Here is a 470,419-nt window from a genome sequence, read left to right as displayed (position 1 = left end):
AGAATTCGTTTGAACTAAAGAAAAAAATTCCGAAGTGTGGAATAGCATGTCAGTTTTATTCGTGTTCACGTTTTTTTTTTTTTTTTTTTTTTAAATAACTATTTATTGGAATATGAGTTAAAATTAAATTATTAAGATTTAAATTGGGTGTTCAGCCACAAGTGGTGACTTTTCAGCCCTGTTATATATATATATATGATTTGGTTATTACCATGAAGACATCATTTGCTTCCGCAATTCTGAGATTTTTGTGTAGGGAAAATTCTATACCTACTTGTATTGTGTAATGGGGAAAAGGAACTTATATACTAACTTACTAACTAATACAGAGAGCGAATCGATTCAATTGAAGATTGCATCGATTTTTGTCGGAATTTGCTTATAATATTATGTGACATTACATCTAATGGTTCTATATTTGTGAGTCTGTGTAACTCATTTGTACTAAACCAGGGAGGACGCTTCAAAATCATTTTCAGAATTTTATTCTGAATCCTTTGAAGCGTTTTCTTCCTGGTGGAACAACAGCTTGACCAAATTGGTACCGCATAAAGCATGGCTGGTCTGAAAATTTGTTTATAAATTAACAATTTGTTTTTTAGACAGAGCTTAGAATTTCTGTTTATAAGAGGATATAAACATTTAATATATTTATTACACTTTGCCTGGATTCCTTCAATGTGATCCTTGAAAGTGAGTTTTTTGTCATACGTTAAACCTAAGTATTTAGCTTGATCAGACCATGTCAATTCCAAGCCATTCAATTTGAGAATGTGATTATTGTTTGGTTTAAGAAAAGAAGCTCTTGGCTTGTGAGGAAAGATAATTAATTGCGTTTTTGCTGCATTTGGTTTAATTTTCCATTTTGACAGATAATCACTGAAAATATTTAAACTTCTTTGTAGGCGACTGCAGATCACTCTTAGATTTCTACCTGTGGCTAACAGACTTGTGTCGTCACAGAATAGCGATTTCTGACAACCAACGGGTAGATTTGGAAGATCAGAAGTGAAAATATTATACAAGATTGGAGCTACACTCGAACCCTGCGGAACACCGGCTCGTACGGGTAGCAATTCAGATTTACAATTCTGATAGCTAACCTGAAGAGTACGATCAGTTAAATAATTTTGAATCATTTTGATCAAATAAATAGGAAACTGGAAATCAGACATTTTTGCTATTAAACCTTTGTGCCAAACACTGTCGAATGCTTTTTCTATGTCTAGAAGAGCAACTCCAGTGGATAACCCAGAAGATTTATTTGATTTTATCATGTTCGTTACTCTGACAAGTTGATGAGTAGTTGAATGTTCATGACGAAATCCAAACTGCTCTGGTAAAAAAATTGAATTCTCATTTATATGAGTCATCATTCTTAACAAGATAATTTTTTCAAAAAGTTTACTGATAGAAGAAAGTAAGCTAATTGGGCGATAACTTGATGTTTCTGCTGGGTTTTTATCAGGTTTTAGGATAGGAATTACTTTAGCGTTTTTCCATCTTTTTGGGAAGTAAGCTAATGAAAAACACTTGTTGAAAATTTTAACCAGGAGTCTCAAGGCAACATCGGGAAGATTTTTAATAAGAATATTAAAAATTCCATCATTACCAGGAGCCTTCATGTTTTTGAGTTTCCTAATAATTGATTTAATTTCATCAAAATTCGTCTCAATAATGTCATCGTGTGATAACACTTGGGTTGAAATATGATCATACTTCAGTGAGACTTCATTTTCAATAGGACTCACAACGTTTAAATTAAAATTGTGGACACTCTCGAACTGCTGAGCTAGCTTTTGAGCTTTTTCACCATTTGTAAGAAGTATTTGATTTCCTTCCTTGAGAGCAGGAATTGGTTTCTGAGGTTTCTTAAGAACCTTAGAAAGTTTCCAGAAAGGTTTAGAATATGGTTTAATTTGTTCAACTTCTTTAGCGAAATTTTCATTTCGCAAAAGAGTAAATCTATGTTTAATTTCTTTTTGTAAATCCTTAACTATGTTTTTCATAGCAGGATCACGAGAACGTTGATATTGTCGTCGACGAACATTCTTCAACCGAATGAGCAGTTGAAGATTGTCATCGATGATAGGAGAATTTAATTTAGTTTGAGCTTTGGGAACTGAAAGATTTCTAGCTTCGATAATATAATGATTCAAATTATCAATTGCTGTGTCGATGTCCGCAGAATTTTCTAAAATAGTTTCATGATCCACATGATTTTCAATGTGAGATCTGTAATCCAACCAATTAGCTCTATGATAGTTGAAAATAGAACTAATTGGATTAATTATAGCTTCGTTGGAAAGTCTGAATGTTACAGGAAGATGATCTGAGTCAAAATCAGCATGAGTAATCGGTTCACTACAAATGTGACTTTGATCTGTTAGAACCAGATCAATTGTAGACGGGTTTTTCACGGAAGAGAAACAAGTAGGATTACTGGGATGAAGAACTGTAAAGTAACCAGCTGAGAGTTGATTATGAAGTATTTTACCATTACTGTTATTTTGCCTACAATTCCACTGGACATGCTTAGCATTTAAGTCCCCTATTACGAAAAATTTCGATCGATATCTTGTAAGTTTTTGCAAATCGCCTTTAAAGAAATTTAATTGTTCGCCGGTGCATTGGTATGGCAAATATGCTCCAGCGATGAAATAAATTCCATGAATGGTTTCAACTTCGATTCCCAAGCTTTCAATAACTTTAGTATTGAAAGAAGGTAAAATTCGATGTTTAATTTGCCGTTGGACAAAAATGGCAACTCCACCACCAATTCCAGTAAACCTGTCAAATCGATGAACCACATAATGTGGATTACTTTTCAATTTTACATTTGGTTTAAGAAAAGTTTCTGTCACAATGGCAATATGAATTTTGTGAACTTTGAGAAAATTATAAAATTCATCTTCACTCGATTTCAAAGATCGAGCATTCCAATTTAAAATATTCAAATAATTATTTAACATCACTGTTAAATTTTAAATTCATTATAATATTATTTGTAAATTTCCATCCGATTTGAAATGCTTCAAAAAGTGATGAAGTCGAATTCATTTGGATGATCATTTGAAAAAGTTGATCTTGTAGGTAGATCATTTTATTTTCAGTTATATCGCCTAAATCGACTTCATTTAAAGAAGCGAATGGCATTGAAGGAATATTTGTAGGTAGACTGCCATTAGAAGAAGATGATTTGGCCGGTCTACCTATTAATAAATTGTTTTCGTTAGAAGAAGAACTGCAAGGCGGTCCTGTGTTTTGATTATTTACATTAGAAGAAATAGGAGATAGATTTCTACCTAATATACCAGCATACCTGACATTAGAAGAAGATGATGACGAGGTCGATCTACCTGTCAATAAATTGTTTTCGTTAGAAGACGAATTGGCAGGTGCCTTAGAAGAATTTTCAGGTATGTTCTGTAAATTTAAGGTCGTTGATTTGACTTGTTGTCTAAGCGAACGAGCGTTTAAAATTTTTTCCCTGACAGGACATTTCAAATAATTGGATTTATGATTTCCATTGCAATTTGAACATGAAAATTTATCAGTGGTTTCATTCATTGGACAAACGTCTTTCGAATGCGATTTACCACAATTCAAACACCGTATATCCATATGACAATTTTTGGTTCCATGGCCGAAGCCTTGGCAACGACGACATTGCGTTAAGTTTGCAATACGATTATGCCGTTTATAATGTTCCCAATGAATTTTAATGTGGGAAATGAAACGTACTTTTTCTAAAGTTTTCAAATTGTTTACATCACTTCGATTGAAGTGTATTAGGTAAAGTTCATGGGAAATTCCAGAGCGTGGTTTAGAAGTACCATTCGCTCTTTTTTTCATAAGTATTACTTGGGAAGAGGCAAAACCAAGCAATTCTTTTATTTCATTTTTAATTTCATCAATACTTTGATCATTTGATAATCCTTTCAAGACAGCCTTGAAGGGTCTGTCTGATTTTATATCATATGAATAAAATTTATGAAGTTTTTCGGACAAATATCGAATAAGACGTTCGTAATCTTCCAATCCATCCACCAAGACTCGACATTCTCCTCTTCGTCCGATTTGAATTCGTGTTCACGTCATCCAGTTATGTCTCTGACATTACTCACCCGTCTTTTGTGTTTTAAAGTGAACACGTCTGTTCCAAATTCTCCATGTGGACGAATGGGTAGAACTTAATCGTGAAAATTATAATTTTTTTTTCCATGCCATCAGATATAAACAGCAATTTATGATTTAATTTTTAATAGTGTGAGAAAATTATAAATAACTTACAAATTAGTTTCCATTTCTTTGCGTTTCGTCTTAGACTCGTGAATGCAGAACAGTTCAGATTGAACTGCTTAGTGCAAAATTAAACAGTTCAACTTGAACCGCTAAGCAGACGTAAAGTTGATGCTATTTGCAGAACACTTTTAATTGGCAACGAAGTGCCATGTTTTTGTTGACGTGCCGAACGAATTTAATTAGGTTTGCTAAAAGTTTTGAAAACAATGAGCAAAATTTAACACAGATCGGTTTCGATGTTCAACTGAACGAGTATATAAGGTAAACCATGGTAAAAAATCTGATCATTTCTTTATGTGTTCCACAAGGAACTGAACGTCGTGGTGAGCAGGCCTTATGCACGCGCGCTCTTTATTTTGCGCTGAGACAAATTAATTCTCATTCTCATAAGACAACCACGCGCATGCGACGTACTTTTGCCGCTCTCAAGAGAACTCGTTGGCACGTTTACGTACCGCACCAGAAACTGATGCACGCTTCGCTGTATAGTCTCATCGCATTCTGCCAAGAGCGAGGCTCAAGCGCTCTCGTCGCATGAGATAGCGCGGCGCGCTCGTTTCATGCGATCTACGAGCGGTTTGTACGTTATTTTCATCCTCTTCATCTCTTCCTTTAGGATAGGAAACAAGTCGCACGAACCGCTCTAGGCACGAAAAAATAATTATAACAGCAGCTTTTACTGTGGCTCACAAAGCACCAGAGATGCCAGATATTTTCAGAGAAAATCTGTATTACCCTGTATAAAAAATCTGTATTTATCTGTATTCACTAATAAAATGAAATTTCTCAACAGATTAAAGGTTAAAGAATGAGAGTTTCATTGAGCATTTATTTTTCATATCTTCGTAATTCACGAAAATATGTAAAGACGAAACTTAATATGAATGTTTTTTCAACCACAATTAAATTTCAATTCCATATACTTTTCTAGATTTAAAAGTTGACTTAATATGCAAACAAACGCAATAAACGCAAGAAGCTGAACCGAGCTGGTGGATGACATTAGCATACCAAAAGAGGGGTATGCTTCCCTCTGTTGGTCTGCTAATATCAGCAAGCCAAAGAGCCCTGCTAATTCAGCAAGCAAAAGGGGACATGTTAGAGTGCAAGCGATAAATCTGCTCAGCTTTACCTCTGACAAGGTCCTTTCAATTTACTGTAAGTGCATTACTCGCTTTGGCTATGCTTTCTCGTGCTCAAAATGTTTTTGTCGTGAATACGACTTACTTTACTATGGGGTGCCTTTTCAAAATTTACCCTCTGAGAGAGTGATAAGTTTTTGATCGTGAATATCTCTTGTTGTATCTAACGAATCAACATAATTTTTGCTACATGCCATCGGAAATATGATCACAATTTTATGATAAAATTTTCAGTTGTGTGACATAATCTCAAATAGTTAAAAATTAAACTTTTCTGAAATGTTTGGTATAAACGAGTATCAAAGAGGATAATTCATATGGCGCGTTTGCCTTTCTCGTATTTTGAAAGCTCATAGCTCAGTGATCTGTGGAAGGATTTATATAATCTAACTACCAATAGAATCGAAATTTTTCAACTTAAACGTGTATAGCAAGAGCATTGAAGTATTTCAATAGTACACTATTGAAAAACCTATCTCATTTGACCCATGTCAACACCAGCCAATCAGAACGCGTTCTGAGGAAGAGAAGAAAATAGCTGCTGCTGTACAACAAATCGTTCAAGAAAAATGTTTCCAAAAGTGGTGAATATCGTAGTGAGTTCCTCAATTTGGTCCTTCTGAATGCTAGAAACGAATCCCTACAGCATATTGATAGTCTCTTTCAATAAATTATGCAAATCCGAAATGAAATAATCGACATTGAAATTCTATATGCGGCTATTTTTATAGCCGTTAGGACCGCCCATTAGTGAAAAAGCTACAAACGAAATCACATAAAAGGAAATCTCTTAACAAAAATTGAATCAGTTTGGATTCTATCGCCACTGCGAGCAGATGTGTTTTGTGTCGTCTGCACAGCTAGTTTCGCTTTCGACAAGAGCGATTACGTCACAGCTGCCAGTCATTTCGATGGATGAAAAAGCAACGTTGGAGAGCATTATAAAAAATCAGCCGTTCTAATGGCTCTAAAATTTTTCTAAAGAACTATTAGGATTTGTTTTTCGCAAATCGCAGGTAATTATCCTCAGTTTAGTGCAAATCAAGAACAATTTGGTTAGATTTGTGCACTTTTCGCTGTGTGAAATTCACAGTAATCGAGATCAAGTGAAGCCTTTTTTTGAGAAAAATGTTCCGAGTTTAATATCGTAGAGAATTCCGCAATTTGACCCTTCTGAATGCTGGAAATTAATCCCTACAGCATATTGATAGTTTTTTTCAAAAAATTTTGCAAATCCGAAATGAAATAATCGACATAAAAATTCTGTATGCGGCTATTTTTATAGCCGTTAGGACCGCCCATTAGTGGAAAAGCTACAAACGAAATCAAATAAAAGGAAATCTCTTAACAAAAATTGAATCAGTTTGGATTCTATCGCCACTGCGAGCAGATGTGTTTTGTGTCGTCTGCACAGCTAGTTTCGCTTTCGACAAGAGCGATTACGTCACAGCTGCCAGTCATTTCGATGGATGAAAAAGCAACGTTGGAGAGCATTATAAAAAATCAGCCGTTCTAATGGCTCTAAAATTTTTCTAAAGAACTATTACGATTTGTTTTTCGCAAATCGCAGGTAATTATCCTCAGTTTAGTGCAAATCAAGAACAATTTGGTTAGATTTGTGCACTTTTCGCTGTGTGAAATTCACAGTAATCGAGATCAAGTGAAGCCTTTTTTTGCGAAAAATGTTCCGAGTTTAATATCGTAGAGAATTACGCAATTTGACCCTTCTGAATGCTGGAAATGAATCCCTACAGCATATTGATAGTTTTTTTTCAATAAATTATGCAAATCCGAAATGAAATAATCGACATAAAAATTCTGTATGCGGCTATTTTTATAGCCGTTAGGACCGCCCATTAGTGAAAAAGCTACAAACGAAATCACATAAAGGAAACTCTTAACAAAAATTGAATCAGTTTGGATTCTATCGCCACTGCGAGCAGATGTGTTTTGTGTCGTCTGCACAGCTAGTTTCGCTTTCGACAAGAGCGATTACGTCACAGCTGCCAGTCATTTCGATGGATGAAAAAGCAACGTTGGAGAGCATTATAAAAAATCAGCCGTTCTAATGGCTCTAAAATTTTTCTAAAGAACTATTAGGATTTGTTTTTCGCAAACCGCAGGTAATTATCCTCAGTTTAGTGCAAATCAAGAACAATTTGGTTAGATTTGTGCACTTTTCGCTGTGTGAAATTCACAGTAATCGAGATCAAGTGAAGCTTTTTTTTGCGAAAAATGTTCCGAGTTTAATATCGTAGAGAATTACGCAATTTGTCCCTTCTGAATGCTGGAAATGAATCCCTACAGCATATTGATAGTTTTTTTTTTCAATAAATTTGCAAATGCGAAATAAAATAATCGACATTAATATTCTGTATGCGACTATTTTTATAGCCGTTAGGACCGCCCATTAGTGAAAATGCTACAAACGAAATCACGTAAAAGAAAGCTCCTAACAAAAATCTAATCAGTTTGGATTCTATCGCCAATGCGAGCAGATGTATTTTGTGCCGTTTGCAAAGCTAGTTTCGCTTCCGATAAGAGTGATTACGTCACAGCTGCCAGTCATTTCGATGGATGAATAAACATCGTTGGAAAGCATTATAAAAAATCAGCCGTTCTAATGGCTCTAAAAGTTTTCTGAAGAACTATTAGGATGTGTTGTTCGCAAATCGAAAGAAAATATCCTCAGTTTAGTGCAAATGTAGAACAGTTTGGTTAGATTCTTGCACTTTTCGCTGTGTGAAATTCACAGTAATCGAGATCAAGTGAAGCCTTCTTTGTTTTTGCGAAAAATGTGGAAAAGGGGAATGCTTGCATAATTCATACAATTGATCAACTATTTGATATTCGGAAGTGTTAAGGAACATGTCATTTGTTTTCGTATTCACGACATCCAGTTATGTCTCTGACATTACCCACCCGCCTTTTTTCTATGTGGATGTCTAAATGTTTTTTTCTATGTGGATCATCAAATATCTGCACACAAATTTTTACTTCAATTTCTGATTTGTCCGTTGAATAATAAACTTTCATCTCGTCACTGCAATCAAATGCTAAAAGATAGCTCAGACAAAAGCAGTTTAATTTTTCTTTATAACTTTTTGTGAAATCTGTATAAATCTGTATTAAATTTAGGGAATCTGTATAAAATCTGTAATCTGTATTAGATCTGTATGAGGGTGTAAAAATCTGTATAATACAGATAAATCTGTATAAATGGCATCTCTGCAAAGCACACAAGCTGCGCTCATAAAAAATCTCGTGCGCTGTCTCGTGAGACCAAAGCGCACGAGTCGCGCGCAGAAGAAAATGCGATGCTCTGAAATTTCAAGCAGTACATCCCGTTTCTATGTGCTCGCTACGCGTCTCGTACACGCTTTTGGTTTGCTCTTTTAGTCGGCGCTCACGCTCACAGGATATATATGCGACACACACATTTTTGGTGCGCTCTCGCTGTCGCATTTGTGCACGCATGAGCATTCGGAAGGCCTGGTGGTGAGTAACCATTCACTAACAGCAGCTGAAACAGACCTTCTATACCACGCAGCCTCAAACGCTCAGGCTGCGCTCTCATTCACTTTTCGAACGTCGTGGCGAGCAGTTTCCTTCAACCAGCAGTAGCAACAACAGATTACCAGTAATCGCATTTAGCTTCTGAACACTTGGTTTGGATTCAGGGATTGAATTTTGGGTTGGATTCTGGCACTGAATTCAGAACCTGGATTCTGGTGAACCTGATCTGAGCTTGAATTCAGATTTAGAATTTAGTTTCAGAATTCAATTCCAGATTTCAGGTTCAGCAATTAAAACTCTGACTCTGGAACTGAATCCTTATTCTGAAATCTGGAACTGAATTCTTGACAAGATTTTGGTACCGAATCTGGATCCTTAATTTATGTTCGTAATTCGAATCCAATATTCTGATTCAGGATTACAAATTCAGAATTCTAGAACAAAATTATGGATATGAATTTCAGCTCTGGGCTCTGGAGCTAAATGTTAGATCTAAACTCTGAATCTGAAACCTGGAACTAATTTCGATTTCAGTTACTGGTTCAGAATTTATGGTTTGGTATGGATGAATAAATGAGGGAAAAATACTCAACAGCTGTAAACATTGGTTGTATTCCGCTAATCGGTTTTTTTAGAACCTATAAAATATCCCCAAAGAATTATGCGAAGTTTTTCTCTATTTACGCAAAGCTCCCGAAAAACTCCTATAACATTGTTTGTTGTACTGTTAACTCTCATTTGTTCTGTGTTATTTAATTGTATGATAGAATATGCTTGTCGTAAAGCAGTCTTGCTTTAGTATAAACCGTTAGAATTCTGGAAGCGAAACCGTAAAAGTTGACAAATTCACACAATCAACTAATACAAGTGATATTTGAAAGTGTGAAAGAAACAAGTCAGTTTTATTCGTATACTCGTCCTCCAGTTATGTCTGTGACATTATTCATCCGCCTTTTTTATTTTATTGAATTTCACATCATTTAACTCTAAAATCACACAATTTATTTTGTGCTTTCATATAATTTTTCGTGAACTGCGACGATCGATTTCCGTGCGTCTTATAACCACAGGGTTTTCGAAGGGAATATTATTGTAATATGAAACTACATCCTTTTTACAAAATCAAGACCCAATTTGTTCGTTTGAAAAATCGGAATCTTACAGCTAGTTTTAGTATATGGTGAAGCAGAGTCTACCTTTATTATAATATTCATAAATGTTTATTGGGAGCGGGTCATTTCGTCGAAAGTCGTTTCGCCGAATGCCACTTCGCCGAAAGGATAATTTAGAATATATCATTTATTATTTATTTGTATTATTATGTTTCCTAGATAAAAATCGGTTCTGCAATCTCCGAGAAAATTGTGCGGAGAAAAAAAACGTTTTGCCAGTTACGTCCATTATACTATTATATCTCCGAAACTCATCGAATTTGATTCACGATCCAAATGAAGCTCTTAAACGAGCCTTAGTTTGATCAAATCGGTTCAGCCATCACCGAGAAACTTGAGCGGAGAGAAAAATCTTTGAACCCAAATTTGTATCTGATTTAGCCCGAACCCGACAAAATTTTGATTTCTAAACCCGAACCTGACTCGAGTCCGTCGAGTTTTTGGTTTGAATACCCAAAACCCGACCGACTCTAAATACAAATTTTCAAACCTGATCCGTACCCGTGTAAAAATAAATTGTCCCCAGGATCCAACAGATATTTTTCAGAGTCCGAGCCCGACTAATACCCGACGGGTTTGAGATTAGGTTGCGAGTGCAAATATTTGAGATCCGAGCATCTCTATTTGTGAATAACTGCATCTTGTCAACAATACTTTTCTTGTATACCGATGCTATCTTTTTCTAGAAAGAGTGACTGTATTTACTTTCATGTACACAAGTATTCGTCATTCGGGTGAAATTTTGTTTTTGCCTTTATCATATAGAAAGGCTATGCAATCACTGTGAAAACAGACTTTTGAATCGGAACCGGAGAGCCGAGTGTCATATACCATTCGACTCAATTCGACGAACACGCAATATGTCTGCGTGTGTGCCTGTGTGTGTGTGTGTGTGTGTGTGTGTGTGTGTGTGTGTGTGTGTGTGTGTGTGTGTGTGTGTGTGTGTGTGTGTGTGTGTGTGTGTGTGTGTAACAAAAAGATGCACTCGAATTTCTCAGAGATGCATTGACAGATTTTCACAAACTTAAAGTCAAATTAAAGATTTCTTGGTCCCATATATTGCTATTAAATTATATTCGGATTCAACTTCCGGTTCGGGAGTAACTGGGTAAAATGTGCAAAATAAACTAAAAAAGTGAACTCGATTTTCTCAGAAATCATTAATTTTCACAACCATAGATTCAACTGAAAGGTCTCACCCCATATAACCTTACCGAATTTCATCAGTATATGACTTCCGGTACCGGAATTACTGTAACCTGAACAAGTTCGTAATATTCTAGCACGTTTCCACCATATTTCTTTTACTTTTCTTACCATTTTTTTTTTTAAATTTGATACCTATCGCGAGAAAACAATCGAGTTCTACTAAAAACAAATATTTGTGCATGAGAAATGTCATTTGCATTGTTACCACCACTCTTGGCTTAATTGTAGCAATCAGGGTTGCCAACGGTACTGGAGAATGACACGAAACAGCGGACAGTCAAACCGCACAAATGGTAGCTGTCGCCGAATGAACTTTGGCGTGACTGCAGCAGACAAAAATGTCATAGATCTCATGACATTTTCTCTCGTGGATGTACCCGTATGCTCTCATCGGTAGCTGTTCTACTCTCTTCAATCAGAGAATGGCTTACCACAAAGAACAGTTTCTCCTTTCAAATTTTGTAGCTTTCGAGAGACATCCACCAACAAGGCTCAACGTTGAAATTCGTTTTATTAGGTTTTTTATCGTGACGACACAAATGAACAAGTATTCATCCTTGACAGTTCAGCGGTACTGTTTACAAACAAGCTTAAACAAAAATCGAAGAGCACATCTAAAACAATCATCTTTACATTTTGCAATTAGTCACTTTTATTTAATAAATATCAAAAACAAACCGTATTCAATCGTGAACAAATGTTTTAAAGTTTTATTTAGGCGATACGGACAGTAAATGATCTGATCCAATTTGTCAATAAACAAACAAAAGAAATTTCTGTTTACAAACAGTACTGCTGAACTGTCAAAATGTGTTCATCCGATTGAGGTTAGCAGTGACGGTAAAAAACCTAATTTCTATTCTCACGCGGTTTATGGAGACATAGGGTAACAGAGGTATTTTGGCCCGCTTTAGGATCGATTTTATTTTGGCCCACTTTGTAAAAATATCCACCAAATGTTTTAATATCTTTGAAAATCCTTCCGTAATAGGTAATTTAATGTGATTAGCTTCAGACAGATGCAACATGGGTTACCTAAGATCGATTGAATCCATATAGTTTGTTAGGTGGGCCAAAATATATGAAGTGGCCAAAATACCTCTGTTACCCTACACATGGAAGTTTAGGTCCGCTATTAGGTTTTTTATCGTGACGACACAAATGAACAAGTATTCATCCTTGACAGTTCAGCGGTACTGTTTACAAACAAGCTTAAACAAAAATCGAAGAGCACATCTAAAACAATCATCTTTACACTTTGCAACTAGTCACTTTTATTTAATAAATATCAAAAACGAACCGTATTCAATCGTGAACAAATGTTTTAAAACTTTATTTAGGCGATATGGACCGTAAATGGTCTGATCAAATTTGTCAATAAACAAACAAAAGAAATTTCTGTTTACAAACAGTACTGCTGAACTGTCAAAATGTGTTCATCCGATTGAGGTTAGCAGTGACGGTAAAAAACCTAATGCTGACGGTTTTTCTGCATTCTTTTTTGTTTCTCCGCACTCTCGTTGGAAGGAAGCGGTTCAGTGAGCAAAACTGAAAAGCAGTGTTAACTAATGCTTTGATTTCCAGCCGGGGTGGTGGCACGAATTTGTAGAGGTTTGGTGAATCATTTATATATATATATATATATATATATATATATATATATATATATATATATATATATATATATATATATATATATATATATATATATATATATATATATATATATATATATATATATATATATATATATATATATATATATATATATATATATATATATATATATATATATATATATATAATGCTTTCGGATATTAAAACGAAAGTTATGTATGAAAATAGTATGAAGCATCCCATCTCAGTAAAAGCACCCTTTTTCAAACATTTAAACATACTTCTTGCAGTAACATTATCTTTCCGCAGGATCTTTCGGCTTTGCAATTTCGCAAATCTATCAAGACCATGAACCAACATGTTTCTCAACATTAATTATACTTTGTACTCACATTTTCAAAGAAATCAACGATAAATTTAGAGATTTAACTTGTTTTTGAAGGTCATATCTAAACCTTTCCCTAATTATTTTGGTTATGTGATATACGTGGAGGTGTTTGAACAATACTTTTTTAGCTGTGGTGAATGTAAACTGGTATACTGGATCGATAGTTTTTTTTTTTCATTTTCAAGCGCTCTTCGGTTTGTCCAAACAATTGAGGCAGATGATATCGGTGAACTAAATTTAGATATAGTGTGAAATGCATGCTAACAGTTCGGCTGAAAAGTTCGTATCGTTTAATAGAAACACACATTTTTTTGCCAAAATTCGTTTTTATTATTCAACATAATTGCCATCAGAGGCGATACAGCGATTATAGCGATCTTCCAACTTTTCGATACCATTTTTGTAGTACGATTTGTCCTTTGCCTCAAAATAGGCCTCAGTTTCAGCGATTACCTCTTCATTGCTTCTAAATTTTTTACCAGCGAGCATTCTCTTGAGGTCTGAGAACAGGAAAAAGTCACTGGGGGCCAAACCTGGAGAATACGGTGGATGAGGAAGCAATTCGAAGCCCAATTCATTCATTTTCAGCATGGTTTTTCGTTGTTATTTTTGATCCATTGTGAGCTCACGCGGCACCCATTTTGCACAAAGCTTTCTCATATCCAAATATACGTGAATAATATGTCCAACACGTTCCTTTGATATCTTTAGGGTGTCAGATATCTCGATCAACTTCACTTTACGGTCATTGAAAATCATTTTGTGGATTTTTTTTCACGTTTTCATCGGTAACAGCCTCTTTTGGACGTCCACTGCGTTCATCGTCTTCGGTGCTCATATGACCAGTGCGGAATTTTGCAAACCACTTACGAATTGTTGCTTCGCCCGGTGCAGAGTCTGGATAACACTCATCAAGCCATTTTTTGGTATCGGCGGCACTTTTTTTCATCAAAAAGTAGTGTTTCATCAACACACGAAATTCTTTTTTTCCATTTTTTCACAATAACAAAAGTAGCTTCACTCAAAATGCAATATCTCACAATCTAATAATCAGACAGCTGTCAAATTTATACACGTACCTTTTGAAGGTTGGTACTAACTGAAAATGGTATGGATTTAATTCCAGTGGCGCCCTCTCATAGAAACGATACGAACTTTTCAGCCGATCTGTTAGATCTTCGATGATTGGCGCGTGAATTGTGAAATGTTTGCCTGCTGGAGAGCAAAATATGAATATCTTATTATTATTATTTTATAATAGATTAGTAATAAAATCGTTTGGCATGCAACGAGCTGTTTTGTGTGGACAATTTATTGAGCCTACTTCATTCACGTGTAAAATAAAATTTGAGTTCCAAACATTGTGAAACAATTCAAATCGAAAATAAACGCTGTAAAATCACAAAAGTTAATCGTTAACAATGAATGTGAAATGTGCTATACTTTACCACTTTTGAATATTGGTTATTACTGGAATAGTAAGGAAAATGTTTGTGATCGTGTCAAAACATTCGGAAAAGAAACCAAACTTGCCTCCGTTCCCTTTATAAAAATGTTTTATATATTTCAAAGTTCAATGATTTGTAATAATAATTTTTTGTTTTTGGTGGATTAAAACAGGTTTTTTCGTATTGTGTAAATCAACAAATTAATATAGGCATTATACCGTGCATGTTCTCATATGTTGGCATGAAAATAAATGCACCATCATATATTCGAGGTGTTGTCTAGAATGGCAAAATTCAAAATCTGAAAACCTCAATGAGAGCAGCACCAATTATTTTTCCTCGTGCCGTTTTGCGTCAGCCATTTTAATTACATGCATAATCATGAACAGACACTCGGTTTCCCCTTGACTTTCCAACATACTTTTACAAGAGTTTTTGCGCTATTTGTACGTATGTGCCAGCCTGCTTTTCGATGATAGGTCGAGAATTCGTGCAGTGCATGGAAAACTGTTTTCAGTTACATTTTTTCCACCCCAGCTTCTCCAATTAATTTTACCATAGGCACTCATTAATTAGAATGCGTGTAATGGTTCAAAACAAACAAAAATCCTGTGTTCGATTGAGACTTTCGGTTCAATAAAAAAATGTTTCAATTTAAAAAAAGATTGAGTTTTCGGAGAGAAATAAATATAGTGATTTATTAGCTCGAATCAAAGATATTGATTTCATCACAATTCGTTGATTAGAAGTTGAATAATCCGCAAAATGGCGTGGTAATTTTACTTTGGTACCAAACCCTAAAAGCTTTAGCATACTCGCTGAAACGTTGATAACGCTTAGTCATCTCTATCCCAAGAAGCTTGCAATATCTGTCTTCAACGCATTAGCAACCTCTATCATAACTCCAAGCACGTACAAAAAACTCAATTCAATCTGAATCCAAATCCGAAGAAATTTTGGACTTTTGTTAATGGCAAACGCAAAGAAAACGGACTTCCTTCTACCATGTTCCTTGAAAATGAAACATCGAACACTTTAAGAGGCACCTGCAACTTATTCGCGCAACGCTTCTCGAGAGTATTCAATTCAATACTCGGCTAATCCAACTCAGGTGGAACGATGCCTTCAAAACGTTCCTTAGAATGTGATAAATATTACAAACATTCGATTTTCTGATGAGGATATTATGGCGGCAATAAGTAAGTTGAAATCCTCAACATCAGCTGGGCTAGATGGAATCCCGTCTATATAGTATTGAAAAGATGTTCAAGAGCATTGTATGCGCCCCTCAGATTAATTTTCAACCAATCATTGTCGTAGTCACGGTTTCCTGCGTGCTGGAAAAAATCGTATATGTTCCCAATCTTCAAAAAAGGAGACAAACAAAATATTGCAAATCACCGAGGTATAACTTCTTTCTGTGCTGGATCAAAGCTGTTGGAGATTTTAGTGGCGAACGTTTTATTCCGTGAAACAAAAACATATATCACTAATGGTCAGCATGGTTTATCAAGGTCACTAACTTGACACAATTTTGTTCTCTTTGTATCAAGAACACTGAAACTGGATCACAGATAGATACGATAGATATATGGAGCTGAAAGTTACGTTTGACCGTGTAGATAATACCAAAGACATCATATTAACAAGATATCCAGCTCTCACATTTCCCGAACAAATAATTGGCAACATCCTTTTTTGCGAGCATGTCGCCCTCAGGTGAGTCCGCATCGAATCTCATACATAGAAGTAGGGGAGAGAAATGTCAAATTCGTACGCGCCAAAATAGCAGGGCTGCGCACCCATACAATTGACATGACATGTTGAATGAGACGCCGTGCGATGGCGTTGCTGAACTGAAGATTGAGATCGCTCCAAGCTGACAGGGTCTGATAATACGCTCTTGCTTGCGAAACTGGAGCGTCTCGGTGCATCGTCTAGTTTCTCTAAGTGGCTTAAATCATATCTCGTAGGCCGAGTTTTATCAGTGAAGCTAAGAGATGTCGAGTCACACAACTTCATCAACAAATCAGGTGTTTCTCAAGGAAGCAATCTCAGACCATTGCTGTTTTCATTATTTTTTAATGGCATTTCTTTTGTCATTCCACCAGGATGCAGACTCAGAGCTGTCTTTACAGCGAAATTGCCTAATGGACAAACTGATGCTCCTGAGATTTAATTTTATTTTATTTTACAAAAAAAAATTTCTTGAGATGACACTAAATCACAGACTAACAGACATGACAGTATGAGTAAATTCTTATAAAAATAATTTTTCCTGATGCACTAGTTCCACCTATATTGTACTGCGCGAACTATTTACTATCTGTACACCCCTTGTGTTATGTAAGAGTTTTTTACTATAGTTGGTTTCCCCTCGTTGTCAACACCGATCAGCTGCTTGCAGGGATGCCAGATTTCTTCATAATATTCGAAAATGAATCGTCACAATAAATTATTGGATTACGTTAATAATATATTTAACTTTTTCGCGATGTTGGAAGTAGAGATGGGCAATTCGTTCGCGAACGGTTCAAAAGAACTAGTTCTTTTGAAAGAATGAACGAGCTAGTTCTTTTTTCGAGAACGGTAGTTCCTCAATTCAAAGTCGAGGGATTTTTTTTTGTTTTTTAAGCTCGCTCAACCTTTTTTCAAAAACGGTACTAATAAGAAAGTTTCGTCACGAAACCTCAGTTCTATTTCGAGGGACCTTTTTTTCCTCGCTTAAGCTTACAAAAGTGAAAAGAACGAACGAACGGCTCTGGAGAACTAGTTCTTTCAACAGAACTCTGCATCACTGAACGGTTCTCTAAAATGAGCTGTTTTGCCCATCTCTAGTTGGAAGGTAACCGTTTATTTTTCTCAACGTTATTCATCTAGACTATTTTTTAATGTGTTGGTAATTTTCACCCGAAATTAAGTGGCGGCAGACCAGAAGCAAGTAAATATTGTAACAAAACGGGTTCGATTTTGTATTGCGTTGGAGGATGAGAAGTAGGCATAATTATGTGTATAGTTTTGACAATACGTATTAAATCTGTATCCTGCATGAAATTCGCATGGACGTATAAAAATCAATACATTACAGGTAATTCTGTATGAATGGCAACTCTGTTGGAAAATGAAAAAAATAAACACAGTCTAGATGACAGACAGGATGTTTTTGATAGGGTAACGTGGCGCCATCGTGACATATGCGAATACTGTCCCAACTAAAGGAATATTCGAAATGACCGTTACTTCCGGTGAAACTCTCAACGGGTGAGCACGTTGCATCGTGTTAGTCCGGGGAAAATTCGAGTATTTCGCAAGAAAGAAAGGATTTTCAGCCGTACTTTGACGATTCGACGCAGCCACACAGCGAGATTTTCGCTTGTAGTCAAGTGAAAAGAAAGTCCACTGGACTATAAACGAAAATTAACTGGCAATATAGCCTTAGTTGCTGTGCCATCAATTCGGCGTCATCTCAAGTGAGGTGACGCCAACCAGAAAGGAAGAAGAAGAAGAAGAAATGACCGTTAAAATGATTGAAGAATCTAATTTGAGTGTCCTGTCTGTTAGTCTGTGACTAAATATCGACGTTTCATGCAATTCTAAGACGTTTGACGTAAAAAAAATTTTCGATGGTGATTTTTCAAGATCGAAAATTTTCAAACCTTAACCGCTGGGAAGCACCCCTTACCCATATCCAATTTAGCTCTACTTTTTGGGGACTTTTTTCGAGGTGCTTAAACGTTTGAACAATAGCGCTTTACGAAATTAGTGGTGATCCCAAAATATTGGCACCCTTATATACATTAGAGCGGTAAAAAAACAACGCGTTTTGTCGGTTACGTCACACTTATACCATTATATCTCCGGAACCAAAAGTCACAGCCATTTGATCTTCGAACTTGATCAATTGCCTAACAATAACATTCAAACGGGCGAATGGTATATAACACTATGGGTCTCCGGGGCTTCGTTCGAAAGTCGGCTTTTCCACCAATTCTAACACCTTTCTATAGAGAAAGGCAAAAAATGTATAAGAACCTTTAATTATGATGTTATGTGAAAGTGAAATAGATGCTTTGACAAAGAAAGACTAAATTATATTGCATAATAAAGTAAACACTCATATCATTAAATCAGGATCTCTATTTAATGACATATCGATAGTCCCACGACAAAAGGGCGTAACTGCAAATGAGATCCTCTCTTTGTTTACTTTCTCTTTTGATTATTACGAAGCCATTATTGCAAATTCTCTAAAGTATGTTACAGGCTACTCAAGAATTTATTTTTTATGATTTATGTGTATAGATCCAAAAAGCGTAAATGAAAGAAATTGAATCTTCACAGTTTACATTTCAAATTTTAATAATTACTTTTCGACAGCTCCTAATCAGAGAACTTAGGTTAACCTTATAGCAGAACAACACATGCAGTTCATCTCTTATCTAGTCCCGTGTGTGTTGAGGCCTCCTTGAAAGCAACACCGAGAAAGAACGAATGAAATGCATTCCACTGTGTCAGTTTTCAATTTATTGGGTTGAATGAAAATATGCAGCTTCGTTTAGTTCCACACTGATGCTCAGCTCGTCACATTTGAAATCCCATCGGGCTACCACAGCAGCACCAATTATTTTACCTCTCACCGTTTTACGTCAGCCATTTTAATTACATGCACAATCATGAAAAGACACTCGTTTTCCCCTTCTCTTTCAAACGACCTCTGCAAGAATTTCTGCGCTGTTTTGCTTGCTTTTTATGTCCCATCTTTTATTTCTAGCATGCCTATACGCTATCGTTCTGCGCATAATTGTCCCATGTTGCATGGGATGTCATGTATAAATGTGAAAGTTATGCTTGGAACGGTCGTACGTGTCATGAATGAGCGGGACTTTCTTTCTGTCTACATTTTCGAATACATTAAAAGAACTGTCGATGGACTTTTTATTATAAAGTATATTTCTAGCAACAAATACGCAGTGTTACAAAAATAATGATGCTACTCTCATTTACATGTTGTGTGCAAATTCCAAATGTACTACCTGCTTACATGTTTACTAGAAAATTTCGTGTAAAGACAGAAAAGTGCTTCTAGCTAGGTGATAAAACAAGTGATTCCATTTTTAGAGCAGTTAAGACTGCTCCTATCAGATGAAGTGACCCAGTCACCAAAATATCACATTCTTGACTTTTCGAAAAATTATTGTCAATTTGTTCTAGTACTGAGTGCACAGACGACTCAACGCATGCTACACGAGACGGCGTTCCCCGTTGACTCATCAAATTGTTCCAATATAGAAGATTTGCCTCACAACGATGAATTTGCTGATCTTTCGGAAAATTAAGATTAATGGAATCTGAAATTTTAAAAGCATTGAAGAAAATATATTGGGTTTTTTTTCGAATTCACATCATACCAATATTCATCGGCTGCTGTGAAGCCACATTGGGACAAAAGAATACTGCGTCGAAGTGAACATATTTGGTCAAATGACTCAACAGTTTGAAAACGTCACGATCTCCAGTGGCATTAAAGATGAGCAATTTGGGATTGTCTTTGCGTTGTCCACCTTGGAACCATTTTGCACAAACTTCTATACTTTCGATCGTGTGAGCACCATCCAGAAAAATGCGTTTATTGTGCTTACGTATTTTGTGACAACGACCAGGCCAGAAATTGCTTTCTATTCCTTGACTGAATTTGTCCGACAGAATTATCTGGTTCCGAGAAACTAGCTCAGGGCGAGTATTTTTAATCCAGCTAAGAGCGATTTGAATAGCCAGAGATGTATTCATTTTAGTCGCCATACTATTTGTATTGAGATAAGGCCTTCGATGCCACTTATAGCTGTCATAGTCGGGTACTATGTGAAGATTTGCCTGAATAGAACATTGTTTATTAAATAAAGCTTTGATTCGGTAGCAGCAGTTTTTTTAGAACGTTTACTCACTCTCTTGTTGTAGCACTCAGTTTCAATTATGCTCAAGCATCCGCCTGGTTGGGATACAGTAAAAACATCCGAACCTTCTTTCACAATACCAGCTTTTTGCCAGGCGATATCTTCCAACGTATTTCCCAACAGAGCTGTATGCTCTAACCCAAGAGATGTGATACCAACTGTTTTCGTTTCCCTCAGTACATTGGTGCAGTCATATTTACCTCCAATGCCAACTTCTATAATCGCCACATCAACGTTTTCCCGCAAAAATACTTCGAAGGCCACTAACGTCAAACAGTTAAAATATGCTGGCAAGTCCCGCGAATGACTGCGTCTATTTAACAGTTGGTTGTAAACTTTCCAAAAATAACAAGCGAATTTTTCAGTTCCTATAGGAACACCGTTGAGACGAATTCGTTCCGTAACCGATACCAAATGTGGAGAACTAAAAAATCCAGTCCGGTAGCCATGGGCGCGGAGTATTGATTCCACCAAGGAGCAGGTTGATCCCTGTTGATATGGATTTGATTATTCATTGTTTGAACTTTTCTAGCTCTTTACCTTGCCCTTCGTTCCGGATATATGAATAGCTGGAAGATGTTGTAGTTTCTGCAGTGAAATATTAATTCTTTCTAGAAATTTAATGGTTTCCTGAATGTGAACAGAATCAGAACTGTGTATTCTGCTGCTAGAATTTTGCAGCACACTGTAGTTAGATTGCAGAGAATTCAATGCTTTGACTGCGTTCTAAGATATAGAAGGAAATTTCTCACATTTAAGCACCATTATCAAAAATAAATTACGCACCTCGTAATTCTCGACAACAGGCCCCACAGGCAAACTCAGTTCTTGTTCTAATGATTTTTCCGTCACCTTTGGTGAAGGCTTAACAGCCAGAGAAGCCACGCCACTATTAGCCGCAACACGTGCAGACGTCTCCAGCACCATTTTATTACTACGACGAAGCACTGATGCAATTAGAGCCAATTGATGAACCCGTAAAAACATGACTCGACATATGCCACTACTTGGAGACGTTGATATAAAACAAATTATTACGGAGGGGAGGAACTGATAGTCACAGCGCTAATGGCTGTGACGCAACGCTCAGTTTGTATACACACCAACATGAGTTAATCAATACTAAAAACAATCTTCAACTCTCTGTAGTTATTTTACAATTTACTTTCACACAAACTATTCGTATCAGTTACTTCGCCAATTCATATTAATCCTTGAGAGCAAGGACAATAACATCATCACATTGGCAAGAAGCGACTAATATTGTAAACAAGACATGCTCAGTGCGCTGATAAGCATGCGATAGACGCATTACTCGCGCCATGTCAACAACGTAAAATCTGGTATAATGCCAAAACACACACTGTCGAAAATTCGCGACTACACGCTTAGAAAAAGTTACTCAAAGTTTGAGTACTAGTTACTCATTTTCAAATGATACATGGAAACGTCAAAAATTGAGTAGTTATCATCAATGATATTGAGTAACTCCTACTCTAAATTTGAGTTTAACGCAAGAACTCGTTTTTTTGTTACTATTCGCAAGATCAGTCTAAAAGTTGTAATAACCATTTGTAGTAACAGGTTGTATTTTTTGTTAGTGAGATCGCGTATTTCGAGGGTAAGTCGTGTCTGCAAAAACCGGAATGATAAACTCCGTGTTGTGCGTTAGAATGGAAACGAATATGCTCAAATGTCATTTATGAGGAAAAAGTGTATGATTGGTGCCTGAGCATAACTGACATGTATGTTAATTTGCGATTGATATAGTATTGAGTTCAATTACTTAATATTTTAATACAATACACTCAGAAAAGGAGCAATTTTTTTGCAAATTTGGTAAATGTGAAATAAAATTTCACACAAAATTTGAGTGATAGTTACTCTATTTTTGGTACATGTACAAATAAAGTATTACTCAGTAAATGAGTAGATTTTACCCAAATATCGTTTCCAGTGGAAGAACTCAAATTTGAGTAACTTCGGAGTTACTCTAAATTAGAGTTGTTCCACTTTTTCTGTAGATGAGTGAGATCTTACTCATTTTTGAGTAACTATTTTTAAGCGTGTACGAAGTTGAGTTTGACAGCTTATGTGTGTGAAGTGGAAGTCACGCCTTTTCTTTGAGAACGGCCAATAAGCCATCCGTCAACATTCACTTTGAAGAGTAATTTCGAATGACTCGGCACTCGCTGAGAGTAAGTCATAATAGTAAACGGCAGAGAAAAGTTTTCTCTTTTGTCTGGTGTTAAATTTAATACTCTATCTTTCATAGCTCGCTTGTAATTTCTTTCGAAAGTGGAAGTTGACAGGTGGCTAAAAAAAAACGAGTGAAGTAAACAAGCAAAAGCAAAAAGTGATAAATTTTCTAACGTACCGTTTATTTCGATTTTAGTTTTGCTGGTTGAAATGGTAAGTACTAGTGTTTTTCAAAAACTTTGAAGATACTAATTCAGTAAATAAATATGATATAATCGCTTTGAGTGATGTCTATTTTCTCGTGTAGAAAACAAGTGATCGGTATGTGAGAAAAAGTAAACATAATTCCCGAACAATATTTATGAATGAAAATCTACTGCTATTTTTTTGAAATTCTTTAAATTTTATTAAAACTGCATATTTTCTGCTTGTGGTGCAAATTTTTCGTCGAAGTGTTTATTTTAAATGTGATAATAAAGCATTTTTCGATTCATCTTTAGGAGCCTTCAAAAGGTGATACGTGCACTGTGTTGATGAACTTGTCGGATGTTTTCAACTACGCTGCCGGAGGAAACCGTTAAGTTAGTTGGAGTAGAAGAGATCTACAATGATGGATTCGTCTTATCTTCGACTTGTCTACAGTCCTTCTCTCCAACTATCGAGCCGCACGCAATAAAAGTTTGCACTAGAAGTGAGCTTTCTGCTTGGTTATTTTCATGTTCTTTCAAAGCCAGTAAATAAACATGCAAACATGTGATGACTGTTTTGAATGATTTATGAAGGTTTTTTTAATATCTGTATTTGAGATCACAAAATTCTTAACATTTTATATGTTACAGAAACTCGACTCTATAGAACGATTGACATCCAACGAGATTACAACGAACGGTGTTAAGATATTCCGAACCAATAACATCATGCTTGAGGACATTTGGGATTTATTTATTAAGTATATTTTATTATCAGATGAATAAATTTAATAAATATATAAGTAAACAAATTGGCGGCACGCATTGAACGACAATCGATAAATGCAACGGGTACAGAAGCAGTCCTCAGAATTACTCATTTAGTTGTACGGTTCACACCTAGGAACAGAAAACGAACAGTTGTCTGAATTTATTACCGAGCAGTTTTCGTTGGATCGATTCTGAGTCGTTCAATCTATGTTATGCATCGTTTATTTCACGTTTGTTTGTGCATCGTTTATTTCATTTCACATGATGAAATCGATATACCCGGTCGATACCTTTTTTATAGCAATCATAACAAACAATTTTTCTCAACATTTTGCATTTGTTGTTGTTCTTGTCAGCATAACAAACACTGTCAGGAAATGTTTTTGCAAGCCCATTCGAACAACTTTTCAGATCCATAATCTACAATATTCGTAGAAAAAAATTCTTAAATTATTCTCAATTACCTTCTTCTGTATTGTAATGCACTGGTTTGCTGCATTAGATTAACTAGGAATAGTTGGTTTGTCAAAAAAGTTCAAATATTTTTTACCTATGCTGATTACTAGTGCCAGAAGAGAAATTTTTTCCGCTTTATATTGACGAAATAGGGTAACAGAGGTATTTTGGCCACTTCATATATTTTGGCCCACCTAACAAACTTTATCGATTTTATCGGATTTAATTGATGTGAAGTAACCCATGTTACATAAATTTGAAGGTAAACACATTAAATTACCTATTGCGGAAGGGCTTTTCAAAGATATTACAACATTTGGTGGATATTTATTCAAAGTGGGCCAAAATAAAATCAATCCTAAAGTGGGCCAAAATACCTCTGTTACCCTACTAGCTACGATACACCCACAATATGTTCTAATGGCTAAATAAGAATCATTTAAACAATTTCGTACTTCAATGCACAAAACATCAAATGAGAAAACAGAGAATTAACTAATTTAACTTGAGTGAAAAAATACCCTGCTTTGTTTACATTCACTTCACACACAGATTAAGCTTTCATAGATAGCAGCACCGTTCCTTCTAGGTCGCGAATGGGCTCATATTTGAATTACACGGTAAACCAAGGGGCAAATCACTCTAAACTCTAGACAATCTCATACTAATAAACTCATTTCATTCCAAAATAATCTTCTCTAATCTCATTTATTCCCAACTAGTCTGGATAAGTTTGGGTAATTTCAAACTAATCCAACCTAGTTTTGCCTAGTCTTGTTTGAAGTGTATCTGCCATTCGAGCTCGCAAAAAAGTGTATGACAAATAAACAAAGAGTTAACCTGCGTCAGACCTTGTCAGCTTGGAACGAAATCAATCTTAAGTTCAGCAACGCCATCGCACGGCATCACATTGAACATATCATGTCGATTGTATGGGTGCTGCTATTTTGGCGCAAACGACTTTAACATTTCGCTCCCCTTCTTCTATGTACGAGATTGGATGCGGACTGAGGGCGCCATGCTCGCAAAAAATGATGTTGCCAATGATTTGTTCGGGAAATATGAGAGCTGAGATATCTTGTTAATATGACGTCTTTGCATGCGTTGAGCAGTTGCAAAAAGGCGGGTGAGTAATGTCAGAGACATAACTGGATGTCGTGAATACGAAAAAACTGACACGCTCCCATCACTTTTCCGAATATCAGTTAGTTGATTGATTGTATGAATTGTGCAAGCTTTCCTCTTTTTCACTAATAGAATTTGAAGCGATACACCTACATTAAAGTACAGATTAGTTACATTAAACAGCTACTATTCTACAACTTTATATTCCAAACTTGAAACAATTCCTTTTTAATTTGCTAATATAGGAAGCTAGGTACAACAAATTTGTAGTTTATTTTTATTGAAGCTATGAAGTTCGAAGATATATGATTCTTCTCGAAATTTCAGTACGAGACAATTGCAATGGCCTGGTCTGAAATGTATCTACGATCTACGGTATGCAAGAGTGATTCTAATAATAATAATGATAGTAATAATAATAATACAGATTAACCTGTATATATGGCAACCCTGTTTCGCATGGCATATTTTCACACGACCCCATACTAGTATAAAGATGTGTTCAACATCATCACTTTCGCTTTCGCATTGCCGTTCGTAATTGAATGTGTTAGTGACGGTACAAATCTGCTTTTCTACCTGTTTTCGGAGCCATCGTTCTGACGGTGTCTCGTACGTACAGAGTAGCTGCTTTAACTTAAATGACGCTATTTCTCACATCACCTTTCCTTTTATACGTGCTAGTGGTAGCACGGTAGGACGTCCCCTTTGTTAGAATTCCTTTCCTATACGCAGAACGGGAAACAGTGAAACGATATAAAAGAGAGAGTTAGCAGAGCGGCAGCCAGTAATACTGAATGGGTCGTCGAGCTGTTAACAGCATATTGTGGAGGAACAATTAAGGGCAAGGTAAAGTCCCGCTCAAACCGTGCTGGTCTGAAGTGCCCAGTTGGCGGCAGAATCCATCGTTTGCCTCGGAAGGGGAACTACGCCGAGCGTGTCAGTGCTGGTGCATCGGTCTATCTGGCGGCAGTGATGGAGTACTTGGTTGCCGAAGTGTTGGAGTTGACCGGTAACGCTGCCCATGACAACGAAAACGAAAATCATCCCTTGCCATCTGCAGCTGGCCATCCGTTGAAAACCCCGTCCTTTTCAGGATGACCACATCACTGTGATAAAGAAATATTTAGAATTGCTTTAAGTTTAGCCAGTTCTGATACGCCTGGAAAGTAGAATGCGCAAATCAAGTGGAAACATTTGTTCTAACAATTTTTGTTTTCGGCCGCATACTAAAGTACTCGCGACAAAAATACATATTGATCTGTGGCAACTCTGTTTCGCACGGCATATTTGTAAACTAGTATAAAGATGTGTTCAAAATCATCACTTTCGCTTTCGCATTGCCGTTCGTAATTGAATGTGTTAGTGACGGTGCAAATTATTTTAACTCCCATCTTGATGAATCTTTTGGTAGGAAATATTGAGATCTGAGTTGGTTCTCGTGTGTGTCTTGTTTCGGTAATGGGCCTTGCTGGACTTTTTGGCTGCCTTTTTCGGTGTCATTGTGCTGACGGTGTCTCGTGCATTCATATCGGGAAACAATGAGACGACAGGTCCTCGATGTTGCTGTCGTGTGTCTTGTTTCGGGAAGAGTTGCTCAGCAAATGATAGGAAAAGTGAACCATTCAACTTTTATATGGATGCTCTTGTATAGATACAGTCATCTCGCGTTCTGATTGGCTGGTGCTGTCATGGGTTAAATCAAACAGGTTTTTCAATAGTGTACTATTGAAAAACTTCAATATTGTTGTAATACACGTTCAAGTTGAAGATTTTCGATTCTATTGGTAGTTAGATTATATAAATCCTTCTACAGATCACTGAGCTATGAGCTTTCAAAATACGAGAAAGGCAAACGCGCCATATGAATTATCCTCTTTGATACTCGTTTATACCAAACATTTCAGAAAAGTTTAATTGTTAACTATTTAAGAATATGTCACACAACTGAAAGTTTTATCATAAAATTGTGATCATATTTCCGATGGCATGTAGCAAGAATTATGTTGATTCGTTAGATATAACAGGAGATATTCACGATCAAAAACTTATCACTCTCTCAGAGGGTAAATTTTGAAAAGGCGCCCCATAGTAAAGTAAGTCGTATTCACGACAAAAGAAAAAAAAACAAAAAAGAAACAAATACTACGTTGACAGCTTCTTATGTCAAAATAATGCTAACTTTTCTAATCCAGCGAGATCCCTGCTAAACTTTGTTTCTCCCGGTAAAACTTGTTTGAGTTCAGACAAAATTTAGAGTGATTTGCCCCTTGCGGTAAACTAAATGCACCTATACTGGATGGATTACACGGTAAACTAAATGTACCTACCCAAGTAACCATATGCATTATATCACTGCTCATTTACAACCCTATTTTTACATTGTTAATGTATAATTACACTAATCCTACATACTTTAAAGCAATGTGCATTGAATTTGCATTCAAAATGTAACTGAGCATAATTTTACAACAACCTTTCGCCGTGCTATATATCGACATTTAATGCTATATTTTGGAGCAACGAAACTTCAATAATAACTATAAGATTAATAATCCTATAAGAGTCTAATAAACGCCCTTTTTCGCATTATAATAGCATTATAAAAACATGTGCAACTCCGCTGCATTAATTCAAGTTTTACGCGAATTTCGAAAGCTGAATTAATGTAAAATTATAATGCGTCGTGGTTACTTGGGTATACTTCTTAAATACTCAGATAGTTTGTTGAAAAATATCTGAAATGGAAAACCATAGCAAATAACCTACTTGTAAATCTCTTCTATCCATGTCTAGCACAAAAGTATTTCAATAATGACGCGTGTTTGCCTTGCTCAGTGATCTGTACAAGGATTCATAGAACTATCTACCAATTTATATAACTACTACCAATAGATTCAAAAATTTTCAACTTGCAACGTGTATTGCAACAAAATTGAAGCGTTCCAATAGTACACTATTTAACAACCTGTCTGATTTGACCCATGTCAGCATCAGCCAATCAGAACGCGTTCTGAGGAAGGGAACTAAATACCTGCTGCTTCAGTATAAAAGATGAACATTCCCCTATTTCCTATTATTTTCTGAGCAACGGTTGTGCCGAAGAACAGTCGCAACCGGGCAAACACAAAAAGCCTGACAGTGGAAGTCGGCAGTCATCATGGGAGCGCTGCTCAGTTATGTTATCCGAAATTTGAGTCGGAATTCATCGAGTTCCAAATGCACCTACTGATTCCGCCCGAAATGGAGTGTTTCATCTTTTATGGAATCCAATTGGTAATCACTATGAATTCCGAGTCAAATTTCGAACGAGTTTAGCGAGTGTACACGCCAAGAGTCATTTCAGATCTAAATACAGATCCCGTTGGTCGTGACAATTCAATGCACTTTTTAGTCCAACAGATCATTTTCTCTATTTCCTACTAAAAGCGTCAGATTCCTCAAAATGGAAGTTGAAAAAATTTGGCGCCATCACTAACACAAACAATTACGACGGCAACGGTCACACACAATGCGAAAATGAAAGTATTGATGTTGAACACATCTGTATATTAGTATGGGTGTTGTTTCGAAATATGCCGTGTGGAACAAAGTTCCAACATATACAAATTCATCTGTATTTATTCTTCTGAAAAATACAAGTTTAAAAGTGGCGAAAGGAAAGAATTTCTTAACACCGCTAAAAACTACATTTAAACAAATGTGTTTTCTCAATATATTTCATGTTTCTATGCTGGTTAAGAAATCAAGTACGACCCATTTTTATTTTCTCGTAAAATACACCGATAATAGTTGTTAATAGACTTATTGTATCATTGATCAACGTTGGGTTGAATTAATGTTTTCTTCACTGGAAGATTATCATCGGTCGTGAACGCTATACCTACGCCAACCATATCAGTACACTCGAACCTCCATTTACGTACATTATATATGCATATATGTACTAACATACGTACGCATGTGTGCAAATATTTGTATATTGGTGAAGTAAAAGCGATCATTTAAATGTTTAAATATATACACAGAAATAGATGACGGAAGTCAGCGATATCCATCGAAATTCGCATTGCAACTTGTCACTCTCCAACATGAACTCTTTCATAAAAGGTTCTTTTCAAAGCCACTATAATTTTATTATGAAGAACCATAAAAAACTACTTCGAAATATTTTCTTGTGTATCAGAATGTTTGATGTAACTTATCCGTACTTTATGTAGCGTTTACACTATTGCTGGTTACCAGCATGCTGATGGCAGTGTGCTGCCCTCTTAGGAAAAAACGTTCAACGGTAGTCCTCCCGTAAATAAATAAACCATTGATTTTACAGCATGAACAATTGATTCACAATTAGATATATGGGTTACAATACATTTCATTGTATCTTGACAAGATTTTTTTTCATTTCCAACGATTCAATATATTGTTTCTACGATTCTATAATTGAACTTATTGTACACGTGGTGTTTCAAACAATATGAAAACTGTACATTTGATGGTTTTCCAAGAAAACATGTATGAGAAATTTTTATGATTTGAATTGTTACGATACTTAACAACCAATACATTCTATTGTAAAAAGCATATTCACATTTGATTGAATAGTATGTAACAATACATTAAAATATTTTTCAATGGTCAAAGCAAAATTGTGGCAGGTTTTGTAACAGCAAATCGTATTGTTTTTCTACAATATTTTTTATTCGGGCTTCGTTGGTCTAATACTTTGAATCATAGGACCACAGTTGAACGTTTTTTCTTAAGAGGGCAGTACACTGGTACCAGCATGCTGGCAGCCAGCAGAAGTGTAAACGGGGCATTAGAGTAGGTGCATTGTTTCTAATTCTAGTAGTGAAGAAGGCGAATGCTTGCACAATTCACACAATCGATCAACTGATTGTTATATCCATAAGTCTCATCATGATTTCATTCAAATAAGATTTGAAGTCATCTGCACTAGCAATTTATGGCGAAATTAAGTGTAAGAGCAAATTCAGCAGCTGCAAGATTCATATGGATGGTCTATAATGTAAATGAAACTGAAACAAACGTATCTCCAGCAATCCGTATTAGTTTTATTTATTCGACCAGTTCTACTGTCAAATTTAAAACTGGTATACACTGCCGTTCTATTTGCTCTATATTTGAAACACAGATAAAACGCTGCTAGGGCTGCCAGATTATGTTGTTATAATTTCTAGATTTAAATTTTAAAACTGACATAAATTATGCATCTAGAACAAGAACACTCCTGAATATGCCCTAAGAGCAAATTCATCAGCTAGAAATTCTAAATGGAAGATCTATAATATTGCAGAAACTGCAACAAACGTATCCCCAGCAAGCCGGTCTAGTGTTATTTATTCGACCAGTTCTTCTGTCAAATTTAAAACTGGTCTACGATGCCGTTCTATTTTTTGTATATTTGAAACACGAGTAAATACTGCTGGAGCTGCCAGTTTTCCTTGTTATAAAATTCAGATTTAAATTTTGTAACTGACATAAACTATGCATCTAGAACTAGAACACTATTGAATATGCCATAAAACAATGCTGTACAAAGTGTCGATTTTTATCAGTGTTTAATTCAACTGGTATAAATGTGTCACCATTATCAAACATGTGCTTGCGTCGCGACGCTTATTGTATCTCAACGTGATGGAGTGTACCCAGGAGATCTATAGTTTTCTACCGATTTTTCATTTTATCCAAACAGTTTTTGAACCAATAATTCAGCATTCATAATATTGCATTTATCATTTGGCTATTAAATATAAAATAATCATTTCACTAACACAATGGAGACTAGTGAAAGCGAAGATAATCTTGAATTGTTTCAATCACCGCCAAGGTATGTCCTTGCATTATTGTTTCAATTTTATATTGTTCTATTGTTGCTTCGAGAACAATGAAAAGATTTTTTAATTTACAGACTTGGAAAGTGTGAAATCTGCAATGCCGTCCAAGCGAAGTATACTTGCCCAAAATGTGAAGTAAAATCTTGTTGCCTAAAATGTATCAACATTCACAAAAAAGAACTGAACTGTGATGGAATTCGTGATCGTACCAAGTATATTCCATTCAAACAAATGACGAGAATGGATATGATGAGCGACTACTACTTTCTGGAGGAATGTACACGATTTGTTGATGATCGTAAACGAGACAAAATCAAGAGATACACCCGCTACAATAAAATTCTTCCTTCATCGCTCTTTCGAATGCGTAGTGCTGCGCGGGAACGCGGTACAACGTTGAAATTTTTACTGAAGAATTTTACCCGCCATCAGCGTAACACCAGCCAATTGAATTTTAAAACTGGCGTCATCCAATGGCGCGTTGAATGGTGTTTTCCAAATGCTGAGAGTTTGATGTTTGTCGACGAGCGATGTGATGAGAACGAAAAACTATACGTCCTACTGGACAAGTACTTGGAATCTGGTCCAGCAGAAGACATACCAGGAAAAAACAAACTCGAATTTTATCAATCGCGAGACATTAGTCGACTGCGTGTGCTGTTGAAAGCAGAAGGTGTTAAACGATGCAAGAATCGCTTTTTCGAACTGAAGCCAAAGCTGTCGCTGAAAGAAAATTTGAAGGGCAAAACCATTGTCGAATATCCTGTAATTTACGTTATTTTTAAAGAAGCATCCGATGGATTCGATGTTATTGAATCAGACGATGATGTTGAAGCGGAAACCAAGATGTATCAGAGACACTTGGATCTACAGTACGGACAGCGGAGACATCGGTTTATAAAGGATGAACCGAGACAACGGGAGCAGGAATCCAAAATATTGGACGGCATAAATAAACTTGAAATTGACAGAAAGCGAGAAGAACGTCGGCGGAAAAAAGAACTCAACAATGCAGAGCCGATCAATTTACTATTTAGCGATGAGAACCTATGGAATCAATATTCGTCGGATTCGGACGGACAAGTAACCGAGGAGGAAGAGGGAGAGGTTTTCTCACCAAAGAGATTGAAAACCGAAAAAGTATAATTTTTTTATTACGCATTAATTAATTTTTAGTTCTACTATGAATTCTGTAAAAAATAAATGAATTTCGAAATATGGTGTGATACAGATTTACTGTATGTAAAAACAATCGACAGAATTTAATGCATATCACAACACCAGCTCAACTTCTGGTCCTGGATCTCGAAGATGAACGAATATATTGTAGTAGTTAATGACGTGCAATTAATTATAACAGCGCTCTTAAGACAAATTTTCATTGTGCGATTTGGAAATCATAAGACCTAAGTATAGGAAAAGTATGCAAAATGGATAATTCATACATGAATAACTTCAGAAACTAACTCTCTAAACCTGCTCATATTAGATTAATTTTATTGACAGGCCGCCCGATATCATGGTCATGTTAGAGAACTTTTTCGAATTATTTACAACACATTCGACAATTATCTTGCAATAGAAATACATATATTTTTTTTTGTAAACCTACTACAAAAACATTCTTATCATTAAAACAAAATACGTTTCAACAGTACCAAGGACATTTCTCATCATCCTGGACTCTACAATATTTACTCTATACAAAAGTCGATTTATTGTTGTCCCAGCAATCACTCTCCCATAGTTTCGTAAGCTTAAAGAACCCAAAAGTATAAAACAAACACGATAATAACAATCCCAGCAACCGCTCCTTTCACGTACAGTGACTTTCGATTCAAATAAGTGGCATCTTTTTTATACTTCTGAGACAACATTGACAAATTCTGTGTCTTTGTGTCTAGCTCTGATAGAACTGTCCCACGCTGAAGTACATCATCGATATTCTGGACCTGCAATAGTTACACGTGAAAATGAACCATCAATGTGTATGCATTCTTTATATTCGACTAACCATAATCCTCTGAACATCCTGCAATTGGGTGTTTATGGTATTGATGTTCCTTCGCCGGTCAGTTAAAGATTTCTTTGCCTTCTGAATGTAGATATCGAATTCAATGAAAGCGTACGGTCGTGTAACCGAATTAACCTTTCGGCCGAAGGTTTTATGGAATTCTTGGGAGATATCTTCCAGATAATTGAAGGCGATACGTTTAGAAAACATCTTATCACAGAGTACCAGATAGCAGACGTCATTTTCAATTAGGTAGCTAAGTGAAAGAAAAAAAAAACGATGATGCAATGTGTCTTGTATTCTAAACAATATTATACTTACTGGAATAGATATGGACCTGTTTCGATACTACATCTAGTTGGAGAATTTGGTCCTAGCTTTCGAAAAAGCATTTTTGCCTGATTCTGGTACTCTAGAACACTTCGACCTGACTAAAATGTTTAGGAAAACTGTGTTTAGCGAAAGTATGTATGAGATATAACTTGAAACACACCTGTTCATCTTCCTGCATTGTTCCAACCAGTGGAAGACCGTCGACAACCCGCGCTATCATAGTCATTAGAGCCATTTTCGCGATATCATTTACGTTTTTCGTGAAACTATTCCTTCTAGTAAAACCTTATCTAACTCGCTTTAAACAAACGAAAACAACTTTTTTATCCTTGTAATAATTACCGGGATACCGGAATTAGTAGCTTTTTTCACCGATCCGGACCGTAATAGACATTACAAAAATCTGCTACACGTCATCTACACAAATGAACTAGCATCTGATGATGGGAAATGTCAACAATCAAAACTAACCAAAAAGATGAATTCTGTATAAAATGTTCAAAACGACGTATGTAACAAAGAGAGATTCTCTTTGTTTACTTTCTCTTTCGATTATTGCGAAATATTCCTGCTTTTTTCGGTAATTTCTCCAGAGCAGATTAAAAGATGATAGCTTTAGTTATTATTATCGGTAAATTATTGGAGAGAAGGATTGCTAAGAGTGCCGTAATAATCAAAAGAGAAAGTAAACAAAGAGAATCTCTCATTGTTACATACGTCGTTTTGAACATTTTATACAGAATTGGAACGAATTAAAAATCAACCGTGCATGAAGTAAAACATCTCAAATAGAACTTGAACGATTTTTTTTTTCAATTCATTTTGAAACTTCGTAGTTCCATTGAATTTACTGTGAAAATTACATAAGGCATCTGATACAGTGTAAAAACAGAGAATCTACGGGAACTTGAATGTCAGCTAATGTATGAATATCAGTAGAAATATAGAAAAAAAATCTACGAGTGAATCTTCAAACCTGGCATTTCTGCACTTTACATCAGGGTTACCATATTCACAGATTTTTCTGTAAAACCACAGATATTTTTACCTAATTTGCCGCACAGATTCTGTGTCACAGAACACAGATTTTATTAAAATTCACAAATTTCTACAGAATTTTATGAATATTTCATAAAAATGGCAAATTTTCAAAATGTTTTTCACAGATTATGATCGAAAATATGCAAAACAGATATAACACAGATTTTTTAAGTTGAAACACAAGATTTTAAAATGGTAACTCTGCTTTACATCAGCCATAGTGTTCATTATTTATTGATTGGTTCAGGGGCGTCTGAAATTACACACTATGTAGCACTTTGTAACCTCTACCAAAGATAAACTCAAGATAAGAGGGGACTGCGACTTCTTATGTATCATTTGAATTAGGTTTTGCACGATGACGACACAAATGAACTGCCGATGAATCAAGTTCATTTTTGACAGTTGGCGTGTACTTGTTTTGTTTTGCGACTGCAAGTTAAAAATTGAAAAAAATGACGAAAAAGTGCCTGTTAAAAACGTATTCCACAGTGAAAACAACTAAAAAGATTGCCCTGTATGTGTTTCCAGCATCAAGGAGCGATATATGTATGAATCTGTTGAGTGTGAGGCGATTTGCAATTTTTACATTCGAACTATGAACTTCTGATGAACTTTTAAACTGTAAACAAGTACACGTCGACTGTCAAAAAAAGTTCATTCTGTTCATTTTTGTAAGGTTATGTCATGTTCGTGCAAAACCTAATAAGACTCCTCGATGAAATCGGTTCACCGTCAGTTTAAGTTCAATTATTATTTGAAACGAACCAACAAGCGTCTGATCGCTACATGCGTCCAGACCCTGTCAGCTTGGAGCGAAATAAATCTTTATTTCAGCAACGCCATCGCACGGCGTCTCATTCAACATGTCATGTAAATTGTATGGGTGCGCAGTGCTGCTATTTTGGCGCGTACGAATTTGACATTTCTCTCCCCTACTTCTATGTACGAGATTCAATGCGGACTCGCCTGAGGGCGCCATGCTCGCAAAAAAGGATGTTGCCAAAGATTTGTTCGGGAAATGTGAGAGCTGGATATCTTGTTAATATGATGTCTTTGATGCGTCGTAACTATGACAATGTCGGTTTATGTAGAATAAAGCTCAAGTTATAATATGAAGGAAATTGTGTTATTTTGCTGCATATCGAGTGGTTACCGACATATGAAAGAAAAAATCAATTAGAATTATTACTAAAAATCTAACTTATTTTCTTATCTTACGCGGCATTAAAGTAAATGGAAGTAACAAAATATGTTGTGCGGTATGTTTACATATAGTTACTGCGACGACACTGTGTGGGTGCAAAGGAGTTTATAATAACTAATGTATAGTATGCCATGACAAATTGCGGTAGACATCATTGCACCAGGTCAAGCGAGCTGTAACAGAATTGCTTTGCACATTTCACCACGAACAACCTTACAGGTAAGAAGTGTACCGCTCTGGGTGATTCCGTTTCCGATTAATAGTTATAAAATGCACAATGGCGATCTGGAAGGTCGCGCAAATATTCAAATGTAAACGAGCGAACCGAAAACGTCGCGCACAAAGAGAGCAGGCAACGTGGCCGTGCAAATGAAAAAAAAAAAGAAAAAAATAATGAGCAGATTTTCAATAATCGCGCATCGTAAAGCGGATCGTTAGATCGCGTACATTTCAGTTATAAGTTATCTCACGCATATATTTTTGTGTATAATTCCAGACCACAAAAAGGCGTTAAACTAAAGTAATATGGCAAACGACGGAAAATATGTCCGATTGGGCAACTCAAAATATATACCAATATTCGGCTACAATCGCACTATCTGGTACGCAGATTTTCTCGTTCAATTGTGAAAAGAAAATGGCCGAAGAGAAAATGAAATGAATGAAAAAGCGGATCACTATGGTCGCGCATTATAAGCGGACCAGGAAGGTCGCGCAATTTTAATAAAAATGGCGGATTCTCGAAATCGCGCATCACAGAGCGGACCAGGAATGTCGCGCAAATATTTAAATTTAAATAAGCGGACCGGAATCGTCGCGCACAAAAGGAAGCAGGCAACGTGGCCGTGCAAATAAAAAAAAGAGCGGATTTGAATAATCGTGCATTGCAAAGCGGATTTTGAGATCGCGCACATTTGCTTCGTAAGTAATCTTACGCGCATATTTTTGCGTGCAATTCCAGACCACAAAAAAAAGTGTTAAAAGCAAGATATATGGAGAATAACGGAAAATATGTCCGATGGGTCAGCGGTACGAGCAATGCAGAGAATCAGACGACATTTGACGCATCTGTTGATCAGACTGACGAGGAGTCAACGATTTCAGTAACGCCGTGCAGTTTGAGCATGTTATGCTTCAGGTAGTGAAATCGAACTCGAAAACATGTTGACAATGATTTAGAAAATGTACAAACAAATAATGTAGGAGTTTCGCTTCGCCATCATGATACACCACACACAAAAAAAAATTGAATTTTACAGGTGTACTCATAAAGACCTGGGAAATTTCATTTGTAATGGCTTAATTTTTTTTCTATAAGTACGTTTATTTAATAGGTAATATGCTTAAGTTTTTCTTCGCCGTGGCATCCACAATACATAGTACTTTAAACGTAATACATTTCGAATATCATATTAGTATGTTTTTATCAAGCGATTTACTATTACTGGGACATTGGATAGTCTACCTCGGGTACGCAAGAAATTTATTAGTTGAGATCTGACATCACGATACTCCACGCATGTCCAAACGACATGATCAATATCGCGATAACCTTCGCCATAAGCACAATGATTAGTCTAGGAAAGTCCAATTCGAAGGAGATGTGTAGTGATTGGACATGAGTCTGGATATCACACGAATGAAGTCCCTACTCACATTCAGTCCCCTGAACCATGCCTTTGTCGATATTTTAGGAATAATTGAGTGCATCCACCGACCCAGATAATCTATATCCCAAGAAGCTTGCTGGCAAGTGTTCTTTGGCGGGACGCGCTATATAATTCGTTGAAAGCAATTGGTCTCTCATGAGTTTCACCCTCAAAAGCACCACGTTTGGACAAACTCTTTCATTGCCTAGAATGGAACAATGAACCGGGAGCCAAAACTAAAGTGATTTGATAATTATTATTCAATATGTCGTTCAGACACTGTTTTATTTTGCCCAAGAAAAATGATTCATTTTTGCCAGCAGCGTTTGAGCGAATGGCTTCAATTGCACTCAGACTATCTGTGAAAAGAAAATAATGGTTTGGAGATAATGTGACGATTACACTCAAACTATAATGAACTGCTGCTAACTCTGCTATATAAACAGATGCAGGTTCTTGAAGCCTAAATGAGGCCGAAACATTATTGTTGAACATACCAAACCCTGTCGCTTTTTCAATTCGCGATCCGTCCGTGTAAAACATTTTCTCAGTCAATAGGACTGAACTTACTTGAAAATATTTTTGGGATTTCCATCGAGCGTAGGTGTTCCGGAATTCCATGCTGCATGGATGTGTCGAAAAATTAAGTTGAGTCAGGTACATTTAGGAGGCTGTGACGGATAGGAATATATCTTGAAGAGTCGATTTCCTGTAACATATGGATAAAATATACTGTCATGAATCTTGTTTGAGATTGAAACTCAACTAGCCTTTCGAAGTTATTAATAACTAAGGGATTCAGTACCTCACATGCTATTAACAGTCGCGATGAAAGCTCCTAAAAACGATCTTTCAATGGAAGAGCTCCCGCCAGAACTTCAAGACTCATTGTATGTGTCGAATGCATCCAGCCTAAGGCAATTCGCAAACAACGGTACTGAATTCGCTCAAGTTTGATAATATGAGAGTTTGCAGGGGAACGAAAACAAACGCATCCATATTCCATCACTGAAAGTATCGTTGTTTGATACAATTTTATTAGATCTTGCGGATGAGCACCCCACCAAAATCCTGTTTTTTTTTTCGAAGAAAATTTACTTTTTGTTGGCATTTTGTTATCAGATACCTAATGTGTCCTCCCCACGTGCATTTGGAATCAAACCACACTCCGAGGTATTTGAAAGTCAAAACCTGTTGGATAATTCTTCCCATCATATGAAGCTGAAGCTGCGCGGGATCATGCTTTCTTGAAAATACGACCAGCTCCGTTTTTTTCCGCAGAGAATTCGATACCCAGATGAACAGCCCAAACGGACAAGTGGATCGTGGATCCGAGCGATATACCACTAAGGGATATACTCGATACACCCAGGGATGCCAAAGGTTAAAAAACAAATCTGTGCATTGCGAAAAATCTGAAAACTTGAGTGAAACTGTATGATTACACTGAAACGTTATTCCTTCTCTGACATAAGTTCTCGTATATCGACCTATAAGATTATTTTATTTGTTTTTATTTTGATTTATTAGAAGTAAAGCTAAGAGAACTAGTATTTCATTTTTTTTTTTGAGAAGAGGGTGGATGTGTGGGTGCAAAGGAGTTTATAATAACTAATGTATAGTATGCCATGACAAATTGCGGTAGACATCATTGCACCAGGTCAAGCGAGCTGTAACAGAATTGCTTTGCACATTTCACCACGAACAACCTTACAGGTAAGAAGTGTACCGCTCTGGGTGATTCCGTTTCCGATTAATAGTTATAAAATGCACAGACACGACCAGGCAATCCGAAGAAAAATCGACACTAAAATTGTTTGTTAACGATTTATCGCCAGTTGCCACAAATATAGCGACCCCTTGATATTGATAAAAATAATCTTCTCGAGCAACACTGTTTGCGTTCCTAACGAACTAGTTACCAAGGAGCTCCAGGATAAATAAACAAACATTTCGTGATCGCAAAAGATACGGGGAAGCATAATAGGTTTAAAATGCTGAGAATAAATTTGCTCAAAATAATGTAGAAACTCAAGGTAAGTTTCACTCGACATATTTGGTGAGATAAATTAAGAAATTTAAAACCCAGGTAAATACTTGGAGTGTACCATCTTCTGCATTTGGCAACATAGGCGATGCTGAATAAAGAACGGTAAGATTTGTTTTGCATGAATAAGCCCTATGTTAAGTAATTGCTTTAATGATAATTTAATCAATTTCAGTTTCTTAGCAAGAAATATATTCTTCAATAATTTGCAATTTGAAAATCTCAGCGAATCGGAGAAATAATTCAAACAACCAAACTACCACGATGCAAAGACATCATAATAACAAGATATCCAGCTCTCACATTTCCCGAACAAATCTTTGGCAACATCATTTTTTGCGACCATGGAGCCCTCAGGCGAGTCCGCATCGAATCACGTACATAGAAGTAGGGGAGAGAAATGTCAAATTCGTACGCGCCAAAATAGCAGCACTGCGCACCCATACAATTGACATGACATTTTGAATGAGACGCCGTGCGATGGCGTTGCTGAACTGAAGATTGAGATCGCTCCAAGCTGACAGGGTCTGCACGATGTCAAGTGGCCACAACGAAAAGGAAAACTAATAACTTATATGATATTTATTGTAAACAAAATATTTTGAAATATTTTCGACGCTTTAGATTTGAAACCAAGGCTATGGTTTTGAATACAATAACTTATTTGGATACTCATCTCTGAATTCCAGTAGTATTGTTTTACTAATCGGGTCTAGAAACAACAATCATACAGTAGTCAATATAGAAATTCATGTGCTAATATATTTCGCAATGAGCTCCTTATGGATTTTTTTTGGGATATTTTGATGAATTTGTAGGAAACCATTAAATTGTACGGTGAGAACATTTAAGCCTATCAAAAGTAACATTATTCATGCTTATCGGGAAATTACAATTTTCGTTTAAGCAATGGTATTTGAAAATACTCCATATATTTGACTAATACTTATTTCATCTTAAAAAATATTCTTGTGTTGTGCTGGCTTCAATTTTATTACCAACAAACTCCTGAGGTTTCTCATTCAGGTTTTTTATGCTGCCATTTTCAACATATTACACCACTCCATTTCTGAGCGGTCCTTCAGCTCAAAATGGCTAAGAACACTCTGGAAGAATCAATTTAGTAGCTCTAGCTGCACTCAGTGAATTCGTTTTATGTGAAAATTCATTTGTACAGCGCGATAGGATTCTACCAATATTTAGTATATAGGAAATTACATATATATATTTTCACGATACATTAATTATTGCTAACCTGATTCACCCACGAAAGCCACTATCTGTTTGATTGACAAATTTTGTCAATGGTTTGGGTGGTAGGTAAGGTTGGGTGTTCTCAGAGTTAGTGACCACAAACGGGTTCCATCTCCACTGACTAAGGTATGCGCAGTTCGAATGATGACATTTTTACAGTATAGATAAACTAATCGATTTATTGCTCTAACACATAACGATTCTGAAGCATTTGCAAATTTGGTTGGTTGGTTAACCCAAATTTAATTTTTTGCGATTTATTATACGATTTAGAGTTCGTTTTGTTTACATTTCTCATGTTTCCAATATACAGTAACCAAGGTTATAGTAACCGTTATTCAAAATCATTAATTTATCATTCTATGTTGCCAGTTTCAAAATATTTTGAAAGATTTCGTTTTGACATTACCAGTTACTGTAGGGTAGTTGAATTTCCTATACAGTTTTGAATGGTGAGTGGCAGGTCGTGTCGTCGGTTACTGCCTTTCAAACATGTATTGTTACCAAGGTAATTCAGGTTCATCGGCGATTATTAACGAAGGTTCAATAAAATTACACTATTACTAAGTTCACTGGTTCACGGTTACAGGTCCAACATTTTTTGATGAATCATATGGGACATTGTAATCTGGAGTTTATCTTTGTCTCTACTACAAGTTTATTTTACATTTTCAATTGAGTAAAAACTATCGCAAAGCCTGCACTAATAACATAAACTTTAAAATTATTTATTAGGGCATGTGTCAAAACAGAATTTGAACTCATTTTTACGTTCATCGCGGCCAACTGGTCTTGATTTATCGATACAGTTGCCAAAGTTAAAAGTTCGACCAATCCGACCATATGTTAGTATATTAGTAATTATTACTAACTGCAAGAGCTATAGGTATATTATGAAGCACAAACACGGACGCACATCCTTTGATTAAAGGAAATGAAAGACCATAGAGGCATGGATGCAATAGAGAAAACGCGCATGTGATAATCAAACACATCGTGTACTGTCATGAATAAAATATTCCGTTCGAAATTACCTGTTTGAGGAAGTCACGGATCACTCAATCCGGCTATGATTGGTCCATAATGCAATCCGTTGATTGTAGGCCGAGTAATAAGCATAAAAATATTCTAACTCGACTAATGAGATGACTATTGATTCAACTGGTCGATTTTGCAACATGTTTATCCGCATTCGCATGGACAACTGCAACAGGATGATTTTTCATTATTTCGCTTTTTTTCGTCGATTCTGAAGCGTGCTTAGTTCCGCCGAAGATCACGTTATTAAAGAAAATTAGTTACAAGTTGCTTTCCGTATTTGAGTTGCATCGAATCAATTAGCAGTTGAATCAAATAACTCACCCGACCAATCACCGAGTGCAAGCCATAAATCTTGCGAGGAGAATATACCTAAAATGACTTATTTTAGTTTGAATTGCTGTATAGCAGAGCAATGAAATAAATTGGGAGCCAGTGCACACAAACAAAACCAAACACGGTATGCAACAAACATCACCATGGGCATAAGTACAAATTGACCTATTCAACGAAGGAATAACAGAGCAAATGAAAAACATCCGCTCGGCAGCATGGCCTTGCATCATCTGACCAAAAAAACGTGACAGATTTTCTAATAATCTGTTAGCTCAGCATCACCTGCAATGCCTTCGTACACCTTTTGAACCAAAATTAATACAGTATGCACTGCATATACCGAGCAGTTGATTATCAATCGAGTGGATTACAAAGCAAATATTTCACCCATCCGCTCTGCATGAAGGCATGCGTTGACTAAGGAGAAAAATGTGACAGAGCATATATTTATAGATTCCGTTTTGTGCGTTTCATACTATGCAGAACAGTGCAGCATTTTTCCCTGCATAACGCAGTCTCTCTATACTGACCGAAGCAGAGCTACTACTGACTGAAATATCTGGTGTGAGGACACGGTCCAAACCGTCGGCCGTACTGAGGGAATCAAAAGAATTACATCATTACGGCATGCTGTGATTAGCTCGTGAAAACACGGGCCAATTCGAACAAAGTTTCCAATGGGGTACTACTGAAATACTAAAACATCATTCCGATATGTTTAAGTTGAATACTTCTGAATCGATTTAAAGTTGTATTATATAATTTCATAAACAAGTCACTGTGAGTTATGGGTGATCAATATTATGACAGAAAAAAGCAAACACAGGCGTCATGAGTTTTTTTTTTACTTCGATGCTCAATTATAGCAAACATTTTAGAAAACTTGAATTTTGAGTTGTCTGTTACCTCATACGACAAAAAAATTTATCATAAATTGTTGAACATATTTCCGATGATATGACAAAAACAATGTTTCTCCTTTAAATAAATATATAATGTTATCGTGTTAGTTCTACCCATTCTTATACATGGTAAATTTTGAAAAGGCGTCCCATAGTAAAGTAAAACATATTCATGTCAAAATCATTCCATCTTGAATAACATACACGTTATACGGGGTTACATTTGGTTACCCTCATATATTGTTGTAGTACCCCTCACAGCAAATTTGACATCATGACATCAAGTTCATGCATAAATTCACTTGAACCTGTCAAAGGCGTTTCGTTAGTGGTGTAGAAAATCACCAGATTGATGAAAGTTCCAACCTGGCATTCATTTGTGTTTTGAGTGCAATTTTCCGTGTCGAAAATCTTCGGAATTTCACAAAATTTTCGAAAATTCGACTGTGTAGTCTGTTCGCGGTGTATTTTCCGGTTCCAGGGAATGTGTTCTGTATCCTGTGTGCAATAGTCGTGTGTGCGTCTTACCGAGGAAAAAGTACAACCCTAAAGGTACAACCAAAAAGTTTCACCTTGCACTACTTTTGCTTTCACTGAATTTTCATTTGGTGTAAATTGTGCTGGTCATAATCGTTAATATACATGCTTAAGTGTTGTGATTTTTTCATTCGTCGTGTGTTTTTTTTTCATTAGAATCGAAGAAATGAGAATTTTTATTATTCAAGTGACCACTTGGCGATAAAAAGTGCTACGAAAATAAGCCACGAAGTCATAAACTGGTGTTGGTGGTTAGTGAAAAATTTTCGAAGGTGTTGGAGAAGGGGAAACCAGGTGTACAAGCAGCAGAAGTAGCAGTAGCGAGCATGTAGAAAATGAATTATCGACGCCGAGCGACATGCCTTTTCGAATTAACATAGAGACGCACATTTTGCGATTTTTACCCTAAGTCTTTGTTAGTTGTGTGTTGGATATGCATTGAGGAGTGGTTGGGTGTCCAGTAGTAACTAGCGGTCAGTTCCGAAAGTAGGAAATTTATCTAGTCTTGCGATGTCGATAGATAGGAAAATTGATTTAATCCGGAAAGCCGAATTCCAAAAGAGTAAGATAGAATGGACCTGGAAATTTGCTGTTCATTCGAGAATTTTTTGAATCTAAGATCTGTTGTAAACATTTCCTTTTTACTTCACAATTAGTTCCAGAAATTATGTAATGATACCTCAAAATGGCAATCTCACTACGGATCCCGGAAGGAGTGACTAAAAACTAGTAGATCTTCAACATTGAACAGTTTTTGCCAGACACTATGAATATAATGCTACGAAAACAAAAACAAAACGGAAACTACGTATTAGATGTAATAATCAATATAGCGACAAAATAGAACAGAATTCTTTTACTATTATTTGAAGATCAAATGGAAATCGTGTAATAGACATATTTGATTTATCAATTGTAATAGACACGAGTAATGATTGTGAATGAATATCGAAATGAAACTGAAAAGTATTTCTAAACCATTGTTTATTCTGTTCTCTAGATAGGACTTCGGGATATAATGTTTTAATGGTGCTTTAAAAACGAGTTAGCATGCATTGACCATAATCAAAACAAAATATGTCAATCTAGTTTTCCACCATCGTAGCATATTTAAGAAAATACCATTTTGCTTCGGCTTCCTTTTTCAGATAATTTATCCACTGTCATCGATCGCTAAGATATTGTTGGCTCCGTAGAATTCACTGAACCAAAGTCGTTTGCCAAAACGTGTTTCACTAATTACGATGGAAGAAGTGTGATTGGGCAGTGATAGCATCTGTAGCAGAACACCATTAGTACAGTTAATAACATCGAGGAGAAAAAATCAACAACCAATTAGCAATGTCGGCACCATTTTCTGCAGCCACAGCATTTACCAACAACAATAACAACACCGATGGTTGGGGAGATGAATGGGGCGATTGGGGTAGCGAAAATCCAAATTCGACGTCACAACAAAATCAGTCGCATCTTTCATCTCAACCACCAACCATGAATGCCAACAAGTACTTCCAGGCTCCACAACAGCACTATCCTCCTCAGCAAGTGCAGATGGATCAGAGCAATAAAAATTTCATGCCTAACGCTACGCCTGCTCCCCATCAGTTTCAAAACTTCTCTACTCCTACACCTCCAATGCAACACCCCTTTCAGCCTAACTATCAGCAGCAGCAGCATGTCTACCATCAACCTCAGCAGCAATATGTGCCACCTCCGGCCAGTGCATCTTTCTTCAATCAAACTGCTCCGCGGGTTCCGTCGTACCCATCGGCATCAACGACACCACAACTTAACCAATCATACAACCAAACCATTTCTGACAGCTTCAGCACTAGTGCGGGTGATAGTTGGGCTTGGAATGTGTCAGATAGTAATCAAGCAGCTTCAAATTCCAAACCGCAAACAAACGATACACAACAGCAACAGCAGCAGCAAAATGCAATTCAGGAGAACTATAACCAAAGTTACCCTCCGCTAAATCTTTCTCCGAGTCCTTTCAGTTTACCTGGTGGTGCAAACAATACTCAACAGCCTCCGAAAGTGCAGGCCGCTCAGATAACCAGAATCAAAAACGAAACATTATCGCCGCAATGGTCCATCGAAAGTCAGGTGTCGCAAACGTCCAGCGATCGATCGATCGAAAGCGGTGAAATCGCCGAGAGTAGAAGCTCCAACACGATGCCATCGGATGATGGATCATCCGGTAGGCATCCTGGTCCCTCCCAGCAAATCGAGAACTACGAAAACATAGCATCCTATGGTAACCAATTCACTAGCAGTGGAGATGTTCCGGATAAGCTAGACGAAACCTTAAGCTCGCTAAGTATAAAACAGGAGCCTTTGCAAGAAACAAAACGTCCGGACAGTTACAGAGAATCATCATTTCCACCACCACCGCCCTCGATTGCCACCAATACACCGGCAGATGGCGGTGTTCTACCTCCGAAAGCTTCATCTAGAACTCCTCCGTTACCTCCGCCACCAACAGAAGTTGGACCGACACCAGCAGCCCATGGTCCACCACCAAACCAAGCACCGCCAAAAGGGCAAGGTGGCAACCCGTTCAAACGTGTAGGTCATCGTTCTCATATAGCGACCCCTGGTCTGGGAGCACCAACACCACCAGCAGCACCGACCAATCCAAATTACTTCTACTCTAATCCTCCGCAAGACATTAGTAACGTTGAAAATCCTGTTCCGGAAAATTTGGAAATACCTGATTCGCGTGTTGAAAATGTCGAAAATATGGAAGTTGCTCCGAATAACGATCGTAATCAGTATTTGCAAACCGGTCATTTGTCTGAGGAAGGCTACACCAGTACACAACATACAACAGCTCATCAGAATGAACAACAACCGGGTGAGGATAGTTTACCTCCTCCGGGACTGTCACGTTATGTTCCGGGTCAACAACAGTCGGAAAATAACACACCACTAATGGGTCACAATTTCCCGGAGCCTCCGCCTGGCCTTGATCGTATGATTCCAGGAACCGATCTAGAAAATGCGACTGATTTGAACATGGAACGCCAGATAGATGGTGAAGTATCCGATTCTGCTTCTAATTCGAACGTACGAACCAGTTATACGACTATCATTTCATCGCAAAGTCAAGAGCATCATCATCACCATCACCACCGTCAGGAGCAGGAACGAATCAGCGATCGAAATCTGTACCAGGTACCGGGAGAAAGTGACACTCATTACAATCAACAACGTGTTATCCCAGGTGTGGAAGATGATCGTGCCGTTCAAACTAACAGCAGTAACTATACATCGCTAGCTCAACCTGTGCTCGATATACCGATGAATGAAGAGCAACGGGAGTTGGTTATGGATGGCGAAAATCCGCATGATCCGCCTCCGCAAACAATACACGTAGATATTCCTCGCGAAGAACCGATCGAAGGTGGTAACACTCAGGATGATCCTATAGTAGCCAGTGCTGGTGCGACACCTGCAATTGGCACCACCGAAACTGACTCTAATCTCACGATGGAAACGCCTCGCAAAGATCCTTCGAACACATCCACAGCTGATGAAAGTGACAAAGATCGTTCAATGTTTTATTCGAAAGGGAAAACTTCACGACGTGAAGAGGACCCATTGCGGCGTTCTAACAAGAGCAAGAGTTCAAGGGATCGCTACGATACTGAGGATTCGGATTACAGTGAACGCGAAAAGAGGCGACGGGAACGAGAAGGCAGCAGCGGATTCGATGGAGCTCAAAGAGATCGTCGACGAGGTGAGCGGGAAATCGATAAGGACCGAAGAAAAGATGGTGGAAAGGATCGAGACCGGCAAAAAGAGAAAGATCGAGATTATGACTATCGGGATAGGGATAGACATAGGTGTGTTTGATACAAGGTATGAATATTTACTAGCAAATCCTAAAATCCATGATTTTCAGATATGATCGTGAACGTGAACGTGATCGCTATGGACGCGGAAGTAAGTATGAACGGGACAGTCGCTACGAAACCGATGGATCCAAGTACGAAACTGAACGATCGATGCGGTACGACAAGGATGGGGATAATGGTAAACGATACATGTCCAGAGAAGAATACTATCGTAAACGGGAGGAACGGGGAGGAGACGATCGTCGTTACCGCAAAGAGAAAGATCGTGAACGTTATCGTGATGAGCGGAAACGAGGTAAGACTTTCTGCTAGCGTTACAGTGGATTGTGATGGACTAACATTATCATGTTTTCAGATGATCGCTATCGTGATGGAGGCGGCGATAAGCGTCGCGATCGACGTTACGAGTACGACGACTACCGAACCGGAAGTCGCAATGGAACCGAACGCGATCGCTTACGTGACAGTCGGGAACGAGATGATCGAAAGGAACGTGATCGAAAATATCCTTCTTCGGCATATGGTGGTACAGGGTATGGCTCAACAGGATATTACGACCCGTACACTTATTACACCCAACATCAGCAGTACTACGAACAACTGCGACGGACGAATCCGCAAGCGTATGCTGAATGGTATCGCACGTACTACAGTCAAATACAAGCCGCTCAGATGCAGAGGGATCTCATAACAACAGATGGGCGCGAATCGGTTCATTCTGGACGAAGCTCAGCCAACGATAAGGAGCGGTAAGTTTGCACATCCATCACCGATAGTTATAAGGCCACGTGTGCAGTGTGCCAGTGTGGGCGTGTATTTTAACACTCTTGTGTCATGATTGTGTTCTGGATCTTTCATATTAGATTGTTCCAGAAACGTAGCGTGAAATTATGTTTTGGCCTTTTTGAAGTGATAACCGCTTTCTGTTTCAATTTTCATGATTTTCCTACATTTATTTTCTACCGGAAGCATCAAACGAGCAATGGTACTGTTCTACTACACTCTTCTCCACTAAAACAATTTATAGTGTCACCTTTCGGTCATCACTCGTCAACTCATCTCCTAGTCATTTCAGTTATGCATACACATTTACGCGTTAAAACCATTGTCATTGTTGAGCAGGCGTGGATACGATTTTTTAGCTATGTGCCTAACACACGTGAACTAAGAACTGTACTCGGAACAAAACTGGGTGGGTAATGTCAGAGACATAACAGGATGCCGTGAATACGAATAAAACTGGCACGCTTCCGAATATCAGTCAGTTGATCGATTGTGTGAATTGTACAAGCATTCCTTTTCTTCACTACTGGAATTTGGAACGTTGCACCTACACTGAAGTACGGATAAGTTACATCAAACATTCTGCCACACAATTAAATATAATGAAATAAATTTCATAGTTCTTTATAATAAATAATGTTGGTTCTGAAAAGAACCTTTCATGAAGGCGAATTGAATGTGAATTCCTATGGATACCCCTGACGGACGTCATCTATTTCCAAGCTGACCGGTTGACCGTGGATGAGATACTGATACGGTTGGCGTAGGTATACCGTTCACAACCGATTATAATCTTCCAATGAAGCAAACATAAATTCGCTGGTTTGATCAATGATACAATAAGCCTATGATATGAAAAGTATAAAATATATCTACGGCTTGCTACCAGAGCTAATAAAAGACATTTTCATTGATTAAAAATGGACGAAAATGACAAGAAAATACTGTCACTCTCAGCTTCGCTTACAAACTATGAGAACGAAATCCATGTCCAGTCAATGACATAAGCGGAACAGTAGTGTTTTTTCTTTCATTTGCTATTTCAGTCATTTGCAGTTTTCAGTGAAAATCCCAAAGTATGCAGTGTCGATATTCACTGTTCTGGTGTTCTTCGTTTGTTCTGGTGTCAGCCATTTACGAATGAGACAGTAAAATATTGAAAATGAGGCTGTTGTATTGGATTCTTTCATTGAGATTGCGTGACAATGTTAAGCTCGGCTTGCTACATTGAAATTTCTAGCAAATACGAAATCAATGCATGTGCCTAGCGTCGTAGCTATTATCTTGTTTTGAAGCATCTTTATTGAAATCCCTCACAACTATCATCGGCGTATTTTTACGAAAATATAAAATTGCATGCAACAGCGAATTAATTTTTCAATACAAAAAATAACCGAGAAAAAATTTCTAAATTTTTCTAATTAGACTGTAGACCTACACTTAACTGATGGTATTCATTTCTGATTTGCATATTTTAACAGATAATTCTAATAGTTCTTTGGAATACATTTGGAGCCATTAAGGGCTGAGGCCAGTAGGTCGCTTAAAACAACGTGGCTCGCTGTGCGTATTACATTTCTCTCCATGCTCTCTCGCAAATGTGCTAAATGACTCGATGTGCCCCGGTGGCCAAGAAAGTTTTGATATTTTCGGTTACAAATTTGACTACATCACATAAAATCCAATAAAGCTACCGCTTGTTTGGCAGCCTTTTTGAGACGGTTTTTTTCTCTCATATGTTTCGTTACGTTACTAAGGAACTGGAGCAGAAAACAATCGACTTATAACATTCACTTCGTTTTTATCACGACAACATATGTTTTTATGCATATATATCTAACAGCTATAGGCCTGGGGTGTCCTTTGCTGTATCAAGAATACGTCTCCACATAACTCGGTCCATGGCTGCTCGTCGCCAGCCACTCAAGGCACGGATGCCTCTGAGGTCACCCTCCACTTGATCGATCCATCTTGCTCGCTGCGCTCCTCTTCTTCTTGTACCAGTCGGATTAGATTCAAGAACCATTTTCACTGGGCTGTCGTCCGACATCCTTATGACATGCCCAGCCCATCGTAGACGTCCGATTTTAGCTGTCCGTACGATAGCTGGTTCTCCTAGCAGCTGTTGCAATTCGTGATTCATACGCCGTCTCCACGTTCCGTCTTCCATCTGCACTCCGTCATAGATGGTCCTCAGTACCTTTCTTTCGAAAACACTGAGGGCGCGTAGGTCCTCTGCCAACATAGTCCAGGTCTCGTGGCCATAGAGAACAACAGGTCTAATGAGCGTTTTGTAGATGGTAAATTTCGTGCGTTTGCGTACTTTTATCGATCGAAGGGTTTTTCTGTGTCCAAAGTACGCACGATTCCCTGCCAAAATACGTCTATGAATTTCTCTAGGTGTTACAATATCAATATCGTCAGCGAAGCCAAAAAGTTGTACGGACTTTCGGAAGATTGTGCCACTCGTGTCGATCCTCGCTCTTCGAATCACACCTTCCAGGGCAATATTGAACATGATACAAGAAAGTCCATCACCTTGATGTAGCCCTCTCCGAGATTCGAAGAACTCGAGAGCGTCCCAGATACTCGGACGTAGCACATCACTCTATCCATCGTTTCTTTGACCAATCGCCAATTCCATCCATCCATTCCTGCGGTAGAATCTCCTCCTCCCAAATCCTAGAAATTATCCAGTGCCTCTCCTCCGTGTTTGAGCAGCTCGTGTTTGAGCAGCTCGTGTTTGAGCAACTGGTCATTGCCCGCAGCTTTGTTGTTCCTCAGCTTGCCGATCTCCTCACTTATCTCCGACAAATCAGGTGCTGGGAAACTGTCGTCGGCTGAGCGTGCACCCAGATTGATTCCTGTACCGTTCTCTGTATCTTGTGCTTCGCCATTCAGATGCTCGTCATAGTACTGCTACTGTTTTTATGCACTAATCGCATCTAAATTAAATTATCTAGACATTGTCAGGATAGATTTTTGATCCATGCTTTTGGAGGTGAGATATTCAATGAACAAGTTGAAAGACGGCGTTTTCAGCTACGCAATTCTTCCTTCAGAAAAAAGACTTTCCCGACCGCTAAAGTCAATGAATCATTCAGAAATTTACACAGAATAATCTAAACCAATTTTTTTAAGAGATTGTCAATCGGGTTTTTTGGTATTCGTCATCGTTTCTGAGAAGATCAGATTTTAAGCGTGAAAATAGGCCTTCAAATCACCTGGCCTCAGCCCTTAAAAGGGCTGATTTAGCTAATGTTTTCCAAGGTTGTTCACTTTTCGTTGTATTTTGCTCCAATGCAAACGTCCAGCAGCACTGTATGATCAATCGATCTTGTTTGAAGTGAAACTGGCTTTGCGAGCGAACCGCAACCCATCCGCTCTCAGTGCCGAATGATGCCAAACTGAATCAATTTTGCTTAAAAGGTTTTTTACGTGATTTCGTTTGTAGCTTTTTCACAATTTGTATATTTATGGAAGAAACTATCAAGATGCTGTACAGGATTCACCTTTCTGCCTTTCAGAAGGACCAAATTGTGGAATTCTCAACCATATCAAGCACAGTTCAGATATTTTGTTCTCTTCCTCATAATGCGTTCTGATTGGGTGGTGCTGATATGGGTCAAATCATACAGGGGTTTCAATAGTGTAATATTGAAACACTTCAATGTTGTTGATATATGCTATATGCTCTTGATTCGTTAGATACAACACTTATCACTCTTTCAGAGGATAAATTTTGAACAGGCACCCCATATTGGAGTAAATCGTATTCACGACAAAAATGTAACAGACAAAAATGATCACCAAAAAATTCAGTTTAAGTTGGATATTTTGGAAATTCTTAGGAAGTAATAAACACATATAAGCTATGTTTTTGCGGTTTATTGAATCTCCTCTTCTAGGCTAAGTATCCGCACTTTGTACTTGCCGCTACCCATCAAATACTTGCGCCATCTTTATTACACACTTTCATCTACTCTTTCTTTAAACCCTTGTCGTTTTTAGAGACCTTCCCTGTTATTCGAAGCTTTCCAGATCTGCCAGATGTCAGAGCCGACCAAAACAAAGTGTTACCTTGTGTTCATGGAACCTGAGGAAAAGCAACAGTCATTCTTCTTTATATATTTGCCCGTTGATGGTGCTGGTCGTTATATACGGCTTGCAGTATTTACCGTGCCCACAGAATACCTGTCCACCCAAGTACTTGATGACAAATTATTAGATATTCTTCCGCAATTTCTCCAAAACATGCGAGGTGGGATTTGTCGATGCAAAACTTCTGGCTGGGGATTTGCTTGGTACCTGCACTCGGTACAACTTCCTGGCGCAAGATTTAGTCATCGTATTCTATTTATTGGTTCGGTTTGACCTCTTTGTTACCTTGAAGATGAAATCCGACCCGCTTCACGAACTAAACTGACGAATTGACTTTTTCTAAGTCGCTCCTAATCAAAAGGTTCGGATTGTACTTCAAGTGATCCCTCATTATCCTTTACTTTCACAGGGTCGCATTTCTGGGTCGTCTGAGTCTTGAACAATTTTACTACACAGGACGCGGACAAATTATCAATTTCCAAATATTTTCCCATTAACCTCTGGGACTGACCTAGACTTTCCACAACCGCGAGCAATATTTTTTTTTTCGAAGTTCTTCTTGGTTGGGAAACAAGCTATAAAGTCATTTTTCCCAGAATCTCATCAATTTTCATCCATCCAACAAAAATTCATCCATGAGGATGCATTGTTTGAATTCCCTAAGAACCTCATTGTACGGCTTCCAGGCACGTCTTTTGACCACTAGGTTTGATCTAACCGTTCTCAACACCTCCAAATACTGTTTCCCAATCTTAGTTCCACTATGATGCTTACTGTGATCTAGAGATGGGCAATTCGTTCGCGAACGGTTCAAAAGAACTAGTTCTTTTGAAAGAATGAATGAACAGTAGTTCTTTTTTCGAGAACGATAGTTCCTCAGTTCAAAGTCGTGGGAACTTTTTTTTTGCTCGCTTAGCTCGAGAACGGTAGTTCTGTAATAAGAAAACTGCATCTCGAAAGCTCAGTTCTAATTCGTGGGACCTTCTTTTTGCTCGCCTAATCTAACAACATTAAGTTCTCATTTAGTCTTTGAACAAACAAACCAACTATGAAAAGAACGAACGAACGGCTCTGGAGAACTAGTTCTTTCAATAGAACTTTGCATCACTGAACGGTTCTTTGAAATGAACTGTTTTGCCCATCTCTACTGATAGATCCTGACGATCTATAGTATGCCGCTCACGAAATTGTTTTAGAAAACAGCCAATTTCAACCACCTCCCGATTTCAGAATCTGATCACGTCGGATACTTAATGTGTGTGTTCAAAGTAAATTTTCGAGTTGCGGCTTCATCAAGTAAAATTTTATTGAAACAAAATGAATCGTGACAAACCTTTTAAAACAAACTGTACAAAATACCGCAATACACATCTGCGTATGAAAAATAAAATTAAGGAAAAGTGATTTGCACCGATTTTTTCCGTTTGTTCAAAAATACAGGGTGCGCCATTTAAAGTGGAAGCTTTTGTTTCTGAACAAAATATCTGAAAAAACATTGTTTTTTTTGTTTTAATTAAAGAGGTTTTAACCTTATAGGTCATTCGACTCTTTTGGCCAGAAAAATTTTCTGTTCCTATGTGTGGGCTTGGGAATCGAAATCAGGTAGACTGCGTGAAAGGCATCGACTTACCCAACACGCTACACCCGACCCTTAAAAAACATTATTTATTTTCATTTCGATTATAATTTGGTCCAAGGAGATATTCGATTATTTTGGTCCAAGGAGATATGTTACAGCTATTTTCTGAAAATGATATCGAGTAAATGGCCACCTTTGGCCTTAAGTACAAAATCTTCGGCGTTTTCCATCGTTTTGGTCAATGTATCGGTCAATATGGCGGCGATTTCGTATGTTGTCTTTGAGTTGAGCTCTGGTTCTTGGCTTATTAACGTATAGGGGAAACCGGGACTAGTTGGACGAGTTTTGCTTTCGGATTTTCTGTACTCTTTCTGTTTAGACTTTTTAATAAACGCTTTTCGAGCACATGTGTGATTTTTTTCATTCCTGAATAAAAATCAGAAAAATAGTTATGAGCAATCAAATGTGGAGAAAAAAAAATCGGCCAACCAACTCCAGAGTCGGGGTAGGTTGGCCGAGTTTAAAAACATTCACATATTTTTTTAAACTCGGCCAACCTATCCCGGCTCAATCAATTGTATCAATACACATTTTCATTAGCATTCAATTGAGTTTGCAGAAAGCTTATATCATCTTGATCAATTATCAGATGGTTTAGTTTGTAATCATCAATGAATGATAGTTTGAAACAGTTCACAGTGAAGTTGAGATTGTTGAGATAAAGTAAAAATATGAACGGTTCTAAACGACTGTCTTGAGGCACTCCAGAGCTAACAACAAATGGAGTTGTTATGCTGTTTCCTATTTTTGCAGACATCTCCCGACCAGGTAGATATGACTGCATCCAATCCAGTAGACCAGCGTTAAAGTCAGGTCTGTCGAGTTAAACTATTGCTATTTGATAGTATATTTTTTTTAAACGCCGTCATTTGGTATAATAGTCACTTGGTATAAACACCACTACTTTCGATTTTTCAAATAAGTGTAATGCCAAACGAGCACTTCGCAAATTATGTACAAATGAATTTTATGTGTTGTTTTTTGGGGTCTACATGTGTATAAAATTAAGGATCCAAATTTTAGTATTAATTTATCAAGTAAGGGTAACTAATTACGAAGCTTTACAACGATTCCCGTATCCCGCACAGTGTTTATTCAGCTTCTGTTGTACCCTACCTTTCAATCCCGCCCTTCTTCTCTGTTTAGGTTGAATCGCACGACACCGTTCCTACATCAACCCGGCATGTACAATCCGGAAGATTATCATCGTCATTTCAGTAATCAATCGCAACCATCCGCAATGCTTGATCAAAGTTTCCTTAGTGAAGCCTCCGGTCATCCGGCGGCATCACTGTCAATGTTCCACCATCAGCAAACAATGTTCCAGCAGCAGCAGCAGCAACAACATCAACAACAGCAGCAGCAACAACAACGCGCTACACCATTGGTTATGGATAGGTCGTACCACGTCGACAGTGGATATTACCAACCAAGGTGCTTTTTCAGTTTCTTTTCTTTAGTTAATCATTTCGTTTTCCATGTGCTTATTTTAAATTTCACATACAGTCATGCTCACAACTGCGAACATTCTCATTTGCTCAGTAATTATTTTATTTTGCTAATCCTCACTAACGAGTTATCATAACCTTTTCCTCCCTCGCATGTTTAACACTAGAAACTGTAGAACTGTTATCTGTTGATTAGTAGTATTTAGTCACAATAATCTCTTGTCTTGTCGAAGAACAGCTTCGCGAGCGATTATTCTTACCAGTATCTTTTAGAGGGATGTGTGCTTGAAAAACCAGTGTGTCAATATTATCATGGCTTCTTTACAGGTTGGACAACACCGATGGCTCCATCAGACAAGAACCAACGTCAATGACTGTAATGGAACCAGAGCGATTGACACCTCGAAAGTTCCCAGAAATACACCCAATTGTGAGCATTTCCTGTGGGTTGCTGGTGACCGCTAAGAATCGATTGACCGTCAATGGCACAACCGATTTGGTGAAGATTTTAAGTTTAGGTACCAGTTTACAAGATCGCATAATCGTATGAACCTGAAACAATTTGATTTTTTTCTCGATTTTTAAGGTGCTAACGAACCGACACGTAAGTTGTTTCATTCATATCCGGGTCCACTGGTGAAGGATAAAACTCACAAAAAGTCGGTGATTGAGTTTTGCGAGGAGCAATTGCGATGTGGACCGCCTTCGATTGGAGGGCAAGCGTTAGTAAAATCAAGAGGAAATTCAATCAATAGTTTACATTCACTTGGAGTTAGCGGTAATCGAGGCTCATTCACTCTACTATGGAGCTATATAATTCTGTTGTTGAGGCAAAACGGAGTAGGTATTTGAGTTGAGACTTTTAGACTAGTAAATCACGGAATATTCACTATTACAGACATTCGTCGGAACAGATATCTCCGAGTTACTCATGCATAACAAGCGAGAATTTCCGTTCGAATCGCATCAGACCAGCGCCCGATCGACAAATGTTAGTGGAAGAAATTCTTCCCTGTCCACTGCCGACCGTAAACCTCGAGAACCTGACGGTGAAGGTCGTTTGGATGATGATGCCGACGAGACTGTCGAGAGTGTCTCCATGGAAATTGACCAGCAACTACTACCTGAAAAGAAAGAACAGCTCAGTGAATTAGAGATCACGGACAAGTTTCGTAACTATCTCATATACGGTAATATTAGTGACGCACTAGAGTGGGCTACAGAAAACAATCTGTGGGGCCATGCGTTGTTCCTTGCATCGAAAGTCGATTCGCGACAGCACGCGAACGTGATGATGAAATTCGCTAACAAACTCACTTTGAACGATCCGCTTCAAACCCTCTACCAGTTGCTTAGTGGGCGAACTCCCTCCGCTGTCAGCTGTGTGCTCGATGAAAAATGGGGCGATTGGCGACCGCATCTGGCCATGCTGGTTTCCAACAGTTCAACCAAACCAGAACTGATAAAGAAATCCATCACCACGCTTGGGGATTCCTTGTACAACCGTGGCGATCTGTATGCAGCCCATTTCTGTTACCTGCTGTCGGATGTAGCGTTTGGACGATTCTCTGACGTTAAGCAGGACAATAGCGTAACGGTCACTGCCAATACAACGGTGCGATTAATCTTGCTGGGTGCGACACATTTCCAGCGAAATTTCAAAGAATTTTCCACCAACGAATCAATCATGATGACGGAGATATACGAGTACGCACGGTCACTGAATGAGGAACGATACACCATTACGGAGCTGCAGGTATGTCAAGCAAGCACCTATTTACTTGAAGGGTTTACCGTTTGAAATCCGCACTTACTCAAATCGCTTTAACTTTTCATCAAATGGGTAAAATTAATTCGAATTATGCGTAAATATTGCTTGATGTGTATTATTTACTTTTTGTGAGTTAATTCCATCAGATGCGTAAAAGTTTTAAAATTGGTGACAGTCATTCGTGTGTAACCTCCCGTTGCAAAAGTTTGCTTACGTTCAAGCAAAGAATTTTTTTGGAGTTTTGTTGCGAAAATTCGTAAGTTTTCTGGAAAATTGAAGCGCAACGCCTAGAACCAGAAAAAGAGGAGTCTGGTGAAAGGTCGAATTACGAAAGGCCGAAATATATAAGGCCGACGATGTTCTCACATACCAGATAAAGCCGAAATTTCGGAAAACCTATCATGTCCATAAGATGAACCTAAAAGCCGAATCATAATAAGTCAAAATTCACATATCAGAATTAAAGACATTTCTAGAATATTTTGAAGTCTAAGTTTGTAAAAATCGCCGAGAAAAAATGACATTATTTGACACATACACACATACATATAACAAACCGACAGCACTGCTACGACAATCTTTAGGCGATATGTGGCCTCAGCCAGGCATGTCAATGACAGCGCGAAGAAAAAAAGGGCGACAAAAAAGTTTTTTACGAGTACTTTGATAATAATAATCTGTCTCATCGCGCCATAAGAAAACAGTTGCGTGATTAGAGTCTGAAAAATGCATGTGAGCAAGACTTTCGAACAGATTACTCGAGCTGGACTACGTACGTTTAAGGTTAAGAAGTACACAAACCGTGGCGAAGTAGGGTCACAAAAAGCCGTACCCAGATGTTGTACGACCACAAGTTTACGGAACCGCACTGCTGCGTAATGGATGACGAGAAATGTGTAAAGGCGGGCTTCAACTAAATTCCAGGAAGCCTGTATGTGACTGCCAAGAATAATTGTGATGTTGCCAAGTACCTCCGCACACAGAAGAAGTTCCTAATTTGGCAAGCATTTTGTACTTGCGGAAAGCGGAGTGCACCTTTCGTTACCGCAAGTACTACGAATGGACAGGTGTGTTTATAAGATTGTCTCCAAAAGTGTCTTTTTCCTCTTCCTAAGGTTCATGGAATTAGCATCATGCCACAACACGATGGATTTACTACAGTGGTAGGGAAGACCGGGGCTAGTCCGAACACGGGGCTAAACCGGACAGCTTAAATATTTTCTAAACCGGCAATTATTTCGATCCATGGATTGACTTTGTAAACGAGCTTTTTTTTTTGTAACAAAAGGTGTATAAGAGAGTTGGCAACACTGGGAGTGCGATGCGGTGTCCTGGTGCTGCTCTCGAAAAAGTATAATTCCAATGTGTTGTGATGCTCGTGGAGATACAGTGGTACCCGCGGTCTTTAGAAACAACGAGTACCGGACTAACATTCCTTCCTTTCCTTCAATAGCACAGCCTTTGGTCGTAGTCAGCGTCGTTATAGATCATTTGATAAAAAGTTAAAGCTCAGTTGTAATGGATGCTTTTTTAAAGTTACTAAAAGTGTACGGTTTAGACCCGGTCTCCTCTATAAAGGCGAATGAGGTTGATTTCATGTCGAAAGAACTGGACGCCAAAAACACTCAGGAACTGCCTACAATAAAAAAAATACTAAGCCATTATGAAGAAGCATCTTCTAAAACAACCTAAAGCAATAAAACCGGTTTTAATCCATCCAATGGTGTAATGATGCCTTTCTCATATTACTTATATTTTCAAAAATATCACTAGAAGATTCTGTGAAGAAATTTTTTTTTCAATCTTGAATAAAATAAGAAACTTTCTTTGGGTATAAACTAACATAACCTTTTCAATTTGTAAACAGTTATGACAAGTTAATAAGAATTTTTCTTTATTTGCATCGTCGCACTAAATGATTAAACACACTTTACCCCATAGATCTGGAACCGGAAGTCGGACCAAGATTAAACTAAACAGCAACCTATGAGACTATAGGAACTTTTATTTGAGCCTGTTTGTGGAAATCGATCCAATCATCTCTGAGAAAATTGAGTGAGTCTCGTTATAGATTTTTTGACCACTATTTTCGGTACTTTTGCAACCGAGAACTTGGAATCAGTATAGCCGAAGTCGGTTCATTTAGTAAATTACTAATATAGCCTACAAATTGAATCAGTTTTAAGCCATATCTAGAAGAATTTTATCCTTTTTGAAATTCAATAGCAACCTATGGAGCTATGAGATTTTTTATTTGATGAGTGACATTATTTGACACATACTCACACACATACACGCACAGAAACATACATTGCTCAGCTCGATGAACTGCGTCGAATGATATAGAACACTTAGTCCTCTGAGCCAATTTTCAACTCTGCACGCTTTACGAAATTTAACAAAGCATGTTGCGAACGGAGCAAACCCGCACGTACCGTCGCGTACTAGTTTTACATCGTCATTTTGAATGACGATTATAATGTTTGGGCACTCATCGCCCCATAATTTCCCCATTGATTCTTGAAAATCGGCTTAAACGTTGCTGAGAAATGAGTTCCGTTTTTGGAGAATTTCTTTGCTATTATCGGTGCTTTCGGAAGCGGATACCGAGGACTAGTAGTCCCAAAGTAGTTTTATATATTCACTAACTAACAAGATCTGCCAACTAGATGAATTTAGCAGCAAGGTCTATGAAAATGGGCACCTCATTTCGCCATCGCTTGTGAAAAAATATTCATGAAATTGAAAACTTTCACTCATCGCACTGTAATACCGGAACCGGAAGTCGGATCTGGATCAACTTCTCAAGGACTTTTTTAAAGAATTTTAAGACCTTTCATTTGCTTCTTAGTTTGTGAAAATCGGTTCAGAAATGTTCGAGAAAATTGAATGACATCATTTGTCACACACACACACACACACACACACACACACACACACACACACACACACACACACACACACACACACACACACACACACACACACACACACACACACACACACACACACACACACACATACACACACACACACATACACACACTTACTTCTTGAAAATTTGATAATAATCGGCTAAAAACTCGAAATTTTGTGTATGCAGATTTTTTTTTTTTTTTTTTTTTTTTTTTTTTTTTTTTAAACCTACTGGCCTCTTGTTACCATAGTTTGTCCAAGTTAAACTTATATACTTCTATGTTTCTTATAGATCTATTTTCGCGTCTTCAAAAAAAGTCACAATTGCCGACATCAGTCTAGGATCCATCCTCTTTAGAATGAGTTCCAAATCAGGTATCGCGCCTATATCGACGATCGTTCTCCAAAAAACTCTCCTGTTGTCTTCGTACAGTCTACAATGAAACAGTAAGTGATCTGGTGTACCAAGTGCATCTTCACATTGACAGATGCCGTCGTCTATGATGTTGTTTCTGAACAAGTGTGCCGGTAGTCTTGAATGGTTGCTTATGAGTTTTGATATAATGACAACTTCTCGTCTGCTAAATCCGCCATCCTTGAACCACGCTGATGTTGAGACTGTTGGAATAATTGTGAAGCAGAACCTGCCTTTTGTACCGGTGTTCCAATCCCGTTGCCAACTGGATACAGCTCGCGCGTGTACCGGAAACTTTAAATCGATGCTTGAGAATTTAAATGTTTCAAGCTCACCATTTTGATTTGCTGATTTGGCTGCTATATCCGCTGCTTCATTCAGTGGTATACCTGTATGTGATGGAACCCACATGAACGTTATCGATGATCCCTTACTTTCAATTTTATCAACGAGGTGTTTGATTTCGAACCACGCCTGAGATTGGTATGAATGTATTCTCTTGTTGGACAGACTAGTTAAACTGCTCAAGCTATCTGTTAGAACGACATATTCTGCTGTCTCCAATGTAGCTATGATTTCGGCAGCTTTCCTCAAGGCCAGAAGCTCAGCGTGCAATATAGACACTTGATTAGGCAATTTCGTTGCGCTGATGGTTCGCATCTGCTCGTCAACTACGGCGTATCCCACGTCCGTCTTGCTTTTGGAACCATCAGTCGCAAGTAGATGAGCATTAGGATACTTGCGTAGCAGAGTCTGCTCCACTACTTTAGATGTTGTATCATTTCGGTCCCGTGAGATTGCATAATGAATGGTATAATCAATTTTTAACTGCTTATGTCGAATGTCCAAATCATAATGAAAACATGGTAGAGTGTCGATAGTATCTACCCATCCAGTGTATGACCTGTATTGAAGGACATTCCGCCGTATCCAGCTGGCCGAGTGACCTTCTAATGTAGTCCTGACGAACTTTTCATTCCATGTTTGAATGGAATACCGACGTTCAACGAATTTCATTGTTGTTATGTCTCTTCGGTGTTTCAATGGCATTATACCACTGATAACTTCTAAGGAACCAGTATGTGTAGTTTTAGTTGATCCCAGTGCAATCCTTATACAGTTCCATTGTATACGATCGAGTATGATCGTATCCGCTTCCGGTGCGTTTCCGAAGAAAATTGAGGCATATTCTAAAATCGGTCTAATACATGACTTGTAGATCGTCAACATTGCCGTTGGATCAGATCCCCAGCTCTGACCGGCTACTGATCTCATAAAGTTAGTGTATGTAGCTGCTCGATGCTTCACACTCAGAAAGTGTTTTCGCCACGATAATGTCGGTGTTAGATGAAGGCCTAGTAATTTCATGCTTTGTTTATATGGCACCTGTAGCCCGCTGATGCTTATTGTTGGAATTATATCAACGTCGACGAAGCTTTTTGAGAATATTATAGAGCTGCATTTATTTGGAGCCACCTGAAGAGCGAGGCTTTTGATTCCTTCAACAGTTTCATTAACGGCCGTTTGTATGTTCCGGATATTTTCCTCAAGATTTGACCCTCTATATGTTACGGTTATATCGTCTGCGAAATCTATTCTTATTACGCCAGGGTTTCGGGTCTCGAACAGGTTATGGATAAAGATGTTGAAGCAAAGAGGACTCAATGGTGAACCTTGTGGGAGACCCACCCATGTTGTCCGTTGAAGTGAATTTGATTTCTCCACTGCCGCTGTCAGTCGGCGTTCTCTAAAAAGGCTGTACACCGATTTAATGAGGCACTCGTTAATTCTCATATTGCGCATTTGCTCAACCAGTATGTGGATTTGAACATTGTCATATGCGCCTTGGATGTCAATGCTACATGCTATAACCTGTTCTTTATTTTTAAAGGCTATCTGTATCTCATCAACCAGAAAGTGGAGAGCATCGATCGTGCCTCTTCCTTTACGAAAACCACATATTTCATCTGGAAATAGTATATTACTTTCTATATGCCATTCTATTCTCTCTTTTATCATGTTTTCATAGCTTTTGCGAAAGCATGAAGCTAGCGCAATAGGACGAAAGGAATTAGCATCGGTAGGCGGCTTGCCTGGCTTTAGAATAGGGACAATGCTGAATGATTTCCATACATCAGGAATTTCTCCCGTTTCGAAAATATGGTTATATATTTGAAGAAGCTGGTATTTTGCAACAAACGGGAGATTACGCATAACTGAGTAGCATATGTCGTCACCTCCAGGCGCTGTGTCTTTACTCGGTTTTATTGCACAATCGAGGTCATCTATGGAGAAAATTCTATTGTCGTAGCAGCCACAGGTACATTGCTCGAAAAGCAGCGGTTTGTTGCATGCAGATGGAGGTGCCAGTTTATCGAGTAGATCGTTCAGTAGATTCTCATCGCGTAGTCGTTTATTTGATGCTGTGTAATTATTTTTGAACTTTCGCCCAAGTTTCCATAGTGACTGCACTGAGGTTTGCGAGTCGAAGCTGTTACAGAGTGCTTGCCATGACAACTTTTTTTTCTTTTTTACTAATGATTTAAAGTTCTGTTCTGCGGCTATGTACTCAAGATACTTCTCGTACTCCAGCTGCCGACGCCATGATTTAAATTTAGTACGTCTATCATCGAGTGCTTGTTGTAGCTCATAATCCCAGTATGGTTGGGGGATTTTCCTAAATCTGTTGGAAGACGAAGTTGGTGTTGCATTTTGCAAGCTCCACCAGACTATTTCAAAAAACCTCTCATATGAAATGTCCCTACTTTCTGGGTCCATTTTTCCTTCCAGTAGAGTGGAGAATTTATTCCAGTCAGTTTTATTGTAGTTGATCTTCGTAGTGGTTTTCATCACAACATTTGATGTCGTACCAAAAATGATTGGGAGATGATCACTTCCGTATGGGAATTCCATAACTTTCCAATCAAACAATAGACTGATATCTGCCGATGCGACAGTAAGATCTATTGCACTAGGGGCTCGATGTCCATCGATTCTGGTGAAACTTCCATCATTCAGCACGACTAGCTGTGAAATCTCGAGCGCTGCTAAAAGATTATCCCCACGTTGGTTGTTGCGATCACCACCCCACAGAGGGTTCTTCGCATTCCAGTCACCAGCTAGAATACACGGCTGCGGAATGCTGTTGATAAAATTCTCGAAAATGTCCTGCGTTATTGTAGTGTTAGGGTGGATATATACGGACACTATAGCAAGGGATCCTAAATTGCATCGTATTGAACAGGCGACGGATTCTATTTGTGTTGGTGAAGTGAGAACCAAAGTAGTTGGTTGAAATTCAGCTCTTGCAGCGACTAGCACTCCCATTGAATTTCGTTGATGATCCTTTCGGAATATATGGAACCCTGGGATCTCGAAAACTAATGAGGTATCCAGATGGGTCTCCGAGAGACATACTATGGACGACATGGTGGAGTTAATCAAGTTTATTATACTTGCTTTTTTATTCAACGCTCCTCTACAATTCCACTGAAGAAATTGTAGGGGAATCATGTCAGTTGGTGTGCCATTGGTGTATTATTATAATCGGAGTGACCCCATATAGGCATCAGTCCCACTTGTGACAATCTCGAATATTTTGGAAAGTAGTACTTCCTCCCGATCTTCCCGAACAGGTGTATTGAATGCATCATTAATTGCCTGGAAGGTAGCCTCTGAGCTTAAAGCATTATGTATGGCCTCTCGGACACCACTCTCAATGTGCAGTTCCAATTGCGGTATGTCCTCATCAGTCGCGATGCATCTGCGTTTAGCATTTGAGTTATTCAATCCCGATGTTACAGGAGTAGGTAATTGGGTTTGGTTAGCTTTTGTGTCATTCTGCGATGTTGGTTCGATATGTTCGATTGATTGGCTATTAGTAATAGTATTTGGTACTCCGATATTGGTGAACCAATCTTTCTTGCCTTGAGAGTAGCTTTCTTTCCTTTTGCGATCCATCTCCTTCCGTTGGATGATTTTCGGGCATAATTTCATATTATCAGCTTGGTGTGCACCTTTGCAATTAATACAAATGGGATTGTTGGTATAACAAATATGGTCAGCGGTGGTGGTCGTGATTTCTTCCGCACAGCGTTTGCATTGTGCTTTGCCTCTGCAGTTTTTTTTTCCGCGTGGCCCAGGCGCCAGCATTTGCGACATTGACGTAGAGGGTATATGTATTCATTCACTGGGTAAAGTACCTTTTCAATATTAATATGTGTTGGTAATTGCTGTCCTGCAAAAGTAACAATCACAGTAGTTAACGGTTGTTCAATACCTTCCACATGCTTGATCACCCGTCTGATTTCAACTATTTCTGGATTATTGATTTGCACGAATTTTCCTTTGTCGAATGCGGTGGCTGTATCTAATCCTTCCTTGTCGACTTCCAGTTCAACGCGTACGACACCTAGCACTTCGACTAACCGTTGTGGTATGGAAAAATGGACGTTTTCCATTTCGCACTGAGCAAGCTCGTTGGCTGCCTCCGCAGAGCTCATCAGAATTTTCATACGGCGTTTACCAAGCGGCGTAGCTCTTATATATTTCTCACCAAATGAAGTGATAATTCTTCTCGCGATTGTAGTAGGTGAAAGATTGGCTTCTCCACTGCCCTCTCCTATAACTACGAAAGGTCCCTTTGAGTTAACTGGGTATAGCCTTAAACGGCGGGAGACTGTATCAGCTTTGTCTATCATTTTATTCCAAAGAATCGAATAAGCCGAACAATAGAATCAAAGGTGCTATTGTTTAAATAGAAATTTCTGTAGCTGAGTGTAAAACGACTGTTCTTCACCGAGGCTAGAAACAAACTGTGTATGCAGATTTTAAACGGTACACTCTTTATTTAGGAAGTTTAACTATAGTTTATTTTTTGTTTTGTTGTATAATAGCACTATAAATATCTACTGGCATGTCGGATGTTGGACTATGGAATGCAACTTAAATGTTTGCTATATATGGAGCAAATTGCCGAACAGATTCAACTCGATCCGTACCATTTTGAAGTGGAATTCATCAAAAAGGTATTCATAAAAAAAAAGATTGTACTATACAATGTACAAGCACAATTTACTACTTTAGTGTTTTGTTTCCAGATCTACACACTTGGTGATCGTTTGAAATACTATGATCCGGTGCTGGAAAAAGCCTTAGACGAATCTGTGGATAACGCCGGTCGCGGAAATATTTACTCGAATGTAGAAGATCCTTCCTGGTTGCAGCGATTAAGTACCATATTGAAAAATTATGAAGTAAGCGCGCATTTGGTTGCTAATGATCAAACGTATTAGTTTTGCTTCTTTTTAGACCGAAAATAGCTCCAAATATGTTAACGTGACATCTAGTGAAATGCAAGAACAGACCACCAGTCAATACAGTGGTTATGTTGGGTATAGTGCAGAGCCTCAACAGCAACAGCACGGCCCTGAACAGTCGTACAGTTCGGATCCGTCAGACATCAACAAACAGTTCGCAGAAATAAATCAACAATTCAGTCAGTTGAACAAACAATACGCCGATATGTGTGATCAACAACAATCCCATCAACCAATCGCAACTCAATACGATCATCAAACGGCAGCTCCCAGCTATGATCAAGGGTACGATTCTATCAACCAACTGTCATTGCAGGAGGAAGTTCAATTGAAACAACAGCAGCAACAACAACAACAGCAAACATTGGATCAATCAAACTCTTACGGATACGATAGTTTGTCCGGTCAACCAAGTATATTCATGCCAGTTTCAGCTACTGGTCAATCGGATGTTCAGCATGCCGGTTCATATGACTATTGGGGATCAAATTCACAGGTTAGTGCCATTATGAATGATTTCGTGCTTGCCAATGTGAACTTGTTGTTTTTTTTCGTTCTATTTTTCATCACATATCACAGACTTGAGATAATAACAAAATGTGGAATTTAGTTGTTATTTTTGTTTGGTAGAATAGTATTAAAACTGCTGATTGAGCTATCGTGTTCATTTTCCGTAAAACAAATTCTATTCCATCGTTTTCCATTTCTCAAATTGGAATGCAGCCGGCTTCGAATCGACCCGTGCCCTCGTCTGCAAGCCGAGGAGTCTCCCCGGTCCGATCGGGCGATACCGCCGAAACTCCGTGTGAGATCGAGCGGAATGCTCGCGACATGCCTCACGTCATGTCAGCAACAGCACCGCTCGGTGGTGATAGGACTGCTCCGTGTGAAATAAGAGCAGCTCCCTATCCAGCCGACACTAGCATTTCGGGTGGTGCTGAACCGAATAACTACGTAAGTAGCAGCGATAGTAGCTCTCCGCTATCGGAAACATACCGTCCCGCTAACGACTATCGCTCCAAAACCGCCAGCAACGCTGCTGCCGCCTTCATCACTGCAGCCGCAAACGATAATGACAAGCATTCTAGTCAGAAAACGTGCTTCAAGCAAGTGCAATTCCATCTTAATAATATGGCCTTTTCGGCTCCTTTGCTAAAGAATAAATTCAGCGCTCCTATTAATCCCTCCTGTACGGCTAGTTCAGCTGTTGCCAACACCGCACAGGTTGCTAGCACTCAAGCGAGACTTTTGAGTCAGATTCCGATTTTGCGAAACGTACGAAAAACGAGAAAGAAACGCAAAAAGGTGAAACCTTCTGAATTGACCATGGCAAAGGAAGAACATCAGAACAAAGAGCTTTCTAGCCTACCTCCTTCCAAGGCCTTTCTCTATGCCTGTCTTAGCCGTTCTTCGTTGGTTCCCGACACGAAGGACATTGTGTACAACGGAACCTATCCCATTGATCAACCTCTCTGTAGTCGCTTCAAAACGTGCAGTTTCAGTCTTAGCAGTACCGATACTGAAATGGGTGGTACCCAGGTTCTCAATGCGCCTGCTTCACAACAGAATTCGTCCGGTGCCACTATCGATAGTGTGTTAAGAAAAAGAAATTCTATAGAGAATAAATATGCTAAAACGTTTGCCATAGACGAGCCGATTTAAGTAAACGCGTAGATACATCGCTTGGGTAAAGTAGAATTAAGACGTTATTTTCGTGATTTTTTGTAGTTTAAAAATAGATGTATATCTGTATCCGTTCAGGCCTTGCAAACAATGAAATCTGGAATTGATTTTTGTAATCAGATGATAAAACGATATACGTTTTGAATTTCTTGCAATGCTCTTGTTACAAGTGCGTCATATGTTGTATCGGTCTAACACGCAGATGGCGTCACTAATTAAAGGTCCTTCCCACGTTCAATAGAAACAGCCTTCAGATGTCATTTATCAAATAAATTTCAAAATCTTCGTTTCATTCGTGTGTTAGTTGTTGTACTTTCAAGGACGCTACTTTTGAAAAATTAGAAACTATGTCGTGTGATGATTTAATGGAAATCAAAAAAACAATACTGTGCAGTGCAAGAAACGGCTTGATATGCATAATCCGGACTCTCAATCATTGTTGACTAGTATGCTAAATTTAAACGTAATCGTGAAAACCTCGCTGATGCACCACGCTTTAATCGTCCAAATGAGGCTAATGTTCCGCCAATCATCTTAAAAGTTCATTTCATCGTTCTAGAAAATCTAAAAGTGAAATTGTAGGAGATAGCTGACATTTTATGGATTAGACAGTTGTACATGAGCACATGATTATGGAAAAAAAAATTTACAAAATTTATACCACGTTTGTTCACAGCTGATCAAAATCAACTTATCGTTACGATAGCCAAAATCCCACGAATTGAAATTCGAATTGCTACCGTATCCATAAAATTCGCCAGATTTTGCCCCCAGCAACCGATTTCTGTTCTCAAATTTGCATCGAATGAAGAGGTCTTTCTGATACTGAAGCGTTATTTTAGACTGAGAAGATTGAGGTATTAAATTGGTGTAGAGATATTGGAACGCCATTGGAACAATTGTATTGCTCTTCAAAGAAAATACATTGATGAATAAAATCGAAATTTAGAAATAAAGTGTAGCTTTGTCGGCGACTTTTTGACCTTTTCTCTTGGCTTTTCACTAAATTGATTGCGTTTTTCTTGGAGATTGGTTAATCGGATTTGGATTGAGATAGGGATACAAATTCTGGTAAAAAGACCTTTGCTTTGAACCTAGGTAATTCCAATATGTAGTTTTTATATGTAGCTTAGTACTTACTATTTCATTTAGTGTATTTGTACCTTATTCAACGTTGTCCTCAAAGAAAAACAAGTAAAAAGAAATCTCATTAAATCCCAGAGCCAGTTGTTACTGCGGGTAAGCTTACTGATCCAGTGACTGAATGTAGAAAATGTCCGTCACCTCTCCGTCCTACTGCGCTAAACTAGATTTCCAGTTAAGAGTAGTAAGCATTCTAGCACGTTTGTAAGTCAAAAATCTTACTTTAATTTGAAACACAATTTTGAGTTGATTCAAACTGTAAATCTGTTCATGATCCATACACATGAGGGTGCCAATCATATTGCTTAGAGGTGACAAATTTAGTATGGAGACTGTTTTGAAGTGCTAAAGTTTTCGGGCACTACCAATTTGTGAAATTCAGAGATGACCTTCTTTGGCACCCTAATACGCATTAGATTTGTATTCCGAATCTCGTTTCTGGAAGCAGTAATGTCCAAAATTATAGGTATGCGTGCATACGAATGGCTACCGAGATGTTACGCTATTGAAATCAGATTTATCTAATGGAATTCTTATTGCAAAAAATAGACAGACATCACAACAAATCTTTTTTTGCGATAATACGATGTATAGGGGAGACCGGGGCAATTAGCGACAATGAGAAACATTTTAAATTCGCGCCACCTAAATCTATGTGATAGGAAGATTTTGAAAAAATTGCAGCAAGTGGTGTTCGTAGCCAGTAGTAGGCTGGTAGGGTAACAGAGGTATTTTGGCCACTTAATATATTTTGGCCCACCTAACAAACTTTATCGATTTCATCGGATTTTATCGATGTTAAGTAACTCATTTTGCATCAATTTGAAGCTAATCACATTAAATTACCTATTGCGGAAGGGTTTTTTTAAAGATATTACAATATTTGTGGGATATTTTTATAAAGTGGGCCAACATTAAATCAATCCTAAAGTGGGCCAAAATACCTCTGTTACCCTACTAAGTTTGGCACGCGTCTATATTGTTTTACTAGTAGTAGAACAGAAAACGTGTTTTCGTGTCGTAAAAGTAAAATTTTGCAATAGTCGAGGTTATTTTTGTTAGCAAAGTGAAAAAATAACAACTTGTTACTATGGGTCGTAACGGTAGAATGAATAATGTCGTTTTAGTTTATAAATTGCACTACACTGGTGTAGCGAAAACTGCACTGAAACCGTTCGTTTTTACCAATTGCACTACACCAGTGCTACACTTTTTCTGCACCGATACCACTGGTGTAGCGCTCATCAAATATTTGGTGTAGCTCTGTCACAGAGCTGAAAGAGCCTCTGTGCAATGGAATCGTTTATTGTAGTCAATGGTTACTGTTTATGTTTTCGTCATTGTTGTTCGTTTATTGATGCCTCAGTGTAGCACTGCACTTGGTCACAAATTTATCTGAAGATAACAGATACATCTGTATATGTGGCAACCCTGTATTATAATTCACACACATTCGTATGTCAGGTAGAATTCACAGCGCAACCCAAGCAAGGAAAGCTGCTTCGTTCGTTCATTAGTTCATGAATATGCCCGCTATCTGAGACCTATGCTTCACGAGGTTAGCATTTGATGAATGGTTCGCATATTGAAGAAGCCTATGAAGAAACTAGATTCATAACTTTTAGTTCCGATGAATATTAATTTAAAGAACATTGCTTTTAATGTTTCTAGGATATGTACACAGTGTAAACTCCCAAGAAACAAATTGATCGTACTGAAAATGGGCTCAAAAATTTCTGCTATAAAATGTTTAAAGTATGTTTGAAATGTGATCAAATTTGGTCTTAGAATGCGAACATTATGTTCAAAAATGATTTCTGTAAACCTACACTGTGAAAACACCGTAAACATGGCCTATTTGACTATGCTTCGCGTCATGTAGCACGCCGTGAAGCAAGGCCTTCTTTCTCATACAATACTAACGAGAGCGAATCCTACATTTCATTACATTGCCATGGATTGCTTAGTTCATGTGTTAACTGAGACTGAGAGCACAGGCAATTTACTATAGGCAAGGGAATTATTCTGCTCAGTAGCATATACTCTCATGCATTCAGTTTCTCTCTAATATTGGTCTCTCATTCGGCTATGTCAAGCAAAGTGTTCACAGCAGATGTTTTTCGTTGCTTCGTTCGTTTGAGGATTCACAATACAAGGCCTGGTAAGAAGAACTATAAGGTAGACCACATCAGGATGATCTGATTTACTCTTTTTGATTTCAGTTTCAATTATAATTGCCCCTTCTCCTGTTGTCAGATTTTACTCTGAATGTCCACTGGAGTTTGTTTCTGTCAAACTTGTTCTCCAGCAGGCATAAAACCTCCTCATCTTTTGTATAAATAGATTAAAATCATTCAAATGATACATTTCCTTAAATATAGTGATTCTATAGTAGCTAAATCTAATGAGACAGTAACATAAAAAAAGAATGTTTGATAACATTACGTGATAAACGAATGCCGAAAGAATTGAACATTTGTTAAATATGCGGCAAAAAAATAGGATCGAAGATTACGTCAAATGTCAAATTGTAACAGTTGCAATTACTCGGAGCAATCGATCTGCGACAGAAGTATGTTTGCCACAAAACTAGCCTTACAAACATCGCGACGGACAGATCATAAATCGAGACCAATCAGTTTGCAGCGGTCATGGTAACATGGTAAGTTTAAAGGATATCTCCATGGAAGAGATCGGAGAGCGAATCGGAGAAATTAGCGTTGAATCGCTTCAATGCGTTGGATTTCGTTTTGGTAATAAGGTGATAACAGCAGCATATTCGAACGTTGAGCGAACTGAAGCGCAATACAGAGCTTACAAGCAATTTACATTAGAAAATTTTGTTAGTAACGCGGAAAATAAATCCTAATAGCTTAGCTCTATGTGCTCTTAAAAATTTAACTTGGATTCCAGAAGAACACCCAGGTCCTTAACAGACGATGCGCGTTCGAGAACAGTTTGTGGAATATTATACTCGAACATGAATACAGACTTTTTGCTACTAAAAGAGATGACGGAGAATTGAGTGGCATTTAAACCCATTTTGAAATATGAAATATGAAAGTCATCGGCGAACGATGGCTTCATACACTGGATCGAAAAATTAGATCGTTGAGATACAATAAAATTATAAACGGTCCAAGGTGACTTCCTTGAGGAACTTCAGAGGTAACAGCAAATGGTGAGGTTGTACAGTCTCCTATTTTTACTATCATTTCATGACCAGTTAGATATGATCGAAGCCAATTTAAAAATGGTCCGTTTAATCCCAGTCTACTTAATTTGAAGATCGTTATGTCGGTGTATATAGAATCTACTTTTAGTCGTGCTTGTAAAGAGCGTATGATTATGGAAGTGTAGGTTACTAAATTTGGGGAATTTGAAGGCTTTGGCATGAATCCATGCTGAGTCTCAAATATGTAGTCAGAGAAACTATGTGTTATAAAATCCAGAACTATAATTTCAAACAGCTTCGATAAAGCGCACAAAGCAGCTATTACACGGTAGTTGGATTCACATAGGATTTCTTCCATATTTCAGGAAAAAAATCCAGAACGCATAGAACAATTGAAAATGTTGGATAGAGGAACTAACAAACTATTAGAACAATTTCCTATCACCCACGGATGGAATCCCAGAACTACTTCGTTTCTTTTCGTGTCTAACTTCGCTTCGTAAGCCTGTCATGCCAATTTTGCTTTAAGAATGCGATTGTTATCATACACAAAATTGGTGACCATATTATTGAAGAATAGCATTCCATTTATCAGGTTCTTTGAATGTGTTTTCACTGAGACGATATCTTCCATCAGACATCAATATCTTTGAGTGCGAAAATATTCTTTCTACTTCCGCATTGGAATGGGAAAACGCAATCACATATATCGAAAAGTTTTTGTAATTCCTGGTAACAGCTCTGTTGAAATAGCAACTTGTATCACTCGAGATCGAAGAGCATAAATTCGAAATTTTGTCTAAAAAAAACATTTACTAGAACCGCTTTCTAGTAAATGTTGGTTTTATGAGGCGAAAATTCACCAATTGCTGAAACGTTCGCCCATCTTTAATTTTTTAGGGTTTCGTAAAACTCACAAGCTTAAAAAATTTGCAAAGAACTTTTATTATTCGATCAAATAATTCACAAATGTGGAAAGATAGTTTTTAAAATTCGCGCGAAATCCGCGCCATAGCATCAAAACCTTAACAGAAACCGCGCCAAATCCGCGCGACCGTAACAACTCTGAAAATATGGTTTTACGATTTTTTTTTAAATACCGCATCCTACTAATATTAACCGGCTTTTATTGATTGATCAATTATGATTCTCTTCTGAACTGTGGCCTCGAGTTTTGGCACTCTCCTAACTGAATATTAAATAAATGGAAAATACTCGAGAAGATAAAAAATAACGAACATACAATTTGAATGCAAAACCGTACAATTTTAGCGAGGAATTCAAGTGAATTACCGTGTATCCTACGCTATGGCCTTACAACATCTTATAGGAGTATCATGATGACATTTTTCTTGTCGATAACTATTATCTCATTCAATGATTTGTTTTAATCTTGTTAAGACGTAGAGCCGTCTTGAGCTAGTTTTTTAATTTAATTAGTATCTGATGAGGAAAACCGATATTGAAAATATGCCATGTGAATGGAATTATGTAATGAAAACCGCGAAAATGTTACCGCAGAGACGGAACTAGCTCTTATCCGGGTAAATTGTTTTGCAACGCAAAGCAGAAAGTGAAGACAGACTTGCGATGCGGTGTGTGTGTTTTCTGTCGGATGGGTTTCCATAGAGTAAGGACTATAATTGAATACTATGGCGCCCGAGTAAAGCGATGCATGCTCGGTTCTTCTAGTCAGTTAGACTGTCTCGTTATGTGTTTTCATATGCTGGATAGTTTAATCTCCGGATACGGGTTCGAATGCTATCTACGCGGTAACATTTTCGCGGTTTTCATTACATAGTTGTATTAGCATGTCATTTTTCCAATCTGTTTCCCTCGTTACATCCTGATCAAATTTAAATATGTTCTGACTCTGTAGTGTGAACGTAGTATTAGAGTAATTTTGGATTATATTGAATACAGCATTGGAAAAATTTCTAGTGCTCATACTTTTGATACTCGTTGTCTTTTTTTTTGCGAATCTTCCGACATTTTTAATATGTTGTCCTATTACAGTATTACAGAAAATGTTTCAGTGAAAAACTTGCATACCTTTGCCAACACCATCAAAAAGCGTTTCTTTCTCGTTTTTCATTTTATTATCGAGTTCGTACTTTTCACGAAAAGCAATTGTTTTGAAACACTAAACTCTGTCACAATATAAACTGTTATATGTATCTTTAGGAGGAAATAAAATGTATTATAATAATATAAATGAAGTGAAAAAGCCTTAGTCAAAACTAGAAAGGAAATATATTGATCATACTTGTGGAAACTAGTTCACACCAATCTCAGTCGTTTGTATTCAATTTATGTTATTACAATACATTTATAACTTTTTTTTTTAATTTATTTCGTCCGATTGGATTCCATCGACCTGTATCGGAAAACGAAAGTGAATTTTTCATTTGTTTTTATATTGCCACCGACACAGATACCGCAACCGTCAATTTCTATGCCGAATGCGGTCTCCAACCGACCTGGGTTTGCCGAAGATGACAGCAATAGTTCGCCCAAAAATGTACCATCTAAGCCAGTACAATCTGCAGACCAACTGAAAACTACTCACGACCCGTCGAAAAAGGGACAACCAGCGAAGGATGCCAAGGTGGTTAACAGTAATCAGAGGTAACAGTAAAAAAACAAAACAGTGTACGTGTTCCAAATGCATTCTTTTGTGCGAAAATTTCAGTAATAATTCCGGGTGGTTTGGCGGTATTTGGAACAAGTTTTCCCTGAAGCCCAAGAATCAGATGATTCTTCCAGATGACAAAAACCCGACGGTGAGTTAACTGATTTGTTCGGCGAGTACAATAGAATCTCAATTTTTGTTAATCTTCCTAGATTGTGTGGGATCCTGAAACAAAGAAATGGGTGAACACTGAAGCAAGTGAAGGAAGCGAGGAAGCATTCAAGCCTCCACCGAAAATGGCGGACATTTTACCAGCCAGTTTACCTGTTCAAGGTCCAGCAACGGTTCAACCTGCGGCAGCACCTACACCGACTCCTGTCAACACCGGCTATAATCCATCACCACCTATTCATTATGAGCCCAATTCGCAGCAGTCTGTTCCAGACGTTCCGACCCAACCGGTAGCAGTTGCGCCTGGTGGAACTGTGAAGATGGGTGAACCAACTAAAGTACCCACCCTACAGTCCAATATGTTTAAAATGCAAAGGAATCGAAGTAAGTGTCACGAAATAGTCAGCAATTTCGGTTCAGTCTAAGTTTTTTCATTATCGCAGCTCTCAAAAAATCCTACGTCGATGTGTTCAATCCGTCCGGTGCGGCACCCAGTCGACCTGTGGAACCAATTTTAGCTCCCGCCGTTCCGACGATTCCTACGCCTCAAGGTGGATTTTTTGTGCCCGGTCCGTCACCAGTGAACGGAGGACCTGGTAATGAGAACCCCCCCGAGGTAAAATTCTGTGGCAACGAGTAAACTAGTTTGATCATCAAAATCATGTTATATTTCCAGGGAGTTCCTCAGTTCTACAACCCAAATCAGTACACTGGAGGATATCAGCAATGAACAGACAATAGGAGCAGCGTATATGAATGAAAAACAAATGATACACTTGATTTCAACGAAAACTGGGCGGCTCGCACATATTTTAAACATCTTCATAATGACTGAAAGCGCTTGCGAGCTTATATAAAAGTAATGATTGGCATTTGGGAAAAAGGACTGACCGGAGAAAGTAGATGTGGTTATTCGATTGGGATCTTAGTTTTGTAAATGTTTTCGTTCGTTTGTGTTTTGTAATAAAGTACCTATTTTCGTTATCAGTAATTCGCATATGTTTTAACAATTAAAAATGTTAAATGAAAATCAAGAAGTTAGAAACCTTCTCAAAATATGGGCTTGATATTTGTATATTTTGTATACATTTTATACACCTTATTGATACACTTATGAGAAAGGTATATAATCTGGTAAAGTATTTTTTGATTGGTTGCTCACAGTTATTTTTAAATCGTTTTTGTATATTGTATAATCAACTGATAGAAAAGATATATATTCAAAAAAATAGTGAAAGCATTAGTAAGACCAAGAGAAGCACTTTGAAAAAGTAAGCTGATTTTCTTAGTGAGGTAATGTGATATGTATTGTCTTTTTTCTTTTCATTAGAATTTTATTTACCTATTATAGAATATTTTTTTTGTGAAAGGTGCAGTAGTTGAGTACATATTTTATCCATAGACTTTAGTTTTATTTTTCATGAAAGACAGTTACATGAAACCATGTAAATACTAGCAACTCGAACGAATGCGTATTGATGGACCTAGGTTTGGTGGTAAACTACTATCATTTATTATCTACAATCAATTAATAGCAACTCATTCACGCAAAGAAAGTAAGTTCGTCGATATTTTGAGATGTAGTATTCATTATAATTTCCTTGTGATAGAAGATGATTGCAAGACAAAATTTACGTAACTTAAAAACTGTTTAAGTTTATTATATACTTTTTCTACACTCTCTTCTACGAATTGAAAATCGCTTGGTGGCAGTGAAAAAATGGAATGAAGATAGTCCAATCGTGTACTTTTGAAAACGAACAATTGTATAATTCTAAAAAAAGGAATGAAGCTATAATAAAGAAGTGTTAATAATCTCCACTCAAGTAGCAGTAATTGATGACTATTCCTAGTGAAAATTGATTTTAAGTTTCAACTAGTTCGTTTATTTCTTACGTGTGATTTACATGAAAGATGCCACTTTTTTAATTTCCGTACTTCACTTTATCAGCAAACACACGAGTAGCAACCTCTAGAGCTACCTACCGAAAACTTGTAGTAAATACTACAGTTTGTAGCATGTTTTGACAGGAACGTGATCCACACGTAGCATTTACTACCGAAATTCAAGCATGCTACGTTTTATTCATACGGCCCACTGTATTGAGCCTCCCTAACATGGGGAAACAGACGCTCGATTATCCCCTTTCCTGTCAGCATACGACCATAGCTCTCACCGGGGTTGGTTACCCGATCTTCACTAAGGTTGCTCGCACCCCAGCCGGCGCCGCAGGGAGGAAGGAATTCCACTGAATAATCGTTTCGTGCAATGTTTTTTTCTGGGGTTGATCAAAGTCTAGGTAGTCTCATATTTTTTTCACATTAAAAAATAACTGCGAGATTTGACCAACCCTCCCTGTAAAATATATCAACAACGGAGCTTTACCAAAACCAAGACAAGTGAAAAAAGGGTAGTGTCCAGTATTCGGAAGTAAAAATTGACAAAACAAACTTATAGTAGGTAATGCCAGAGACATAACCGCGAGGTTGACGTAGGACTGCATTCGAGATGTGTAAAGATAGTAATTGATTTGATACCGTTTGGCCGTTTCAGATTTATAGTATTGAAAAGGATTATTGGGTTTCAAAAGATTGCGTTTGTATTCTAGGAAATGGGGTGACAGTTTAGAACAGTTTTTCAGTAAAAGAAACTATCAAAATGTTGTACGGGATTCCTTTCTGGCATTCAGAAAGACCAAATTGTAGAATTCTCCACGATATTACAGGGTCCGGCACTCGAAGTGTAACCAACTTCAGACCGCTCGCGCAGCTGACGCACGGGCATCAGCTCTCTAGAAATTTGCTAAATGACAGTTCGGAGTTGTATTGTTTACAAGCGCAAGAAAGCATTTTGCCAAAAGTGAACGCGAAAAAAAAATCAGTGATGGATTTAAAACGTAATAGTGTGATTGCTTTATATTTAGATGGAAAATCCCAATCAGCGATTGTTCGTGAGCTCAAACACCTTAAAGTGAATAAAGTTTTTGTTTATCGCACCATAACTCGTTACAATAATACTGGTAGCATCGCAAAACGTCATGGAGGTGGTCATCAAAAGACTGCAACGTCACGTGAGATGGTTCAAAAAGTGAAGAAGCGACTTGAACGAAATCCTCGACGAAGTGCCAATCAAATGGCAAAAGAACTGAAAATATCCGACCGTAGCATCCGCCGCATACTGAAAAATGATCTGAAGGTCAAGCATTACAAGATCCAAAAGGCGCATGATCTCAAACCGAAGCAGCAACAAGTTAGACTTGAGAGAGCGAAGGAGTTGCTTCGTTTGGCCGAAAGCGGTCAATTTACGAACATTGTATTTTCTGACGAGAAAATTTTTCCAATTGAGCAATTCGTGAACTCTCAAAACGATAGGGTTTACTTGACCGACCGTTCATACGAGAATTTGAGTCATCGATTGGCCACCAGGAGGCAGCACCCGCTACAGATAATGGTTTGGGCCGCTGTAACCGCAGATGGGCGCTCTCCAATCGTTTTCATCGAGCCTAGCGTCAAGGTAAATGCGACATATTATCGGGAAAATATTCTGGAGGTTGCTTTGAAGCCGTGGGCAGACAAACATTTCGGAGGCAGACCATGGACGTTTCAGCAGGACTCGGCACCGTCTCACAAAGCACGAGTGAACCAAGAATGGCTGAAAAATAACGTTCCGAACTTCATCACGTCCACACAATGGCTCTCGAATTCACCAGATGCGAATCCAATGGATTTTTCTCTTTGGGCCATTTTGGAGAGCAAAGTCCGAACTAAAAGATACACCTGTCTCGAGGCGCTGAAAAAAGTTATTGTCCGCGAGTGGGCCAAAATACCTGCAAGTCACATTCGGGCAGCAAAGGTGGTCATATCGAGCAAAGGTGGTCATATCGAGCAAAAGTGAATTGATTCTGAATTTTGTATTATTTTTACACATTTTGTACTTTGAATTAAGTAAAAGTAATTTTCCAAACTGAATTTATGGTCTTTTTAATTGGTTACACTTCGAGTGCCGGACCCTGTAAACACTGTTCGGAACATTTTTCTCAAACGCGATGCAGCAAAATGATAGCTAATGTTCGTTTGGTATGAATATCGCATAGCGAAAAGTATACAACGCTAATCAAATTATTCCAAATTCGCACTAATCTGATGCTTTTTACCTCCGAGTTGCAAAGAAGTAATCTTAATAGTTCTTTTGATAACATTTAGAACCATTAGAACGGCTGATTTTGTATAACGTTACCCATCGTTGCCCACTTTTCGTTTTCTTTTTCTCCAATGCAAACGACTACCAGCAAGATAATTCAATCACTTTTGTTTGAAGCGAAATTCACAATGCGAACGTCCAACAGCAGATATACTCACAAAAGAACTTGTTGTTGTATTTTCTGCGTTTAAGGCTTGAGGAACGGAACCTCATTTTCGCCATTGACTGAAGCAACAGTTGAACAATTCTGGGTGTAGTTCCACTGTCTTGGCGTAGATGGCAGCCGGCGCACCCGATGTGTCTCCAATCATGGATTATCATAGACTGAAGCTAGCAAACGTACAACAGAGTCTATTTATAGATTCGATTATTTTAAATGTTTTGTGTTTGGAATTATTTTTCAACAATTTAAACAATGTTTTCGTAATAAACGTGATATTAACAACAATCTTTCCTCCTTTTTCAATCGTTTCGTGAAAGAATTGAAGAAAATACTCAAATAGGGAAAAAGTTATTAAGAACTAAAATCTGGAGTAATTTCGTTACACTTTCGTGTATGGAAATTTTGAAAATGCACCCAGGTGAGCATAGTAAAGAAAGACGTAGTCCTACGTCAAAAGTCTCGAAGGCAGAATGCAAAAATGCAAACTATCTCTTTTTGGTAACATTGTTCATTTGAACCACTTTTCGAAGAAAACCCATCGTTCATCGTTGTTGAAAAGTTCCAACAAAACTATTATGTTACTACATATATTACTCATTGGATTTATCATGCATTCAATTCACATTCACGAAAAAATATAAATGTAATTGAAGTAGGAAAGAGACCATTTTATATCGGAGATTAGATGTAATTGATGAAAAGTACAAGGTATTCTACTATCGACAACAGTACAGTCTAAAATAAGAATGACATATATCATGCATAGACACTACTAGGTTTTATTGGATGATGTGGTCTACGTGAACCGCATAACTCCTCAGAAATACATATCTCACATTTTGAGTTAGCAGGTGACATCTATGTCAATGTTAGAAAAAAACGATCTATTTAAACCACCCCTATCCGAGTGTATTTACTCCGGTCCGACTCAGCTCCGATACGACATGATCCTGGACAAGTATGAGCAAAGTTACGGCAATGTGCAGAATATCAGCGCCGGCACCGAACCGGATCGGTAAAGTTTAAAGATTCCTTTACTGTTCATAAGATATTAATTTACCCTTATTACTGATAATCATAATTATCGAACTAAATTCACCAGTTCAAGACGAACATGACATATTAAAATTTTTCTCAACCATATCAAGTTACTTCGAATTGGCTTAAAACCAACTAATGGGCAACTGTCTTTTTCAAGCTCTTACCAGTCAAATCTAATTCGCGATCGATCCAATTACAGTTTTCCGTTATTTATAAACGATCGATCTCGGTATGGTTTGACTAGGTCCATCTTCATAAATTTACTGTTTTTTTAGAAGAAAGGTGAGATCCCCATCCACCATCCGGGAGAACGCGCACTGAGGCTCATCATCCGAAGCCCAGGGCAAAAATCGGTTATCACGTACTTTGCATATTGTTTCTATATGAGAGAGTTGTTGAAAATGTTGTTCAGCGGAAAAGAAATCAAACATGTAAGCGGAGTAAAAAGAGAATCAATTCGTATCAAAATTTTGTATTCATGATGATTAACATTACAGTCACAAAGAATGAAAACATAAATATTGTATTTAGGAAATAGTTATCTACATCATCGCATCCATCTTCTGCTCGTCGTAATAGATTCTGTTAGAAAAACCGATCACCGTCTGCTTGTGCATACTGTTTAGTCCTAGAAAGCTTTCCATATCCTGCATTACTTTGGAAGTTTTACGCTTCAAATGAGTCAGCGTTTGTACCACGCCCTGGTTTTCATTTTTGTTAATAAGATCCGTAGTACTTTCCAGTTTCTGCTGAAGACAGTCGAGCTCGCTACTAAATCCATGAAGCTTTTGGAAAACATCCTTTGCTAGTAACTTGGAACACTCGAAAGTTATACCTTTGTCTAGAAGAACTTTTAATTGGGCGACTTTAGCCTCATAAATATCTGTTAGTTGATCGAACTCTTTTGTAAGAGCACTGCAGGCATTCAAACGATGAAGTACTCCCTGCTCCAATAATTCTAATCGTTGCAATCGGTTAGTATAGTTGGAAATTTGACGTGCGTAGATTTCCAAATCACTTTCCAGGTCTTTCAAGACTGAGTTTTTAGTTTTGACCAATTCTTCCAGGACAGTTACGGCAATGTACTCATCTGCCAGATCCATTGATTCAGCAACAAGAGTTCGGATGTCATCGTCGATATCATCACCACAATCACTCATTGCAACAAAAAGGCTATATTATTTAACAATCAAACTGAAAAAGAATAATCAATTTTTACAAGTTTTCACTAAACGATTAACGGCCAACCTAAAAATATGAACGATGTTTATATTGTTAGTTCTTACACTGGCCACTGAAGAGATTTTGTCGAGTTTACATCTTTTTTTTTTGCTAAACTGACCACCAGAGGTGCTAACACGGAAATCCGTTGAACGATTGAGTCATGATGTATGTCTAAAATGGTGATCAAGTTTGTTACAGAAAAACTATCACTTTTTCATTATTTCCGGAGAACATGCAGCTATAACGCGTTTTTATGATAACGGTCAATAAACCATTAGGAATAATAATAAATAGCTTCGAAAGAGGGCTTACTGAAAATTTTTTGTGACAGTAAACTAGAACAGTTTTCTCTTTCGAAAGGTATTGTTATTTATACACGATTACTTATTGTTCATTTGCAATTCCCTTCCACAAAAACATCTCGTAGTAACATTATAATACAAATTTTAGATGTTTGAGATAATGTACACTCATTTTGGAGAGATAATAACATACGTAGTCAAAAATGGCGTTTGTGATCACCATATATAGTACATCATGCGCTCGATTTTTGCGATTTTTGCCATTGAAATGAAAATGTCAAATTTAGTCAAATGGTAATCATCTTAATCTTTGGTACGGTTGTTTATTTCGTTGCTTAGTTATACAGGATGCAATACTAAATTTTAATAAATAGATAACTCTGTAGTAATTCGATAGTCCGATTTTTCTATAATATAAGATTTGTGCATACGTTTGACCATCAGTTACTAGTAAATTTCAGTATGGCCTCGAATGTAATGATTCGGTTAGCATCCGACAGGGTGAACGTGTCCTTGCTTTCGGGCGATAGTAATCCACGATTGTTTACACCAGGTGAAGTGATAACATCACAACAAGGATTTATGCGGTAAGAGTTGACATTGTTGTGTTATTGTATCTCAAAATCTGTTCTGTTTTTAGAGGCCATGGTACCTACATGGAAGATGAAGACATCAAATCATCGGTAGCCGGTGTAATGGTTCAGGTTAACAAATTGATCACTGTTAAACCTCTGAAAGGTCGCTACGTCGGTGAAATCGGAGATGTTATAGTGGCTCGTGTTACCGATGTCCAACAGAAACGTTGGAAGGTGGATACCAACTCTAGGTTGGATTCGGTGCTTCTACTCTCGTCTGTTAATTTGCCAGGTGGCGAACTACGACGTCGGGGCGTCGAAGATGAGCAGCAAATGCGCAAATATCTGCAAGAAGGTGATCTAATTTCCGCAGAAGTCCAAAACGTGCATTCTGATGGAGTGTTGTCGCTGCACACGAGAAGTTTGAAATACGGAAAATTAGGTCAAGGAATTCTTGTAAAAGTCTTTCCTTCCCTGGTCAAACGGAGAAAAACGCATTTCCATAATCTACCTTGCGGTGCATCTATTATTCTGGGAAACAACGGATTTATTTGGATATCTCCAATGGTAAACAGCGAAGCAGAAGGTAATACTGTACCGTATGAAGGCCTCGTTCATATATAACAAACTATGTTTTCCTTCAACCACTTACAGGAGGTGGAGGCTTCACTCAAAACTTAGAAGAATCCGTTTCGAAACAGGATCGAGAAGTTATTTCACGATTGAGAAATTGCATTTTGGCATTGGCTAACTGCAAAATGCTTTTGTATGATACAAGTATTTTATATGCGTACGAGGAGTCACTTAAATACGAAGTCCATGAATTACTGCACCAGGAAGCAATGTTTGATATTGCCTTTTTGACACAACATAAACTACGGTTGCAGGAGTGATGTGCGATGTACGATTGAATAAAGTTCAAATTCTTGATTAGTTTGTTTAAGCTTCATATGAGAACTTTCAACCAATTCTCCCGCATGCAAATATGTTTTTAGTAGGTTTTAGTCTGTTATAGACTGTTAGTTTTAAGCGAAATAAGACGACAATCTTAAGAAAAAAAAGTGGTATAAAACGGTGTCGGGGCTCATTTATTCTTCAAATATTATCGAAAGTACGATTTGGTAGGTTATATACATGAGATTCTATCGGTATGTTGCATGCCTAATTGATATGTCCCTGTCAATATGATATGACTTATGCTTGTTTAAATTACTTTTTGCAGAACCTTTCTAAATAAAGATTCGAAACGTTTGACACAACTCATCCTGTAATTCCGGAAATCAAATCGGATCTTCATTATGCCCTATTAGACTATAAAACCAGTCCAGTCATGTCTTAGGGAATTAATTGAGTGTTTTTGACGCTTTTTACGGTGCAGGAAGCTGGAAATCGATATAGTCGTAAGGTGAGAGAACTAAGTGTCCACAAGTTCCAATCTCATGCCTTTCCTTGTGTCTATGATAATCAACCCGATTCTGCAATCCGACGGATTTGTGATACGAACGAATCTACACTTTCGTTCGAGTTCGAATTTTGCATTCTTTATTCCGTTCGACTTGTATGATTCGATCGACTTACGTTCGGGAACACTTGAAATTTTGAATACTGACCATCAATTTCTTAGTAAACGAAACCGTCAGACTTGTTAAACAAATTGGAACGATTCTAAACCGAAAAGAAGTAATACGTACGCAAGTCGATCGAGTAATGTTCAAAAATTGAACAACCCATCTCAGCAGGCCGTTCAATTTTGTTGGTTTTCGAGCCCTTGTTGAACGATATATTGCACGAAATATTCGTTCAATTTGCTGGAACGGTTTGTTGTTGTTTTTTCTCTTGCAAAAGTAGTGTGAAAATTAAGTGTTACCTTTACATAGAAAGAAAATTTGTTGTTATTCTACGTGAAGTAGAAGTATTGTGCAGGTATGTATTGTTAGTTTAAACAAATAAGTGGAAAAAACTTCAGAAATTCTGCAGTAAAACTAGTTCAACGGGGCTCCAACTCCTCATGTTAAAAATGGCTCAACAATGGACCTCTGTCTGCCGGGTTTGTTGAACGAAAATAATGGCATTCGGTTCAACGGTCTGTTTCAAAATCGGCAAACGGAAGTCCCGTGTTGGCCTCCCGTTGAACGATTGATTGGACTTTCATTGGACCAATGATCCAACGTATTGGACCAATGAAGGACCACCGTTGAACGTTTTTTTCTAAGTGGGAATCGAACGAATGATATTCGAGTTCATATACCCAACTCGAACTAAATGCAGAATGCCCACTTAGAAAAAAACGTTCAACGGTGGTCCTTCATTGGTCCAATACGTTGGATCATTGGTCCAATGAGAGTCCAATCAATCGTTCAACGGGAGTCCAACACGGGACCTTCGTTTGCCGATTTTGAAACAGACCGTTGAACCGAATGCCATTTTTTTGGTTCAACAAACCCGGCAGACAGAGGTCCATTGTTGAGCCATTTTTAACATGAGGAGTTGGAGCCCCGTTGGACTAGTTTTACTTCAGAATTTCTGAAGTTTTTTCCACTTATTTGTTTAAACTAACAATACATACCTGCACAATACTTCTACTTCACGTAGAATAACAACAAATTTTCTTTCTATGGAACGGTAACACTTAATTTTCACACTATTTTTGCAAGAGAAAAAACAACAACAAACCGTTCCAGCAAATTGAACGAATATTTCGTGCAATATATCGTTCAACAAGCGCTCAAAAATCAACAAAATTGAACGGCCTGCTGATAGGGTGGAAATTGCACATTCGATCCCACTTAGAAAATCATCCTCAAAGAATTCGACGTATAAAATAAAATACGTCTTATGAATAAGAGTAACTATTGGGTATAAATAATCTTCCTATTCTTATTCTTAATGCTTGACGTAGAAGTGTCTATAGGGAAAATATTCAGACGTAATATCATTTGTTCTAAGAATAGGTAATTGGCTGGTAACGAAGACTGAAGCTTTGAATACGATTAATAAAAAGCAGGAAATTACATGGAAAGTTATTTTCATGTGTAAACAAACCACGGTGATTTCAGGTTTCCTTCTATTTACAAAAGATTATGAGAAAAGATAGTAAACAAAACGAAACAGTCCCTTTCTAATATCGGGTTTGAAAAATTTAACCGGGAATTTATATGAATATATACTTACTGTCCACAATCTCTACAATATGTAAATCAAATTCAGATTAATTTAGTAGCAATGAGTTGCACTAATCTTTTGAAGAACAAATGGAGCGATCTTGATTGCTTAGTGCGCCTAGCAACATGAAAGTTATGAAGAGAAACACTTTCACAGTTTTTTTTTCTAGCAACTGATATAACCTATAAATTAAAATAGTTCTGAGCGAAATTTAGAAAATACGTCTTTTGTATCGTTTTAACTTACCAAAAGTAGGGGTAAAATCGATTGATTTGGCTTAAGCAGCGAACAAAGTGAATAACGTGATTTTTAGTTTTGAAATAAACGACCACTGTTCCCGGTACTTCCGGAACCAAGCACTAAGATTCGCTTTACCCGAAATCAATATATTTGGTTATCAACTAACCAGACCTGGTAATCTAGGGGTTAACTTATTTTGTGCATAGTGTACAAAACCGTTCTTTATACTTTATGTTTCGTCTTCGACTCGTCAGTACATAACAGTTTGAGCTGGACTGTTTTGTTACCAAGCAGTTCAACATGAACCGCTAGGCAGACATAAAGTTTCTGCAATATACAGAACACTTTTTCCTGTTTGCACGGAAGTGCAACGTCTTAACTGTCGTGCCGAACGTGAACTGGTTTTGACTTATACTGGCCGATTCAGTATCAGACAGTAATTCACCTGGCCCTTCCCGCCGGACCAGTTCATCGCTACAAACATCAGCTTCGATAGAGTAACGAGATTGCGGATGAGCAGAGCCAAGCCCAATTCCATAAACAACTGTCGATCCCAATTAGTTTCCCGAATCTATTCCTTAAATTACTAATCAAACCTTGCGATCAAGGTCAAGAGTCAAACTTAACACACTGAATGCTAAGGCTCTTCGGCCAGTCCTGTTCGCTTTCCAAATAGTCACTACCTGCTTCGCGCGCGAGGCTCAAACGTTTGTAGACTGCTCATTATTTTTAACTCTCAAACAAACTAATAATCCATCATCATCATACCGAACACAGTAACTTAATACGTCTCCCAATAATATATATAAACAAAAAGAAATTACAATCTTCGTAATACGTAAAAAATTAAAAATTTGAACTATCTAACTAGATATTTGCATACAAAACGGACTTTATGTGTGAAATACATAACTGCTTGAACTCCACCAATTTCGTTGCGCGTTTGATCTGTCTGGGCATCGAATTGAAAAAAACTTATTCCCTTGTACAATAATGAGTTTTGCGATCTGGCTAACAAAAAGCTTGGTGTTCTAGCATCAGAAGCGTTTCTAGTATTGTACCTGTGCAAATCAGTTCCTCTTTCAATTCTATCACATTAATACCATGGTTAAGTAGTAAATTCTCTGTTTCACTGAAAGCCATTGTAATGCGTACAGTAGAAAATCTGAGGAGGTAGATATACCTACATTTTAGAATTAATCGCATGATTTTATTTTTGCAGTCGCTTTAATCTCAAGATTTGTGTGTTATTAGCAAGAAACAGAATGGATGGGCAAAAGTCAATGTGTGGTGAAATGACTGTTTTATACAAAAGAATCTTACTATGGGTCGTTAAGTCATTTTTCAAACTACATAATACACCATACTTTTTGGCAATCTTCTTGATGACGTAATAAGAGATTTTAATTTTTAACTTTTAATCAATTATGACTCCAAGATACTTCATTTCTCTAACGCGATCAATAATTTCACCATCAATTTCCACATTGGCGTCATGACCGGTGCTAACAGAAGAAATAACCATATATTTAGTTTTCGAGATATTCAGTTTCAGTTGCTTAAATTTTAACCATCGAACCAGCGAACTTAGATCCTCGTTTAAATGTGCAACAGCTCCATTGAAATCTTAAGCCGTAATGAACAGAACAGTATCATCAGCAAACAAATTTGTATCACAGAAACGTAAGACTCGTTTCATATCATTAATATACATAATAAATAGAACAGGACCTAACACACTTCCCTGAGGCACACCAAGTGAATTACCGAGGGAACTAGAGACTACATCATTAAAAACAGTCTTTTGAGATCTACCACATAAATAGTTTTCAAACCATTCATGTGCCATTCCCCCGATGCAAAAAAGGCCGTAATGTCTGCAATAATAAAGGTCTAGAAATTGTTTCAAAGGCTCGCTTCAGATCCAAGAACACAGAAAAAATACTCTCTGTAGCTTCGATTTAAGACTGCAGGATCGTACGACATCACAATTAACCCCTGAATCCATGAATAATGTTTTGCTATCGTGCAATTTCTCTCCATAATATATGACCTAGCGTCAATACAATTTTAATTTTACGTTTCGTCTTCGACTCACCAGTGCAGTAGCATAAAAATTTCGATAGTTTCGTGATAAACCCTAATTGTCGATTAGTTTTCGCGATTTTTGCAGCCCGATGCAAATGTGAGCTTTTGATTAAGTAGTAAACCAAAACCATAAATTTGGTGAGTACTTTGGGAAATAGCATTATTATTGGCTGATTTATGTGGTGATAGGAAATGTCGTTGAAATATAAAATAAACAACAGCGGACCTACATTGCTCCCCTGTGATGTATCGGACGAATTGGTGAAACTTGAGGAGTCCAAAACACCTAGTTTGCATAATTCCGCTAGCAAAAGCGCGTGGACAATGGTATCGAAAGCAGTTTTAAGATCAGAATAACTTCATTACAAGCACATTTGTTCCCATTCCGAGGTACAATACGTAGCGCTCTGAGGCTCAATCACCCCTATTCTGTATTTCGATCGAATCGGATTTTTTCGAACGAATGTAAAAATTTTCATTCTGTAATTCGATCGAGTTATGCTTTCACGATCAGATGGTAATAACAGAATTATAACAACTGGAGTAATTTATTTCAGAAATATTTTGTAAAATATTTCAGTTTTTCTGTGTTAAATTTGATTTCTAATTTATTACAACTATTGTTATAAGTTTCTGTTTTCGGATTTCTGTAGTATCAAATTCAATATTAATTATGATACAAACGTTTCAAAATCCGTTACGATTTTGTTCCCGCTGGAGTATTTTTTGTTATGATTTTTGATATTGTAACAACTTACCAGCCAAAAATATTTCAAAGTTTGTTACAAAATATTTCTGAAATAAATTACTCCAGTTGTTATAATTCTGTTATTACCATCTGATCGGGTTTCACAGCCAACTTTTAGCATCGTTTCAATCCAAAATTGTTGAATGATTTTTTTCATTAAATGAATAATTTATTAAGTGATCTGGTTCCTTTTTTTTGTTTTTTGAAATTTCTGATCATTATATTTCGATATAAAGCAACGGAAGATCTAATTTTTCCAATCAATGAACGATATCATGAGTCTTGCAAATGGAACTAAAACATCATAACTGTTTTTGTTATTATATTGTTATCATAAGTTTTAACTTTTCTTTTGTTAAATATCTCAAATGTTTTCATATGTTAAATATCTCTATGTTTTCATTTGTTAAATATCTCAAAATAACACAAATTGTTATACATATCAACTGTTGATATACTTGTGTTATGATTTTGTTATGTGCATCTGATCGGGTTTGCATGGAAAACTCGAACTCGATCGAGTTACAGAATGCAAAATTTCGTTTTCGATCAAATCAATCCGATTCAAACGAAATACAGAATCGGGGTGAATATCGGAGTCGGTGAAACAAACAAGAGCACAGTTGATCATTCCGGTTTTGGCAGTGGAAACTGATCGACCGGGCATAAATCCGTGTTCATCATTCGAAATAAAGCATTTATTTTTTTAGGAGAGCACTACTCACAATAATTTAAAAAATTTTGGATGTGGTGATGCCGCGAGACTTGTGATGCCGCGATTATTTGCAACATTCCGGTTTTCTTCTCCCCTAAAAACAAGGACCAAAAAAGAATGCGTATAAATCGCCGGAAATCGAGATTCTATAAATGACTGATTATGAATTCTATACAATGGCTCGGCAAGAACTTCAATATTGCGGAAAAATACACAGATATACCATCCGAACCGTACGTGAACCTACTTTTTGGTTTCTGGCTAGCTTTCATAACCATATTGAGTGTTACTTAGGACATATAAAAATCGACCAGATAATCAGGAATGTCCAATACTCCCAAACCAATTTTACGCTTAGTAACGAAATGCGTAGATAGCACCGACCAGAAATAATTAGCGAACAACTCGCATTTTTGCAAACTTTTTGATAATTAACTTTCGTGTAAAAAATTCTCACAGGAACCGAAGAGCTACGATAAGACGGAGATGGAGGCACCCCGACCCGAGAAAATTTTCAGAGCGAAACTACGCGATTGGATTCCGATCTAGAGCGACCACAAGTTGCTAAAACAAACATATCAAGCCCTTGGCATCGTAAACCTAAATGGATTGTGCCTTAATAAATATATCTTTGAAAAAAAAAACATATCAAACGTTGTTTGGGTGACTCTGGGTCAGCTTTCGGGCTGCTCTGATCAATAAACGAAAACGGTATTTGACTTTGCTTGGACGGAGGAAAAAGTTAAGGTTGATTTCACATGGAATCCTAACGTTTCAACACGTGGTGAACGTTCAGAAGGTCAAGATAACAGCTGGATTACCTGCATACAAAGCAGAGATGGTCTGGTCACAGACTAACAGACAGGACACTCAAATTAGATTCTTCAATCATTTTAACTGTCATTTCGAATATTCCTTTATTTGGGACAGTACTCACATGTGTCATGATGGCGCCACGTTACCCTATCAAAAACATCCTGTCTGTCATCTAGACTGTGTTTATTTTTTTCATTTACCAACAGAGTTGCCATTTATACAGAATTACCTGTAATGTATTGATATGTATTTGCATTTGTATGCGAATTTCATGCAGGATACAGATTTAATACATATTGCCAAAACTATATACAAAATTGTGCCTACCTCTCATCCTTCAACGCAATACAAAATCGAACCCGTTTAGTGGCAATATTTACTTGCTTCTGATCTGCCGCCACTTAATTTCGGGTGAAAATTACCATCACAATAAAAAATAGTCTAGATGAACAATGTTGAGAAAAATAAATGGTTACCTTCCAACATCGCTAAAAAGTTTAATATATTATTAACGTAATATAATAATGTACTGTGACGATTCATTTCCAAATATTATGATGAAATCAGGCATCCCTGCAAGCAGCTGATCGGTGTTGACAAACGAGGGGGAACCAACTAGTAAATTAACTTTTACATAACACAAGGGGTGTACCGATAGTAAATAGTTCGCGCAGTATAATATAGGTGGAACTAGTGCATCACGAAAAATTATTTTTTATAAAAATTTACTCATACTGTCATGTCTGTTAGTCTGTGGTCTGGTCTCGGGTATCTGTCGGACACGGGCTCAAATATTTGGTCAACTTTCGTGTATTCGAACCCGAAATCCGACCTCAAAAATGAACCTGACAGACTCGGATAAGGTTCGGGTACTAATAGCTTTTTTAAAGTTCGGTTCGAGTACGGAAAATTTGTTTATGGGGTTCGAGTTTGAAAGAAAAAATATTCTCCAGTTCGGGTCGGATATGGCTAAAGGTTTTTTTAGATAGGGTACGGGTCGGGCTCGGTTTTAATAAATTACCTACCCGATCATAACCCTCATTCTTGTTTACGGTCGTATGCGATGCGTACGAAAGTATGTCAAATTCGTATTACCATTTACGTTCGAATCAATAACATTTTCAAACATCGTACATGCATAATAACAACTCCAATCTAATTTTAAACCATCAGTTCTGGTACAGACTTAAGTTCTAGTGCTAATATGCTAATATAGCGTTTACACTATTACTGGTTGCCAGTATACTGGTACGCCAGCAACTGGCAATGTTTACACTTTTGTTGGCAATTTCTTGCTGGTAAAATTTGTAAAAAATATAAACGTAAAATTTGTGAAAAATAACGTCAAATTGAAACCTATTGGGGCACGATGAAGCGGAGACTCAGAAAACCCCAAGAGAAACTGAAATATAAATTAAATGTTTGAACAGATAGATGAGGGAAGGGTACCTTATACGACTGCACTAGCTCTTTTGAATGTAAGGAAACAAAAGTGCCGACATTCTTACCAAGCCATTACAAATAATTAATTCTATACATGTATAACTTGCATAAAACTGCCATACAAAATTTCATTAACATTCCGTTGTAAATTAGCTCAGTTACAATATTTTCACATTCATTCTTTTGCGATATTGTTTCCATTATTGAGCATTTCAAATTGCTATTTTATTTCAAAAACCATTGCTGTTACCCCTCAAAGAGATCAATTCGCCCATATGTGAGAAAACGCCATAAAAATGAAAATTGAATATAAAAATTGAAACGGATCTTGCTTGGAAGGTTGTTTTCAATCCTTGCCGGACTACACGCAATCTTTCTTATCAGTACCATTCTGACGGGACGCTGTTTACGAATATGCGCACAGAAAGCCATCAAAACATTGCTATCACCACACGCATCCGGCTGTAAAAAAATGTCATATCGCACACAGATGAAGTTGCAAGAGCACAACTGGAACAGAATGTTTGAAAATTTATAGTCATTAGAATTTGTCCAAATATTTTGCATCTGTTTATTATCATCTAGTCGAAAGTTTGCTTTATGTGTTGCATCTCGATACTGGTGCAACAAAAACTGTAAATGATCATTAGAACTTGGGCAATTGAAGTTTAAAGTTATTCATATAACAAAAACATGCGACGTCCGAGAAGGCGTGTCTGCGCTTGTCGTTCTTCCATGTATAATACAGCGGTAGCGCAAAAGTGAATGAGAAGTGGTCGTCTGAGGGAGTGTTTTCCAGAAGCAGGGTATACATTTGAAAGGACGAAAGTGTTTTTCTAGATACTAGATCAATCATGGAAGGTGTGTTAATATTCGATCAAAATAATGATTTACTGTATCAAAATTTCAACGATGCAATGCGTGCCAAAATGACTAAACATGCGATCGACCTCGGCCTGATGGAGGACGAAGGAAGGGTAAGTAAACAATAATGGAAAACTAGCACAGTCCAATAAATCTATACATGGCAAATTTCAGAACGTTCGCACGGATTTGGACAGTAATGTACTGATACAAATTTTCAGTCCTCTAATCGCATCGCAACGTATCATGATGTGCCAATTCGATAACGCGTACACATCAGTGCAGATGGAAAATAACTTGAACCTAGTCTTCGATGAGGTAAAAAGTGCCACTAGAAACCATAGAAGTGTGATTTGTTTGGTCTTATGAAATTTAGCTTACTTGTACTGACGTTGGTTTTCAAGACCACTTAGACGCATAGATGGTTTATACACCAGGATTCATTCAACACACGGATTCTTCGAATAACAGTAACATTCTTATTAACAAGTTTTTTCGCTTATAACAAATGAGATCAGACATTTTTGCGGTTGTTTCTCTTACTCGGGTATCAAATTTCAACTGAATGAATAAGTTTGGTTTGTTGTTCATGCAAAACAGTACACTTCCAGTTGTACCAGTCGCGTTAGAGATGTCCAATCGAGCTTGAAATTTTAGCGATTCCTAGGATAGAAGAAAGTTTTTTTATTCTTCTAGAATATGTTTTTTTTTCTCAGTTGAAATGAATTAAAAAGCAAATACAGCAATTGAGAAAACTGAATACTATTTAAACAAAGCCGACGTAATTTCATAAAGGGACACATTTGAAGGATATTCCAGATGTATAAGTATAGAACGTTCAGTACATCAATTTCCGCACTGAAAGAATCAGTCGATGCATTGAAAGATTATGGCATGGGAAGAATCATTTCTAACATGACGATATGATTTACTTATCCAGAGCAATTATTCAACCGAAACGCTGAATCTATGAAAAAAAAACTAGTGGTGTAACAAGCAATCTATAAGACTATGAGGTTTTTTTATTTGAACCTAAATTTGTGAAAGTCCACCTATGAGAAAAATGAATGACATTATTTGGCACATACACACAAAGACATTGCTTAGCTCGATGAGCTGTGTCGAATGCCACTTAGCCTTCCGGGCTAATTTTCAGTTATCAATTTTTCAAGTTTTTTTTTTCAAGCATCGTTATCCTGATTATGTAACAAGTAGGTACAAATTGAATAAAAGATTTACAAATTTACATTTTTTTCACCCGAAAAAATTTAGATATAAATGTGGCAACCCCGCTCGCTGTACAAAATTGAACAAAGCACGTTGCGAACGAAACAAAGCCGGTGTTTTCTTCTTCTGTACCAGCACGTACCGACGCGTACCAGTTTTGCATCGTCATTTTGAGTGACGATTTAATGTTTTGACACTCATCGCCCTATAATTTCGGAACCCGAAGTCGGATCTGGATGAAATTGCACAGTATATTTAAAGATAATGAGAGCTTTAATTTGAATTATAATTCGTGAAATTCGGTTTAACCGTTGCTGAGAAATCGTAGTGAGTTCCGTTTTTAGAGATCTGCCAACTAGATGAATTTAGCAGTAAGTTTTATAAAAATGTAGAGTATTTTTCCTCTATCGCTTGTGGAAAAATACTTATAAAATTGAAAATTTTCACTAATCCCACTGTAATACCGGAACCGGAAGACGGATGTGGATCAATTTTTCTTGAACTTTTTAAAGAATTTCAAAACCTTTTACTTGATTTTTAGTTTGTGAAAATCGGGTAAGAAATTTCCGAGAAAATTGAGTGCACATATTTTCATAAATTTGTACATATTGCCTTGTAATTCCGGAACCGGAAACCAGATCCAAATGAAATTCAAGAAAATTATATGAGTGTAAGTTTGTGAAAATCGGTTCAACCATCTGTGAGAAACGTGTGTGAATATTTTTCTCAATTTTTTGGTGCATATCACCTTGTAATTCCGGAACCGGAAGTCGGGTCAGGATAAAATTTAATAGCAGTCTATGGGACCATAAGACCTTTTATTTGAATCTAAGTTATTTAAAATCGGTTCAGTAATCTGAGAAAATCGAGTTAGATTATTACACATCCGCACACACACACACCGAGGATCGAATGTCGTATACCATTTGACTCAGCTCGACGAACTGTATGTGTGTGTGTGACAAATAATGTCAATCGATTTTCTCAGAGATGGCTGAACCGATTTTTACAAACTCAGATTCAAATGGAAGGTCTTATGGTCTCGTAGATCTATATTGAATTTTATCTTAATCCGACTTCCGGTTCCGGATTTACAAGGCAATATGTGCAAATCTATGAGAAAATACGCATTCAATTTTCTCGGAAATTTCTCAACCGATTTTTACAAACTAAGATGCAACTGAAAGGTCTTGAGATTCTTGGAAAGTCCTCGAAAAGTTGATTCAGATCCGACTTCCGGTTCCGGTATTACAGTGAAAAAATATTAAAAATTATCGATGTCGTGAGAATTTTTTCACAAGCGATGGCGAAACGAGGCTTTTCAAAGTCTTTGCAAGACGACGGTAGGTTAAACGACAAATATACTGACATATAGACACATTTCCTGTCTGTGTCATCAGTAGGCAATCTAACTTTGTCCGCACAAATATCTCGAGTTGTAAGCTTGGATGCAAGTGATATCACTATTTACTGGTATGCATGCTCGAGGCATATCACGTGGATTTTTCGTGCTAATCTTATTGAACGTCATGAAGAATGAGTCTTATGAACATTTCAATGTACATGTTCTGTTTTAGGAAACATGGTTCTTGAACCAAAGCTATAGAAGTTTACCTACCATTCAGCAGAAAGATGCGCTGGGTTCATAGTTTTTGCACGTTTCTGCTTAAGATTGACTTGTGCGACTTTAATGATTATCGATCAATGTAATGGACACCCCATCTCCAGCTCCTGTCATACAACAACTAAAAGGCTAAACACATTGGCCTATTAACGCTTATGGCGAATCATGAAAGATTGCTTTTTGGCATTACAAATATTCTGATTCCATGAGCTGCGCAAACTCGAAACATCTGTCAAATAATATCGCAGGATACCACACAGCTTACCTGTGTGGTGGGCACTACCCGGCTGTCTAGGCTGCTTGGAAAGGAAAATTTACATTGAAGGTGAATTTTCATAGATGGTTAAAGTAACCAGCTCTATTTCGGACATTCCTAATTCTTGTGAGAAGCTACCGAATTTCTAACGTTATATCATGAGAACTTTGATTACGCTGCCGTAAGATGGCAGTGGTCAATTCAGTTCAGTTCAATAAATTTTGTTTTCTTCCATTTGTTTGTACGAAAAACATTATATTATCAAAATATCCAGCTCTCACATTTTACGGACAAATCGTTCGCATCGAATCTTGTGTATGCACAAACAAATAGGTGAGAGAAATGTCAAATTCGTGCGCGCCGAAATAGCAGCACTGTGCACCACTACAATTGACATGATATGTTCAATGTGGTGCCGTGCGATGACGTAGCTGCAGGGCTTGCTTATAAATGGAACGAACGTTAACAAAGGAGTTCCACCCTCTGTACTATTCACACACACACACACACACACACACACACACACACACACACACACACACACACACACACACACACACACACACACACACACACACACACACACATTCGTATGTCGGGTAAAATTCACAGCGCAGCCCAAGCAAGGAGAGTTGCTCCGTTCTTTCATTAGTACTAGCTGCCAGCGCCAACTGATAACTATGCTTCATTAGGTTAGCATTTGATGAATGGTTCTCATATTGAAGATGTCTATGAGAAAACTGGATTCATAACTTTTAGTTCCGATGAATATTAAATTAAAGAACGTTGCTTTTAGTGTTTCTAGGATATATACACAGTGTAAACTCCCAAGAAACAAATTGATTGTACAGTAACCCTTCATTTCATTGCATTGCCATGGATTGCTTAGTTCATGTGTTAACTGAGACTGAGAGCACAGGAAATTTACAAAGCAAGAGAACAAGGTTTACTCAAGGCGTTTTTCATTGAAGAACACTGGTGGCGTGGATTGCTCTGATTTTGCACTTTCGAGCAGAAATAGCAATGAAACACCGTCAGAATATTGCATTTCTGCTCGAAAGTACAAAATCAGAGCAATCCATGCCACCAGTGTTTTTCAATGAATAACGGCATCAGTCGCATATACTCTCACCTTTCTCTCTAATATAGATCTTTCATTCTGCCATGTCCAGCAAAAAATTTCCTTCCAAGCCCGTACCCGACCCAACCCCGAAAAAACTTTGATTGTCGGGTTCGAATACCCGAAACCCGACCAAATTTGCCCAACCTGTTTGAAATGAAAAAATAGTTACTCGTATCTGACCCGAACCCGACAAACAATCTTTTTTCTGTACCCGAGCCCGACCCGTACCCGAAAAAATACCCGAAACCCGACCATCTCTACTGCGTAGCTGACCTGAAGACTGTTTTCTCTCTAAGCTGACAGTATCGTTTGTACATAATATTGGTGATTTAGGTTCAGCTTTACAACTTTGATAATTTATTTATCGTTTTTTAAGTTTCAAGTGTGAATGAATATTTATATTTTGTGTTAGTTTTATATTCTGGCTAAATTTGAGAAACTAATTTTCATTCGATATCATTATCATATCTATATTCCACATAATACTGCTACTTAAAATTCGTTTTTCAATTACAGTTTTTAGGATATCTTTTTATACAAATCAGTACTAAAGATGTTGATCAGGTACGACGAGAACTCGGTGTATGCATCAGTCTCCTAAAACATATATGTGGTCCAAACATTTACATGTAAGTTCTATGGCATAAGTTTTCAAATCACATATTTTACTGAATCTTTCGCACACAGAATCAAAAACGACACGAAAAAATCAACCCTTTTGACCAAACTAATCAGTACCTACCGCAAGCTGTACCGAATAAACCAAGGTATTTTGGTAGAAGCCATCGAACAGTTGCTGGTGAATGCCGATGTGAAGAATACCGTAGTAACTGCTCTCCAAGCGGCAACGGAAAAGCTGAAGCAAGATCCACATTCCCAGCGTAGTCATTCGGTGATGTTTGTTGGAAACAAGTTTCTTTCGTTGTACAGTAGCCGCCAGGCACAGGCATTATCCCCGGCAGACATGCTGTTCTTGAACCTTTTCTGTCAGACCTTGGACCGCGGAGAAGGCTGCAAACGAATCGAATCACACGTACTGTTCCTACAAGGTTGCAGCAACCAGGCGACATCCGGATGCATTCCGCACATAGCTCACATTTCTAAACTATTCGATGATGTATTCTTGGTTCTTTTGATCGAGCATGGAAACATCAACCTGTCAGGGAACTTGTACGATGTGTTTTTCGCTCTGCAGAAGTTGCGAATTCTTCAAATGCAGATGGATGTAGAGAACTTGAGGCCTGCATTCGATAGTTTGGAATCCTATATGAAACATACCTTCGATTCGTTAAAAAAAATCAAATACAATAATCCCGACACGGATGACGCAGTGAAGAATTTCTCTGGAAGGTGGGACAATCTTCGGAAGCGGTATAATGATTTTTTCAAGGCCTCCGACAACGCATTAATTGTGAAGATCGAATCCAATATGCCAATGCTGGTGGAATCACTGAAAGAGGTTTTCAAGTTACTCTGTGCGGAATGCAATACATTGGAACATGGGTTGCAGCGAGTGTCGGATATAGCTGATATGGTAGAGGAAAAACTTACAGAGGTGTTCAACTTTTTGCAGGTCAAATCACAGAAAAACTTTAGCATGGGATCATATCCTTTTGAAATTATGTTAACATTTAAAAATTACTTTTCCGACGCTTACGCGAGAACTGAGTTTTCCTTAACCGACGCTTTAATTACGTATTTGGAAGATTTTCCAGGATTAGTTCACTTCATACACATAGACAGGAACAATGGAAGAATTGTTGCACCAGGGCTAGATCAAGAAGATTCGACGAATGTTTTAACAGAGAGAGTAAGTACAGAATTGAGTTTATATGTGCTTTGAAGGAAACACCGCACAAAATATGCATAAGAAGCCGCATTAAAAAAAACTTTTGACCAGTTTTTGTAAAGTCATTCCATCATTTATGTATTTAAAAAGGATGCCCACATTTAACTCTTTTATTCGAAATTAGGGGAAAGTTGCATATACCAATTTCCCGGTGTGCGAAAGTAAAATTTCCTGTTTTGAGAACATACCCAAATCGCCAATGTACTGTATTTTTTAAACATTTCTTCAGATCAGGCTTTTAACAGAAATCTCATGCCAACAAAAATATTAATTATAGTAGGAATTGAAGCTTTTTTCGGGTATCTCGATTTTTAAATAGGAAGTATTCATTATCAGGTGTACAACTTTGCTTCCGCCGTTCGGTGGCTGTACCGGCTGAGGCTGGTCAAAATACATAGATGATAATGCATTTAAAGTGAGTGTGTACAGTGCCTAACGAATTGTCATCGCCGTTTCAGTGACAGTTGTTCTTGTTTTCGAATTATTCACGCTTGAAAATGTCTGTTTACAATTCGAAAAAATGCAACTGAAGCGCATCGAATGCTTTCAGAAACTTACGGTGATGCTGCTCTGAGTAAAAGAAAGTGTCGGGAGTGGTTTTAACGTTTTAAAAATGGTGATTTCGATGTCGAAGACAAACATGATGGTGGAAGAGAAAAAACAATTTACTACGAGCTCTTAAAACCGGGTGAAATCATCATAGGAGATCGCTACCGAACGCAACTGATGCGCCTTAGTCGCGCGCTAAAAGAAAAGCGGCCACAGTATCAAGAGCGACATGGCAAAGTCATCCTCCAACACGACAATGCTCGGCCTCACGTCGCAAAAGTGTTAAAAAAGTACCTGGAAACGCTGAAATGGGAAGTCTTGCCCCACACGCCGTATTCCCAGATGTCGCCCCTTCTGACTTCCACCTATTCCGTTCGATGGCACACGGCCTGGCAGATCAAAATTTTCAATCCTTCGAAGAGTTGGAAAAATGGATTGCTTCATGGATAGGATTCCTTTTATCGAGCCGGAATCCGAAAATTTCCGGAAAGATGGGAGAAAAATGTTGCTAGCGACGGACAATACTTTGAATAATACATCTGTAAGCACTTTTTCGCAATAAAGCTTTAAATTTTGAAAAAAAAACGGCGGAAGCAAAGTTGTACACCTAATATGATAAGTATAGTCTGTTTTACTAGATCGAAAACTTACATGCCAATACATTAATAGCAAGTCAAATTCCTTTCAGCGTTAATAATGGCTTGACACCTTCGAGGCATACTTTGAACGAGATTTTGCGCGTCTGGAAACGACTTACAAATTTTGTGAATTCGGCTTTAAATTGTGTGGTCGGCTCTTCCCAAGCTTTACCTTCCTTTGAGCCCAAACGTTCTCAATTGTATTGACATCGGGTGACTGAGAGGGCTTTGGTCATTTTGGGACCTTTCGAGTGCGAGCACAAAAAACCGCTTCGAATTGTAAACAATATTCCACTTTTTACTTTACCGATTGCGAGTAATCATGACCACGCTCTTATGTAACAGACTGTATAACAAAGTAAAATTGGCTGTCATTGTCAGTGACCCACTAAAATAACCGATTTCGGCTGTCCATCCATTTCGATTACGGAAGTAATATATAATATATATAATATATTCCAACTAACTAACTTTTCTTAGGTATGGATTGACCGATTTTCATACACTCAGGTTCAAATGAAAGGTTTTATGGTCCCATTAAACAGTACAGAATTTTGTTCGCATGCGACAAAATTTCACATCGTCGTTTGAAGTATTAAAGCCAAAATCGTATGAAACCGTCTGAATTAGATTAAAAACTATTAGAGTTTGAAGGTCATGTTAGCCAGATGAATCAACTTTGATTATACAGGTTCCGAAAGTACCTGCAATAGTGGAACTCACTTCGTTTTTACAGAGACTACCTCAACGATCTGAGAACTGTTTCACTTTGTAGGTCAGTACTAGTTTATGCATAAAGAAACCATTTTTTCTTTCGTGAATCTAAGGAAATTATTCTGAAAAATATCAGTGTATAATATATGAAAATATGAATGATATGAGGAAGGCATCACTACACCACTAGGTGGATTAAATCAGGTTTTTAGATAAGAGGTCTGCAGAGTAAAAATTTCAGCAATGATCTTGATTTGAATTTTGAAAAATTGATGTGTAACAAAAGCCTTGCTTTTTGTCGGATCAGGGTTATTTCGCCGAATGGGTAATTTCGCCGAATGTCATTTCGCCGAAAGGGTCATACCGCCGATTCATGCAATTGTCTTACTATTATAATTGGAATTGATTTAAAATAAAAACAAATGAATGATAATACGTTAACGGCCGTTTTGTGGACCTACAATTATACTTTTTGAATAAATGTTGATTCTTGAATTTTTGAATAAAGATTGATTCATGAACTTCAGAGGGGAGTTCCCAAGGAAACTTGTTGACTATTAGCCACTAAGCATCTAAGCAATTGTATAGGTGTATCTACCAAGCAAACACTCTGGATCGGCTGCGAAGTCTGTTGAAACAGAAGGTCAAATTCCACTACAGGAATGTAATACCAAGGCTTTGTCTTCTACTAAGTAAATGCATGTGGTATTTTCCGTTTACTAAGTGAAAAAATATCTAATGCGGTTTCGCTACATCGATTTGAGTCGTGTGCTGTCCGACCTCGCTACCGCTCGTTCGGACCTAACTAAAGCATACACACTTAGAAAATTTCGCAGAATTCGGTAATTTTTTACCGAATTTTCAACAGCTGAACGTTCGGTAATTAAATTGATTACCGATCGTTCGGTAATTACTGAACTGTCAAACAAATACCGTAAACTGTAAACCAAATGAATCTAACTGATTGTTCGGTAATTTTTTGTTTCTTTGTTTTCCTTTGGTTAAAATTTTGGATTTTCAGATTTTAAAAAACAACACAAATTCACAAAAACGAAGGAAGTAAATTCCAACCTGTTGTGGCTATGGTTTTATTCCACGAAAAAAGGGTCAAATGTTCCTGCTGACTGGAATTATGAGCGCCTTCCAAAACACTGCAAAATCCGTCGAGTCCACCAGAAATTACCCTCGAACGATTTGTGTAGGAAGCAAGTGGACAAGTGATACAAAATTTAATTTTTTTTCTGCCTATAAGTAAACAAAAAGCTTTTAGTGGTTCAAATGTTTTAAAAATTTTAGCACCTGTATCTCAATCCATTCGATAAACTCTTCAAGATATTTTTCGTTTGGTTAATAAAAAGACACCGACAATTTTAATAACTGTTTGACAGTTAGTTTCACGACAATCAGTTTTCACAGAAGTTCGGTTATTGGAGGATAATTTTACCATACGGGCAGTATGGTTTTTACCGTACTCGGCGAATTTTCAGATTTACCGTATGAATTGTATATCTATTTACAGAATTCTGTAATGAAAACTTGCGTAAAACTGATCGTCCGGTGAAAATTTGCATAATTGTTGTAAAATGAAGTTCATGTGCCGAAATATCGGTAATTTATATTGATTACCGAAAGTTTTCGTCAAAAAAATTACCGAACAACGGAATCGAATCTTAGTGTGTAGAAACCTAGCTTTGAGTAGACCGGGCAATCGAGGCGCTTACAGGTTTGTATGCAAGAGGCCGCCACTTCCGACGGCCTGATACTTTTCAATATTGTATGTTTGTGCTTTCTCATATAGAAAGGTTATGCAATCAATCTGAAAACCGTCTTTTTGTGCCGAGGCCCGGAGGGCCGAGTGTCATATACCATTTGACTCAGTTCGTCGAGTACGCAAAATGTATATATATATATATATATATATATATATATATATATATATATATATATATATATATATATATATATATATATATATATATATATATATATATATATATATATATATATATATATATATATATATATATATATATATATATATATATGTGTGTGTGTGTGTGTATGTGTGTATGTGTGTGTATGTAACATTTTTTCGCACTAACTTTTCTCGGAGATGGCTGAACCGATTTTCATGAACTTTGATTCAAATGAAAGGTCTTGTGACCCCACACAAAGTTCCAGAATGTTATTCGAATCCGACTTACGGTTCCGGAATTACAGGGTAATATGTGCAAAAAAATGAAAGTAAGTGCACTTACTTTTCTCAGAGACGGCTTAACCGGTTCTCACAAACTTAGATTCAATTGAAAGGTACAATTGTCCTATACAAAGTTCCTGAATTTTATTTTGAACCGAGGATGATTATTGAAAAAAATCTTATTTCAAATAACTTTTTCACTTTTCTCAGAGATGGCGTGACCGATTTCAACAAACTTAGATTCAAATGAAAGGTATCATAGTCCCATACAAAACTTTCAAATTTCATCCGGATGCGACTTCCAGTTCCGGAATTATATGGTGAAGTGTGTTAAAAATTGGATACCGTCACTTGAAGTGGCAAAACAAAACACGTAACAAAATTTCTTAACTTGCCTCGAAACTATTCCAATCGGTCGCCATTGTCAATAGACAACCAAACAACCTGATTCCGGCTATGCTGGTTCTCGTTTTCTGATTACGGAAGCAAAATGAAATAATAAAAAGTGAAATAATTTCTAAACTTGTCTCAAAACTATTCCAATCGGGAGTCATTGTCAGTAGACGCCCAAACATTAATTTGGCTTTCCTTGTTCTTGGGGTTCTTGAACGACCGAAGATTGTAGCCATAGACTCAAAATTACAGTCACTTTTCTCGAACCAACTTCGATTATACCAGTTCCCAGATGCCGATTTCGGAAGTACCTCTTTTCGTTTACACAGAGATGGCCTAACCGACCTGAGTACTGGTTCACTCAATAGGTTATACTAGTGTTGTTTTTCAAGAATCAAAGTAAATTATTTGAAGAATACCACACATACATACATGAGAATATGTGAGATATGAGAAAGGCATCATTACACCACTAGGTGGATTAAAACAGTTTTTTTCCTGTTTCTTAGGATCGACATTCTCCTTGTAACAATTACTACCTTGTTAAAAAACTTCACAGAATCGCCAACATGTGACGGTCTCAGATTAGATTTTTTTTCAGGTTGTCACATCTGTCATTGATCAAATTAGTATCAAATTATCAGCTTGATACCTGGACATTTGTAAAAGTTACACTGTATTGAGTACATCTGCGATTGTGCGTGTTCTCTATTTTATACAATTTTATGCAAAAAAAGGACCGCGTTGACGTCGCAAAAGACATGATTTTCAAGGCCGAATCTGACCAAACACCCAACCCAACGGATTATTACTGGCGACGAGACGTAGATTTACTAGTATGACATGCAAACCAGATATCAAGTACACATGGCATACACACTTAGGAAAAGTTACCGCGTCGCGATTCACTTACATTCACAATACAAAGCATGTAAAGATGAGTCATTAACTTCACAGGTACTTTAGCTGAAGCTTACATTGATACAGACGCAACATTTATGTTTACATGTTAGTAGATGTAATATTGTGTCATCACCGATAGAAATACGGCATATTTAAATTTAGTGTAAATTTCATTTTTTCTAAGAGTGTACACCCAATGAGCCGCGACCGAAAAACACGTCGTTTTCAGTCGAAAAAAGAAGGCGATGCTCATAGTTTTCATTGATTATAAGGGTGTAGTGTATTACGATTTTCAGACCGTCAACAAGAAGTATTTTTTGGGCGTTATGAGAAGTTTGCTTGAAATAATTCGTCTAAAAAGACCAGATTTGTGGGCAAACAACTCGTGGATCTTGCACCACGATAACGAACCGTCACACGATGCCATCGTTATTCGTGAACATTTGACTAAATAGGAAAAGAGTACCACTCAGCAACCACCGAATTCACATAATTTGACTCCCTGCGACTTTTTCCTATCCGGTCGACTCAAAAAACCGCTCCGTGGAACGCGTTTCAGCTCCCGAGATGAGATTATGGAAAAATCGCAGATGGTTCTGACGGCCATAACGAAAACTGAATAAAAAAATGTTTCAAAAGTTTGATTCAAGCGCTGGCATAAGTGTGTTGCGGTCAATAAACAATGCTTTGGAGGGGACAAAATCGAGTTTTAAAAACAATCATGTATTTTTGATTTTTATTTTTTTTTTAATTTTCCGGGAACTTTCTGATCAAGTAGTATTAAGATTTTTGAGTACACCTTTTTATATTAGCATTCAATATAGCAATATGAACAATACGCTGAGCCGCAAGACGTCATAAACGTTTTCGTACGAGAGTATGAGGATTTGCTTTGCTTTGCTATACTTTGCTATGAGGATTTGCTTGATAAAAGGTTTAAGATTTTAATAGTCCTTGAAACTAAGTTTAAAAATCTCGTCCACAATTTGTCCAAACGTTCATCTTCTGAACCGACAGTACCACACAGCTCGAGGCTATTTTGAAGTAATTCGAGATAACAGTAGAATTAAAAAAAGATACATATCTGGCCAACGGATATAATAAAGATTATCAGTCGTGAATTTTACGAAGTCCTTCTTAATACTTATTCAAACTTTGAGTGTATTTCAAGACTAGCCCAGTATATATTTACATATGGTACATTGCAAACCAAATGAGCCATCAAAATTTTTTTCCAGCTATTTTTTCCGTTAAGAACTCAAAAATATTCGATACGTTTTTTTTATTTAAATATACGTGGAAATTTCGAGAATTGACTTGTTATGTTTCGCGTTCACGAAAAAGAGCCTCTTTTCAACAGCGTATACTGAAAAATCTAATGAAGATACGAAATCTCGTCCAAGACATGAAATGTGCGTCTTTTCCTAACCTTTCAAATAAGCGATTCCAAAAAAATTACCAATGTTCATTTAATGAATTAGGTTTAAACAAATAAAAAAAATCAAACTTGAGCTTTTTTTTATTGAAAAAAGTAACCTTAGGAGTTTGACTCCATTCTGGCAAAGTTTTAGAGTGGAAAGATGAATATTAATCGGGAAAATGAATTATGCAACAACGACCCCACAGCAGTTTTCCATTCCATAACATTCCGACTATCAAGCCTCAAAAGCAGTCGAAGCGGTATTTTAAAATGGCTATACCTTCGTTGATACTCAACCGATTTGGATAATTGTGATATCAATGGATTTTTTGAAGTGTTTAGATTAAAGTGATTAGATTAATACTAATACTAACTTGGATTTGTGCATTGGTCATTGGTTTGAAAACTAAAGTACTGTAGAATGACCTATGTATCACAACAATTGTTGAGAAATTTAACATCTATCGCTGTAACCTACGCTTTTTTCATTTTAAATCTTTTATATTGACACTAGTGAAAAGTTATCTGAATTCGAATTTTGACATCAAAAGAATCAAATTTTCACAAAGTTACATGTAATTCAGTCAATTTCAGCGTTTTAGTATATAATTTGTTTTATTTTTGCAAAGACTCACTAAGTTATTGAAATGATTTCCCAAAGTTATTTTAAAAATCCTAGATGGCTAAAAACGATTTGTTGAGAATTTTTCAATTCATGAATTAATTTGAATTTGATCATTGTATTTTTTATTTAATCGATCTTGTCCCTTACACAACTACATAATTTTTTGCTCTCGTATGTTCTGCCTTATAATTGTACTATAATTGTCAGCTATGCAAGTGAAGTGTTGAACGTTCGCAAAATTCACATAATCAATCAACTAGTACGTGCGATTATCGATATTCGGATGTGTGGACAAACCATGTCAGTTTTCTTCGTATTCACGTCATTCAGTTATGTCTCTGACATTACCCTTCCGCATTTTTATCTGTGTGGGTTGCGTGAAAGGTATCGTCTTACACATTACGCTATACCCGTCTCCTACACGATTTCGTTGGCATTCCTCAACCATGCATTTTTCGATTCACAATTTTCTCCCTGAAATGGAATGTATCACTGTATCAAATGGAATGTGTGGTGAAACGAGCGAAATTTTGTACATCGTCTCTTAAGACGAATAATGTATTGGACATGATACTTGAGTGTTTCACAAGGGATAGAAAAAGATGAATGCCAACGTTGGACATCAATACTCAAATACTAACTTTCTCCTTTTGTTTATTACCGTTGAAAACTACAACACATAATCGACACCAGTCTATGAACCAGATGTAATCATATATTCGGTAATCATTGGCATGGAAAGGATTCAATAGAGACTTGAGAGTGCTTACTTACCGTTTCAATGGCATTCAACAATAGAATACGATTTGACCACATAAACAATTGTGAATATGAACTGAGCTAAGCTGAAGTGACAACAAATGGTTAATAACGACGCCGTCCATAATCAAAGGCTGTGCTACTGAGAAGGGAAACGGATGTTAGTCCGACAATCGTTGTTTGTTTAGACAGCGGTTATCACTGCATCTTCACGAATATCATGGGAGATAAATTGTATTAGAAGAGATGGGAGAAGATCCAGACATGGCTTGGTAAATAATACGATCCCCTCCTGGATAAGTCCTTATTTGATGATATCACTAAGCAAAAATACTATTTGTTTAGTACGAAGTTATGTTAGCTCGATTAGCGTCACGTCACCACATCACGGTAGATACGCGTTACCTCACAACATAAAACGTGCATTTGAAACGAAATTAAGAACATAATTTATTTAGTAAACCTTGTCATTTTCAATGACAGCACTGCTAACGAATCGTCATGTAAAGAATTAACGATTAGGAACGCGAACGATTTGAGCTTATCATCAATTGTGAATATGAAAACCCTATCAAAATGAAAATGTGCATTAGTTGTAAACAGTGAGACTTAACATAATGGAAACTGAATTGATCTGAAGCGCTATCGATAGTTTTATTAGAGTCAAAGGGCAACACATCTACGTCCTCCTACGGTTCATCAATTAGACTAATATGTTTGTCGGGAGCTGCAATGTGAATGTGTATATGTGAAACACCATCCCACTAATTGTGTTTACTAAAACCGCAACCAGGCGTGAATAGTTTCGCTTCAGAAAGAAAATAATCTGGTTCAACGTTGATAAGTTTGAACTCAGCTGTAGTTCATTATTTAAAAAAAAAGTGTTCTACGTACTGTCTGATTTCTCAAGAAGTAGTACTTGTTTTAGGCATCCAAAATTTTCATTCCGTCAATGAACACAATCAACGAAAGTTGAAAATGAGTCAATAGAGTAACGACCGCCAAGGTTGACCCGAACGCCTTCGAATGACAAACGATCATGACACATATTAAATGTATTCCATTTTTTTCTAGATTTGGTCCATGGTAGAGCTTTCGAGGACCTATCTCCACAAAGGCCACATGTCAATGATCTGGAAGGACATCACCTTCAGCTACGGGTATTTCCTCTGGTTTGAAGACGCAAACGGAACCGCGTTAAAGCCGAAAGAATTTCCTGATTTCTCTACGATTTCAACCAAGCCGCAGCTGATTGCTGGAATCCTAGCGGGCGACTACTATCAGTAAGTGTGTTGTTGTATTTTGTTGTGTAATTAAGATTACAGAGAATGCTGATTGCTATGGCACCCGCCCGGAGAAATAATAAAATTTCACGTGTCATTTCCGTGCAGACGACTGATAGAAACCTGCTTCCCAAGGACGGCACCGAGTAAAATTCGTTGCTATGAACTGTACTGCGTGCATCTTGGGCTGGTGACCTCGACAAACGTGCTGGAACACTGCAGGCGACTTGCCGTCACGATCACCGATCTGACGGGCTGCGTTGGGAACCCGATCGACCTACTGTGAGGGGGTATTGTGCCGAGTGAAGAGAGCTGTTTTGTTCTGTTGTATTAGTTTTACCTTAGAAATTGTAGTCTTCATCGTACAGTAACAATACCAGTAATATCAGAAACGCATTTAACATGATATTTAATAGTTATTTCAAAAGTAAAAACAAAGAAAAGAAGGAACCTTCAGGAACTTACAAATAATTAAAGAAATTTTCATGTGAACGCGGAATAAGAACTGCATTTGTTCGAGTATGAGTAGTAGGAGTCGATATAATCGACATCGTAGTAAACTGTTTGCCTAAAAACGAACAAAATAAATGCTCATACCTGAACAAATAAAAGTCGAACACTAAATTTGAATATGACATGGAATTGCTCATTTCACTTTTTCAAAATATTGCTTCTATTGTAGAGCTTACTGTATTATTATGGCGATTTTTTTATAGAAATCAACCTATACATATGAATAATAACCAAAAGCATGAAACAAATTGTTGAATATCGGTACGTTAGCTATATGTTGATTGTCGGCATTCCCGTAACAGCTGTTTAATTGTGCTTGTCACAAAGGTTTTATTTTTGTCGCAACGTTGAACATAAACATTCCAAATAAAGCTCCATTGAATTCGTATTTGCTTAGTGAAAGTTCTAGTTTCATAAACGATATTGTTTTTATGATTTTTTAATTGCCGAAGTGGCTAATGATGAGTACTAGAAGAACCAATCTAAAACATAACCAATAGCTGATATAAGAAAACTCAACTTCTCAAAAGCAGATATGAGGAACGAAGCTTCTGTAATTTTATGGTCCCACTCAGTATTTATTCGAAGCTAAGCAGAATAACTAAATTTAATAGCAAGTAGATTGAAGAGTGATGGTTTCTCACATGGAAATGTAGAAACGAATACTATATTTTGTTAGTGATTATTTGGAGACCATTCAAGAACTCTTACAGTTGCTACACCTTCCATACCTTTATGATGTCCACAATGTAGAGTTTGACAGTATACTAATACTACCGTTGCAATGCTACCCTTAAAATCGTTACATTGCTAAACACAAAAAACAATTGGATTATACTTTACCATTTAGTTTAGTCAAACAATAAAAACAAACTATTGATGGTTATAAATCGACCTGAGTAGGTTGTTCAAAGTATTAGCGACTAGTTTCACAAACCAATCATTTCACCATGGTATCGACTGAAATCTGATTTCTTAGAATAAAAATGTTTACTGAGTTATTTGTTTGTCATTCGTTATTGGATTATAATTTGTGCATCTTCAATTTATTTACTAAAACAATCGCTTTGATTTTACTACCTAAACAACAACTGTTCGTTTCACCGAAAAGCGCTGAATGGGTCATTTTTCTAAAATTTATTTCACGGAAAGCAAATTCATCTAATTCTTCATTTTGCGAAAACTGTAGTCCACTGTTGGTATTCAATGTAATCCTTTACTTGTTCCAACGATTTAGGACACTTCATCAAAAGAGCTTATTCACGATTCCTTTTATAGTTCTCGATGAAACGATCACGAACTGCGAATGTTGCCGGTAATTCGTGATGCAACTGTAAACTACGAATGTTGCACGGTCATCGCAGGGAAGTTGCCTTCCCACAAGAATCAATTCTGAGTAGGTTTACTCGATTCCCCAGGTTTACCCAAAGCTATATTATATGGATTCGTTACATTCAAACCTACGACAGTAATTTCACCTTATTTGATCAATCAAAAAAGACATCATATTACCAAGATATCCTGTCAATTTGTACCTACTTGTTAGTGTTTTTAAAAAATAATGATAACGATGGTTTTCTAAAAAATTACACTTATTGCCTTTCTAATATAGAAAGTTTATACAATCACTTGAAAAATTTACTAGTGGAAATTGGTCCAGAGGGCTAAGTGTTCTATATCATTTGAGTTTAGCAATGTCTGTGTGTGTATGTGTGTGAGTATGTGTCAAACAATGACACTAAATCAATAGTGATGTGATGTGATGGGATGTGATGTGATGTGATGGGATGTGATGTGATGTGAAGTGAAGCCACCATCAGTTCAAGGACTTGCCAGTGGATGCGGGTAGACTTACAGTAGCCCCGATATGACTCATCCATTCACCTTCTTACTATAGCTGTTACCGAAAAGCGAACAAAAAGGGTTGGGCGGATACGTAAGTAGAGTCACTTACTCGTATTCCGCGGGAATAAAAGATGCTCTTCCAACCATAATATCCAGTGCATGGATGAAGCATATCGCTATACATGCTTGAACCCGCCTGATGGTTTGTTTGAGAAGGGCGCGTCAGACTCATTTCAAACCTTCAGAAGGAAACAAGTTTCCTTCAAGTGACTTGGGCTGGCTATCCACAATCCCTCGTCCAGTCATCAATTCGTCCGATGCCCTGATGCTCCCTCCCCTTTACGCCCCCGTGCAAAATGTTTTATATTGATAAATACAATGAAACATAGTGTAATGAAATTAATATAACATAAAATGATATAATAGATTACAAAATAATATAATACAATGTCATACAATATAATATAATATATTATAAAACATGATATAAAATAACAGTCAATGTAGAGAGTCAGTTATGCTCTTCTATCTTCGCAATACTGCAGGAAGTAGAATATTTCTCTTCTAATAACAATAATAATATCCACATCTATAAAAATAATATATGTTATTATTATTGATGACAAATTAATAATAATAACAATCAATATAATAATGAAAATAACAACAAAAAACAATATAATATAGTACAATGAATTATATAATAAATAATAGAATAAATAAAATGATATGTTGCGATATGCTATGATATTATATTACTTGAATTTATATGTCATTTCTCATCCTCTCATTCTGCCATCAACGCATTCCATCGACCTTTTGTCACCACAGACACACGGGTAGGCATGAAACAGGAACCAGTGAGGACCAAGCTCACCTTGTGACGACCTTGATATTTAGTTGAAAGTTACTTTAAAAATGATAACTTATAAGGAAAACAAATTTATATTTTGCGCAGAGGTACGTAGTACTACTCATAATAAACCCTACAATATAATATAATATAATACAACATAATGCGATACAATATAACATAACATAATAGAAATATAATATAACATAATATAATAAAATATAATATAATATAATACAATATAATATGATATAATGCAATGCAGTATAATACTATACAACATAGTATTTAATAACATAAAATAGTGTAAGACGATAATATATGAAATAATATGCTATGATACAATATAACAGGTAATGTCGCAGTGTAAGTTACGCTCTTCTTCTAATAATAATAATAATAATAATAATAATAATAATAATAATAATAATAATAATAATAATAATAATAATCATAATATTAATAATAATATTAATAATAATAATAAAAATAATAATAATACATGATGTAATAAACAACACAATTATATGTTGTAATATACTATGATAAACACTGCACTTTAGGATGGGCTTCAACCTACAAGCCATTTCGCACCCTCTCATTCTGCTACTAACGCAGAAGGCGATAGCACCCAGTCGACGCCGTTCTATTGACCAAATGTCATCATAGACGCTCGGGGAGGCATGAGATAGGGACTTGTGAGGACTTAGTTATCTCACCATTTGACGACCATGACACTAAATCAATAGTGGTCAAAAACGAGACTCATTCAATTATTCAAACTTAGGCTCAAACAAAAGTTCCTATAGTCTCATAGGCTGTTGCTTAATTTCACCCGAGTTCGACCACCGGTTCCAGATCTATACGGTAAAGTGTGTTTAATCATTTAGTGCGACGATGCAAAATGAAGAAAAATTCTTATTAACATGACATAACCGTTTACAAATTGAAAAGGTTTTGCTAGTTCCCTTAGTACCCAAAGAAAGTTTTTAATTTTATTCAAAATTGAAAAAAAGTTACTTGACAGAATCCTCTAGTGACATTTTTGGAAATATAAGTAATATGAGAAAGGCATCATTACACCACTAGATGGATTAAAAAAGGTTTTTTTTTGGTAAAATTAAACATTCACTATAAATGGGGAAAAAGTATAACGCAAAATATTGACCATCTTGACGAACTTTTTGACACTTTATCATCTTTTGCATGTTGCTTCTTTTGGAGCATGATCACCATATGTCTCAACAAGCATTCGATGTGACTTTGCATAAGTTTTATTTAAATGAAAACAAAAAAAAATTGAATGGTGCACTAACAGGATGAAAAATATATGTTGTTGTTTGTTCAATGACTGTGTATATTAAATATATTTGGCAGATATTATCCCAACCAAACAAAAAATGAACGCTTGTTCACACCAGAATACCTGATATGCACAATAGTATCCCGACTTTTTTTTTGAATTCAGCTGAAAATTTCACCATACATTAGGGACATATGTACCAACACAATAAAAAAAATTTTGACCACCGGACTCTCCAGACGCGCGCAATTAAAAAATTCCGGGAACTTTTTGAACAGACCTCGTATTTCATGGGATCTGGTCTTTGGCAAAACCACTTCAGCGTATTCATCTAAACGCTTTGTAGTTTGAACTACAGAGTAAAATCAGCATAAATGCGATTTACTCAATTTTTTAGCAAAAAACTACAAGGATCAGCCCCACGGGGTTGTTCGAATCATAGATGTGGAACAAAGCAACCAAAATTTCTAATGATCAACAATCAAACAGTTCAATCAATCGTCACACTTTTGAATCCGCAATTGTACGAGAGTCTGCTTAGATTGTTCTTGATTAGGAACCAACACCGAACATTGTTTTTTTTTTTATTTAAAAAATATTTTATTCAGGCCAATTTGCGTGGCCGATTTAGCTGAGTTTTTAGATAATTTTTTTTGTATTGGATCTCGTTGTCACCCTCTTTCTAGTTTGTTCGCGGTTCGTCTCGTCATTCATTTCCGCATCGGTGGTATTGTTGTTGATTTCGTTGCTAGTTGCTGTAGACGCGTCTTGTTGTACATTGTTTGCAGTTGCTGGATGGTTGGATGGTAAGCTGTTAACTGCAGCTGGTGTACTTTGTTCTATAGGGGTTACGTTGGATGGTTTCGTTGAAGGGGATGCTTCACTGTTGTTTGTGACTGTCACAGGTGTACTGGGGTTGCTTGGGGTTGGTGTGAAGGAAGCACTGTTGTCCTTTGGTGTGGTTGTCTCCTTGTCCAGTTTATCACATGGCTTACCGTAGTGAACAGTTTTTTGGCAATATTGACATGTGGCCATCTGATTGTCATAGGTAACAAGTGATTTGCACGGGATTCTTGTATCCTGACCGAATGTCACATAAGAAGGTATAGGCCTCCTCAAGCGCATGCGTAACAAACGTACGCCATTTATCTTCCATATATACTGGAATGTTGTACTTGATATTTTCATGCTCCGAATAGTGCACATTATTATTGTCTTTAACGAATTGAATTGCATCCAACTCTTTATAGAACTGGATATAAACAACATTATTGGTCTTATTGCATTGAATAAAATGAACACGTTTAATGTCAAGATGCATTGGCTCCTTAAGCAAACCTTCAAGTTCTCGTATCGAAGGTCGAATTTTGCACTGTCTGAAGTCAACAATAATTTTATTTTTTCGTACCGGCGGTAGCTTTTGTTCGTTTGGTTCACTCATTTTCGAGGTCGTTCTATTGTTCACTACACAATACTGTACTTGGTTTCTTCTGTCCCGAACGTAAGCTGTTTTGTTTTATCGACTGACTTGGATGAGATGAGAAAGCGAACTGACCGAACATTGTTTGTTTTATAGCCGACCAAATTACACCAATATCACAAATGTATGCAATTATATCTTTGTACATACTCGTCCCGGGTTGGTGGTTCAATGCATTGGACGCTGGTCATACAAGCCAGTTGTCGTATGTGCGAGCCCCGATCTGGAAGGATTCTTAGTGTCAGTAGGATCCATAGTACTAGCCATGCAATGATTCTGTACACAAAGAATCGGCTGCGAAGTCTGTTCAAACAGAAAGGTCAAATTCCACAAAAGGAATGTAATGCCAAGACTTTGCTACATACTTGCGATACGATTTTGATATTTGAGCTTCTCTTTGCCAAGCTTGTGTTCAAGTTTTGTATGCAAGTAGTTATTTTTATAGCGTTAAGTTTCTCTACCATTCTGCGATTTCGGTTGAAGCGATAAACTTTTTCTCATTATCAATTGGGTTCATCTTACATGAATTAGAAATTAACCTTAAGCACTCAAAATTTACCCTGAGTAGTTGTCAATTTCTCAGGCGAAACGACATAACATGGAATTTCATCCGAGCTTGCATGACACAAGATCAGAACATACCAATTAAAGCTTCAAATCGTTTTATGGCACTTTTTGTCTTGCTGTCTAGCAACAACTTACCTCTAGCATGTTAAGCGTAGGACTGAAACGTTAGCTATAATTTCACTTCTATTTATAGATTCGCGTGCTTCCAACAGCTTCGCTTTTGCATCGATTGACCAATCAGAGCGATGCTTTCCCTTTGATATATCACTTACTCCTTCAAAACCGTCGTCTATGGCAGGGAAATCCGATATGCCGGAGAATTTTTGGAAGACAAAATCGGACACTGCTCGCTACTAATCAAAATTTCAATCATACATAATTAAAAATACGTGGCTTGATACATTCAAATCGAATCGTAGAAATATTTCCAATCAAATGATGTAATAATATAAACAATTAATACAAAATATACTGAGCTGTAAGTGTTTAAAACCTGACCACATTTCTACGTGTATTTTTCCTTGAGTTTCTGATTTGCACCTCTATATAGAAAATAAAGATGTGTTCCACATCAAAATCAGAATAAAGAATTGAAGCAACACTTCATGGCGAAACTTAATCTTGTCTTTCGATTGTCTTTGCAGCTGATTGTAAGCCTACTATGATTCCATGTGATAAATTATACAAGTTTCAAAAACGTTTCACTATATTGATTTAATGAGTACTTAACTATCGTTATGTCAACACCTTCGTTATTGTTCAGTAATTATCATAATGTGATATACATATTTCTTTTGTATAAATTCTTAAAATCTGAGAAAATAAAATGAAAATTTTTATTTAAACTGATGACTTCTTATTTGTCTAATTTTTAATCCATGTCTTTCCTTATGAAAACAGTACAGCGAGAGCAATAATTATTAATATCTTATCAGAAATAATCACTGCTATAATTCTTAATCATTCCCTGGACGATAAGATAAGATAAGTACAATCTCATCGTATGAACTATTCACAGCCAAAGGAGTTTTTTTGTCGACCAGGATGTCATCAAATAGCAAAGCGTATACGTGTGTGCAGTATCTTCGCATTGAATGATGTAGACACGGTATATTTTATCAGTCACATTTAAAGAATTTAAAGATTAAAATTCCATTTTTTGTATTACAAAGGGATATACTAATATTTAGAATCGTCGAAATCGATAAAAATATTTGATATGAATAAGAAATTTAACTTCAAATTTTTGCGGAACGTTGATGTACTTGGAAGCTGATCGAATCGATGCACAATGGCTTATTACCCCATGTCATTACACACCCAATAAATTATATATTGTGTTTTTTTCCTGACAATGTCCATTATCATCACACGAATAACTTCGATTCGCCGATATCGTTTTGTGGATAGATTCAACTGATTCAGTAGTCGTAGGAACTAAGTCTTAGCAAACATTCGTTCCGCTCATCATTGGTTTTTTTTCTCTTGCCATCGACGAACGGATACGACTAGTAACGATTCGTGTCCTGTTCGAATAAGTTCGCTTGTTTTCTATTTCCCTCGGACAGTTTCCCGTGTGGGTTAGCCTGTTCAAACGTTCTTGATCTTGATTTCCCTCTCTGAATTTCGTTGGTTCAAGTTCTAGTTGAATGTCGCAACGACAGCGGAACAAAACTGTCACAGTGGATAATTATTACAAATAATGGTGGAATAAGTGCCTGATTACGTGATTCGTCTACCGTCTGAAACAGTCGAGTTTAAACGATCAATTGAGGTTTCTTTTCCTACGACAACGGTAGTCTGTTATCAGCTTCTGCAGCTAGTTCTAATTGAAGTGTTGATGTCTGTACAGTTTCATTTTTTTCTCAATTTTTACTTCAGATTGATTGGTTTTACATAATCAGTGAGTCGAAGCCATCCAAGATCAGTGTACTATTTGTTTCCTAACTTAGGATTCAAAAATAACATTGTGTGTAGAGAGCCATCGTAATCTACAAGGTGCTTATTAGCGCAGGCGTGGAAAGTAATTGATTGACCATTAATCTGAAGAATTATTTATATAAGTCAGTTAATTGGCGTTAGCAAACGGTAGTGTACAACGGTTTTACTTTACATAATCTTGCAGCAACAAATCGCAAAAAACCGGATTTCCTCGAAAGTTACATTCATCTAGAACAGGTAGATCACCTGCCGAGAAAATCCAGCAGAAACCGCAACATGTGCGAACCAACCGAGGAGGTAAGAAAACGTCATTCCCTAACGATTGTTCGGGTTATCGGGACAGGGTGATTCGTCTAAAAATAAAAATTCCTATCTGACCGGTTTTACGACGCGAGATTGAACCAGATATTTGCCACCTTTGGCATGCGAATCAGAAGATAAATACTTTTATGAGCTGATATGTGATACCACGGGGCATAAAAAAACATTGGAAATAATTGTTCTGGCAGAATTTTGAACGCGAAATATATTTATGGTAGAAGTAAGAAGAGATACTACAGCCAAAATAGAAAAACTTTCATCTTACCATTAAATCAATCTATTGAACAGAGACAACAGATCTAACTGTAACAGATAGTTTTCGTAAAATCAATCAATCGTTTACATCAGTCCAATTCAGAATAATAGTCACTAGAAATCCAGATTAGTTTATAAAAAACCATCTGCCATCTATTAGTAAACAAAAAAGATGATTTTGAACTATCGAAGACTGTAGACGTAGTTACACCGAAAATAGATTTTTATCCAGTATGTTGATTTGAACACCAAAAAAAGCCAAGTCTTGGCATTACATTCCTTTTGTGGAATTTGGCCTTTCTGTTTCAACAGACTTCGCAGCCAATTCTTAGTGTACAGAATCGTTGCATGGCTAGTACTATGGATCCTACTGACACTAAGAATCCTTCCAGGTCGGGGCTCGAACATACGACAACTGAAAGAGAAAACTAAAAAATTGTTTAACATTCTGAACGTGAAAACTTTGGAATGTTATAATCTTCATTTAAAATTAGCGAAATAATATCCTCAAGGTTTCAAAATTTTCCTAAGCAAAGTTAAATTTGCAGAACATTGCGAATCTGAGCGCAAACGAATTCTTCTTCACAAGAAAATTCCACACGCCGACCCCCAAAACCTCCGATACAGTTTTCAGAAGACTTCCTAATCAATCGTTCATCTCAGAGTTTTACCAACGAACAAACAAAACTTCTCAATCTTGGGTTAAATGATGCAATTTCTTCTAAAGTAAACCTCGAACAAGTTATTATAGACGTAGAAACAGGCCTAAATAACTGTAATCTTTCTTTTTCCCAAATTAATTATGCCAGAACTATTGTAGCTGATATCATTAAAAATACTTCATTGAAAAATCAACAAAATATGGGTGATAAAGAACTAGTGAAACAATTGCGGGAAAAGCCTGTATTTTATGTTAAGGCTGATAAGGGAAACAAAGTGGTAATTATGGACAAACAGGATTATGACAATCTGATAATCCAAAAAATTAATGATGGCCCTTATAGGAAACAAAGAGCCGACCCCCTTCCAGATATTATTTAAAAAGCAGATAAAACTTTTCTTGAATCCAATTCAAACTTCGATATCAATCTCAGTAGTCTCAAAGTTTCTAACCCCTCATTATCCAAAATAAAAGGACTACCAAAGGTTCATAAACCTGGTAACGAAATAAGGGAAATCATTTCTTCAGTAGGGGTCCCAACTCAAAAAATATCCAAATGTCTAGTAAAAGAATTCCAATCTATGCCAAAAAAATTCTTCAGTAAATCAGTTCCTAACACGCAGGTATTCGCTACTCAACTTCAGAATTCAGACGAAATCGAAGATGACGAAATGATGGTATTTTTCGATGTAACCGCCTTATTCCCAAGTGTCCCAGTGAAGGACTCAATCAATCTGTTGGAAGATTGGTTACTTCAACAAAATAGTAGTAGTTTATGGAAATGCAAAGTACGGTCTTATCTTACTCTAACCCGGCTTTGCATGGATGTAAATTATTTCAAATTCAGAGGGGAATTTTATAAACAATTACAAGGGGCACCAATGGGTAATCCACTCTCCTCGTTTTTATGTGAATTATTTATGGCAAACCTTGAAGAACTTTTAAATAAGCAGAGATTATTACCTAATCGCTGGTGGAGATACGTAGATGATATATTTTGCATCATCAAACGCAACGATTTATCGAACTTCTTAGAAATAATTAATAATTTACAGAAAAATATTAAATTCACCTATGAGGAAGAAAAAGACAACAGCTTACCTTTCTTGGATATTATTGTCCGGGAGGCAAAATCCTTAACTTTCGAAATGTATATGAAGCCAACCAATACGGACCGTGTCATACCAAATACCAAATCATTCCATTCATCAACACAAAATGGCATCATTCCACCATATGATTCACAGAATGCTATCCTTACCCCTTAGAAAAGATACTGCGATAAAAGAGAAAAGCTTTATTTTCGAAATTGGAAAGTTCAATGGATATCCAGAGCATACAATTCAAACCATCTTCGATAAAAAAAATCAAGACTGTTGAAAAAACAATCACTTACAACTTTGACCCCCTCTTCTGATTTTTTTTTAAGAATATCGGTGGACTTCAATCGAAATATTTCACACCCATAAAAATCAAAACTAAAAAAATGGTTTAGATTTAGTGTTCAGCAGTATGAACTACCAATTGAAAACTTTACTAGGTTCTACAAAAGATCCTACACAGAATTTGAAAAAGTCTGGGGTATACAAAATCTCGTGTCCTCATTGCGATAAAATATACATCGGACAAACAAAGAGAACACTAGACATTCGTTTAAAGGAACATATCTCAGAAATAGCGAAAGCATCCAAAGAATTGGAAAAGGGACTACCACATCACTTCAAGTCAAAAGTAGCAGAACATGCCTTTTTTGAAGATCATGAACTCACTACTAATGACTTAAAAATTTTAAGACAAATTTCCAATCCATGGAAATTAGATTCAGCAGAAAGTTTAGAAATGTTTAAAAATAACTCCATCTCTTTATTAAACCGAGACCAAGGGAATAGATCTTCTTGGCTTTTCCAGTTACTACCCATATAAAAAAAAAAAAAAAACATAGAAAACACTTAACTCTTCCAGGTTTTCTGTTACCTGTTTTTTTCCTTTTCAATTTTTTTCGTTCCTTTTGTGGTTTACCTACATACGCTTCTACCTACTTACGTTTGTATGAAAGGAACTTCTCTGCAGCATTCTTTCAATAAACTTATAAAACCGATACACTGAAGAAGTATGTAAATAACATTCCGAAATACGTATCTGTATTATAACGTTTGATACACTTTCGGAAAAATAGTGACTTTGTGAGAGAGTAATGACGTGACATAGTGGAATTCAACGGTACAACAACAGTACTATTAGTGAGATACGACAACTGGCTTGTGAGACAAGCATCCTATGCATTGAACCGCCAATCCGGGACACCAATGTGTCATAAATAACAATAACAATTTCCACATTTAGTAAGAATTTCGAGTCTACATAATTCGTCGTACAATTAGGTTTTTGAAGCAGGCATCAGACAAATAAATTTTAGACAGATTCAGTACGTTCTTCGTGTACAACTGTTTGAAGATTTCGAGCAGCGCACCTCATTATTCAAAAATTCATTCCACTCCGAAAAAACGATGCGTGTTTACCACGCACAATTGACGTCTCAAACAGGTCAGATCAGTCTCATTTAATCGCCTATCGTAAACGTGATTCCCCACAAAACCATCAAATCACTGAACGATACATACGACACAAAATCTACAATTCGTAATAGAATATACAAACTCCAACGGTTTGTAACAATAGTCATCTCATTACTAGAGTCACCATGTTATTCTGCGGATTACCCGATTTCCAATCAAAGAGTTGTGATGAAATCGAATACAATATCTTCGTTTCGACTTTAAGAAACAATACCGCAGTAAAACTAGTTCGACAATTGTGCAATACTAATGTTATAGCCACGCGAAATACTGCTGTTATCGAAGCGAATGTACCTATTTTCTATGTTATCCTTAGAGTCAATGGATCGAACAGAGACAGCAGATCTCACTCTAACTTATGGTCTTGGTATATGAGATGAATAGCTGGGTTGAATGCAAATTTGTAACGAGTAATGCAACAGTCCGGAAGTGATTTCTGGGCCGCTAGAAGTGCCTCGCAGACGAATTGCTGCTTAGTGATCGTTTTGCTAAATAACCATTAAATTATTTTTTACACACATTTAAATCTCTACATGGATGTCGCTGTGGCTTTCGTTGGTTCGATTCTGAGCCCCCCGGGTCGGGAATTTACTTCTTTTCCGTGAGACGAATGACTATTGGGTTAAAACCCTGTAATCTGTATAAAAAACACAGTTTTAGCAAATTATGTAATACCGTTGCTGCCAGTAAATGACGTCGCCGAAGTCGATGTTTTAGATTGACGAACAGATAAAATTGGGTGTTTGAAAAGTCGACGAGATGAACATGTTTGTATACAGATCCTTTCGAGACAGCAAGTACATGTTATGATACAGATAAGGTAATTGTTTACGTCTGTGATGTTCGACTAGAAAATACAAAACTATGTTTCACTATCAGCAAATCAGTCAATCAAATCATTTTGATGCTCTTTTTTCAAATGGATTCTAGATTTTTAATTCGAATGAATTAGTTTCTTAACGGTTTTCTAAAATATATTTTTTCCCAAAAGAGAGAGAGAGTTTATTCTTTTTTGACGTGACTACGATTAAAACTAATTTCTGTCGCGATGCATCATACACACTGTGTATGTGTGTGGGTCTGTATGTGTGTTGTCAACAAAGAGGTCGAGATCTCAGAGATGGCTGGAGCGATTTTGATCAAACTAGTCGCAAATGAAATGTCTCCCCGTCACCCTGAACGCTATTGAATTGTTTTGGGATGAATGTTTACTTTTTGAGTTATACGAAGTTTTATGTCAAAATTTTTCATTTTTTGACAGTATCTGACATAGATTCCGCATGATAAAAGCGATTCAACAAGCCATAGATTGTTAGAATCCGTTCATTTTTAACGGAGATATCGACATATTTGTGTAAGAGACTTTTCCACCTATTCCAGCAGTAGGAGTTTTGAGCGCTGTATGACAAAGCAATGCTTAGGAGCCACGTGAAACACGATTTTTTATACTGTTACATACAGTTGTTTCTAAGTACCAAAAAGACTGTGTACAACATCCTTTTTCATGACTTTTGCCTCGGAACGATTTTAGCACGGTTCGTTTTTGGCAACATAATCGTTCGAATATGACATATGTAAATCAGATGATGGGAGCATTTTCGAGTTGAAAGCAATTCCATAATTATTTCAATTAAAACTACTTACAGCAATAAATGCTGGAAGAACATAACACCCATATACCATTCGAATCAGTTCGTCGAGATCAGCAAATGCGTGTGTGACAAATAATTTCACTCAATTTTCTCGGAGATGACTCAACCGTTTTCTATATACTCAGATTCAGTATGAAAAGTCGCATGCTCCCAAGCAAGGTTCGTGAATTATGTTTGGACCCGACTTCTGGTTCCGGAACTACAGGATGATATGTCAAAATAATGTAATTCATTTTTCTCCTAGATTGTTGAACCGATCTAAGATTCAAATAAAATCTAAGAACCATCTAAGATTCAAATGAAAGGTATTAAGGTCCTGTAAAATATCTTGTTTTTCAGTCAGATCCAATTTCCGGTTTATGGGATACAGAGTGATTAGTATAAAAATGTCCAATTCACACAAATTAATTAGGTTTATCGGGTTCACAGATTTGGATAGTCGATAACAAAATAAACTTATTTCAGTTTTACCGGTATTCAGTTTTCGATTCGGATTTAATTCGCACTACGATTTCTCAAAGATGTCTACACTGATTTTCAAACATTTTGAAACAAATGTAAACAATACAGCTACCCAGGAGAATTTAACTGACTTCGGCTAAACCGATTTCCGGATTCCAGTTTCAGTATCGAATCGTATCTCAAAGCTCAATCGTCTTTTCAAAAAAAAAATTAAATCGACAAAGACTAAATTAATTAATTTTATCCAATTCTGACTTCCGCTTCTGGATTTACAGGATGATGAATTTTTAAAATTCAAACCGATAAAAAAGATGACAATCCCGCAAAGTTTTAAAGTTGAACTCAAAACTATTGAAATTTATTCGTCATATGGCCACACGAATCGGTTTGGGTTATGCTGGTTCTTGAATACCGGCTCTAGAAGTACCTTAAATTACCGTAAACTCTAAGGTGGAAATCACTTCGACATCTCACGGAATGTTCAATCGATTGTCACACGTTCAGATTCAAATTCGATCTGATTTTCAGCTTCGACATTACAGGGTAATGAGTGATTGAAATCTCAAATAGCCGCTTAAAACGATGGTCATTGAAATAATTTCATGAGAACTGAAACACCGAAGAATATTTATGTAAAAAACACATGCGGATTGATGAAAAAAAGGTATCATCTCACTGCTAGATGGATTAAGCACGTTTTTTTAAATAAATTTCGGAGTGATTTTATTCTTTTTTTTTTATTTTTCTAATGAAAAATATCATTGACCGAAAGATAGCAATGAAAAATTTCGTATCAAAAACGCACCCAATCCACAACATTTTTCGTGGAATTATTATTTCATATCACAAATTATTCTAAAAGTAAACAGCTATTTTCTCTAAAGTGAATGAAATTGGGGCAGACTAATTGTTATACAATTAGAAGTTCTGGTTATAACTAATTGTTTTGCCTTTCTCATATCACTGCGAAAACCGACTTTTGAACCGAGTGTCATATACCATTCGACTCAGTTCGTCGAGTACGCAAAATGTGTGTGTGTATGTGTGCGTGTGTGCGTATGTGTGAATGTAACGTTTTTTGCACTAACTTTTCTCGGAGATGGCTGAACTTAGATTCTAATGAAAGGTCTTGTGGTCCCATACAAAATTCCTGAATATTATTCGGATCCGACTTCCGGTTTGGGAGTTATGGGGTAATATGTGCAAAAAATGAAGAAATGTGTTCTAGCTTTTCTCATAGCACTTAACAGTCCAATATGAACCGCTAAGCAGGCGTGCAAGCTCACTCTACTTGAGTACCACAGTTTTATCGTTTTCGGATGACTTATTTTACAATTGCTTCAAATTTACAGTTCAAATAGAAACTTTATTTGAGTGGAGGGTTTAAAAAAAAGATTCGAGTTTTTATTCTCGATTTTGTAAATTTTAAGAACAGTGCTGGACGCATCAGAATTTTCCGTGAACACACAACAGTGGTATTTAACTACACTACACTCCCAAACTGTTCTTAAACAAGAATCTATCGCCAACGATTCGGCGGTATCGTTGGATTTGAAACTTAATTTCAAGAATCACGTCAAAAACACAATCTCTAAGTCGTTCAAGAGTCGCTTGGGTTTATTTTTAGTGTCATAAAGAACTTCAAAAACATATATTGCCTAAAGGCTTTGTAAAGGGATTAAATTGCATCACAAGAAAATTTTTATTAGATTTTCTAAATCCGGTCAGAAAAGCGTAGCATTATTGTGTAACCTTAGAAAATCAAAGTGGACGCTTTTGGAGGCATTTCTTTATGTATACGTGCCTATTGATTATACAGGTTGTCACAAATGGAGCGTTCCGCTTTCCACAGAAGCAAATTGATTGCCAATTAAAGTATTTTTTGGTAAACTTTAAAACTTCCGGTCTTCTAACATCTTCTGGGACACAAAACTTATGATGGGCGGTGAAAACTGGAGTCCAAGACGCTGACGGAAGTCTGCTTTCGCGTATGTCTCGTCATCCAATCCTTCAACTTGATCAATTTCTGATAATTCAATCCGCTCGCACCAATTACAGCTTTAATGAACCTTTTACCAATATGTTTTGTTCGTTCAATCGATTTTTTTACGTACTTGAGTATCACATTTCTAGCAACGTATCAAGAAACTTGTTTCTGAGCTCACTTGCAAGTAGTTTGCACCTCCACCTAAAAATTGGAGTTTTAGGTTCAACTATAGAATTAGTTTTAGTATTTAGTATTAGGGCGTTACCATCTATCTGTTGGATTAGTACCAACTGTTGATAGTAACAACTGTTGAAAGACGTGGAGGTTTTATACCTACTGGAGAGAAAGAGAGACTGTCGAATTTCGCTTTTCCTTGATCCCAAATAAATAAATAAACAAATGAATAAATCTAATAGATTGATAAAGCACCGTCATCCATCATTCATTATACGTCGTACGGTACGTGACAGGTCCATTCTCCATATCTCATGCATCACGATGATATGGAGAAAAGATTGTCAAAATAATATTACGGTATTCTGATAAGTAAATGATTCAGACTGGTAATAACTACCAATTTATGAATGGCCGCAAGCGTAGATGATTAGATACAATCAGCATTTGTTGTTGTTTTCGTTATAGTTATGTAACGAAAAATGCATCTTTGTTTTAGTTCAGAAGTGAATTTATACAAATTACAAACTAGTACGTGTAATACCACAGAAGAATTGGAGGTTTACTAAATAATTCAACGTACTATAACTTTCAAAAGAATGATGAAATTTTCTCCGTTAGAAATTCATTCAAAAATACAACAACACCATCCGGAGTGCGAGTGTTGCAGACGACGCTTTTTTGTACGTGACACGTTAGTAGACGAGACCCGGTCGTGTTTGTCGGTGTGAACGATTCATTTCCAGCAGTCAGATTCGCTTTTCACAATTACGTCAGCCAGCGTTTACCTACTCTGGTTTTTGGAGGTGTGTCATGACATTGCCATTCATTGCGCAAGTTATTTTACCAGCATGTTTGTATGAACAGAACATAACCAAGATAGTTTGAGTCAAACATAGGTAGGTTGAACCGCTTGTTGGACTGTACAAGCGAACCAATACACACGTGTCAATTATCGAAATTTTATAAAATCCACAACTTTTTTGCGTGTAAGTTCCATGGATCGTTTGTCGTTCGCCTTATAATCAAATATCCTGTAATTCACTTAGAATATAGAAAAGATTACATCCGTTTTACCACTACGAAACAACCCATAGTCGCACACCGGTCTATAATGAAGTTGCCGGAAAAACAGAACCACCCCTTGAGCCGAATTTCCTTTATTCAAGTTATACATGCACTGCAACATGTTCTCGATCAAATAATAATAATAGGTTGCAAAATTCCAAAAAAAGTGAAAACTTCCTCGACATCGCAGTGCCTATGTGTTTCGTTTGGGTGATCAGTTTTCCGTTAATTAGAAATGCTCAAACACCAGCTAATTTTTTTCTTTCGTTGTTTTTGACGCACTGCTTATCTATATTAGCGTAGATATTTACATTAGTAGAACGGAACGAGTTCATGCTCGTGTTGGCTACCTTTGGCAGCTATCTCGAGAAGTAGTGGCGGGAATGGCGCGTGAAGTGCTATTTTACAAAAGTCTATGTATGCGTTGTCGATTTTAGTGTATGTGTAGCTAGACAGTTTCTAGGAACAAGCACTAAAAATATATCAGTGCTGCTGGACTTTAAAAGTTGTTGGGTTCACTATAACTAAATGTATTATGTCTTTATTTGACAGAAATAGATATTCAGGATGATCTTCGCTTTGTTCGTAACTAAAAAAACACAAATAACTTCCGTTTTCTTATACACTGATTATTGCTTTAAAAAATTTAAAAAACAATTTTTGCATTCGACTCAGCTCGACGACATCGGAAAATGTCTGTGTGTGTGTGCACTTTTCGAAGATAGTTTTACCCCCTTAAGGGCTGAGGCCAGTAGGTCGCGTATAACCACGTGGCTCTGCGTATTACATTTCCCTCAATGCTCTCTCGCAAATGTGCAGAATAACTTTCGATGTGGCCGAGTGGCCAAGAAAGTTTTGATATTTTTGGTTACAAGTTTGACTACATCACATAAAATCCAATAAAGCTACCGCTTGTTTGGCAGCCTTGCTAAGCCGATTTTATTTCTCTTTTATGTTTCGTTACGTTACCAGGGTACAAGAGCAGAAAAAATGGTGCCACCATAGAAATCGACTTACCTTCACAAAAATAACATTCACTTAATTTTTATCGCGACAACATATATGTTTTTATGCACTAATCGCATCTAAACTAAATTATCTAGACATTGTCAGGATAGATTTTTGATCCATGCTTTTGAAAGCGAGATATTCAATGAACAAGTTGAAAGTTTCAGTCTTCATCTATGAAATTCTTCCTTCAGAAAAAAGACTTTCCCGACCGCTAAAGTCAATTAATCATTCTGAAATTTCCACAGAATAATCTAAACTAATTTTCTAAGAAATTGTCAGCTGGGTTTTTTGATATTTGTCACCGTTTCTGAGAAAATCGCCCTAAAACACACTGGCCTCAGCCCTCAGGTTTCAAACGAGCCTAAGTTTGTTGAAATCGGTTCAGTCATTTTCGATAAAATTGTGCGATAAAAAAATCGTTGAAAGGTTCACTCATACATAGACATATACACAGAGACATTATCCGATCTCGCCGAGCTGAGTCGAATGGTGTATAACACTACGAGGCTCCGTTCGAAACTCGGTTTTCCAGTAATTATATTACCTTTTTATTGAGACAAGCAAAACCGATTTTTTGATTCATTCGTAGAAATGGTCACCCTAATCACAAATTAAAAAATAGGGGTCCAAAATTTTTCGATGGTCGACGAACATTAAGAAATTCTGAAATTTCTCATAGAACTGCGATTTAAAAACATATAGTACTGAATAATGATAAGAGTAAAATATTAAAGAAATAAAATAATCGAACTTCCGCATTGAGCATATTTACTTCAAATAGTTTTCAAGTTAATACTGCAAGTATTAGCGATGAAAGAAATTTGAAACAAACAATATCGGCTAGTATCACTGCACTGGTCCGCGATACTACTACAAACTGCCGACGCCGTGCAACGGTGTTCTCTGCCGCGTCGTGGCACCAATACAGCGTCCATAATAATACATAATACAGTTTATTTATAGTACAAGAAGCAGATGCTGTAACGACTGGGGTAGCTCGAATGGTAGTGCAAGCGGCATTGAAGTGACGGCAAACACATGTGCACATCGAACAGCTCGAGCAAGTAGACAGACGAGTCAGTCAGACAGGCAGAACATGAACCAACACACGCTTATGCTGCCACGGGTCCCATCAAGGTGACCTTCCTGGACAAATTTTCCAACTAAATTCACTTTCTCACAGTTGTTTTTGACACGCCGGCATCGACAGTAGTTATTCCTTCAGTGGGTAGCCAGACTACTGGAACCAACGATTATCCACCTCATTATCCAGCACTTGGATTCTGTTCGAGTATTGGAGCAATCGATAGTAGTACGTTTTCCCTGTCCGCGAGAAGGAAACCCATTTTTGTTTCCATAACCGTGAAGTGTCATTTTCTACCGAGTGATCTTAGCAGTATCATCTACACGTTGGAAAAGGTTAAGACTGCAAAATCAAAATATAAATATTTTCTTTGTCCAATTGCCATACCTCCAAGTGACGGCTACACAAGTGAGAAACAACAGGAGTTTATCAATCGCGGTCGTGTTCAATAAAGTAGAGTAACAAAACGGTCTCAATCAACAACAGCTTATAAGTAGTAGAAGGAAAAAAAATCTATCAGGAAATCGCATTTCGCAGAAGAGGTGGTTTAGTGTTGAGCTAAACCTTGCAGCAACTAGAAGGCGCTAAACAGGAGCCTGATAAATAAATTTACAGTGTGTGAAAGTCTACAGAGTTTGTTTAGAGCAACTATCAAGACGCCCACTGGACATCCGAGAAGATGGATTTGGTCAAACCTTTTATTAATTTACACGTGGATGGAGTCAGCAAAGAAGTAAGTACCACTGCTCTGGCAGAAAAAAAGATTTTGCAGTGAAAAATAGGTGATAGGAGGTGAAAGTGCGAGAAGTAAAATGGACAAGTTAGGTAACACAAATAGAGTGGAGTGGAAAAAAGGAAACCGAAAGACCTTCCTCCACAGACGTCACTGACCTTGGTGGCTTACTTTGAAGGACGATTAGAAAGGTGTTTCTCATGTAGTTTGCCGTGGGTTGATTTAAATCAAGTTCATTACATTTAAAGGGCCATCTGAGACAATGTAAACTAACAGAAAAACTGATCTCACACTACCAAAGGAATTAGTGATTTATATGAAATTATACAAATTTGACTGAACGGCAAAGTTACATCAGATCGAAGAGACTAAATTATTGAAAGTTCCGAGTCTTTAATCATTTTTTTCTTATACTCTAATATGTTGCATCAACCAATATAACATCTTATCTTAATTCACGCGAAATACCGAATTGATAAGATCTTAAGTGCACAGCTAGTTCTTTACTTGGCCAATCGGTAATTGTTAACATTATAATTTGATAATCCTCTACTTGCAACGACTCGATAACAACTCAAGTACGTGCCGTAACAAACCAAAACAAGGACTATTCGTGCGATGAATCAGTTTTAACTACATACAGCATATCACACCGGGGGTTTTAATGGGGGATTCCTAAAATGCGACGTGTCAGGGTTATTTTTGGGTCAAAGTTTCCCGCTTACCTATGGTACTTACCCTACGTACACAGCAACACATCTTACATCGATAAAAATGATATTAAGAACATTAGGTTGAGATGAAAGTGCACCGACCATACTAGCCAATTAACTACCGAATTCTTTTGAGTTTGTCTAAATTAGAGTGCCTATAATCAGAGTGACGACTTCTCATCCGTAATGTTGGCAACAATTCAAAACATTTAATCCGAAATGTTGGCAGTGTCGTTAGCTTTACATTGTAATTGACAGGCCGTTTGCTCGTTTGGAACAGGAAGCTGTCATTCCAAACGAAGAGCTGTCGTCACTCTGGTTATAGGCACTCTAGTCTAAATGAACAACGTTGACGATTCAACACCATCGCACTCTAAACAGCCAAAGTTTTGATATTATCGAGTACAAAACGAATATGCGAATTGCACAGAGCTGCACAAAACGCTGAGTCAGTTTATTTCACGTGTTGTGTTAGAATAAACGCATAAGTTACAACTCATGATATCTGACAGGGATGACTTGGAATGATACTTAAATTTGTCCTAATGATTTGGAAGTTTTGAACAAAAAATCAAATTGTTTTGTTCTAATGGAAAATTTTGCAATTTTCTCCGGAAACTTGTCACCATCGAATTTTAGATAACAAACATAAATACTGAAACAGGCAGGCTCAAATCACACGTTCTCTATACATTTTGGAAATTTTAGTATTTTTTTTTATCATTGACCTTGGTAAATTAGATGGATTTACTCAAACGATCGTGGATTTTATAGTGAATGATTTACTCTCCAAGGACTCGAAATCTTCCCAATGGGCTCCACTATAGTAGATGAGGTGAAAAGTAAATTCCTTGGGAATCAAAAACTGTTTTTTATACCCGGCTAAGGACCATAATTGATTTGGAGCTGGGTCTAAATAAACGATATAAACAATATTTTGTCTAAACACTTATTTCAGTGATTTTCCAAAAACACTCCTACATTGGCGTCGATGATTTCTTCGCGTGAGCTTAATTTTCTATTGATGAAACTTTTTTAGAGGTTTGATAGCTACTTCAGCAGAGCCAACTCGAACGTATAAGATGAATGGGGAAGCAATTGGAGACCAAAATCACTCATTTCAACCATAGCTGCGATTTTCTTGTGTGCATTATTTTGTGTGCATTATTTTGTATTAAAAAACGGCCTTGAATCGCGCCAATGATACAGTGATACTCGCTTTTAACGGTATTTCTTTTTTCGAAAAGTATCTTATGACAATTCCAGAAAACAGCAATGAACATTCAGTCCAACTGATTTTCTTTAGAAGTATTCGTGGCGGTATCGGTTAATTGTCAAGCGCTCATTTTGTTCTCTGATGAGTATTAATGGTTTCAGGTTCACATAACTGTTACTAATCGACGCCATAAGTTCACCCACTTTCGCATCAGCATTGCCAAACACTCTACCGAAGTGTGCTTGCGTTCGTGTTTTTGGTCCTGAGTTCAACATCCATGGCACATATAGGCTTATATTTTTTTCATCTTCAGAATCACATCTTAATTATAGCGTTCGCATTCTTGTTTCATCTGCTAGTTCGCGAATCCGATCAGTCGATACCATCCTTACGTATTTTTTGACATTAGAGAAGAGCTTGGATACATGTTTATCACTTTTTCCCGATTCAATGAACTACAACGAATGCGATAAAGAACTAATCATTGGATTGACTTATAATAAAGTACAACCGATAGCGGAAAAATTGTAAATGCTTCAGCATCGATTACAGTTACAGTATTTTTCTAAATGGATATGGCAATAATAAAATCAGAGATCTATGAAAAATACCTCTAGGCCGGTTGCGATTTTATATGAACTGCGCAGTGCCATTCCAAGGAGTGTTTCATTATTTATTTTGCGAGGAACAACGCAACTTTATTGACCAACAGTCGATTAATTGGGCTTCAATTGATCTCAATATCCTTGCTGCGATACAAACAATCAGCGAACTTTGACTAGATAGAGTGAACAGACCTGATTGAGGCATTTTGAGCAAAATTACGTCTTCTGAATCAGACATATACGAGTGTGATATATTTACATGATGAATTTATCGCATATCTTATGCATTTTGATACATTTTTTAGTGCTGACAAATTCGACTCTAATAATGTACATTGTCGTTGCTGTAAAATATAGTCGGAATTGCGTCACCTCGTAAGAATCGTTTCCTTTTGCTGTTTTGAACTGCATCATTTTATTTTTTAATAGATGAGTTATTATTAAGTTACATTGCGATGCAGATTCCGGTTCCAGAGTTATGCATTGATCAGTGATGTATTACATGCTTGATTTTGCGAGATTTTACGAATATTGACTAATGGTTAAAAGCAAGCAACTACAAAACTTAGTGAATCTCACAAATTAAATGATCAAAAGTAGCTGTAAATTTCCATCCAGATTATGATTCCGGAAATACAGGTTTACATGTCCAGCTTTAGAAAGATTATATCAGGAATCACTAAAACAAAGTGTAAAATGAGGTTTTTGCAGACGTTTTGATGAGTGATGATCTGTTTGACTACTATGATGCAGTGTTGAAATATCTCCCGAATGGAAAGTTCGATTTCTCAAAGATGGCTGATCTAAATTGAATACTGAAAAAAATAACACCTGCAAGTTTTGGACAATGTTAACATGTTTAGAGAACAGTGTTTGTTCTAAATAACAAATATTAAAAACTCAGTTCGCTTTCACATCTCATCCAAGTCAGTCGAATAAACAAAACCGCTTACGTTCGGGACGAAAGAAACCAAGTACAGTATTGTGTAGTGAACAATAGAACTACCTCAAAAATAAGTTAACCAAACGAACAAAAGCTACTGCCGGTACGAAAGAATACAATTATTGTTGACTTTAGGCAGTGCAAAATTCGACCCTCGATACGAGAACTTGAAGGTTTGCCTAAGGAGCGAATTCATCTTGATATTAAACATGTGCATTTACTTCAATGCAATAAGACAAATAATGTTTACATCGTTTTATAAAGAGTGTGATGCAATTCAATTCGCAAAAGACAATAATAATGTGCATTATGTGGAGCACGAGAACATTAAGTACAACATTCCAGTATATATGGAAGATAGTGCTATAGAAGTGCGTGTGCATGATCTTCCCTCAAGCGTCGTCGATCCTTATATTCGTAAAACTATGTCCCAAAACGGAGAGATTCTCTCTATCGAAAAAGAAAAGTGGAAGAACTTTTTCCCCGGTATTCTAAATGGCGTACGTTTGTTACGCATGCGCTTGAAAAGGCCTATACCTTCTTATGTAACTTTCGGTCAGGATACAAGAATCCCGTGCAAATCACTTGTTACCTATGACAATCAGATGGCCACATGTCAAATTGCTAAAAAGCTGTTCATTACGGTAAGCCATGTGATAAATCGGACAAGGAGACAACAATACCAAAGGACAACGGTGCTTCCTTCACATCAACCCCAAGCAACCCCAGTACACCTGTGACAGTCACCAACAACAGGGAAGTATCCCCTTCAACGAAACCATCCAACGTAACCCCTATAGAACAAAGTACACCAGCTGCAATTAACAGCTTACCATCCAATCAACCAGCAACTGCAAACAATGTACAATAAGGCGCATCTACAGCAAATAGCAACGAAATCAACTACAATACTACGGCAATGGATGACGAGACAAACCACGAACAAACTGCCCCTCAATCCTCGCAGGAGGGAAATGGAAGCTCCTCTCCCCCAGAAAAAGGCTGACAACGAGATCCAATACAAAATAAATTATCTAAAAACTCAGCTCAATCGGCCACGTAAAGCTTGTACGCAAATGAAGCCTGAATAAAAAAATCTTTTATAAAAAGAAAATATTAAAAACGGTTCTGTGCCCAAAATTTGGCTAACCCCTGAATGTTTTCTAATGTTTCTATACACGATTTTATGGATGCACACGAAGTTTGCTATGAAAAAGGAGATCGACATCTTATTTTCTGGATGCTGCCGTTCCTAAGCTACAGTTTATTTCGTTCAGTGTACATAATACAGCAATGCTGAAATACAATTTACTGAAAAATGTCAATATCGGATGATTTTTTTAGCCTTTTGCCATGCAATGTTCCGAAAAAGTGTCATCCAACATCTACATCGTAGTTAAACTTATATTGGCAAATTTTGGAAAAGTTCACACGATTTTATATTTATTGTATTATACTAAAGACTGTCCCAGAAAGTATGGACGCACTTTGATTTCGCTGTAAATAATTCACAAGTGTTGGATATTCAAATTTTTTACGCTATACTGATAATATTAGACTGCAACAACAGAATATTATTCTCAACATTTGCTACTTAGTCATTGTAGACTAGCTGGACCACGTTCTTGCGAACGTTTCTCATTAAATTCCGTACAGACTTCTTGGCGACAAGTGTTGACGCTATTTTACAATCTTTTTCGAACTGTTGAATGGTTTCGACTGCCGAGACATGTTTCCTAAGATGTGCCTTCGTTAATGCCCAAAATTCCTCAATTGGTCGAAGTTGTTGGCAATTTGGTGGATTCATGTCTTTTGGGACGAAAGTGACATTTTTGGTAGCATACCATTCTACCGTTGATTTCGAGTAGTGGCAAGAAGCAAGATCTCACCAGAAGACAACAGGATCCTTGTGGCTTCGAATCATAGGTAGAAGTCGTTTTTGTAAACATTCCTTGATGTATATTCCGCTGTTCATTGAAGCAGTGATGATGAAGGGTTTCGAAATCTTACCGCAGCTACAAATTGCTTGCCAGACCATAGCTTTCTTGCCAAATTTTTCGACTTCAATCTATGTCTCGGACTGGTTGAACACTTGCCTTTCTCGCACCGCATAATATTGTGGTCCCGGTAAGGATTTGGATTCGAGTTTCACGTAAGTTTCGGCGTCCATGATTATACAGTTCAAATTTCCAGCAAGAATCGTATTGTACAGCTTTCGAACCCTCGGCCTGATCGATGCTTCTTGTTTCGGACTACGTTTTGGTTGTTTCAGCTTCTTATAGGTTCGAAGATTCAAACGTTCTTTAGCACGAAGAACATTTGACTTCGAAGTGCCCACTTTTTTGGCCACATCCCGAACTGAAACCTCCTTCTTTTGCTCGAACACCTTCAGTATCCGTTTATCCAACAGAGGGTTAGCAGGACCTTTTTTTTTCGACCCGTTTTCGGTTTATCCTCAAAGGTGTTATCCTCACCGAACTTACAGATTGCATTTCGCACGGCTTTTTCACTTACTCCTTCCATTTTTGCTATCTTTCTCAGTGACAGTCCGCGTTCTGTGCACCATTTGTACACAATTTTTCGACGTTGTTCTGCTGAAAGTCATCGCATTTCGAAACAAACTAATGAAAACGAATAAACAACTGCACAAGTGGTTAGAGAAGAGTGTAAACAACAGGACCCAGCCATAAAAATTGACAGATTCTGAACCATTGCGAAATGGCAGCGGTTTTTGGTTGCGTCCATACTTTCTGGGACAGTCTTCATGCCCGTCTCCGGAACATGATCGAACGAATTGTACACACCCAGAAAAAGTCGTGTAAATTTACGTCTTCTGAAACCGATATATTCGAGCTTCAAAATTGACTCATTTTAAAGGTGATCTAACACATATTTAATGCAGAACTGAAACGTGGAAGCTTACACGCCTGCTTGAAAAACTGAGTGTGTTTGACACATATTTAAATTATGCTCCTAAAATTCAATCATGTTGCGAATAACGTTCTTATGAACTCCGACAGATGAGGATTTGCGTCACATGTAAATTTGACAATATTTTCCTGTGTAGGCATTTTGATACATGCCCAGCTCACTGCAGTCAGCCTTCTAGCTCTTGATTTATGCGGCTATGAGAGATATAAACACTCTGGGAGATTTATTATCATTTTCTCAGGCATTACTAAAAATTGATTTAACAATTTTACCTTCAATTTTCCTAAAGGGGTATTGGAGTCAGTTTTTGTCTTAACAGCAGCCGAAAATAATCAGCACATTCTGTACGATGGTAAACTATTTGAAGGATGCTAATCTCGTGAATAAATCTTCAAAAACAAAAAAACAGCATGTAAATGCTAATTGACTGGAGAATCAGCAAATATGATCAAATTTTAGTGCCGTTTGCTCTAATTCAAAACAGCTTGCTCGTGAGAGCGCAACGATAATACTTTAATATCAAATCCTTAATACTTTTCTTACGCTCGGGTATCATGTAACAAGCATCAAAATACTCGTTTTTGGTGATAGTGTGACCTGTTCTTTCCCATAAAAGAAACCTGTATACCTTTTGCGCAGTGAACATTTACTACGTTGAAATGTATTTATTGCGATCAACTTGATAGACTTGATGTTGTTAATGCCCCTATTTGTTTTTTCGGTAATTTTCAATTCCACTCCAGTTTCAAATCAAGTATATTAAAATTCGAAACACTAAGAATTCTTTAACCCGTCCGTTGGGTGCTTCATCAACTCGGATCAACAGAACCTTTTTCCGCTTGTGCAAAGATTAGTCCAGTTATAATAAAGAAATTCCGCAAAGTTGTAGTTACAAAGGTAGCCGTGTACTAGTGAATATATTTAGTGTTCACTACACGAACAGTGAGAGGTGTGTTGCAGTGACTTGCATCGAAACTAGTTGTGCTGAGATAAGTGAATTTACATCATATAGGTCAGCCTTTATTCAAAGCCCTAATAGAATAAACACCTTCCTAAGGAGACACCATGTTATCGTTACGCTTTGTGTAATTTTCTGACATTTTCAAATAACCTTCCGACCGTTAGTTGCCTGTTATTGATGTGGCGCAATCAAGGGAAGCTCCCTTAAAATGATAAACTATCGATCGATCGGTTAACTGTCTGAGAACTGTAAGCCGGAAGATATTTATGTACAACGCAATTAGTAATTTCCTAGACACCGACTGTGAACAAGGTATCACTTTACTAGTTCGTGCGCATCGCGTTTGTTGTTGACTAGTTGAGCTGTACTGTGAAAGTGCACTGTTCGTTCAGTACTGGTTGACCTTGAAGATGTAACTTTTGCGCGGCAGTATTACCTATCGGTCGCGTGATTAGTAGCTGCCGCCACGCCCTTTATTCCAGTCGGTGGAGAACCGTAAGCAACATCATCATATCATTTCAGTTCCAGTTTTTGTATCGAAACTCATTTTCGACAATTCTAATCCAGATCGAACCGGACTGTTCGGGTGCGAAACCTTGCGAACCGGTTATTTTGTAGAGAGAAAATCTGCTCGGTCAGCAGATAGCAGAAAATGGTTTTCAAGTGGAAGATTTCATGACTATATATTCCATATTTACACTTCATAGGAATGTGTGTTGCTTTTAGGAAGGCTCGAATGGGTTTGTTATGATTAGCAAAATATATACTTTTGATTCTATAATCATCTTATTTTTGTTTGTTTGTTTGTTTTGTTCTTTTCGTGTCTAAATGTAGTAGACAATATAGACATAAACGTATTCATATTCTGACCTATTCTTTCGAATTAACAATTACACCGGGTATTATACGATAAGACCTACAGCCAGTCATTCGGCTGCTATCAAATTGCGTCATTCATATTCTAAGAACTCTGCTGTTCCAACGGTACTTTGACATCGTAATTCTTATCGGCACTCATCGATCCAATTGAGGGCAATACGTTCGAGAAATTGAAAATGAACCATTATCAATCGGTTTGTATATTGACACTTAATACAGTCGATCGACAGCCATATCTGTACTGGCATCAGTGAAAGATAGTGGGCGTTCGGAATTTCCTATATCTCTGAACCTTCGTTCCTACGCGCACAGCTCTCTGAACTTCCATTCATCGTTTAAAGCCGCCTAGCAGATGGAACCCGTCTTGGCCAAGTTCAAAAAGCTTCATCGTTAGCTCCGCAATTGCTCCACCGTGCACCATTTGATGACGTCAGAGACGTGCGCGCTTCTGAATATGATACCCGTGGGTGGTATTGGTGGTATTATCGCGACTCCAAGAAAGTTCCACTTGCTATGCACATGCTCGAAACTTTACATGCGTATTCGTTGTATGAGTACGAGGTGTTCTAATGATGGTAGTAACTTCGTGGATGTGTTTTCATTGAAGTGATATATCGCAACGGAGCAGTGAGTGAGGAAACACGTGGAGGTTCCAATTGTTTGAAATGTCATTGCGAAAATTATTAGAAATTGAAATTACGAATCGGTAAAGTGATAAAAAACTAAACTTGTTAAAACCTTCCAAATAAAACAAGCTTTTTGGAAAATTACTCGTGACCGAAATGATGCAATATTTCCTCACATTGTATTACATTTAATTTGTTTCCTAGACTAGCAAGCCATGCTAAGTCATGAGATACATTTACACTTACAACACTTGAAAACGAAAAATCCGTTCAAACTTCCCACAAGGGAAAAACATAAATAAACAGTGAAATATCGTTGCATTACCACATCACGCTAACTGGTGTGGTGAAGCCGACAGCACTTATTCCGTCGATATATCGTGAGCTCGCGCACGTTGCCCCGAGACGTCTCGGTTGGCACCCCGGTCGTATGACGTGCCTCTTTCTGTTGCAATTGCGACCAATCGCAACGCTAGAGGCTCGCCGCCGCTACTTTTTCGTAGTCGTCGTCAATGGCGACGTAGTTGTGGGTCGCCGTTGCATACAACTACAGCGTTGTACTAGGATTGTATGGGTGTTGTTTCTTACTCTTCCTCGGGATATGTGGATAGGATACGAACGGGGACCACCATGAGGTGGTACGTCTCGAAGTCCCAGTTACGACCGTTCAATGTTATGAATAGAACTGATTAAAACAGCGTGGGCGATCTTTTTTAATTTTTCTCCCTCTTCTCCCCAATCTGTCAGTCTTTGAGTTACGGAAAATGCGTTCGAGCCATTAAACCAACACACGTGTTTAGTCAAGACGTTTGATATTTGCCCTTGTTCGGACGACTTGCTCATTCCAAGCACTTTCTAGAAAGATGGTCAGTAGGTGTGATGTAAACAACGCTCCTTTGCATAGAAGTCAATAACATGGCAATCAATTGATAATTGAGGACATCGATCGACTTGACAACAACATGGATTGTTGTTGTTTGAAAAAACTTTCCCAGGTAGTTTACAAACACAGTTATGCAAAAATGGAAACAATATTTTTTCGATATGAATGCTGTTTTGCTCTTGGAATTGCGTTTTACCGCGGTAAAAATGTGAACATGAAAGGTCATACCTTCATTTACAACATGAGACCGACTTAGTAGATACAATATTCTAAACAGTATTTCAGTTTTGCAATAATAACGCAATTTGGAATACTGTTAAATTAGCATTGCTTAGCATATTTTTCAGATCAGCTATTCCTTTTAAATATAGTATGATACAAATCCACAGAAAACCGTTACCTTGTTTTATAATCGCAACTTTTTGCATTTACAATTAAATTTCCTGAATGTCGTTCCAATAAGTTTCTCATTTCCTTACAAATTGATACAACTTTATAATTATGTCATAGCCTAATCCTCAATTTCTCAATCCTGATATCATCTGGATTCTGTAGAAGCGTAAAAATTGCTCGCAAATCGATCAATGCTCAAACGTCTTGTGTTTTGTTTTATCCTGTTTGCAGCAAAGACACAAATCTGTTTGCTACAAGTAAAAGTTAATTAACCTCCAAAAAGTAAAGCCTGCCAACGGAAAAATTCGGTTGCTTTTCTTTCAGTGCAGATTTTGAAATATTCCATGCTGAAACGTTTCACTTATATAACAAGTGATTCTCTTCACTTTGTTTCGTGGAACAATATTGTTTCATTCTTGTTGTATTCAGTAAAATGACGTCAAATCAATTGGAAGTGTGGAAGCGCATTTTGTACGAACGGTAGCAAAGTCCGAATATCGGTACGCGATCTTGTCAAGAAACTGCAACTTGTATTTGCAAATTATTTAACATTTCAGCCCTTGACTGTGAATCTGAAGATTGGAGGGTGGTAGCGATGATTGAAAAAAGTCTCAATCTTGCTTTGCGAAAAGCGACTCGCAAAGTTGGGAAGTCAAAATCATACATCCAAAAAGTGAAGCAGAGGCTAGGACAAAAAGCGTACAAAGAGAAAAAGGTGGCCAACTGTGATGACAAGTAAAATTCCCCAACAAAAAGTCGTGCTTCTTGTACCAGAACAAACGACAAACAATAAGTGCTCGAAAACTTTAAACAGTTATCTGGATCTGGCTTTTCATGTCGAACATTTCCGGACAAAGAAGATCTCCAAATTCTTGAAAAAAATTATCATTAGGCAGACCATATGAAGTTGTGGTCGAGAATCTAATATTTTCGTTTGGCACTAACAATAATGAAACGGTCGATATAGAATGTCTGCGAAACCGGTTGCTACCCTTTAGCAGAGGCAACGACTCTACAGTTCAGCAACGCCATCGCACGGCATCACACTCGACATATCATGTCAATTGTATGGGTGCGCAGTACTACAAGATTCGATGCGGACTGAGGGCGCCATGCTCTCAAAACATATGTTACCAACGATTTGTTCGGAAAATGTGAGAGCTGGATATCTTGTTAATATGATGTCTTTGGTTTTGGGCTGAATTGGCCTCTTGTCACTATGCGTCTCAAATACGTGTCGAAACAACCAATCCACCCATCGGACTAGAACTGGAGTAATGAGATCTAGATAATCAGAAACTCTTCGAAACCAATAATTCAAAAGAAGATAGAAAATCGTCCACTGAGCTCGAACTTGAAATCTTTATTCAATTTGTAATACAGGTCAGCCAACTGAAACACTTTGGAGATCCGCATATGACTCAAATCACAAGAACGAATTGATCCACTGGTTTTTCTGTTCAAAGTTGTAAAAGGCCACTAAAACGAGAGCTCCCAAATCAAAGTTTATTTCCGTGCCGATGACTGAATGACTACAGGAGTTTAAGGAGTTGGAGCGATTGATTGCAGGCATATACAGAAAGTATGTCTATTTTTCGGCATAACCGGTCTTCGCCGAGCTGAGACATCATAATCTTCATATTATATGAATTCCAGTGGAGTTAAAGCCATTACCAGTAAATTTATTTGCTCTAATACACTACTTAGTTGTTTATAGCTCATCAGGTTTGAGGTTTTATGAAATGTGCATTTTGATACCTTCAGACCGTTCAGCATCCTTTTGGGGATACAGAACACTGATTTGGGTTGATTCATATCACAAAATTCACACTTCGAGGTATAACAAAATGGCTGCAGATTTGATTTTTCAAAAACTTTCTTCTTGTTCGATTATTCGTTGCAATTACTTTACTAATCAAGAGGAAACGAACTGAACGCTAGTCTCAATATATCACTTACCGGAAGGACAACTTCATTGTTTGGCAACAAAAATAAAATATTGTATGACAACAGAAGAATACTTCGAAAAATTATTCAAGGGATTAAATTCTTCACTCGAATTTACTTACTTCGGATGCATGCAACAAATTGTAATAGTGTTTCGTCTATTTAGGACTGAATTCGCGTTAAAGTGCCCCTCGTATCTCAAAGTCTCTTTCAGCACTACAACGGTATGTTTAAAAAGCTTTTCCGAAAGTATTAAATGCCAAAGTAGTCTACAGTACTCAAATTGACCTCTTCAGGATCTCTATAAATCCAATGAACCCGAGATTAACATATAGAAAGTACTTAGAATTTCAAAAAATCAGCTGCAGAAACATGGTTACCATCAAACTCCTGAATCTCTATACATAATTCGAATGCAATCCTATATCAATCGCGATTATGTCTCTGACATTACATACTCGTAATTTGCTCTCTAAGGCTCCGCCGTATTTGCTGTAAAAATATAAAGACATAATATTTAAAGTAAACATCAACATTACATTAATTCGCATCGTATGCAGTTTTACAGCCGAGAAATTTGATTGCAGTTGTCAGATACTTGTTGTAAAATTCTTTTTTATGTCCATTCGCACCGAAAAATGGCGATTATATTTAACAATATTCTGTCTTTATATACATGAAGACATATCAGCAAAAACTAACACCACAAACAGTAAGAATGACAATAAGGAGACACTTTTTATAGTTGAAATTACAGATCAAATCGCTGGCAAGATAAAACTTCGGGGAAACATGTACTAACACGAGTTAGAGGACATGGTGAAAAATATTCAAAAGCTGCCCGATATTATTCAGATTCTGTGATAAACAACAAATTAAATGTTTTGCATAATAATACACACCCAACAAAAATTTAACGGTACATCATAATATGTAGTGTGAGTATTTTTAGCATATCGCTTGCCAATGTCATCTGTCCGAATAACTTCCACAAACGAATCGCGGACAATCACCCGTAAAATTTGTAACTTTTGTAACCCCAAGTTGAATATTATCAGCGTCAAATGCCTGGTATTATTATCAGCAAGCGTTACAAACCAGACAATATGACCGCGTTGAAAATCATGCGGGAATAAAACAAACAGATTCGGCACTCAGAATCAATTCATTTATTATTAATTCATTCAGTTCAGATGTTTACAGGGCAAATAATATCGAATGACCCGTCTGTTGGTCTGTGAGATAACTTTTGCTTCTCGATGGTCAAGTCTATATGTGTAATAAATTTCTACAGAAGATTGCTTATCAAACCGAACAGGGGCAAATAACAACATAGAGGCACGTACATACTACTTTAGGTCATTAGTCAAGTTTACAGGTGGTGTCGACGTAGTATGGATTTGATTGTGTCTGGAAATCGTAACGCATTTTCACTAGATGATGATCGAATAAAATTGAAAAGTTGAATAAATACAATTAAAACAATATGATAAGCTCTTACGAAATCGTTGCGTTAAAATAAGGTGACGTGAACAATTTTTGGTTGCTTTTCGGATAGTGATAGTTTGTTTAGAATCAATAAATTATCACATCATATCACAATCAGCTATTTTCTTTAATATTTGTAGTTTATTTACAAATATGCCTCGCTATTTGTTCTCCCGTGAATATAAAGGGTACAACCCACATAAGCACTGAAATCTGTTTAGTATTACCGTTCCATATACATTTTGGATATAGAAGTGAAAAAAAAATCAATCTATACAAGCAAATAATTGTTATATCAGGGATCCTAAATGAGAAAACCCGATTTTTAATAAGTTTTTAGTTTATAATTATTTACTGATAGTATATATATATATATAATTACTAACTCAGGACGCACGACAATCATCCCCACTGTATGAAATATGAAAACCATACAGTTGTAAACATAGCGGGATCAAGGAAAAACAAAATAATAGCGAGCAAACTGCGCATCATAATTGGCAGCGATTGTGACAGGAGAGTAAATAAAAGAAAAAAATAGTATAAGTTGATGTTTAGTTTTTTTCCGATGGAATTATCATCAAATGCATAACTGTTTCAAACCTGATCGTTCTAGTCATACTCTGGATTCGTCAGCACTTCAACCACGTTGTCATGGTAGCAGCACATTCGTGTCATATTGTAAAATTTAAATTCTAGTCTATTATTTAGAAAATTTGTATCTTACTTTGTATCTTAAATTTCTCCAGCTCTGTTATTTGGCGTAGGTCTAACCAATTTACGTCACGACCGAGCAGGGTAGTAATGAATCATGTACAAACAAGCAGACAAAAACAACAGAATTTTTACTCTACTCTATTCATCGGACAATTGAGAAAAAAAAGAAGCTGACAGAGTCTAAATTCTCTTTGGCTTTTTAGTCCGATTTCTCCGTGCTATATGGTAAAATATCGATTTATACAGTGGAAAAAAACAGAAATGTATACAATCAAAATATGCCGTGTGAATGAACCTTAGGACACTTAAAGTGACACTGCTTGGTCGTATGGCAACGAACATACTCGCCTCTGATACATTTAGTATTCATCTAACGGATGAGAACTAATGTTGAACTTTAAGACTAACTTTAACTAAGAGTTAATATTTTAATTGAATTTTTTGTGATACATTGTTATTATCCAATGTTATAAGCTTAAAGCTACAGGTTAAATTTTAGTTAAAGCGAATAGCAGCTCAGTGAAAGTTTGCATCTTCGCTAGGCTTCATTCAAAAGTTTTAAGAGTAAATTAACTCTCATTTGATTTGATAGGAATATTTTGAACAGGATTATGTTAATTTTTGCTTTAATCAAATAAAGGTATTTAAAACGGGTTGAACAAAGATGTTGGTCAATGAAATCACTTTTTTCAAAAGCGATATTAAACAATTATTTTCTTAAATCTTTTTCACTAGATGGATGAAAAGTAACCTTCTTGAGGATGAAAACAAAATTTCCATTTTATTAACTGTGGTCTTCTTTTAATATTTTTTTTCACTTATTCCTGCGTGTTTTTGAAATTTAAAACCGCCATGTAAAATTATGTATTATATTATGTCATGTAAAATTATGTATTAAGTATAAGAAGATTCTAACGAATGCAGTATTTTTTCCCTACTATGTGTTCAAATTTGATGTATTCGTATATCCAAGACTATTCCTACTATTCCCACACAGCACGAAAAAATCATGGAGCAAGACTCTTTGCAAGCGTATGAGTAATGCCTACAATGTGTGCGTAAAAACAAATTCCGGCGCTTCTTTTCCTGATTTTGCACAATAAATTTTCCATGTGGTTAAAAATAAACCAATCGGTTCATACTGCTTAAAATTGCAATTCAAGAAAAGCGAAAATCTTAGTCTTAGTCGTTTTCCTTAAAACTGCTCGAGAAAAATTATTTCAGTTTCAGCTTACTTCCACTGACACATTTAATTAGCAACAAACACATTCCACACAAACACACATGGATTTCCTCTTGCAGAAACTATTGCAATATAAAGATTTACGTACCTTCTATTAGTAATCCGGCAAAAAAGGAACCTTGAATTTAACTCGCGAAAGGCAATGGATATGGAATGTTGTCGTAAAACTATTTTTTCGGCAAACTGCTTTTGTAACAGAAAACATTTAGTTTTGTTTATTTTGTGTAGCGCAATCTAATACAAATGCATTGAAGCAGTGTTGCTAACTTTTTTATTAGGTAATCAAAATTTACATTCATAAAATGTAAGCAATTTTCCATCAAACGTTGGTGAAAAATTGATCAAAACTGATATTTCATTCAAGATGTCAGGCTTAACATTCATTTGAGAATAAATTATTGTGAAAAAAGATTGTTTGAATCTCAATCGTGCAATCCAATTTGATAAACTCAGTGCACTGCATATATGAATACACAGATCTATGGCATACGTACCAAATAAAATGCACATAATACACAAATTACCAACACAAGTTAACTTGGTTTACTCTTGATCCTTAATTTACATTTTGACAGATGCACATGGGGGAAACGTCGCAGAAAGAAAATTCAGATTTAAATGTTGATTTGATATCAAGTCATCACTCCTAAAAAAAAGGCACTCATATATGAGTTGCAATTTTTCAAGAGTAAGTATTTCAAAAATATTAAGTACATAATGCATGTCTGAGACCCAGTCATTCACAAAATTTGTGATAAACAAACCCAATAAGATTTAAACCGTTGGAACGACCATATCCCGACAGCATATCTGATAAACAATTCAATTTGAAATTTTGACGTTGCGGACATTTCGCCGATTGCGATAATTTTTATCGTTATTATATTTGACATATTAAATCGACCAAAAGAAAAATGTGTTTTGTTCAGAGCTAATAAAAGTCATTTTCATTGACTCAAAATAGACGAAAATGACGAGAAATTAATGTCACTCTCAGCTTCGCTTGCAAACTGTGAGAACGAAAATGTGAAAACTCCATAGTATGCAGTGTCAGCATTCAACCGAAGCTTTGAGAATCAAAAATGACAGAAAAAGATTATACAACGACTTTAACCTGTTGGTGCTCGAATTTGATGTAGCTTTGTTTTCCAAAGAGGTTCTGGGATGTATGTAATTACTTCGATTTGTCATATTTTAGTAACTCTTTATAGCCAAGCGTCACAGATTTTCTATACATCGATGAAAGAATGAGAATTGAAATTCTGCTGATTCTCCCTGCAAACGTTAGTTTGGTTTCGTCTTGTCATAGAGGAAAAAGTGACGTTGGCAATTATACTTTCTCATTTTTTCAATAAGGAACGAAATTGCTCTGATTTCGGTCATTTATGAATGAGAGTAAAATATTGAAAGTGTCGCTGTTGGAATGGTTTCTTTCATTGAGAATGCGTGACAATTTTAAGCTCTGGTTTTGTATTAACCTGTCTGTTTTTTGTTTATGTGGTAATAAAATACTTAATACTAATTTAGTCAGCATTACGTCAAAATGAGCAATACCATCGTAGGGCTGCAGTTTTTGTAACATATTCGTATCTCAGAAATCTGGTAGGTGAACGAAAATTGAATTCGGATAAATTTTTTGATAACCGCAAAGTAAAATCAAACTGGAACTTCAATTTGACGACTACCTCAAAACATGGTACTACCGGTTGTGATCAGTGCGGTAAAATTTCATTTTCAATCGAATAATATATGATGAAATTGAAATTTATGGCCGTTGACCGTCAGCATATCCCTACTAATTCATATGACTTTTGCTGCCATTTTCAAGTGAAGCTCCCGGAATTCATCGTCAGTTGAATAATCGTACCTAGTCATTTGAAGTTTTGCTTGCTCAGTTTCGAGTGCCAAGTAGTGTAGGTCCTTCATTGTCTTCACTCTTGGTAGTAAGCAGGTTCGAATTAATAGAATTATAAATGGAGTAAAGTATAAAAAATGAAAACTGAAGGAGGAAACAATTAATTTATGTGTATTCTGTGATTGATATTTCAGCTATCTGGTTTGTCTTTCATCTATTATCTTGAATCAATTCGAATGTTTCCATGAACATCATTTGAAGACCGCTCTCACACAATTGAAAGAGATATTTTGTTACTTCAAGAGATCAACTGACGGTGGTTAAACTGAGCCTCGATTGAAGAGAAACTTGTGATGACTGAATGCTGCCCGTTCGGGCCGTCAGCAAACATTGTGTGTGTCAGAGAGTGAAGTTTACTGCATTAGAGAGATAAGCAAAAGTAATGACGTCAATAAGCACTGCCGAAACAACGACAACTGTGAATACATAAAAAATCATATTTCAAATTTCCAGTTGTATTTCAACGATTGATCGCAGTGATAACAAGTTTCTTTTATTATCGTTCCATTCGTATTCGTATTTTTCAACAGGAAACAGAAAGATTATCTCTATACTGGCAATACATACTTTAAGAACGGATAGTTTTGTGACCATTTGTAGAAAGATGTTGTACGAGTCTGTCTGAAGTCCTCTTGGTTATGTTGGACAACAAAAAAATCTTTTTTCTGACAGTTCGGGTATTTGTTATGTTAAGTAAGAATAAATTGCATATTCAACAGACTCAACATTAGCACACTGTCACTAGAAACGAAATCATAAATTTTCAAATATTGTAATCCACAAAATACACTGTGAACAACAATATGCGTTTTAACTGTCGGTTGGGATCCACTGCATAACGAATAAATCACAAACATTGCATACAATTTCACGATTATATCGTCTATGTATACTGTGCTACTGTCTTAACAGAGCCTAGTGGTATTAGTCATGACAGTAATGTGACATTAATTGCATGTATTCAATTGTACTATTCCTCCCAGCAATCGATCGGACTTCGTTTGGTATAGCGACCGGTATAATCACTACGTCTGACTGCTCCGCTATATATATAAGTAGAATTCCGATCCCGCACGGAAGATCAGTCATTTCGTTCGTCTTACTGTATTTACTTTGGTACCGAGAGAGATGAAAGTTTGACGCGACCGCCACAGATTGTGTGTCGCGATTTGTTTTTTTTTGTGTGTAAATCTTTGCTTCGTGCCAGTACGAAGTGGATAGTCCTACAACTTAAACTCACTCATGTTATAGCTTTCATACGAAGCAGCTAGATCCGTCAATAGTAGTCGTTAGCGGGCGCCACACACGGCTAGTGATTTTTTTTGTAAAATAGTTCAACGAGATAGTGATACAGGAAAACAATCCCACAAACAGGCCGATAAGCGCATTTCAAATCGTACTCTGGATCCGGGAAGATCATATCACCAGATTTTTGTCGCGAATTGTAGAGGATCTTTGATTAATATATAATTTATATAATTCCTTCAGTGAGCATTTAAGTTTCGATAATCATACCAATCCTCAGAAATATAAGTGACATTGCGGATAAACCAAAATTTAATAGTGTTACGCTCCGGAGTTATTAGAATCAATATGGGAGTCATAAAGGATAACTTTAGTAAGGTAAACAAACGACAGTGCATGATTAAAGTCGACAAGTGAATTTATAGTAATCGTAACCATATGGGTTTATTGAATCATAGTAAATGTGACATTAAATTCACTGACAATTGCAATAAAATGTGGTAAAAAACTTTCACAAGCAAAAATTCTTAGAAAATTACTGCTATGGGTGACCTCCAAATCTCCTTGGACTTGGTACATCGGAGAAGAAAGAGAATTAAAACACCCCAACAAATGACGCTACGGGACCACGAGTACGCAAAAAACACGCGCGTTATTATTGCTCATCTCGGCGCGCGTGATAATCTCATGTGGCAGTGCAACGCATCTCTTGTATGTACGTCAAAGAACCAATTCCGAACGGCGATTTTATTACGACTGCTGATGTCTCTATCTGCCGACGTCACGGTCGTTCTTTTTGACTGGTTTAGTATGGTATCGAACTTGCCAGTGCACACTAAGCTTCGTTCAGTAATGTTTGCATCTTTTGACGAGTTTTGAACAATCGAATAACCGAGCATTTTCATTCAACTGATAAACATATGTTCACATTGGTTGACAGCCGTACTTCAAGGTACCGCTGCGATGAGACGTTAATATTACTGATAAAATCACTTACCAAGATTTGAACAGCTAAGATCGGTAATCCAAATTTAATGAGTTGTATATTTTAGGGTTTGAGTTATTGCTACCAGACCAATACTATCGAATATCAATATGTTGGATATATATCTCACATTTATGTTTAACAAATAATAGATATTGCAACCAGCTTCTAGGATTGTGAAGATTTCAGATTATTCGCTTCGCACTTTTGTCGAGATGGTCAAAAATCAAATTTCTTAATTACGACCCCTTTTACAACCAGAAACAAAGACCACGTAAATGTTTAACAAACATCAATATGCGAAATAAGAGTTTTACCCCAGTTTGCCCAAACTTGTACTCAAGTTTGACTTTCATCTTTTAGCAAAGGGGCTAATATAATGTCACCTATTTAGATATTATTTTATTGCCTGAATATTATTTTTTGCCTGAATACAAAATTACTTCAACTTTATGATAATAAAAACTAATCTATAAATTGCATATATACTGAGAATTGGTTTCCTTTTAATCCACAATTAATTACCATGTATAAGTATAAGTATCCTTTTGATCGGTTAAGAAAATGGGATTGTAACCATGCTGAAATGAGTTTTCGGCCAAAGCTCTGAACATCCACTGAAAGAATTTTCAAACTTTGTTAATATTATATTTTAATTGTACAAATGTGCTCAGTATCGACGTATATTGATTGCTTTCGGCAAAAAATGTTTAGAAAAGAATACAACTATTCGAGCATGAGACGAATCGATATTATGAAACTGCTTAGTTCGACGTGAACATTTCATAAGGGTACATAAACCAATGAGAGATTCTCTTTGTTTACTTTCTCTTCTGTTAATAACACACGTTAATCACGTTCACTTACCAAATTTGCTTATAGAATGAAAGAAAATATCTCCAGCTTTGTAATAGTATCATACATGTAACGAACAATTGCGTAATAACGTTATTCGTTATCGTTATCTGTTAAAAGATGACCGATTTTTTTAATTTTTTTATCTCTCTCTTAGTTTTTATGTAAACTTCAGGGCTACCGTACACATGGGATAGGCAACTTCACCCAATTGAACACTGGCAGCGTAGAACCAAAGAAAACATCGGAACGATAATTTTTCATCAGAAACGTACTCGAATTAGTCGCTGAAGGAGTTCACTACGAGATTGAAAGTACTTATTATCTTTCGCCTAGCGAGGAATCCGGCGAAAATACAGCCAAGAATAGATCCACTGGGTTCCTACTTCCATGTCGTAAAAGGCTAGAGTATCAAAGAGTTTCTTTTATCTTGCTAGTGATTACCAGATTCTTTCAATGGGGCATATGAATAAAATGTAGAAAAGTCTGTTGTTTATGGTATCTTCTCAAAAACAAACAAGTTCGAACATGTAGTTAACACTACTTTCGAATTTTAACATTTATTACGTGCAATATTGCCACGCAGCCGGAAAAGCTGGAATAAGCATGTACAAAGTAAGAATCGTACTTACTTCTGCAAAAATAACACTTTGTTTAAATTTTTCTACTTCACTTTATAGACTCTTTTGTTCAACCAACAAAATTTTGTTTTAATAGTTTTGCTTTTTTCACTGTTTAATCTTCCAAAATTCTCTTTCTCATGTTGTTGTTTCTTGTCTTTCAAGACTAGCATTAGCTATTTTCTGTAAAAGTCATTTTCAAATCGAAAAGTTATTGCTAGTCCAATTACTTTTTAGCCTGTGAAATCAGTTTCAATAAATGAGCATCTTCAGCGTGGAACATACTAAATCTCGTGCGAAATCACTGAAATGTATACTAACAAATATCCTTTTTACGTGACACTTGTGAAGAGCGCCGTATAAGAATTAAAAATTATTTTCACTAAGTTGTCACCCGGCACAGCCATTGCAGTCATCCAATTTTGACTATGGGTAAGAAAGGTGCTCCTCCTAGCGACTGTGTCAATCCGTGTTCCTACGCCATCTATACGCTCCGATTTGATTCTGAACTCCGCCATAAACGATTCAAAAACACTTTGTAGTTTTCTGTCGGTGTTATACTCGGCGATTACATTCATGATGGAAGGTGTATTGTTTCTTTTCTAGAGCCTCTTCCTCTCATGTATTTAGTCCGATCCGCATACACTTGCACATTCAGTCTGATGTACGCTTCCATCATCATCTCAAAGTTACGTGCCATGTTAAAATCAACACCAATAGTGAAGCCATAAAGCTGAATGTCTCGTAAAACTGTCGATGCTCGCTATTTTAATCGCACATTATGAACCGATAACATTACATTCTATCCATCGTTGCTTTGTCCAATCTAGTTAGTTTATCCTGAAGCGTAACGTCTTAGGCGTTACCTTACCTACGATCTTGGAGTCGATATCGACTCCTTTCAGAATCACTGACCTAGATCGATTCCTTCGCCGTTCGCTGTATCTAATGTTTCCCCTTTCAGACGCTCGTCATAGTACTACTTTCACCTGTCGATCATCGCACATTCGTTCCGTTGTTTGTTTCACTGACTGACCTAAATTCAACATTTCGTGAATACTACAGAAACACACACGGATCACATTTCGTGAATACTAAGGCAAGTCAGTCACACTTCACACAAGCAAATCAATGCGCATTTCCTTCGCAACGAAAATATACATAGACTTCGTTCTGTTCAGTTTTACATGACAACAAAGTGTGTATGTGACAATTGACAATCATACAATTGATATAATTGTTCGAAAGATCTAAACATCTTCTATTATCGGAAAACCTTTTGTAATGCACCAATTTTTTGACTACTGTTCCCTGAATCGGAACAGCAAAGTAAATTTGTAAGACCGTAAACTTTCAAAACCTATGTATTGGATCAGTTTTAATCACCCATCAAATGGCTGTCACTTCTGTTTCCGGAGATATGATGGTATAAGAGACGTAATCGAAAAAACGCTCAATTTTCTCAGAGATGGTTGAACTGATTTTAACAATGATTGTCACTTACGGTTCCACTGATATAATGGTATAAGTGACGTAAGCGTCGAAACTCATTACCGTCCAATTTTCTGGGAAATGGATTAACTGATATCAATATTTTTTTGACTAGTTCGAAACTAAAATCGGGCTTTGGGTCGTTCTCGAAGATCATATGGCTGACACGTCAAGTTTCGCAGATATAATCGTCAATTTTTTTTCATCCGCATAATTATTTCAGATAGTGACCTATGATCACGTTCAAATGTATTATTGTCAATGCGCCAGGTTTAAGAAATATTGCCGAATATGTGACATAAACGCTGAAGTGTGCTTTTGTGAACAACTCGAATCAATCTGAATGAAAAAAAATAGTATAGAGTTTTTACGGTCTTTACCGTCATCTTAAATGACAGTTTGTAATTTACAACCTTCTTCATCCTATAATTCCGGAACAGGAAGCCTGACCCGGATAAAATTCCATAGCAACCTATAAGACCATGTTTGAGAAAATCGGTTCAATTTTCTCTAAGAAATGAATGTTAGATCCGTATTTTTGGAGGTGTTTACCTGAGTTCCTGGTACTTCTGGAATCGGAAACTGAAACCTTCACACTGTAATTCCGGGTTCCGATAAAATACACAAATTTTGCATGGGACTACAATACCATTTTTCTGTGTCGTTGAATTGGGCTGGCTATCTTGGAGAAAAGTGAGGTCACAAAAATGTATCAGGTGTACAACTTTGCTTCCGCCGTTTTCCGACAAGTTGCTGTACCGGCTGAGGCTGGTTAAAATACATAGATGATAATGCCTTTAAAGTGAGTGTGTACAGTGCCTAACGAATTGTCATCGCGATTTCAGTGACAGTTGTTCTTGTTTTCGTATTATTCACGCTCGAAAATGTCTGTTTATGTGCCCAATTCTCGCCATTTGCGGGAAGTTTTACTTTTCTGTTACAATTCGACAAAAATGCAACTGAAGCACATCGAATGCTTTCAGAAACTTACGGTGATGCTGCTCTGAATAAAAGAACGTGTCGGGAGTGGTTTCAACGTTTTAAAAATGGTGATTTTGACGTCGAAGACAAACATGACGGTGGAAGAGAAAAAACCTTCAAAGATGAATAACAATTTACTACGAGCTCTTAAAACCGGGTGACACCATCACAGGAGATCGGTACCGAACGCAACTGATGCGTCTTAGTCGCGCGCTAAAAGAAAAGCGGCCACAGTATCAAGAGCGACATGACAAAGTCATCCTCCAACACGACAATGCTCTTTCTCACGTCGCAAAAGTGGTCAAAAACGTACCTGGAAACGCTGAAATGGGAAGTCTTGCCCCTCCCGCCGTATTCCCCAGATGTCGCCCCTTCTGAGTTCCACCTATTCCGTTCGATGCCAGACGGCCTGGCAGATCAACATTTTCAATCCTTCGAAGAGTTGGAAAAATGGATTGCTTCATGGATAGCGTCAAAAAAGGACTCCTTTTTTCGAGCCGGAATCCGAAAATTTCCGGAAAGATGGGAGAAAGTTGTCGCTAGCGACGGACAATACTTTGAATAATACATCTGTAAGCACTTTTTCGTAATAAAGCTTTAAATTTTGAAAAAAAAAAACGGCGGAAGCAAAGTTGTACACCTAATAACATACACACATTTTACATTTTACGATCTCGACAAACTGATTCGAATGGTATATGACACTCAGCTCTTCGGGCCTAGATTAAAAAAACTGTTTCCACAGTGATTGTATAAACTTTCTCCATGAGAAAGGCAATGAAGCAATCCTCTTCTTAATCCACCTAGTGGTGTTATAATGTCGTTCTCTTGTCATTCCAACAGTCTTATTAAACCACATTTTTTTCGTTAAGATAATTTCTGACCCGAATTAGTGCTGATTTTTAACACAAATTCATTCAGATTGTTTACTTTATGAAAAAAAGCGTTTCGTCGCTTACGTCACTTATACCATCATATCCCCGAAACCGAAAGTGACAGCCACTTGATCTTCAAATTCACAACCGAATTGTAGTCTTTAAACTAAGCTTGTTGAAATCGAATCAGCCATCCCTGAGAAAAATGTGCGGATAGAAAAGTCTTTGGAAAAGTGCATCAATAGTCGGTTCTTCCAGTAATTCTATTACCTTTCTATAGAGATAGGTTCATGATTGTAATTTCTCAAAAACAGGTCGATAGTTTTGAAATCTCGTAGATTTCGTAGTGCAGTTCCTTCTACCAAATCCACGGTTGTTTCAAAAATCAATATCTGTTAGATCAACCATCCAATGTCTTAACAAAATTCATCTTGTACGACATTGATACTTATAGGGCCTATAGTGACAGGTCAACCCACATAATAAAGTTTTTTTTCTCTTCTTTTCAACCTACGGAGAGAGATACCCACAAATGAAATGTAATTAAGCGCAATTGTAAGTCTTCCACTGTTATATATAGCTTGTGCTGTGTATATTTTTATGTGGTTATATTTTACTGTGATTTATTGATTTTAGCATGCTTATATCAGAAATAATGCATTCAATCAAAAGTAGCACGAACTTATGTATTAATAATGACTGACCAATGGAAACTAAATACAAATCGTCTCTGTTTCTTTGCGATATGCTTTTACTCTTTGCATATTGTTCATCCTTAGAATATTAGTTTTCAAGGTTCCGGTGAATTCGGATGTAACATGAACTTAAAACATTACAACGAAATTTCGCAATTTCATAATTTGCTAAGTTTTCGTGTTTGGAATTTTGCATTTCATTTATTCACTGTTTATGTCTGAACTGCACCTTATCTGAACTTTATTTTAAAATATTCCAATGGAATCGCTTGGTACTTCAAAAATATTTACTGATAACTTTTCATCACGTTTTCGTCAGCCGCAAAAAATGACAATGACTTCAATGTCACTCTAGATGCTATATAACCGTTGTTGGATTCTTCTTGTCACGGTATCTGAAACTAAAATGGATCTTTCATTTAGTCAGAAATAACGTAAATAACGTTCAACTGCTGTAATCAAATTTCGTTTCCTTCACTTGCAAGCAGTATGGATTTTATAGAGCGCAGAATAAGTATAGATTAAGGGGACGGGTATAGCGTGATGGGTAAGTCGATGCCTTTCACGCCGCCCGCCTGGGTTCGATTCCCAACCCCGCACATAGGGTCAGAAAGTTTTTCTAGCCCGAAGAGGCGAATGACATTAATGTTAAAGCCTCTATAATTGAAACAAAAAAAAAAAGTATAGATTGCAGATTGTTTGTGATTGGTGAAATACCATGAGTGTTGCAACATGACAAAAATTAATCACGCCGAAAAAAAAACACAACTCACGGTACACACACTACTCTTGAAACGCCGTGCTAATTTCCTGTTTCGACGTGATCGCGTACCCTTGTCTTTAGTCACCAGGGGGCATTCAACTGTTGCTATCCTTCACTTGCCGCATACCACGAACGATCGATTTGCATTAGAGCGGCACCAGTAGTGGGCGGGGTTGAAAGAAACCCGTAACAGGGTTTTGTATAGTCACGTGCAAATGTCATATCGGTTGCAGTTAGTTGTTATTTCTGTTGGCTACTGCTGCAAATTGAATGGATACCGGTGTATTAGTAAGTACTAGGTAAATTGCTTGTTTTAAGTATTTTTGTGAGTTAGCTACAACCGGTTCTTACATAGCAACCACACTCTGTAGGAATCGGCGAACTGTCGTTTTTCAGAATCAAAAGTCAACTGCAGAAGTAAACGACATACGATCGCTGACCGTTACCTCAATGGGCAAGAGCAATGTCAAGGATTATCGCATTCGACACCAATATTCCTTCATCGCATAAGAATGGCTATCAATCGATCTTATCGGTAGTAATCGAAAATGGATGTGTTTGATTTTTCACACAATATTATCATCGGCTATTGTGTCTATTTCAGATTAATATGTAGATTAACTGAATGGGTTTGACCCGATTAATATTTTTGAAATACGAGTCAAACAAGCTTTACATCGCTCATTATCTGTGAAGAACAGACAATCGAATGTAAACAAATTGTTGAATTATTTACAGTTTCTAACTCGTGTTGCATTTTGTAACGTAGCTTTCATGGATCCTGAAATGGAAAATAATTTATGAAATAGGTCGATGCTACTTCCCAACGCTCGGTGCTTTTTGGATCTTTTCGTTTTTCAAACGATCTAAATCAGTTGGACATGGACTCTCAAGACAACATTCGCCACGATAGAAACGACAATTTTCAACTTTTTCGCAATATTCGAATTTATCTCGTCGGATTATGGTCACCCACGAGTGAAGGATCGATTTTCTTCCAACCAACACAACTTTTTCAATATTGCATGTTTCGAAATGAAACAATCTGCTCCAATTGTTTCTATCTTCGCCGATGATACACATAAGAATATATCACAAAATGTATAAACAAGTTTAATAAAAAAATGCACTCAAACTACCATCTTGATAGTGGAAATATTTTTTGTTTTGCATCCGTATAGTAGAGTATGAATGATGATTGGAAAGTGAGTGGAACATTAGTATGGAACTGAGTGGAAGTAACAATTGTCTGAGAAAGTACTAAACATTCTACAATGCCCGTGTGCCTTAATAAATACAGCTTTGAAAAAAAAACATTTTACAATGCAACCTAAGAGAGAGCTACATTGAACATGCAACTAAACTACTAGGTGTGCAGATTGAGGACGATGTTGTCCACGCCGTTTGCGGCTCCCAAAGGTAGCAAACAGGACATGATTCAGTCATCATATGGTCAAACTGCAAAAGAGTTAAGATTTTAATGCTTCTCTTCCATAGATCAAAGCGTAGTATTTGTTCCAGAATAGACAACGTCGGTCAATTTTTGGTATATCCACATCCATTTCATTGTTTCTATTCTATGTATTGTTGTCTCTTTTTGTCAGGCATCACTGGCATCCTTCTCCATTGAGTAAGGATACAGACAAGCCCCGGGAACGGAACAGCATTGTTCAATCTGTCTCAAGATTGTTCTAATGCCCAGAGATATGTTAAACTGGATTATCTATCGAAAACTATATAAAATTCAAAATTATATACAAATTGAAAATTAATATGATGATCTTTTTGACTAACAACTACTCAGAAAAATTTGGTCACATAATTAGAACAACATTATAATATTGTCAGCAAAACAGATAAAAATTAAATGAGAAATGAATACAGTAGTTGTTACGGGAGCAGTTGTCATCAGACAGGTGAAAGTTTTGCTCTATTCTGCTAACGTATGTTTTAAAAACTAAATTTAAATTCAGATAAATACATTCGATTTCGTATCATTTGTACACATTGCTGCTTGATTTTAGATTTTTTTTACCTTATAACGGAATGCTATAGAATAGTTGAAATTTTAGTTAAAAATAAATTGTTTCTCAAATCAAATGCCATTTATAACACTTTTCAAGGAGTTCAATGAAAAACTTGCTTACATTTCTCAGTTTTTAGAGATGGCTTAAAATTCCCGTCTAATAAAAAGTTTCTAAATTCTTTTTCAGATTGATGTACATTATAGATTTCAAAAGTCTAGCTTTTGATTAAAAAAATAACAATCTTTTGGCGCTAGAAGAAAGAATATCATGATAGTTTACTACATACCTGTCAACAAAGTACAGAATTAAGAACTCAGGAACTTATCATATCTTGAGTTTAGACAAAAAACCAAATTATTTTTACGCATTGTTGTTTAATGGATTGATTTGATATAATGTAAGATTTATTCAAATACTTGTTGCTCATTTTCTTGGGGCAAAAATCGTTTTTATTTTACTTTTAGGATAAAAAGTTCCGATCGTGATTTCTTAGTCGTGATTTATACGTCACAGCTATTGGTGACTTTATTGTTTCATTTAGGGGTTAGCCAAATTTTGTGCTAGGGCACATAACCGTTTTTATTATTTTTACGTTTCGTCTTTGACTCATCAGTGCAGAGCAGTTCAAATTGAACTGCTTAGTGCTAAACTCGGCAGTTCAATTTGAACCGCTAAGCAGACGTAAAGTTTCTACTATTTACAGAACTCTTTTTGTTTTGAAACGGAGTGCAATGTCTTTTCTGACGTGCCGACTTTATTGTTGTTGAAAGCGTCGGAGGAGAATTTTTCGTTTTTCTGCGCAATTGCTTTTGATTGGAGTTTTTGGTATCATTGTTAGTTGGGGAAATCGTGCATTTTTTGTCAGTGTTCGCATTTGAAGTATACAACAACATTTGCATTATAAGTGTTGATTTTTATTTCCAAATTACTGTGGTTACAAGGAGACTGTTAACGAATTTTTTTTATTATATTCATCCACAAATGACCTTTTGTTATTAGGGGTATAAATAAGTTGGTACTTATTTATTGACAAGAAGTTGTTTCAAAATTTAATTTTCAAAGTATTGTCCTTTGCTAGCCACTGCTTTTTCCCATCTTTGTGGTAATTTGCGGATACCCTTTTTAAAAAGTTCGACCGATTTGGCCGCAATCCACGAATCGATCCACTTTTTAACCTCATCATAATTAGAAAAGTACTAATCAGCCAGACTATGCTGCATCGATAGGAACAAATGGTAATAGGAAAAAGCAATGTCTAGACTATACAGCGGGTGGGGTAAGACTTCCCATTTGAGCATTTCTAAGTATGTTTTTACCGGTTGTGCAACATGTGGGCGAACATTGTCATGTTGCAAAATTATTTCGTCATGTCTATCGGTGTATTGTGTCCATATTTATTGTCGTCGGTAGACCTACGCGGTGATATTTTTACTCGGTTGCAGCAGCTCATAATATATCACACTCAGCTCGTGCCATCATATACAGAGCACATCCTTCAGACCATGCAAATTCTGAGCGATGATGATGGAGTAACCTTACGTTTCTTGACGTTGTGAATTATCATAACGTACCCACTGTTCATCGCCAGTAACAGTCCGATGCAAAAAACTTTTTCTTTTGTGACGTTGAAGCAGTTGTACGCATGTGAATGAACGGAGTTTAACGTCCCTTGTCTTCAATTCATACGACACGCAATTTCCTACCTTTAGTGTCATTTCCATTGATTTTAAATGTTGGCAAACGTTTGGCTGAATAACTTGTAGTGATTTTGCACGTTCTTCCTGCGTTTGCAACGGGTCTTGACCGAACAATTCCTTCAACTCTTCGTCTTCAAACTTTAGTGCTGTTCCGGCTCGTACATTCTTTTATTCTATTTTTGATATTCCTGTTTACTAATTTTCGTATTATTCTTGAGTTATGAGCGAAGACCACGTAGAAAGGGAAGGAATTTCTCCGTATTCCGAATGAGACACGATAGCAAATTGTGTAATTCTTTCTGACAAAAGAAAAAATCCTGACAACTATTTCCGACTTTTCAACTTCTTGAAAAGTGTCGGAGTGAAATTGCATTTTTTTAAAACAATTTTGCACACAAAACTGATTTCTCTATGATCAAATTACATTTTTCTATAGTCAAATCTATTCCTTTAAACTCCATGTTAAAACCAAACTGGACCAGAACTTAAGATATTGGCTAAGGTTTAAGAATTACTTACTACTATTGACTATTTGAGATTTTCATATTTTGAATAACAGATAAATCATTTTTCTTAGATTAGCAAAGAGTCATAATTTAACAAGCACTTAATAACAAGGTCCAATCGACAGAAAGCTTGTCTGGCATTGTATGTCACATAATTACCAAACGTGAACCCCAAAGTAACGATTTCACAAGTCAAGACCAATAAATAACAATCACACAAAAACACCACGGAATTGCAATAAACAAACGGCAGTGAAATCGCACTTTGAACTTGAGATGTATGTGTGCGACGACGTAAACTCATCGCTGAATTTGTTTGTCAGCAACATTGGGAAATGTCAACACTTGTCGGCGCGATAAGCGTCGCGTGTGGTGATGGTTTTGAAATTTTTTAATTGCATTTTAAAATCTTCAGAAGTAGTTTTGTATTTGTCTCTAAAAGATAACTAAAAATGCTTACTGACATCATATGAACTGACGGAACAGTGTTCCTTTTTAATTGCAACCAATTGAAGCGTTACTTCGAATGAGTTGCTTGGCTCGTTAGTTCAGTAGATAACGGAATTCTTGTTAAGAATGATTGCATACGTGGACCAGGTTAAGGATAGAATTTTTAGTAATAATTAATTTTAAACCGAACTTCAACACACAAAAACAATAAAGAATGTATCATCAATTGAAAAGCCTAACAATATGTTAGAAGGCTCAGCTGAAAAAAAGAAAAATAAATTCAAAATAAGTATAAGCAACTATTTCTTTCCGATTAACGCAAATTGGTAGTGATAGGAAGCAAAAAAAGACTCTTTTCGGGTGTGTCCGCACATATAATTGCCTTTTCTTTAAATAACTACGTAATCAACAATACAAAAAAAAAGATCGTGTTTACAAACAGTTTTGCGATAGTCTTCAATCCATATTGCGTCAACAACCTAATGAATGGGCAATTTTTCTCCCCGCCACTTTTTTCAGATCCGTGAACAATGCCAGGAGCTGATATTGACAGACAGACAGGTTGAGGAACTGATGCGACGGGTTCTCATCGAAATCAACCGTGGCCTGCGAAAGGAAACACAACCGACGGCAGATGTCAAGTGTTTCATTACCTACGTTCAGGACCTACCAAATGGAAAAGGTATGCTATCCAAGTCGCTGCGATTGGTGTACGAACGAAACTGAGTTAAATATTTTACTTCTCTGATTTACAACAGAAAAGGGCAAATTTCTGGCACTCGATCTTGGCGGTACCAACTTTCGAGTGTTGCTGATTCACCTCAAGGATGAGCATGACTTCGAGATGCTGTCGAAAATCTATGCCATTCCACAGAGTATTATGCTTGGCAGTGGGACCCAGCTATTCGATCATATTGCGGAGTGTTTAGCCAATTTCATGAAGGTAAGAAGTCGTTTCGAAACTGCTGATACAGAATTGTTTTAGCATTTTAACATTTTCATTGTACCATGTCAAGAAGAGCGATGATTCAGACGATATATTTCTCAACCGTATGCTGTGGAAGGGCTTAATTAATGCTCATTCAATGGTTATGGAAACTTATCCAAATTTTACCTATTTACAATTGCTACTACTGCAACATCATTCAGTAAAGCTTAGGATTTTCGACATTAGAAAAAAAAACAACGCGAAAAGCACAATCTTTTATAGAGAATCCAACTCATTTCGCCGAATGCGCTGAAAACCATTCCGTCGAGGTCTAGAAATTTGGTTGCCTAGATTCGAATGAAAAGTCTTACAGTGCCATAGATTTCCTCTTAGAATGCAAGACTTCTTTCACAAGCCTAGATTTGAATGACAAGTCTAATAATGCCGAAGCCTGCATTATTTTTTTTATCTTCCAGTGCCGCCGAACCAAAATGCATAGCTTTAGATTCAAGCGAAAAGTGTTCTATAAAAGTTTATCCGGATCCAACTACCCGTTCTAGAGTAAATAAATATGAGGTGTAACACAATGGAGAAATTTTCACTAATGGCTAAACCAATTTTCATAATCTTAGATTCAAATAAAAAGTTTCGTCAAGTTACTATTGAATTTTATTGGGATCCGCCTCACTGCTCCAGAAATACAAATTGATGAGCATTGATAGAAGCAATTACAAAATTAATATATAATTGGCAATATTAAATGAATTAGATTCTTTATAATCTAACAGATTTGTTTTTATTACTAAAACTTGTTAGTTGATGGCCCGCTACGCAGGCCCGTACCCAGGATTTCGTTTCGGGAGGGGCCCAAATATAAAAAAATAATGTTACTGAAGATTGCTTCTGTAGCTAATTCTCGGTGTGCCTTTTACGAGTGTTTTAAACGTACACTTTAAACTGCTCCACTGGAACTGTTATTGAATTACATTATTGTCTGAGACCTTCTAAATAATTCTATATCTGTTTTTGATTTCGGGAGGGGCCCGGGCCCCTTGGGCCCCCCCTCTGGGTACGTGACTGCCGCTACGGCTATACTGGTCCACAATTTCCGAGAAAGCGAGCTGTGAATTCCACTATTTCAGAAACTTGCGGAACCGGAAATTGAATTACATTAGCCTACAAAATAGTTCCTGGCACAGTTTTGAAGAGATTTTTCATCGCTTTGAATGACTGGTTGAAATTTTCAACCGGATGAAATTTAACATGTGCTTATAGTACTGTGAGACAATTAATTTGTATGCGAATTTGTGAAAATCGGCCTATTCATCTCGGAAAAATTGAAGTAGAATTCTAGAGTTGTTAACCACTTTTTCTGATACTTCTAGAATCGGAAACTGAGGACCGGTAGAACTGAAGTGAGATTATTTGGTCATCTTCTTACAACTTCTACGAACCAGATAAATGTATGAAAAATTTTCAAAGAAATTTCTGTTATTTGCCTGCTCATTTATAAAAAAAACACTCTTAACATCGAGATTTTTTCACTAATCACCCTGTAATACCTTTCTTTGAAATCTATATTTGTGCAAATTGGCTCAGTCGTCTCGGAGAAAAGTTAGAGCACTTATTTTCAATTATTTTGCGATTGGGAAACCAGAAAACATATTCAGAAAAAAATGAATTTTACATGGAACCACAAGACCTTTCGTTTGAATTTAAGTTTGTAAAATTCGTGAAAATTCGTAAAATTTTCTGCGGGGAAAAAGAGTGCATAAAAATGTTACAAACATACGTTTTGCGTACTCAACGAACTGATTTGAATGCAATGTGATATAAACAGGTAATGCATACCACATGGCTTGCTTGCGTTGGTAACGAAATTTTATAAATAATTCGGTATGACGACATACCTTATGATAAAAAAAGAACCGGAATTTTCATTTTAAAATTCCCACGCTTGTCCAATCGGTAAACTTTTATTCTCTAAACGTTGCCAACACGTTTATACACATTCTGTCAAATTTTGATGCATATCGTACGATTAGTTTTTGTTTGGCGTCTATACAAAGAAGTTGAAAAATTTTCGTGTGGCGATTTTTATAATGGATGAAAATTTAGAACAACGTGCGTGCATCATATTTTGTGTTGCAAATGGATTTAAGTGTTCCGAAACGTTGAAAATGTTAGAAAAGGCCTCTGGTGAATCGTGTCTAGGAAAAACACAGGCATACGAGTGGTAACGACGCTTCAAAGGTGGTCGTACAAGCTTGAATCATGATGAGATTCCTAGCCGCCCAACAACATCTGTTACTGAAGAAAACATTGAATCGGCGAAGTAAATCGTGTTGCAAAATCGTTCTGTACCGATTAGAGAGATTGCTGTGTTGTTGGGCATCTCTTATGGATCAGCCGAACACATTTTAACTAATGTTTTGGGTTTGAAACGCGTCGCTTCTCGGCTGGTGCCAAAAAAGCTGAATTTCATTCAAAAACAGCGTCACGTTGATGTGGCCAAATAGATGATTTCCAACGCAGATAGTGACCCCACATTCATCGAATGCATCATAACTGGTGAAGAGGTGTGGATCTATGAATATGACGTCGAAACCGCACAACAATCGACCGAATGGCGCTTCGAAGGCGAGCCGTTGTTCTAAATTTTCATCCATTATAAAAATCGCCGCACGAAAATTTTTCAACTTCTTTGTATAGACGCCAAACAAAAACTAATCGTACGATATGCGTCAAAATTTGACAGAATGTGTATAAAAGTGTTGCCAACGTTGAGAGAATAAAAGTTTACCGATTGGACAAGCGCGGGAATTTTAAAATGAAAATTCCGGTTCTTTTTTGATCATAAGGTACATGTAAAATAAACATGCTTGGATTCAATGCTAAATAGTTCGACCAGTGTGACGAAAGCAAGCACGTGGTTTTTAGTTTTACTTGGCTTGCTGAAGTAAAGTTGATTTCACTATGTTTGCCCCACCTATTTTTACCTCATTGATTCGAATGGTCCATGATCCTCGGCCCTCTGAGCCCCGCTTAAAATTCAGTTTTACACAGTGACTAAATAACCTTTCTGTATGAGAAAGACAATACACATGTTTCTGCTACATCAAAAGTTTGAAACAGACGTGCAATTTAAATTTGGACGAATCAAATATTGAATGTGGATTCGATACAAAATTTAATCTAATTTCTGTATAAATTGTCTAGATATTGAAACACATACTACACTGATTTGATTTGAATACTAATATGTTTTACACTTTGTCTACAGGAACATTCAGTGTACGACGAGCGGTTACCTCTGGGCTTCACATTTTCATTCCCACTGACACAACTCGGTCTGACCAAGGGTATTCTGGCTCGATGGACGAAAGGGTTCAATTGTGAAGGTGTCGTCGGTGAGGATGTAGTTCAGCTGTTGAAAGACGCCATTGCCAGACGAGGGGTAAGTTTTATTGCGATGTTTCGGCACTCCTAGTGTCGCGTCGTTATCAACCATAGGCCATAAGTGAACGTAGACTCTAAGATACAGGATAGCATTAGCCGGCAGGGCCTCATACCCGGAACGGTTCGAGTCACACGTAATTTAAGTGAACAATTTTTCTTCTTTCTACTTTTTGCTATCATCAAATTGGCGACAATTCAAATGCTACAATCAAACTCATAAAACAATCATCAACGCGCGCCGCGTGTGTACAATTTGTGTGCACTAAAAACAAATAACTTCGCATCAACCATAAAACAAAACAAAAAACAACCGAACACGATCATCCTTGATAATATTAACCCACCATTCACCCCCCGTGTCGTCGGACTCTGCTCAGGACGTTGCAATAACTGTGATGGCAATCTTAAACGACTCCACCGGAACGCTTATGTCGTGTGCGCACAGTAATCGCAATTGTAGAATAGGAGTGATAATTGGTAAGATTTGCTTACAGTGTTCAAATGAATGCACTCTAGTTGGTTTGATTTGATGGGGGGGGGTAGTCGAGCTGACTATTGCTGACACTACAAACCATCAAGAAAATCGATTGGATGTGACTGTAAAAGACAAATTCTAAATTGCATCCTTTCCTGCCTTATCTGGATTAGTTTCTTTAGTCAACCAATTTCCTCGAACATCACACAACTGTTTGTTTATATTATTTATTATTGTCCCCTTTTCCAGCCACCACTCGTACGAAAATCCAGTTATCATTACTCATAAGTTGACATATCGGTCATAACATTAGTTGGCACTTCCTCGTAATCCGCTTCGTATTCGTGAAGAATGCTCCCATTTATTCTTTAACTGAACACACTTGCGCAGCATGTGCCTCTGGGTGCGTCCTCATTCAGCAGACGCCCGGTCAATTGAGGCTAGTTAAAATCACAGCAGTGCACATAGCATGATTGCATGATCCCCGGTCAGCGGAAAATGGTTAGACCTTTTGAAAGTTCAGCGAACGGCCGGCCGTAACGCAATCAGTCGTTTTGTGCGGATAATTTGAGATGATTTCACACCACACAAGAAAAAGCAAAGAGATTATTCACAGGTCGCAGTTGATATTGAAATCAATTCGTAATCTTAACTGAATTAGGTCAGACTGGTAGAGAATCGAAACGAACTGCCGCACAATTCTCCACTAATTCGATTATAGTTTGCCGCACAGACATATTGTACAAACTATCACCGAAATGCATGTGAAATGGTGTACAACTATTTGGCTTGTAAAAACAATACTCATTCATAAACTAACTAAACATTACACCCGCATTCTGCATATCAATCATAATAATCAACTGACTCAAATATTATGAAAAATAAACAAAGTAGTTCATGTTCGATAAAGGTTCAGCATATAAATTCAATAGATGACTAAGAAGAAAATCAATCAATTACACAATGTACTAAAATAAACATAAAATGATCTAAATAAGGCATTCTCTAAGTAGTGACTGCCGAATTTAAGGAAAAGGACTTCACATCACTTCACATGGCATGTTTTATTTATGATCCTTTTCTGTTCTTTCTTCTTTCCTTCGGCGCGTATATCTTTCTATGACTATGTGTATGCATCGTATGCTCTTCTATTAAAAATCACCACTCGAACTCACATAAATTTGCAACGAATGTGCGAATATGCGAAACCAACTGTCATTACAAAACTTTAGGATGTTCAAATCGACATATGTGCCATTCTCAACGATACCACCGGCACTCTGATGTCCTGCGCTTGGAAGAATCACAACTGTAGAATTGGATTGATCGTCGGTATGTAGGATTTGCTGTTGCTATCAAACCCAATCGGGATCTGATTCTACCGGAGTTGGATCATCCTGAAATTCACTAAAAATAAATTTTCGTGTGTATTGTAGCCTAATTCTGTGCTAACATTCCGATCAAATGTCCTACATCTAACCGAAAAATCCTAAATCTAAATTTGTGGGATCAAAAATTGAAAAAAAAAACTGTTAGGATTGGTGTTGGATTTGAAAATCTACCATATAATCGGCCCGCTTGTAATCATTCTTTTTTTTCTTATTTCTTCATTTACATCCCTGTCCTATGTGAAAATGACTTTCTTTATCCCACCATGAATGTAAGATTTTACTCTGATTAGATTCCGTAATGAAATCGTTCCGTTTTTTTTTCGCTTCGAAAAGGAACCGGCAGTAACGCATGCTACGTGGAAAAGGTAGAAAACTGCGAAAACTTCGATGGCTACAAGGATCCTAGCAAGAAACACGTACTAATCAATACCGAGTGGGGTGCATTCGGTGACAACGGTGCGCTGGATTTTGTGCGGACAGAGTACGATCGCGAGATCGATAGTCACAGTATAAATCGAGGCAAACAGATGTAAGTATTCTACTGAAGCATATCGTTTTCAATAGAATTCGACAGACCGAACTAAGTAGTATTTATTTAATTTTGGTTTTTAGTAACCCTACAAATTGAAATTCTTTTTTTGCCTTTCTCATATAGTGGCCCACATGCCATTCAACTCAGTTCATGGAGCTGAGCAATGTCTGTGTGTGTATGCATGTGTGTGTATGTGTCAAATAATCTGACTAGGTTTTATCGGACCGATTTTGACAAACTTAGATTCAAATGAAAGGTCTCACGGTCATATAAGGAATTCCTTAATTTCATCCGGATCCGACTCCTGGTTCCGGAATTATAGGGTAAAGTGTGTTCTATATTGTACACCGTCACTTAAACCGGCGAAACAAAACACGTAAAAAATTTATAAACTGGTCTCAAAACTACACAAATCGATAGCCTTTATCCGGTTCCGGAAGCACCGGAAATAGTGGTCAAATATTCCAAAATGGATCTCACTCACTTTTCTCAGCGATGGTTTGACCGATTTCCTCAAACTTAGATTCAAATGAAAGGTCTCATGCATACGGAATTCCTGAATTTCATCTGGATTCGATTTCCGGTTCCGAAGTTATAGGGTAAAAAGTGTTAAATATTGTACACCGTCATTTAAACCGGCGAAACAAAAACCGCAAAAAAATTCTAAACTGGACTCAAAACTCCACAAATCGATAGCCATTATCAATAGGCAGCTAAACAAACCGATTCTGGCTATCCTGGTTCTCGGTTTTCGATTAACGACGGGAGAAAATAGTCATATGCTCAAAAGTGGATCTTACTCACTTTTCCAGAAGTTCGCAGAACCGATATTTCCAAGCTTAGGGTCGAATGAAAGGTTAGGTCTTATGGTCCTACCAAATATTACAGCATATTTTCGGATTCAACAAAAATTTAAACCGTCGTTTAGAGTTCAATGACAAAATCGTATAAAAACTTAATTCCAATGGACTTATTGAAATGATAAAGAAGTTTCATGTAAGGAAGGCCACGACAAGCAAGCATGTCGCGAACTGGGACATTGGATAGTCTACCCTGGGTACGCAAGGAATTTATTAGTTGAGATCTGACATCACGATACTCCACGCATGTCCAAACGACATGATCAATATCGCGATAACCTTCGCCACAAGCACAATGATTAGTCTCGAAAAGTCCAATTCGAAGGAGATGTGCATCTAACGTGTAGTGATTGGACATGAGTCTGGACATCACACGAATGAAATCCCTACTCACATCCAGTCCCCTGAACCATGCCTTTGTCGATATTTTACGAATAATTGAGTGCATCTACCGACCCAGATCATCTCTATTCCAAGCAGCTTGCCAGCTGGCAAGTGTTTTTTGGCGAGACGCACTATAGAATTAGTTTAAAGCAATCGGTCCCTATAGATTTCACCGTCAATAGCACCAAGTTTGGTTAAACTATCGACTCAGGAACTGTTTAATTTTGCCCAGGATAAACGGTTCATTTTTGCCAGCAGCGTTTGAGCGAATGGATTCAATTGCAGGTAGACTATCTGTGACGAGAAAATAATGGTTTGGAGATAGTATGACAATTACACTCAAACTATAATGAACTGCTGCTAACTCTACTACATAAACAGATGCAGGTTCTTGAAGCCTAAATGAGACCGAAACATTATTGTTGAACATACCAAACCCAGTAGTCTCTTCAATTCGTGATCCGTCCGTGTAAAACATTTTCTGAGAATCAATATGCCTGAAGTTACTTGCACGGATAAAAATCTATTATCGGTACCATGATTTTTTAATCATAAAATCATAAACCATGCCTTCTCATGAAATTTCATTAGCAAAATGATTGATATCATTAAACTTTTCATGAATGATTTGCTATTGTTCATAATCAATCATTTTGCTCATGAAATCATGACTTATTATTCATGAAACGCATGACTCGTGATTTCATGATTTTTAATCATGGTACGGGTAATGGATTTTGACCCGTGTGAAAATATTTTTGGGATTTCCATCGAGCGTAGGATATCCGGGATTCCACGCACTTCTCGCTGCATGGATAAGTCGAAAAATAACGTTGCGTCAGGGACATTTAGGAGGCTGACACGAATAGGAATATATTTATTTATTTATTTATTTATTTATTTATTTACAATCAACAGACACAATTTGGTCCTAATGATAATTCCTAATAATATTCAGAAAATTTGTACGTATTCTGCTTCGTGACACATTAAAATCATACCCAGATGAAACGCGGTTGAACGATCTCTGTAAACCAATAATAGAACCGTTTGCGCCATAGTTGGTACGTCGTATAGGAAGTCGAAGAAAAGCACTGTTGCGGAGAGCTCTGGGTCGCACATTAATATTAATTTCGTTGAGCAAAACGGGACAGTCGATCCTACCGTTGAATATATCTGCTATTATCAAAGCGCGTGATAATTCTCGTCGCACTTGTAATGTGTCGAGACCCATTAATAACCCGCGACTTTCATAACTAGGTAGTTGATGAGGATCGGTCCACGGCAATCGACGAAGAGCGAAGCGAACGAATCTACGCTGTATTCCCTCAATTCTATGAGCACCGTTCAGGTAGCATGGGTTCCAAACTGCCGAGCAATATTCGAGAGTTGAACGAACAAGCGAGCAGTAAAGCGATTTTAGACAGTGTATGTCTGTGAAGTGCTTAGTTATTCTCATTAAGAATCCTAAGCTACGGGAAGCTTTAGCTACAATGTAACTGATGTGATGCTTGAATGTAAGTTGCTCATCGAGATGGACGCCAAGATCCTTAACGCTAGTAGATCTTCCAATCGAGGATCCATCCAGAAAGTATTCGACATGCAATGGCATTTTTCTCCTCGTGAACGTAATGGCCGAGCATTTGTCTGGATTTACAATCATACGGTTAACTTTACACCAATCTGCGAAGATTACCAATTGCCGCTGGAGAAAGGCTACGTCTTCTAAGTTGCGGATGATGTGATAGATCTTGACATCATCAGCAAACGATAAGCGAGGACCTTCCAAGGCAAAATTGACATCATTGAAGTACAGTAAAAATATTAACGGTCCTAGATGACTACCCTGTGGTATTCCGGATGATGCGAGGAACTCTCCGGAAGTATGATCGTCAATTTTAACTGCTAAACGACGATTCCTAAGATACGACTGCAACCAACGAAGAATGTTCGAACAGAATCCAAGTCTGTCCAACTTAGCAACCGTGATGTCGTGGTTGATTATATCGAAAGCGGAGGAAAGATCTGTGTAGATAACGTCCGTTTGTAAACCGTTAGACATTGCATCAAACACATAAGACAAAAACGATAGTAAGTTTGTGGTTGTTGAGCGGTTAGGCATGAAACCGTGTTGAGTATCGACGATATATTGCTTGCAGTGATTGAAAATTGGTGTCAGTATAACCTTTTCGAACAGCTTTGGTATAGCGCTAAGGGAAGTGATACCGCGGTAGTTGTTTATATCCTTTTTATCGCCTTTCTTGTGGACTGGGAACATAAAGGAAGCTTTCCATAAATTGGGGAAAACTTCTGTAGCGAGAGACATTCGAAACAGTTTGCAGAGGGGAGCGATTACTCCACGCGAGCACTTTTTAAGAATAACTGCCGGTATTCCATCGGGGCCTGGAGAATTTGAGGCTTTCATTCCTACAATTGCCGTCCGTATTGAGTCTTCGTCAATATTGATGCAGTTCAATGAGTTATTAGACAGGGGAACGTTAAGTGCTGCGGCAGCAATTTGCTGCTGAGTCAGGATTTCATTTGAAAAAACCCTAGAAAACTTTTCCGCAAACATCTGGCAGATTTCCTGTGTGCACGAACCAGTACGATCTCCAAAGCTCATTGACGAGGGCAACCCAAATTCTTTCCTTTGCTCATTCACATGTTTCCAGAAATACCTTGGATTTGATTTCAGTTTTCGTTGTACGTTGTTCAAGTAGTTGGCATGGCAGCGCTTAACGGTTTTCTTGTACAACTGATTTATCTGCACGTAGTGATTACGCAGGGAAAATCCTCCATGTTTAGAATACCTCTTTAGAGCGGCTCTTTTGGTCGTTTTCAGATGTCTCGCTTCCGCAGTCAGCCATGGTGGATGCCGGGTCTGCCGTCTCGATCGTTTCGGTACATAGTAGTCGATTGCGTAGCTCATAACATTAGAAAACGTCTGCACAGCAGCATTGACATCATCGTTGTCGAGAACTTCATCCCAGTCGATTTGCGTCAAGAAGTCGGTCATATTGGTGTAGTCGGTTCTACTAAAATTATAGCAGATGATGTCCGTTGGAATGCAGGCGTTCTGTAAGCGATTTGAATCGAGCACAATATGTAGTGGAGGATGATGACGAACGGAATTGACCAGAGGGAACGGTGAAGCACTAATCTTTGGTGCAACATCTTCTCTACTTGAAAAGCAAAGATCCAACATCCGGTTATTTTCATTAACGACAGGATTCGACTGTCGAAGAAGGTTGAGGTTGTAGCCGTCGAGCATGGTTGTAATGCCAATGTGGAAAGTGGAGAGCGCCGGATCAGGAAAGAAGAAACCACCGGAACTTGTTTGCCATTTTATGCTGGAAAAGTTGAAGTCTCCCACAATCAAGATTTCATCTACGGGTAGTACATGAGTGGAAGTAATTTCTTGCAACGACTGTTACAATCACTGAGCCAGGTCTCCGAAAGAGCGATGATGTCGAAGCAATCATCCGAACAAGCCACCAAATAGTCGGTGATGTGCATGTTCATGCCTCCAACGTTCTGGTAGTACAAGTGCAGCGGTTGACTAGATTGATCGTGCGATGGATAACTGCAAACGACGGGAAGTGAATCAACGCCTGAATCGTTTGAGACTGAATTGTACTTGCCGTCTGAGATGGTTTGGAAGACCCCTTCCGCGTTCCCACTCACAGGGCCGGGACGACTGATGACCGCTGGCTGCAATAGCTCGACTGTGGGGAACGTATCAGGGGCTTCCATGGTGCGAACATCTGTGCATCCCGGTATCCGATTCAAAGCGAGAGGAGGACATCTATAAGTGCGAGAGAGATCAGCACTTGGAAAGGACGGAATATGCAAATACTTGCCGAGATGAGACATTTGGAAGACTCTTTCACCACACCCACGCACAGGACCAGGACGACTGGAGAACGCTGGCTGCTGTGGCACGACTGTGGCGGGGGGTTCGAGAGCTTCCAAAATATCAACTTCAGTGCGTCCCGGTGTGGTTCCATTGTACTCTCATAACGTTTGCCGGGGCGGTGTTCTCATCAAACGGAGCGGGCTGGGTGTTACTTCGTCTACATTCATAACGGTGCTGCATCCATTTTCGTCGGGAATCGGTGGAGAAATATCGATTGGAGGATACCAGATGTTTTGCTTTTTGTTGTCTTCGAACTCGCGAAACAAAACACCTTGTGGCCAGGTGTCGGGATTAAGAGCCGCTTCCCGAAATTTGGGCAGTATCCCAACTTTGAAGGAGACAAAGTTCAGAGTATTTACGTCGACATCTCTTTTCACCAGCGGGATGACCGTGACATCTTCGCTGCACTCTAAACCATCTTTTGTTAGCTGCGAAACCATCTCCTTACTAACGCTGGGGTGAAAACGTGACAAGTAAATCCATACGAGGGAGCAGGGCGTTGGAACTGTGGCGATATTACAGTTATCCGATGGTTTCCGGCAACCTTCCAAGGTTTTACTTGGCTCAGAACTATCTTCCCGACGACGCTTCGCATTGGGACCAAATCCGTCGGGCTTCGGCGGCAGCGGCGACGAAACAGGCACTTTGCGCGAGAGACGAGATATTTGCTGGCTATTCTTTTTAATTTCGGCCTTCAGCTCAGCAAAAATCGATTCTGTTCTCTCTGCGATAGATGCAAATGCGCTTCCAAACGAAGAAACCGAGTCGCGGAAACGAGCAAGTTTGATCAGTTTACAACACTCATCGCATATCCAAAACAGGTTGGGATTTTCGTCCAAAACTTTCAGAAACGGCTTGTTGAGTTTTGCGCATTTCATATGTACCAAATGATGGCAAAAACCTGAACACTCAACAAAATCTTCCTCCGATTTTACAGTTTTGGCACAACGATCACAAGCATTAGCCATAGTGAACAAATCTCAGGATGCCAACAGTGAAATTCAGATGGCGCTTCGGTCGGGTAAGAGAGAGCGTGAAACTGAGTATCTTGATAAAACGATATCTTCGATAGGCGTCACTTCGCGATACGATAGCAAAAGAGCGGCAACGAAACTGACCGAAAAACACCACAAATTATCTTCACTTCACCACGACACAAAAAACTGTCCAATTCTTATCGAGACTACGAGTAACGCAGGAAATAGAAACGAATAAAAACCACTATAAATCAATAAAAAGTGCTAGTGCGTCGATCACACGAACAATGGCGGTACGTTGTTTACAAACACTGATGGGTTGATTTCCTGAAATATATGGTTAAAATATTCTGTCATGAATCTTGTTTGAGATTGAAGCTCGACTAATCTTTCGAAGTTACTAATAACCAGGGGATTCAGTACCTCACATCTTATTAGCAGTCGATAAGAAAGCTTCTAGAAGCGATTTTTCAATGACAGAACTACACCTTCAATATGGCAAACCATTAATTTTGCACGGATAGAGTGACCAATTTGACTCAAGCATGAGTCTTGGAAAATGCCAATTTCTTTGTTTTTCATGCACTCTCTTCAAACTTAGTTTTAGATTTATAAGCGGGATTTTGAAGTTAAAATGTAGATCACATCGATCTTAACCATAACACTTTTTCTTTCTTTTTCAGACAGGAAAAAATGATCTCCGGAATGTATATGGGCGAGCTGGCTCGCCTAGCCATCGTAAAATTCACCAAAGCCGGTTTACTGTTCGGTGGAGTCGGTTCCGACATTCTGTTCAAGCGCGGCCAGTTCTTCACTAAATATGTGTCAGAAATTGAGTCTGACAAACCTGGAACCTACAACTACTGCCGAGATGTGCTGGATGAGTTGGGTCTGGAACACGCAACTGATGAGGATTGTGCGAACGTACGCTTCATCTGTGAGTGCGTATCGAGCAGAGCCGCACATCTCGTGTCCGCCGGAATTGCTGCCCTCATTAATAAAATGGACGAGAAAAGTGTAACGGTATGTGGTGCCATAAGGTTGACTCACGGTTGGATAATTTCACGTTTTCTGTACCTTACAGGTCGGTGTTGACGGTTCCGTGTATCGTTTCCACCCAAAATTCCATGATCTGATGACGCAGAAAATCAGACAATTCGTCAAACCTGACATTAGCTTCGACCTGATGCTGTCAGAGGATGGTTCCGGACGAGGTGCGGCACTGGTTGCCGCCGTTGCCTGTAGAGATGCACACTAAAGTGTACTGTTCTTAACCCTGATCAACACAAATTCACCACTACTGCACTAGTAATTTAGAAAATAATTGTAAACAAAACAAATAATACACAAACAGCAGGAAAACAAAAAAAAAAATAGAATAAATGAAGATACATTGAAATAATTGCCATAGTAAGTTGAAGGGCATGCAGAAAAGTCAACTGAAATCACGGGAAAAAGTTGCAAGAATGATTAACAGAAAGATAAGGTACATTAGATAATCAACTAACTGGAAACAGAAATAGGCAAAACAAAGCATTATGAATGCAAGGTGAAAAAAGTTCTCCACATGTTGAGTTTAGTTGTACATTAATAAATTTTAAGAAATTTTATTATAATAAACCATTATACAGGCAATTCAAAATTGACACCTTTAACGATTAGGAGGAAATCAATTATATTCGTATCAATTTTAGTTTGATCTTTACACATAACAACGGCTGATGATTAGAAACTGTCACTCTAATCTATTTTGACCTTAGACATCGTTGTGATTCTATCTATTGTAAATATAAATTTCTTTCAAATTAAAATAATGCAAAGGCTCCTCCATTCGAGCCGACTGTTTTACATATGGCCGCATTGCAAACTGATTTCAGAGCGAATGGAAAATTGTATTCCTACGACTAAATATTTGTTCTGATTTATTTTTTGTTTGTAGGGTATCGCTTTAACTAGAATAGAGTAGCCTGTTTAAAGCGTTTTCTAACATAAGAAGCTGTTCATTGATGATAAAAAAGTTCAAAAATCATTCGAATAAACTAATACCTCTCCATGGTTTAATTTTTCGTATACCGTACAGTTGAGGTTGGATCATTCAGTTTTTAGTGTCTTAGTTACTATTTTATTTTTCTTTCGAACGCATGAAGTCACGAACATCAGTCAATCGAGTTGCGGTTAAATTTGTGAAAATGGAGAAACATATGTTTCAGTTTGAAGAATGGGATAAGAACTAAGGTAATAATTTAAATTATCTATATCACTAATAGAAACAAAACAATAGTAAAGTGTACATTAATAAAATAACAGAAAAAATTACAACAGTTATTTGTAATTTGGATAACAAATAAAAGGTATCTATTATAATACTGTTGACAGTAAAAAGAGAAAAATAAAATACTATTGAGCTAGTAGATTATAATTCATTACTAATCAATGTACTAAAACAGTCCATTATTTTCCGCTGAGCGAACATCTTGAATTTAAACTGATTCTGGTTCATTCACTCCGCTAGAAATTGAGCTACTATTCGATTGCAATACAATGTACTCATTCAAGTATGCTGGACACTATTTTTTCTACACTATTATGTTTTTAGCATAAATTTTCAGTGAATGGTTAACTAACTTGAAATTTGTGATTAACTACTAATTAATTACAATTCAAATGGTTCAGATTTGCAAGTCTGATCTTTACCTAGTAATGTGATTGGTTAAGCTATTGTGAATCCTAGATTATGTTAAGTAATTTTGGGAAGCTTACAAAACCAGTTTTCGTCCCCAATATAATTGTAAGAATTAAGAAGCTAGATTAAAATCTTTTGCGGCATTAGCTTTAATATAGTTGATTGATTTCATAACCTGTTATTGAATTTTATTTCGTTCCGGCTTCCCATTCCGGAATTACAGGGTAATGAGAGTTTAAAATGTCGAACAAACGGTTATCAGGTGTATTCCCAATTAAATTCCGATAGTTGGCATTCTTGTTTCATGTAGTCCGAATATAAAACGATGAAATCTTGGTTGAAGTAGATTCGTCGAGCGGAAAGATCGTTGAGAAGCACGAAAGTCAAGGAGAGATAAAATTTTTGGGAAATCAATATCGCCATTGATTACTTCAGACACAAGTAACGCTGGCTGCATCTTTATTCGTCGCTCTAATTATTGGTTAATCGAGTGGGTTTTGCCATGGAAGGTGTTGTTAAGCGAACCGGACGAATCTCTTCTGTACACGTTCTATTCGCAAGCTTCAAACGAGTTGATGCGCACTTCAAATGAAGCAGGCATTTTCGAGTAGTGAACGCACCAATGAACAGTATATCGCTTTTAGACAGCACGGGTCCTTGAAGTCTAGGTTGATTTTCGCTATAACAAGCCGAGTTGTCGTGTTGCTTTGGAAATCAAAGTTGATCGGTGTTGGTTAAAAGTAAGCTTTGCATCCAACAAAACGCCGTAGTCATAGACAACATCGACTCCACCAAGCGTTTTCTCATCGATTTGATAGTCGAATATTATGGGATAGGTTTTGCGATGAAATGTTATAACTTGAGATTTCACGGTAGTAGTAATTAAAAAGTTTCTTCTACACAAGCCAACGAAATATTTTAAAGTTCTTGATGTTGAGCACAGTCTTCAATAGACTGAACTGCCAGATTCAAGTCATCAGCGTGAACCAGTCTGCATCCAACACCTAGCAGTAAAGTAGCGTCGTTAAAGAACAGCACAAACAGTAATGGACCTAGGTTACTGCCCTGAGGTACACCGGATTTATTCGTGAAAGGAGAATAAAAACACGCACCTAGCAGCACACGTAGCACTCTGTCGCATAAATAAGAGCTCAACCATTTAACAAAGAACAAAGCGCCTAGTAGTTCCGCACCGACGTTGGTTTTAGGAGACTTTAACTCACACGGTACGGGATGGGACTATCTACACGATGATAACAGATCAGCTATGATCCATGATATTTGCGACAACTTCAATATGACAATCTTGAATACGGGAGAAATGACACGGATTCCTGCACCACCAGCAAGACCAAGTGCGCTGGATTTATCCCTTTGCTCGACATCGCTACGGTTGGATTGCACGTGGGAGGTAATTCCTGATCCCCACGGTAGCGATCATCTACCGATCTCAATCACCAGCGGCTCAAAACCATCAAAGACAATCAATGTTCCGTATGACCACACACGAACTATTGATTGGAATAGCTATGCGACCTCGATATCTGAGAAACTTGAAAGAACTCAACAACTTCCTCCGGAGGAAGAGTACACGTTTTTGGCTGGCTTGATTCTCGACACCGCGACTCAAGCTCAGACGAAACGTGTACCCGGCGCGAAAACTAACATCCGTCCTCCCAACCCGTGGTGGGACAAAGAGTGCACAAATTTAAACGCGGAGAGAGCCTCCGCGTATAAAATATTCAGAAAAATGGAACACCTGATAATTACCGGAATTACGCGGCGTTAGACGTTAAAACTAAGAACTTGATTAGAGCCAAGAAACGCGGTTACTGGCGTCGGTTTATAGAAGGCCTAATGAAGAAAAAAACATCTATGAGCACTCTTTGGAACACAGCCCGACGAATGCGCAATCATAACACCACGAATGAAAGCGAGGAATATTCCAACCGCTGGATATTCGATTTCGCTAAAAAAGTATGTCCGATTCTGTTCCGGAACAGAAGATATCCCGTGTCGCGCCTTCGAATACAAACGAAACACCGTTTTCGATGGTAGATCTCTCACTTGCACGCTTGTCATGTAACAATAGAGCTCCTGAATTAGACAGAATAAAATTCAACTTATTGAAAAATCTGCCTGACCCCGCCAAAAGGCGCTGGTTGAGTTTATTCAATAAGTTCCTTGAGGGCAACATTGTTCCACATGACTGGAGACAAGTGAAAGTGAACGCAATTCAAAAACCAGGCAAACCAGCCTCCGATCATAATTCGTATCGGCCGATTGCTATGCTTTCCTGTATCCGGAAATTGTTCGAAAAAATGATTCTGTTTCGTCTAGACAATTGGGTCGAGACTAATGGTTTACTTTAAGATACACAATTTGGTTTCCGCAGAGGCAAAGGAACGAACGATTGTCTTGCATTGCTCTCAACAGAAATTCAAATGGCATTTGCTCGTAAAGAACAAATGGCGTCAGTTTTCCTAGACATTAAGGGGAATTTTGACTCAGTTTCTATAAATATCCTATCTGAGAAGCTGCATCAGCATGGTCTTTCGCCAGTTTTGAACAACTTTTTACATAATCTATTGTCTGAGAAACACATGTACTTCGCGCATGGTGATTTGTCGACAATACGATTCAGTTACATGGGTTTTCTTCAAGGTTCATGCTTAAGCACCCTTTTATACAATTTTTACGTAAACGACACGAACTTTATCTGAACGTAAACGCGAACTTTATCTGAACGGTCTTATTCAATATCGTTAGTCTGGGTCCCTTCGCATTGTTCCATTCCGGGCAATGAAAAGGCTGACTCACTGGCTAAAGTGGGCGCATTAGAAGGTGATATTTATGAAAGACCAATCTGCTTCAATGAATTTTTCAGTATTTCTCGTCAGAAAACTCTCGAAGGTTGGCAAACTTCATGGACGAAATGGGACGATGGCTACACTCCATTATCCCTAAGGTATCGAAGAAACCTTGGTTCAAGGGGATGAACGTGAGTCGAGATTTCATTCGCGTTATGTCACGTCTCATGTCAAATCACTATACATTCAACGGACATCTCCGGCGTATCGGGATCGTGGAGAACGGGCTCTACACCTGTGGCGACGGTTATCAGGACATGTGTGGTCGTGCGTAGAGTACCGCGACGCCAGATCGAAGCTACTGGAATCCCTTAGGGCCCGAGGTAGACCGCCTGAGGTTCCGGTTCGGGATATGTTGGCGAGTCGGGATAATTCATATATGCTTCTCATATATCAGTACCTCAAGCACATTAATATACAAGTGTAATCTGTTATATCTTGCTAAGAAAGTTCCTTCCATTTATCGACGTTGTTTCAACTGTGGCTAAGAATAATCTTCACCTGCAGGTTCGACACTAACTTCCGCCGATTCTCCCGATTTCTCGTCTGTCCACCATCTTCATCGGAACTAACAAAATCTTTTTGCTGTCACTAACCTTTTCGCTTCCCCCCTTCCCGTCTTTTCACCATCTCGATGTCAACTAATTAGATCTCTGTCGTTCTTAGTCATTGCATCCCCGTATCCCCTTTTTACTCCGTTCTCCGCAATATTTACTTCTCTATATTTTTTTTTCATTTTCTTCCGTAACAACACCATCATCACCCACGGAAGGCCGCTCTAGTTTATCAACAGCATGCGGATCACCCGCCGGGTATTCGAAGCCTAGCGTTGTTTCCCGCGGACCCACACGGACCGAAGGATGCGGCCAACATAGATACATACCAACGTCATCTTGAAGACTCTCATGATATATTCAATCCACCGGCCAGTGTCGATAGCCAGCTGAAGGCTGGATTTGCCAAAGTCGACCACTGCGACCCCAATACGACATTACCTAATGATACTACCCTAGTTTTAAGTTAGTCGTTAATTAAAATTAGAAAAAGCCCTTGGCATTTTAGAGCTTAAGCAGTGTGCCTAAAAAAATATATTATTGAATAAAAAAACGCCTAGTTGTTAAAAGTATTTGATAATTTGTTCGGTCAAACGCTGCTTTCAGATCGGTGTTCACTTTGCACTAGTAGCATTGTATTAACATTTATCTGCTATAGATTAATTTAATTGGTTCTTTTCGCAATCATTGACAGAGAGGAGCGAAAGATATATAATGAAAGGACGGATAGGTAATCTAGATTCGATCAGTTATAAATTTAGAACGCAAAAGTTAGACTAGACAGGCTCATATAAGCATGATCAGAAGAAAGAATTCAATTCTTTTACCTTTTACTTCTAATTTATAACTGATTCAAGCTAGAATACCTATCCGTCTTTTCGTTTAAAAATCTTTCGCTCCTTCGAGTTGATGCCTAGAGGGGGACAAAGGAGACACCCACCTCGCGCGCAACGTTTGTAGGTGGGTGGTAAATCAATCCTTGGGATCCTAATTTGCCCAATCGATCACTCCGGATATGGAGCTCACTAATCTTATTTTGCCCCGGGCGCAAGATTTCCTCGCTACGCTACTGGTAGGGTTAAAAATTTTTGAAAAATCGTTTATTTTTTGTTTGTATTTTCTTGTAGTATAACGTTTCAAGAATGTTTTGTCAAATTTCAAGCCTATCGGAACAAATCTCTGCAAGTTACGGGTATTTATTTTTTGTTATCTCATACTGCGGGGAGGCAAGAGCTCAGCACACAGGCCCAAGAGTTGTTTTATTATAACAAAACCAACCCCTAGAAAAATAAATTGCTTCTTTCGATTTTACAGAAAGTAAACTTCAAATGCGTTTTTTCGAAAGCACGTCTCGAAATTTTTCACTTCGTAACTACTTCACCAATTATTTTGAAATTATGCACATACTTTCTACATGTAAAAAACCTGAACCCAACGTTTTTCTTTTCGTTTTTCGTTCGGGGAGGTTTTACAGCTAAAAAATAGCGGTTTTTTCGTGAAAATCACAAATCACTCCAAACAACCACCAAAAATTTAAAAAAAATCAAATAAAAACGTAAGGGTCTAAAAAACATTTACTACAACTATGTATGCATCAATTTTATGACTTCTGCGCTGTGGTACAGTGAACTCCGCAAATCATGATTTCTAAAACGAGTGCTCGAAAATACTTCTTCACCGACTTATTTCTCAATATTTTTCCACGAATAAACTACAAAACGTTGCTCGAATGGTGATTTGTATGATGCAAAACATTTGAATTTTTTTTATCGAACGATAGCTCTTAAAAAATCGCAAAAATGTTTTTTAATCCGTTAGACCCTACCTCCCCTTAAGTCATGTAATTATTGAATCACACTTGTATAGCTCAAAGTTCGCCGCCTAATAATCAAGTTAGATGACTGCTTATCTGAGAAGCAGATAATCTTTTCACTTATTCTGGAACGCCGTATGGCTGCCAGCTTGAACCTTTGATTTTCGTCCTCTATTTTAATGATGTTTCGCTGATGATATCCAGTTATACCAAAAAGTTCGAAGCGTTGAAGGAACCTTTTACCTGCGCCATCTACTAGAATTTGTATGAAAGTGGTTATCATGTTCTCAAGCAAAAAAGTGCATATTAAATACGACCACTGTCTTGGAAGAGCAATGATCAACAAAGCCGATGTATTAAGGATCTAAAAAAGGGTATGCTTTTGAAAGAAAACATATCCAGTTTAATGGCTCCAAAAGCGTCTCATTGCTTGAGGTTTGTAACAGTAATTTTTGAGCATTTTACATATGTGCTACTACTTAATGTCTCTATAGAGCTCAGACAAACGCTTGAGTATTGCTTTGTTGTATAGAGCCTTCATTATCTCAAATGTACAGCAAATTTCCATGAATAAGCTAGCTACAAAAGTCGAAGATTACTTGTTTAATCTGAGAAGGAATAACGATTTTATTTTTTTACCGAGTATGAGTCGGGTTTGGGTTTCAAAGAAAAACTATTCTCGAGGTGGGGGCCGGGTTCGGGTAAAAGTTTTTTAAGTTCGGGTTGAAGAAATTTCATATCCGACCGTCTCTAGCTCGGATCAACAGAGACAAAGAATAATTTAGTGTAGTTAACACTACAACGGTCTTGTGACCAACGCGGAGACATGTAAAACTTTGATTAGTTTATTTTTTGTTCCAATTATAAAGGATCTGACCATATGGGTTCGCCTTTCCGGAACCGAAAAACTTTCTGACCCTATGTGTCAATTGCAAGTTAGTGTCATATATATTTAGTGAAGCGAACATGTCGAAATTATTTAAAAGTAAAGAGCATTTGCGGAAAGTGTTGATTCATTTTGTTTTGACAAAAAAGGTTGCTGAATCCCATCGAATTCTGAAGCTTAAAGAGATAATGACTTGTGAACGTTGATTTAATATAAATGTAATTATTGTAGGTTATGGACGTAAAAAACAACCACTAATGCCAGTTTGTCCGGACGTTTCGAGCTACTTCTGGTTTTCACTCATCTTCTGCGGACTTAAAATTTATGTATTTTAATTACTTCGTCGTCTTCTCCATACACTTACTCCTTTTGTTAATCGTTGTATTCAAAATATCTGTCTGTCATTTCAGTTCCCTAATATTAGAGTTGTGTACTGATCTGAAGGTTATAGAGTCATGTTTGTTACTTTTCCGTCCTCTCTTATTCCAATGTAAAAAAAAATCTGCCATCAGTCTTGTGTTACTGTTTGGGATTTGTTTTAGGATTTCTGTTCCATCGAAATTAAAAATATTTTTTGTTATAAGATTATACTTATGTTGTTCGATTCGTTTATATAAAAATGACTGGTCTCTCCTACATATGATTTATGGCATTACCGACATGATGTCTCATAAACCACATTACAAACTTTTTATTTGTCTTAGTTTTGTCTCCTGCAAAACTATCAGGTGTACAACTTTGCTTCCGCCGTTTTTTTCCAAAGTTAAAAGCTTCATTGCGAAAAAGTGCTTACAGATGTATTATTCAAAGTATTGTACGTCGCTAGCGACAACTTTCTCCCATCTTTCCGGCAATTTTCGGATCCCGGCTCAAAAAAAGGAGTTCTCTTTTGACGCTATCCATGAAGCAATCCATTTTTCCAACTCTTCGAAGGATTGAAAATGCTGATCTGCCAGACCGTGTGCCATCGAACGGAATAGGTGGAAGCCAGAAGGGGCGACATCTGGGGAATACGGCGGGTGGGGCAGGACTTCCCATTTCAGCGTTTCCAGGTACTTTTTGACCACTTTTGTGACGTGAGGCCGAGCATTGTCGTGTTGAAGGATGACTTTGTCACATCGCTCTTGATATTGTGGCCGCTTTCCTTTTAGCGTGAGACTAAGGCGCATCAGGTGCGTTCGGTAGCGATCTCCTGTGATGGTTTCACCCGGTTTTAAGAGCTCGTAGTAAATCTCACCGAGCTGATCCCACCAAAATACAAATCAACACCTTAGCGCCGTGAATAATCGGTTTTGCCTTCGACGAAGTAGCAAGCCCGGGCTTTCCCCATGATTTTTTGCATTTAGGATTATCGTATCGAACCACCGGTTACGATTCGATGTAAAAACCCCTTACGATTTTGTCTTTGAAGCAGTTGCTCACATACAAATAGACGGCGCTCGATGTCCCTCGGTTTCAACTCGTACGGCACCCAGTTCCCTTCTTTCTGAATCATACCCAGGGCCTTGAGACGTTTTGAAATGGCTTGCTGACTCACTCCCAACGATTCGGCATTCTTCTTGGGTTTGGCACGAATCTTCATCAAACAATGCTTTTAGGTTGAAGGGTAGTTATTCACCCCTATTCTGAATTTCGATCGAATCGGATTACTTCGATCGAATGTGAAAATTTGCATTCTGTAATTCGATCGAGTGATACTTTTGTATGGATAACTCGAAATCGATCGAGATACAGAATGCAAATTTTCACATTCGATCAAAATAATCCGATTCGAACGAAATTCAGAATCGGGGTGATTGTTTTTTTTTCTTCGCCGTAAAACGTCGATAACCTACAATAAATACTCGCTAGCGGCGATAACCCATTGTCAATAAACACAATTTTAAGTTGGGATATCAGTGTGAAATACAAAGAACGCACAGGACAACCAAAAAATTTGAAGTTACAGAAATGCAAGGATTGGTAAAAGAAAACATCATTTCTGAACTCAGAACTTTTGCCATATTCGCCATACTACCCAAAGTTGGCCCCTGCCGACTATCATCTACTTTATCGCACTTGCTGAGCATCACGTCACTAGTTACGAAGACATGTAAAATGTATTACGAAGCTTCACGGTTGGTTTCGCGTTGATGGAAAGCTGGAAAAAAAATGCTCAGCTTTTGAAGGCAATGCCATTGAAAAAAATTCATGTAAAAAGAACCGCGTATCTTCGAAAATTCGCGTAAAAAATTGCATAACTTTGGAAATTTGCGTGAAAAACTACATAAAAACTATACAAAAAAGACCTAATTGTACTTTGAATGAGGTATCTTGAACCTTTTTTTTACAATCAACATGTATTTCCATTCAAAGACGTTCTAGCCGTAATTTATAACAGGACGAATAAAAAGATTACAAAATTGAGGACGCAAAATTATTGCAAACTCGGACATTCTCAACCCTAATTTCATTAACAGCTTGTCTTGAGTGAATTATACATTTCGAAAGCTTTAATTCGAACCATGCTCGTATTGTTGTGACGATAAAAAAATAATCACAAATCCAGTAAATATCACTTGCTTGTTTGGCCACACTGAGCATGTTCAGAAATCATAGCGCAGCATAAAAGTGAAAACCAACCATGCACAGAACATAGCACTAACATTAACGCATCATCGCACTATGGGAAACTCCCATACAAACAATCGGTCAAAATTATACGCGGTTATCGGTTGAAACTAATTTACAATCCGAAATCAGGTGTTATTAAATTAAAAATGATAAACGCATCATTATTTTTTCGTCCAAATTTTTTTTTAACCTGCTTTTTTTAAATGTAGTATTTATTGGAAAATGAGTTATTTTACGTTGTTTAGGTTTAAGTAGGGTTTTCATCATGAGTGGTTTCAGTCCTATAATTATTACCAATTGATTATCACGATTTGTTCCCGCAGGAAACATTGTGAACCTACTTGCAATGATGAATGGTGGAAAGGAACTAAACTAACTTACTAACTAATAGAAACATCGAATCCATTCAATTGAAGATTGCATCGATTTTTATAGAAATTTGCTCATAATATTCTAATGGTTCTATATTTGTGAGTTTGTGCAACTCATTTGTACTAAACTAAGGAGGACGCTTCTTTTTATTACGCATGAATAGGTAAATAGGAATATCTCAGAAATATCATTTAATTATCAAAATGAAATTGCCATATTTATAACACGAAAATTTCATTACTCTACCTTCACTCGAGTGCTATTGTTTCTATACTTGAACGTTCGACTTTCGATAGCTGCTTTTTGAATAGAAGAAAAAAATTTTCCTCTCATTAAGAAGAAGAAAAAATAGTTTTACAAAGGTACTGAAGAAATTATGTATGGCCTGGAAATTGCAGAAAAGTTGTGTCACTGTCATTCCGTATATAAAAATATTAAACGCGTTTTTCTCAAATCTCCTTTTTTTCAGATTGACGATATTCAGTTATCCCTGAATGTTCTTAACCGATTCGTATAAAATCTCGTGCAAATTTTACCTGTTACCTAAAAACTCTCGAAAAAATAGGCAAAAAATCAAATCTCTAAGCTTGCCAATTTATGTTTTCTAGGTTCAACAAGAAGAGTCATTTAGGGATTAACCTTATTTTGTGCTAGGGCACATAACCAATTTCACTATCTTTACGTTTCGTCTTAGACTCGTCAGTGCAGAGCAGTTCAAATTGAAATGCTTACTGCAAACTTAAACAGCTTAATTTGAACTGCTAAAATTATTGCTATTTGCAACACACTTGTAAAAAGCACAGTGCTCTGCACTGACGAGTCTAAGACGAAACGTAAAGATAGTGAAATTGGTTATGTGCCCTAGCACAAAATAAGGTTAATCCCTAAATGACCATCTGAATCGGCCAGTATTAGTCGAAACTTGTTTTCGTTCGACACGCCAGGAAAGACTTAGCACTTATGTGCTTATTACAAGTGTGTTGCAAATAGCAATAACTTTACGTCTGCTTAGCGGTTCAAATTAAACTGTTTAAGTTTGCAGTAAGCAGTTCAATTTGAACTGCTCTGCACTGACGAGTCTAAGACGAAACGTGAAGATAGTGAAGAAAAGTCATGTTTCATAAACACACTCAAACAAAAAAAATAATTTTTTTACTGAAGTGGGGACTAAATGTTTCGCCATTTAACGCTAGTTTGATTGACGTCTATTTAAGAATAAAGAACATTCAACTCAAACACTGTATAGACACTTATGAAACTTCAAATTTTCGATGAAAAATAGTCATTTCAACAGTAGCTCTAGAGTAGCTACAACTAGAAGTAACCATTCACGAGCAGGGTTGCCACATTTAAATCTGCATTTTTCAGAAGAAAAATCTGTAAATCTGTATCGGGAGCTCAAAAACCTGTATTGAAAATTTGTATATAGAAGTGATAAGAAATCGAAGCACAACGGAATGAAAAGTCTTTAGAACCCAAATTTAAAGAAACCAAAACTTTTCTTAGTCTGAATTTTATGATGTTGTAGTTGAGAAAACGCTGGAAGTTGTTTTTGCGTTTGAACCTCTCGAAATTATGATTTGACGAAAAACTTTAAAAATCCAATCTGAAAGTGAGAACTTAGTCTGACTATTTTCACTTTGGTTATCATCTTTCCATCTTATCAGAAGCAATTTTTGAAAGCATACGCAATTACGCTACACTAGTTGCAACTAAAAGTAAGCACAAACAAATCTTTATTAGCAGATATAACATCTGTGTTTACTGTCCTTAACATACTCTTTTATATGAGTTTTATCCTCTTTTTAGAATTAACACACGATCAGGATAATGCTTTCACTTTGAAAAAAAATCAATACCATTATTTAATACATTTTAACTCGATCATTATACAATTTTTAATCCACGCTATCAAAAATCTGTACAAATCTGTATTTTTTGCCAAAAATCTGTTATCTGCATATACAGAATCTTGGTCACAAATTTATCTGAAAAATCTGTAAAATGCAGATTAATCTGTATATGTGGCAACCCTGTTCACGAGATATTCAGACATTCAAATAACTTAGGATTTCACTGAACAGCCATTTTAATAAGTCTAAACAAACAAGAACCGATTTCCTGAATGAATGAACTGCGCAATTCAACAAAAGTCAGAGTGTTTTGAATTTCATATCTAAATACATCAAGAACGATTATTTCTACGAAGACAGGTCATGATTTTTTTAGCCTTGAACTCTACAATCATGTTCTAGTGGTCAAATAATTGTTTTTAATCAACAACTTGAGGAACTTTCAAATGCCTTCAAAATGTTCCAGCTGTAAGTACTTCATGAGAAAGAAGACACTAATAAAATAAAATCAAATGTCGGTTTTAAAAGTAAGCTCAAAACAAAAATATCGAAATAAAAATTAAACTTGCGTGTTTTATTAATTTTATTTTCGCGGTTATTTTCTAATGTTTAGAAACCTGATTTATCACACCTAGTGGTGCAACGTGGCCATTCTCATAATACTCATAAATATCACTAAGAGATTCTTCATAAACCTTTCTATTGAATTTTCGAACGATAACAAAAAAGTTCATTTAAGCAGGAACTAGTATAACCTTCTCAATTTGTAAAGAATTCTGAGCCAAATTTAGAAGATTTTTTCCATTTTCTGCAACATCACTCTGAGCGGCGGTTTGAGATTTTCAACCTTTAGTTCCGGAACCGGAAGTAGAATCCGGCTGAATAGCGAGAATTTTGCATGGGATTTAATTTCATAACACCTTGTAATTTCGGAAATTTAGTGAATTCAATTTTAGAGCTTTTTAACACTATTTCCAGTACTTTCGCAGCCGAAAACTTGAGGTCGGTATAACTGAAGTGAGACTATTTTGTCATCTGCTATCAAGTTCTACAACCTGGAGAAATTGACGAACAATTTTCAATGAAATGAAAAATAAACACTTGAAATCTTGAAATGTTTACACTAACCACTTTGTGCTTTGTATGAGACCATACAAACTTTCATTTGAATTTAAGTTTGTGAAAATAGAGCAACTATATAAGTTTTATTCATAAAACATAAATTCCAACAGATCTTTCAAGATTCACTGAAAAAATTATCAAATGATCAAACTACAGACCAAATAAGTGATGCATTGAATGAATTTGATTTGGTTTAAGAGTCCCTAACCCTTTTTCAAATTGAGTCTGGAGTCTCTCTATTAGTAGAAAAATAATGGTTTGTTCTACTGAAGAACTACACTAGAAGTTTAATCCAAGTTGGAGCAAGTCAATCCTAATTAAATTACCTTCACAGCTATTAATTTCTGGAAATAATCAAAAGACTTCTAAAAACGAACGTTGAATGTATTTTTCTCCCATTATAATGTATTGAGAATGCTAAATTTTAATTTTGGCCACACGTTTTCCCACAGTCCACCGGAAGCTGATAAGCCTGCATGTGTGTTAAACAGCCACGAGATTTCGCTTGTATGAATCGCCCGGCTAACCGGTATTTTCACAGCTGTTGTCGAGTGTTGTTACACAAATGTACAAACGCAAATGAGTATTCGTACCTATAATTATCTCAATTCGTCTATTTATCCTTCCAGCTGAGATGTGATATGGAAGCTCTGTTCAAAGCATTAATTTCAAGTATAGTGTAGTGAGAATAGTAGCAAAATAACATTACATTATTTTTGTAATAGAATGAAAATAGGTACAGTTGTCCCACGAATCAAACCATGACCTGTAAACTACGAACGAAACTATATAGTACCTGCAGATATTTTAACGTTGTTTTTCGGTAAACCTGAGTGTTGAATGTATAGGTGTATGCCTGCAGTGGCATTTTTCTGCTTCAAGTTGTCAATATTTTCATAGCAACAGCTCAATATACCTCTCAAGGAGGTTTTTAGATTAAAATATGCTATCTTATCTTTTAGCAAAAGATTGCGATTTAAATATATTTACTAGATTACTACCTTGTTGTTAGGTAATGTGCCGATAGTCGGTACGAGAGGAGTGCAATCAGTAGTGTCTAATTTAGTGCGATTATGAATCCTAGAATTGTAATTATTGGTGCAGGAGCTGCTGGCGTTGCAGCTGCCACGAAGCTGATTCAGAAAGGATACAAAAATCTTACAGTTTTGGAAGCCGAAAATCGAATAGGTGGCAGGATTTTTACAATTCCCTTTGCAGCAAATGTTGTGGATTTAGGAGCCCAATGGTATTACTGAATATTATATTAAACATAAAAAAAATCAAATCGATTCCGGAACGTATGTTGTTTCAGGTGCCACGGCGAAGCAAATAATGTCTGTTACGAACTAGGCTCAAAGTTGAATGTATTCGATTCCAGCTCAGCAAAGTATGATAATTTTGTGCTAACCAAATCCGATTCCAGTCAGGTACCATTAGAGCAAAGTGAAAAACTAATGGGTTTAATTTGGTCAACTTTGGATTCACACAAAAATGAGCTAAGCCACTATCGCGGATCTCTTGGCTCATTTATCGTTGAGAAGTTTAGGTCAGCCTTGGAAACGCCAGACTACGCAGATATCGATCATGAAACTGCCTACCAGTTCCTGGAGTTCTTCCACAAATTCGAGAATTCGATAGAAGCTTCTGATAGTTGGTTCGACACGTCGGGTTCCGGATATCTTCACTACCGAGAGTGCGACGGTGATAGTCTTTTAAACTTCAGAGATAAGGGCTACAGGACAATTTTAGAAATACTCATGGTAACAATTACAAACCGACTTAAGTAGCAACCCAATTCAATAACAATTGTTTCAGAAACGGCATCCTTTCTCTGCCACTAACGATCCAATCAATCTGGAAGATTACACTTGTTTCGATAAAGTAGTTACAAACATCTGCTGGAATTCTGGTTCAGATAATATAGTGTCAATCCGATGCGTGGATAATACAGTGTACGATGCAGATCACGTTATCTGTACGGTTTCACTCGGTGTACTGAAGGAACGTTACGAAACCCTGTTCAGTCCAGAACTACCAGCCATTAAGAAAAACGCCATTCGAGGACTGACAATTGGAACGGTTGATAAACTGTTCCTAGAATTTGAGAAACCGTTCTGGCCTGAAGGTTGGCAAGGAGTCAGTCTTCTCTGGAATAAAGATGATCTTGAAGAGATTCGTAGTTCAACGAACAGTTGGATGGAAGATATATTCGGCTTCTATGTTGTCGATTACCAACCCAATATTCTGTGTGGGTGGATCTCCGGTAAAAACGCCCGACGAATGGAACGAGCCAGTGAGGAAAATGTTCGCAAGACGTGTTTGTTTTTGCTAAGAAAATTTTTACGAAATTTCACCATCCCGGAACCGGTGTCCTTCAGGCGTTCCCAATGGTACTCGAACCCGAATTTCCGTGGTTCGTATTCATTCCGCTCACTGACGACGGATTTGTTGAATACTTCGGCGGAACATTTGGCGCTTCCACTGTTCAGTGCCTGCGGAATTCCAGTTGTTCAGTTTGCTGGAGAAGCCACCCACAATCACTATTACTCCACAGTGCACGGTGCAATAGAAACTGGATGGCGTGAAGCGAACCGACTGGTTAGTTTTTATGAAAGGTATGTTAAATGTTAAGAAAGATGGCTCGGATTATTTGTTCGTGAGTGTGAACTTCGTTCTTTTTTTGTTTTGTTTCGTATAGATTAACATTGCCAAATTTACACGTTTTCTCAGTTCGATAAAATGATGCTGAAGATCGTTACGGGTGTGCTCGAAATAGCTTATGCGTTATGGCATTGTAAAAAAGAATAATCAAAAATCAAAACGAAATTAGTCATGTGCACAGGTACCAAAACCCCTGAATGACTGAAAATAAATGTTTCTTGTCAGGAATCTCTCAATCGGATTGTTGTTATAATAACAAATTCTGCTTCGACACTAACACAAACCATGATCTTCCTATGTTTTTTGACGTAGGACTACGTATTTGTTTCCTATATAGAGGTGCAAATTTAAAAAAACAGGAGAATAAACCCGTTCAATAGCTCCCGCTAACATAAACAACAGTCTCGTATACATAAGTTTACGGGTGTCGCTCCTCATTGTGTTCGTACGCATTTACTAGGCGAGCTAGTTAATAATGTGGGATTTTCTAGAAATATGTGTGTGCAAACAGGGATTAGTTCACCGTAGACAATGCAGAAGTGAGGATTTCAGTAAATATATTATATATCGATATGGATCACTCTTGCAATTCACGAGGGACATCACAGTAACATTGCGGTGACAAAAAAGGTTACTAATACACTACAAATTTTTTATACACATATGACAGTTTTTCAAATCAGTACACTGAATTAAACACCCCCAAATATGTAAAACATTTTTCCATGTGCACTGCACAAATAAAAGCTGTAAATACGGCTTCAAATACAATCTTTCAATAATTCGTGAGAGAATACATTGTTAAATCAAAAATCCCTTTTGATATAAGTGTAGGTGAAATTTATTTTCAATTTATGTAAAACTCTAAATGTAAACGCAGAACGTACCGAATTCATCGTAATGCTAATTCCAGAATTTCACCAATATATTACAATGTCTTGATTTAAGAAATCAATCGACTTGTATTCAGGTTTAGGATGATCATGATTCTGAATCCAGAAAATATAGAATATCTGGTTGTTTTTTTGTTCAGAAAAGTTCAACACCACTTCATTACTTGAATTTTAATTCTGCACAGAGCTTTGAGCGGTTTGTTATTTTGATTGTCGCATTGTTTATGGGTAATATTTTATTTAACCAGAAAAAGAGAACACTTAAAATATAGAAGATTTCCCACCTCTAAGTGGACATCATGCTCAATTAGTTTTGACATTTCAGATTTTTTTGAATTAGTTACCTTTTCTGTCACGAGATGGTGTAGCTGTGATGTCTTTTTCGATTTGTATTGGATTCCCTGAAGTTTTCAGTTCCGGGTTGGCGATTCAATGCATAGGACGCTGGTCTTACAAACCAGTTGTCGTATGTTCGAGCCCCGACCTGGAAGGATTCGTAGTGTCAGTAGAATCATAGCACCAACCATGCAATGATTCTGAACACTCTGAGTCGGCTTCGAAGTCTGTTGAAACAGAAGTTCAAATTCCACTACAGGAATGTAATAACCAAGGTTTTGTTTACTGTTTTCAGAAAGAGGGGAAATCGGCTTCTCATGACAGCTGGAAAAATTAAAAACGGTAAGCGAAATTTTGCTTTCTCGGCATAAAACAAAGAGTTTTCTGCACCGGATAGTAACGGGTGATGAAAATGGATTTATTCTGATAATCCTAAGCACAGAAAATCATGGGTCGACCCTGGCCAACCATCGACATCAACTTCGAAACATCACTTCGGGAAAAAATGATTCTGTGTATTTGGTGGGACCAAATAGATGTCTGAAACACTACGAATTTCTCAAACCAGGGGAAACTATAAAAACTATTCGCTAGTGACAGCAAATGATGAGAATAAATCATTTGTTACTTATCAAAATGAATAGAGTGTTCCACAAGACACGAGGGTGCCATTTTGCAGCACGACAACTCCCACAACGAAAACGCCCAAAAACATCATTTCTGATCTCAAATGAGAACTTTTGTTCTATCCGCTATACTCCCCAGACTTGACCGCCTCCGACTATCATTTGTTTTCATCGATGTTACAAAAAGCAAAGCCTTGGTATTACATTCTTGTAGTGGAATTCCACCTTCTGTTTCAACAGACTTCGCAGCCGATTCAGAGTGTACAGAACCATTGCATGGCTAGTGCTACGATTCTACTGACACTACGAATCCTTCCAGGTCGGGGCTCGAACATACGACTACTGGTTTGTTAGACCAGTGTCCTATGCATTGAACCGCCAACCCGGGATGTTACATCTAGTTTTGAAGATGTGGAAAAATGGCTCCACGATAAGATCGTTTCAAAAGGTGACCAGTTCTTTCGATGTGGTGTTCGTGTTACTCGAGAGATATAAAAACTGCATAGCTTTCGAAGACAACTATTTTGAATAAAGTAACGCTTGAACCCATTACATACAATCAACATGCATTCCTATTGAAAAAAATCCGCATTTTTAACTGGCACGCCTGATAAACAGAGTACCTTCACAAAACAAGAATAGCACTTTGTGCGTTTCGTTAAGGACGTAGAGAAGTTAGCTAAGCACATCTGAGTCCGATTTATTCGTTTAGTTTAGCCGTTCGTCTCGTACGAAAAACATTCCCATCGAAATTCTGATGTTTCTTCGCTTTCGAGGAGAATGCATAATGACCTCGATCATGGAGTGCTGGTTGATGGCGATCGCATTATCAACACCATCAAATTAAGTGGTTCTTTTCAGGGCATACCAAACAATGTGTAGTCCTACGTCAGCAGTTCGAACTACTACAGAGGGCTGTCCATTGAAGTTTTTTTAGTGCGATCGTATTACGTTCTCAAAATTCAGTGTACCTTATCAAGTATGCTACGACAGAATTTATCACAAGGTGGATTGCAATGGCGAATAATCAGTTAAATCGAAATATTTAAATATTTAATATTTGATTGAAAGTAATTATGAAGACGGTGTAAAGTTAACCTTAGAGTTACATTTTTTTATAAGAATTTCAATAGTTCACTCAAAACATACCTTATCTATCAACCTAGTCTTGTGGTGTTCTTAGTTGTATTTATCAAACGTCGCCATGTAGCTCTTCATCAATCACTCAAGCTAACAATATCTTGTAAGTCACACTACGCTTGTTCAATCCACCTTGACAGCTGTTCCCTTTTTTTCTGCGCCTAAAATGTTAGATTCAATTTTCAACCATTTTCACTGAATTATCGTTTGCAATCCTACTGATAAGCCCATCGCAATCGTCTAACTTCTTTTAGCAGCAGTTACATTTTACATAGCAGTTACATGCGCTGTCTCCACGTTTCGTCTTCCATCTGTACTCCGTCATAGATGGCTCGCCGCACCTTTTTTTATAAACACCAAGGGCGCGGTAAACCTCTGCCAACATGATCCAGGTCTCGTGGTCATAGAGAATAACCGGTCTTAAGAGCATTTTGGAGATGATCAGTTTCGTGCAGTAGCGTGCTTTTCTCGAACGAAGAGTTTTTTGAGTCCAAAATGCGTACGATTTCCATCTCTGTATTTATCGACTAATATCGTTGTCTGCGGTCATCAGTAAGTCCAATTACACGAATTCGCTAACCACCTCAATACCGATAATCAGTGTGTTTCATCTTTAGAGACTCATTCTCTAATGTATTTTATCTTCGATGCATTTCTAGTCAGTCCATTCCGCCTAACTTCGACTTTCCCTCTGGTGTTTGTTTTCATCATCATCTCTATGTTACATGTCACAACACTAACATCATCAGCGAAACCAAAAAGAGTAAAGAAATTTCAGGGGATCGTACTATTCGTGTCAATCTTCCCTCATGAAAGTCCTTGCCGTAGACCTCTCAGAGATTAGAAGGGACTCGAGAGCGCACCATATACCCGCGGTATAGCTGTTCAATCGCTTCGCGATCACGAATGAAGGTGGCCATTGTTTCCGGAATACTGAGTTTGCCGTCAAACCAAACATTTCCTCGATTAGGTAACCTTGTACCCAGTACGGTTGCTGCAGTGCAACTTATGGCGACAGATAAGCTGTTCTTTCATCGATAACGCTGACTCTAGCTATCGCGTGTATTCCTCGACGTACCTGTGCAGTGTCGATAGTTTTGAGCGCATACTAGCCCCGACATGATAGTGGTCTGAATCAATTAACGCGCTGCGATAGATTCGGACATTGATGATTGTTGGAGAAGAACTTCTCCTTCGTGAGAACGAAGTTGATTTGGACAGATGATCGGGGTTTTCGGATTTTTGTAAATATTTGTAATTCAAGTTTTCTATTTGAGGAGAAGCGTTTCCAGATATTCAGGCATTCTGAAGAGATGAAAAAAAATATTGTTCCGATTTTGAAAAATCAATAAACGATACGATGACGTCTAAATCCTAAAGCGGTATCTCTAAAATAATTGCTTTCGTAATTAGGGGAATATAAGGTTTCATCGGGTTTGTAACCACCAAAATTCTCTTTCACCCGTCAAACTGGTCAATGGATTTTCATTTTTAACAATTGTTACAAGTGTTACTAGAATCAAATATGATGGATAATAAAAACGGTATTATTTTTTGCATTGTAATTGCAAATATGTGTGCCTGTACATTTCAATAAAATAATTAAAATAAGCGATATAATTATAATAATGAAGGAATTACAAATTAACTTTTATAATTCGCGAATGTAAAATTTAATTTCACAGTTTAAACTTCAATGAACCCTCATTCCAAAATGAGATCATTAATTGCTTTGTTGTACAAGGGGTAATGTGGTACATATTTCTGCCTCATTGGACAAGAGACATTTTGCATCTGTTGATTTTTATAACAAATATTCAAATGTCCATATTTAGAAAACAAATACTTTTCATTATCACATTCGTTGCGATCTTCAGCTCGGTTGATCAAATAGCGATCATCTTCACATACTTTAAGTTTTATTTACGTTCTGTGGGGTACTTTGTTGCATGATGTATTCGTTTTTAAGTTGTTCTTTTCTTTTCTTTCATTTATAGGAAAGCACATCTCTGAAAAGACATGCTTGCCATGCAATTAAACAAATAAATAAACTAACGTTAGACACCTGGTTTTACACACCCTTTGCGATTTGTTACTCAACTCCCTAAACAGTCATTGGTTCTATGCGACGATGCAATTCTACTTTCCTGCTTCCAAAAGCTTCAAGATGTGTTAGACTTAGTTAGCTCTAAGTGAAAATATGTTCAAAATAAATAAATTCAAAAACCAACGTGCTTCTTCTGAAACGATACCAGAACACAGAACAAAAGGTCAATTCAAATGTCTCCAGCAGAAATAATTATATCAAACCGAATCTACATTGTACATAATTTTTTTAGGCTTGCCACAGATCCATTCGGAAATGGATCCCCAGCAAATATGGACGTGTTGATTTTAGGCGCTGGCATAGCTGGACTTGGTGCTGCTAAAGCTCTACTCAAATCAGGTAAAACTTTTGCGGTTCTGGAGGCTCAATCTAACGCAGGAGGCCGCATCAATACGCTTCCCATGGAAGCCTTCGGTGGATCACCTACTAAAGGGCCTCGTGTAGATGCAGGAGCACAATGGCTGCATGGAAAGCAAAACGAGCTTTACGATATAGCTATGCGAAATGACTTACTTAGAGATGAACTTTCTGAGGAAGGGCTCGGAACGTATCTTAGAGATGATGGATATCGAATTGATGACTATTTAGTTAAGAAAGTAGATTTTTTTATTGGTCAAGTGTTGGAAGAATGCGAAAGTTTTGCTATCGAAGGGAGTAAACCATTTCCATCATCAGTAGATGCCTTTATTCGGGAGCAGTTTGAGAAAAAATCAAAGGAACTCTATGATGACGGCGAACAAGATTTAGCTAGACAACTTTTAGACTGGCATATTCGTTTTCAAATTATAGATAACTCTTGTTTAAGTTTAAAAGAAGTTTCAGCGAAACTTTGGGGAAAGTATTCTTTCAATGGAGAAAGCTGTCAAGCACATATTAATATGAAAAATGGATTCATAGAACTTGTAGACTGCTTGATCAACGATATTGGACAAGACAAAATTTTATGCAACAAGGAAGTAAACGAGATCCGATGGAAAGATTTGAACTCCCGAATACTTGTAAAATGTACCGATGGAACAATGTACAGCTGTAAGAATCTAATTGTCACTTTCTCTTTGGGTGTACTTAAGGCCACACTTAGCAAACTTTTCCATCCTACTCTTCCAAAATCATATCGAAGATCCATCCTGAATATTGGATTTGGGACAATCAATAAAATTTTCCTTCAGTTCGACAACGCATGGTGGGGCACAACTAAAGGATTTCAACTTATTTGGAAAGACAATTTCGGAAAAGATTCCCATTGGACTAGATACCTCTCTGGATTTGATGTAGTATTTCCTGGACCATCAAACACTCTGTTAGGTTGGGTTGGCGGTTATGGGGCCCTTGAAATGGAAAAATTATCCGATAAGCAGATTGTAAGCGATTGCATATTTGTTTTGCAAAAAGCAGCAAGAAAAAAGGTGCCGCCACCAACTTTTTTCCTTTGGTAAGATTTCACAATTGATTACATGACTTCCTGTTCCAGTATGATAATCTTTTTTACAGTACCCGTTGGAATTCAAATATATACATTCGCGGTTCTTATAGCTACACTTCCGTCCACTGTGACTATGAGCCAGACTTCCTTGATGCCTTAACAGAATCGCTAGTGTGCGATAAATACGACAAGGTATCAGGAGAGTTGTGTTCAGGAACCACTCCAATCTCTACAGAAAAATCTGCCAGCATACATTTTGCTGGAGAAGCCTGCCAAGATAAATATTTTTCAACCGTACACGGAGCTTTCCTTTCCGGTTTAGAACAAGCAAAAAAAATATTTTAAATTTATATTTCTTCCCTAGCATATTCGCTCAAAATAAAGCTTTTAAAAATTTACTAAGTAAATAAAAATGGTTTTAATAAAGTCTTACCGTCTTGATTGAAAATACATCTCCGAAATCTTTTGCACACAATGAATAATAAATAAACACACGAATTCGAATTAAAATCACTTGTTCACAATATCCTAACAAAATCCATTAAAATTAAGTAGCAAGTACAATTTTTATACCATTTTTGGATACCGATAACAACCGCAAACTGCGAACAATACGAGAAACATCAATTTGAAATAGAACACGCCACACAGATAGTTCTAGTAGCGCTGCCCAAGCGGCGGGTGCTGAAAACGGTTTGGTTTCCATGGATACCAGTAAAGCTAGAGTGACTATAATCATGACTATAGGCACTCTAAGTAAAGCCATTTAGTCTTTTACTTAGTTTCCTCGATTAGATTTGAAAACTGGGGGACTGGCTAACAAATTTTTGTGCCAATTTCATACACTCACTCAAAACAACAACATCTTAAATACGTGAAAAGTTATGTTACATCCAACTTTTTACGTAGTTTTTAATGGACTGGCATTTAGTAGCTATTTAATGCGCAATCCCGTGTTTCATAAATATAATGTAGTAGGTATTCATATCACATTTACCTTCTAGATAGACAATTGCTGTTTTAAATATTAATAGATACCACATGTAATAGAAATGTTTTCACTTAATATTGCGACAACAGTTATCTCAAGTCATGCAAATTTCCATGATATTTTGTGGAAATCTACATGAAAGTTTGTTTCCCACCACCTATAGCCGTAACGGGAGATTTTCTCACATTTTCATATGATAATAAAAATTTTATCATGACAAAAAAGTTTGTTTCGAAAAACAAAAAAAAAACATCAACAGCAGTTGATACAATCGTAGAAGTGAGTTTCCTTGGCTATCAACTGATAGATCCTGCAAAGTTGAAATATTTGGTTAAAACAATTCTTTGCTTTGTAGCCTTTGAACATATCGTGTCAACATATCGTGTCAACTAGAGTGCCTATAACCAGAGTGACGACATCTCATCCGTAATGCTGGCAACAATTAAAAACATTCCATTAGCTTTACATTGAATTGACAGGTCGTTTGCTCGTTTGGAGAGCTGGATATCTTGTTAATATGGTGTCTGGTTTAATCCAAGAACTCGTTTTTATGTTACTATTCTCAAGATCAGTCTAAATGGTGTAATAATAATTTGTAGCAACAGGTTCTATTTTTTGTTAGTGCGTCACGTATTTAAAGGGTGAGTCGCTTAACACAAACGGTGTTGTGTCTGCAAAAACCGATGATAAACTGTGCTCTTGGTTGTGCAATCGACGCAGATATTGTGTTTAGGAGGGCTACGTAGTGTGCTTCAGAAAGGAAAGGAATATGCTCAAATGTCATTTGTAAGGAATAAGTGTCTGATAGGTGCCTGAGCATTACTAACATGCATGTTAATGTCGATTGACACACTACTTCAAGCGACAGCCACTTGATATGATGTCTCGAAGTTGGAAACGAATTGTAAACGGAATAATAAATAAACACACGCAATACATAAGCGACATTACTTAATATTTGAATACAATACATTCAGAAAAGGAGTAATGTTGGTATATGTGCACACTTAGAAAATTTCGCAGAATTCGGTAATTTTTTACCGAATTTTTAACAGCTGAACGTTCGGTAATCAGTTCGGTAATTGAATTGAATACCGATCGTTCGGTTATTGCTGAATTGTCAAATAACTACCGTAAACTGTAAACCAAATGGATCTAACTGATTGCTCGGTAATTTTTTGTGTTTGTTTACTTTTCGTTAAAATTCTAAATTTGAATGATTTTTCGGATTTCATAAAACTAAACTTTAAACTTATGATAAGGTTTTTCGGATTAGGATATTTTTCTTAGAAACGAGTAAAAAAATTCGAAACAGTCGTGACTACGGTGCACTATATATCCACGAAAAAATATAAAAAATGTCTAGAAAAAATGTAACTTCATTTCCCGGTTGACCGGAATTATGAGCGCCTTTCGGAGCATTGCACAACCTGTCAAGTCCACCAGAATTATATGAAATTATGTTCTGCCTATAAGTAAACAAAAAGTTTTGAGTAGTTCTAATATTTTAAAAACTGGTGCACTTGTACCTCATTTCATTCGACGAACCCTTCAAGATATTTTTCGATTAGTAAATGAAAAGACACTTACTGAAAATTTTAATAACTGTTTGACAGTTAGTTTTCATGACAATCAGTATTTACAGAAGTTCGGTTATTGGAAGATTATTTTACCATACGGACGGTATGGTTTTTACCGTACTCGGCGACTATTCAGATTTACCGTATGAATTGTATATCTATTTACAGAATTCTGTAATGAAAATTTGCGTAAAACTGATCGTCCGGTAAAAACTTGCATAATTTTTGTAAAATGAAATTCATGTACAGAAATATCGGTAATTTCTATTGATTACCGAAAGTTTTCGTCAAAGAAAATTACCGAACAACGGAATTGAATCTTAGTGTGTGGAATAAAATTTCACTCAAAATTGTGAGTGCTAATAGCGGCCCTTACACGATCATTAAAAGTGTCATTACTAAGTAATGACACGTCTCAAACGCTCGTCATTACTGTACATCATCACTTTTTAGCATTATGCGTTCATTATTAATGATGAGTATTTGTAACTACTTCAGCACGGGGCTTGTAACCAGAATAACTTTCCCTCAGCAATTAAAGAATATTAGCAAAATGAAAATAAATTTGATTTGCCATTGAAACTTTAAGGTTAATGAAACATTAATAATTTAAATCTACGCTTTGTCATTTGCAGAATTTTTTTTCACGTATTTTTTTTTTGAAAATAATGTTGGTTGTCAAATTTTCTCATCTAATAAGCTCATTAAAAGTGTCATTACTAAGTAATGACACTTCTGCTCAAACGCTCGTCATTACTGCATTACTGTAAATCATTACTTTTTAGCATTACACGTTCTATTAATGATGAGTATTTGTAACTACTCCAGCAATAGCAATATTTTTTATCTTCGTTTAGATGAAAATAAATTTGATTTGCCATTGAAACGTTGAGGTTAATGAAATATCAACAATTTAAATCTACACTTTGTCATTTCTTCACGAATAGATTATACCCAAACATCGTTTCCAGTGGAAGAACTCAAATTTGAGTAACTAAAGAGTTAGAGTAGTTCCACTTTCTCTGTAGATTAGTAGGATCTTACTCAATTTTGAGTAACTATTTTTAAGCGCGTACAGAACTTGCAGACTGCAGCATTTTTTTTTCGGATTTACTAGCGGCCCTTACACGATCATTAAAAGTGTCATTACTAAGTAATGACACTTCTGCTCAAACGCTCGTCATTACTGCATTACTGTACATCATTACTTTTTAGCATTACACGTTCATTATTAATGATGAGAATTTGTAACTACTCCAGCAAAAGCAATAGCAATATTTTTATTTTTGTTTAGCTGAAAATAAATTTGATTTGCCATTGAAACGTTAAGGTTAATGAAATATTAACAATTTAAATCTACACTTTGTCATTTTTTCGTGTATAGTTCTAAAGATGTTCAGCACTTCCACAAAAAAAAAATAAGAAGAAGAAATAATGTTGGTAATGATGGAAAATCCGGAATTCCATCATTACTCGTGTCATTACTGAACTCGTAGACCTTACACGATCATTAAAAGTGCCATTACTTTTTAGTAATGACACTTTTAATGATCGTGTAAGGGCCGCTACTGACTGTTTCAACCCTGTCGGAAGATATGTTTAATTTTTACCTGGCATCTCTTTTAATAGAAGAGAAAGTAAACAAAGAGAAACTGTCACATGATATTACGGTCTTTTCAAAAATCAATCGACAATTGGATTGGATATAACGAAATGGTTTATTCTAGTACATATAAAATGTTAACCAATCAAATATTTCGTCGTACCATTTCTCAGACTGTTCAGCGCAATGCTGTTGCTGGTCCGTCTGCAGTTTCAGGCCATGAAGGTAAGAACATATATACTAGAAAAAAACTACTGGAAAACTTACGTAACTGATCAATATTTAGGTACAGGAGGCTATAAAATATGGAAGAAACTCTCTTTTTTCGTCGCATTTCCGGCCGTTGGACTGTGCATGTTGAACGTTTATTTAAAGCATCAAGAAGAACACGGACACGCACGTCCAGAATTTGTGCCGTATGAACATTTGCGTATTCGCAACAAACGTTTTCCATGGGGCGATGGAAAGAAAAGTCTTTTTCATAATGCTCATGTAAACCCCTTGCCAGATGGTTATGAAGAATAGAAATTTACTAGAAACTGTAGTTCGCAAATTGAGAGAACGTAAAATGAAAAGAACGTGAAATAAATAAATCAACACTCCGAGCAAAATATTCATGTATGCATGCATAAATGTGAAACCACCATCGAGAAATGCGGGATCATATCATATCCCCGAAATCATTCACTAAATAGCTGAGTAGTAGTACTTTATGAACAAAGAAAACGATGATATTTGCCAATTATCACTTGAAGCAACATGAGAATGGAGTATCAATTGCGTAAAAAGTTACTAACAAAATAATATTTCCGCGAAATTGATAAAAAAAATAGTATTCAAATGCATAAACATATAATTTTCCATATTTCACACGTAAATATTACTGCTTTAGTAGTATAATAGCAAATACATCATATTCACAAGATATCCAGCTCTCACATTTCACGAACAAATCATTGGCAACATCCTTTTTGGCCCTCAGGCGAATCCGCATCGAATCTCATACATAGAAGTATAGGGAAGAGAAATGTCAAATTCGTGCGCGCCAAAAAAGCAGTACTGCGCAAAAAATTTAAAAATAAACTGAAACTCAGCACGAAAACGTGCAAAATCGGAAAAGAAGAAGACAAATTGACAATTCAGTCCGCATCTTCTTACTCAATTCCGACAGATTTCTGAATCAACCGGTTCTAGGCGAAATTCATTCGGAACCGGTTGTTGCACTGGAGTTGGAATTGATTCGGAATTCAACATGATTTCCACATGGAATTCCGAATGAAAATTTCTCGCCGATTCGGAATCCATTCGGATCTGATAATGTGGGGATTTTTGGATAATTTTAATAAAGTTGCCGTTCAATTTCCCCGCTATCAAAAACACGCTGATTTGCATGATTCATTTCAAAAATGTCTGCCACACATACGTTTGTGAATAAAAAGAAATTAAAATGCATATGATTCTCGTTTAAAAGTTATTTATAATAGCTACCATATAATAAGCGATATTCATATTATATGTGTAGCATGCTCATACATACGAGGTCTGTTCAAAAAATTTCCGGAATTTTTTAATTGCGCGCGTCTGGAGAGTCCGGTGGTCAAAAATTTTTTTTTTATTGTGTTGGTACATATGTCCCTAATGTATGGTGAAATTTTCAGCTGTATTCATTGTTTACATTCTGTCTTGTAGCGGCTGGTGTAGACGTGTTTTTTTGAGCTCGGCGATTTTTGTTAGTTTAAACAATGGAAGAATTGAAGAGTCGAAGAATTTGTATTAAATTTTGCGTGAAAATGAAATAAAGTGTAACCAAGTGTGCGAAATGTTACGAAGAGCCTACGGTGAGTCTGCTATAAAAAAAACAAGTGTTTACGAGTGGTATAAGCGTTTTCAAGATGGCCGCGCAGACGTTGAAGACGACGAACGCTCCGGTCGACCCAGCACGTCAATAATCGATGAAAATGTGGGAAAAGTGGAAAAATGATTATGGATGATCGCCGAATCACTATTAGAGAAGTTGCTGATGAAGTTGGCATATCAGTTGGCTCATGCCATCATATTTTTTCAAACGTTTTGGGCATGAAACGAGTGGCAGCAAAATTCGTTCCAAAACTGCTGAATTTTGATCAAGAATTTCGGCTAAAAACAAGATTTTAATCATGCCCCAACCTCCTTATTCACCAGATATCGCTCCGTGTGATTTTTTCCTGTTCCCAAAGTTGAAGAGACCCATGAAAGGACAGCGTTTTTCATCGATTGAAGAGATAAAGGCAGAATCGCTGAGAGTGCTACAGAGCATTACAAAAAGTGACCATAAGGGGTGTTTCGAAGACTGGAAAAAACGCTGGTATAAGTGTATTATATCTAGGGGGGATTACTTTGAAGGGGACCATATAGATGTAGACGAATAAATAAATATTTTTTTAGAAAAATGAGAATTCCGGGTACTTTTTTAACAGACCTCGTATAACCGAATGGCACAGATCGAGTGTATTTGGTTACAGGGTGAATGAAGATATTTACCATCGGTACGTGGTGATACCAAAGATAAACTCAAGATGGAAGAGTCTATGATTTTTCATATACCATTTAAATATGGCCCCTCGATGAAATCGGTTCACCGTCAAGTGCAGTTCTATTATTATTAGAAACAAAACAACAAGCGTTGAATCGCTACATGCATCGTAACTATGACAATGTTTGTTTATGTAGAAGAAAAAGAACATAATAGTAGTTTTAACTGCGTTGGGATGGTATAGAACACAATAGTCAATAAGTTATTGAATTTACCATAAATAATGAATAATATATCATTGAAACAACCATGCGCTCCGCCAAAATCACATGGTTTCCATTACTATGTTGCATGTTTGATCTAAATTTGTTTCCGTATTCGATATAACTACAACTATGACTTACTTACCATGACTTTCGTCTGAATTACTATAAATATAGTAAGATCCCAAGCAACCAGGAGTTCCACAATTACTTAAAAAGTCCACTTTCTTGCTGCTTAAAAGTACACGCGGAACTTTTGAGAACTTGAAAGTACAGATCAAGTTCCGCGTGAACTTTCTAGCTGCTTAAGAAAACACGTGACAATTTTTGACAGTTCGAAATACAGAACAAGTTCCGCGTGAGCTTTCTCGTTGCTTAAGAGTGCACGTGGTACTTTTAGCAACTTGAAAGTACAAAACAAGTTCCGCGTGAACTTTTTCGCTGCATAGAAGCTGAAAAATGTATTCTAGAAGCAGCTTAGAAGTTCGTTCCGTTGCGTCGCGCGAACTTTCAAGTGTAGATAATTACTTAAAAAATGGGCTGCTTAGAATGCTATTGATCAACTTTGAGAGCTGCTTAAGCCAAATCAGTCCCTTTTATCCGAACTTTTGGTTAGTTGGGATTGAAAAAATTTACCAACGATTTTTAACTAAACATGATTTAAATTGTATAATTACCATGAACATGGTATTTTATGTACGGGAATTGAGTAACCGTTATATTGTGACAAATAATAGTCTTGTGGAGTGCGAATAAATGTAACTCTTGTACGTCTTTCATCTTTCATTTATACAAAAATACACAAAAACTGTTATTTCATGTGATTTTTACCCTATCTGCAAGAAAACGACATGATATGATGGATGGCAAGAAAGTCAACTTCCAGGACCGGTAACAGGAACATCGAAGTATAAATTGCTGCCAACAAAAATAACGTTCAACAATATCATAAAACGAAATTAAAGAGGTTATTATATATGTTATGTATACCTCGAAATATATGAAATAAGTGAACCTTAATCATTTGTTTTAGTCAAAATATAACGAAAAAATTCGAATATCGATCCTAACTACTACCGAAGCATTTTATTCAGCAATAGTTAGAATAGAAAAGGAATTAGATTTAGTTCAACTAATATACTATTCCATATTATGCACTCTACTACCTTATGGTAAAAATCAATAGTATTTTCAAACCAGTTATAAATATCAAATATAACTGGGTGCGTGGTATTTAACCCTTAGCTATAACAGTATGGTCAAATATACAACCATTGTACTTTGTAATTATGAAACTTACCATGTGCATTTGTATGAATGGACATGGTAGAAGCACAGACTAACAGACATGACAGTATGAGTAAATTCTTATAAAAATAATTTTTCGTGATGCACTAGTTCCACCTATATTGTACTGCGCGAACTATTTACTATCGGTACACCCCTTGTGTTATATAAAAGTTTTTTTACTAGTTGGTTCCCCCTCGTTTGTCAACACCGATCAGCTGCTTGCAGGGATGCCTGATGTCATCATAATATTTGAAAATGAATCGTCATAATAAATTATTGGATTACGTTGATAATATATTTAACCTTTTTAGTGAATAAATGGTACCCATTTATTTTTCTCAACGTTGTTCATCTAGACTATTTTTGATTGTGTTGGTAATTTTCACCCGAAATTAAGTGGTGGCAGACCAGAAGTAGGGTAACAGAGGTATTTTGGCCCACTTTAGGATTGATTTTATTTTGGCCCACTTTGTAAAAATATCCACAAAATGTTGTAATATCTTTGTAAAACCCTTCGGCATTAGGTAATTTAATGTGATTAGCTTCAAATTGATGCAACATGGGTTACTTAACATCGACTAAATCCATAAAATTTGTTAGGTGGGCCAAAATATATGAAGTGGCCAAAATACCTCTGTTACCCTTGTAAGTTATTTCTTACTTAATTTCCAAATTCGTCTCAGGGCGGACTATCTCACAGGAGGAATACAATATTTTCTGAGCGGACCGAAAAACCCAGAAGGGACTGATTCTAATTATATATATATAAAATAACGGATGATTCACATGATAGATGGGAGTTTATTCATATTTATGTTGAGTTGGTTAGGGATTTAAATGGTGGGAATGTCAAACCGTAGCTGAACCTCGTGGCAGTCTCGTCATCTTCCTACGACAGATGGCACACGTGGACCGATTGATCTTTACAATCTCACCGGAATATCGACACGTATGATTGTTTCTCCGTCTTTCTGGTACGTCCACAAGAGCGACACACCGGGACCAACGAACATCGAGATGACGTCGGAATATCCTCGTGTGTGATTGTTCGCTCCAATATGGCGGTCGATGGCACTCACTAGACGACGGACCTGATCCAGAACAAATTTTTTCCGATGGCGTTCTTCGATAAATCGCCGCACTGGTGGGGATCTTCCTAGGTAACCGTCCAAACTGGAACCGACAGCGTAACGGGATCCACTGTTTTGTACGTGACCACACGCTTTTCTTCTGGCCTTCGAGGCACTTCCACAAACTGAACTGGTAGACCGGACTTTTTTTCTTAAAGTTGGTCCTCGGTCAAAAACACTGCTACCCCGGTGAAACACAAATCGATCGAGACTATCTTCCAAACTGGAACCGGCAGCCGCACAGGAAGCACAGTGGCGTACTTGACCACACGCGTTTCTTCGAGTCACCTTTAAAGAAATATCACCTTTACAAATGTAATCGTTTCACTTCGAAATAGTTACCATCAATCTCCTCTGCATGTGCCTCGTCGGTTGTTTTCAGTCAAATGAAGTCCGGGTAGAAACTGTCACTCGGAAGACGCTCGTGAAATGTGCAGGTCGACGAGAAACGCACTTAGATGGTGCTAACGGTTGCTGTCGGAATGGCATAGGATTGGACATCAGGGAGGGGTATTTGGAAACAGTTTTAATTTGATTTTGAATGTAGGCTTAGGGTAGTTCAGTTCAATGTGGGAATCCCTTTTTATAATTAGTAATATAAATAAGCAAATCCATGAAAGGAGTAATTAATGATTGTAAGTATCGATGGTTTCAAAAGAAAACATATATTGGAATCTGTTATGCAGGTTACAATTTTCCCTGGGCTCAAACAAAAAAAAGAAATCTCTTTCTTTTTTTTTTTTTCATTGTAAATAATTCTAGCCACGTGCTTTCTATTTCATCTGTGAATCGTATGTCTCCTAACCAAAGTAGTTCAACAGGGAACCTTACATGTCGGATCGTCCTACGGCTTGTGATTGCTCTCCACCCTATTGCCACCGATTTAAAGTCTTCTATCCGTGATAGTTACTATGCTAGAACCGAAGATTAGATTTTCTATTACAGTTTCGTGCTGTGTTATTTTATCGCAAGAAGTACAGTATATTCTCGGATTAGAAAAATTTAATTAATAAATATAGAAGCAAACTATTATTCTCATTCACTCTCTCATTCATTGGTACCGTCGATCCTACACAACAATCACACAATCATTCATTCAACCTTAAGCTATTATGTCAATATAATTCTAGGGCGCCCTAAATATATTTGCTTTAGCCATGAGTTCCTGTAACCAGAATTGTCTAGAACTCATTTATGATTACTGAATTTTCTAATATTATATAATGTTTCCGCCTTCAATAGAGAGGTATCGGAACGTTGTTTCCAACTTTTGCCCTATGGACTAGTACAAAAAAAAAAACTCGTCAGATTTAATATTATTAGTGATACTGTCTGACATCAAATTCAGACCAAAACCAAATCCAAGTCGGAGGTGGTTAGCAAATCAAACCGGCATTTTGAAAGTCGAATAAGTAGGAGCGAACTTGCTTTTTTCCATCAATTTAAAAATGTTCGGCGTGGAGACTACGACAGGAAGATTGAAGATATCAAGATTGGTTTCATAATAGACCTAGGCTTCATCCAGGTTTCAGATGCACCGCAGGCCAAATCCCAATATTTTTACCGGTCAAATCCTCTAATTCATAGGATGATGAACCGATTTTAGCTATGATTTTACATGGAAGATATTGTTTGCCATATTTAGCATTGTAGTGCTCTCCGGCATTGGAAGTTTTCATGTTTTTTCGATAAACAAGTTGGCCAACTACGAATGCTTTAGCGAATTGGCGGTGCCTCAAATTGTAGTGATTTCGCCTATTTTCGAATGACTTCGCTAGATTTTGTTGAACCCTGCCGTGTATTTTGGAGAACATTTGTTTACGTCGATCTTGTTTTTCCTCTTGCGAAAGGAGTTTGTCATGTCGTAAGAGTTGGTGGTCTGTGCCTACTTCTGAAAGTTCCTGACCATGTATTATGTAATATGGCGTGAAACCGGTTGTGGAATGTATGCTGGTATTGATCGTGAGCTCAATTTCGGGTATTTTGGCATCCCAGGTGCGTTGATCGTCTCGCACGTAAGACCGAATAGCCGTGTTTATGGTACGGTTTACCCGTTCGACTGGGTTTGCCTGGGAGTGGTATCTTGAATTTAGCCAATGTTTGATACCAAAGTGATTGATTAAGGTTTTGAATTCTTTTGAAGTGAAGGTGCTACCGTTATCCGAAATAATTATTTCGGGTACTGAATTTCGGTAGAACCATTGGTTCCGCAGTATTGAACACATAACAGAACTATCAAGTTTCTTCACAGGTTGGATTAGTACCCACTTTGAGAAATAGTCCGCCACTACCAGCAGGTGTTGATTTCCTTTCCTGCTGCGAGGGAGTGGTCCAATAAAGTCGACGGAGATAATTTGCCACGGGGTGTTAGCGCAGCGCATTTTTCCCATTTCCGGGGTAGTTGAAATATATGGGGCTTTTATTTCTTTGCAGGTCTGACAATCTTTAATATATGAACGGATATGAACAGCCATCCTAGGCCAGTAGTATCTTTTCTGGATGCGGGACAAAGTTCGGTTGCACCCTGAATGAAAACTCTTCTCGTGAGTTTGGGTAATTATGTTTCGAATTTCGTCAGCGCGTGGAATTATCTTCCATTCATACCGACTGTCATGGAGATCATTATTAGAATGTACGAATTTATACAAGCGTTCCCCTTCCACCTTAAAATCAATGAAATCATCCGGCCGTTGTTTCACCTTCTGTATCATTGATGTATACCAAGATTCACTGTATTTTATATTTGAAGTTACCATAACGCATCTGGGACAACATTTTCTTTTCCCTTTCTGTGAATCACTGTCATGTTGAATTGCTGGAGGTCTAAGCTCCAACGGCTGCATCGAGAACCCACTTTCCACTTAGTGTTCAGTATGTGTGTTAGAGCGGATGAATCCGTCACTAACGTGAAATGGTAACCTTCCACATACCCACGAAATGCGTCTATGGCTAACAAGGCAGCAAGTGCTTCATTTTCAGCAGCGTGGTAGTTTCGCTGAGGCGTAGTGAGCTTATGCGAATAATATGAGATAACTTTTTCTCCATCATCCTGAAACTGTGTTAGAACCCCTGCTACAGCTACGTCACTGGCATCGGTTTGGATAATAAATTCTTTATTAAAATCGGGGCACCCTAATATTGGTGTTGATATAAGGCGTTCTTTAAGGGTGCAAAACGCCTTCTCGGCTTCGTCGGCCCATGGAATAATTTTTGATTTAGATTTTAGTAATTCCGTAAGAGGGGCACTTATTCTACTAAAATCTGGAATGAAGCGTCTGTAGTAGTTTGCCATTCCTAGGAATCTTCTTAGCTTGGTGATTGTGGTCGGCCTTTCGTACTCCACTATAGGCCTTATCTTGTCTGGGTTAGTGCGTAAACCTTTAGTATTAAGAAGATATCCAAGGAATGGAACCTCGCTGACTACGAACTTCGATTTTTCTATGTTAATGCATAGGTTGGCTTCCTTCAAGCGACGAGCTATCTCCCGAAGAAGACGTACGTGATGCTCGAATGTCTCCGTAACTATGACTATGTCGTCAAGGTATACGAAGACATACGGTTCCAATACACCGTGACCCAGCACCTTGTCCATCAGCCTTGCCAATGTCGCAGGACTGTTGACCAAGCCAAAGGGCATCCGTGTGTATTGGAACAACCCCTTGCCTTGAACACTGAACGCCGTGTATTTTCTTGAAGTACGATCTAACGGAACCTGCAGAAAGGCCTCTGATAAGTCGATTGTCGATAGATAATTTGCCTTCGGCAATTGGCTTAAAATGCGATGGGGGTGTGGCAAGGGATAAGCATCACGCACGGTGCGCTCATTAATTTTTCGCGCGTCCAGACATAAACGAACTTTATTCGGTTTTATTACAGGTACACAATTCAGAGACCAGTCAGAATTGCTACGTTCAATGATCCCTGCATCTAACAGGCGTTGTAATTCCTCTGCAACCATGCTTTGGGTTTTAGGGGACATTACGTATGGGAATTGACGTATGGGTGGTTTATTCTTCCATTCGTCTTGTATTTCTATTTTATGTTCCGCGAGAGGGGTGGCGGATAATAGCCCTTTGTCTGCGGATTGAAAAAGTTTTTAATGTTTGTGATTTGGCGTTCTTCTTCAGCCGAAAGAATAGCGGATGGAGCCTGGTGGTCGTCGATTTGATCGGAAATTGTGTTAAGAAAACAACATTCATGTATCTTAGGTTGAATATGAAATTTTTCCCAAAAGTCCATCCCACACACACAATTAATTTTTAAATTTGGCACTAATAGAGTTGGAACAATTTTGAGTTCATTATTGAATACGAATGGTAAGTATATTTGCCCAGAGATACTCAGTTTTTCACCATTGGCAGCGCGCAACACAATTGGTTTTTTCAAGGGAAACAATTTCTTTGATTTCAGTTTATTGAACACGGAAGCGTTTATCAGAGTTAGGTTACTACCACTATCCAATAAGGCCGAAATTTCCATACCATATACTTGAACTGAAATATATGGCCTGTTGTCACCAGCAATAGGATATGATATGGAATAGATGGTCGGTTCTTGACTATAAATAGTTTCTGGAGCTAATTCGAAAAAAGTTTGGTTACATTCGAAAGGATCGCACTCGGTTAGTTGTGAGTATTCAGCGAGCGGCGGTTTTCGCTCGCTGGTTGTGAGTTTTTTATGCAAAAGGGGCAATTGTTGGTGGGGTACCCTCTAAACCCACACCTTTCACAAAGAACTCCTCTCGGCAATCGGCAGTTGTTTATTCTGTGGCCGTATTTTCCACAATTATAGCAATGATTATTTGGTAAAGGACGATGGGTATCTATTAGTTCTTCTAAGGTTGAAGCTGGGGGATTGTGTTTAGGCATAATTGTTGGGGGACCTTGATTTTTTTGATTGGGTTGGTTAAGAAGGTTGGGTTTTGAATTTTGATGCATGCTTGGAATATTGTCCTTTAAGTCGTCCGACGAGCTAGACCGTTTTTTTGTGCTTTTTTTTTTCTGGTCTTCTAAATTATTTACAACTTGTACTGATTTTTCCGCACCAAACACTTTGTTGTATGCAGAGAAATTGAGTGCATCAATTTTCTGTCCTGCTGAGACTAAAGTGAGTAAATCAGTTATTGGAATGAAATTAAGTTGTTTTTTATAATCAATTCTCATGTTTTGTACGAGTACTTGTACTTTTTCGTACTCGGGCAGCTGTAGGCTCATAGTACGAAAAAGTCTTTCCATTTCAAAGTAGAACTCGTGAAATGATTCATTTTTTTGCTGACGTCTCTGATAGATCTTCATTTTAATTAGTGCATCAAGATCTGGATGCATGAATGTTCGTTTGAGTTCTAGAACCAAGTGTTGCCAATTTAGCAAACGCCCTGTGGTTCGCATCGTCATATACCACTTAAGAGCGGCCCCCGTAAAGAGGTGAACGGCCGACTCGAACAGTTCAATCTCCGAAATATGTTCAGCTAACGAAAGAGCCTGAATAATTTCAAGAAACTCGTTCAATTTTAGCCCTTGATCTTCCCCGTCATATTTGGTAATCGACCATTTAGAAACTGGCAGCGTTCTTCGCGACTGATTGCCCTGTAGATTCTGGTGGAGCGGAGTTTGAACTGAGTGGAGTATTGGGTTCGGTTGCTGTTGAGACAGTCCTGACGACGGATACCACGAGCACTGATCTTCGGGGCCCACTGTTTTGAATGTTACCGGGTTAAAGGGCGAATTTCCATGAATATTCCACTGTGCAGAATATGGTACTGTATTGAAATTAAGAGTAGGGTTTGTATTACTGATCGATGCGTTTGGTTGGAGCTGCTTGTTAGTGGTCGTAGCAGCATGGAAATGAACCGTTGATATCGGGTTATTTTGGTGAGATGCAGGATTCTTATTTAGGTTTGAAGATGATGGATATTGTGAAGAGCTATTATGATTTAGATTTGGGTTGTAAACAAATTGTGGTGGTAGTTGGGTATTTGTAATTGTAGGATTATTTGGGTATGGAAGGGTTTGAGTATTCATGTCTCGGAAGCTAACTCTCTCCAAATTTAGTCTTTCCAGTTCGTCAACTCTGGCCTGTAAGGCTCGAATCCACTCTCTATCCTCGACGCTAAGATTTGAACTTGGAACTGATTGGTTATTGGGTGACGCTTGCCTGCCATCAGTTTCTGTGAAAAGGTTATTAAGATCATTTTCTTCTACAGATTCTTGGTTCTCCCGTGGATTTGCTAAAGGAGATTTATAATAATTATCGATAAGTATAGAAATGGATTTAGAGAGCAGATTTTCCAATACTTCTACACATTTTGTATCAGTGAAATGGTTTAGAAGCTGATAGATTTTGTGTATTAAGTGTAATAGTCTGGATTTGCACTTCGCTTTGGTTACTTTGTCGCCTTTCTTACTTAGTTCCTGTAGTTCCCTATATTTCTTCTCACAATTTACAGTCTCTTCCGCCAAATCAATGTCTAGTTGAGGATTGATAAATCTTTTATCCTCTTTTTCAATTTTAAAATGTTCCCTTAGGCTCCGACGTCGGCGAGAAAATGAAGGATCATCGCGTATAATTATTGTACGCATTGATAATTCAAACAATAGTTCATCTTCTAATAAATGATCGATACGCATGTCATGATACCACCCTAGAATCATATCTCCTGTTTGTGTAAAACACCTATCATTGTTACTCATTTTTTTAACCTAATATATCTACTATCTAATGGAAAAAGTAATGATTGAAGCTGTGTGTACAAAAGTTGAAAGAAAATAGCAAAAAATCACGCTATTGCTTACCACGTAGCCATGCAAAACACAAGCCATATAAAGATCTGAAAATTAATATACTGTTGTGACATGTAATTCACTGATACTGTAAATGGTTTTAGTTTAAAATTGGAATTAGAATAGCTAATTACGAATCCTCCTGGAGCTCGGGGAAAAGTGTTCCGATTTGATAAATTGGAAAACTTTTCTATATAATTTTTTTATTTTTCAGTTGGGCGCCAATTGTAAGTTATTTCTTACTTAATTTCCAAATTCGTCTCAGGGCGGACTATCTCACAGGAGGAATACAATATTTTCTGAGCGGACCGAAAAACCCAGAAGGGACTGATTCTAATTATATATATAAAATAACGGATGATTCACATGATAGATGGGAGTTTATTCATATTTATGTTGAGTTGGTTAGGGATTTAAATGGTGGGAATGTCAAACCGTAGCTGAACCTCGTGGCAGTCTCGTCATCTTCCTACGACAGATGGCACACGTGGACCGATTGATCTTTACAATCTCACCGGAATATCGACACGTATGATTGTTTCTCCGTCTTTCTGGTACGTCCACAAGAGCGACACACCGGGACCAACGAACATCGAGATGACGTCGGAATATCCTCGTGTGTGATTGTTCGCTCCAATATGGCGGTCGATGGCACTCACTAGACGACGGACCTGATCCAGAACAAATTTTTTCCGATGGCGTTCTTCGATAAATCGCCGCACTGGTGGGGATCTTCCTAGGTAACCGTCCAAACTGGAACCGACAGCGTAACGGGATCCACTGTTTTGTACGTGACCACACGCTTTTCTTCTGGCCTTCGAGGCACTTCCACAAACTGAACTGGTAGACCGGACTTTTTTTCTTAAAGTTGGTCCTCGGTCAAAAACACTGCTACCCCGGTGAAACACAAATCGATCGAGACTATCTTCCAAACTGGAACCGGCAGCCGCACAGGAAGCACAGTGGCGTACTTGACCACACGCGTTTCTTCGAGTCACCTTTAAAGAAATATCACCTTTACAAATGTAATCGTTTCACTTCGAAATAGTTACCATCAATCTCCTCTGCATGTGCCTCGTCGGTTGTTTTCAGTCAAATGAAGTCCGGGTAGAAACTGTCACTCGGAAGACGCTCGTGAAATGTGCAGGTCGACGAGAAACGCACTTAGATGGTGCTAACGGTTGCTGTCGGAATGGCATACCCAGTAAATCCGAACATCGGACGCATCGTGCAAGAAAGCTTTTGATTGCGTTTCGAGCTTGCATAGTGTATCGGTAGAACAAAAGAGTGAAGATATACCAAAGCAGAGAGCGGATGTCTGATTACTCAGGTGATGAGATATATCGGGGTTGGATTTCCAACCTCGAACATAGGGTCAGAGTTTTTCTGGCCCTAAGAGGCGAATGACCTAAAGGTTAAAGCCTCTATGATCGAAACAAAAGAATGTTTAACACTCTTTCACACCCTATCGGGAAGATGTCGGCTCGAAAATGCCTTGTTTGATATTCCTTCGCTCTGTTTCTCTAGCGATGCATAATGTAAACATAAAGCTTTTTTTATGTCGACGCGGTTGATGTAAATGGTGCAGAATTGTCCGATGACGGGCCGATTGAAGCGCTACGATCGGCCCTATATCGTGCTCAATCGGTCCGATAATCGGACCGATGATCGGACTTATGCGGGTCTACAAATTTCACTGGGTAGGATTGGACATCAGGGAGGGGTATTTGGAAACAGTTTTAATTTGATTTTGAATGTAGGCTTAGGGTAGTTCAGTTCAATGTGGGAATCCCTTTTTATAATTAGTAATATAAATAAGCAAATCCATGAAAGGAGTAATTAATGATTGTAAGTATCGATGGTTTCAAAAGAAAACATATATTGGAATCTGTTATGCAGGTTACACCCTAAGTAAGTATTATACAAAACGGGTTCGATTTTGTATTGCGTTGAAGGATGAGAAGTAGGCACAATTCTGTATATAGTTTTGGCAATATGTATTAAATCAGTATCCTGCACGAAATTCGCATGGACGTATACAAATCAATACATTACAGGTAATTCAGTATGAATGGCAACTCTGTTGGTAAATGAAAAATAAACACAGTCTAGATGACAGACAGGATGTTTTTGATAGGGTAACGTGGCGCAATCATACCATATGCGAGTACTGTTCCAACTAGAGGAATATTCGAAATGACCGTTAAAATGATTAAATAATCTAATTTGAGTGTCCTGTCTGTTAGTCTGTGGTAGAAGTAACAGGAATCATTCTCTAGGTAAACATGATATATTTTCTCCCAAAATTCATTGGTACACTCTTTTTGACAACCCTTCAATATGGTAGCAAATACCATGATCCTTGTTTCAGTGTATGATTTTTCAAATGAATTTTCTCGTCAAGAAATCGTTAAAAAGGTGGAGAAATTGAAAATTTTCCTACCGATTGGATAGCTCTTGCTGAAAGTATTATCTGTAAACAAGCAGCGCCTCTACATTTGATTTTATCGTCATTGTGCCAATAGGCAAATTGTCGCAAAGCTGATTTACCGGTAGCGACACCTGCCAATGCAAAATGGAAACAAGAAAAGGAGGATTCTTTCGGAAATTTTCATATCGGCAGTAGTGATTTGCAACATTTTTATCGTTCATTCAAGAGGACAAATAGATATCAGCAATAAAAGTGCACTCGGAGTAAAAGAAATTCGATTTCAAAGTGATTACTACTACTTTTTTTAGTATAAACTACGATTAAACATGGAAAATCTTCAGAAATGTGTGAAATTGGGTAAGGTTAGGTTTTTCGGATCAACATTTTTTAAAACAGAAACCAGTGTAATGTTGATTTTTCGAGTACTAGAATGTATAGCGATCGAGTACTATTTATATCGGATACTTTATTTGTTATTTCAAGGCATTTGAAAAATGGCATCAAACCAAGTTTAATGATCTATTCTGAATAAACGGTAGATTTCGCACAATGAACTAAGATCAACATTACCACCTCAGAGTAAAAACTGTTTTCTTCAACTTTTACTATGATCTTTCAAATGAATTTACCCGTTTTCATAAGGTATTGTTGAAAAGGTGGAGTTATTAGAAATTTTCCTACCGATTTGACAGCTCTTGCTGAAAGTATCATCTCTAAACAAGCAGCGCCTCTACATTTAAGTTTTGCGACAAAATGCCACTAATGTGGGGATTCGCTTCGCCCTCGATCAAAGGTTTGTATAACACCTACTTATAGGTTGATACAACTGAGAGTGTAAATTAGTTTACTTTCCAGAGATGCCAGGTGTACAGATTTATCTGCAAATTTGCAGATTTCTTGGTTGATTTTTCTATAGGGCGTATAAGCAAGTGACAGTTTCTCTTCAATCACTCTCTCTTTCGATTATTGTGATGTGATTAAAAAGATTTTCTTTGATATCACTATTCTGTTTGAAAGTCAAAAATTTCGAGTATCATTTCATGCAAAGACTTGAGTGATAAACGTGGAAATCGCTTGGTAATTAAAAGAAGAGAAAGTAAACAAAGAGAAACTGTCACTTGCTTATACGCCCTTTTGAAAAATCAACCGCGATTTCTTATAAGCGGCCCTTACACGTGACAATATTATTGTCAATCCTAAGTATTGTCAATATCATCAATCCAATTCGCTTGATAACTTGAGTCCGAGTTTTTCGAGATATTCAAGCGTTTGGCGCTTTAAATATTGCAACTGAACATTAAAATAATGAGAGAAGAGGTCATTGCACATATTTAACAGTTTATCTCTGGAGAGAATTATTCTCAGACATTCGTTAAAAATTAGGCTTTTGGAATTGCCGCAACGTTTTTCTTTTATTCGCCAAGTCAGTTTAGCGTATTATCAGACCCTGTCAGCTTGGAGCGATCTCAATCTTCAGTTCAGCAACGCCATCGCACGGCGTCTCATTCAACAAGTCATGTCAATTGTATGGGTTCGCAGCCCTGCTATTTTGGCGCGTACGAATTTGACATTTCTCTCCCCTACTTCTATGTATGAGATTCGATGCGGACTCACCTGAGGGCGACATGCTCGCAAAAAAGGATGTTGCCAATTATTTGTTCGGGAAATGTGAGAGCTGGATATCTTGTTAATATGATGTCTTTGGTATTATACTCTCCAGAAGCCTGCAGACGTTTTTTCGGATTTTCTGACTTTTGCAACCCTGTCTGAAAATGTTTGAAAATTTTACCTGTCATCTCTGTTACTTTCCTGACATCGCTGCGGTAAACGTCAAGGTCAGAGATGCCATTTATACAGATTTATCTGTTTTATACAGATTTTTACATGCGCATACAGATTTAATACAGAGTACAGATTTCTTACAGATTTCTTAAATTTAATACAGATTTATACAGATTTCACAAAAAGTATTAAGGAAAAAATTAAACTATCTATTAGAATTTGAGCTATCTATTAGTATTTGATTGCAATGACGAGATAAACGTATAGGAATCAACGTACAAATCACTTTTTAAAATATATATTTTTTGTGCAGATATTTAATGAAGAACACTGAAATCCATTTATATTAAAATTTGTAACTAAATTGAACTTAAAAGTTAGACAAGTCTTGGCATCATGAAACATTATTGCCAGACTGACAGTTGTTATTACCTGACTTAACGTTGCATATTGGGTTTTGGAAATCCATCTCAACTTATGAAGTGAACATTTTCAAATTGGACAAGTATATAGCACCATAATTCAATTGTTGTTGATAGGAAAAAACTATAAAATTTCGTCGATGAATATAATATAAGATATGAAATTTAATCTACCACTTTATAACCATAATCTATTGAAATAACACCTTTTAACATAATTGTATTGTAGAAATTTCATTTTCAGATAAATACAGATATTTTATACGAATCAATACAGATTTTCTATGAAAATATCTGGCATCTCGGTCAAGGTCGTCAAGGCGTCACTCCGCATCTACGTTGCCAGGTATACCGGTATTTATACAGATTTTTGACCTCTATACCGCAATTTAACTAAAACTGTGGCCCATTTCAAAATTTGACGGACGGAAAGTTATTTGGGTTTATTTTCCACTGGAAATAATTTCAACTAGAAAAATAATATTAGAATCTGCATTGCAAAATTAGAATTTGCATTGCAATTTGTCTGAATCGTACATTAGAAGAGATTCTGATACCGATATGGCACAGATAGATTTTTGTGTCGAATACAGGTTTTTGGATAAATGACCTGGCAACACTGCTCCGCATTTGATTCGATTAGTTGCAAAGCGAATGCAAAAAGTATGTGTGTTAAGCCGACTGATTTCGGTTTGGTGTAAATGGCGAGTGAAAATTTGTTAAAAACCACATTAAAATAATCCATTTCCACTTGAAACGTAGAAAAATTGGTTGCTCATGAGACAGTGCTTAGAATACACATTAAGTTAAACAGTGTGGATCGAAATTACGTAAGGAAATTGCATTACGTTTCGGTGTCTCCATTAATGGTTCCTTTTCCTCCTGGATTCATGTGAAGTGAGAAAGCTGTGTTGCAAACATGGAGGACTGATTGAAATTTTATTATTCTGAAAATTAGGCGATAAAAAGTGCAATACTATCTGTATCTCAATCGTGTGCTTTTTAGATGCGGTGTAATTTTGAATAATTTAGGCAGGCGTACCACGTAAGATATATTTTTCAATTCAATTGTTTTTAATTTACGAAACTGTTTTCATATATTAAAAAAAAAGAAAAATGTAAATCAAACAAACCTTTGATAGTGTTTTATTCACAAAATGTGTTTTGTAGCATATGTACACTGCTACAAAAGTTCATTGTACACGGTTTTTTAAGCTACTGAGAAAAAGTAAATTTGGTTAAATAAATTGGTTTACCTAATAAATATATGAAACTGTATTCTTGTATTCGTGTGATTGCTTAGAAAAACAAAAAATGTTTATTTTATTTTCGGTATGGGACATAAAAAACAAAAAATAATAATATTTCGAATTGTTATATATAAGAACGAATGCGTTTGCATTTCCTGTTACAGCGAACAACTGATACAAACACTGGTTTTAGACTACGGTCTCCTAGAAGAAACCACGATGTCAGTTCATTATAAATTTAAAAGCGCACTGGATTTTGATACCATCAGCTTCGATGGATTGCACATTTCGGTGGCAGATCTCAAAAAGGCAATCATCCACCAAAAACGACTTGGAAAGACGATGGATTTTGATTTGCAGATCACCAATGCGCAAACTAAAGAAGGTAATACTGATTCTGTCAACTGAATTGAACAGTTTGTAATAGCGTCTTTTGCTACTATCGCAGAATATGGCGATGACACAACGTTGATACCGAAGAATACTTCGCTGACTATTGCTAGGGTGCCGCTGAAGAATGCACCCAAGAAAAATTGGGAACCGAAAGGGGATAATAGCACTCCATCGGTACCGGTGAGCAGAAAGGGACACGACAGCGCTACTGCAGTGCAGGCCAATGTAGATCTGTCCACGATGAATGGGACGGAAGAGGACAAAATTCGTGAAATGATATTTCAAAGCACAGCGGAATATGATCCAACCAAGTTAGTATAGTATTTTAAAAATTGCTGGAATAGTGTATGAAAGGAGTTTGATAGCATCGCCGATCTGTCGTTCGAAGTATAAAGGATATTGTAAACCAGCTGTGAAATTGATTTAAGGAAATTTATATTCATTTTACTATTTGCATCGGTGCGCATTGTAATTACTGATGTGGCGAAAAAATGATTCACTTGTATTTCCGTTACATCGAGATATTTTTGCTTTTCAAGCCGAATCTCAATTTCATTGTTATGTTGGTCGAGTTAATTATTGTACAAGGCCAATGACCTTGGTTGCACAAACGCCAGTGTCGGCGCCTAGCGCTCAGCAAATTTATTCATTTCGATATTGCATTAATCGATTTGTTGTGTTTTATGGTATTTTATAAAAAAGCGTTTAGGGTAGAAGCCGCACAATGTTCATATTGCCAGATGTTGGAATTAATTGGTATCGTTTATCGAAAAAATGTGGTCAGCCAACTATTCATTATATTTAATAGTCTCATACGTAGCACATGTTTACTAAAATATAACATTTCGGTAATTTATTCGTAGTATTTGTTGAGCAGTATCAATTATGTCGACGTTTGTACATTAAAAATCGTTTTTGTGGGGTGTGCTACTTCATTAATTTAACATGAAGAAAAGAGGCGGCGAAATGTAATCGCATTTTAGTGGAAATTTACATTAATTTACGTTACCATGAATATAATTGAATGCCGTGGCGCCCGAATACAGCGAAGCATGCTCGGTTCTTCTGATGAATTAGGCTGTTTCTTAATGTGTTTTCACATGCAGAGTAGTTTAATTAAAAAAAAACATCCACGGATAGGAGCTAACTTATTCGCGAGTTTCATTACATAGTTGTATTCGCATGTCATTTTATCCAATCTGTTTTCCTCGTTAAAGAATGATCAAATTTGAAAATAGCTTAAGACGGTTCTACGTCTCAACAGTACTAACAAAAATAAAACAAATCAACAAGTATAACAAAACATATACCATTGGATGATGCTTTGTAGTTTGAAATAAATTATTTTTTTCATTTCCTAGGGGTTTGTAAATTTTATAACTAGAAGGGCGGAGGATTTGACAAAACGGAACATCACATCTGATTTATTTTGACCAAAAAGTGCATGTTTGATTTAAATCTTACAGAGCTCTTCTTATTGGCTCAACAATTAGAACAGCCCCTAGGCGCGCCCCAGGGTGGTGAGGGGGAGTGGATATTAATTTTGTACCAGACCAATAGCAAATTTGGTTTTGACTGGAGACTCTAAAAATAAACAACTGGTCGTCGGGTGATCGTCTATTCGAATTGGCTTTGCATGTTTGACATGAATATTGAATTAATGAGTTCGTTGTAAGCTGATGAAGTATGCGAACAAACTTCATCAGCTTAGAACGAACTCATTAATTCAATCAGGCTATATTGATCAGGTTATATTGCTGTCCTACGAGTCCCCGGTTCAATGAATAGGGCGCTTGTCTTTTACAAGTCAGTTGTATGTTCGAGCCCCGACCTAGAAGGATTTTTAGAATCAACTGCGAAGTCGGTTGAAACAGAAAGGTTAAATTCTTCTATAAAAGGAATTTACTATGCTCTGCTATGAGGAGTCGTAAAGGAATATGTTAACTTTAAAAAACTTTCATTTGAATGAAAAAGCTTGTTTAAGCATATACTAGCATAACATTTCCAATTTATAAAAAGAGTTTTGAGCCAGGATTATAGAAGTTCTTCGTTTTCTTTTGTATTGTCGCTATACATGACGATATAAATTTTATACACACTTCATTCTGTTGTTCCAGAACCGGAAGTCGCATCCAAACTCATCACCAAAAAATCATTTATTTGAGTTTAAATTTGTGAAAATCTATTCAGCCGTCTCTGAGAAAATGATAAGAGTTCCTATCTCCCCGGTGAACGACCGGTGGTTAAAGCCGGGGTAAAATAAATGATATAAAAAAATAAGAGTTCCGTTTTTGATAACAAACGGAGGGTGTTTTATGTACCATATGATTGCACCGAAATACCAATTGCCAAATTGGTTGCCCGGCTCGGACAGTTCAAGATGTATCGTTTAGAAGAGTCGAAAGTGAAACTTACGTTGATTTCTTTGAGATGGCCGGACCGATTCTAACATTATATATAGATCGGTTTATGAGGCTATTATGCTGCTAGTGAATTTGACTAAAATCCAACTCTACGCTTCGGAGTTCCAGATCGGCTAGGATACTCAACGAGAAAATGATATAAATCAACACCAAAATCCTTATACATGTCGCCACTGCGTATAATAATAGTTTTTGCAGAAAAGCCATTCGGCCAACCTGCCCTTTCGATCAAGCAGCCCCGGTATCCCCTACCGTTGGTGAGTTTGAATTTCGATACAAAATACCGACGAGAGTCCTACATTCGTAAATTACGATTGATTTCCATTCAACCCATGTGTGGTTAAACATCCGTTTCAATTCAATAGTCAAAAGTAAATTCTCCGGAGAATCCTATCCTGATGAGTAGAAGAACAAAATTTAGGGTTTACTCTTATTTGGTGCTTAGGGCACATAACCGATTATATTTGTTTTACGATTCACTTCAGACTCGTCAGTGCATAAGTGTGCTTATTATAGGAAAGGCATCGTTCACCAAACGGTGGATTGAAGTTCTTCGCTTATCGCCTTCGGCTCATCAGTGCTTAAGGCACTTCAAATTGAACCGCCATCTCCGCCTAACAGTTCAATTTGAAGCGCTAAGCTGACGCAAAGTCCACACTATTTATGTGACCCTTAAGGATATGACACTAGGTGCCATATCCTATCTGACGTCTCGGACGAAAACGAGTGACGAGTTTTAAGCACTGATGAGCCGAAGGCGAAACGCGAAGAAATCGAAACTAAATATGTACTTTACATAGAAACCAAAAACCCCTACATGTATCTATCTGAGTTCGAGCACTTTTCCTTGTGCACAGGCATTGTTTTGGGCACTTATTTGACATACTTGACGGATTTCGCGTAGTATACCTACCAAGAGGCCAAAAATTAGCTGGATAGAGATTTCGCAAATTTTCTTTTCTCGTATTCCCGCATAGCATTTTGGCTACCTGGGCAGCCATGGTCACCAGATGGCTACCAAAATTGATTCAGTGACGGTTGTCAAATCCAATTTTTTTTTTTTTTTTTGTTTCAATTATAGAGGTTTTAACATTAATGTCATTCGCCTCTTCGGGCCAGAAAAACTTTCTGACCCTATGTGCGGGGTTGGGAATCGAACCCAGGCGGGCTGCGTGAAAGGCATCGACTTACCCATCACGCTATACCCGTCCCCAAATCCAATTTGACAATACAAAGTCGCCTGTATCTAAGTTAGCCGAGCGTTTTCATCTTCTCACCTTTGCTGGAAATGTCAAAGAATTGAATGTGGAAAAATCCTGGTGGATACGGTTGTATCGTTTGAGTTATATATCTGGCAGCGGTGAGGCAGTCGGTCACCAGAATGTCTGCCAGCCATATTTTTCCAGCTGGCAGCCATGCGTATGCGGGTTGTGTTTTCCAGTCAGGTTTAGCATGCGACGGAATCACCAGGTTTGCATATTTGTATGTAAATTTGCCGATTTCTTATGTAAGTAGACTTTGCAGACTTTAAGCATATTTTCGATATTTTTATAGTGAATCGTCCAATTTACAGACTTTAAAAATTGTGTTGAGGTTTTAGTTTGTTTTTTTTTCGTCATACCTACAAAATTTAACACTTGCATTTGAGCATTCCTTGTATGCAAACGCGCAAATCTGTTTTTTCCACCAGAAGTTGGATAGTTTTTTTTAACCCTTTCGCAGTCTGTTGTATTGAAACTTTTTTCTATCAAGCTTTAGAACGAATAGAAAAATAATTCGTCTGGTAGGTTTAGGTCAATTACAGTTTTAACAGATAGATATCACTAACGACAAGTGTTATTTGTTATTCATTTCATTAGAAGCATCAAATTTTAAGAGCAGATGATTATTCAATTCATTCCGAGACAATTTTATCATGAAACAGTACACACCAAAAGAACGCGCTGAAATTGTTCAGCTTTACATTCCAAACGAGGCGTTGACGAAAAATCATCATGTCTGATGAGGTACATTTCACGTTGAATGGATGCGTTAACCCTTTGCGGACGAGCGGCGGATATATCCGCCCAAGCCTTTTTACCGTTGCGGACGAGCGGCGGATATATCCGCCCAAGCCTTTTTACCGTTGCGGACGAGCGGCGGATATATCCGCCCAAGCCTTTTTACCGTTGCGGACGAGTGTCGGATATATCCGCCCAACTCTCGCGCTGCGGCTAGCGTACGTCTGCCGTCGTAGGCGATAAGATACACATGGGTATACTAGCCTAAGACGTCAAGTGGCCTCTCAATGAAATTAGAGACTTTTGAACGATGAAGTCTTATGAAGTAGTGATAATGAATGGACGAATGTTACAAATCACGATATCATTCCGCAAAAAATACAGTTTAGTTCTGGATCACGAACCCCTGGTTCACAACTACAATCAACTTATAAGGAACCGTTAGATTTCTTCAACTCGTTCTTTACGGAAGAGTTGATCAAGAAAATAGTTGAGGAGACTAATCGGTACGCAAATGATACGATACAAAGAAAACATGTAAAAAAGCGGTCCACATGGCGTACATGGACTAATGTCACACTAAAAGAAATGCGAGCATTTCTCGGGATAATATTGCTTATGGGAACAATGCCACTTCCGAGCCTGAAGGATTATTGGAGCACCGACAGGAAATGCAGGATCCCGTACTTTGCCGAAGTATTCAGGAGGGATCGATTTCTACAAGTATTCTGGATGCTTCATACAAATGAAAATACTGAAGGTAGACAAAACATGACAACAAGGACGCAGAAAATTAGCAATTTTTTGGATTACATTGATAGTAGATGTCGAGAAAATTTTGTACCCGGGGTGCAATTATCAGTGGATGAATCCATCGTCAAATTCAAAGGGCGAATAACTTTTATTACGTACAACCCACAGAAACCAACCAAGTGGGGTATCCGCGTTTACGTTCTTGCAGACGCTAATACTGGTTATATACAGACTATTTTACCTTGCACATAGGTGATTGTTTTGAGCGATACCACACAAAGGAACAATATAAAACGTATAATATGTAAACACAACTACATTTGTTTGTTTATGGTTTTGTTAGATTTTCATAAAAAAAGTTATTTGTTAGTAAATTTGTTTGTTTATAATTTTTACGATTTTTTGGATAATTTATTTGAATAAAGCCTTAATTTGTAAAACGCAAATATGCGACGTGAAAATTTTCTTTACTGCACGCTCCAATACCTGTCGTCCACAGCGACGCTCGCCCGTCGAGCGTCTCCGTCCGCAAAGGGTTAATAAGCAAAATTGTCGGTTCTATGCCACTGAAAATCCTCAATTAATTGCGGAACAGCCTCTATACGACCAAAAAATTACAGCAACGAAAACTATTAATGGCTATCGTTATCGTGTCATGATCTAGTCGTCCCGGGTTGGCGGTTCAATGTGTAGGGCACTGGTCTTACAAACCAGTTGTCGTATGTTCGAGCCCCGACCTGGAAGGATTCGTAGTGTCAGTAGAATTGTAGCACCAGCCATGCAATGTTTCTGAACACTCTGAATCGGCTGCGAAGTCTGTTAAAACAGAAGGTCAAATTCCACTACAGGAATGTAATACCAAGGCTTTACTTTATCGAGTCATGATAAATGATTTTGTGATGCCCATTGTTCGTGAAAATGGTTTCAACAGGACGGCTACTGGTTTCAACAGGACGGTGCAACATGCCATACAACTCGACTAACAATCGTTTTGTTGCGACCATTGTTCTCCGAACGAGTCATATCGATAAACGGTGATTTTGACTGCCCCCCAAGATCACCAGACTTTTTTTGAGGTTATTTGAAGGTACGGTGATAAGCCAAAAACCATACCTAAACTCAAAGACCGCCATATTTACCGATTGGCCAAAACGATGGAAAACGCCGTAAAAAATTTTTACTCAATGCCAAAGGTGTCCATTTACGCGATAACATTATCAAAAAATAGCTGTAACATATCTCCTTGAACCAAAATAAATTATAATCCAAATGAAAATAAATAAAGACGTTTTTTTCATATATTTTGTCTAAAACAAATGTTTCTACTATAAACGGCCCGCTTTGTACTTTTATTTTTAGTCATAAGTTTTTCTGTTGTATATCATCGGCAATTTTACTATCAAAAATCAAAATATGAATACCACCCCACAAATTCACAAATTTGATAAAGATTCACGTATCAAAAGTTTCTAGTAAAGTATGGTAATCTGTCGTTGTTCGTATGAACATCGTATTATGTTAAAATGAAGGTCCAGGAAATATCCATAGTACACTCTTACCAGTCGTTACCTAATTTTGGGTCAAAACCTACCCAAAATCAACTAAAATGCAGAATGCAATTTAGGTAACGAATGATGAACTCAAAATTTAGGTAAAAGTAATATTAGCCCAAAGTGCTATGCCATAACAAAGCACGCTACCCATTTTTACGAACAAGCCAAAGTTTGAGTAGATAACGACCTAATTTTGGGTACATTATAGAAGAGCTCGACAATGAGTGATTTATTTGTTTTTAAGGCTCCGCCAGTTTAAAAATTATTTCCAAGTCAAATTTTAATTCTAATTCAACTCAGCAGATGATATTTCACATGAATTAGGTGAACAGCGCATAAAATACTGGTATAAATGACCTCTAAATACATGCAATTCACTGCCCGAAATCAGAGGATCGGAATGCAAATCATTATCGAAAGTCGTGTTTTCACTATTCGTTGGAGTTGAATTTTATTGCGCTAACGCATAAAATGTACACGTGTATCGTATACAGGTCGTAAAGCAATTAAATGAAATTGAATTAATCGTTTCCAACTACATGCGAAACGCATGAAATTGTCAAGATATAAAGATCGACACAATCATACGATTTGAGTTATGCTATTCTTGAGTCTATACATCCTTATTGCTAGTGCCGGTAGAAACGAATTTTGTTGATTCTCGACCACAGCAACATATGGCTTGCCAAATCAAATAAAGTTGTGAGTTTTAGCTGTCATATAAGCGAAACGTTTTGGTGATCCGTGAATTAATTCGATACACTGAAACCAGACGTGTCCGGAATTTACCGTTATATGAATATCATAAAGTGTTTTTGGAAAACTTAAAGGAAAATATTAAGATATGGTTAACTATTTTCCTTCTTCTATTCAAAATATTCAACTCAACCGTTTGTTTTCTTTGTTTTTATTGATGCTTATTAACATTGGATCAGATTCAAACACAGGTAAACCTCGAAAATAAATAATTACCAATTCATCTAAATTAAAATTAAAGTACAAAAACTTAATACTTAATCTTTCGTGTAGTCAAAATCTAGTCGCATCATTTTCAACTTAATGATTATAGATACAATTCTTATTCGATCTGTTTATTCACATTTACCTTTGACAGTTATCAAAAGATACGAGGTGCATCCCAGACTGGTGAGGTGCCGGTGAATTATAAATGTTATCGTTGTCACAAGCCCGGTCATTGGATTAAAAACTGTCCTCTTGGTCCATTGGTAAGATTCATCCAGCATTGTAATATTTCACATATGTTGTAATAATTTACATATCTTCTCTCATATGAAGCCCAAAGAAGCGATGGATGTGAAACGAACCTCCGGTATTCCACGGTCGTTCATAGAGCGTGACAAGGATCCTGAGAACAATCCGATAATTCAACCACCGCAGGTACCCCCGGAACAGAAGCAAGTCATACCGGAGGATTTGATATGCGGTATCTGCAAAGATCTGTTCACCGATGCGGTCATGATACCGTGCTGCGGTAGTTCATTCTGCGACGAGTGTGTCCGAACGGCTCTTCTTGAGTCGGAAGATAACGAATGCCCGGATTGCAAAGAAAAAGGATCTTCGCCGGGATCGTTAATACCGAATAGATTTTTGCGAAATTCGGTAAATGCATTTAGAAATGAAACTGGTTACATAAAAACTGATCGGAAAGGTAAGTACAAAGTTTTAAAATAGATCAATCAATAATTATCGAACGATTCGATTCTAGTCATCTCCAACAAGCAAACCAAACCCGTGGAAGAGCCATCAGCGGCTCCTACTGAAGGCGTTGCCGTAACTTCAACTACCAATGTTGCTCCTAACGAAGCAGATAATGAAACAAGGCACCCAACCTCCGAGGAAAGCGAGGAAAAACAAGCTGAAACCACAGACCAGTTACATGAGAGTTATGAGGAAGTCTCTCAACATGGAGATATTGGTTCCCCAAGCGGTGACGATAAAGGTCAGTATCATATATATGGGGCATTCCACGCAAAATCAGCCACCCAACATTTTTTTATCTAACTAGTTTTTTCGGTAAAGAATTTGAAAATATTCGACACGTATTTTTTTATTTTAATATGGTACAAGATATGATTTTTTGAAGTTTCGCGTTTACAAAAAAGAGCCTTTTTTCAACAGCCTGTACTGAAAAATCTAATAAGGATACAAACATTTGACCAAGACATGAAATATGCGTATTTTTCTTAGCTCAAATAAGCAATTCCATGAGACAACCTTAATAGTTTATTTAATGAAAAAAGTTAAAAATTAATATACAATTAAAATAAATTAAAGCTTGGGCCTACTTTTTTTTTAGTTGAAAAAGGAAGAATTAGTGGTTTAACAAAATCTTGGCAAAGTTTCAGAGTGGAATGATAAATACTCGGATACGGGCTTAACCAGAGAAGCCAGATCTGCAGATTTGTCTGTAAATTTCCAGATTTCGTACATAGTGCTGCAGACATTTTTTGTTGTGCAGATTTTACCAGACTTTTGAAAATCGAGTTTTTCGCAGACTTTCGTCAAAATGTAGACTTTTGAATTGTTGCGACCTTTTTTTTTATTGCTCGCCAAATCAGTTCATCGTACCATACTTTATAGAGAAATGGCAAGACATTGCTGAATGCAGATTTTTTTTCGGATATACAGACTTTTCCAACCCTGTCTGAAGATATTTGAAATTTTTACCTGGCATCTCTGGGCTTAACCAGGAATACCAGGTTCACAGATTAAACTGTGTTTCGCAGATTTTCGATTCAAAGATTTTAAAACGACACAGATTTTCACAGGTTTCTGAAATCGATCACAGAATAGCTAAGCTGAAATAGCTAAGACAAATATATATATATCGGACAGAGAACGACGACATCTAAGATATGACTAACCAACGAAGAATGTTTGAACTGAATCAGACCCGTCAGCTTGGAACGAAATCAATCTTCAGTTCAGCAACGCCATCGCGCGGTATCACATTCAACCTATCATGTCAATTGTATGGATGCGCAGTGCTGCTATTTTGGCGCGCACGAATTTGACATTTCTCTCCCTTACTTCTATGTACGAGATTCGATACGGACTCGCCTGAGGGCGACATGCTCGCAAAAAACGATGTTGCCAATGATTTGTTTGGGAAATGTAAGACCTGGATATCTTGTTAATATGATGTCTTTGACTGAATCCAAGTCTGTCCAATTTAGCACTGCAGCTTTATACCCGAAATCTGCAGATCTGCCATCTCTGGTACAAAGTAGTCGATTTGCGTCAAGAATTCGGTCATACCAAATGATGGCAAAAACCCGAACACTCAACGAAATCGTCCTCCGATTTTACAGTTTTGGCACAACGATCACAAGCATTAGCCATAGTGAACAAATCACAGGATGCCGACAGTGAAACTCAAATGGCGCTTCGGTCGGGTGAGAAGGAATGTGGAACTGAGTATCTTGATAAAAAGATATCTTTGATAGGCGACACTTCGCGATACGTTAGCAAAAAAAGCGACAACGAAACTGACCGAAAAACGCTACAAATTATTTTTACTCCACCACGACACCAAAAACTGTCCAATTCTTGTCAAGACTTACTCGTAGACGCAGGGAATAAGAACGAATAAAAATCACTATAAATCAATAAAAAGTGTTTAGTGCGACGATCACATAAACAATGGCGGTACGTTGTTTACAAACAACGTTGCTAACATACATGGAAAAGGGCCATGCGATGGTGCTGGAGGTACTATCAGAAGAATGGCACGTCGCGCAAGTTTACAAATGATCAATGATTGTCAAATTTTGACCGCGAATGAATTGTACGAGTGTTCGGAAGATTATGCAAAAGCAGGGAAGTTTCTTAAAAATCGTTTCGAAAAATGTAAAACTATTTCTGAAACACAATCGATTCACTATATTGAGCCACACGGAGACAAGGAATCGAAAATGAAAGTTCTCTCTTCCCAGGACACGTTTGAAGTATTGGGTTTTTGTAAACTAGAAAAACCAAATCATTAAAAAAATTAAAACTGTATGTCATCACTATTTTATTACTCACGTGAATCCTTTGTTCCAATTTTAATCGCTTTATGCCTACACGGTACACCAAAAACATCGTTTGCTTGCGAAAAATCTAATTTTTCTTTCAAGAAAGGAAGAAGAAACTCGACGCGACGAATGTTTTTGATTTTTGAATTCATTTTTACACCGCGATCATAACTGAAACGTCAGTTCGGGTTTACATCTCATCCAAGTGAGTCGATAAAACAAAACCGCTTACGTTGGGGACAGAAGAAACCAAGTACAGTATTGTGTAGTGAACAATAGACCTCGAAAATGAGTGAACCAAACGAACAAAAGCTACCGCCGGTACGAAAGAATACAATTATTGTTGACTTCAGACAGTGCGAAATTCGACCTTCGATATGAGAACTTGAAGGTTTGTTTAAGGAGCAAATGCATCTTGACATGAAACGTGTGCATTTACTTCAATGCAATATAAAAAAGAAAAGTGGAAGAACTTTTTCCCCGGTATTCTAAATGGCGTACGTTTGTTACGCATGCGCTTAAGGAGGCTATACCTTCTTATGTGACATTCGGTCAGGATACAAGAATACCGTGCAAATCACTTGTTACCTATGATAAACAGATGGCCACATGTCAATATTGCCAAAAAGCTGTTCACTACTGTAAACCATGTGATAAACCGGACAAAGAGACAACTATAACAAAGGACAACGGTGCTTCCTTCACATCAACCCCAAGCAACCCCAGTACACCTGTGACAGTCACCAACAACAGGGAAGTATCCCCTTCAACGAAACCATCCAACGTAACCCCTATAGAACAAAGTACACCAGCTGCAGTTAACAGCTTACCATCCAACCAACTAGCAACTGCAAACAATGTACAACAAGGCGCATCTACAGCAACTAGCAACGAAATCAACAACAATACCACGGCAATGGATGACGAGACGAACCACGAACAAACTGCCCCTCAATCCTCGCAGGAGGAAAATGGAAGCTCCTCTCTCCCTAGAAAAAGGGTGACAACGAGATCCAATACAAAAAAAATATCTAACAACTCAGCTAAATCGGCCACGTAAAGCTTGTACGCAAATAGGCCTGAATAAAATATCTTTTAAACTAAAAAAAACTGATACGTTGCAAACAATAAACTGTCAAAGTTAGGATTCGATCAGTGGTGCGACATGTGTCGACGAGTGAAATCCGTATCCGAGCGAGTTACGCTGCGGTACGATCCGCGCGTGCGGTCGTGATTGAAATTCACTGCTCCGGAAGTATTAATCTTTCCACTCTGAAACTTGGCCAGATTGAGTTAACCCCCTAAGGCTTCTTTTTCAACGATAACAAGAAAAAAGTGGGCCCAAGTTTTCATTTTTTTATTTGTTTATTAGTTTTTAACTCTTTTCGTTAAATAAACTATTAAGGTTGTTTTATGGAATCACTTATTTGAAAGTTAAGGAAAAAACGCACATTTCATGTCTTGGACGAACTTTGTATCTTTATTGGATTTTACAGTACAGACTTTGTTTTGTTAATACGAAACTTCAATTTTAACTTTAAAATTCCACGTACAATATTGAAATAAAAAAATACGTGTCAAATATTTTCGAATTCTTTACCGAAAATTTGGGTGGCTGATTTTGCGTGGAGTGCCCCATGTATTTCTGCTTGACGGATTATTAATGGAATCTTTTCAAACAGTTTTTGACAACGAGTCTGATTATGAGGATAATATAACGGTCACCGTTCCGCCAGCTCATTTGCAAAGCCGAGGTGCATTCCGAGGACATTATAACGGGAGGCAACCTCTACATCTTCGGCACGAGACGCCTCCGGTAGGCCATGAGCATTCGTCTCACTACAATAGCGGTACCAACAGTAGCGGTGGTAGTCGCAGTAATAAAGAAGCTATTGCTGAAGAAGGTGGCTCTCGCACACCAAAGGTAGACGACAAAGAAAACAACTATAATATTGTTCCACCATCCAACCCGAAACACGAGTATGACAGTCGTTCTCCGGACTACCACCAGCCTAGTGGTAGAGGATTAATGCCATTGCCACCACATAACCCTCATCCACATCAACCACCAATGGGAGCAGCCCCATCTCATCAGAACTATATGCCACAACCACATCAAGGACATCCATATCCCGGTCCACCACACGGTGGGCCTCATCCGTATCCTGTTGGATACGGAATGCAACATGGCTATCCTCCGCAACGTCCATATGAGCATCATGGCAATGCCGGAATGTATCACGGTGAACGACCGAGAATGATGTATCCCCCCCGTGGCGGTTATGCACCTCATCCTCCACACATGAGACCGCGTCACATGGCACCAATGGCACCAGGAGGATATCCTGCAGCACCTAACATTGGTCCTGGGTGAGTAACTAACTGTTACTCTCAGAACTTCTTCCGTCATTGAATGTATTTCTATTAACAGAGTTATCGACGACCCGTTGGAAGCATTCAATCGTATTATGCGTGAAAAGGAGAGGCGCAAGGAACAGGAAGCAAAACAGGCCAATCGTCATCGATCGCCACATGCTGAACGTGGCCGTCGTTCGCGTTCTTTCGATAATACAAGCAGCAACCGGAGAGGACGCTCGGCGGAACGTGAACGACGCCGGTCTCCGAAAGCGCGTTCGCCAGATCGACGACGATCGCCCGATGAAAAGCGAGGCGATGAACGTGATCGTGAGAGGGAACGAGACAGAGAGCGCGATCGTGAACGCGAACGTGGTGGGAGACGTCGTAATCGGTCCAGCTCGTACAGTTCCAGTGGATCAAGGTTGTTTACGCGGTAAAGTCATGCTGAAAATAAACAGAAATAATAAACTATATTTTTTTCTTCTTATCAGATCCAAATCGAGATCTCCCGGGAAAAGAGGCAAATCTCCGAAGAAACGCTCACGCAGTCCCTACAGAGAGCGTCGGTCTAGAAGTCGATCCAAATCATTTGAAGATAGACGGTACGTAACGGTGCATAAGTGTGTAATTCTCGAAATAACTGAGTTTTTCAATAATACAGACATGGAAAATATGTCAAAGATCGCCGTGACGATCGTCGAGATGATCATCGTGGTGAATATCGTGATAATCGGGACCGATCCCCGGGCTATAATCCTCACTTTGCAAGGTAAGTTCTTCAAGAAAAGTAATCGTAAGAAACTGAGACTTCAGGAACGTAGTACGAGATATGTTCAATACTGTATAATAATGAAATTTATTTACGTTTCGCTAGCTATCGTGGTCGGGGCAATTACCGAGGCGGCCCACGTGGTCGGGCTAGTAACCGTGACTACCAGCAGCACTATTCGCGGGGCTATGATCGGGGTGGTCACCCTCAGGGGCCACCGGTACAAGCACCCCAGCACGAACAATACGGTCACCCGATGGGACCAGGACCGAACGATTATCACCACCATGGTATTCCGCCTGGTGTTGTGCCCAGCGCTATGCCACATGGAGTGCCACAGACAGGACATTATGTGCCACCGTCCCAACAGCCAATGCCGCCTAATGCAGCGGTTCCCAACAGGTATTGTGCATTATTTATTTCTCTATTTTCTGCTCTACTGTTTTTACGTTTGTGCGCATATGATTATGCATGGCGAAGAATCGATCAATTTTCTTTTACTCGATTGCTGCACAAAAATAGGTTAACTTGTTCTCGAACCTGGTACTGAGTAAGAGAGAATTGATTTGATTCGGTTAGAAGCAGCATGCTTCGCCTATGATGACAAATTGTGTGTGAATTTTTGTCATCATATCTGTCGGTATGACAAAACAGTTCTCTATCAAATGCGTAAATATCTTTCTGTCTCACAAGAAATAATTATATGAGGTATAAAACCAGCAAGAATTGCACACAAACACTGTGATAGTTGTTGATTACTTTCATATATATACGGCGAAGTACTACAAAACGGTAAAATATCTGTAGTATGAAAATCGAAAAAAAAAGAATTAATACCATACAATTTATAATAAAGATTGTTCGCGATTACTGAAGATTGTATAAAATTTATGACAGACGTTTTACGGGTAAATGTTAAGAAACTTTTATGTAATTGAAGAATTATTTGCTCAATGCTTCACATAACAAAAATTCAACAAATAGGACGTTGAGTTTTCAATTTTGTTTTCTACATAGCGGCACAGCTATTTGACGCCACTCCACAATACATTTTCATGATACCTACTACAATTCTCTATGATAGGTCAGCTGTCAGGTTCATACAAAGCCCTGCGCATATCGTGTGCACTCTATGAAACTGTTCTAACCAAGAACCTTTTTTTCAATTCTTGTAACAATGATAAATAATTCTTCAAAATGTTACATGCCCAAGGCTGTTATTGTTGTGAATTTAAGATACTTTAAGACATTGTAAACTACTTAGAAGATCCATCATTGATGTACACTCATTTATGAGATCGTTTAATACACTTACATAAGTTTTTTGTATGAAATATTATTATTGAAAATAACTAATAAAGCAGCAGGAAAATTATCATAGTTAGGTAGTTGTGTGAAGTCCAGTGGATATTATTTGTCAATAGGAATTGATTAATAACACCATAGAAGCGTATAGTTGCTCAGAATGATGTGTGACATTTTTTTAAGGTTCGAATTATTTAATTTGGGTGTACGTTATTTGGCCGAATTTTGTTTGGCATAAATTTGACTGGCATAACTTTTGATTGGCATAAATTTGTTTGGCATAAAGTCTTTTGACATAAAATAAAAAGACATTCTGTTTCATTTGGCATAACTGTTGTTTGGCATAATTTTCATCTGGCATAATTTCAATTGTGCATATTTTCTTTAGATATACTATTTATTCTGGGAGTATTTCCGATTAGTGCTCGATTATTACTCTCGATTTTTAAGTGAATATTTTTGTTATGTGTCTATCAAACGAAGCCAAGGAGGCTCGGTGGCACTCAGCCACCGAGGCGACGCCGGCTGAGTCGGCCGCCGACCCGCCGTCGGAAGCGGCGGTCCCCGCACACAAACCTGTAATCCACTCGTTTGCCCGGTCTATTCAAAGCTAGGAGCTATCCCTTGGCCTCGCATTAAAAAACAGCAAGGCGGCAAAGCCGCTTTTAGAATTTATTTTCTAGTTTTAGACCACAACGAGGACAAGGCAACCTCGGCGGCGCCAAGCCGCCGAGGTAATGCAGTCCGAGTCGTCCAATCGCTAATCGGAAAACCTATAATCCAAGTGTTTCAGGCCGTTATGTATTTCAACCTTTTAAATTACTCCCAGAATAAAACGAATCAAAAGAAAATATGCATGATTTCATCATTCCAAATGAAAATTATGCCAAACAACAATTATGCCAAATGAAACAGTATATATTTTTTATTTTATGCCAAACGACATTATGCCAAATAGATTTATGCCAAACAAAAGTTATGCCAAACAAAGTTATGCCAAACAAAATTCGGCCAAATAACGTACACCCATTTAATTTATCCCCTTAAAAGTGAGATACTAGTATCATTTTGACTCAGGGATCTATCTTAAACAAAATTGTGTAGAAAGTAATTTCAAACAAATTTGCCAGAGATCTGTTGTTCAAGTAAAATTCATGATATAAGGTTTTTTTTTCTATAAATGGTCTCAGTTTTTACGGAAAAAATTATTCTTGTTAATTTCTAAGTTGTTTTCATGCTCTACAAAGTTGTTTGTTATTCAAAACTAGACAATTTTTTTGAATATACTATGCATCTATCATTGCAAACAAGACATTTTAGTTGTATTTTTTACACAATTCTGACTTTCTTGAGTAGCAAAAAGGTGCAGATGAAACCATTACTACTAATTCGTTCAATAATAGAACTACTTCAACAGAGCTTTCAAGCCGTATGTCGAGTTACTCGTCTCCGATCGTCTGCATGAGACTTATGTTCTTTTTAAATATTGTTGTTCTTCTAATATCATTAACACTCGTTAATTTCACGAAGAAATTCCACGTTTTAGCTAAAGATATTATGACAGACATTTCTTTTAATGAAATTCCGCAAAATGATTCAAATATGATTAGGTAGAAGCAATGGAGGCATTATTTATGTAATAAAATCTGCAAAAAGTAGTATCTCTGGCCAGAGAATATACAGCTGCTTCGCCGCTGTCGATTTTTCAGGAATATTAGCAATCCGTTCGAAGTACTGGATGGTAAATTTGAGAAAATAATTCGAATGTCTAAGTGTATGACTGAAATGTTTATTAACTTGTTAGATAAAAAAAAGATGAAAGATATTACCGGTTCATTTACAAGTTCTTACAACATTGAGATATCTTGACTCTGAGTGCAAACATTTGATAAAAAAATGTTGAAAACCGGTTAAACTGTTTCCAATGTATTCATACGGTTGATACGCAGCATTAAACTGCGAATCCAAACCACGGCATTTCGTCTATTCGTCCGTAAACGAGAATAGGACTTTTCATTCATACGAATGTTGCTCGAATACACGTATCGTTTGAAGCTCTAAACTGGCATGCATTCTAGCGTTTCGCACAAGAATCGTTTAAGCGTTTTAATCACAAGAATTAGACTGATTTCATCAAGGCTTAGCATTTATTTGAAGATGTTTACTGATATTTGAATATTTCGTTGCAAACGAGTCGCGTTCGAATTCATTTGAGTGAAAACAAGACTTATTCGTATTCGTTCGAAAGTACACGTTCGTCGTATGATCGATACGGACGTAAACAAGAGGGTGTTTAAATCACGTAAACAAAAGGGTGTTTAAATCACAAAAACACTTTTGAAATCACAAAAATCACTTGATTATTAGACTCCCGAATTTTGTACCACTCTGGGTTTTTCTGCAATAAATGATTATTGGACACGTTGAAGTGCTTCAGATACTTACTTTTAAAAAATGTGAAAAGCGACAATTTTTTAATTTTATAGATATCAACCATGCGTCTCCATTGAAGTTCTATTCGAAATAAACGCATGGTGCATATATCCTCAAACCAAACACCATGCGTTTCTTCTAATTGAGCTTCGATGGAAACGCATGGCTGATTGTAAAATTAGAAAATATCAAATATTGTGGTTGTCCAAATTAAAAAAAAATCCAAGCACTTTAACACGTTCATAAGTTATGTATCTATTACAAAAAAAATCGGAATAATATTAAATTCGGAAGTGTGAAAAAAGTTTAGACGAACTGAGCAAATGTCTGTGTGTGTCCGTCGGTGTGTCGTGTAACAAAAATATGCACTCACTTTTTTCAGAGATGGCTGAATTGATTTTTACAAACTATAATTCAAATAAAAGGTCTCATGGTCCTTGCTATTGAATTTCATTTGGATCCGACTTCTGATTCCGGAGTTACATGGTAATATGTGAAAATTTGAGAAAAAGTGCGCACTCAATTTTATCTGCAACGGCTTAACCGATTTTCAAAAACTAATATTCAAATGAAAGGTCTTATAGTTTCCTAAAAAAATTTATTCCTAAAACGTTTTATTCGGATCCGATTTCCGATTCCGGAATTAAACCGTGATAAGTGGAAAATTACCAATTTCATTAGTATTTTTTCCACGAACGATGGCCAAAAAAGTTACCCATAAAACTGTCTGATAAATTCTTCTGGTTTGCAGAGCTTGTTAATTCGGCACTAATGGTTCTCTCTTTACCTGTTCCGGTGAAGTGAAGTGGTGAAGATAGAATAGAATTTTCTTTGATTTCTCTGCGACGCTTGAACCGATTTTCACAAATCTTGATTTGAATTGAACCTCATATTATCTTTGAAGCTACTGTGAAATTTCATCAGGATGCGACCTCCGGTTCCGCAGTTACAGGGGGATGAGTGTCAAAGTTTTTAAATTGCCATATATGTACAATATATACAACAGTATTCAATATGTACAACAACGGTATGTGGCGGTACGGTGGAAGAAGAAGAAGAAGACACAAAACGAACGATGCGTGCTTTGTTCTATTTCGTACACGCTATTAAGAAAACGAAACGGTTGCGGATGTCTGCTACTAGTGTGTGATATTGGTAAAGGACGGTACTGCTGTTGATAAACATTTTAGCTATGTTATGATAAGTGCAACCAAAAGAATAAAATAATGTAAAACCGGTGTAAAATAAATTACATTAAAAAAATTAAAGAATGTCAATGAATTAAAGTTTATTTGAAAAATTCGTTTCGTTTGTTAAATACCGTTTAATTGGTTCAAAACTGTTCCAATATGTAGGTCATATTTGTTGCTAACAAACGAACCAACTTCGGCTATTCCGGTCATCTGAATCCGGTTTCGGAAGAATTGCAAATGGTGGTTAAAAGCTGCAAAAAGGATCTCACTCACTTTCCTTCAAGATGATCAGATCGATTTTCGCAAACTTATAAGTTCAAAGGAAAAGTCTTACAGTTTCATACGGAATTCCTAAATTTGTTGTGGATACTAGGGTAACAGAGATATTTTAGCCAGTTCATATATTTTGGCCCACCTAACAAACTTTATGGATTTAATCGATGTTAAGTAACCCATTTGCATCAATTTGAAGCTAATATTAAATTACCTATTGCGGAAGGGTTTTTCAAAGATATTACAACATTTGGTGGATATTTTTACAAAGTGGGCCAAAATAAAATTAATTCTAAAGTGGGTCAAAATACCTCTGTTATCCTACTTCCGGTTCCTGAACTACAGGGTTAACAGGATTTGCAGAGTTTGTTAGATTAAATCCGAACAATGAGTAATATGAGTATCATGAGAAAGGTATCATTACACAGCTAGGTGAATTAAAACAGGTTTTTCAAGTATTTTATAATGCAAGAATCATCTAAAAATGAAAAGCTTATAATCTTACCTTCCCGACAATACCTAAAACATCTCTGATTTTTTTTTTCGGTAAAATGAAAATTAATAGAATCAACCGTAAATATGCGAGTAGAAGGGTTGAATTTTTGATTTTTATTAAATGTGGTATAAAAATATGAATTTTATTTGGGGGTAGACTTCTCATGCTCACTCGGCTATAGCCTTTTGTTGTTTTTTTCTGGTATCGCCTTTTGATGGGTGTTACGAGACACTTTTCATGTTCAAAAACTAGCATAAGAGAAGTTCTGCTTGGGCACCATTATGTTTATTATTTGAGCAACAATAGATTGCACGCTTGTTCTTGCAGAACAACCACGGGTAGAAATGATTTTCAAATCAATAGCAGATTTTAGAGTTAATATCGAATATCTCAAACTTAACATTTTTTTGTTCGTAATAAAATGATCAAAGTAGCAAAAATAGTGTTTAATTCTGTATCTAATAATATTGAACATACTTTGAATAGTTATTACTCAATTCCTTCGATGAATTATCAAGCTTCGCCATGACAGGATAGAAATGTTAAGTCAAAATATTTTTTTCCTTTATGTGCTACTCTGACCGAGGTTGGGAGTTAGAAGGCTTCACACTTTCCAAACCGGACAAACTAGGCTATGGTACCCAGATGAACACTAGTAACGTTGTAGGAATCATCAAAATGATAGGTTCCCGTCTATCGAGATAGCTTGTAACCCAAGCGACAGATTCCTTTGCGGTAACCAATCTGCAACGAAAGATACGAGTATCTTCTATTGCAAGTCAATAAGAGAATTTGACACAATCAATCATTGGTTGCTGCGATTCAATCATCCGTCAGTGTTGTCAATTGATTTAGTATTTTGTCATCCTACCATCTGCTTTATTGGTTTTAATGTCTTCTCTGCTTTTCCTGAACTTGTTTTCATCGATTTGTTGATATTTGAATGAACATTAATTTTAATTTATTGCATATACATTTGACATACAACTTACAAATTACAAATTTTGTAGAAATAACATGACGAATATTTAGCACACTGTCTAAAGACGAAATTAATCTGTTTCTTATCTTATTACTCATTGGACATATCATGCACTCGCACTAAGCTCGCAAAATTTGTCTACTGGAGTATTTTTGTTTGTCTTCTCAGATAAATATGAAGTAAACTACGAAATATTTATTCACTTTGAGATAGAAATAGTTTGAAAAGAAAAGAAACAAGGTATACTACTGGCATATTATAAGTTATATAAGCATATAATTGATTAATAAGTTATATAAGCACATAATTGACGAATGAGACAAAGTTTTGTACAATGGAAAATTTTACATTGCAGTCTAAAACAAGAATAACATGTATTGTACATAGAAGCTACTAGGTGTGGTTATTGGATGATGTGGTCCACGTGAATCGCAACTCTTCAGACAAAAGTCTCGCCTTTCTAGCCATTAGGTGAAACCTTTGTCAATGTTAGAGAGAAATTAGGTCCATTCAAACCCCGATCCGAGAGTGTATTTACACCTGTCCGAATTAGTCCCGATACAAGACGGTTCCGGACGAGTATGTACAAAGTCACCGCAATGTGCAGAATATCAGCACCGATACCGTGCAAATCGGAAAAGTTTGAATATGGTTCACAGTATATCAACTTACCCTCATTCCTAACAACTATAAGTCTCCTATTCGAACTTAAATCATCCATTTAGGACGAATGTGATATATTAATATTCCTCCGAACCGTATCAAGCTTATTCGAACTGTTTGGTATCCAATTCCAGGCACAAGGTGGCTTTAAACCACCTAATGATCAATTGACTATTTCAAGCTCTCCCATTGAAATCCAATAGGCCCAGAGAGCATTACAATTTCCCATCACCAACAAACGATCGATTCCGGTATGGTTTAATTGAGATCAACTTTTTTAATTTTTTTTTTTTTGTAAAAAGTGTGAATTGACTCTCACCCCCTCCCGCCAATTGGTGGTACGCGCCCTTAGGCTCATCATCCGAGGCCCAGGTATAGAAATGTAAAGTCAAGATATAATGGTTACATTTATTACCATGGTCTTTGTTTGCTACTTACATCTACATGGGACCCTTCTTAGAAGCATTTTGTATGATACATCACTATTATAAAAATATTAGATTTGAGGTTTCCAAAATCACACCTGAACTTAGGAACTTATGTAAGCAATTCAGAAATTGTCGGTCTCTATATTTGAGTTGTAAACGTAGTTTTGTAAATGATGGATCTCTAAGCATTGAATCGGAAAGACTGTACGAAATGTGATTATAAAAATAAATCGTTTACATGTAAGGTTGTTCATATGACTTTTTCGTTATTGTTTATGTATATCGTTGTGTTTTAATGTTAAAACTACCGCAATAAGATCTGATCAATTCTAGTCTAATATGGATTCGATGTGTTTTGATAAGGACCGAATGTAATCCATTGCAATTATTTAAGCACTAAAAAGGTTCGCTGTTGAAAAAAGGCATTTTCCCGGTGATAAATATAACTCATAGGGTTATATGAAAATGCATATAAAAGACAAGGGAAATATGTGTCCAATGTGTTATTGTTGTATTTTGTTAGAACACTAGTTTCGTTGTATTAACGTGAATGATACGAATCGAAATTATATTTTTTATGAACATTCCTCAGAAGCATGAGACAAAAAAAAACGAAGCACTTGTTTGGAAATAGTATATCGAAAAGTGTCGTTTGTAACAAAATGCAGCAACAATAACTATGATGCATCAAAGATTGTACCTGTTCACAATAAGTGCAAAATTAATTGTCTAGTTTTAAAGCTCAAAACGCTCATATTTTTAATGTCACGTGACAATGACATCAACGATTGCTGAAACCTGCAACTGTTGTACTATGAACGGAATATGTGCACGATAACAACTAAAACAAACTGAATTGGAACTACTAATCGCGTATCATAATGCAGTTGAATAGCTGATTCGCAAGTATCGATCCGCTGCCGGTGCCATGCAATGGAAAGTAGCTTTTTTTAAGAAACAAATTTTGTCAATAAAAGCACTGTACTATTCTATGATGAACAGCAATAAATGCAATCGTTCGAGCAACCAATCACAAGAGATGTTTATGCAATGACACTAATCTTCACGTTTACTAACGATCGGCAGCCGGATTTAGGGGCGTTTTATTTTTAAACGCTATGCCCTGTAGATGACGACGGCCTCGGGGAAGCCCAACACCAGCAGTTGCAGACGACACTTCATCGTGGCAGTTAACTGTTCCGTTATTTATGCTTCTTTGGTTCAGCCAATGTTACTGTTAACTTTGTTATGAATAGATAACGGGACTAGTTATTGTCAGAGAAGCGGAGCGTGGAGCACATGGATATTCATCATCTTATCCGAAATAGATCCCTTTGCAATGTTGTTATTTTCTACTGAAATCGATAACTCAATTTTTCTCTTTTTTCTCCACTGCCCACTACTCGCGTGTCAGTCCCATGTCGATTTTCGCCATTTTTAAAAGTTATCTTGATAGATGTAGTCTAACGTTTATATTATTGTTCAGAAAAAAATGGGAAAAATATTAACTTTTGTCTGCCCCTCATGCAAAGTACTCGTATACCAGTCCCATTTAGCGCAAATATAATTAATTTAATATTTTTAAGCATTGAACTGTTAGTGTTGGATTGCCAATATTCCGTGCAATAATTCCTAGTTTTGCGTTTCGTAGCACGAGAATCAAAACATTTTGAAATCTAATTTTAATCGTCTTTTCCCCAACATGCCGATTTACAATAAGAGGGACTGATATGTAAGTATGGCCAGTCCAGATCGTTTATAAATCCAATAAGGCCAAAGCTGTGGTAATGGTGACAGTAGTGTATTTTTGATTGAAATCAATCTTTCCATCAACTGTTAGGTGTCTGACAAATAACACCTTGAATTAGCCGACATGATCTCTGGGTATCGGATTAAGCGCAAATTCATTATTTGTGTGTATGTACATTTTTTATTTGTTCGAATTTGTGGTCATTTTAAAGGTAACCTCATTATGTCTCTCTCATGCTAGTCTTGGTTCCTATTGGCCTAAAGCTCTAGTATTCTATACTCACATTTTTTCTCTTGATAATGTCTCATTACTAAAAATGATGTCCAATGCAAGAAAAAGATGTCAATCGCTTTGCGCCAGTGTCGGAATATATCCTGGATGCATCAAAATTTCCTCACCCAACTCCCGGAGTTTCTGACGATTTACTATAGACGTGTGTGATCTGGTGCTCTTCTGATGGAACATGGCACCTCTTGTGTTGGTCACGACACCGCTTATGTTGACCAATTCCGTACATTTCTAGCCAATCGTTAGCTATAATTATGTCGTTTTCGTTTTTAAATTACACTACAACGCCATTAGTCGGGTTGTTGACTGTAGAGATCCGAATTAAGTGTTTGGCCATATGTAAGATACTTGTAATAAATTATCCCTTCCCTGTTTCATAAAATGAACAGCAAAACTTTTCTGGTTGGGTCCTGGTTTGATTACCGCTTGAATTGTTTCGCCGTTCTTTGATCACGATCGTTTTCGTATGTGGTCTGTCACCAAGTGAAAATTCGATCCATAATGTCTTTTTTTAATTATTTAAAATCAAATTATTAAGATTTAAATTGGGTGTTCAGCCACAAGTGGTGACTTTTCAGCCCTATTATATACATGATTTGGTTATTACCATGAGGACATCATTTGCTTCCGCAATTCTGTGATTTTTGTGTAGGGAAAATTCTAAACCTACTTGTATTGTGTAATGGGGAAAAGAAACTTATATACTAACTTACTAACTAATACAGAGAGCGAATCGATTCAATTGAAGATTGCATCGATTTTTGTCGGAATTTGCTTATAATATTATGTGACATTACATCTAATGGTTCTATATTTGTGAGTCTGTGTAAATCATTTGTACTAAACCAGGGAGCACGCTTCAAAATCATTTTCAGAATTTTATTCTGAATCCATAAAGCATTACACTTAATATGTTTATTACACTTTGCCTGGATTCCTTCAATGTAATCCTTGAAAGTGAGTTTTTGTCATACATTAAAGTATTTAGCTTGATCAGACCATGTCAATTCCAAGCCATTCAATTTGAGAATGTGATTATTGTTTGGTTTAAGAAAAGAAGCTCTTGGCTTATGAGGAAAGATAATTCATTGCGTTTTTGCTGCATTTGGTTTAATTTTCCATTTTGACAGATAATCACTGAAAATATTTAAACTTCTTTGTAGGCGACTGCAGATCACACTTAGATTTCTACCTGTGGCTAACAGACTTGTGTCGTCACAAAATAGCGATTTCGGACAACCAACGGGTAGATTTGGAAGATCAGAAGTGAAATTATTATACAAGATTGGAGCTACGCTCGAACCCTGCGGAACACCTGCTCGTACGGGTAACAATTCAAATTTACAATTCTGATAGCTAACCTGAAGAGTACGATCAGTTAAATAATTTTGAATCATTTTGATCAAATAAATAGGAAACTGGAAATCAGACATTTTTGCTATTAAACCTTTGTGCCAAACACTGTCGAATGCTTTTTCTATGTCTAGAAGAGCAACTCCAGTGGATAACCCAGAAGATTTATTTGCTTTTATCATGTTCGTTACTCTGACAAGTTGATGAGTAGTTGAATGTTCTTGAGGAAATCCAAACTGCTCTGGTAAAAAAATTGTATTCTTATTTATATGAGACATCATTCTCAACAAGATAATTTTTTCAAAAAGTTTACTGATAGAAGAAAGTAAGCTAATTGGTTGATACTTTGACGTTTCTGCTGGGTTTTTATCAGGTTTGAGGATAGGAATCCCTTTAGCGTTTTTCCATCTTTTTGGGAAGTAAGCTAAGGAAAAAAACATGTAGAAAATTTTGACCAGGAGTCTCAAAGCAACATCGGGAAGATTTTTAATAAGAATATAAAAAATTCCATCATTACCAGGAGCCTTCATGTTTTTAAGTTTCCTAATAATTGACTTAATTTCATCAAAATTCGTCACAATAATGTCATCTTGTAATAATACTTGAGTTGAAATATGATCATATTTCAGTGAGACTTCATTTTCAATAGGACTCACAACGTTCAAATTAAAATTGTGGAAACTCTCGAACTGCTGAGCAAGTTTTTGAGCTTTTTTGCCATTTGTAAGAAGTATTTGATTTCCTTCCTTGAGAGCAGGAATTGGTTTCTGAGGTTTCTTAAGAACCTTAGAAAGTTTCCAGAAAGGTTTAGAATATGGTTTAATTTGTTCAACTTCTTTAGCGAAATTTTCATTTCGCAAAATAGTAAATCTATGTTTAATATCTTTTTGTAAATCCTTTACTATGTTTTTCATAGCAGGATCACGAGAACGTTGAAATTGTCGTCGACGAACATTCTCCAACCGAATGAGAAGTTGAAGATTGTCATCGATGATAGGAGAATTTAATTTAGTTTGAGCTTTGGGAACTGAAAGATTTCTAGCTTCCATAATGTAATGATTCAAATTATCAATTGCTGTGTCGATGTCCGCAGAATTTTTTAAAATAGTTTCATGATCCACATGATTTTCAATGTGAGATCTGTATTCAAACCAATCATAGTTGAATATAGAACTAATTTGATTAATTATAGCTTCGTTGGAAAGTCTGAATGTTACAGGAAGATGATCGGAGTCAAAGTCAGCATGTGTAATCGGTTCACCACAAATGTGACTTTGATCTGTTATAACAGGGGTTCCCAAACTATTTTGGGTCATGTACCCCTTTACTAAAATTAACTTAGGCCTCAGACCCCCATTAACAAATTCCTTTGAAAATTCATTTTCTTGCTTTTAAAATATTGATGTAAAATACTTACCAATTTCTGCGGATGGTCAAACAAACACAACTTTTTTAGCGAAAATATTTCAAATAACAACTGATATCAAACAATAGGGGGTCGATTTCTAGACCTCGTCGACCCCCATAGTCAGGTTTCGTTTATGTCGACCCCCGCAAAAAGGATATCGACCCCAAGGGGTCTATATCGATCACTTTGGGAAACCCTGTGTTAGAACCAGATCAATTGTAGACGGGTTTTTCACGGAAGAGAAACAAGTAGGATTACTGGGATGAAGAACTGTAAAGTAACCAGCTGAGAGTTGATTATGAAGTATTTTACCATTACTGTTATTTTGCCTACAATTCCACTGGACATGCTTAGCATTTAAGTCCCCTATTACGAAAAATTTCGGTCGATATCTTGTGAGTTTTTGCAAATCGTCTTTAAAGAAATTTAATTGTTCGCCGGTGCATTGGAATGGCAAATATGCTCCAGCGATGAAATAAATTCCATGAATGGTTTCAACTTCGATTCCCAAGCTTTCAATAACTTTAGTATTGAAAGAAGGTAAAATTCGATGTTAAATTTGTCGTTGGACAAAAATGGCAACTCCACCACCCATTCCAGTAAACCTGTCAAATCGATGAACCACATAATGTGGATTACTTTTCAATTTGACATTTGGTTTAAGAAAAGTTTCTGTCACAATGGCAATATGAATTTTATAAACTTTGAGAAAATTATAAAATTCATCTTCACTCGATTTTAAACATCGAGCATTCCAATTTAAAATATTCAAATAATTATTTAACATCACAATTTTAAATTCATTATAATATTATTTGCAAATTGCCATCCGATTTGAAAAGCTTCAAAAAGTGATGAAGTCGAATTCATTCGGATGATCATTTGAAAAAGTTGATCTTGTAGGTAGATCATTTTATTTTCAGTTATATCGCCTAAATCGACTTCATTAAAAGAAGCGAATGGCATTGAAGGAAGATTGGTAGGTAGACTGCCATTAGAAGAAGATGATTTGGCCGATCTACCTATTGATAAATTGTTTTCGTTAGAAGATGAACTGCAAGGCGTTCCTGTGTTTTGATTATTTACATTACTTTTCAACCCATTCACCCTTGGAACATCGAAATATTTTTCCTATGGACAGTCCTGCATAACACACCAACGATGAAAATAGAAAGAACAGCTACTCTCATTCAAAAGACGTATTTTGCCATATTCGTCGAATTATTTAAGAATGGGGCGAATAATGCTAATTTATGAATAATACAAAGAATATTACAGACGATTTTCATGAAAACAAGTTGATAAGAAGTCTGGATGAATTAAAGGCAATTTGAAACCATATTAAATGGTTTAAATCATATTTCATCAATACAATGTCAAGCCGAAATACTTGACCTATTTGAAGGATTTTTAATAATTTTCACATTTCAAATGGTTTGACCAATTCGCACACTCTCATTCTGATACTAACGCAGAAGGCGATAGCAACCTGTCGACGCCGTTCTATTGAGATAAGGTATGAGATATCAGGTGTGAAACTTTGCTTCCGCCGTTTTTTATCAAAAATTAAAAGCTTTATTGCGAAAAAGTGCTTACAGATATATTATTCAAAGTATTGTCCGTCGCTAGCGACAACTTTCTCCCATCTTTTTGGCAATTTTCGGATCCCGGCTCGAAAAAAAGAGTCCTCTTTTGACGCTATCTATGAAGCAATCCATTTTTCCAACTCTTCGAAGGATTGAAAATGTTGATCTGCCAGGCCGCGTGCCATCGAAAAGTCAGAAGGGGCGACATCTGGGGAACACGGCGTGTGGGGCAAGACTTTCCATTTCAGCGTTTCCAGGTGCTTTTTGACCACTTTTGCGACGTGATGCCGAGCATTGTCGTGTTGTTGGATGACTTTTTCATGTCGCTCTTCTCTTGTGGCCGCTTTTCTTTTAGCGCGCGACTAAGGCGCATCAGTTGCGTTCGGTAGCGATCTCCTGTGATGGTTTCACCCGGTTTTAAGAGCTCGTAGCTTCCCGACACGTTATTTTACTCAGAGCAGCATCACCGTAAGTTTCTGAGAGCATTCGATGCGCTTCAGCTGCATTTTTTTCGAATTGTAACAGAAAAGTAAAACTTCCCGCAAATGGCGAGAATTGGGCACATAAACAGACATTTTCGAGCGTGAATAATACGAAAACAAGAACAACTGTCACTGAAACGGCGATGACAATCCGTTAGGCACTGTACACACTCACTTTAAAGGCATTATCATCTATGTATTTTGACCAGCCTCAGCCGGTACAGCAACCTATCGGAAAACGGCGGAAGCAAAGTTGTACACCTGATAAGAACTTGTGAACACTTAGTTATTTCACCTTTTGACGACCATCAGACTGAATAAAAAACATGTTTTCTTTTTTACACTGCGAAAGTGGTAAGAGCTCTTGCTACACCAAAAAAGAAAATGCCTATGACTTACACGCTATGAATAATCACCGCTGCACTATTACTTGATAGAATCGAAACCAAACCAACAATTTCGGCTGCGTTGTTCCAGTATCCTCGTTCTTACTGCATTCTTCTCGTCCATTAACTGCTAATATTCGCCGTGAAACCAGTCATTTGCTTCGATTTGATGCCCTTTTAACTAGTACGGATGCTGCAGTGTTATTTATGGCGGACCGAGGTTGAATCTCGACGTTCGTGTGCAAGGAGTGTTGTGTATCATCGATAGTTTTGAGCGCATACAGATCACGAAAAGGTTGAGATTCGAATCAACGCACTGCGGTAAGTGCGCACATTGATTACGTCGGAGAAGAACTTTCAGTTGAGGAGAACGTGGCCGATTTGGTTTTCTGTGTGATAATCAGGAGGCCTTATGGATGAATGTGTTTCAGACTACCTTTCCTAGGGAGTCAGCACAGCTGAAACATCGTTGATCGTAGTCGCTGAAAGCTTTGTGCAAACTCTCCAGTCCGATCACAGGCTTGTATATTGCATTCCATTCCTGGCCTGAGCATTCGAGATGCCGATAATGAGCTTCACATCTCGCACTGTGCGATGGTGATGCTGTATTGAAGAAACGACCTTTAATATCCATGCAAATAGTTAAACATTTATATTGACATCGAACGCATACGATGCGGTGCAGAGAAAAAATGGAAGTGAAAATGCGCAGCTTACTAGACGACGGGCGAGTGTGGTTTTCACAGCCGTCACTGAATCGGTCCTTGCAGCACTTGCGCACGCGCCTTTTCTCATTCTGCTACTACCGGAAGGTGGTAGCATCCAGTCGACTCCGTTCATCATAATACACACATGGAGGCATTAAATATCGCCTTGGGAGTGGCAGCTCACCCTACCATACAAAAATATATCATGTAACTAAGGCAATAGCAAATTTAACTGAATTTAACATAGAAACAAACACAAATTTCAAGTTTACATGTTAATTGATGTGATATTCTGCCTTCACCCAAGAAACTACGGCATGTTTTCAACATTCAGCAGAGCATGAGCGATTACACCTGAGTGGTAAAAAGTACATACACACATCAATTTGCACCACATCACATTTAATGTCGTTTTCGCTTGAGAAAACTGAAACTGCCCCAGTGTAGTTTCATCAAACAAACACTTTTCACGAAACTTTGTTGATTGCGCACTTAGCAACGGGAGTTTGAGCAAACCTGATATAAAAACCAGGTTCGAAACTCGATTTTCAGTTCAACAACGTTAAAACTAGGTTCGAAACTAGCTTCAAATGAACGGTTTGACAGCAGTTAGGGTGAAAACTGGGTTAGGTTTGGTATCAAGCGAAAACGACAAAAGATAATCAACAAGGCTATGAAACAATACTCGGTTTGTGGTTGCCGCTTTCCATCCAACCTATCTGGTCCGCTGCGCTCTTCGTCTTCTTACATTTACATTTCATTTTTTTTGCACTACATCACATTTAGGATAACACATAATAAACAATAGTACGCCACAATACTCGGTTTGTGGCTGCCGCTCTACATCCTCGATCACGCCAGATCACGTTCTACCTGGTCCAGCCATCTCGCGCGCTGCGCTCCCCGCTTTCTTGTTCCAAAAGGATTTGTGGCAAACACCAGTTTAGCTGAGTTGCTGTCCGGCATTCTCGCAACAAGCCCTGTCCACCGTATTCTTCCGGCTTTGGCCACCTTCTGAATGCTGGGTTCGCCGTAGAGTGCAGCGAGCTCGTGGTTCATTCTTCGCCGCCACACGCCGTTCTCCTGCACACCGCCGAAGATCGTCCTTAGCACGCGTCGCTCGAAAACTCCAAGAGCTTGCAGGTACTTCTCGAGCATGATCCATGCTTCGTGTCCGTAGAGGATCACCGGTCTTAGAAGCGTTTTGTACATGGTACATTTCGTGCGGGGGTGAAACTTTTTTGACCGCAGATTCTTTTGGAGCCCGTAGTAGGAACGACTTCCACTGATGATGCGTCTTCGTATTTCACGACTCACATTGTTATTAGCCGTTAGTAAGGATCCGAGGTAAACAAATTCTGTATATTGTTTTCGACGCATTCACCACCAGTCCAACCTTTGCTTCTTCGCGTTTCAGGCGAGTGTACAACTCTGTCACCGTTCCAAAGATTCTGGCGATAATGTCCATGTCATCCGCAAAGCACACAAATTGACTAGATTTCGTGACAATCGTACCCCGGCTGTTTAGCCCGGCTCGTCGCATTACTCCTTCCAAGGTGATGTTGAATAGTAGGCATGAGAGTCCGTCACCTTGTTGCAGTCCCCGGCGGGATCCGAATGAACTGGATAATTCACCCGAGACCCGTACGCAGTTTTGCACACCGTCCATCGTCGCTTTGATCATTCTAGTCAGCTTCCCAGGGAAGCTGTTCACGTCCATAATTTTCCATAGCTCTATGCGGTCGATACTATCGTATGCCGCTTTGAAGTCGATGAAAAGGTGATGCGTTGGGACATGGTATTCCCGGCATTTTTGGAGGATTTGTCGCACGATGAAGATCTGGTCCGTTGTCGATCGGCCATCGATGAAGCCGGCTTGATAACTTCCCACGAACTCATTCATTTTAGGTGACAGACGACGAAAGATGATCTGGGATAGCCCTTTGTAGGCGGCATTTAGAATTGTGATCGCTCGGAAGTTCTCGCATTCCAAATGGTCGCCTTTTTTGTGAAGTGTCAATTACCCCTTCCTTCCACTCCTCCGGTAGGTGTTCGGTTTCTCAGATCCTGACTATTAATCGGTCCAAACACGTAGCCAACTTTTCTGGGCCCATCTTGATGAGTTCAGCTGCGATTACCAGCTACTTTGTTGGTTTTGAGCTGGTGCATGGCATCCTTAACTTCCCTCAGTGTGGGAGCTGAATCATTTCCGTTTTCTGCTGCACTGCCTACGTTCTTTGCGCCGTTCAGGTGCTCGTCGAAGTGCTGCTTCCACCTTTTAATCACCTCACTTCCATCCGTTAAGAGGCTCCCGTCCCGTACAACAGTTCCATTTCCTCGCACTCCGCTTCTTCCAGGTTGCGGTTTGTTTCTTCCGAAAGATGCGGGTCTGCTGTTTCCGCTTCTGTTTGTATCGTTCCACGTTCTGCCGGGTTCCATGCTGCAACATTACCGCCCGCGCTGCGTTCTTCTTCTCCAAAATCACTCTGCCCTCTTCGTCGAACCATTCGTTCCGTCGACTCCGTTCCACGTACCCGACGGTGCACTCGGCTGCGTAGTTTATGGATGCTTTTACTGTACTCCAGCAGTCTTCTAGGGGAGCCACATCGAGCTCGCCCTTGTCTGGTAACGCTGCCTCGAGATTCTGCGCGTATGCTGAGGCGACATCCGGTTGCTTCAATCGCTCTATGAGTCGTCGTCTTCTTGTTCTAGCCGAACAGAGATTTTTTTCAGGGATGTTTGGCATTCTTGTTACATGCCCCGCCCACCGTATCCTTCCGACTTAGGCCACTTTCTGGATACTGTGTTTGCCGTAGAGTGCAGCGAGCTCGTGGTTCATCCTTCGCCATACACCGTTTTCCTGCACAAGTGCATACCACCGAAGATCATCCTTAGCACGTGTCACTCGAAAACTCCAATTGCATGTAGGTCCTCCTCGAGCATGATCCTCGTTTCGGGTTCGCAAAGAATCCCTGGCCTTATGAGCGTTTTTTTTTTAATCTTGAAGTCAATAAACAGGTGATGCGTTGGGACATGGTATTCACGACATTTCCAAATGGTTTTCTTGTGAATGGAACAAATTACCCATTCCTTCCACTTTTACGGCGTAGTTTCATCAAACAAACACTTTTCACGAAACTTTGTTGATTGCGCACTTAGCAACGGGAGTTTGAGCAAACCTGATATAAAAACCAGGTTCGAAACTCGATTTTCAGTTCAACAACGTTAAAACTAGGTTCGAAACTAGCTTCAAATGAACGGTTTGACAGCAGTTAGGGTGAAAACTGGGTTAGGTTTGGTATCAAGCGAAAACGACAAAAGATAATCAACAAGGCTATGAAACAATACTCGGTTTGTGGTTGCCGCTTTCCATCCAACCTATCTGGTCCGCTGCGCTCTTCGTCTTCTTACATTTACATTTCATTTTTTTTGCACTACATCACATTTAGGATAACACATAATAAACAATAGTACGCCACAATACTCGGTTTGTGGCTGCCGCTCTACATCCTCGATCACGCCAGATCACGTTCTACCTGGTCCAGCCATCTCGCGCGCTGCGCTCCCCGCTTTCTTGTTCCAAAAGGATTTGTGGCAAACACCAGTTTAGCTGAGTTGCTGTCCGGCATTCTCGCAACAAGCCCTGTCCACCGTATTCTTCCGGCTTTGGCCACCTTCTGAATGCTGGGTTCGCCGTAGAGTGCAGCGAGCTCGTGGTTCATTCTTCGCCGCCACACGCCGTTCTCCTGCACACCGCCGAAGATCGTCCTTAGCACGCGTCGCTCGAAAACTCCAAGAGCTTGCAGGTACTTCTCGAGCATGATCCATGCTTCGTGTCCGTAGAGGATCACCGGTCTTAGAAGCGTTTTGTACATGGTACATTTCGTGCGGGGGTGAAACTTTTTTGACCGCAGATTCTTTTGGAGCCCGTAGTAGGAACGACTTCCACTGATGATGCGTCTTCGTATTTCACGACTCACATTGTTATTAGCCGTTAGTAAGGATCCGAGGTAAACAAATTCTGTATATTGTTTTCGACGCATTCACCACCAGTCCAACCTTTGCTTCTTCGCGTTTCAGGCGAGTGTACAACTCTGTCACCGTTCCAAAGATTCTGGCGATAATGTCCATGTCATCCGCAAAGCACACAAATTGACTAGATTTCGTGACAATCGTACCCCGGCTGTTTAGCCCGGCTCGTCGCATTACTCCTTCCAAGGTGATGTTGAATAGTAGGCATGAGAGTCCGTCACCTTGTTGCAGTCCCCGGCGGGATCCGAATGAACTGGATAATTCACCCGAGACCCGTACGCAGTTTTGCACACCGTCCATCGTCGCTTTGATCATTCTAGTCAGCTTCCCAGGGAAGCTGTTCACGTCCATAATTTTCCATAGCTCTATGCGGTCGATACTATCGTATGCCGCTTTGAAGTCGATGAAAAGGTGATGCGTTGGGACATGGTATTCCCGGCATTTTTGGAGGATTTGTCGCACGATGAAGATCTGGTCCGTTGTCGATCGGCCATCGATGAAGCCGGCTTGATAACTTCCCACGAACTCATTCATTTTAGGTGACAGACGACGAAAGATGATCTGGGATAGCCCTTTGTAGGCGGCATTTAGAATTGTGATCGCTCGGAAGTTCTCGCATTCCAAATGGTCGCCTTTTTTGTGAAGTGTCAATTACCCCTTCCTTCCACTCCTCCGGTAGGTGTTCGGTTTCTCAGATCCTGACTATTAATCGGTCCAAACACGTAGCCAACTTTTCTGGGCCCATCTTGATGAGTTCAGCTGCGATTACCAGCTACTTTGTTGGTTTTGAGCTGGTGCATGGCATCCTTAACTTCCCTCAGTGTGGGAGCTGAATCATTTCCGTTTTCTGCTGCACTGCCTACGTTCTTTGCGCCGTTCAGGTGCTCGTCGAAGTGCTGCTTCCACCTTTTAATCACCTCACTTCCATCCGTTAAGAGGCTCCCGTCCCGTACAACAGTTCCATTTCCTCGCACTCCGCTTCTTCCAGGTTGCGGTTTGTTTCTTCCGAAAGATGCGGGTCTGCTGTTTCCGCTTCTGTTTGTATCGTTCCACGTTCTGCCGGGTTCCATGCTGCAACATTACCGCCCGCGCTGCGTTCTTCTTCTCCAAAATCACTCTGCCCTCTTCGTCGAACCATTCGTTCCGTCGACTCCGTTCCACGTACCCGACGGTGCACTCGGCTGCGTAGTTTATGGATGCTTTTACTGTACTCCAGCAGTCTTCTAGGGGAGCCACATCGAGCTCGCCCTTGTCTGGTAACGCTGCCTCGAGATTCTGCGCGTATGCTGAGGCGACATCCGGTTGCTTCAATCGCTCTATGAGTCGTCGTCTTCTTGTTCTAGCCGAACAGAGATTTTTTTCAGGGATGTTTGGCATTCTTGTTACATGCCCCGCCCACCGTATCCTTCCGACTTAGGCCACTTTCTGGATACTGTGTTTGCCGTAGAGTGCAGCGAGCTCGTGGTTCATCCTTCGCCATACACCGTTTTCCTGCACAAGTGCATACCACCGAAGATCATCCTTAGCACGTGTCACTCGAAAACTCCAATTGCATGTAGGTCCTCCTCGAGCATGATCCTCGTTTCGGGTTCGCAAAGAATCCCTGGCCTTATGAGCGTTTTTTTTTTAATCTTGAAGTCAATAAACAGGTGATGCGTTGGGACATGGTATTCACGACATTTCCAAATGGTTTTCTTGTGAATGGAACAAATTACCCATTCCTTCCACTTTTCGCTCTGGGAACCGAACGATCCTCACTATTAACCGGTGCAAACAGGTATTTAACTTTTCTGGACCCATCTTGATAAGTTCAGCTGTTTTGTTAGCTGGTAAATGACATCCTTAATTTCCCTCAGTGTGGAAGTTGGATCATTTCCTTCTACGTGTAACAGACGTCGTTTCCTCTGTTGCATAAATTTCTGCGCTGCGTTCTTCTCCTCCAAAATCACCCTGAACTCCTCGTTAACCCATTCGTTCCGTTGGGGAGCGGGTCATTTCGCCGAAAGTCGTTTCGCAGAAAACCATTTCGCTGAATAGGTCATTTCGCCGAAAGGATAATTTCGAATACATCATATTATTATTTTGTGTTATTATGCCACTTGTATAATTAATGTGGCGCTGCCACATAACCGAAGCCAAGAAGGCTTTGCGGCATAAAGCCGCCGAGGCGTCACCGGCTGAGTTGGTCGGAAGCGGCGGCCTCTTGCATACAAACCTGTAACCGCCTGGTTTGCCCGGTCTACTCAAAGCTAGGTTTCTTTGCTTTAGTTAGGTCCGAAAGAGCGGTAGCGAGCCGCATTAGATATTTTTTCACTTAGTAAACGGAAAATACCACATACATTTGCTTGGTAGATACATACACCTATGCAATTGCTTTTATGCTTAGCGGCTAATAGTCAACAAGTTTCTTTGGGTACTCCGTTCTGAGGTTCATGAATCAATCTTTATTCAAGAGCACAAGAATCAATCTTTATTCAAGAATTACAATTGTTGGTCAACAAAACGGGGGTTCATTTGTGTTTATTTTAAATCAATCCCAATTATAATATTTAGACAATTGTAGGAATTGACGAAATGACCCTTTCGGCGAAATGTCATTCGGCGAAATGACCCTTTCGGCGAAATGACTTTCGGCGAAACGACTTGGCTTTCGGCGAAATGACCCTGATCCGTTCCGTTGACTTCGTTCCACGTACCCGACGGTGCACTCGGCTACCCGGCTCGTTTTTCTCGCTCGATGGACGGTTGTGGACAACATTCCCAGTTGGTGACATCTCGGACGGAGAGTTTGCGGTTCCACTTTCAAACAGCTGGCCACTTTTTTCGACGTTTTAGCAGCTTCTAGATTGTCCCAGATTCAGTCTTGCTAGCTGCTGACAAACGTTCTCCAAATTCCTTTATCACAGTTGGTGCCAGTTGATATAGTCACATTAAACAATTTCGCAAACGCAATCGTTTGAATGAGTATTTCGAATTTTCGCGATGAGCGACAAAAATTTCTAACACGTTACCTCTTACTTCGATGCAATTTTCTCAACTGAAGAGTGAATGCCAAAACCAAACTGGGAATAAACGATCTGAAACAAATTCAACAGAAACATATACATCGAACACGAGTCTATTTCTTCCCTTCTACTTTGCCGCACGATACTGATTCGAGACTTTTGGTTTTATCTTTTTTCGGTTCGGGAGTTACGGGGTAAAATGTGCAAAATGAACTAAAAACGTGCAATCGATTTTTTCAGAGACCGCTCATCCAATTTTCACAAGCGTAGGTTCAAATGAAAGGTCATATAACCCTACCAAATTTCATCCGAATACGACTTCAGGTTCCGGAATTACAAACTCATAGGTATAAAAATTTCATTTTCAGGGGCGTGTTTTCATACTTGACACGGGAAATTTAATCAAATACTTTCAAATAGCCATAAAAATCTTGAATTGGACAGATTTAGTTAATTGATGACCAAATACAATGATTTTGGGTATACCGGAACTTCGTTCCAGATTCCGGAAGTATCGAAAAAAAAGTGATCGTATACTCCAAACCAGAAATCACACCAATTTCTTAGAAACGGCTGAACCGATTTTTATGATCTTAGATTCGGATGAAAATTTTTTTGGTCCCATAGCCGGTTATAAATAGTATTCAGATCGAACTTTCAGCTCGGGAGTAACAGGGTAAAATGTGCAAAAAAATGAAAAAAGTTCACTCGAATTTCTAGAAGACCGGTCAACCGATTTTGTCGTGAATTGCCTCGGGGCACCTTTTTAAGTTTTACTCTCTGAGAGAGTGTTAAATATTTGATCGTTAATTTCTCTTGCTGTATATAACGTATAGGCATCATTTTTGTTTTCTTGTATTGAAAAGTTATGCAATCACTGTGATAACCGACTTTCTAACAGAGGTCCGTCGGGTCGAGTTTCATATACCTCAGTTCGTCGAGTACGCAAAATGTCTATGTGTGTGTATGTAACATTTTTTTGCACTTTTTTCGGAGGTTTCTGAACCGATTTTCACAAACTTAGAGGCAGATGAATGGTCTAGTGATCTCACACAAATTTTTTGAATTTTGTTTGGATAATTTCGGAACCGGACGTCGGATCCGAATCAAATTCAATAGCTACATATGGAACTAGAAGAGCTTATAATAACGGAAATGGAGTGGTTTTCCGAGATCCGGTATATCCAAAATCAATCAACTAACCAGACCTACCCAACTGAAGGATTCTATGACTACACACTTATAAAAATCACTGTGATTTTACATCTTATAAGATGCACATAAATGCAGCGTCGCTGTTCACGCAAATTCACATGGAAGAACACTTAATATTGTGTCTAAAACTCCATGACATGAATTCGTTGAAATAAAAAAAGAATACTAATCTTAACCGCCGCGACTTGAACCAAGAATCATTGGATCGCAAGTACGTCTGTTAATCGACTGAGCCACAGAAGCATGCATCTGCTTGACTGGTAAAAGGAGCATTTGAATTCATACAGTCGCACCTGCTAGCAGAATGCAAGTTACAGTCGAAACCAGTAAAATTCAAGCTATTCTAACATTAAGTCATTACAAATGAGATTTTCCGTCATTTGACAAATTAGGTCTTTTTGAATTACATCGTATGAGGAATTAAGTCACCTGTAATGTTCAAATTTTTTTTGGTGTGTAGTTAAAATTATTTTGCTCGATTTTTCATGTATAGAAACCCACTCTTGAAATTGAATTGCAGGCGATACTATAATGGACGATCGGTATAGGTTGCAATTGATGCGTTTGATTCATGCAATACGAGAAGAATGGCCGGAATACCAACAAAGACATGTTAAAGTTATTCTCCTGCATGACAACGCTCGGCTTCATGTCGCAAAAGTCGTGCAAAATATTTGGAAACGTTCAAGTGGAAAATTTTGAAGCACCCGCCGTATTCTTCAACATTACTTCTTCTGATTACTGGTGGTCCGACGGATGCAGCACGATCTGGTACGTCATCGATTTACTTCTTTCGCAGAAATCTAAAATTGGTTTCAAACTTGTATCGCCTCAAAAGACGAGACATTTTTTCGAGATGGAATTCGATAATTGATATGTGATGTGGGAAAAAGTAGTAACTAGATATGGACGATATTTTGATTAATCTTCATAATCTTATTTTTTTTAACAAATGCATTTTTGACCCAAAAAAAAAACGGACCGGTTTGATTTGTACTCACAATAGTTCGACGTGAAAAACACGATTTTAAAAATTTGTTTTTGAGTCAGCAGTTGTGAATCCCTAGCTACATTATCTGTTTCTGGCCGAAGTCATCAGTGAAGTAAACTTGAATTTACTGGACTGGCAATGATCCTTTAATCAGAAATTCATTTCGAAATGTATCGTTGTTCATGAAAAGACATTGTACTTGTTCATGAAAAGACATTGTACTTTGACAGATCTCAGTCATTACAGTCGCCAGACTGTGCAGGAATGAATGGAAATCTACTTGAAATTAAAGGGAATCTGCTCGAAAACGGATCCTTCGGAAGCTACTATCACTGGTTGTGTTTGTTTGACCTGAATTGTTTGTTTGTTTGACCTCAATTCCTTCCAGTTCAACTGCAGATTCAAAGGTCCTGAACGTTTGCTTCGATTCGATTTGAAAAGGTTGTACCAAATAGCAAACATTGGCGATAAGTTTGTATTGGAACCTAGGGGTATTATAATTTGTTGTTAGTTATACCACAGAGAACAGACATCCAAGTAGAGATTTCAGTTTGTATAAGAAAATTAACGGTTGTTTTAAAAAGCAATCACCAAGTAGCAATTCTTCTGTAGAGGCGCTTCGTGCACTCCAGTAAACCCTTATGGGCTCTTGCGTTCGGTGATTCGATGTTACACCCGAAAAAAGGGGTAAATAGAGCTTCTTAGCAATGAAAAATTGTATGGAGAGGTACATCCGAAAATAACTTCTAACTTAGTTTTTGCCAGAATCATTTTGTACTGACCGAAAATGTTTCTTTTTACTCTGGTGCTCAAAGATAATGGGCCGTATGAATAAAATGTAGTAATGTCTGTTGTTTGTAGTATCTTCTCAAAAACAAAATCAGCAGAGTATAGCGCGGTTTGGTATGAATAAAAAAAAACACGTTCGAAAGTTATGCTACTTTCGAATTTGAGCATTTACTGCATGCCGTATCACCTTGGAACCGGAAAACCTGAAATAAGTATGCACTAAGCAAGAAACGTACTTACTGCAGCAAAAAATGCCATTTTTTTAATTTTTCTACTTCACTTTATCAGCAAACACACGAGTAGCAACCTCTAGAGCTACCTACCGGAAAATTGTAGTGAATACTACAGTTTGTAGCATGTTGTGTAATAAAGTCTCTACTTTTGACAGGATTTACTACCGAAATTCAAGCTTACGGTCCAATGAAAAAAGTTCTACACCCGTAGATTTACAACAATAACAACATTCAAAGTAGTTGTTAACTTTGCGTTAACTGACTTACTTGTGTTTTTCATCGGCGCGAATAAGAAAATTCAGTTTTCGAATAGCGTGTATGTCGATATGGTTTTTAGCTACGTATTTGACAATAATGTACGATTCAGACGATCCGTCTCTTTCCGTCACCGTCACCGGAACGTCAGCTTCCGTCAAAATTAGTTTAATACCTTCCTTAACGGAACGTTCACACGCTCCGTCCGTCAAGACATTCCGTGTCGGTGACGTTACGTGTGAATGGTTCCATAAGAATGCATGTAATTAATGTTGACGGTGACGGTGACAGAGGTTGACTGTGACGGAAGGAGACGGATCGTCTGAATCGTACATAATGCAGCAGCTGTCGAGAGAATATGAATTGAGTTTTCCACAACGAAAGCTTCCTAGTGCTCCTGTATTAACGAAAGTATTCAACCGGCTTCGCAAACGGGAAGTGTCCGGAGAAATCGTCACGGTGTGGGCTGTTTCGAACAGGACCCTACCACTAGTTTGAAACGTCAACGACCGCATGAATAGTGAACACAGTACTCGAGCAAATAGAAGAATGTGGGGCCGGTTCGAAATGATGTTTGTAATAGCTCAGAAATGATTTGCTAACTTACCTTCTCATACAATCTGTAAATGAGATCCATCATCATATTCTTTCGGGTCACACTTATTGATATTCAACATGGAATCATGTCTCAGCGTTCTACAACCACGAACCTGATTCTATGCCAAGCGGATTGCATATATACGTTTTTACAATGATCTTTTCTTCACATTTGATATCATTAACCACGATATAAAGATTGCTTAATTAGACAAACTTGAATTCGACACGAATATCCTCAGGAATCGTCGTGTATCAATCGAAACTGGCGATTATACTCCGTGGGGTAGCTCTCTCGGGCCTTAAATATCCTTGCTGTATTTCAACGATACCAACCTTTCTCTGTAAATTCGAGTGTTCCCGTCAATATTACAGAAAATTGGCTCTTTTGTCACGTTTTGTTTTTTGGTATTATTTCCTGATTTCGAAAGCATCGAAATCTGTTGATTGTAGGCTGAATAATCTGCTTGATAATGCGGTCACTCACTTGTCTATTAAATTTTGGAAGTTTGCTCATAGTACTAATCATCAACTGCGCAGTTTGTTCGATATAGAAGTTCAATGAAAATGATGCCCTTCGTACTTGTTCCGTCTAAACCAGTTAAGAATCGGTTCCTCAACTTTCAACCCCAATTTGAAAATAACAACATTGCAACGGCTCATACATCAGTGGGATTCATCCGAGCGGTAGCAACCACGAAGTAGGGTTTAAAGCAGAGATGAAAGGTAAAAATGTTACATACTAGCTCTAATTCAACTGCAAGTACGTACAGCTGTTAGGTTGTGACGAATCTAATGCAATTTATCAACACTACTGATATTTTCGTTCACCTCAACGTCCTCCTTCTTTCCCACCGGCTCCCATTTCTCATTACCCAGAAAACGTCGGCCGTGACTAATATTCGTAATTTGTTTTCTGTTTATTTTCTTTTTTACTTTCTCAATAGATATCCACCACGCGAGGTTCCGCGCGGTCCTTATATGGGCCATCCAGTTAAGACAGAGCCAATGGTTTACTATGAACCTCCACCGCAACCGGCTCCAATCCAACAACCAGTGCCGGTTCATTCGGAACCTCCTCCACCAGGATTCGAAGAGCAGGATAGTTGGTCTGGCAAGCAAGAAACGGAGTACCGGGCACCGGCAGTAGTAGCTCCGGTTAAAGCCGCAGAGGAAATATCCTACGATTATCATAATACACCGAAAAGTCATGAAAATGATCGTGCACTTACGCCCGTTATTCATGATGATCATCACGAACACATGACTCGGTCTGTTTCCAGAGAAAAGGAACACAAGAAGCGAAATCGAGACGATGCCGATGATCACTATCGAAGGGAAGATAAAAAGATTGTTGCCAAGACTCCGGACCGACACGAAAAAGAGAAATCATCTAAACGGGGTCCAGATTATGATAGAGAAAAAGAAAAAGATAAGAAAAAAGCTGAATTATTAAAAGAAAAGCGTTTACTTGAAAAAGAGCGCGAGAAAGAAAAAGATAAGGAAAAAGAACGCGAGAAGGAACTGAAACGTAAACAGAGAGATTCAAGCGAGGAAGAGAAAAAAGAGAAGAAAAAGGATAAAGAGAAGAAAAAACGGAAGAAGGAAAAGGAAGCCGAGAAGAAAAAACATAAGAAAGAACGCAAAGAAAAAGAGAAGCGTGCGAAAGAAAATAAAAAGGAAAGAAGAACGGTTGAAAAAGAGGAAGCGGACAGTTCTCAACAACCTAGCACACCGAAACATGCTCCTAGAAAAGTCATTGAGCTAGAAAAAACAATTGATAATAGACATTCAGAGGTTGATACGACCCAGGATTACGGCATTCGTGGATTTGATGACACACTTGTGATGCCAGATTCGCATCATTCGCAAGATATGAATAAAAAAGTGTTGCGGGATGACTATTCCTATCCCGAAGAGCCATCTAGTAGTCATGATCAAGAGGAAGAGCAATATCAGCAGGTAGACACAAGTCACGAACATAGTGATTTGTACTCTGATATTCCAGACAAATATGAGGGTGACCAGTTGGAGAAATCCGTTCTGGATGATCCCGATGAAGATGTTGATTTAGTTAACAGTAGCGTTGTTGAAGCTGACGATCACAACGGTCAAGAAGATATTAAAAGGTCCGACTCTATTTTGGATCTCCATGCAAATCTGGATTTTGAAGGAGAACTTGAAGAAGGCGAAACTTCTTCTCCACCTAAAACCAACATGTTCATTGGCATTCCGGAGCTCTCTAAATGGGAACTGGATGAGGATAATCCAGTTATTTCCAGTACTGATAGGAAACATTCAGCGGATGAGCTGAACAATGCAAAATCGGACGAGTCGTCTAGTAAAGTCACTAATGAAGTGCTGAAGAGAGCGGAAAATGCCATTTTCACCCGAGCGATTAACGCGATACGCCCAATTGAAATTAAGAAAATCAGTCTTGATCGACAAAAATTGTACTCAAACGATCCACTGGCGATCGTTGATGTCGAGGCAACGGCACTCGATTCCAAAGCGGAGAAGCAACAGGATGAACTCAAACGGTTCCAGGTGAGTGTGGCTAAATGTTTTGCAATGAGTACTTATTTAGAAATTTGGATAATTATTTCGATTTTTCATAATCTTTTGTCGTTATTATTGCTTGAAAAATTGGAACCGATCAAAGGTTGTTCAAACTAACAATTTCAACGAAACTGAGTAGGGTTCACACGAAACATCGGTGGTTTGCGCGAAGCCGATATAATAATCATGTTCAAAATGAACTCGAATTACTGTTCAATAGTATTAAAGATAGGTTCTAAACTGGCTTCAAACAGACGGTTTGACAGCAGCTAGTGTGCAAATTGGGTTAGGTTCGGCAGCAAGCAACAACAACATCATATTCCAGTGAAGAATGAAACATACATATCGAAACATCGTTCGATATAATGAATTTTGATCGAATGTGAAAATTACATTCTATATTTCGATCGAGTTGAAGTTTTGCCGTGTAAAAACATCACTCGATTGAGGTCAGTAATTTTACATTTGACTTGTAACTTGCTAAACAACGTCAGGTTTGTTTTCTTAATAATGTTAGCACATCTGTCTATCTACCTACATTTATTTGGTTTACCTAAAGCTAGGAGACCTCTCTTAGTTTTGTCCGAAGTATCTTTAAAATGCTCGGTTATCAAATAAGCAGAAGCGATGAGACAGTGTCTCCTATACACGAAAATACTCCGTTAAACCATTCTAGTAAATCTCAATTCATATCAATATACGAAATTAGTTTATGTGTTATAATTTACACTGTTCGATTTCCCATCCCATATGTCTAATTGATTAAACTGTCTCATTTCAGGTTACCGTTCCTATTAACAACGATAACGCTGAACGGTCGGTGGAAATCAAGTCGGATGTTGAAAAAATTGGCGGCCGCTCTTCACCGGTGCGTACTTCGATCAAGGAACGACTTGGAAGCAAAATAACCGAAGTTTTAGACAGCAGTTCCAGCACGTATTCTCATTCTCGAACCCCGCCTCCGGTACGAAAGACCAAGGTTACAACAACCGCTGTAACAATACTCGACCATCCAAAGAAGAGGTCTCGTAGTAAATCTTCTGAGCGAGATGTTGGTACCCGGAAGACACGAATTGAACGGGAAGAACGGCGTCGGGAAGAAATTCGAATTAGTAGCAGGCGCCAAGAAGGTAGCCGAAGGGTGGTACTTGCTGTTCGTGAACCGAGTCCAGAAAGACGGAAGGAACAGGGAAGAAGGGAAAGGGTCGCTAGAGAAAGCGGAAAAAATAAAGAACGTATGGGAAAAGATGTACTCGATAGAAGTCGTGACAGAGTAGCCCAACGTAGCATCGATCGTAGTCGTGAGAAACGGCGAGAAAAATCAAATTCTCCGATTAGACGAGAACGAGAGAAAGAACGCGATCACGAGCGTGAACGGGAACGGGAACGTGAACGGGAACGCGAACGAGAACGTGAGCGGGATCGTGAAAAAATTAGACGAAGAGATCAAAATGAAACCGTCGAAAGAATTCGAAAGGTTGAAAGTCGCTCAAGAAAAACTCCCGAGAAATATAGCAGTCATGGTATCAGTCATAAGGAAGAGAAGAGAGTGCACGATCGGAAACGTTCGGATATAGACACTGACCGACGACATCATGAGGGCCATCATTCGGAAAAAGAACGTCGCGATGAATCGTTCACCAGGAAGGATGATCATCGCAAGCGAGTTGGTGAAGATATTGCAGAAAAAGTGGTCGAATCTACGACCAAGCAACTAAAACCCGAAAAGATACCAAAACCATCTCGAGGCGTGGTCAGTTCGAGTGACTCCAGTAGCTCCGACTCAGAATCTTCCTCGTCAGACTCGAGCAGCGATTCTGACGAAGGTACAGCTAAAAAACGGAAGAAGCGAAAGCATAAGAAAGAACGTAAACGTGCAAAGCGGTCGGCGTCAACCGATTCCGACGACTCTTCCAGTAAGAAAAAGAAAAAGAGTAAAAAGTCTAAATCTAGCAAGAAGAAAAAGAAGGAAAAGAAACATCGTAGGGAGTAAATTTGACTACTGCTGCAGCTACAGCTAGAAAGGACAGTATTGGGAAAAGTTACTAAAATTAAACAATAGGAAGCTATTTCGGGAAAATTTGTACAGATAAGATTGAAAATGTCCCGAGGATTCTCTAGGCATCACCGAAGTCTAGTGTTCAATCTGCTGCGCTGGTTATTATACACGTACCATCTACAAGCAAAAATTCAATGAACTATTCTATGAAATTCACTTTGATTTCATAGTTTCTTGTAAAAGATTTACTATATGTAATTACGTTAATATGAAAAAGAAATACAGAATGAGAACTCAATTGTTTGTTCTTTATATTCTAAAAAATTCGAACAAATGCCATTGGATTAGTTTTACGTCTGACAGACTTTTATTCGAAGCAGTATTCTTTTACAAGATATCTAATACATGTTTTAATTTCCCTATCAGGTATATAATTACACTTGTTTGCTGTGTTTCGCTTTGGTAAAACAATACATTATTTGATCACGTTGCATAATTCCATTTTAGTTAAGGTTTATATTACATCCGACTAATACCGTCTTAATTTCATTTGTTATTTCTACAATGTTGTTTTTTATCTTTATTACGATCTTTTTATGACGCAAAATAAAGCGATGACAAGCTGTATGATTTTGTAAACCTATCGCTTAATTTTTTTGGTTTAATAATGTTGTGAATACTAATTAAATTGTATTCAGGTGCAATGAACGAGTGGGCAATGCATGCTAGGCGGTAGTGTTCTGTAAGTATGCCTCGCGGACATTGATCATGACACAGCCGAAACCATCCGAATTGCTTAGTCTCTGCAGCAAATTGTACTGCGCAGCACGCAGTGTTCAAGTCCTGAGCTGTTTTATGTATCGTTTTGCTGTTGTTGCAACATTTCCATTCTTTGAAATCAATTGAGATAACTTTGTGTTAAAACTTTTTGCCGAATAGTACATACACAACTATTAGAATTTGTATTATAAAATTTGTGTAAATAGTTCGTAACATCAACAATTTTTATATTACTGGGCATCTTTGCGAATATGTCACTAGGGCTATTTTGTTTTGAATTCTTTGATTAATTTTCTACTTTTGTTGTTTTTTGTTCAATATGTTTGTTCGATACGGCTTGCGCTTCTATTGTTACTATTAATTTAAATTGGGGCTATTCAACATTATTTTCCATCTATTGAATGTTCAGGTTTTACTAGGTTAGATCGACTAGATATTTTCTACATTGGATTTAGTACAGTAACTCAGTTTCCAGTTCAGCGAGATATATGAATTCAAAATTCTTTTGTATGACCGCGACGTAACCTTGATTGTAATTAGATTCTCAAACTCGACCTATAACCACAATTGTTTACACGCTCATTTTTTATCATACCATGCTGTTCTATGTCATTCTAGGGTAGGATTATTTTGACAGCAATTCTCTGTATGTTATAGGATATCTTGACGTCGGTAAATTATATACGACGACCCTCGAAAGCGAAATTGACATCGTTGAAGTAAATGTTGTCTACAACAGTCCCGAAACACCTGCCCTGTGAAATTTCGTGAAAATTTGGGTTTGTCGTGAAAAAATCAGAAATAATTTTTTAATCGTAAACACAACGTAGTCAATTTATTAGTAGTCTAGTTAACTCAATAATGTGATTGACATACAAAGAAAATGTATGAAATAATTATAACTATTTTTGCCACTATGCGTAAGGGTACAAACCTGCGAAAATGTGCACCAAATAGAATAACCGAAGTACCTACACACTTAAATCCAATTCTTGAGTTCGATATAGTAAAATACTGCGACAGATCGGTAACACACAATTTTCTGATTATTTCTGAAAATTTCCAGTGGCCATTAGAAAAAATGGAATTAGTCCAACAGGAAGACGTGAGAGTCTACGATCTATCCAGTAAGTATTATAACTAAAATTATTGTAGATTATTTATAGAAAGCTCCTTCCAGATCCAACTTTCACTGTAGGGAAGTCATTATAGGTAATGCCGAAGAACTTCAACGACATGTCACAGAGAACAGACATCCAAGCTAGTACAAACTTTTTCAAAAATCTGTGTTAAAGCCATAAATCAAATAAACATAGATTTCCGACTGTACGGTTACACTAACAGCACCTCTAGTGAGAAACGGGTGTACTTTTTTCCACTAGCTACTGTGGTTTTGTTAAATGCGCAGGCAACTTTATGCATGCATTTTAGGAGCATTTACGCACCCATTCTCCACCAGACGGTGCTTTTGCTGTCACGGGTTGCTCAACTACATTAGTATTACACTGGGAAATTTATGTTTATTTGATTTATGGTTAAAGCATACAAGTGAAAATCCGTTAAAAATCACCGGTGTGTACCACTTTGCAAGCATTGTATGGAAGCTCGAATGCAAGAGCCCATAAGCAACTGCTGGGCTGCTCGAAGCGACTCTACAGGAGAATTGCTACTTGGTGATTGCTTTTTAAAACAACCGGTACATTTCTTACACACATTGAAATCACTACTTGGATGTCTGTTCTCTATGCACATGTCAACCAAGATATTCGACAATCGGCGATTAGTCAGAATTGCACCTACTTGAAACATAAGTAATGTAATTTATATTTTTTTGTAAATTCATATGCAATTATTTTGCCGACATTTAGCAACAAAAAATGTGTATTGCCTTATTGATTTACAATACCCGGTTCTGGAAGTTCCAGAATTATCGGTCAGAAGAGTTCGAAATGAAACTCACTTTGTGTCCGGTCGGATTGATTCAACTGCAATTAAATTTAAATGAATAATAGTGATAGGATCGGTATTTGTGATATTACAATTCTAATGATTTTAAAATATTCGACTTAGTATTCCGGCGTTTTGTATCGGCTTGAAAATTACACTTCTTTAAGCGCTGAGAGCCAAAAGGAATTTTTTTTTTGTTTCGATTATAGAGGTTTTAACCTTAAGGTCATTCACCTCTTCGGGCCAGAAAAACTTTCTGACCCTATGTGCGGGGTTGGGAATCGAACCCAGGCGGGCTGCGTGAAAGGCATCGACTTACCCATCACACTATACCCGTCCCCAAAGGAATTTTGATTTTCAACATAAATGGAGAGAAACCTAACATACATCAGACCCTGTCAGCTTAAAGCGAAATCAATCTTCAGTTCAGCAACGCCATCGCACGGCATCACATTCAACATATCATGCCCATTGTATGAGTGCGCAATGCTGATATTTTGGCGCGCCCGAATTTGTCATTTCTCTCCCCTACTTCTATGTACAAGATCCGATGCGAACTCGAACTAAGGGCGTCATACTCGCAAAAAAGGATGTTGCCAATAATTTGTTCGGGAAATGTGAGAGCTGGATATCTTGTTAATACACATCCAATTGCTTCGATTCACCGGTTCCAGATGTTCCCTACGTAGCAGCCCAAAGAGTCTGAAGTGGGACACACATCAAATTCTCAAAAATATTTCATAAACTACCAATGAATTTTGTTTGGATATACAAAACGATTTGGGAATTGCGGACGAAGAACGGCTATTTGATGCAATATTACTACAGCATACAAAACACGAAAATTATTAGAGCAAATTCAGCAGCTAGAAGTTCTATATGGAAGTTCTAAAATAGAACAGAAACTGGAACAAACGTATCCCCAGAAAGCCGTTCTAGTTTTATTTATTCGACCAGTTCTTCTGTCAAATTTAAAACTGGTCTACGATGCCGTTTTTCTTGTTATAAAATCCAGATTTAAATTTTGTAACTGGCATAAATTATGCATCTAGAACTAAAATACTACTGAATATGTCCTTAGAAATTATGTGCTGTTTTTGTTTCGTTGACGACCAACCGAATACATTCATTCAATTCCCCTGTGACGGCTCTGAGTAGCTGCATCGGAGTCAGCCATATGACACCGATATGTTAGCACCAGCTGTTTGAAAGTACACCGATTACGTTGAGCCTCTTGTGTTTCGGAGGTTTCGGGCACCAAACACCGCGATGTTCTGATACTCGTTGCGACTCTCAAATTGTGAAAATTACTTCTACTTCATGTCCCAAAACACTATCTACGGTATTCTAGGTAAACCGACAGGCTATTGTGAGAGAATCGACCCATGAATCTCCTCTTCTTCTTCTTCTTCTTCTTCACTTCTGGTGGCGTCACCTCACTTGAGATGACGCCGATTGATGGCACAGCGATTTAGCTATATTGCCAGTTAGTTTTCGTTTATAGTCCAATGGACTTTCTTTTCACTGGACTACAAGTGAAACCCTCGCTATGTGACAACGTGGAGTCACCGAAGTACGGATGAAAATCCTTTCTTTCTCGCGAAATACTCGAATTTGCACCGCACTAACACGATACGACGTGTTCACTCGTTGAGGGTTTCACCGGAAGTGCCATAAATCTCTAATTTTCGTGTAATGAACAAAGTAATCGATTGCATTGTTTGTTTACGTTGCCATCAGCTGATTTTGAAGTACCGATTTTAATCTCATCAAGATGGCGTCGTGACTGGGGGCTGATCGAAGTATACTGATAAAAATTTGCACGATCGATTAATTTGTAAACAGCACTTCAATTTAATATGCTTTTTCATTTCAATACATAATCAAAGCGATTTGTTTAAGGATTTCATGTGCAAATTCACTAAGATGCAAGATTAGATTATTTTCCACTTGGGTTCGATGTGTTTTTCCTTTGGATGTGATTTGCTATTGAATCGAACTAACAGATCGGCTGAAAAGTTCGTATCGTTTCTATGAGAGGGCGCCACTAGAATTAAATCCATACCATTTTCAGTTAGTACCAACCTTCAAAAGATACGTGTATAAATTTGACAGCTGTCTGATTATTAGTTTGTGAGATATTGCATTTTGAGTGAAGCTACTTTTGTTATTGTGAAAAATATGGAAAAAAAGGAATTTTGTGTGTTGATGAAACACTACTTTTTGATGAAAAAAAGTGCCGCCGATACCAAAAAATGGCTTGATGAGTGTTATCCAGGCTCTGCACCGGGTGAAGCAACAATTCGTAAGTGGTTTGCAAAATTTCGTACTGATCATATGAGCACCGAAGACGATGAACGCAGTGGACGTCCAAAAGAGGCTGTTACCGATGAAAACGTGAAAAAAATCCACAAAATGATTTTCAATGACCGTAAAGTGAAGTTGACCGAGATAGCTGACACCCTAAAGATATCAAAGGAACGTGTTGGACATATTATTCACGAATATTTGGATATGAGAAAGCTTTGTGCAAAATGGGTGCCGCGTGAGCTCACAATCGATCAAAAACAACAACGAATTGATGATTCTGAGCAGTGTTTGGAGCTGTTATATCGAAATAAAACCGATTTTTTTCGTTGATATATAACAATGGACGAAACATGGCTCCATCACTTCACTCCGGAGTCCAATCGACAGTCAGCTGAGTTGACTGCACGCGATGAACCGAACCCAAAGCGTGGAAAGACTCAACAATTGGCCGGTAAGTTTATGGCGTCTGTATTTTGGGATTCGCATGGTATAATTTTCATCGACTACCTTGAAAAGGGAAAAACCATCAATAGCGACTATTATATAGCGTTATTAGAGCGTTTGAAGGACGAAATTTAAAAAAAACGGCCTCATTTGTAGAAGAAAAAAGTTTTGTTTCATCAAGACAATGCACCGTGTCACAAGTCGATGAAAACCATTATTCTCCAGATTTGGCCCTCAGTGACTTTTTCCTGTTCTCAGACCTCAAGAGAATGCTCGCTGGTAAAAAAATTAGAAGCAATGAAGAGGTAATCGATGAAACTGAGTCCTATTTTGAGGCAAAGGACAAATCGTACTACAAAAATGGTATCGAAAAGTTGGAAGATCGCTATAATCGCTGTATCGCCTCTGATGGCAATTATGTTGAATATTAAAAACGAAAAAATGTGTGTTTCTATTAAACGATACGAACTTTTCAGCCGAACTGTTACATGTGTTAAACACTTCATTTTCTAGTGGGATTGAGTACATCAAAAATCGTCGCTCTAAATGACGGTGTGAAATTTAATAGCAACCTGTGGGACTACGAGATTTTTTATTTTATGAGTGACAATATTTGACATACACTCACACATATATTGCTCAGCTTGATTAACTGTGTCGAATGATATAGACCGCTGGGCCAATTTTCACTAATCAATTTTTTAAGTTGTTGCATAAACTTTCTATATGAGAAAGGTAATGTGTGTATTTTTATAGAAAAGCATCGTTATCATGATCTTGTAATTACACTAACAAGTAGATACAAATTGAATAAAAGAAATAGAAATTCACATTTTTTTCACCTGAATTTTAATGTGGCAATCCTGCACGCTACACTAAATTGAACAAAGCACGCTGCGAATTGAGCAAAGCCGTACGCACCGTCGCGTACTAGTTTTGCATTGTCATTTTGAATGAAGATTTGAATGTTTCGACACTCATCGCCCTATAACTTCGAAACCGGAAGTTGAATCACGATGAAATTACACAGTATATTTAAAGACAATGAGAGCTTTTATCTAAATCATGATTTGTTAAAATCGGCTTAACCGTTGCTGAGAAATCGAAGTGAGTTCCATTTTTGCAGATTTTCTAGTAGTCCCAAAGTAGTTTTATCTATTCACTAATCAACAAGATCTGTCAACTAGATGAATTTAGAAGTAAGAAAATTGAAAATTTTCACTAATCGCACTGTAATACCGGAACCAGAAGTCGGATCTGGATCAACTTTTCGGAGACTTTTTAAAGAATTTTAAGACTTTTTATTTTCTTCTCAGTTTGTGGAAATCACTTGAGAAATTTCCGAGAAAATCGAGTGCGCATTTTTAAATAAATTTACACACATTTTTTTGTAATTCCGGAACCGGAAGTCGAATCCAAATGAAATTCTATAAAATTGTATGAGGCCATAAGGCCTTTCATTTTCATCTAAGTTTGTCAAAATCGGATCAGCCATCTCTGAGAAACTTGTGTGGTTATTTTTCTATTTTTGGTGCATATCACCCTGTAATTCCGGAACCGGAAGTCGGATCCAAATGAAACTCAGGAACTTTGTTTAGGACCTTAAGACCTTTCATTTGATTCTAAGTTTGTGAAAAGTTCAGTCATCTCTGAGAAAATTGAGTGACATTATTTGTCACATGCACACATATATACATACACACACAGGCATTTTGTGATCTCGACGAACTGAGTCGAATGGTATATGACACTCGGTTGTAAAGTCGGTTTTCACAGCGATTGCATAGCCTTTCTATATGAGAAAGGCAAAAAGGTGACATTCGTATGAACCAGCAGTCAGAGAAAGCCAAATCCGTTGGACTAACATATAAACAAATACCTACTAGCGTCTTTGTTGTTGCGCCATCTAGCCCATCATTTAGTCCCAGGGGGTGGAATAACTAAAAACCACCACCATCTTTTAATCTGCACTGAAGAAATTATCGAAAAATAAAGTGGGACGATGCCGCCGGGGAGAATAGAAAATTTCGATGCTATTCTCTTCGTCATAATCATCATATGTGATGACATACAAAAAAAGAGATTTTCTGTATAATAAAATCTTTCTGTAAAAGCTATCGCTTGAAGCTACACCGAACCCAATTGCAACCCTAACTGCTGTCCAATGTATGGTTTTGACAGGGTCGGAGCTAGGTTAGTCTCGGCTCAAAGCGAAAAGTGTTCTGCGATTCGAGATAAAATTACATTACATGGTTCGAGCTTCAAGCCAAAATATATGACATCTATATCGTTTGCTATTGTAAAATAATAAAAAAATTAACCATTCCATTAAAAGTTCCAAACGACGCAATCCAACATTTTTCCCGACATCTGAGTTACTGATTTATTGATAGTTGATTGTGTGATAGCGAAAGTGTTAAATGTACGAAAATTACTAATCACAAAGCATAGTTTGTCATCTATTTCCTTATTGTTCTTGTTGTTATGTGCCTGTATGCGATTGATTGAGTTGTTCTTTTTTCTGCAGAATGCGTTAGTTAGTAATACTTTATGCTAGTGTAGTAATATATCGCATCGTGAATTGTGTCTTTTTTTAGGACTTACTAATATAGTAACTTATGATACACGTTATCAATTGTTAAATATTTTCGTTGTACAGTCAAATATCTGCACATCAGTTCTTCACCCGCCTCTTACAGAACAAGCATTGTAAATAAACTGGCGAAAGTTAATTTTGCAACAAATATTCCTAGCTATATCTTTCTTTTTGATTGCTGTTCTAACAGTTCAACTAATTGTGTAAAATAAAGCTTACGTTTTTCAGATCTTGTCCTACTTCTGTGATAATGCGGTCAAACTGCCACTACTTAATCTACTGCCAGTGCGCACGTTTCATGATCCAGGTGGCCGATACATTCGATCGATGGATGATGTCCTGAGTCCCACATACCGGGCCCACATCGCTTACACAGTCCGGATAGTGTACAAGGTATCTTTGGGAATAGCCGAAACTGATGAAGCAGACCACGTGCTTTGCGAAGTATCAACTGTCCGTCCATGTACATAGCTGTAGGGAATTGAAATATTGTCAGAAGAATTTGTGCGGCATTGTGCGATTCAGATGATTGGTCAGCTTCCACCAACGTCAACGGAACGTGACCGTCCGTCAAGATTAGTAAACTACTTTCAATATGAACACATTCACACGTGTGTACGTCAAAACGTTGTCGGTTCATGTTTTCATTAGGATTTCTTAAACTAATCCTGACGTTCCGTTGCCGTGAATGTGAATCGCGTTTTACATACACACACACCCACACTCACCCAGTGAACTGAAGTGCAATAGCATTTCGTCTGTGCGCAGATCTTGAGCAATAACATCATCAGCATAAACAGCAACAATAGCCAGACAGAGAAACAGGTGGAAGTAATCAGTCAGATAGTTGGACCAACACGCTTCCCACATGCGAATCGCTACCGCTTCAGTGAATTCTCGTTTGAAACAACTAAAATAGCAATTGATTAAATCAGTATCACAATAATATGTAGATTAAACCCACAGTAGAATCCAGCGGTGGCAAAACAGCAATTCCATGGCATCTGTGTGCTTCTGCATGTGTTTGTAGAAGCTAGGAACCATTAGTCGTATCAATTCCCTCAGGTAGCACTGGAAGGAGAAGTATATTGAATTTTTTATCGTGACGTCACGAATGAACAAAAATTCATCCTTGACAGTTCAGCGGTACTGTTTACAAACAAGCTTAAACAAAAATCGAAGAACACATTTCAAACAATCATCTTTACACTTTGCAACTAGTCACTTTTATTTAATAAATCTCAAAAACAAACCGTATCAAATCGTGAGCAAATGTTTCAATACTTTATTTAGGCGATATGGACCGTAAATGGCCTCATACAATTTCTCAACAGTCAAACAAAAAAATCTATGTTTACAAACAGTACTGCTGAACTGTCAAAATGTGTTCATTTGATTGAGGTTAGCAGTGACGGTAAAAAGCCTAATAGTGGAGCTGTTGAACTGTGACTTTTCATCGTGACGTCACAAATGAACAAAAATTCATCCTTGACAGTTCAGCGGTACTGTTTACAAACAAGCTTAAACAAAATCGAGGAACATATCTCAAACAATCATCTTTACACTTCACAATTAGCCACTTTTATTTATTGAATCTTTGAAACGAACCGTATCGAATCGTTAACAAATGTTTTTAAACTCTATTTAGGCGATATGGACCGTGAACGGTTTCATCCGTTTGTCAACAGACAAACAAAAAAAAGTCTGTTTACAAACAGTACCGCTGAACTGTCAAAATGTGTTTATTAGATTGAGGTTAGCAGTGACGGTAAAAACCCTAATTATCATATAACTTATTATGAAGATAAAGTAAATACTATGCGTCTCCACTATTGGAAACTCTGAAGGAAGCGCGTTGTGATTAATTTTATAGAATTAGAACTTTTATGATAAATAATTAACAAACATATCGAATACGAACTCGTTTTACTATGGAAGCGAGTCATTTCACCGAAAGCTGTTTCGTAAAATGATATAATTGTTCTGAAATCGTATTATAATTTATGTCAAATATTCGTTAACCCAATTTATAGATGAAGTTTTTTCGGTTTGAAATAACAGATAAAATCCTTGTCATTTCCGGGATTGCTTTTGAATTCTATTGAATTAGTTAGTCACAAATCATTCGAAGTTTCACAACAGTAATATGTTTACTATCTAATCTAACAGTCACGTATTCACGATTAAACTAAGGTCTGATTGATCACTCACGGTTAGTTATTAGTACGGTTATATTGGTTATAAGTAGAATATCCTTACATACACTCAGTGTTGGAAAAATCATGATCAGAAAAAGTTCATTTTATTCACTCGTGAAAAATCAGTTCAAGATTTTCTAAAAAAAATCAGTGATTGAAAAAATCCTTTCCAAGTTTTTTATTCATGAAACAGGTATACACAAAACTTTGAAGTGATTTTTTGTGTCAGCGAAACTCGATGACGAATTTTCACCCACAGGAATATCGCCAAAGAGATAATCGAAAGAGAGGAAGAGTCTCCGATGATATTACGATGATGGTGATGCTGGTGAGCTTGAGCTTGAGCGACCACCCCTGGTTGCCCCTCCGTTACTGATCGGGATTAGCTGAAATTGTACAGGGAGTTTCTAGATGATCCGACCCGGGACTGGTGAATCATCCTTCAATGTACATCTTCTGGTAATCCCAGAATTCATTGATCAGTACCGGCACCGGCCAGGCCCGAACGTAGATCGTCTAAGAAATGGGAAAGGATGTTAATCCAACATTTGTTGTTACTAGAGGCCGTATATACTACTGCGCACTCCACAAGTGTCACGGGAGAAGGATATTTGTTAGTAAAAATTTCAGTATTGGTAGTATTCGCGCGCGACTCATTATGTTCCGGTTTCAAGATGCTCAGATGCACCACTAAACTCACTGACTTTCCGAGTGAACGTTTCAACAATATCCTATATTGAAGTCCCGGGAAGTCTTGATTCACAGTTCTTTTCCTAGGATACTGAAGAATAATTTGCAATACTATCGCGTTAAGAATAAAAACTTCCCTATTTTTTCTAAAAGAAATTACCTGCTACAAAATAAACGAGTGAATAGGATTTAGACAAAATAGTTGATTCATTGTAGTGACAGATTATAAAATTTTTTATAAAACAATTTTAAATCACCAAATAAATGTCAACAGATTTCACGCGCGTCTTGATTCTTTATTATTTCCGCTTTATTATTTTAATTATTTATTAAAATTATTTATTGGTTATATTGGTTGATCTGGACAGCCGGCTACCGAGAAAAATATAATTTATTTGTTTGAAATATTAAATCAAATTTTTTTTTTACTATGCATTCAACATACCGATTTATGTTATTTCTGTTATTAACTTTGTAATATCAACGGATTTGCGCAATAGTTAATTTTTATCATTCAATTTATAATCCTGAAAGACAATCAATAACATGGAAGAAGGAAACTTTCCGATTAAAACTTTTCTCCGAAGCTAGACGGAAATTGATAGATTGAATGAAGAGATAATTTAGTAAAATAGAGTAATCAGAAGTGGAACATTGAATATATCTGATAACTGAAAGAAAAAAGAAACTCATGCAATTGTCGCCTTTTAGGACATGGAAGCAGGAACCCAGTGGATCTATTCTTGGTTCAGTTTTTTCCGTCGGATTCCACACGGCATCTAGGCTGGTACTGTCCGGAGAGAGCTAATAGGTACTATCTCGGCAAAATTTCGCCATTTCGGCATACATTAAAACAACTGAGATTCTCAGTATTATTCATTTGACAGGTAATTTGCATTTGCATTTTTGGTTTGGAGAAGACTATAAATTACGGAGATCTTCGTCGCTTTTGGAAAGAAATTACCGAAGTTATCGGTGTCCATGCATGCGAGATTTTAAGCAGTTAAATCAAATAGAATTTTAAATATAAAATAAACATTCCAGTTCAAACTAAAATCATAGATTTATTGATTTCTACATTATGTTGGCGGAAGAACTGATAGGCTTGAAATGGAATAAACATAAACTTTATATACGATGAAGAAAATACTGTAAAACATATACACATTAGAATGGATGTCATTTACAGTAGGGAACATAATTTGATTTTCCACAAACAATTATATTCCGGCAACAACGAAATTAATGACTCAATAAAACATTGATTTTCCGTCCCCATCATTGTTTCAGTGAGCAAAAAAAAAACAAGACTTGGGCGAGCAAAAAGTACGGGTGTGTAATGTCAGAGACATAACTGGATGTCGTGAATACGAATAAAACTGACACGATTTCTTTGCACTTTCGAATTCGAATTGATAGTTGATCGATTGTGTGAATTGCGAAACTTTCCCCATTTTTACTACTAAAATTTTAAACGATTTTTGACGTCGATTATCTCATTTCAGATTTACATATTTCATTGAAAGAAACTATCAAGATGATGTACAGGATTCATTTCTGCCTTTTAGAACGACCAAATTGTGGAATTCTCTATACAGGCAAAATTCCGATTCTTGAAATGAGCAAAACGAGTCATGATTTGGGGAAAATAATATATTTTCATGTTATGACAATACACCATGATTAAAATTTCTCGGATAATGATCCATTCGGACTGATTTCTATGAAATTTAAACGTAACGCACTTGAAGTTGTTGGGTATTACTTCAGACGTGTTTCTGCTACGATGGTAATTTTTGCAACATAAATTCAGGCGTTATGTGTGATTTTTGCAAAGATGGTCATTTTTGCAATATAAATTCAGTGAAAAGCACGACGAAAAAAAAATTTCTTTTAAAATGAATATATTCTGTTTTTGAAAAACGACGACACAAGAGATAACGTGTTTACTTGCATTCATTACTTTAGTTTTGTTTTCGTGTTTCAGAATTTAAACACTTAAACGAACTGCATGAAAAAACATGAGTGAATCAAACCTTTTCAAAAGAAACTCGAATTCTTCCAAAAAAAATCGACTTATTCATAATATTTAGGCGCATCAATACAGCTTTTGTTGTTATATCTATGAAAAAAATTAATCAAAGTGATTGAACAAAATATTTTTCTGATTTTACTTAGATGGTGTTCCAAATTCACAATCGAATTAAACGCTAGCTCTCGGAATATTATCCTAGCAACATTGATGTTTGTCAAATGGAAAGCGTAGCCGTAGCTTAGTCTCTTATGATGTCAAGTTTCGGTTCATTATCTTTATTTTTATGTTATGCTTAATTCTCTATCAGCCGGTGGGTAAAACAACACGATTATTAAATAACATGCTTCAGAATCAAGTAAATATTTTCAGTAGGTATTGCTTTTCAATGTATGCTTTTTGCTCCACCATTAATCTATTAATCTCTCACATCACTTGAGGTAGAGGGTTCAAAGTGATATCCGGGTGGAAAATTAAAGTTACGAGCTCGAAAGAAATGCATTCTTCAAGTAACGCATTTTCGAACCATGATTAATTTTCATGGCTGAAGAGTTATTGCTCATGATCTCATGATAAGTTAAAATGATTGGTTTCATGATTTTCTAATCATAACAGCAGTAACGGATTTCTTTCCGTGTACGATATTTAGCACAGTTCGGAACTTTTATCTCGAACGATCTTTCTTGCTTGAATTGAAACTAGCTTTGCGAACAAACCGACACATCCGCTCGCAGTGCCAAATGATGCGAAACTGGTTTAATGCGTCTTCGCGCCTTGACGACTGGAAGGCATTTGAGGTTTTTAACCACGCAGAAGGTGCGCTCTCCGATGCCGCTGTTTGAATACGTCTTCTCGCCCCGACGTCTGCTTTCATCCAACACACAAGAAGAAATTATTGACTTTCGACCACGGTTCACCTTTTATAACTTAATTTTTGAGTTGTTTGTGATTATCTCACACTGCTCAAAATATTATCCTAAATTCCTGACCATATTTTTGATGAAATAGTGAAAGAATTATGTTGCTGCCGTTAATACAAGTCGAGATATTCACGATTAAGTTCTGCCCATTCTTCCATATAACTAATTTTGAAAAGGCGTCCCATAGTAAAGTAAGTCGTATTCACGACAAAAAAAGGTCCCAAGGATTAGCTTGTCACCCTCATCGTTCACCCACCTCCCTCCTCCCCTCCCCTTTTTGATACACCACTGGTTGCAACTGATTCAACATATGAACACACACTGAGCAAAATACCATAGTAACCGTAGCCTGTTTTCCATTGTCATTTCAACTATACGCTTAAATAGTAGCAATAATCATGATATATGACTATTCACCATCTGTATTGTATAAATTACTAGACAACAAAGACTACGACTAAACTATTTGTATTTATGACTTTTCTGGCATGGTCATCCTGACAATGGTAGTCATCTCAAATATAAGAACAAATAGTTAAAATCACAATTTATAGTAAGGTGAAATTGCTCTCGAGCCTTGATATATATGAGGAGCTAAATAGTTATTGCTACCATGTGAATATGTCCACAGTATAATAATGTTACCATAAATAGATATATGGTTTAAAAGAAATTATGAAGTTTGAAAACACTATTCATGTAGTCCATATCAACAGAATGTATGTAGTAAGCACATTATCGTATAGTGTTTTTAACCGACTATGTTTTTCATTTGAGCTGACTATACAAATTGTCAATGAGCGGGTGTACTGTTATTGTCACATAAAGTTACAATTTAGCAGAAAATTTCGTACATGGGTAACACATCAGTGATGGATTAGAACTAAATATTCTATATTGTGACTGTGTACTTTGGTAAGTCTTGCAGGTAGGTAAAGTTTGTAGCCTTACTAGTTTCCTAGGTTGAAATTCAATTTTTCAACAGTTTTTCCGGCAACTGTTATGTTTTCCAGTGAAATCAACATCTCGTATACGGTTTATTATTCATTATCGGTCGCTGTAGAAACAACATCAAGCAATTGATGAAAAGGAAGATTATCATTTGATTCCCGGATTCAATTCGCTCGAATCCCACGGAAAATCGCAGGTGGGTATCGAGGTTTGCATCCGGACATGACTAATAATTTCTTTCCTGCTGCCAATTCCTGCTAAGCAATATTTCACCAGGTATATTATCATTTGATTTGATGCGAAAATAAAATAGAGTTTAATGAAATTATTTTGGTTTTCTTATTTTAGAATTAAAATTCATATAACTTTTCAACATTAGCTCATGTTTTGCTAATCTTCAGCATTGTTGAATCAACCACTGCTTTTAGTTTCAAAATAACTAGAAGTGAAATGTCAAAAATACCATGACTCTGGTTATAGCAAGAACTACAATGTAAAAAAATATTCGGTCATGGTTAGGCTAACCATCTCAATCGTATTAGTTATTCATACAATACACTGTTCAATATTACTATTCTAGAGCCGATACCATTCATAGTAAGCATGAACTTGACCATTGTTGAAATCATCTGATTTCATAGTCGGCTGAAAACCACTATACGCTCATGGTCAAGTTGGCCTTCTATATAGTAACAGTTACCATACTATTTTTCTGAGTGCATGCAATTATTTATATCGCTTAGTTTTGCACTGAAGAAAATAGGCTACCATTATGAATCACCTAATTGCGGTTATCTAAAAGCTGTTTACTGAGATACCGGTAAATTGATATCATTAATTTGTTGATTTCAGCAAAGTGACCAATTGCTGGTAAACACGGTAATTTACAAAAACCGAATATCAGTATAACATGTCGAGAAATCGGAAATAACATTTGAAGATCAGTACCGTTCATTTGCATGGTTTTAAGTCTATTTCGTTTCGACTCGACAAAACGGCTTTCGGCGGAATGACCCTGACCCTTCTACTACTTACCAAATTACGATCAATATCGTTATCAGTAGGCGTACACACAAATATAGCCCGTTGCATAAGACCAACGAAGCACCAGAATGTCTCCGATTCGCTTTTAATTTCGCACAGCACTGGTGCCAATAAATCGCTCATCCCTTGTGTATATCTGAATAATAAGCAGACAATTACGTATCAATCACCAGATGTTCAAATGAAATCACTTACGACATTCCCGGGTTATAGAAAGCATAGTTCAGCAAAATATTCTTCATGGTATCGATGTTGGGATTGTCCTCACCGGCGAAAAACGGATTACCACGATCTGTGCGGACTACATCCCTTTCGATGACACACTGAACCGTACGCCAGAATTGTGCCTGAGCTTCGGGGGACATCGAGTACAGTCGCCGTCTTGTGATCTCCTCGTACTCCTGTCGCCGAATCTCCGCCAGAGCAGCTCGATCTTCGAAGGTAGAGCTTGTACTGTAACAGTGCAACAAGAACGGCCATACCGTTTTGCGTAAGCTTTTCTCCAGGCCACCAAAGAAGACACATTTGCGAAGCTGGAGATCGTCCTCGATTTGCCCTTTTTCGTTCAACAGTGTACCGTAGAAGTAATCGGTAGTTATCTTACTGACTTTACCTTCCTCCGGATGTAGTTCGGACTTTCGAACCTCAGGACGGCATACCATAAACTGTCGATAGGGAAGATTTGGTTCATCCTGACCTGCAAGAACTTTAAGCTTTTGATTTTGAACAAGTGTCAAAATGAGAAATGAGCAAACCTGGTGCCAGCTTGATGTTGTGTAATAAGCAATGCCACTGATGCAGCACTTGTGCTAAATGATCCAAGCCTCCATGATGGAAGTGAAGAATCTTATACTGCGACTCGCGCGAAGCAATTACCAGCTGGCCAGAAGTGCAGTTTTCATCATTAAAAAATAAACGTAAAGCCCGCATCTGGCTTAGATCAACTGAAAATCTGGAATCGAACGTTTGTAATATTACAGAATATAAAAATACAAATCGTTACCTTCTACATTTGAGCTGAGTCTTTCTACTTATGATTGGCGAGGCGGATGCGCTTTCCGGAAAGGACAAGTTGTGCTTGTACGCCAGTAGTTCGGGAGACATCCAGTTGGGGTTGTTCTCGTCGTTGGACGAAATCGATAGCGATCGCATGAAACGTTCATTCTGTGACAGTGCTGCTTCCGCCGGTGAAATGTCAACATTTTGTATATGCGGACTCGCGATCGTTATGTTAACAGATGTGAGCGAAGTTTGCGTCGGTAACACCTTAACCATACTGTTGGCTTTAGTTTCTTCTGTTTCAATCAGTGGTTGCAACTCGGTTTTTAACTCCTGTTCTTCAGTCGTTTCCTCCGTTGCACTTGTAGACATGTGAGTTTCCGAAGTGATGATCCCTTCATCTTCCTCGTCGTCGTGTATATCTTCGCGGCTGTATTCGGCACTGTTGCATAGGCTCGCCTTATCCGAGCTTGAACTTATACTGATTGTTTCGGAATAATCCGAGCAGTTCATCGATTTGGAATCAGTGGAATTTTGCGCGATGGTGTCATTATACGGTTCTAGAAATGGATTTGTGTTGGCAATTCTTAATGCGGCTGTGAATGGATTCTCTCCAGTTTTCTCTGTCTTCGGAAGTACAGTATCACTTTTGACGGCATTGGAATGATTAGAAAAATCCTTTTGAGTTTGCAATAGCTGTAGCTTCTGTTCCTCCTGCTGATGTAGCTTCAGTTTATTTTCACTCAAATTACTATTCCGGAAAAATGAGATATTTTCCACCGTTGATGGACATTTTCTTAGAGTGGAGTTTGGGATCCACGTGAGGAATAAGGTCGGCCGTTTAGCGTTGTTATACTGATCGATGAAGGTTTTGGTGGTGACTGTTAAATAGCCCGGATAGTGCAAAACGTCCGATTCTTGACGAACAACGGCAGGAGGATGGACGCAAATGTTGTTCTTACAGAACAGTACTTCGTTATCTTCATATACCATTTCGTTAATCTCTTCGCCGTCTTCGTCGCTACCAAGAATGTAACTGGATGCTCTTTTCAAAATGTTCACAATGGGCATTTTGATTACTAGGCTGAAGTTAGAGAAGTGAACTAATATTAAAACCATATTAGGGTATGAATAAAGTAACAAAATAACTCAACATTGTGTTTCAATGAAAAAGGCTAAGGGATATAGAAGTATTATGATTTGTATTTGATTTAACTTAAATGCTTCGGAGCTACGCAAATTATTTGATCAGTGTGGTCATCGAATACACGTTAACAGCATTACAGTTTCATAAAGACTGTCCCAGAAAGTATGGACGCAACCAAAAACCGCTGCCATTTCGCAATGGTTCAGAATCGGTCAATTTTTATGGCTGCATCCTGCTGTTTGCACTCTTCTCTAATCACTTCTGCATTTGTTTATTCGTTTTCATTAGTTTGTTTCGAAAAGCGAGGACTTTCAGCAGAACAACGTCGAAAAATTGTGTACAAATAGTGCACAGAACGCGGACTGTCACTGAGAAAGATATAACACCTTTGAGGATAAACCGAAAACGGGTCGAAAAAAAGGTCCTGCTAACCCTCAGTTGGATAAACGTATACTGAAGGCGTTCGAGCAAAAAGGAGGTATCAGTTCGGGTTGTGGCCCAAAAAGTGGTCACTTCGAAGTCAACTGTTCTTCGTGCTAAAGAACGTTTGAATCTTCGAACCTATAAGAAGCAGAAACAACCAAAACGTAGTCCGAAACAAGAAGCATCGATCAGGCCGAGGGTTCGAAAGCTGTACAATACGATTCTTGCTGGAAATTTGAACTGCATAATCATGGACGACGAAACCTACGTGAAACTCGATTACAAATCCTTGCCGGGACCACAACATTATACGATGCGAGGAGGGCAAGTGTTAAACCAGTCCGAGACATCGATTGAAGTCGAAAAATTTGGTAAGAATGCTATGGTCTGGCAAGCAATTTGTAGCTACGGTAAGATTTCGAAACTCTTCATCACCACTGCTTCAATGAACAGCGAAATATACATCAAGGAATGTTTACAAAAACGACCTCTACCCATGATTCGAAGCCACAAGGATCCTGTTGTCTTCTGGCCAGATTTTGCTTCTTGCCACTACTCAACGGTAGAATGGTATACTACCAAATATGTCACTTTCGTCCCAAAAGACATGAATCCACCAAATTGCCCACAACTTCGACCAATTGAGGAATTTTGGGCATTAACGAAGGCACATCTTAGGAAACATGTCTCGGCAGCTGAAACCATTCAACAGTTCGAAAAAGATTGAAAAAAAGTGTCAAAACTTGTCGCCAAGAAGTCTGTACGGAATTTAATGAGGAACGTTCGCAAGAAGGTGCGCCAGCTAGTCTACAATGGCTAAGTAGCAAATGTTGAGAATAATATTCTGTTGTTGTAGTCTAATATAATCAGTATATCGAATAAAATTTAAATATTATATTTAAATATAAATATGAATTATTTACAGCGAAATCAAAGTGCGTCCATACTTTCTGGGACAGTCTTTACGATGTAACTCTTGACCCAAGCAACCAAAAGCTCTTCAGTTATTTAAAACATCAACTTTCTTGCTGCTCACTCTTAGTACATTTCGCAACTTGAAAGTACAGAGCAACTTTCTCTTTGCATAGAAGCTAAACAATAGCTACATAGAAGCTAAGTAGATAGTTACTCGAAAAAAACGAGCTGCTCAAAATGTTATTAATAAACTTCATAAGCTGCTTAAGCCATGTCATTACCTTCTATCTGAACTTTTAGTTTGTTGGGTAGCCTATCTTAGTTCGATATAGGAGAAGGGTTCAGGAATCAGGAATCAGAACAAATTGGCTCAAATAGCACGTTCCCCTTGATATTTGGAGATTTGTGCCTTGCCATCAATTTGTTTTTAGCATCATTTTCCCGATATACTCTCCCTCCGATTCTTTCCTCTTGGGAAGGATTGAAGGGAAATGGTAAGATTTGAACTAGGAGGACGGGAAAAATTGACGACCCAAAAACACAAAAAAGCAGAAGTAAATTCTGTACCCCTAAGGGATGCTGAACAATCTGCTGGGGATCACATTTAGTGGAAGCAGAAGTAAATTCTAAACCTCTACGAGGTCCTGAACAGTCTGCTGTAAAACCTATTTAGATTTGTTACTATGTGCGTTCTTTCTGATGAACGATGCACAGTTAATAAAACCTCCAACCCCCCGAAAGGATTTAGAGATTTTACAAAAGCGACATCATTCTGCACTCCCGGAAGAATGCAGTACGATTCGCAGTATGTACGAGCAGAAGTACATTCGGTACCCCATAAAGGATGCCAAACAATCTGCTAAACCCTATTTAAGGTGAATACAGAAAGGATTTATTCACTCCAGGAAGAACGATGAACCCTTTCTGACTATAGCTCCTTATCACATTGGGTGAGAAACGAAAGAATATCCTTTTGCTGGCATGTTTGGATGCAGCCAAGAACAAATCTTGTGCTTTATCCAACTAGTTTAAAGTGGTAAAGCCGGTTCCGGACAAACGAAATCATTCGTTGCACCAGCTCTAGCCAACTCATCAGCCCATTCATTTCCAGTAATACCAGAATGGCCGGGTACCCATAAAAGTAAACTGCATTTGAGATGCTAAGGTCTTCAACTTGAGTTCGACATGCGATCACTAGATTCGACCGTGAGTCATTCGAACTGAGTGCTTTTAAAGCTGCCTGACTGTCGGAACAAAAATAAATTCGTTTACCACAGATCCTCTGCTGAAGTGCCGATTTTATTCCACACAGAATCGCGTAGATTTCCGCTTGGAACACAGCAGTATTTACCAAGTGAATAAGACTGCTCTAGCCTCATTTCAAGACAGTAGACACCAGCACGGCCATTTAACAGAGAACCGTCCGTATCACAAACTATGTGTTCATCAAGTTGTCGTTCCAAATAACCAGTCAACCATTCCTCACGAAGAGGATAGCTCACATTGAATATTTTTAAAGGAAAACTGCATGTGAGAGTTAGGTCACTAGAAGCGAGTAAATACTCATCCCACGTAACCATTTGAGACCACAAGCGAGTGTGGCTGGTAGCATAATCTAATTGGTTACTGTTCCAAAGCCCTGTAATCTTAAGACGGTATGCCCAAGATAATGCTTTTTGTTTGAGGAACACGTGTAATGGTTTAATGCACAGTAGCACCTCTAGGGCAGCAGTAGGAGTTGTCGTGAATGCTCCTGCCATCGCCATTAGGACCAGCCTTTGGAGATGATTTAGTTTTGACTAAATTGTCGCAACTTCTCTTTTCTGCCACCATACAAGACATACGTATGTTAAATTTGTCTAACGATAGTTGTGTAGATCCAATGAATGTATCTGGGTTTGAGTCCCCATGATTTTCCAAAAGCTCGTCTGCATTGGCCGAAAGCCATGCAAGTCATCTTTTAATCCTGAAGTCAATGTGAGCAGACCAATTCAGAGCAAGAATCGACACGAGTGGCACGATCTTCCGAAAGTCCGTACAACTTTTTGGCTTCGCTGACGATATTGACCAAAGACATCATATTAACAAGATATCCAGCTCTCACATTTCCCGAACAAATCTTTGGCAACATCCTTTTTTGCGACCATGGCGCCCTCAGGCGAGTCCGCATCGAATCACGTACATAGAAGTAGGGGAGAGAAATGTCAAATTCGTACGCGCCAAAATAGCAGCACTGCGCACCCATACAATTGACATGACATGTTGAATGAGACGCCGTGCGATGGCGTTGCTGAACTGAAGATTGAGATCGCTCCAAGCTGACAGGGTCTGATCGGACTGAAAGCTGAAGCTAGGCGTATCGGACTGGCCATAAATGCGTCAAAAACAAAATACATGAGAGGACGAGGCTCTAGAGAAGAAACACAATGCCTCCCACCACGAATAATGATAGACGGTGATGATATCGAGGTGGTTGACGAGTTCGTGTATTTGGGCTCACTGGTGACCGCCGATAATGGCACCAGCAGAGATATTCATAGACGTATTTTGGCAGGGAATCGTGCGTACTTTGGACTCAGAAAAACCATTCGATCGAGAAAAGTACGCCAACGCACGAAATTGCTTAAATTGAGGGTTACAAATCATATTAGTTATTTTGTGGAAATTAGGAATATTAAAAACCGTTATAGGGGTTAGATTGTTGCGGTAAACAAGCTACGACGCGTTACTTTTAAGGAATTTATAGGTGTTACGAAGTGTTATATGCGTCGTTCTTTTGTAAATTATAGGCGTTACGAAGCGTTACTTTTTTGTAAGTTACAGGCGTTACGAAGTGTTACTTTTTTGTAAATTAAAGGAGTTACGTTTTTGTAAGTTGTTGGCGTTACATTTTGTAAGTTATAGACATAATGAAGAGTTACATGCGTTACTTTGTTTGTAAGTTATAGGTGTTACATGTGTTACTGTTTTGCCAGTTATAAGCGTTACGGAGCGTTACTCTTTAGTAAGCTATAGGCGTTACGAAGCGTTACTCTTTTGGAGGTTATAGGCGTTACGAAGCTTTACATTACATTACATTGTTAGTTATATGTGTTACATGCAGTACTTTTTTGGAAGTTATAGACGTAACGAAGCGTTACATGCGTTACTTTTTTGAAAGCTAAAGAGCTTTCGATTTGTAACGTTCCATAACGCCATAGCTCACAAAAAGTAACACATGTAACGTAACACGTATAACTTACAAAAGAGCGATATATATAACACTTCGTAACACTTCCTTAAAAGTAACGCGTCGTAACTCGTTTACCGCATGAATCTAACCCTTATAACGGTTTTTAACATAAATAATTTCCGCATATAGGGTCAGAAAATTTTTCTGATCCGAAGAGGAGAATGACCTTAAAGTTGAAACCACTATAATTGAAACAAAAAAGAATTGCATTAAATAAAACAAAAAAAATTAAAAAAATTTTTTTTTCAATTCCGCGGCGGTTACTGTTCTCATCACCTAATATTCCTCATATACACTGAAGTCTTTTTTTATGCGAGTTTACGTACCGCATAAAAAATCGCATAGCTCTGAAACTTCGCATAAAAAACGCAGAAAGGAAACCGCAAATCCCTCGAAATTCGCATAACTCTGAAACTTCGCATAAAAAAACCGCATAAAAAATACCGCATAGAAAAAGTCCTCAGTGCATTTGCAAATACGTATATGTTTGATATAGGAAATTCTGAAAATTTCCTAACATTTTCCTCGGCGATTAGTGTGTACTGAGATATTATGAGTACACTGACAGTAATTGATATTTGACTAACGTATGCGCAATATGTACAAAACTTGCTTCGTGGCAAAAACAAATATCAAGAATGACTCGCTCCTAGTTTCAACCTCAAATTATTCTTATAATTTAACCGCAATTTATTCTTTATAATTTACTTATAATCCAGGGCATGTTTATTTGGTTTCAAAATGAAAAATCGAACATCACAATTCTTTTAAAATTAGATCATGCAGAAAAATCTAATTTGTTTTCAGTTTACGATGGAATCAAAAAAAGTTGGAAAGCCAAATTTTAGGTCAACAGTAAACAGTAATAATTAGATTTGGTACACAACAAACATCGTAATGATTACAATGACTGATGGGTTATTGGCAAAAATCGATATCACAAATCAACTAAGCAGTCAAGCCAAGGTCGTGAAAAATAAAATATAACGATGAGCAGCATTATTCCATGATCTATAATCGATGCAAAAACACTCCACCACTGCACTGGGAGCAGAAGGAAAACGCCTCAATGCTTACGTGGGAGTACATAGTTTTCAATAGAGAAAACTATAACTTCGTGCAGTATCTAGTGTTTTTCAGTCCATCTTCAAATCAAAACATCAAGTGTATCGATATGTCAATACTAAACTGATTTTGCATATATGACTACCAGCACTATATTTAAATATGGTGTTAGTACCTAGTAATGCTAACCTTATGGATGTTTTCAGCTGTTCAAAGTATTCCAAATGTTTAAATGATCCAAATTTTTACAGCTTATCGACCAAAGCTCAACGCTTCATAGATTTTTTTTTCACGTGGAAGCGTATTGAAAAAACACTCGCCGAAAGGATGACAAGGATTTACAAAAAAGGCTTTCCTCATATGTCTATTTCTATAACAGTTTTTCCAGTGTTCACATCAAGTTTAGCCTAGAACTAACTTTGATTTTAATGGTTGCAAGTGCTCACTTCACAAAAAAATATTTCTTTTCAATTAATGCATCATTCTCTTTTCACTTGTTTTCGTTTACGCGAATATTGATTTAATTTTTCTTTCACATTCTTCCTTCGTCATCGCGCGATTCAGGAGCAATTGAGTGATTTAGTGATAGCGATAATGGTTCCACAACTGAAAGCACATCATCGCATCAGATTTGACAATCGTTCTATCGGTGGGTCAAGTGCGCATGCTTCCCGGTAGTCGCGTGTGGGGTGCTCAATATTTACTACGGTTGTGTTGCAATCTAAAACAATGGTTCAAGAACACAAACCTATTTTAATTCACCTGCTGGTGCAATGATGCTGTTCTCATTAGTGTTTATATGTGGTCACTTGAATGACGGATTGACATTTTTATCAGTCGTCATCCATGTAACTCCGACACCGAAAGTTAGATCTTGATAAAAATTAACACAAACCGAATTCATTTGAATCTCAGTCTAACCTGAGTCGAATGATACGAGACTCGTAGTACGAAAGTTGATTTTCCAATAAACTTTTTTTTTATTTCAGGGTACATCTCAAGAAATACTTTGTCTTTGTCAACCAGAGAACACGAGTGGGATGTTATGATAGTCAAAATGAAATCGAGCAAAACTAAACTAACTAAATGTTGTCACAACATAACTTCAATAATGTCATCTTTTATACTAAAAACATATTGTCAGACTATGCAGTACCGCCGCTCGAAAACTCGCAGAGAAATGTATTGTAAATGTAACTAAATTTCGGTTTCACGCATTGAATTATTTTATTGAAACAGTGACAAAAGAAAATTTAATATAGCAAATTTTGTTGCTCGAAACAGCAAAACTAGATATTTAATTTTTTCAGTGGAATAACAAATATTTTACTTGTGCGTTCCTGTCAATTTCTTGACAAAAATTTCATAGCGAATTCATCTTGCGAAATTAGTTTAAAATGAACTAACTTTAGATAAGGATAATATTTGTAGGGCTTTAAATTTAAAATCTTGACAGTTGATATAAATTATAAGATATAAACCTAAAATGATTTGGATTTCTACTTACGCTTTTGTTTGCTAAAATCTTATATTTGGATTTTTTCTTAAGAGTAAAACGATTTTTTTTAAATAATTTGGAAGGTTGTTTTTGATGCATTTTTTCTTCGATTCAGTTCGTCGAGTACGCAAAATATTTGTGTGTGTATATGTGCGTATGTGTGTATGTAACGTTTTTTTGCACTAATTTTTCTCAGAGATGGCTAGATCGATTTTCTCAAACTTAGATTCAAATGTAAGCTCTTATGGTCCCATACAATATTCCTGAAATTTATTTATATCTGACTTTCGGTTTCGGACATATGGGGTAAAATAATCAAAATATGTGTACATATTTTCTCAGAGATGGTGTGACCGATTTTCACAATTAGATTCAAATGAATGGTCTCATGATCCTTCACAAAACTTCTGAATTTCATATAGATCCGACTTCCGGTTCCGGAATTATAGCGTAAAGTGTGTAAAAACTTTTATACCATCACTTAGAGGGGCGAAACAAAAAACGAAAAAAAAAATCTGAACTAACCCCAAAACTATTCCATTCGATAGTCATTATCAGTAGACGGCCAAACAAACTGATTTCGACTATCCTGGTTCTCAGTTTTCGATTCCGGAGGCACAGAAATAGTGGTCATATTTTGTCAAATGAATCTCACTCATTTTTCTCAGCGTATTTATTTTGGCTTGGCCAAATTTCATCCTGATCCGACATCTGGTTCCGGAATTATAGAGTAAAGTGTGTTAAAAATTTTATACCATCACTTAAAGGAGCGAAACAGAAAAAAAAACAAAATCGGTCTAATAACTACCCCAATCGGTAGTCATTATCAGTAAACGGTCAACTAAACCAATTCCGGTCAATCTTTCAAGAATCGCAGAAAACTATTTTGAAGAATACCACAGTATTATATATGATAGTATGTTTTATGTGAGATAGGCATCATTACACCACTAGGTGGATTAAAACAGGTTTTTTTTGTTTCCATTATAGTTGTTAAAAAGCTCAAAGAAAACGAATGAATCAATAAATTTTCTTTCTAAAACACGTGCACTTTTTTTGAATTTTCACGGGAGAGAAAAATTATCTGGTTTATATGGAATACAACTGCTACGGTTTATTCAGACAATGAGCTTAGTTGCATCATTACACAAATAAGATCATGGACAAAATTAACAATTTTGTTCTGGATATAAATGTGAAACATGATTGAATCAAGAAATACATTGCCAATAACATCAATTCAACTTTTGTTGACATCTAATGAAGGGTTATTCGATTAAATCCATAAAATTTATTAGGTGGGCCAAAATATAAGAAGTGGCCAAAATACCTCTGTTACCATATCATTATACAAATAAGATCATAGATCAAATGAATCAAACTTTTGATGTGGAACACATCTTTATTTTCTTTATAGGGGTGCAAATCAGAAACTCAAGGAAAAATACACGTAGAAATGTGGTCAGGTTTTAAACACTTACAGCTCAGTATATTTTGTATCAATTATTAATATTATTTCATTATTTGATTGGAAATATTTCTAAGATTCGATTCGAATGTATCAAGCCACGTATTTTCAATTATAAATGATTTAGATTAGTAACGAGTGTCCTATTTTGTCTGCTAAAATCTACGGCATATCGGATTTCCCTGCCATAGACGACGGTTTTGAAGGAGTAAGCGATATATCAAAGGGAAAGCATCACTCTGATTGGCCAATCGACGCAAAAGCGAAACTGTTGGAAGCACGCGAATCTATAAATAGAAGCAAAATTATAGCTAACGTTTCAGTCCGACGCGGAGAATAATTGCATACATTTGGGATATTGGTGTAATTTCGTCGGCTATAAAACAAATACAAATCAAGCCAAACAATGTTCGGTGTTGATTCCTAATCAAGATCAATCTAAGCTGACTCTCGTGCATTTGCGGATTCAAAAGTGTGACGATTGATTGAACTGTTTGATTGTAGATCATCATAAATTTTAGTTGCCTTGTTCCACATCAATGACTCAAACAACATTATGGGGCTGATCCTTGTAGTTATTCTTATGTCGTTTTTCATTGAGAACACTCGTGGAGTGTTTTGCTCGATTAGTGCATTTTTCGTGCAGTCGGGCAATCAAAACAGGTGCACTGTGTTTCATTGATTTGCACCGCACGAAAAAAATGCACTTTCGGGGCAATTCGCGGGCAACTATTTTGCACCCGTTTTCTTTTCAGAGCAGCAAGCGTGCAAACCAAATTTTACAAAACCGTTTCATTGATCGGCTGTCAGGGCAAAACACTGGCACCGAGCGAGTGGAATCAATGAAAAACGACATTAATATAAAGGTAAAGCAGAATTGAATCAATGCCAATTAAAGTTATGCCAATAAATTCAACTTAACTTTCGTTGATATGCAATAAAGAGGTCATTTATTTCAATAATAAAATCAGCTGAAACAACTTTTTTTTTTCATTTGGCTAGACCAAAAATTTTGATTGGCATCAATGTTGCTGTTGAAGAGAGAAATTGGTTTGAAACAATCATATTCTGGCTTGAAATTAACATAAATAAAATTCAAAAATCTACTAACTGCTTTGTTACTCTAAACAAACTCCATTTCTCTGCGTGTAGTTAGCTTGATATGCGTATACAGCTTTAATATAAAATAAACATTATCGAAATTAAACTGTAATGTAGTTAATCCTATAATTGAACAAATTGAATGTTATTATTTTCTATTTACGTTTTTGATATGGAACATAACTTTGTCTTCTATATATTAGTGCAAATTAGAAACTCGGAGAAGTGAACATGTAGAAAAGTGGTCTGGTTTCGAACACTCACAGTTTAGTCAATTTTGTTGCTATTAGTATTTTTATTACACTAACCGATTGGATATATATCTACGCATCAATTTAAATGATGAAAATATTATAGTTTAGTTAAAAAAATTTAATACCATTTTTCTAAAACACTTATTTTGGGTAATTGATTTTTATTAACTAAAGTATCCAACATATTCAATTTGAGGAAAATACTAACAAACAGAAGTATCCAAAAGCGGGCCTTACACGTGAGAATATTATTGTCAATCCAAAGTATTGTTAATACCATGGATTGGCTTGAGTCCGAGTTTTTCAAGAAATTCAACCGTTTGACGTTTTAAATATTAGGTTTTGCACGATGACCACTCGAATGAACTACCAATGAACTGCCGATGAATCAAGTTCACCTTTGACAGCTATCAGTGGTTTGTTTACATATCTATTAACACGTATTCAAATTAGAATGAACGCAATGAACACATAAACAAACCACTGATAGCTGTCAAAAGGTGAACTTTCATGATTCATTTTGTTCATTTTTGCTAGGTTATGTTATATTCGTGCAAAACCTAATTGCAACTGAACATTAAAATATTGAGAGAAAAGGTCATTTTACATATTTAATAGTTTCTCTCAGGAGAGAAAGTATTGTCGGATTGATGAGCAGTTTTGATTTTTTGACAATATTTTCGTCAATCCAATGAAGTTTCCATAATTCATACTCTCATCCATATCACACTTCGTGATTTCAGGCTTTCTTTTTGTATCATCCAGTGATTGTTATAAATATATACTCGTATACTTATCACGTTGACAGGACTTAAAAACAAATTGAGCTTAAATCCTATTGAAATTAATAATTTTAAAAAGATGATCGGAAAAACCAAACATGCAATATCAAACTTCATTGTACTGACGATACTGACAACACTTTTTCTACCACCCTGCAGTAATATTAATTTCAACAACTTGTACTTGCTTATGTCAATTTCAACCAACCACGAGCAGGTCCGTAACTGGCTCTCGAAGTGGTTTAACAATTGTCAGGTCATGTCCTAGTGAATTCCGCAATGAACAAACTTTTATTTTGATATTTTTCTTGAATATGTGTGTGTCATGTTGGTTTTGCGTGCAATCAGTAAGAATATTATAGATTTAAATTACGAGTTTGAGACTTTTTCTGAATGCAAAAACTTCATGCGCTTTTATTTTTATCGTGAATATATACTCCAAATTACTTCGAAAAATATCATTCTACTCTTCGAAATAAAAGAAAATGTATGATTTTACAAAACAAAAGCGTAAGCTGAAATAAAATTTATAAAACTAATCAAAATTCATGCTCAAAGATACAGGGTGCCCTCGGTATTCGAGGACAAAATTACATCATGTCTAGGGCCTTTTCACATAACCAAAAATTTACTATCAGGGAATGTAATCATTCAATGAAATTCCTCTTAGCGACTATTACAAACTAAATCAGAAATGTTAATAGCGAATTCAACATAGCTGCTAGGCAGACGTAAGGCTCGAACTCTACATGACAATGCAACCTTATAGTTCGTATTTAAGCGCTTTGTCCTAACCTAACTGATGTGTAGAATGGAAATTTGTGATACGGGGCATATACAAAAATTTTTCTTACTTATGTAGAGTTTGTACTTAATGTTGGTTTAGGTTAAAGTGAGTTCATTTAGAGTGAGTGCACTCGTCGCGTAAGGAAGCATTATGTTGTGCTGAGTTTTTGTCTTCTGAATCCTTGGGGTTTTAGGGATGGATTTTGTGTGTTGGTATTGTGAATACGACTTTGAGAGGGGAATCGTACTAAGGACGCGGTTCTCTAAGTTTTTTTTGTTGTTGAATCAGTGACTTTTTGTCAATACAACACGAACAGTCAGTGCTGTGTATTTGCCATCAAAATCGCCAGTATATAGACCTCTTTGGAAGTAGAGCGTCATTTTGCGGCTAGTGGCTGCAGTTTTGTGTACATCATGAATTTTCGGTGCTATGGTGATGCTCCACGGAAGATTGCTGAAACGGTACAGAGTCATTTCGCCGAACGGGTTATTTCGTCGAAAACGTAATACACTGGGGTTTTTTTACGCGGTTTTCATGTGTTTTTTACGCGGATTTACTAAGTTACGCGGTTTTTTACGCCGATTTACCAAGTGACGCGGTTTTCTTGTTTGGTCTTAGAAATGCATGAAACTTCGATATCTTTCGATATTATCCCAAATTTTTAGAAAATTATCAATTTTTACCAAAAAAAATTTTCAGGTTACCAGATCTGGACGTTTCATGCATTTCTAAGACATTTGGCTTAAAACAATTTTTTTTTGCATTTTGTGTTTTTTTTTGTATGCGGATTTCTGAAGTTACACGCTCGAATTCTCTAAATTTTTTTTGAGATTACACCACATCTGGACGTTTCATGCATTTCTAAGATATTTGGCATACATTTTTTTCTTGAGTTTTGAGGTTTTTTACGCGGAGCTCGAGGTTACGCGGTTTTTTAGCGCGATTTTGTTTTATGCGGTACATATCCCGCGCCTAAAAAGAGACCTCAGTGTTTCGTCAAATCGTATCATAATCCTGGAGTTGGTGGTAAATTCTTGGTATTCGAACTTGTATGGTTTTAATTTATTCAAAGAAACTAGCTTTCAGTGAACCGGAAAAAACGAATGAGTCTAGACAAGTGTGGGTACACCGAAACCTCCATTTACGAACTAAACGGGGGTTCGTAAAAGGAGGTAGTTCGTAAAAAAAGTTTACGTTATTTGGGATTTGGTTCGTAAAAAAAGATTACGTTATTTGGGATTTGGTTCGTAAAAAGAGTTACGTAAAAAGAGGTAACGTAAAAAAAGTGTTCGTAAACGGAGGTTTGGGTGTATATGCTCACAATAACCGACGCTCCCAGTGACGACGGATCACCATCGCGTTCGCGATTTTCGATTGTCTTAGGGCATGTTTAGGAGTGTTCTAGTTCAAGACGCATAATTTATGTCAGTTTTAAAATTAAAATCCGGAAGATATAACAAAAGAAGCTGGCAGTCCCAGCAGCGTTTTACTCGTGTTTCAAATATAGAAAAAATAGAACGGCAACGTATACCAGTTTTAAATTTGACAGTAGAACTGTTCGAATAAATAAAACTAGAACGGCTGGCTGGGGATCCGTTTGTTTCAGTTTTAGCTGCTGAATTCGTTCTTAGTCTGAATCACCTACCGTAAATAAATACTTTTGATTAAGATTCCTAGTCTTTTGGGGCAAGTAGCGGTTTGTATGCAAGAGAACGCCGCTTCGATTGGACATTGGGCTACTCGGGTTATGTGTTTTTGTAATGAAATGCAATTTTCGTTATAAATAATACGGATATTAGAGTTTCTTTGCCTTAGAGAAACTACCTTTGGGACGGGCAAACAAGTAGATTGAAAGTTGCTTGAAAGAGTCCGCCACTTTCGACGGCAGCGAAACGACTTTTGGCAAAATAACCCATTCGGCGAAAAGACCTCTTGACTCTTCGCTGAGACTACATTCAATCGCAATATTTCTAAAGTCATAACCTCGTTATCGAACAAACAGTGAGTTTTATTTACAGGGTACCGGTAAGATCATTCTTTCAATAATTTTTCAAAATTTACTCAATTTAAAATGCTGCTGTAATATAATATTGAAAACAAAACGAAGTAGACTAAGCATCGACGTTTATTCGGGATATGTTTCATCTTTTTGGTTTCTCATATAGAAAGGTTATGAAATCACTTTTTTTATATTTACAATTACTGAGATTTGTTATATTTTTCTGATTGCCCCAAAACTGAAATAAAACCTTGAAAACGCGTACATGAATTCAGTGTAACGTATGCATATTGCGTTACTTCTTGCAGTTTTTTGTTTGATGACCAGGGTTTGGAATATTCATTCACCGGTGAATGAATATATAGTTTCCATTGCATTGTGAGCGAACAATTCCACCGCTTACAAAGAGGACACCTTTCCAGCCAAAAAGAACCACACAAACAAAACGCTAGTGGAAGCAAATATATTCCACATATGCACAGATGGTAGAGTGTGCTGGTATTAGAGTCTTTATGAAGCACAGAAGCCGTGAATATGGTGTGCTCTCTCGTGGTCCTGAACGTCGTTCTTCTCACAAAAAATTCATTGCAAGCTAACAATCTTCACGGGGCTAGTAAGTGATGAAGATTATATATTCAGTTTTCGCTAACAGACTGATGACGGGCTCTTCGAACGCGAACGGCTGTTAATGATGACTTTATGCCACGAAAACTGTTGCATATCACTTATTTAATTCGTGTCAAGTTAGTAGAGGGTAAGAATTCTTAGTTATACTTGAATATTATAAACAGAAGTAGCAGTAGCGAAGCAATTCGCAATGGCGATCTGGTGATCTCACAAAATACTGCAAACAAACAAACGCTTCGTTTGCTAGCTGCTAGAAAGAAACTAGCTCCTGCACTCTTGTTACTTGTGTAAATCAAATTTCTGCTGAATAGCGTTTAAATGGGTTTAATCGTAGTAGTGCATGATAGTTAATCAACCACTAGGATAAAAAATAAATCTTTTAATCAGTATTCCGCATTGAACATTTTTTCATTGAATTTTCATTGTGTATTGCTATGAGCTGTGAGATCTGTGAGAAACACATGTCCCCATTACAGTAAAACCTTTATTCTAATAAACGCTCTAGCGGTGGCAGTGCATACAAATTGAATTCTGTATAAACAAATGTGAATCCCGTTCCGACCTCGAAGAAACATGCGACAGTTAAGAGCCAGTCATCAGTCTGCTAGCGAAAACTGAATATTTAATCTTCATCACTATCTTGCACCGTGAAGCTAATTTGCTTGCTGTGAATTATGGGGCTAGAGCTTCTCTCTTACCGAGAGAAGGAGAAACAGTAGTAAAGGTGAATATTGTTCGCTCTCTTCTATTCTCGTGCATGGACAGCCACTTAAATAAAGCAACAAGGCTCACGCTTCCTCAAAAGCGACATGATTCATAAAGCAGGTATATTCATGAATATCATACGCCGTGAAGCATGTATACTCATCTTAACTGCTTTATTCATCCAAACCCTGTTGATGACATTCCTAGGGAGATGTTTCATTTAGAATGCAGTGCAGAAACTCAAACTAAAATGAACAGCCATGTGAAATTTATTGGTTTTGATAGAGCGCTAGCAGATAAAACAGTTATCTATAAAATTAAAATTGACCATTTTTTTATCGTTCTAGGTAGCTGGCTACCCAGAGCAATAAACACATGACAGCATTGTCGGGATACTTACTAACAAACTACGCCTTCCTGTGATGCATGTGAGAATGCAGAGGATTCCTTGGTTTCTATATAATAGCAACATGCATCGAAACAAAAATCCTTTCCTTCCCAATTAGATCAGAATTTGGACCATAGGTATTGATCAGCATACAGGGATGAATGTATTTTACACAATGTGAAACAACGGGTTATTCACCAGCATGTATATTCAAAATATCTTTTGCAATATCAATGTCCACTGCTGGTAGATTGCTTTTGTGTCACAATTTAAATTCAGACAAGCATTCTACTTAGAAGTTCAACGTAAGAGACTACTGATTTCTAAAAATTGTTGTACACTATTCTATCATTTCAATAACAATTCTAACATATCTTATCTAAGGTATTAAATAGCCGGATTTATTTGTTTACACTTTCCGGCTTTATCTAACATACTAACGTATTGATAATCACTTGATAAATGATAAATGGTGCACCAAAACTAAGTGAGTATCCCCTAGCGGTTAAAAATCACGACACGCAAAAGTCGGAAATCCGTAAAATACAGTCAGTCGTACAGTATCCTTCAACACGAGCTATTCGTCCTATAGAAGTTTGTTCCACGTATCACAGACGAGTATTGCTTAACGATATCAAGGCGGAAGGTGTATCCAAAGTAAAACGCACATATTTTGGGTGAAGTTGAAATAGTCGTTCGAGATAGTAGAAAGAAGATTGTTTGTTAACGTTATAGAACATCAGCCGTTATAGAACATCAGCCAGAAGTGGAAGACCACATCTTTCAAACAACTATAAAAAGAATGCTACTGAATGTGATAACTCGTCCAGCAAAGTCGTTGTTCGATCAATTGGCCATTCTGGTCAAACTGCCGGCAGCAACTGTCTACATTATTACTAAGGCCGTTTTCCTAATAGTCAACTCACTAACAAGTAAGACAGGAAGTGGAGTCCAGTCTGTGTAAAGGGAAAACAGATAACATTTTTTCTTTTTTTTTTTTGCACTCAGAATTTGGACGAATGGTGAGTCAGTGACATGTTGATGGTGTGATAACAGGTTGCCTATGTGCTACAAAATATTGGATCGATACAATCGTCACAACTAGCGGAAATTCATTCCTATGAGCATTTTTACCAGATTACAGTTTGTTTTAGTTAGTGCATGGAAGAAAAGAAATATCAGCAGTCATGTTATCGACAAAATCCGAGATCGTGCGTTTATAGATATTATTTTTTTACGTCATTCATAATAAGTAGTTATAATGTAAACAACGCAACTATGTGAGAAGAATATGACATACATGAACAAGAAGTTTTGGTTTTGAAAATTTATATTATAGGGATGTTCAAAACGTAAATTAAGCACAATGTGGATTACAAATTGTAATCCTTACTAATACATTGTATTGTTATAAAATGATATTGTTTGTCTGGTATAATGTATGTAATTGACCATTTATTTGATTTCTATACCAAAACATAAACGAAACATTGTTTTTAAAGTTTAGTTGTATTTATTACATCGTATTAGGTTGTGGTCCGTATCCTGAAATTATGATTTTATGATTCGTTTCAAATCGTCATTGCAAAACACCGCAAAGAAAGCAATGGTAATCAATTCCTTTTGTGGAATATGTTTGTTCGATTTCTCGCAGCGCTGGCCGAAATTATAGGTTTTAACAGTATCGATATGTGGCCCGTTAATCCTCAGCAATCTTTAATTAATCTGATCAGCGATTCGAATTGAGGACCTTTGTTTCCGAAAACCAATGAAGAAGGAGCAGATTTCTTTGAACACATAAGTGATACACGAATACCACTCCGTACGTCAAAGAAAAAACGTGCCTAATCCACCTAGCAATGAGATGATACCTTTTTTTTATCAATCCGCATGTTTTTTGCATGAATATTCTTCGGTGTTTTAGTTCTCATGACATTATTTTAATGACCGTCGTTTTAAGACGCAGTTTGAGATTTCAGTCATTCCGACATTACTGTGTAATGTCGAAATTGCAAATCGGATCGAATTTGAATTTAAACGTGTGACAATCGATTGAACATTCCATGAGATGTCGAAGTATGTTCCACCTTAGAGTATACGGTTATTTACGGTACTTCCTGAACCGGTATTCAGGAACCAGCATAACCTTAACGGATTCGTATAGCCATAGATCAATATGACGAATGAATTGAAATAGTTTTGAGTCCAACTTTAAAGCTTTTTTTGGGATGGTAAACTTCTATATCGGTTTGAATTTGAAAAACTCATCAACCTGTAATTCCAGAATCAGAAGTCAGAATTGGATAAAATTCATTAACTTTGTATGGGAGCATAAAATCTTTAATTTGAATTTTTGTTTTTGAAATTCGATTTGGCCTTTTTTGAGAAACGATTGAGCTTTGAGAAATGATTCAATACTGGAACCGGAATTCGAAAATCAAGTCAATTAAATTCACCTGAGAAGCTGTATAGTTTACATTTGATTCAAAATGTTTAAAAATCAGTGTAGACATCTTTGAGAAATCATAGTGCGAATTAACGAAACATAGGAGCTGGCTAGCCTGCCAAGCGAAAGGAAAGTTATTCGTAACAAATGGGTCTACATAACATTGTGACAAATAGCCAACACTATAAAAAAGGGTTTACCTTGCCACCGGTTCATCGTGAGTTTGATGCAAACGTTTTGCATAATACAAAGCATCATTCGAACAACATTTGAGAACGCTTCTTTAAAATCATGCTTTGCGATGTCCACTGTATCTCAGCGCAGACTAATCAGAAGTCAACAAATCAAAGCAGTAGAGTTACAGTAGATGTTTTTCTAGACCCCAACGTTTCTGTTTAATTTTTTTTAAATAATTTTTGAAATTTTTGGGGTTGTTCAAAGTGAAAACTACGATTTTTCACGGAAAAATTCACCATTTTGTAGTTATAAAACCTCCCCAAAGTAACAAACAACAAAAAGGTAAACTTTAGGGTCTGGTTTTTTATACGTAGAAAGTGTGTGCAAAATTTAAAAAAAAATTGGTGCAGTAGTTTTCGAATGACGATGGACACGGACTTTCAAAACCTGCTTACGAGAAAAACGCGTTTAAAATTTTTTGTCTATAAAATCAATAAATGGCGATGGACACGGACTTTTAAAACCTGCTTTCGAGGAAAACGCTTTTAAGGTTGTTTGTCTATAAAATCAACGGAAACAATTTATTACTCAAGAAAGCCCGAAAAAACATTATTTTCTTTTATAATTTGTTATAATGAAACATTTCAAGAATGTTTTGTTAAGTTTTTAAGTCAGTCGAAGCAGAAATCTGGGGTCTGTGCGCTGAGCTCTTACTTCTTCGCAGTATGAGATAAGCAAAGATAAAGGCCCATAACTTGCTGAGTTTTGTTGTTACGAAAGGCTTGAAAATTTTACAGAATATGAAATGTTTTACTATAAGAAAATATAAAGAAAAAATAAATGATTTTTACAAATGTGTTAGACCCTACCCGCCCCTTAAGGCACAGAGAACAGACATTCAAGTAGAAACCTCAATGTGTATGAGAAATTTAACGGTTGTTCAACGTGATTATCAAGTACAGATTTACTTACAGAAACATGTTTTCCGTTCACGTCCATTCGAAACACGGACGCATGTAAATAAATTGCATGAATGTAGAGTCGTCGAGATGCGTCAACTCATTCTAATGCAACGTAAAGCTATGCGAGATTTTTTACTTAGATTTAGAAATCATATTTTAAATCGTGTGTAGCTTGCCACTCAGAATGGTTCAACGGTTAAAATGACAATAGTGTTTAGTAATGTTATACTACGCAACTACAATTTTGCACTTTATTTTCAAGCTAATTACTTTTACATTCTGCATTTTGTTTGGTCATTGTCAGTGTTTACCATCAACTCAGGCTATTTTGCGCATCAAGTAAACAAATTGCTCAAATTGCATTTGAATAAGAATATGTATTTCGGTTATATTTGAAATAAAATATAAAGTGTTGGTAAAATTATTAAAACAAATCATATGACAAAATGCGCTTTTCAAATCCACTAATATAACTGAATTGCCTCATAAATATTGGCAATAGGGAGGTAAATCGAGTTCTACAAATAAAATGAAAACATGGCATCGTTGTTCATAGTTTGAGTGTTCGCATGATCACATTGAGATTTTCCTGCAGTTGTTTCAGTTCGCTTAGTACATTGGGATCAATTTTGCTTATCAATACTGGATCTACCGAATCCAACTCGGTCGGTCGAATAGACAACATTCCATTTTCCACCGGAATGTTTACGTTAGCAGAGGATTCTAGCATCCTGAAAGTATAATGAAGATTTTGTTTGTTATTGAAATACAGTAACATATTGTATCAGACAGTACTTTGCAGTAATAACCGGACTGCCGGTGATGGAGAACACTGATTCTCCTAGTCTAGCATGACGAATGATGGCCATTGCGGAGTTTGGGTGTACTTTTGGTGTGATGGGACCATATATTCGATCTACACTGATTGCCTTTGTACGATTTGTCATCGGTGTTTTGATTTTTGACCTAGACGATAGAACAACATTAGCGTGATATATTTGACACAAAAGTCGTTTTCGTAATTATAGCTCGTTCCGAAACGAAGGACATTTAGGAGGACAGGACATCCGAAAACTACAAGTTCATGGTAACTACCTTGAAGCACGATCCTTCGCAGTAACACTTGTTCCCAGCGTTTTACCGAGGACCGACCTATTTACCGTCATCGTCTGGAAAAGGCTGTGATTCACACTAGAATTGTTGATTGCGCTTGTAGATTTACTTCGACGACGGTATTTCGCCGACATCAATGGTCCCATGCGTTTAGACGAGGATAGCGTCGACAGACGCTCATGATTATCGCTTTCTTCTGTAAGGTAACCTTAGATGTTATGATCCCGTACGAAATAAGAACAGACCAGTCACCGCGTTGCATATCGGTAGTATGAAAAGAATGGAAAAGAATATGCACACAATCACCACATAAAAAGCATTCCGAACTCGAACGGGCGAGTCATGAGATGTTAATGCATTTCATTATTTGCCATTTACGATATTAATGTTAGTAACACATCCCCTCCAAGCAGTTCAACTTACCGTCATCTTTGGATTTTTTGCGTGCTGATTTTTCTAGCATAGCACTTATGTTTGCCGCCAAATGGGTTCGATCACCATAGAAAGATGCTTCTATTTTTTCAGCTTCTTCATTCTAGTAGAAAAATTTATTTATTTTTTCATATTTAGATAAACGCGACTTAAAACTCACGTATTCTCTTATCTGATCAATGGTCATTGTTTGGAACTTTTTCGGAATTCTAGTTTTCAGTCCATCAATTAACCTCTGAATTCGATCCATTTCATCGCGAAATTTCAATTCTAAATTGGCCAGTTCACATTCAACTAAAAGTACAAGCTAATGAAATATTATTTGTTACCAAAACCAGCTAGGTTTACCATTAACATCGAAGTCTCTCATTTTGTTCTCAATACGAGTTCTTTCATCAACAGATCCGCGCTTTTTGCTTACTGCTCGTCGAATTTTTGTGCGAGTCATTATTCTAAGTCTGTTTTATATTTGTTTACCAAGAAATAGTTTTTGGCGTTAAATACTCTTGTTAACTGAAATTGTGGCAACGAACTTAAAACTTTCTAAGTAAAACATCAACCAGTAAATGTCCGTTGATACAAACGCGAGATTGCGGGCTTGAAATACAGAGATGCCAGGTAAATATTTCAAATATCTTAAGACAGGGTTGCAACAGTCTGTAAATATTTGCAGTTAGAAGGTATGGTTAGCTGGCAGCTATTTCTCTATAAGATATGATACGCTAAACTGACTTGGCAAGCAAAAAAAAAACGGTCACGACAATTTCAAAAGTCTGTAAATTTTAATTAAGTCTGCAAAAGTCTGCACAACAAAAAATGTCTGCAGCACTATGTCCGAAATCTGCAAATTTACGGACAAATCTGAAGATCTGGCATCTCTATTGAAATATGAAGCGTATTTTGACAACAAATTACGATTATAGTATGTGTGACTTCGTGCGTTGATTATTTGCAACACCGAAGAAAAAAAACTTTATAATTTCATAAGTTGTGACTTATGAAGCAGCACAATTTTGATTTCATTCGAGATCTATGTACGATTCAGACGATCCGTCTCCTTTCTTCACAGTCAACCTCCGTCACCGTCACCGTCAACATTAATTACACGCATTCTTATGGAGACATTCACACGTAACGTCACCGTCACGGAACGTCTTGACGGACGGAGCGTGTGAACGTTCCGGTGACGGTAACGGAAGGAGACGGATCGTCCGAATCGTACATTAAGCATTCAGTAAGTACACATACACACAAAAAATAACGTTGGTTAGTTTAAGAAGATCGTTGGTAAATTTGAAAGTTTTCGTTGGTTCTTTTTTGCAGAGAATAAACACTATCAATTTAAGAGCTGGAAAACTTTTATTTCGAAAGTGGTTCTGCATTGAATATAAAAATCTATTCTTTTCAATTAAGATCATGTTTTTGTTAGAATGATAGAGTGCTCATAATAATACAAAAGCTATCTCCATTTGTTGCAAAAAGTAGAAGCATTTGAAATAACATGTATGTATTTAGTTTTTTTCATATATGTATATATATATATATATATATATATATATATATATATATATATATATATATATATATATATATATATATATATATATATATATATATATATATATATATATATATATATATATATATATATATATATATATTTGTGTGTGTGTGTGTGTGTATGTTGCCAATACGCTACAAATTGTCAACCATACTGATAGCTAGGCGCAATGCAAATGCTATTTTGAAATTAGGTTAACCCCTAGATAATCACCACCTGAATCGGCCAGTATAAGTCGAAACCAGTTTAGTAAATTACAATTTTGAATCAAGCATCATCTACACTCTTACCAGCCGCTACCGAATTTTAGGTCAAAACCTACCCAAGATCATCTAATGTGCATCTCCCCAATTTTAGGTAACGAGTGACTTCAAAATTGTATGGGAAAAAGATGAAAATGTTTATTTTCTCGCTCCACCAAACTTTTCGTTTTCCTTTTGGGTCCCTTAAGCACCATGCAAAATCTTAGCTCGATCGGAAAAACTATATTTTCGTGCCCACGGTTCAAAGTTTGTATGGGATTTAGAATGGAGAAATTCACTTTTAACAAAAAAAAATCAGCTGGAGATCACCCTATGAGCTCTAAAAATCAGTCCATGTGTTATTTTCGTAGAAAATCTATCGAGAAGAAAAACTTTAGAAGACAGCAAAACAATACATTTGTAGAAAAAGTTATTAAAGGAAAACCGACTCAAGGTCCGAACAAGGGCTCACTCCTTAATATATCTTATATCTTTATAAGCTAAAATTTTGCATGATGCTTTGGGACTTGGTAGAGCTGATATCAATTTTTTGTCCCACCCTAATGTTTTCCCAAAGTGTTATGCCATAACAAAGCACGCTACCCATTTTTTACGTTCAAGTAAAGGTTTGTCAAATCGGTAGGAAAATTTCTAATTACTCTACCTTTTCAATGATTTCTTATGAAAACGGGCAAATTCATTTGAAATATCATAGCAGAAGTTGAAGAAAAAGTTTTTACTCTGAGGTGGTAATGTTGATCTTAGTTCATTGTGCAAAATCTACCGTTTATTCAGAATAGACCATTATACTTGGTTTGATACCATTTTTCAAATTCCTGAAAATAACAAATAATGTATCCAAAATAAATAGTACTCGATTGCTATACATTCTAGTGCTTGAGAAATCAACATAACACTGGTTTCTGTTTAAAAAAATGTTGATCCGAAAAAACCTAACCTTACCCAATTTCACACATTTCTGAAGATTTTCCATGTTTAATCGTAGTTCACACTAAAAAAAGTAGTAGTAATCACTTTGAAATCGATTTTCTTCTACTCCGAGTATACTTTTATTGCTGATATCTATTTGTATTATTGAATAAACGAAAAAAATGTTGCAAATCATTACTGCCGATATGAAAATTTCCGAAAGAATCCTCCTTTTCTTGGTTTCATTTTTCATTGGCAGATGTCGCTACTGGTAAATCAGCTTTGCGACAATGAGCCAAAAGCGAACGTGTATGGTGCAGTAATGACGAGTTTGCTATGCAAATTTGAAATATCATTACTTATGCCCCGTTTACACTTCTGCTGGCTGCCAGTATGCTGGTGTCAGGGTACTGCCATCTTAGGAAAAAACGTTCAACTGTGGTCCAATGATCCAAAGTATTAGACCAACGAAGGACCACCGTTGAACGTTTTTTTCCTAAGAGGGCAGTACACTGACACCAGCATGCTGGCAGCCAGCAGAAGTGTAAACGGGGCATTAGTCATCATTAAGAATGACAAAAATAATTCTCGTGTAAAGGCCGCTAATGTGTTTCAATCCAATTTTCAATGATATTCATATAAATCAGTTTGACAAAGGGGAAATTGAACCATCCAAAAATCGTTACGGGGCTCGGATGAAGCCAAAACCATTCAGTTTGGTGGTGACAATTTATTTCAGTGTATTTGACCGAATTTGTTTTGACAGCATCTTTTAGATTAGTATTAAATGTCATAAATAGTTAATTTGCTTCAGCTTTTGTTCGAATTTTACGATTACGTGTGAAAATTATGATGGAAGCCGGTGAAAATGATTCAGCAGATGCTGTTGTTGTTCAGCAAACTTCGGATCAACCCGAGTCTATGGAAATTGACACTGAAACGAGCAATAATGAAAGTTTGCTACCCTCGCCCGTGGTAGCACAACCACACCAGCCTCCAATAACTGAAGAAAAAGCAACAACTGCACCAGCGGAAACTCAAAATGCTCAGATAGTACCCGAGTCTAGAGAAAGAGTGCCATTATTGGCTAATCCGCCATCATTGATAAGGCCAGCAGGTCCCGTGCCCAATTTTCAAAGGGCAATAACTCCTGGCGGCGTTCAATCATCTGGCTTACCGTCAGGAAATATGGTTGCGCCGCCTCCTCTATTAGTCACTCCTACTGCTCAACCACAAGAGCTTTGGGTTGAAACGAAAACAGCAGAAGGAAAATCATATTATTACCATGCAATTACACGAGAAACAACCTGGACGCGTCCGGACGGTACAAATGTAAAGGTAATGACTCAAGTTGAAGTTGAGGCGATGAATAAACAGACAGCGCCAGTTCAACATAAGCCACAGTTGGAACTTAAACAGGATCATATTCCGGGAATGGTTACAGCTCCGGTTGCAACTCAGGTTGCAGTAGTTACGACCGCACCAACAATGGTTCCATCTGTGTCTCGTTTCTCAGGTCCTCCGCCTGCCCTAATGGGTGGTATTCCACCGTTCGGAATGCCACCACCATCGTTCCCAAACTTTCCACCATGGAACCCGGCTGCTGCTAGTGGTGGCGGACAGTGGCCACCGATTACATCGACCCTAATGGATCCTTCCAAAGCCATTGCAGAAATTAAATTTAGCGAAATTGATCCTGTTACTGCCGCCAAAGCTCTCGAATGGACTGAACACAAGGCTCCCGATGGGAGGCCGTATTATTACAATGCATCCAAGGGTGAGAGTGTATGGGAGAAGCCGCAAGCCATTAAGGATATGGAAAGTGAGTGAAATGTCTGTTATTTTTATCAGTAGTGTTTATTTGAAAAGTAAATATTAAGTTTTTATTTGTAATTAATGTTTAACATTTCAGTGGCCAAGCTAGCTGTTTTTAATTTGCGACAGAAACCTAAAACGATTCCACCATTCATTGCTCCGCCAATACCGCCGCAAATGCCAATCATTCCTCCGCTTGCGGCAGCAGCTCAATTGCCACCAAACCTTAGTGGGGGAGTAAAAATACAACAATTTCCACCTCAACTTGCGCCCGCGGGTACTCCGGTGCGATTGCAGCAAATACCCGGTGCTCCTGGGATGGTTTTCGATCAAATCAACTACATTGCGCACGCTAAGAACGATAAACAAGAGGAAGAAAAGAAGAAAAAGGCTGAAGCTGATAAAAAGAAAAAAGAGGAAGAAGAAAAAATCAAAGCAGCCAAACCGCTAGACAAAAGTCGACCTATTTCAAGTACTCCGATAAGTGGAACTCCTTGGTGTGTCGTGTGGACTGGAGACGGTCGTGTCTTCTTTTACAACCCCTCCACTAGAACTTCCGTGTGGGAGCGTCCAGACGACCTGAAAGAACGTGCCGATGTCGACAAAGCCATTTCTGTTCCTCCCCAACAGCTGCTTGGTAACATTGCTAGGGAACTCGAACCTGCTCAGACTTTAAAGCCGTCGATCAATACCGACACGGTCGAAAAACGTTCCGATTCGGAGTCGAGCGCTGAAGAGTGTGAAGAAATTCCTAGCAAAAAATTCAAAAACGACGTTGAAGCAGCAATTAAAACCTCCCAGTCGGCGGCAGCTGCCAGTTCTAAAACCGGTAACGATCCGGAAAAGGAAGTACTGGCAATGGAAGCCGAAGCACGTGCTTCCAGAGAACGAGCACTGGTTCCGCTAGATGTGAGAATGAAATCATTCAAGGAAATGCTCAAAGAAAAGGAAGTTTCTGCATTTAGCACTTGGGAAAAGGAATTGCATAAGATTGTGTTTGATCCTAGATATCTGCTACTGACTTCCAAGGAACGAAAACAGGTGTTCGAGAAGTATGTGAAGGATCGAGCCGAAGAAGAGCGCAAAGAGAAGAAAAACAAAATGAAACAAAAGCGAGAAGAGTATCGTTCACTGCTGGAAAATGTTCACTTACACGGAAAGTAAGTGAATTGAAATCTAATTCCTTTAACCATGCAACTAAATTGAATGTTTTCAGATCATCGTTCAGCGAGTTTGCTCAACGGTACGGCAAGGATGACCGTTTCAAAGTAATTGAAAAAATTCGCGAACGAGAGAGTCTTTTCAACGAATTTATCGTTGAAGTGCGCAAACGGGAAAAAGAGGACAAGCAAAACCGAAAGGAACAGGTTAGTGTTTCTGTTGGGAAGTATTTCCAGGATTTAGTGACTGTTTCATATTGATATAAGAAGTAATTTTAGCGTTGTATAGCGATAAAACTAGGCAATTCTATCTTCCAATCTGAGATATATTGCCAGTACCATCAGTGCCTGTTTGAACTATAGCGACACAAATTGTACCGTACGATGGCCGGTCGTCATCAAAGTATTCAATATTTGAGAATGTTTTTTTTTATTCAATTAGTATATTTCGGTCAATTACAACAAAAATTAAGTTTAGATTAAAATCAAATTCTGTGCAATAGTTCTAATGAGATTATCACACAGTTTCTAATGAGATTATCACACAGAATTTTACGTAAAGTTTTATCTTAGAGACTGTGCATTTGATTGTTTTCTTCAATTGTGTAATATCCTACATGCGACAGCGTCCGAGATTTCATGATTTCAAAAGAGAGAATATTTTCTGCTAAGTGTTTATAACTAAGCAATTGAAAATTGAACTAAAATCAGTAAGTACCTTTGCATACGGATGTGGACGGATGATTTCGTCCTGAATTCACGTAGTCTTATACTTATTTTCGTAATTGGAAAACTTTTTCATTTTAATCCCCTATCAATCTTGCTCTAATATTTCATTTCATTTTATTTATTAGTCCAACCATTCATCTATACTTATTGAAAGACAGATTGGAAAATATTCTGATGCAAAAATCAAATTTGCCTTCCTTCTCAAGTCCGTGGACCGTTCTGTCAATTGATCTAGTATAAAATACTAAGGAACACAGCTCGTAAGGCAACCCGTTAGAAAATAGCACCGCACACGTATACACTTTTCGGTCGTTTATCCAGTCAATCAATAGGAACTCATGTTGACGTTTTCAGTTTGCGGAAATATCTCTATTTACAAACAACACTCTTCATATAAAGTAATGTTTGTGGAAAGCAGAAAATAAATCAACAAGAATTTGCTTTTCTGTTTTAAAATGTTTCAAATGCATTGAAAAATTGGAGCATTATATTTGATATATATAGTCCCTTGTCGTATTATTAAATCCATGCCGAGAATTTAATATTTATCTGAAATATTACTTCCAACGATAAAAACCTGTTTTAATCCACCTAGTGGTGTAATGATGCCTTTCTCATATCAATCATACTATCACATATAATACTTTGGTATTCTTCAAAATAATGTTCTTCGATTCTTAAAAGAATAACCGAAATCGGTTTGTTTGACCGTCTACTGATAAAAACTATCAATTGGAAAAGATTTAAGGCTGATTTACAAAACTTTTCACGGGTTTTCGCCCTTTTCAGTGATGGTATAAAATTTTTAATACACTTTACCTTATATTTCCGGATCCTGATGAAATTCAAGAATTACGTATGGGATCACAGGACCTTTCATTTTCATTCTATATTTGAAAAAATCGGTCACGCCATCTATGAGAAAAGTTAGAACACATATTTTAATTTTGTTGCACATTTTACCCCATAACTGTGGAACCGGAGGTCGAATTCAAATAATATTCAGGAATTTTGTATGGGACCACAAGACCTTTCATTTGAATCTAAGTTTGTGAAAATCGGTTCAGCCATCTCCGAGAAAAGCTAGTGCAAAAAAACGTTACATACACACATACACACATACGCACACACACACACACACACACACACACACACACACACACACACACACACACACACACACACACACACACACACACACACACACACACAGAGAGAGAGAGAGAGAGAGAGAGAGAGAGAGAGATATTTGCGTACTCGATTACTCGATGCACCATGCTATCGTTTTAAGCTTTTATGAGCGTATTTAGAAAAGAAAAACGTCACGGTTTGACTGACTGGAAGATTCTCCAGAGATTCATCCTATAGAGAATGTTTCTAGGCATAACAAAGAGATAAAGAAGGTAATTAAGAATCTCTCGATCAGTCAAGAATGGTGACGTTTTTCTTTTCTAAATACGCTGATAAACATACTGCCACCAATCTTGGCACAGGTACTTCTTGCTCTTCAGAGATGGTCATAAGAGTATTTTTATGGGGGAGGGAGCGTAACAAGTGTGGGGAGGGTGTCATGGAAAAAATCTAATTTGACGAGAATCGATACTTTTTGAAGACCATAGATACATTCTGCATACCTTCTTAGATATGATTATATGGGAGGTGGATGTGGCAAGTACCTTTAAAAAAAGGGGGGGGGGATGTAATGTTTGTAACGACGTACGTCCGAAACTACTGAACGGATTGCTATCAAACTTGGGACAGGTACTTCTTGCTCTTCAGAGATAATCATAAGGGTATTTTTATGAGGGAGAGAGCGTAGCAAGTGTCCTTAACATCCATGTCATGAAAAAATTTATCTAATCTGACAAAAAACGATACTTTTTGAAGCCATAGATACTTTTTGCGCAACTTATGATTATAAAGGGGGTGGATGTAGTGAGGGCCTCTGAAAAGAGGGTGTAATGTTTGTAACGTCATAATTCCGAAACTAATGTACGGATTGCTATCAAACTTGGCACAGATACTTCTTGCTCTCCAGAGATGCTCAACATTTCGACAGGCACGGATAATTATAACAACTAAAAGATGGGCGTAAGTACATTTATACGCGTAAAAGGATAGCAAATGTCGCTAATAAAGAAGCTGGAAGTCAAATTGTTTGTATATATCAGAAAAGTTCCATAACAACTCAGTAAATTATCACCAAACTTGACATAGGTACTTTTTACAATTCAGAGGTGGTCATAAGGGTATTTTTTTAATTTTTTCGACTAGCTTAGATATTCATTGCAGTGGTGTTCAAAAGGGTGGAATTCGTAGCAATTGCCTCTAAAAAAGGATGTTTATTGCAACATTTTCTTATTTGTCGACAAACAAGAGAAGGGGGAGGATTCCAACTGGGAGAAGGTGGTCTTTCAAGATTTTTAAATCAACTTTCATCTCCCATTTTTTGTAGAATAAGAGAGGGGTAAAAATTTTAAGGTCGTGCAAGATAGTATTGTTAATTTGTATGCAACGCAACATTTTTTGCATAATTTAAAAAGATCTAGTTCTATTTTGCCGGGAAATTCAAAGAACTAAGGGACAATAATCTTTAGCTGACTATGAACGCGAGTGTATGCAAGTTTCAGCAAAACTACGAAACAACCAAACAAATCGTCACCAAGTTTGGCGCATGTTGCAAAGATGGGAATCGGTACTTTTTGAAGAGCACAGCACAGATACTTTGTACTCTACTCAGAGGTGGTCATAAGGGTTATCATGAAGGAGAGCTGTAGTAAGTTCACTAAAAAAAAGGGGAATTCCTTATAAAATTTATTCGACGAGATACGATGCTTCTTGACAAATACTGATACTAATTTTATATCAATGGATATTATAAAATTATTTTAAGGTTCTGCAGCAAGTGCCTCAAACATAGGGAGTGTAAGGTAAAATTGATCGAATTTTATGGAATACAATAACATAAAACTGACCCGATTTGACGAAGATACCATGAAAATTATAATTGTTGTGAGATCTGAATTGGGACACTGACCGTAATCAATCTGGACATGTACCAAGAATTGTTAAATCGAGTTGCCGTCTAAGTTATGTTTCATTACAATCAGAGTATTTCACTAAGCAGGACAACTTCGAGATTTTTTTTCGGCCTTATCTTCTCGGAACATTTCTGAGCAACGTCGGGTCATTCAGCTAGTAGCATAATAAAAGAAAGTAAAATCATATTACCACCACTAGCAGCAGAGGTGCTAGATATATTAAGAAATGAGCGTGGTTCGGATGTTGTGTTTTCCTTTAATAACTATAATAACTATAACTTTTCCTTTAATAACTATAATAACTATAACTAATCTTTGTTTTGCGGTTTTCGGAGGTTTTCCCCCTTTGATAGACACTTAAAATTTCTTGCTGAATCTCGGCAAAAAACGTCGAGATTTGCACAGCCGAGTGTTTGGTAATCGTCTCGGCAAAATGTATAATTACTGAGAATATCGGCAATCCGAAATTTGTCAACTGTCAATTCTTGCCGAACTTGTCAGCAGTATTTTTGCTGTCAGCTCGGCAAAAGTTATCAGGATGGAAAACGGAAAAAGTCGACGAAATACAAAAACAATTCAAGCAAATTTGTTGTGAAAAGTAGCTGCAATTCAGAAGTGTCGCGTTTCTCTTGGAGTTCGCCAGATCACGTTTTACCTTGTCCACCCATCTTGTCTACTGCGCTCCTCGCTTTTGTTGTTCCAACCGGATTTGTAGTGAACACCAATTTTACAGGGTTGTTGTCTGGCATTCTTGCAGTCATTTCAGGAGTATTTGTCGCACGGTGAAGATTGTCTAAAGCATTGTATACTTTATTTGTTATTATAGTTAGATTTTGATTGAGTTTGCGAAACGGTATTTTGAAACATTTTTTTACATAATAATCTGCACGATTTCCAGGCCAATTGCGGTTACATATTTTGTGTCGCTATAACTCAATACAGATTACCAACAGAAAGGATGTTAGTATTGAATATACTCATAAATAGTCTAACCAAACTTCACCGTTGTTGATCTTTTTTATGCCAATTATTTGTTATCCAACGTTATGTAACTCCAGCAGGTACAACAGCTTCTGCGAGCAACAAAACGATGCACAATTTCATCCGTTGGCGCCCCCTGGTGGCCAATAATCAGATTCCAATGATTACCAGTGCCATCCGGCTGCGTGTGATTGATGGTATTCCAGAACGGACCGCTGTTTGGAAGAGAAATGCAATGGTACTATTCGAACAATGTCTTGTATTATTGAACGGGCGAACGGCCCCGAGTGGACCAACCTGCACATTTGAGTCAGAATCAGTCTGGAAACTGTACGATTTGCATTTATGATGGAAATGGTATGATTTTCGGATTTTTCCTGATTTAATTGTGAATTGGCGAATACGCACAGGTAGAGTTGTGTCGTTTGTGACGTTGAGCAAAGTTGGTGTGTTCTTTCTTGTTATTTGATCGATGATGTTCCAACGATGCATAGTTACTTCAACTTGGTATGAAACCAAGAAAGTGAAGTCGATGAAAAATTTGCTGTATACCCAAATAAATATTTAAGTTACATCACGTTTTCTATATTTTGCAACATAAAAAAGCGACGTTTTGTTAGGCTGAACTAAAAATTTTTAAGTAACACTATCGAGAAAGAAAAACAACCTTCAAATTACATAAAAACCACCCAAATAAGAAAAAAGTTTACGAAAAATTATAAGTTGGAACTATCAGTGGGATATCCAATCGCGCTGTTGATTACATCACACTGGTCAAATGTCTAACACCTTCAGTTTATTAGCTGCTCGGACCCTCGCTCTGTCCTATGTACAGTACTTTGATATCTGATGTTGTCTTTTCAGATCTATTGAATTTACAACGTTTGTTAATTTATTGAATTGTCGTTCTAAGTATAATTGTCCCATATGTATATATATGTAGGAAATTCCATAGTGTATGGGACAACTTTGCTTAGAGCTGTAATGCAATGTGATATTTTTTTCCTTGATACAAGCCATCAATCTCAACGTTGGATACAACTATACTGATGCGTATTCTGTGAAAAAATAGTAGAAATCTCAATCCGCAATTAACTTTCGTACGATCGTTCACCAACAGAAGCTTTATTTCTATTATATGCTGTTTGTTGTCATCACGAGTAATAATCGTTCTTTTTAGGATTTAATAATAAAATTTTTATTTTTGCAGCATAACGTCCATTGTCTTCTCTAAGTTTCAGGTGAAATGTTTGACAACGCTATGTTCAAACATTTTTCTTACCACATAAACACCAAATATCATTTAGTTCAATAAGAATAGTACTAAGTGTCTTTTGTAGTTGCCAAAAAACTAACTTTCTTGTTTTTCTTCCTTTTCTCGAACTTTTTTTTATTTATGCTCATCAATAGATCCGTAGAGATTTTCTATCGATGCTTCGCGAGCATAGCGAAATCACGCGTCACACACGATTCCATGACGTGCGCAAACGAATTGAATCGGAAAGTCGCTACAGGGCCATTCCCGATCCCTCGTTGCGTGAGGATCTATTCGAGGAATACATCAAGATCTTGAAGGACGAGAAGAAGCGATCCAAAGACAAGGAACGAAAGCGCCGCGAAAAACGGCCCGGCGATCGACGGGGTTCGTCTCGGGATCGCAGCGAGTCCAGGGAACGAGACATGGTACGTAGCAACTCTATCTGGTCGTAATTTACTACCAGAACTAAACTACGATTGTTTTTACTCAACCAAAGCCGACAGAAGATGGAGAGCATCCACAAACATCGGACGACGAAGCCGAGAGACAACAGAAGGAGCGCGAGAGGAGACTCCGCGCCGAGGCAAGTATTAAAGAACGTGAGAAAGAAGTCCAGCGTACGCTGGCCACCCATCTTAGGGATCGAGATAAGGAACGCCAGCATCATCAGCGTGACGAGGCGATTCGTCATTTCAACGCATTGCTGGCGGATCTGGTGAGGAACGCCGATCTTACCTGGAAGGAGGTAAAAAAGCAACTGAAGAAAGATCATCGGTGGGAGCTGGTGGAACTACTGGACAGGGATGACCGCGAACGGCTGTTCAGCGACCATATCAACAATTTGGCCAAGAAGAAACGTGACAAGTTCCGCGAAATGTTGGACGAAATTGCTTCATTGGAACTGACCAGTCAATGGAAGGAGGTGAAGAAAAGCATTCGGGAAGATCCCCGTTACCTTAAGTATAACAGCAGTGAACGGGTAAGCTATATTAAATTGTCAGCTCTGATTTAGTTATCTGAAAAGTTTTTTTCTTATTTCAGTGTGAGCGTGAATTCCGCGAATACATCAAGGACAAGACAATGAATGCGAAACTATCGTTTCGAGAACTGTTACATGAATGCAAATTTATCACTCATAAAAGCTGGGATTTGTATCGCGAAAATTTGAATCATATGCGCGAGATTGAGGACATTCTGCGCAATGATAAGCGCTACTTGGTGTTGAACCACATGCAAGCGGAACGATCACAAATGATATTGAGTTATCTAGAGGATTTGAATAAACGGGGACCTCCTCCGCCACCGACGGCCAGTGAATCTTCTCGAAGGAAATAAACGAAACTAGCAAGTAAGTTTTTCACGTATCTAATGATTAATGCATATTTTACGACAGGGCCCGTTATCGGACGGTTTGAGCGCGACCTAGTTAGTAACAGTTTTCATGTGACTCAATAATACCGTATTTGACTTTAATTGAAAATAGTAGCCCAATTTTACAGTGGTCAGCTTTGAGTTGGTGGTAAAGGTTGACGGTGAAATTTGAATAAACTGCTGGTGTAATTTGAAATGAGGATTCACTCTTGACCGATGACAACCAAAACAAAAACAAAAACCTAACACGAACGTGACTTGTTTTTCAGTTTCTTTATCATCGAATTAACTTTTGCGTTCGATAATTTTTCAAATGTTTAATTTCGTTGTATCTTTTTGGCGGTAGTTTGTAATATGTTAATGATTATGGTCACTACTACACAGATAGCTACCAAGTATCGATCGAATTACATTACCCATATGTTTAGACATGTGCTGTTCTATGCTACATCAAGCATATGTTTCCAAATAACTTGATTCTCCACTTGATCGATCCACCTTGCTCGATGATGCGTTCTACCTCTTCTACCAATTCAAAAACCATTTTTATCAATTTTTAGGAAAATTGATGGAAACTATCCCTCACTATTATTGAGCCATTTTCATTCATCGTCGAAAGTTTTGTGCATACCCTATTGATGAAAGCAAAGCAAAGTCTTGGTATTACATTCCTTTGGTGGAATTTGGCCTTTCTGTTTCAACAGACTTCGCAGCCGATTCTTAGTGTACAGAATCATTGCATGGCTAGTACTACGGAATGGAAGAATTGTCACTGCTGTTCAGATTTATTTTTCAATACATGAACAGATAGATAGATAGTGGAGTTCTTCGAGTGAATGGGCGGATAACATTCGTCAACGGCGCTGACGAATGGTAGAAACCATTCACCAGGAGAATCTTCATGTAGGACCAAGTGGAACTCTATCGATTTTGCGACAAAGGTTTTGCATACGTTGACGTTATCCACCCTGCCGAACACTCACATAAACATGAAATTTCTCGTTGGCTGCCATCATCTAAAAGAAAACTAGAATCATTGTATGGATTTGTTTATTTCTCTGTATAACAACTTATAATACAAAAATGTAAAAACACATGTAGGTATACACGCTTCCAATAGTTAGTCCAATCGATCGCATTATCTTGGCATTCCTAAGGTTTAAGGCCCGCGAATATATAACATATACATTTTCAACTAATGTATGCTTTTCTATCTAAATAAAAAGGCATAAATAAAAGAGAACATAACAATTGAAAAATTTAGTTTTTTTTGCACAATCCTTATTCTATTCGAAATCAAATGCCAAAAAATACCAAAGAAAAGCAAAGGGTTTATTTTATATTTGAATTTCGAACCTGTTTCGTGGAACTGATGTTGAAAATGTTCAAAGAAGTAAACAGTCATATTTATTAATTCATAGAAAGGTTAACATCTATGCTATTGAGTGCATTGAATACGTTGGTGCAGGAAATAACACATATTTATTAAAGTCAAGTTTACTAGTTGGTAATACCAAAAGCTCTCCGGTGGCCTTTGGTCTATGATCTCTAGTATGAATTTCGCTCTGAGATGATCAACACTTTTCAGGTTGTTTAAACAAGACTATGTTCCGGCTTCCATTTAAAATTTACTAAAATAACACAACGACTCTGTGCAGAGTATGTCTTAAATAAATTAGGGTTTACGAGTAGCTTACACTTTTGAGATAAACAAATAACTACGTTTTGCGGGGTATAAGGCGACGTTTTTTCCGTTTCTTAGTATCAAACAACCAGTCGAAATCCGACTCTGTGCTAGACAACGTTTCCTTCGAAAATAATGAAACAACGAATGAGTAAGCTTTAGAATGGTTTAGTGAACATAACTTTCGGGCAGTTCAAAGCTAACGTCTAGATGAGCCTCGCGGGCCAAGTGCACAATCTGGGCCAAATGTACGGACAGCATTGCGGCCTCGTCCAAATCGTCTTTCGGTAGAATACGCAATTTGGATTTTTTAATCAGCTCTTTGGCTTCGTTGACATTTGTGCCCTAAAAAATATATATGTAAGTAAAAGAAGTGATGGCAGCATTCGAAACATTACCTGTAATCTCACGATGATGGGCATTTTAATATTTAATTCCTTAGTAGCTTGAATAATACCTTCGGCGATGACATCGCACCTCATGATGCCACCAAAAATGTTAACTAAAATTGCGTGCACCTTCGGGTCGGACGTGATAATTTTGAATGCTTCCTTGACAGCCTTCACCGTGGCGCCACCGCCAACATCGAGGAAGTTGGCCGGATCACCTCCGTGTAACTTGATGATGTCCATAGTAGCCATGGCCAATCCGGCACCGTTCACCAGACACCCGATCGAGCCATCCAACGCGATGTAATTCAGATCAAACTTGGATGCTTCGACCTCTTTGGGGTCTTCTTGGGACAAATCACGTTTCGCGAACAGATCTTTCTGACGGAACTCCGCATTGTCATCGAAACGCATTTTGGCATCCAGAGCGAAGTCTTGTTGTTTTGCAGCAGGCGGATAAAACGGAAGACAATATTGTTATATTAGATACAGAATAAACTAGAAATTTCAAACGAAGCAAATCCGAACCAACTGCGAATGTTTCACATAAAAAAGCGCTTGGGTAGGAGCATTAATCTTTTAAATGACAATATGCTTAAATGTAACACTAAATGAATAAAAATAAAATGTGGGCAACGTGCAAAAAAAAGGAAATGATCAGTTAGTATGCGCAATATAGCGGTATAGGAATAATTTCAAAAAGGGTACAAATCGAGAAACGCGTTTGCTAAACGATAATAACGTTCTTTATACTGTGAGCATAATCCGGTCAAGAACATTAATAATTCCAGAGAGCTTATTTTACACGCTAGAAGCTGCAACATTGTAATGACTGCGATTCTAGTTCAATTTTAGAACTGGAAATGTTTTTAACCCGTTCGCATTTAGCGTGTAGTAAAGCTTGCTATCTGGAAGCTAAAAAACTGATTAATCCCGGAACCAGGTCATTGAATCAATGCTATAGGAAAAATAACGAAAAAATATGTTCATTTGGTTTTATGGACACTTTTTTGGTTAAGCAGAGCGGCCATTTTGTTTCATCACATTTCTGTCGAATTCCGAGTAACCGTTTTACTACCATTTACTACACTTGATAATTGAATTGAGAGCAGTGACAGTTTGCCAAATAAGGCCAAAATATTACAGGTCCCTTGTGAATTTCAATATACGATGGCATTTTTATCCGAAACTGCAAATACTTTTCTCTGGAAACCTTTCCATAATCCATCTTCACGTATACGCTTCGCCGTCCGTGGTGATGCATCCTTCGTATTTCATAAAATCGTAATATCATGAGACTACGGTGTCCAGTAGACAATACCAGAGCTTAAAATTGTCACGCATTCTCAATGAAAGAAACCATTCCAACAACCTCATTTTCAATATTTTACTGTCTCACTCGTAAATGACCGACACCAGAACAAACGAAGAGAGACGAAGCATTTTCGTTTCTCATTGAAAAAATGAGAGAGTATAATTGCCAACGTCACTCTTTCCTCTGTGACAATACGAGACCAACCTAACGTCTGCAGGGAGCATCAGCAGAATTTCAATTCTAATTCTTTCACCGATGTATTCTGTGACGCTTGGCTACAAAGAGTGACTAAAATATGACAAGTTAAAGTAATTACATCCCAGAACTTCTTTGGAAACCAAAGCTACTACAAATTCGAGCACCAAATGGTAAAAGTCATTGTGAAACCTTTTTCTGTCATTTTCGATTCTCAAAGCTTCGCTTGAATATCGACACTGTATACTATGGGATTTTCACTGAAAACAGCAAATGACTGAAAGGGCAAATGAAAGAAGGAACACAATTTTGAAACTACTGTTCCGCTTATGTCATTGACTGGACATGGATTTTGTTCTCATAGTTTGCGAGCGAAGCTGAGAGTGACATTAATTTCTCGTCATTTTCGTCTATTTAGAGTCAATGAAAATAACTTTCATTAGCTCTGGACAATACAGATTAATTAAAAAAACGAAAACCGCTCCGATCTTAAGATCGGACTTTAAGAATTGTTTTGCTAGGTTGGACAAAAAGTATCTATAATTTCTTTAAAAAATATGAGAAATGGTAAGATATCATTCACTAAAAGTTCTTGAAATGAAACAAATCAATACTATATTCCAGTTTTCCTCAAACATAAACCTAATCAACACTATTCACTCCTTTTTTGGGAAACGAATACCGGTTGAAACTAAGTAGTACAAGCAGAACAAATTATTGTAAAAATTGGTAGGTTCTAGGTAGTTTCAAGGATAGAATCTGGAAGAATCTGGTTTGATTCAGCCGATGTTTTCCTGAAATAACCAACATTTGTTCTAAACAATCAAGCTCTAGTGATTCTTAAAATAAGAAAATAAGAATTACTAAGAATGTATAAAATTTGTTATTCTCTCATCCCACGAAGCATTAAAGTCAATTGAAGCAAGAAATCATGTGCTAAATGTAACCATATGTTTGCTTCTTTTCAAACTTGTATTTTTATTGTCATTTTCAAGTAAGAATAGTTTTTTTTCTGAATTGTACTGAAACGCCTGTAACGTTGTGCCTTCTTTTTCATCTTTTGTACCGAGCCGCATGTAACAACCGCAAAACGACACAAAACGAATTCTGTTTGGCGTTTTATGTATCTCTGGCACCAACTGCTCATACATAATTAAGTCCCACGATAATTAGGCACGCGGTTCTACCTATTTGCATGCTCAGTAAGGATATTTAGGAGACCCGAAATAAAAGTGTTCGACATTTTAGGGAGCATAATGCTAGAAAATTCAACACGATTTTGCAAATCGAAGTTGTTTTTAAGAGGTTAGCTGTTAACTTCTGACTAGAGATGATCGGGTTTCGAGTATTTGTGTTCGATACCCGACCCGAACTCGTACCCGACCGGTATTTGTCGGTTCGGGTACAGATAAATTTATGTTTGTCTGATTCGGGTCGGGTACGGGTGCCGATTTTTTCATTTTCAATCGGGTACGGGTCGGGTGCTGGTTTGGAAGAAAAATTTATCTCGGGTTCGGGTCGGGTACGGGTAAAAGTTTTTTATTTTCAATCGGGTATGGGTCGGGGACGAGTTTTAAAAAATGCTTACCCGTCCATCTCTTTTTTTACCCTATTTTGACATTGTCAAACAACAACAAAAAAATAGAAGCCAAAATGATAGTAAACTGCCATTCACTATTGTCTCATGTTTTATCTCGAATATTTACGATATGATTCTTGTAGTTACCGGCACTAAATCAATCGAATCCATCATCTTAATAAATTAAATCAAAGTGTATTTTATAGATTTTTATGTATCACTTTAAACCGTCATTTTGTTAAAGATTACATACAGCTACCTTATGGCGTTGAAGAGTTGATTTTTTTTTATTTTTGCCTTTCTCTATATAATAGGTAATAGCAATGTTGAAAAAACTGACTTTCGAACGGATCCTCGGAGACCCATAGTGTTATAAATCATTCGAAATTTTTTATCGAATAATTGAAAATATCGCGTAATTAGACTTAGTCGCGAATCGGTAATTTAATAATTTATGTTTTTATTCGTGATCGTGTACGAACGTCGGTACTCCTCCGGTAGAAGATAAAAGTATAGCTGCGGGAAGCCTTCTGTTTATTTTTTTGAATATTATGGCTCTATAATTATCATATTCTTTCTCCTCTCATAATCTCTAGTTAGTTTGATCATTAAAAAAAAACGAAAAAATGATAATTATTGACTCACCAGAAGATAAATAAAAACCTTTTTTAATCCACCTAGTGGTGTAATGATGCCTTTCTCATATCAATCATATATATTACTGTGGTATTCTTCAAAATAATTTTCTTTGATTCGAAATCGCTTTTTTGGCCGTTTACTGATAATGACTACCGATTGGAGTAGTTTTGATGTCGATTTAGATTTTTTTACGTTTTTTGTTTCACCCCTTTAAGTCATGGTATAAAATTTTAAACACACTGCACTCTATAATTCCGGAACCGGAAGTCGGATCCGGATGAAATTCAGGAATTCCGTATGGTACCAAGAGATTTTTCATTCAAATCTAAGATTATGAAAACCGTTTCTAAAAAAATTGGAGTGATTTCCGGTATGGAGTACACGGTCACTTTTTTTCTATACTTCCAGAATCTGGAACGAAGATCCGGTATACCCAAAATAGATGTGTTTGGTCATCAACTAACCAAATCTAACTCAAGAATTATACGGTTTTTTCAATGTATTTGATTGAATTTTCCGTGTCATGTATAAAAACACGCCTCTGAAAATGAAATTTTATACCTATCAGTTTGTAATTGCCCGGGTTGGCGGTTCAATGCATATGGCTCTGATCTCACAAGCCAGTTGTCATATGTTCGAGTCCCGACCTGGAAGGATTCTTAGTGTCAGTAGGGTCGTAGTACTAGCCATGCAATGATTCTGTACGCTTTGAATCGGCTGCGAAGTTTGTTAAGAAAGGTCAAAATCCACACAAGGAATGTAATGCCGAAACTTTTCTAGTCTGTAATACCGAAACCGAAAGTCGTATCCGGATGAAATTTGGTAGGATTATATGGGGTTGTAAGACCTTTGATTTGAACATACGTTAGTGAAAATTGGATGAGCGATCTCTGAGAAAATCGATTGCACGTTTTTAGTTCATTTACCCATTTCATTTTACCCCGTAACTCCCGAACGGGAAGTCGGATCCAGATGAATTTCAATATCAACCTATGGGACTATAAGGCCTTTAATTTAAATCTTATTTAAAGAAAATCAGTTAGGCGGTTTCTGTGAAAATCGAGTGCACTTTAATTTTTTTGCACATTTTTCCCCGTTACTTCCGAACCTAAAATCCGATCCGGGTAAAATTCAATAGCGACCAAGTGACCTTTCATTTGAATCTAAAATTTGCGCACTCATTTGAAAAATTCACACAGATTTCAAGAAACCTATCAATTTGCTTAGATGCAATGCCGTTTAGTTTAAACGATGGGAAACAACAACGTGTTATTCCTACGCATGTAGCTTTAAAAAAAACATTTTGCAACCTCAATCGGTCCTGATCAACAAATGAGTAGCAAAACACGTGCCATTTCAAAAAGCTAATTTAATTCTAATGAAATTAGAACTCAAACGCACTACAAGCAACACAATTAGGGCTGCGGGGGTACTATTTATATAGCCAAAACAGCAAGCAATGGACGAAGTATAAAATATGACATGCAGTGACTGTATTGATGACCATTATACTTACAATGCGCGCCTGTAGTATTTGTGGTATTCCAAAATTTCAAAAGCCAATTGTATGTGATTTCGATTGAACAAACCCCAAATCACATTGATTTAGATGCACAATTAATGGATGAATAGTACAAAAATGCACACACATAGGATATGTGCGGCATCAGGGTAGCATGGGAACACAATCAGACATATGATAGTTACGAGTAGAATGCGGGTTTTGTATGTTTTTAGAATGTAGATGCATGAAAAGAAGAAAGGAATATGTTGAATTTCATGAACATAATGCTTCCGATCTTGATTTTCTATTCAGATCTAGCTGACAGACACACTGTGCTCGAGAGATGATAACTAACGGTATTTAGGAAAAGCAGAATGTCATAATCACTTACAGGTTTCACCAGCATCTTCCGCATACGGATTGATTTCAATCAGAAGGGCATCCTTTTTCACAAATAAATCGTACATGTTTAGCAGCATTTTGGCAGTTTCTTCGGCGTTATCGGAGAGTCCTACTTTTTTGGCGATCTATAAATAATCAAACGAACATCAAATCGAAAACATTCTGGCGAAATATTTGCGATTTTAACTGACAGCCAAAGCTTGAGACTTCTGCAGTCCAGTGTTAATGTCGATGGGTTCGTAAACTATAGCTTCCGGATTCTCCGCAGCTACTTCCTCAATATTGACACCTCCCTGAGACGAGGCGATCAAAACCGGACCCTAAAAGTAGAAACGTGTTGTCGTATCAAATCAATTATTCAATCATAGTCACATGGAACGTACATTGAACGCCCGTTCCATCATCACAGCGAAATAGAACTCACGCCGAGGGAACTTTCGCTCGGCCACCATAACCGAATTACAAATACGACCTGCTGCGCCGGTTTGCTTCGTCACCAACAACTGGTTGATCATTTTACCAGAGATGTCACTGGCCTCCTGTGGCCTGAAAAGATAATGGTCGATATTTTTTTCGAAACTGAAATCATTCAAATGAACTTACGAGAAAACGACTCGCACACCTCCTTTAAGGCCATTCTTGAAAGAACCCTTGCCACGACCGCCGGCTAGTACTTGTGCTTTAAGGACTAAGTTTTTCGTATTCAAATCTTTAGCAATTTTTCCTGCATCTTGTGCACTTGCAGCAACGCCGAATCTACAGAAAAAGATAGGCTTTAATTAATTATTATTGCTTTTAAATTATATATTGGGCCGTTTATGGATATGTCGTGGAACATGAAATGATATAGATGCTTATATAACTAACTAATATTATAATGAGCAGCCTGTTGTTGAAAAGAAATATTAATCAGTATGCAAACATGCAAGGATTTTTCCACATCGAAATCTTTGACATTTTCAGCGAAGGTGGAAACGCTCGGTTAACTAAGATAATGGCCACTATGTTTGTTGTTGTTGTTGTTGTGTTTTCTTGTTTTTGGCTCGAGGATCGTAGCCTCATATCCGCCACTGACTGCCCTCTGGTAATTTTCGTGCGTGCTGACTGTATGTAGTTTCATTATGGTGTTAATTTTGCCATTTTAATGAATTTCAGTATGCTTTTTAAATTGTTCTCATCAAAGTTTCCTATTACATCTTGTAGACTTCGGTATGTTTCCCAATCGAAATGGTTCCTTATATGTGTGTATTTGATACACCACAGAAGCGAATGTTCAGTTGTATCTGGCTCACCACATAGGTCGCAATCTTCAGATTCATTGATTCGTAACTTAGCTAGCCAATAGTTTGAGTAATCGTGCCCTGATATAACTCGGTTTAGAAGTCTTATTTCTTCTCCGTTCAGTTGCTTATTTGTATACCACGTTTTCTCTGGAAAATTCTCCATAATCTCGAAGAATTTAAGACCTTTCCCGTCTTCAAGTGCGATGCTTTTATACCAGTTGTTAGTTTTTAATTGCAATTGCTTTTGAAAGTTGCAGTACGCGTCATGTCGGAGTAGTTTATTTCGAAGTACCGCGGAACTATTTAATCCGTTCCTGGCCAGTTCATCCGCCCGTTCATTTCCTTCGATTCCTATATGCGAAGGGATCCATTGTATGCTAATTTGCTTGCTTAATAGATTTTGTAATATTTCGTATGAAATTTCGTCAATGTTTTGCTGTTCCATCTGGTTAATAAGATAATGGCATGCTGCTTGTGAATCCGTCAGTATAACCTTCTTAGTTTTTCTGGAGTTCGGGGCTTCTCGAGTAGCCATCCATATCGCTAGAATTTCCGCAGTCATTATGCTGCAATTGTATTCTAGTTTCATACTGATTTCCACGTTATTTCCTTCTATGACCACACCTATACTGCAGCTAATATCTGTACGAGATGCGTCAGTGTATACGTGGTCGTAGTATACATACTTGTTGTATATCATATCTTTTGTCATTTTTCTGAGTATCGTTGTAGGCAGATTTTGTTTCGATTGTGTGATTCCGTTCACCATTGTTTCGATTGTAATTTCGTTTTCCTTTACGTTGTTTTTGCGATTACAATAAACGTTCAGCAAGTGTTCTGCGTTTTCGATGAACACGTTTTCCATATATGTGTAATGTTCCTTCTGTGATGTTTCATATGGTGCGGTTAATTGCAGAAGTTGATCAGCAATGGGATCTTGTCTGAGGATATGTTTCACGATCCTCTTTTTTGTGTGGTATTCCCGTATCAAGTGTAGTGGTTTCTCATTACTCAGCGCCGCTAGTGTATTTATTGGTGTTGTTTTTGTGCAACCGGTCGCAATTCTTTGACATTGCCTATTAGATACTTCTAACATATTTTGGTATGTCTTCGATGTTCTGCCGTATACCGATGATCCATATAGGATATAATTTCCATACAGAGCTGTGTGGAATCTCTTCATAACAATCGGGGTGGCTCCCTTTTTTATGCTTCCAATGATTTTAGCATATTTTGTCGATCTATTATTTTTCGTTTCATGGTCCTTATATGTGTTCCATATGTAAGGTTTTTATCCATGTATATTCCTAGGTATTTGTAGTACAATACTGTTTCGATTAATGTTCCATCTATTTGAAGTTTCATATCCATGTTTTTAGGTGTAAATAATATTGCCTTTGTTTTTGTATCGTTCAGTTGTAGTTTTAATTTTGAGCACTCACTTGCAAAGCAGTTGATTACCTCTTGTGCTTTTTTCGTCGCCTCCTCGTAGGTTTTTCCTTCAACTATTTTCAAAAAATCGTCTGCGAATTGTATAGTTACAACTCCTGTTTGCTTTTCATCGTGTAATTTTGCCGTGTATAAGTTAAACAACATGGGTGATAAAACGTCTCCCTGTGGCAATCCATTGGATGTGGTTATTTGCACTATACCTTCATCTGTTTGCATACATAATTTGCGATTACATAAAAAGCTTTCTATCCACCGCGTTATGTTTACGGGGAATTTCATATCTTCCAACGTTGTTAGCAGTTTTTCTAGTGACACTGTATTGAAGGCATTAGAAAAATCGAAAAATAATCCAATGCATACTTGTCCTTTTCGTTTTACTTCCATAATGGTGTTGTTAGCTAGTTCTAAGCAATCTTCCGTGGATTTGTCTGATTGGAATCCAAATGACCGTTTCGGTAGTAATTGATTTTCATCTATATGTTTTTTCATTTTTGTCAGGATATTCCCGTTTATTGCTTTTGTAAGTGTCGCTAGCATTGATATAGGTCTGTAGGAGGAGTTATCTTCAGGGTCTCGTCCGGGTTTAAGTATTGGAATAGTTTTTACTTCTTTTAGACAACTGGGTAAGTGTCCGGTTTTGTAGTACGAGTTTAATTCTTCTATGATTTTCTCTTTTGTATTTGTGTTTAATTGTCTAAGCATGCTATATGTAATTTTATCTGTTCCCGGTGCTGAGTGTTTTTTCTTTTTCTGTAGGAATGTGTTAAAGCTGTCTAGTGTTATTAGATTTTCTGTTTCATCTGCGTTGTTAAAAGTTTGTTGTACGTGGTCTGTTTGTGTTGTATTAAAGTTTTTTTTCTAAGAACTGCTGTGCTACAGTTTTTGTAGCCAATATGATATTGTTTTTTGGTTTATCGTCATGTCTATTTTTTAAATTCTTAACCAATTTCCAGTTTGCCTTAGAATTCCTTGGGTCTATGTATTTTGTAATCTCCGCCAATTTTTCCCTCATCAGCTTTTTCTTTTCTCTAAGAAATTTAGCATTAATTTTTTGTAATATAACTAGATTTTCCATATTGGAACATTGGTTGTATCTTTTTCTGGCTGTCTTTTTTTCTTCGTATATATGGCTTAATACATCACTCCAATAATATTTAGGGGTGTAATTATTGTATATTTTACTAGAGAAGATTTTGGTTTTTATTATCTGTTCCAAATCTTTAATTGAATCGAATTCGGTATGGTTGATTTCTCTAATTTCTTTATTTACCTTGTTGTAATTATACTTTACTCTTTCTTTTTTAGGTATGACATCTTCCAAATTGATTTGTATCACAAGGTGTCCCGAACCTCCTAAGGTATGGTCCAGCACTTTCCAATGGGAATTAACGAACAGTGCGGAACTGCAAAGTGACAGATCTATGGCGCTTGGTCTGTGGGATAAGTTTGTAGGCCTGTATGTTTTTGCTCCGTTGTTCATAATCAGAAGTTGTAAAGGAGTTATACTGTCTAATATTATGTTTCCTTTGTTGTTGTTACTTGTGCTTCCCCAGGCTTCATTGTGTGCATTGAAGTCTCCGCCTATGAACAGTTTGGAAATGCCGCTAGTCTCTGTGACTAGATTGGCAAGTCCTGTTTTGAGATCAAAGATCGATATTCTTGGGTTTATGTAGATTGAAATCAGGTATAGATGTGGGTTTTTTATTTCGATTCCTATCGTTTCGAACATGTTTGAGCTGGTTAATGTCATTTTCGTATAGTTGTAAACTTGTCTCAAATAAATACCAACTCCTCCGCCCAATTCATTTGGTCTTGGGGCTAGTATCTTGTGGTAGCCTGATATGTTCATTGTTTTCATGTTACTGTCGTTTGTCCATATTTCGGACAGAATGGCCGCATCGTATTTGTTCGTATGTAGTTCGTGTGATAGTTCTGTCTTGTTCTTTCCTAAACTTTGGATATTATTTTGGAGTATTTTGAACGCTGCTACCATTGTTGATTTCCTGGCTGGTTTCAGAATTTGCATATCCAAGAGTATGCGCAAGAGATTGTACTGCTTCGAGGACCATTTTGTAGCTGGACTCATCATTGCGACTGACGGCTGTCTTTAAGCTTTTGAATGTATTGTTTATTGTTTGTTTGTATGCCTCCCGTTGTTCCGCGATCTCTTTAATTTTTTCCTCCCATCTTTTTTTCAACTCTCCATACCGTTCTAAAGTAATTGTTTCTGACAGTTGTTCCTGGCTTTTATATTCTGTTACTCTTCTTTTCTTTGTCGGTTCTTCCTTCTCTCGTTCTTCATCTGTTCCTTTTTTCTTACTGTTAATTTGGCTTATTCTATCCGATTCATGTTCCCTCTTCTTCTTTTTCAGAGCCTCTGCGTAACTGAATTGTTGTAAATTCTGCCGAATGTTCCAGTAAACTATAGGAATTGCTTGTTGGTACGCTTGTTTCCTGTCGCGCTTCAAAATAAGTAAGATTCCTGTGTGCCATTAACGTCTTAATTCTGTTTTGTTGGTCCTTTGTTGGGCAGGTGTTATCTGAGGCCCGATGCTTACCCTTGCAGTTGACGCATTTAGTTTCTTGATTACAGTCACTTTCATCGTGATTTTCTCCGCAATTATTGCATCGTATTTTGCCTTTGCAGTTCTTGGCGATATGTCCATATCTCAAACATTGTTGACACATAACTGTTTTTGTAACGTACGGTTTTACCTTCATACTAACACTGAATAGCTTCACCTGTGTAGGTAACTTGTTACCTCTAAAAACGACTCCAATGTTGCTCGATGGGATTCTAGTATCATCTTTCCATCTCGACATACGGAATACTTCTGTCACTGCCGTGTTGCATTCCATATTTTCATGTAGTTCTTGCTCTGAAAGACTTTCTGGTATTCCATTGATGACTCCTTTGATCATTATGAGATATTTTGGTATATATGCTCTGTAGTGTTTTAGTGTCAAATTTTTGCATGTAGTCAATCGATTCGCTTCGTTTACATCCATCATGTATGCCATCACTTTATTGTCGTGAATACGACTTACTTTACTATGGGGCGCCTTTTCAAAATTAGCCATATGGAAGAATGGGCAGAACTTAATCGTGAATATCTCGACTTGTATTAATGGTAGCAACATAATTCTTTCACCATTTCATCAAAAATATGATCAGGAATTCAGGATAATATTTTGAACAGTGTGCGATAACCACAAACAATTCAAAAATTAAGTTTTCTTAAAATTTGAAAACAACGCGGAAAATTCTTTACTTTCGCTTGGGTTTTTCGCGCAAGGACGACGATTTTGAGGTAGTCAGGCACATATCTTCAACTGAATGCGTATAAAAGGGGAACCGTGGTCGAAAATCGATCATTTCTTTTCGTGCGTTCGATGGAAGCAGACGTCGTGGGAGTGGAATCATCAACCAGCAGCGACGGAGAATGCACCTTCTGCGTGGTTACAACCTCAAACGCTCAAGTCGCATCTCTCATTCGCTTGCTGGCCATCAAGGCGAGAACCAGCAGCAACTGAAACTGGATTCTGAGTCTGTTATTGGATCTAAATTTAGGTCTTGAACTCAGGGTCCAGTTCTCTATTCCAGACTTCTATTCGGTTCTTCTTAAAACCATAATAATACTCCTAAAGAATTATGCGGAATTTACTTTACTGTACCTCTATACAACCCATTTTTGTCGTGAATACGACTTACTTTACTATGGGGTGCCTTTTCAAAATTTACCCTCTGAGAGAGTGATAAGAATCAGAACGCGTTCTAAGGAAGAGAACAAAATATCTGCTGCTGTACAACAAATCGTCCGGGAAAAATGTTCCGAAAAGTGGTGAATATCGCAGTGAGTTCCTCAATTTGGTCCTTTTGAATGCTAGAAACGAGTCCCTTCAGCATATTGATAGTTTCTTTCAATAAAATATGCAAATCCGAAATGAAATAATCGACATTAAAATTCTGTATGCGGCTATTTTTATAGCCGTTAGGACCGCCCATTAGTGAAAAAGCTACAAACGAAATCAGGTAGAAACAAGCCTCTCAACCAGAGATGCCAGGTCTGCAGATTTGTCTGTAAATCTGCAGATTTGGGGTATAGTGCTGCAGACATTTTTTGTTGTGCAGACTTTTGAAATTCTCGCAGATTTTTACAGACTTTTGAAATTCTCGCTGACTTTCATCTATATTTACAGAAAAATTTGAAATTTCCGCGACCTTTTTTTTTTTTTTTGCTCGCCAAGTCAGTTTTGCATGTCATACTTTATAGAGAAATTGCTGCCAGCAAGCCATACTTGCTGACTGCAGATTTTTTTTTCAGATTTACAGACCCTGTCTGCAGACATTTGAAATTTTTACCTGGCATCTCTGCTCTCAACAAAACTTGAATCAGTTTGGATTGTATCGCCACTGCGAGCAGATGTGTTTTGTATCGTCTGCACGCTTTCGACAAGAGCGATTACGTCACAGCTGCCAGTCATTAGCATTGGGAAAAAAACAACGATGGAGAGCATTGCACAATATCAGCCGTTCTAATGGCTCTAAAAGTTTTCTAAAGAACTATTAGGATTTGTTGTTCGCAAATCGTAGGGAAATATCCTCAGTTTATTACAATTCAAGAACAGTTTGCTTAGATTTGTGCACTTTTCGCTGTGTGAAACTCACAGTAATCGAGATCAAGTGAAGCCTTCTTTGTTTATGCGAAAAATGTTCCAGAGTTTAATGTCGTAGAGAATTACGCAATTTGACTTTTCTGAATGCTAGAAACGAGTCCCTTCAGCATATTGATAGTTTCTTTCAATAAATTATGCAAATCCGAAATGAAATAATCAACATTAAAATTCTGAAAGCGGCTATTTTTATAGCCGTTAGGACCGCCCATTAGTGAAAAAGCTACAAACGAAATCAGGTAGAAACAAGCCTCTCGACAAAACTTGAATCAGTTTGGATTGTATCGCCACTGCGAGCAGATGTGTTTTGTGTTGTCTGCACGCTTTCGACAAGAGCGATTACGTCACAGCTGCCAGTCATTAGCATTGGGAAAAAAAAACAACGATGGAGAGCATTGCACAATATCAGTCGTTCTAATGGCTCTAAAAGTTTTCTAAAGAACTATTAGGATTTGTTGTTCGCAAATCGTAGGGAAATATCCTCAGTTTACGGCAAATCAAGAACAGTTTGCTTAGATTTGTGCACTTTTCGCTGTGTGAAATTCACAGTAATCGAGATCAAGTGAAGCCTTTTTTTGCGAAAAATGTTCCAGAGTTTAATGTCGTAGAGAATTACGCAATTTGACTCTTCTGAATGCTGGAAACGAATCCCTACAGCATATTCATAGTTTCTTTCAATAAAATATGCAAATCCGAAATGAAACAATCGACAATAAAATTCTGTATGCGGCTATTTTTATAGCCGTTAGGACCGCCCATTAGTGAAAAAGCTACAAACGAAATCAGGTAGAAACAAGCCTCTCAACAAAACTTGAATCAGTTTGGATTAGAGGTGTGCAAAACAGCTCATTTTGGTGAACAGCTCCGAACCGATCAGCTCACCAAAGTGAATCGATTCGATGTATCAGCTCATCAGCTCTTTTGGTTTAAACTCAAGGTTCATTTTGTGCGCCGTTTTTCTTATGCACCGGTTTTCTTTCATATGCATGATCGAAATTGAATCATTGATTTGCAATGAATGCAATGCGAATTAACTTATCTTTAATTGATGTCGACTAAATTGAATCTCTTAAAGAGCCGAAGATCCGATCAGCTCGTAGCGTGTTCCCTTCGTCATAATGCAGTGAACTGGGTAGCAAATGAGTGAGCTGGTGAGCTGCGGTTCTTTTGAAAAGAGCTGTGAGCTGTCAGCTCACTTCAATGATTCGATTCACTGGAACAGCTCAGGAGCGAATTGCCCATCTCTAGTTTGGATTGTATCGCCACTGCGAGCAGATGTGTTTTGTATCGTCTGCACGCTTTCGACAAGAGCGATTACGTCACAGCTGCCAGTCATTAGCATTGGGAAAAAAACAACTGTGGAGAGCATTGCACAAGATCAGCCGTTCTAATGGCTCTGAAAGTTTTCTAAAGAACTATTAGGATTTGTTGTTCGCAAATCGTAGGGAAATATCCTCAGTTTACTACATATCAAGAACAGTTTGCTTAGATTTGTGCACTTTTCGCTGTGTGAAATTCACAGTAATCGAGATCAAGTGAAGCTTTCTTTGTTTTTGCGAAAAATGTGAAAAAGGGGAATGCGTGCATAATTCATACAATTGATATTCGGAAGTGTTAAGGAACATGTCAGTTGTTTTCGTATTCACTACATCCAGTTATGTCTCTGACATTACCCACCCGCCTTTTTCTTCCAGTTTTCTTTATATCGACGATAGACTTACCGAATCCGTTTTGTTTCAGTAGTATTCCCACATTAATTTTATTGATACCTGTGTATCGGTCATTTTCTGTCTCGTCTCGCTGTATTACCACTCGATATGGTCCTTCATCATTCGCTTGATATGTATAGTTAACAAAATTTCTCTCCGCTTGTTCAACATTCTTATTTGATGTTGTTCCATTATCGCCATCTTTACTTCCTTCTCCGTTCATTTCTTCATCTATTGGTGCCCTTTTACGGGCACCGTTTTTCACACTCATATCCCTTCTCACTCAATTTTTTTTTTTGGATACGAATTTCCAGAATTATCCTCTATATCTTCTATATCTATCTATAGCGCGAATTGGGATTTGATTTTTATTACTCAAAGAACTCTGCCACGGGATTTCAAACGTGTTCCTCGCTACAATGACAAAACAAGAATGGCCACTATGTTTGACCAAATTGGATTTGACAGCTGTCACTGAATCAATTTTTGTTAGCCGTTTGGTGCAGCCATCTGACACCGGTATGTGAGCACCAGCCATTAGAAAGTACACCGATTACGTTGAGCCCCTCGCGTTTTGAGCCCCAAACACTGCGACTCATCGCGACTCTCAAATTGTAAAAATTACCTTCACTTGATGTCCCAAAACACTGTCTGCTGTATGTTAGCTAAATCGGCAAGTTATTGTGAGAGAGTCGACCCAAAATTCACTAATTTACGTGCTCTAAACGAGGTAAACCGTAAAACAATTGCATTACTGATTGTTTGTTTACGTTGCAATCAGCTAATTTTGAAGTTCCGATTTTAATCTCGTCAAGATGGCGTCGTGACAGGAGGCCGGTTTGGTGGCCATGGCTGCCCAGGTATCCAAAAGGCTGAGCGGGTATCAGCTATTTTTCAAAGAAGGGTGAATCCAAAATTTAATGCAAATGGAGAAAAACATCGATGAATGTTTCGACTCTGGTTTCAATTCCTATTCAGACATTTTCGTATATTCTCCGATCAATTTTTGATAAACCGATGGTTTATCTTTAAATGGTATGCAATTTTTTCCACTTTTGCTCTATATCCACTGAATAAATTAATATAAAAAGAGTTTCGCTCTCTTCCAATTTGTTTACTTCTATGCTCCCTGTGTGAATTATGAAGTTTCACATTCGCGCATTTTTCGCGAAATTGGCTAATTTCCGCGACTGAGACAAATCTGCGGGTAATTTTATCGTTTCATTTACTATTTCCAGTAGTGAAAAATTCGGAAACCATCTAAAATAACGAAAATAAATTGTTTCGTACTTTCTTTCTAGCAATTGAAGTATCGCTCTGTTTATTGACATGGAGCACGGAGGGTGAAACTTACGTAAACAAATGGAATGACAGTTTCACCGTTTATATTTACATTAATTCGTAGATTCGTGTCTTTACACTAATTCGTAGGAGAGAGTAACTCGATTTGTTTAGTTTTGTAAGATTCGCCCTTCTTTGAAAAACAGCGGATATATTGTGCGCAAACACATAGAAAATTCGGAGTAGTCCGGTTTCAAACAGGCTAATGCACTGAATATGACAGCGCGTGAAGCAAAATTCCGTGGACAACAAGCATGCAAGGCTCCTATACGGTCCAGGTTTGGCAACAAGTTCGTGAAGAAGGGTATGATTTTACAAGTGCTTTGCGGCTGTGGTCTGAAAACAGACTTTTATACGCCCAGATGGCGTTATCATTATCACATTCATATGACACTTATGAAGTATCAACTTTTGAAAAACTATGTGTAAAATATCATGACATTTCGATTAGTCAGAAAAAAATGACAGCCATATAAATGAAGCTACTTTTGCCATTTTCAAAACAATTTCGTATGTCAATTTATCATTGCTTTCTTGAAAAAAAAAAATATTGCACAAGCTCACCAATGGCTTCAAAAGTGTTATCCATACTTTGCAATCATGAGAACGTTCTTTTCAAAGAGAGTATCGCCGTTTACTCACAGTCGATCAAAAACAACATCGTGTTGATGATTCAGAGTAATGTTTACAAGTAATAAATCAGATGTTTTGTGTCGATATGTGGCAATCCATGAAACATGGATCCATCACTTCGCTCCGGAATCAAAACGATCATCATCTGAGTGGACTGCAGCCTTTGAACTACGTTCGAAGCATCCAAAAGTACAACAGTTAGCTGGGAAGGTTTGGAATGTATATGGTATATTCTTCATCACCTATCTTGAGAAAGAAAAAACAACCACAAATTGGTACTACATAGCGATCATTTAAATGCAAAAATATAAGAAAAACTACCTCATATGACGAAGAAAAAAACAATGTTTCACAAAGACATTTCGAATTGTTTCCTCATCCACTGTATAGTCCAAATCTAGCCCCCAGTGATTACTGGTCATTCGCTGACAAATCCTTCTACGAGCACGGCATCGAGAAGTTAGAGAAGCGTTGGAATGTTTGTTTTGCTTTGAAGCAAAAAAAGTGTTGTTCTTGGTTAGTCACACGACTTTTTGAGGTGATGCGGTAACTATAATAATGCTTTTCAAAGTTAGGCACTTTATTTTAAACTTCTGAAATTTGAGAGAATGCTTGCATGTGGACAAACTTAAATGATCATTTCGGCAAAAACGATATAGGTGGTATTGCGACTATAGCGTTTAGTATAAACGCAAATACTTCTCACTATTACTACGTTATGGCATTCTAGCTCTATCTTGAAGCAGTTCTTCACTGCGCTTCATCGATAGTTGTTTTCAATTAGCACATCGATAATTGCTATGAATCAATGTAAATACCAGGTACATAAGCTTCAAATGAACGATAAATCCATGTTTCAATCCACCTAGTGGTGTGATGATGCTCTTATCATACTACTCATATTCTCATAAATATTAGTGTGGCGTTTAAAAAAATCAATTTTTCATAATCTACAAATTTAAATTTTTGTCTGGCTCTAAATGATGGTTTGAAATTTTAAACACATTTCCACTTGCACTTCCGGAATCCCTAAGTCCTATCCGGATTACATTCAATTCAAGTCTATAGAACCATAAGACCTTTCATGTGAGCCTAAGGGTGAAGCCAGAGTGGGAGCGACAAGCAACGCGAAGCGATGCGATGCGAATATTAAAGGACCGTATGGCGAAGCACGACCGAATTTCGTCCATTTAAAAAAAATAAACATACATGCCACAGTAAACACGATACGTTGCGTAGCGACGAGCGATTTTCAAGCACTACGTGCAAAGTTTTCACGCGATCTACGAGCGATCAGAGGTTGAACTGATTTTTGTCATGACGGAACAAGATAATTCGATTGATGTTGAAGCGCTAAACGGTGTTATTTTCAAACGAAATGCGCTCTGGGATCGACAATATCGTAATTACCGGAAACAGGTTCCTGTGAAGAAATTTTGGAAATATTAGGAACTACTGGTTAGTAGAGTCATGAAATTTTTGAGAATCTTTGAGCAATTCCTTATACAGATGGTGATATTCACCGAACTTTCTACTGTTTCGATTAATGGGATGAATTCCGAATTCTTTTATGATTTTCGAAGAAATAGTTGCGTACGTCCTCAGACATAAAAAACTCTTCGTCCGAATCCATTCTTTTGAAACTTAAACAACAAATGAAAATGTCAATTTTTTTTCTTCTGGTGCTTTTGAGCATGGCTTCTAGATGCTTTTACTATGGCTACTATGTAGCATTGAAAGTTTTCGCGTTATGCATCGCATCGCTTCGCGTCGCTTGTCGCTCCCACTCTGGCTTCACCCTAAGTTTGTAAAAATCGGTTCAGCTATTTCTGGGACAATGAAATGAGTTACGTTTTGAAATTTAAAGCACCTTTTCTGGTACTTCCGGAACCGGGAACTGACAACCGATATAACCGAAGTCGGATTGTTTGGCCAGTATTTGACGTAATCCACAAATTGAAACAATTTTGAGCCAAATTTGCGAAATCATATTCTTGGTCATCAACTAATGAGACGTACACAACATAGGCCAAAAGATTTTATTCGTTTTTATATTTTTCTATTTATAACAATGTAATTCCGGAACCGGAAGTCGTATCCTGTTAAAATTCAAAAGCGTATTACGAGTACGTAAAATCTTTCGTTTGAATCTATGCTTGTAAACATCGGTTTCGCAAATCAAGTGCATATTTTTATCACACACACAGGCATTTTGCGATCTCGACGAACTGATTCGAATGGTATATGACATGGTATATCGCTGATGATATTCTTGGATTCCCTACATACGATTTTGCCGACGATTATCATATATTGATGACCGGTATAAGCAATAACACTCTTTTTGGTGTAATGTAGCAAGCCCTGCGATTGTTTGAGCAGCGGTGTTGTCAGATGAATTATCTGCAAATCTTGGCGAATCATTAATGGTGCTTTTCACTCAACGTAGGATTATCACAGGAGCTCGTCCATCACATTGCATCATTGCAGTATTCTGGTCAGAGCTCAGACTGGGCATTAGGGTGGGACAAAATATTGATTTCAGCTCCACCAAATGTTTCGTTTTCCTTTTGGGTCTCATAAGCACCATGCAAAGTTTTGGCTCGATCGGAGAAACTATATTTTCTCGCCCGAGGTTTAAAATTTTGTATGGGATTCAGAATGGAAAAAATATTTTCTTACAAAAAAAAATAAAAATCGACTGGAGATCAAACTACGAACTCTATAAATCAGTGCATGTTTGATTTTGGTAGGAAATTCATCGAGAAGAAAAACCTTCGAAGAGCGCCAAACAATCCGACATTTGTAGAACAAGTTATTAAAGGAAATCCGGCACAAGATCCAAACAATGGCTCATACTTTAATACATCTAGCACCACTGTTGCTAGTGGCGGTAATATGATTTGTTTTCTTTTATTATGATATAATGGTTGATCTGAGTTGTTTGATGTCTACACAAAAATTACTCAGGTCAGTATGGAGATTTTTTTTAACTGGCAAGCCATGTTCCAAATCTCTGTGTAAAGACACAAAAAAGTCTAACTTTCTAATTTGAAGAAAAAGATTTTTGGAATCTACTACAATATTTTAGACGAACTAAAATCCAATAACTTTGCCGAACACTCTATCTCTTATCGTTTAGAAGATATAGACGATACTATTTTTTGCAAACAACATAATTTACATGACTTTTTTGTGTCTTTACAGTAAGGTTTAGTGTATGGTTTGTCACTTAAACAGAATCCTCATTCTAAGCTGAGTAACTATCGTAAATACATAAAACAACTCAAATCAACCGTTATAGCATAATAAAAGAAAGCAAAATCATATTATCGCCACTAGCAGCAGCACACTTTTGAAAAATCATTTTTTTTTAATTTGTGTTTTCTTATTGTAAAACATTTAAAGAATATGCTGTGAAATTTTCAAACCTATCGGAACAAAACTCAGCAAGTTATGGGGCTTTATCTTTGCTTATCTCATACTGCGAAAAAGTAAGAGCTCGGCTCACAGGCCCAAGACTTCTGCTTCGATTGACTTAAAAACATTCTTAAAATGTTTCAGTATTGTTGTGAAAAATCGTAGTTTTCACTTTGAACAACCACAAAAAATTAAAAAAAATTGAAATAAATCAAACTGAAACGTTGGGGTCAAGAAAAACTTTTACTCTAACTATGCCGCTCTAATTTGTTCACTTCTGATTAGTCTGCGCTGAGATACAGTGGACACCGCAAATCATGATTTGCGAAGTGTCCTAAAAATATCTCTTCACCGGCTTATTTGTCAAAATTATTCCACGAAAAAACTATAAAATGTTGTTCGAATGATGCTTTTCATCATGAAAAACAATTGAATTTATTTTGTTGAACGATAATTCGGAAAACAATTCGCGCAAATGATGATTTTTTCATCATTTAGAGAAGTTTGGTGGAGCGATAAAACAAACCTTTTCATCTTTTTCCCATTCTACGTTGTCCCACCCTACTGAGCATTGCAAACTCAACTACTTCATATAATCCGGTATGTAACTGTCCCGCATTGACGAAACTACGTATCCGGATTTTTGGTTCTCCATATATTGATTAATCTGTGTATGGGGAGCTAAACTGATAGGATATTCAAACTTTTTTTACCCAATGTGGTACGGAGCTGTATTCAGAGTGGTTCATCGTTTTTAGTATCACGCAGAACCCATTCCGCGAGATAGAGAAAATTCACACAAGCGCAACAATCTCAATTATCGAACAACGAAGCCAGTCACTGCGCGGGTCAAAATTCGTCGCATGATCAAAGTTCGAATCGAGCTTCTCAGTGCTGCTTTGATTACAACGCGTACCCAGATTAACGCTTTGTTGTCGTTGGCCGCCGCCTAACGGTGTCACTGATTAAAAATTACCCCATGCTCTGAATGATGGTGTGTGACGAATACGACTGCTGCTGTGAGGTACAATTATCTAGTATTGCTTTACTCACACAAACAGCTCTGCATATTCCCTGACTATCGTAGACTTTCGACCTAGTACAAGGCTAAACCTTGATAATTGAAATCCATATTCCTGAATCATAAACAATATACTTCATTCCAACCTTTGGTTAGGTTTCAAACTCTTAATCTGCGGAAGGAGCTTGGCGATTGTGGCCAGATCACTGCTTTTGCATGCGATAAGCTTATGTTTTTATTCTCTTTGTTTTCGAGTTGAGATGCGTGTTCTGCTTTGTTGATAATTTTCTCTTAGTGCAACACCAGTTTTCTGGGACTACACATTATGAGCATGATCGGTATGCAACCAATTAAAAAAAATCGAAACACATCTTGTGAAAAACGCATAATTGAACCTTATTCGCTCGAACATCTGATAAATGAAAACGAAGTATGTTTGTTGATTGAACAATTAATTTGCTATCAAGTGTCTTAAATCTTATAAAATGTTAGTCTAAAATTTTACTATCGCTGAATATTTCAGAAAATAGGCCAATGAAACTAAAACAAAAATAGGCAAACTTACTTCGGTGTTGGAATTCCCGCCTCGTTCAAAAAGGTATACGAAATGTGTTCCTGCACATTCAGATGACGTCTCTGGCCGGCATTTCCCAGAATCTGCAATAACATAAAGAGCACATGGAATGCATAAGGTGCAGTGACTCATCTATCGACGCTCGTTTTTCTACGTACGTAAATTCCTCTAACTTCTGTTATCGTTACAAAAAGACCAACCGGTTAACAAAAGACACGTGATAAATCTGATGTCACAAACAGGATTAACAGCACCTGACCATTTAATGTTCAATGTTTATTGCGCCATTTGAATCAACTCGAATTATGATTACCTACAAACTACGCTCTGATTTTAAACTATCATTTTATGAATCATATAGATGTTATCAGTAGTATAAACCATAACTATATTGGCATGCCTAACCAAAACAGCTGTGTTTTGTTTACGAGTTTCAGACGTCTGCTGCTTGTTATTCGCTGATGGTGAGAATCCGTCAAAATTTAAATTTAGAGCTCAACTTGTTTCGGAGAGCCAAAAAGATACAAAGCTGCAGCTGAGAGCGCAACCAAGTGCGAAAGGTGTTACATAAAGGCTGGCTGAACGATCTTTTTCAAAGTCAAACTAATGTGCTCTGTAATATATACTGCCTACACCAATGACCTTGCTCGCTGAAGAACTTACCCTCGGCGATGACTTGGCTGCTAGATCGACCAGAACAAGGCTGGATTTCCGCAATATTGACGCCATTTTGATGGGAACTTTTCGGGTACTTGTACCACACTGGACAACACACTACTTAACCACTAGCTCTTGATGCCGTGAATGACTGAAATTTCAGCAAATCTTCTGCTGCAGTTGGAGTACGGCGAGAGTGGAGCGACAGTTTGACGTTTCTGTTGTCAATATAGGGATGACGATTTACCGCGATGACGTACTTGCTTTACACGTTCCTACAGTATTCACACTTATTTGAGTATAATGCAAGCATTACGTACCGATTGTAATCGGCTGAGCACGGAAAAATCAGGATAACTTTTTATTGGTATTAAACTGCTTCCTGTCACGACACCATCTTGATGAGATCGATATCCGAACTTCAAAATCAGCTGATTGCAACGTAAATAAACAATCAGTAATACAATCGTTTTATGGTTTACCTTGTTTATTGCACGAAAATTAGAGATTTTCGGATCGATTCTCTTACTTGTCAGTCTATTTAAAATACAGCAGATACTGTTTTGTGGCATCTACTGGAGGTAACTTTCACAATTTTAAAGCCGCGATGAGTATCAAAACATCGCAGTGTTTGGGGCCGAAACGCGAAGAGCTCATCATAATCGGTGTACTTTCAAATGGCTGGTGCTAACATACCGGTGTCAGATGACTGGTATTCAATAGCGGTCCTTACACGAGCATTATTTTTGTCATTTTAATGATGACTAAGTAATGATGTATTTCAATTTTGATAGAAATCTTGTCATTGCTGCACCATTACACGTTCATTAAAATGATATTACTATTTAGTAATGAGATTTTTAATGACTCGTGTAAGGGCCGCTAATGGTAACAGACTGGTAAAATGACTGATGAATGAAATATCAGAAATGAAAATTTGTTAGAAAAGAAAATAATATTAAATCAGGATTCGAACGTGCAACTTCATCTGGGGAAATGTTTTACCAATTGAATCAGATGCAACGGTATTCCAGAAAGATTATAAATTAGCATGCCATTCTTTTCAGTGTGTGACATCAATCATCACTTTCGGTAAAATTAGTTAGAAGCAGACCCTGTCAGCTTGAAGCGAAATCAATCTTCAGTTCAGCAACGCCATCGCGCGGCACCACATTCAACTTATCATGTCAATTGTATGGATGCGCAGTGCTGCTATTTTGGCGCGCATGAAATTGACATTTCTCTCCCTTACTTCTATGTACGAGATTCGATACGGACTCGCCTGAGGGCGACATGCTCGCAAAAAAGGATGTTGCCAATGATTTGTTCGGGAAATGTGAGAGCTGGATATCTTGTTGATATGATGTCTTTGTTAGAAGTCTTATAAACAAGCTCAAATGTTTCCTGTATTTTAATTTTGTTAATATAAACAACTTATTTATTTTCAAAATGTTGAGATCAAAGTGCTTCCCAAATATTTACAAGGTAAGTATTTATATTCTTTTACCTGAGATTAATGTATGAGATTCACATAAAACAATTTCAGATATTACTTAAAAATTTTCCAGTTACTTTACGAAATCTGAGTACATTTGTTGAACAGAACGGAGTTGGACACATACTGCTCAATAATGAACGGAAACGCAATTCATTATCGCTAGAAATGATGGATAGCATCCAGAATAACATTCTGTCCAATCAAGACAATCCTACCGTACGCTGTTTCGTGATATCCGCTCAGGGTCCAGTTTTCTCCGCTGGTCACAATTTGAACGAACTAACCCCCGAAAAGGGATCCGATTATCACAAGCTAGTTTTTGATAAATGTTCGGAGATGATTGAAGTAATTTTGAAGGCTCCAGTGCCGGTTATTGCTAGGGTTGACGGGCTGGCAGCAGCTGCCGGTTGTCAGCTGATTGCATCGTGTGATATGGTTGTTTGTAGTGATCGTAGTTCGTTTTCTACGCCGGGGGCTAGTTTCGGAATATTCTGTTCCACACCTGGTATCGCCGTGGCACGAGCAATCCCACGAATGAAAGCTTCTTATATGCTGTTCACTGGATTACCCATTCAAGCACGGGATGCTCTGGAAGCGGGTCTTGTCAGTAGGGTTGTTCCGGTTGAACAGTTAGATGGAGAAGTTGAAGCTGTTTGCAATGCAATAAAATCCAAAAGTCGCTCAGTGATCGCATTGGGGAAGAACTTTTTTTATGAACAGCTTACTATGGATATACGGTCTGCATACAAAAAAGGATCCCAAGTTATGACAGACAATTTGGCTACCGTTGATGGACAGGAAGGCATTCGTAGTTTTGTGGAAAAACGAAAACCATTATGGTTGCACAAATAAGGATATATTCAATTCAAAAAGTTGTTTGGATGCTCATTTTTGTATATTTTTATGTATCGGACATATATAAGCATTTTAGAATGGATTATTGTAATGGCTACTAGAAATAACGGACATATGAACAGTTATCATAATCAACATATCATAAGCAACATAATGATGCTTTTGGTCCTTATGAAAAAACGTACTGATTATAAACTATCCGTTATACTAAATGAATGGTTCCCAAACTCGCCCTGCCACTGCAATAGCTTCTTAGACTCTACTTTGTGCTGCCACGCAATGGCTGTGCTGTTCTTCGAGAATCATTGTGCTAGATAGTCATTTTTATAAAACCTGACCGACAATATTCATGAAGGTAAAAATAAATATACAAAATAGCTGTAGTTCAAATGAGCGATGATTATATATTAGTAGTGTCTTGAAAACGCATTTATTGTTGTATAAAGTTTACAGATATATATTGTTGTTATTTTTTTAAAGAATATGATGCCATTCTTTTTTCCACTATATCAGAATTCCACTTGTTCTACTTTGAAAGTCAATATACACTTCTGATAATGCAAAGAAATATGAACCGAACAAATTATACATAGAACAAACATTTGAGATTGTATGAGGTTCTTGATTGAATTCCAGCTAGCGTGCGGCTACTGACCAGAAACCAATAACTAATGGAACGTGCCACCCAACAATTGAAACACCAAACGATTTGGAAAATGTTGTCGACAATAAAAAAACTCTTAGTTGCAGCTACTATAGGAACTCCTTGATGGAATGCTGAAAAAATATCTCAAACATAATTGCAGTATTCTTGTCAGAGCTCTGACTGGACATTGCCAACTCAATTATCCTGCTATTCAGCGTGCTGAGTATTATTCATGTGATTTGTATGAATGCGATTACGGTACTTCATATCATCTGATATGTAACTGTCCCGCATTGACGCAACTACGTATCCGGGTTTTTGGTTTTCCATATATGGTTGAGTCTGTGTATGCGGAGCTAAAATTAGAGGATATTCTACCGTTTCTCACCAAATGTGGTAAGGAGCTATAGTCAGAGGGATTCATCGTGAATAAATCCTTTCTGTATGTACCTTAATGGACCTTATCCCTTATGGGGTGCCGAATTTACTTCTTTACTTCGAATTTACATACGTACTTCAAATCGTTCTGTATTCTTCCGGGAAAGCAGAATGGTGTCCCTTTGTAAAATTTCTAAATCCTCTCGGGGGTTAAAGGTTTTATTAACTATCGGGGATGCAAAACGATTTGTTTCTTTATGTTTTGTGCTATTTTTCTAACTCACCCACTTCACAATTCCTTCCCATGTTCCTTTTATCCTTTCCTTCCCATCCGGAAATTGATAAAAAGCCACGGCAAGGCACAAATCTTCAAATAACTAGGAGAACGTGCCATCTGATCCAATTGTATACCATTTTGACCTTACTCTATAATTCCGGAATCGGAAGTCGGATCCAGATTAAAATAATAATTTTTGTGAAGGACTTGCACTTAATTTTGTGAATTTGAACATAAGTTTGTAAAAATTGGTCACGTCACTCTGATAAAAGTGAGTAATTTAATATTTTTATTTTTACACTAATTACCCTATAATTCCGGAACCGGAAGTCGGATCCTGATCAAATTTAGCACTTTCGTAAGACACTATAAGACCATTCATTTGAATCTTAGTGAAATCCGGCCGCGCCGTCTCTGAGAAAAGTTGGTAGACATATTTTGGTTTTTTTTTGCACATAACTCCGGAACCGAAAGTCAGATCCAGGGATTTAGTATAGGACCTAAAGACCTTTAATTTAAATCTAAGTTTAAATCGCTTCAGCCATTTCCGAACAAAAGTGGGTGCATTTACTTTCACATTTTTTGCGCATTTTACCCCAAAACTCCGGAACCGGAAGTCGGATCCAAGTAATATTCAGGAATTTTGTATGGGACCACAAGACCTTTTATGTAAATCTAAATTTGTAAAAATCAGTCCAGCCATCTCCGAGAAAAGTTAGTGTAAAAAGCGTTACATACACACATACGCCCATACACAGATATTTTGCGACTCGACAAACTGAATCGATTGGTATATGACACTCGTCCTTCGGGGCCACGGTTCAAAAGTCGGTTTTGCAGTGATTGCATAACCTTTCTATTTGAGAAAGGCAAAAATAGTTGTTTAAAAAAACGAGATATCGCAGATTCAAACAAAAAAAATGCTTGCTTTGAACTAGAATATGGTTGCTTCAGACAAATGTAGGTTATTTAAAAAAAAAACGTTGGTTCAGTCAAACCAGAATTGTTTTTGTCAACCAAAACTAACCCAGTTTCAACCCTAACTGCTGTCAAACCCATACATTTGAAACTGGGTTGGGTTTTGCTTCAAGCGAAAACTCCATTAGAATTCTTCCAGGTCGGGGCTCGAACAAACGGTAACTGGCTTCTAAGACCAGTACCCTATGCATTGAACCGCCAGCCCGGGCAGCACCTAATCTAGATAAAATAAGTGAGAATAATGGTATGCTGAGTAATACACAGCAGCGGTCAGGTGAGCTGCTCAAACATAAAGGAGAACTACTGACTAGTTATGCCGAGCGAAATTTGCTGTTGCACGGAGTTTACTATCTACAAGACGCTGATTAGATCGGTGGTCCTCAACGGCCACGAGACCTGAATTATGTTGGCATTTTTGAACGAATGTTGTTGCGTACCTTCTACGATCGAGATCTACTTTGGCAGACTATGTACGATCACGGTAAACTAATGCCGTTGATCAAAGGAATGATGAATAGAGATCCGGTACGAATATCTGGGACTTAGAAAGTGCTTAGAAAGTAGTCAGACTACTTCTGTCAACGTTATTTAAATAAATACACGTTCCCGATGTAAAAACGGTTTGTGAGGTTAACATAGCGTATTAATAAGTGTTACAAATAACTCCTTTCTATTGCCATTCCTTGCAGATGAGTCGTACTTTAGCCGAATTACATAAGGAGTGTATCGAAAATAAGCTATCCACAAATTTTCATTCAAATTATGATGAAAACGATATTTTTTTTTCAAACTAAAAATTTATCCTTTATTGTACAAGGTTAAACTTGAGCATAATGAAAACCGGATGAAATTTAAGTTATTCCTTCACGAATTTTCAAACGCTCGATCGAACGGTCTTCATCAAGTTCCGGACAAGTGTTGCATCGCATATTTTGGACGCTTTAGCCCAATTTTTTTTTAACTCCTGCATGTTCCCAGCTGCCTTACCAGTCTTCTTGAAGACCCTCTTCACGATTGCCCAGTAACGTTCGATGGGTCGAAGCTGAGGGCAATTTGGTGGATTGATATTTTTCTCAACGAAATGTATACCCTTTTCCGCAAGCCAATTGAGAGTGGTTTTGGCATAGTGAGCCGACGCTAAATCCGGCCAAAACAGTGGAGATGTACTATGCTTCTTATATAAAGGCAGCAATCTCTTCTGGAGACACTCAGATCGATAGATTTCTGCATTTATAGTTCCGGTAGTGTAAAAAATGTTTGACTTCAAACCACAGGAACGTATTGCGTGCCATACCAGTACCTTTCGACCGAATTTCTTCACTTGAATCGACCTTTCCGCATCGCTCACATCCTCCACAACGACGACAGTAAAGTATTGTGGACCTGGAAGGGTTTTTGAGTCCTCCTTTACATAAGTCTCATCGTCCATCAAAACGCATGCATCCGGACACTGCAAAAGACACGAAAACAACTTCCGGGCCCTTGTTGCTGCTCGCTTCTTCTGTTCTACACTTTGTTTCGAGATTTTCTGCTTCTTGTAGGTCTTCAGGCGATTTCGTCTCTTGATACGCTGGATCATTCCGACACTCGTTCCTGCTTTTTCGGCCAAATCACGTGTTGACATTGATTTGTTCTTCATGATTAGATATACTACTTTCTGGTCCAGTTTCAGGTTGGAAGAAACGGGTTTTCTGCCTCTTTCTGGTAGCTCATCCAAATAATAGTGTTCCCCAAACTTATTAATGATGGTTTTAACACTGGCATGATGAATTCCAAACCGCTCCGCCAATTTTCGCATAGTAATACCCTTCTAACTTAGTCATGTGTCCAGAACCTTCATTTTCACTTCCTTTTCAATACGCGACATTTTGAAAACGCAGAATTTCAACCGAACAAACAAGTAAACAAACGAAAGCTGACAGCCAAACGCACAGCATGCTGTGATCTGAACATAAAAAACCATCACAAATACATGCGTACAACACAAATTTATGTGGATAGCTTATTTTCGATACACTCCTTATGATGATTGTTTTTATCACGAAATACCCCAATGGTCTTGAGTTCTAGGCAGCTCTCTCTGCGTTTCAATGAATGTAGAAAGCCTAATTCATACCTTCTCTGGAATCTTGGAAAGCATTCGATAACGAGGCAGACCCTGTCAGCTTGGAGCGAATTCAATCTTCAGTTCAGCAACGCCATCGCACGGCATCACATTCAACATATCATGAGAATTGCATGGGTGCGCAGTGCTGCTGTTTTGGCGCGCACAAATTTGACATTTCTCTCCCCTACTTCTATGTTCGAGATTCGATGCGGACTCGCCTGAGGCAAAAAAGGATGTTGCCAATAATTTGTTCGGGAAATGTGAGAGCTGGATATCTTGTTAATATGATGTCTTTGCACAAGATGAATAGGGGTGTTTCATAGCTTTTTGACCCATACAAAACTTGCGCTACACAAGTCGTTGATATGTTCTGCTGCCATATATGGTGAAGAACGTTGAAGGAAAAAAGTTTTTGTGTACTCGACATATTTGAAAGAAGTATCTTTCGTTCAATACTCGGTGTTTAAGAACAGACTGAAGATTGATTCAGACGCATGAATCTTAAGCTGGACCAAGATTCATGCTGACATCAGAAGACTGACAAAATACGGCACATTACACAGTGGGCTGGACATGTAGCAAATAAGTCGTAAGAGAAGATGTCCTACGTGATACTCAGTAGAGAACCAGGAAGAGGTCGATATCTACGGGTCAGACCTCGCACTCGCTGGATGTGTGCAATCAAGGAGGCAGCCTAAGATCAAGTGTGGTACAATGGGAGGGGACGGGTGTACCGTGTTGGGTAGGTCGATGCTTTTCACGCAGCCCGCCTGGGTTCAATTCCCAACCCCGCACATAAGGTCAGACAGTTATTCTGGCCCGAAGAGGTGAATGACCTTAAGGTTAAAACCTCTAAAATTAAAAAAAGTGTGGTACAATACAATAATATACCATTCTTTCGGTTACGTTTTGGAACCGGAAGTAAGTAATCAGATAAATGATGAAGTGTCCGACTAACAAGATAAATATTTGTGCAATTACCTCATAAGGCTAATACTGTTATCTGGATTCAAGGTTCAAGAAATAAAAAAAAGAGTTGGACTTGTATATAATTTATTTCCCAACCCTCTTGATAACTTAAAATATTTCTTTATATTTTATAACGTACTGTGATTACATGCTAGCTAGTTTCTGTTTGTGTGGAGATGTACAATCGACAAGTGAAATACGGATTTTTAAAAGATGCCACCATGAGCAGGAATAGATGCGTTTCCCATTCCTTCCGATAGTTGGTTCCTACACACGACTTATTCTAGTGAAACGCACAGAAAATAAATAAAACCTTAACGCTACTACGCCCGACTTCATCGCACGTAAGTGTAGAAAAAGTTCGTTTTCATTTCCGTGTTACAAAACCATTTCTTCTAGACCTCTGTCACTGGTCTCTTGGCGATGTAAGCCTGGATGTTCTCATTCGCCAGCACGTTGTTCACGACCTCCTGCAGATTGGGGAAGTTCTCGAGCAGATTAGTCTTGGTCAGATAGTTGAGGTAATCCAGGATTCCGGCGAAGTACACATCTGCCCATGTTGTCTTTCCTAGCACCAGGTGACCGTTGTTCTCCTTCGCGATCACGTTCAACTTGGTCAAGTAGAAGGGAATTACCTCATTGTTTAAGGTAATCATCTTCTTCTCCTTGACGATGTCATCCGGTTCGTAGGCAACAATGGCGATTTCTGTGAAGAATTTGTTGATTATAAATAGGGACATTGGGACATCGATCAAACGCAGAAGTCTTACTAAGACGAAAATCGTTGATGGTGTCAACAATCGCATCGATTTGGAGTTCTTCTACAGGATCGGACCCAGCTAAGCCGACCTGCTTGGCCACGTAACGACACATGGCCAACGATTGATGCACTCGTTTGCCGTCGACCTCCAGCACTGGCATCTGTCCCATGGGCATTGCTGAAATAGTACAGAGAGGGACACAAGCAAACAGAGAGATGGTTGTTAAATTTTAATATGAGCTGGATTCGCCTCAAATTTAGCATTGTCCGAATATGCTTTCAAATTTCAAATTGAGCTTGTGTAGCGACAAATGTCGTGTATTACGGTGATGATAAGCGGCTTGTTTTGCATTTTTATTTTTTGTATAGGCAGACTTACATTTCACTCACTGGGAGGCGAAGTTGTTATCAGCAGAAAACACAAAAAATATAAAAATACATTTACACAGATAATGTCTAAAAGGAAGACGACAAAAGATACGCCATCTAGGCTAAACTGTTTGCAGACGACGTATCTAATTGACAGCAGCAAGGAAAACATGTATTTTTGTTGATGTTATATGTATCAGATAGAAAGTCTGTTTAAGTTTATTGAATCTCTTTCTAACTTGTTTATAATATTTTAATAAAAACAATATGAAGTGATGCTACTTTGCTTGATCAGTTATGATCCGGCAATGTAATGTTAGTTTATCAGTGTTTCGTGATTTTGAATGCTTCAATCTGTGTTTTATTCTATGTTTTCTAGGTGTACCCTGTGAAGTGTGTCATTTGTAGTGTATGTCTGTTAATGTCTGTTGGTTTGCTTTAAATTTCCGTGCTCGGTCGTTTATCGATCCAATTCTTAATGGATTCGATGCTGGTAACATTATCGACGACTTGCTGTAGACTTGGATGGTTGGCGACCAAATCTGATTTGGTCATGTAGTTAAGGTAATCCAGAATGGCCACGAAGTAGAGGTCGGCCCAGGTCAGCTGTAAACAGAATTGTTATTAGTAGGTACATCCTGCTGGCAGTATAATGTGGGTTCAAAAGGTAGGCATTTACTTTCGATAGTGCCAGGTAACCGTTATTTTCACGCGCAATGTCGTCCAACTTTTCTAAGTAGAATGGAATGACCTCACTGTTCAAGGTAACGAGTTTTTTCTCCTTCACTTCGTCATCTGGTTCGTAGGAAACAACAGCGATTTCTACAAAGAACACAATGCTTAGTAGGTGACGCAGTGAAATGATAATGAAGGAAGCGATCGTCGCCATTTCTCTGTAGTTTTTGTGCTCATGTGATTTGGATCATATAGTTGAGCGGGAGATTTTGCCATTCTGAAAATCCGAGCATATACCTTTAGTCCTAAGATCCAGGACATCGCATAAAAGATCGTATACGCTTAAAACTTAATTTTGATCTGGGTGAAAAAAGATACCAAAAACGAACGGCGAAACAATATTTTACTGAAATTTTCAATTTCTCGGTCATTCAAAATGTTGTACTGATATTCGCTTTTGTAAATTACCGTGTTTACCAGCAATTGGTCGTTTTACCGAAATCTCGGTAAACAGCTTATAGACAACCGAAATTTGGTGATTCATCAAAGTAGCCATTTTTTCAATGCAAACTGAGCTGTGTGGATAAGTGCATATGAACTTATGTAGAATAAGTTTCAACCAAAGGTTCAACTTAAAATTGAATCTGAATACTACGATATGCTTCGTGATATTGATATTTCTTCGAAAAATTAAATGGTGGTCTCTACTGGAAATGATATGAAAGTGCATCCATTTTACTCTGCATATGTTCAACAATGTTTTCTTGATCTGATATATTGTGTCTTTTTTTTTCATTTTCGAGCCTATCAGTTCAACCGCCAACATAATGTTGAAATTTGTAAATCTGTGATAACGAGTTTCAACTGGAATGTTTATTTTATATTTGAAATTTCGTTTTAATTAATTGCCTAATTTGTTTCGATAATTTCCGTAATTTATTTCCAAAAGCGACGAAAATCTCGGTAATTTATAATGTTCCCCAAACATGAAATCTCGGTAAATGCAAATTACCTGTCGAATAAAAAATACCGAGAGTTTCCGTTGTTTTAATGTTTGCCGAGTACTCGGCTGTTCGAATCTCGGCAAGGTTTTACCGAGATTCAGGAGAAAAAGTCTGTAAATCTGTGTGTAAATAAGTGAAAAATTAAATAAAATAGCAAAACAAGAAGCACGACGATTGTCCCACGCTATGTAGCGCACTATCGGACCGATTATGGCTCGATAATCGATAGGCTTCAAGGTTGCCGCGGTTGATGCAAAAGGAGCAAAACTGCCCGATGATGACTCGTGCTCGTGCTCATTCGGCCCTATAGTCAGGCCAATGCTACTCGACAGAATTAACTGGGTTATTTATCCCTTAATAAAACTTACTTTGTTCAGCTTAAATCTTTATACAAATTAAAATAGTTTAAGCTGACAAGCGCAAACTAATAAATCACTTTTAGCTAAATATTTCAACATTATCCAATTAATAATTCAATAATAAACAGAATTCACAATATTCACAGCGTAAGCTTAGTTTGGAACAAATTTTGTTATATTTGTATGGGCGACTGTTTCAAGTCGGAATTTCTAAAACTTCAAGCAGACTGAACATTCAAAAAAAAAAAATTATTTTTTCCGGAACAGCCGAATCAATGTTTGCCAATGAGAAATAGATCGAGGGAGTAGATAGCAGAAGTTATGCAAAATGACATTTGGGTTGATTAGAAAGGTTTTCAAATTTCAAATAACCTAATAATAACTTCCAAACGAGTCTAAATCTTTCGAAATCAATTCTTTTATCTCAGGGAAATTTTGTGGCATTGAAAAACACTTGGATATGTTGGTTACGTCACATATAACATTTCATCTCTCGAAACGGAAACATCCATTTGATCTTCGAACTTGGTCCATAATTCAATAGTAGCTTTCAAACGAACCTAAGGTTGCTGCAAAGACACCATATTAACAAGATAGCCAGCTCTCACATTTCCCGAACAAATCATTGGCAACATCCTTTTTTGCGAACCCTCAGGCGAGTCCGCATCGAATCTCGTACATAGAAGCAGGGGAGAGAAATGTCAAATTCGTGCGCGCCAAAATAGCAGCACTGCGCACCCATACAATTGACATGATATATTGAATGTGATGCCGTGCGATGGCGTTGCTGAACTGAAGATTGATTTCGCTCCAAGCTGACAGGGTGGTTGCTGTCAGAGTGAAAGTGTCACGCGAAACGTCGAGGCGCGTGTGCGAGCTAGTTGCATTTGATCAAAGCAAACTTGTCAGAGTGAATGCGATGCGAGAACAGTACATAGCATTGAATCGCTTCGCTTCGGTCCGCGTTCCGCGCTCACTCTGACATCAACCTAAGTTTGTCAAAATCGATTTAGTCATCTCTGAGAAAATCGAGCGGTAGAAAAACAACGCGTTTTGTCGCTTACGTCACTCATACCATTATATCTCAGAACTTGATCCTCAATTCAATGGTGACTTTCAAACGAATCTAGGTTTGTTAAAATCGATTCAGCCATCTCCGAGAAAGATAGCTCTCAAAAAATTCAGGTTCATTGGCTAGTGAATAATATTTCTTGTGGAAACAGAAAAAGGATTTTACTTAAATGATATTCATCGTCATCTATAGAATTTGAATGACGATACTCAGAATTCTGAAGTGCCTTACAGTGCAGTAGCAATATAAATTACCGATACGAAATATTCAAAATTAGAGCAGTTGAAATTTATGATGATGACAAAATGAAGCATGCTGAGAGTCTAAGTCCCCTTTTACAACTGTAAAGATATCATTATAAGCCAGGATCATTAAACACAGAGAAATGACGACGACGCAAATTATGTGGGCTCATTCTTACTCAGGCGAAAATCATTGACGGTATCAACGACAGTGTCGATCATAAGATTTTCCCAATCGTTGTCACCGACCAGGCCAACCTGTTTTGCTAGATAACGGGACATGGCAACTGATTGGTGCACCTTTTTGCCATCCACCGCCAGAACCGGCATCTGTCCCATCGGCATTGCTGAAAAATACAAGGGGGAAAGAAGAAGAAAAGCAAATTGTTTGTTTGGTTATGGTTATTTTGGGTAAGGAGGCTTAAACGGCTATCACCGTGATAACACCAATGCCTCCCAGAAAGCTTCCACCTGATAAAATGATGATGCCGCGAACCAACAGTGCACAATGAGGTTGATAAGGCGATAGGTAAGCTGCTGTATGTGTGAGTGACGTGTGTGTGCGTGAGTGAAAATTGTGATAATATTTTCGTTTGCTTAAATCCAGCGTATATTAAAATTAGTTTCAATATTTTCCATATAATAATAAAGGTTTTCCTTGCTGCATACAACATTTTACTATTTATTTAACAATTAGTCCGAATGCAGTTAGTCATCAGATTTCGAAAACAATACCAGCATCATTCTAAAATTATTTTTCTTAACTTAAGTAACTCTGATTTTATCATAAGATCAGTTAGTCATGGTTTGTTCATGCATCCATGCAGGTGATATAATGACTTCTGTCGCGGTCGCGTGCCCGTTTAAAATAAATCGGTTTCGGCAAACGATTCTATGCTATGCAATTCAACTGATACGATTACCGTAACGAGTGGTGGCTTTGCTCAAGCACCAGCCTACAGGGCCCAATACACATTATGTTTCCCGGACATTTTTTCGTCAATCTGTGTCAGAGTAACTGGATTCCGATTCAAGTGACGCAATCGATTTCTAGTCTTAATCGGTTGTTGCAGTTGAATTGGAATCTAGTTAGAAATCGGAATGAATTTTGACTCAAATTTCAGACTAATTAAATGAGTAGAATTCAAATGTTTTTCCTGAAAACGACCAATAAGCAATCTGTCAACATCCACTTTGAAGAGTAATTCCTAATGAACGGTGATCGGTCGAGTATTGGATTTTAATACCAGACCAGAAGAGAAATCACATTTCTTTGTAGAACTTTTTAACTTAATCTCCCTAAATTAAGCTCCAATGTAAACTTTCTTGGTTTTTAAAGTGCTCACATTTAGGTTAAACTCAGTTTAATTGCAGGATTTTTATTTTGAACGTAAAAATTTTTTCAGAACCAAACAATTTGCCAAATATAAATAAAGTTGGGTCCGGACATGAAAGATTATATTAATGCTATTGTGCTATTTTGGGAGGATACGGGATCTTGGGATATATTAGCTAACGTTTTTATTCTACTCGCTGAATCCTAGTTATTTAAAAGCAGTCGACTAATTTTGCAGGGTTTTAGTTCCCCTGAACGATGGAACAAAGTAGATTTATTTATTATAGTATATTAGTAAATGGAAACAATGTGTGACAAATGCAATAAAGTAGTGAATAAATATTTCAAGTAGATGTTATTCAACAGTCAGCAAAACAAATAAGATAACAAACTTTCAGTCCACATGTGATAATGAGCTAACAAATATGAATCCGATGGCAGACACCGAACAAAACATGTTAGTTGAAACGATAACAAAACTCACTTGGTTTCAGTGCTGGCCATTCCTCGCGGGTGATCCTAATATCGTCGAAGGGAAGATTGCCGTAGGATAACAGAAACCGCAACGGCTCACCCAGAGCCTTGACGTTGAAGTAGTAAACCTTGTAATCCGGCATGTTGGTTCAGTTGGGTCGATGCGCTGCAAGGTGGATTAGATTTATGTTAGAATTTGTATTATCATTCACCTGTGACTACTCTCTACTTATTCAAAACAGTCACAGACTCAATAATTTTCTGAGTCCTGATTTATTCAAATTTGTTTAATCCATAGCTAATCCCTAATAAAATTCCGGTTCTTTTTTGATCATAAGGTATATAAGATATTCAAAGAAAACCATGCGTGTTGGATTATAAGTACATTAATTACAACTACGTTTTCTCCCATTATTTTACACCCGTTCAAAAACGTGCGAAAGGGTAAAAAATCATTCTTGGAAAATTCTGTCATTTGACAAAAGAGCGAAATCAGTCTTCAGATCAGCAACGCCTTCGCATCGTATCTCAGAACTAATTGGCTCTAGTGGCCAATTTATTCAGAATCGGGTGTTGCACTGGAGTCCGCTTTGATTCGATATTCATACTGAATGCTACATGAAAATTTCTCGCTTACACGACTTCGATTTGGAATTCATTCCGAATTCGTAATGTGGGAATGGGAGTGCACTCGCATTAGGCGACTGATTTTCTCACATTTGTCGATCAATAGTTGGTGTGAAAGATCCTAAAATACTATCGATTTATCAAAAAGATTTTGATTCAAAGATAGGAAGCATGTCGTGACACAGGCCCGTATCCAGGATTTGGTTTTGGGAGGGGCCCAATATGAAAAAATAATGTTACTGGAGATTGCTTAAGTAGATAATTTCCGGTGCGCCATTTACCAACGTTTTTCACAGGCACCTTAAACTTTTACGCTGAAACTATCATTATAAGGTATTTTAATAAAATTTGTGACTATGACCGAGACAAAGTTATTGTATTACATTTCTTAAGACCTTCTAAATGTCCATTTCTAGAGTACAAAAATCCACAAGACTATAGTGATGGATTTTGAGAAGTGGCCCGAAATAGATCCCTTACTTCGATTCGTGGAGAACGGAAAGCGTCTTAATTTTTAGGTCATATTAGTTGGTCTTCTAAAACGAAACTCACATCGATTGCTCAGAGATGACTTTTAGTTTGGGAATAGATAACAGTTCGAGAAGGCCAAATCATGTGAACAAGGTGGATGGGCAAGTAATTGGAGCACTAAACCGTTGATTTTAATTAAAGCTTGCTTCAGATAGAATTGGAACAAAGACAATTGCCTGTATTTCAGTAATTTATTATTGAATTCAAGATCTTTTTTTATACAAATGTAGCGTTTTCTTCATACTTTTAAGAAAAAATACGGATAAAATTATTCGTCACGATTTCGAAGGATTTCTCGAATTTCCCTACTTCAAATAGATCGTAATTGTTGGCCTACTTCATTACACACACAAAACACGTCGTTTTTGAGATGTAACATTTTCGAAAAATGATTGCGAAAATTCAACCTCCTCTTAATTTTTCGTCACCCGTAGGTATCAACTTATTGTCATAATTGAATATTTTTTTTTGTTAAAATATCTATCAAATGTTGCAATATTATTGAAGAATCTTTCCCAATAGGTAATTCAATGTGATAAGCTTCAAATTGATGCAACATGGGTTACTTAACATCGATTAAATCCATAAAGTTCGTTAGGTGGGCCAAAATTCATGAAGTGGCCAAAATACTTTGTTACCCTAACCGGCAACAGTTAAAGACTGTCCCAGAAAGTATGGACGCAATCAAAAACCGCTGCCATTTCGCAATGGTTCAGAATCTGTCAATTTTTATGGCTGCTTCCTGTTGTTATACTCTTCTCTAACCACTTGCGCAGTTGTTTATTCGTTTTCATTAGTTTGTATGGAAATGCGTGGACTTTCAGCAGAACAACGTCGAAAATTTGTGTACAAATGGTGCACAGAACGCGGACTGTCACTGAGAAAAATAGCAAAAATGGGAAGAGTAAGTGAAAAAGCCGTGCGAAATGCAATCAGGAAGTTCGGTGAGAATAATACCTTTGAGGATAAACCGAAAACGGGTCGAAAAAAAGGTCCTGCTGACCCTCAGTTTAATAAACGTATACTGAAGGCATTCGAGCAAAAGAAGGAGGTTTCAGTTCGGGATGTGGTCAAAAAAGTGGGAACTTCGAAGTCAAATGTTCTTCGTGCTAAAGAACGTTTGAATCTTCGAGCCTATAAGAAGCAGAAACAACCAAAACGTAGTCCGAAACAAGAAGCATCGATCAGGCCGAGGGTTCGAAAGCTGTACAATACGATTCTTGCTGGAAATTTGAACTGCATAATCATGGACGACGAAACCTACGTGAAACTCGATTACAAATCCTTGTCGGGACCACAATATTATACGGTGCGAGAAGGGCAAGTGTTAAACCAGTCCGAGACATCGATTGAAGTCGAAAAATTTGGTAAGAAAACTATGGTCTGGCAAGCAGTTTATAGCTGCGGTAAGATTTCGAAACCCTTCATCACCACTGCCTCAATGAACAGCGAAATATACATCAAGGAATGTTTACAAAAACGACTTCTACCCATGATTCGAAGCCACAAGGATCCTGTTGTGTTCTGGCAAGATCTTGCTTCTTGCCACTACTCGAAATCAACGGTAGAATGGTATACTACCAAAAAAGGTCACTTTCGTCCCAAAAGACATGAATCCACAAAATTGCCCACAACTTCGATCAATTGAGCAATTTTGAGCATTAACGAAGGCACATCTTAGGAAACATGTCTCGGCAGCCGAAACCATTCAACAGTTCGAAAAAGATTGGAAAAAAGTGTCAAAACTTGTCGCCAAGGAGTCTGTACAGAATTTAATGAGGAACGTTCGCAAGAAGTTGCGCCAGCTAGTCTACAATAACTAATGTTGAGAATAATATTCGGTTGTTGTTGTCTAATATTATCAGTATATAGAATAAAATTTGAATATCTAACACTTGTGAATCATTTACAGCGATATCAAAGTGCGTCCATACTTTCAGGGACAGTCTTTATGTCAGACTTACGAATATTTCAAAATATATTTTTATTCCGTAAAAAATTGTTTGATAGATATTTAAAATTATACAAATCACTCTTAGACGTAAACAAAGTTTGAAAACTGTATGTTTGTTTATTTATTATCAACCTTATAAAAATTCCTAATAATAGATTGCTTATCCACACAACTGATGTATGTAATTGCAAAGACCAAAAGAATGTGAACACTTCGTTACTTCTCTTACTGCATCAGTGTAAACTTGTTTGCGAAGGTTTTAATCTGATGCTAAACCAATATCTAGAATAGAATTCTGAATTTCTGAAAAACATTTAACAAAGATAACGATTCGGTGATACAATTCAATGATTTTTTTAAATAAAACTCACTTCCAAAGAAATGAAGTAGACACCGCGGAGTTCATAATTTGATTTAAACAACACCGCAATCCACAATAATAATTTTTCTCCGCAAATCAAGGATTATTTAGAAATAAAAATGATAAAACATGAGCAAACAGACGAATAAAATAAATTTCGACCATGATTCATCAATTAATCTCTGAATCCAACCATAAAACTAAAACGATTTGAAAACAGCACCAAATTTTTACATGTTTTTGAATGTTATTATTCGATTCTTGGGAAAAACTATAAAAAAATCAGCAATTTTTCCAATCTCCAAGCAAAATCTGAAAACTGTCACCATTTCTTAGCTCAACGCATGTCACTTGAGCAGCAGCGATCGCCGAAGAGTTGCACAGTGGTTCGAATCAATAAAAACGTGCACATAAATCAGTAGCTGCCAAACCGTTCTTTTAATGCATATAGTTGCTTTTAAGAAATTATTTACAAATATATACCGCGTAATTTGATTCTATCCCTAATTGTTCATGGCCTACTTTGACAAAAAAATATAACCATAACTTTTTTTTCTGAAGAGATAGAATTTTTTTTCTTCTACAAAGTTTTAGAACTATTGAAAATAATTTACTTTGTAAAATCGCATCGTTTCGGATATACAAAGCGTTTTTATGGCAACCCCCTTAAAATCAGTTTTTTATTCATAACTTGTTTCGAGTTATTTTTTATGCATACTTTGTTTGGAATAATTGAAGAAAATAAAAAATCCCATATTTTGGTTGAGGGTAGTGCATAGGTTTGTTGTTTCCTAGCAAATCTATACAACATTTAAGCTTTTTTATTACCTATGATAAAACCTTACACCGAAGCGAAATATGCAACTTTATGCAGCTGATTTTTACAAAATTTATAGGAAAAGATATGCTCGATACTATAAAAAAATCTAAGTGAAACTCGATGGAACTTTTTTTAGGCCTTTTCAAAGTTAGTTTTATTTATTTAATTATGACAACCCCCTTAAAACTAGTTTTCTAATCATAACTTGTTTCACGTTATTTTTTTATACATACTTTGTTTGGAATAATTGTAGAAAATATTAAATCCCATAATTTTGTAGAAGGTAATGCCTAAGTTTATTCCTTTTTGGAAAAGTTATACATCATTTTACCTATTTTTACCTAAGAAACCTTGTACCGAAGCGAAATATGCAACTTAATGCAGCAAACTTTTACAATGCTTATAGGAAAAAATATACCTAATCCAATTTATTTTCCAATGAGAATATCCTAAGTACTATTCGTGTGACTCATTTTCACTATGGCCATACTGAAACCATGAACGGTTAAGAAAACGGAGGGCGTCACGCGTCTGCTATTTTTGTAACTCACTTTTGCAGTGAGCGTAGGGATGGGCAATTCGCTCCTGAGCTATTCCAGTGAATCGAATCTTTGAAGTGAGCTGATAGCTCACAGCTCATTTTAAAAGAACCGCAGCTCACATGTTCACCGCACTGGTAAGCAGGGATGCCAGGTTCAGAGATTAATCTGTGTTCCACAGATTTTCAACCGTTTGCACAGATTTAAGCAATGGCACAGATTTTCACAGATTTCTGAAAATGGTCACAGATTCTGAAATCGATCACAGATTTTTGAAATTGATCACAGTTTAGCACCAACAATTACAGAGCGGTAGGAAATAGTGAGACCTTTTTTTGCTTACCAAAATGATTCCGATCAGCTATTATAGAAACGAGGAAACGTGCACAGATTTTCCACAGACAGGTTTTTGGCTTGATCACAGATTTTTGAAAAAATGACCTGGCATTCCTGCTGGTAAGGTGGAAACAAGCTACGAGCTGAACGGATCTTCGGCTTATGAAGAGCGATTTATAAATGAGAAGAAATGTGTGCATAAGCTTTTGTTTGTTCTTCGAAATGTGTATCTATCCTTCTTTAACAGATTGAATGAGCCATTGTCAATAAGAAATCTTACCTTTCACTCAGTAGGCTAAGGTACATTCAGGGATAATTCGAAGACAAGACATCAATGATTTCGATCATGCATATGAAAGAAAAACGGCGCTCAAAAGAAACCTTCAGTTCAATCTAAATGAGCTGCTGAGCTGATACATTGATTCGATTCAATTAATTGTGAGCTGATCGGTTCGGAGCTGCTTACCGGTATGAGCTGCTTCGCACATCTCTAAGTGAGCGTCGCACGATCAACATATCACGCGTTTTTTTTTAGAACGGCCAATAAGCCACCTGTCAACTTCCACTTTCGAAAGAAATTGCAAGCAAGCTATGAAAGATAGAGTATTAAATTTAACACCAGACGAAAGAGAAAACTTTTCTTTCTTGTCACAAAGTAATCAAAATAAAAATCACAACAATTTGCTTAAGTTGCACGTTCAAGCATGAGCTTGTTTATGCGTGTTTACGCGCACTTTGTAGTAGATACTTAGGTAATAGAGGTAGATTCTACGTAGATAAATCCAAAAAAACTGTTTTTAAAATAAAGTGAATATATCTCAAAAAATATTTTTTTACATTATTTATATCTTCAGCAAAAATACTTCAAATGTTTTTTTCTTCAAAATGAGATAGAAAAAAAACTTTTATTCGAAATTGGTACTACCCCCTTAACCAAAATTAAGATGCCACTTTCAAAAGAAGCGTAATATAATCTTGTAAAACTTCTTCGAAGACACGTTAGCTCTTAAAAATCAGCGAAAGTCAGTACAGACTTTTGACCGTCTTTTTCCAGTTTTGGACCACTGTGAGTTGGCGGATTCTTTTATAATTTTTTTGTGAAATCTGAGGGCTGAATATTTTCATAATATGATGTGTTTTGTTTCTATGAATTACGTCATATGTGGATCTGTGTCTCCTGTGTTGTGCAAGCATTAACGCCAGAAATGACCGGAAGAGACTACAGATTGTGAAACCAACTGAAAATTTAAAATTCATTTTTGCAAAATTTATAACATTTTAGAGATAACAAGTCCATTTACATGGGAAGTGGTTGTGGAGGATTGAATATCATATCAGAAAAGCTTTTACTATTATATTTGCGTTAATACATTGGCTTAAAATATTATTATTCGATATTTATTCTGTAATCTCATTCTTCATAAAACATACAGAATTTCCCTCTATTTTGACGTCCAATTGGTTCCGATCAAAACAACTAAAATACTCTGGTGCAATCTACATAATAATCTGCTTTTATTTACCCGGACAATTGTAATAGTTTTACGACCGACTGACGACAGATGTTAGTTTGTAAGACACATTTTCGATAGTATCGTTCCAAACGAGCAAGTCAAACACCATATAAAGCTAACAAAACTGTCTACAATTCGGAGTGAATATTTCAAGTTGTTCCCATTCTTACGAATGAGATGTCGTTACTCTGGTTTTAGGCACTCAAAGTTTATTATTATTTGACTATTCCTATTGCTTAGAAGCAATACCACTTGTTGGAAATCTTGAATCATTTAAATAGTACATTTTTTAGTACTAGACAATATCGTTTATTTTGGGCCCGGCTTTAACCTTATCATGGTCGTTCGCCGCCAGTATTAGGATCAGTTCCCTGCACCAACAGTATTTTGCATGAATGATGCATATACCTTATCTATAAGTGTCTGAAGATTCAACTAAAAAATCAAACTGGTTAGACTGATTCGTACGACATTGGAAGGAAAAAGTATCAAGTTTAATTTTTGTTAAACATAGCGCATGGATCGGCACGAGGATCCGGTGTGCTAAGCAACTGAACAACCATCAAATTAAATTACATGCTTCTTGGTTTCGCGGGCAAAATCGATATGATAAAGCTAACCGATGAGCAGTACCGAGTCAGTTTTTACATTAAATATGTTCCACAGTGGTATAAATCCATAACCTTTTTTTTAATCTTTGTAATTAATTTCGATAACAGTTTATATCCACACGAATAAATTTAAAATTACTAACTGCTTTCAAATTCGCCGTAACTAGGAAAACAATTGAACAGTTCCCAATCACTTTTTTTTTCGTTTTTGTTCCTCGGCCCATTTTTCAATGTAACTGGTGAGAAGCATCACAGTAATTGATGAATAATAGATTGATACAATTTTTATCATCTTTCCAAGTCGTCTCTTCATCGTAAGCACTGACACATTCTAGAAAATTCACAGACCAATCGCAAATCCAGTTACCATGCCTAAATTGGAAACAATTTAAGCGCTAGTTCTCCATTGTTATCTGACTCATCAACTGATTTCAGTAGACTCGAAACCTGCTGAATCACGATGATTTTTTCATATTCGTTTTATTAATCTGTACATATATTTGTGTATTCCTTCCACCAGCACTGCTGTTACTCCATCGAAACTACGAATTGATATGTTAATTCAATTTCAAAATCGAAATTAATTACATCTTTTTCACTAGTTATGTAACTCAGCACAAATCCTATTCGATCACAATCATTTAAATTTTATCAATGTACTGCACGCATTCTTTTTTTTCTAATCAGGATGAACTTCCCGGTCAACCTACCTGTTGCACTGGTGCTAGGAGGATGGTCAGACTAAAACAAATCGGTCCTCGTTGCTTTTATTTATATATGGTCGGCTTTTAGCGTCGGCTTTAAAACGTCGGTCGAGTATCGATGCCGTGTGCATCGTTTATTCGATTCCATCCCACCAGCAACGATGTCGGTTGAGGAGGTACGAATCGGGTCTGATAAGAACACAACTAGTGAAACCGAACCACTGATTCGTGCTGAGGCGCGAAATTCATGCTACGTGATATTACAACCAAAATTCGAACATGGAATAGCCGAAATGTATGTTGATGACGATAGTCATTATTTCATACAGAATGAATTAATAATAATAATGTTGAATAAACTATTTTTCAAATTCACTTCTTCACGAAAATTGTCCCATATTCTAACGGATTTCCTATGTATGGGACAGTTATGCGTAAAACGGCAGTACTCTTATCACCTAATTGATGTTCACGATGATACTTCTGGAAAATTATGTTTGCCAATGATTCAGCAAAAAAAATGTTTTGACATAGAACACATGGTTGCTTACAATTTGATATCAAAAACGAAAAGCCGTACAATAAAGCTTGCTTCATTTAGAATCGGAACAAACTTTTGCTCATATTGTGGCACTCCTGGTGGACATATTTGGAAGTGCTTGGCGTCCACGTGTCAGGAATTTTGTCAGGTTCACGTATGATTTTTGACATTCCGAAAATCGACTGTACTTTGTAAACAATCAACATGGAATCCGAAAGAAGGGAAAAAATTGTGCACAGTTTTTTTGGAAGATCCATTGTGGTCTGCATCTAGGCTAGCTAAACAGCTGAAATTGCCCACCTCAACCCACCCAACTGCCCCCAGTTCCACCCAATTGAGAAATGCTGGGCAATCATGAAGAGGAGACTCAAAGCAAAGGGAAAGGTTGTCAAAGACATCAATCAGATGACGACCTGGTGGAATAAGAAAGCTAAAACGATGGACGAAGAAGGTGTGCGCCGCCTAATGAGCCGTGTTACAGGAAAAAATCGAGAATTCCTTCGAAACCGTGACAAATAATTTTATCCGTATTTTTTCTTAAAAGTATGAAGAAAACGCTACATTTGTATAAAAAAAGATCTTGAATTTAATAATAAATAACTGAAATACAGGCAAAGTTTTGTCTCAAGGACGCTTTGAGCCCCGAGTTGGGTGTTTTTCCCTTATAATCGCGAGTGCTCTGATAAAGTCTCTTTTTATAAAGCGAAACATTCAAGATACCTATTTATTCAATATTTTTACATGCAAGTGGCTCCACACTTCTTCGAAGATTATTCATTTTTTCACCAGAGAATTTCATCAGAAAATAATCGCGCAATGCGAAGCGAAAATGTTACGCGGCACTAAATGACAGCTGTTGTGCTGAATCTCGGCAACAGCTAGCGCATATTCCGAAACCTCGGCAAACGTCTCTGCTGATGTCGGCATATCTGTTGTTTACTGATAAATTCAGCAAGCAATTATGCCAAATTTCGGCAAAGTGAAGCATTTTGCCGAAATATCAGTGAATGCATTTAACGAATTTCAGAAACATGCGTATTGATTACTGAGCAATTAGCAAATTTACTTGTTGCTGATCAGTTTCGGCATTTTATTATGCCGAGCACAAGAAATGGTTTTAAGTGTGTAGTCGAATGTAGAAAGAGTTTTTCTTTATTATTGTATGGAATAAATATCACAAAAGCTAAGGTTGGGGAAAGTAGGTGTTTTATTAATGTCCATTTTAATGCAGTATACAAAAAAGCAAAACAAACTTCAAAAGAAAACATCACGGTTTAATTTAGGGGTATGCCTAAGTTTGTGTTTAGGGTACATAACCGTTTTTACTTTTCTATACGTTTCGTCTTAGACTCGTCAATGCAGAGCAGTTCAAAATGAACTGCTTAGTGCTAACTTGAACAGTTCAACTTGAACCGCTAAGCAGACGTAAAGTTAATGCTATTTGCAAAACACTTATCAATGGCTAGTATTAGTCGAAAATAACGTTTTCGCTCGGCACGTCAGCAAAGACATCTGACATGGAAGGTTCCAATCGGAACCTAATCACCATGCTACGAAAAACAGCAAAAAAAGTCTTATAATACATTAAGGGAAATAATTTACTATATCGAGGTTTGTGGATTCTAAAGAAGTTTGTTGTCTCGTTACTATAAAGATCTCCTAATTATTTTCGCCAGTCTTCTTGTGAATAGTTATTTTATCAATTTCTAAGAGCATTTGTAATTTGTTTATTACTTATGGGGTAGGTTCGATCAGAGAAGAAAATAAAAATAACCTAGGAAAAATACCTGTGTCTAAATCCACGAAAATCAAATAAATAATGGAAAAATTACACCCTTGTATACGAGACATGACCGATCATGATGAAATTAAAAGTGCAATTTTCAAACTCTTATCAACAGATTTAATTTTAAAAACCTGTTTTAATCCACCTAGTGGTGTGATGCTGTATTTCTCATATTATTCAGTTTCTCCTATATAATCCAGCAAAAATTCCCCGAAATACAATTTTTTTTAAAAAAGTTCAGAAAACAGTTTTAAAGATTTCTATTGCATAATACTACTACATTGATATACTACATTTGAATTTAAGTTAATGAAAATCTATTCAATCATGTGTGAGAACGTGAAGTGAGCTCCATTTTATCAAATTTTAATACTATTGAAGTTCCTTCCGGAACCGAAGGCTGGATATCGGAATAGTGATATTCGATTCATTCAACAATCTATCTATATATATATATATAAAATAGTAGCGGGAAAAGTGTGTGTTGCTAATGTTCTCTGGTATGCGTGGGCCGATCATAAAATGATTTTTTTGTTCGAAAAATGCTAGATCTCCGATGATTGTTTGGCGCGTATCGAGTTATGCAATGTTGCTGCCCGTTGGAGAGCAAAATTTGAATACTAGATTATTAATAAAACCGTTTGGCACCAAACGACCTGATTTGTGCAAACATTTCACTGGGCCTAGATTCACGTGTTTCTTTATTTCGAATCACAGGTTCGATTAAGCAAGGGCGCCAAATGAACAGCATACAGGTTTCCATGTTCCGATATATAAATTTAGGTTCAATGCTAAAACGACTATTAGAAAAGAAAGTGATTAAAGTTTTTTTGATGATTCGTTGTTCTACTAAAACTCCAGAAATGTGATTCTTATCTTCTTGATAGATATAATTATTGCTGTCACAATGCACTAAGACAACAGGATTGAGGTGTGCTGCCACTTCAAATTAAGTCCGTTAACTCAAACACCAAAACTGTTCGGCTCTCTACTTTTTGGAACAATTCCATTCGAATTAAAAGGAAAATTTTTCGGCTTAAATTTTTCATAAGCATTTCCCATGCTATACCTTTGAAGGATTTATTGGACGAGATTTTGTGTAAATTTTTCTCGAAACGACCTCCAAGTTTCGTCAATTGCTTCAAATTGCAAGTTCGGTTATTTATTTGAGTCCAAACGTCTTCAATTGGCCCAAACGCGATTCTAATTACTTTGAGTACTTCGAAATTTCAAATTATTTGCATTTGAGTAACTATGAACAGTTTCGTCCAATGTACTCGAGCCATCCCGTTTGCCTCCTGTTTTAAAATTACATCGATTGAACCGAGATTTGGGAACTCATCGACATGTTTTACCTATTCGAATGATTCACTCTCTTGCTCATAAACCGTCAAACTGATTTTGGTTGTATTTTGCTTGAATCATTTGGGACTTTTAAGAGCAGGAAAAAACTGCTTCGAAGTGCGAAGTGTATGTGTGTGCCTGATTTGGGTCCAAGTGTAGTGCGAAGTGTATGTGTGTGCCTGAAATACAGTCCAATTCAAAATAAAATAACAACATAACGATTAAAACTTATTTCGTTTGACAAAATATCAAAACTTTTTATTGGTATGAGTATATGAAACCAAGCTTGACTGATTGTACAATCAAAAGTTTTGTGAGTGTCTGATCTTTAAATCCGCGAGTGAATTAGCATACTATCATTTCTGTGATCTCACATATGATAATAATAAGCTAATTTTTCGAACAAAATCGGGCATATGCTCTCGGAAACCGACTATCGGGCCAACATCATCTACGGTTAATTACCAACGAGAGGCGGTTCTGATTCGACCCTTCGTGATTCAATGCATGTTTCTAGTGCAATAACAGCGAAGCTAATTTTATCTACTGATAAGTCATCTGTTTCAATCGATTGATTTCATGTTTTCGGCTGTAGTTGTGTACTGCAGAATCGGTGTGTACCAATATTTGCATTCTAATTTGAATGTTGTTTGTGTTGCCCGACTTATTTGGAGGTTAAAGCCAGTAGATCGCCACCACGTTCGTATTTTTGGTAAAATTCATTTTCGTTCAATTGTGATCGTGAATGAAAACGGCATGATTTTAAACCCACTGCAGAGTTCGATCTGGTCGATTACTAAAAATAAAAGCTTTTCTTTGACCGCATTTCTTTGGTGTTTCTGAGGATACCTTATTTGATAAATTGATCGGCATTTAGATGAGTCACACTTTCGGACATTCTTACAAAGTTGAGTATTTATGAGGTCTGTTAGTTGATAGCAGAAGAGGTTGTTGACATTATTGTTATGTAAAGTTGTTAGGTAATATCATGATTGTAATTGTAAACTGTTTTGTCCAACGAGGAAAAGTCTGGTCTGAAGAGTAAGCCGTATTGTTAAGCACTTCCCACTGTGGTTTCTAGCGATTGACTTTCGACTTGTGTGATGGTGAATTGTCGATGAGCGAAATCACTTTTTTTTTTGTCTATTTCTATATTTCAAAAGACTTTTCGCAAATGCTCGTTTATTTGCTAATTTTCTTAATGTTTCGTCTTCGACTGGATCAATGAATAACAGTGTATGTTGAACTTTTACGCCACATAAAATTTCTGTTATTTGCAGAACACTTCTTGTTTTTCCCCGAAGTGCAATACAATGCCAAACAAAAACGGACTTTCGACTTTTACTGGCCGATTCAGGTGTGGTCATTTTGGGAGTAGTTTTATTTTGTGATAAAAGCAAATAATCAATTTAAATTTTCTTTATATTTTTTTTCATATTTTGGTAGTAAAGATTTCCAACGACTTCTCCGTTTTATGTTCAATAATAAAATTTCAATAATAGCAGGTTCATGTTTTTCTTAGGGGCAAACTAGTGCACAATTTTTGTAGCCTCTCAGCCATGTTTTCTGGAAAAAATATCGAAGTCGTTTCAGTTTGCCTTTCTCATATAGTAAGGTTTTTGAAAAAAAAATTAAGTTCCCTTGAATTCCACTACGAAAAGTTTTGACTATTTCGTTATAATACTAACGTAATAGTGACAGATAGATACTATGAGGCCTTATGGAAGAAAGGGCAGAACTTAATCATGAATATCTCGACTTGTATTAACAGCAGCAACATAATTCTTTTACTATTTCATCAAACACTGATTTGAACAGTGTGAGGTAACCTCAAACAAATCAAAAATTAAGATTTCTCAAACTTTGAAAACAACGCGGAAAACTTTTCACTTTCGCTTTGGTTTTTCATGCAAGGACGACGATTTTGAGGTAGTCAGGTACATATCTTCAACTGAACGTTATAAAAGGGAAACCGTGGTCAAAAATCGATCATCAATAATGCACTTTCAGAAAGATTTACTATTCCTGCTGGTGTACCCCAAGGAAGTATCCTAGGTCCCATCCTATACAACATTTTCACATCAGACATTCCACCTCTTCCGGGTGGTGGTGTTCTGTCACAATTTGCTGATGATACTGCCATTCTTTACAAAGGTCGTGTCAATAATGCTCTGAAGAATAAACTACAGACAGGTCTGAACGCTTTAACGGAATATTTTACAAGCTGGAAAATTGTGATCAATGCAGCAAAAACTCATGTCATCTTGTTTCCACATTCAAGATCTCCAAAACTTGTTCCATCAGACGAATGCCGAATACGATTCGGTGATGAGGTCATCCAATGGTCCGACGAAGTTATCTATCTAGGACTCACCTTTGACAGACATCTGATATTCAGGTCACATGTTGACAAAATCGCTCAAAAATGCAGCATACTCATTAGGTCTCTGTATCCGCTGATTTGTAGAACATCTAAACTGTGCCTGAAGAACCAGATGGCTGTCTATAAACAAATCATCTACCCCGCAATTGAATACGCAGTCCCTGTTTGGCGGGGCTGTGCGCGAACGCACAAACTTAGGCTTCAGCGCATTCAAAGTAAGATCTTAAAGATGATTCTCAATCTACCCCCTTGGACAAGGACTAGTGAAGTACATGAGATGGCCTCCCTGGATATACTAGAACAAAAATTCGAACAATACTGCACGAAATTTGAAGAAAGGTGTTCGATCTCTGAAATACAAATAATTCAAAATTTGTACGTATTAGGTTAGGTATAGTTATAAGTAGGTAGATATTTTATTAAAAATTAAAATAAATATTATGATTAAACATTAGTATGTAAAACAAGAGTAACTAAAACACCTATTATTAATAACGAATCGTACGAACAACAAAGATGAAAGGCCAAAGGGTCAAAACACTTGTACTGTAAAACGTAGATGTAATACACAAAAATAAGATTAATAAACAGATATTTATGTAAACAAATGCAAAAATCGATCATTTCTTCTTGTGCGTTGGATGGAAGCAGAGGTCGGGGCGAGAAAACGCATTAAACCAGTTTGGCATCATTAGCCACTGCGAGCGGATGTGTTGCGGTTTGTTCGCAAAACTAGTTTCAATTCAAACAAGAGCGATTGCGTCAAACAAGAGCGATTGCATTGGAGAGAAAGAAATCGAAAAGTGGACAACATTATATAAAATCAGCCATTCTAATGGCTCTAAATGTTATCTAAAGAGCTATTAGAAGTACTTCTTTGCAAATCGAAGCTATAAATCATCGGTTTAGTGAAAATACATAATAATTTGATTCGCTTCGTGCACTTCTCGCTGTGCGAAAATGGTTCTAGAAAAATGTTCCGAACTGTGCTAAATATCGTAGAGAATCCTGTAAGCATCTTGATAGTTTATTTTATTGAAATTTGCTATATAAAATGCATAGCACCGACTGAGAAGCCATTCATTTAGAATTTGGCTGTCGTTGTCATCGTGTTGATTATGGTGCGATCGAGGAATCTCCAAGCGACATACAAAGCTTGTTACCGCAAGCGGAAGAAGCAGGAGACTCCAATATCGGAAGTCAGTGGTATCCATCGGAATTTGAACTCAACTCGCCACTCTCCTTCACGAACGCCTTCATAAAAGGTTCTTTTTGGAACCACCATTATTTTATCATAAAGAACAATACTGGTTATTTCGTAATATTTGTGTGCCAGCATGTTTAATGTAAATTCTAGTAGTGTAAGAGCAAATTCAGCAGCAGCGAGATTCATATGGGTGGTCTATAATATAACTGAAACTGAAACAAACGTATCAACAGCAAGCCGTTCTAGTTTTATTTATTCGACCAGTTCTACTGTCAAATTTAAAACTGGTCTACGATGCCGTTCTATTTTTTGTATTTTTGAAACACGAGTAAAACACTGCTGGGGCTGCCAGTTTTTCTTGTTATAAAATCCAGATTTAAATTTTGTAACTGACATAAATTATGCATCTAGAACTAAAACACTCCTGAATATGCCCTAAGTTCTAGATGCATAATTGATTCATAATCATAACTGAGATGCTGACAATTCAATCCGCATCTTCACACTCGATTCCGACGTTTGTAGGCGAAATTCATTTGGAATCGGTTATTGTACTGGAGTTGGAATTTATTCGAAATTCATTATGATTTCCACATGGAATTCCGAATGAAAATTGCTCGCCGATTCGAAATTCATTAGGTTCTGACAAGGGGCAAATCACTCTAAACTCTAGACAATCTCATACCAATAAACTCATGTCATTCCAAAATAATTTTCTCGAATCTCATTTAATCCCAACTAGTCTAGATAAGTTTGGGTAATTTAAAACTAATCCAACCTAGTTTTTCCTAATCTTGTTTGAAGTGTATCTGTCATTCGAGCTCCCACGCAGAGATGCCACTTATACAGATTTAACTGTATTATACAGATTTTTACATGCGCATACAGATTTAATACAGAGTACAGATTTTATACAGATTTCTTAAATTAAATACAGATTTATTCAGATACCACAGAAAGTAAGAAAGAAATAATGAAACTTTTCCGTCTGAGCGTGTTTGATTAAAAAATTATATTAAAATGAAAATTTTTTCGTGCAGCTGTTTAATGATGAACGCTGAAATACATTTATATCATAATTTGAAACCAATTTGAACTGATGTTCAAGGAAGTCATGGCGTCATGAAACTTTATTGTCAGACTGAAAAGTTGTAAGACCTGACTTGACGTTGCGTATCGGGCGTTTGAATTCCATGTTCGAATTCCAAGTCATCATTTTCAAACGAAAGAAGTATATGGATTTACAATTCAATTGTGGTTGATAAGAAAAAAAATTAAATTTCGTCGTTGAATGTTCTTGTCAGTGCGGCAAGGACTTACGATATAAAGGAATGCTCCTTGCATCTGCCATTCTATAACAATAATCTAATGGAATAACATCTTTAAACATAATTTTATTTCCGAAATTTCCTTTCATTAGTGAATACAGAAAAATACAGATTTTTTATACAAAGCAATACAGATTTTCTATGAAAATATCTGGCATCTCTGCTCCCACGTTTACAGCTTCTTATGTCAAAATAATGCTTTTCCAGATCTCGGCTAAACTTCTCTAATCCCATTCTAATCCAGCGAGATCCCTGCTAAACTTTTTTACTCCCGGTAAAACTTATTTGAGTTCAGACAAAGTTTAGAGTGATTTGCCCCTTGGGTTCTGATAATGTAGGTTCCATCATTTCGATAATGTGGGTCATTACCAGAGATGCCATTTATACAGATTTTTACATGCTTATACAGATTTAATACAGAGTGCAGATTTTATACAGATTTCCTCAATTTAATACAGATTTATACAGATCTCACAAAAATTAAGAAAGAAAAAAATTAACTTTTCTGTCTGAGCTATCTTTTAGTATTTGATTCCAGTGACGATATAAAAGTCTATCTAGGAGCTGGAGTCCACTAGGAGATTGATAGTACCTATTACACAGAAAGAAAAGAAGAAACTTACACGACATGTAAACCAATCGTACTATTAAACAGACATCAGTTGAAACGAAAATCTGATTCAAAACCATGATTGATGTAAAATTACATTGAAATGCATTTACTTTTTCATCGAACAAGGCTGTATATTTACAAATCGTTTAGTTTTGTAATGTAACATTCCATTCAATTACCTGCTCCAAATATGTGCATGAAAATAAATATAAATTCACAAAATATTTTTATCTGTGTAGCTCTCTCCGGACAGTACCAGCCTAGATGCCGTGTGGAATCCGGTGAAAAAAATGAACCAAGAAAAGATCCACTGGGTTCCTGCTTCCATGTCGTAAAAGGCGACAATTGCAGGAGTTTTTCAACCTTTCAGTTATCAGATATTTTCAATGTTTCACTTCTGATTACTCTATTTTACTAAATTATCTCTTCATTCAACCTATCAATTTCCGTCTAGCTTTGGAGAAAAGTTTTATTTGGAATGTTTTCTTCCATGTTTATTATTATGATTATCTTTCAAGATTATAAATTGAATGATAAAAATCAACTATTGCGCAAATCCGTTAATATTACAAAGTTAATAACAGAGATAACATATATAGGTATATTGAATACATAGTAAAAAACCTGTTTTAATCCATCTAGTGGTGTAATGATGCCTTTCTCATATCAATCATACTATCTGTGGTATTCTTCAAAATAATTTTCTTCGATTCTTAAAAGAATAACTGCAATCGGTTTGTTTGGCCGTCTACTGATAAAAACTATCAATTGGAAAAGATTTGAGGTCGATTTAGGAATTTTTTTAAAGGTTTTCCCCATTTTCAATGATGGTATACTATTTTTTAACCCACTTTACCCTATATTTCCGGATCCGGAAGTCGGATCCGCATGAAATTCAGGAATTACGCATGGGACCACAGGACCTTTCACTTGAACCTAAGTTTGTGAAAATCGGTCGCGCCATCTATGAGAAAAGTTAGAGCACATATTTTATTTTTTTTTGCTCATTTTACCCCATAACTCCCGAACCGGAAGTCGGATCCAAATAATATTCAGGAATTTTTTATGGGACCTCCAGACCTTTAATTTGGATCTAAGTTTGTGAAAATCTATTCAACCATCTCTGAGAAAAGTTAGTGCACTTATTTTCACAATTTTTTACACATTTTACCCCATAATTCCGGAACCGGAAGTCGGATCCAAATAATATTCAGGAATTTTGTATGGGATCTCCAGACCTTTCATTTGAATCTAAGTTTGTGGAAATCGGTTCAGCCATCTCCGAGAAAAGTTAGTGCAAAAAAACGTTACATACACACATACGCACATACACACACAGACATTTTTCGTACTCGACGAACTGAGTCGAATGGTATATGACACACGGCCCTCCGGGCCTCGGTTCAAAAGTCGGTTTTCACAGTGATTGCATAACCTTTCTATATGAGAAAGCCAAAAACACTTGATACTAATATTTCAAACAATAAATTAATATTTTTAGGATATTGTTGAAACGTTCACTCGGGAAGTTAGCGATTTTAGTGATGCATCCTAGCATCTTGAAATCGGAACATACTGAGTCGCGCGCGAATAATACCAATACTGAAATTTTTACTAACAAATATCCTTCTCCCGTGACATTTGTAGAGTGCGCAGTAGTATATACGGCCTCTAGTAATTTCAGAATTTCATTTTATTAGTGAATTCAGATTAATACAGATTTTTTATACAAAGAATTCTATGAAAATATCTGGCATCTCTGGTCATTACGTCATTTCGATAATATTTTTGATAGAGTAACGTGGCGCCATCATGGCATATGCGAATACTGTCCCAACCAAAAGAATATTCGAAATGACCGTTAAAATGATTAAAGAATCCAATTTGAGTGTCCTAACTGTTTGTCTGTGGTGTTATGGTCTTTCGGTCTGTCTGTCTGTCTGTGTGGTTAGTCTGTGGTGTTATGGTGGTTTCGGAATTACAAGGAGATGAGTGTTTGAAGTTTCGATCCGTCGTTTAGAACAGGAGAAAATTCAAAAAAAGGATAATTCTATAAATTCGGCTCAAAATGATTTCAATTTACAGGTCCTGCAAGTTGGTGATCATACGAACTGACTTCGGCTCTACCGGTCTTCAGTCACGACTGTACCGATTTTCTCGAACTTAGATTCAAATGAAAAGTTTTATAAGGAATTCCTGAATTTTGTCCGGATCTCACTACCGCTTTCGGAGTCACAGGGAAATGAGTTTTTGAAAGTTATTAGAGTGACGATGCAAACATCGAAAAATTCTTCAAAATTAGGCTCAAAACTCAGAATCCGGTTCCGGAAGTACCGAAAACAGAGGCTAAACCTCAACATCTCATTTTCTTAGAGATCATGATTAAAAGAGTTTTATAAAATATATAAAATTAGAAAACTACTGTGCAACAGATTTATGAAAAAAAATTTCTTTATCTTGAAGATTCATAAACGGCTCCATCTAGGGATGTGAGAGGACATTAATACATTCTTCATTATAAATAAATGATCACGCCAAACATGTGCGTTTCTTTATTTCTATTGATGGAGTACGCATGTATACTTACCAATTAAATTAAGTATAATACATATATATATATATATATATATATATATATATATATATATATATATATATATATATATATATATATATATATATATATATATATATATATATATATATATATATATATATATATATATATATATATATATATATATATATATATATATATATATATATATATATATATATATATATATATATATATATATATATATATATATATATATATATATATATATATATATATATATATATATATATATATATATATATATATATATATATATATCAAAATATAATCGAATTGCATAACTTTACCCCCATTCATCACATCTAACGAAATCATCTTAGGAGTGCTCTGTTCAAAGTATTGGCTCAAATAATCAATAATCATGTATTGATACTAATTCTTTGAACCACATCTTAGGATATTGACATCAATTACTGAACTCTACATTCCTTGCCAATGGTATCATAAATAATAGCGTGGAGACATGGGTAATAAGATGAACAAAGCTACTATGTGTAAAAACAAAAGTATTTCTAAGTGTAAAGTGTATTTATGAAAAAAAATAATAATATTTTAATATAATTTTGTGGCTGATGATCCAGCATAAGTAATTATTATAACTTGGAAAAATGATAATATAGTTTCCCTTATTTGAATTCGAACACAAAACAAACAAAATACTGTGACTCAGCCAACATTGAGAAAAAACTTTTACAGTAAAGCCGATTGGCAGCAAAAGAAAACAGATACTTGATTATCATCCGAGTCGCGTCACGATAGAGTTGATGTGCTTGTGCCGCTGGTGTTGGCCACTGGGGACGAAGATGTACCAACGGATGGAGCCAATGTGGTCATTACAGACTTGGAGGTTAACGGACTGGCCTTAATCGTACCGGTGTTGGAAAAAGCACCCGTACCGCTGGAACTCTCACCAGTGGAAATAAATCCATCCAGCAGGTGGCTGTCAGTTTGAGTAGATTTTTCGTCGACAAGAATTTTTTGTCCGTTGGAATTATATTTCTGTGAAATCTCTAGTAGCTCACGCAACCCCTAAAAGTAGACAATTGGTTGAACATTGTTTTGAACCACACATTTCTAATCCTATTACCTTGTTTTCTGTCATAAGCTGACTTAGAAACTCCTGCTCCTGATTGAACTTTTCTTCATCAATCTGAGACGCCCGCTGCATGACGGCAGCCATCTCCTGAATTTTATTAGTTTGCTGACGAATAAGTTCATCTTTTCGTTCAGAGAACTGCTGATGTTTGCTAAATGCTTCCACAAAGTTAACTTTGGTGTTCAAGATCTTACTTTGCGTATGCTCTCGATATTTTGACATGATATGCTCTAAAGCATGTTGGTGATCTTCCAAAGCAGCCTTGAGGAGTCGATTCTCTTGCTGTATCTCACGAATCTGAGGATTCTCTTGGTGAATAATAGTAATCAACTGATTATTTGATCGTTCTCTAGCTAATTTGTTTAGAATATCGATGTCGTCCTGAAACTGTCGCATAGATTCTATCTGTTTGTTTACAGATTCAGTCTCCAAAAGAAGTGAATCCCCAAGTGCTTCCCGATCCTTTAAACGATTGGCAACTCGTTTAGCATCCAAAATTATCTGCTCGAACGTGACGGACATTATGTTTGCTTAAGCGAAATAGATGTGAGAATAGAAAATTAGAACGTTCCTAAATTTTCTCGTAGCGGAGCTAAGCTAAGTGCACTACTCTCTTTAATTGTTCGTGAGCAACCTCTGGAACGCGTACAACTGATTGTGAATGAACAGTGAACAAAGTAGGAAATTACACAACATTATTACACTTGCGAATTGAATTTGATATGGCACTTAAGCTAAGCCGTAGATTTTTGTTAAAGGAACTGTAAAATCAAAAATTTATAGGAAAAAATCGATGAAGTGTAGACTAGCAAACAATAAAAAACTATGTTATAATTACTTTTTTTAAATTATGCTTTGTTATAAAACAATACAACTTTTTTACTCTTTCAATTTATCTAAAAAAAACACAACTTTCAGCCTTCTCCGCAGTTTTTGTTACTCCATAACAGAATAATACATATTATTATTTACTTACATATCAGTAGCAGCTGCAAGAAGTGTAAGCAGTAAGAGTCAAAATTCTTCATACACGCAGGAAAAATGGTTGCTGCATCAACATATTATAGAATCAAATCTCAAATCTCGTCGTTTGCCAAAAATAATGGGACCAATACACGCAATATGTGGGAGACAATCAACAATATGAATTCAATTATCCTTGAGGATAACAAATCAAAATCATAAAGTATAAAATGATTTTTGAATAAAAAATTTAACAACACAATTTTTGAAAAAAAATTATTTGCGTGTAAAAGATTAGTCGTCAGCTTGACAGTTCTACACTGTCATCAAATGTTGTTGACCGTAAGCACTACCCATGTTCAGGGATGTCAGATCATTTTTTCAAAAATCTGTGATCAAGCCAAAAACCTGTCTGTGAAAATCTGTGCACGTTTCCCGTACCATAATAGGAGTAAATTTGGTGAGCAAAAAGGGTGCTCGGAATGACCTTTTTTTGCTCATTACCAAAACTTTAGGTCTCACTACCAACACCGCTCTGTATCTTTCAACTCAACCGCTCTGTACTTTTGGGGCTGAACTGTGATTGATTTCAAAAATCTGTGATTAATTTCAGAATCTGTGATCATTTGCAGAATCTATGAAAATCTGTGCCATTTATAAAATCTGTACAGAAAGTTGAAAATCTGTGAAACACAGATAAATCTGTAAACCTGGCATCCCTGCCATGTTAGGATATCATTACTTGAAACATTTCAACGATAATAATAATAATACGTACACGCCAAAATTTGAACACTCACCAATAGCTATAAAATGATAATACAACCCACATTATCAGATCCGAATATGGGTTCCGAATCTATTCCGAATCGGCGAAAAATTTTCATTCGGAATTCCATGTGGAATTCCGAATCAATTCCAACTCTAGTGCAACAACCGATTCCGAATGAATTTCGCCTACAACCGGTTGATTCGGAAATCTGTCGAAATTGAGTGAGAAGATGCGGACTGAATTGTCAATTCATCTTCTTCTTCTTCTTTCCCGATTTTGCACGTTTTCGTGCTGATTTTCAGTTTATTTTTAAACGAAAACATTATATAACTGAATATATAAATTTAAATCTTCATGTTTTTCGGATATACAGAACTAGGAAATAATCAGTTCTTCTTAGAATCCCAACATAAACTGTTGAAATTCGCTGAAAATTAACAAAACGGCCTACCTTAGTCAGCATCATCCATTCCTCTAGCTGGAGTGTAGTGAAATGGCTTAAGTCGCCTAAATTTTACACTAACACATTCATAAAATGAGCGAATATTCAATGACATTTATAATGTCACTGTCAATCAGGTTGATCGAGCAGCCAACTCAGGCGAAAATTCTAGCACTGAACCGATCGAGTACTAAAAAATCATGCAGTCGAGAAAGAATTCATTGCTCATTCCGTCATTTCGTTAATGTGGGATCGTGCTGATTTTCAGTTTATTTTTAAATGAAAACATTACATAACTGAATATACAAATTCAAATCTTTATGTTTTTCGGATAAACTGTTGAAATTCGCTGGAAATTAACAAAACAGCCTACCATCATCATCCATCTAGCTGGAGTGTAGTGAAATGGCTTAAGTCGCCTTAATTTTACACTAACACATTCATAAAATGAGCGAATATTCCATAACATTTATAATGTCACTGTCATCGAGCAGCCAACTCAGGCGAAAATTCTAGCACTGAAAAACCATGCAGTCGAGTAAGAATTCATTGCGCATTCCGTTATTTACATAATGTGGGAAGACACCTGGAGGGCTGTATTTGTTTCAATTTTATGTCAGCATGTTTCAGTTCCTGAGCATTTTCATTTCAATCCAATATTATTAGATGAAAATGAAAATTAGGGCCGTTGACTGTCAGCATATTGCCGCTTTCGAGGAATTCTGGCAACCGTCAGAAGGCTGGCTGCATTCCGGCTGCTTTAAAAATTGTCCAGGCGAAATTGCGTCATTATCTCGCTGTACGTGCTTGTTTTTTTCTTTTTATTTTATTCGACTTCACTTGATATTCGTCAATCTCGCATGTACATACAAAAAACGAAACTTGAGACGGGGTAAATGAGATTGAAATATGGGTATGTTTGGTAGTGAGAAAGCAGTGTTATTGGCAATAACATTTTCCATTATTAGTAAACATGAAGGGCAATAACTTATGGCCTTTCATATGTACTTTTTATTGAAAAAATGAAAACAAGACGCGGAAAATGTAGAACCGATTCAAAACGATTCTGCCAAACTTGTATGGCAAGAATCCGACATAAACATAACCGTTAATAACCGCTAGGCGAAATTCTCTGCCGGAAACGGTTGTTGCATTGTTGCCAGACTTTTGCCGGAATTCTGGCAGACCGTCTGGGGGGAAATCTGCCCGCCGCGTACAAGTGGGTCCCTTCTCACTAATTTTGATATGTGTTTCGAAATATTAAAAATGAAAACTGAAAGAGGGAACAATTAATTCATGTTTATTTTGTAATTGATGGCCCTTATTACCGGTATCACAACACAGTGAAAACCAAGTGAAGTGATTATGACCCTTATTATCGGTATCACTTCACGGTGAAAATTTTCAGACATGACAGTCACGATCTTTTTTTGGCGCACATCTACGGTCCTCCGTGAAACTGGCACCAATGGTGATAAATTGGTTGCACTGCTGAGTTCCCATCATACATCCATAATGCAAATGTCAAACCGTGAGAACCCTTTCGATTCGGTAGCTCATTTGTATATATTAACATTTTATGGCACACTTTGGTTGAAATGATAGCAATGCAATTAATCTCGCGCTCCACCAAGCGGTGAGTGCGGTCATTTCAGAAGGTACCGGGAACAAATCACATTTTTAAAAAATATTTCTAAGCACGTACATGTCTTTATTATTTATCTTTGATTTCACTATGCGTGATACTGGTAATAGGTAAAATCAAGTGAAGTGATATGTGAGTGATGTGAAAGTGGAAGTGAGAAAGGTAATAATGGCCGATGTTTCAGTAATCATGACTGGTTTACCTTTCATCCATTATCTTGAACCAATTCGATTGTTTACATGCACCTTACTTGAAGGCCGCTCTCTCATTGAATCGTAAGAGATATTTTGTTACTAGAGGAGATAACCTGACGGTGGTTAAACTGAGCTTCGGTAGAAAAAGATATTATATTATGTTGTATTATATTATACTATATTATACTGAACTGTATTATATCATATTATATTATATTATATATTACTGTACCATTAAAACAATGTGTGGATTATTTCTTACAACTTCACATGGAACTCCCATGAAATTTTAATTGTGCGAAACAATTAATGCAAAAGAAACTCACGATGCTAATTTTGTTACGAAGTGATTAAATTAGGAGAAGTTTTTAAACATTTAAAATATATTTTAATTCAAGTCATACTAACACCGACGACACGACCAGGCACTCCGATGAAAAATCGGAGTGAAAAGAGATCATGAGCGATTTACCGTCAGTTACCACAAATATAGCGACCCCTTGAAAATGATAAAAATTATCTTCTTGCGCAACACTGTTTAAGTTGCTACGAACCAGTTACCAAGGAGTCCCAAAATAAATAAATAAACCATAATGTCGAATAAAACCAAAACGAAACCCTTGTGATTAAACTTCTGCAGGACAGGATATATCCACTAGTGAATTGATTTTTAGCGTTCATTGTATTGAAATATATTTTTATGAAAAATTATGCTGAGAACAATCTGGATCCTCCTGGATTACTTCACGGGAGACGCTTCAACAAGGCAGAATATGTACTGAATCAGTTTTAAACAATTTTTAGCCTTGTCTTAATGATACTTTGGCGCTTAATTATGGCATACTGTTTCAGGACACCAAAAATTACACCTGGACCACGCGACAGGATAATAAGTATCAGTGCAAATTACAAATTAGGTAAGCACGATCGGTCTTCGGGATCACGTGAGGCTATTAGCTAATGATCTTTGTGTTTGGGTATTATTAATCGTCTATTGATATTGATTTAGAAACTCCTTCAACTTACGAGTTTAGCCGTCCGGCCCTCGTTCAACAACACTACAAACAGATGCTCATGTTTGCAATGCTAGACGGAAATCATATTACAAAATACAACGAAGTTAGACGCTTTCACAATACGCGAGGTCCAAGGAATTTGAATAAATTTCACAAGTTGGCTGAGTTTGTGCGAAATATTCCAAACAGCGAGCGTCTCCGCAACGTGTTGTCTCATGTATTTGAAAGGGTACCAATAAATGAGGATTTGATCTATCGTTTCTAGAAGAGTTTAGAGTTTTATTACATTATAAGTAGTTTGAAAGTGTTCGATTTCGAACCACCCTAATGAAAACAAATTTTTAAAGCAGTGCTTTTTCTCAAACTTCGCAACAGCTTAAAACTAATTTTATTGCAAGTAAATAAACAAAATAATAAACAAATTATTTCACTTTCGTTATAATTGATTTGCTTACTTACATTAATAGTTTTCTTACCTTTTATTCTCTTTCTTTACAGGTTAGTTGCAGCGGCGTTCCGTCTGGTTTCCTACGACATCGAATTTCAATGATTTCAATAACCGTATAACAAATTCTAGATAAATAATTCTCACCTCCTACGGGCATGAAATATTTGCACCTTTCCCACAGTAATTCTATCTAAATTCTTACAGTAATTCTATCTAACTTCAGTAATTCTCGCACCTTTTCCACGGTAATTTTTGTCTTTTTACTAGCACAAATCTTTCAATTCAAACTATCCTTCTTTATGCTGTACTTCAGTTTTATTTATAGTATCACCATTGCAGCACATGTCAATTCCTCGTTTGGAGCTCCAAGCAGCAGTGCTGGGTGCAAGACTTGCCAACTCTGTCTCCGATGTTCTTTCACTAGAAGCAAGGCAACGTTTCATGTGGTCCGACTCAAAAACAGTCTTGTCGTGGATACACTCCGACCATCGCCGATATAAACAATTTGTGGCATTCAGGATCGGTGAAATACACACTCTAACGAAGCTCGCGGATTGGAGATGGGTTACGACGAAGTGCAACGTCGCCGATAGCTTGACAAAGTGGGAGAAAACGCACAGCCTCCGTTCCGATGGATCTTGGTTCCGTGGTCCCGAGTTTCTTTATCTGTCGGAGGATCATTGGCCGAAGCAGGATGAATCGAAACCAAACGTCGCCGAAGAAATGCGAGCCTGCTTTCTATACCACGAAATTGCAGTGATTGAACCGATGCTAGATCCGCGGCGTTTTTCGAGGTGGAAAGTTCTGGTCAGGACAGTAGCATGTGTTTACAGATTTATCACGAACTGTAGACTGAAGAAAAAAGGATTACCGATTGAAGCGGTTCCTATTAGAGGGACATTCGAGCAGGTGGAGAAAAAAGGTGTACAATCGAATACAGTACCGTTAAAGCGCGAAGAGCATCAGAAAGCAGAGGCGTATCTCTGGCGGTTGGCTCAAGTAGATTGTTTTGAGGATGAAGTCAAGACGATGAAGAAGAACCGACATGTACCGGTCGAGCAGTACCACCAATTGGACAAGTCCAGTTGCATTTACAGTTTGAGCCCATTTTTGGACGCCGAGGATGTGATACGTATGGAGGGTAGAGCAGCACGAGGATCGTTGCTGCCATTCGAACTAAAATTTCCGATCATTTTACCAAAGAAGCATCCGATTACTGACAAGCTACTCGAGTTTTACCACCAGAAAGTATGCCACGGGAACATGGAGACTGCCGTTAACGAAATACGACAACGTTTTCACATCCAGGGACTGCGCGCAGAGCTAAAGCGAATCGGAAGGGCTTGTATATGGTGTAAAGTACACAAATGTCGACCATCGATCCCCAGGATGGCCCCACTTCCGGAGTCGCGTGTTACACCGAATCGTCCAGCATTCAGTCATACTGGCGTAGACTTTTGCGGGCCGATAACAGTAACTGTCGGTCGGAGATCGGAGAAGCGATACATCTGCTTGTTCACGTGTATGACAACAAGAGCGGTACATCTTGAGATAGCTCACAGCCTAACAACTCAAGCATGTCTCATGGCCATACGACGATTTGTGTGCCGTAGAGGAAACCGCTAGAGTTCTACTCGGACAACGGTACGAATTTCCAAGCAGCAAGTAAAGAGATCATGCAGCAGATTGGGACCGATTGTGAAAACGAGTTTACCGATTCCAGGACACGCTGGAATTTCAACCCACCCAGCGCACCTCACATGGGCGGGGTTTGGGAGCGACTTGTTCGCTCCGTAAAAGCAGCTCTAACTGTATTCGACGATGGTCGGTCATTGACCGATGAAGTACTCCTAACGACTATTGCAGAAGCCGAGGACCTGATCAACTCTCGGCCTTTAACTTATGTTTCTCTGGAGCCGGAACTAGAAGAAGCATTGACCCCGAATCATTTCATTCGCGGTGTCGGTGCAATCAACGCGGAATGTTTCATTCCGCCTACATGTGAAGCCGAGGCACTCCGTGATCGGTATAAGCGATCGCAACGACTGGCCGATAAGCTGTGGATACGGTGGGTGTCCGAATATCTACCGTCAATCAACCGAAGAACGAAATGGCACAATGAGTCGCCGCCATTATCTCTTGGAGATCTGGTATACATTACTGATGACACGGTTCGAAAAAGCTGGGTCCGTGGCATCGTAACAGAAGTCTACCCAGGAGCGGACGGCAGAATCCGTCAGGCGATGGTAGAGACGACAAAGGGTAAGTTTAGGAGGCCGGTAACAAAGCTTGCGGTACTCGAAGTGCAGGATCGTAAATCCGGTGATGCTAATTAGCCTGCACCAGAGTTACGGGGAGGGGTATGTACGCACTGGTGCCTACGTCCCATCGACGACAAAACTCACCACAGCAGAACGAGACAACGTCGCATCCATGTACCCTGGGTCAAAGCATAGATGTCAGTGAGTATGTTGTAAGCAAGAAGGAAGAAAAATAAACAACAGCATAAGTGAAGTTGAAACAGAGTTTAGCCAGCAAGCGATAGTGTTTTTTAGACAACTTGTGATATTGAGAGCCAGGATTGTTAGTCGAAGTAGATCTAGCACCTACCGTGAAAACAGGTGAATTATCGATCTAACAGTAGGTGAGAAGAATTTATTCAAAAATGTCATAATGTTTATTGAACTTATTGAAACTTGATATCACAGGAAATTGAAAAGCGCACCGCTGCAACTAACCTGAAAAGAAAGAGGAAAAAGGGAAAACTATTAATGTAAGTAAACAAATGAAAGTGAAGAAAAGTGAATTAATGAGATTATTGTTTTCGATTATTTTATTTGAATAAAAATAGTTTTAAGCTGCTGCAAATCGCATTAAAAGCACTGCTGTAAAAATTTAGTTATTTAGGGTGGTCCGAAATCGAACAGAAAGTAACCTTTTCGATCATATTGAACATTTTTCTTTTTTCCGAATTACAGAATTATCCCGCATCAAAACCAGGTTCAACAGTGCTAGACCGAATTATAAATTTGGAAGACATTCAATATGTTGAACCGTTAGGTGTCATTAGCCGTTTTACATAAACTGCTGTTGCACTAATGAGCCAAAGGCGAAACGTAGAAATTGATTCACTTTCAAGTTTCGGTCGAGGGTTCAACGATTTGGAACAAATACAGAAGTAGAGAATATATAAAGAATTGACGAACAGTTGAATTAGTTTTACTTTAGAAAAGAACAAATGAATTTTGTATATATATAGTGTATTGTTCCGGCATATGAATGGTTTTTTATACAATATATTTTTTACCGGTACAGTATATCCTTGCATATCATTTTTGCTTCGTGTTCATCATCGTCATATGTTCGTTATGTTCTTTTTTCTGCAAATAAACTTCTCAGTAGTACCCTGTAGTCGTACCCGATTATGTGCCACGAATGTGATTTGATTACGGCCACAATGGTGTATCGCTTTACACCATCTTCGATTATCACCAGGGTTTGGAATATTCATTCACCGGTGAATGAATATATAGTTTCCATTGCATTGTGAGCGAACAATTCCACCGCTCACAAAGAGGACGCCTTTCCAGCCAAAAAGAACCACACAAACAAAACGCTAGTGGAAGCAAATATATTCCACATATGCACAGATGGTATAGTGTGCTGGTATTAGAGTCTTCATGAAGCACAATAGCCGTGAATATAGTTTGCTTTCTCGTGGTCCTGAACGTCGTTCTTCTCACAAACACTTCATTGCAAGCTAACGATCTTCACGGGGCTAGTAAGTGATGAAGATTATATACTCAGTTTTCGCTAACAGGCTGATGACTGGCTGTTCGACGCGAACGGCTGTTAATGATGACTTTAAGCCACGAAAACTGTTGCATATCACTTATTCAACTCGTGTCAAGTTAGAAGACTAGCTCCTGAACTCTTGTTACTTGTGTAAATCAAATTCCTGCTGAATAGTGTTTAATTGGGTTTAATCGTAGTAGTGCATGATAGGTAATCAACCAGTAGGATGAAAAATAAGTCTTTTAATCAGTATTCCGCGTTGAACATTTTTTCATTGAATTTTCATTGTGTATTGCTATGAGCTTCGAGAGCTGTAAGAAACACATGTTACCATTACAGCAAAACCTTTACTCTAATAAACGCTCGAGCGGTGGCAGTGCACACCTGTATGTGCTATTCTGTATAAACAAATGTGAATCGCGTTCGGACCTCGAAGAAACATGCGACAGGTAAGAGCCAGTCATCAGTCTGCTAGCGAAAACTGAATATTCAATCTTCATCACTATCTTGCACCGTGAAGCTAATTTGCTTGCAGTGAATTATGGGGCTAGAGCTTCTCTCTTACCGAGAGAAGGAGAAACAGTAGTAGGGGTGAATATTGTTCGCTCTCTTCTATTCTCGTGCATGGACAGCCACTTCAATAAAGCAACAAGGCTCACGCTTCCTCAAAAGCGACATGGTTCATAAAGCAGGTATGTACTGCTCATATCACATTTATCTATCAGTTCATATCAAATTTAGATACCAAATAATCACTATTTTATATATTGGTTGAAGTCAAAAGGGAGATTTAAGATTTTTATATAAATCTAAAAAATGAAAAATGCCATGAAAAATAAAACATTTATTTCAGAAAATCAGCATAGAATTTTAAATAAAAATAAAAAGCAAAGTGAAAATAAAACGCAACTAATAACGTCGTGGGATCTCGAATCGACAAGCCTCCAGAAATCGTTATGTTGTCACTGCCATCCAATCGAAGCCGAAGTCGAGATCCGAGAACTCCCACAACACTACCGATGCAGGTTGAGGTCCCATTACATGGGTCTCTAGCTTCATACCGATTTTGAACTCGTTTTTCGGTGGACCAACGGCCTGTTTGAAGCATTCGGCAGGAGCGGGCACACTTCCGGACTCACGCAGGCACTCGGTCCAGTCGAACACATGGAAACTTTCATACTGGAATGAACCAATCGATGTAGTAAAAAATTGTAATTAAATAACATTTTTAGCAAATATTTACACTACTCACACTTTGAGGGCCACAGTTCGCCATTTTCAAAATCGAGTTTTTCACACTGGAAATTCACGTAGATTGTTTGACGTTTGGTCAATTCACGTAAACCATATGTGATGACTCTATTAATTTCAGAGGATGTTTGTATAACATTCATTTTCGTCACGTAAAATATTCAATTTAACATTTGAAACCAGTTTACGTGATTTTTCAAGTGAATAGAACGTGAATTTTTTATTTAAGTGTTCAATGTGATGTCGTGCGATAGCGTTGCTGAACTAAAGATTGATTTCACTCCAAGCTGCCCTGCTGATAATAACAGCCCCGCTTGTGAGGAATTCTGGTAACCGACAGAAGTTTGACTGCATTCCGATTGCTGTCAAAATTGCCCGGGCTTTCGCCCGTGCAATTCTCTCGCCGTACGTGTCTTGTTTATTTCGCTCTTCCTTCTTTTGTTTTGTTCGACTACATATGATATTCATCAATCCCGCAAGTACATGCAAAATAAAAACAAACATTTACATTTTCCAAAATAAATATATATAAAGGAAAATAACTTATTGCCCTTCATATGTACTTTTTATTGAAAAAATAATATCAAGGTGCTTAAAATTTAGAACCGATTCAAAACGGTTCTGCCAGTCTAGTATGTCAAGAATCTGGCAGAAACAGAACCGTGAAATGTTCTGCCGAAAACGATTGTTGCATTGGAGCCTGACTCTTGCGGAATTCTGGCAGAATGCCGGCAAAATGGCTGGCAGACATAGCCGTCGTTTCGGAGGAAATGTGCCCGCAAACTTCCAAATTTACTTAGCATGACGAAACATGAATAATTTAATTTTGGAGTGTAGCTTCGCATTGAAATATTTCTTTCATTTTCTCATAAGTTTGACACTGGCAAATTACTCAAAATTTGTCACTTGTGCAGCTCAATATAAAATGCCAAAATAAAGAAAATGAAAAAATGTTGAAAGGTCCTACATTAACGTAAAAGGGAAAACGGTAGTGAAAATTGTAGAACATTTGCGTTTTTTTCTTTTGAACTGCTACTAAAATTGTTCTCACATCAAGAACAAAATACTTACGTACCGCAATATTGAACAGCGGAACATATAAGTGCAATTCTGGAAATTACGTATTGAATGCTTTAACCTTCTGCGTTTTGCAAATTTTGGCGAAAGCTCGAAGTCGGTCTGCTGGGTGACGTTGAATAAGGACTAGTAGAGGGGAAGGATAAAAAATAATTGAGTTTCCTTTGTTGCTCTGGTAATTGAGTGGACGTTGAATTCCCATAAAACTACTAAATACTTGTAAAAGTTGATCGCAGTTCGAAACAAGATGGCAAAAGACAACAACAATATCAACATAACGGATGAGTTAACCAGTGGATGTGGTGGTTCTAGTACTGCGGAGACTATCAAACAAAATAATAGAACAAATCAGCAGCAATCGGACGTTAACAGTGGTAGAACCAATGGTTTGATGAACTCCCACTCGGATGGAATCAGTGATTCACAGCATTCTGTAGGCAGTTCACAGCGGCAAACAGAAAGTGAATCCGCCGGAGGTAAGAAATGAGTTTACGTTGTTTGTGGAAAATATTAATACGTTTTGCCGGGTGTATCACAGCTGTGCCGGACTTGCCACGACGAGAGGAGAATCCGTTTTCTTTCAAACATTTTCTAAAACGGGACTCGTCGCTAGGATGTAGTGTGGCGTCTTCTACTGCTACGGTCGCCGGGACTGTGATTAATGGGACCAACATCAATCACAGTCGTAGTACCTCTAACATTAACGGGAACAATAACAACAACTTCATAGATGGTAGCAACAACAGTAGCTCAAACAGCGCAATCATCAATCCAGGAACGAGCGGAGCATCTCCATCAAAATCGGCAACCACCAGCTCACTACATAACACTAGTACTACTGGAGCAAAACCGAAAATTCCTCAGTTCCAGTCCGTGAATACACTTAGCAGCGAGTCCAAAATGAAGCGTTCACCACGTTTTCCGTCCTTCGATTCACAGTCAAGCTTATCGGACTTAGCGGACGATAAATTCATGGCTAACATCTACCACAGTCGTAGCAATAACTCCTTCAACTCCGAATACCCGCTGGGCGGGACTGGATCAATTTCGGCCGGATCGCAGTATGTTCAACGTTCATACTCAAATTATGATATGGAATCTCCCGGTTCAGTGGATTCTCCTCGGTTAGTTGGTTCACAAAATCTACACAACTCGCCAAATTTTAGTGGCAGGAGTCGCGAAAATCTGTCATCATCTCACCGGTTAGGGACTTCCGAATTCTCAGCCGCTCTACCGGATTTTGTGCAAGATCATCTCGTCATGGAAGAGTGGTACAATACGAAGGGGTCACCAAAAAGTGTCTCTCCCGTTTCGGTAGATTTTGATCAACTACCAGATTTCGCCGTTAACAGTTTGGACCCGGAATCGAGCGGTAGAGGGCATGGTCCCATCATCAATGATATACCATTTGATTTGACATACAGCTCGGTTGCAAATGCTGGTTCGACCAGCTCAGCATGCACAAGTGGACTTGGATCATCATCGAACCGTAACCGAACTCCTCTGCGCAACACTTCACCAAACGTCCCGTTGGATTTGCCCCCTCAGAATTTAGAATTTTCATTCGATCTTCCTCGGAGACGAATAAATCCGGCGCATGCAGCAGCAGAACTTCCTCCTGATTTAACCGAAAACAGTGCTTCGGGGCAAGGTTCAAGGTTTGGCTTTGATATGGATCGCAATCATTCGCCGCCACCTTCCGGTTCTGCTGCCGATAAAATACATCGTCTGCCAGATTTCCTGTCTGACGGCCCCATTCATTCATCGGGTCGGCTAGCCGACGTTACTCACGATACCCCACATTTCAACTCGCCGGATGCCGATGCCCATCACCATCAGCAGCAGAGGTTGCAGCTTGAGCGGCAAGAAAATGAGCGGTTGCGACGGGAAATCGACGACAATCGGCGGGTTATGGCCGATCAGGCCCGCCGAATTAAAGATCTAGAAAACTCGCTAGAATCGGCAAAGAGTAGTGCCTCTTTGGCACAGACTGTCGAAGGAATTGAGGAAAATTTGGACAAAAGCTATGTACGTATGCGTAAAAATTGCGGTGAAACTGTAAAGTATTCAACGATTTTTTTCTCTCTAAATTCTAGCTTCGAGCTGCCACTGCCGAATCTCAGGTTATCAAGTTGAGGCAGAAAATCAAACGATTGAATGTGAGTATGACTATTTTCCTCATTGTCATACTTAACTTTCTTGGCGCGTGTGGTATCACAAAGTTAAGATTTATCGTTTCCTTACTCTAGCTTTTTCAATTTTTTTTGGAATCGTATTTTAAACATTTTATGATTCGTTACATGGCAGTAAAAGTTGGCATCGAAATTCGGCTGCATTACTTAGCCAAAATTTCGTTTCGCTTGTAAAGACTGTACTCGAAAATAATGAAACAATTTCTTTTAACGATATTTTTAAAACTCATGAAATAAATAAACACACATTAGCAATTTGTTTAAAACGGATTTGCATTTAGGTTTGGTCGGTTCGAAATTTTGTAACTTAAATGGGTATTGCAACATAGAAGTGTTTCAGTATTACACTATTGAAAAACCTGTCTGAATTGACCTATGTCAACAACAGCCAATCAAAACACGTTTTGAGAAAGGAAAAAAATATCAGTGTTACCGAAAAAAGGCGTTGGTATAAAAGGTAAACATTTTACTGTTAACCCATTATTGTTGCCTATGCAACGGTTGTCGTGTTCTCCGACAAAGACTAGGCCTCTCCCTAGTGCAGAATTGTGCAAAAAAACTGTTGCACAATGGTTTATTTGGAGAACACTTTCACTTTAACAGCGACTGAAGCAGCAGTTGAAGTCGTCAGAGCTGGATGGGTGATCTAAAGTTGATTTTTACAGTTAGAGGCGTGTGCGAGGATGATGATTGCAAGTATATCTGTCAAAATGTAAGGGAATACAAATTTCGACTTGTAAAATTTATTCCTCTAGTGTTTAAAATAACCTCAACCGAAAACCGATACAAATTCAGGATCTCGAAATTGGTCAACATATCTTATAAAATCAAAAATAGTTATACGGAACAAAAGTAATTACATTTTCAAATGAACAGTTCTAGTAACAGGTCCTAATATTCTGCAACAACCAGTCTATGTAGAGTTCAACCGTCAGCCTAAGAAAGGTTCAAATAATGAAACTTACATGGTGCCAGTCAGGTAAAATTAGTTTTGCGTTAGATTGCCGATACCTGCTTGTGAGGAATTCTGGTAACCGTCAGAAGCCCGGCTGCTGTCACTTTTAATGTAATGCTGTACTTTTAATTGAAAAAATAAAACCAAGGCACTAAAAATGTAGAACTGACTCAAAACGGTTCTGCCAGTCTTGTATGGCAAGAATTCGGCAGAAACCGAACCGTTAATAATCGCTAGGCGAAATTTTCTGCCAGAAACGGTTGTTGCATTGTTGCCGGATTCTTTCCAAAATTCTGGCAGAATGTCGGCAAAAATCGAGCGGGTAAATCTGTCCGTCGCGTACAAGTGCGTTAACCGATTCTGCCTGGAATCTGATTCGGAATCTATTTGGCAGTCAATTTATTCCGAGTCAAATTTCGGACGATTTTTCCAAGTGCACACGCCAAGAGCCATCTCAGTTTTGCCAAAATGCAGATCACATAGGTCATTGCTATTAAAGACAATTCATCCAATCCAATTAACAGACATCGATTTTTATAGCTAGGGGAATTATTTCATGGTAGTCGACGAAAAGTAAAACAAACAAATCTCCGTTGCTTGTGATATTAACAGGTGTCTCCGGTATAGTAAAAAGCAACGCAATGGGGCAAAAGGAAACGTAACGTAACATCGACAAAGATAGAAACACTTAGAATAGATTAGATTGGATAATGTAAGTGGATCAAACATATCTACATTGATTAGGGAACTTTTTCTCTCTTTATGGGCTGCTCTGGGGGTGGTTACAACGATCCGCACTTTCCATACCAGACGAACTAGGCTATGGTGCCCAAATGAACACTAGTAACGAATGAGGAAATCCTCCAGCATGTAACCCAAGCGACAGATTCCTTTACGGCTATCAATTTGCAACGAAAGATACGAATATCTTCTATTGCAAGTTCGCCAGAGCAGCCCATAAAGAGAGAAAAAGTTCCCTAATCAATGTAGATATGTTTGGTCTACTTACACTATCCAATCTAATCTATTCTAATTGTTTCTATATTTGTCGATGTTACGTTACGTTTCCTTTTGCCCCATTGCATTGCTTTTTACTATACCGGAGACACCTGTCAATATCACAAGCTAGTAGATTATCAAGAATAATGGAATAATAATAAGATTGATAATAATAATAATTACAATAATAATAATAATATTAATAATAATAAAAGTGAGTGTAAAAATCGTAAGGCATTTTACTTACCAAAAGCAGGGTTGTTACGGTCGCGCGAATTTCGCGGTTTACGCGAATTTCGCGATTTTCGCGGATTTAGCGCGGTTTCTGCTAAGATTTTGATGCTATGGCATGGATTTCACATGAATTAAAAAACATCATTCCACATTTGTGAATCATTTGTTCGAATAAAAAAAGTTCTTTGCGAATTTTTGAAGCTTGTGAGTTTTATGAAACCCTAAAAAATTGAAGATGGGCGAACGTTACAGCAATTGGCCGAGCTGGCCGAATTGGTTAATTTTCACCTTGATTAAACCAAAATTTACTGGAAAGTGGTTCTAGAAAATGTTCAGTGGACAAAATTTAGATTTTATTCTCTTCGATCGCGAGTGATACAAGTTGCTATTTCAACAGAGTTGTTACCAGGAATCACAAAAACTTTTCGATATATGTGATTGCGTTTTCCCATTCCAATGCAGAAATCGAAAGATTTTCGCACTCAAGGATATTGATGTCTGATGGAAGATATCGTCTTAGTGAAAACACATTCAATAATGCTAAGTACGTAATAAATGAAATGCTATTCTTCAATAATATGGTCACAAATTTTGAATATGATAAAAATCGCATTCTTAAAACAAAATTTGCACGACAGGCCTGCGAAGCGAAGTTTGACAAGAAAAGAAACGAAGAAGTTCTGGGATTCCATCCGTGGTGATAAGAAATTGTTCTAATAGTTTGTTGGTTCCACTATCCAACCTTTTCAATTGTTCTTTGCGCTCTGCAATTTTCCCTGAAATATGGAAGAATTCCTATGTGAAATTGATGCTTCCTTCCCCAAATTTAGTAACGTACACTTCCTTCATCATACCTTCTTTACAACCACGACTACAAGTAGATTCTATATACATCGATTTCGCTGCTTCGTTCGACAAAATCAATCATCACATCACGATCTCAGAGTCAATCTACTTAAGACTGGGATTGAACGGATCATTTTTGAATTCGCTTCGAGCATATCCAACTGGTAATGAAATGATAGTGGGAATAGGAGCCTGTACAACCTCACCATTTGCTGTTACCTCTGGAGTTCCTCAAGGAAGTCACCTTGGACCGTTATTAATTTTATTGTATCTCAACCAACTAAATTTTTTATCAAGTGTATGAAACTATCGTTTGCCGATGACTTTCATATTTCATATTTCGAAATGGTTTTAAATGCTACTAAATGCTCCGTCATCTCTTTTAGTAGCAAAAATTCTGTATTCAAGTCCGCGCATCGTTTGTTAGGAATCCAAGTTAAATTTTAAAGAGCACATAGAGCTTACTGTGTTCTAAACCTCTAAACTATTAGGATTCATTATTCGCGTTACTAAAAAAATCTCTGATGTACATTGCTTGTAAGCTCCGTATTGCGCTTTAGTTCACTCAACTCGAATATGCTGCGGTTATCTGGTCACTATATTACCAAAACGATATCCAACGCATTGAAGCGATTCAACGCAAATTTGTCCGATTAGCTCTCCGCCGTCTTCCATGAATATATCCTTTAAACTTATCGAGTTACCATGACCGCTGCAAACTGATTGGTCTCGATTTATTATTTGTCCATCGAGATGTTTGTAAGGCTAGTTTTGTGGCAGTGCTTCAGTCGCAGATCGATTGCTCAGAGTCATTGCAATTATTACAATTAGACATTCGACGTCGTAATCTTCGATTATATGTTAGAACTAATTATTGATATAACAAGCCGATTGGTAGCATGTGACGCATATTTAACAAATGTTTCAATTCTTTCGACTTTCATTTATCACGTAATGTTATCAAGAAATCGTTCCTCATGTGATTGTATTACTTGATTTAGTTGCCATAGAAGTAATAGATTTAAGGAAAATGTATTATTTGTAGGATTGTACTCTGTTGATGCAAAAGATGAGGAGCTTTTATGCCTGCTGGAGAACAAGTTTGACAGAAACTACCTCCAGTGGACTTTTCCCTGATCCAAATAAAACAGCAAAAGATGAGGAGGAAAAGAAAGACATTTAAATTGAAATCTGACAATAGGAGAAGGCTTTATTATAATTGAAACTGAAATTAAAAAGAGTAAATCATGTCATCCTGATGTGGTCTACCTTAAAATTCTTCTTACCAAGAAGGAAATGCACTCCATTCCTGGCAATGAAAGAGCCGATATTTTAGCCAAACGTGGTGCTATTGAGGGTGAAATTTATGAGAGACCAATTGCTTTCAACGAATTCTATAGCTCGTCTCGCCAAAGAACACTTGCCAGCTGGCAAGCTTCTTGGGATAAAGATGATCTGGGTCGGTGGATGCACTCAATTATTCCGAAAATATCGACAAAGGCATGGTTCAGGGGACTGGATGTGAGTAGAGATTTCATTCGTGTGATGTCCAGACTCATGTCCAATCACTACACGTTAGATGCACATCTCCTTCGAATTGGGCTCTCCGAGACTAATCATTGTGCTTGTGGCGAAGGTTATCGAGATATTGATCATGTCGTTTGGACATGCGTGGAGTATCGTGATGTCAGATCTCAACTAATAAATTCTTTGCGTACCCAAGGTAGACTATCCAATATCCCAGTTCGAGACATTCTTGCTTGTCGTGACCTTTCATACATGAAACTTATTTATCATTTCATAAAGAAAACTGGAGTTTCAATTTAATAAAGGCCCCTTTCAAGACTTAGTTCTGATCCCAGCTGCGTCCATGAGTTCAACCAATAGCTAAATTAGAATAAAAATAATGTAATGATACAAACAAACTCGAAACAGTTTATGAAATTATTAACAAAATGTCTGAAAATAACAGCTTATTTTATAATTTATAGAAGTTAATCGTTTGGTTCAAATAATATTTCCGAGTAGATTTCATAATTAATGACGAGTTACCTAAGATGATATTTAAGTAATAAGAGAATATGTTTTAATAAATGCAAAACGTTGTGACTATGTTAGAATTAAATTAGGATAAGAATATTATGTAAAAGTGATGCTACGGCGAAGAAAAACTTATGTAAACTGCCTAAAGAAATAAACGTATTTATGAAGAAGAAGGAAATGCTTGCCGAGCAAGATGTTGAAGCAAAAAAAAATTGTCTTCGCTGAAATCTGTTTAACTATTAATTAACTAAGAACATCGAAAAAGATGTAGAATAAAAATACAATTATTTTCATGGGGTTTCGCGAAGTGACGTGTTGTATGCGAACTTATTTATTGCGTTCATATGACAAACTTATGCAGATTTTTAAAGTATATCTAAGGGAATTTTCAAGTTCTTCGGAAATTATCACCTGCATAAAAATAGTTGTCTAACGCTTCACACGAACATCGCGCGTTTCAGTTTTCAATTTCGCGCGGATTTAGTTTTTGACTTCGCGCGGATTTCGCGCGTTTTCATTTTGAAATTTTCCGTAACAACCCTGCAAAAGTTAGGTAATTTTATAAAATACCTATTTTTCTTCATTTTCTTGAGAACATTCTAGGGTCTGTTTCTTGGTCTTAAATCTTCGATGATAATCCTTTATTTCAGCAGGCTCGGTTTTCGTTAAGAACATAAAATAAAATAAAATCAGGTGTTAGTAAGCTTGTTAAATTATATAACGTAAGGATGCGCATTATTTATTTTGTCACAGTTTTTATTATTGACTTTCTCTCTTCAAATCATTTTGACTGCTTTAGAGCAATTTAGGTCTAAACTAAGTTTTGGGCCTTTTAGTGTTGAGCACGCATCCAGGAAACAAGAACTACATGTATTTCGTGAAGAAATACTAGGTGTGATTGGATGAAATGGTCCACGTGAACCGTTCTCTACCAGAAACACACATCTCACACTCTTAGTTAGAAGGTGACATCTGTGTCCAAATTGGAGAAATCTAAGAACATTCAAACCTTTCTCGATTCTAGAGTGTATTTACACCCGATCAATCAGTTTCGCTGTCATTGCAACTTGTAAACATTACCGACACCGAACCGGATCGGAAAGGTTTGAAAGTTCCTAAACGGTTCATAAAATATCAATTTACTCCTATTCCTGATAACAATAGTCCTCCTTTTTGAATTAAATTCACCAGTCCAGGACGATTATTATATATTAATATTCATCCCAACTAGATCAAGATAATTCAAATTGGTGACCAATTCCAGGCATAAGAATGCTCGAAACCACCTAATGACCTATTGTCAATTTCAAGCAGTATTAGTCCTGTCCACTCTGAGATCGATCCAGATAACATAACAATTTTCATCTTTTTACTTTTATAAGCGAACGATCGATCGATCTCAGTATGGTCCGACTTTGTCAATACGAAGTATAAATTGACTCCCACCCCCATCCGCCAAAGGGGGGTACGCGCCCTGTAGCTCATCATCCAAAGCCTAGGGATCTACATTGATTAGGGAACTTCAAAGTAATAATCGTAAGTACCGCTTCAGACATAAAAGACTATATAGGTAAGCAGGGCCAAGACCGAAGCGGATATAATGCAAAATTTTGCAAAGTTTCATCGACGAGGACATTTAAGACACAGAAGCAGTTGATAGGATGACAAAATACCAATACGATACAGACGCACGACTCAATGATTGACTGGTTACAGGGTGAAGCACACACTTCCTGCCCAAGTGACAAATTCTCTGGCGAACTTGCAGTAGAAGATATTCGTATCTTTCGTTGCAAATTGATAGCCGTAAAAGAATCTGTCGCTTGGGTTACATGCTGGAGGATTTCCTCCTTCGTTACTAGTGTTCATTTGGGCACCATAGCCTAGTTCGTCTGGTATGGAAAGTGCGGATCGTTGTAACCACCCCCCTCGGCCATAAAGGGAAAAAACTGCTCTATGATAGTGGCCCCAACCTTTTTATATCGCGGACAACAGGATAAAATATATATAAAACCGATGGCTTACCGAAACGCAAACACGACAGCGTACCATCTGAAAAAAAAAACTCTAAATTCACGCTACAGACTCATAACAATTATTGACGGTAGCAGAAGAGTTAAACGGATTAGGAAATGACGTTCAAATTGAAATGACATAGCAGTGGGCATCATTGGAATGCGTAGAATTTCTTCTAATTTGCCATTCAAAATTGTTGTCAACATTTGCGATTGACATTTGAGCTTTTAACTTTTTTCTGTACTTGTTCCTCTATTGTCTGCACTTTATTCTGTACTTTGTGTGCTTGTTTCTGTAATTTGTGTGTTTATTCCTGTACTTTCTGTGCTTGTTTCAGAATTTGTTCCTAGTAGAGAGCCGAACAGTTTTGGTGTTTGAGTTAACGGTGTTGTCAATCCTGTTGTCTCAGTGCATTGTGACAGCAATAATTATATCTATCAAGAAGATAAGATTCACATTTCTGGAGTTTAAGTAAAACAACGAATTATAAAAAAACGTTAATCACTTTCTTTCATATAGTCGATTTATAATTTGACTTCACGGCATTGAACCCAAATTTATGTATCGGAAAATGGAAAATGTATTCTGTTCATTTGGCGCCCTTACCTAATTGAACATGTGATTCGAAATAAAGAAACACGAATCAAGTAGGCTCAGTTAAATTTTTGCACACATCAGCTCGTTTAACGCCAAACGATTTTATTAATAATCTAGTGTTCATATTTTGCTCTCCAGCGACTTTTGGTGAGCAAAAGTGAGTATTCTCTTGTACACTTCGAGCTTGGCATCACTAGAGTTTTCGGGGAGCGTCAAAGCTACGGAAATGACACTAAAATTGTTTGGCATCGCTGTGTCGAGGTGAGATTCTCCCACCAACATCAGTAAGAACCAGGCTTCCCAGCAGTACTGCTTTTCAATGACATCCGCCACGAGATAGCATGAACTGTCTGAGCGCAAAGTCGAAAGCCCAGTCTACAATATGTGTGAAGCATATGCCGAACTGTAATGGCAACAGCGCTCGCATACCTAAATGAATGCTGTCACTGAGACACACAGATAAAAATATTTTGTGAATTTACATTTATTTCCATGCACATATTTGGAGCAGGAAATTGAATGGAAATTTACATTACAAAACGAAGTGGTTTGTAAATATACAGTCTTGTTCAATGAAAAACTAAATGAATTTTAATGTAATTTTACATCAATCATGGTTTTAAATCAGATTTTCGTTTCAACTGATGTCTCGTTCATAGTACTATCGGTTTACATGTCGTGTAAGTTTCATCATTTCTTTCTGTGCAGTTTGTACTCGCCAGATTGATGAGAGTATTATATCCGGAGAGTAGTCAAACCGAACGGGCTGTTTGTATCCTGTTTCTTTATGTTCGCTCTTTCGCATGAACTGTTACGGCGACAGCCTTTGAAAATCGAAGACATCCTTTGATTTTTAGGGAATTACTGTTACGAAGGGCTGTCGCGAGCCGGCTGTCTCATCAATGTCTCTTGAAGTAATAAACCGGCTGTTTCGGGGGACGAGCTGTGGTTCATAGTGCGCTCGCACTATTTCGATTGCCTAAATGAAACGGTACTAGTACATACGATTGCGTTGTTGGGATTACCTTTGCAGGAAACATTAGGGTTTCATTACAACACATTACCATTGTGAAATATAGAAATTGTTTTAGATTTATAGATACTGTCAGCGAAGGCAATTAATTTTAATAACTAACGAATATTAAAAGATAAACACTGAGTTTTGTGTAACGGCTCATATATCTGAATTTCTAAAGTATTGATACTTAGTGCTTCCTTCTTATTCCTAAAGAAACAGATACACTTCCATTCATTAATAATACTCCAAAAATGTCTTACGCACCCTTATTCTGAATAATGACGTTTTGATTTTTCGATCGAATCGTAGCTACTTTTCACAACTATTTAATTATTTAGTGTATTTAACGTTACTCCACCAATTGTCGGCACACTTTGGTACCGGTGCCACACCGATTTCGTTTAAATTATAGAATATGATATTCTCAACGAAAATAAAGTGTTTGGTGCACTTTGAATAGTTTTCGACCATAAAATTGAAAAGACAACTTTTATGTTTATATGTGACCAAGTGCTTTCAGATTTTCGATAAAAGTGTTTAAAAAAAATATAATGCAATCATTAGGTTTCCCAAAAGCATCAAATTTTTTGGTTTACCCCAAACTTTGTTACAAATTTAGAATTCTCAATTGTTCTTTTTCACATAAGAATCAATCAACTAATAGCTTAAATTCATTTAAATTTAGTTGTTCATTTAACATTCACATAGGTTTTGCCAGCAGTTGAAGGAATGAGAATATGAAAACGTTGAGTTCTTAATTTGTTACTACCTTTGAGAACCGATCTTCAATAAACCTTTTTTGTTTTCATAAATATCACAAAACTATAAAAATAAGTTTATAAGTTTTTTTTTATGGAATTCAGTGCCTATTAATATAGCTTCATTGCGGCTTAAATTGACTTTCCCTTTGCTCTCATTTCAAGTTTCTATGTACTCCCAGGACCTTGTAATTGAGCTCTTTTTCGTTGAGGTGGTAGATCTTTTAGTACCATCTACACAAATACAGGGTCCGCAACCATGAAGTTGATTGGGGAAGCCCTCAGATAAAAAGTAGTTCAACAGATGGTTGTTTATGTGTTTTTTCCTGATGGTGCACATTAAGAATTTTTGTTTCTTGAATGGATCGAGAAGAAAAGTTCAGAAGATATTTTCAAATCGCAAATCATTTAATTAAAATCTTTGAATTATGAGGTATTTTAGATGAGACTGATGTAGTCACTCTGAAACCCGGATTTTGAATGGCCTCGAAAGACATGTGTTATGTACCATTCGACTCACTTCATTGAACTTTTAACGTAATAATGAGCCCGGGGGAACGATTGATATGTGTGCTTAAACTAACTACTAACTTAATTACTATTGTTTTACTCTGTGGGTTCCGTCAAGGACCTCCTAAGACTGTGGGCCCGGCGGCACGTGCCCCCACTATCCCTTTGTAAAAGCGGCCCTGGTAGAAGTATGCTTGTATGTGTGTGTGTATGGGCACATTGACCGACTTACCCAAACTCTGGGTTTTGTGGCTCCATAGCCTTCCATTTAGTTTCATCCATATCTAACTTCTTGTTTCGAAATTAAGGGATGATCGGTACCAAAACTGGGAATTTAAAAATTTAATTTTCGAATTTTAAATAAATGACAGACAAATTCGTGTCATATACTGCTCTTAAATTCTGTTTCTCCTAGGATAACTAAAACAATGAGTTTCAAACTTCATTGTGGTCGTTCACCAGGGATTTACACCTACATTTTTCAGAACATAATTTCTTTTCAGAAAGAAAACTGTTAAATATGTGCAATGAACTCGGCTCTCAGAATGTTTCACTATTTAGTTCCAATATTTATAGTTCCAAACGTTTGATGTTTTTTTAAATGCGGACACAAGCTACTTAGCTTATTATACTTTAGAAATTTTTCGACATTATTAGACTTGTGACTGTGGAAGTCGGATCCGACTTAAATTCAATAGTTCGCTTTGGTATTCACGAATAACTTTCCTTTTCCGATCCCATGTTCGCCCTGGAAGTTCCGGAATTGAGAGCGTCGTGAGAGCCGACTCAAACAGAAAACCAAAAATGTGTACGAGAATTGTAGCAAGCGCATATAAACTGGATGTGCTGTTTGAAATTTCTATGCACCGCATCTTCTTCTGCGTGCGGCTCGTAATTGCAACATCTACATTTCCAAAATTGGATTGAGCGTAAAAGCACATAGAGGTTATAATACTCAAGAAAGACATTATTACATAACTTGGGGAATTAAAACTTTTTTTCTAAATAAAACAAAATAAACATTCGAATCTGTTACGGGCAACCATGCTGCATTCCATGCTTGGAAACATGTTTTTTGGAAGAACCGGAATTTTTCATTCAGATTTTGCATTCAAAGTTTTGTTGTACGGTACCTGAAAATAAGATGTTTCTAAATGAGTTTTGCCTTGCAAATTCCGACTCCAAATTTTGCACTCAAGGTTTTTATTTGATTAGTGGTTCAATGTACATATAACGAACTTAACGAGCCAGGTTTCGTATTTTTCAGTCCTGACTTGAAAGGATCCGTAGTATTGCAGCATTGGCCATGCAATAGTCCCGTAGACATAAGTCGACTGCAAAGTCGAAGGCTATTCAGAATCACGCTAACGAGTATCGAATACGGAATCTTTGATTTGAATATATCTTTCGCTACAAACATTTATTTACCGTTTACATATAAATCTAAAATCTGATTCAATTGGCTTATACATTCTTGTATAAGGAACGATCGTGCCTTTACTATCCTGAAGGAAGAGATAAAGAGGATGAATATAATGCTTCACGCACATCAGTACGCGCATACACTATGAATGTTATACCGCTGACAGACATGTGATTTCCGTACAATGATTTCTGTACAACGTTGTACGCGTACAACGATGAGGTGACAGACATGTTTTGCGCACAGAATAAATGTACAGTGAAACGAAAAAACTCAAAATTTAGCTTAATTTCCCAGCTCCGATGATCGATAATATTGAAAATAAAAATTTTTGTGGTTTGAAGATTATTACTAGCAACTAATTTATGACAGATATAATCTTGTCTCTCTGTCTTAGCTATTAAACTATTTGTGTGTGAGTGTTCATTAGACGACAGTATCACTCATATCATTGTTTAAATGTAATTAACATTAGAGAAATTTAGATGTTCATAATTATGATGTTCTACCGTAACATTCACTGATAAAAATAAAAAATAAAACAAATATAAATATAGAATGGAGGAAATATGAAAGGCTTTTAGAACTAATTTTCGGAACACGAGCACTATTTTTTTGCAACGACGCTGATTTCTACCAAAATGGTGATGAATCACTAAATTTTGTTTGTAAATCTTACCGACTTTTGCCAAATCCGCATAAATTTCAAGGTGTTCAGTCATAATTCCTTTTTCACCCGCATATTCACGATAAAAATAAGAGCGCATAAGCTATTAAGATTGAGTCTCAAAATAGTAAATAAATCTAAGATATTATTAGCATGTAACCATCAGAAACGGCATGGCACACAAATATTTCAGAAAAATTCTGTCAACGTAACAGTTTATTCATCACGAAATTTTCATAAAACTGAATTTAAAACCTTCTTGAATTTTTAATCATTCCGAAATAGATTTGACATAGGTTTGATGCTATTATATAATAGCAAAGTGCTTCAGAAATCTTATGAAAAACGGTCTACTACACTGGAACATAATCTGATAATGGTTTTATTAGGATTTTGAGTTAAAGTTTAAAGTTTTTATGCTATATTTATGAAGTAACACTGAAAACTATTACAAGTATTTCTTAAATTGAATATGTAACTTGGTACGTGTTTTGCTTCAATTTATCACACTGAAAGACATGATTCGCTGTTCTCTCTATTCATACCCAAAATAAGACTCTTTCTAAACAATTTAAAAACAAGTTTTCTTTCCATCAAACGGCATTCAACCCGATGACACAAGACGAAGTAATAAGAAGATTTAGAGTTTCCAGAAGTGAATATAGGGGACCAATGTTATAAATGGAATTTTTATAGGTCATCAATAAACTGGATGATTACACTATTGGTTTATTCATGTATTGGATATTTATCATTTATTATTACCACATGTGCATTCAAAATATGAATCATTATGATTTTAAATCCATTTCAACAATAATCTTACTTGTTATTGAATAGAAAACAATTACTCAATAATGCTGATTTTTTGTACAAAAATGAATAAATTGTTTTCCTTATTTGTATTTCAAAACTTCACCAAATTAATGAATATTTTTTGGTTTGACTGCTTTTTGAAAATATGCTACAAAGTATAAAAATTTTATGCTGCTTGTTAGCATTTTACCGAGATTTTTTTCAAAATATGACGATGGTTGTTTATTATTTGATGCTCAGAAGAAGGAAATATTGTTTCATGAGTTCACCATCGCTCGCCAATGGCGCTGGTAGCAGTAAACAGTGATGTGATTTTGCACAGTACAACGATGAATGACCGTAGTACGGAAATCACCGTTGTATCATGATGCTCGCGTGATACCATCGTGATTTAGGGTGACAGACATGTGATTTCATGGTGTACAGTGATACCGATATCACATGTCTGTCATAAGCATTACAGCCCACAAACCGAACGTAAACTACCTGAAACGAGCACGCCGAACTGTCTCAGCTGTTGAAATACATAGCTCTTTAATTATGAATATAATTTCTTGAAAACTAACTTTTCTTTCTATGAAATTTCATTGATCGATCGATCGATTCATAGAAGATCGACCAAAATATAAAAATTAACTTTCATTAAAACCAAAGTACGTTCTTCAATCCGTTTCGTATTAGTAGTTTCGTATATTATTAATTATCAATTATATTGTTATCAATGCCCTAACAACGGTGATTGCTATGCGCAATGATCAACCGTTGCGCAAAGCAATCACCAAAGGCAAAATTAAAAACCCACATGCTTCCCTCGAATCGTCATATCAAACCTAGAGAAATATATTCGACCGCACCGGCTACTGTCGCAGACCTGGTCAAGGGAGAGTAATATTTTGCTCTCGACAGAAACAACGCAGTGACTGATACCCGAAGTTTACTGTCGCAATTAGGTTTTGCACGAACATGACAAAACCTCACACAAATGAACAGAATGAACTTTTTTTGACAGTCAACGTCTACTTGTTTACAGTTTAAAAGTTCATCAGAAGTTCATCGTTCGAATGTAAAAATTGCAAGTCACCTCACACTCAACAGATTCATACATATATCGCTCCTTGATGCTGAAAACACATACAGGGCAATCTTTTTAGTTATTTTCACTGTGGAATACGTTTTTTACAGGCACTTTTTCGTCATTTTTTCAATTTTTAACTTGCAGTCGCAAAACAAAACAAGTACACGGCAACTGTCAAAGATGAACTTGATTCATCGGCAGTTCATTTGTGTCGTCATCGTGCAAAACCTAATAGCGAGAACTTCATGCTTCTTCGGCTGTCGTGGACCATGACAAAATGTCTTGAGATGGAATGAACTGTCGAACGAAGTGAATGACGGCAACGTTGGCTGTACAGAACTATTTGTCTAAGGGCTGTCGTGATGAAACCTATCACAAGGCTGTCATGGAAAGAGTAGCATGACAGCCTCAATAATAATGTCGCGCGGCGGTACATTTGGGAAGCCTGGTAAGAACAAACCAAGTATAAAGCGTAAAATGCTTAGGTCGTGCTCTCATTTGGACTTCTGTCGTCAGGAGGAGCAGTCGGCAATGAAAGCAGACCTTTTGCGTGGTACAAACCGCTTTTATTTGGACTTCTATCGTCGGAAGAAGTCCCTAATTCCTAACTCCTGAATTCTTCGAATGGGTTCTTTTTAGAACCATTAACATATTCACAAAGAACTTTGCGAAATTTCACTTTACCGTACTATATGTGGTCCTTTTTTGAACCGGTTGGAGTTCGTAGTTGTTGTAGGAATTTTCTGTTAATTTGCTATATAAAATGCATAGCACCGACTCAGTTTAGGTACGTCGTATCAAATTCTAGTTGTGGAAAAGGGGAAAACTGGAATAATTAATACAAGTGATCAACTAATTGATATTCGAAAGTGAGAAGAATGCGTTTCAGTTATGTTCGTATTCACGTCATCCAATTATATCTGTGACATTACACACCCATACTTTTTAGGCTTTTTGGCATTCGTTGTTTTCGAAACGGTTCTTGCAAAAAATATGTTTTTAAACGTACTTTGCATTGCAAAATCCGTGTCTGGGTTTAGCATTCACTGATTTAAGCTGGTTTTGGCATTCGAAAATAACTGGACGGGGTTTTCAAACTAAATTCTTATCCGATTTTCAGCCGTTAGATTAGCAAAGTCCTGGCAATACATTCCTTTTGTGGAATTTGGTCTTTCTTTTTCAACAGACTTCGCAGCCGATTCTTAGTGTACAGAATCATTGCATGGCTAGTACTATGGGATCTTACTGACACTAACTAAGATAAGAATCCTTCCAGGTCGGGGCTCGAACATACGACAGCTGGCTTGTAAGACCAGCGTCCTATGCATTGAACCACCAACCCGGGACAGATATCTGCATCCTATCAAAAAACATTCCATTACATTGTATACTATTCATAATCATGGGCAAAATATATATGGTATGATTGGTATACGATCAATTTTGATTGACATATCAGTTAAGAATCATTTTATCACATCATAAACTCACTGTATTGAAATGATTGCGAATTTCACACTTCACTTGGTGACTCATGGCGGTATCCTTTCTGTTTTAATTTCAAAACAAAATAGTCGGAAATCGAAGGTCTACGGCAAGAGAACGAGCTTCTAAAGGAAGAAGGTGCCGTTGGGGGAGCAGACGCTGGAATAAATGACGGTGCATGCGGTGGCGTTTCCGGCGGAGGATCCAGAAGCTATAGCGGGCGACTTGCTTCTTCACGTCGTCCGTTTTCGCGTGCCCTGGAGCTCTCACGGGAATTGCGACAGGCGGCGGCTTCGGCGGAAAACAATCTACGGTAAAACAGAAAACTATCGTACCGTTTATTATTAATCCATTTGTTTTTTGTACTTCCTTCCAGGCAACTGCTGACCGGTGTCGATAACTTGCGCATGATGGCCAGTACGATCGAAAATATCGATCGTATCGACATTAGCCATTCGGAAGAGTTCCTCTCCGACAGTGACGACAACGATCTACTTGGTCCGGCATTGTAAGACTGCTGGTAGTTTGGTTTTCGATCTGTATGAGGCAAGACAGATAACTGTTTTGATTTGTTGTCACTTAAAAGCGATTTTGGTTTGCTGAGAATTTAGTCGATTTGTTTGTTATTTAGTCTGTGTTAACACCCGTAGTTAACATGAACTGGAAGTAGGTGCACTAGCCTAACAAAAAAAAATGAGAAAAATTACTTTTTCTGTGATGTATGTTTCGTTTAGCTATTGGTTTTACGATTGTGTTAGAGAAAACTATTGTGGATTCTATCCATTTGAATTTTGAATTGTCCTCTTAGTCAACAGGGAAGTACCCGTCTGTTTCAGTTTTGTTACTGATTTTTTGTTTGTATATTGCAACAGGCCTACCGACTATTCCGTTATAGTTGTAAACCAAAGCTTTCCCCCGTAGAATTTGCGCATATCAACAGCATTCTTGGCAGTTTTCTTAGATAACACAAACCAACAGCGGTACAAGATAGTTTTTCAATATGATTGTGAGTCCGATTTTGTTATATTCCTAGCTAGCATACACGAGAGAGTTTTGCAGTAGAAACATTACTCAAAATAGCTAACATAGAAAAGAATAGATCAAAATACTGCGCACAGACAAAAGCATAATCCATAAGGGAGATTCTTAATGACTATTTCGCCAGATGTCTTTCCATTTGCTACATTTGATAGGTGATGTTCGACTTTTCCTCACTTGTACAGCCATGCGGTAGTGAAAAGACTGACCGAAACAAGTAAAACAGGAAGCAAATAGAGAAACGACTGTAAAGTTACATCTCCATAAATTCTCTCGAGTTCACGTAGATATCGTCGAGGAAGGATCGGGCAAAACATTGAACAGCCTGCCTAGCAGACACCAAATCCATACCCAACTACTCATTCAAAAGCAGATTGCGATGTACAACAAACAAAACACAACATTCACGCACTCTAACCGAACATAATGTATAACAGAAACTCATATTCTATAGCTATATTGTAAATTATGAATGCCTATTCGTTGTTTAGGTTTTATGCTGAAATGGACATGTAAAAATCAAAATCTACTAATGATCATTGTCGAAACGTATTTGTTCTGATGCCATCCGAAAAACCCTTGCACAATGGTTCTTAACACTATTTCTACCGGAACATGTCAAACATGATTCCTTTCAAATTTCAACTGAACTAAGCTTCAAAATGGCTATATAGATAAGTTTCAGACTTTTCGTATAATAGTTATTCGATTATTTTGGTGGTATCATTTTCCTCCCACTCGAGTCGTCAAAAGGTGAGATAACTAATGTCGTTTTCGTTTTTAAACTGCACTACACCGGTGCAGTGCTACACCATGGCATGTATAAACGAACAAAAACGATGAAAACATAAAGTGCGAAAACGACATAAGTGCTCACAAGTTCCTATCCCATGCCTCCCCGTGTGTCGATGATGGCATTTGGTCCAATGTTGCTTGAAAATCCAAAATGCAATGAACGCTAACGATCATCGTTCGCTTCCCTTCGCCTTTTTTCGATAATCGCTCTGATATTCGGACTTGTTCGTAAATTCGAGTGCGAATTTGAAGGTCTATTCCTTACAGTTATTCGCCAAAATCAAACCCCCGAATAGCGGACCTTACACTATCATTAAAAGTGTCATTACTAAAAAATAATGTCATTTTAATGAACGTGTAAGGTGCAGTAATGACGAGTTCTCCATGCAAATTTGGAATATCATTACTTAGTGATAATTAAAAATGACATCAATAAATCTCGTGTAAGGGCCGCTAATGAGGAACGAATATTCATGCAGCGATAATTGTCGAAGCTTGATTCGCGATGATCGTTCGTGCTGTCTTTGAAAAAAGCAAATCAAGAAGTTTTCCCCTGTATTAGTACCATAGTCTTATGTGTGTGTGTGTGATGAATCATATACCAGCACTCTCCAATTGCTGCTACCCAACGAGATATGATGATGCTTCGCGAAGAATGGAATCCAATGATCATTGCAGTAATGGGATTTGTCGGTTACGTCACATATAAGATTACATATCTTGAACCGGAAATGTTCTCAAAAACCCTTTTAAAATTGATTGACATTGTCATAGTCAAATAAACCTAAGTTTATCGAAATTTCAATCGATAAAAATGTGCGCCGTCAGTTCGGTTTCGTCATTTATACTTTAATGGCCCTTATTACCGGTATCACTTAACGGTGAAAATCAAGTGAAGTGAATGTAGGTCTTTATCACAAAAGTCGCTTCAGAGAAAAAAGTAGTTTCTGAGGTGAACTTGTTATCATGAACATCACATCACCAAAATTGAATAAAATTGTACTGGTAATAGGTCAAATCAAGTGAAGTGAAAGTGGAAGTGAGTACGGTAATAGGGGCCTATATCTTCAGAACCTAAAGTAACAACCGTTTGATTATCGAACATCATTCAAAATTCAAGAGTAGCTTTCGAACGAGCCTAGAGTTGCTTAAATCTACTAAGCCATCTCAGAGATAATTGAGCGATAAAAAAAAACAACTCTGAGACTCTGCTCAATCTCAGTTTTTAATTTGATCCGCATTTAACGAGGAAAACAGGTTGAAAAAATGGCTTGCGAATACAACCATGAAATGAAAACCGCAAAAAAAATCTACCGCAGGGACGGGACTCGAGCCCGTAGCTAGCTCCTCCTATCCAGGAAATGGTTTTGCCAACTATTCTGCATTTGAAACTCTCGAAGCAACAGTCGCGATAGGTAAGGCGGCTCTACGTCTTTACAAGACGGAAATGAAAATAGTCCAGCTTTAAATGTTTTTCACGTAAGACGGATTAATATAGTCCAGGGAGAGAGAGAGAGAGAAAAGAATAAACGTTTTGGATGGTTGGCTAGTTTACCTTTGACCAAAACTAAAAAAAAGTTTTATATTTGCACTTAACCTATCTTTCTTTTTATTGTGGTTATATACGAAAAGCAAATTACAATATGATAATAATAATAAAATATATGATGTTTTTATATGAATAACAGTTATCAATAAATTAAACAAAAAACATTGGATGGCCATCGATTATTTCGGTTCTAATTTGCAAACGCTGGTATTCTTGCAGTAAATTATCCATATTCAGAGCGCGACTGGAATATAAGAACACCGTAAGTTAATGCGGTTACAAAAATCGTTAATTTGCACTTACTCTTTGATATATACTCTTCCTCTGTAGGCAGCCAAATGCGCATAGTACGTGGGTGCCGGATACGAAACTGCCCGATTGCAGCGTGCAAACATGTGGCACAGATTGTACGTGAGCGCCTGCAGCTCATCCGGCTTACAGTTCTCGTCGTCGTACAATACACAGTATTTGGTTGGTTTCGCGACACCTTGTACGGCCGCGTGAGAAACCAGGAAAAACTGATATTGGTTCGGGGCGGTGATGTGCCGATCAACGATTGTCCCGGGCACAACGTTGTTATTCCTTCCTTCCGTTGGGCAGTTTGCTGTTGGGAAAAATCGTGCATGATGACGCTTCTGCACCACTATGAAGGTGATTTTTGGTTTGTATCTGGGATCCACATCTGCCGCCGCCGCCTGTATAGCCCTCAACTCAATGGTCAGTATTTCTGCAAACTGACCTTCCGAAACTCCATCCCGGTAGTACATGATCAGCTCGGGCAGGATACCGTTCTGCTGTTTGAACAATCGGATCTGTTTGCTCACAATATTCTGCAGATCACGGATCATTTCGTCTTTCGGGTTCTGCAGCCGGTAACAGCAGTTGTACCGGAAGCCTTCTATATCGTAGGATGCGGAAACACCAACCACACTCGGGATGTTCGTCTGTTCTGGCGACGGATGCGTAACATCGGCACCAATGTACATCACTTTCTGACGAGAAATTGGTGGCTTGCACATCGACTTCAGTACATGGTTGGTGCCATTTGTTTTTGCGTTTATCTGTATGGAAAGTAGTTTGTAGGAAAATTTTAGACATTCTTATAACAATAGATTATAAGAACTATAGGTTGACGTTGTTACTACAAATAAATAATCATTTTAAGGGGAGAGGTATAGTAAAAATAGAGATACAAAATTTGCGACACCTTTTGTAACCAACTCTGTAAGTTGTGGAACGCAGGGAGCGCGTTTCGACAGCTTACATTTACGTTCTTACTGAGCAATGGAATATAAGAATACTTCCAGCAGACTTACCTTCAACCATATATTGCTTATGGTACTCAGATCGCCTCGTTTTTTGAACAGCGTGTCTCCTTTAATGCACTGTGTCAACAGACCAGTTACTAGTTCAGCCTTCTGTTTAACCTTGGCGTAAACATCACCATTCGGTCCGCCAGCAGCCGGAATAACTACGATGACCAAGTCCATTTGCTTTTGCTTGAGATCTTGTAGGATGTTATCTAAATCTCGAATGCACGTTCTCATGTCGCGTGGCTCGGTAAAATTGTTTCTCATCGAAAATGGCTCTAGTTGGACGTTCTGCTTTTGAGCCATTTGGGAAATGCTTCTGCCGAATTGTTCAATAGCATCGGGTCTAGTTCTGAAATCCAAATTCAGTATAGTCCAGCGAAGTTCACGACGCACGACTTCAGTGCTGGGCGTTAAGAAATTGAAATTATCCGCTCGCCAGACACCTCGCTGTGGCCTAGCCTCGCCGTTATTGCGATAAATCAGAGACGGAGGATCGATGACACGGCCATCGACTTTTTCGAAAGTGTTACCAACAGAAACACCGAATTCCTTTATAGCTGGACTATTATTGTAGCCGATTTGGTTAAACAAATCCATAATTTTGCGTTTCCTAGTTGCCGTATCGGTGGCCGATCGTCGGATTATCATTTGGGTGCATTGGTCCGGATGCTTTTTAGTCAGCGCTTGTCCACGGGGAATGCTGCACAGTTCAATTGGCAGTAGAACGTTGCGTACAAGACTTCCAACGTGCATAACCGGAAGATTTGGGTACCTAAGAGGCATTCCTTGCTGCCGGAAGTACTGGTCAACGGTCACAACTGTGCCATTGTCTAACTTAAAAGATTCTTTGTTAGCCGGACCCTTCAATCGGTTGAATTTAAAAATCTTATTCGCTGCAGTAGGACCCGTGTAGCTTATTTCCATTCCTTTGAGATACGTTGTTAACTCTCTCGCCAACCAATCGGGCACCTGATCCGGAACTGATGATCGATTCAAGTTGGCCAGAACACTCAACACTGGACCTCCAGATGGGAACGCTTTATGTGACACATCTATATTGAGGAAAGGTTTGGATCCTAACAATGCCGACTGGAACAATCCGTACCACAATTCGTGGTTGGCGCCGATATCTTCGGGCTGACTCGGAACGGCGTAGATAGATTTTTTGAACTGTAAAAAAAGATTTTAATTAGTTTTTCACTGAATCGTTATTACACAGTACGGTAAATCTAGACTAAATGGGTTTATCTGAAAAGTTCTAGCAAACTATGAAAGGTTCGCATAAAAATCAACTTTCTTCCTGTGGAAGAATGGGTAGAACAGATCTTCTGCGTGTTATAAATTCTCAAATGCTCAGTTCACGCTCTTATTTGCCTTCCGGACGTCGTGATGAGTAGTCGCCGTCTCATCCAGCAGCAGCAACAACAGATTATCCGTAATCGCATCCAGCAGCTGAATACTGGATCTGAATTCGGGAACTGAATTTAAGATTCATAACCTTCATTTCAGGTTTAGAACTTGGTTTCAGAATTCAGTTCCAGACTATAGATTCAGAAATTGAACCAATAACTCTGGAACTGAATCGTAATTCTGGATTCTGCTATTGGTTTCTTGACTTGAACTTTGGAACAGAATTTAGTTCTCTAATTTATGTTCTGGATTCGGACCCATAATTCTGATTTAGGGTTTCAACTTCAAAATACATAAACGAATTTCAGGAAACGAAATTAAGATTTGAAGAGAAAAGTTATGTACAAAAAGTTGATTTTAAGCGGTTTCAATCGAAAATGCTTCATATAACCAGAACATTTTGCGTTAGACCTATAGCTTCTTCGGTAAAATCTTTTCTCGTTAGAAGTTCTAAAACTTTGTAGAAGACATCGTTTTTCTATCTCTTAAGGGCTGAGGACAGTACCGTAAAGTGGTAGGATTTTTGATATTTTCCCGTTTCAAATTAAATTTTCTTTGAAACGGTGCAGAATATAGAAAAAACCACCTGACAATGTCTTCGAAATTTAGTTGAGAATATTCAGTGAAATTTTCAGAATGACTCATTGAATTTAGCGGTCGTGTTGTATTTTTTTCTGACTGATGAACTTTTGAAAATAGGAACGCTCGGAAATGCATACTTCTACTTGTTCATCGAATATCTCGGCTTAGAAGGCTTGTATCATAAATCTACCGTGACAAATTCTAGATAATTTAGTTTAGATGCGATTAGTACGTAAAACATATAAGTTATCGCGATAAAAATAAAGTCTTGTATTTTTCTGTGAAACAAAGTCAGTTTCAATGCAACCGCCATTTTTTTCGCTTTGGTTTCCTGATAGCATTCTGAAAAAGGAGAGAGAAATAAAATTGGCTCGACAAGGCTGCCAAATACACAGACATTCAATCTGTGTGAAAGTTGAATATTTTTTCATTGTTCATTGGAATCCATGTACTGTCCAACCCATACGATAGATTAATGTGATAAAACCTCTCATCAAAATAATAAAATGTATGCTGGCAACTCGGTACAGTTTGCTCATATACGAGAGAGTACAAGAGAAATACGATGCGCAAAGGGAATTGAGCGAGCCACGTGGTCGATTTAAAACTCAACACGTGACCCTCTGTCCTCAGACCTTAAAGGAAAAAAGTTGTTGAAATGAACTTTCATCGTAGTAGGCTTTGCACATTTTTTATTGTGATCAAATCACGAGGAATATTTTTGTGAATGAGTTCTCCAAAGGAACTATGTATATCAGATCAACGGTTTAGCAGCTAGAGAATTAAGTTCACGTTTTTTGTCGATTTAAACCACTATGCACCCGGGCAAAGCGATAACGCCTTACGATGTTTGCTCGTTGGTTGGGAAATTTTTAAAATGTGCAATCGTAGCCACGGCAGAGTAAGGATTTCGAGCGGCAGGCATTCGTCCACTAAATCGAGCACTGTTTTCAAAAGACGACTTTGCTGCTGCGGATTTTTTATTCCTAATGGGCAATATTGAAAATGATGCAAATTTGGATCCTGTAGGAACTAATAAAGTCGTAGAGATATATAAAATTTCCATGGATATTGTCAATTTGGAAACACAAAATGTAAATAATTATGCTGATATGAACTCATACATTACTGTCACCAACAATGATGCAGTCAATGAAAACGAAATTGTCGTAGATGCAAATATGTATTATTTAATTCAAAACGATGGTCAAATTATGCTAAAAACTCTTTCCCAAAACAATTCGACGGAACCGTCGTCCGATAGCAAGGATTTTCTTCCAGATAATGTTGATGTGAAACCGGTCATGGAACAAGTCGGCAGTGTAACGGACTTGTATCAAATCCAAACTCTGTTTGCTGGATCAGACGTTTCGCAAATTTAAAACGTTCAGATGACACCAGCTAGAATAACAAAAATGAGAACAGCTAATCGTCGTTTAAAAAATGTTAGAAATGTCCTCTCTGATAATTCGAAAAAGAAAAGACGCTGGGATTCGAATACTGACAAATCAGTCAAGTACACAGAAAAGTTTGTTATTACTCCAATTGATGTTGCTGTACAATTTCCAGGAAATTGTAAAAGGAAGAATTTGAAGAAACTTTCAAATAATAGAGAAATTTATTATTTTTACGTTTCGTCTTTGGCTCATCAGTGCAGAGCAGTTCAAATTGAACTGCTTAGTGCTAAACTCGGCAGTTCAATTTGAACCTCTAAGCAGACGTAAAGTTTCTGCTATATACAGAACACTTTTTTGTTTTGCAACGGAGTGCAATGTCTTTTCTGACGTGCCGAACGAAAACGTGTTTTCGACTATTTCTGGCCACCCTAAATGACCAAACCTGCATCGGTCGTCAAGACGAGAAGACGCATTAAACCAGTTTCGCATCATTTGGCACTGCGAGCGAATGTGTCGGTTTGTACGCAAAGCTAGTTTCAATTCAAGCAAGAACGATTGCATCAGCTGCTGGTCGTTTGCATTGGAGAGAAAGAAAACAAGAAACGAAAAGTGGACAACATTATATAAAATCAGCCGTTCTAATGACTCTAAATGTTATCTAAAGAACTATTAGGATTATTTCTTTGCAAATCGAAGGTAGAAATCATCAGTTTAGTGAAAATCCAAAATAATTTGATTTGCTTTGTGCACTTTTCGCTGTGCAAAAATCGTTCGAGATAAATGTTCCGAACTAAATATAAATATCGTACACGGAAAAAAATCCGTTACTGCTATTATGATTAGAAAATCATGAAACCAATCATTTTAATGAAAATGAAATCATGAGCAAAAACTCTTCTCCCATGAAAATTAATCATGGTTCGAAAATGCGTTACTTGAAGAATGCATTTCTTTCAAAGCTCGTAACTCTAATTTTCTACCCGTATATCACTTTGAACCCTCTGCCTCAAGTGATGTGATAGATTAGTAGATTCATGGTAAGGCAAAAAGGTGGTAGGTCTTACTGAAAATGTTTACTTGATCCTGAAGCGTGTTATTTAATAATCTTGTTGTTTTACCCACCGGCTAATAGAGAATTAAACATAACATTAAAATAAACATAATGAACCGAAAATTGGCATCATAAGAGACTAAGCACGGCTACGCTTTTCATTTGACAAACATCAATGTTACATTTTGTTTGAATGTATTCTTACATATTTGATGTGACCGTTGTTGCTAGAATAATATTCCGAGAGTTAGCGTTTGGAACACCATCTAACGAAAATCAAAAAAATATTTTGTCCAACCACTTTGATTAATTCGTTTTTTTTTTTAATTTTTTTTTTCAATACACAAGCTGTATTGATGCGCCTAAATATTATGAATAAGACGATTTTTTTTGCAAGAATTCGACTTAGTTTCTTTTTAAGAGGTTCGATTCACTCGTGTTTTTCATGCAGTTCGTTTAATTGTTTAAATTCTGAAACACAAAATCAAAACTGAAGTAATGAACGAAATTAAACACGTTATCTCTTGCATCGTCGTTTTTCAGAATATTTTCATTTTAAAAGATGTTCGTCGTGATTTTCACTGAACTTATATTGCAAAAATGACCATCGTTGCAAAAATCACACCTAACGCCTGAATTTATGTTGCAAAAAATACCATCGTAGCAGAACCACGCCTGAAGTTATACCCAACAACTTCAAGTGCGTTTATTTATTGTAAAATCAACAGACACGATGTGGTCCTAATGATTAATTCTAATACTATTTAAGAATTTGGTCCTTGTTTTATGCCGTGAAAGATTGAAGTCGAACTCAGATGACACTCGATTGAATGACCGTTGTAAGCCGATAATTGCACCGTTTATCCCGTAGTTAGTGCGGCGTAAAGGAAGTCGAAGAAAAGAGTTATTGCGGAGAGCTCGAGGACGAACATTGATGTTGATTTCACGGAGCAAAGTGGGGCAGTCGATTCTATCATTCAAAACGTCTGCTATCATTAAAGCACGCGATAGCTCCCGTCTTACTTGCAGTGTGTCTAGACCGATTAGCAATCCGCTCGGTAGTTGATGAGGATTGGTCCAAGGTAAACCGCGAAGAGCGAATCGAACGAATCTACGTTGAATCGACTCGATTCTATTAACGCCATTGAGGTAGTGAGGGTTCCAAACAGCTGAACAATATTCCAGAGTAGAGCGAACGAGTGAACAGTATAGGGATTTCAAGCAGTAAACATACGTAAAATGCTTAGCCATTCTCATCACGAATCCAAGGCAGTGAGAAGCTTTAGCCACAATGTAGTTGGTGTGTTGCCTGAATGTTAACTGCTCGTCAAGAAAAACGCCGAGGTCCTTGATGCACGTCGATCTACCAATCATGAATCGCTCAATAAAGTATTCAAATTTCAAAGGCACTTTTTTTCTCGTAAACGTTATGATCGAACATTTTTCTGGATTAACGGTCATGTGATTCAATTTGCATCAATCCGAAAAGATTGCCAATTGTCGCTGAAGAAACGTCGCATCCTCTAAGGTGCGAATAACACGGTAGATCTTGAGGTCATCTGCAAAAGATATGCGCGGTCCTTCCAGAGAAAAATTAACGTCGTTAAAGTAAAGCAAGAAGATCAAAGGGCCGAGATGGCTCTCCTGCGGAATTCCAGATGTTGCAACAAATTCTTCCGAAGCACAATCATCAATTTTAACCACAAGATGACGATTCCTGAGATATGATTGTATCCATCGAAGGACGTTTGTACCAAAACCAAGTCGATCCAGTTTTGCTATTGTGATGTCATGGTTAATTTTATCGAAGGCAAGGGAAAGATCGGTATAGATTACGTCCGTCTGAAAACCACTTGACATGGCGTTGGTCACGTAAGATGTAAAGGATAATAGATTGGTGGTTGTGGAGCGCTTAGGCATAAACCCATGTTGGGAATCATCGATATACTGCTTGCAATGCTTGAAAATTGGAGTCAGTATTACTTTTTCGAACAACTTGGGGATAGCGCTTGTACAAGTTATACCACGGTAGTTGTTTTTATCTCTTTTGTCTCCTTTCTTGTAGACCGGAAACATGAATGAAGCTTTCCATAAGTTGGGGAATACTCCCGTAGCTAGTGACATATTAAATAAACGGCAAAGGGGGGCAATTAACCCGGTTGAACATTTCTTTAAGATGACTGCTGGTATGGCGTCTGGGCCTGCAGAGGTGAAAGCCTTCATACCAACGATTGCCGTTTGTATCGATTTCTCGTCTATATTGATCGAGTGCAAAGCATAATTGGATACAGGAACATTATTCGCGGCGCGTGCTATTTCCTGCGGAGATAGAAAATCGCAAGAGAAAACACTTGCGAACCTTTCCGAGAACAGCTGGCAAATTTCTTGAGTAGACGAAGCAATACGATCTCCGAATTGCATTTGTGATGGCAAACCGAATTCTTTCCTTTGCTCATTAACATGCTTCCAGAAAGCTCTCGGGTTAGATTTCATTGTACGTTGTATATTATTTGAATAACGTGCATGGCAACGCTTCGCGGTTTTTTTTGTATATCTGATTTATCTTCACATAACGATTTCGCAGAACATATCCACCATGTTTAGAGTATTGTTTCAGAGCAGCTCTTTTGGAAGTTTTCAAATGTCTTAATTCAACAGTTTGCCACGGCGGATGACGAGAATTTTGTCTGGACCGTTTTGGTACGAAGTAATCAATCGCATACATCAAAACATTACAAAAGGTCTGAACAGCGGCGTTGACATCATCGTTGTCAAGAATTTCATCCCAGTCGATGTTCGATAGGAAGTCAGTCATGCTAGTATAGTCAGCTCTTTTAAAATTATAGCTGATGATGGCAGGTGCGACACGGTTGCTGGACAAACGTTTATTCTCGAGAATAATATGCAGCGGAGGATGATGTCGAACAGATTTGACAAGAGGAAATGTTGCAGCACTGATCCTGGGTGCGACGTCAGATTTGCTGGAAAAGCAGAGGTCGAGCATTCGGCCGTTCTCATTAACGACATTATTTAACTGTCGTAACAAATTAAGATTGTACCCGTCGACCAGAGTGGTAATCCCAATATGGAATGTTGATAATACGGGGTCAGCAAACGAAAATCCATCAGCAGTGGCACACCAATGTAAGCCGGGAAAGTTGAAATCACCGACAATCATGATTTCGTCAATGGGCAGCGCTTGAGCAGACGAAATTTCGTTCAACGACTCAATGTGTGCATTAATAAGCAGTAAGTCACGACAACGGTCCGGAGGAAGATAAATCGCACAAACGAAAAGTGAGAAATCAAATAGTTTTATGCGCACCCATACCTGCTCGACACAAAATCCTGGTGTGTTTTCAACCAGCTGAGCCTTCAGACGACGATTTACCGCAATAAGTACTCCACCTCCTATGCTCTTGGGACTGTTACGAATGCTACGATCAGTACGGAAGACTTCGTAATTAGATCCGTACCCTAGAACGGATAACGTATTTCCGTTAAGCCACGTTTCAGAGAGAGCGATGATGTCGTAACAATTGTCCGCACATGCTAGCCGATATTCATCAATACACGTGCTTATGCCGCCTACATTTTGGTAGTAGATGTGCAAATTGGATGTATGATTGCCGTTTGTTGTTGTTTGGAAGACTCCTTCCACGCCACCGCGCACAGGATCGGGACGAGTGATGAACGCAGACTGCGCAAGCTCTACTGTGGGGGACGTATCAGGAGCTTCCAGAATGCGAATTTTGGTGTGTTCCTGTGTGGCATAAATCGATGCGTTGTGCTCAGCGCTAGAGCAAGATGGCTGTTGAATGAATTCAGGATGCTGATTTCTGGAAGTGCGAAGCGGGTGAACACTAGAAGGCGACGATACAAAACAATACTTGCCTTGAGAAGGCGTTTGGAAGACTCTCGTAGCACACCCACACTCAGGACCGGGACGGCTGGAGAACGCTGGCGGCAGTGGCTCGACTGTGATGGGGGTTACGAGAGCTTCCATAGCACCAACTTCAGCGCGTCCCAGCTTTCTCACATCATCACATGATCATAAGTCGGGTGTATTCAATAAAGCCTGCGACGAAGTACCGGGAGACGTTCAAATTTCATAGAAATCAGTCCGAATGGATCATGATCCGAGAAATTTTAATCATGTTGTATTATCATGAAAATATATTATTTTCCCCATGGTTTTGCTCATTTCAAGAATCGGAATTTTGCCCGTGTATTCCACAATTTGGCCCTTCTAAAAGGCAGAAATGAATCCTGTACAGCATCTTGATAGTTTCTTTCAATGAAACATGCAAATCCGAAATGAGATAATCGACGTCCCAAATTTTTTAAAATTTTAGTAGTGAAAAAGGGGAAAGTTTCGCAATCCACACAATCGATCAACTATCAATTCGTTTTCGAAAGTGTAAAGAAATCGTGTCAGTTTTATTCGTATTCACGACATCCAGTTATGCCTCTGACATTACACATCCGTACTTTTTTCCGCAGATTTCCTATGTTACGCGGTTTCGAATGCAAATTTCATAAGTTAAGCAGTCTTTCTGTGCGGTACGATCACATCCTCTCATTTTGTTACTACCACTGGGTTTCAAACATACTTTGTCATAAAAAAGAGACGTCAAATAAAATTAGTACATATGACGAAGATTTTAAGGTTTCGTCGAAATTCTGATTCGAACAATTTGCTTTCGCTCTTTTAAATTGCTCACTTATGGAAGCGAAACTTTCCAAACCAAGTGAGTAGCTTCCGTTAGGTCGTCAAGGACCGATACGATCGTTACTTTACTTTTCTTTAATAGTGTTTCACATTTTTCTCAAATATTTGCTAGCACACCAAACGAGAGACTCGTCCGTGGTGGCAGATCTATTTCCATTGGCTTCGGTCCTAAGGTCTCTAAGAAAGTGATTCATAGCTTACATCGGATCTTACAATACAATATTACTTCCGAAAAATAAACTCACCTTCACAAAATTGGGATTATTTTCATAGGCAGTTCGAAGAACTACGTCTAAGCATTGGATGGCAGCCATCGGTTTGACGAGGCTACCATTGTTCATATAGCTGTAAGAAAACAAAAACTATAAAAACTTCAGTGGCGCCATCCTAGTGAAAGCTTACGTTTTCAAACAGCTCATGTCTACGACGGCCGCTTCCTTCATGGTGACGGTGAACTTTCTCTCCCGACCATCTTCGCGTACAGTCACCTCCTTTTCGTGGTAATCCGTTTTCAGCCGTTTGGCAGAGTATGCATTCTTGTTCCCATCGAAACCGAAATTGTACCCCGGGAACATTTCTCTAGCGAACGCAGAAAAAGCAGCTCTCTGCCACTTGCGCGATGCTGCCGGTTTGATATCTACATCGTAGTGGTAGGCCGAACCGATCAGACGGTCTACAAGCAGCTGGACGTAGTTGACTTCGATTGAGATTGCTTTGCCACGGGTTCCGAACGCATTTGCACGACTGAGAACCGGTAGTAGATGGGTAGATTGGATCTTTTGTTTATCAATCTTCATAGCGCCGAAATCTTCTTCCACTTTTTGCAGCGCAGCAGCATGCGAAGGTGACGAATCATGAGAAGACGGCGTGGTCTCGCGCGGGGTTTGTGAAGGCCCTGGTTCTTGCGGTTCTTGCTTCTGTTTCAACTGTTGTCTTTGTCTGGAAACAGCAACAAAAAGAATTTAAGATTATTTTTTGTTTCAATCTACAATCTATCGATCATTATGAGCAATTCGAAAGCAAATTAACTTACTTGAAAGATAACTTGACTCGGGCTGGCGGCTCTGTCGATGGTTGCTCTTGCTTCTGCTGTTGCTGTTGTTGTTGTTGTGGCTTGTCATGCTGGGGTTTTTGTTGTTGCTGCTGAGGTTGATTTTGATGTGGTTTGTCCTGCTGGTGTTTAGGTTGCTTCTGCTGTTGTGGTTGTTGTGGCATCCCCTGGTGGGGTTTTTGTTGTTGCTGCTGAGGTTGTTGTTGTTGTGGTTTTACCTGCTGGAACATTTGTTGCTGTTGTTGAGGCATGTCCTGTTGGGATTTTTGTTGTTGTTGTTGCTGTTGTCTTTGTCTGATTGAGAATAACAATGAAATTTAGCTTACTAAAACAAACAATTTACAGCGGTAATATCACGTACTTGTATTTTGATTGAGATTTCGGTAGATTCTGCCCAGCATCACCTCCGCCATGGGCACGAGCCGGTTGAGTATCTCCGGAACTTTCCGATATTGATATGGGGGGATTCTCTTGTTTCCCCTTTCCTTTCCCTCCATGCTGATCCGCTCCAGTTTGCGGCTGTTGCGACTCGAAGGATGATTGTTTTTTTCCTTCTGTGTGGATAAATTTTCAATAAATGAAAAGTTATTGTTTATACCGTTCAGAGAACTTCTTAAGCCAAATGTCAATGTAAGTGTATACTTTGATCAGATTGTGCAGTTATTTTTTTAAAATAATGTTTCATGTAGTTCACAAGATTACTGAAGGTATTGCAGTACAATGTAAAATTTTGCATTTCAGGTAAAAATACAAGTAAATTAATAAACCTTAAAATAGCAGTACAGTCATGAACTTTAAAATAGCATGAATATTACTTTTTTTTACTGTAGCGGAACCGCTTGATTCCTGATCAATTTTAACATCAGACGAAAGAAAACTTTATTTCACTGTTATTAATAACGCTCACTGAGCATCGAATCATGTGGAATGAAGTTTTGTATACCATTGTCCGAATAGACATATTTAAATATTCAACTCAGATAGAATATCCTATCCAATCTATCAATGAAATTAGTATACGAGCACCAATGTTTTGATTATTGCTATTTTCAAAACTATCTTAAAATCAACATTTTTCTTTTTTTATACTTATCCTTCCAGACTGGCTAAGACCAGGGTAGGTTCACTTCGCCAAAAATTTGTTTTCGTTTACGCACTACTATAGGTATTTCGCAATAAATTTTCCTATTGCCAATAGTGACAATCCAATGTCCAATTTTCAAACTGGGGAAAATTATTATTTCTTGTGCAAACAAAGTTGATATCAATAGTTAGAATAAAGTAATAGCTCAATCGAAAAAAAAATTGGAATAAAAATGTTCAATGAATCACTTTACATTCGATTTATTTTACGCTAGTTCTAGTATTTTCCAGCAGCCATTTTAACCCACAAAGAAAATAATATTGAACTTACTTTTTTTTCCTTTTCCTTCCATCGTAGAATTTATTAAATTCTATTAACCAAGGGTGTTTTAGTAAATAATCACTCGCAAAATGCTGCAGTTATACAAAAATGTTTCTAAATTTTTTCTCTGAAAATCACAATATTACACTTGAAAGTTTATTCAATCAGGGATGCCAGATCATTTTTCCAAAATCTATGTTGCACTCAAAAATAAATCTGAGCAAAATCTGTGTTAAAATCCAATACACTCACTAAAATAAATATTCACGTTCGAGTTACTTGAAAACCCACCTCTGTCACACGATTGTCGTGTGCATACAACTGACTTTAAGCCGAAATTTTTGGTTCCTTAGTTCTATTTTGCTGTGTTGATAGAGTTCATATCTTTCTTCATGCGGTGTTCATATTTTTCTTCGAGCACCAAAAATAAGTGAACTGTGTTGTAAGAATATAAACAAACTATAATAAACAGGACTCCATTCCTTTTTCGATGGAATGTCACATTAACGCTTGTAGAGAGGACACAAAGTTAGAAATATATTTACATATGATGCAATGAAATTTTAACCGGCTTGGAACGTATTTACATTGAAATATCTTTGACTTTTAAATCCTCTTTTTCGGATAGAGAAATTTATGATTTTCAGTATCAACAAAAATTTCCTTAATCATACACTGTGGGTATCAAAACGATATGAACGTAGCTTAACATATTGTTGACAACAACTTCATCACAACAAACCACCAGAAACCACCATTAATATATCAGGAAGTTGAAAAAATCATGTGAAATAGTTTCAAACGTCAACATAAATATTTTACGTTACGGAATGAATGTTATACGAACATCCCCTGAAATGAACAGAATTATCACATATAATTTACGTGAATTAACCAAAGATAAACTCAAGCTGCAGTAGTCTGCGATTTTTTAATGTATCATTTGGATAGGACCCCTCGATGAGCTCGGTTCCCCACTTGTACTCGGCGGGCAGAATTCCCCCCAGACGGTGGGCTATGTCTGCCAGCCATTTTCTTGCAGAATTCCGGCAAAAGTCTGGCAACAATGCAACAACCGTTTCCGACAGAGAATTTCGCCTAGCGGTTGTTAACGGTTCTGTTTCTGCCAGATTCTTGCCATACAAGATTGGCAGAACCGTTTTGAATCGGTTCTACATATTTAGCGTCTTGGTTTCATTTTTTCATTAAAAAGTACATATGAAAGGCAATAAATTATTGCCCTTTATACATACTAATTATGAAAATGTTATTGCCAATAACAATGCTTTCTCACTACCAAATATACACATATTTCAATCTCATTTAACTCGTCTCAAGATTCGTTTTTTTGTATGTACATGCGGGATTGACAAACATCAAATGAAGTCGAATAAAAAAAAGAAAAAAGAAGGAAGAGAGAAATAAACAAGACACATACGGCGAGATAATGACGCAATTTCGCCTGAACAATTTTGACAGCAGCCGGAATCGGAATGAAGCCAGTCTTCTGACGGTTGCCAGAATTCCTCACAAGCGGGTCACTGTCAGTTTCAGTTTTTGAAACAAAACAACAAGTGTATGCTCGCTAGATGCGTCGTAACTTTGACAATGATTGTTTATGTTTGAAAAAAATATCAAGTTACAGTATGAACGATATTAAGCAATTTTGCTTCATATCCTGTGATTCTTACAATTAGAAAGTAAAAACTACTTATAACAATTGCCGAGAATTTATTTAGTTTGTTATTTCCTCATCCCATGAAGCATTAAAGTCAGTTGAGACAAGAAATCATTATGTGCTGAATGTAAACATATGTTTGATTCTTTCCTAACTTGAACTGTTTCCATGGCATTTTGTCGGAACTAGTCGACGCTTATTAACGGAGGGTCAATAAAATTACATTATTACTGAATCAACTGGTTCACGATTACTGTACCAACATTTTTCAATGAATCGTATGGGACATTGTAATCTTGAGTTTATCTTTGGTTAAACAATATAGTCCTTAAACTGTAAGTAGTGAATTTTTTGAAAAAAAAACTTAAAGTCATGATTCATTCAAAGACTATAAAGCAAAGAATTGTAATTTTGTTTTACTTAATTTTTCAACTTTGCGAGATCTATCAGTTGATTACTAAGGAAACCCACTTCCACATCTTGTTACGCAGCCATCTTGAATTAGATGTAAGAGACACTTGCTGTGCAACTTATCGCTCCGATGTTATGTCACTGACAGCGATGCTAGATCGTGCGCGCTGAATATCCGTATTCCATCTAGTATCGAGGTGGTGGTAGAGGAAGCTAAAATCAATATAAATCCGTATAATTTATTTTATATTCATTATATGATTTTGCATTTCTCATAGAGAAAGATTATGCAATCACTGTGAAAACCGATTTTCGAACCAAGGCCCGGAGGGCCGAGAGTCATATACCATTAGACTCAGTTCGACGAGTTAGAAACTTTTTTGTATGTGTTTATATGTGTGAATGCCCGTAAAAAAATAAAGCATTTATTTTACAGCATAAACAATTAATTCACAATTAGATCTATGGTTTACAATACATTTTATTGTATCTTGACAAGAGTTTTTTCATTTCCAGCGAATCAATATATCGTTTCAAAGATTCACAATTGAATTTATTGTACACGTGATGTTTCAAACAATATGCATACTGTACATTTGAATGTTTTCCAAGAAAACATGTATGAGAACATTTCATGATTTGAACTGTTACGATACTTAACAGCCTATACATTCTATTGTAAAAAGCATGTTCACAATTAATTGAATAGTGCACAACAATACATTAAAATATTTTTTAATGGTCAAAGCAAAATTGTGGAAGGTTTTGTAACAACAAATCGTATTGTTTTTCTACAATATTTTTTATTCTGGTGTATGTATGTAATCTTTTTTGCACTCACTTTTCTCGGAGATGGCTGAACCGATTTTCATGAAATTAGATTCAAATGAAAGGTCTTGTTTCATATAAAATTCTTGAATTTCATCTAGATCCTATATTCGGCAATGGAACAGAGATGCCAGATATTTTCATAAAAAATCTGTATTTATCTGTTTTCACTAATAAAATGAAATTATACAATAAAATAATGCTAAAAGTTGTTATTCCAATAGATTATGATTAAAGAATAACAAATTTATTGAGCATTAATTCTTCATATCTTATTCATCGACGAAATTTAATAGTTTGAAAATGTTGACTTTATACGTTGAATTGGAATCCAACGCCCAATATTCAACGTCAAGTCAGGTCATACAACTCTCAGTCTGACAAAGTTTCATGATACCATAACTTCCTTGAATATCAGTTCAAATTGGTTTCAAATTAAAAATGTATTTTAGTTTTCATCATCAAATATCTACATGAAAGATATCCATTTCAATGTGTTATTTGCCCAACAACACCAACCTGGAAGGATTCGTAGTGTCAGTAGAATCGCAGCACCAGCCATGCACTGGTTCTGTACACTCTGAATCTGTTGAAACAGAAAGTCAAATTCCACTACAGGAATGTAATACCAAGGCTCCTTATATGCAAAGTTTGTACTGTTTATGTAACACTTAAATAACATTGCACAAGTGCCATATTATTTCGGACGTCCCAGGCGTAAACGAATGACGGCTTATTACTGGCCGTCGCAGAATGTGAACATTTAGGGGTTTTGTTGGATTGTTGAATATTATTTGAGGGTTGCATAAATAGAACAAATTTTGCGTATGCTTAGGGCATATTCAGGAGTGTTCTAGTTCTAGATACATAATATGTCAGTTTTAATATTTAAATATAGAAATTATAACAAAATAATCTGGCAGCCCCAGCAGCATTTTATCTGTGTTTCAAATATAAAAAAAATAGAACGGCAGTGTATACCAGTTTTAAATTTGACAGTAGAACTGGTCGAATTAATAAAACTAAAACGGATTGCTGGAGATACGTTTGTTTCAGTTTAATTTACATTATAGACCACCCATATGAATCTTGCAGCTGCTGAATTTGCTCTTAGGGCATATTCAGTAGTCTTTTAGTTCTAGATGCATAATTTATGCCAGTTACAAAATTTAAATCTGGATTTTATAACAAAAAAACTGGCAGCCCCAGCAGTGTTTTACTCGAGTTTGAAATATACAAAAAATAAAACGGCATTGTAGACCAGTTTTAAATTTGACAGAAGAACTGGTCGAATAAATAAAACTAGAACGGTTTGCTGGGGACACGTTTGTTCCAGTTTCTGTTCTATTATAGATCTTCCATATAGAACTTTTAACTGCTGAATTTGCTTTTAGCGGTATAAATTGAACTGCTAGGTACGAGGTGGTAGTTCAGTTTGAACTGCTTTAAGCACTGACAACAACTAATAGATAGCTCAGGTAAAATAGTTTAATTCTTTCTCTCTTATAGTATGTTCGCATTAGCGCTGATATCACTTGATATACCGAGATGGTATGCATATCACGTCGAAGTGTTCGCATATGAACGATATGATATCGTTTGACATTTAAGTTGTCATAATGAATGTTCTCTCCTACAATTCAATCAATAATAAGTCTTGTATTTAATGGTCTCCGAATGCCTGTATTCGTTGAAAAAGTCGAAATTATAATGACTGTTTATTGTCACTCTCAAAGTGACGTTCATGAATGAGTGCGTTACATGCAATTATCCGTGTTGCTAGTTGCGATTTTTGACAACTCGACATGATATCGTACATGATATACCGGATATCATGCCAAAATGTTGATACGCGTTGACATCAAATTGTATGGGATATCATGTGATATCGCACATGATATCATCCGATATCAAGTATATCCGTATATCACTTGATATCAGTGCTAATGTGAACATACTATTACCACAGACTAACAGACATGACAGTATGAGTAAATTCTTTTAAAAATAATTTTTCGTGATGCACTAGTTCCACCTATATTGTACTGCGCGAACTATTTACTATCTGTACTCCCCTTGTGTTATGTACAAGGTTTTTTACTAGTTGGTTTCCCCTCGTTTGTCAACACCGATCAGCTGCTTGCAGGGATGCCTGATTTCATCAAAATATTTGAAAATGAATCGTCACAATAAATTATTGGATTACGTTGATAAAATATTTAACTTTTTCGCGATGTTGGAAGGTAACCCTTTATTTGACTCAACGTTGTTCATCTAGACTATTTTTTATTGTGTTGGTAGAAGCAAGTAAATATTGTAACAAAACGGGTTCGATTTTGTCTTGCGTTGGAGGATGAGAACTAGGCACAATTATGTATATAGTTTTGGCAATATGTAATAAATCTGTATCCTGCATGAAATTCGCATGGACGTATACAAATCAATACATTACAGGTAATTCTGTATGAATGGCAACCACAAACGAATTTCCAGACATGACACTCACGATCTTTTTCTGGCGCACATCACGGTCCTCCATGAAACTGGCAACAATGGTGATAAACTGGTTGCACTGTTGAGTTCCCATCATCACATTTTTAACACAAATGTCAAACCGTGAGAACCTTTCGATTCGTTAGCTCATTTGTATATATTGAGATTTTTAGTACACTTAATATATTGTTTGTTTGTTTAATAGCGAGAGGACAGATTACAGAAGGTATGAATTATACCAGTTAAGTGGGAGTTACATTGTATACTTTTCGCGTTGGAAGTAAAGGTAGCTCGGAAAGCTCGGAATTCCAAGTGCCAAAACAGTAGATTTCCGACATTCCATTATGTACTACGAAAACAGTCAGAGTAGATTGCATAAATATTAAAAAATCAAAATCTACGGTTGACGAGTATATGGCAGAAATGACCTGGCTTTGGATGCCTATTTTTCGTGCTTTTCCGTTTGTTTCGTTTTCGTTTTAACAATTTAATTATGGTATCGAAATGAGTGACAATGTTGACATTTGATTCTGCCCTACTCATGGCACACTTTAATTGAAATGATAATGCAATTAATCTCGCGCTCCACCAAGCGGTGAGTGCGGTCATTTTAGAAAGTACCGGGTACGAACCAGAATTTTTTAAATTATTGTAGGCACATACATGTCTTTATTATTTATCTTTGTGGCAACTCTGTTGGTGAATGAAAAAAATAAACACAATCTAGATGACAGACAGGATGTTTTTGATGGGGTAACGTGGCGCCATCATGACACATGTGAGTACTGTCCCAAATAAAGGAATATTCGAAATGACCGTTGAAATGATTGAAGAATCTAATTTGAGTGTCCTGTCTGTTAGTCTGTGTTTATACTTCGTATTGACAAAGTCGGCCCATACCGAGATTGATCGTTCGCTTATAAATGTAAAAGATGTAAATTATTATGTTGTCTGGATCGATCACGGAATGGACAGGACTAATAACACGGGCTTTATTTGGGACAGTACTCACATGTGTCATGATGGCGCCACGTTACCCTATCAAAAACATCCTGTCTGCCATCTACACTGTGTTTATTTTTTCATTCACCAACAGAGTTGCCATTCATACAGAATTGCCTGTAATGTATTGATTTGTATACGTCCATGCAAATTTCATGCAGGATACAGATTAATACATATTGCCAAAACTATATACATAATTGTGCCTACTTCTCATACTCCAACGCAATACAAAATCCAACCCGTTTTGTTACAATGTTTACTTGCTTCTGGTCTGCCGCCACTTAATTTCGGGTGAAAACTACCAACACAATAAAAAATAGTCTTGATGAACAACGTTGAGTCAAATAAGTGGTTACCTTCCAACATCGCGAAAAAGTTAAATATATTATCAACGTAATCCAATCATTTATTGTGACGATTCATTTTCGAATATTTCGATGAAATCAGGCATCCCTGCAAACAGCTGATCGGTGTTGACAAACGAGGGGAAACCAACTAGTAAAAAAACTTATACATAACACAAGGGGTGTACAGATAGTAAATAGTTCGCGCAGTACAATATAGGTGGAACTAGTGCAACACGAAAAATTATTTTTATAAGAATTTACTCATACTGTCACGTCTGTTAGTCTGTGCTAATAATGCTTGAAATTGACAATAGGTCATTAGGTGGTTTCGAGCATTCTTATGCCTGGAATTGGTCACCAATTTGAATTATCTTGATCCAGTTGGGATGAATATTAATATATCATATTCGTCCTGAGCTTGGTGAATTTAATGCAAAAAGGAGGACTATTGTTATCAGGAATTGGAGTAAATTGACATCTTATGAACCGTTAAGGAACTCTCAAACCTTTCCGATTCGGTTCGGTATCGGTAATGCTTACAAATTGCAATGACGGCGAAACTGATTGATCAGGTGTAAATACACTTTCAAATCGGGAAAGGTTTGAATGTACTTAGATTTCTCCAACTTGGACACATATGTCACCTTCTAACTAAGAATGTGAGATGTGTGTTTCTGGAAGAGAACGGTTCACGAAGAAATACTAGGTGTGATTGTATGAAATAGTATACAATCACACCTAGTATTTCTTCACGAAATACATGTAGTTCTTGTTTCCTGGATGCGTGATCAACACTAGAAGGCCCCAAACTTAGTATAGACCTAAATTGCTCAAAAGCAGTCAAAATGATTGAATAATAAGTCAATAATAAAAACTGTGACAGAATAAATAAAAGCTAGTGAATTGTGCCTTAGTGCATATATCGTTAAATAAAGAATTAAAAAAGTGTGACTTTCCTGGGCAAACTAGTGTTAAATGCACATCCTTACAATATATAATTTAACAAGCTTACTAACACCTGATTTTATTTTATTTTATTTTCTCAACGAAAACCGAGCCTGTTGAAATAAAGAAATATCATCGAAGATTTAAGACTAAGAAAAAGACCCTAGAATGCTCTCAATGAAATGAAGAAAAATAGGTATTTTATATAATTACCTAACTTTTACTAAGTAAAATGCAATACGATTTTTACTACAACTTTATTATTATTATTATCATTATTATTATTATTATTATTATTATTATTATTATTATTATTATTGTAATTATTATTATTATTAATCTTATTATTATTTCTTTAGTCTTGATAATCTATTAGCTTGTGATATTAACAGGTTTCTCAAGTATAGTAAAAAGCAATGCAATGGGGCAAAAGGAAACGTAACGTAACATCGACAAAAATAGAAACAATCAGAATAGATTAGATTGGTGTTAGTAGACCAAACATATCTACATTGATTTAGAAACTTTAAAGTAGTAATCGTAAGTACCGTTTCAGACATAAAAGACTATATAGGAAAGCAGGGCCAAGACGGAAGCGGATACAATGCGAAATTTTGTAAAGCTCGACGGGGACATTTAAGACACAGAAGCAGTTGATAGGATGACAAAATACCAACACGATACAGACGCACGACTCAATGATTGACTGGTTACAGGGTGAAGCACACACTTCCTGCCCAAGTGACAAATTCTCTGGCGAACTTGCAATAGAAGATATTCATATCTTTCGTTGCGAATTGATAACCGTAAAGGAATCTGTCGCTTGGGTTACATGCTGGAGGGTTTTCTCCTTCGTTACTAGTGTTCATTTGGGCACCATAGCCTAGTTCGTCCGGTATGGAAAGTGCGGATCGTTGTAACCACCCCCTTCGGCCAGAGTAGCCCATAAAGGGAAAAAAATCTGTATAATACATATAAATCTGTATAAATGGCATCTCTGATCATTTCCACAAAAATCTATCAGTTTTGAGTTTTGTAAAACAAGCCATACCATACCATTTACATATTCTATAATGTAAAACTGGCCAGATGAGCTTGTGTATAAAATAATTGGCATATTGTCGCAAAACTGAAATGTAGAGGCGCTGCTTGTTTAGAATGATACTTTCAGCATAAATCAAATAAACATAGATTTCTCACTGTACGGTGACACTAACAGCACCTCTAGTGACAAACGGGTGTACTTTTTTCCATTAGCTACTGTGGTTGTGTTAAATGCGCAGGCAACTTTTTGCATGCATTTTAGAAGCATTTACGCTCCCATTCTCCACCAGACGGTGCTTTTGGTGTCACGGGTTGCTCAACTACATTACTATTACACTGGGAAATCTATGTTTATTTGATTCATGCTTTCAGCCAGAGCTGTCAAATCGGTAGGACAATTTCTAATTACTCCACCTTTTCAACGATTTCTTTTGAAAACGGACAAATTCATTTGAAAAATCATAGTAGAAGTTGAAGAAAAAGTTTTTACTTTGAATTGTTAATGTTGATCTTAGTTCATTGTGCGAAATCTACCGTTTATTCGGAATAGAGCATGAAACTTGGTTTGATACCATTTTTCAAATGCCTGAAAATAACAAATAAAGTATCCAAAATAAATAGTACTCGATCGCTATACCGACGACACGACCAGGCACTCCGAAGAAAAATCTGAATAAAAAGTGTTCGTGGGCGATTTACCGCCAGTTACCACAAATATAGCGACCCCTTGAAAATGATAAAAATAATTTTCTTGTGCAACACTGTTTAAGTTGCTATGAACTAGTTACCAAGGAGTTCCATAGTAAATAAACAAACCAGAATGTCGAAAAAAACCAAAACGATTTTCCCTAGTGATCTTCAAACTTCTGTAAGTACGAGTATAAATATATTAGTGAATTATTTTATTCGTTAAATTATCTTGACCTGATTATTATGACGGATCATTACAGGACACCAAATATGACACTTGAGCCACGCGTCCGGATAATAAGTATCAGGACATAATGCAAATTTCTGATGTTTTAAGCTTATTGTATCTTCGAGATCTCGTGAACCAAAAACTCGAAAATCGCAAGATATAAACACTCAAAAATCTTGTACCCGGTAAAACATGTCGGGAGGAGATATGGCTCTTTGAGGACTGCAATTGATCGAGAATTGGCTGCCTATGCGAATGCGGTTCGAGCAATAGCTTTGATTGCAAATTAGACGGACTTTATAATCTCTTAAGGTGCTTGGCGATATAGGTCGTCTAAAGATATATAGATTTAGAAATGGTAGTAGCGAAAAGCCCAGTTTACAAAGTTTTGTATCCATATCGCGAAAAATCAAGATTAAATAACTATAATGAACATAATTTTAAAAAATAGACCTCATGGATTTTTTCGTAACTTGATAGTTTTGTTTAATTAGAAAACTACTAATTCGTAGTTCGATGTTTTCACTTGAAGATACCCCAAAGATGCGAACACAATTCAGTGTATGTAATTAAGCCAGGGCGCAATAATAATAAGTCGATTAATATTTTCGTCTTGTAAAATTTTTCATATTGCAACACCTCTTTATCTTCGATAGCAAAATTCGGTATGGTGTCGGTAAATCTAATAAATTAAGCACAATTCCGCTAGCGAAGATAAATCCTACGAAAACTTCCTAATACGCAAGGAGTCAACTCTGATTTGTTCCTTATATGAATTTAAACCCATATAAAACTTCTTCAGCGAATATAACAGTGTGGCTTCGAAAACCTGTGCAAAGAAACCGCACGATCCCCAAATGAATAGTTTTTCTCTAAATGCGGTAGAGCTGCCCCGTAGCGAAACAACTTTGGCTGATAAAAAATTTAGATTTAAATTCCTCTTTCAACTGTTGTGCAAATATTAAGGTAAATAAATGTAACTAGGGTAACGGTAGATGTTATTTCCAATACAACTGGGGTGGAATCATGTAAGGTGATTATCACCAGGTGACTATCACTTTTTAAAATTTGGAATCATGTAAGGTGATAATCACCCACTTCTGTCAACACTGCGAGAGGGCTCACTTAGCGCTTATTTTTTGGAATCACGTAAGGTGATTGTCACCACTTAATCATCACCTTTATGTCAAAACACCGGTGATAGCTTTTTTGTTGTCACTTATCAGAATAATTCATTTTGTATTTTTGCGTTCTTACAGATATAGAAAATGAGTGCTGCTAAAAGGTGATATAAATTCGTTATTACTAAACATAGATAGGATGTTTATGTTTAATAACAGTGAGATTTGATATTTTGTGTTGCTAAAGGAAAACAGTCGGAATCTAACCGCTCCAGATGAAGTGCAGACATGTAAATTTGATTGCATTGTCGTGCATTGCATCCACATATTCTTTTAAAATTGTTCGATAAATGAAATTCCTGCGATGTATACGAAATTGTGATCAATAACAACTTTAATTGAATATCGTATAGCAAAGTGCAGCTCATATTATAATATTGATGTTTCGATGAATCCGTGAATGAAAAGCATTTCCCGTAAATAAAAATTATCCTCAATGATTTCATTTATTTACTGTCGCACAAGGAAAATGAGCTCAAGCTACAACTATGGTTTAAAAAGGATATTGCTTGTTTATTGTAATGTTACTTCGAACGATAACGAACTTCTTAGACCGTTCATTTTTAGCGCTGCACTGGTGCAGTGTAGTACCGACTATACTCGTTACAACTCATCCTTTTTTGCCCTACACCGGTGTAGTGCCACCGTTGAATACGAAAACGATTTTAGTTTTTGCATTACACATAATTGTATTCGAAATTAATGTTGTATACCTTTCTTGAATGCATTGTGAGTGTATTTACTAATACACATTTTATGTTTTTTGTTATTTATTTGTACTTAATTAACAAAAAAACATTACATATGTATAATAAGATTTTTAATGTTTACCAAACAATGTTTACCAAACAAATTAATGAAAAGAATTGAAAATTAAACTTTCAGATTTTTGAATATTATGTGGGTATACGCCACTTTCATATATTACTCTTTCTAATATCAACGATATACGCCATTTTCATATTTAACTCCTGAACGGTTGACGTTTCTTGACAGGTGATATATGGGTGAAGTTAGCTCAATCACCGGTGATGGTGATAGTAAAAGTGATCACCTTCGGTGATTCCAAACATTCTGGTGATCACCTCTTTATCACCAGGAGGTGATAGTCACTTATCACCTTACATGATTCCACCCCTGTTTTTCAGGCTTAGTTGCCAGTTTCTAACATTTTTCAAGCGATTTCATTTTGACATTACGAGTTACTGAGGGGTAGTTGAATTTGTGATACAGTTTTGAATAGTGAGTGGCAGGTCGTGTCGCCGACTATACAGTCTAGTACTCGAGAAATCAACATTACACTGGTTTCTGGTTAAAAAAAATGTTGATCCGAAAAAACCTAACCTTACTAATTTCACACATTTCTGAAGATTTTCCATGTTTAATCGTAGTTTACACTGAAAAAAGTAGTAGTAATCACTTTGAAATCGATTTTCTTCTACTCCGAGTGTACTTTTATTGCTGATATCTATTTGTACTATTGAATAAACGATAAAAATGTTGCAAATCACTACTACCGATATGAAAATTTCCGAAAGAATCCTCCTTTTCTTGGTTCCGTTTCTCATTGGTAGGTGTCGGTACCGGTAAATCAGCTTTGCGACAATGTGCCAAATGACTTTATTCAGTATGTATGAATGTGGAAAAAGTTTTGTGGTTTAGTTCTGGTGGTTAGATTGATACATCTCGTTTTTTCATATGTAGGTGGTGTGCAGCAATTCACTTATAGACTGTGCAGCAATTCACTTATAGACTGCGCTAGTGAAGTAATTTTTGTGGGTAGATTTTTAGTGTTTAGTTTCACACAAGTCATAGGCAATTCGCGACCTAGAAGGAACGGTGCTGCTATCTATGAAAGTTTAATCTGTGTGTGAAGTGAATGTAAACAAAGCAGGGTACTTTTTCACTCAAGTAAAATTAGTTAATTCTCTGTTTGCTCATTTGATTTTTTCAGCGTTGAAGTACTAAAAAGATTAAACGACTTCTATTTAGTTATTAAAACTTATTTTGCGGTACATCATTGCTGGTATTTCGTGAGTAAAAAGCGGGAAAAAACTCCTCTTCCGGCACTAGTAATCCGCATAGGTAAGACAATATTTGAAATTTTATGATCAAACAACTATTCTTAGTTATTCTAATGCGGCAATCCAGTGCATTACAATACAGAGGAAGGTAATTGAGATTTATTTAAGAATTTTTTTCTTTGAATATTGTAGGTCATGGATCTGAAAAGTTGCTCGAATGGGCTTGCAAAAACATTTCATGACAGTATTTGTAATTCTGATAAGAACAGTGTTATGTTCCAGATTTAGTATATCGATTCAATCCCTCCCAAACAAGTAAAATAAACGATACGTAATATGGATTCAATGATTCAGAATCTAGTCAACGAAAACTACTTGGGTGCAATTTACATTTCTCTGGCAATAAATTGTGTTCCCCCCAGTAAGTATTGAATATTGTTCTAGCTCAAATTCACACAACTGTAGTTCGTATTCTGTTCTCAGGTTTGAACCTCCCAACTATGCGAGTAATTCTGAGGACTTCTTCTGTACCCGCTGCTTCCTGTCCCTACTAAGGAGTTGAGCTGTAATTTTATCGATTGTCGTTCAATGCGTGTCGTCAATTTATAAACTTATATATTTATGTATTTATTAAATTTATTCATCTGACAATAAAACGTAGTTAATGAACAAATGTCAAATGACCTTCAAACATGATGTTATCGGTTCGGAATATTCGACCGCCGCTCGTTTTAATCTCGTTGGATGTTAACCGTTCTATTGAGTCGAGTTTCTGTAACAAATAAAAATAATAATTTTGTGATCTGGAACACGGATTAAAAAAAAACAAACCTCCATCAATGATCCAAACAGCTATCACATGTTTGCATTTTCCTTCACTAGTTTTGCAAGTACATGCAAATAACCAAGCAGAGCGTTAACTGCTAGTGTAAACTTTTATTGTATGCGGCTCGACACTTGGAGGATGACTGTAGACAAGTCGAAAATAAGCCAAATCCATCCATATCCGAACGGATTCCTCCGGCAGCGTAGCTAAAAACTTCCGACAAATTCATCAACACAGTGCACGTAAAACCTTTTGAAGGATCCTGAAGATGAATCGAAAAATGCATTATTTTCACATTTAAAGTTAGCACTTCGACAAAAAAACTTCAACACAAATAGAAAACATGCAGTTTCAATACAATTCAAAGAATTTTCAAAAAAAGCAGTAGATTTTCATTCATGAATATTGTTCTGAAATTATGTTTACTTTTTTTCGCATACCGATCACTTGTTTTTACATGGGAAAATAGACATCACACAAAGCGATTTTTTTATACTCTTTAACTGAATTAGTATCTTGGAAGATTTTAAGAATCACTGGTACTTACCAATTCAAACAGTAAAACTAAAATCGAAGAAAACGGTACGTTTGAAAATTTATCACTTTTTTCTTTTGCTTGTTTACTTCCACTTCACACACATAAGCTGTCAAACTCAACTTCGTAGTCGCGAATGCATTCCGCAAACGTCATTAATTGACTGTTGACATTCTGGCTGGTTGAAAAAAAATCGACGAACTTTTTCTCTAGTAATATATTTTGCAATTTTGATTATACCTGAATTGGGAAGGCAAAGATTTTCTGTATAAATTGTCTCGCCATAAACATAACGAACCCGTTAAGTTCTGTTTGTTAGTAAGGAAAATGGTATTCGTCCGACCGATGTTGAGTTCGGCTCGTCGTATTCCTATGATCAAATTTCGAAAAGGCGGTCCATATTTAGATAGCGGTAACACCGGACACCAAACGGCCGCCGCTGCAGGTGCACCAATAACAGCACAAACTGTGAGTATTGTCTGCTTTCGGATTGATCAACATAATATGATCGACTGATTTCACGCACTGTTTCACTCGAAATTTCTATTACATAATTAAAACACAGGACTTCGTTAATAAATCTTCAATCGTGTATTTGTTCCATTATACAGAGATCTGTTTCTTCGGGTGAGGCCATTGAGGAATGGCAGCTGCCGGCTCGGTATCGAAGAAAACCAATTGATATCGTCGAGATGGAATGGATCAATCGTGGAGGACCTCCACTCTAGAATGTGGATCAGCAGTGTCGAAAGATGGAGCTATTATAGATCCTAGTCATATAAAGGCAAATAATTGCCCACATTTATCATTGTCATTCTTGTTATCATAACAGCATTTCTCATTGATGCGCTCGCGAAACTCGATGTCTATTTTGAGGCTGGAACGAACAGTGGTACTGAGAGTAAATTTTGAATATCAACGAAGGTGCTGAAATAAAACTTTATTAAAGTCGAAATTAAGTATTCTCAAATAAACCTTTCGTTCGAAATTACCGATGTTTCGTGTAGTTCTTTGTATTTGCTGTCAGACTGCGAATAATAAATACAAATTTTATAGTTCTGTTTATAAGATGGAAAATCGATGTTGTACAATAAATTCGGTTTGCATATCAAAAGTTGTTAGTTGGAAATAAAATAAAGTTTGCGTAGGTCTCTGTATACTATAAATCTTTCAGAATGTCCTTATCAATAGTTGGCATCCAGGTACTTTTGTTCACGTATTTACACAGCTGAATTAATTATTAATTCAATTAAATAAACCAACAATATAAGGGTTCCATACCAGAACAAAGCATTTGCTATACGGAGTGAAAATAGAATAATTTTTTTTCGGAAATTCAGTTCAATTTAGTTAAAAAATGTGAGTAGTTGATAAAAAAAAACTATTGGCTTGCCTACCTTCATCATTTTTCAACGTCATAAACGTCCATACCGATAACACTGTGAAGAATGATTTGGACCATCTGTTGAAGGTTCTTTGGCACAACCGAATGCGGCATGCGGTCATTCACCTCTTATACATAACATCACTTCTGTATGAAATGTTCAAAGCGACGAATGTAACAATGAGAGATTCTCTTTATTTACTTTCTCTTTCGATTATTACGGTACTCTTAGCAATCCTTCACTCCAATTATTTACCGATAAAATTAACTAAAGTTAATGCTATGCATTTTTTTAGTAGTCTCGGGGTTACAGTTTTTACTTACCTTACCTAGTAGCTATAGTTCTGGGGAGTCTCCACATAACTCGGCCATGTCTGTTCGTCGTCTGCCACAGACACGGATGTATTGTAGATCGTCTTCCACTTGATCGATCCACCTTGCTCGCTGCGCACCTCTTCTTGTCCCAGCCGGATTAGATTCAAGAACAATTTTGACTGGACTGTCGTCCAACATCCTAATGACCTGCCCAGCCCATCGTTGCCATCCAATTTTAGCTGTCCATACGATGGGAAGTTCGCCTAGCAGCTGTTGCCATTCGTAATTCTTACGCCGTCTCCACGTTCCACCTTGCATTTGCACTCTGTCATAGATGGACCGCAGACCCTTTCTTTGGAAAACACTAAGGGCGCGTTGATCCTCTGCCAACATAGTCCAAGTCTCATGGACATAGAGAACAACTGGCCTAATGAGCGTTTAGTAGATGATCAATTTCGTGTGATGGCGTACTTTACTTGATCGAAGGGTTGACCTGAGACCAAAGTACAGACGATTTCCTGCCAATTGGACAAAGTGTAATGTAGGCTCCAAAGTGGTCCTTAGCCTCTTGTCCAGTAACTCCTATCCCTACCTCCCCGCGGTGTCGGCTGAGGTAGGAGTAACCATAGGAAAGATCGGGTAACCAACTCCGGAGGGACCTTGGTCGTGCAGAGAAGGGGGGCTTGACTCCTCTTTTCAGAGAGCGAACCTATCTCAGCGTCTGTTCTCCATGTTAGGGGCGGTTGAATATCATCCTAGTGTTAGCGTGGGACTCTTAACAGATATTACCGTATTATCATTAAAAGTCCAGGAACTTACTAGGAAAACCGTAATTCATGTGGAAAGTTTTTTTTATTCATCAACATTATCCTTTAAATCCAATGCAATCGTTCTAGTTTTTCCTAACTTTTAGATACCTTACTTATTGGGTAGATTGTCCATGGCCTCAAAATAGAATTCAGTTGCAACGATGACTCTCTCATTCGAGCCAATAAATTTTCTCGGGAGTATCTTTTTCAAATCAGAAAAGGACAAGTAATTGCTGGAGGTTCGGTTATTGAGAATATGTTGAGTAAGGAAACAGATCGGTGCCCAATTCGTTCAATTTGGTAAAAATAATCGATGTTAATTATACTCGAGCATCGAAGAACTGACGCCATGATTGTCCCTGCTACCTGTTGCATTTTCGGATAACTTTTCGGCCTGAATGCGGATATGACCCCGCCGAAAAAAGGTTGGATCTATGTTTAGTTCATTGTTTCTTGCCAACGCAAGAATTTTTTTCTATTGCGACTAAACAGTGCCGAACAGCTCTCTGGATCGTTAATGCGTTGTTGTTTTTGTTCTATTGTGAGCGAACATGGCACCCATTTGGAAAAGACCATTTTGATGCCCAGATTTTCGCGTAAGATAGAAAAAGCATATTCTGTTGATGTGCTAATCATCTCATCACACCTAATCTCACGAGCTTTGATTTTGCGTTCATTACGATTATCAAAACTTGCCTAATTTTTTTTCCGGATGACAGAAATCTTTGTTTTCAATGGATCCGAGTGCGAGTAACACTTCTCAACTCATTGCTAAGTGCTGGACTTTCCCTTTAAGAAGAAATATTTTATCAATACAAGGACGTTATTTCCATGTTTTCGTACATTAAAAAATAACGTAACTAACGTAAAAGTAACTTATATATCAGTAGGCTTAGTGTTTGTGGAACGATTGACGTACAAATTTAACACATGTCATCTGCAGGTTGCTACTTTCGAAAAATAAGGTTTGTTTGACATCACAAATGTCATCTTTGGGTCAGTCCCGGGACTCTTTGAACAATGTGTTATGCACATCAGCGGCTGGGCTGGACTGTTTATAGATTTGTTTCGTGCGCCGCTCGATACGCACGAGACACATTTTGATCGAAAATCAGCTGTTTCTTCGTGTTCGAGGAAATTCTCGGTGGTTTTGATTATGGGTTGCGGTTCAATGCATAGGGCGCTGGTCTTACAAGCCTGTTGTCGTATGTTTGAGTCCCGACCTGGAAGGATTCTTATGGCGTTTTCCATTGAAAAACACTGGTGGCCAGAGTTGCCAGTTTATTTTTTCAAAAATCTGTTTTTGATTCAAAAATTTATCTGTATTTGTCTGGATCTCCACATATCGTATAGAGGCCAAAACCCGTAAAGAACTGGGAAATCTGACAAAATCTGGCAAAAGATCTTGTTAGTTAGAGTGTCTGACAAAGCGAGAAAAATCTGGCGAGAACGCCAATAGAAATGTAATACCAAGGCATTACTTTTCGATTATTAAGTACTGAATGAACGAGTTCAGCACCTTCCATCAGTGATGTTGAAACTAGTTATGTAGTCCTACGTCAACAGCTCGAACAACCCCACAGTAGTTTTATGTCGTATGCGCAATTTTGCTTCGAGACAAAATACCAAAAACGCTTCAGATTTCGAATTTTTGCGTCTCATGCACCGAAACAAAATTTCAATAAATTAATCGCCCTTATTCTGAATAACGACGTATTGATTTTTCGATCGAATGTGGTTCGATCGAATCATAGCTACCTTTGATTTTGCTAGCGTTATGGGGAATACAAATGAAATACGAGAGAAAAAACGATACGGCGTTATTCAGAATAAGGACGAATACTTCGAAATGGTGGGCCGTAACCCCCGGTACGAAAAATTACCCACCTGGGCTTAAGATGTTTCACCGACCCTGCCTATTACCAGTATAATGCATAGTGAAGTGATCACTGTAGTAGAAAAACCTGTTTTAATCCACCTAGTGGTGTAATGATGCCTTTCTCATGTACATATAATATTGTGGTATTCCATTCAAAATTTATCTCTTCGGTTTTTGAAACAAACCAAGAGATTGTTTGTGCATTAACTAGTATAACATACAGAATAAAACAATGCTTTGATTGCGTGAGTCATCCACATTTCCACAAACCAAAGAACCGACCACCAACTAACATGACACACAAACTCTTCTAGTACGCACTCTAAATAACGATTTAAATGTTTGTTATATCCGAAAATATTTTAAGTGACGGTGTACAATATTGAACACACTTTACCCTATAATTCCGGAACCGGAAGTCGGATACGGATAAAATTCAGGAATTCCGTATGGGACCACGAGACCTTTCATTTGAATCTAAGTTTGTGGAAATCGGTCAAACCATCGCTGAGAAAAGTGAGTGAGATCTATTTTGGTATATATGACCACTATTTCCGGTACTTCCGGAACCGGATACCGGGAACAAGGATAGCCGGAATCGGTTTGTTTAGTTGCCTACTGATAAAGACTTTCGATTTGTGTGGTTTTAAGACCAGTTTAGAAATTTTTTTACGTTTTTTGTTTCGCCGGTTTAAGTGACGGTGTACAATATTGAACACACTTTACCCTATAATTCCGGAACCGGAAGTCGGATCCGGATGAAATTCAGGAAATCCGTATAGGACCACGAGACCTTTCATTTGAATCTAAGTTTGTGGAAATCGGTCAAACCATCGCTGAGAAAAGGGAGTGAGATGTATTTTGGTATATATGACCACTATTTCCGGTACTTCCGGAACCGCATACCGGGAACAAGGATAACCGGAATCGATTTGTTTAGTTGCCTACTGATAATGACTTTCGATTTGTGTGGTTTTGAGAACAGTTTAGAAAATTTTTTACGATTTTTGTTTCGCCGGTTTAAGTGACGGTGTACAATATTGAACACACTTTACCCTATAATTCCGGAACCAGAAGTCGGATCCGGATAAAATTCAGGAGACCTTTCATTTGAATCCAAGTTTGTCAAAATCGGTCAAACCATCGCTGAGAAAAGGGAGTGAGATCTATTTTGGTATATATGACCACTATTTCCGGTACTTCCGGAACCGCATACCGGGAACAAGGATAACCGGAATCGATTTGTTTAGTTGCCTACTGATAATGACTTTCGATTTGTGTGGTTTTGAGAACAGTTTAGAAAATTTTTTACGATTTTTGTTTCGCCGGTTTAAGTGACGGTGTACAATATTGAACACACTTTACCCTATAATTCCGGAACCGGAAGTCGGATCCGGATGAAATTCAGGAGACCTTTCATTTGAATCTAAGTTTGTGGAAATCGGTCAAACCATCGCTGAGAAAAGTGAGTGAGATCTATTTTGGTATATATGACCACTATTTCCGGTACTTCCGGAACCGGATACCGGGAACCAGGATAGCCGGAATCGGTTTGTTTAGTTGCCTACTGATAATGACTTTCGATTTGTGTGGTTTTGAGAACAGTTTAGAACATTTTTTACGTTTTTTGTTTCGCCGGTTTAAGTGACGGTGTACAATATTGAACACACTTTACCCTATAATTCCGGAACCGGAAGTCGGATCCGGATGAAATTCAGGAATTCCGTATGGGACCACGAGACCTTTCATTTGAATCCAAGTTTGTCAAAATCGGTTCAGCCATCTCCGAGAAAACCTAGTGAGATTATTTGACACATACACACACACACATACATACACACACACACACACACACACACACACACACACACACACACACACACACACACACACACACACACAAACACACAGACATTGCTCAGCTTGATGAACTGAGTCGAATGGTATACGACACTTGGCCCTCCGGGCCAATTTTCACTAGTCGGTTTTTCAAGTGATTGCATAACCTTTCTATATGAGAAAGGCAAAAACTTAGTTTTTCAACAAAATGCATGAATGAACGATTCAGTTCATCCACCGTCGGGACCATAAGCTCCAGCATAGTCGTGCTGTCAACCATAAGAACCTTCTTTAACTCGAAGAGCATTTCTTCATCTCGATCTCACGACGTTCTCACCCCGGCTACTTTGGTGTCTTTACCAATGTTTTTTTTTTATGTTTCCAAACATTGTCGAAGACTATAATCCATAGACCATCGAATCAACCGTTTCTGAGATAAATTTTTTTGAAAAATTTCGGTGAATTTTTTGTTTAGGTCATTCTCAAAATTAAGGTCACGTGGTGACCTGATGATGCAAAAAGTCAATTTTGGTCCTGAAGAATGCCTACACTGAGGACACTGCACTTAAGAATATCATAAGTCAAATCTTATGATTTTGACAATTTTCATATTTTTGACAATTTCATTGCTGTCGTATGGGATTCATGATAATGAAATCGATTTCATTCAACAGCTTTATGCCTTGTATACGATACACGTGTACATTTCATACGTCAGCGCAATGAAATTCAAAGTTGCAGCTAGTGTGAAAAAAAATCATAGTATCATACGCGTCATACTCCACTGATGATTTACTTCAGGGTCTTTCGATTCCTCCTAGTGCATTGCAAAAATTCAGATGTAATATTAACTATTTTTTTAATCTATTTAATGCGTTGTGTACTTAATTAATCTTTTTATGTTTAGAGTGCAGAGTGGATATAACCGCCCTAATTTGTTGGACGAGAACGGAAGTTATTGATTTTATTTCTTCTGACCAAGTAAACTGGAATAACAATTTGATTTGGGAATCGATTTCAAACTGGACTTACGATAAAAAAAAAATTAAAATAGTTTTTACTGAGAATGACAGCCGACGAAATGCGGTGTTTATATAACAATTTCACTTTTATTGTGGGACCATATGTTCCTGCACATGACTCTGTTTGGAGTTTTTGTACTACACTCATAAAACTGATAGAAAAAGCAAAGTCTTGGCAATAAATTCCTTTTGTGGAATTTGGCCTTTCTGTTTCAACAGATTTCGCAGCCGATTCTGAGCGTACAGAATCATTGCATGGCTAGTACTACGATCCTTCTGACACTAAGAATCCTTCCAGGTCGGGGTTCGAACATACGACCACTGGCTTCCCAAGTAACAATTTTAATATTAATAAATACTTGTAGCTGTCATCAAGGCTACATAATAAATCTTGCATTAAAACTTTAAACTCCACGAAAGCCTACTGAAAACCTCTATAAGCGCATGTTCCTGCCAAGTGGACCATTCTTCATAAGGTTTATAAAGCAAAGTGAAGAATTAGCATAAACCTGCGTTAAAACTCCAAATTCAAGAAAATTTTGAAACCAGCTTTACGATCAACATTTAATTTATTCGGAAGGAATGAATTCCGCTATGAACAAATTGGCGTTTTGATAATATTTTTCATGGCTATGTGTGTGTCATGTCTGCTTTGAATGCAACCAGTTAGAATATATTAGATTTTATTTACAAGTTTGAGGCTTTGTCCGAACGTAAAAACTTCATGCGCTTTTATTTTTATCGTGAATGTTTGGATAAAAATAAGAATTTTAACTTATCGCCTTGAAATAAATGCAGTTTTTGCGAAAATCTCCATGATTTTTGAAAATTATTTTTTGTGATTCTTCGTCATATTTGTATAAAACTATTTCGTGGCATTATAACTTGTGCATACGTTCTGAAAATGAATCATTAGAGCCCATCATTTTTGTTCGTTTTTGCATTTCGAAGTATATTTGATGTCAATAAATGCTACGGTATAGGACATCATAATGGCGGCCATGAAATTTTCTTTAATGCAAATTACGCTTAACCCAAGAAGCAATAAATCAAACAGCCCGCAACAAATGTGTCATAAATGTACTTTAGAACCCTCAAATTTGCTCTGAGTGAAACTGTCATCCAATGAACACGCACACACACAAAACTAGATTTATGGATGAATTTAACTGACAATAATGTTTTAAAGAAAATGTTTGAAAGCAATATTAAGAGTGTTTGCATGGTTTTATTCTAGTATACATTGTTTTATTTTTAGTCCAGTTGTTAGTCTGGGTAAAAAGTTTTATAGAAGTTTTAAAAACTATGATATTACTTGTCAAAAGAGACATTTATTATAGTCGTCATCAGTGTTGGTGATTGCCGAAAATTTGACAGAAGCTGCTATATTGCTATCTATATTGTATACAACATTTTCAATCCGGCAGAAGATGCTATAAGAACTCGAGTCTCTCAATACATGAACCACGAGAGAATTTTTCTACATTTCTTCGCTCCACTTCATACTCTGAGTATTTCACGGCCCATGAAAAAAAATACAGTCTGATAATGATCGTTGCTGTGTGGAATTTCCCAAGAGAGGATCGCAAGTTAACAATTATCGCAGAAAATCGAATCGATGGTTCATCTTGATGTTTCTCATACTAGGTTGTAATATTTCAAAACCCTTGTGTGGAGCATTCACATACATTTTCATAGACACAACTTATACAAAGGTTATATGCACATAGTTAGAATAAGCGGCAATAGTAAAATGATTCTACCGCAATTATCCACTGCCCATACAGAATCGGATCGCGAGACGAGAATAAGTGACCGTTTGTTGCTTCCGAGAGAATCCCCACAGCAGCGTGCTAACCTTTGATTCTCAGAAATGTCATCGAGAGAAATTCACTCTCGCACTGGTGTCTATTCTATGTTAAATGAGCCATGCCGGGTGTTTGTTGTTGCGATGTTTTCCATTTCTCTTTGATGGCACTGATTGAATCGTGTGAAGAGTGAAGATTGAACGTTCTTTGATACGATAAAAGCCATCCTTGGTCGTCATAAAACAGGTAGTGATTGAAAAATCAATTACAAAACTCCTATAAACTACAATCAAAACCATTAGGCATTCGAATTGTTACTTGGGTTGTAAGACCAGCGCCCTAAGCGTTGAACCACCAACCCGGGAAAAACTGATAGATGTTGTAATGCAAAAAAGTTTTCTAGAAAATGACATTCATGAAATGAAAAGGCTTGTTGAAAAACATAATGAGTTATACTTAACGAGCTTCGATGAACATTTGAAGCCTAAACAACACTTTTTTGTACATTATCCTAAAGTTAAAAAGAAAAGTGGGCCTATTTATCGAATAACGTAAACGGTTTATTGTGTGCATGATACGAAAACTGTAAGCACGATTTTATACACAACGAATACTCTATGTTATGCCCCTTTTTAAAGGCACTTGCTACATCCACCCCCCATATAATCATATCTAATATAGCAAAATGTTTCTATGGTCTTAAAAAAGTATCGAGTAAAGTACTTACTACGCTCCCTCCCCCATTAAAATACCCTTATAACCTTCTCAGAAGAGTATGAAGTATATGTGCCAAGTTTGGTGGCAATCCGTTCAGTAGTTTTGGGGTCTATATGAGTTGCGATGGGTCTATATGAGTTGTGATTGGAAGCTGGTTTTCCGGGCTTTTGAATGGCGATAACTTTCACTTGCCTCCAGTCAGGTTTGCCCAAGAAACTTTTGAACAATTCCAACAAACGTCTTTTTGCGAGATCGGACAGATTTTTCATCGAGTTGAATTTAATTCTGTCCAACCCAGGAGCGTTATTGTTACAATACAAGAGTGCTATAGAAAATTCCATCATTGAAAAGGGGCTATCAAAGGAACCATTGTTTCCATTACATTAACTGTTTTTTTTGTAAATTAGTAATATAAAAATAAAAAACATATGTTTAGTAAAATTTCAGTTATAAGAGAAATAAAAAAATTAAATTAAATTAAGTCTACCTTGTTGCTGTTGTCTCTGTTCCTCTGTCGTAAAGAACGAGGTGAAGATCATCCAACGATTTCCAATTGACAGTCTTTTGGTATCGTTTTCTGCTATCTCCGTTGCTCTGCCGTCATTGTGGTCACCACTGAACTTGGTGTGCTGCCTGTACCTGGTCCCAGGTACAGTGTTTTGCTCTTAGTGGCGATCAAATGTGATGCTTGCAGTGTAGCACCATGCGATATGTATCGTTTCTTTCGATCCTACGTAGCGTACAAATTCTGGTACCTGGTAGATCAGCACTATGTGCATTTGCACCCCTTCGTCTTCGCACCTTTATGCGATGGCACCTCTGTGACTCTACACATCTGTGCCTATGAACGGGATGGCCTTCGTTGATAGCTGTCCAGTCGGGTAACGCCCCGAATATTGCCTTTGAGATTAGCAGCAGCAGTTTAACTACCTGCAGCTTAGAGTAGCAGCCGTTAATTCACGAGCCTGTAAAATCAAAACACAACCTCTTCTCTTGAATGCTTTTTACTGAATGATAGTTTGCTCTTTGATGGAAACATTTCCATTCATAGTTAAAAACTATGATATTCAATAGAAAAAGTACAGGTGTGTAATGTCAGAGACATAACTGGATGTCGTGAATACGAATAAATCTGCCACTTTTACTTTATACTTCCGAATATAAACTAGTTGATCGATAGTGTGAATTGTGCAAGTTTTGCCCTTTTACACTACTAGAATTTGAAACGATACACCTAAACTACAGTACAGATTAGTTACATTAAACATTCTGACACACAAATATTACGAAATAATCAGTATCCGATTATGATAAAATAATGGTGGTTCTGAAAAGAACCTTTTATGAAGGCGTTCGTGATAGAGTGACGAGTTGAGTTCAAATTCCGATGGATACCATTGACCTCCTATGGATACCGCTGACTTCCGTCTTCTATTTCCAGGATGACCTGTTGTTCGTGAATGCGAAACTGATATGTTTTCTGTTGGAGTCTTCTGCTTCTTCCGCTTGCAGTAACAAACGGTTCGAAATGAACGGCGTCGGAGCCGGTGCTATGCATTTTATATAGCAAATCTGCAGAAAGTTTATTACAAACTACAACTGGTTGGAAAATGGGCCGTATACAATAAGGTGAAGTAAAATTTCGCATAATTCTTTGGGTATAAAATTATGGTTCTAAATGGCACCTTAGAGAATTTTGATGTCGATTATTTCATTTCGGATTTCAATATTTTAGCAAAAGATACTATCAAAATGCTGTACCCAGAAGAGCCAAATTGTATAATTTTCTAAGATATCAAACACTGATTGGATATAAACGATTTTTAACACTGTTGCGAATTTAGAACTGTGAAAATTGCAAAAAAATGACGGGTGGGTAATGTCAGAGACATAACTGGATGTCGTGAATACGAAAACAACTGACATGTACCTTAACACTTCCGAATATCAATTAGTTGATCAATTGTATGATTTATGCAAGCATTTCCCTTTTTCACATTTTTCGAAAAAAAAGAAGCCTTCACTTGATCTCGATTATTGTGAATTTCACACAGCGAAAAGTGCACAAATCTAACCAAACTGTTATTGATTGGCACTAAACTGAGGATAATTACCTTCGATTTGCGAACAACATATCCTAATATTTGCACTATTTATGTACCATTTAATTACACTCATGTTATTACACTTTCACAGTCACTATACTTTAATGAATCATAACAAACGTTACAATACAGTTATTTACATCCTTCCTCAGTGTATCGTGTACACTGTGTACACTGAAGAAGGATGTAAATAAGATTCCGAAATACGCGTATCTGTATAGTAACGTTTGTTATGCTTCTATTAACACATGGATCAATAAGTCCCGAGACTAAAGCAGAGACGGCGCTCGTAGTAAACCAGTAACCACTTCTTTCTAGAGTACTAACCTTTGCTTGAAACGGGTCAAAATTTTAAGTCGATCCGACCAGAAACAGCTGAGTTATCGTGGTTGGAGTAAAGTCGTTTTGTAGTTTGTTTAAAAAATGGAAAAAAAACGAGTTTCGTGTTTTGATAAAACATTGTTTTTAATGGGTAAAAACACCGTGCAAGCGAAACAATGGATTGAAAAATGTTATCTTGTCCATCAAAAGCAACGATTTGTTTTTGGTTCGCCGAGTTTAAACGTGGTCGTACCGACACAAATGACGCGGAACGCTCGGGTAGACCTGTGGAAGCCGTTACACCGGAAAATGTGAGTGAAGTGACAAAAATTATAATGAAAGATTGTAAAGTGAAGCTCCATGAGATTGCTGAGATGACACAGATATCATATGGAAGTGTATTTACTATCCTTCATGAAAAACTGAGCATGAAAAAGGTTTTTTCTAAGTGAGTGCCGCGATTGCTTTCGATGGAACAAAAACAAGTAGATGAAAACAATGGCGAAATTGAACGAATTGGGCTTTGATCTGCTTCCCCACCCCCCATACTCGCCAGATTTAGCCCCCAGAGACGACTGGCTCTTTACTGATCTTAAAAAAAATGCTCCAGGGAAAAAGATTTGGCTCAAATGAGGAGGTCATCACTGAAACTGAAGCTTATTTTGAAGCGAAAGATAAATTTTTTTATAAACATGGTATTGAAAAATTGGAAAAACGTTGGAACCATCACCTTAAAAGGTGATTATGTTGATGAATAAAAAAAATGTTGTTTCCATTGTTAGTCTCGGGACTTATTGATCCATGTGTTAAGTATAGTGACTTTGTGAAAGTGTAATAACGTGACAGTGAAATAGTGGAATTAAATGGTACATAAATAGTGTAACTATTGAATATATTCCGCTAACAGCTCCAGGTAAAAATAGTAAAAATAGAAATCCTAATAGTTCTTTAGAAAACTTTTAGAGCCATTAGAACGGCTGATTTTATGTAATGCTCTCCACCGTTGTTTTTTCACCAATGCTAATGACTGGCAGCTGTGAGGTAATCGCTCTTGTCGAAAGCGAAACTAGTTGTGCAGACGACACAAAACACATCTGCTCGCAGTGGCGATAGAATCCAAACTGATTCAATTTTTGTTGAGAGGCTTGTTTTTACTTGATTTCGTTTGTAGCTTTTTCACCAATGGGCGGTCCTAACGGCTATAAAAATAGCCGAATACAGAATTTTAATGTTGATTATTTCATTTCGGATTTGCATAATTTATTGAAATCAACGATCAATATGCTGTAGGGATTCGTTTCTAGCATTCAGAAGGACCAAATTGAGGAACTCACTACGATATTAAGCACTGTTCGGAACATTTTTCTCGAACTATTTGTTGTACAGCAGCAGATATTTTGTTTTCTTCCTCAGAACGCGTTCAGATTGGCTGGTGTTGACATGGGTCAAATAAGACAGGTTTTTCAATAGTGTACTATTGAAATACTTCAATGCTTTTGCTATACACGTTTAAGTTGAAAATTCTCGATTCTATTGGTAGTTAGATTATATAAATCCTTTCACAGATCACTAAGCTATAAGCTTTAAAAATACGAGCAAGGCAAACGCGCCTTATGGATTATCTTCTTTGATACTCGTTTATACCAAACATTTCAGAAAAGTTTAATTTTGAATTATTTGAGATTATGTCACACAACTGAAAATTTTATCATAAAATTGTGATCATATTTCCGATGGCATGTAGCCAAAATTATCTTGATTCGTTAGATACAACAAGAGCTATTCACGATCAAAAACTTATCACTCTCTCAGCGGGTAAATTTTGAAAAGGCACCCCATAGTAAATTAAGTCGTATTCACGACAAAAGAACTGATCAAATTATCTTAGATTTGCACTACACTGATCATTTTAATTTTCGATTTACAAGAAAGCAATCTTTATAGTTCTTTAGGTAACATTTAGAGCCATTAGAAGGGCTGATTTTGCATAATGTTCCACATTGTTGTCCATTTTCCATTGTATTTTTCTCCAATGCAAACGACCACCAACAGGATGATGTAATCGATCTTCTTCGAAGGGAAACTGGCTCTGCGACTGCTCCACTTGACGACCGAAGTCCAAAAGAGAGTTGCGACCTGAGCGTTTGAGGTTTTTAACCACGCAGAAGGTGCACTCTCCGAAGCTGCTGGTTGATTAAATCATCCCCACGACGACCGCTTCCATCAAACGCACAAGAAGAGATGATCGATTTTCGACCACGGTTCCCCTTTTATACGCAGTCAGTTGAAGATATGTGCCTGACTACCTCAAAATCGTCATCCTTGCGCGAAAAACCCAAGCGAAAGTAAAGAGTTTTCCCCGTTGTTTGAGAAAACTTAATTTTTGAGTTGTTTGTGGTTATCTCACACTGTTCAAAATATTATTCTAAATTCCTGATCATACTTTTGATGAAATAGTGAAAGAATTATGTTGCTGCCATTAATACAAGTCGAGATACTCACGAATAAGTTCTGCCCATTCTTCCATATAGCTAATTTTGAAAAGGCACCCCATAGTAAACTAAGTCGTATTCACGACAAAATTTGTGACGAAAAATCAAAATACTTTCGTATGATTTTCGAACGTGCAGTATCCGCAGTGTATGGAAAATTGAATTCAAACGGAATTTTTCGAAAGATATTTGAAACAATATTAAGGATTCTAAGATCTATTTGACTCTTTTCAAACGGAATAAAAATTCTCCAAAATGCGCTCCAAATAATTATCTCAAATCTCAACATGACTTAGCTCGTGCGCATCAGCAAATAGACCTTCTACAGTTTTGTTTTATGTGCCGATTTGAAATAAATTGGCCTGAACTTACAGCTTTACAATGCCTAGGATGCATAGACCTCTTCAAGATAATGTGTGCCTCTTTTAACTAAAATTCCAGCGAACGCCCGTATGCGATTGCCTCTCACTAAAACTTAAATTATGCAAAAGTGGAAGTACGCGATGGCACGCAATGTGATTGATCAAATATTCAACGCAGCGAAAACGAAATGAATTAACAAATAATTTTAAACAGTCGTTCAGTTTGCTTTCACTGCGGATTATGGTAGCGAATCGAGAACGTATTTACCAGAACAGGATGGCGTTGTCCAAGCAATGCGGGTGGCATCGCTCGGAATCACGAAAAAATGTGGGATGAGAGACGGTTTTATTAAAATTTTCGTTTGCAACAAAATTGTACAGGAAAGGGATATGTGTTTACACATATAGATACCATATGTGATGAAAATGGGTCGTCCAGACAGAAGTTTGGGAACTGAGGGGTAAATTTCAGCTGTATAGGCTCATATAAAATGTGGCGAATAAACTGTCCGTGGTTGATGCGATTGGTTTTGGAATGAGGTCTGCGTATTTCATCAGAGTGCCGAAAATGGCCCGATCATATCACAGATAGGTGAGCGCACTTTGGCATATGCATTTATTTTGAAAATTAGAACTGCACATCAACAGTCAAATTTGACATACCAAGAGGGGCTTGAGGGGGCATCGAACGTATTTGAAGAGAATAGATTGTACCATTATAAGACTATGCGTAGTTTGTTAGAATTTGATGGGGATCGAGAATAGAACATAATTTTATAGAATTAATGATGCTTGGATAATTTAATGTCCTTAGATAACGTGTCGCTACTTTTGTAAACAATTTAGTATCTTGGAATTTCATTTGACTTTGCGAAACTTTGATTTTTTCTGGGCATTATGTTCCTATTATGCTAGGAAAAAATGATGCCGATAATTTTCACAAAGATATTCTTTTTTTTTACAAATTGTGCAAAATGCAAAATTATTGTTTAAGCTCTCCTAGGGTGCGTTTTGATGTGGAACACATCATGTTCTCTATATAGGGGTGCAAATCAGAAATTTTAGAAAAAAAAATACACGTGGAAATGCGATCAGCTCAGTCAATTTCTAATACCGTTTTCGTTTTTGAACCTACACGCGGGCGACTCTGACTCTGAATAAAACGAACAGTTGGTACGCGCCCTAAACAACAACTCATAGAAAAAAGAAAAAATAAACAAACTCCGATCTAGTGCGACCCCAGGTTGCTAAAACTAATGGCGTTTTCGTTTTTAATTTGCACTACACCGGTGCAGTGCTACACTGAGGCATGAATAAACGAACAAAAATGACGAAAACATAAACAGTAACCATTGACTACAATGAACGATTCCATTGCACAGAGCTACACCAAACTTTTGATGAGTGCTACACCAGTGGTATCGGTGCAGAAAAAGTGTAGCACTGGTGTAGTGCAATTGGTAAAAACGAACGGTTTAGGTGCAGCTTTCGCTACACCGGTGTAGTGCAATTTAAAAACGAAAACGACATAACATATCAAAAGTTGTTTGGGCGACTCTGGGTCAGCTCTCGGGCTGCTCAGATCAATAAACGAAAACAGTATAATATTATTTCACCTACTGATTGATGATATAATTACATAACTATTGAAATTGAAATTAACTTCTTAGAATGATCTTAGAAAGATTCTATGCAACTAAGCAAATCCGTAATGTATATTGCATAAAATTCAATTCACTGAAGCACGTTGAATTGTTTTGTATACGCATAAATAAAAATTTTCTATATCATGCAAAACCGTTTTACGCGATCATCGCGTAAATCATCGAATTAAATAGAATTTAAAATAAAATGCGAAAAAAAGTCGAGTAAATTAAATTCGGGTAAATAAAGTTCACGCAAATTTAGGTTTTAGTGTATTTATAAAACTTTTGGATGATTTGTTCAATTCACTTGAGTTTGAACGATTGCAGATTGCAAAATCTTGCAAATATGGGTAAAAAGTTACTATTCCTGTGTTGCTTTCAAATGTTTGATTAAAAATTGTCCAATATTTTTGAAAATCTTGGATGAAATTTCAAATTATCAGTTCTGATTTGATGAAATCTGAAATTATTTGATGTGATGTGATATTAACAGTTTGAATATGATTTAGGTGAAAAAAACATGGACAAATAGACGAATAAAATAACGTTTGATTATAATGCATCAATTACGTATCGACCCAGTCTCATTCAAATATTATTTGACTTTTTATTACGATAATTTCTGACACTAATTTGGGCTCATTTTCGACACCAGTTTATTCAGATTGTTTCGAGTAGTTTACAAAAGTATGCCTCAGCGCTTATGTCACATATTGGGCAACATTCCTCAAATCAAAAGTATCAGTAACATTTGAACGTGAGGGCATTATCTGAAAAAAAAATATACCGAAAAAAAAATATTTATCGATTACGCCACTTGTACGATTATATCTCTGAAACATGAAGTGTCAGCCATATGATCGTCGAAATCGACTCACAGCTCAATTTTAGTGTGGAATGAGCCTAAAATTATTGATATTGGTTAATTCATAGCCAAGAAAATTAAGCTGTGATGAGTTCTGACGTTTAAAACGAGCTTAAGCTTGTTAAAATAGAATTAGCCATCTCTGAAAAAATTGGACGGTGAAAAATATAACACATTTGGTCGGAACCAGACGTTACAGCCATTTGATCTTCTTATATTTTTTTCAGTTATAGAGGTTTTAAGCTTAAGGTCATTCGTCTCCTCGGGCCAGAAAAGCTTTCTGACCCTATGTGCGGGGTTGGGTATCGAACCCAGGTGAGCTGCATGAAAGGCATCAACTAACCCGTCCCCTATTTAATCTTCGAACTTGATAGTGGCCTTAATACGACCCTAAGTTTTTTAAAACCGGTCCAGCCATCTTCGACCGGTAAAATGAAATAGCACACATATATACATGCATACATACAGACATACATACAAGCACAGACATTTTCCGATCTCGTCGAGCTGAGTCCAATGGCATGAATTGTCATATACCATGCGATTCAGCTCGTCAAGCATGCAAAATGTAGGGTAACGGCTCCCTATTTCATCTGAACTCCCATTTCCATCGCATCCCTTCACTTCATTACTTTGAACATGAATAATATCTTACAACGTACCTGAACCAAACTGTAGAATGTTTTAAAATGATTATTCAAGCTATTGTCACACTTTCTCATAGGACGAAATGGTTTTAAATTCTTCGGTGATCGTTTTTTTTCATTTAAAGCAAACTCACTTTTCAATTTAGGACACATTTTCGTCTCAAGATTTACAGTTCGTCATGCTTTTGAATATCTACTAATCGATTCGTCTCAAAACATGATCACTATTTCGCACAATTACACTATTATTGAATGCTAGATGACTTCATAATTAGTAATGTTCACTTGCCACTTGTTTATTTAACGATTAAAAACTTCAAAAATTACCCGACAAGCAATAGAAGTCTTCAAGAATATGAGAGATGTCAAATATTTTCGTAGAAAATAACAGTTCGGCTGAAAAGTTCGTATCGTTTAATAGAAACACACATTTTTTTGCCAAAATTCGTTTTTATTATTCAACATAATTGCCATCAGAGGCGATACAGCGATTATAGCGATCTTCCAACTTTTCGATACCATTTTTGTAGTACGATTTGTCCTTTGCCTCAAAATAGGCCTCAGTTTCAGCGATTACCTCTTCATTGCTTCTAAATTTTTTACCAGCGAGCATTCTCTTGAGGTCTGAGAACAGGAAAAAGTCACTGGGGGCCAAATCTGGAGAATACGGTGGGTGGAGGGAGCAATTCGAAGCCCAATCCGTTCAATTTCAGCATGGTTTTTTGTTGTTGTTTTCGATCGATTGTGAGCTCACGCGGCACCCATTTTGCACAAAGCTTTCTCATATCCAAATATTCGTGAATAATATGTCCAACACGTTCCTTTGATATCTTTAGGGTGTCAGCTATCTCGATCAACTTCACTTTACGGTCATTGAAAATCATTTTGTGGATTTTTTTCACGTTTTCATCGGTAACAGCCTCTTTTGGACGTCCACTGCGTTCATCGTCTTCGGTGCTCATATGACCAGTACGAAATTTTGCAAACCACTTACGAATTGTTGCTTCGCCCGGTGCAGAGTCTGGATAACACTCATCAAGCCATTTTTTGGTATCGGCGGCACTTTTTTTCATCAAAAAGTAGTGTTTCATCAACACACAAAATTCCTTTTTTTCCATATTTTTCACAATAACAAAAGTAGCTTCACTCAAAATGCAATATCTCACAAACTAATAATCAGACAGCTGTCAAATTTATACACGTATCTTTTGAAGGTTGGTACTAACTGAAAATGGTATGGATTTAATTCTAGTGGCGCCCTTTCATAGAAACGATACGAACTTTTCAGCCGATCTGTTATGTATCTGCTCTATCTTTTTTCACTAATAAAATGAACCAGTTCAAATCGGTATAAAATTTTTAATATAAATGTTTATCAGGGTTCATCATCAAATATTTGCACAAAATATTTCCATTCTAACATGTGATTTGTTCGTTGATTAATAAACTTTTAAATAAGTACTGCAATCAAATATTAACAAACACTTAGAGAGAAAAGTCTAACTTTTTTCTTCTCACTTTTTATGAACCTTTATAAATCTATATTAAATTTAGAAAATCTGTATAAAATCTGCAATCTGATTTAAATCAGTATGCGAACTCCAAAATCTATAAAATACAGATAAATCTGTACAAATGGCATCTCTGGTTCTGCATTTTGTTTTTAGAAGGGCTAATGCCTAAAGAGTAACAATTCCTTTTTTGTTTTTTTTTAAGTTCTTCAAATTAACTGAAGAGTAAAATTTTAAATTTGAAACGAAAGGTAATAAAAACGATCCAAAAAATTTTAAACGTCGAAATGATTCCAAACTTTTTCTAAAAATATCGTGTGCTGTCTCGTAGTTGGCATTGGACCCTTTTAAAGGAAAATTCTGACATTTTGAACCTAAGAGTGTCATAGGGCAATATTTTGGTTTTAATTGCAGTCGCCATTGCTAATCTATGGGATGAATGAAGGACCAACGATAGGATGAATATAAAACCTTTGAGATGAAATTAGGAGCACAGTAGTGAACATATCAGAAGCGTTTTTAGCTGATTTTTTAAATATTATTTTAATTTCCTAGCGATGTGAAACAATTCCCAATGTGGAGCAAGGCGAATTAAGCTAGAATATGAAAAAATCGTGGTGATTTTAGTGGCTAAATCAGGTTTTTAAGGTCCTTACAAATGAGATGAAATAGGAAGTCCTTATCCTATGTGTGTGTATGTGAGTATGTAACGTTTTTTTGCACTAACTTTTCTCAGAGATGGCTGAACCAATTTTTCTTGTGGTCGCATAAAAAAAATTCCTGAATATTATTTGGATCCGACTTCCGGTTCCGTAAATATGGGAAAAAATGTGCAAAAAATTGTTAAAATAAGTGATCCAACTTTTCTTGGAGACTCAAATGAATAGTCTTCACAAAACTTTTGAGTTTCGTTTGATCCAACTTCCGATTCCGGAATTATAGGGTGATTAGTGTAAAAATTCCAGTTTCATATTACTTACTCACTTTTCTCAAAGATGACGTGACCGATTTTTACGAACTTAGAATTAAATGGAAGGTCTTATAGTTCTATCCAAAATTTCTGAACTTGAATTGGATCCGACTTCCGGTTCCAAAATTATAGGGTAAAGTGTGTAAAAAATTTATACCGTCACATAAAAGGACGAAACAAAACACTCAAAACATTTTCTAAACGGGCCTCAAAAACTACCCCGTTAGATAGGCATTATCAGTAGACGGCCAAACAAACTGATTTCGGCTATCCTGGTTCCTGGTTTGTGCTACGTCCGAGCTAGGCGTATCGGACTGCCCATAAATGCGTCGAAAACAAAATACATGAGAGGAAGAGGCTCTAGAGAAGAAACACTACGCCTCCCACCACGAATATTGATAGACGGTGACGATATCGAGGTGGTTGACGAGTTCGTGTATTTGGGCTCACTGGTGACCGCCGATAATGACACCAGCAGAGAAATACAGAGACGTATTTTGGCAGGGAATTATGCGTACTTTGGACTCAGAAAAACCCCGCGATCGAGAAAAGTACGCCACCGCACGAAATTGACCATCTACAAAACGCTTATTAGACCGGCTTTCCTCTAAGACCACAAAACCTGGACTATGTTGGCAGAGGATCATCGCGCCCTCAGTGTTTTTGAAAGAAAGGTGCTCAGAACCATCTATGGCGGAGTGCAGATGGAAGACGGAACGTGGAGACGGCGTATGAATCACGAATTGCAACAGCTGCTAGGAGAACCAGCTATCGTACGGACAGCTAAAATCGGACGTCTACGATGAGCTGGGCATGTCATAAGGATGTCGGACGACAGCCCAGTGAAAATGGTTCTTGAATCTAATCCGACTGGTACAAGAAGAAGAGGAGCGCAGCGAGCAAGATGGATCGATCAAGTGGAGGGTGACCTCAGAGGCATCCGTGCCTTGAGTGGCTGGCGACGAGCAGCCATGGACCGAGTTATGTGGAGACGTATGCTTGATACAGCAAAGGACACCCCAGGACTATAGCTGTTAGGTAAGGTAAGTGGTTCCTGGTTTCCGATTCCGGAGGCACCGGAAATAGTGGTGACATTTTTTCAAGAATCGAAGAAAATTATTTTGAAGAATACCACTGTATTATATATGACAGTATGATTGAAATGAGAAAGGTATCATTACCTCACTAGATTTACTGTAATTCTTTTACCTTTCTATAAAGAAGAGCAAAAATCGATCATAAATGATTCTGTAACGTTCCGTGGTATGTTCGATCGATAAGATGAAATATCAAATTCAAGAATTAGGTGCTATTTTCATAGCTGGGAAATTCTTTGTTTTTATGGTTAGAATTGGATATTAATTGATAAATTATGATCAAAAGTTGTTTTATTCGTCTATTCCCGATCAACAGAGCATAACAGGATTCTATCAAAATTATATGTGATCTTAATATTTATATCTCATTATGTTATAAATATGATTCCAACTCAGAAGCAAACATTCAGATTTTATTAAGATTATAGCAAGTCCAGATATTATATTGAGGGCCGTTACATTTCAGGTAAAACTATACTAGAGAATTGAAAAAAAGAGTTCAAACACTTTTGTCGATCATGTTTTTGACTTTCAACTCGAAAAATGCTATGCTTCAACAAAGAGCACTAACAAACATTTTTTTTTCAATTTCACATACCTGAAGATGCTTTTGAAAGCAATAATTTTATATTTGATTTTGAAATGACAGCCTAAATTTTAAATTTTAGAACTTTCCTAAGTAATTCCTACTTAAATTGTGTAAAGTTTTTATACAAATATTAATTTTTTAAATGAAAATAACTATTTTTCAAGATGATTTTGCGCTTTTTCTCTTACGAACAAAGAAAGGTAAGGCAGAAGCTTTAAAATTCGACTAATAAATATTGAAAATAGTGATATAGCATTCGACCCAGTTCATTGAATCCGCAATGTTTCCTAAGAGATGATTTTCACAAGCTTGGAGTAAAATGAATTCTTAAATTCTTCAATTTTATCGATGGCCGATTTTTGTTGCTGAAAACACAGAGTGATAAGTGTTAAAAATTTCAAAACGTCTTCAAAAGTGACGCTGCAATAAACGGAAAACAAAATCTAAACTGGGCTCAAAAACAAAATCTAAACTCAGCTTAATACTTTCTCGATTTATAGGTCTTTTAGTTGAAGATTGAAAATAGCGACTTTAGTTTTACCGGACCCCGGATGTACTGGAAATAGAGAAAAAAAATCTTAAAAATTTCGTATCGATTTATATTTAGTTCTTGCTGTACTTTATACTATGTTGATCTGATGATTTTTTACGTAGTTCTAAATAAAAAACTTTGTTAATATTACATTGAAAAATGTTCACTTGTAGCGCTGATCATATCATCATGGCCTAACGCAAACTAAAGTAATATCGAATCACTTTCACAATTTTTGGATCAAAAATCAGTAAAATCGAAATGAGTTGGGTAGGTTATCAATTAATAAGATCTACGAATTGCAGATATCGAATTTTGCCCGTTGTCATCTATATCATTGCATGAACATTTTTAAATTCATGAATCAGACAAAAACAATATATTGCACCATAATATCTTCGATTTGAAAAGTTCAATCTATCCATATCTGATAAATTTATGATAGTCGCATTTCGGAGCTGGGATTCGAAATTTGCAATGTAGAGTTTGAAGCAACCGACCCGCATTATGAGACTTTCCATTCGAATCATTTTTCTGTGAGTCAATCTAGGTAGATATCAAACAATCAAACCGGAATGAAAGTTCAATTTTGATGGTTTTTGAACAATACTTGCGGGGCTTCTGGCTGCGGATATCGCAAACTAATGTGACTAATAGACAATTGGTTGATCATCAATCATAAAAACTTGCTATAAGAATCGATGTTATATACATTTCTGATTTTTCACTGACTTTCAAACGAATTTTTATTCTAATCTAAATTTACGAAAATCGATTCAGCCATCTCCGAGAAAATTAAGTGCAGTAATCAAATATTCCCGCCAATTGACACACATACACGTACAGACACATCACTACTTCAATTGAACGAGCGAACTGAACGAATTGAAAGTCGGCCCTCTTGGTACAAAGAAAAAAAACTGAAAAACTATCATTAATTAGTTAATTTCCTCAGATTCTATAAGGTAGTTTCGATTAACTGAATTTAATCATTTTCGTTCATTTACAACTATTCATCAGTACCAAAAAAACTTGCTCATAGTTCGAAAAAAAACCCCTTTGTCATTCCTATGCCGGTTGGAAGGAAACGACGAAAGAGGTGGAGAGCGATAGATTATTTTTGTAGCAATATGGACTTACACTAGTTATTATATGAAGGCAATAAATCCTCCCAACCTCAGTTGGCTCTCATGCCCCAATGCAATCGTAGCGTATGTCGGCAACTCAAAACTTCCCGGTTCTCGAAAACAGTCGCTTAACTGTTAATGTTTTTTTTATCGCAAATCAAATCGCCTAAAGGTATGCAATTTCATATTACTTCGCGAAATCTATTTTCAGATTTGCACGATGAAGCCTTTCCCCCCAAAAATGGGTAATAACAGCTGAAAAGTCGTACTAAATTTGTAACAAATTTAGATATAATATTGATATTTACATATCAAGGTTTGTAACAATTTTGTTATCACATAGGTTAAATTGAGTTATAATTTTTGTTATTTTAACTATTAACGAGGCCAAGATTATGAATAATTTAGATAGAAAAAACGAAACAACCCCAGATACAATTTTGTTATCCCTTGTTGATCGGGTTAGCTCATGTTCTATCACTTAAATTAAATCAAAACTTATAATTTGAAATTTCATCAAATAATTTCGAATTTCACTTAAATTAAATCAAAACTTATAATTTGAAATTTCATTGACGTATTGATTCATTTGATTGAGACGCATGGTTTTTCGATTGAATTATTATTTTAATCTGAAAATAATAAAAACTGTGCCAGAAAGTATGGACGCACTTTGATTTCCCAGTAAAAAATTCACAATTCAAATTTTATTCGATATACTGATAATATTAGACTACAACAACAGAATATTATTCTCAACATTTGCTACTTAGCCATTGTAGACTAGCTGACGCACCTTCTTGCAAATGTTCCTCGTTAAATTCCGTATAGACTTCTTGGCGACAAGTTTTGAAAGTTTTTTCCAATCTTTTTCGAACTGTTGAATGGTTTCGGCTGCCGAGACATGTTTCATACGATGTGCCTTCGTTAATGCCCAAAATTCCTCAATTGGTCGAAGTTGTGGGCAATTGTGTGGACTCATGTCTTTTGGGACGAAAGTGACATTTTTGGTAGTATACCATTCTACCGTTGATTTCGAGTAGTGACAAGAAGCAAGATCTGGCCACAGGATCCTTGTGGCTTCGAATCATGGGTAAAAGTCGTTTTTGTAAACATTCCTTGATGTATATTTCGCTGTTCATTGAAGCAGTGGTGATGAAGGGTTTCGAAATCTTACCGCTGCTACAAATTGTTTGCCAGACCATAGCTTTCTTACCAAATTTTTCGACTTTAATCGATGTCTCGGACTGGTTTAACACCTGCCCTTCTCGCACCGTATAATATTGTGGTCCCGGCAAATCGAGTTTCACGTAGGTTTCGTCGTCCATGATTATGCAGCTCAAATTTCCAGCAAGAATCGTATTGTACATCTTTCAAACCCTCGGCCTGATCGATGCTTCTTGTTTTGGACTACGGTTTTGTTGTTTCTGCTTTTTATAGGTTCGAAGATTCAAACGTTCTTTAGCACGAAGAACATTTGACTTCGAAGTGCCCACTTTTTTGGCCACATCCCGAACTAAAACCTCCTTCTTTTGCTCGAACGCCTTCAGTATACGTTTATCCAACTGAGGATTAGCAGGACCTTTTTTCGACCCGTTTTCGGTTTATCCTCACCGAACTTCCTGATTGCATTTCGCACGGCTTATTCGCTTACTCCTTCCATTTTTGCTATCTTTCTCAGTGACAGTTCGCGTTCTGTGCACCATTTGTACACAATTTTTCGACGTTGTTCTGCTGAAAGTCCACGAATTTCGAAACAAACCAATGAAAACGAATAAACAACTGCACAAGTGGTTAGAGTAGAGTGTAAACAACAGGACGCAGCCATAAAAATTGCGAAATTGCAGCGGTTTTTTGTTGCATCCATACTTTCTGGGACAGTCTTTATAGCGTAATGTACTCATAAATAATTTAATTTTGATGTAAAATCTAGAGTGGTTCCAAGTGGTAAGTACGAATAAAGAGAATATTGAAAATTTTGAACTTTTTTTACAATTTATTTTGGAAAATTCTGAAAAAAATCAAAGAGGTTTCTTATAATGCCTAAAATATTCCTGAGTTTTTTCAATTTCTTGCGAAAAATTCATTCATTCTATTTAATGAAAAGCAGAAGAGCCACCTCAACTCCACAAATATGGCAACCGTTTGCATCGAAAATCGCATAAGTGATAGTGATTAGACTGCGTATCAAACTTTATTTAATATGAAACTTGTAGAACTGTTGAATAAATGACCCATTCCAATTTTAAAGTTAATATATAACTCGTTTATGATCGAAACATTTTTATAACGGACATTGAGATTATTGAGTTCTACGAGTCTATAGAGGTTTTGGTAACAGTGAAGATTTAATGGATGTCTTCATGACAATTCACAAAAAATGAAACTAATGAAAGTCCGCAGTACAGCTGCACGGCGCTCGATTTCAATTTGATAATGAAATTATCCAATAACACTTGCGTTTGCGAGCGAGGCGTGAATTGGAACACGATAAAGTTTTTGAAAGCCAAGTAAATTTGCGAAGTTATTGGGATCTTGAAAAATAAAACCGATCAGTTCAGAATATATTCCGGCAGAAGGCTGACAAGTGTGCGGGTATATGTCGATGAGGGCACGTGTTGTCGAAATTAAGCTCTACGTCGACTTTGTTGGATAGCATCCAACCCAACCGTGTAGTGTCTCGTGCACAGGGAGCATGGCCGAATAGAGTGGAAATTTGTTATGAATATGTGTTAATTTTCATTTAATAAATTTGCATATTATGGATGAATCTGTTGCGGTAACCGGTAGGGAAGTAGAATGGTGTTTAATCGACAATTTACACCACGCATGCATATTCTCGGCTGGGTTGGTGGTAGTGTTACGAGAGCAATAGAGAAAGGGAAAATTATGTATTGAAATATGTAGAACGTTGCAGTAAAAATATATGTGATGCAATGTTGCACGTTGTGGATATTACCAACATGTCACCCATGGCAAATAAAATTATTGTTGCATTCCGCTTTTGCAAATTGTGTCTCGTTATGGCATCCATTGTTACACCACAGACAAACAGGAATCATACGTTCACGGAAACTTTGTTTTTCCTTATTTCTATCTATATGTTAATTAGGAGCAATTCCAGGAATGAGTAGACGAAAAAGTGACAAAATCAGAATCGACCTTGTGACGATTGTGGTTTCTGAAATCGGAACGAAAGAATGGTATTTCTAACAGTTCGGCTGAAAAGTTCGTATCGTTTAATAGAAACACACATTTTTTTTTTTGCCACCCCCGTTCATATTCTTCTTGCCACACCCCGTTCATATTCTTCTTGTGACACGCAACAAAAAGACGTGGTCGTGAATGCATCTCGACGTCTCTGCTCTGCCCATTCATATAATTTTTTAGCAGTTGTGATTGGGTGTTCATTGATCAAATCTTATCTCAGTCAAATAACGTTCCTCGAAATTGTCTGAAACGCTTCTCTCCAGATCTTGTGTCGAAATTCCTCCTTATAACCCAAATAATTTTTTTTCAATGATGAATAAAACAATCGTTTTTGTTTGCGTTCATACTTACCATTCATTTTGACTGTGACGCAATCTCTTGATCCCGGCATTACTCTGCTGACGTCATCGTTGTTGAAATATTGAAGCACCTCGTTTTCTATCGTTTCGTTCCTGCTGCGTCCCGTTTGTTTCTTGGCTTTTTTTCGTCCGTTGTTCTCTTGCCTCCGACACAATGTATTTGTTCGCCTTGAATTGGGTGGCTATTTTCTCCTTTGACCACGAGTTTGGCAAGACTGACAACAAACGCACTTTTTCGTTCCTAGTGCAATCAGGCTTAGCAAACTGCTCTATCATTTTAGTAATCACTTCATCCAACTCTGCTGCTTTCGTTTTGAGTAATTCTGGATCTTCTTCATCCGCCGGGAACCCGAATATTTGCTTTTTTATACCTCTTGAAATATCCAAATATTTTTCTCGAGGATATTTAACATTCCGGGTTTTCTTCGTTGATATCGGAGACACGTTGATTCCTGCGATGCCCTTGTTGAAAAGTTCAATGTTGTGTGCTCTTGAATAAGGAGTGTATCGAAAATAAGCTATCCACAAATTTTTCTTTCAAATTATGATAAAAAACGATATTCTATTCAAACTAAAAATTGATCCTTTATTGTACGAGGTTAAACTTGAGCATAATGAAAACCGGATGAAATTTAAGTTATTCCTTCACGAATTTTCGAACTTTTGATCGAAAGCTCTTCATCAAGTTCCGGACAAGTGTTGCATCGCATTTTTTGAACGCAAGAGTCCAAATTTATTTGAACTTCTGCATGTTCCCAGCTGCCTTAACAGTCTTTTTGAAGACCCTCTTCACGATTGCCCAGTAAAGTTCGATGGGTCGAAGCTGAGGGCAATTTGGTGGATTGATATTTTTCTCAACGAAATTTATACCCATTTCCGAAAGCCAATTGAGAGTGGTTTTGGCATAGTGAGCCAACGCCAAATCCGGCCAAAATAGTGGAGGTGTACTATGATTCTTATGTAGAGGCAGCAAGGGTTTTTGAGTCCTCGTTTACATAAGTCTCATCGTCCATCAAAACGCATGCTGCTCGCTTCTTCTGTTCTACACTTTATATCGAGATTTTCTGCTTCTTGGAGGTCTTTAGCTGATTTCGCCTCTTGTTACGCTGGATCATTCCTACACTCGTTCCTGTTTGTTAGCCAAATTACGTATTGACATTGATTTGTTCTTCATGATTAGAGATACCACTTCCTGATTCAGTTTCGGGTTAGAAGAACCGGGTTTTCTACCTCTTCCTGGTAGCTCATCCAAGGAATAGTGTTCCCCAAACTTATTAAAGATGGTTTTAACACTGGCATGATGAATTCCAAAACGCTTCGCTAATTTTCGCATAGTAATACCCTTCTCACTTAGCGATGTGTCCAGAACCTTAATTTGCACTTCCTTTTCAATACGCGACATTTTGAAAACGCCGAATTTCCACCGCACAAACAAGTAAACAAACGAAAGCTGACAGCAACACGCGCAGCATGCTGTGATCTGAGCATAAAAAAACATCACAAATACATGCGTACAACACAAATGTATGTGTATAGCTTTTTTCGATACACTCCTTACTCCGCCGCGACTGATGCTTCAGAAGATGCTGAGTTAATTGAAGCTGCTGAAGGTACTTACTCTAAATCGCATTGCGATGTAGATGGTTCCGTTGTTGACTGCCTTTCTGTTTCCGACGTTTGACTTTCCTTATAAGCCCGCCTACGACAGCGATCACAAATGCCTTAACCTGGTATTCAATTCAACCTTGCACTTTTGAGTTTCTAATTTTCCAATTATGATTACTGTTAATTTGAAAAATTTTCCGGAACACACACAACTAACTCTATCTCACGGTGTAATCTACATGATCAACAGCCCCATAATATTACTTAATCCTTTTCTAGTTTCTGCTTCTGATTTCGGGAGGGGCAATGGTTTTTTCGGGTATATAGAGCTAGTAAATGATCAGTTATTCCTCGAATTTAAGCGTTAACTGTTGAAATTTGCTGGAATCCAACAGAAAGGCTTACCTCAGTCAGCATCGTTACTGTAAATCGTGTTGATTGAGCACTAAGAAACGAGCAGTAACGAGTAAGAATTTATTTTCTCAGTCCGTCTTTGAGACAATGTGGGAAGGTCCTTGTTCTTGAAGCAGATTTTGGGAAGTCCGGTATTATTTGTCACATATAGGAACAGACATTTTGCGATTTTAACGAACTGAATGGGACGGCATATCACATTTGGACCTTACCAGCTCGGGTTAAAAGTTGGTTTTCAGAGTGACTGCAATAACTCAATAACTCAGTTTAACGAAGAGCAACGATCTGCGTCATATTATAATACATTCCCAAAAAGCCCTAATCCTAACCTATTTCTTATAGGATAATCATATCCTTTTCCATGTTTTTAAAATTGATCGATTGCAACATTTTTGAAAAACTCACAACTAATTTTAACTGATTTTCCATTGAACAGAAATTAACCTAATTTCGCACAGTTCCTTTTTGAAGTGCATCCTGTGAATTTGCGAAGTACGGTTGTTTTTTCACAGTCAAGATGGAGGTAAGTCAAATGGAAACGCGAGAGAAAAGGTCAAGATCAAGAGAGCTGGCTTACATGCTTGCCAAGCTCGAAACTTCCCAAACTGCTATGATCGACAACAAACTGTTGTTATGACCCGAGTTGGGACGCTCCACACAAACATATTGACCAGATTCGGTCTCGGTAGAATGGTTCGTTTTGAAAAAAAATGTTGAAATTCACATTGGAAAATCTTACTCCTTTGAAATTTTCGTCACAACAGGCACCATCATAGGGGAAATTTACAAGAGCTATTAATTTATATTTTTTGCCGTGTTTGGTACAGAACAATGAAAAATCACTATTATGGGTGGCATTAGCTTCATGCCACTCTTATACCGAATACAACGTTTGTACTTGCTTATACAAAATGAAACGTATTGGGCTATGATGTAAGCGGTATTCAGAAAGATCAAAGAGCAAGTAAAGGATGCAAATGAAAGGATAGTTGAAAATTTGACTTTATAAACTCATATAGATGGTGCGAAGCGAAAGTGCTGAGATTTTTACTAAACATCGTCTCGTTATGGACCCAAAGTAAATAAACTGAAAGTATGCATAAAACAAATTTGATTTTCATCCGAAAAATTTTGTGTGCGCCCTACAAAATATGTGGGTACTTTCTCAAAACGATTTTTCCCTATCAAAATTTATATACTTTATGGAACAATCCGAAGGTGTTATGCTTATTTGGCTGTGACAGCATTGAATTCGATTTTCCAACGTTTTCCTGTTTCGGTTGTTTTCGACGCTTTCAATCTTCGGAGCTCTGTAGATCCTCTCTCAATCGAAAAAAAAAATTGTTTTACTAATCGAATTCCAGTGACGTGAAGCAAGGACAACTTCGCACCGAAGAGCAATTGTTTAATTGATGGAATAAACAGTCTATTAACTGATGAGCTGCTGTCGGATGAGTATGTGATAGTATAGTGGGAGTGTGATAAAAATAATTTGATTAAATATATATTTAGTATGATTGCGAATAAATATCATGGATCCCTCACTTGGGACGGCTTGAGGAGGATGACAGAAAAAAATGATAATCTAGGATTGGGAAAGGGAGATCTGTGATTGCGAGAATTGAATTGTTTTTTTCCCGAGACTGAACTCCCAGTAAGTGGATGAAGTAGAACAAAAAGGGCCTGGCAATGCGATGAAAACATCTAAAATAGATTGAACAAAGCAACTGAAAGTGCCGGCTGAGGCGACGGTTGCTAAAGAGAAAGGAGCGGCATATCAGAAATTTTCAATCGATGCATTCAGACTAACTTTTCTCCTTTTTCCGTGCCGGGTCGGATTGATTTACTTTGGTGATTTGCAGGAATTGTAGTTTGAAATCATTTTGTTTGCTTATTTTTGCCTCAGACTTGTCGTATTTCTTCTGTGTCCGGATGTTGGCAACCAGAAATATAATTTTTGCATGCTTTTTGCCAGCAATCATGAGCGCAAGGATACGTTTCGTACCCTTAGGTTTATTTGAAAACAGTGTTTGTATGTTGGTGGGGCGGACCACGTCAAAAACCGCAGTGGTCATAATAAAGTTCAAGATGAACTCGGTTAAGGTAGGCTCTCTCCGTTCGTTTCAACTTGAATTTCATGAATTAAGACCAGGTTTCTCCAATCAATTTAAAAAAATTCTGTAAATTGTTAGAAAATACTCCTAAAAATGATATAAAATTCGTCCCGAAGGTACGTGCGACCGCGAAGTTGGTAGAAAAAAAGGGGGACGGTGCGCACCCAGGCACGATAAGTCGAAATTTACGGTTTGAAAGTTTAAACACAATTAAAGACTGTCCCAGAAAGTATGGACGCACTTTGATTTCGCTGTAAATAATTCACAAGTGTTAGACAAGGAGTGTATCGAAAATAAGCTTTCCACATACATTCGTGTTGTACGCATGTATTTGTGATGTTTTTTATGTTCAGATCACAGCATGCTGTGTGTTTGGCTGTTAGCTTTCGTATGTTTACTTGTTTGTGCGGTTGAATTTCCGGGTTTTCAAAATGTCGCGTATTGAAAAGCAAGTGAAAATTAAGGTTCTGGACAAAGCGGTTTGGAATTCATCATGCCAGTGGTAAAACCATCAATAATAAGTTTGGAGAACACTATTCGTTGGATGAGCTACCAGAAAGAGGCAGAAAACCCGGTTTTTCCAACCCGAAACTAGTCCAGAAAGTGGTATCTCTAGTCTTGATGAAAAAATCAATGTCAATACGTGACACGTGGCCTTTCAGGTCCACAATGCTTAACTGTCGTTATTGAGGAGGATGTGAGCGATGCGGACTGATCGATTCAAGTAGAGAAACTCGGTCGAAAGATACTGGTATGGCAAGCAATATGTTCCTGTGGTTTGAAGTCAACCATTTTTTACACTACCGGAACAATAAATGCAGAAATCTATCAATCTGAGTGTCTCCAGGAGAGATTGCTGCCTTTATATAAGAAGCATAGTACACCTCCACTGTTTTTGCAGGATTTAGCGTCGGCTCACTATGCCAAAACCACTCTCAATTGGCTTGCGGAAAAGGGTACACATTTCGTTGAGAAAAATATCAATCCACCAAATTGCCCTCAGCTTCGACCCATCAAACGTTACTGGGCAATCGTGAAGAGGGTCTTCAAGAAGACTGGTAAGGCAGCTGGGAACAGGCAGGAGTTAAAAAAAATTGGTCTCAAGCGTCCAAAAAATGCGATGCAACACTTGTCCGGAACTTGATGAAAAGCGTTCGATCAAAAGTTCGAAAATGCTTGAAGGAATAACTTAAATTTCATTCGGTTTTCATTATACTCAAGTTTAACCTCGTACAATAACGGATCAATTTTTAATTGAATAAAATATAGTTTTTTATCATAATTTGAAAGAAAAATTTGTGGATGTGTAAGCTTACTTTCGATACACTTATTATTCAAATTTTATTCGATATACTGATAATATTAGAGTACACCAAAAGAATATTATTCTCAACATTTGCTACTTAGCCATTGTAGACTAGCTGGCGCACCTTCTTGCGAACGTTCCTCATTAAATTCCGTATAGACTTCTTGGCGACAAGTTTTGACACTTTTTTCCAATCTTTTTCGAACTGTTGAATGGTTTCGGCTGCCGAGACATGTTTCCCAAGATGTGCCTTCGTTAATGCCCAAAATTCCTTAATTGATCGAAGTTATGGGCAATTTGGTGGATTCATGTATTTTGGAACGAAAGTGACATTTTTGGTAGTATACCATTCTACCGTTGATTTGGAATAGTGGCAAGAAGCAAGATCTGGCCAGAACACAACAGGATCCTTGTGGCTTCGAATCATGGGTAGAAGTCGTTTTTGTAAACATTCCTTGATGTATATTTCGCTGTTCATTGAAGCAGTGGTGATGAAGGGTTTCGAAATCTTACCGCTGCTACAAATTGCTTGCCAGACCATAGCTTTCTTACCAAATTTTTCGACTTCAATCGATGTCTCGGACTGGTTTAACACTTGCCCTTCTCGCACCGTATAATATTGTGGTCCCGTCAAGGATTTGTAATCGAGTTTCACGTAGGTTTCGTCGTCCATGATTATGCAGTTTGAATTTCCAGCAAGAATCGTATTGTACAGCTTTCGAACCCTCGGCCTGATCGATGCTTCTTGTTTCGGACTACGTTTTGGTTGTTTCTGCTTCTTATAGGTTCGAAGATTCAAACGTTCTTTAGCACGAAGAACATTTGACTTCGAAGTGCCCACTTTTTTGGCACATCCCGAACTCAAACCTCCTTCTTTTGCTCGAATGCCTTCAGTATACGTTTATCCTGTACAAGATTGGGTACAACCAAAGAAATCATATTAACAAGACATCCAGCTCTCACATTTCCCGAACAAATCATTGGCAACATCCTTTTTTGAGAGCATGGCGCCCTTAGGCGAGTCTGCATCGAATCTCATACATAGAAGTAGGGGGGAGAAATTTCAAATTCGTGCGTTTTTTTGTTTTTTTTTCACAGACATACCTACGTGTACTAATATTCATTTTGTAGAAGTTTGTTAATAATATTTTACGATTTTGAACATTTCGCCCTTTAATTCCAGTCGTATCGGAACGAAATTTCAAAGCGTAACAGATACTCACTCTTGCAGATAAACTTAAAAGAGGAAAATACTTTCCGGGAACTTGCCAAATCCTTGGGTAGCTTTTGGTAAGAGCTTTTGTGCAGCAGGCAGTTGAGCACCCATAAAGTCGACACTAGAGTAATTTCATTCCAAGGCATTATGGAAAGTGCTCCAATTTGCGTGCTTTAGAACTGTCATAAATGCTTAGCCTAAAATAATAAAAAAAAAAAAATAAAAAAAAAATAAAAAAATGCATAAAAAAACTAAATATCTTAGATTGTAAGATATTTAGTTTTTTTTTATGCAAATAGAGCTGAACCTGCCGATTCTAATGATCCCGTGAACATATACGAATGGGGTGAAAATATGATTTCTGCTTTTAGTTACACTTTGAAAAAATGATCACTCTAGAATTTCTGGTAGAATGTGGATTGTTCTGAGATTCAAGGTAAGAGAAACAGTGTCAAGAAGTTTTGAAATAGCTTGTGACGTTTTATAATTTACGCTGAGGATCGAGTCATTTTTGAAACTACACTGCTAAATCCAGAACTTCAATCCAGAAACTATAGTGGAAACTCAATTACCCTATAGGAAAAATAGAGAGAAAGCAAAGAGATGGAAACGTAAAGTGATTGAAACGCACAGCTCATACGAGAGATATATTGGTTTCCTGTACGAAACATTGAATCAAAATTCTGAAACTATTCTAATTGGCGTGTACCCGAAGGAAACATTTCCAATCCACAAACTTAAATTTATTTCCAGCAGTTCTGTACTTGGAAGGCTCTTCTTTCTTGGTTAAGAATGGATAACTTAGTCGAATTGAATTGAGATTTATTGCACTGTGAGTTGCTGTTTCTGGGGCTTCGTATGATTCATTGTTCACCCTGGTCACCGACAGGGCCTTCCGTTCAAGCTGATTTTGATAGCTTTTTGTCCCGTGCCAGAAGTTTTGCGCTAACATAAAAGTGCCACTGGTTGGAATGAGTTGGCTAGTAAATTGATTCAGTGGGGAATGTAAATAGGAATTCTACGCTCACTGAATAGAAATGTGACTGTTGCAAATGTCTATGTGTGTATGTATGCTAAATTTATGGGAACCATCGCATGATTGCCATTTAGTATGAAGGCAGCACTAGTTTCGTTGAGCCGGTGAAACACTGAAGAGATCTTTCGTTAAATATCGTGAATGATATAACCAGCTTCCGGGTGTTTGCGGGAAGTTATTTGAATAAACTGAATCTAAACATGAAATTTCGCAAGATTTGCATGGTAGTGATAGTCTGTTTTCATTTGATGTAGATGATATAAACTGGTTACCCGAGTAGAGTGTGAGATTAAAAAGAAAACTCAATTTGAAGTTGTGCTGTTCGTATATATCGATTACTTAATTTGCTATCGTTTTGGTCGTTTTAACGGTTAAAAGATTGTATGCAATCTTCATTAATCGCAAGCAAGAAAAAAGATTTCATGCAATCTTCACACTACCGCGGAGAGAAATCCGGTTTCGAACTTAGGTGATGTGACTGCGAACTTTTTGCGATTGCTATGGACTGTAAGCGCTAGCTATAAGTAGACGGAAAATGTTCGGTCATATGACAAGCAGTGTTGTTTCACAAAGTTGTATGCAGGTAGTTTCTGTCAATACACACTCGTTGCGTTGCTTCCATCCCGCATCCACCGTGAATTGGGCTATGTGAGCACAATGTAAAAATGTTCTCTTTGTCCTTCTCATATCCAAAGCTATAGCATTCAATCATTATAACATTAAATTGAGTTATCTACTTGATCTCACACAACTCGCACATGTAATCACTTTGAAATAC

At 37.3% G+C, this 470,419-nt stretch overlaps 24 protein-coding genes and 4 long non-coding RNA genes across 53 annotated transcripts; 16 read left to right on the top strand and 12 right to left on the bottom strand.

Annotated features, from left to right (window-relative positions):
- Nucleotides 1-19,726: 19,726 nt before the first annotated feature.
- Nucleotides 19,727-22,065, bottom strand: LOC131437550 (folylpolyglutamate synthase, mitochondrial). Of its 2 annotated transcripts, XM_058606968.1 has the most exons (6): nt 21,852-22,065; nt 21,535-21,754; nt 21,289-21,474; nt 20,740-21,237; nt 20,206-20,668; nt 19,727-20,145 (listed from the first exon to the last, which is right to left on the bottom strand). In XM_058606968.1, exons 2-6 carry the CDS (start codon nt 21,733-21,735, stop codon nt 19,880-19,882), a joined length of 1,614 nt encoding a protein of 537 aa, XP_058462951.1. In that variant the 5' UTR covers nt 21,736-21,754; nt 21,852-22,065; the 3' UTR covers nt 19,727-19,879. The 2 variants fall into 2 exon arrangements, with proteins under 2 accessions (XP_058462951.1, XP_058462950.1); XM_058606967.1 differs by having other exon boundaries at nt 21,535-22,065.
- Nucleotides 22,066-22,861: 796 nt separating this feature from the next.
- LOC131437629 (uncharacterized) lies at nt 22,862-23,913 on the top strand. The gene is made up of 3 exons (XR_009230799.1): nt 22,862-23,160; nt 23,448-23,729; nt 23,787-23,913. It is a non-coding gene; the product is annotated as an uncharacterized LOC131437629 (long non-coding RNA).
- A 7,183-nt stretch (nt 23,914-31,096) lies between these two features.
- On the top strand, nt 31,097-32,597 carry LOC131437462 (box C/D snoRNA protein 1). The gene is made up of 2 exons (XM_058606832.1): nt 31,097-31,338; nt 31,420-32,597. The coding sequence occupies exons 1-2, from the start codon at nt 31,286-31,288 to the stop codon at nt 32,489-32,491; spliced, it is 1,125 nt and encodes a 374-aa protein (XP_058462815.1). The 5' UTR covers nt 31,097-31,285; the 3' UTR covers nt 32,492-32,597.
- A 316-nt stretch (nt 32,598-32,913) lies between these two features.
- On the bottom strand, nt 32,914-34,133 carry LOC131437463 (vesicle-trafficking protein SEC22b). The gene is made up of 4 exons (XM_058606833.1): nt 33,853-34,133; nt 33,681-33,790; nt 33,360-33,615; nt 32,914-33,297 (listed from the first exon to the last, which is right to left on the bottom strand). Exons 1-4 carry the CDS (start codon nt 33,925-33,927, stop codon nt 33,103-33,105), a joined length of 636 nt encoding a protein of 211 aa, XP_058462816.1. The 5' UTR covers nt 33,928-34,133; the 3' UTR covers nt 32,914-33,102.
- Nucleotides 34,134-43,484: 9,351 nt separating this feature from the next.
- On the top strand, nt 43,485-76,582 carry LOC131439192 (protein transport protein Sec16A). 4 transcript variants are annotated; one of them, XM_058609925.1, is made up of 17 exons: nt 43,485-43,718; nt 44,852-47,554; nt 47,614-47,861; nt 47,922-48,315; nt 55,236-55,523; nt 55,865-56,055; nt 56,124-56,377; nt 56,436-57,293; nt 65,535-65,666; nt 65,739-65,894; nt 65,950-66,453; nt 66,681-66,911; nt 74,393-74,586; nt 74,651-74,741; nt 74,803-75,145; nt 75,205-75,377; nt 75,438-76,582. In XM_058609925.1, the coding sequence occupies exons 2-17, from the start codon at nt 45,045-45,047 to the stop codon at nt 75,489-75,491; spliced, it is 6,621 nt and encodes a 2,206-aa protein (XP_058465908.1). In that variant the 5' UTR covers nt 43,485-43,718; nt 44,852-45,044; the 3' UTR covers nt 75,492-76,582. The 4 variants fall into 4 exon arrangements, with proteins under 4 accessions (XP_058465908.1, XP_058465910.1, XP_058465911.1 ...); XM_058609926.1 differs by lacking the exon at nt 43,485-43,718 and adding an exon at nt 43,917-44,176; XM_058609927.1 differs by lacking the exon at nt 66,681-66,911.
- LOC131439194 (uncharacterized) lies at nt 66,920-74,247 on the top strand. The gene is made up of 2 exons (XR_009231076.1): nt 66,920-70,656; nt 70,751-74,247. It is a non-coding gene; the product is annotated as an uncharacterized LOC131439194 (long non-coding RNA).
- Nucleotides 76,583-80,622: 4,040 nt separating the features above from the next.
- On the bottom strand, nt 80,623-81,552 carry LOC131436877 (uncharacterized). Of its 2 annotated transcripts, none has more exons than XM_058605843.1 (2): nt 81,453-81,552; nt 80,623-81,360 (listed from the first exon to the last, which is right to left on the bottom strand). In XM_058605843.1, the coding sequence occupies exon 2, from the start codon at nt 81,324-81,326 to the stop codon at nt 80,709-80,711; it is 618 nt and encodes a 205-aa protein (XP_058461826.1). In that variant the 5' UTR covers nt 81,327-81,360; nt 81,453-81,552; the 3' UTR covers nt 80,623-80,708. The 2 variants fall into 2 exon arrangements, with proteins under 2 accessions (XP_058461826.1, XP_058461825.1); XM_058605842.1 differs by having other exon boundaries at nt 81,415-81,528.
- Nucleotides 81,553-81,948: 396 nt separating this feature from the next.
- On the top strand, nt 81,949-83,197 carry LOC131438492 (exosome complex component RRP4). The gene is made up of 3 exons (XM_058608568.1): nt 81,949-82,279; nt 82,333-82,853; nt 82,922-83,197. The coding sequence occupies exons 1-3, from the start codon at nt 82,155-82,157 to the stop codon at nt 83,158-83,160; spliced, it is 885 nt and encodes a 294-aa protein (XP_058464551.1). The 5' UTR covers nt 81,949-82,154; the 3' UTR covers nt 83,161-83,197.
- Nucleotides 83,198-91,988: 8,791 nt separating this feature from the next.
- On the top strand, nt 91,989-115,276 carry LOC131435169 (uncharacterized). Of its 2 annotated transcripts, XM_058602786.1 has the most exons (8): nt 91,989-92,456; nt 92,518-92,661; nt 97,090-97,202; nt 97,261-98,178; nt 98,269-98,383; nt 107,695-107,903; nt 108,012-108,193; nt 114,658-115,263. In XM_058602786.1, exons 1-7 carry the CDS (start codon nt 92,334-92,336, stop codon nt 108,187-108,189), a joined length of 1,800 nt encoding a protein of 599 aa, XP_058458769.1. In that variant the 5' UTR covers nt 91,989-92,333; the 3' UTR covers nt 108,190-108,193; nt 114,658-115,263. The 2 variants fall into 2 exon arrangements, with proteins under 2 accessions (XP_058458769.1, XP_058458768.1); XM_058602785.1 differs by having other exon boundaries at nt 108,012-115,276.
- Nucleotides 115,277-116,013: 737 nt separating this feature from the next.
- On the top strand, nt 116,014-174,383 carry LOC131439150 (hexokinase type 2). Of its 7 annotated transcripts, XM_058609832.1 has the most exons (10): nt 116,014-116,259; nt 116,346-116,462; nt 116,590-116,702; nt 159,559-159,721; nt 159,798-159,982; nt 163,251-163,424; nt 165,137-165,236; nt 165,629-165,824; nt 172,648-172,987; nt 173,049-174,383. In XM_058609832.1, exons 3-10 carry the CDS (start codon nt 116,682-116,684, stop codon nt 173,220-173,222), a joined length of 1,353 nt encoding a protein of 450 aa, XP_058465815.1. In that variant the 5' UTR covers nt 116,014-116,259; nt 116,346-116,462; nt 116,590-116,681; the 3' UTR covers nt 173,223-174,383. The 7 variants fall into 7 exon arrangements, with proteins under 7 accessions (XP_058465815.1, XP_058465813.1, XP_058465814.1 ...); XM_058609830.1 differs by having other exon boundaries at nt 116,346-116,702; XM_058609831.1 differs by having other exon boundaries at nt 116,014-116,487.
- A 12,793-nt stretch (nt 174,384-187,176) lies between these two features.
- On the top strand, nt 187,177-196,295 carry LOC131436121 (spermine oxidase-like). 5 transcript variants are annotated; one of them, XM_058604623.1, is made up of 7 exons: nt 187,177-187,297; nt 187,360-187,466; nt 187,743-187,976; nt 188,043-188,490; nt 188,546-189,345; nt 194,726-195,925; nt 195,985-196,295. In XM_058604623.1, exons 3-7 carry the CDS (start codon nt 187,804-187,806, stop codon nt 196,259-196,261), a joined length of 2,898 nt encoding a protein of 965 aa, XP_058460606.1. In that variant the 5' UTR covers nt 187,177-187,297; nt 187,360-187,466; nt 187,743-187,803; the 3' UTR covers nt 196,262-196,295. The 5 variants fall into 5 exon arrangements, with proteins under 5 accessions (XP_058460606.1, XP_058460605.1, XP_058460604.1 ...); XM_058604622.1 differs by having other exon boundaries at nt 187,360-187,553; XM_058604621.1 differs by lacking the exons at nt 187,177-187,297; nt 187,360-187,466 and having other exon boundaries at nt 187,575-187,976.
- Nucleotides 196,296-200,124: 3,829 nt separating this feature from the next.
- LOC131438432 (cytochrome c oxidase subunit 6A1, mitochondrial) lies at nt 200,125-200,701 on the top strand. The gene is made up of 2 exons (XM_058608449.1): nt 200,125-200,315; nt 200,377-200,701. The coding sequence occupies exons 1-2, from the start codon at nt 200,147-200,149 to the stop codon at nt 200,613-200,615; spliced, it is 408 nt and encodes a 135-aa protein (XP_058464432.1). The 5' UTR covers nt 200,125-200,146; the 3' UTR covers nt 200,616-200,701.
- A 4,235-nt stretch (nt 200,702-204,936) lies between these two features.
- Nucleotides 204,937-206,007, bottom strand: LOC131438477 (uncharacterized). Its single transcript, XM_058608537.1, has 2 exons — nt 205,628-206,007; nt 204,937-205,573 (listed from the first exon to the last, which is right to left on the bottom strand). The coding sequence occupies exons 1-2, from the start codon at nt 205,643-205,645 to the stop codon at nt 205,079-205,081; spliced, it is 513 nt and encodes a 170-aa protein (XP_058464520.1). The 5' UTR covers nt 205,646-206,007; the 3' UTR covers nt 204,937-205,078.
- A 6,418-nt stretch (nt 206,008-212,425) lies between these two features.
- LOC131438104 (uncharacterized) lies at nt 212,426-213,252 on the bottom strand. Its single transcript, XM_058607912.1, has 2 exons — nt 213,117-213,252; nt 212,426-213,062 (listed from the first exon to the last, which is right to left on the bottom strand). Exons 1-2 carry the CDS (start codon nt 213,132-213,134, stop codon nt 212,568-212,570), a joined length of 513 nt encoding a protein of 170 aa, XP_058463895.1. The 5' UTR covers nt 213,135-213,252; the 3' UTR covers nt 212,426-212,567.
- Nucleotides 213,253-217,343: 4,091 nt separating this feature from the next.
- Nucleotides 217,344-263,941, top strand: LOC131436146 (E3 ubiquitin-protein ligase RBBP6-like). Of its 3 annotated transcripts, XM_058604667.1 has the most exons (14): nt 217,344-217,529; nt 217,598-217,744; nt 218,114-218,334; nt 218,398-218,653; nt 226,186-226,297; nt 226,368-226,740; nt 226,798-227,031; nt 230,791-231,478; nt 231,540-231,899; nt 231,958-232,068; nt 232,128-232,235; nt 232,341-232,637; nt 260,033-261,632; nt 262,426-263,941. In XM_058604667.1, the coding sequence occupies exons 3-14, from the start codon at nt 218,169-218,171 to the stop codon at nt 263,635-263,637; spliced, it is 5,517 nt and encodes a 1,838-aa protein (XP_058460650.1). In that variant the 5' UTR covers nt 217,344-217,529; nt 217,598-217,744; nt 218,114-218,168; the 3' UTR covers nt 263,638-263,941. The 3 variants fall into 3 exon arrangements, with proteins under 3 accessions (XP_058460650.1, XP_058460651.1, XP_058460652.1); XM_058604668.1 differs by having other exon boundaries at nt 217,344-217,744; nt 231,540-231,887; XM_058604669.1 differs by lacking the exons at nt 218,114-218,334; nt 218,398-218,653 and having other exon boundaries at nt 217,344-217,744.
- A 46-nt stretch (nt 263,942-263,987) lies between these two features.
- Nucleotides 263,988-287,953, bottom strand: LOC131436147 (TBC1 domain family member 16). Of its 4 annotated transcripts, none has more exons than XM_058604672.1 (8): nt 287,512-287,953; nt 280,559-281,638; nt 280,311-280,507; nt 279,751-280,252; nt 279,547-279,691; nt 272,685-272,791; nt 272,449-272,630; nt 263,988-272,191 (listed from the first exon to the last, which is right to left on the bottom strand). In XM_058604672.1, the coding sequence occupies exons 2-8, from the start codon at nt 281,623-281,625 to the stop codon at nt 271,992-271,994; spliced, it is 2,400 nt and encodes a 799-aa protein (XP_058460655.1). In that variant the 5' UTR covers nt 281,626-281,638; nt 287,512-287,953; the 3' UTR covers nt 263,988-271,991. The 4 variants fall into 4 exon arrangements, with proteins under 4 accessions (XP_058460655.1, XP_058460654.1, XP_058460653.1 ...); XM_058604671.1 differs by having other exon boundaries at nt 280,559-281,657; nt 287,526-287,953; XM_058604670.1 differs by having other exon boundaries at nt 287,526-287,953.
- A 12,975-nt stretch (nt 287,954-300,928) lies between these two features.
- LOC131438228 (borealin-like) lies at nt 300,929-302,960 on the bottom strand. Of its 2 annotated transcripts, none has more exons than XM_058608101.1 (6): nt 302,424-302,960; nt 302,236-302,369; nt 302,067-302,178; nt 301,626-301,839; nt 301,326-301,496; nt 300,929-301,261 (listed from the first exon to the last, which is right to left on the bottom strand). In XM_058608101.1, the coding sequence occupies exons 1-6, from the start codon at nt 302,521-302,523 to the stop codon at nt 301,081-301,083; spliced, it is 912 nt and encodes a 303-aa protein (XP_058464084.1). In that variant the 5' UTR covers nt 302,524-302,960; the 3' UTR covers nt 300,929-301,080. The 2 variants fall into 2 exon arrangements, with proteins under 2 accessions (XP_058464084.1, XP_058464083.1); XM_058608100.1 differs by having other exon boundaries at nt 300,930-301,261; nt 301,626-301,851.
- A 2,594-nt stretch (nt 302,961-305,554) lies between these two features.
- LOC131439051 (transcription elongation regulator 1) lies at nt 305,555-315,359 on the top strand. The gene is made up of 6 exons (XM_058609582.1): nt 305,555-306,630; nt 306,721-307,783; nt 307,840-307,990; nt 313,945-314,217; nt 314,289-314,771; nt 314,834-315,359. Exons 1-6 carry the CDS (start codon nt 305,658-305,660, stop codon nt 315,125-315,127), a joined length of 3,237 nt encoding a protein of 1,078 aa, XP_058465565.1. The 5' UTR covers nt 305,555-305,657; the 3' UTR covers nt 315,128-315,359.
- An 840-nt stretch (nt 315,360-316,199) lies between these two features.
- LOC131439052 (succinate--CoA ligase [ADP-forming] subunit beta, mitochondrial) lies at nt 316,200-339,849 on the bottom strand. Its single transcript, XM_058609583.1, has 8 exons — nt 339,641-339,849; nt 338,969-339,060; nt 323,474-323,626; nt 323,254-323,416; nt 323,062-323,190; nt 322,860-322,995; nt 317,246-317,670; nt 316,200-317,192 (listed from the first exon to the last, which is right to left on the bottom strand). Exons 1-8 carry the CDS (start codon nt 339,704-339,706, stop codon nt 317,016-317,018), a joined length of 1,341 nt encoding a protein of 446 aa, XP_058465566.1. The 5' UTR covers nt 339,707-339,849; the 3' UTR covers nt 316,200-317,015.
- Nucleotides 339,850-340,660: 811 nt separating this feature from the next.
- Nucleotides 340,661-342,432, top strand: LOC131438592 (enoyl-CoA hydratase domain-containing protein 3, mitochondrial). Its single transcript, XM_058608698.1, has 2 exons — nt 340,661-341,119; nt 341,181-342,432. Exons 1-2 carry the CDS (start codon nt 341,084-341,086, stop codon nt 341,982-341,984), a joined length of 840 nt encoding a protein of 279 aa, XP_058464681.1. The 5' UTR covers nt 340,661-341,083; the 3' UTR covers nt 341,985-342,432.
- Nucleotides 342,433-347,409: 4,977 nt separating this feature from the next.
- On the bottom strand, nt 347,410-361,796 carry LOC131433825 (glutathione S-transferase). Its single transcript, XM_058600431.1, has 7 exons — nt 361,637-361,796; nt 353,644-353,799; nt 352,003-352,170; nt 349,151-349,293; nt 348,912-349,077; nt 348,113-348,280; nt 347,410-348,048 (listed from the first exon to the last, which is right to left on the bottom strand). Exons 2-7 carry the CDS (start codon nt 353,774-353,776, stop codon nt 347,738-347,740), a joined length of 1,089 nt encoding a protein of 362 aa, XP_058456414.1. The 5' UTR covers nt 353,777-353,799; nt 361,637-361,796; the 3' UTR covers nt 347,410-347,737.
- An 11,926-nt stretch (nt 361,797-373,722) lies between these two features.
- LOC131438220 (FGFR1 oncogene partner 2 homolog) lies at nt 373,723-375,763 on the bottom strand. 2 transcript variants are annotated; one of them, XM_058608090.1, is made up of 3 exons: nt 375,525-375,763; nt 374,540-375,078; nt 373,723-374,481 (listed from the first exon to the last, which is right to left on the bottom strand). In XM_058608090.1, exons 1-3 carry the CDS (start codon nt 375,574-375,576, stop codon nt 374,203-374,205), a joined length of 870 nt encoding a protein of 289 aa, XP_058464073.1. In that variant the 5' UTR covers nt 375,577-375,763; the 3' UTR covers nt 373,723-374,202. The 2 variants fall into 2 exon arrangements, with proteins under 2 accessions (XP_058464073.1, XP_058464074.1); XM_058608091.1 differs by lacking the exon at nt 375,525-375,763 and adding an exon at nt 375,387-375,517.
- A 4,607-nt stretch (nt 375,764-380,370) lies between these two features.
- LOC131433824 (uncharacterized) lies at nt 380,371-382,278 on the top strand. Its single transcript, XM_058600430.1, has 3 exons — nt 380,371-381,567; nt 381,642-382,178; nt 382,234-382,278. The coding sequence occupies exons 1-3, from the start codon at nt 380,371-380,373 to the stop codon at nt 382,276-382,278; spliced, it is 1,779 nt and encodes a 592-aa protein (XP_058456413.1).
- Nucleotides 382,279-385,963: 3,685 nt separating this feature from the next.
- On the top strand, nt 385,964-405,371 carry LOC131435507 (putative uncharacterized protein DDB_G0285119). Of its 2 annotated transcripts, none has more exons than XM_058603488.1 (6): nt 385,964-386,326; nt 386,388-386,627; nt 386,690-388,179; nt 388,248-388,310; nt 403,875-404,098; nt 404,162-405,371. In XM_058603488.1, the coding sequence occupies exons 2-6, from the start codon at nt 386,399-386,401 to the stop codon at nt 404,295-404,297; spliced, it is 2,142 nt and encodes a 713-aa protein (XP_058459471.1). In that variant the 5' UTR covers nt 385,964-386,326; nt 386,388-386,398; the 3' UTR covers nt 404,298-405,371. The 2 variants fall into 2 exon arrangements, with proteins under 2 accessions (XP_058459471.1, XP_058459470.1); XM_058603487.1 differs by having other exon boundaries at nt 386,378-386,627.
- A 1,779-nt stretch (nt 405,372-407,150) lies between these two features.
- On the bottom strand, nt 407,151-420,289 carry LOC131435464 (protein argonaute-2). Its single transcript, XM_058603371.1, has 8 exons — nt 420,118-420,289; nt 419,065-419,257; nt 418,686-418,997; nt 418,055-418,591; nt 417,898-417,997; nt 408,484-409,650; nt 407,471-408,228; nt 407,151-407,411 (listed from the first exon to the last, which is right to left on the bottom strand). The coding sequence occupies exons 1-8, from the start codon at nt 420,137-420,139 to the stop codon at nt 407,318-407,320; spliced, it is 3,183 nt and encodes a 1,060-aa protein (XP_058459354.1). The 5' UTR covers nt 420,140-420,289; the 3' UTR covers nt 407,151-407,317.
- Nucleotides 420,290-432,738: 12,449 nt separating this feature from the next.
- LOC131437693 (uncharacterized) lies at nt 432,739-433,674 on the top strand. Of its 2 annotated transcripts, XR_009230808.1 has the most exons (4): nt 432,739-432,854; nt 432,914-433,044; nt 433,176-433,404; nt 433,467-433,674. It is a non-coding gene; the product is annotated as an uncharacterized LOC131437693 (long non-coding RNA). The 2 variants fall into 2 exon arrangements; XR_009230807.1 differs by having other exon boundaries at nt 432,790-433,044.
- LOC131437694 (uncharacterized) lies at nt 433,602-434,486 on the bottom strand. The gene is made up of 3 exons (XR_009230809.1): nt 434,357-434,486; nt 433,815-434,071; nt 433,602-433,755 (listed from the first exon to the last, which is right to left on the bottom strand). It is a non-coding gene; the product is annotated as an uncharacterized LOC131437694 (long non-coding RNA).
- A 35-nt stretch (nt 434,487-434,521) lies between these two features.
- LOC131437692 (uncharacterized) lies at nt 434,522-435,332 on the top strand. The gene is made up of 2 exons (XM_058607199.1): nt 434,522-434,812; nt 434,956-435,332. Exons 1-2 carry the CDS (start codon nt 434,672-434,674, stop codon nt 435,070-435,072), a joined length of 258 nt encoding a protein of 85 aa, XP_058463182.1. The 5' UTR covers nt 434,522-434,671; the 3' UTR covers nt 435,073-435,332.
- The last annotated feature ends 35,087 nt before the right edge of the window (nt 435,333-470,419 follow it).

The sequence above is a fragment of the Malaya genurostris genome, chromosome 3, assembly GCF_030247185.1.
Source record: "Malaya genurostris strain Urasoe2022 chromosome 3, Malgen_1.1, whole genome shotgun sequence".
NCBI lineage: Eukaryota > Metazoa > Arthropoda > Insecta > Diptera > Culicidae > Malaya > Malaya genurostris.
The sequence above is the reverse complement of the archived record's forward strand: the minus strand, read 5'-3'. Positions and strand labels throughout refer to the sequence as shown.

Coding starts and splice junctions, on each gene's coding strand:
- LOC131439052 (XM_058609583.1), bottom strand. CDS start 339,706: ATGGCGTCAATATTGCGGAAATCCAGCCTTGTTCTGGTCGATCTAGCA. Junction 323,627..338,968: donor GCGGGAATTCCAACACCGAA/GTAAGTTTGCCT, acceptor CTTTTTCTGTAG/ATTCGGCGTTGCTGCAAGTG. Junction 323,417..323,473: donor GGTGTGCGAGTCGTTTTCTC/GTAAGTTCATTT, acceptor TTATCTTTTCAG/GCCACAGGAGGCCAGTGACA.
- LOC131437692 (XM_058607199.1), top strand. CDS start 434,672: ATGGTATTCGTCCGACCGATGTTGAGTTCGGCTCGTCGTATTCCTATG. Junction 434,813..434,955: donor CACCAATAACAGCACAAACT/GTGAGTATTGTC, acceptor TCCATTATACAG/AGATCTGTTTCTTCGGGTGA.
- LOC131437463 (XM_058606833.1), bottom strand. CDS start 33,927: ATGGCTCTAATGACTATGATAGCGCGGGTTGTCGACGGTCTTCCACTG. Junction 33,791..33,852: donor CAATGCAGGAAGATGAACAG/GTGTGTTTCAAG, acceptor TAAACATTTTAG/TCAGGTCGAAGTGTTCTAGA. Junction 33,616..33,680: donor ACAGGTCCATATCTATTCCA/GTAAGTATAATA, acceptor TCTTTCACTTAG/CTACCTAATTGAAAATGACG.
- LOC131438432 (XM_058608449.1), top strand. CDS start 200,147: ATGATATTACGGTCTTTTCAAAAATCAATCGACAATTGGATTGGATAT. Junction 200,316..200,376: donor TGCAGTTTCAGGCCATGAAG/GTAAGAACATAT, acceptor ATCAATATTTAG/GTACAGGAGGCTATAAAATA.
- LOC131436877 (XM_058605843.1), bottom strand. CDS start 81,326: ATGAGTGATTGTGGTGATGATATCGACGATGACATCCGAACTCTTGTT.
- LOC131438228 (XM_058608100.1), bottom strand. CDS start 302,523: ATGACTCGCACAAAAATTCGACGAGCAGTAAGCAAAAAGCGCGGATCT. Junction 302,370..302,423: donor GAGAGACTTCGATGTTAATG/GTAAACCTAGCT, acceptor TTGTACTTTTAG/TTGAATGTGAACTGGCCAAT. Junction 302,179..302,235: donor TTGATCAGATAAGAGAATAC/GTGAGTTTTAAG, acceptor TTTTTCTACTAG/AATGAAGAAGCTGAAAAAAT.
- LOC131438220 (XM_058608090.1), bottom strand. CDS start 375,576: ATGAAGAATTTTGACTCTTACTGCTTACACTTCTTGCAGCTGCTACTG. Junction 375,079..375,524: donor CTTGCAGCTGCTACTGATAT/GTAAGTAAATAA, acceptor ATTTCGCTTAAG/CAAACATAATGTCCGTCACG. Junction 374,482..374,539: donor AGCTTATGACAGAAAACAAG/GTAATAGGATTA, acceptor GTCTACTTTTAG/GGGTTGCGTGAGCTACTAGA.
- LOC131437550 (XM_058606967.1), bottom strand. CDS start 21,735: ATGTTTTTACGGGTTCATCAATTGGCTCTAATTGCATCAGTGCTTCGT. Junction 21,475..21,534: donor CTGTTGTCGAGAATTACGAG/GTGCGTAATTTA, acceptor TCTATATCTTAG/AACGCAGTCAAAGCATTGAA. Junction 20,146..20,205: donor ACAGCAGCCGATGAATATTG/GTATGATGTGAA, acceptor TTAAAATTTCAG/ATTCCATTAATCTTAATTTT.
- LOC131433824 (XM_058600430.1), top strand. CDS start 380,371: ATGTCAATTCCTCGTTTGGAGCTCCAAGCAGCAGTGCTGGGTGCAAGA. Junction 381,568..381,641: donor CGTGTATGACAACAAGAGCG/GTACATCTTGAG, acceptor TGTGTGCCGTAG/AGGAAACCGCTAGAGTTCTA. Junction 382,179..382,233: donor CATTATCTCTTGGAGATCTG/GTATACATTACT, acceptor GCATCGTAACAG/AAGTCTACCCAGGAGCGGAC.
- LOC131436147 (XM_058604672.1), bottom strand. CDS start 281,625: ATGCCCATTGTGAACATTTTGAAAAGAGCATCCAGTTACATTCTTGGT. Junction 272,792..279,546: donor ACGATATTGATCGTAATTTG/GTAAGTAGTAGA, acceptor TTCTCCTTCCAG/TGCTACCTGAGGGAATTGAT. Junction 272,631..272,684: donor TGCCACCGCTGGATTCTACT/GTGGGTTTAATC, acceptor TTGCTATTTTAG/TTGTTTCAAACGAGAATTCA.
- LOC131436121 (XM_058604623.1), top strand. CDS start 187,804: ATGAATCCTAGAATTGTAATTATTGGTGCAGGAGCTGCTGGCGTTGCA. Junction 187,977..188,042: donor GTGGATTTAGGAGCCCAATG/GTATTACTGAAT, acceptor ATGTTGTTTCAG/GTGCCACGGCGAAGCAAATA. Junction 188,491..188,545: donor CAATTTTAGAAATACTCATG/GTAACAATTACA, acceptor CAATTGTTTCAG/AAACGGCATCCTTTCTCTGC.
- LOC131435169 (XM_058602785.1), top strand. CDS start 92,334: ATGGAAGGTGTGTTAATATTCGATCAAAATAATGATTTACTGTATCAA. Junction 92,662..97,089: donor TGAACCTAGTCTTCGATGAG/GTAAAAAGTGCC, acceptor TTTCAATTACAG/TTTTTAGGATATCTTTTTAT. Junction 98,179..98,268: donor AAAAACTTTAGCATGGGATC/ATATCCTTTTGA, acceptor CGCTTTAATTAC/GTATTTGGAAGATTTTCCAG.
- LOC131439192 (XM_058609925.1), top strand. CDS start 45,045: ATGTCGGCACCATTTTCTGCAGCCACAGCATTTACCAACAACAATAAC. Junction 55,524..55,864: donor AGTGGATATTACCAACCAAG/GTGCTTTTTCAG, acceptor GCTTCTTTACAG/GTTGGACAACACCGATGGCT. Junction 66,454..66,680: donor ATTGGGGATCAAATTCACAG/GTTAGTGCCATT, acceptor ATTGGAATGCAG/CCGGCTTCGAATCGACCCGT.
- LOC131438592 (XM_058608698.1), top strand. CDS start 341,084: ATGTTGAGATCAAAGTGCTTCCCAAATATTTACAAG. Junction 341,120..341,180: donor GCTTCCCAAATATTTACAAG/GTAAGTATTTAT, acceptor AAACAATTTCAG/ATATTACTTAAAAATTTTCC.
- LOC131439150 (XM_058609828.1), top strand. CDS start 128,336: ATGGATTTGGTCAAACCTTTTATTAATTTACACGTGGATGGAGTCAGC. Junction 163,904..165,628: donor TAGAATAGGAGTGATAATTG/GTAAGATTTGCT, acceptor CGCTTCGAAAAG/GAACCGGCAGTAACGCATGC. Junction 165,825..172,647: donor ATAAATCGAGGCAAACAGAT/GTAAGTATTCTA, acceptor TTTCTTTTTCAG/ACAGGAAAAAATGATCTCCG.
- LOC131433825 (XM_058600431.1), bottom strand. CDS start 353,776: ATGCCGGATTACAAGGTTTACTACTTCAACGTCAAGGCTCTGGGTGAG. Junction 349,078..349,150: donor GTTACCTGGCACTATCGAAA/GTAAATGCCTAC, acceptor TTCTGTTTACAG/CTGACCTGGGCCGACCTCTA. Junction 348,049..348,112: donor CATCAACGATTTTCGTCTTA/GTAAGACTTCTG, acceptor AATTCTTCACAG/AAATCGCCATTGTTGCCTAC.
- LOC131439051 (XM_058609582.1), top strand. CDS start 305,658: ATGATGGAAGCCGGTGAAAATGATTCAGCAGATGCTGTTGTTGTTCAG. Junction 306,631..306,720: donor AGCCATTAAGGATATGGAAA/GTGAGTGAAATG, acceptor TTAACATTTCAG/TGGCCAAGCTAGCTGTTTTT. Junction 314,218..314,288: donor AGTCCAGGGAACGAGACATG/GTACGTAGCAAC, acceptor ACTCAACCAAAG/CCGACAGAAGATGGAGAGCA.
- LOC131435507 (XM_058603488.1), top strand. CDS start 386,399: ATGGCAAAAGACAACAACAATATCAACATAACGGATGAGTTAACCAGT. Junction 388,180..388,247: donor AAAATTTGGACAAAAGCTAT/GTACGTATGCGT, acceptor TCTAAATTCTAG/CTTCGAGCTGCCACTGCCGA. Junction 388,311..403,874: donor AGAAAATCAAACGATTGAAT/GTGAGTATGACT, acceptor AAAACAAAATAG/TCGGAAATCGAAGGTCTACG.
- LOC131437462 (XM_058606832.1), top strand. CDS start 31,286: ATGGAGACTAGTGAAAGCGAAGATAATCTTGAATTGTTTCAATCACCG. Junction 31,339..31,419: donor TTGTTTCAATCACCGCCAAG/GTATGTCCTTGC, acceptor TTTAATTTACAG/ACTTGGAAAGTGTGAAATCT.
- LOC131436146 (XM_058604667.1), top strand. CDS start 218,169: ATGTCAGTTCATTATAAATTTAAAAGCGCACTGGATTTTGATACCATC. Junction 218,654..226,185: donor GCGGAATATGATCCAACCAA/GTTAGTATAGTA, acceptor TACCTTTGACAG/TTATCAAAAGATACGAGGTG. Junction 231,479..231,539: donor GCACCTAACATTGGTCCTGG/GTGAGTAACTAA, acceptor TTCTATTAACAG/AGTTATCGACGACCCGTTGG.
- LOC131435464 (XM_058603371.1), bottom strand. CDS start 420,139: ATGGAAGGAAAAGGAAAAAAAA. Junction 418,998..419,064: donor AAATCTCAATCAAAATACAA/GTACGTGATATT, acceptor ATTCTCAATCAG/ACAAAGACAACAGCAACAAC. Junction 418,592..418,685: donor CGAGTCAAGTTATCTTTCAA/GTAAGTTAATTT, acceptor TGCTGTTTCCAG/ACAAAGACAACAGTTGAAAC.
- LOC131438492 (XM_058608568.1), top strand. CDS start 82,155: ATGGCCTCGAATGTAATGATTCGGTTAGCATCCGACAGGGTGAACGTG. Junction 82,280..82,332: donor TCACAACAAGGATTTATGCG/GTAAGAGTTGAC, acceptor TTCTGTTTTTAG/AGGCCATGGTACCTACATGG. Junction 82,854..82,921: donor GGTAAACAGCGAAGCAGAAG/GTAATACTGTAC, acceptor AACCACTTACAG/GAGGTGGAGGCTTCACTCAA.